The sequence below is a fragment of the Chrysemys picta genome, chromosome 2 (genome assembly GCF_011386835.1).
Source record: "Chrysemys picta bellii isolate R12L10 chromosome 2, ASM1138683v2, whole genome shotgun sequence".
NCBI classification, from domain to species: Eukaryota; Metazoa; Chordata; order Testudines; family Emydidae; genus Chrysemys; species Chrysemys picta.
In genome coordinates, this window is record NC_088792.1 from 180485127 (window position 1) to 180975602 (window position 490476).

The 490476-nt window shown below is 42.7% G+C and overlaps 3 protein-coding genes and 2 long non-coding RNA genes across 47 annotated transcripts; 2 read left to right on the forward strand and 3 right to left on the reverse strand.

The window, feature by feature from the left end:
* Positions 1–20387: 20387 nt before the first annotated feature.
* Positions 20388–63912, reverse strand: LOC135981650 (uncharacterized). Its single transcript, XR_010598769.1, has 3 exons — positions 63793–63912; positions 53045–53099; positions 20388–20522 (listed from the first exon to the last, which is right to left on the reverse strand). It is a non-coding gene; the product is annotated as an uncharacterized LOC135981650 (long non-coding RNA).
* A 29120-nt stretch (positions 63913–93032) lies between these two features.
* LOC135981651 (uncharacterized) lies at positions 93033–95573 on the reverse strand. The gene is made up of 2 exons (XM_065585032.1): positions 94597–95573; positions 93033–93602 (listed from the first exon to the last, which is right to left on the reverse strand). The coding sequence occupies exons 1-2, from the start codon at positions 95171–95173 to the stop codon at positions 93127–93129; spliced, it is 1053 nt and encodes a 350-aa protein (XP_065441104.1). The 5' UTR covers positions 95174–95573; the 3' UTR covers positions 93033–93126.
* A 53811-nt stretch (positions 95574–149384) lies between these two features.
* On the forward strand, positions 149385–420386 carry ATXN1 (ataxin 1). Of its 32 annotated transcripts, XM_065585052.1 has the most exons (12): positions 149796–150271; positions 151143–151201; positions 153097–153228; positions 154925–154960; positions 156306–156435; positions 220098–220223; positions 247213–247284; positions 311800–311923; positions 379557–379647; positions 398509–400549; positions 402333–402482; positions 412175–420386. In XM_065585052.1, exons 10-12 carry the CDS (start codon positions 398669–398671, stop codon positions 412703–412705), a joined length of 2562 nt encoding a protein of 853 aa, XP_065441124.1. In that variant the 5' UTR covers positions 149796–150271; positions 151143–151201; positions 153097–153228; positions 154925–154960; positions 156306–156435; positions 220098–220223; positions 247213–247284; positions 311800–311923; positions 379557–379647; positions 398509–398668; the 3' UTR covers positions 412706–420386. The 32 variants fall into 32 exon arrangements, with proteins under 32 accessions (XP_065441107.1, XP_065441108.1, XP_065441116.1 ...); XM_065585035.1 differs by lacking the exons at positions 149796–150271; positions 379557–379647 and adding an exon at positions 149385–149711; XM_065585033.1 differs by lacking the exon at positions 379557–379647 and having other exon boundaries at positions 149796–150782.
* GMPR (guanosine monophosphate reductase) lies at positions 416317–472114 on the reverse strand. Of its 3 annotated transcripts, none has more exons than XM_005308567.5 (9): positions 471982–472114; positions 466463–466582; positions 465582–465665; positions 464532–464705; positions 456917–456998; positions 450510–450616; positions 442747–442789; positions 430862–431021; positions 416317–425790 (listed from the first exon to the last, which is right to left on the reverse strand). In XM_005308567.5, exons 1-9 carry the CDS (start codon positions 472066–472068, stop codon positions 425610–425612), a joined length of 1038 nt encoding a protein of 345 aa, XP_005308624.1. In that variant the 5' UTR covers positions 472069–472114; the 3' UTR covers positions 416317–425609. The 3 variants fall into 3 exon arrangements, with proteins under 3 accessions (XP_005308624.1, XP_042716446.1, XP_065441139.1); XM_042860512.2 differs by lacking the exon at positions 471982–472114 and adding an exon at positions 470980–471117; XM_065585067.1 differs by lacking the exon at positions 471982–472114 and adding an exon at positions 468458–468596.
* A 1156-nt stretch (positions 472115–473270) lies between these two features.
* On the forward strand, positions 473271–486719 carry LOC103306535 (uncharacterized). 10 transcript variants are annotated; one of them, XR_010598776.1, is made up of 5 exons: positions 475074–475208; positions 476221–476539; positions 479467–479622; positions 480535–480625; positions 482565–486719. It is a non-coding gene; the product is annotated as an uncharacterized LOC103306535 (long non-coding RNA). The 10 variants fall into 10 exon arrangements; XR_010598779.1 differs by adding an exon at positions 473273–473409 and having other exon boundaries at positions 475066–475208; positions 479467–486719; XR_010598772.1 differs by having other exon boundaries at positions 479467–480625.
* The last annotated feature ends 3757 nt before the right edge of the window (positions 486720–490476 follow it).

A 490476-nucleotide genomic window follows, 5' to 3' on the forward strand; every position in this document is an offset into this window, starting at 1 on the left:
TGGAGGTAGAACAGCTCTCACGGGGGGACTGAAAGGAATGGGGGCAGGAGCTTCACTCTATAATGGTGGGAGTGGGGTTGGAGGTCGCTAGAAAGGAGACAAGAGTCCATCTGGGGGTTTGGTGCGGGAATCCATCCCTCAGATGTGGGGAGGGCTAGGTGGAACTTTTCCTGGCTCACGGTGCTGTTAATACCTCTCGTTGCCGAAGGGGTGTCCGAGTCTCCGACTAATCCTTTTTCCCTTGCAGCAGGAGGATGTTACTGACAAAGTGATGGCCCAGCTCTATTCCATCAGATGCTTGTGCCAGGTGTCCAAGGTGCTACAGGGCCTGTGCCCCATGGGACACCCTTAAAGGCCCCCCCCCTCACCTGTCCAGCAGTTCAGACTCCCTGCTGCAGGTACTGCTCTGTCTCACCGTACATGGGGGGGAGGGGGTATTAGTGGGAGTGGAGATAGAGCCCATAGCACTGAGAAGCCCTCTCCCTTGTGGGTGGACTGGGGCCTTCCCTCTGCTCCTGAATCCCATTTGTCTGGGCTATAGGTTCTCTCTACCCTCCTTTTTCTTGGCCTTGCCCTCTCTGCCCTCTGCTCCTGCTCCCATCCGTAGAACCAGGATTTATCATTAATAATCATTGCAGTCTGGGATTGGTGGCCTGACATGGAGCTCCTCCCCTGTGGTCACTACTCAGATGTTCCCATGGCCTCTGTCACCCATGAGCTTGTGGCCACCTCCCGGGGCCTAATGCACCCACATTGTATCTGAACCCCTCCCAGCCATGAATGAAACTCCCCCCAAGCACCCTGGGGCAGGAAAGGAGCCGCCCCATCTGACAGGTGGGGACTAAGACACAGAGGAAGGGCTGTGACCCAGGGGGAGGGATAGCTCAGTGGTTTGAGCATTGGCCTGCTAAACTCAGCATTGAGAGTTCAATCTTTGAGGGGGCCACTTAGGAATCTGGGGCAAAATCAGTACTTGGTCCTCCTAGTGAAGGCAGCAGGCTGGACTCAATGGCCTTTCAGGGTCCCTTCCAGTTCTATGAGATAGGTATATCTCCTTATATTATATTAAATCTGGGAACTGCACTGGGTCCCAGGTTAGTTCCTTCTCCCCCCAGGAAAGCTTCTCTTTCTACCCTTTAATCTCCCCTCCTTCTAGGAGGTCTCTGAGTGTGAAATGAACAGGAACTAGGGATGGAGATGATGTCCTGGCACATAGCTTGAGTGGGAGCTCCCCCAGCCCTGGATCCCAGCCCAGAGACATTTTGTCATTGTGCTGTCCTTCTTTTATTCCTAGGAAGAGAGTCCCCAGGTGAGGATTCATGGGACTTGAACCTAGATCTGCAGGACTCCAGGTTGGCAGCACCTGGGAGTACCAGGAAGTCATCTAGGGAACAAAGCAGATCCCTGCCCTTCTGCTGAGCCAGCCCCCACCTTGTTCCTGGTTCCTGCCTCCATGCACCGCTCTGCCCTCCAGTTCTTGGCTATTTACTCTGTCTTGACCCTCGACTCCGGTCTCTAGCTGCTGACCTTGGCATGACCCTTGGCTCTAGATGTTGGCTATGAACTCTGGCTCAGTATTGTCCTTGTCCTCCTCCAGCCCCACCACTGACCCAGTCCAGCCTTGCCTCCTCCTTCTGATCCTCCCCAGACACTTGGACTCTGACTACCCAGCTTCAAATTTCTATTTGAATCTGGACTCTGGCTTGATATCAACTTGGCTTATCTTTGGACTCTGACCTCCCAGCTTTGACCTCTGGCCTGCACCTGGACTCTGGCTCCAGTTCTGATTCTGGTTTGTCTATGGACTCTGATCTTGGTTTTGACCTCACCCTGTCCCCGGATCTTGATTCCAGCACCACCCTTCACCCAGGTCCAATCCTATGCCTAACTGTGACCTATGCTCCAACCACTAGACCTAATTATAGGAAGCAGCACCTGACACCAGGTGGTGCAACTTTTTGCAGAAAATAGGCCCTTTGCTAGTATGTGGCCCCTACGCAAGAGGGTACACATCACACCAGGTGTGAACAATGGCCTTGCTAACTGAGCCTGGCCCTGTGGTGCCCCTACCAGAATGGTTCAATGGAAATGACTGAAAATGTAGGGGTTTCTTAACCAGCCTATGCCCCTGGACCTATCCCACCCATCAGGCTAAGGGGGAATTGGTAACTAGTTTATTGACTGGTGAGGTGCTAGATTGGGCCTCACCTCTACTCAAACCAAATTGTCTGGCGATAACACACTGGAGCACATTCCTATGATTGGTTGAAGCTCTCCTGCCAAAATTCTAGCAGGCACATAGGCCAGCCATCTGATGACTTGTGGCCAAGGCTAAGTGGAACCAGGTGGCTCAGTGTTATCATTTCCGCTGTGCACTCAGTGAAGTGTTCAAGGAGGAATTAGCCTGGCTAGAAGCTCTCTTGGGCCTGGACAGTTTCATTGATCTAGCCATCCACATTGAGAACTGCCATTGTGAGTGCAGGGAAGAAAAGAGAGGAGCGTGTTACACAGCCGCCTCACCCAGGTTCTGCACTAACACCCTTGAGCTCATCCCCTGATCCTATGCAGGTTGATCTGGCCCACTGACACTTGACCACCGAGGAAAGGGAGCGAAGTCAACGCAATAACTTGTTCTTCTACTGTGGCAGGCCTGGGCATGCACTCCCTTTCTGCCTGTCACGGACCCCAACCTGAAAAGTATGGGGAAACAAACAAGCCCAAGTTTTCTCAGGGACCCAGCTAAGTCTACCAGGCCACTCACCGCATCTCCAAGTTCCAGTTCAGTTGTGCATCTCCAGAGAAACACGACAGGGGCCATTGCATTGGGCACTTTTTGGGGCTGTGAATAATATCATAAATTTTGAGACAGCCCAAGGTCTGCAATTCCTCGTCTGGCAGAAGTCACATCAGATGATGTGGGAACCATTAACAAGACCCTCTTGTCCTCAGGACTGGTTACTCAGGTGATGGTGCCCCTGGAAGCGGTAACCCAGGTACACAAAGAAATGCTGACATTCACTGTGGTTAGTATGACATGACCCCCATGTTCTCTGGCAAACCCTCCAAGCACTATCAGCAGGCCTGTCGCCATAGCAACTTGTCTCCACAAGCCCATTCCCATACAGTGGTGAATCCACTCCTGTACATACTGGGGCTCACAGCAATTGGCTGCAGTGAACCATTCTTCGGTAGACTACCAGGCTCTGAACAAAATGGCAGTTTGGAACCACGGATTTCATTGTAGAACTCCCTGAATCAAATGGCCACATGGTACAATTGACTATCGTAGATCAATTGACCAAGATAGCAGGCTTCATTCCCTGTGACCGCGTACCTTTGGCTGAGAGCACAGATTAGCTCCAAATTTGCAAACCATGATGCCAACGACACCTTTTTTTGCTAACTATAAATTAACCCCTGATTTCATCCCACACTACCAATGGCCTCTCTGAACTTGCCAGATAACAACCTGGTTCAATGAATCCACCACATTCAAGAAGAACTAAGGGGGCACCTAGAGGACACTAGGAAGAACTACAAATAGTATGGATACTGCCAATGACAGGAGGGGTCTTCTCAGTAGGGAAACTATTTGCTGAATGGAGGTACCAAACACTAATGGAGGCACTGACAAATTCCTAAGCCCCGTCTGTGGCAACAGTTCCTGCCCCATCGCCCTTCCTTGACCTTCTGATCCCATCCTCCTCCACTGGCTGTAGGGAGCAAACTCTGGGTCTCTTCCCTCACCCTGGCACAATCCACCCCCAGGGTGTCCGAGCCCCTCGCCGACAATTGGATTGTCTTCCCCTCACCCCCTGTAGGGGAGGAAACTATTATCCCTATTTTACAGGCAGGGAATGAGGTGATGAAGTGACCTCTCTGAGGTCACACCTAAACCTGGGGTAAATCTGGGAACTGGGCTGGGTTCCACTCTATTGCCTTCCCCACAGGGGCATAGTCACTTCCTCCCCTTCATTCTCCCCTCCCCTCTTGACCCTTCTTTTATGGAGGTCTCTGAACAGAAAATGAGAAGGGTCTTCCTCCCCACTCTGTCTTCCAGGCTCTGGGCGCTGTCCATGCCTCCTACATCAATGGAACCTGCAGCTGGCCCAGCTTGGGGAACCATGACCTCATCCTGTCAAGCGAGAACAGCTGGTTCTCAGTGATGCTTAGATGGCAAATCACACATCTTTCACGGAGGTAGGAACTACTCACTCATCTCAGTGATTGCGGATGTTGGGACAAAGATCAAGTTCCTGGTACATAGCCTGGCTGAGAGCATCCCTTATCCTTGGATCCCAGCCCTGGGACTCAGACGTTGTTCTCATTGTGCTGTGGTAATTTTATTCCTAGAAAAAGCATCCCCAAAGGAGGTGTAATGATCCTGGACTCTATTGCCTGCAAGAAGCTTCAGACTGGAGCTCCAGCAGATTCCCCTGAAGAATACCACCCTGTCTTTCTGTGGTCAGGGTAGGGCTCTCCGTCCATCATGGAGGTTAAGACCAGATGGGAGCTGATGGATTGACTTTGATATGCCGTGTCCTTGTGTGGATGAGGGACCTACATCACAGAGATGGCCAGTAGCAGATGTACCACACGTGGCCAGGAATGGGCTACACAACCTACAATGATAGGTAAGTATAACCATGGCCACCTATAGACACCACGGGCATTGGTGGGGATTGAACCAGGGCCCTCTAGGAGTGTAGGAGAGCTACAGGGTCCGTCTGGTGGAATGAATAGAAAGGGGAGCCTGAGCTGAGGTTGCTGAGCCCTTCCCGGTAGCAGGGGATGCTGTGAGGAAAAGTGACAGTTAGATGGGAGTGGGAGGGGAGGAGGGGATGATTGAGGTGGAGATGTTGGCACAGAGGGGTGTTTGTATAGGGAGCTTTTGAGGTGAGAAGACGTCTGAACTGGACATGGAGAAATGGCAGCCAGAGCCAGACTTGGGGAAGTGGGGAAGACAGCACCAGGAGAGGAAGATCATGTCAGCAGCTGCAGTTTGGATGGCCGGGAGCGGGAAACTGGGGGAGTCACCAGAACATGATCTGGGGTCTTGTCAGTAGGAAGAGCCTGGATACACTATCAAAGAAATCAGCTCCATTTTAACAGAGGGAGGGACAGAGATGGAGCGGTGAAGAGCTCCCCGAGACCTAGAAAGGAGGCTGATTGCGACTGTTCTGATTCCAAGTCTTGTGCTTGGACCACACTCCCGTGCAACAGTCTGCAAATTAATGTCCTACCTGAACAACAACCAGCCAGCGCATCCGCATCCTCGCCTGGAGCAGAAAACTGAGGATCTTGCAGGAGTTTCCTCAGGTCAGTGTCAACCAAGGCTGGTGGCCTGTTGGAGAGTCTGTCTGACGCATTTGGGAAGCAGCCTCTTTGAAATGGCTGCTCCATGTAATGGCATGGGGGTTGCAAAACCCCTCCAATGCACAGAGCTCTGACTAACAACGCTTGTGTTCTATCACTAGAGTCCTGATGGCAGAGACCAGCCTGCTGCCCCTGTGGTCTGGACCATGGTGTTCTGTACTGAGGAACTGGTCCTTTCTTTGCAGGCTGCAGGGATCTGAAATTGTTTGCAGCCCCTACTGTTGCTGTACCCTAGAGAAGGTGTATTTGTCTCGGGCTGAATTTGTGATACCAGGGCTAGATACTGCTGACCTTATTCACTGTTGTGACAGCTGTCAGTGGCAGTTCTGTGTGAGTGAGGTCTGCAGGAATAGGCCTCATCTGAATGGGTGGTCTCTTACCAAGACAGAACCTTGTGGGCTGGACTGTACCCTGTGTGTGCAATTCCACTGGCCAGTGGAGATGCACAAGAATTTAGCTTGGAGAGAAGGTTTGTCTAAACCTAATACCTTTGAGAGGCTTGAGTGGAAGGTGCTAGAGATGAGACACTAATTCATGACCCCTCCCAGGCCTTCCAAGATCGATCACTATTATCCCCATTCTCTGGGACTCAGAGGGAAAGTGACTGGCTGTTAAGTCACACACAGCATCACTGACAGAAGCAGAAGCCAATCCCGGTACCAATCCAGCTCCACCCACTAGACCACACACCCTTCCAGTGCCACAGAACCCAGGAGCCCTGACTGAGACCTGTGCCTTACATCACAAGACCAAACCTCCTCCTGTTAAGGGAGCTGTAGAAGGGACCGTCTGCAGTGACCCCGTCCCCTACATTCCCACTGTCAGAGACCATTGCAATGGGTGACAAGTGAATGAGCAGAAAGCTCCCCTGTGGGAATCCTAGGGATGCACAGTTGGGTTTCATGGGGAAGGCCCCGGGAGCCATTGATAAAGTGTTCCACTGAGGAGATTTTCCTTCTCTAACAAAGGGTTTCTGTTCCCCCAGATCATCTGCCACTTAGCAGAATGCGAGAGAGCCGAGTGGTGATGGGCTAGAGGAGTCACAGGAGTCACTATGGCTAAGACAACCCAGGCTAAGTTCCCTTTTGATTGCAAAGGGAATGTTGACTTGGGGAATCGGTTGCTGGTGCCTGTGCCCATAGACAGAGACTAAATGTTTTCATGAGGCAACTCAATGGTACATGCAGCTCCATCCAAACAAGTGGCGAATGTATGTTAAAGAGCAAAGCTGGGACATCTGCAGAGCTGCTGCAGTCAAGTGTCCACAGCGAGAAGAGAGATGATGGGAAACTCGCTAAGATGGCTGGCAATAGCGCTGAGAAAAAGCAGTTTGGCTGCTAGTTCATTGGAAATAAATAGGAACTAAATATTGAGGGCTTTTTTCTGCCCAATGAAGTGTTTAAAATATGTCTCTTTACTATCGCTCTAACCTTTACAATATCATTGTATAATTTAAGGCAGCGGGCAGGGGTGTGTGTCTAAATGTAATAGATCACTTTTAGGAGCATGAAGTATCTGGTTCAATCTCTAAGCACCTAATTCTACAACTTGAGCTGAACCGAACAAATGCCTCAGGTGCTAGCAGTAGTAAGCTCCCATCCTCTTTGTGAACTATCTGCCAGGGAGGCATTCAGTACATATGGTCATGGAGTGGCATGAGGTGCACCTTACAGAGCTGCCTGTTGACACTGCCCTTGTCGGGGAGCACGTCCGGGTACTATGGACTGGGCAGGAGCAACATGCCTCCAAGCCTAAACAGCCTGAGGATTCAGAGAGCTCTGGTCCTAATCCCAAAGCTTCCTCAGAGCAACTGAGAAGCCAGACTGCACCTGGACTCTCTCTTTCTCCCTGTCCCAGCAGCAGAGAAGAAGCTGTTCGCACAGATGGCAAGTGCCATCTCCCGTGACACTCACATGTAGGTCACTGGTGCATTTGTAGAGTCCAGGCTGAATGCCACACACTCCTCTGGGCTCTGGGAAGCAGGAGGACTTGTGCTGCAATAAATCTTTCCGTGAATCTGCCGAGCAAGCAACCTCTCTGCTCCCCTTACTGGTTTCCAGTCCATGGGAAGCACCGAGGGGTAAGGAGGCAGTAATACACCTGCCCCAAAGGTGGGTGTGGGGGAAGAAGCAGAGCTAAAGGGTAACAGACAGCCATGCTATAGCATCCCCCTAGATTCACTCCAACAACCACCTGGCTCCTTCCTGCCATAGGTCACACCACTTAGGTTCCCATGGTTGAGCCAGTTCCCCCACATCAAAGCTGCCTCTGGCTCGCTACAGGCTCTCCCACTGCCCTGCTGTGAGAGAGTTAAGGAATAAAGTCCTGCCACCCACAACTGCTCAGGGGAATCCTCTCAGGGCAATCAGTGTAAGGTTTTATGGAGATTTGCAAACTGATAATTTTGCATAGTGTTGCAAGAAGCTGCACAACCCTGAGCAGCTCTGTGTTTGAAGCAACATTGATTCCCACATGGATTTCTGAGAGGAAATGCTGAGGACCTGAGGGGAGGTCACTGTGGACTGCAGGTCTTCCCCTGCTCCTATTCAGGTTCTGCTATGCCAGTGCTGCAGAGTTGTGAGGGGAGGCTTGAGGGTTCAGAGGGAGCATGTTGCAAAGCCAGAATTCCTGTGCTACTCCAGCTGCAGAGACATGGTCTTTCTACCTCTACACCTGCCAATGGGGGGAAGCGTCTGACCATGGGAGTTGCTCCCTGGCTTCAGCAAACCCATCCTTGCCCTCAGTATAGTACTATGGTCTACTGTACACATCATGCCAGACACTGAACTTCAGCATGCGGTTAGCATTGTCTTGGGGTGATGGCCAAATATCAGTCATCAGCATTGCTCTTGTATACCCCTTTCATAGTGCACTGTGCCTGGGATGACTGAACCTTCCCTTCTCCCACCCCACAGGGGCTTGGCTCACAGAAACTCTCAGGGAATGGGTTCCTCCACCACAAGCCAGGGAGTGAAGCTAAGCTGCTCCATGGTTGTACTGCAGCCTCAGAGCTGTTGTGACACCTTGCAGTGAGAGAGGAGACTGTACCAATGGGGCGGCCTGCATCTCAGACATGGGGTGTGTGTAGGGATGTTGTAATCTAATGGGAATAGTAGAGCAGCCAGGAGAGTGTTACACTAAAAATGCAAAAGGAGCGTGCTAAGGGGTCAAATGTGGTTCAAACTCAGGGTGTTGTGAAGAGGTTAAATAGAGGTGGTAAAGAAATGTGAAGAGAAGAAACTGAATTGTTTATACACCAATGCTAGCAGACTGGGGAATAAACAAGTGGAACTAGATAGTCTCATTGATGAGGAAATTTGATATAAATTGGTATTATTGAAACCTGTTGGGATGATTTGCATGATTGGAATGTTAAAATCACTGGTTGCAGAGGCAACCTTAATTCTGACATTTCCTAACTTTTGAGTGCTTGACTTTGCTACCTCAGTAATGTTTTTAATGTAGCTTTTTTTTATGTGTAGTTAATACAGAGAACGTAGAATTTTAGAAGGATGCTGGATTGTTGGCTGTGATACTGTGGTGGAATGCACAATGTAAAAATAGCCCATTTCCCAGAAGAACCATGCTCTCCCTGGTGACTTCCTGGTCCAAACTAACTGTAGCTAATTACTCACACAATGTGCCTTTCTGGGGCCTGGCCCTGTAAATTTGGTAGACCCAAGCAGCTGCAGCCCTAAAGTGGGTGTTTTACAACCAGGTGTTGCTTGCTGCATCTCCCTCTCTTTCCTCCAGTAAGTACTCTACTCTCTGGTAATGCTTTCCCTTATTCCTGAAGAGAATGGCATATTCGCATGTATCACCTGAGACTGAAATCAGTGGTAAATGTAGCTCCACAAGACATGTACAACATGAGTGAGTAATGGGGCTGCAAACTTCTCCATGCTGCCCCACCAATCTGCCTCAGGCCTGTTCTGGAGGGATGAACTCTTGGGTTAAGAGACTGGTTCAGTCTATCTAAGGTATTTACATGGCTCTCATTACTGGAGTATTTGAGTGCTTCACAATCTTTAAAGTATTTCTCCTCACAACACTCCTGTGAGGAAGAAAAGTATTATCCCCATTTTACAGGTGAGGAACTGGTCACACAGGAAGTTTGTGGTGGTGTAGGCATTGAACCCAGCTCTGCAAGCCCCAGGCTAGTACCTAACCATCCTCTCTCTCTATGTCCATTGAGTTCTTGGCCTCTCTGCTAAAACTGTCAGTGGAATCTGTGAGGAAAATGCTAGCTTTAGATTAGAAAATATCACTTACAAGATTTCTTATCCTGAAGAGCATGTTCTACCCTTTCTACCTTTCAGAGCTCATGTTAATATTATCACCTCTCATCTAAAATTAATCGGGACAGAATTTCCCAATTAAAGCATGAGTAGATCGCACAGATTTATTCAGCAAACAACTGTTCCTTTCAATTGCTGCCTTGACTTTGCTGTCTAGTTGTAACAGCTGGCTGTTTATTTTTTTAGAAGGTGGTGATCCTATTTATAGGCAGCAGAACACAGGCATCCTTGTCTGCGCCTCTACTGATCTAGTTTAATCTTTCTTGTTACAAAAGGAGTAACCGCATCAGCTAGTTTAGTGTCTCATAAAATTGGTGTCTAGGAGTCTTGAAGTTTTTTCTATTTCCATCACTGTGTTGAGAGACAATAGAGAATGTTTTCGAGGGGGAGGGGGCTGCCTGTCTGAAAGCTGGGGGCAGTGGTTTTTGAGACTGTTTACCTCAGGGTTGGACTTTCACAGGGCTTAAAGTGATCTCCAGGAAGGCACAAGTCTGCTAGTGACCAACCATAGCATTTCATTAATTAGTTACAAAATACTTACGCTCAAATAATGTATTGAAATACATTGAAATGCTGTTGTGTCCTTTGAAGGAGGGCAGGGATATGTTTGATTTGTTTGTTTATTTTTTTGGAAAACCAGGTGGCAGAGTAGGCATCAAGGTGGGAATGATCAGAATTTGGCAATTGGGGAATATGACTGCATCATCCCATTTGGCAACTCTCCAGGAATGGGCCCAGCATGGCAAAACTGCTGCATCTGACAGGTGCTCCTCCATTGGCAGTTGACAGCGTAATGTTCAGGCTGTTATAAAGAGGATGGTTATCAGTTATTCTCCATATCCATTGAAGCTAAGACAAGAAGTAATGAGCATAATCTGCAGCAAGGGAGATCTATGAATACTGCGTACAGATGTGGTCTCCTCATCTCAAAAAAGATATACTGGCATTAGAAAAGGTTCAGAGAAGGGCAACTAAAATGATTAGGGGTTTGGAATGGGTCCCATATGAGGAGAGATTAAAGAGGCTAGGACTTTTCAGCTTGGAAAAGAGGAGACTAAGGGGGGATATGATAGAGGTATATAAAATCATGAGGTGTGGAGAAAATGAATAAGGAAAAGTTTTCTTGTTCCCATAATATAAGAACTAGGGGCCACCAAATGAAATTAATGGGCAGCAGATTTAAAACAAATAAAAGGAAGTTCTTCTTCACACAGCGCACAGTCAACCCGTGGAACTCCTTGCCTGAGGAGGTTGTGAAGGCTAGGACTACAACAGGGTTTCAAAGAGAACTAGATAAATTCATGGAGGTTAAGTCCATTAATAGCTATTAGCCAGGATGGGTAAGGAATGGTGTCCCTAGACTCTGTTTGTCAGAGGGTAGAGATAGATGGCAGGAGAGAGATCACTTGATCATTACCTGTTAGGTTCATTCCCTCTGGGGCACCTGGCATTGTCCATTGTCGGTAGACAGGATACTGGGTTGGATGGACCTTTGGTCTGACCCAGTATGGCCATTCTTATGTTAGATATTAGGAAATTTTTTCTAACTATGAGGATACTTAAGTACTGGAATAGGTTACCCGAGGAGGTTGTGGAATCCTTGTCATTGGAGGTTTTTAAGAACAAGTTAGACAAGCACCTGTCAGCGATGGCCTAGATACACTTACTGCTGCTGCATTGTGGGTGGGGCTGGACTAGATGACTTCTTGCGGTCCCTTCCAGACCTATGTTTCCAGGGCCGGCTCTAACTTTTTTGCCTCCCCAGGCAAAAAAGAAGAGCGCCGCCCTGCCGAAATCCCCGCCCCCTCCCCCCCCGCAGCGCTGCGCTGAACAAAGCCCCTGCCCCCCCTCCGAGCGCCGCGCCACCCAAAGCCCTACCCCCCTGAGCGCCGCGCTGCTGAACCACAAAAAAATTAAATAAAAAACGGAGCGCCACCCCGCCCCGCCCCAAGGTGCTGCCCCAAGTACGTGCTTGGTCGGCTGGTGCCTGGAGCCGGCCCTGTATGTTTCTATGATTCTATAAGTGCAATAGGAGATGCTATAGGGTGGTGGTAGTAAGCAAAATTAAATTAATAGGTTGGATGTGAAGAATTTGAGGCACTGTTTATTTTGGACATGACCCTAAGGTTGGGGAAAGGATCTTTTCAGTTGCAGAATAGCTTTTCCACGTGATAAAAATATAGTACTCTAGGGCATACATTTTGTAATTGAAACATGGAATAAGGAAAATGGTAACAATTTATATTGTTTGACACTGGCAAGTGCACCTAAATTAATCCCAGCCCAGAAATTACCCTATTAGTATGAAGTAAGAAGACAATCACAAGCAGTTATACTGTATAAGGAATAACTCACCTCGCCTCATCCTTGCCCCCAGGCCAGCCTCTTGGCATAAAAACTCCTCCAGTATGTAATTTGGAAATAGCTGAAGCCATGGGGCTGAAGGGCAGGAGAACATGAGGCTAAAGGGAAGGAGGACAAAAGGTTCCTTTCTGCAGTTGAATGATGCACCTTCTAACTCTGAGTCTGAATATAGATTAGTTTAAAATAGCAACTAGAATGACAAAATGTTCACTTTACTCTGCAAAGCTGCTTTTCACAACACTGTCCTCAACTGAATGTGGAAAATCTGCCAAGAAGATGTGTACGCGTTTTTAAACGAATTAAGCATTTGTATCTCACTTGTCTGTTTACACCTCTGCTAAAGTGGTGTGTACTGGTATAGTATATAAATCTGGATGTATTTCACATTCAGGCATACGTGCATAAATATTCATAAGCTAATTCATACATGAATAATTAACTTCCATTTATAGAATCCCAGTACATCACCCACTGCGCTTCACCTCATGCCTCTGAAGATCACATTAATACACTTTGGGCCAAATTCTGCATTGACTTACACTGTGTTACAGTCACCGTGGGCAAGACAGCACAAAATCTGGTCCCTCCTCTTACCTAATATCCTCCTAAAAAGGTATACAGTAAACCACAACTGCCAAAAAAACATCCAGACAATGACTTCTGGCTGCCTGCTTGTTTTCAGCATCTTCTAATTTATTGAAAACTACGCACAAAGATGAAGGAGTAAATTCCATTTGATTGACATGATTCTTAGGTATATCTACACTGCAGCATGTGTAGACATGCCTGAGCTAGCTTTAATTCTAGCTAGCTTGAATATTGATAGCAAGGAAGCTACGGCAGCACAGGCTTCAGCACAGATAGTACAAGCCCACTTGGTACCCTGGGCGGGGTGGCTAGCTCGTGCTGAAGTCCATGCTGCTGCAGCTTCACTGCTATTGGTACCTAAGCTACCTAGATTAAAGCTAATTTGGTATGTCTACATATTGCAACAATACCATGTTGTTGCAGTGTAGACATACCTTTATTTAGTTGAGGGATCCCAGGTGCTCAGACTCATGTCAGAGAGCATGTGGAAATGCAGGATGCTGAGAGTGAATCTCAAGTGAGATCACACAGAAATATTTTACAAAATGTGTGGGTTTACACCAGGGGTGAAAGTAACTTAAAGGGTTTACCAGTACTCCGGAGTCCTGAGCAGGGGGTGTGGCCTCAGCCGGAAGGGGCGGGGCCTTTAGAGCCCCTGGCCCTTTAAATCGAGATTTAAAGGGCCCCGGGCTCTGGCTGTGGTAGTGGCAGCTGGGAACCCTGGGCCCTTTAAATCACTGTTGGAGCTACCAGCTGCAGAGGAGGCTGGGAGCTCCGGGGCTCGGGGCCATTTAAAGGGCCCGGGGCTCCGGCCACCACTATCGCAGCAGAGCCCCTGGCCCTTTAAATTGCCAATGGGGCCTTGGGGGTCCTGGCTGCCGCTGCTACCCTGGGGCTCTGGCAGCGGTGCGCGGGGCTCCTGCTGCTGCTACCGCCCCGAGCCCTTTAAATCACCGCCTGAGCCCTGCTGCCGGAGCCCTGGGGTAGTGGCAGCAGGGCGCCGGCGGTGATTTAAAGGGCAAGGGGCTCCCAGCCACCACTACCACAGCGGAACCCCTGGCCCCTTAGATTGCCGCCTGGGGAAGCCGGTTCGGTACGGAGTACCGGCTCTTGCCAGTACGCCGTACCAGAGCATACCGGCTTACTTTCACCTCTGCTTTACACACTTTTTTTTTAACAGATTCCATTCACTTTAGTTCTGTTCTAGGGAAGGGAAAAAGTCTACAGGTGTTCTGCTTTATTTTGTGGCTGGGAGAGATGGGTGGTAGAGGAAACTAGAGGGTTGTTTGTTGCTAATGTGGATTATGGTAAGGAATTCAGGCTATATAACTAATTAAGGGGAGGTACTGAGGGTGGAGAAGCTGGCAAGGCTAGACATTCTCCATGGCAGACCAACTTTTGTGGCACTCTGCCTCAGGATCTCAGTGCAGTAATCGGGAAAAGCGTCAGTGATGAGGGTGTTGTCACATATATTTTTTGTTTCATATTATTTGGGAGAACTTTAAAAAAAGTTGGAAAAGAGCAATAGAAGAGACTGGATCATCTCTGTACAAAGTTAACTCAGGAAACAGGATGGAAGTAGATTTAACTGACCCGCCCTCGGGCTGACAGCTAAAAGAGTGAGTCACTACTTCTGGAATTAAAGGAGACAATATCCCCTCACTAGCAGCTGTAGCAGATTCATTTAACCCCCATGTGCACTAGCCACTAGAGGGGAACAAAGACACATACTCTTCTAGAGTGGATTACGTAGGCATTATATAGATTGCTTACCCTGAAAGAGCATTGTTGCTTTCAAAAACTGAAAGGAATGCAAAAGAAAACACAAATGATGATTCTAGGATCCTGAATGTTCTGGGGTTGTTTACAAAAAAAAGACTTGCCAGAACTTTTTGATCCCATCAGTATTATAGGATCTTCTGCTATGGAATCAATGTTTCCATTAATCCAATAGCCTGGTACCCACAATATGAGTACAGATGGTGTGGAAGGGAACACTGGATCCAATCAAGCAAAGGGCCCATCAGAGTAGGTGGGAAGAACTGTCTGGTGGATAGTAGGTTATCAGTCAGAGTGGACCTGGGTTATGAATGTCTCTTTACATGTAAAACTGGTGGTGATTAATTCTTTCTGTTGCTGAGCTGACCTGCTGTGGGATGACATAAAATTATTACCCATAGATTAAATGTGTGTACATTTTAGTATTTTTTTAAATAAATATACTATTTATCCAGTCTGTGTTCTCCTTGAATCTGCTTTCTATTCAGTATAGAAAATACATGTGAAGTATGGATTGCTGTGCCACTCCAGACTAACTGGACAGAGAACAAACAGCAATACAGATTCCCTGAGTTTATGCCTATTTAACCAGCTAAAATAAATGAAGGGCAACTTGTGCCCTCTTATCATAATGGGTTGATGATGATAATAATGAAGTTCAATTTCGAGGCTCAGGCCTGAAGACCCTGGGGATTGTTAACTGAAAATAATGAGAAACAAAATATAAACCCACATTCCTCCCAAGAGCATAAACAACCAGAAAGCAGAAATCTGCAATCAGTGGCATTAGAAAAGAAACCAAATAGAGTTGGGCCTTGCCTAGGAGGAAGTCACAGATGCACTGTGGTGTATTTCCAGAGTGGAGGCATGCCAGAGTCGTGGGCTCTGCCATTTTTTCCCTTGTAATTCTAACATGGGGAAGTCAGCATTTCCAACCCAATTAGTCTTAACACATTATGGAACAAGGCCAGCAAAGGTTCCCGGGCTTTGTGTGATCCTTTATTAATTAATAGTTTAATACAATCAGAGAGTTTAAGGCCAGAAGGAACCATCAGATCATGCAGCCTGACTTCCTGTATATCACAGGCAGCCACATCACCCTGCACCCACACGCTAAACCCAACAACTGAAATTAGAGTGAAGAGTTACAACCCACAGGAGACTGGACTATTATGTGCCACAGAGAATAGGAGGGACCTTGAGTCACTTGCTGAACATCAGGTAACCAAAGGTAGGAAGGATTTTTTTCTATTGGAGTTTATAGATTTTCAGTGTAATTTTGATAGGGCCTTATTTATTAATGTTATTACAATAGCACGCAGAGGCCCCAGCTGAGATCAGTACCCTGTTGTGCTGGGCACTGTACAAACACCTAATAAGAGACAGTCTCTGTGCTGAAAAATTTACAGTCTAAAGAGACAAGACAGAAAGAAAGCAATAGAGTGACTCCTGATTGTTAGGCCATGACCCTATCCACTGATATGTACTAGAACAAGGCAAGTTCAGGACTGACAGTTAGGTTGCCCAGCACCTAGGCTCAGAGAGCTCAGGTGGGTCAGAGAGTTCCAGAAAGTAAGCGTACAACAAGCACTTTTTACTGACTGATTCATACCGTGGCCTTGCTCTTCCAACAGGAGACGACTAACGCTATAGCTGATGTCCATTTAGACAATAAGGGAAGAAAGCAATAGTTTGCCAAAATGACAGGGAGAGGGGGACATTCATGGGACCAGGGTTGGCTCCAGGCACCAGCGCAGAAAGCAAGTGCTTGGGGCGGCCAATGGAAAGGGGCGGTACGTCCGGGTCTTCGGCGGCAATTTGGCGGCGGGTCCCACTGTCCCTCTGGGAGGGAAGGACCGGCCGGCGAATTGCCACCGAAGAATGAAGCGGCACGGTAGAGCTGCCGCCGAAGTGCCACCAATCGCGGCTTTATCCTTTTTTTTTTTCTTCGCCACTTGGGGCGGCAAAAAAGCTGGAGCTGGCCCTGCATGGGACACACTGCTTTATATGGACTGACATGAACCCACATTCAGAGACAAAAAACACCAAACAAGTATCTTTGTGAACTGGGACTAGGTTGAACAGATTTATAATTGAATTAGACTCTGCTTCTGAAAAAGGGCCTCCATCCTAGTATGGAAATGCAAACCAGTTCATAGGGACCAAGTTCAGGGATCTTGCCCAATGATCTACACCACCCTAGTGCGAACAAATAACTAACTATACATGAAAAGAAGAACAGGAGTACTTGTGGCACCTTAGAGACTAACAAATTTATTAGAGCATAAGCTTTCGTGGACTACAGCCCACTTCTTCGGATGCATATAGAATGGAACATATATTGAGGAGATACATATACACACATACAGAGAGCATAAACAGGTGGGAGTTGTCTTACCAACTCTGAGAGGCCAATTAATTAAGAGAAAAAAAACACTTTTGAAGTGATAATCAAGCTAGCCCAGTACAGACAGTTTGATAAGAGGTGTGAGAATACTTACAAGGGGAGATAGATTCATGCTTTTTGATATTAGTTTATTGTGAGCCAGTCAGTACCTCCACCAGCAGATGGAGCTCTTTGACTATAGTGAAAACAGACACATAAGGTGCAACGCCTAGGCTGCTACACTTCACTTGCCTTTCAGGGGGGTAATACGCCTACCCCAATCTTTTGTGAAATAACATATAAGCAGAATGGTTCGTCAACATTTTAGTGAGCCTTGGTTTGCAAAGCTGCTTGTTTTAATGTAGCTTCATTGATCACAGAAACACCATTATCACAGGTATTTTCACTTTAAACTTAATTGGAAAAAATTTCTGTGATTTTAATGAAAGATAACTTTCATTTTTTGATTTATTTAGCTTATTAGCTAATTTGGCTCACACACGGTCTACAAAGTACCAGAGTACTATAGTTAACAACCTATTTAACTTAACACAACATATTCTCCTCCTCCCACCTCTCCCAGCCGCCTTAGTACAATGGTTCAGAAGCACTGGAAGTTCTATGGGTAACAAGTAAATTAGCATAGCATTTCTTTTCACACTGATCTCTCTTTATCAAAGTGATGGAAAAGCTGAATACTTACTTGGATAGATAAGTTCCTACCTACAGGCTACACTATGCAACTTTAATAGATAATTACAGAATGTAGCAGGAAAAATTACTCTACCCAGTAATGCAAATTGGAACAAGGTTTTATTATATTTTAATGTTTGTTCATTGATAATATCACATAATAATATGAATCCTCAAGGGAACAGCCCTCTAAGTAGTAGGAAATAAAGATTTGTATAACTATAGCTTGGTACACGTCTGTCCAAGATGTAAAGTACCATAAACCCTCTCACTGTATTTGCATCTGTTCTTCCGGGGGGGGAGGGAGGGAGGGGGCGAAGGAATAAGAAGGGATTATTACTACTACATGGTTTAAAGGTAAAAATACAGGTAAAGTAAATTTTGGTCTACTTGGGCCTGATCCTGAAAAGTGCTGAACACTTGCAGCACATATTTAAGTTAAAGGGATAATCTCTCAAGATCAGGTCCTTTATATGACATTTACAGTTTAATGTTATAGGCCCAGAATCCTTACCAGCAACACTTCAAACTGAAGAAAAACTATTAGAGTTTACGTCTCAAGATCTAAAATGAACCTTCTTCCCCATCATCTTATCTGCAGTAAGTATCATAATAATATTACACTAGCACCTCTTAAAAATATGCAGAATCCAAAACGTTTCTTATGGCATTGATATTTTAAAAGGTTTAGGACATTTTGAATTAAAATCTGAAGGCTTGCCTTGGAATTCACTTTTGTTGTAACCAAAAGTAGTCTGAGGATTTCAGTGGTGATATTGCAAGACATCATACCGCAATGGTGTCTACTCTTTTCAGCCTGAGCAACAAACACATTGCTTCAAAAAACTCAGTCAGCACTTTGGGGCAGATTCTCTGCCTTGTTCTGTTCCCTTTGCACCACTTAAAGAGAAACCATCCACAAGTTGCCTACTGGGAAATACCCTGGCTTGCAGGAGTTCCCACTGGACATAGAGTTGGTGTAGCCAACTCCTATGGTTCCCTTCCCACAGCTCTTTGTGCGGGGGACAGGGAATAGCTAAAGTGTAGTATGCTCTGGCAAGCCATAATCAGTAGGTGATCTTTTGGGGACCATAGCCAGCTTGTGCAAACTGGAGCTGCCCCTAGGCTCCTAAACCTGCTAAATGATCCACACATGTGGATCACACCATTGTCTTCATTGGGTCTCCACACAGGCTTAAATCTCCATATGTGGATTGCTTTCCAGCAGAGGGACATGAGTAGATACCTTAGTCACTGATGCACTCATTCAATGGGTCCTCTATTAGTCCTTTGTGCTATTAATGTCACTATAGCCACCACCATCATTGTTTTGGGGTGAAGACTGGAAGCAGAAACTCAGCACTAACTCTACAAGACATGCATAGCATTTAATATAATATTCAACCTGCCTTTTTATAATAGGATGATCAAAGCTACACTTAGGGGCATATTTACACTGCCTTGCAGTTTGGACTAAGTGGGGGTAAATTAGCGCACACTGAAGTGCTGCACTGTATCTCCTCTATGTGGACACTGTGGGTGCAAGCTTAAAGGTCTTGAGTTTGCACTAAAATAGACCTCTTCACTCTGTTATAGTCTGAACTGTGTCTGCAGGGCAATGTAGACATACCCTAAGACTCCATATGATGCTTTATTTATTCATCTTATCAGGGCCAGCTCTGGCTTTTTTGCCGCCCTAGGCAAAAAAGCCACCCGCCGCCCCCCCCAGCGCGGCAGGGGAGGGCGCCGAGCAATCCCCCACCGGCCGGAGCGCCGGGGGGAGGGCGGGGAGCCCGGCCGGGGCTCTCCGCTCTCCCCGGCGGCCAGAGCACCGGGAGGAGGGCGGGGAGCCCGGCCGGGGCTCTCCGCTCTCCCCGGCAGCCAGAGCGCCGGGAGCAGGGCGGAGAGCCCGGCTGGGGCTCTCCGCTCTCCCTGGCGGCAGGAGCGCCGCAGGGAAGGCGGAGAGCCCAGTCGCGGCTCCGCTCTTGGGCCGGAGCGCCCCGCCGCGCCGCCCCCCTCCAGGCGCCGCCCCAAGCACATGCTTGGTGGGCTGGTGCCTGGAGCCGGCCCTGCATCTTATAGAGGGCTAGAATACTTTTCTCTAACTTATATTTGATGTTTCTATTTATGTCTTCTGGAATTTTATTTGCTTCTTCTCCCTGCCAACTGCTAAGCTCTGTGCTGAGGGAGTTGTAGCCACGTGTATCTTTATTTCTTTCTCCTGCTTGGCTTATAGTAGTTTACAACATCCTACACTATATTCCCTCCTTAATTTTTATCTATATCGTAATAATCTTGCATTTTTGTCTATACTCTGGTGACCTCCTAAATAGATCCTTTATGTTCTCTCAGTGTAGCAACTTGAACTGGTGCCTTTAGCTGGTACTTGGTAATTTACTCAGTGCATGCTACAGTTAAGGCTGGAAACTGGTTTGTTATCACTCCTTGCTTTCATTCCCTCGTCACTTTCTGGAAAATTCTCTTTTCAGCTAGAATTTTCTATGCTTGATCTCAAACGAAGGACCCAGTCCTTGCCCCTAAGAACTTACCATCTAAAAAGATAACAAATACAAAACAACCCAGAGGAAGAAAGGAACGGGGGGGGGGGAGAATACAAAATACAATTTTGTAGATTTAAACATAATTGTATATTTCCTCATTCTTGCTATACCCTTCTCCCTCTTTCCTTCTCTCTCCCTTCTCCTTCCCAGGCATCTGTGCCATGATCTTAAAATGTCAAAGGCGGTTTGATGGGTTAATTAAGGGGTGTCTGAATCTCCTCAGTGGTGTCACTTGTTCCTGGAGTCTCAGCCTCTAAACCCGCCTCTAAACCCTGTTTCTATCCTATGTTCCCCCCAGCCTCCATCCATTCACATAGAGCTTCTCCACGCTGGCTGCATTATCTTAGTTTCCAGGGAAAGCATATGCCTTAAAGGGGCCACATCCTTGGGAGATGGTGGTGGTGAGGATCTTGCCCCATGTGGTGCCCTCGGGCAAGAGGAGGCCTGTCGGCACACTGGTACCCATGTCGTCCAGACCTGTGAGAAAGCAGATGGGTGCTTAGTTGTTCTACCATTTCAATAGCTCTCATTTTTTCCATAAAATTAAGCTCAGTTTTTACATGATCTTCTAAGGCAATGTCTCGCCACTGTGGGGTCACAACCCCCAGCATGAGCACAAAAGGCAAACGGGGAGGTTGCAAAGCATTGAAAATGTTATTACAATCTAAAGCAAATGAAATCTTGGTTCCTTGCTCTCCCTTGTCCTTCAAGCTCAAGTATTCTTGAACTTGTCAAAACACATACACAAATTATGTAAGCTTACCATTGTTCTCTTTATTGTAGAAACTTACCTGGCATCTGTCACAGGGTGGCTAGTTCTTTAAGGGGAGTCTCACCTGTGGCCAGGGCTGGATTTATGCCTTATGTGCCCCTAGGCACAGCATCTTCAGTGCCCCCTCCCCCACCTACAGCCAAGCCCCCGCCCGCCCCCCGCACTGGCTGAGACTGGTCCAGCTTCTGCACCAGTCCCAGGTGGCTCAGCTCCAGGGAGGCAGGCACCAGAAGTGGGTTCGTGGGAAAAGCAGCTGCCTTTCACTCCTCCAAAGGGGCGGGGGGAAGGGAAAAGAAAGGGCAGGGGGAAAAAAGTCCACCCCCCACCCCCCGACCCTGGGACGCGGAGCAGTGGTGAGCTGCCCCGGCAAGACTTTGAATGATGCTGGCTCTGGAGAGTCCGTCTCTGGCTCTTGCCACTGGGACAGCAATCCCCCAGCCCCCTCCCCTTCCCAGCAGCTGCAAGTAGCATGAGCCAGCAGGTTAGAGCCTGGCTAAACAGAACAGATGGGGGGGGAGGCGGACCCAGAGCAGCTCCCGTTCCCAAAGCCCCTTCGCAATCCAACTCCTCTCCCCAGCCCGAGGGGTGCCGGGCAGGGCCAGTGCAAGGAGCCTAGGGAGCGAAACTTCCACCTTGCGCCCCCCGTAGCCCTGCGGCAGCTCTCCGCCCCTCCTCCATCCTGAGGCACCCCCTCCCCGTGGCAGCTTCCCCCCCTGGGGAGCTGTGCGGCAGCTCCCCACCTTAGCTCACCCCTGCTCCGCCTCCTCCCACTGCCCCGCCCTAATTCTCCTCCCCTCCCAGGCTTGCAATGCCAAACAGCTGATTGGCGCTGCAAGCCTGGGAGGTGGGAGAAGTGAAGCGGTGACCGCGCACTTGGGGAGGGGGCATAGCAGAGATGAGCTGGGGTGGGGAGCTGCCGCACGGCTCCCCAGGCCGGGGGGGTGGGGAGCTGCTGCGGGGGAGGGGGGAGTGCCTCAGGGCGGGGGGGGTGGAGCTGCCGCAGAGCTCCCTACCCCAGCTCACCTCTGCTACGCCCCCTCCCTGAACACACCGCCCCCGCCGGCAATGACAATAATTGCATGGAGTGGCCACTGCGCTGGGAGAGGGAGTCTGAGCCACACGTGTCAGCACGTCACCAGCAGCCCAGCCTGGGAATGCTGTAAAAAAAATGGGGGGCACCGCTTTTTGGTGCCCCCAAATCTTGGCGCCCTAGGCAACCGCCTAGTTTGCCTTAATGGTAGCACCAGCTCTGGTGCCAGGGCAAGCGGGACTCAGCATCTGGCCTTGTGGGGGGGAGGAAGCTCTGACCAGGGGGGCCCCCCGTGCACCCAGCTCCAGGAGGAGACGCCACTTTCCAGCGTGCATGGCCCCCAGCATCCCATGAGCGCTCCTACCTTGTTGATCTCCTGGCGGGGGAGAGAAATTCTTGGTGGGCAGGGGGCAGAGAGGAGCCAGCAGGCAGGCGGGAGTTTCTTCTGCTTCTCTTTTTTTTATTTTTTGAATTTCCCACTCTTGCTGTTGATTTGTTGGTGCCCCAGAATGCCAGCACCACGAGGCATGTGCCTACTGTGTCTAACTGGAAATCTAGCTCTGCCTGTGACACAGTTAACTTGCCTCCCCGGGGACGGGGGAGGGGGAAATGGGTCAGGTGACTCAATCAGGCCTCTGGGATAAATAAGGGAGAGGGCTGGGTAGTGAGAGAGAAGGAATGACTGTAGCGAAGGAAGCAAGACCTGGGAGTTGCTGCTCCTGAAAGAGCCGGAGGCCCCAAAGGATTGCAGGAGGGACTGAAAAGAGCCTGGGAAGGGCTGAAAGCTACCAGGCCCTGGGAAGGAGGGCTATGAGACTGTGTCAAGGGGTGGAATCGTGTTTGGACTATCACACGGGCCCCAGGAAGGAGCACTGTGGGACTCCTGAAGCAGTGAGACGAAGGGCTGGGGCAGTGGCTAAAGGGTTTGTAGCTAGTAAAAGACTGAATAAATAACATCCCGTGAAAGGGAACTGTAGTGGAAGGATTGTGATCCTAGAGTCAATTATTGCAAAGCACCTGGGCAGGAAGCCTGCAGGGCTATCCCAGGCCACAAAGGGGCACTCCAAGGCCCCATCACTATACAGGTCTCTCATCTTATGCGGGGGTTCCGTTCCGCGATTAGCGCGTAAAGCGAAAACCGCGTATAGCCAAAACCCCATTGAGTTCAATGGCGGGCGAAATCGCCCACACTACAGGTTTAGTATTAAAATTGTTGTTTTTCTCTTTTTGTTTTGTTTTGTTTTTGCCAACCGCGTAATGTTGAAATCGTGCATGTTAAATGCGCATAAGATGCAACAGACCTGTAGTATGTTTTAAGCACCTCATACAGTCTGTAATGTAGTTATCCTCATAACACCTCTGTGAGGTAGGGAAGTGCTATTGCCCCCATTTTACAGATGAGAAGTGAGATGACTGACTTATCCAGGCTCACCCAAGAAGTCTGTGGCAGAGCATGGAATTGAACCCTGGTCTCCTCAGTCCCAGGCTAGCAGCCTAACAACTGAACCATATGTCTTCTCCGCACCACACTCATCACTGATACTTTTTTTTTTTTTTAACTCTTTTACAATAAATGTAAGGTAGTTGTGAATATTTTTGACCTTGAATAAGGGGTTGCCAACATGGAAAAATTAGGAAACACTGTTCTAAGATGAATGGAATTATCTTTGGTGGACCGATCTCTGGAGTTGCTGATTTGATATTTCAGTATGATATTCTCCTTCCAGACATCATTGGCCTTGAAAGACATCTGAGAATTCGCCCAAAGTGCTGTCTCTGCTCTTGGTATGTATTCTGTAGATTTTACAGCAAGTAGCTTTTAAACTAGCTTCTTGACTTTGCGGGTTTTTAAATTCCTAATTCATATGGCACATGGTGGCATATTTCATCAAATGCTGAACAATTTCTTGGCTTATGTTCTTGACCACATTTTGCGCACAGGCATTTTTGCCAGTCAGAGACCCATTTTATTTCTATTTTGATTGTCATTTTCATTTCCTTCATTTCTGTTTTTCTCTTCTGACATGAAAGATGGACTAGCTGCCCATCCTGTACCAGGCCACTTAAAATCTGAATCTTCATTTTAGTAATTTCACTGGTTGGATATCTGTGCTTCAGGTTAAGGTTAAATCCTATTCTTACAGCAATCTCTACCTACATGATCACTTTGTGTGCTGTCTATGAGCATATCTCTTATTAAAGAATCACATATTCACACAAATACATGTTTGAATTTTTAAGCTTTGAGTCCCTGAGTCTGCAGATAGTTATGCACATGCTTAACTTTACCCACATGAATGGTCCCATTGTTAAACACATGTATTCCTGTTTGTACGTTTTGGGGGCCAAAAAATGAATATCCCTCAAAAGCAGAGATGGCTGGATTTCTTGGGACAAAAAATGTAAATTGCTCCTCCTGCCACAGTTTTACAGAATTTTTTGCATTTCAGTTTTTTACAATTTTTTTCCAGTTTTGAAAACTTTTGTTGCAAACTTGAAATGAAAAGAATTGGCGTGGATCAGCAAAATGCTGGGTATTTTGTTTTCTGTTTTTTATATTGGTCCTGTGTGAGGCCATGATCCTACAATCAGTCATAACCATGCTTAAATTTTAGCACTAGAGCAGTCAGTGGCATTATTCAGATACATAAAGTTGAGAATGTGAGATTGAAGGATTGGGGTCTAACTTTTGTATGGCAAGCATAATTCTGTGGCATGTGGGGTTTATTTTAAACTAGAACATTCTGTTTTCAAAATTTTCACATTCCATTCAAAAAAATTCACAGAAATTTGGCAATCAAAAAACAGACAGTTACAAAACACAACAGGATGAAAAATATTTTGAATTTCTGAAATTTCTGCTGGATTTTTTTCCTCGTTTTTTTTGACCAGCTCTTCCTACAAGTTTAACATGTTTCTGGGATAACAGAACCCCTCAAAACTTATCCCCAGTCTCTGTCCAAATCTCTTTATCTCCTCCTCCCTTTTCCCCGCTTCACTTCATGTAGAAGCATTCTATATCTGCAAGACTTCAGGGCCTGCCATATGGAGAAAAATCATAGACTGCATTTTAGGAGTAAAATGGGAGTTTTGCCATTGACTTCAGTGGGGCCAGGATTTCACTCTAGCTGCTTTCTGTACCGCTTCTATGGCAAAGAGAAACATTCAAACTGTTGGCTAAAATGACCTTGTTTTTCTATGTTTATTCCTCACAATGCCAGTTAAGTTGAAGGAAGGAATTGTTCTGCCTTCAGTTTGACAAAACTTGTGACTCTATTCAGTAAGCATTGAGTTTGTCTGATCTTGCAGCCTTGACAAACTGTAAATTTGACTAATTCTACTGGAAAGCCCATGAAGCATGCAGTATTTGAAAACATATACAAGCTGTAAGTCATTTACCTTTTTGTACTTTTCATGGTCTCTTCTGTAGGAAAATGAATAATGAAATTATTCACAGTAAGCATTGAAGGGCAGGTTGTAGAGAAGATGCAGCATATTTGTTAACTGCCTTCAGCATTAGGGCTGGTCCAAAATTTTCCGCTGAAACTATTTTTCGGTGGAAAATTGGGGTTTTGACTCAATGAAATTTTTTTCACAGAAAGTGTCTGCTTTCTGCAGATCACCTGAAAACCAGAAACATTTTTTTCTGAAACGCTGCCATGGTGCCTAATGGGTGTTGTAGTTTAGATGCTCCATGTTCCTACTCACCTCTATGGACCAGGTTCTGCAGGCAGATAACGTCTCCCGTGAGGCATGGCAGTGGCTCTGCAAGAGGGGCATCATGGGAGGTGTAGTCCAGCCAAGGAGCCCAGTCCGTAAAGGAGAATGAGGGCATGAGGTAAGTGAAACACTGCTCCTATTAAGCCTGGTGGCAGAATTTCAGAATTGAATGTTGGGGATTTTGGACAAAAATCTTCAGTTTGTGCTTTGAAAAAATTTCCATTGAAATTTCTCCTCTCTCATATTTCCAACCAGCTCCACTCAACTCTTATTCAACAGCTGAGTCTGCTCGGGTTTCTGGAAACTTGAAATCTACAGTGGGCATTTTCAGTGGCTTAATGCAGCTATTAACCACCCTACTTCTAGTAGTGTGGTATTTATCTTTATACTAGTCTAGGTGTCGTATCTTTCAACTTAATTTTTGAAATAAAACCCAATCTGTAACTGCTGTGATGAAATGCCAAACATTACTGAGGTTTCCAAAATGTATTAATGAAATATGTATTGTAGGCATCATGCTTTATTTGGGTATACTTCCTGCTGGGTGTATATATATTCAACCCCTAAATGAAAGTAAAACTGAATGAACAAATCCAAATTACAGAGGTGCAGAATTCTACTATTTCAGCTACAAGCCTGGAGCAGTGGAAAAATACTCATCTCAGCTGCATATTTGCCAAGTTTTCTTAACTAGTTGCCATCTAATTTGCCTACATTGTATTTATTGTGACAAGTGTGACATTCTGTACCTCAGAGGAGCATCCTGGAACCCCCATATTCCTCATTTTTATATAATCGTGTTCTTACCTTACAAGGCATGGTTTATATGTATCGGGGGAAGGTTATGATCTTCTGAAAGTCATTTCTCTATCCATAGATGTATATCATTAATGCACATGAAGTTATGAGAATTGTGTTGTCTGGTGGTCACTAAAACATGCTGTAAGTTGGGGAATCAGCCAGATATTAGCTCCCCAGAGGCAACAGCAAGGAAAGTAACCAACAGCCGGGCGGTGTGTCAATCAACCCATTAACAACCATTGTCCAGCAAGGGAGCTACCATGCAATGACTCACCTGCATGAAGCCACACCAAGGGAATTTCTCAACCTTGCCTGGAGTCTCAGCAGTGCCCCAGACATGCCTGGACTTGTGCTCCCCAAGCACATGGGACTGAGGTTATAAAACAGACACAGTGGCCCCATGCAGGGCCTTTCTCCTGCCCCCACCTATGCTGCAAGCAACAAAGACACTGAGAAGAAGACTGAAGACTCCAACAGAGGAGACTGGCCCAGATTTAAGGGACCAGATCTGTATATTAAGGACTGCAATATCCAGAGGGGTGAGAAACTGCTTAGTCTAATTACTGCCCAGTCTAATAGGGTTGAGAGTTTAGACTGTGTGGTTATATTTTCTTTTCTTTTGGTAACCAACCCTGATGTTTTGCCTATCACTTAATATCATTTAAAATCTATCTTTTATAGTCAATAAATTTGTTTAGCTGTTTATCTTTACCAGTGAGTTTGTATGAAGTGTGTGCCAAATCTGCTCAGGTTTTGCAAAGGCTGGTGTATATCCACTTTCCATTGACGAAGTGGTGAACCAATTAATAAATTTGCACTACTCATCTTGAGCAGTGCAAGACGGTATATTCCTGAGGTACAGTGCTGGGAGCTGGGGGGATTTGGCTCTGGTGCCTTTCTTGGTGATTTATGAGTGGCTCTGGGAGCATCCATGCATTATAGCTGGGTGTGGGGCTCTACATGCTGTTGTGCTGAGTGATCACGGCACTTGGAGCGGTTTGCTACTGGTCACTAGCAAAGTATTGTGAGAGACAGCCCAGGCTGGAGAGAGTTAAGAGGGCACAGCAGTCCCACAGTCCAAGGCTGCACCCCAGGGATCCCGTCACAACAAGAATCAAAGAAATGTAGGGCTGGAAGGGATCTCAAGAACTCATCTAGTCCACCATCCTCCTCCACCCTGTGCTTTATCTGGTTCTGGTGATGAAAACTGGTTACTGGGACCAGTACCATCAGATTCCCCACATCCTGGAAAAAATCCCAAGCACTTTCTTACACAAAAAAAGTTTCACACATTTGTTGAAAATAACATTTTAGCCTCCCATGGGTACCTGATCCATGGGGATAAGGCAGCCAAAGTTGGTCGGACGTGATGCTGGCCTAACCCCATGTAACATTGGCTATGAAACCGATGTACCTTAACCGAATCAGCCTGAGGAGCCACTTGCTCAGGGGAAATTTGACTCCCATTGCACTTTACAAGCTACAATTTAGTTTCCACTGAAATGGAACAATCAGTGGGAGTCAGAGAACATCATCCAGGTACTATGTGTGCTGAACAACAACGAAGGGAGATTTTAGCCAAGGAGACCGATGTGAGTTTAAACCTTGAATCCTTCCAAAATATCAGCCATACCAAGTCTGGTCTTCATTGGTTTTGTTAAAGAACTTCTTGGAGGTCTTTGAGGATGTGCATTTTGAGCTCTCACATCTTAACTGAAGGGACATTGGGGTTGGATCTACATAAGACATTTTTTCTCCCAAGAGTTGATTAGACATTGGAGTTAAATTGATACTAACAAAAAGAAGCCAAAGACAGATTTTTAGAGTTTGACTAAAATCCCTCCTTTTTCTCAATAACTTGCAGTTTCAGTGATGTCATAATGTTATTAGTTGTCCAGTACTCTGTAGAGTCTTCCAGCAGAGATAAACATAAAACCTGAAATTCAGGTTTTAACTTTATTTTTATATTAAATATAAACATGTCCCTCCAAATTTCTAATGTAAATGTAACCACACACACTAGGAGTGAGTGGGTCTTTGTCCCCCTCTACTGGCTGGTCTACCTAAGAGGAAGATGAGTCTGCTTCTGCTTCAAGCTATGGGACCTAGTATTAGGAAGCCAGGCCAGCAGGCACAGAGCTAGTCTCGAGGCAACCCATAAGTGCAGCTGGCCTGAAACAGGATGCCAGATCAGCAACACCACCTGATTGGCTGGAGGGGCCAGCAGGCTGGTTCTGAAGCTAGCAGCAGCAGATTGCTGACTGGTCAATGCTCACACCCACTGACTATGCGTGTGTTGCCTTGTTCCTGCTGTCTGCCTTGCTCCCCTTGGCCCTGCCTGAGACCCCCACCTTGCCTGTTACCCTGCTTGCTCTAAGTGATTCTGGCTTGATCCTTGGCTCTGGCTTCTGACCACTACCTCCGGCTTGACGCTCTGCTCTGGTACCCAGTTTCTGACCTCTAGCTTGACCCTTGGCGCAGGTTTGAGACAACGGTCTCCAGCTCTGATCCTAGCCCTTAGTTTCTAAAGCCCAGTCCCCAGTGCTGTCTCCAGCCACTAGCCTTGACATCCACTCCAACCACTAGGCTATACTGCCCACAGCGTGGTTGCCTGAAACATAGTTCTTTAAGGATAGCTCTAGAGGCTCATTCTTTTGGCACTGTAGGTCATGGGTTCAGATCCTGCCATTGGCCCAGGCAGGGCCAGTTACATATACAACAAGCAGATAAAACAAACCTTGATTCAATAAAAAAGAGCAAAGCAGGCCACAAGCCCTTTATTTTCCTTTGAAAGTGACCTTTAAGGCTAAATCTTATTCAACTCAATATCTGTTAACAGAGGAGTTAAACTATTTTGAAGAGCGAACGAGAGCACTAGAAAGATATCCACATAAGTGTCCAACAGGAGTAACCCTGAGGCGATTAGGCCCCACAGGTTGAAAATTTTATTTAATCAGCCTATTGGCTATGCGTTCAGTTCATTTACGGATGAACATTGTTGGGGGACTGCCTATCAAACGGATTGAACTTGTACTCTGTTTGTAGTGGCAAAGGCACAATAACCCAGGGCAAAGTTCCCACTCAGCTCTGTGCTTTATCTCAGGCTGGGATAATTACAGTGTTTGAGAAGAGAATCAGGAATGAAAGCACCCCTCAGAAAAACTGAATCTAAGAAAAGCAAAGCGTTTACAGCACATATATCTAAAATTTGATCCTTCATTGCTAAAAGTACCACACCCTTATTCATGCACAGAGTACAGTACATAGGAAGTCCTATCGTATGAATCACATGAAGGCAATCTGATGTAAGCTGCAGTTATGTATTAGGTACAGTGTGGTATTACAAACACTGCTGAGATATTCCAGTGTTACTTATTTTCAGATTGCTCTGATATTGATGCATTCCCTTTCATGTTCTGTGTTTCTGTGACCTATTTTTGATGAGTTTCACATCTGCTTTAGCAGCTCTTTGACAACCAGAAAACAGAACTGTTTACTGAGTTCACAGCTGCTGCTAATGCTGAGGAACTAGCCAGAAATGACTGTTTTCTTGGTTAGCTCATCCTGTTGAATGAAACTCTCTACAGGGTTTATTGCAAGTTTGTTTCAACTGGAGCAGTATCAAAAGTCCCCACGACTGGAATTCTCATACTTCAGCCTTCTTAGAAACTCGGAGACATACATATGCTCACTTATTCCAGAAATCTTTCATATTTTTCATGGTCTCACTACACCAGACTTTTCACAGATTGTCTGTATCACACCCATTCCAAAAACTGGTGGCCTGTCATAAATGCATCACAGATAAAATAACTGCTGTCATTCACTGATACCAATGTATAGTTATAGGTTCACACTTTAAGACACTATACGGAAACAGTCCTGTTTATCCAGTTTAAGGAAAACCATTGCTTAGGCATTTTCCATTGCACTGTTTTATTGTGGTAACCAATTTACCCTCTTATTAGCATTATTTTGTACACAAAGGAGGTTGAGTTGCTGGGAACATATGTTAATGCTGGTATTGCTTTTTCTTTCCTTGGCTTAGCTGCAGTGTTTTCTGTAATCGTTTTGCTCATCCTGAATTTGTTTAAAAAACAAATTTTGCAAGATGGCTGTGTCCTTTAAGTCTGAGATGGTAGTTCTGAAGTGTCTGAGTGCTTATGAGCAGTCTGGTAGTTTAGCACATTTTGGTCTGTGGATTATTCACTCATGGAACATTGGTTTCTGCTGATCAATTAGATTATTGGATCTTTTTGACTTGGGTGGATGGAGTTGAAATGCTTAAAATGTTGAAATCTCATATTTGTTTTGTATATACAGTGTTGATTAACAACAAAGAATTGTAATGAGCTACTAGTATCTATGTGTACTACTGGATAAAACTAGAGCTGCTTATTGGCCTCGGCTGCTAACAGCTCTAGCAGTAGAAGCCTGTGCTTTAGAGAATCTGGAATCTATGCCTCCTGTCTCCATAATTCCAAATGGTTGTGCTGTGCGGCATAACGACAATTGTGAAGTCTAAAGTGGGCACATTTGTTGCAACAGTTAGCATTTCTATAGCCTCTTCCACGCATGGCTCTCCAAGACCATCTGAAACATTCATGGATTTAAGCCTTATAACACCCTTGTGTAACACCATGAGTATTACTACGTCTGTTTTACAGAGGTGGAAACTAAGGCTATGTCTACACTACCACTTATATCAGAATAACTTATGTTGCTCAGGGTGTGAAAAAACACCCCCCTGAGCGACACGAGTTACACCAACAAAAGCTCCGCGTGCACAGTACTGGGTCGGCGGGAGAGCTTCTCCTGCCAACATAGCTACTGCCGTTTGTTGGGGGTGGTTTAATTATGTGGACAGGAGAAATCTTTCCCGGCGGCATAGACCAGCTACATGAGACATCTTACAGCGGCGCAGCCAGGAACGTAGCTGGGGGGGAGTAGGGGGAACGGCCGCTCCCCCACTGAGCATATTCACCAAAGGTGGCGCCTTGCCACCGCCAACTCTGGGTGCTCCGGGCTGGAGGGAGTGCCCACGGGGAAAGCCCAGCCCAGCTTCCCGGTCCCTGCCCCAAGCACCCGCCCAGCTCACTTCCAGTCCGCCTCCGCTCTGCCTCCTCCTCCCCTGAGCGCCGCGTTCTGCTTCTCCCCTGTCCTGGCTCCCAGCGCTTCCCCTGCGAAACTGATTCGTGGCAAGCCTGGGATGGGGGGCAGGAGGGGGAACGCGGCGCGCTGGGGAAGAGGCAGGGCCAGGGAGAGGATTTGGGGAGGGGCCAATAGGGACAGGGAGGGGGCGGAGTTGGGGCAGGGATTTGGGATTTGGGAAGGGGTCCAATAGGGGCAGGGAGAGGACAGAGTCGGGGCGGAGCAGGGATTTGGGAAGGGGTCCAATGGGGCGGAGTCGGGGCAGGGCAGGGTTGTTCTTTGGCAGCAGGCCCTTGACTCACTCCAGGTCTTCGGTGGCACGTCGATGGCAGGCCCTGCAGAGCCGCCGAAGACCTGGAGCGAGTGAAGGGCCCGCCGCCAAAGACCTAGTAGGGAGTACCTGGTGAGTACAAGCCCCCTGTCCCCCCCATCCGACCTCCTGTCCCCCCTCAGAACCCGCAACCCATCAACTCCCCCCCCCCGCTCCTTGTCCCCTGACCACCCCCTCCCGAGACCTCCCAGGACTGCACCCTCTACCCAATCCCCCCATTCCCCATCCCCTGACTGCCCCCCCTAGAACCTCCGCCCCCTCCAACCGCTCCCTGTCCCTTATCCAGCCCCTCCTCCCAGCCCTGGCCTGGCCCCCTTACCATGCTGCTCAGGGCAGCGTGTATGGATGCCGTACAGCCCACTGGAGCTCGCAGCCCCACCCCCTTACCATGCCGCTCAAAGTGGTAGGAGCTGCCCAGGAGCGGTCCAGAGCGCTGGCACCGGCGGCGGGGCACACTGAGGCTCTATGAGCGGGGGAAGGCGGGGGAGCCTCCCCAGCCGAGAGCTTAGGCGGGCTGGATGTGGCTTGCAGGCCGGTGTAATGACAGAAAAACCTCCCTCTCCCAATTGCCCATCCCTTTAACAACCACTTCTAAACCAGCTTCTAAATTTAACCGGTTCACGCAAACCGGCTCCAGCTCACCACTGAATACAGGTGCCTCCAAATAACTTTTGAGCGGTGTCATTTTCTTCTGGACAAGCTTCTGACACCCCCTCCATGCACTTGAGTGTCAAGTTTTCCTTGGCATTTGGAGTGGGGGCTGAAGGAGGGGGAACGATGACCCCTCGGGTTTGTTTCAGCAACACTAATGGGTGTTGGGGGAGGCAGGCAGAGTTGTAGGAGAGAGATCTTTATTGGGCACGCTGAAGCTGCAGAGTTTGTGGGAGGTGCCTGGCCCCCCGCTTGCGTCCCTGAGCCCCTGGTGACTCAGCAAACTAGGTCCTCTGGAAACATGGCCCTCTTTGGCCCAGGTCAGGGGAGATGCTGCTGTCTTGGGTCTGGACTAGAACAGTTCAGAAGTGTTCTGCCATTGCAGGATGTGTGTTATAGGAGCAGTCAGAGACCGTAACAAAGATCTGGACCCCCAGTATAGTCATGTGGAAAGAGACTGAGCCTGCAATCTACGTGGGCAAGACAGGCCCAGGTTGGGAGGGGAAACAGAGGCACAGAGAGGGGAATTGACTTGCCCAAGGCCACTTAATAGGTCAGTGGCAGAGCTCAGATCAGGGCCCAGCTCTCCTGATTCTCAGTCCAGTGCCCCATCCACTAGAACCATGCCACCTCCCACATATGTATTGGGTTTGATCCCTTCTTGTTCCACTCAGTCAGGTCACCTTTATGGAAGGGGGGCCTACATGGTCTGAAAAAACCCTTCTGGTATTAGGAAGGTAGCTCCTGGAGGCTCCAGCTAGATGAGGGCCCATTGTGCTAGTAAGAGACAGTCCCCTCACTCCAAACAGACAGAGGATGGAATATTATCCCTATTTTACAGCCAGGGAACCGAGGCCCAGAGAGATTAAGTGATTCATCCAAGGTCCCCCCAGGGAGTCCGTGGCAGAGGCAGGAACTGAACCTACATCTCCCAAGACCCAGTCTGTTGCCTTATCTAGAAGCCCATCCCCTAAGCTGCAGATGCCCCCTAAAGAATGTGAAATGCTCCAGAGCTCATGTCTGCACCCCACGCTTTCCAAGATGGCAGCTGAGTTTTCTCTAGCAGCAGCAGGATTGGCTGCTTTAAATGCTATATTTACAATACCCCCCACCCCAGAGATTGCACCCTGGACCTGTAGCCCCACAAGTACCAACCCCCTTGAGCCAAGGGAACTACCTCATTGGCTGTGAGTAAGTGGAACCAGCCACTAGGGGGCACCGCACTCCCACAGCCTACCCAATGGTTACACCCATAGATGAGTGAATCTGATTCCCCCCCCCCCCCCTCCACTAAAAATACATCCAGGATCAGCTCCCTCCCCCATGCTGGCACAGAAGATGGTCTGGTCCCCACTGAATCCCTCTCACATATCATGCAGTCCCCCTGCATATCTGGGTTGGTGGGGTGCTCCCCAGCACCCCTCGCCACAGGTTCTTTTATGCACAATGTAGGCTCCAGCAATAAAACCCAGACACCTAATTCGAGCCCTCAGGCATCTCTCTTGCCTCTCTGCACTAAGCCTTCAGCCACTTGGAATTGCTCACTGCCTTCCTGAATGGGTTTGTAGTTGATATTCTGCGCATGTCACTTTGTCTGATCCTTTGAAGACATTTTGCTGCAGTAAATGGAACTTGGGAGGGTTTTTTTACAGTTTTTTTTATTATTATTATTTATTTATTTGGACTGAATGGCACACTGGAGAGAGGTGATGGATTGATGGTTCTGGTATCTAGAGTCACCTTTGTTCCTGTAGAACAGGAGAGCAGCAAGGCCGGCCAGCCAGCCCCCCCATGATTCCCCAATGATGGGCTTCTGTAGATAAATCTCTGATAATTTTCATATGACTTTACATTGTGCCTCTTCATATAACCTGGTAGTGGGTCTACCCATGTGTGACCTCTGTTTTCATGAAACTTTGTATCAAAGCCTCATGTAGAAACTTTGCATTGCCCTTGGTATAATGTTATAGCCCCTAAGGATAGAATAAGATAGAGGAAAAATGTCTCTTTGCTAAGAATAGATTAAGATTTCCCCTCACCCCTTAATCAATTGCCCTGTTGAATGAATGAGGTGTGAATGAGGAAGGCAGCAACTCCAGACAGCTGCAACAGTTGGAGAGGGGATGGAAGCCAGACCCAAGGACAGTAAAACTTGTCAAGTGGGCTCACGTACTTGTAAAACAATATCATTCTCATGTTTTTATTTTTAAGTACAAAATAAATATGTATAACAAATTTAAAAGTATGTAATTAGTAATCTGATATGTCGGGTGGCGCCTTTTTTTATGTGTTCGCTCCCCCTGATGTTAGAACCTGGCTACGCCACTGGGTGCAGCTATTTTAGTACAGTTGTGCAGCTGTAAGGTCTCTAGCATAGACATAGCCTAAGGCATATAGGGGTTAAATGTTTTGACTAAATTGCTCAGTAAGTATCAGGGGTGGGATTAGAATGCAGGACTCCTGACATATTATTGGTTATGTGCTTTAACAAGAAGACGGTACTGCTTCCCCAATAATTTTCATGTTGTAATCAATTTTATAACTGTCTGCTTTCATTGTATCTGGTATGTAGCTTTCATTTCTTACAAAGGTGTTGAGGATTTTTTTTTCCCCAGTTCACTTTCAGACATTAATGAAACCTATCTTGAATTTTCTGTGTTTAAATTTAAAAGCTTATGCAGGTGACCCTAACATACTTTTCAGAGTAACAGCCGTGTTAGTCTGTATCCGCAAAAAGAAGAACAGGAGTACTTGTGGCACCTTAGAGACTAACAAATTTATTAGAGCATAAGCTTTCGTGGACTACAGCCCACGAAAGAAGAAGTGGGCTGTAGTCCACGAAAGCTTATGCTCTAATAAATTTGTTAGTCTCTAAGGTGCCACAAGTACTCCTGTTCTTCTTCCTAACATACTTTCTTATTCTTAGCTCTTTGCTCTTAGACAATAACAGGAAAAGTACTGACCAGCCCTTGCTCTCATTTTATCAGATACAGTTAGCATAGGGTGACCAGACAGCAAGTATGAAAAATCGGGATGGGGGTGGGGGGGTAATAGGAGCCCATATTAAAAAAAGCCCCAAATATCAGGACTGTCCCTATAAAATGGGAACATCTGGTCACCGTAAGTTAGCAGGAGATATCAAAACATTTTTTCGGACTGCTCTTAAATTGTGGAAAACACTAGAGTATCCATGTTCTTTTCAATCTGCATTGTGTTGGGCCCAACTACCATGGTCGTGTACAGAATTCCATCAAACAAAATGGCTACCATCTTCGGTTTGAATGGCTAAAATGCACTCCTGCCCAGGACTAGTTACATGTTCCTTATCACAGCTCTGCAAATCCTGTTTTCATAGAATGGCAGGGGAATTTGCAGTACCTTATTATCATCAATTCATATTATGTACAACTTGAGGCCTCAACCAGGTGGCCCCATTGTGCTGGGTGCTGTGTCGATAAAGTCAAACCATCTCTTTCCCAAAGAATTTACATTATTAGTTTAAGAGGAGACCTAACAAATGGGATGTGAGGCAGGGTATAAGTAGGCATTTGAGTACTACCATATTCATTAGTTATAATAATTATCTTTTAGTTACACAAGCCCCGGGTTATCTTATCAAGAAGTGAGAAGAGATAGCCCAAGCTATAAAATACAGTTCTATAGCCAAACTTTCACTAAAATCTGGGTGTTTGGATCCGGAGTTTTGTTTTGGACCCATGTCTAGAACCAATTATTTTGCAACACAAAAATAGCATGGGTTGTGGGGAAAGAAACTCGGGATGACTGGTTGGGGAACTGGAGTCATTGGCATGATGCAAGATAGAGTAGCTGTTGAGAGGGAGGTCTGGGATAGTTTAGGCCCTGAAAAGCCTTATCTAATAATGATGCCACCTATGCAGGTGACACAGTGGTTAAAACGTTAGCTTTTAAAGTTATCTCAGTGGTACCCGTGATACAGCAGTGTTTTTCTGTGCTTAGATTGGAAGGTAATGGCCGTGTTTGAGATACAGATGGTTTGGTAACCAATGGCAAAGACTGAACTTCAAAGGTGACCACTGTATCAAAAGATTTGGTCAGTCTTTGATCCTCAGTGAAATTGCAAGGATGGTACTAGATATGATGAGAGCCTCTATGTGCTATGTCATTAAGGGACCCAATTCCACTGCTATGTATTTGTCCTATCTCCATAGTAATACCCTTCATCTTCATCTCTCCACCTCATCCCCAGTTCAGACACACAGAGCTCTGGCTGAAATACTTATTGACCTAATTTATGTTGGTAATTATATTTGACTGATTATTTTCAATTACGAGGTTTGGGTGTGTTTTCCAGGCAGGCTAGCACCATGTGTCAGGGTTGCTAAAATGTTGTCTAAGAGGCCCAGCTCAGAACTTCCTTCCACCCATGGGTGCCAGGGAAGAAAAGAACTTGCAACCAGGTTCAGTGCCTCATCTCCATGAGGTTCAGCTGCTGCACTGTTCTCCAGGCAGTCTAGCTGACATAGTCTAGTCTAGTCTATGCTTCTGGATCCCCTCACTCCATGGCTTCAAACTGGACTCCAGTTCTAGCTCCCCACTACTCTGCTCCATGGAATAATGCAGGGGTGCATATGTAACCCACACATCTCCAGGGTGTGGTGGAGGGAGGGAGACAGAGACTGACTGCTCTCCAGCCAGTTGGCTTTTAGCTTATGCGGTAGAGTCTCATGCACTAAGCTCCAGAGGCCCCAGGTTCAACCGGGGTCTGTTGCCATTACACATACACCGTAATCCAATTAACTTCTTCTAGGTGAGAAACTGGAGAGCAAAAGGCAGAACATGGAGAAAGGAAACAAATTGTCAGGCATAGGGTTGAAGCAAACTGGTGATTTCAGCAGTTAAAATGCTGAATGCTGTGGCATCTTGGAAAAAATACCACATTCTGCAGCCATGGAATTGGGGAGTCTGTGGGTCTTCATCTGAGATGAATGAGGCAGGTCACATCAGTGAGCTATGGTTGAAGGTGGCTTGCAAACTCATGCAGAAACACTGCATCAGTTTACCCTCAGTTCATGTTCTCAAGATTATCTTTGAAACCATACATGCTAGAAATAGCATTTATTTTCTAAATGAAAGCTGAGATTCTGGAGCATAATTGGGCAGCAAGGAGTGAATTGCATGGGGAATATGTCACAGCCACAGAACATACAAGGAAGGCCCTGAATATGGATAAACAGGTGAGGATAAAAGAAAAAGCAGCCAAAATCTGCTATCAGAATCTGAAGTGAAATGAATTTGAGGTTCAAAAAAAGTTCATTCTGTCCACCAGGCTCCTCTTTTCCCTCATTTAGGAATAATTGCATTTTTGTCACCACCATTGTTTTAAAATCTCAGTAGAAATCAGAGAACTAGATTTGGCAAGACCCCATCATATTGACTACATTGGGTTTTCCAATAACAGTCTCTTTTAGGCCTGGCTAAAGTGTCTATTACAAGTTCAGTCACTCTGGACTATGAGGATGCGGCTGAAATGATTGGTCAGGTTTTGTGACAAATAAGCTGAACTACTATTAGGGCTGTTGCTCTGTGAGACAGATCAGGCAAGTTACGGTGGAGGATAGGACAAAACTCCGGATTCTCGAAGCCCAAATGACTGGTGCAATTGGGATTTCTGGGATTCCAGTCAAAACAAACTAACAGGGCTGCTAACTGTGAGAGTTTTATATTGAGTACAACAAGCTTCCTTAGCCTGGCTCCTTAACAAAGGAAACCAGGTTGAGTCTTTTTCAGCTAGCATTTTTCCCTTCCACCCTCACACCGAATTGCCAGCTTCTCGGAGGCCATCCCTCTATATCTTAATTCATCACATTTGGTCTCAGCTAAACTCTCCTTGATCAGATTCTTTAACTGTGAGGTTGTGGTCTTTTGACTAGTCCAGGAGAGTGTTTCACACCCTTCTTGCTAAGCCCTGAATGAGTTCTGTGCACCGTATCCTATCCTACTGTGCCTGTTCCTATACTTATGCTTTGCTGCAACAAATAAGAGTGAAGAGGAGGGATTTATTACTCACTTAGGATTGTTTCTGGAAGACTTGATCTGCAGTGCCTTACCAGTTGATGGAGATTCATAGGCGAGGAAATGCTGGCCCTGAGGATACTGTACATGCCTCTATTCATCACTGAATTGAGTTTACTTGGTTTTAATTTTACACAATGCATGGACCTGTCAAACAAAATACAATGGAGTTTCGTTTTCTCATGCTGGGGCGAGCAGAATTCCAAAGCCCCTGGGCAGGTAACATCATTACAGAATATCAGCACAAGAAGGGCTCCCTCAAGATCCATGTCAGCGGGCTGTTATGGATGAAGAGCAGTAGTAACTGTGGTGGTGGCAATGCCATACTGCGGATGGCAAGCTGGAGAATGCTACGCAATGCCAATCCAAATTCCCCCAGAGGATGGGAAATCTATGTGCTTATTTCCTCCAGCACACAGCTAGGATAGGTAAAAGAAAGGTTGAGAGAGAAGGGATTTGGGGGGGGAAAGCAAATCTTTTTTAAAAGCAGCAGTAAAAAGTGAGCTTCTATGAGCTCGTTCACTTTTAAAAACCTGACTATACAAGACACTCCTGGATCTAAGATGTCTTTATCCTCTTTAAGGTTGCAAATTACCAGTGTTCTGCACTTTTGCTCTCAAGGGCATCTTCCATCCACACAAAATTACTTTGCTCTAACCCCCGCTACACCTTTAAATACAAATCTACACGTTCACAAAAGGTTAACGCCAACTCCCTCGTGCAAGTGCAGAACCTCTGAGTCACTGCAGGCGTGCTGAATGCAATCTGGCAGTCCCTGAACAGGGAAGATCAGGCCTACTAATTTCAGTCCCACCCCCATATCTCTTGCAAAGGCAACGGAGGACCTGGGCTCATTACTTAACCCAGCAAGCTCACAGAAATCTTGTTGTCTACAAACAATACAGGCACTTCAGTCAACAGGCCTTCATGCATAACATTTTACAACGAGACAGGAAACCTGCCTGATCAATGTTAATCAGCACAGCCAGAAGAGTAAAAAAGATCCCATAGTGGGGGAGGGGGGGGGAACAAAACTAAAACTTAATATGCCTTATCCAGTAAACAACACCAGCCAATAGATAGCTCCCACACAGACCTACCATCCCCGACAGTTTATTCTTCAATGTCACAAGGACATCTCTTCACCTGGTACCACCATTCTGGATCTACAGTCATCAGCAGAGGAGCACAAAGGAGGGACTGACCTCAGTGCTTCATGCCGGTATCATGTTGCATGCCAGCTAACATGCAGAAGGAGTCTATTACAAGTTTATCATGCTTGATCAATGTGGGTTGATGGGCCAAGTCTGATACCTGACCCACCTGATTTTAGATAGCAGCATCACTGAACCTGCCTCTCCCTGGCATTGCTCAGTAGTTCACACAGTTCCTGATCCTATCACTGATGTTTCTGCGACTGCTGTTCTGCTACAGTATGTCTAAGAAGATGCTATCCTTGTCAGTTTCATACTGCATATTTTCTTGTGTTTCTTCAAGAAGTGTATTGGCAGATATTGCAGCAGTGTTAGTGTCTGATTGCCTTTTAATCCCCAGATGTCCATTACAAATTCTGTAATCCTCATTTCAGTGATATCCTTCCTGAACAGAGAGAGTGCAGTAAGAGCAAACACCTGTACAGCTGATCTTGGCCATACTCAATGTGTGTAAAGAGTCCAAATGAAATATTGTATGGTAAATCTTCGTTGGTTACACTTTTTTTTTTTTAATACAAAGTAAGGTAGATGTATACTGCCGCATTAGCAATAGATAACCATGCAAATCCAATTTGAGTTTCCAGGCTTCAAATGCCTTTCTTGGTCTAAAAAGAAGTGCCACCTTGCCTGGCTTTGAGGAGGAGTGGGCTTAACTTTGAAAGTATCCTGTATTCAAGTCTCTTATCATAGAAAGATTTTAAGCCTGCATGCTTTGAAAAGCTTTCACTTCTTACAACCACTTTACCTCAGGTTCATGTTCCCTCACATTACAGTCCCTTTGTGGTTGTGTGGGGTGGGAGGAGCCTTCAGAAAACAGAAAAGCCACCTAGAACTCTGCAGGGCTTCAACTAATTTCTTTTTGGGTGTAATTCGCATCCCTAAATATTCAAAAAATTTCATCCAATGCAAAGTGTGGCCAGTTAAGTCACTATTGTTACATGCGTTCAAGCCAATTACTTATGAGGGTTTTGTGAGCCAGCAGGTAAGCCAACATGCCTTTAAAAAATGGCTGTAGGACCCAAGTACGATATAAATAAACCACTGACCTCCAAAACATGGGCAATTGTTTCACTCAGAGGTATTACATGAGTTCTCTTATTTGCTTTTAAAAGAAATAAAACTAGCCATCTGGACTGTTTTGCTCTCCTTTGGGGCACAATTTGCATGGTGAAATTTGTTCCTCTTATATAAAGAAAATAAATGAACTTGCTCCATACGTGAGATTAAAGTAATTTGCTAAGTTTTTGAGGGCAGTGCTTTGTTTCTTTTTCACATAGACAAATTTCCAAGGTAAAATGATTTATCTCTGTACAGTTTTTCTTTTTTGGGGGTCTATTCAATCAGTTGGAAGTGAATTAGAGGAGGAGAACTCAAGAAAGACTGGAGAGGAAAATGAAGAGAAACTATAAGGTCAGGGTTATAAAGATAACAACCTAACCTGATTATTGTCTGTCCTCTGAAAGTGAGAAAGAGGAAATTGGGTAATTATTTAGGATAGATTATGTTGTAGGTTTAATAAATTATGTTCTTATACAGCTTTAAAAAACCTGAGCTAGAATTCATGCAAATGAACATGGAAAATGTGACTATAATTATCTTGCATTATACGAAAGAAAGTGCACAGAAATGGTCTCATGCCAGGCTAGTTGTCAATTCTCTGTTAGAGGCAACTGAACAAAGATCCCTACCTAGCAGGTTTACTGGAGACCTATACAGGCCTCCAGCTACAGGCATGAAACCAATTCCCTGTGTCAGAGGAGTACTTTCACCCTCAACAGTGGCTATGTAATGATGGTTTAAACATTATGTGGTGTGCCAGGACACTCCCTTCCCAGTGGCGTCACAGATTCCCTCGAGCCCAGTTGTCACATATGCCAATTAAGCTTGTTGGTTTGATGCCAAAGGTTCTTTTCTGCCTGATATTCAGTCCAGCAGAGAGGAAATTTTAGGGTGACATCTCTCCGGCAGAGCTCTGAAGTTTAGAGGGTGACCCATCAGGCTATAGATCCTCCTATTATTTTCCCAAATCAAATGGCTATGTTGTGGGTTGGGAGAATAGCATTGGGGAAACCTACTACTTTGATGACTGGCAGGTAGAGCAAAGTCCCACTCACTTCTTTCTAGCTCATAGGCTTTCTGGAACCTGTCCAGCTTCCCTTTATACTTCACTGAGGGTATTCAGTAGGAGAGGGATGGATACAAGATCAGTTAGGAAAGTTCTCTGTCTCCTGGACTCTTTCTCTGATATGCATCATAACTCCCCAGTGCGCAAGGTTGGTGTCCTTTGTGTTTCTGCGGAAGGCAGCCTGAATTGCATGACCTCTTGTGGAGCCTGTATCATGTGGCCTTCTGGGGCTTACGTTGCGCAGAAGGCAGAATATATTTTCTGATTAATTGAGGCCTAAGTGTTCATGTTTATGAATGTTAGTGTTGTATGAGACACATACAGAATTAGGATCCTTCATTATGAAAGTATTTATAACTGATAACATTACAAGATCCGTTGGTACTGGAGTTCCATACAACCACCTCTTCCTCCTTAAAAACCCACTTCTTCTGGGAAGCCTTTCAGAAAAAGACCACTGCTAGAGTTTTCCACTATCTTTACTTCATGCTGGCACTGCATGAGCTATTCTCGTCTTGTCTGTGTTTGAACTGGATTGTAAAATCTTGGGGCACAGGCTGAATTGTCTGTGTTGGTAAATCATGTGCACTACTGGTGCTTAATAATAATTGACCAAATTTCATATGCAAACCATTGAGGGATTTGTTCTTTTAATGATGAGTGGAGCAAGATGATGATGGATTTACAGGAGTAAATTGTATGGAAATTAACCACTTCGGTTCCATGATGCATTGATGGGAGAATAACCATGGTTTAGATTTGTAGACATACTGTATGATGCAGAATGTTTTAAAACATTAAATAGAAATATTTGTTGTATAAGTAAGGATCTTCCTGTAGCCAACCCTGGCTTGAAGAGAAATCTCCTATTTAACTCTGTAATGCTTTGAAATCCAAGTCCTGGAGGAATATGCACTAGTTTTCTTTTCCTTTTGTCAGTGTGGAAGCCTTAGAACTGTGCAGACTTTTATTTTTAACAGTTGAGTTATTACAGCGGCTGCCAGCACAGTAGGAAACACTATTAGATAGATACAAGAAAATCCAGTATTTCATATTATTCGTGTAGACAACTAACATTTGAAAGTTGCATAAACTGCTCTCCACTTAAAAGCTGTCAGTCATGTTGGTTATAAAAAACCCACAGCACTTAAGGCCTGTCAATCACTTCCCAGGAGGGAGACATGACATCTTAACATTTACTTTGCCAGTATTTACCGAATGCAAAACAATGAAAGAGGAAAATGCAAATGAAAAAATACATTCAAACTGATCACATAATACTAGCAGAGCCCTTTGATCAGTTATTGTAATTACTTGCTCAGGAGTTTCCAACCAAAAGGGGGTGTTCTGACTTAGCACCAGTATAGCTGCTACCTGGCTTTATGCTGGAGGAGATTGGGGGGGCGGGGGAGAGAGGGAAAGAGGAGGTTTGCAAATTACATTTGTGGGGTTTATTGAAGCAGAAGCACAGCTCCATAGCAGCATTATTGGGGGAGGAAATGGATCAACTCCAACCAGCCAAGATCAGAACAGTAAAAGCTCACCTGAGTCTGGAATGCTTCTTCCCCTCCCAGGACATTTAGTTTAGAAGTGAACGTGCTAGAACTGTGGTTTCACAACCTTGCAGTGGCAACCTTCCATGCGGGGGTCATGAACATATCAAAAGGGCAGAGGGGAACCATGTCTAAAAGGAGGCAGCTACCTTCCTTTTCTTATGGCTATCGGGATGTAGATCTTGTAACTATGGGAGGCTCAATATGGAAAAGATTGAGAACCAAGTTAAAACACCCCCTCATGTGTTCTTCCCTTCATGTTGCAAAATTTAATTATACTCTACCCAGAGATGGTTCTGGTACAGGATTGGGCGCTAATTTGGTACAATGATTATCAATGGGAACGGAGTCCTAGCTACTGGAGTGCTAGACTCTGACAAGCTGCACCCTCTCCAAACTGGAAAGGCAATATTGTCATGGAACAGGAGTGCTGGCTGAAGGACTGAGCCGGGTGCATTTTGACCCATCCTCGCACGCTCCCCACCCTTTAGTAGTCACAGATCCAAATCCATTGCTGTGGCTGCTGTCCTCCAACACCATCATTACAAGGGTGTCATATCCTTGATGCGCTCTCCAAAAATTCAGTGAATCCTCCTAAAAGCAGTATTGACCTCTTGACATTAAAGGCTCTGATGGCCTTCCTTGCTCTCCAGGGAGAGGCTCAAACGTCACCTGAGAGTAAGGATGATGTGTACATATTAATAAAAGCATGACCCCTGCCCAGACTGGAACCCTGGTACATTGCTCTGCAGTGTTCTGACTCCTGCTCTGAAACTTTTAGTTTTTTGGTAGGGTTACCATATCTAATAAATAAAAAAAGAGGACCCTCCACGGGCCCTGGCCCCGCCCATTTCCACCCCCCAGCCCCGCCCCAACTCCACCCCTTCCCCACCCTAACTCCGCAGCTGGAGCCCAGGAGGGGAAGCGCCCAGCCGGGGGCGCAGGGTCTGGAGGCTGCCCGGCAAACCGTGAAGCCGGTAGCGCTTGGGCTTCGGGCAGCCCCCATGCCTCCGGACCCTGCGCCGCCGGAGCCCGGGAGGGGAAGTGCCCGGCCGGCGGCTGGGGTCCGGAGGCAAGGGGGCTGCCTGAAGCCCATAGCGCTCGGGCAGCTCGGCTCTTAAACAGAGCCGAAGAGTCAGGGGAGGAGCAGAGCCGCCATTTTCCCGGACATGTTCGGCTTTTTGGCAATTCCCCCCGGACGGGGGTTTGAGTGCCGAAAAGCCGGACATGTCCGGGAAAAAGAGGACGTATGGTAACCCTAGTTTTTTGGAATGTTCTGGCATACCATGAGATGAAACATACGATACAAGTACTTAGTACCAACCTCTCAAAGCCTTGTGTCGGGAGGCTCTTCAGCTGGTGTATTATAACTACTTCCATAGAACTTGAAAAGCAGGCCTGTGAGCCAATGTGTAGCATCCTCTCTCCTGTGTCCTGAGTACAGTACCCCATGTTAACATGGCACATATACTTGAACTAATTCTTGATGTTTGTGAATCAGGTTCCTGATTGTACATTCTGAATCAGTCTGAGGAAGGGGGCCTAGAGCAAAGCAAAGCTCCACCCTGGGTTTTTTTTAAGTTATTTTATTTATTTTTCTAATTTATACAAATGCCTGTCTGAGCTCAGGGTGAGTTTAGATATGTGTTTTGGTGACTGCTCACGTGATGGCCCACAGAGAAATTATTACTCTCAAGTGTGTATACTGATTGCTTTTGTGTGTGGTGGATCTGGTAAAGATTTAGACACATCCAGGATCTAAATAGAAAACAAGATCAGCGGCTAACTGTATTTCCAAATCCCTTCTGAATATCTGTTAACTTCAGACTGTAGCAGCTGACTGATGCAAGGATCCATCATTTGTGTGTACTCCCACACCAGAATTGGGAGTCAACAATCACTAGTTTCTGGGGTGTTTCTGTCTTGTAGGATCACTCATTAGTTATAGGCCCTGATATTGGAGAATACAACTGTTTGGGAGAATGGACTCAGACACCCTATAGACTGTTTTCAGCCTGTGTTTGATTACTCTGATGTTTCACAGCCTGAGAATGAAGTTGATGACTCCCTCTCTAGGCTGAAGTTACTGTCAGCTGATCATAGGAGAGCATGGAGGGAGGAGGCAATGTCTGATAGTTATTCCTCACAATCCTTCTTGGAATGTCACAGCCCCTACCCTCTATTTGTAATTCATCACTGGACACTTGGGTTCCGCTCACTATGTGCAAGTGAGTGTTACAGCATCTCATGGGACTGGTGTGGTCTGTGTCTCAGCAGCTCCAGTTTCTTGGAAAGGCCCTCGGGCAATGAAGAAGTGGGGCTGTACTCACTGGTCACACTTCTATTACGCTGTCTGGCTAGTCCTTCTCAAGTGGCTTTGGTACTGTTTTGGAAATCTGTTTTTATATGTGCAAATCTGTAATTTTTGCTTCATGCTGCTGCTGGCTAACGTGGTATAGTTGGGCACTGGCAGCTGTGACAGGGTTTGCTTAATTTTCTTATTTGGAAGACCTTTTTTCTTTGTTATATATAAAAATGATTTTAGGCGAAAGTTAATGACAAGAGGATGGTTTTATCATAGGAATGAGTCTGGACGTGGCTGGAAGAGGTGACAGAATCCCTCTAAATACACCTAGATTGGTTGGGGGGTGATTACACTGTGCCTATATTAACGATTCACATGTATCTGAATTGTTTAGCAATCAAGGAAGATTTATGTAGGGAAGAGCTGAGAGAAATGGGCTGAAACTGAGCCAAGCAATATTTAGACTAACTGTCTGGAAACATTTCCTGACAACAATATCTATTAGAGTGTGGAATAGCTTCCTAGGGGACATGGTGGATGCTGTATAACATGGATCTTCTAAAAATTGACGGATCAAAACAATGGAGAATGTACTGTAGGGAATAATCCTGCACTAACTGGGAGAATGACCTACTACATTCTCCATCTAACTTTTACCATTCTAATGCACTTTGAAGTACCTATGTCAGTTTTGAAAAGAAGACTTGGGCTGATAAATCACTTAAGAACTTTTGAAATGGGAGTTAGGCACCTACATAGCTTTGGGGATCTGGGCCTTAGTTTATAGATGATCCTTTTTTATCTTTCCTGACTTGATCCCTGAGAGTTGCTGTTTGGATTTCTATAAGAAAAAGAGGGAATAGTGGGACTAGGAGTCAGGACTCCTCCTGGATCCTAGTCTTGCCTCTGTCACTGACTCATTGCACAGCCTTGGGCAATTTATTTATTTATTTATTTGTGTGTCAGTTGCCCTATCTGCATAATGGGAATAATAATACTTTATGTGGATAGGTGCTATGAGGATTAATTAGTGTATGGCTATATAGCACTTAGAAGAGGTAGAGTAAAGTGCTTTGTAAGTTATTAATAATAGAATAACATGTCAGACTTGCTTGTGCAGTTATAATTTCTGCTGAGAATTCAACAATTCATTCATTTTGTTGTGAAAGAACAAAACATTGGATTCATTTTTTACAAGTGACTAGTGATTTTGGGGTACCCAGCTTGAGATATCTGAAATGGGCCTGACTTTCAAACAGGCCAGAGCATGCATCCTCTGGAAATCTGGCCCCTTCAAAATGTTCCACATTGGACTCCCAAATTCACTAGTTATTTTGGAAAACTATGCCATTCTGTATTGCAGAATCAGCATACCAATTGGCCCAAATTCTGCTTTCATTAACACCAGAGTAACTCCATCGAAATTACCTGTGTAACAGAGCAGAATTTGGCCCAAAGTAACAACCTTGTTCTGAGAAGGTCACCATCTATAATGGCATTATTATTGGTTAGTTCTAGTTCTCTTTTTGAACAGAAGATGAACTTCTTAAAAATAAGATGTGACAAACATTCTTTGCTTTTGCACTGAGGCAGGGTTCCCAAACTTGTTCCACCACTTGTGCAGGGAAAGCCCCTGGCGGGCCGGGCCGGTTTGTTTACCTGCTGCGTCCGCAGGTTCGGCCAATCGTGGCTCCCAGTGGCCGTGGTTCGCTGCTCCAAGCCAATGGGAACTGCTGGAAGCGGCGGCCAGTACGTCCCTTGGCCCGTGCCACTTCCAGCAGCTCCCATTGGCCTGGAGCAGCGAACTGCGGCCAGTGGGAGCCGCGATCAGCCGAACCTGCGGACGCGGCAGGTAAACAAACCGGCCCCGCCTGCCAGGGGCTTTCCCTGCACAAGCGGCGGAACAAGTTTGGGAACCACTGCACTAAGGCAACAAAATTCAAACAAACTGAACCAATAATATTGAAATTACTTCCAAATTATCCGTATTGACTTGCAGTTTCTCAAAGGATTGAAAGGTGTTAATAATTTATGACATTTTGAAGGTCTTGTACTTACAGTACAATGTAAAGCTCTGTCAGTCTTAAGTAAGACTCATGATTTTAGGGAAACGTATTAAAATTCTTATATGTGAAAATATTAAAAAAGGATGAACTTTGGTCCAACAGCCTGGTAAAAGTCAGTTCTTTTAGTGATATAAAATGATGAATAGAATTCGATTGTATTTTGGAATTTGGGAAAATCAAATATTTAACATATTAAGAAAGAACTTCATGAGCTTTGACTTTGATTTGTATCTTACATATTCCTTTGGCAAACTTCAGGTGACTTCCTTAGACAACTGCAATGAGTCAGTGTCCAGTATCACCAACTTCCAACATTAAAAAATTATGAGTCAGGCTCCCAAAAATCCTGAGATTTTTTTAAAAATTAATTTTTTGGCTTCTTTTTATTTTAATTCTGGTTTTTGAGTCTTTAGGGTTCACATTTTCTTGGCAACAATAAGGGTTAGAAACTTTTAAAACAACAAATGCTGAGATTCCCATGTAATCACGTCTCCCAGAGTCAAGACTTTAAGAAAAACACCAAATATCATGAGACTAGTTTTGGGCGTTGGCAACACTGACTGTCAATTAATGGATTGATCATGGAGTTTGAGTTTTAATCCCATGTTATCCAATTGATTTCAGTAGAGTTGTATGTTGTAATTCAGCATTGAATTGGACCCAAAATGTGCACAATAGCTCAACCCACTAGAGATCCCCACTCTTACATCATAGAATAGGTAGTACTGGAAATCGTGAGTGTATATCGATGCTGAATACTTGGAGATGCTGGATGCAATATAAGTAAGCCTACACTACAGAAAAGGTGACTTCTTAACTCAGGTTAAAACAGCAGTGAAGGATATGGCAACTCAGCCTTTAACTTGAGTTAACAGTGCAAGTTCAACCTCAAGCTCTTGTATAGGCTTAACTCATGCTGCTAAGCCGAGTTGCCATGTCCTCACTGCTATTTTAACCCATTAGCTAATTCAAATTAAGAATACATCTTTTTTTTTTTTTTTTTTTTTTTGCAGTGTAGCAGAGCCAGCCCACAACATTTTGGCACCTGAGGCAGGGAGCTCAAATGATGCCCCCATACTCCCACGCTTGGGCCAAAACTTTGAAAGGTCTCAATTCTGCCTTCTTCCTGTTCTACTCCTCTCATGGTACTGCTCTGCTACCTACCCCAATAAAGGAGAACTAACAACTTAAAATGCCTTGTTCAGAAATTTTAAGTAACACTTAACTTTCAAACACCTGAACAGCAAATGAACTTTCTTGTCTGCATAGTAAACACTGGCATTTTTATCTGTTTGAATAATCAAAGTGGTGCTTTCCGTGCCTTCTTGGTTGCAAAGATTTGAACTGCTTCCTGCTGAAGGTCCACAGTCTGGGCCAGCTATTGAGATGGTTGCAAGGCCGACCAGACTCTCCTGTGTCATTGTGGAGCGTAGATGTGTTTTTATTAACTTCAGCTTGGAGAAGCTGCCTTCTCCACTGGTAACTGTTACAGGAAGTATTAGAAGTATGTGCAGAGCAACAAAAGCATTTGGAAAGAGGGTGGTCATCTTATTTGTGCACATATAAGAACAGCCTTTGGAGTTGATCCTGCTGAAATGTATCTTGAAAGGACTTTCAGTTCATCACCTAAATCACTCACATCAATATCGTGCATGTCATCATGTGTCAACACTGTATCTAGTGCCCTGCATTGCTGGTGTAGGTCTTCTTCAAATATAGTGAGGAGTTTTGGAATATCATGCAACATCCCCAATATACTGCTGTGTTCCTTGAGCTGCATGAAACGTTCTTCAACTGACTGTATTGCACAATCTAGCACCTGGTTAAAGAATTCAACTTTGAATTGTTGTTTGGGATCTCTTAAGGGATTATCTCGTGCCTTGTAATCAAAATGTCTTCTTCTTCGGTGACTCTTGTATTCTTGAATGGGTGGGAAAATAGCTTCAGAGTCAAGTTCCTCTGCCAACTTCTGTGCACTCTTCAGAACGTTTTGAAATCCCTCATCTGACTGGTAAGACTGTAGGTATGACTTTGCTTTGTCCAGTTGTTTCATTGCTCCAGATATATCAAGGTCAACATCTTGGAGTCTCTTGCTTACAACATTTATTTCAAAAAGTATGTCATGCCACAACACCAAGCCACACAGAAATTTGAAGTTATGTATGTTTCTGGTGATTCCATTTCCCTCTGCCCCTGTTCTCCCACGAACAGTTCCTGTCATAGCATTATCCTCCATAATGGCAACTATGGCATCATCTATCTTTCCCATTTGGGGTTTAATAGGCTTTATCGCCTCCACTCGACTTTCCCATCATGTGGCACTCAGTGGTTTCAGTGTCAGAGAGGATGTTCCCAGATGTTGCTTCAAAATTTGCCATCGATGAGTTGATGAAGAGAAAAAGACATAGATGCTTTGAATTACATTAAAAAATTCAGCAGCCTCACTAGAAGCTGATGCTGTACCACTGACCACCAAATTCAATGAACAAGAACTGCATGGGACAAAAAAAGCTTGAGGGTTAAACTCTTGGATCCGTGTCTGCACTCCTCTGTTCTTTCCTCTCATGTTGGCACCATTATCATAGCCCTGACCTCTCCTGTCAGCTATCGCAATTCCCATATTTTCCAGCTTTTTAAGAAGCACATTTGTCATACCAGCTCCTGTAGTATCATCAATGTCAATAAATTCTAGAAAATGCTCTCTGACAGTCCCCATTGCAGGGACATTTTCACTAGGTTCTGTTGTTACAAAACGCACCATTAAAGTAATTTGTTCCGTAGGGCTGATGTCAGGTGTGCAGTCCAGAATAACAGAGTAATATTTTGCTGACTTCAGATCTGCCACAATCTTCTGTTTGACTTTTGTTGCCAGTAACGGTATGATCTCATTTGGAATTGTTTTCCCAAGGTGTGTGTACATTTCTTGGGTGGTAACTCTTCTTAGATGCTCCTGGAGTACAGCATCAAACTCAGCCATCAGCTCCCCAATTTTAAGGAAGTTTCCATTGTTTGGCACATACAGCTGATCTGAAGTGCCACGCAGTGCTAGGTTTTGGGTAGCAAGCCTTCTCGCAGTGCCAATGAGCCTTTTCAGAACATTTTGCCATTAAAGAGACTCTGATGCAATCTTCTTTTGATGCTGATCATCTATGGTGGCCTTTAACCTTAGTCTCATCTCAAGCTCTTTCCACCTATGGAATGTTCTCTGGTGATTTGCTGCCTTCTCATGGCATGCCAGATCTCTAGCCAGATTTTTCCAGTCCTTTGTTCCCGTAGAACCCAATGTGGCTGGAACATTAGACTGGAAGAGTTTGCAAGAAAAACAGTATGCAGCATTCTGGGTTTTTGAGTACATAAGCCATGGCCTCTCCACTTAGACTCATAGACTCATAGACTTTAAGGTCAGAAGGGACCATTATGATCATCTGGTCTGACCCCCTGCATGTCGCAGGCCACAAAGCCGTCCCTACCCTTTCCCTTGACTCTGCTGTTGAAGTCCCCAAATCCTGTGGCTTAGTGACTTCAATTGGCAGAGAACCCTCCTGCTAGCGATCCCTGCCCCATGCTGCGGAGGAAGGCGAAAAACCTCCAGGGCCTCTGCCAATCTACCCTGGAGGAAAATTCCTTCCCGACCCCAAATATGGCGATCAGTAAACCCCGAGCATGTAGGCAAGAGTCTCCAGCTTGACCCTCATTGGCCATTATACTATTTACCTACCAAGGCACGGTATTCATTTGGCTAAAATCATGTTTTTCCATTAAACCGTTCCCTCCATAAACTTATCTAACTTAATCTTGACACTTTGTCACCAATGGGGATTTCACGCCAGTAATGTGTTGGATGGAAACTTCTATTTTCATTGTCTTTGGGGAACATGAAGTTTTTCACTCACTGTGGCCAAGGCAGTACAAGGAAGTCCCTTAGGCTACTGCTCAAGTGGGTCCACAGTCCTGGATCATCTAGACTTAAGGAACTAAACTCATCAGTAACTGTTTTTTGCACCTCCACCACACTCTTCTCTGATCTACACTTTTCTTCAGGAATGTGCATAGTTACATCCATTTGAGCTGGAGATATGGATGCTGCAGTAGCTGCCAGGTCACCTGCACTCTGACTAACTAGAAGATCAGGCATCTCCTCACCACTCACATCCTCACTGGGGCCGCAAGGCTCACTGTGAACATTTGTGTCTATGTATCTCAGGAGAGCTCCTTCCTGCTTAGATAGAAAAGCTTCCTTTGCTTGCTTTCTTTTTCTGAATGCTGCCCCAGAGGGGCGTTTTCTTCTTTCACTCATGACTGCTGTTCTGTGCCAGCTATAGTGGCTCTCAACACTCAATTGAAGGGGACAAATAAGCAGGCTGGTAGCAGGGCCTGAGTGAGGGATGATATCAGCATCTTAAGGGCCTAACTGGCTCCTACTACTTCAGTTGACTGCCTGTTCTCCTCAAGTGGGTTCAGGGAAGCAGCAGGAAACAGGAAGCTTCCTGAGAAGCTGGTGTTAATGAGTCCAGGCTCCTGGGGGTGCTAGAGAGGTACATAAGGGGCTCCTCCTCCTCTCTCTCCCTGCAGCTCCTGCTGCTTTCTGTTATTCCCTCTCACCTTTTCTCCTGCCTGCCTGTTATGTCTCTTTGCTATGCCCTCCTTCCTCCAGCACAGCACTCCACCATCTCTGTGCATCTAGAGCAGAGACAATACATGTGCACCAGCAGCAGACACAATTTTCTACAATCTGGGTCCTAGTGGCTCCCCCCCACAGTCTGGTACCCGAGGCGTCCGCTTTAGTTCACCTCATGGTAAGGCCAGCCCAGGCAGTGTAGACATACTTTAAGAGTGAATTTGGGAAGGTTAATGGCTGGGTTTGGGAGAGGCCATTTTACTTGTTGTATTGCTGATATCTCAAGAGAGGGCACTCGGTAAAGAACCACTGTGTGAAATTAGTAATTCACCAATTTGTTCAGTGTGCTGTATTAATAGTGCGCTGCAATTCTGAGCCAGAAGCTTCTCGTACTCTCCTGTAAGCATTCAGACAAGCCTTTTCCAAGATGGCATTTGCTTCATTACAGCTACGTAATGGATCATTTTTCATATCCCTGTTGAAGTGACTTATTTATCATCATCTGTTCTGGTGTTATATCCTGGACATGGGAGAACTGTTTACTGTCCCAGACTGCCAGCAATTCCTTGTTACTGTGTAATCTGACTCCAGGAGAACGAGACACTTACCTCAATGCTGACTTTGCTGAAGCGGGTAACTCCAGTTTGAGCTAACAAGAACAATCTGAGGAACAAAGCAGAAGTTGGTCATTTGATGTTTGTGATTTCAAAATGGAAAGCTACAGGATTCATCACCACTCTGCTCAGATCAGCTTTAGAAGTCACATTTGATTCAGCTAAATATTTAGGGCCAGATTCTGTCAACCTTCCTCACACAGAATAATACTTTATTCCACAAGTAGTCCAACTGATGTCTAATTACCTAGAGCTTTAAGAGTTTTCACTGGGACTGTTTTCAGAGAACTGTATTATTCAATGTGAAGAAGCCTGGTTATTATATGTTTTAAGCTGATATTGACAATGAATCATCTCTAGCACTTACATTTTTTCCCACACACACGTACAAATAATACATATAGTCCCTGAATATTTCAATACCACATTTTGAGAAAGGACACTAAATTTAACCTAGAGCGGCTGCTTCTGACTTCACTCACATTGCCAAGATGGAATAACATTTCCAATAGCTGCATCAGTCTGATCAGTTAAAGTGGCAACTATAAATATCTGACATCTAAGATGATTCTTAGTTATTATTAGAAGAGGGTTAAGTTGATATTCATTGGAACTGTGTCAGTGTAAACTATGACTACCAAGGGTAAAACTATATCATATAAGCCATAAGAGAATGATTATCATTTTCAATGTTTAGTTTTTAAAATGATCCAGCCATAAAAATACTTTCAGTACTAACTGTTTTTATTTAAATTACAGTAGATTCTAGAGTCTCCAAACAAGATAATGGTCCCATTGTGCTGTACAAACACATACAGTCTGTGCCACAATGAGCTTACAATTCGAGTAGACAAGACCGCTAAAGGAAGTATTATTATCTTCAGTTTATGGTCAGGAAGCAGAGGCACTAAGAGATTGTGATTTGCTCATGGTCACAAAGGATGTTGGTGGTGGAGCTGAGAACAGAATCCAAAGCGCCTTCTTTCTAGCCCAGTGTGTAAACTACAAGATCACACTTCCTCCTTTAGTACACCTTGGTTAGAAGCGGTCACAGGGTAGGAGAGTCCTTTAAGGGGACGGATGGGATTAGCTGCCACCTTTGACTAATCAGCGGGCTCCCAGCTGGTGGAATAAAAGGCCAACAATCACCACATCACACAGAGGCGTTTCAGGGGGCTCCTGCCGGAGGCCCTGAGTCAGGGAAATGACCTGGAAGGGGGCTTGCCACACCAGCTAGGTGAAAAAGCTGGCTGGGGATACCTGCTGTACAACAGCAGCAGCAGCTGATCCTGAGGCAGAGGCCTTAGGAGGGGCCACATGGCAGGACCTGGTTTACCTGTCTTGATTGATGCTGAATAGTGATTGTGTTTGAACAATAAAAGCATCCCTGGGGAAAAGGACTGAACTATTGACTCTGATGGGAGCTTCATTGAGTCAGCGGCTAGTGAGATGACCTGCTGGCTTACGTGAGTATAGGGAAACTGAGGTAGGGTCTCCTGCTGGGTTTGGGGAGACCCTGTTACACGAATTTCTTATTTTAAAGGCACATGTGATACTCACCTTGTCAATTGCAAAGAGTTGTCTGTCAGTGGGATCAGTGTGGTAATACTGTGTTGGACTGGGGGGGTAGGACAGGAACAAGAATGCTCCACAGGATAGCTCTGGGTGACTGACATAAATTACCCCTTACTTGGCTCTAAGTAATGAAAGAGCATAAACTGCTTCTAATAAGGTTTATATAGTTATTTGAAGAAGAGCTGTCATTTATTGAAAGACATGCTCTGCCAGCTGGTTTAGGCCCAAACTTTTGGGGTTGGTTATTTTTAAAGAAAATGTAACATTAATGGGAGGAAAGATTTCATTAATTTAAAAAATATACATTTGGTTTGGAATTTAAATTATTCCTCTCTCCTGATGGTATCCCAAACATTGTCATTGTGCTAGTTCATGAGAACCAGAAAGTGACTAGAAACTAAAGTGAAACTGACTAATCTGCTTTCATTATCAAAAAGGAAACACAATATAAATAGTGAAAAATAAATTTAGGTTTTTACTTTCCTTTGTTTTATTAATCTAAATGTCTTAGTAACATAAGAAAAACTGGTTTTTTAAATGATAATCTGACAGAATCCTGTCAAAATAGTATAGTGAGAGTATTGTGCTACATCTTCTTGATCTGAGAGTTTATTAACCCTCTTATTACTTGTGTGCTAACAAGATATTATTAATTAAAAATTCACCCTTTGTGCTAAGTGCTCTTACTGTCCATATGATATTTCAGATGTTTTAATTTGCCAAATACAACTGTGGCGCTATATAAAAGTACAGGATGTGCTGTTACCAACAACTCCTATAAACATAAGGTGTTACTGATATGGAGATAACTGCATAAATAAAATTAGTAGTTCTGTGGCACGTGTATTTCAATCCAGTTGGACGTTGAAGGCCAAATTCTGCTTTCAGTGAAGTAATCTGATTCATCAGAGTAACTGTGGGTTTACACCCCTCTCACTGAGAGCAAAATTTGCCCTATAGTTGTTACTAATAAAAGCAGAACAGAAATGTGCTTGTTTGTTTTAAAGGGGAAAAAAATACTTAAGTGATTTGGCCCAAATTGTGACTCTGACTGTTGAATGGTGTCTGCATTCTAATTTCTTTTGTACTTTAAAAATGTAGCACTCCATCACTAAGAAAAATATCAGCACCTGTTTCTCATTTACACTAAATCCACTTTATATCATTGTATTTACACTTACCTTAAGTAGGCTTGGAAAGATTTGATTTTTGTCGGTAAATGTCACTAAACATTGATTTCACCATATGCACAAAAACTGAGCAAAAAAATCGTTGTCCATAATAATCAAAATGTACAGTTAGGCAAAGTAAGAAAAATGCTGCTTGAGAACTTGTTAGAGTTCAATTTAAAGATATTTGTATATTTTGACATGTGATGTTGACAATTTGTGTTTTAATGGTTATAAAGCTTTATTTTTAAGGTTTTTTCCCCTAATTTTATCAATGTACATTTTCACATTTGCAGGAAATTATGCGGACAATAATTATTTAATGACCATTGATGTTGAAATTCAAAAAAATTAAACAGCAATATTATCTGTTGACATTTAAAAAAATAAAATCTAATTCTTCCCAACCTAAATTTAAGGCCCCTTTACATGATTAGAATAGCTTAGTATACATGAAAATCAGGACCTCACTGTTTTCTATACAACAGGGCCTACATAAAGGACTTGAACCTGCAGTCCTTTCTCACAGCTGACTTAATGGGAATTTTACCTAAGTAACACTAGAGGCTTAGTCCTTAAAACAATCTTTCGTGCTCCCCTAGCTTTTTTTTTTTGTAGGCAGCAGTTAACCGATAAACTCTCAGACTGTGACTGATAAGCAAAAGATTGTAAAACATGTTTCCTCCACTGTTCTCTGGAAGGTTACAGGTGTTAGCTATAGCATTAGACATGGAAAACTGACACTACCAGCAGAAATAAAAGGAGTTACTAAACCCATCTGGACTCCGATATGCTCAGTCACCCATGGTCTTAAAAAAAAAAAAATCCAGACCATTGATTGTAAGATGGTGAAATATGTACCATTACTATCTGTTATGGCTGTGTGATGACTGTCTTTTGGTCAAACATAAAACAAACACACATGCTTTTCTGAGTGCATGAGATTTTGCGTGTACAGAGGCCTTCAAGCAAACCGAAGGACTTTTTGTTTAACTCTGTTACCAATATAATCAATTATTCTAATTAAATTTCCCCATGTGCATTAATTTCACATTAATATAAGGATCCCATGGTGGGTAATATTAACATCTACTATGCATTCCCGTAGCTGGGCAGCAAAGACAGTGTCTGCCTTTATATTGCAAAGGTAGAGAGTTAAAATCCTATTCAACTTGAATTAATGTTGCAATTTCTATTACATTTTCCCCATTAGTGTGTTTGTAGCTATTCTACATCTAAAGCAAAGAAAATGATTGGGGTAAAATTTTCAAAAGTGCCTACGTCCCATTTTCAGAAGTGATTTAGGCTCCTAAGTCCCATTGACTTTCATTGTCTGTTCCACCTGTTTTGAGGAGCCTCCATCCAAAAGTAAGTTTTCAGTTGATAATGTACTGGTCCCTGGCCCCATCCTAACCTCTGTGGTAGGTGAAATAGCTGGGACCACCTCATCTTCCCACGTTTTTGTACAGTGCCTACCACAATAGGGCCCACGCCTGATCAGCTGCAGTACAAATACTAAATAATAATAATTAGCTCAGGAAATTTTGACAATTCCCAACGCCTACAACTTTTCTAACATGACTGTTTTGATGTTGCTCACAGGGCACAATGGCACTGTAAATGATGCTAAAGCTTGAATGAATGTGTAAGTGTCTGCGCTTTAATCTATTTTTAGTGTGCCAATTACTGAAACATCTAAGGAACCATAACACAAAAGCTATAATCTGAAATGGGAGCATTTATTAAACAGTTAGCTGGTTTCTATGGGGCAGATCCTTTGCTGGTGTAAATTCAATGGCACTATGACAATTTACATCAGAGGAAGATCTGCACATTAGTTTTTATCTACTTAATGTTAATTCTAAGCAAGAATGTTCTTGCATTCCTCTTTCAATGCTTGTGGTTACCCCACAGCATAGGGAAGTATAAGTCACAGTCTGGTATTGATGGAAATATGAAATTTACCATCTTCTTGCTGTCACATCAGTCTGTTAAGCAGGTGGCACTATTCTGAATGGACTTTCATTTTTTCCCCTCTTTCTAAGCCTTATTCTAGTTAATATCAACTCCTTCAGCCAAGATGTCTCCAAGGCATCATCTATCCTCAGTGTATTTATTCCCCTTCTTGCTAGTCTCCATTGATTTGGTTTGTCCACCCTTACTAAGTATCCATATTAATTAGATAAACTAGTAAGCCATTGAACAAGGAATCATGCAGTTTAACTTCCTTCATTTAAGAAGTGGGCTTTGCTTTGTTTTAATGAAACACTTACCGAGCGCACACGCACACACACACACACACACACACAAAATCACACGTGAAAAATGTGTGTAATCTTTTTGTACCTTAGCCTTGAGGAAAATGTTGGAGGATGGTTAATTACATTGAATTATTGTTAAATCCCCAAACATTTTTTGTTTGAAAGGGGGATAGGTTTATGATTTTGTATTTGTAGGAACAAGCAGAAAACAGAGCAATGAGCTTACAGAAATGGTTGTCTTTTTTTGGTTTGCACCAGCACAATAGATCACTCTTAAGAATGTACACCTCTACCCCGATATAACGCTGTCCTTGGGAGCCAAAAAATCTTACCGCGTTATAGGTGAAACCGCATTATATCGAACTTGCTTTGATCCACCAGAGTGCGCAGCCCCCTCCATCCCCCCGGAGCACTGCTTTACCGCGTTATATCTGAATTTGTGTTATATCGGGTCACGTTATATCGGGGTAGAGGTGTAATTTTCAAAGATATGGTGTGTGTTTTGGGGTGGGGACACAGCAGCACACAACAATTATATGGTTATGACATAAAATCATCCCTAGCAAAAATATGCAGTCATCTTCAGTCTAACTCTGACCAAGAATTAAAGAGGATATGATTTAATCTGCTTTATCCATACCACTTATGCCAACCCAAATGTCTAGCATGTGGTGTGTTGTAAACTACTAATATTAAAAATTAAAAACCTCTACATGCTTCCCAGAGTGTCTCCTGCTTTCTTTCTCTTTAAAAGTGTTGGAATATGATAGTATTTCTAGAGGGACAGAATATAAAAGATACATAAAATTTTGGTTTAACCATAGGTGTTCTCAATTTGCTCATTAACCAATTGTGCTGTCACATTTTACTTCCACTTTGGTGCAAAGAAACCAGAATTTCCAGAGCTAAAACACTGAAAACGGCATGGGTGGCAGAGAATCTATGCACTGATTATTTTTCTTTTCACCTTGGGGGACCCCAGTTCAATTGTGGATTTACTTCACAAGTAAAATTGTGTTTAATCAGAGATCTCAGGCATGATTTAGTGGAGCGAGACAAGGAATAAGGAAGGTCGCTTCTATTCCTAGCTAGTTCTTTGTGTCCTTCATTTTCATAAGCACTATGGTCACTCACAGATTTTGAAATATATTTAAAAAACCCACATAACTGTCATAGGGCTGACCCTTTAAGGGGTCAGATGCCCAAACCTAACTGTGACAGGCTCCACTGAAGGGAATGAGCCAATGCCAGTCCACCTGGGGACAATTAACTGACTCAGTAGCAAAGCCTGCAGACGTATCTCCACTGCTACAATGATCAATATCTCACCACCACTACACCTTTCAAGATTCCTGGGTCCTACACATGCCTGTCTCAACATGTGCTGTACCTCATCCAGTGCATCAAAAGGCCCTACAACAACTATCTGGGTGAAACTAGACAATCGCTATGTTCTTGAATAAACTCACACAGAAAAATGATAAAAGACAAGAACCACATATCAGCCCATGGGCGAACACTTTTTACAAAATGATCAGTCCTTATCTGACCTCTCAGTACTTGTCCTCAAAGGAAACCTGCACAACACTTTCAAAAGGCAAGCCTAGGAACTCTACTAGACACTAAAAACCATGGCCTCAACAGAGACAGTGGTTTTTTGGCTCATTACAACAATTTGTAACACATCCCATTGCCTCTTCTCCCTTAATTGCCCTCTTCATTTTAAGTGGTTTCCTACAGCATCTGTTAACCTCATCTGCTTAACAATCTGTCCCAATGTGTATTTAGCTCAGACACTCTGGTTTCTTTCCCCAGACTTGGAGAGGAGCTCTGTGAAGCTCAACAGCTTGTACCTTCCACCAACAGAAGTTGGCCCAATAAAATATATGACCTCATCCACCCTGTCTCTCTAAGTATCTGGAAAGCAGTTAATTGAGTAAGGAGCACTAGGGCCAAATAAAAGGCTAAGGTGAGCTCAGTTGAAAAAAGCTCCTGAGAAGAGACTCTCCTCAGGAACCTGAACTGGGCAATAGTTTTCCAGGCAAGGAGATGGGGGAGAAACCCTGAGCAAACAGGTTTCAGAGTGATAGCCGTGTTAGTCTGTATCCGCTTTAACCCACGAAAGCTTATGCTCAAATAAATTTGTTAGTCTCTAAGGTGCCACAAGTGCTCCTCGTTCTTTTTCCTGAGCAAACAGGAAAGCCTGCTGAGCTCTCCAGACAGCAGAAAAGCCTGGGGCCCGAAAGCAGAAGGAGCTGTTGCTGCTGGAACCTGGAGACTTTTGTTTTGGAACTTATCTGGACTCTGTGGTAAGAACCTTTAAACCTTCGTGCAAGAGCTCCTTTCCAAAGGCTTTATTGAAGGGAGATATACTGCTGTAAACTAGTGTTTGGCTGCTTCTTGCTGGCCTGTTTTAAATGCAGGAGCGCCACCAGCTTTTCCGCCGCCCTAGGCGACGGACTGTCCTGCCCCGAAATGCCACTCCCCCACAGGTGGCGGAAGGTCTCACCGCCAAAATACCGCTGCGGTCACTGCCCCCCAAATCGCAGCGCCCTAGGCAACTGCCTAGGTCACCTAATGGGTTGCACCGGCCCTGTTTAAATGACCTTCCTGTGGGGAGAAAGTGAGGCAGGCCCCAGCAGAGCTACGCTCAGCTGCAAGGAAGTGCGCAGGAGGTGGTGCACTTCTTCAGTACACGTTTGAGAAATCTAGTGAAAACAGGATAATTTCAGGTGGTCAATCTCTTCCTTCCCGCCCCCGGTGGTTCTTTCAGTATAATTGGAACAAACTGTTACTGATCTGCAAATCATAGCCTCTCTGGTTCCCAATAGTTTCTTATTTGTTTTGATTTATAGTACACAGAGCCTAGGCTAGTTGCTTTTACAAGTGCCCTAGCCATAACTTAAAGAAAATATACATGGGGGAGAATGGAACTAGCAACTGTTCTGAACCACAAAACAGATGATGATTAACCAAAGGTGAAATCAAAACATACATAAAATTCTCCCCCACCCCTTCTACTTACCCTTATCCTTCTCAAAGAGCCAGGGTAAATAGATGGGCCTTACTGTGTACACTGAGGGTCAAGAGATTTGGGGTCTTGTGGACAATGTGGAGTTGTTCCAAAAGTCAGGGTTCCTCCTGTAGAAAACACCCTGCTGACAGCTCTCCCTCTCTTATACCGAGGGAAACTTTATGGGGGAGGAGGGAAATGCAGCTTGAGTCCCTATGCTAACTGCAGTTATGGCAACATGGCATGGCAGTATCATCAACCCCAAATCTTCATGATTTTTGGAGGCCTGGCTCACTTGACTGGCTTTAATATTTCATAATTTGAGACTTTTGTATGTGCCTTCTGGTGTTTACCCCTAGAGCCACTAGTTCTCCAGTTTTTCTGAGCAACCAAGAAGGCTAGAAACTCTCTTTTAAAAATGAAAACTGAGATTGTTCCACAGTCACATGAATGCAGGTGCGGGGACGTCAAGTGAAACATCAACTATTGTGAGACTTCTGATAACACGGTGGGAGTTGGGCACGCTACCTGGGAAAAAGGGCAGATCATTAAGCAGGCAGATCCTTACCCATTCAAGGCTTTATAGGGGTGAATGGACTCGAGGAATTCATTGCACTTTCGCTGCAAAACTGGAAAGTTTTAAAACCAGCAGAGGAAGGACAAGCACACAGAACAAGAAAAACCAGGGCACAAGGCCTGGAGGATTAATTCCAGATCATACGTGGCATGTGAAGAGCTATTGAACTACCATTCATCTGGATGACAACACAACCAGATGAATGCAACTTTTGCTTGTAGGCCTTCTGGAGGGAACTGAAAATAAAGGTCAGAGTCTTTTCTTTAAAAATATGCTAATATTCCTCTCTGGTTTAGCAAAACTTCAGCTAATGCAAAGCTGGTACACTATGTGATGTTCAAATTTTTCAGCACTGCATTTTTTTCCATTCAGGTCTTCAACCATAACTACTGTCAGGCTTGGTTGCATGCTGATAATATCCTGAGATGTTTTCACTTGCATCACCTCTTCCTGTAGTATCTTAAAGAAGCATAGAATTTCCTGTTGGGTGGAACTCTTTTCTGGCTGTTTCTTTCTTTTTTTTTTTTTTTCTTAAGCACTGCAGAAGTGTGGGTTTTTTTGTTTTTTTTTTCTCTTTTCCTCCCTCTGGGTCTATAGCCAGTTGTGGCATTTAGCTGCCAAAACCAAGGTCTTGCTGTCTGCATATCAGTATGTAGGGGAGCCATGTTAATGAAAAAGGACATAAAGCAGTTCTGTAATCTGCTTACAACATGAGTTCAGACCCTGCAAATACTTCTGCACTTAATTAACTTTACTACTCTGATTAGAGATGACTGCTCACGGTAGTAAAGTTGAGCAAATGCAGAAATGTTTGCAGGACAGGGGTCATGGTTTGTTTTCTATACACCCAAGGCAGACTAACACAGAACAAGTATTAGTCCCCTGCTCTGGTCCTGAAGTGCTAGCCTTCTGGTAGTTAAAGGTGCACTTCCGTTTCTATTATAAAACCTATTTTTTCCTCTGCCTCAGAATCCACAACAAATTGAATATCAGCCTCAAAATTCACAAAAGGTGAGGAGGGTGAGGAGGAACACTTTCTCCTCCCTCCCCCTCCCCAATCTGAGGTAAAATGCACAAAACTGCTATACTGAAGCATTAAAAACATGGGTTTTCAGAGTACCCCAAAAAAACCCTAGTGTGTTTTGCCGCTTGATAGCACGAAAACAAAGGAAAGAGGGAAAACGTAGCTTACTGGATCTATCTAATCAAGATCTACTGCACATGACCTAGGTTTAGTTGATTAACTTTACTCATTAGAAGTTACCAATATTTTAGATGGTAACTTCAGACTGGTTCACAGAATCCTTGACATATGGGACTGGAAATGATCTTGAGACTGAGTCATTCTACACCAGCCCCCTGTGCTGAGGCAGGACCATCTGCTCCAACAGGCTTAAAAAGGGCACCAGGGTAGGCACCTAACTCCCATTGAGTTAGGTGCCAAAATGGGAGTTAGGTGCCAAAATACCTTTGAGCATGTGGGATCAGGTTATTCTTTCAAAAAATAAGGATGTGAAATCCTGGCCCAATTGAAGTCAATGGCAAAACTCCCACAGCATTTCACCCTAAGCCTCTGTCTTTTTCCCTTGCAAAGACAGACCTTAAAATGTAAAGCAGTTGCTAGAGGGGCCAAAGGGGAATACAAAAAAATTTAATCAAACAAGCCATTGGTAAGTGGACGCATTAAAGACGGGTTCATCACAGTTATGGGAATTTTCTATCATGGTTTTTGTCAGATCCTAGCTTGATGATGCAAAATAAATCAATAAAAAAGCAATTAAAATGTGTTGGTACTTATAGTCATGTTGTGCTCAGGACCAAACTTCTGCAGTTCTCCAGTCAAAATGTAAAGTATTAAATGCCTAAAGAGGAACGCCAGGAAGAAGCACTGGACTATAATGACCTTTGTCAGGCACAGAAGGACTCTGCTCACTGGGAAGCTCACTGTGGTTCTAATGAACATTGATGAAGTATGTCAAATCCTGCCACTGCTGCAGTGCATCTACCAACTTCCCTCCCCTGCCCTAATGCACACCGAGTACTGTCTTCAGAAATGGGAGGGAAGTTCTTCCAAAAGCAGGTGTCCTAGAAACTGGATGTAAACTGAAAGAGTCCCATATGCATCTGAAAAATCTCCACCGACATACCTGTGTCTGAGTTGTTGGAAACCTTAAGCTTCTGTCTTTTGCGACGCTCATCTTACAGTTTCCTGCCACTTAGGGTAATCTTAGGTAGACACTCAGGTAACCAGGATTTCTCATTCTTTGCCATTGTAGCCCTATTGAATTCAATGTAGTTCAATCACCTCATCTAAAACAAAGAAAAATGACGCAGTAAGGCCAGGCTGTGTAGGCATGTACTGTATCTCATTAGAAAGTGAGAAGATTTTTTTTCTGTAAAAGGGAAAGATGAAAGCAGCTTGTGAGATTTAAATCGATCCAAGTATATAATGCCAAGGATCCTAAATGGTTTCAAATTGCAGAAGATTACCTTGTAATTTGTAGGCTGCAGAGGAAGCTAATTTCTATACTTCCTGTGGTTAAGTTATCATCCTTCACCATGACTGAGGATCATAATTTTATCTGCTAGTAAGCTTAATGTTATCCATCTTTTATACAGTATAAAATGAATATAAGTGCAGGCAAATGTTTTATACCACATACAATTTGTCGGCTAGCCAGATTTATGGGCAGCTTAGTTAAAACAAATTATACCACTTCGGTCGTGCAGAGAGCAGCTTATTTAGTGAGTATGGTCTAGGGGATCAAACACTGGACTGGGAGCCTGAGTTCTAGTCATGGTGCTGTCGTTTACCAGCTTGGAGAACTTGAGCAAGTCACTTTACCTCTGCATCTCAGTTTCCCCATCAGTAAAGTCTTTACCCCTTTCCTCAGAGGCAGGTTGTGAGGGTAATATTGGCTCTCACTTGTGAGGTCCTCTGATACGAGGGCAATAGGCAGCATAAATACCTAGATAAATACAGTGTACTGTACCAAAAAATACTTCTATGGATAACAGTCTCTGAGTGATGGAGCCCACAAAAGTACTGACCTCTGAGCTACTCACCAAGCGGATCACCACTTATAGGGTAAGTAACTGTTACTCGGCTACATTAAAATCAACCAGACAAAAAGAGAACTGTATAGTGTGTGTACACACATGCTCCTTATGCTGCTGTTAAATAGCCATAGCCATCTCTCTTATGGTGTGTGTTTGTAAATTCTGACTACCAAGGCTACACCCATACAAATAAAATAATACATATTAAATATATGCCTGTTGTGGAAATGAGTTCTACAAAGCATCAGTGTTGGGAAACCTGATTGTTCTGTTGAGAAGCTGTCTCCTTGGCTGTGTTATGCGTCCATTGTAAAAGCAGCCTACACAGAACCACTGCTGAGAAAATGAGAGAGAGGCCCCTCTGATTTCCCTGAATTCAGCAGCAGGAATACCAGCACTTGAGAGAGAGATTCACTTCCCTGAGCGGATGGACAGATGGAACTGCTAGCTGGACTTTGCAATTGTCAAGCGATTTCAGTGTGGCCACGCAAGCAGAAGAGGGTGCAGACTACCTATGAATGGCCTTTTGGGATGCTATCATTTACTGGATGGTTGAGAATACTGGGAGCTGTGAGCATCTGTAAGAGTTCGTTAGCTTGTTTTCCTTTTTTTTTTTTTTTTTTTCTTTTCTGAAATTTTACAGCTGGGCTTTTCTAGCTCTTGCTTAGCAAGGAAGTGAGAACCTGGACCTTTTGGCAGGTGAGACTTTTTTTTTTTTTTCCCGTCCACCTGATAAGGGGGGGGGGAATGCAGACGAAGAAACCATGTAACAAAGAGGAAAGGACAAAAGCAAATTTATTCTGATTGGGATAGAAATGAAGTGCAAACTTGTTAATAAGTAAGGAAATTAATAAAGAAAATATTTTCCCGGTGTAGTTTCTGATCTGCAAATACTTCCGTCAGGGTGTAGTGCTTACTACTGAATTAAATGAGACTACTTAATTCAGTCTGATAAAGACTGAATTAGAGAGCACTCGGCTCAGGAAGAAGTGTTTGCAGGAACGTGTACTTATATGTAGCTTACTAACAGCTGAGGAGAAGGAGCTAAGATAAAAAGGGGAAAATATTTTTAGCAGACTTTGGTTATTTTAGTAAATTGCTAAATCAGGAGGAGAAAGGAGTTAATTTAGAGGCAGACAAAGGAGAGTCCCTATTGCTCAGAACCAATTTTCAGTAAAGATGATACATAGGCCCAAAACTTGGATACAGGCCTACCAAAATTCAGGAGTATACAATTTTGGTTTGGGCCTAACTTTAGATTTGAGGAATCTCCAGGGTTGTCCTCCAAAGGTTGCCATCATTCATCTTCATTCAAAAAGAGACACCAGGACCCATTATTTCTCATTCAAAAAACACAGGGTTTGTTTGGGGTTTTTTTTGGGGGGGGGACCCCTCACAATGCTGTCTTTATAAATCATAAATGAGCTGCATGTGTGTGCACTTTACATTGCCTTGCAGTCCACCTTTAGAGAGCTGGAGGAGGACTGCAGGACAGTGTGCTGGAAACACTGGACTGGGTTAAAGGCAATTTCTTTGGAGACAACAGTATGTGTGGGTTGCTTGGTGAAAAGGCGTAGGCTGGAGATGGACTGGCGGTGCAACTGCAAAGCGGCCAAGTGTAGCTAGCTGTTGGCACCAGATACCTTCAAGGCATAGCACAGCTGTTGGCAATCTGCTGAGTTGAGCCACCAAATGCCATGGGGTTGAGGCCAGGTGAAAGCTGCCTGTAAGTTCTTGGATGTGCGAATATTTTTAGCATTGGTGGTGAGTCATTTGCTTTAATGTAAACAGCAAGTCGTGTGTTAAATGCTGAAATATAAGACTGTCATATTATGGGATTAATCTCTATGTATAATTTCCACCAATAATTTATATATAACATCTGTCTGAAAGACAGCTTCCCACACTGACCAAAGCTCCATCTGGTTTCTGGCTGGGGGAGGGCTCTGCCACTCTATACAGATGCATTCTAGGCCTACGTGTGAGTGCTTCTTTTGGGTAAAACCTTTGGAAGCTGTCTCTGAAATCCCGGTGCCATGGTTAAAGGCGGGGGGGGGGGTATTATCTTTAAAACATGAGTAAGCTATTTCTCACTCGTATTCAAGTGGTGGATTGGACAAAATAACTAGCAACTGGTTAAAGAGACTGAGCTGATCCACATGTGCCAGCTGGTAGTTTAGCCTCCATAAAGTATTTATTTGACCTTGAGGAAATGAATGGAATAGGAGTGTGTCTTGTGATTCAAGCAAAGGACTTTTTTGTGGGCGCTTCTGGAGAGTCCAAGCTGTTTAGCCAGTATGTGTGACTAGGAAATGCAATTGACTTGCCAGAATTTGTCTAAATCCATTTGTGACTTGTGCAAGCATATATGGCATATAACCAAGCAATACTATGTACTTGAGCAATATGTATTGCTGCATTTCCCTGTTAAGGTTTCAGGATTTAATTTTTAGTATGTTCTTGCCTCTTAATATAGTGAAGGATATATCGTAAGCTAGCTTTTAGGCTGATATATGCCATTTAGGTTGTGGAATGCCTCAGTAGGGGGAATAAAACGTGTGACATGACATTTGCTTTCCTGAGAGGCACACCACATGTCACAAAATGCTGTAGTTCACTCTCCCATTTTAGAAAATCAATTTCCATTCTGTCATGGTGTTTCACACACTGTGTTCTGAATAAGTTATTCATCAACTTACTAAAATAACTTATTTCTAATTCTCTTTATGTAATAAAAATTACTAGCCATACTTGATTTGTTACAGATGGGAACCTACATAGGGAGGAGTAAAATCTGTTAACTGGAGTATAGACCCATAGAGGTGGGTCCTCAAAGAACAGATGCCTAACTTCCTTGATTTCAATGGGAATTAGGTGCCTAAACATCTTTGAGGATCTGGGTCGCAATCCCCAAAAGAGTTCCACAAAGTTTTTGCTTTTGTTGTCTTAAGAGCTAGGTGAATTATTTGTACTGAATAACTCATATGATGAATTTAGCCCTTTTTGTGTCACTTTTCTGTAATCATACTCTAATTTAAATAATGGACAAAAAATAATTTGAACACTTTGAACATATTTCAGCCTCTGAGTTTTTCAAACTATTGGCAGTCTCTATTTTCTATTCCCCCCCCCCAGGTGTGATTGGTTATTTAAATCACACTGTATTGTTTTTAATTCCATGACTAGGGGATTGAAACTATTAGAAAGAGGAAGGAAATCCAGAAAGGTTTCAAGATGGCCACATGAAAACTTCCAGCATTCTTATTTGTATAACAGTAGTGCTTTGAAACCCCAGCTGAGCTTAGGGATCCATTGTGCTAGCCACTGGACACACAGTTAAAGACCCTTCCTGCCCCAACAAGCTTATAGTCTAAACAGACAAGACAGACAAAGGGTGGAAGAAAGGAAGTATCATTATCCCCATTTTATAGATGGGGACCTGAGGCCCAGAAAAATGAAGTGACTTTCCCAAGGCCACAAAGGAACTCAGAGAGAGTTGGGACTAGAACTCAGGTCTCCCAGTTTGGTGCCATAACCACAAGAGGACAGGATGGTCAGGGCCGGCTCTGGCTTTTTTGCCGCCCCAGGCAAAAAAGCCTCCCGCTGCCGCCCCCCAGCACGGCAGGGGAGGACGCCGAGCCCGGCCGGAGCACAGGGGGGAGGGCGGCGAGCCCGCCGCGGCTCCGCTGGCGGCTGGAGCCCCGGGAGAAGGGCGGCGAGCCCGACCAGGGCTCCGCTCTCCCCGGCGTCCAGAGCGCCGGGAGGAGGGCGGCGAGCCCGGCCGGGGCTCCGCTCTCCCCGGCGTCCAGAGCGCCGGGAGGAGGGCGGCGAGCCCGGCCGGGGCTCCGCTCTCCCCGGCGGCCAGAGCGCTGGGGGGAGGGCGGCGAGCCCGGCCGCGGCTCCGCTCTCCCCAGCGGCCAGAGCGCCGGTAGGAGGGTGGAGAGCCCGGCTGGGGCTCCGCTCTCCCCGGCGGCTGGAACGCTGCGGGGAGGGCAGTGAACCCAGTTGCGGCCCTGCTCTCCCTGGCGGCCAGAGCACCGGGGGAGGGCAGCGAGCCCACTGCGGCTCAGCTCTCCCCGGCGGCCGGAGCACCGCGCCGCGCCGCCCCCCCTCCAGGTGCTGCCCCAAGCACAAACTTGGTGGGCTGGTGCCTGGAGCCGGCCCTGAGGGTGGTATATTTTCACTTATGAGTGCTATGCCCATGCAGATGTAGAAGACTGGGCTTTTAGCATTGAATTTTACTTCTCAATAAGGAGGTGCCCATTCTCTTGAGAAACTGGCTCTTACTGAAGCACAACGGCTAATTTATTTGGGTTTATATGTGAATGCAGTATTTGTGAAAGGAACTGAATTGACAACCCTGGAGACACAAGTCCTCTGTGCACAGAATGGCTACATCACAGGTGTTGAATTTACAAGCTATGGTGTGATGTGTATCTGTGTATTAGAAGGCAGGACTGAGCCATCAGCAAGTATTCACCAGTGTTGTTAATCCTCTAAGCTGTAACCACACACTAGAGTTGGTATTCTCATCACCTACATTCCTCAATCTACTTCTAATACATGTTCCCTGCTAACACAAGCTGCCCAAACATCTGTGGCGAGACTAAGGAAAACATGAGGAAAAGGACCAGGAGATGAATTATTTCAGCAGAAACGGGGGAAGGAATGCACTGTAACTTGCGCACAGCCTTCTGTACTGCATGCCATAAATTAACACAGTATAAATTTATACATATTTACACCACATAGACTAAACTACATACATTCTCAATATTCAGCCTTCTGTGGTAAGTGAAAGCGAGCAGTCCATATGCTTAGTTGAGGTCTGTGGAGCTCTAGGGAACAAAATGTGTTTTGTGACATTTATGATGTCAAGGAGATGACAAATTTAGGGTAATTAGTGCAGGTCCCAACATTTGGTGTCCTGTTCCTCACCACAGAGGCACAAGGAAATCTCAGATTGCTAGCTAAGGCCCCAGTTCAGCAAGGGTATTTGAGAACATGCTTAACTTTTAAGGACAGGAGTAGTCACCTTGACATTGGGGCCTACAAAAGCAATCACTGCTATGGGGAAGTCATAAGAGTCTTTCATCTGACTGGATGCTGAAGGTGCCTGCATTCCTCTTGAATTAACATCCTATCACTAGAGCCCCATGTTTTTGCACAAATGTGAAATAACATGAAAAAATGTCTAAAAAAAACACACCTCACCTTGCGGAGGTGGCTCTTGTCCCGCAGAGCATGGCTCAGCTCTGGGCGTTGTGAACTAGCGCACAGGGTCACTGCGCTGTTCATGTTTGGCCCAGTCACCCCTACATCAGATGGGGGAGGCAACCAGGTCAAATCTGAGTGAGTGGCATTGCAACCTGGCATTACTCACTCAGATTAGGCCTGGCTGCCTCCCCCGTTGTGATGACAAAGAAGTGGCCAAACCTGAGCAGTGCTGGAAACCCATGTCCCAGCTTGCAACACCCAGAGTGGGGAACTGGGCCCAGCCAAACAGGACAGGTGCTGCCTCTGTAGACAGGGCCGGCTCCAGCTTTTTTGCCACTGCAAGCGGTGAAGAAAAAAAAAAAAAAGATAAAGCCGCGATCGGCGGCACTTCGGCGGCAGCTCTACCGTGCCGCTTGATAATTCGGTGGCTGGTCCTTCCCTCCGTGAGGGACTGAGGGACCCGCCACCAAATTACCGCCGAAGACCCAGACGTACCGCCCCTCTCCATTGGCCGCCCCAAGCACCTGCTTCCTGCGCTGGTGCCTGGAGCCAGTCCTGTCTGTAGGATGAGTTTGGGATGGGCTTATTCTGCATCTCCCTCCTCCCCAACCTGAGCACTTCTCCCCCCAGGACCTCCCACCTCCCTGGGAACAGGATAAAACATAATAACATGAAATTCCTGAAAAGTTATAAAGACACAAATGAATTTCACAGGGCTCTCACTACTAAACCCAAACTCTTAACAGTCCATTAGATACTAAATAATGCCTCCTTCTCCACTGCCTTCCACCTACTATTGTAAATTGGTAGCATTTTGTACAGGTGTGAAAGTCTACACCTGGTACAAGGCAGTTGGGGAATCAGATCCTTGGTGGTTATCCATTTCACAGAGTGGGGACAGAAAAAGGACTTTTTTAAAAGGAGGAAGGATGGCTGTGATTAAAGCATGAGCCTGGAAGTTTAGAAATCTCTATTCCCTTCCCAGCTGTAGTGGTGCGGGTGCCCCACTCCCTGAATTTGGGGCTGCAGCAGGCCAGTGGGCCCACACAGACAGGGAGCCAATCAGGGAAGGCCTTATAGGGAGCCAATCAGGGCCCAGATTGGAGGGAGCCAATCAGGGCCAGGCTCAGCCCTATAAGAAGGCTGCTCAGGACAGAAGGAGGGAGACTGTCCCAGGCCTTTGACAGGGGAAAGTCTGTCTCTAGACTGGGATACTAGCACCCGGGACAGCGCAGTGCTGGGCAGGCCCGGGGGAGCAGAGGGAACTCCAGCCCGAAGTCTGTCAGGCTGCAGGCCCTGAAGGGAAGGGCCTAGCCGGTGCGAGGGGCTGAAGGGGAAGAGGCCCAGGGACATGAACAGATGGAGGGAGAGAAGGAGGGCAGGACAGCTGCCACTACAGGGTCCCTGGTTTGGGACCCAGAGTAGTGGGCGGGCCTGAGCCCCCCTCCCTTCCCCCTTACCTTGCACCTGGCCGACAGAGCGGCCATCTAGAGTTGCACCAACCCCTTGCCAAGAGGGGAGTGACTTTGAGGGTGCAGCTGGCCACATCGGCCAGGACGCAGAGAGGCAGCTGATTGATCCCCCCTGGAAGGGGGCGAGGATGGACTAAGGGGCACTGCCGGAGGGCAGTGGCTCAAAGAAGACGCCGCGAGCTTGGGAGCAACGCGGGTCCAGACACGCCAACCAAGGGCGAGACAACGGATGGGACACCACCAGGAGGGGGTGCTCCACTGGACAGAGCTAATTCCCGAGACAACCAGTAGGAGGCGCCAGGTGGTGAGTCCCAACCCCGTCACACCAGCTGTACCATAAATTTCTGTGGTTTGGGATAATTCTGCCTCCGTTTCCCCATCTGAAATGGGGATAGTACTTCCACACCTCACATTCATTAATATTTGTAAACCACTTTGAAATCCTGGGATGAACAGTGCTATAGAATTACAAAATAAAGCATTTCCAGTTCATTTTGCCATCTGAGGGGGAAAATGATGGGTAAGAGCAGAAGGTGGTACAGCAAAAGTTTATTTGGGTATACAAGATTTAGCACTACCTTATTCAAATAGGGCCAAATCCCACAAGCTGCTCTGTGGGGACAGGACCATGCCTTTGTGTGTGCGCGTGCAGTGCCTAGCACAATGGGGCCCTGAACCTCACTGGACATCCTGGTGAAATACTTTAATCATCATAGAGGTGCAAAGTGGCTTCAGATCCCCTTGAGCCCAATGGCAGTCAAGTATGCTCAGCATTGTCTCCGTTGCAGCTGGAATCGGTGAGGGATGTGCGCACTCGGGATGCTCAGCACCTTGCAAGATTCATCATCATGCGTAGTGATAATCCTTAAAACATGGCCCTCTGGGGACCGAAACATTTTTATCACAATCAAAAATTGGTTTTTGTTGTTTTTCATTAAAATGTATGAAGACTTTGCACTCCCAAAAGATATCAGACTAACAGCCACTGAACATGTACAGCAGGAGTGGCCAACCTGTGGCTCTAGAGCCGCATGCAGCTCTTCAAAAGTTAATATGCAGCTCCTTGTATAGGCACCGACTGCGGGGCTGGAGCTACAGGTGCCAACTTGCCAATGTGCCAGGGGGTGCTCACTGCTCTACTCTGGCTCTGCCACAGGCCCTGCCCCCACTCCGCCCCTTCCCCTGCCCTCCCCTGAGCCTGCCATGCCCTCTCTCCTTCCCCTACCCCCCAAAGCCTCCTGCATGCCATAAAACAGCTGATCAGGAGGTGCATGGAGGGAGGGGGAGGTACTGATCGATGGGGCTGCTGGTGAGTGGGAGGCGCTGGGAGCAGGGGAGGGGAGCTGATTGGAGGTGGGGGCTGGGAAGCTACTGACCTATTACTATGGCTCTTTGGCAATGTACATTGGTAAATTCTGGCTCTTTCTCAGGCTCAGGTTGGCCACCCCTAATGTACAGCATGAGCAGAGACAGTGCAAGCTTCCTAGTGCCTCTCACTGCCAGTGTGTCTTAGGCTACGTCTACACTATGAGCCAAGGATGTGATTCCCAGCTCAGGTCGACCTATTCGTGCTAGCTCTCATCCAGGCTAGCATGTTAAAAACAGTAGTGTAGCTGTGGTAGCATGTGCAGTAGTGTGAGCTAGCTGCCCCAAGCACAAACCCACCTCAATCCTGTGGGTACATACTTGGGGCGGCTAGCCCATGTCCCTGCTGCTGCCCATGCTACCATGGCTACAGTGCTATTGTTAGCCTGCTAGCTCAATGCACACATGCTGGGAACCTCCTCCCTTGCTTGTAATGTCGATACACCCTTAACTTGTAGGGGATCACCGCTCAGAGTTACAAGATAGTTCTACCTTCTCTCATCTATGAATTTTGTATTGTGCCCATTGTCAAGGTATTCTAACACTCCTGGTTCCTTTTAGTCAACTTTGACTTCTCTGCTGAGACTGTCAGGAAGGATGCCGGTGGTGGTGGGTGTTGTGAGGTGGACTTTTTTTTTCTCAGGGAACTGGACTGAGACCAGCAAACTAGTGTAGGGTACTGAACAACCTTTGGATGGTAACCACTTTTGGTCACATGCTGCCATAAGTAGTAGACATGTCTTTGCAAATCCACCTATGATATCAGTAGCAGGAGTACATTAATTTCATGTAGTGTGCCACTCTCATTACTGTCTCATGGGAAAGGGTGGAATAGCCATCCAATTAAACATACTATTAAAAAAAGCTTTTATAGTGCTTTTTTACAAGCATGTATTCATATAATATTTTTTAGACAGAAAGAGCCAAAGTCCTCTCTGACATAACTCCAGTGACTCAAACGGAGTCATGCCAGGGATGAATTTGGCCCAAAACGGTCTCAGGCTTCTATCTGGTCACTATTGTTATAGGGCCAAATCCTGAGATCCTTGCTCCATTTTACCTGCTCCTTATTTGAGGAATTTCCCATTGGCCTCATTCCCATTTGGTCCCTATGAAAAATCAAAACTGCAAGTCCATTCTTGTAAATGGCACAGTAATAAGATGTAAAATAGCAAGACCTAAATCTACCTCTTCAGAATCCTGAATGGTGTCCCCTGTTGAACACAACTAAAAGTACATCAGCCATGTAACATCATATTTACCATTAAAAGACTTCCTAGTCCATCTTATGTCAAATTGGTAAATAACTTTTCCCACAGATGCTAACATTTTAAGGTGAAATTGAAATTAGGTTTTTCCTTTTTTTTTTTGTTTTGTTTACATACAATGACTTTCATTTCTTTGCCCTGTGTAATCTGTCAGTGATGGACAAGTGTGTTGGAAATGAAAAGGGCATACACTTTGAAATTGTAGTGCCACAAATGTGTTTAATAAGAATCTTTGAGACTATTGTAAATTCTTCTCCAAAGTTCTTTGCAGTTTAAATTGGACAAGAGTAGCAGAGGGAGAGAAGGCTGTCTCCTTACCTGATGTTCTTGGAAGCTGGTTCCCAGTTCTTGACAGAGGACTGCTGCTGTACTTGAATTTATTTAAAATTGTGACACATTAATGACATTCATATTCCACAATGGAAATCAACTGGATATTTGGGGTTTTCTTTACCATTGCACCAGTTGTGATAGTCTGCTCTCTTCTCTAAATGGAAATGCTCCAGAAAAGTTTTGTGTACTCTAAACAGCATCTATGCATGATCAGACACTCAGCTTCATGAACATGTGATGCATAATAGATATAGATTCAAGAATATAAATGCAGATTAGAGAATATTCACTCAAAACCAGTCTGTTTAGGGGGGGGAGGGTACAATATAAAAATGACAAACAGCACAATTTCTACTACTATTTTGAGCAAGTCATCCCTCTTAGCCACAACTGCCTTATTATTCTGAACAGAAAATGAAATTTTACATAAATGTCTTCATCTAAATTATTTGCATTATTTACATGTGTATGCAACAGATAATAGCACTCTATCCTTATTGCCTCTGATATCATTTGGATATTTCAAAGAATGATCTCAGTGCTGAAAATCTCCTACCACCACAGATGAATACAAATGTTAGAAGAATACTGTACATTTTCAACACTGCATAAACATTAATAAATGAGCACTGCTAGCAACAGTGCATAGGACGAATCTCTTAGTTTATAGATGCTGAAACAGAAAGAGAGGTGGCTGGGCTCAGCCTGGGCAGAAATAGGTACTACTCCAATGACTTCAACTGAGTTAGGGCGTGTCTACACCGCAATCAGAGGTGTCATTGCAGCATGTAGACGCACAGGAGCTTGCTTTAATCTAGCTAGCGCAGATACCAATAGCACTGAAACTGCGGCAGCCTGGACGTCAGAGCGAGCTATCTGCCCATGTAATTATCCAGGGTTCCAGGCAGGCCTGTGCAGTACGTGTTGAAGCCCATGCTAATGTGGTTTCACTGCTATCAGTACATGAGCTGACTAAACTAAAGTTAACTCAGGTATGTCTACATAAGATGCACTCTCCCATACAGGTTAAATATTCCCTTAAATCTGCTTGCAGCTGGAATTAGGCCTACTTGGATAGTGCACCCCTGTTACAGGGTACAGGGAGGACTGAAAGTTCCATGCAACACTGGATCCTCTATTTATCCTGCATACCCACCACTGTTATCTTCTGGCTCTACCAAATACTACTGCTTGCCCTGTGTGTGCTGATTCCCCCCCGCCCCGATCCCCCAGGAGTTGTGGTTAGTTGCACCTTGATTATGGTGTCTTATGATTCCTCAGCTTTCTTCCACACTAGAGAATTTTAACCCTCCTTCCAGTTGCACCTTACTCACTAGATTTATTAACTCCATGTATTTTGTCTTACTGTAGGTTTACTGAATTCAAGTAGCTTGAAGACTTTGGTTCTCTGCTCTCACATCTCTGATTCAGTTCCTCTTTTAGTGGTAAGAAGATGACCCAGGATGGTTTCTCTGGTTGTAGCCTCTATTTTTCCCCCCTTTTCCTGGTGGTCTGTGTAACCTAGGAACAGGTGATGATGATATTTTGAATACACCCAATGTGCTGAGGGCCGTACAGAACAAAGAGGAGTCAAAATCCTTACCCCAAGGTAAAAACGTGGTGAATCATTTCCACAAAAGTATAAGAGGGTGTCACATGGTGACACACAGCGCCGGCTCCAGGCACCAGCTTCTCAAGCAGGTGCTTGGGGCGGTCGTTCCGGACAGGGGCGACAGTTCCAGGTATTCGGCGGCAATTCGGCGGAGGGTCCGTCACTCCACCTGGGAGTGAAGGACCTCCCGCCGAATTGCCACCGCAGATCGCGATCGCGGCTTTTTTTTAGATCGCGATCGCAGCTTTTTGGTTTTGGCTGCTTGGGGCGGCCAAAACCCTGGAGCCAGCCCTGGTAACACAGGCCTTTTAAGAAGGAAGAAGTCACAGGTGCAGTGGGTGTCAGTTGCCTCCCAATTAGGCTTACAGCTTATTTAAAGAAGGCACCTGGGTCACAAAAAGGAAGGAGACAAAGAGTTATCTGGAGAAGTCAGTCAGAAGGGAGCTGTCTGACAATGGGTTGAGAGAAACCGAGAAGGGCAGGTGAGAACTGCCTGAGGAGGAATGGCAGAACCCAGGGAGCAGCAGAGGAGAGCTGGCACAGAATGCCCCTGGGAAGAGCAAAAGGTTGATGGTGACTAGCCAAGCTTATGCAGAGGCCCTGTTACAAAGGGGAAGAACTAGCCTGGTTAGGAGAAGCTGAGCCCAAAACAAGAGGGTTGATGCTGGAGGGCAGATCATAGGAGCAGGGGTAGGAATCACAGGTAGGAAGTCCTGGCTGAGTGGAACCATGTGAAGAGCTCTGTCATGGAAGACCTGATTTGGGGCTACTGAAGAAGAGTTGTGAGGGAGACAGCCTGGAGAGTGGAGCCCTGGAGCAAGGGCAGAAAGAGTCTGGGATCGGGCAAGAGATGAACTCTTGGGGAGGTACGTGAGAATTGTCCCAGGAGGGAGCATGGCAAATTGCTATGAACCTGTTACACTTTGGGATTTTGGGGAGAGTGGGTTGGGTCTTATCATGAGAGTTCTGTGGATTATTTCTGGGCTTGGCAGGATTTGATTTTAATGGACAGATGTCCGTAAACATCAATTTCAACTGATGCACTGCAATCAACAAAAAAAATATCCATCGGTGACTCCTGCCCTGGCAGGAGTCATTCAGCAGTGGGGTGGCCACTCCTGCAGCTGGGGATCCTCCTCCTTACTGTCCTGGCCAGGGATCTCTGCTCTGCCCCAACAGCAACCTTCCTTGCACCTGCAGGGAATAGGTGCTGCCAGCCCCATGACCTATGCAGGGAGTAAGGTGACCAGACAGCAAATGTGAAAAATCGGGACAGGGAGTGGGTGGTAATAGGAGCCTATATAAGAAAAAGACCCAAAAATCAGGGCTGTCCCTATAAAATCGGGACATCTGGTCACCCTAGCAGGGAGCCTTCTGTAGATCCCCTGTCATGGCCCTACTTGCTCATTCACCAATGTGGAAGCCATCCCCAGGCAGGAAGCACCCTGTGACTGGGGACGGCTCCTTCTCCTCTTCACAGACCTGGCCACCAGTGTCTGCTCCACTGGTCCAGGACCACAGCCTCCCGTGCACCTTTTGTCCCTGTGTCTTGGGCCCCTTTTTATGATCCAGATAGTCCCCTGCTCTCAGCACTGCTCTAATCCCAATCCTACCCCCACCATAAATTCCACCAACTGTAAAAATAGTTAAAAGTTCAAAAACATTCTTCAAAATAAACATCAATATTAATTGCTGAAATTAGAAAAAAATAAAAATCAAATGCAGCCAAGACTAACTATTTCACGTGCAGATGAATCAGGTAGCCAAAGGAAGTCCCATGTGATTTCACACAGGGTGAGAGTTGAATGTAATCCATGCTTGCTCCAAAATCTCTACATTTGAAAAGCTGCATAAAAATGTCATGCCTGACATTGGCTCCTAAGTGCCTACATCAATTTTGAAAATGGAACTTGGGTGATTTTGAAATGTTTACCCTTAATCTATGTTATGAATATTGTTCTTGTACTTGTAATCCAGATAAACTTTTGACTTCAATAATATCTTGAGGCAATGGGTTCCACTCATGCATTGAATAAAAACATATTTTCTTGAATCGTTTTTAATATTCACTGCCTTTTTATTTTCATGAGGTTTCTCCTTGCTTTGTGTCATGTCCAGGGGGTAAATGGAAAAACCAAATTTAATGTCTCTTGGCCATTCTTTATGATTTTTTTCAAGTAAGTTTTCTGTGCATATAATACTGTGTACCGTTTATGAACTGGCACCTTCTTTAAAAAAACAAAAAACACATTTTTCCCCCCTCTATAGCCATATAATGACCTATCTCTGTTACATGCCATAAGCTAATATCATTGTGGTTCCACTGAGTTATGGCTTATTCAATCATTCTGACAAATTCCTGTTTTCTTGTAGCAAAAAATTGTTCAACATAGTGTTTTTACTGTTTTGTCAATAAGCAAAGAAAATAAAAACCTTATGGGAATTTGAACAAGAACGTTCATACTCCTTATGTGAGCAGTGTTTGAATTGCAATGTGGTGGAAAGGAGGAAGGTACTATGCAACCTGTTTACAGTATTGTATGCCAGCAGCAGAGTGTGGTTTTTTTTTTCTTCTTCTTCTTTCTTTTCTTGGTCCCATTTAGTTGGCTGTAATTCGTGACCACTCCCTCCCCACTTTTTACTAGGCAACCAGTATTTTTTCAGTGTTTATATTTTTAAAAATCCCTAATCACAGATAAGACTAAACTCTTATTTTAATGGTGGTTTAATGGTGCACTTATCCTACCAAAGGAGCTGCAGTGTGCATGTGTTTAAAGAGTGCACCACTGGCTGCTCTAGCTACAGTCCCTCTCCAGTGAGACCAGCCAGTCCTGGGGTAATGCTGGCCAGGGCCGGCTCTGGCTTTTTTGCCACCCCAGGCAAAAAAGCCTCCTGCCGCCTTCCCCCCTCCCCCAGTGCGGCAGGGGAGGGCGCCGAGCCCGGCCTCGGGCCTGCTCTCCCCGACCGGCCAGAGCGCCGGAGGGAGGGCGGCAAGCCCGCCGCGGCCGGAACGCCGGGAGGAGGGCGCAGAGCCCGGCCGGGGCTCCGCGCTCCCCGGCGGCCAGAGTGCCGGGGGGAGGGCGGCGAGCCCGCTGCGGCTCTGCTCTCCCCGGCAGCGAGCCCGCTGCGGCTCCGCTCTCCCCGGCGGCCTGAGTCGGAGCGCCGCGCCGCCCCCCTCCAGGTGCCGCCCCAAGCACAAGCTTGGTGGGCTGGTGCCTGGAGCCGGCCCTGATGCTGGCCAACTCTGAGCTCCCCAGCAGGGGAGAAGCTGTAATAATCTTGCACCACCAATGTCTAAGTGGCGCTTCTGTTGCCACTCTCTGTGAATCTGGACCCGTGTCTACAGATACTTAGAGGGCTCTAGAAATGTATCCGTTAAAGAATAGTACAGAGGAAGTTAATTTGATGCATCCATTCATCCTTTCCCATAATATCAGAACAGGGGCACATTCAGTGAACTTGAAGGTGACAAATTTCAAGTTGATCTAAAGGAAGTAATCCTTTTATACAACACATAACTAACCCGTGGAACACAGTGCCAAAAGATGCCATTGAGGCTAGATGTCCAATAAGATTCAAATAAAGATTATACCTTTCTATGGATAATGAAGACCTCCAAAGTTACTTTTAAATAAGATTACAATTGTTTTAGAAGAGACGTAAACTCTCCTGCTCATAAGCCTACCAGTAACCAGCTGGTGTTAAGGAGAAACACCCCCTACAGTGGATGGTTATTAAACAACCTCCCCATAGGGAAAATCACATCTTCTGAAGTGTCTGGTACTGGCCACTGTCAGAAGTACACTAGACTAGATAGACTACTGTTCTGATATGGTTGCTACTGGCAATGAAGTTAGCTTCAAATTATGCTGGATTCATCTGTCTTGATGCCCACATTTATCATTCTGCTAGAACCGATGCTGCTCCATATTTAATTTTTATTTACAATAGACACCACATTAGGTGTGTTAAAATGGTGGTGGCACCATCACCCCACTTCTTCTGGACCCTGTGGAGCACCCACCATGGCCGGGGATAGGACTGGAAAAGGGTTGGGAGAAGCAGGGTCAGGAGAGTGTGTAGGATGATGATAAAAGCAGAAGACAGCTAATGCAGCCAGAGGCAGGCTTAGCAGTGTTCTGGCCATGCTCTGCCCTTGGAATCTTAGACAATCGCAGCCAGTTTTTTGGAGATAATTTTCAAAAGCACCTAAATGACCTAGGCTCCCAAGTCCCATTTTCAAAACGTTCAAGATTTAGGGTGTCTATGCTAGAGCTAGAAGGTGTAAATTCCAGCTTGAAGAAACCTGCCTGTACTAGCTCTAATGGACTAGCCCTCTAGAAATAGAAGAGAGCAGTGGGAGAGGCTGGCCACCCCAAGTGCATACCTATGGGACTGTACTCTGGGCAACTAGCTCCTCCTGCTGCTTGTGTTATCATGGCTACACTTCTATTTTTAGTGCACGGGCTCCATCAGAGCTACTATGGGTATGTCTACTCAGATTTATACCTTCTAGCTCTATTATAGACATGTCCTTAGGCACTTATCCTACATGAGTTTTACTGATGCTCCTATGTCCACGTTGGAGCTGGAGGTGTACTTTCCAGCTCAAGTATGCTGCTAGCATGCTAAAAATAACCGTGTAGCTGTGGCTGCACAGCAGCAGGACAGATTAGCTGCCCCAAGTATGTACCTGGGGTTTCAGGCAGGATTGTAGTCAGGACGGCGAGACCATTTTGCTACCCATGCAGCTGCAAAATGCTGCTATTTTTAGTGCACTCGCTCTATCAGAGCTAGCATGGATCTGTCTTCCTGAGCGGGACATTACACCTCAGGCTCCTAAGGGTATGTCTATACTGGAGTTGAAGTGCTGGTAAACCATGTTCCCCCGTTTTTATAGACCTAAATGACCTGATTTATTTTCAAAAGTGCTGAGCAGCCACTGCAGGAACAGACTTCAACATCTGAAAGCCATTCATAGCACCTCTGAAAATCAGGCCGTAAATAACTTGCCCAAAGTCACACAGGAGGTCTGTAGCAAAGCCAGGAGCTGAGCCGAGAGCTCCCAGGCCCAAGCTTTAACCACAAGACCTTCCTTCTCTGCTCTGTAGTCACTTAATCTATTCCCATTTTAACATCTACTATGACTCTACTATGGACCCAGCTATACATGGCATATCTTGGGGGGTGGGGAGAGAAAGCTTGTGATGCTTTCTCACAAAACAAACCTATATCCACAGGTGACTGATATTCTGGGATAACCATATGTGCTTATTGCACCTTCTGAATACTTTACCATGTTGGTATTTATGAAAGGTGTGAAATTGTTTTCCTGGATATTTATGCATAAGAAAGTTAAAAGACTGGCAGAACTAAAGTTATTTATTCATGCACAAGCCACAGTAGGCAACTGTGTTTAGAGTTTCTCTGTATTGGCCTGCACCAACTATCTTCTCATGGGACAAGAGGCATTAATCCTTTTACTGGGCTGCAACAGCCTGGGCATTTAACAGAGATCCTGTGTACCAAGCTGTGGAAACTTACAAGTTTGTAACTGTAAGTTGTTGTTATATGGTGAGGGGGTTTTGTTAGAGTCCAGATGAGACTGGATTTTTGCTTTAAAAATCAGAGTAATAATCAGACACCATGAAAAGAGCAGAGATGTCGGTCATAAATGTTACTGTCCAACCTGACCGAGGAAGAGCTCTGGTGGTTCCATGGGGAGCTAACAGTTATGTCTCTAAAGATTCATAGATTCTAAGGTTAGAAGGGACCACTGTGATCATCTAGTCTGACCTCCAGTATAGCATAACCCATAGAACTTCCCCAAAATAATTCCTAGAGCAGATCTCTGGATGTTTTTCTTAAAAAAAAAAATCTTGATTTAAAAATCCACCCTGATCCTTGGTAAATTGTTCCAATGATGGATTATTCACTGTTAAAAATTTATACCTATTTCCTGTCTCAATTTTTCTAGCTTCAAATTCCAGCCATTGTATCATGTTACACCTTTGTCTGCTAGATTGAAGAGCCCATTATTAAATATTTGTTCCCTATGTAGGTACTTATAGACTGTGATAAAGTCACCCCTTAGTTTTCTCTTTGTTAGACTCAAAGAGCTCAGTCTATTTAGCATATCCCTAACAGGCATGTTTTCAAATCCTTTTAATTGTTCTCTTGGCTCTTCTCTGAACCATCTCCAATTTATCAACATACTGTATATACTCGTTCATTAGCCCATTCATTTATAAGCCGACCTCCCAACATGGATAAGTTAAAAATAGCAAAAAGTGCATGACCCTTTCATAAGCCGACCCTATATTTCAGGGGTTGGAAAACTTTGGCTCACAGCCTGTCAGGGTAAGCAGCCGGCAGGTTGGGATGTTTTGTTTACTTGGAGTGTCTGCAGGCATGGAGCCCCTCAGCTCCCTCTGGCCACAGTTCGCCGTTCCCAGCCAATGGCACGTCACTTCCCACAGCTCCCATTGGCTGGGAACGGCGAACCGCGGCCACAGGGAGCTGAGGGGCTCCATGCCTGCAGACGCTCCAAGTAAACAAAATGACAATGTATTAGATATTCAATTCAATGATTCCATAGAGCAGGGATCGGCAACCTTTGGCACGTGGCTCGCCAGTGTAAGCAGCCTGGTGGGCCGGGCCAGTTTGTTTACTTGCCACGTCCGCAGGTTCGGCCGATACCACTGGGAGCCGCGATCGGCCGAACCTGCAGATGCAGCCGGTAAACAAACCGGCCCGGCTCGCCAGGGTGCTTACCCTGGCGAGCCGCATGCCAAAGGTTGCCGATCCCTGCCATAGAGTTTTTTAAATCATCACATTTTGGTGTAGACCCATTTCTAAGCCGACCCCCACTCTTTGATGCATCACTTTTTTACCAAAAATATTCAGCTTATGAACGAGTCTATATGGTACTTCTTGAATTGTGGGTACCAGAACTGGATGCAGTATGCCAGTGATGGTTGCATCAGTGCCAAATGTAAAGGTACAATAACCTTTCTTACTCAAATTCCCCTGTTTATGCCTCCCAGGGTCCCATTAGCTATTTTGGCCACAGAGTCACGCTGGGAGCTCATGTTCAGCTGATTATCCATCATGACCCCCAAATCTTTTTCAGAGTCACTGCTTCCAGGATAGAGGTGTCGTCCCGCCCCCCATCCTGCAAGTGTAGCCTACATTCTTTGTTCCTAGATGTATACATTTATATGTAGCCATATTAAAACACATATTGCTTGTGCCCAGTTTACCAAGCAGATTTCTCTGTATCAGTGACCTGTCCTCTTTGTTATTTACCATTTCCATAATTTTGGGGTCATCTGCAAACTTTCAGTGGTGATTTTATAGTTTCTTTGAGGTCATTGATAAAGATGTTACATAGTATATGGCCAAAACCTGATGCTTGTGGGACTCTACTGGAAACAGACATGTTAAATGGGGAATCATCATTAACCATTACATTTTGAGATCTATCAGTTATCCAGTTTGAATCCATTCAATGTGCCATATAAATTCTGTATCATTCTAGTTTTTATAACCAAGATGAAAGTAACTGAGGAACCACCATTCTAATATCAAATGACAAAGATCCTTCATTCAGGACCCATAGAAGGAAAGAAGTGGACAGACTACTTTGGATGGTGTGGATGCATTAATTTTAAGAAGAGGTTCTATTTGCTTCACATGTCAAACACTAAATAGCCCATGCTCCCTTCCAACATGCTTTTCTTGTCAAGGGGGGAAAAGGTGGAATGAGAAGTTTTCACAATGGGTAATGGAAACTCTGTGTTTGTAGTAGACAGTTGCATTTGTTGTCCTGAACTGGAGAAACTGAGAAACACAAGGACCTGCACAATGGGTGGTAAACTGAAAGACCTTTTCACCCCATACAGGATACCTTAGGCATGGGTACCAGCCAGGCAATGGTTCCCAGTACAGTTCACAAGAATGAACAGCTTAGCTGTTTTTAATCACATAACATATAGCCTCCCCTTGTAGAATCAAATGGGCAAATAGAAAAACCAGTGCCTCCTGTGAAATGCTGTCACATTGGTGTGGTACTGGCAGGAGGAAGGATCTCAGAAAAGCCCATAGGTTTACAACAGAAGTAAGGGCTTTGTTAATAACCTAAAGAAGTGACTCAGATAGGCAGCACTACTTCAGGATGTAATGATACCTATATTGACTCTTTCAGCACCCTCTGGATAATGCCTTCTAGTTAAAAAAAACAAGCAGAATGGAGGAGAACCGTATCTTGCTACATGGGGTACGTCTTTGCTACCCGCCGTATCGGCGGGGAGCAATCGATTTATCTGGGATCGATATATCGCGTCTCGTTAAGACACAATATATCGATCCCCGAACGCGTTCACCGTCGACTCCGGAACTCCACCAGGCGAGCGGCAGTAGCGCGGTCGACGGGGGAGCCGTGGCCATCGATCCCGCACCATGTGGACCCCAGGTAATTCGATCCAAGATACTTCGACAGTTGCGTATCTTGGATCGATTCCCCCACCCCCTCCAGTGTAGACCAGACCAGGAGCAATTGATAGCAAAAACCCAAAACATTATGTAGTGTCAAAATTATAATCATGCAATTAAAGATTGCATTGTAGTTAGTTATACACAGAGGCAGAGCTAAATTTTCAAGGGCAATGTAAATTTTTCCTGACTCTTGAGGTCTACACTCAACCTTTGCAACCTTCTTTTAATTTAAAGGTTTCTTTTTTTAAAATTTATCTAAAAGAAAATGTATTCAGGCTGAAAGTACATAGTAGCTCTTTGTGTATGGAAAAACAGAAGAAGGGATACTCCATCCTTGGCTCATTGTCTGTCTAAAACAGGGCCTTTGGGAAAAAATCACATTTGTTTCTGATAAATTGACTCCACTTACCTGCCAAAGAGTTGCCTTGAAATATTTAACTTGGATACTGGTATAACTCCTGCATGTAGAGAATAGTTCAGATTAAATGCCTCCAAACACTGAGGTTGCAACATCAGGACTCCAAGGCCAGGTCTACTTTACCGTTAAGTCAATCTAACTAAAAGATACACACACACCCTGAGCGACACAAGTTACAGTGACCTAAGTGCTGTCCACACTGGCGCAATGTCAGCGGGAGGGCGTCTCCTGCCAACATAGCTTCTGCCTCTCACAGAGGGGGAGTAATTATACCAATGAGAGAGCGCTCTCCCATCCGCATAGAGCGTCTTCACCAGACGTGCTACAGCGGCAGAGCCGCATCCGTGTAGCGCTTCTAGTGTAGATCTGTCACTAGCTAGACATACCTCTTGTATATGTTCCTTACAGATTTGTTACCCACACACTCTAGGGCACCCACCTTTACACAGTTCCTAGGGGTCAGGGTTCTGTGGGTTTGCAGGACCTTTTACCAGTGAAAGAGCCTTATACAATAATATCCTTAACCTCTATTTATTAACAGTTACCAAAACAGAATGCACATGCTAAGCATAAAATCCTTACCACTCCCAATACGGCAGACAAACTTTTCCCTGCTGGCCAGTCAGGATCAGGTCATCCGGGGACTCCAGCCTCTGCATGATAGATTTGGCAGAGTGTTGAGGTCTGGCAGCTCTGATCTTGGGGCTGTGTCCTGGAGTTAAGTTCCAAAGAACTTCCTTTTGGACCCCAGTTTACATAGTTAAGCTTAAGTCCTGCTTAGCTATACTTTAACCAATCATTTTAAACTAAGGTACTACAAAACAGTATTTTTTTTTCAATCCTAGCCCATTACAAAACAATTCTTTAACCAATCATATCCCACCACCTTAGTTGATTTAAATCTTGCAATATTAGTTATGCAACAGACAGAAACAATTAAAGAATCCGACAGAGACCATAGAGATAAACAATACAGAAGGGGGGACCATAAAGGCAAAACAATAAAGAAGTATAGATTTCACAATCACAACGGTTGATAAGTGATTCCTTGCCAGACAGAATGCTATCAAAAAAATTTTTCTTTAAACATCTTAAGATCTGTTTCTTTATCTGGTGGTTGTGGGTCCTGTTAGGACAGGATGGCCTTCTGAGCAGCCCAATATTACATTGTTTTAATGTAATGTAGAAGGAATGTGAGCATGTGACTTTCTGCTGTTGGGCTCATGGCTGCTGCTGTCCTAATGTGGCTGCAGAAAAAGGCCTCAGACCTTACAGACTGAACTAAAATACAAACGTCTCCAGACTTTGGGGGATTTGCATGCAGGATCAAAATTTTGAGTTTTGCCGCTTTGGCCTACCTGTACTTTGAATGTTGTTTCATCTTGAACATTATAACACTTAAATCCATGTTTGTATGTTTTTACAAAACATTACCTATGGATGATAATTTACAATAATTTTTGCCCCTTCTTTGGATTACAGGTGTAATCAAAATGTCAGACTACATTAAGTCCTCCTTAAACAACAGGCATTTATTAGTGAGGAGAGCAATACAAAGGAAGCAAGCTCATTTTGTTTAAACTTTGTTGCCAAAAACTACACTGTCTCCTCAACATAGCACAAACGCTTTAGTGCAGAGGTGGGCAATAATTTTTGGAGGGGGGCCACTCCATGAATTTTGGTAAGTCGTTACGGGCCGCACATTTCTACTCTATTAATGGAGGAGGTGCGGGGTCTGGGAGAATGCAGAATGGAGGAGAACCGTATCTTGCTACATGGGGTACGTCCTTGCTACCCGCCATATCGGTGGGTAGCAATCGATTTATCCGGGATCGATATATCGCGTCGATGCAGGAGGCGGTTCTGAGCTGGGCAGGGGATTGGGGTGTAGGAGTGACTCAGGGGTGTGGGCTCTGGGAGGGAGTTTAGTGCAGGAGGGGGCTCAGGGCAGGGGATTGGGGTGCAGGCAAGGGTGCGGGGTCTGGGAGGGAGTTTGGGTGCAGGAGGGGGCTCTGGCCTGGGGCAGGGGGTTGGGGTGCAGGAGGGCTGCGAGGTGCAGGCTCTGGCCAGTGGAGGCGCTTACCACAGGCGATTCCTAGACGGCAGTGCAGCAAGGCTCAGGCAGGCTGCCTGCCTGCGTGCTGTGGCCCCACGCTGCTCCCGGAAGCGGCTGTGGCTGGCGGCTGCTGACACGTCTCTCGTGCCCTTTGTGGGGAGGGAGCTGTGACGATAATGCTGGGGGCAGGGGCAATGCACGGAGCCACCTCCATCCCACCCCCCCTGCTGCCACCAGGGGCGCACAGAGACATGCCAGCAGCAGCTGGCCACTTCCAGGAGCAGTGTGGAGCCACAGCAGGCGGGCAGCCTGCCTGAGCACCCTGCTGTGCCACGGGACTTTTAGCGGCCCGGAGATCACAAGGGGGCAGCCAAAGAGCCTGGCGGGCAGGACAGAAATGTTAGATGGGCCGAATCCAGTCCTTGGGCCATATTTTTCCCACCCCTGCTTTAGTGGCTGAATAGCATAATCACGAGTAGAAATTATACAAACCATAAGAGTTTTACAGGTCACTCAGGTTAAAAGGATCTTGGCAATTTACAGGTTTTGGGCCCAAGGTTTGGATCCAGACCCAAACTTTCTGAAACTGTCATAGAAATGGGGAATAACTATGAAGTTTGAGTCCAGATTCTTAAAGTTTGGGGAGTGTTTGGTTTTATGTTTTAGGCTTAAGTCCTTCTCTGCTTTTCACCAAACTGTATGACAATATTTTCTTTGGATATTTTTTATGTGTGGGCTTTTTCCCTGTGTCTCATGCAGTATAAAGCAACTAATTTAGAGTGTGAAGACAGACTTCCTGAAGAGGACATAGTAACACTAAATAAATGCTAGACATACTGAAGGGCTTTTGTCTTTTAGGACTGCTATAGCTTATTCTCCAAGTGGAGTGGTGCCTACAATTTATTGCAGGCATTTCTTTGTGACCCAGTTTGGAAAAACAAATTGTGAGCTATGGAGACCTGCCTCCAGTGTTAGTGCTGCCTGGAAACAAACTAAAAGGGATTTGGTTCACCTCTTTTTTAACATGCAGCTACTGGATTGCTGAGTCAGGCAACCGGGTGATATTTCAACAATCCCATTTAAGAGATTTGTTTTTGCAGCTAATAAGTAGAATTTATTGTAGCCCCATTGTACACTGCAGAAAAGATTTCATGTGTAAGACAACACAATTTGTCTGTATCTGAACATTTTACCAGTAGATAAAAAAGACAAATAAGAATAGGTAATTCCACTGGCATTTGGTACCCTAGCTTGACATTGTCTTTGAGACTGGGAAATGTCATACTTAACAATAAAAAAGGATACATGAGAAAATATTAGGTACCGATTAAAGATGCATCTCAAAGTTGCTTCACGCAAGATAATTTTTGCTGATTCTTCTGTAATTTATTTAACATTTTATGCAGCTGCAGGTCTCAGATCCTGCAATAAACATCCCTCTTGAAATCATTTATGAAACAGTAAGTCACAATAAAAAATTGCTTTTAGTTAAGCTCTTTTCTTGATGAATTAGTTTTGCTGTAACTTTTTTGCATTTGCTTTTATTGTTTTATTTGCAACAGAGCAGATTTCATAGCAAACATAAGTGTCTTTTTCCTCCCAATAAAACACCATAATCACTGGTGTTTGCCTTCTTCAATTTGGAAATGGATGAGCAATTTAGCTTCTCTCTCTGCTGATGGAATGCCCAGAGCTGTTAAGTCTCCTGGATCAGCGGGGATTCTATTTGTGGGTAGCCCCTCCTGATCACTTGCTTCTACCTTCCCACTTCCACTGGGAGAGCAGGGGAGCTGTGTGACATGGAGGTGCCAGAGTTGTCAAATCTCATATTTGGTGTTTCTCTTAAAACGCAAGTTACTAGGGTCATTTAATTATGTGAGAACCTCAATATTCATTTTCTTTAAAGTTTCTAGTTCTCAAGGTTCTGAGGGAAAACTTGACCTAAGGCTCAAAAACCAGAAGGCAAATTAAAAAAAAGAACCCAACATTTTATAACTTTGGCTTAAAATCATGAGATTTTTTTAAATCTCATTATTTTGGGAGCCTAACATAATTTTTGAATGCTTGGGGTTGCCAATACTGAGGTGTTCTCAGCTGCATCTCTATGGTTAGAGTCCCGGAGGACTTCTCTAGTACTCTAAACTATAGAGACTGTCTTCTGCCATAGCCTCTGCCTACCCTACAACAACCACAGAGATATGGCTAGAACACTGGGATAGTGTGATGGATATGGTAGGCTGTTACTAACCATATCTGTATGGCCATGGTGAGTTGCGGGCCATGGTGAGTTGGGGACCAGTGGAGGGGATGCAGTATTCAATAGTCAGGGAGCATGTTGGAGGCAGTGCAGGAAGAAACTTGAGGGAAGGAGAAGGGAACTGCTTCATAGTCACTTTTCTAAGATCAACAGTCCTAGTCTTTTAAATCTCTCCTCATATGAAAGCTGTTCCACATCCCTAATATTTTTTTTTGCCCTTCTCTGTACTTTTTCTAATTCTATTTTTTTTTTTTTTTTTTTTTTTAGGTAAAGTGACCAGAACTGTAGGCAGTATTCAAAGTGGGGGTGGGGGATGTACCATGGATTTATATAGTGTGTGACAAAGTCAGGCTGGGCAACTGAATGAGAATGGTCCTATTGGGTTCCGGGAAGTGGAAGGATCCTTTAGCAAGCCCGCCCACTGCTAAAGGACCCTCCCCCAGCCTTTGGGGAGGATCCACAAGGTCCAGGAACTCAAATAATTACAGGGACAACCAAAAGTGTAACAGGCAGGTGTGAATGTCAAAGGGTCAAACAAAGGGACCCTGAAGGACACACTGAGCAGAGAACCCCGGACAGCACCCACTGCTCCTCGAAGGTGTCAAGAGAGCCAGCGGACGCTCCCCAGAGGAACTCTGCCCGGATGCGTGAACGGAGGGAGGATTGGAAATAGGCCCCACATCACAAAGAACCCCTGCATGAGAGTGGTGGAAGGTAGGTGTGTTAGCCCTAGAATGATAAAGGCCCTTTTTCCTATAAGCTGAGAAGGGGTAACTTCAGCTCAATTAGTGACATCTGAGTCCAATTAAGGGCTGCCTGAGATCTTTTTTAAACCTCTGGTGAGAGAGAAGTGGAGACAAGTTGCTGCAAGGCTAGTGGCAGCAGGGAGATAGGCTTCTCCAGGGTGAGAGGCCGCTCTTCTCACTACTGGGGGGAGACAACCAAAGCTGAGTCCCTGTTTAGGGGAAGGACTGATACCCTAGGGCCAACAAAAGAACAACACCCCGCACCACCACCCCAGCCAGGGGGCAGGGAAAGATATCCCCTTTGTTTTGTGTTTGCAGATTGACTTCTTCCCATTTGATGGAGGAGCCCTCCTTGGGACTGCCCTGAGGCCTCTCTTGAAAATACCGAGAGGGAAGACAAACACTGTCCAGAGTGGGGCTGAATTATCCTTCCCCCAGAGAGGGAAGTCCTAAGTCTGGTGTGACAGAGGAGGTGCCTTGTCACAAGTGGTATTATGGTATTTTCTGTCTTTTATTATTTGTCCCTTTCCTAATGGTTCCTAACATGGCTAGTTTTTTTTTATTGCCACTGTATATTGAGGAGATGTTTTCAGTGAACTATCTACCCCGATGCAAAGATCTTTCTTGAGTGGCAACAGCTAATTTAGACCCCATCATTTTGTGTCTATAGTTGGTATTATGTTTACATTACTTTGCATTTATCAACATTGACTTTCATCTCCCATTTTGTTGCCCAGTCACCCAGTTTTGTGAGATCCCTTTGTAACTCAGGCCTTGTCTACACTACGAGAGTAGTTCGATTTTACTTGCATCGAATTTTTGTAATCGATATTGCAAAGTCGAGCGTGTGTGTCCACACTAAGGACAGTAATTCGACTTTGTGCGTCCACACTAACGGTGATAGCGTCGACATTCGAAGCGGTGCACTGTGGTCAGCTATCCCACAGTTCCCGCAGTCCCCTCTGCCCATTGGAATTCTGGGTGTAGCCGGCAATGCCTTCTGGGTAACAAAATGAGTCGAGGGTGCTTTTGGGAAACTGTCGTCATCCGTCCATCACTCCCGCCCTCCCTCCCTGAAAGCGCCGGCGGGAAAACAGTTCGCGCGCTTTTCCAGTCATTGACAGCGCGGACGCCACTGTACTCCGAGCATGGAGCCCGCTGCGACCATCGCTGCAGTTGTGGCCGCTCTCAACGTCTCGCAGCTTATCATAAAGGTTTCCCTGAGGCAGATGCAGAAAAGTCAGGCAAGGAGGCTACGGCACCGCGGTGATGTCCTGAAGTCTGAGAGTAGCACAGACCTGTCAGAAAGCAGGCGACCCAGCGCCGAGGACATCACAGTGGCAATGGGTCATGTTGATGCCGTGGAACGGCGATTCTGGGCACGGGAGACAAGCACTGAGTGGTGGGACCGCATAGTGCTGCAGGTCTGGGATGAATCCCAGTGGCTGCGAAACTTTCGCATGCGGAAGGGAACTTTCCTGGAACTTTGTGAGTTGCTGTCCCCTGCCCTGAAGCGCAGTGACACCCGGTTGCGAGCTGCACTGAGTGTACAGAAGCGAGTGGCCATAGCCCTGTGGAAGCTTGCAACGCCAGACAGCTACCGGTCAGTCGCGAACCAGTTTGGGGTGGGCAAATCTACCGTGGGGGTTGTTGTGATGCAAGTAGCCAAGGCAATCGTTGATGTACTGCTGCCAAAGGTAGTGACCCTGGGAAACGTGGAGGCGATCATAGATGGTTTCGCAGCGATGGGATTCCCAAACTGCGGTGGGGCCATAGATGGAACTCACATCCCTATCCTGGCACCGGACCACCAGGCCACCCAGTACATTAACCGAAAGGGCTACTTTTCCATGGTGCTGCAAGCACTGGTGGACCACAGGGGACGTTTTACCAACATCTACGTGGGATGGCCGGGCAAGGTTCATGACGCTCGTGTTTTCAGGAACTCTGGTCTGTTTAGACGGCTGCAACAAGGTATTTACTTCCCGGACCACAAAATAACTGTTGGGGATGTGGAGATGCCTATAGTCATCCTCGGGGACCCAGCCTACCCGCTAATGCCCTGGCTCATGAAGCCCTATACTGGCGCCCTGGACACTGAAAAAGAACTCTTCAACTACCGGCTGAGCAAGTGCAGAATGGTGGTGGAGTGTGCTTTTGGCCGTCTCAAGGGGAGATGGAGAAGCTTACTGACTCGCTGTGATCTCAGCGAAACCAATATCCCCATTGTTATAGCAGCTTGCTGTGTGCTCCACAATCTCTGTGAGAGCAAGGGGGAGACCTTTCTGGCGGGGTGGGAGGTTGAGGAAAATAGCCTGGCTGGTGATTACTCACAGCCAGACAGCCGGGCGATTAGAAGAGACCAGCGGGAAGCGCTGTGCATCCGGGAGGCTTTGAAAGCAAAGTTCCTGAGTGAGCAGGGTAACCTGTGATTTTATAGTTTGTGTACTGAGAAGCTAAACCTGCCCCCGTTTCTTTACCCAGGTAATGTTGACTATCCTATCCAGTTACATACCCCCTTCACCCCCCCTCCAACACACGTGTCGAAATAAAAATAGTTCTACTTTGTTAAAGCACACCGTTTTCTTTAATACTGTTTTAGCGGGAATTTTTTAAAACTGGGACGCAGACTGTGGTGCGGGGCGGGTCTAGTGTTGTGATGCGAATGCAGCTTCTAAACTCAAGGATTGACAGGCTCCGCTGCGGTGGGATGCTTGTTTCAACGGAGCCTGTCACCCCTCCTGATCGGGACTGTGTGTATGGGAGGTCTATTTGACTTTGTGGCAGGGGGAGGACGGTTACAGATCCCATGCTGTGTGGCTCTGTGATCCTGTCTAAGGACCGGCGCTTAAGATCTGTAACTGCCCTCCCCCGCCACAAAGTCACAGAGCAACCCACCCCCCCCAACATTACATCAAAACAACCTCCCAGACTAACCGGGGCAACTAGTCACTGCATCACTGCACTGTGTATGTGCCCTGCTGCTGTGCCTGCCCCCGACTATGTACCCTGCCAAAGGAGACTGTCCTGTCCAATTTCCAACCCCCTTTCCCCTCCTCCTCCAAAAGAACATGATTGAAACAGTAGTTAACAGAAACGAATTTTTTATTATCAACTACACATGGCATTGGGAGGTGAAACTTGGACGTGGGCTTGTGTCAGGCGGGAAGGAAAGAACTTTTCAAATTTTGGGAAATGAGAGCCTTCTGCTACTAGAGCTCTCTGCAGGGGTGGAGTGAGAGTTAGCAGGGACTCTGCCGCCTCTCCTTCTTTGCACTTTGGGTGAGGTGGGTATGGGACTTGGTGGCGGGGGAGGGCGGTTAGAGATGGACTGCAGCGGGGCTCTGTCCTCCTGCCTCCGTTCCTGCAGAACATCCACAAGGCGCCGGAGCGTGTCCGTTTGCTCCCTCAGTAGTCCAAGCAGCGTTTGAGTCGCCTGCTGGTCTTCCTGCCGCCACCTCTCCTCCCGATCCATGTTGGCTTGGTGCATTCGGGTCAAGTTCTCCCGCCACTGGGTCTGCTGTGCTGCCTGGGCTTGGGAAGAGGCCATAAGCTCAGAGAACATGTCCTCCCGTGTCCTCTTCTTCCTACGCCTAATCCGCGCTAGCCTCTGGGAGTGTGATTCCAGGCTAGGTTGTGAGACAGTCGCAGACGGGGCTGTGGAAATGGGAAAAAGGGAGTGAATTCCTCTGAAAGATAAATGTAGTTGTGAACAAAGAACATAGTCTTTCTCTGTGAACAAGACCATGCACAGCACCTTTCACATGCGCACTCAGCACAAGGTCGAATTCTCGGCCTTCGCATTCTGTGCCTGGGGTCTTGAACAGCACATTTGAGAAGCGAGGCAGCACAACGGAATTTCTGTTGCAGGCAGACATGGTAAGCCGTACACTTGTGGCAGTTTAAAACTTTTATATTACCACTGGCCTCATTTCACATTTAAATCAATGTCAGTCCCTGCTGCCAGCAATCCGGCAAGCGGGAACTCTGCCCCTGTCCCACCCCCTCGCGGCTGTCCCCGGGAATGATCCCTTTCGGCTGCCCCTCTCCCGCCTCCACCGCGTGGCTGCAAACCAGCGGTGACAGTTCTGTAAAGGAACGGGAAAGCAGTCCCAACACTAACATTCCCCTACCTAATTAAAAGCAGGTCACCATGGCCGACATCACCCTGATGAGGATCTCCGAGAGCGACAAAGAGAGAATGCTCCGGGAAAGCCTCCAAAGACCAGGGCCGTATGCCGCCCTGCTGTGCAGAGCAATGATCCCCGAGTACCTGATAATCTCGTGGCGCGGCAACGTGTCGTACTTCGGAGGACCCAATAAGGCCGCTCTCCCCAAGAACCTCATGCAACGGCTTTCAAGTTACCTCCAGGAGAGCTTCATCGAGATGTCCCAGGAGGATTACTGCTCTATCCCCGCACATATAGACCGCATTTTACTGTAGCTGCAGTAGCAGGGAATACACAGTAGAGCGGCTTGTGCAGGACAATCACTGAAAACCGGACATTGCTAGATTTCTTTTCAAAACTTGCACTGCCCCTTACTAAACCGTTAAGCGCCTAGGGCACACTAATCATGAACAACCCATTCTTTTAATTGTTAATATTCCTGTTTTGTTAAAAATAAATGTTTAGATGTTTACAACACTTACTGGCTGATCCTTCACCAGATTCTGTGTCCGGGGTAATGGCTGGGGACGCTTCGTAGGGGATCTCTGTAAGGGTGATGAAGAGATCCTGGCTGTCGGGGAAATCAGCGTTGTGAGAGCTGCCAACTGCCTCGCCCTCCTCATCTCCTTCCTCATCTTCCCCGTCCCCTAACATGTCTGAGGAACCGGCCGTGGACAGTATCCCATCCTCAGAGTCCACGGTCACTGGTGGGGTAGTGGTGGCGGCAGCACCGAGGATGGAATGCAGTGCCTCGTAGAAACGGGATGTCTGGGGATGGGATCCGGAGCGTCCGTTTGCCTCTTTGGTCTTCTGGTAGCCTTGTCTCAGCTCCTTGATTTTCACGCGGCACTGCGTTGCATCCCGGCTGTATCCTCTCTCTGCCATGTCTTTAGAGATCTTCTCGTAGATCTTTGCATTCCTTCTTTTGGATCGCAGCTCGGAAAGCACGGACTCATCGCCCCACACAGCGATGAGATCCAAGACTTCACGATCAGTCCATGCTGGGGCTCTCTTTCTATTCCCAGACTGCACGGCCATCACTGCTGGAGAGCTCTGCATCGTTGCCAGTGCTGCTGTGCTCGCCACGATGTCCAGACAGGAAATGAGATTCAAACTGGCCAGACAGGAAAAGGAATTCAAATTCAAATTTTCCCGGGGCTTTTCCTGTGTGGCTGGTCAGAGCATCCGAGCTCGCACTGCTGTCCAGAGCGTCAACAGAGTGGTGCACTGTGGGATAGCTCCCGGAGCTATTAGCGTCGATTTCCATCCACACCTAGCCTAATTCGACATGGCCATGTCGAATTTAGCGCTACTCCCCTCGTCGGGGAGGAGTACAGAAGTCGAATTAAAGAGACCTCTATGTCGAACTAAATAGCATCGCAGTGTGGACGGGTGCAGGGTTAATTCGATTTAACGGCGCTAACTTCGACATAAACGCCTAGTGTAGACCAGGCCTCAGTCAGATTTTACTATCTTGAATAATTTTGCATAGTCTACAAACTTTGCCACCTTATTGTTTACCCCTTTTTCCAGATCATTTCTGAATATGTTGAACAGCACTGGTGCCAGTACAGATTTTTGGGCCACCCCACTATTGACCCATGAGAGGATCTTCCCTCTTATCCCATGTCTGCCTACTTTGCTTAAGAGCCTTTGGTGAGGGACTTTCAGAAAGCCTTGAACAAAGTCCAAGTACACTATGTCCACTAGATCACTCTTGTCAACACATTTTGTTGACATCCTCAAAGAATTCTAATAGATTGGTGAGGCATGATTTCCCTTTGCAAAAGGTGTGTTGACTCTTCCCCAATACATCATGTTCATCTATATTTGATAATTCAGTTCTTTACTATGGTTTCAACCAATTTGCATGCTACTGAAGTTAGGTTTAGTGGCCTGTAATTGCCAGGATCATCTCTGGAGCCCTTTTAAAAAAATCAGCGTTACACTAGTTATCTGCCAGTCATCTAGTACAGAGGCTGATTTAAGTGACAGTTACATACTACCGTTCTGCAATTTCTTATTACTGTCACACTTTGGCATGATTGGCAGCATCTCTACTGAGAGGAGATAACCCTCCTTTTCTGTTATTTTATGAGGGTCAGAATGGAAATACACAAGCAGTAAGTAAATGTATTCCGAAGAGAGACTCCCAAGATCTTATTAGAAACAGCAATGTACTTATTTAAGTGCGTAGCTAGTTGCCTCTTTTGTTCTTTCAACAGGTTACTAATTACAGTTGCAGTAATTAGCCTTGACGGAGAGTATACAAGACGATAAATGGCTACTCTGAGCAATAGTGGAAAACATGCGGTGCCAAACTTATTATTTTCAGTCACAGCTAATTATCTATATTCTAATACATGACTCTCTTTCTTGAATTATGAGTGGGGAAACTGCTGAATAGAGGTTGTTTTTTTTTCCATTTCTCTCCTCAACCATGGAGAGAAATGGAAAAACAATGAAAAGCTTGTTAGACAATGAGAAGATTCAGCTGTAAAGCTAGTTCTGAAGGAAATTTTCTCTCATCCCTAGTTATATAAATGTCAAATGCTTATTGTGAAGTTAATTGTTGCATTACACATACCACTAGCAAAGAATTCTGACTTAGACATCAGGGAAACCACTTCGTATTTAGCGGATCAGTAGCAACAAGTTGTAGGGCTGGTCTGACCATGTGTTGGGGCCCAGTGAAGAACTCAGGAGAGGCTGCTTTCCTTTCAGCTGTGCTGCTAGGAGTGTGATTGGCCCATTAATTGATGAGGCAATAGGGGAATGTACTGATGTTCTTGACCAAGACCCCTCCCCGCAAAAGCCCTCGCCCCCAGAACAGTCACCTGCTCTGAACAATTGCACAGGGAATGTCTGAGCAACACCATGAGGATCACAGTCTCTGGCTAGCTTATCTAGAGTGATAAGATCATTTGGGAGATAGATTTTGATTAACAGGGCTTGTCCACACTAATAATGCAACCGTGCCAGCAAATCTGATTACAACACAGTTGTCCACTCACCCAGTCACAGCATTGTTCCAATTTGTAGTGGTGACTGGACTGGTCATGTCCAGGACTTTAGTCTAATTATGAAACAGCATGAGGTCTAGTCTATGCTGCACATTAGAATCATGTGGTAACCAGCTTCCATGATGTAGTGGAATGTGTAGTATAAATGGACCCTTACTCTCAGTCTTTATCGCTCACACTGGCCAGCCCACTTAGCATTATTGGCAGGAGCAGTCCACAATGACAGCTGTTTTTGGTGAACATAAACATTTGTGTACTAAGAAAGCACAGAAAAAACAGCTTCTATGTTTTCCAGTTTCCTGTACACAATTTTTTCTATTTCTTTACATGTTCCTGGGATTGTTGTGCTGCACAAAAGCAATTATCTATGGATGAGATTCAGCAATGCTCTTCCCCATGTTTAGAAGTGAACTTTGCTTATAAGTCCCACAATACGCACTGTAATCCTTTTATACAACAGGACCTTACCAGTGAAATGTGTTTTTATTAATGGTATCTAATATGGGCATAATTGTAGAACAGAGGTAGCTTTCTGGCACAAAGGAGATCTGAATTACTAATACAGATAAAATTACAGTAAATACTGTATGAGCAGAAGGAGAGCTTGCTTTTCTGTGGGTGCTACCAATAAAACCACATCAAAATAGCATTGTCCCTTCATCTGGGGTCCGTTCAAGTACAAAGCTGTTAAGTCAAATAAACCATTTGGAAATTCCATCTCTGAAAGCTGATACCAATTCCTCTAGTAGTATATTGCACTTCACAAAGACTCAGATTATGGAATGTGTAGTGTTGCACCTCATACAAGCTCAAAGCCAGGCTTTCCTTTTTGTGGCATGGGTAGTTTTTTACATATTGCAAGGTATACACATTGCTACCAAAGTTTTGAATACTTTTCTCATTAAAAGTGAGGATATGTGTACTGTTTGTTTAAATCTACAGTACCATATGAATCATCTGTTTCAAATTGAGCCTGATCCTCTAAGTCAGGGGTGTCAAACTCAATTGCACAGGGGGCCAAAACTCAAAACTCGCGGGCCGAACAGTATAACCATTTATTTAACAGACTAAATATTTATGTTTTTTTAACCATTAATATGAACCAAAATACAGGATATCATTCCAAAATAAATACATTTCAACTTAAAATATTTTGCTCTTCATAAAAAAATATCCTGTCAATACAATACATTCAAAATCTGTACATGCTGGAATATTAAAAAATCTGAAAATATAAATAAAAAATTGAATTTAAAGCAAAAGTATAATCATAACAAATCATAACATTCCATTTTCTTGTCCTATTTAGTCAGAGCCTGATACTTGGAGTCTTTTCTTTGCAACAAGTTCGTTTATGTTTGGGGTTAGGTTCTGTGTTGTGAAGATTCTCAGGATCGATTGCAGGTGTTCATCAGTGAGGCGACTCCTGTGTGACGTTTTGTTAATTTTCATCACAGAGAACAGCTGCTCGCACAGATATGTGCTGCCAAACATGGACAGGATTCGAGCCGCATGTTGGCGGAGCTGCGGCATCGCTTCAGGAATGAAGCGAGTGAACTGTGCTGGCCCCGCAGTGTCGTACTTTGCCTTCAGTGTCCCGTTACATTGCAGTTCTATCAGCTCCATCTGCATTTCTACAGGTGCGGTTTCCACATCGACTGCAAATGGGTTGCGAAGCAGCTCGAAGTTACTTTTCTGTGCCTCAAAGTCACTGAAGCGCCGTGCGAACTCAGTGCGCAGCGCGCTGAGTTTTTCAGCAAAGGTGGCATTTGGGAAAACTGTGGCACTTTCTTGGTTCCGTATTACTTGGCAACAGGGAAAGTGAGACAAGTTGCATTGGTGCATTTGTGTCTCCCATAAGCGCAGCTTCACTTGAAATGCCTTCACTGCATCATGCATATCGGTTATTATGTGCTCCCGTCCCTGGAGTTGAAGGTTTAAAGCGCTAAGATGCGACGTTATGTCAGCCAGGAACGCCAACTCACATTTCCACTTTTCATCCCGCAGAACTGTGCAGTCTTTCCCCTTACTGTCCATGAACTGGCAGATTTCCTCTCGCAGCTCAAAGTGTCTTTTGAGAACTTTTCCCCGACTTAGCCACCGGACCTCCGTATGATATGGCATATCGCCAAACTCGCTATCTATTTCCCGCAGAAAAGACTGGAATTGGCGGTGATTTAAACCGTGGGCTCTGATAAAGTTGACGGTTTCTGTTACAGTGTTCATCACATGATCCATTTTTAGGACTTTAGCACTCAGCGATTCCTGGTGTATGATGCAGTGATACACTGTCAACTCACCGGCACAGTTCTCCTCCCGCATCTTTGAGCGCATCCTTCCCACCAGTCCATTTTTTTCACCACACATAGCAGGTGCGCCATCTGTTGTAAGTCCAACGAGTTTTTCCCACGGCAGTTTCATGTCGGTTACACTTTGAAATACATTTCCAAAGATGTCTTCTCCTTTCGTTGTCCCGTGCATCGATTTAATGTCCAGTATTTCCTCTGTTACGCACAAATTGGAATCCACACCACGGATAAATATCGCCAGCTGTGCAGTGTCAGTCGCGTCAGTAGTTTCATCCACGGCAAGGGAGTATGCAACAAAATCTTTTGCTCTTTCAGTCAACTGTGTTTTCAAATCAGTCGCCATCTCACAAACCCGATTAGCAACAGTGTTTCTGCTGAGGCTTACATTTGCAAACGCTCGCGTTTTATCTGGACAAAGGACGTCGCACACTTTCATCATACAATTCTTTACGAATTCCCCCTCGGTAAACGGCCATCCTGATTTGGCGATCTCTTCGGCCACAATGAAACTTGCTTTCACAGCAGCTTCACTTTGTGATTTTGCTTTGGTGAAAAACGTCTGCTGGGATGTCAAATTCTTCTTCAACTCCTCTACCTTTTGTAGCTTCTGTCCTGCGCTCAGGTTTTTGAATTTGTTCTCATGTTTCGTCTCGTAGTGCCGTCTTAGGTTATACTCCTTCATTACAGCGATATTACTCCCGCAAAGGAGACACACTGGTTTACCTGCAATTTCAGTAAACATATACTCATTCTCCCACCGGCTTTGAAAGCCTCTGTTTTCAGAATCAATTTTTCTCTTGGCCATTGTTGGGGTCTAGCTTTGATTTGATATTAGCGTTGTATACATCAACAGACCGCGAACTTGAACCGCGGCTTGCCGTTGGCGGCAATTGCACTGCATCATGGGATTTGTAGTGTGTGTTATTGGGGCGTCATATCACAGGGCCATTAAAAACAGATATATAAAACGATTTCGCGGGCCGGATATAATTGTATGGCGGGCCGGATGTGGCCCGCGGGCCTTGAGTTTGACACATGTGCTCTAAGTGCTGCATGTGAAACTCCCATTGCCTAGTTCCATAGATGAAAGGCTTGTATTAACATTCATTCTGTATTATTTATATTATTAGCTACAATCATTTCAGGGGCTGCCTCTTAACTTTGCAGTGGTATTGCTCCTACAGCGTTATCTGATCAATTCTAACACACTATGGGTATGTCTACACTACAATTGGCGGTGTGATTCCCAGCTCAAGCAGACATACCAGTGCTAACTCTGAATGAGAGAGCGTGCTAAAAACAGAGTAGCCGTGTTGACTAGCCACCCTAGTATATGCTGAGGGTTCAGATGGGATCATACTTGAGGCAGCCAACCTGCCCCGCCACCTCGGCTCCTCTTTTATTTATAGTGCACAAGTTTGATCAAGAGCCATACACTTCAAGAGGATGGGAATTAATTACAAAGTATAAGATTGGAGTTATTAGGTTTGTTTTAATAATAATAAGTTCAGTATACTTAACCAGGCCACTATTCATTAGAGTAGTCACTTTATTGGAACATATAGCAAGGAATTTAAAGTCCGTGCATTAGATAAGGGTTACTCCTATAAGTAAGGGTTGGAGGATTGAGACCTGTAGGAATTACTGTACCAGCAATAATTCTACAATGCTTACTAAGAGAGCAATAACATACTAAGTTAAAACAATTCAGTAAACTATGTCTTAAATTGCCTTTTGGCAGGCGTATAAGAAGTAAATCCAAGACAGAGGCAAAAAATAAAACTCTTAACTTTCACAAGACAAACATATTCACCACATGAACGATAAAAAGACAGATCGTTTTCACATAATCAATCTAATACATATGTACACTATTTCATACTAGATTCTTTTGCCTGAGAACCAAAAAGCTACTAAGTATCTAGCAATATGAGAATCATAACTTACAATATTGGTTGATTAGATCAATCTGAAAGTCAAACAGGAAAATCCATTAACAATCTAAAATAACTCATAACTGTAATCTTGTGTAGACATCTCAGTAAGCCATAACTCAAAAGCCAAACTAACCTATTTTAGGGTTGCAGACATCTCAACAAAATAACTTTTGATGTTGTTGGGGATGGGGGGTTGGGGGTGAGAGAGAATGTAATTTGCTGTCTTGGCATTTATCTCTGTGGCAATTGATGGATTTTGTTATGTACATTTCTCTACCATAAAAATCAGAGTGATCAACCTTGTTTATGCTTGTTGGGTGTTTGGCCGTGTGACAAGGTTGCTATCAACAGAAGGGATGAAGCATGAGGTAATGGCTAAGACTTAAATGAGAACACTCAGTCATACCTGCTTTCTGCTTCGACTGATCCGCAACTATCAGGGCATAGTCAAATGAAGTGTGTTTTCTCTTGCATGTTCACAAACTGGCAAATTTAGTGGAAGATCATCTTTAATATTTTCCTCTCACCTCTGAAACCAAAGCTATGGACATTGTGTCAATGGCTAACTCGGCCTGCTGAGCATTTTCAATTCAAAGTATTGAGTCAGTGAATTAAGCAATAGATGCTGCTTCTTACACTAGGGCTCTACGTTATTTTACTTTTGTGAGTTAAAATTAGGGCTCCTACCCTATGGATTTTGGGAGAAAGGCACCAGGCTTTTATTTGCCATCCTTGCATATCGCTTTCCTACCACCCCTCTTAACTAAGGCATTGTCTATGCTAGGACGTTGCACCACTTTAACACTACCTTAGTGTGGATGCCCCTATATTGGTATAAAAGTGTTTCTATGCATATAACTTATTCCCATACAGGAAGGGGAATAAGTTACACTGGTCCATAAGGCATCTTTATAACAGTACAACTGCATCTACATGGGGGTTTGTACTGGTATACCTATTTGGTTTTAAAAAAAATCACACCCCTAACCAAAATAGTTGTGCTAGTACGAAATCTGTGTGTAGCCCAGGCCTAAGTCTATGATGATGATAAAGAATTCGAGCTGTATTTTTTTTCTAAGTATCCAAATTCTTGGATCACATCAAGATGTTATCATTTGATGACTTTATCTATTACTAATCTCTTGGGGGGACATCTATTATGTTTGCTGGCTTCTGAGCATACCCAAAGCAGGTATTTTTATAGGGCTCAATTCAGCAGTGTGCTGAGTGCTCCTGGAATACAAGTGCAGAGGGCCAAAACACTAGTGTTCTCACTATTTGCTTAGCACTAATGCATAGAAGCTTCATCATACTGTGGAGAAATAAATACATGAATGTACCTATGAACAAACCTCTGAACTTGCACTAGGGCATGGGAAAGAGGTGGGAAATGGGCAGGATGGGAGGTGAAGGGAAATCAAAACCAGGGCATGGGTGCTTAAAGAACATCTGAATGCTAGTGATGTAGTAGGTAGTAGCTGTATTCAGAATTTCAGAGGCTCCTACTGCCAGCCAGGTGTAGTAACTCACTCAAGAACTGCACGTAGGGAAAAAGTGAGAGGTGGGGCAACCATGAGAGTTAGCCGCTGGCCTGGAAATATGTCCCTGGGATGTAAGAAAGCGCTTTCACTCTGGCTGCACAATGTCTCATGACGTATGCTTGGTGCAGTATTCTTGCCATGCCGCTAGCCAGCAGTACCCTATCTGCTCATCTACTACACCTTTACTGCAGGGGTCCCCAAACTTTTTTGGTCATGCCCTCTTTACCCGTCCTGTGCCCTGCCCGGAGTGGGGGCCACAGTCCAGGGCCAGAGCTGCGGCTGGGACTGTGCCCAGGAGTGGAGGCACAGCTGGGGCTGGTGGCAGGGCTAGGGTGGGTGGCGCTCCCTCCCTACCCTATTGGGGGCTGACTCCCCTCCCCATATCCTCCCAAACGTTCTTCCATGCCCCCCATAGGGGGTGAGCCCCACCGTTTGGAACCACTGCCTTATTGAATCATGAGTCTCAAACCCTCATTCTAAGAAGCCCTAATGGTGGTTCATTCCTGCTCTTTCACTGTCCTCATCCTCACCTGTACAGACAGAGCACTTCTGCAAGGTTTCATGAAGTTATTACTCCTGAAGCCAGAAGATCATGAACTGGCCAAGTAGCCAAACAACAAAATCTGCTGTTTTTCATAGCCTGAATTGTACTCCAGAAAGCACATTAAAAAAACGTAGTACATTGTGAAACATCCTTACCTTGCATACCAGATGCTGAAATAAGACATCCATTTACAAGGAAGGGAGATGGGTTTTTAATAGGTTTATGCTAATACTAATAATTGTTATTGCAGTTATTCAAAAAATCATACTTATCACAGATCATCCAAAATTAGCATGTCTCACATGAACAAAAAATCTAAAATTCATATATCTTAAAAAATATAAAATGAGAAAAAATGTAGAAGTATTAAGAGCTCCCAGTAACTGAGCAAAATAAAAGGACTGACTTCTGGATGTGTTGGAGACCTTCCACAGATATTTCCTATGGAAAGAATTTATTAATTCAAACCATAAGAGTTGTCCAGGGAAGATTAGTCCCACATGGATGCTGCTGCTGTTTTAACTCATCCAAATCTTCAAAACTGTTAATTGTTAATAAACTGTATTAATAGGTGCAGGAAACATTTGCATTTAGTATTGATAAGTTAGCTGAAGAAGTTAATAAGTTTGATAACTTTAATGTTGAACCAGAAAATAAAACAGAGTTGCAAAATGTGCCATTTAGAAGGGGGAAACTCCCACAGTGAACCAAATTCTGTTCTTGGTTGGAGTTGCAGTGGGAGTACACCAACATAACTCGGAGCAGGATTTGGCTAGATGAACTTATTTACATTGGCCTTCTTGTGGGTTACTATTTTTTATTTAAGAAAAGTTGAAACCTACATGATTTAGTAACATAGAAACCATCCAGGACTATGTGTCATAGAACATTCATAAAGAACATATGACCTGAATCTGGGAGGTGTTGAGTGCCCTCAACTCCCATGGAAAGACATAGGATTTGTGAATACACTGCACCTCTCAGGAAGTATTTAGCAGCTCTGAGCATAGAGAACAAGAACTGCTACTCTCATTTAATTACCTTCACCAGCACAGGAAAGTTTCAGCCTGCCTATAGTAGAAAAGTTGTACTAGTTAAAATTCACCAGATAACACCTCTGCACTACTTGAAAAGTGAGGCTAGGAATAATCCCCTCTAACAGTTCAGAAGTTCAGATCCCCTTTGATGTTTATCTGTGTATGTCTACACTGCAATTAAATGCCTGTGACTGGCCTGTGTCACTGACTTGGGCTCCAGCTGTGGGCTATAAAGTTGGTGTAGACATTTGGGCTTGGGCTGAAGCCCAGGCTCTGAGACCCTTTGAGGAGGAAGGCTCCCAGAACTCGGGCTTCAGCCTGAGCCCGAACATCTACCAGTGCCATTTTACACTCCCTCAGCCTGAGCCCTGCAAGCCCGAGTCAGTTGACACTGGCCAGCCGCAGGTGTTTAATTGCAGTGTAGACATACCCTAAAGGTCTCCTGTCTGTGAATCTCCCATTTTACCAGCTTGTTTATGAAATTTCCAGTTTGTCCCAGCTTCAGCCAGGTTAGAAATACTTAAAAAAAAAAAAAAAAAAAAAGCCTTTCACAGTGTGTGTTTCATATTTACACCCCCAGGAAGTGCAGAGGTGCACCACAATTCTAGAACAAACTTTGGAGCCTCCAAAAATGTTTCAGGTTTGAACTTTCGGTAACACTTTTTTTCTTTTAATTGAACTGGCTTCCTATCTACAAACATACAATACTGTGATTGATGATGAGGTAAGGACTGGATGGTTCAAAGGAAAGGGAATGAGACAAAGGGCCAAATCCTGCTTGACCTAATGACATTGGATAGAATTCACCCCTGGAGACAGGGCCAGTTTTAGATCTTTGCTTCACTTAAGTCCCACATAAGCCCTCAAACTTAAGTGCTATAAAGGCTTTGTGCTGGCCCTCTGTAGTGAGTTGAATGTGTATCCAGATCCCCAGTATGGTTCCCTTTGAAATCAGTGGGAATTTCTAAGTGTGGAGAACTCCCATTAACTTCTATGAGAGCAGCAGGATAGACCACCTGTGAGTCTGCAAGAGTATCCCTTTGAAGACAGTGGGAATTTTCACAAGAGCAAGGCAAGACGGATTTGGTCTGCAGAGCCTTTCTGTTGCTAATTCTGAAGCTTGACCACGTCAAGAGTGACGAAGGCCTTACTCTAATGGCTTTTCAGTACCTTAGGTTGGATGAGTTGGTGATCTCAGCCTACTTCCCAGACTACAATTGTCCACCTCATAAAACATCCCTCTCCTTACAACTGACACCCTTGTTGTCAGCCTGAGCATAGAGGCCCGGGGCTGACTGGGCTGTAGACTCTCGGTTACCCGTTTCAGGATTAGAGCACACTGACAGAGCATTATGGGGAAGCTTGCCCCCTGCCATTGCTCTTTGCTCTATGAAGTATACGGAAACAGGACATCGCTCTTCAGCACTCTCACTCCAGCATCTTGGCTCTCGTTGCACGAAGCACCAGAAGAACATCAGCCCCAGTCTTGTATATTTAAAAACCTAAACTAATTGTCACTATTTGCTAACAATTTGGAAAAAGTTTATTTTTCCTGAAAATATTAAAGCAGATGGGAATGGTATGCATGCCAAAATATTAATGCGAGCTCTACTATTATGAAACAGTTTTGGACAGTTCAGGACATCTGGAGTGAATATGGGGGAGGGAAATGAATAATTTCTTGAATGTATTTAAAGTCTGAAATAGAATTGCCGTGGCGTATACATGCAGAAACCCTGAATGAAATATACAAATGGATATGGCAGAAAGCTTAAAAGGAAACCAGCTTGCTAGAAGCAGAACTATTTTTAGTTTTCTAACGAGGAAAGCAGCTGTATTTGAGAAAGCAAGTCACTCACTGCTTGTACAATAAGCTGGAACTCTCTCTGGTTCCTGATGTTCATGGTTGTCAGAGGGAAAACCTCATGTGGAGGCTTTTTGGCCTAGTTTCCTCAAGGTATTTAGGTGCCTAACTCCCATTGATTTACATGGGAGTTAGGTGCCTAAATACCTGGAGTATCTAAGGCTAGGGAGCCCTAAATGTCAATCACCTACATTTTACAGCACAATTGGGAGTTATTTGGGACCGGAGCCAGAGACTTCAACCAAAGTCAACGGTAGCCGAGGGTGTTCAGCACCTTTTGGAGTCAAGCTCTTATTTAAAAGCCTACAAAGTCCTCTCATGCATACAGTAAACATAACCTTCCTATGCCTTTCTAGTTCTGCGCCTGGCGATTTGTCATAAGAGAATTATTTCCTTCATTTCCTAAAAGCTTTGGAGGCTTGGAGCAATCTGTCTTGTTCTTTATATAACATAAGTGCTTTCTGTCTTTGGGAATTGCTTGCATTATTGTTGTAGCCATGTTGGGTCCCAGGATATGGGAAAAACAGGGTAGGTGAGGTAATATCTTTTTATGGGTCTCACTTTTGTTGGTGAAAGGTACAAACTTTTGCACTATACAGGGCTCTTCTTCCAGTGTGGGGAAGGAAGCAGAGTGTCTGAGCTAAATACACGTTGGGACCGATTGTTAAGCAGAAAGGGTAATGCGTGTTGGAGGCAGTCACTTGAAATGAAATGGGCAATTGCGGGGCGGGGTGTAGATAATTATACATAAAGAGTTTGAAGTTGGCAATAAGGGTAGCAGGCAGTGTGATATGTTAAAAATTGTTGTAATGAGCCATAAAAACAGTGTCCCTGTTAAATCCATGGGGGTTTTTTTTGGTGTCTAGCAGAGTTAGGAATTTAAATTCCCAAGCTTGCCTTTTGAAGGTGTTTCACGGGTTTCTTTTGAGTATTGAAAGAGCAAATATGGGAGTGCTAGCTTTGTGAAAAGCATTCTCCAATGGATGATAGGGTGGTTTTTTGTCTTTTGAACTCTCACAGAAAAATGATAAATCAAGAGCATAGTGATTGTTCAGTTTCACCCACATAGTTGTTGGGGTGTTTGATGCGCCGGATGAAGCACACCACATGTTGTGATAAACATCTGTAGGACCCATGGATCTTCAAAGGTATGTTTGAGGGGTATTGATCATCATAGCATTGGAAATATGTCTGCAGGTTTTGCATAATGTTGTACTGGCAGGGTCTGGTGCTGCTTTGGGCTGGTTCACACTAACCCCCCAGTTCGAACTAAGATATGCAATTTCAGCTACGTGAATAACGTAGCTGAAGTCAAAGTACCTTAGTTCGAACTACAAGGTACTTACCGCGGGTCCACACATGGCAGGCAGACTCCCCCGTTGATGCCGCGTACTCCTCTCGCAGAGCAGGAGTACCGGCGTCTACGGCGAGCACTTCCGGGATCGATTTATCACGTCTAGACAAGACACGATAAATCAATCCCAGAAGATCGATTGCTTACCGCCAAACCCAGAGGTAAGTATAGACGTACCCTTTGAGTAGATGCGTCCTTGTCTGGGGGAGCTTTGCTTCTAATGAGCTTGTAGAGGTTGTGGGGAGTTGTTTGAAGGCCAGAGGAGTGGGTTTGGGAAAGATTTTTCAGCATGTGATGCTCATAATCAAATATGGATTGTAACTCTTTGATGATGCCCCATATGGGTTCCAGTGTGGGGTGGTAGGTGACAACTAGGAGTCTGCACAGATTTTTTTTTTTTTCCTGTTTTGAAGCCGGTTTTCCTGCAGTATTTGGATGGCCCTTTCCATGACGTGATCTACTTTTCTGGTCGAGTGTCCTTGTTTAGTGAAGGAGGTTTTCAGTGTGTATATATGTTTATCCTAGACTTTCTCTTCAGAGCAGATGACCCTTTTTTTTTAATTATTATTATTATTTTGTGGCTGGTGGATATGTGGAGGTAAGTGTGGTGATCTGTGGGTTTCTTGCACAGATTGTGTAGTTGTTTGTGGTATTCCATTGTTTAAGCTAATGATGGTGTCAAGGAAGTTGATGCTGATGGGCAGAGTGCCAGAGAGAGAGAGTGTGTGTGTGTGTTTGGATGTGTGTTGGTTGTTGTGATGGAAATCTAAGGAATTTAGATTGTCTGCCCAGAGAATGAAAAAATCATTGATGTATCTCAAGTATCTCATATTGTTAGTTTCATGGTGCATTTTTCAAGAAATTCTTCGAGGTGGCCTCTGAAGAGGTTGGCATATTGGGGAGCCATGCTAGTACCCAGGGCTGTTCCTATGGTTTTGACAAAGTGTTTGTTGTTAAATGTGAAGTTGTTGTGGGTGAGGATGAAAGGAACTGTGTTTATGCACAAGATTGGGAGAGATTCAGCAAGCTTTGCTGCAGAAGCAAAACTGCATCCTGAAAACTAGCACTGCATTATATTCCCACCATGCAAAATAAAGTGAACAACACTGTTTTATAAGGTAGTTCTCGGAAACCTTGAGAGACGCTTTTTCATTTTCTTTTAAAGTGCAACTAATAATTGAAGTAAGCTATTTGAATTCTATTAGTGATAAGAATGGATGTTCGTTATCTCAAGGTCAGAACCGTTACATTTGCAGTCCAGAAATAAAGGGGGTTGCTTGACTCCCAATAGGGTGGAGAAACTGCTTTTGAATCTAATTAAAACAATCTAATAGGATGGATCCCAGAATTAGGTAATTTTTAAGTTAAAGCAGAAGGCCAATGCCACCTGGCTGAAATGGCCTGGAGCTTTCCACAGAAGGGATGGTGTTAGTGGAGTGAGGGAGTCAATCTTAAAAGCCAAGCTATCCTGCTAGTATCCATATGCCATCTACTCGGAGTTGTAGATGCACTCAGGTAATGGGAGGCAGCATGGCCTCTAGAGGAGAGGGCACTAGACTGGGAGTTAGGAGACCTGGCTTCTTTTGTGGCTCTGTCACTGGCTGACTTTGGAAAAGACATTTAAGTCCTTTCTCCACTCCCACCATTTGTCTGTCTTCTCTGTTCAGTTAACACCCTGTGTTTGTACAGTGCCTAGCACAATGGGGACCCATCTCATGTGTAATTTCTTGGCAGCACTATAATACAAATACTAACAGTGGGTGGAAAGTTTGAATAAGGTCTGTCTTGACCTCTCCATTTGTAATTATGCTTTCTGCCACAAAGACTAAGAAGTTTTAGCTGGCTTCAGTGAAGAATATTCTGTATAAACCATTTATATTTTCATACTTGCTCCATTTCATTTTGCCTTTGTAAACAGTGTACCACTTTGTGCCAGACTTGGCTCTCATTTACATTGATGTAAAATTAGAGCAATTTCATCAGCTTTGGTGTATCCAATATCCTCTTTGACTGCACTTTTTATGAGAGTTTATTTCTGGTATACCTCTGGAAGACAAGTTACCATGGTTCATCCATTGTAAGTAGATTTCTGAGGCCTCCTTAGCTGGGAGAAGCAGGAGAATATTTGAATTGTAGACTTGGCGTCCACAGGTCCACTCCTTTTAATAGACACCCAGGTTTACACTACAACAGTGCATCTTCTCTGGCTTGTCCAAATTAAAAGTTTCAACCTTCATCATGAGTGGATAGGGGTTTGAATGGATGTGGGATTGAGGTACATGGAAAAGAGAACCTGTGATAGTTATATTCCTCTCAAAATTGTGTAAAAGTCATAAAATCTTATCTTTATACAGCATAAATATCCAATGGAAAGCACACCTGTCTCTTGCTATGTGGGCCAGTTAATTGGTTTTTGATCTATTTTTACAGTTCTCATCTGAAAGGCAATTTTTTTGTTAAGTTTCACAGAAAGCTCTGGAGCTGCTATAGAGTTTTTTGTAGCTGTGAAAAATGTCAGTGTTTTTTTTATTTGTTTTGTTTTGGTTTTTTGTTTTTGTGGATTTTTTTTAAAGCATTCTCAAGGAATAATTACAATGATTGAGAATGCTTTTTTTAAAAAACAAAAACAAAACCAGAATCATGTACATTTTTCACAGACGCATAACTCTAAAATGGTTCTGTAGGTTTCTTTAGCTATTGAGAAAATTTGAAAAGTAAAAGGAAACAAATTCACCTTCAGAGTTTAGCAAGAGCTAAAGTTTGTCTCACAAGTATTTGAAAACTGACTCCTCCCCACTTCCAGAAACAGATACCAAAGCTTAGGGTGACCAGATGTCCGATTTTATACTGGCAGTCCCAATTTTGGGGTCTTTTTCTTATATAGGCTCCTATTATCCTCCACCCCCATCCCTGTCCCGATTTTTCAAATTTGCTGTCTGGTCACCCTAGCAAAGCTTTAAAACAACAGTACAAATTATCTGTTACAAGTTCCAAAAAGGAGAAAACCATGCTTTATTCCATTTAGTCTCTTAAGAATATGATGAATGTGGCTATGTCTTATAATTTATTAAATATTTGGCACCTCTAGGTGCTACTGCAATGCAATCAGGTACTGGTCTCCATTGTGGTAGGCCCTGCACATATAGAGAACAACAAGACTGTCCCTGCCCCAAAGAGCTTACAAGCAGAGTAATGTATGTTGTATTCCATTTCTTCACCTTGTTACTCTTTTTAAAATAATAAACTATTTGATTAAAAACATATGACTAAGGAGCCAAATTCTAAAACCCTGGCTCCTTATGAAGAGACAGGTATTGTTTACCTTAAAAAGGAAATGAGTAAAGCCCTGTCTACATTTGTGGTGGCGTGTAGGTATATGTAGCTATATGCCACAATGAAAGGCAGGCTGTGTCTGCACTGAGGTGTGTAGGTACGATTGGCAGTGAAAGGCTCTGGTTGGGGGGGAGCTGCCCAGAGCCTCTCCTCACTGTTGGAGTCTTTTGCAGTGGTGGGGAGAGTCTCCAGCAAAGGGGAGCCCGTGGGACGCTACGCTACTAAAATAGCAGTGTACATGTGAGAGGCATTGCTTGGGCTTGTAGAGAACCATGTAGAGTACATACCCTAGGGCTCTGGTGTGTCTTCACTTTACTCGTCTAAATAGTACCTCACCATCTACACGGCTATTCATATCCAGGCTGGCTGGGCATGCAGTGTCTGTACTCTATATGCGGCCATAAGCGGAGACCTACCCTAAGAGGCAACGTGAGAAAAGTATATAAAATCATGACAGGTACAGAGAAGGTAGATCAGGAGCGTCTGTTCTTGTTCTAGTGTTTATGAAACAGGAAGGACATTTAATGAAACTGAAAGGTAGCAAATTTTAAAACTGACCAAAGGAATAGGGTGACCAGACAGCAAGTGTGAAAAATCGGGACAGGGGGTGGGGAGTAATAGGAGCCTATATAAGAAAAAGACCCAAAAATCGGGACTTTCCCTATAAAAGCAGGACATCTGGTCACCCTACCAAAGGAAATATTTTTTCCCACAATGAGAAGTTAGACTGTGGAACTCATTATCACAGGGTATCATTAAGGACATGAGTTTAGCAAGATTCAAAGAGAACTGGGTGTTTAAATGGATAACTATAGCAACTCTGGCTATTCTTGTTAACACTAACAAAGAGGACTTTGGAAAGGAGATGAAACCTCTGGTTTAACTGAAACAAATCTCTCACTGCTGGGGATCTTCATGGGGAGCAGATTACCCCACATCTTCCTACTCCCCGGGGTTCCTTGCACCTTCCTCTGAACCATCTGATGCTAGCCACTGTCAAAGACAGGATACTAGACTAGCTGGACCTTAGGTCTGAGCCAATGTGGTAATTCCTCTGCTCTAAAATTCAACTGAAGTCATTCTTCAAGGGTCTTTCAATAAATTTATAGCAATATCACTAGCTTCTAGGAGAAAAATGATTGATTAGACAATGATATGTCAAATAGTCATTAAGCTGTCCTGGGACAGCAGGAGTTATGGTTATCTATTCATGATATGGTAGAGGATGTTGATATTGTATCGGCGTATGTATTTCATTGTTCTGCAGTGGTAATTACATCCTTGCTCTAATACTAAGACCTATGGGGATACTACTGATAATTTTCTACCATTTAGTGATAGCTGAAAAGTGACGTGGCCAAACACTGGATATGTGATGGTGAGGGAAAGGGTAAGAATGGGTGGTGAGGCTCCAAGAAGAACTGAGTCACGCTGGGATAAAAAGCTATAATTGTAATTCTCTCATGTCACCACCATGGGGGGAAGGGGAGAGTGAAAAAAGGACTGGCAGTGGGCTTGGTTATTCTCTTCATTGCATAGGGGCTATTGCAACCAGTAGGTGGCATTTCAGCAGCAATGGCCAATGAAAGTTGTAAATTATTTGGGGAGGTCTTTTTGTTTCCTTCTCCCTAACTTTTCTGTTAACAAGGAGAAGAGATGGGTGTGAGGTGAACAGCATGTTTGTGACTGACTGTTTAAACAGCTGACTGGTGGTTTAGTTCCCAGACTTCCTTTATCTCAGGTCCTGTCCCGAATAACAAATTACACAGGACTCTCTGATATTTTTATCTGGGAGGAGGGGATGGTGAAAGAGTCCCCTTTCAAGCAAGACATGCATTTAGTAGGTAAGGAAAGCTGTTTGAGGACCATGGTCACGAGGCCTCTGTGACACTTGGGCACTCATTTATTTTTTCTCTTACTTAATTGGCCTCTCAGAGTTGGTAAGACAACTCCCACCTGTGCATGCTCTCTGTATGTGTGTATATATATCTCCTCAATATATGTTCCATTCTATGCATCCGAAGAAGTGGGATGTAGCCCATGAAAGCTTATGCTCAAATAAATTTGTTAGTCTCTAAGGTGCCACAAGTACTCCTGTTCTTTTTGCGGATACAGACTAACACGGCTGCTACTCTGAAACCTGTCATTTATGCCCTTGACTACTACTACATGTGTCTCTGAAACAATGATAAAATTTATGGTGGAGACAACTGAAACTCTGCAGGAAAAGATTTGCAAGATTCTGCAGAGGGGAAATTAAGGAAATCTATGTACTGTGGATGTAGTGTGATCTAGTGGTTAGAGCAAGGGTCTGCTTACATTGCTGACTTCATCATGGGGTCACTGGGACTCTGGGCAAGCTACTTAACATTGTTTGCCTCTGTTTTCCTACCACTAAAATGTGGATAATAAAACCTAACTAGCTTTGCAAAGTCATTTAAGACCCTTGGATAAAAGACAGATTATACATGCAAATTATTATTATTTTATTGCTCATTAGAAGATGGAGAGAAATTTGGCAGAACCTACAGGCTCCTGTAGAATCTCAAAGATAATTTTAGTACAGAACTCTTTTTAGAGTGGCATGTATTTTTTTTATTTGTTTTATTTTTGTTTGTTTGTTTGTTTGTTTGTTTAAAAACTCAGTCTTTTTTCTCGTTATTTTGCACCTCACTTTTCAGGGAAGAAAAGGGATAAAAGTTTAAATATTAACTCAACTTTTTAACCCTGTGGCAATGCCAATCTGCTTGGCACATAGTATTGCAGCTAGAGATAAGATAAATAAAAAGGCATAACCAATGAATGACAACCCCCGAAGTATTATAAGAAATATGCTTTTGAAGCCCAGAAACAAGGCTGAGTAGCAATTCTTAGCCATTAAGATTATTAGGTATAAAATCCTGTACTGAAGGATGTATGCAGTTTGTCACCCAGTACTCATTACTGTACCCAAGACTTCCAAAACATTTCTTTACAAATTACTCTTTAATGGATCAGCAACTCAAAAAAACAAACTATCCTAGATCTTCCACATGGAAGAATTTACTGTTTTGTTGGGCATGGTTACAACTTTGTCCACTAGATGGCTTTTTTCCCTCAGCTACTTCCTGCTGTGTTAAATGTGGTTGATTCAGATTGCTCCATCTAAAAATAATATTCTTTACAGACTATGTCAATAATCAGTAGTACTTTGGTCATCAGTTTCTAGTTAACCCATTCGACATGTGCTCTGTAATTATGTGGAATATGTTTTCACGCCATGATTCCAAGAGAACTGACAAGTTGTTTTTAACCTAAAATATTTGTCCGTGCACATAGTTCGCCTATCATCTGCAATGTGTTAATTACGGTGACCATTTTCTATAGGCGTTAGGATGATGTCTTGAACATTGCTCTCTCCTATCCATCCTGAACCTCCCCTAAAATATGGGTTTATTGTTTGTTTTGTTTTTCTTCCTTGATCCAGTTTGCTTCCAAACATCCTTAACTAATCTGATACTACAAAGTTAGATATGGTGGCTATTACAATAGAATTCTGAAACTGAAGGCCCCCGGCCAAAAGAAATGGTGTGCAGAACAAAATGCTGACTTTTCATGGTAAGAAGAGTGCCAGTTTCAGGAATTATACTGGACCCACTTTCCAGCTGACCAACTCAATGGTACTGGACCCAGCACCTTCCTCCCTCACTTGACCGGTTGAATGAGAGAGCTGTCAAGGGAAAAGGGCACTAAATGGGAAAGATGTAGGGTGGGCAAGGCTTGACAAGAGTAATCAATCAAAAATCCACATTAGGATTCATTAATTGTATTATATTATTTTGCATGTTTCCATTCATCAAAAAATATAACCTGAACTGGCATAAACAATATTGCATTGATTGGCACCAGACTGATATTTCACCATTCCCTAGGAGGTAATAGAAGTTAATGGGCCTATTCTTATCTCAACAGGGCTGAAAAACTTTACCTGACATCTACTGAGCTAGTGGTGTGAGAAGTTTTGGGCTAAAAGCCATATGAGACACCCAGTGCCCTTATCTTACCACCTTCTCAAATTTGGAGATTTGTGCTAGGAGGCTATCCTAACAGCCTGCTTGTGGGCTCTTCTTTGGTATAATCTTCTAGTTAGCAGTGGCAAGTCAACTTTCACACCCACTAACTAGAAGATTATACCTGTTCTACCTGCTGAACTAGGGAAGGGGCTTTGTTTCTTCTCCCCCTCCTGATGGCTTCGAGAGGGAAAGAATCTTTTTCTATACCCTTCCCCCAGCCTCTGCACTTCTATGAGGAAAAAGGAGATCTCTGTTTCTTTACCCTTCCCTCAACCTTTATTTTTCAGGGTCTTTCTCCACTGAATAATTCTAGTACCTGTTTCTGCTCCTGTTCATGAAACTAACCTGACTCTTGGGAGTTCCACTGCAAAATTCTGAACAGCACTGGTAAAACTGGCCAGATTTTCTGTAGACCCAGATAGACAACACTGTATCAGTTTACATTTGGTCTGGTGTTTGGGAAGGTTTTCCTCTGCAACCATAAGAGTTAGAGGCTTAAGACTTTTTTTTTTTTAATGAAAGTTTAGATTCTGCAAGAGTTCATGGCTTAGACCACTCCCCACATATGCTCAGGAAATCTTCTCCTTGCATCTGGCGAGTGTATGAGTGGATTCTTCGAGCTCCTTTTAATGAATACCATGAGGATTAACGTGTAATTTCTATTAACATTGAAGCAGAAAGCCCCTGTATATTAAACTGAGGGTATAAGCCTTTGCAGTGCTCAGATAGCATGGTAACACACGGTGTTAAAAAAAAAATTAGATACTCTCTCACCCCTTGGGCAATGAACACCGTAGGCAGAGCTAACTCTTACTATGCCTGTCTTTTGCATGAGAGAATTGGTTGGGAGAATGAGCTCATGCCCTGAACTACACCCTGCCCCTGGGCTCACCCATGCTACCACAGCTATAATTTGGCACTCTGGGCCTAAGAGATGTAAAACAGTAACCTAAAAACTGTTAATCCAGCTGGCAACAACGGAGTGGTCAGAAATGTCAATGATTATATAGAAGTGTATCTTTTGAAAGCTCTTGGCCACACTCTTATCAGTTACCTCACCATCAATCCCTTGACTTCACTGAAGTTTCTGTACCCCAGACTTACACCACTGTAACTGAGAGCAGAATTTGGCCTTCTCTCTCCATTTCGAACTGATGTCTCTGAAAAGAGGATGGTGAGAGAACAATAGAAAGTAAAAGGAAAACTACTGAGGTGACAAACAGCTGGCATCTAGGAAATCAAGGTGCTTACAATAAACTTGCAGTTTCTTAGACACCTGTCAGTATACCTTTCCACCATCCATAATCCACGTAAAGCAGTTAAGCCAAATGTGTTGCTGGATTCATTCAATCATGGATTTCAATAGAATTACATCAGGCATGTGTTCAGCCCAGAGCCACTGATCTCAAGAAAAGAAATGGAAAAGGAGGTGAATGCACTAAAAATGTAGACTGCAGTTTTACTATGTAGATCTTATGTTGCCTTCTGTTTGTTTTGGGCAGTTGGCCTCTTGGAGAAGGTCCTGTCTCATCAACAATAGCTGTGTGGTCTAGTAAACCAGGGCCGGCCCACAACGTTTTGGCACCTGAGGTGGGGAGCTCAAATGATGCCCCCATGCCCCCTCGCTTGGACCAAAACTTTGAAAGGTCTCAATTCTGGGTCCTAGTGGCACCCACCACAGTCTGGTAAGGCCAGCCCTGTAGTAAACCAATCAGTAGCATGGAAAGCCTCTGCAGTAACACAAGCACAGTGGAGAAGTTGGACATTCACTGGGAAGGCTTTGGAAATGGCACAAGCACACTGTAGAATTAACATGTGAAAAGCTTGGTTAGCATACAAAGAGGTGCATTTTACTGGAGATAGGTTAGTTCAAATCCCGCTTTCTATCTCTACCTACCGATCCCCTCTCCCTCCAAACAAATCTAGTTAATACCATTTTAAAGTGGCCTGGTGATGTCATCCTGTCCTGAATAGAATCTCCTCTAACCTGTGCTGGCTTATAAGGGTGCTCTGGCCCTTCCCCAGAATACTCTCAACAGACCTGGGGGGAGGGATTGCTCAGTGGTTTGTGCCTTGGCCTGCTAAACCCAGGGTTGTGAGCTCAATCCTTGAGAGGGCCATTTAGGGATCAGGGGCAAAAAATTGGTCCTGCTAGTGAAGGCAGGGGACTGGACTTGATGACCTTTCAAGGTCCCTTCCAGTTCTAGGAGATGGGATATCTCCATTTAAAAAAAAAAAAACCTCTACAGCAAGGAGCAAGCAGGGACTCGTGTAGAGTCAGCTACATCAGCTGAGAATTCATCCATGCCAGGGCAATCATCAGTTGCCCATTAAGGGCAGTTTTAAGGTCCATTTGCACTTTTCCAATGGGCTTTTGATCTGAGAGGACACTGCACATTCAACTCTTCAGGCGAAAGAGAAAGGTACTGTACCACAGTGATATTTGTCAGAGATGCCCGAATCAAATATCTTCAGACACCCCCCCTGGTTGGGATGAGGGGGTTGGATCCAGCTCCAGTTTCAGATCTGAACTTTACAGCTGGACCCTTTCTTTGTACTGGATCAAACCAAAGAAGCTTGTTTTGAGCAACTTTAAATGTGGGATGCTTTGGATTTAGATTGGAATCTGGATCAAAAATCTATACCTCAAAGCCCATTTCTACTTCTCAGATGAAAAACTAAGTGGTGTGGTTGAAAATGAGCAGTTACACTTTGCCCATGCTTAAGAGACCTTCTGGACTCTCTTTCATTTCAAAATGTAAGCCATATAGGTAGCTGTCCTACCCTTTGATACGTGTATTGACTCTGAACAATCACAGCTGTACTTGTGACATCACTGCATAATTCAGTACATTAATGTAACTCAGGCAACCAACCTGTCTTATAAAAGGTTGGTGACAATAAAAATAAATCTTGGCATTTAAGTTTGCACATCCCAGTGGGGTAGGTTAGCATATTCTGAAGTAGACAGAGAGCATTTCATGGCAAATTCTCATCCCTTTGCATCTCATTACTGTTCTTGTCTAACTGATAAATTACCATGTAGAAAATAAGGGCCTGATTCGGATCTTGCACTGGTGTAATTCAGGAGTCGCTCCACAGATCTCAGTGGGGTTATATTGGGATTAGTGAGATCAAAATCCGGCCTAGAGCTGGGTCATAGAAAAGAACAAGATCAGGTGTATGGTACTACTAAGTAACCTCAGATTCCCCAGCCTCGACACCATTATGTCAGACTTGCAAGCCTTCATATCACTGCAGTGCAAGATCAGATCAGTTTTGTGAACATAATATCACCTTGTTATAATCTCTGTCCCCTTTTAACCTTGCAGAAAGATTAGAGTGTTTCTCCTCAATTGATAAGCAAGGTTTGACAGGATCCAGTTTTGCCTTACATCTTAATGACCAACCATGAAAAAATGAGTGAAAGCTATCCACTATGAATTAGCATATGCTGTTAATTAAGCCTTTGAATATGTGTTCAGTTTTCAGGTGGATGCCTAATTACTGACCTGTTTGAAATTTCAGACTTAATCCTTCCAAAAGGTTTTTTTTTTGTTTTTGTTTTTTAAGTTACTGTCAGCTGCACTGAAAAACACACAGGATTTTCTTTCTCGCTGTATTACATTTTTAAAAGGGGGATTTTGAATAAATGTATTTTATTAATGGGTTCATGCTGGGGGAAAAAAGCTGTAGGCAACGATGGAAAGGAGCAAAAAATTAACCTGGTACCTAAAAATGCTCTCTGTTTCAAACAGCTTATGCCACAGATGGTCTAGTGTGGATACCTTACCTTAAAGAGAAAAAAATCATAGTAGTCTGAAACAAGATAATGTTAAAGCGTCTTTGTAACTGTATCCAAGTTTCCTTTTTATTTATGGGAAAAAATAGTCAGGTTTTTTCTTCTTTGTAACTGACTACTTAAGAATTCATCCATCCATTCATCCATTCTCCAAGGGGGTGTTCAAATGTGCTTTGTGATTATGCACTGGCAATATGACTTTTGCAGGAAAGTATCACGTTTTATGTTAGACTATAAATTCCTCCTCTGATTATGTACTGAATGATCTCTCTTTCCAGTTTTATTCTTTTTTAATATTTTTGAATAAAAGCCATCATGAGTCCCTTTAATCTAATAAGACTAGGACACTGCTACCTATTTCTACATGTCCTACAGCTCCCTTGAGAAGCTATTGATCAGATAAGGTGTTTGTTAGAAAGCAGGTCATTCTCTGTACCCTTTCTCTCATTTACTCGGTCTCATGGATGAGAGGCTGCTGTCACTGCCTTTCTACAACACGCCTGGGCGCGCGCTCTCTTGCTTTGCATAGAGCATAGTAAATCCAGAAATCCCTTATTTATATTTGTAACATTTCCAATTTGTCACATCACAGAAAAAGAGCCACAGCTTTTCAAATGGAAGGAAGTTAGTCCTTTGGCTCATCAAATTGCAAAAAATGATTGCTTGAGCCAATGAGTTGGCTATTGCTCATTTCAATAATAAACCTGAATATGTGTAAGAGTTGAAATTTAAAACTGATTAAAATTAACCTTTTTAAAAAAAAAGTCACCACTTAGTAAAGAAATCTGCAGGCATTCTTTTGGTTTATGGCTTTAAGTGATAATTGATGATTTGCAGACTTTGTTTAAAGACAGTGTATTCAGAAGAGCTTATATGTGAATGCAGTATGTTGATGTTGCATGAAACTAATAATTCTCTGATGGATTTTTATAGAGTGTGTGTGTGTGAGAGAGAGAGAGAGAGAGAGAGAGAGAGACCATTTGGGCATGCATTTTTCTGAGAGTCCTCTTTAAGAAATACACTTTTAAACCTGCCAATGCCCAAATGTCAGACTAAAAAGACACAAAATAAGGGATAAATTTAAATTATTTGTGAAGGAAACTTTAAGTGCTATGGGAGTCCTTCTATTAATGTCATAAAAGATCATTTTTCTATAACTCCTGTCTCATGATTCTGCATTTTGGATGTGAAGATGATAATTAAAATAACTCTAAAATCCAAATGAGGGTTGCATAAGAGAGGCATGTTAGCAAGCTGTGATCTAAAGTCTATCGTAAATTCCTTTTATTTAAATCTCATAATTCACAATTAGCTGTGATTCCTGCCATTTGGCACACAGAGTTAAGTAAAGGTTAGATTTCTTCTCGTACTGTATTTTCACTCGGTTAATATTTAAGCCATTCTGGTGGTGTGTCCAGGAGCACAGTTGGTCCTTGTACAGCTATAAATGGCAAAGAGGCTGGGTCTGTTAGAGCTTGTCTGTCAGCTGTTTGAACAAGGCAAGCACCTTGATACAGCTGGCCTTGGAGCATGCAGTTTCATGGCTCTCATGCTATTAATTTCCACCAGCTCTCTGATTGGTTGAAGCTGCCGTCCTCTTTGCAGCCTCTAGTGACTGTTGCTGACAGTGTATCTCTCCTCAACTGAGATTACTGTGTATGACCTACTTTGAAAATGGTGTGAACCCAGGTTCACAAATTGCTTGGAAGGGTGCCACGGAGTTGGTGCACAAACATGCATGGTCTGGGAGGCTTCTGTCAGAACAAAAATGGCTTTCTCAATGTCCTCCAGACACAGTGCGCATTCTTTTTCACAGGCCTTAGGTTCACAATTCATCTTTGTGCTCTTGAGTGCAGCATATTGATTTGCTGTGCAAGCCTGCTAAGTTAGAGAGCCTCTGGCCAATCAGAGGACAAGTCCTCCATGCCTTTCTGCTCTCAAAACAGCTGAAGTAGTAATAAAGATGAATACAGGGTTTCAGGCTGAGCTGTCAGCTGAAGCCCAGTAGTAGTGAAATCAGTACTGCAGGTCACAGTTGCTGCTTGGTGATGGTATTTTATTTACACAGATTCTGTTTACAGTATAAGGTATAGATTTTAGTAATGTGAGCTTGCAAAAGCTTCCCTCCATATCAGATAAATACTTTAACATCCCAGCCATTCCAAAATACTGAGGGAGGAGAAAATAAACTGATACAAAAGGAAGTAATTGCCTGGAGCATTTCAGGTCAAAATTGTATTTTGTTCCCTCTTTTTCTTCTTCATAAGTTTCTTGTGCTGCAGACACAAGCTTGCACTGAATCCAGGGACTGAGAGAGATTTTATGCAGTTGCAAATCTACTTGAAAGATTAGGCTGTTTTCTTTTCCAAGGCTAACATATTATATACATGGCAGGCAGCCCTTGTGTTTACTATCTGATAAGATAATTAACATCAGGAGTAAGGTAATGTATTTTTACTTCTAAAGAGTGGTATTAATGTACATTACCAGACCGAGTTAAAGACCTTGCTTATCAGGCTTTTCTTCACAGAAGACTTGCACTATGATTTTTCTTTAGGTCAATAAGTTCTTTATTAAATTACCAATGCAAATGTGTTTTAATTTATCCATGTGGAATTTGAATGTGTTGCACAGCCTCCCACTACAGTAGTTTGGGGCTTTTTAAAGGTTTACTGTAGGGAAATGGTTCCAACTTGTACTCTGAATGTTTCTTTTTGTTTGTTTTATCCACTGTAAAGGCATCTGTTCTACATGGCTTTCTACTTTGGCCTCTGTTCAATTTCTATTGACTTCCATGAACTCCATTATGAAACCCAACTGCACCACTCACGTGACTCTTGAGTACAGATCTATGGCATACAGTAAAATATGGCTTTGATAATCTCTTTGGAGGCAAAACATGATAAAACCATTAAAGGGAAATAATAACCATCCCGAGAAAAGTAAACAACACCTTCATGTATCTTCCTCCACAGCTGAATGACAGCGGTGAGCATTCAAAGCCATGTGATAGTGGCTTAAAAATAGGGAAAGCTGAGACAAAGACCTTTATCAGCTCTAAAAGCAGAGAGTTATCTATTCCATACAGTATTAACACTATCCTGGCTGATGCAGTGCCTTTGCCAATTGTGAAACACCTAAACGCTCAGTGATAGTCAAAGGGGAAGGGGGCTGGACATGAAACCGGAGTCTGACATCTGACATTTGCCAGTGGTGTTTATTGTACCTTGTTTGTACTGAATCATGGCCAGATAGTAAAGCTTGCTGGATGCTCTGCAATAAAGAATTCTGGCCTAAGAGATGTCAGTTAGGTTACAGCATTTATTACTACAATTTGGCCTGGCAGGGTCATTTGTAAGTCTCAGCTGGGAGTGTTTTGTTTTAATGGAAAATGCTAATAGAACAATGATTTGTCCATGAGCCTTTTTTTTTCCCAGCACTTTTTTTTAATTGTATGTATGGAATTCTTGGTGGCTCCCTAAGATGCATCATTGTCTATGCTGTGCAGCATGGCCATTGGAAACTTTGTGGGAACAGTGGGGATACAACTTGTCTCCTACCGTTCCAATAGCATAAGGCCCTACCATTTGAACCAAAGAGGAATACTGTAATTTGGCTTTTAGCACTATTCTGGGGCTGTCAATCAGAACAGTCCCAGTTCCATCCAGTAGAGGGCAGTGGTATACATACACAGTACCAGTTGACTGCAGTACCGTGGTCGTCAACTCCTGACTACAGCTATCTTCGTGCAGGAGACTTCTCTTCAAGAAATGTTTACAGTGAATTGGAAGGGAAGAGGGAGCCACAGATTCAGGGTGGAAGCAAATCCTTCCCCCCACCCCCTGTTACAGAGCATCCAGCATCAGGGCTTTCCCATCTAAGCAATCAGCTGACCTATTGAATGAGTAGATCACCAGGAAGGAACAGAATCAAAGCAATACAAAACAGTGAGGGACAACTTTTTTTTTCTTTCATACCAATTATAGTGTTTGAAAACACTTCAGAGTACAATAATAGAACAGGCAGAGAATCAAAGGTGTAAAGGTATCATTCCTTAACTCCTACTATAGACAATCCAGCATTGAAGCATCCCATGCTCCCTCACCATCCACAGAAATTGCCATGGTTTCTTAGCAAGCTAGCAAAAATCAGTCTGATGCCTCCTGTTAACAGCCAGTACCCTGTATCCCTCTGACTAAGGCTTCAGGCAGGGCATAGTACTGAGACAGCACTTGTTACATAGGTGGATGACCATCACCTGTCCGTAAGGCAATCGAAATATATCCATACTCATCTTGCCAGATCTTTCTGGCCATTTGACACTGTTGCCCACTAAATTCTACTATCCTGCCTCCAAGAAGCTGTTTGCATGAATGGAAACACCCTTAAATGATTTGGGTCCTTCGTTTCCAACCAAGAACAGTGGCTCATAATGGGCAACTGATCCTCCATCACCAAAGCCCTCATCTCTGGAGTCTTACAAGGCTCTCTCCTTTTATCCATGTTGTTCAATATCTGGAAGCAGCCATTGGCAAGCTAGTGAGACAAGATGAGCTGATGCGCCAGCACTAAATGACCCCCAGTTCTACATCTTCTTTGTGTCAGGCATAAATAGCACCACTTCTCAGCTTTCTCAATGCCTATCTGAAGTCAGCACCAGGATGAAGAGCAGCTGACTAAAACTGAACTCAGGAAAGACTCTCAAGTCTTGTCTACATGAGAGAGTGGCATTCATTGAAACTGTTTTTAGACCAGTTTAGTTAAACTGGTGAAAACCCCTGTGTGGGTTCTCCTCTTTCAGGGTGAGTGGCTTCTTTCAATTTCTCTTAACCAAATTCCGTAAGATAAACCAAAACAAGGCTGTCTTAAACTGAACTAAGAGTGTCCATAGCATTTTTTACAACAGTTTAAGTAAATCAATTTAAAATGTCAGTGCAAATTTGTCATGTAGACAAGCCCCAGCTGATGCTAGTAGGAAGAAGGAAGTACTTTGAAGAAGTTGCTTCCTCTGTAACAACCCCCACTATCCAGGGTATCTGTACCGGATTGCTAAATTGGCCTGCAGGCCTTGGTCCTTTTTGGACTTGGTGCTATTGCATGCCCAGAATACCCGCAGCAGCAAAAAAGAATCCACTTCCATCTACAACTGGCCAAAAAGATTGTCCATGCTCTATAAGACAGAGGCATGGCCATGGTAATATTGCGACAACAGGCTTGGTAATTACTGTATCTAAGAATTAAGCCGCATGCTTTGAAAAAGCCCCAACTGGTACCAAATGCAGCAGCTCTTCTGCTTTCAATACAGGTTGTCATCAGCGTATCACCCCAGCGCGTTGCTGTATGCACTGCATCGTCATTGAACAGTCTAGTTTTAGGTCTGTTTTGATATTTAAAGCCCTCTAAGACAATGGTGCTAGCTGTCTGTGAGATTGGGTCTTCCTCCATTACCAGTCCCTACCACAACAACTACATTCCACTGGAACAATGAAACTGTGGAGCCTTAGAGGAAAGCTCATGAGTGTGGGAGATGGAACATTCCCAGAAGCTGGACCTACAGTAGAGCATGCACTCCTGCAAGAGACACGTGACTTTAGACCTCACCACTTCCAGGGCTAAATACCCAACTCATTTTCATACCTTCCCCTCAATAAATTTCTACACACATACATGCTCACATGCATATGTAAACCCTGTAAGACTAATCAAGCTATTTCCCTGATAGGCTGGGACAGAAGGAATACAGAGGTGGTTGTTGCTGTGTTTATGTGCCAGGGAGTTGCTCAGCAATTACGATGAAAGGAGCCATAATTACGTAGGTAGATATGATTTGAGATGAGATTTAAAATGAGATGGAGAGTTGATGCCCTACAGAAATATAGGAAAGGTGTTCTAGGCAGCAGAAGTTGCAAAGGAGAAGGCTTGCTTGCTAACGGTGAGACTGTATAAATTAAACTTGAATTTGGTTTACAGTTCCATAGTTGCTGGTGTGGGGGCAGCAGGCACAGCATTTACAATACATAGGAATTTGGTGAAGGTGCTCACAACTAAACTGTGCCGGACAGTTATTTCAGCAAAAGAGACTCGGAAGAAATTCAGAAGTTTGATTGGTAAGTTTTGTTTTGTTTTTTATTTTGTTGCACTGTTCCCAAATGCTATGCACCGGACAGCAAGGGGTACATTTTCAGTGCATTACAATGTGACTTAGCTGCAGGAACATTAGTGGGAGTAGTGCAGTTCAGTCCTGAAAATGCTTGTTTGGACCCACTGCCCTGTGGCAATGGGGATCATGATCAATGGATTATTTTGGGTGGGTTTCTGACATAAACATCCTTGTCACAGATCTCATGTTCGCAGAACAGTGATTTGTTTCTCTTTTTATTCTGTGCAGAGTTCTTGCTGGTACATTGCATTAATATTAAATTAACAACACACTACTCACATGGAACTTGTATTCTAAAAAAAGCTCACATTATGCTGTAAGCCTTTTATTACAAAATAATAGCAGTCGTGAGGTTAAAGATTGTTCATACAGTTTTCTATAGAACATCTGTACATTTTTTTTTATGGGGGATGAAAGCTACATTCTATGTGTAGCTTAGTCATATGAATATAGATAATGAATAGTTTACTGAATTTTCCTTTTGTTTTTAACATTTGCTTACATTCATATAGAACTGGTGCATCCAAAACTTACTGGATAATACTTTTAAAAGGGAGCTTTAATTTTCTGTAATACTGATGCCTCTGTTGGCATTCTGTGGAACAGAGGGTCTAATATGCAAAGGATGTAGGCCTGAAGGATTTAGTTCCTAGCTGGAGGCATAGATCAGAGGTTCTGGATTGTAATCTGCATTTGAGATGATAAAGAATCAATTGGTCCGTGTGGAGCAAGACCTTGAAAAGCTTCATTAGGACCAGACTCAGTGAAAACATTGCCCAGCAGCCAAGCCAGGAAGCCCACGCAGACTTCCAGACCTCAATATTTCAGGACTTTGCGGACTACCATGATGCGGAAGCTGAATAGAATTTTTATTGAATCTGGCCCTAAGTAAGCAAAAGAATTTTGTAATCAGTGCAAGGTTTAACAGAAAGCCCGGGAAGTTCTCTTAATATTTGAGTGATACGGTGGGAAAGCTTAGAGCTAGATATAATTCTGGTGGCAGAGCTTGGCAGAGACTTGCCTGCAAACAAAACTAACTGGGAGTCTAAAAAACAATGAATCATAGTAATTAACCTGGATGAAACAAAGGTGTGCACAGGATTCTCAACACCTGGATGGGAAAACATACACTGTATGTCAGTCTATAAATGCAAAATTTTAAGGGTTGGGGTTTTTTTCTTCTCCTCTCAAAGCCCTGACATTCCTGTTCCCCTCTTTTTTATTCCTGTTTTTCCAAAATCTCTGCATTGTGGTATTCATTAATGGAGGAAGGCTAGATACAATTCCCAGGCCCCTCACTGCCATTCCAGGGGTCTGTCAGAGGGGTTGCTAAAAGTAATATGAGGCACTTCTAGTCCCTGATGGATTGAGCATTAACCATTGATCATGGAAGAACAGCATGTTGTATAGCCCAAAGATGATTTAAAATGATTTATGTGGCACTGGTGTGTAGGTCAAATGGGCTGGTCCCATAAGCCACATGACTGTCCATTGACTCACACCATGAATGTGAAAATGAATACATGGCTATCTAAAGGAGCCATAGGATGAGGCAGGCAACCAAGGCAAGTTCTATAAAAGAAATTGCATTCTCTCAACATGGAATTAAAAGAAAAAAAAGAGACAGACTTCAGGAATGACCATGAAAAGGCCATAAGGTCAGCCACAGCTTTTTTAGAGGGGTTGGGAGAGGGGAACTGGAAGACTAAAGAAATAGATTGAGGTATATTCTGAATATATCAGAACCCAGACATGATGATGATTTCACCCAAGGCAGTATGTAAGCATTTCAATAAACAAAGTACGCATTGTATAGTGAAATCAAAGCTATCCAATAATAACTACCCTGCAGCTACATGGATGCCTTTTTCCACAGCTGAATCCTCTGAAGGATGATGTAGTGTTTGTTCATTCTTTGTCATGTGTCTTGTTAAAACAATGAAAATGCAAGAAAGAAAAAAGATTTAAATAACATGGTTATTTTGAGTGGTTTGGCCAAAGTTGTACCCAATGAAGTCATATTAGAGGGGGGCAATGCTACCTTTCAGTGTGTCTGTTGGTTAGAACAGGAGACTGGGAACCAGTGATTCTGGGTTCTGTTCCTGGCTCCTCTTCTAACTTACTGCATGACATGGGTAAGTCACATGACCATTATTGTTTGGTGTTTGATTACAAACTCAGCTCAGACCAGGTTTTCTAAAAGGTTCCCAGACTATTGGAGCAAACCTGGGTGAGCCTGGGTCGGCTCAGAGTTCCACACTTACATTCACAGGTTTGAGGGTTTGACATGAAACTAGATGAAACGTGATGGGTTTTGACTGAGTTTGCTTTCTGGCTTGGGATTTGTTTGCACTTAAAATGAAGCTCAGAGGGTGGTGAATTTTACTGGAGAAAATGTCCATGTGGGACTCAGTTAAGCAAAACCATGCAGTTTAAGAACGTAAGACCGGCCATACTGGGTAAGACCAAAGGTCCATCTAACCCAGTATCCTGTCTTCTGACAGTGGCCAATGCCAGATGCCCCAGAGGGAATGAACAGAACAGGTAATCATCAAGTGATCCATCCCCTGTCGTCCATTCCCAGCTTCTGGCAAACAAAGGCTAGGGGCACCATCCCTGCCCATCCTGGCTAATAGTCATTGATTGACCTATCCTCCATGAATTTATCTAGTTCTTTTTTGAACCCTGTTAGCCTTGGCCTTCACAACATCCTCTGGCAAGGAGTTCCACAGGTTGACTGTGTGTTGTGTGAAAAAATACTTCCTTTTGTTTGTTTTAAGCCTGCTGCCTATTAATTTCATTTGGTGGCCCCTAGTTCTTGTATTATGAGGAGTAAATAACACTTCCTTATTTACTTTCTCCACACCAGTCATGATTTTATAGACCTCTATCATATCCCCATTTAGTCGTCTCTTTTGCAAACTGGAAAGTCCCAGTCTTATTAATCTCTTCTCATACAGCAGCCCTTCCATACCCCTAATAATTTGTGTTGCCCTTTTCTGAACCTTTTCCAATTCCAATATATCTTTTTTGAGATGGGGCAACCACATCTGCATCCAGTATTCAAGAAGTTTCACCCAGTCCTATTTAAAAATCAATACCAGGGCATTCATTTTGCTATGGTGAACACATTACAGCTATTCTTTGAGCCTACAGTACATGTCTTTTTAACAACCGAACTTCCCTAGTGCTCTGCTACACTAAGTAAGAGCACATGAATGGAAGTATAGCCACAGTCAAACGGACAGCTGTTAAAGCTCAGTGGCTCCTGCACCTGAGATGTGTATATGTGTTACTATAAGAGAGTGTCTTTTATTCACTATATCTGTCCTCTACCCGATTCCAAGAGCCAGGTGTACAACAGACTACAACACACAAGCCCACATCATGCATTACCGGGGGCGGGGGGGGAGGAACCTGCAGAAAGACCAGGAAACTGAATGACTTGCAACTCAAATTTTCCTTTAAGATAGCTCACTGGGGAGTGGGGAGGGAGCAATGCTCCTGCCCCCAAACACTCATGCACACCATAGTGCAGACAAGTTGTGTGGCCATTCAAACTTAGAACTATCCCAAGATTTGTGGGGGATCCCTTGGACCGCATGCCGGAGGATTCTTGCAGAGGCTCTGTACCTTCATCCCAGGGCTCCTGAGGGAGGCCTGGTCCCACTGGCTCAGGCCTGGCCTCCTCAAACTGCATCTTCAGAGGTGGCTTGAGGCACAGAGGAGGGAAGCCCACGATGGATAATCTCAGCATTATTTAACAGGGGGCGATCCCCACAGGTTTGAAGGGGGATGATGCACAGAATGGCAGGAGCAGGGAAAGAGTAGGACAAGAACTCTCTCTTGGCTCTGCCATGTCTTTGACCATTCATCCACCCCCGTCGCACTCCCCCCTTCTAACCTCCAACCTCACAGTCTCAAACTCAGCAGCGATTCTGCAGTCAGAGAGAACGTGGTGCCACTTAGGGTCAGCCCCTCCCTCTGACAATCTGGAGGATTCTAGAGGATCTGCTAGCTATTACCAGGCTTTCTGCAGGAAATTTCAGCGAGCAGGATCTGGCTCTGATTTTTGTTGTTTTAAAGAACTAGCTGTGATTTTTATATGATGCTTTAGCATGCCAAAAATCCAGGCCTTTTTATTTAGTGACATATCCTTTGGAACCCTGTAAAATCATGATGGGTTTTCATATTTCTTTTACATTCAGTTCAGGATTACGCACCATCAGCTTTAGGGCCTTGTAGGAACAAGGTGGATATAAATGTTGTCAAAAAATTGGAAGCTTTACAGCAGGCTGTTATGATTTAACTGACAGACCATTTGAAGTTACTGAGACTTGGGAAGAAGCAGGCCTTTCCAGAAACATCCGTCTTTTCAGAGGAATGCTGATGTTTTCTGATTGGAACCCATTTGGGAAAGTATTAAACTCGGCACTAACTGGAAAATAGCAATAGCTTTTTATTGTTAATATTCAGAACTTCCAGCAGTGCTGAACAGATCAGGTTCCCCACGAGTCGTAGTAGCATCCAACCATTTGCTCTCCAAATTGCTGCAGCTTAGGTTAAAGCAGTCTAGCTTTCTGAAAGCAGCTACAGCCTTTAGGCTTCCAGAGGGACAGAAAGCCTGTGTGTAGGATTATTTATATTAATCTAAAAAGAACAGAAAAGGAAATGAACAGGGAATAAATAGTAGGGAACAAAATCTTAAATAGTTTCATCCACTAGAATCATCTGCCCTTGCTAGGAAGTAGGATAATGTAGCTTCAACCCGAGTTTTGAAGTGAGAGAGGCACACAGAGTAGGATCCTTTTCAATCAATCAGATCATTCCTTTAATCCAAGGCATTTCCTTAGTTCTAATAATAAATGCTGAAATCTGGGGTTAGTGCAACATTACAAAGATGCCCTTTAATATACACAACATGGATTACTTGGAACTGTTTGGAGTGTACAATGTCCACATTATTTCCCTTCTTTTGCTACAAAAGGTATAAAAGAGCATCATGCTACAGGCAACACATTTTAGTTTGAAGTGGAACTGGCTGAGGATTTCAATGGAAAGTTGATTTATTTCAGGGGATTATGGGAGTCCAGGGATAAAGCTGGCACCAAGCCACAGGGAGAGCCCTTGACCTAGAAGCAGAAACAGTTTCCAAAGCTGTACATGTACATAACTGCACAGAACACTTTAATTTAGTACAGAGCATAACCTAAATTCTTTCTCTCAGGGAAGATGAAAGAAACAAATTTTCCCTTCTTAGTAGAATATTGGAAGCTGTATCCAACACTCTTTGCCTTATTTACATCTTATTCTGCAGGAATGTGGGAAGCAATTGTTTGTGACAAAGGACTCCCCCTTCTCTCCCTCCCTCCCCCCCCCAGCAGCATAAAAGTAAATTGAGATGTCACTCATAAAACAGGATCTGGATACAGACTTAATTCACTTTTCATAACAGGCAAAACAAGCTAAGAGGCCATCACAGGTAACTCCCTGAATGAATGTATGAAACATAATTTCATCCTTTTTTTTCCCCCTCCAGGCCTTGAGCTGTAATTATAAAGACTTCAGGTCTCCCTGGTGACATCAGCTGGTTAACAAAATTTGGATCACAGGAATGAAGCAACCCATAGTCTGTTTGCCGCAGCATTGTTCACACTCCAGAGAAGATAATTGTATATGAAATACCATTCAGTAACTATGCTCTATTAATTTTAGTGGTAGTTTTTTCTCTGTAAGCTTTACATCAGGATTCAAATCGTCATCTGTGTTCCATAGTCAAAGGGTACAAAGCATAATAAAACAGCAATAGAATAAGTCTTTCTGTAAAATTATATTTTGAAGCATATGCTAAGACCATGTACTAAATGAAACATGGCATGATAATTACATTTACTAAAACTTCCTAAGGTGTAAAAAGCTTCTAACACAGCTGGTCTTGAAATCAACCACAAATTTCACAGCCAAACTTAAGGGCTGTATCCTGCAGCTCTTACTCAGGAAAAACTTCCCTTGCTATCTATAGGTAGCTGACCTGAATAAAGATTCCAGGTTTGAGCCTTCTGTTTCTAGAAAGCATGAATGCCTGAAATTTTAATGCGATGAGATGCTAAATGGTTTCAACATTTTATACATCTTCCTGCATGGGAGTCCAACACCATTGCACATTGATCTAAACTTCCACAAGCTAAAAACTGCATCTTACTGTGTACAGAGTACACTGTATGTAAAAACAAGGACATAACAAAATTGGCATAACTGAGCCCATTGCTTGTTAGTTTTCTGGTTTTCGATTATTTTTTTTATGCTGCTAAAATGAGAATCTAATAGCACTGCCTAGAATAAGGCATAATGTGAGTTCACTTGTAAACTATAAAAATTATGAAATAAGGGGATGAATCCTGTCTTTCTTGCCTCCCTCCACCTTCCCTCCTGCCTCCCGATCTGCACTGGGCAATGAGTAGGGTGGGACAGGAGCATACCTGTAGCAATCAAGTGAAGGGTCTCCAATCCAATCTGCCTGTGGAGGGCAGATGCATATGGAATGGTTCAGGTGGGCAGAGCACTTAGCAGTGGCCCTTAGTGCAGCTGCAGAAAGGTACAGTGTGCACTGCCCTAGTTCTTGCTGCCAAATACCTTACTCTCCAGGAGGGATATAAGGTCCAGGCCATGCTGCCTGTCCATTTGACATACTAGTAGGAACATTTTTGTGGTATTCATCCATCTCTGATATCTTGGGCAAGGGCTATGCTAAGCCAACTTTCAGCTCCCTTGATTCTCAGTTTGGTCCTTCGTGTAACTTAGAGCAGCCCACAAGTGGCTCTAAGTTAAGCTGGCTACAGCAGTTCCTACTGTGGGCCAAAGATTGCCTGCTCACACTGCACTCTGACTCATCTGCTTCTATCCTCACAGCCCTCTCAAGAACACTTTAGTAGTATATGTCAGGGGTTGGGGAGACTGGGTATTATAGAGCCAGCATTATGCCACCAAGGCATTCCTCTTGCATTAGAGGGTTAACCAGCATCCTCTTTGTACCTCTGAAAGAGTCCTGGGTCAGGCTCTGGCCCTTTGTATTTCCTGGTCTTTCATTATGTTGTATACGTGCATGAACTTTGAAATATCGGCTGAATTTTGTTCATTCTTCATAATGCTAATCGCAGTTACTATGTTGGATTTTGTTATGTGTGGAAAAAGAGTTACGAATGAGTCCATTCTGGAATGGGTAGTTAGAATAAGGCCCCTGATATTCACTAAGTGCTAAGTACAGTATACATCCAAATGTGTGGGTTAAAACCTGACCACGTTTGTCATCAGCATGGAAACCCCACCCACAGCCAGATCCATAAAAATCAAAGGGCAGAATGTGGTATAAATTCCACTGCCCTGATCACATACAGAGGTCTGCCAACATTTTTCTCCAATGTACTCGTTTCTTCAGAAGGGCAGAATTAGGCCTTGAAAACCTAATTCTGAGCTGAGCTACACATACATGTGTGCTGCCCCTGTGTCTAAGAAAGTAGTTAGCTACTGACTGATGTTATAAGTTGCACAGCACTACATGCCTATGCATCGGTCTGTGCTAACCATCCCCACACAACCCCAGCTATGGGTGGCACTTGGCAGAGAAATAAGTTTTAACAGAAAGGTTAGTTTTAATCCTTTTCCCCCCTCTGTGAAATCCCCCTTATACTTCCTGATTCACTGAAGACTCAGACTGGTGACATCACAAATACCAGAAGTCTTATTTCAGCCTTTGTAATCCAGGGTAATTGTGACATCCAGAATGCATCATTCTGTAAAATCATCAGTGACCCAGGAAGTATCAAAAGGATTTCATGGAGAGAGGGAGGGGGGAAATGTATTTTTAAAAGGTCAGAAAAAAACGACTTGTGTCCTTTGAAGGCTCTTCTCAGCCAGGTTAGTGGGGATATTCTGTGCAAAAAAATCAGTGCTTAACTAATTTTCAGTTTGCTTTGTAGCTCCCCTAGTAGGCATTAGAGCCAATGGGCTTGCAATGAAATACATGGCAGCTGTACCAGTGGGCCAACAAGGTCAATTTTAATTCATGGCCTTGTCTGTGGTTGTGTGGGGGAAAACATAATTATGAGATCGCTTGGGAAATGTCTGTCTCACTGCGGCTAGACTTTTTACTAGTAGTAAGTATTTATGTAGCATCTTTTTACAGGGGAGGGGTGGAGAACAAGTTCACTTGCTTTTACTTAGAAAGGAAATACACAGCTGATTCTAATGTGTATTGCTTATAATTACACTATTTCATTTCTCCTAATTACGGCAAAGAACAGAAGAACTCTAATGACAGTACTGCTAACTGGATAAAAATTTGGCTACTTCAGCTTTAGTGAATAATTTGTCTTCTTCAACTTGATTTACTAACATCTTGGCTGACAAGGTTTCCCATTCTGTGCATTCATTTTGTGCTTAGAAAGGAATTGTTTATAATTTACAGTTTAAGTCTGAGTGCTATTATTTCGCACTGTCAAAAAGCATCTGTTATAGTAGATACCTTATGTCTGTGCCACAAAAATAAAGCAAACCAGCAAGGTTAGCAGCCACTGTTATGAGCACTATAAGTTGTTCAACAGTTAAACTTAATTTTTTGTGAAAGGGCTGACTGGCAGAGTGGCATAACAAACACAAATACTCTTTGGCCTTGTCTACTGTGGCACCATATTTTGCAAGCTACTTTACCCTTTTAGGCTTCATTTATACTACAGCTGAGTCAAGTGATCCACACTTGCATTGTAACCGGTCCCCTGCCTGGTTAAAACCCAGTTAAAAGTTGTTCTGTAGATGGGAGCTAACAATGTCTCTGTGTCTAAAGCCACTGGCATTCTAGAGTTTGAATCCAATTACAGGAACAAGGTTAGGTCCCGTCTACACAGCAACTTATAAGTGCATTGTAATTAGACCCCTCTGACATAGTTATAGCCACAGTGCAGAGAAGGCCTAAAACAGCTTCAAGCATGATTGAATTAGCCAGTGTAGATAGGGACAAACAGTTTGAAGCATTTGAGAATCTGTTTGATTGTATTTCCCTCCTAATAAATCAAAACCCTTGAATGAGCCCCCAAAGCAGCTGTGCTTTCTTTTATTAATTTTTCCTAATACTTGGCACTTTTTATCTTCAAAACACTGAACAAGCATTAGCTAACTAACCCTCATCTCTACCCACTTGTGAGGAAGGTAAGCCAGGGCTGTCTACACGACAGTCAGTTACCACAGTGGAGCTCTGTTACCAGGTTGCATCCCAAATGTGGTGTCACCACACAGTTTAGCTTTGCCAGGATAGATGGGATCAAACCCTGTTAGAAACATGTTCAGAAAATCATGCTTCAACTCTTAGGTTTGTACCACCACACCCTTAACATGATTGTTACCCCTCCTGTAAGGAAACATTGGTCCCAGACCCGTCTACACAGGCCAAATCAAAATTGGGTTCTGACAACATGTCAGGGGCATAACTGTGTGGTAACTAGGCTCCCTACTCTGACTGGAACTGTAGTGTAGTCTTTTCTCAAGTAGATGCAGATGGTAAGACTGAGGCTAGGAGTCTGATTTTTTTCAGAAATCATAAGTACCCACAGTTCCCACTGATTTCAGCTGGAGTTGTTGGGTGCTCAGCATTTCCAAATATCAGGCCTCAAGGAACTTGTCCAAAATAACACGGCTAGTTAGTGGCGATGGTGGGTGATGTAACTTTTTTGTGTGTGTGTGTGTGTGTGTGTGTGTGTGTGTGTGTGTGTGAACACACAATTTAAGAGAAGAAGAAGAAATATCTTTAAATGTCATAAAGTTTACATAACAAAGAATTTCACATTTCTGGTCACATCAAGTATTTATTGTTCCATTTTACCTGCTTTTTCCTTTGATCTATTTTTAAGTCACTGAGAACTTCATTAACAACCAAATTCCAGCATCTCCTCCCAAAAAGTGTCCTTTAGACTTAGGCTTGCATTTTGAGAAACCTGGTTCTTTTGTGGTACTAAAATGCCGAGGTTTGAATGGAATGCTTTATTAGGTTTCCAAATGCTTCCAGCCAATAACAGGCAAAGTTCAACTCACTAGTTTTAATCACAGAAACATCGTCTGTTTTCACTGCATGTGAGAAAAGCCATGCAGTTCTTAAGAAGATTAAAGCTATAAATTCTAATGTTACAGGGGCCAGTGCTTTACAATCCAACTCAGGCAGAGTTCTTTGTGAAAGGTTTACCTTATGTGAATTTGCAAGACAAGCGATAACCATCAAGTGTGTCTGTTGTCATTTTTTTTTAAAGCCTTTCATTGGTAGGAAGGTGAGCATGATGCTTTTTTCCTACTTGCAGCTTTGCCTTATTCTACTATTAAGTAGCAAATTATATCATTTTCATTGCCAGTGCAACACACAAAGCCATCTGTTACTCGAAGGTATCAGGATCACCAATCAGCCACCCTCAGAATAAACAGCTGTAAATCTAGAGTGCCTATACTTTCTAAATGGAGTGAAGGTTTGACATTAATCTCCTCAGGTTGCTGAGTAGCTGGTACTGTGCCCAAACACAAGTAAGTAAACTCAATTAGTAAAAATAGACATGATGTGGCAGTTCAATATATGGCATTTAAGCATGTGTTCCACATCCCAGAAGGGCTAAGTTTAAGTCCCAAAGATTCCATTTTATACACATGATTCAGTCATTTCCCTGGCTGCCAACTATCTTGTTGTACAAAAAGAGTTGTATTTTTTTTTTAACTTCCACAAAGACTAAGGGCCAAATACTGGCTTCATTTATGCTAGTGTAAATCTGGAGTAACTCCATTTGGGAGTTTGAGCACTCTGCACCTCAAAGTCATTCTACTAACCCACAAACAAAAGTTGGCACACAAACATAATTTAACATTGTATGTGTTTTATGCAGCTCTTTACAAGTATATCTACAAAATGCACATATTTTAGCAGTATTAACAGGTAAGAGCATATATGTAAGTACTATACTTTTTGCAGTATTCTTCTACATAAGACTAATTACAGCATTATTGTTAATCCTTAAACCTAAAGCAGAGTAATGGTTACACTCATTACTTCATTGAGCAATGTAACAGACTGTCTACACCCCTCTATTATGGAGAACTGATCAAAGGAAAATTATTCAAATGCATATTCTCTAAGATCCCTGTGCCCAAGTCTATAATAGAACAGCTTAAGTTTGGGTGTGGTGATCTTGACCTTATAGTCTTTTGTTTTTTCCAGTTTGCTTTACTTCCTGTGCCTGCTCAGTTTGAGACAGGAGTGTACTCTAAAGCGACTGTGTTTGTTTTCCATACACATTATGATCTGCTCCTATTGTGTAACAACATGCAGTATGCAGGATAAAACACCCAGCTTATTATAGCATAGTTAAAAGGCCTGTCAGTATTTCCATTTGAAATTCTTATTTTCAGGGGTTTACTACTCAGCCATGGCAAATTGCAGGCAGGAAACTTGGCACTCACATTCTCAGCCCAGGAGCAAATTCTTTTACTAACCTAAAATAAATTAATTAATATTAATAGCATGTCCTTCCAGCATACAAAGAGAAGGCGGGTTTGTTTTTTTTCTGAAACAAAAGATGAAGATTAAGAAGAGTATTAATGTGCTGAGTGTCTGTACACAAATGCAAAGAGCATGGGAAACAGGCCAGAAGCAGTGTAACTAAACGGTGGAGGGTATTATCTAGTGGACATTACTGAAAGAGGGTGAGCTATTCTCGTAACAGGAATGTCAATGAAGATGGGGTATTAATCAATAAATAGGATAGAGAAAAAGGCTAGAGGAGGGGGAAGGGGAGCTATATTTCAAAGTATTTGTAATGCCACCCAACTACAGTTTGACAACGAAGACTGGTGAGGGTGAAATTATTTGTGTAAAGATAAAAGAAGTGGAAAAACAAGAAATAGTCAGCATCAGCTATGGACCAGTAGGAGGAGTGGGGAAAGAGGATAAGAAATTACTGGACCAATTCTCATAGTAGTTGAAACCACAGTATGTATTCACAGGGAATTTTAACTATCCAACAGGTAGGAGACACCATCAAACACTCACAGTTAAAGATGGTCCGGAATTAAGTACAAAGCCAATTTTTTTTTTAATATCCAGACAATGGAGATTGCAGCGAGAGAGGAATTCATCCCACATACTCTTCCTACTCACTGAGGATATACAAAACATAAGGAAGCTCAGAACTGGTGACCAGGAGCTTCTTGAATTCAACTAATACAGAATGAATTCATAGAATGCATCAGTACAAGGATACTAGATTTCTGGAAAGCAATTTACCGGAAATGTAAGAAATCCAATGAACATGATATTATTGTTCCATGATACCAGAAAGTATTAATGTCCCCAATATGTAAGAAGGCAGGCAGGCAAAACCTAAAACACACCATAAATAAGGCCATGTCTACACTACGGGTGCTACAGAGGCACACCTACTGCGTGGTATCTAGGCCACCGTGATGCTATGGTGTAGATGCTTCCTACAACAATGGAAGGGGACCTAAGGTCTGTAGACCAGACCTAAGGAACACCAGACTTCAATTCCTCTGAAGAAGAATATAAGGTCTCCTGCCAGAAGAGAATGTTTCCCAAATCTTGAGAAGGATGGGACCAGTCTTCATGGGACCAGCCCCCTTTGTATCCTCCCCCCCTACAAATTGGGGGGGGGGGTGAACTTTGTGACTATTACAAAATTATGTGGACAATTTTTAGTTGATATTTTTGTTCCCCCACTGTACATTTTTACTCAGTAGGGTAACATGTGGGCTAAAGGATATATAGGGACTGTGAGTGATAAGTGATTTATAAAGAATAAATATTGTCACATAAATGTGATTGTTTTTATTCTTGCAGAATTGCAAAAGATTAGAATGCAGGAGCTTTATGCATTTGAATATTTGTGAGGCATCTGATATGGTGTTACATGAAATCTTACTTGAAAAAAATCAAACTGGTTTGGATGGGAAAACTGTCACATTAATGGGAAAACTATCTGAGGAGCAGTAATTAAACAAAGGGTAATGATACACAGGAAAGAACTGATGAAGAGAGAGGAGTTGTCTAGCTGGGTGATGCATGGATTGTGGGTAGGCCTTTATTTAGGATCTGCATCAGTATCTGGAAGAGGGATTGACCAGCATGTTAATGAAGTATGCAGATTATATTAAATTGCAAGGAGTTGCAAACACCATTGAAGACACAGAAGTATCAATTCAAAGGGACTTTGAGTGGTAGGAACATGGACAGAGAGTAACAAGATGTGATTCAACTTGAAGATGTGCAGGTTAATACATGTAAAGAAAAGTCACCTGAAACACAGATGTTCCCTTGGAGGGAGGAACCTGGAAAGTCTAATGCAGAAAGAAACCCAGGAGTCAGAGCGGACAACAAGTCAGACATGAGTTTGCAAAGTTGTATAGCAGTACAAAAAGCCATATTTTGAGATGTGTATACAGATGCATCACATCACAGATCAGAAGGTAACAGTTCCTCTTTATGCATCTATTGTGTTCACTTCTGGGCACATTATTGCCAGCAAGATCTTGAAAATTGGGGAAGTGTTCAGAGAAGAGCAACAAAAAATAACCTCCTTCCCAGCAAGCTAAGCTTGGCTATAATGTGAGGCTGGAACATAAGTGTGTAGATATCTGAGGGGCATAAGCACTAAGACCCTGATTCAGCAAGGTACTTAAGAACATGCCTAACTTTAAGTGCATGAGTCATCACAATAAAGAGAATGGGACAACTCAAATGCTTAAAGTGTATAAGCATGTGCCTAAACTTGCTGAACTGTGGCCCAAGGAGGGGGAGGATTTATTTAATGTGGTACAAAGGTGCATATGTAAGAGAAATGGGATGTAAGTAGGAAAGCAAAAATTCAGGCTAAATGTCAGGAAAGCCCAATGGCAGTGATAGATGCCATACCACTTGGGATTTTTAGAACTGGAATTAACATAAAGCTCTTGGTTTGATAGGGGAGTGCACTAGAGGGGGTTGCCAGGTGGAGATCTTGTTTGTATGTGTTGCTTAAAAAAAATAAATTAGACCGCAATTGAGCCATACGTTCATCTTTGTTTTAAGTTAAAAATTTTATGCTTTGCTTTTGGCGTGTGAAATTGTTGCCTTGCAGTATCCTTTGTTAAACTAGGGGAAAGAGATGAAGTTCTGTATTTATATGTTGTGGATATGTTGTATAGCGCTTTGAAAACATTAATCTTGCAGCTTCTCTTTGAGACAGGTAGGTAAATATTACTAAACCTATTTTACAAATGGGAAAATGGAAGGAGAAAGGTTAGGTGACAAGCCTAAAGCTCCGAGAGTGGGACAGAGTGGTTCGGGTCTGTGATTAGAACCCTGGGGCTCCTGATTCCCAGTCCTGTGTCTGTCTGTCCATACGTCCATCCCATAACTGTTGTGTCTCAGAACTCTCTCCCCAATCAATTTTAATGTGAGCTTGTGCTAAGACAGATCAACATTCATCTCTCAAGAAATCATATTCCACATAGAGTAGAAATAAAGTTGAGGTAATTATAAGAAAATATGAGCTCTGTTTCTTTAAATCCAGAGAGTGAGTACTAGCTAGTACCACTAACATGTGAAGCATGGTCATTAGTCTAGAATAAACAGAGAGCCCCTGGAGGGTGGGGAGACTGGAATGTGAGCTGTGAAACAACTATTGTGTGGAACCACCTTCAATATGACGTTTTAAGATGTAAAAGAGGAATAGGGAATAAACACCCCCCCCCCACACACACACACACACAATGGTTTATTGGTTTATCCAAAGCAGTCATTACAATCCCAGAAGGATTTAGGGAATATACAATGGACATTACATGAGAGATTGTTATAGATGCTGAGGGACTGCCTCTCTCCCTGGGCCACACTGCCACAGCTGTGATCAGAAGGGGCACTCGAGCCGGAGCCTCCTGGCTATAAAAGGGCAGGAGCCACTAGCAGGATCCTCTCTGTGAAAACTCCACTCACCCTGGGACTTGCTCCTCCCCTTGGTCTGAAATAGCCCGAATTTGCTGATCTTCTGGACCTGCTGCAAAAGACACCTGCTTGAGAGAATTTTAGAGAGGGTGGAGAGTATCCGTCTCATGATGATGATGATGGTGTTTCTATAGGTGCCTGGCTGAGTTCTTGTTGAAATGATTGCTTTAACACTGCTGAGATTGTACTGTATTATTAATTAAGTGCTAGAATGCCTGGAGCCTTGGATAGGTATATTTTTATTATTTTAAATCCAAATGGGTCAATGAATAAAATAAATATCCTATGCGGATAAACATGGGAGCAGTAAGTTCCAAGTAACCTGAAAGATATAACTGGGGAACTCCAGCAAGACAAGGGTGGGTGGAGGAAGGAGAAACAAGACACCTGATACGGGAAGGGAATGATGCCTGCCTTCAGACCAGAGATTGGGTCTCTGACATGCTGGTCTACTAAAGGAGAGAGAGAGAACAGGGGAAGCTGAAAAATGATGGGCACTCTCATAGACTTTAAGGTTAGAAGGGGCCATCATGATCATCTAGTCTGACCTCCTGCACATTGCAAGCCATAGAACCTCACCCACCCACTCCTGGAATAGACCCATAGCCTCTGGCAGAGTTACAGGAGATGTTGCCTTTTGCAGTATAGTGATTCAGATTAGTTCAAAACTAGTTTAGAGCTTCTCTACACGTAGTTACTCTAGAATAACTAGGCCGCTTTAAATTCACACCCTGCCTTAATTCCGAATAACTTTTATGAGTAGACAAACTCTTAAGCTTTTACAGAACTTCAGACTGGGTCTGTTTTACATATAATTTCTATTGTTTTAATATGACTTTCTGTCTCTTTTCTTGGTACATCTTGTTTTACTATAAACCAGGCTGTTTTAAATTGTTTGGCAACTTCACTCAGACCACACAAAAGAAGTGAAAAAATCTGCGACCTCTAAGGGGAGGGAATGACATCGGGGTGGCTGGAGTCTACCACACTCAGGATTCTTCATCAAAGAGTCTAAACTAAAGGGTTCTCTCTTCCACAAGGTGTGCTACTGTCAGGGTTGTGATCCTGGTGTTACATGAGAAATTCGACCCTGGCTGAGAACCAAACTTAAAGGGGTAAGGTGACACGTTCACCCCACATTTATATTTGTGAAGTTTCAGCCCTGATTTAAGTTTTTGTTTCTGTAGCCTGCATACTGGCTACTCCTATGGGTCTGGTGGCAGCAGATTTATGGTATATTATACCTGTTGGGAATAAAAATGGCATATTCTTATCTGTATAAATGATTCCTATAGTTCTGACCTTTCTGGTTGTCAGCATGCTACATATTGCTTGTTCTGTTTGACAATCCGACAAAAAGATAGGTACAAAATAGAAATGGGCCTGGACTACAACTGGTGTGGACACCCCCCTCCCCCCCTAATGAGTCCAAGGCAAAAGCCCAGATCTCCATGTTCTGATTGAATTTGGTAAACTTTAATTCTGGATTTGGATGTGAACTTCACAGCATGGGCCCATGATTATTTAAAAAAATTAAAATTAGAAGTGTATATAGTGAGGTTTAGAAATTGGTGTTTGTGCATATGTTGAAATGTTTCTCAACAAAAAATATCATCAGGATTTCTAGTATATGGACAAAATGTACATACGTGGCAGTTGGCTTGACACAGTGGAGCATAACTCTGAAGGTCTCTTAGGTCAATGATCCATGAAGTCAGAAGGATTTGTTCAACAGACCAGAACTGCTCTGTTGGAACCATTACGGTCTATTGTGGCAAAAATCCACACTTTCAAAGTACTAGATCTGCTCAGACAGGTGAACTGTACCTTTCCCCCCAAAATCAATATGCTTATCAAAACATGTACAGCATTTACTAGGCAGACTGTAACTGACTTTAGTGTACTGCACACCAATAAAATATGTTAAAATTTTTTGTGTTATTTCCCAATCCTAAATATCAGATAGCTAGCTGCTAATCTAATCTGTTTAGAGCAGACCAGCTCACTAGTAACCAACAGAAAAACAGGCAAGAGAATTCGCAGATGAAAACTTCTCTTTGCATGGTATGATTTGATGAGAAGGTGCTACATGTCTCAGGAGAAGGACCTGAGAGCCCTTACCTCTAGCTGAAATCAGTGGGAGCTGACTGTCCCCAGCACTTTCCAAGGGATGATCAGTACCCTGCAGTCTTCAAAAGTCCCTTGTGTAAATTTAAGTGACTATTAATCCTTGCTAACATGCTGGCTTGACAGTCCTGGAAACTAAAATAATAATTTCCACAGAACGGGTGCAGCAAACTTCACCACTCTGTCTTCCCAATGTGCTTTAACCCCATTACAGAGGGTCTACTTCAAGGGATAAGAAGGTAGTTTAATTTCCATTAGTTCCTTGACCTTTTAGTGCTGAGACTGCCAACAGTGTCAGTTGTATGGAGTGTTGCTGTAGCTATGTCGGTCCCAGGATATTAGACAGACAAGGTGGGTGAAGTAATATCTGAGGAAGAGCTCTGTGTTGCTTGAAAGCTTGTCTCCCTCTCTGACAGAAGTTGGTCCAATAAAAGATATTACCTCACCCACTTTGTCTAACAGTGTCAGTTATGTTACATGGATACCTTTCCACTAGGAACTGGACTGAGATCATCAACTCGCCTCACGTAGGACATAGTGTCTAGTTACAGCTCACTAGGGGACTGATCCTGCAAAGTGCTCAGTGCCTCCTGAGAGACACTGAGTATCCTCAATTGACCCTCACTCCCACTGACTTCAGAGGGAGTTGAACATGCTCAGCACCTTGCTGAGTCAGGACCCTGGGCTGGATTTGAAGTGGTATCCTGGCTTTGGAAGACTCTACATCTCCGTGGCCTTTAATAGGAGCTGATGACACACACCACCTCTGAGGAGGCACTCATCACTTTTCATAGATTGTCATAGATTTTAAGGTCAGAAGGGCCCAATGTGCTCATCTAGTGTGACCTGCTGCATAACACAAACCATAGAACACCACCCAGCAATTCCTGCATCAGTTCCAAAGACTTGACTGAACTAAATCATATTCTTTAGAGAGACCATCCAGTCTAGATTTAAAAACTTCCAGGGATGGATAATTTACCGATTTCCTATGGCAAATTGTTCCAGTGGTTAATTATCTTCCGTGTTTAAAAAAAAAAGAAAAGAAAGAAAGAAACCTTATTTCCAGTTTGAAGTTTGCTAACTTCAGTTTAGGCCCAATGAAGCTAGTGAGTGAGAGAGGGAGGGAAACTTGATAGCGTCCTTTAAAACGGAGAGAAATAAGAATGAAACATTCTTGTACCTAAATATTCCATCACACACATGTAGAATGACTTATTGTTCAGAGACCTCCGCAATACCTAGGCGCATTGGGTAAGGTAAAGAATGACAGCCTTAACTCTGAATTTCCTTGCTTTGGGCTTCAATGCGTCTTGCCTGTGAAGGACTTCAGGATTTACACCATACTTCTGTCTTTGAATAGTATTGTAGTACAACACATTTGCTTACTGATTTATGAATGCTATGCTTGCAATTCAATGTTAATTTGAGATGCTTTTGCCAGTGTCAGTTCTCTGTGACTTGCAATTTAATATTTTGCCATCTGAAAACAATGGCATTTAGTTCTCTGGAGAGAAAATCATCAGTATTTGAGTTGCGATAGGAAATACGTTTAGGTTTTATGCTAACGCTCAACAAAATAAATATTTTAGTCATATTTATGATGCTCCAAGTAAAGTAAAGGAACATATTTTAAATATTTGATTGTTTAGGTGAGCTACATATTTAGCTTCCTTGAGGGAAAATTAATTTGCCAGCTCTAATCTAAATTACGATTTGTTAAAGTTGCTAAAATAACTTAAATCAACTGCATATGTCTGTGCAATAATAATAAAATTGCTTTAGCAAAAATTATCTGAATGCAAGAGGGATAAAAATAGACAGGAGGTGGATTGGACAGTCAGCATATTATGAGTTGGAATAAAAACATCTTACTTAAGCCAAAAACATGGCAACCAATATTTTCTGTTATAAAAATATTTGAGATGAATTTAGGTTTTTTTATGAAAGCTGTCTGAAATTGAAATGAATAGCAGAAGTTCTCGGTTTATTCACAAACCAGTAATAATACCTAAAGGTTGCACAAACCCAAGACCCTGTACAGACCAATGCCAAGAAACCTTTGCTCTTATTCAGAACTCCGTTTTTGCCTAGGGTGAGAATGATTGTGTGTTTATGCTCTCTCATACTAACCTTTCCTTTGATCATGCCTGTCATCTGAAGCAAAAGTGTGTGACAGCTCTGTGAAGTGGATTACTACTGTCCACTAGAGGCTGTAATGAGACTAACAACGTCATTTTATGACAGACCTAAAATTTAGACTCTAATAATCAATTATTTTAAACTTAAAGATGTGCTGAGTGTGAAGAATAATCACTGGTCTACTTCTCTGGAAGGAGCTGAAATAACTTGTGCATGTTTGAATTTTAAAAACTATATTTAAAAAAATCCAGTCATTTTATGCCTCTCATTCTCCCATTTGTCATTATTAGATGTGTAAAATATATACTGTGGATGACACATTACAACCAGCATGTTGACACAGGGTTTTTTCTGGGCACTATGCATCTTGTATATCAAATTGATTAATATCCTTTGGTCGTGAATGAATTCAGAAGGAAGTCATATCATCTGTAGCATATCAGAAGCGGTAAATAAAATACCTGATGTCTGTTCAGATGTAACCTATTCTGTACTATATAGGTTCTTATACTGCACTCATCCCCTCGGTATCTGAGCACCTTTCAGTAGTGCATTAAACAATGTGGCTAACATCTATTACAAGTTTCTTCTCTCATCCTCTTCCCAGAGGCAGAAGTGTGTGCAACGGAGTGTTTTTGTTTTGGAATCTTTAAAAACAATATATATATATATATATATATATATATATGCACTCACTTGCTGCTATGTTTATGTGAAAGAGGCAGACTCAGGGAAGTATGTCTTCCACTTACAGTGGAGGCTGGTGAGGCTTGTGATGGTCCTTAGTTCTTGGGGGAGTTCATTCCACAGTCTTTGACCAGTCCCTGAGAAAGCTCTGACTACTGCACAGATAAAGCTCTGTTTCCTACACTGACTATAGAAAGTTCCACTGTGCCAGAGAAGCAAAGTTGTCCACCCAGTCTTCATCCTGGAGCTTTTAATATTCATTTTCTGAAGCAAATGACTCCACCTCTCTTGAGGCTGAGTTCTGCACTTCTTACTCTATCAAAACTCCCAGTTGAAGTCGATAGGGCATTTTGCCTGAATAAAGACTGAAGGATTAATCGGGCCTTTTGTGCCAGTTGTCTGGAAAAGGTCACATTATGTCTCCTCCTCCCAGCTCCTCTGCATTAATTAAGGGTTCTTGTACTTCGTGGCAACTTGGACCTGTGCTCTGTGGCAAAGTTCCTGGTTGCTGAGGAAGCTGCAAATTCTGCTGCAGCTTTTTTGAATGTAGCTGTGTAATCCATTAAATATAAGAATTAATAATACAATCAGTGCAGTAGTTTATTTATTTTAACATTAAATTCAGTTTATTTTAAGCTGTCTTCCTATTTTTAGTTTTGGTATGCTAAAGGTTTTTGTGATGACAGCTTATAAGTGCCCCAGAGAATTTGTCAGAAGATCATGAAGGAACAGCAGCTAGGTAAGGAACTGTTGGAATTTCTGCCACCCGGCAGTTTGGATTTGTGGCACCTCCCAAAGCCTGCTTTAAGGCTGTCTGCAGACTCAGGAAGACAACACTGCATCAATTTATGCATCAATCCATGAGGACTAGAAATATAGAGAGAAATTTAAAAGCTTCGGTTCTAGAACACAATTCTGCAGCAAAGTTTCTGCAGCAAACTCTATAGCCAAAGAATAGAGGTATACACAGGGCTCTCATGTTTATCTGCTGCAAAGAAGAAGGTTGCCCTGAGCTTGCTTCAGCATGAACATGGCTTCTTTTTCTCTGCGTGTGCCACACCTGTTGGCAAGGTGAACATATTAGAATGAGAGATTCCTTTCTACTGAGGTAACATCCTGAACTAGAGAAATAAAAAAGGTAGCGGGGGAATGCAGCGTATTCAAAACTGTGCCCAGGGCCGGCTCTAGGCACCAGCAAAACAAGCTGGTGCTTGGGACGACACATTTTTAGGGGCGGCATTCTGGCGCGGGCCATGCCGCCCCTAAAAATGTGCCTTGGCCGCCCTAACTTACCTCCGCTGCGGCCGCTCGCACGCCGCTGCTCGCCCTCCCTCCCAGGCTCTCAAACCCGGGAGGGAGGGGGAGATCCCGAGCGGCCGCGGCGCGCGAAACAGCTGATTCGCGTGCCGCGGCCGCTCGGGATCTCCCCCTCCCTCCCGGGTTTGAGAGCCTGGGAGGGAGGGGGAGCAGCGGCGTGTGAATCAGCTGTTTCGCGTGCCGCGGCCGTTTGGGATCTCCCCCTCCCTCCCAGGTTTGACAGCCTGGGAGGGAGGGGGAGACCCTGAGTGGCCGCGGCGCACGTGCTGCTTCTCCCTCTCCCTCCCTCCCTCCCTCCCAGGCTTGAAAGCCTGGCGGGAGGAGGCAGTGCTGGGGATTTGGGGAAGGGGCGGAGTTGAGGCGGGGCCGGGGGTGGGGTAAGAAAAAAACGGGGCGGGGACGGCCAAAATTGTTTTTGCTTGGGGCAGCAAAAATCCTAGAGCCGGCCTTTGACTGTGCCCAGATGAAGGGGCTGAAGTGTCACTAGAGGCAGTGCTTAAAGTGAGTGTATGGGATGAGGAATTGCAAGGGGGTTGCAGACCCAGCCAAAAAAAAAAAAATATTGTTTTAATCAAGTCGGGTCACTGAGGGGTGCATTTTAAGCACGGTTCTTGCCAAAGCTGCTGCTCCCAGATTATAATAGACCTCTCCCACGCCACCCCACCCCACTTTTTCAGACCACTTTAAGAACTGACTAGAGCTTTCACTTGATTTTCAGTAATCCACACTCTCTCCCTCCCTCCCTTTGATTCAATCAATGAATCTTACATTAGCGGGGTGAGGATGATGTTGATGTCTGCTTGGCTGCTGCTGTTGCAGATTCACTACTTTGAGGTGCTGAGTTGCACGTCTGTCCAAATGTCTTGGCCTGTTGCTGTTTCTTTTCCCCAAAGCACTCATAAAACAGAAAATGTCATCAGGTTACATATGATGGAACTTTAACTAAAGTTTAGTCATTGTAATAATAAAGGATCTTTATGCCTTATAAAGCTATGCTATATACAGTATACACTATTCTATTGCCTATTGATCAAAACCACTGACTCTTACAATATATTCTTTTCAGCTATTATAGTATAATTATGCAATCTATTTCTTTTTATAAGGAATTACCTTGCAGATCCGTCCACAGAAACTGACAGTTTAGAGTCGTGATTTTTTTTTTTTGCATGTAGCCACTAAGATTATAGAAACACTTCACCAACACATGGGGTGTGTCTACACTAGAAAACTGCCATATTGTAACTTGCCCTGGTGTGAGGGAACTGGGTACAAGTTGCAGCACTGCAGAGTGTCAACACTAGTCACCCTATTTTGGATGCAAGCAGTGCTCAGGGTCCACGCACAGCACTCCCTACAAGCATTGCATGGCCTGTGGATTATTGCACCTATCCCACAATGCCCAGCACAGCTCCCTGGAGCATGTGCATAATGTCAATTTTGGGATTGCCCCATTGCCCACTTTGAATGGTTTTGTTCTGCATCAGAAGCTGCCTTGTGCATGTTGTAACTCTGGTATTGAAACCCACTGGTAAGTGTGTTACTAGTCTCCATCTGTGCTGATCCAGAGATTAAATGAGTTGTTATCCAAGGCTGTTTAAAGCAGTCTACCACCCTAAGCAACATGTCAACGTGCCACCTTCCACATCACTCAAATTTGGCCCAGCCATCCCTCCATCATGATGGAGGAGCAGCCGGGCCAAATCTGAGCAAGTGGCATTGCAACCTGGCACATAGGGTCACAGCGCCACTCAGGCTTGGCCCAGTCTCCCCTCCATCATGACGGGGGGCAACCAGGTCAAATCTGCCACCAAGGGCAGGTGCCTAGCTTGCCTGTATCTAGAGAGGCCTCTGGTTTTTATACCCCTTTGGTTCAATCGCCAGTGTGTCAGCTAAGAGAGAGGCGCTCACACTATGCCCTCATATGTGCTGATGCCCAAGCAGAGAGTCAGTAGCTTCTTTAGGACCCCACTGCCTTGCCTGTGGGCTTAGTGTATATTACAACGAACACACACAGGCCCTGGTGCTCTAGGAGGTATGGAACTTCATTTTATTCATGTCTTCAATAACATTTTTAGTTTTAATTTTGCTATTCTGTTCCTTTCTTATTAACTGAAGTTTCTTTCTCTTGTGTTTTCCTCTAGGAATCCAGCCTAGGGGTCAACAGAGAAGATATCCTTTTGGCTCTTGCATCTAAGTATATTACTTCCCCCTCCCCCCCCCCCAACCTATGGTAATGGGGCCCTTGAGGCCTGTATCATTTCTTCAGGAGGATAGAACAGGGCAACAAGCGGAGGCCGGAGCATCATGGAGAGGTAAGTTGCTCTACTTGGGGGAATAGTTGGGAGAGGTTCAGCCTCAGATTAAGTGTAATTGGCATAGTGTGTATTAGGGAGTCTAGAAAGGTGGTTAGCACCCAAAGGTATCTGTTTATACAAGGTCCAAATCTATTTGCCTTCTTGCTGTTTAATAAGGGATCAGAGTAAAGGTCATTTGGGACTTGATTTAGGTGGTAGGCACCTTTTGCCAAGCGACTCCAATAGGAGTTGACGATTTGTCCCTGGAAGAATAATACTAATTAGGAAAACGACCCCCTCAAGTCCTCATGGTGAAAGACTGAGTGGCTGATCTTCAGGAGTCCCCTAAATTAGCACTCCGCCATTTCCAAAGGACAGTAGGCATCCCCGGTGGGCTCTCTTCTCAAGTGAATCTCTTGGTCACTTTCATTACTGTTTGCAGAGCGCTTTGAGATCCCCAAAATGCGAGTCTTCAGAGAAGCACAGCGGATGATCAGTATTATTTTAATTGTGCTTCTGAGGGCAAACGTTGCCTTTTGAAGTGGGGGAAGAAACACCAACAAACCCCACCACAACTCTCCCCCCCCCACACTTCTTCCCGTAACTGGGCAGAAGCCGTGTAAAGGGTTAAGACTGGCTTGGCCCGGCTCTATGGTGCGTATGCAATAATCTGTGTGGCTCTCTTGGCCGCCTGCCAAAGTGTTGCCGTGCCGCCTCCTCCTCCTCTCCTCCCTTCCCCCGTCCCTTTTGCATGAAGTAGGATCCTTGAGCTGTTGCAGAGGCAGCCAACTGCTCCATATTTGGCTTCTATTACACATTTACATACTGGAGAGAGAGGAGCGGGGGAGAGAGAGCGCTGTACCGCAGACATCATTTCTACTACAGTGGTGGAGACATCCAGGACCTGTGTCACTGCAGGGGGAAGGAGAGAGAGAGCGAGAAAAAAAAGGCAACCAACATAACCCCCCCGCCCCCAAGCCCTGTGATCAGCTAGCAAGACAGTGTGTGTGAGTCTCTCTCTCTGCCCCCACCTCCCTTGACACTTGGCAGTAAGTGGCTTTTTATTCCTTCTCTGCTTTTTGCTTCCCCGGCTTCTTTCCTCCTTTCGATTGAAAACCTCCAGCGCTTTCCAGCTGGAGAAACACTGGGGGGACTGGACGAGCCACCCCACACTGGGGCTTCAGCCTTCCTGCAGCCCAGCCCGGGAGCCCAGTCCACCCCCCCCCCCCCCCCGCCTTGGAAAGGCTGGAGGCCAGAAAATGGCTTTGGGATCCTGGGGGGCGGTGGATGGACATTGGGGGGGTGGCTGGAATTCGTTGCACTCTGTGCATGCAAGAAATGTCTTCCGGGGAGGAGAAGGAGGCAGGAGAAAGGAGGGGGTACAGGCAAGGAGACAGCCGTAGCCCCTGTGTCTGGGTTGCTTTCAGTCACCCCCTCCCCCCCCAACTGGGAGGAGAGAGGACGCGCGCGCGTGTGTGTGTGTGTGTGCTGGGGAGGGGTGGCGTTTTCACGCTCGCTCTGCTGCTGCCGGGCTCTGGCTGTGGCTGCCCCTGGTGCATTAGCTGGCGCGGAGGCAAGTGAGAGCGGCTGGAGTTTTGCACGACACCGGGTTTGTGCGGGCTGCGGCGGGGGAGGCTTTGCCGCCGGCTGGGCCAGCCCGTGCTGGGCTGTGTAGTACGGGCTGGGTCAGGGTGGCTGCCGGAGGGGTGAATGAAGCGAGGAGGAGGGGGAAGAGGCGGCGCTGGGACGGGGAATGCGCTCAGCAGCGGACCCACTACACTGCACTCACGGCCCAGGCCGGCTGGAGACACCAGCTGGCACTTCCAGCAGTGAGTGAGGAGGGCTAGTGCCGGGGGTCAGGGGAGGCCTGGGTGTCCCGTTTTCCCCCTTCACACTGTCTGCAGAGCCTCTCCTGCTTTCACCCTCCTCCAGTCCCTGCCAGGGAGAGAGATCTGAGGCTGGCTAAAAGCAAAGAGACCATTTAGCTTCTCCAGGGGGGATTAGCAACAGCCTCTGGTGCTAAAGAATTGATGTGATTATCCTTGGATATAGCAATATTTTGCTCTCTCCATTTCTGATTGTGACCGTGGCTGCTGCATTCTCTTTAATTTATGTTGCAGGTATGCATTCCTCTCTTGACTCTGACCTCCCCTTGTTTGGGTTGGTTTTTAAATAAAACACAGTAACAGAATAATCATTTATTTAGTACATACAAACCAATCAAGGAATATAATAATTTCTAAGACTATTAGAGATTAACCTAAAATTTGTTAGAAAACATTGGCTCCTTCAGTAGTAGTGATGATGATGATAATAAAAAGACGGGATTGGGAACTGTTTCCATGCCATTGAAGATGGGGGAAATTACTGAAGAGTAATAATAGAAAGAAAACAAGTCCGAAGCTGGTTATATAATGTACTATGTGGATAAGAAGAACGACAAGCTATTTTTATTTTGTTTACTGTATGCTGTGCAATAGGGACTCCAAACTGCGTCTCCCCCTGTGATCCTGGACTCCGGATACAATTAGCAAAAATTGTAAGCATTCCTTATTATGTCCCAGAAATAAACATAATGATGTAAACAGTTGTTCCTTACAAATATTCTTTATGTACAAATAAGGAATTGTGAATGTGGATGACCTTAGTTTTTGAAACATTTTATGTTTCATATTATAAAGAAATGCATATTTCATAATGCATGTTATATTTAATATTTAATTATCATTGTTATATATGTTATGCAGTATTGGTTACTTACATGTCAGATGTGTTAAGGCATAGCCAGTTACTTTGCTGACATGTTAGGGAAGTCAAGGTCTTTTCATTTTAGCTTCTGATGTAACCTTCAGTTAAGGGAAAATTCAGATTTCATGTTAATGTAGCTCTGTTTGTTTGGGTGGTGAAGACAGTTCAGTTTTATAGCTCTGTGGAGCAAGGGTTATGAATGAGGGAGAGATAATTGAGAGTGACAGAAAAAAATATCCCACTGTAGTTATTTTTGAGATGCTGCAAGGTACCTTTTAATAGTAAGTTATGATTTTATTGTATTGCCCTCCAATTTGTTCATGAAAATGGCCCAATATTTTTCAGGCAGCAATTCTTTTAAATGGATGGCTTTAATCTCATCATCGTTTATAGAAGGCAAAGGTTCATAGGTTCTCTTCAACTCTGTCTGTCTCTCTCTCTCTCTCTCTCTCTCTCGTCATGTAGATACATGTCAGTGCTATAGGTTTTCAGTGCACTTACTCTAGCCCTGATCAGTCATGTAATTAGATCAGGCTGCCATGGTAACAGACAGTATTCATCGTCCATTCAGGTGTGTTTGTCTTGTGACTGGGCTACCTCAAGTGGCGTATGTACAATATTTATGTTGGACAGACTGTACAGCTCACTTCTATGTCTTCTTGGAGAATATTTAAGCATATTATGACATTTCCTAACCACTGAACTTTTATGAAAGATACTTCTGAGCTGTTACAGCACTGGACTGTCAGATTTTACCTGTGTGCAGAGTATGCAAATATATTTAGTTAGCTAATGAAATTGTTCTACAAGTTCCACCCGTGTTTATTGTTAATGAATCAACAAATGTTTTGTTAATTTTTAAAAGTCTTTCCCAAGCGTATCTGAAAGCTTCTTTTGCAATCTGGTGCTTTTGATTTGTTGGGTGTTTAACCATTTGAAGGCTGAAATCATATGTATGAAGTTGTGAAAATGTCACCATTAAAAGGGTTAATATGGTAGGCCCCAAACCTGCCATAATCTATACATGTTGCTTAACTTTACATGCTCTGACTAATATAATTTAAGTCACTGATAATTCACATTATAATTATTACTTAACCGATAGTGTATTAAGTTAAGCATGTCCATAATTCTTAGTAGGCTCAGGGCCTTGGATGTGTTTTATTTGGTATTTGAATTTGCATTTTCACCTTGCAAAAACGTAGGGTGTATATATACTGTTATAAAACCAACTAAAAACCCAAGGCTATTTTATCTGTGACAGACTCAATACTGGTTAGTTTGTTTCTGATAATAGTAAGCTCTTTCACATTTGTTTTCATACTACTTTAAACGCTATTTTTTCATCATAGCATACAGTTGAAGGCCTTTTGCTTCAATGTTGTAATGCATTTTTCTCCAATGTAAAAAGTTCACTTTAAGAATATAAAGAGCTTCAGGTTGTTTATTGCGATTTAAAAATACATTTAACTGAGGAATATTTTTGTCTTTAATGTCCATGTTTGAATACTACACTATTACATTAGTCTTTTAAGAAATAATATATGTATTTTTTAAATGGGCCAAATGTGGCTCTCTATTGTACTCATGTAAATCTGGAGTAATTCCAGTGGGCCATATTCAAAGTAATGGAGCTCAGCATCTGTCTTGTGTGTAACCATGAAGTCTTTATTACACCTTTCTTAGGCAAAAACTGCTATTGACTGGAGTGGGAGTTTTGTCTGAGGAAGGACTTCAGAACTGTGCTGGAGGAGCTGAATTCACCGCTTGCATAAGTGGCTAACATCTCCCTTCACGTTTCTCCCAGTTACACCAATGGTGAATTTAGACCTGTGGCTTTAATGGCTTGATTCTGAGCAGTGACGCGTACCCACAATTCCCAATGGTTCAGTACTCCACACCACTCAGGATCAGGCCCTTAACTGCTGGAGCCTAATAGTATCCAAAAAAATATAATAATAAAACAGGCATTTTAATAGCTCTCATGTTGAAGTACGAGACTGGAGAAGGTAACAAGAGGAGTAATGCCTGTCTATGGGTCAAATCTTGCACTGCCTGCCAGCTCACAATCCCAGCTGCAGTGTAACTGAGCCTGCAGGTTTCTGTCTGTCTGCCAAGCAGAGGAATTTCTTCTCATGGGGAAGTTCATGAACAGTTTCTCATTCTAAGTGCAACTCTTTAGTGCAGTGGCTGATTTGGGCTTTTCTTTTTGGTTTTCTTTTTCTTTTGTGTGTGTAAAATAAGGGTGTTGTATCATCATCTTTGTACAACATTCATCAGTCATTTTGGTTTTGGGCTAGGTATGGAGGGGATTAGGAAAATGGGACTGGAGAAAAGTCAAATAACCATACCAACTGACTCCTGCCGTTTGTACGATCCTTTGTACTGCATCATGCTTCGTATACAAATTGCAATGCTGTGAGCCACATTATAAGCAGAGTAAATATTTTTAAAAATGCGTTATATGAACTTGTGAAAAACAAATTTGCCCCTGGATTTCATTATAAAAAAGCTTGACAAAAATGGTCTGATTTTAAAGGATCTTTTAAAACAAGCCTGAATTTCCTTTGCCTCCAAGAAAAAAAAATCTTTTTGTAATCTATCCGATAGCCTTGTTTCATCTTAATTTTTTTTAAAATAGACCGTTAAATGCAGCCAATTGAAAAGCATCTAATTACTTGAAATATGAAAATAGTTTATATTAGTAATATATCTAGAGAATCAAAACTCAGGACCTGATCCTCCTCCCACTGAAATTCTATGGCAAAAACGCTCATTAACTTCAAAGGGAGCAGGAGTAACCCACTATTTTTGTATTGCTATTCATATAGTACAGTGCTTTTGCTGTGGTCTGCGAATAGGTGCAGTAACAAGGTGTATTTTGGTTTAAAAAATGTATATAAAAATTGCATATGTGGTTTGAAATGTACCTTGGTTTCAACTGTAGTTCAGAATATGAGACAGCCCACTCTGAGGCTGTTAGCTGATCAGACAGGTTTTTGAGTGATTAACTATTGTGGAAGATTGTTCAGGTAGAGTTCATGCAACTTAATCAGTTCAGAGAACAGCTTTAGCTGGAGTCCTCTGCTGAGACTGCTATAACCAGGTCTACTTTAACAAATCAAAATGTAATGAGCATGACAAACAGAAGTACAGCAGGCTTGGTATAGGAAAGTATGTCAGACCCAAGAAATGGTGTGCTCTATGCCATTGAATTTTGTATCTAAGAAATTTAATACACTAAGCTTTTAAAACTGAAAATATTGACTTGGTCATTTAATTTTACCTTATGCAGAACTTTGAGTGAGACAAATTAGTATATTTATCTTTGGACCGGGAGAACAAACACACACAAAATGTTTTTGGGCTCTGGCATGTAACAGATATTCAAAAGTCATACATTTTAAAAAATGTGGGGGAAAAAGTTTAAAGTGATAAGATTTTGATTTAGCTGATATTTATTTTGTTTACGTTTTTTAATTATTATTATTTTTTAATTTTAACAACTCTGCAGACAAAGGTGTATTTGGAAGTTACAGAAACTAGACAAGTAAGTCTGGTTTCTTCTTGAGCTTAGTGTATTTGTTATTCAGCTATTACTTTACTATATTTTCTCCTACAACTATATTGTGTGACAGTTTTGTATTCTACTATGAATAGCTATGTGCATGAATGTGTTATTGGCCCCAATCCAGAAAAACACTTTAGCACGTGCTTAAATCCTGCAAGTGCTTTGCTGAATAAGGATGGATTTAAGTACTGGCATAAAATTAAACGTGTGCGCAAGTCCTTGGATGAACAGGGGCCATAAGTATGCTCTCAAACTCGAACACAAAACTGCCTCACGACAGAGGAATAGTAGTCCTGCTAAAGAGTGACAAAAAATATTTGGTGAGGTTCCAAGTGAAAAAGCAAAACATATTTTGTTTGCTATGTGATGTCAGCAGAATTGTGATGCTGGTTCCCTGTAATTTTTAATAATTAAAAATATAGAATTAGAAAAGTATTGCTGTCATAGTGTACTTTCTGTTTATATTATCTGGGAATTTCCAGTAAAATATATTAATTCCAGCATGCCAGGATTAAGACGATAGAACTGAGGAAATGCCACAAAAATCTAATACTTTTTTATCTAGATCCCCTTAATATGGTCTGCTTTTTGGATGATGCCTCTCAAAGAAATTGTGTTCTGCTGCTAGTGAAGGCTGTCATCACAATTGACTTATGTTTTCTAAAGTCACCAATATCACATTTTGGAAAGCACATAGAGACAGAGTAAATGGGCTGTGCTCTCTGCCACATGTCAGTTCCCCAGAACCATACATTCCTTAGCCCCAGCCTGTAGTAGACAGTGCCCATCTGTGTCATAGCTGCTGGCAGGAAGAGTGGCCAAGGGGGCCCATATACGAACACACACAAGAATGGGTACACATGTGAGTGCACATCCTTAGTAATTTCAGCTACACTGTGCATGAATGACTTGTCTTTTTGGATACCCATGAAATGTAGATTTTTTTTGTGTGTTTCATGAAGATGTACTAGTGAGCCAGTGAAGATCATAAATGTCCCTGATAGGCTCAAGCTGGTGTAAGACGTAAACAGCACACTTACCAACGTGCTTTTTGAGTCCAGGCTTGTTGTTCTGAGTCCTGGTTTTCACTCTAGTTGTGTCACTTGTTGAAAGTGAATTGCCATCCTTCTGTAACTCAAACTCAGACACAACTCTGTAATCTTTTGATGTTACTGACCCTCAGTATTATGAATGATTCTGCTCCGGATAGAACCCTTCCCAATCTTCACAGGAATATTTTGGCACTTGTATGGCCACTGCTAAGTTGGTTGGTTGTTAACTGATTTTTTTTTTTCATTTTGGTTTTCATCTCCTCAACTTCTAGATCAACAGTCACATTGCCGGCGAAGCCAGACGAGGAAGCAGTTTAAGCTGTGAATTTCTTCTTCACCCCACATAGAACAGTGACGACCATCATTTTTGTCTTCACCATAGAGAGATGCTTTGTGAACAAGGTGAGGATTTAATGCTTTTTATTTCTCTCATGAGGGTACACTGCCCTTTCTTTTGGTAAACCTGGACACCTTAAAATGTTTTTATAATTCATTTGACATGAAATTATTCTACCTCAACATGAGCAGGAATGGGGGTGCTTTATAAATAAATAACAACTATTATGGTATTACCCAAGTTGGCAAATCATATTACTTGTGTCTCAAATCTCTGCCTTGGAGGATGCTGCGTTGCAGATCAGTGGTTCTTATCTCACCTTAGGTCAAAATGTATTTGGTTACTAAAAGATTATGAGATGTATAAAAAGCTTTCATGCTTTGAGCTTTGTCATAAACTGCCATGCATAAAATAATAGAAATCCATCTTGTACTTTTATTGGCAATTTTTGTTTTGTTGTTATGGGTTGTGTTGCTAGCAGACTACTTGCCTTTTTCAACTTCCTGATTTCCTCCTGTGTAGAAAGCCTTGTTTGGCATGCGGATTCTCCCTTAAAACCAGGGCCGGATTTAGGGGCAGGCGACTGTCTGGGGTGCAGGGCTTGGGGGCGCTAGGCTTGGGGTGGTGTAAAGTATTCAAAAGTTTGACAAATGGTGGGGGGAAGGAGTGTGGCGTGCCGAAGACACTCCTTGCCTGGGGGCATTTGGTCTAGGGCTGGCCCTGCTTAAAACCATGGATAATCAGTCACTAGTGACATACCCAAGTCTTTCTTTTACTCTGGCTTAAGCAGTGTTGTCAGCTCTCATGATTTTATTGCAAGTCTTGTGATCCTTGGTGATTTGCTTATATCCCCAGGTTCTGCGGTGATGTGATTACAGGACAATCTCAGCTTTTTTTTTCTTTTATTTCCTCCCCCTACCCCCCTTTAAAAGTAAGTTTGTATCTCATACGTTTGTGGAGAAGAGCTTGACCCTTAAAGGCTCAACACATTTTCAATCAGACTGCAAATAAAAAGAATCCAAATGTTCTTATTTATTTGAGTCTCATGGTTTTTAAGCCTATCTCATGGCCCTGACTCATGATTTTTAAGTACTTGGGATTGGTTATCCTGCTAATGGTAATAAAAATATAAAGGTTGCAGGAAGAAAATAGGCTGTTCTTTTAAATAATATGGCAAATTAAGCTAGGGAATTAGATTCAGAAACTGAAAGTACTTTTTTTGTTTTTATTAAAGCCAGAAAACTGAGTTACTATAGTATTCTGTTGATGAAAAGCTGATCAGAAAGTCTGTGTAGTGGAATAACTTTTTAATGTATACAGTATGTCATAGTGAAGTGTGCAGTACATAAATTTACATTTTATTGTGACTGCAGGATGGGGTATTGTTCTTTAAAGGGAAGTAGTCTAAGCATGTAGTTGCATGTAAAGACATGTCTCTTATGGTCTACAGTAATCATCTAGAATGGAAGGGGGCATGTTGTAACCACTATATCTCTGAAGGACTATTCTTTTTGAGAATTAAATTGCCAGATAAAGCACCCTAACACATTTTCACCCTTCAGTTTCAGAAAATTTTCTTGATAGCAGATGTTGACTTGGAGCTCAGGTGGAACAAATCTTTTTGTCAAGGCATTAACATTTCCACAGAGCTCTTCATTTGTCCAGAATTAGCTCAGGTTTTGTAAAACTGTTTTTGTTTACAGAAATTATTACACAGAAAAGGCTCCTAACTAATAGCTAGAAGAAGTAATACTTTATAGCATATTAATCAAATTTAAGTATCTTCTGAATACCCACATTGTTATTACCCATAATGTATTGCTAAGTCACCTTGAATATTCTAGCAGCTGATATTTCCTGTGATTGCATTAAAAACAATATCATAAATATTAAGTAAACATTTTGCATAAAAATAACCTTATGTCCAGTACAATTGATTCTTAGCCATTGGTATAATGCAAATATAATACTGCTTTCTTTGTACACAGAATGCTTAAAGTTGTCTTAATGGACCTTAGACCAAATATGTTTTTGTTGTTAAAATACAGTGGGCTTGTTTCTTCAGTCACATGAGTTTTACATTGGTTTAACTCCACTGTCTTCAGCACTTACTCCTGATTTACTCCAGAGTGAGATCAAAATCAAGCCCAGTGTGTATCAGAGTAAATAATGTAAAAGTTATCTAGATGGATGCTGGCTGGTTACAGACATTATCCTTGTCATTTGATTTAACAGGGATCCCCAGAGTTGCAACTGATGGAATAAGAAGAACAGGAGTACTTGTGGCACCTTAGAGACTAACAAATTTATTAGAGCATAAGCTTTCGTGGACTACAGCCCACTTCTTCATATGCATCCGAAGAAGTGGGCTGTAGTCCACGAAAGCTTATGCTCTAATAAATTTGTTAGTCTCTAAGGTGCCACAAGTACTCCTGTTCTTCTTTTTGCGGATACAGACTAACACGGCTGCTACTCTGAAAACTGATGGAATGTGACTCATGGAATTCTGTTAGGGTGACCAGATGTCCCGATTTTATAGGGACAGTCCCGATTTTTGGGTCTCTTTCTTATATAGGCTCCTATTACCCCCTACCCCATCCCAATTTCTCACATTTGCTGTCTGGTTACCCTAAGTTCTGTAGTGTGGCCAGTGGCCACAGACAAGTTGCACAGGTCAAAGATGGAACATTGTATGCTGAGACCATAGCCATTTCCTTTTAAACAGTTGTGTTAAGAGAATTTGGTTTGAAATACTGGACATTTTAACAGCTAGATTTCCTTTTAATCTTTTCCACTGTTCAATTCATGTGATATCTATTAATCATATTGTGACATCTAGTTGACTCTGTAGCAACTGTCCCACTTGTAGCAATCCATTTACTGAACTTTGTGAAGTTTCATTAACTACGGGTATACATTGCTTAACATGGTATCCCTTTTACGTAAGATGTGTTCAGCTGGTTTTAAATGTGGTGTGTTTCTAATATATGCTGAATACTCATTTACAGCTTGTTTATAGATAGAGGTTTTATATATATATATACACACATCATTTTTAGTAAAAGGAGAATGTGATTTGTCTGTATGGGGAAGTTATTAATGCCCCCTGCTGGCCGTTTCAGAGTGCAGAGTTGGTGTTTCTTCTACTGGCTGGTTCTGCTTTTTCTTTTTACATGTGAAGGCCATAGTGGTGGGAGGACTAACAGACGGTGGTGGAGATTTTGACTGAGCTAAGAGTACCAGGAAAATGAAGATGGATTTGAACTAGGTATAATTGGATAGTAATTAGAAATCACATTTAATTTTTTAATTGCTTGTTTTGTATTTAAGTGTGGGAGTAAATTTAATGTACATGAAAATGAAGAACTAACCGTGCAGACTGGCATCACACAAGGAAGTGCTTTCCAGTCTTCTGCACACAACTCTATACCTCTGCTCTATCATTCCTAGGTCTTTCTTGAACAAAGACTGCCAGTCTCATGCCAAATTGTATGAAGGTATTCTGAGGTAGATAAATTGAGTTGAGTTTTGTGATGTGCTTAAGATGGGAAAGCTAAAGTTGTGTTCTCTTGTCACATAAGCCAGAATTTGAGCCATGGTTCAGGGTTCCTGCTTCTACTTTAAAAAGATGTTTTTCAATGTCACTTTTTTAATGGAATATGAGAGAGAAGTTTTGACCATGACTTTAAGAATTGAAAGTGCTCTTTTGAAAAATAAAGATCAGTGTAACATAAATAGCTATGTATACACCAGGTTTAAAAGGACATTGTCAACGTACATGTAGCCCCAAATATAAATTTTAAAAGATTTAATAAAACTGACAATGAATAGAAATGCTTCTTTATTTTGAAATTCCACAGAAACATTTCCTTGCACTGGTTGGCTTATCAACATTGCAACATTAAGAACCCGAGAGTGAAACTGTCTTCACTGATTTTATTTTTCTAATCTGAACGATAAGAAAAAAGTAATCAAACAGCATAAATAACAAAGAAACTGCAATTTAAAAAATTCTTTCACTTTTAACAATATAAGGTTTAGTAGTAACATAAGTAAATAAATGTGTTTGTATACAAAGCAAGGAGCTGATTCTCCACTGTCTTATATCTTGTATGTGTATTTACACTTGTGCAAAGTGAGTATGAAAACACTACCATTCTGATCTGATAGTGTTTTTTACCCATTTTGCACTGATGTGAATGACTACACAAGATGCAAGGCAGTGGAGAAACATCTGGCCCATCATTTTTAACTTACTTTAAAGAAACACTTTTATCATCTCAGAGGCGTTAGGCAGAATAAGTTTTAATGTGACATTGAACCATTTTTTTATTTTTAGGACCAAAATGCCAGAAATGGTCTATGATTTTGCACATCTGCACCACCCGTGTGCACACACTCATCTTTTTGTGTGTGCAGGTTGTATAATTGCATGTTATTGGATTTGCACATGCATGAACCTGGAGGGTGTATGTCTTCATGGCAGAGTTAGCCTGGGTGATGGCATCTGGGTATGAGCATACAGGTTAGCCTATTCCGGTGTGAGCAGCCATACCTGGGTTACTGTGTCCTCACTGATGGTGCAGAAATCCATGTGTGTCGCTAGATCCCCTGGGAACTTATTCCGTGGTTGATTGTGCTGCGGTAAGCTAAGCTGCTCTAAGATTGTTTCCCAGTGAATTGTGGGAGAACTTGTCTGTCCTTCTGGGCACACAGGGAAATCATGGAAAGGACTATCAGCACTTTAATGGTTGAGTCTGCATCCTCACTGCAAAGTGGGTGGGTTACCAGCCTGAGTGAGAGCAGAACCTGGGCTCTAACCCATACTCCCAGGTGGCTCAGGAGAGAAGTTTTTGTGTGTGGATGGATGGGGTGTTAGGCCACCAGCTGGGTAAAACCCCAGGCTAATTCAGTAGTGAAGTTACTCTAAGACTGTGTTTCCCAAATAGTAGGTTCTGACCCACTAGTGGGTCATGGGAAAGGCGTAGGTGGGTGGAGTGTGCCTGGCAATGGCAAGCTGCCCTGTCCTCCCTCTTCATAGCTGTGGTGTAGAGGCTGTGTTATTTAGGGTGTGGTGGGTCTGACCAGTCACCTGTTTTGGGGTCAGGAACAATTTTTTCCCATTGGACCAAATTGGCAGCGTTTTTTTTGCCATTGTCGGAGCATCATGGAAGCACAGTTGGGTTGTAAGTGATAGGACTTGGAAGTTTAATACTGGGAAAGGTAACACTGTCTAGCTCAGTGGTTTTCAAACTGCGGGTCGCGACCCAGTACTGGGTCATGGAATGAAAGGCACTGGGTCGTGGTGACTCTGGTCAGCACCACCGACTGGGCCGTTAAAAGTCTCATCAGCGGCGCTGCCCAACTAAGGCAGGCTAGTTCCTACCTGTTCTGACACCACGCTGTACCCCAGAAGCAGCCAGCAGCAGGTCTGGCTCATAGGCGGGGGGGGGGGAGGGGGCGCACAGGGCTCTGTGTGCTGCCCGAGCACCGGCTCTGCACACCCATTGGCTGGTTCCTGGCCAATGGGAGCTGGGGGCGGGCAGTGTCTGCGGGCGAGAGCCGTGCAGAGCCACTTGTACACCTCCGCCTAGGAGCTGCACTTGCTGCTGGCCGCTTCCAGGGCTCAGCACAGTCGCGGTGCCAGGACAGGCAGGAAACCTGCCTTAGCACTCCCGCTGACCGGGAGCCACCCGAGGTAAGCCCGCGCCCCAATGCCCTGCCCCAGCCCTGAGCCCCCCCAAACCCAGAGCCCTTTCTTGCACCCCAAACCCCTCATCCCCGGCCCCACCCCAGAGCCTGCACCCCCAGCCCAGAGCCCTGATCCCCTCCTGCACCCCAACCCCATGCCCCAGCCCAGAGCTCCCTCCCACACCCTAAACCCCTCATTCCTGGCCCCTCCCCGCAGCCCTCACCCCTACAACCCAACCCTCTGACCCAGCCCAAGCCCCTCCCACACCCCAAACCCTCATCCCCAGCTCCGTTGGGTCGCGGGCATCAACAATTTTCTTCAATTGGGTTGCCAGAAAAAAAGTTTGAAAACCCGTTGGTCTAGCTTGTTGCATCTGGTGGCTGGTGTCCAGTGCAGATAAGTAAAGTCCCATGGAACTCTTCCTGTTTTTTATAATTTTTTGGGGAATTGCATGTTCTTTTGTTTTATCCATTTTATCCACTTGCAGGGGGTGGGGTTAAGTCCTGCCCCCAACGGTGTGGGGGAGTTTGGGGGCGGGGGGAGGGATCAGGTCCTGGCACTGGGTGGTAGGGGTGAGATTACAGAGTGAGCTTGCCTCGCAGTGGTGACTACTGAGTGAAACCTGAGCAGCTCTGTGATTCCCATGTGCTTTGCAACACCTGGAGCGGGGAACTAGGCCCAGCCCCGCAGGGACAGGAGCTGCTGCTGCGTGATTTTGTTGTTGTTTTATTTCATATTATTTTGCATTTGTGAAAAACTTGGGGCTGTTTGGCTAAGGTTAAAAAGGATCAGTGAGCCACCTGAGGTAAATGGGTCCTGGGATTTCACTGGTGGATCATGTGTTTATAGGAGAAGAGGAGACCTGAAATCCTCTCGGACTGAGCTTCCTCCTTGGTACCACTGCCACCTGGTTTTAAAGAGGACTAAATCAAAACCTATTAATGAACTGCTAATATGTGTCAGCAGGGTGCACAGGGCCAGTTAATGGGTGGCAGGCTGGCGTGGGATAGAGTCAGACCCCAGCATGCTGTGAACGAAATGTTTGTGTAGACAAGCCTGTAGTGTGTAACACCGTGTTTTGGAATGCAGTGGTGAATGTCATAATGATAACACATTTTTGTTTGCTAGATACCCATGCGCTAGGGCCTTTGTTTTTTTGTGTGTGTATTTAAATATTCTTGTGAATGTAAACACTTGAGAGTCAACTCTTAGGAAGAAACATGGTTACAAAAAACTACAAATATAATTCCTGTTGGCCATGCTCAGTTTGTTTCTACCAATGAATATTTTCCCAGTGGTGCTGTTCATTGTCAGTGTCACATCCTAGCAGCCAAGTAGGGAGTGCTTTTTCAAATTAATGTAATAGAAAAAGGGTTTCTCCTCTTCCCTAGTGCCTGAGCACGTCACCTCTCTGGTACTGTACTGTATGCATAGCCTTCCCCAGATAACAGCAGGCGGATCCAGCACAGTTAGAAATTTCATTGTATGCATGAGCAACCCTCCCCTCTCTACCTTAGAACAGATCTTAGTGGATTATTGCACTAAACAGAATTTCATGTTTATTTTCAATGTGGTTAAAAAACCCCATAGCTCTATCACATGGAATGCATTTTTATTTACAGCTTAGTAGACCCTACCTCTGACATATGACTAGCAGGAAAGCCCCTCCCTTTGATAGTTGTATGTCATCTGCTTCAGAGAATTAATTACTTGGCAATTCCCATTTGATAATTCCCTCTTTATTTTCTGATGAGTTACTTAACAGTGATGGGCTTGTTGAGCAGAATACCGTGTTTAATCCGTGCTTCAGAAAAGACGGAGTGTGACTAGGGTTATCTTTGTTTTCTAAATGCAGCTTTGCCATAGGAACATTGAAACCACGATAAAACACGTTAACAGTTCACAGTTAATGGTAGGCTTAGTAGTGAGTATTTTCCAAAAATAAAGCAGGGATTTTATTTTACTATTGCATTTGTATTTTAGCCATGTGGTCTGAATGAAACAGAATCCTAGAAAGATGTTAAAAATAAGTTCTCATGAAAACATGTCTTTTTGCATCACAGTCCAGTCCCTGCAAAGCTCCTTCACCCAAATAATTTTTTACAAAATCTTATTCTTAAAAAAACAAGAAATAGACAATGTCAAAGATGGGTAATATTTATTTTACATTTCAGTGTGTTCTATTTAGTTATTACAACATTGTTCAAAATAGGTGATACTTAAGGAAAAATATCACTTTGTTTTCTCCATTTTTACCTGTCTCGTTATTCTTCCTCCATCCCCTTTTACATTCCATTGGTGTGGTGGCCACAGCAACACGCATTTCTGTCTGAGGAATGCTTTATAACTGTCCAGCACCCTCATTTCTAACTACAATATTGCACTCTTCCCTGTGGGTACATGAGTCCAGCAGTGCTTAGATACAGCACTGTGCATGGGGATATATACTGACCTTAGTCTGCATGTGAAGTTCCTGGTAAGGTCAAAGTGAGTTTCACAAACCCATACATATCTTTCTATGAAAAAAGAAGAACAGGAGTACTTGTGGCACCTTAGAGACTAACAAATTTATTAGAGCATAAGCTTTCGTGGACTACAGCCCACTTCTTCGGATGCATATATATACATGCATATATATGCATCCGAAGAAGTGGGCTGTAGTCCACGAAAGCTTATGCTCTAATAAATTTGTTAGTCTCTAAGGTGCCACAAGTACTCCTGTTCTTCTTTTTGCGGATACAGACTAACACGGCTGCTACTCTGAAACATATCTTTCTATGAAATTCCTCCATCTAGTGCTTGATCCTGTGCTGTTAAATTCAAAGGGAGTGTTAACACTGACTTCAGTGGGGGCTGGATTGGGGCTGTTCATTAACTTTAATGAATGCCATTGCCCCATGCTTGTTGATACCACGAGATTTTTTTTTTGCTGATCTGACCAGAGAAGCTGAGAATCGGGCCATTTTTCTTGTAGTTTAGCAGGAAGTATGCAGTGTGTTAGCTTGCACGATGTTGCATCATCTGATTTATTAGAAGTTCGTCAGGATCCCTCCTGCCCAGTCATTGCAAGGATTGTCACAGATTTAGCTAATCAGTGAGAAAAATGCATTAGAACATACTACTTTGCTGATGTTTTTGTGAAATTAATAACTGGAATTAGTGATTTTACGAATTTGTAAGGTTTATAAAATGTAGAATTCCAAACAAATCAATCCACTTTAAGTGTGTTAATAAACTTAATAAAGTTTCCCCTGGAAAGGAATATTAATTAAGTTGATTAAAGGTGGCTTGAAGTATATAATTATAATAATAATGCAATTATTTTTGCTGTGACTCTGAAATGTTGTTTCTGATTGTCAACAGAGGGGGAAAAATCAAGTAGTTTGACTTTTTTTTTTTTTTTTTTTTGTACCAGCTTCCTATTGAATGTTTTGCTTTCTTAAATAGTCAACGTACAGTTCAGTAAACATGCACATTCAATATAAATTTATATATGTAGAACTTTGATTTTTACAAAATATCACTAATTGTGAACATAATATAAATGCTTTTTTTCTTTTTTTTAAGGGGCATGGTAACTAAAAGCTCTTTCACTTCCCCCCCCTCCCAAAAGACTGAATTTTTAAACTATTTAATTTTTTGAAAATGATTGTTGTGGTCTTGAAGTGTGCTTGTATGTCCAGTCCTGCAAACTAAGACCTAGATCCTCAAAGGTATGTAGGTGCCTAATACCCATTAAAATTAATGGGAGTTAATCATCTAAATATCTTTGAGGATCTGGGCCTAAAATCATTGACATAGCCATAAAACAGGTACAACTGCATCGTCGCGAGCAGCCTCACTCTGAACAAAATGCCTCATCTCTGATCTGGAGGGATCACTTGTACAGAGCAGGGGTCATTCATTCTCTTTGGCCTCATGGCTGAGTCTACTAATAAAGGTGTCAGTTATGATGTGGATTGAGACTCATGTTACAAAGGCCACTAAGGAGCCACCAGTTGGTGAAAACTTTCAGTCACTCACCTAAGCTGATTTTGAATTTGCTACCTCAAGGGGAAAGGTTGCCAGTCTCATGAACTATCTTGGCCCTTCTTCACCGTACTTTGCAGACACCCCAACGTTTCGTGAAGGGCCAAATCTTGGACTCCTGACTTTGTCAAAACTCCCCTTGAGTTCAGTGGGAGTTTTGCCTGAGTAAGGACTGCAGGATTTGGCCCTCAGTATTTTCTTCTGAAAAAAAGGTATTGTTCTTAGCAATTGCTAAAGTATATTGAGGTAAAATAGGTCCAAAAGACATACACATTCATATTTCTAATGTGAGCTACTGTAAGTAAAATGGTCTAGTAGGAATATGACCTTTCATTTAATGCGAAAGATTACTTTAGTATTAGTCTCTTAAGATTTAAGAATCTGATTTTAAGAAAGATGACATCACCACAAGATAAAGTCTTCTCAGAATTGCTGCCAACCTCCTGACATCCACATGAAAATATAGACTGACCCCTGTTTGCAGGGAGGGAGGTAATACATCTGGGACTGTAGTCCTTCCCCCTGAATTCCCTCCACTTCTACTGCTGAGTCACCGCCAGGGGACCCCACCACCAGCAGCAACATGGCTCCCGTGGAAGCTAGGCAGCCAAAGGGGGTGAGGACCAGTGAAGTAGAAAAAGCTCTTCCATGCCTGTTGCCTGCCTCCATGGATCTGCGGGAGATCTTTCCTGTCAATCCCCTGGATCTGTAGGATTGGGAGCTCTCTCCACCCTCCCACTTGTGGCCCCACCAGACTTCTCTCCCTTGAGGGGATTATTTACAGGTCACCCCGGAAGGTCAGCCTTGCTGAGTTTTCTTGGGCTTTTGCTGTGGTGATCTGGCCTAGTATTTGTTGGTTACCTAGTTATGGAAAAACAGCTACTGATTGCTTTATGAACTCTATAGTAGATTAATTAAATATTGGGCAGATAATTGATTTCGCAGCTCTGGCTATATAATGTGTTTTGTATGAGGTCTATATTCCATTTTATGGGAAAAGATAATGATGGTACTTGTCACTATCCAGTAACCTATACTTTACTATAGTGCCTAAACTTAATCAGTAAAGATCACATTGCATCTTTCTTCCTCTGGGCAGCTTATATATATGGCATGTAGTCCTGTAGCCTATGTGACATTACAGCATAAGTAGGGTGGAAGGAGGGAGAAGGAGTCACCCCAGAAAGTCTGTATTTTGTTCCATAGTTGTATAAGCTGACAAAATAAGAGTCCAGGCCTTATAAGTGCTCAGATACTACCGTGATGGAGGAGAGACATAAAGGTTCTGTATAGGTTTTAGGAAGTACCGAGTAACTTGCACTCGTGTTGATTTCAGCGCTGTTGTGAATTCAAGAAATATACATTTTCTAGCAAGATGAGTGAATTAAAATGGTGTCAGAGTGAAAGAAGGACATTTCTCACAGGATGGTACTGCATGACACTAATGGATATCTATTGAGAGTACAATCAGAAAGGAGCCTAAAGAAAATTAAAATTGCAGCATGGACAATAGTCATAGACTATTCATTTTATTACATTAAACAGAAGTAGTCCTTGTAAGGAGTTCAATTTGGTGAATGTTGTTGTGGACAAAAGGAATGGAAGAAATGCAGACCAAGAGACACTTCAGCTACGTTTATAGCTATAACTGTCAAATTTTCTGAACTGTAAGCTGGCTAGACTTAATGGGGAGCAGTTATAGAATTTGGTGCCATTTTAAAAAGCTTTTATTTAGGTAGAGTATCTCACTGAAACTAATAGCACTGTCCAGTATGAGTTGCAACAACCAGATTTTTATGCTCCTTATCTTGTTTAATGTGAACTTTGAGTGTTTTGCGTTTTGTAAGGTGGTAAGGCAAAGACAGCAGTTAAATACTGGAAGCCTGATTCCCGACTCCATTATACCAGTCTTAAACTGACGACTTAAATGGAACTGCACTCATGTAAAACTTATGTAGGATCTGGACCAAGGTCTCCAGAGGGAGTGTGGGCCCTTTAAACTCAGAACTGTTGCTGGCAGGTCAGCACAGCTGATCAGACACTACTTGTTTATGGCTAGTGTACATGAGCTGTAGCTCTGCTTTCCCTTACCGTAAATAGGGAATAAAAATGTTCCTCAGTCAAGTGTCTTCTGTATTTCTTTTTCCTTTCTGTGCTTCAGATGGACATGTTTTTTCAGCTTTTTAACTTGGCAAACCTTTATATTGAAAACAAAACATCACCCTATCAACCCCCTTTTCCAGATTTTTATGCTTCCTTGCTGGCCAATTAATTCGTCGTCTTACCTCCCTTTCTGCTGAAATTTCACTTTTTCTCAGCAGTTCTATCTGCTAGGTATCCTGACCCACTTCTACTCCTGTCTCACCAGGTTCATTGCCTGTGCAGCATTCTGATTCTCTGTTGCCCCTTTTTTCTGCTTGATTAGTGTCTACTTTCCATTCTTATTTGAAGGGTTTTAAAGCTTTAATAATGTGTGCAGAACAGTGCAAATTTGAGTGTTGTTTCATCTACCCCCCTTCCTTCCTTATTAGTCATAATCAAGTTCTGAATCTACAGTTCAAATGAGCTGTCTGGACAGGCCTTTCATTCCATGCACCCTTCCCCCTTCACTCAAGAGAAAATCTTTATTTCTCCTCTGACGCTTCATTGTGGATGCCAGTTTCTTTGACTGAACATTGTATTTTCAAACCTGTGTGCCCCTGCCAGTCTTCTGTGGCTTCCACCTACAGTGTCTCTTGAGCAGTCATCTTGCTTTTCAGGATTGTCAGCTGGTCTTTAACGAATTAGTTGCATTTTTTCACTTGTTTGTAATATTATACGATAGCAGTTTAAAAGTAATTCAGTTGCTTTCTGTGTGGCTAGGTGTGGGTTGGGAGTCATACTATTCATGTGCTGTTCAGCCCACAAATTAAAGGGTGATTGTTATTTTAAACACACAATGGTATAATAAAAACTATTCTTTAGCTATCTTACAAATAGTACCTTAGATTATTAAAAGTGGAAGAATTTTTAAAATCTTGTTTAATTTTCTGTGCTTATGCTTTGTGATTACTCTGAGCACTTCATTTTGGACGAGGGGAATAGGCTAGGTCATTTCATTTTTGTTTCTAGTTGTTTTAACTTTTTGATTCTCCTATAGGAACACAGTGCTGCAGTGGTGGGTTGCAAAATGTTCAAGGGTGTAGTTTAAAAAAAGTTTAAAAGGAAAAGGGATACCATCAACTTGATTTAAAAAAAAAAGACTAACTTCTGAAACTGAAAATACTATTTTTTGTTGCTGTTTATAAGATTCATTTCAGTAAGGGTAAAAATGATGACATGGGGAAGAAGTGAAATTAGCTACCCTCTAAATGCTGTCAATGCACATAATATACAAACTGAGAAAATAGGTTGGTGGGAGTTGCTAACAGTTTTCAGTTATAACAATCTTAGATGTTATTTGTTACAATGCAGCATTTTCAGACAAGTATGACTTTCAAGTTGTAATTGACTAACACACCAATGTAATGAACATTTCAATTAATATTAGGTTTTGTCAAACAATTTTTCCTCATGAAAATTACATTCTGGACTTAAACTTAAAACTGACTCTTCACTTTGGCATACTGGTTACCTATTATCGTTACAAGTAACGCCTAAGATTACTAAAATGGAAGGAGATTACCAGGAAAAATGTCTTTTCCCCAGTTTGTTTACTTAGTGCATTTGACAGCTTTGTGTGTAGTCAGTTTTACTTTGCTCTGTATTGTCAGTTAGCCAGTTCTCCCAGGTGAGAGAGCCATTTTAAAAAACAGCAAAATGCGATTGTAAAACTACAAATATTGTTAGTGGAGCTTCAGAGAAAGGTGTAACTACTTCTAATGCTCTCATGTTTTTTAACTGACTAAATTCCATGTCGATGGAGTCCTTATAAAAAGCAGAGTGTCCTTTTAATCAGCAAACAGGTCCTCTGTGCATCAAATCATTAAAAATAGAGCAAAGTTTCTGAACAAGGCGTCTGGCAGAAGCGTCTGTACTTCCATCTGTGCATGATTAGCAAAATGTTTCATGATATTTAAATAGCACAAGCTTTGCTCTCTTTTTTTTTTATTATTATTATTTGTTGTGCTGAAGACCTGTTTGCTTGTTAAGTGGTCTTTTTTGAATAGTTACTGGCAAGAAATCAGAAAAGTGTATGAAGACATCTTGTACACACTGCAGATGCCAAATTGTCCCCTTTTAAAGATGTGTTGTCCATTTTGGTTTTTTTAAACCACTGTTACCATTTTTTCACTTTTTCTCTACAAAAAGTTCATCAGACCAGTTCATTTCAGTGGGGTTAAATTTGTGCTGTCATTGCCCCTGAACTGCAAACAGCCCCATTATTTATATTACAGTAATGTTTAGAAAGATACTTTGGGTCACGTCAGTGCCATGTGTGGTGGAGGTTAGACCTACAACTCCTGTTAACTATACTGGGAGTCATGCGTCTAATCTGTTATGCACACTACTCTGAAACTTTACCTGTTTGACAGAGAACATAATTAGCCAAGTAACAGCTTTCCAAGGGCTTTTGAGGCCTTAAAATGGGACTCCTCCTTGCTGGCAGGCATGCAGTGTTGGTTTGGACACTGCTTATCTCCGGCTAGCAGTGCATTGCTCCAGAACTGTAGCAACTGATTTTTCTTTTCTTTATTTATATTAAAAATTCTTATCTGTGGTTTGTTTAGGGATATATACAGGTAAGTACGAAGGTAAATACACAGTTAAAACAAACAAACATTTAAGTGTGACGTGTATTATATTTTGGTAAGAACACAAGTACTTGGTTGCATCTTTGTTATAAACCGTTATTAGATGCAGTGTGATAAATCAGTGGCAAGTTCTGATGTACAGGTAGGCACATGGGTGTCTGCTGCAGAATCATTATACTTGGATGAGTATGCAGGTGTTGTTTCCTCAATAGCTGAGATTTTCTTCTCTTTTCTTTTTTAAAAAAAGTACATTTAAATAGCTGTTTATATATGATGTGGAAATAATGAGTCAAATTCTGCCTTCATTTACACCCATGCTAACCCCACTGACTTTAACGGTATTTGTGGATGTTTTTGAAAGCAAATCTGGCTGTGTGCATATACATATAGACTGTATGTGTCTGTCTGTCTGTACTGAGATCAAACCCTGAGACCCATTCTGCCTTAAGGAAAAGTTAAGTTAAAATCGCTTCACTGCCTTAGGGTATGTCTACACTACCAGAATCGATCCAGCGGGGATCGATTTATCGCGTCTAGTCTAGATGCGATAAATCGACCCCCGAGCGCTATTCCGTTGACTCCTTTACTCCAGCGCCACGAGAGGCGCAGGCAAAGTTGACGGGGAAGCGGCAGCAGTCAACTCACCGCGGTAAGTTGATCTAAGTATGTCGACTTCAGCTTAGATGTTTGAGATATTCTTCAAACGAGGTATGGGGTGGTAAATTGGATACCAGCCTCTCAGAATGGATTGTGGATGTGTTCTTCATACTGCACAGAGTGCCATTTACTCCAGGGAAAAATCAGAGGGAATGTCGTAGACCCCATGCATGGTCGGCTTACCTGACTTCACTGCTTTGGGGAGCCTCAGTCAGCCACACTACCATCATATGTCCCTGTCTCAACAACTGCTCAGTAAAGATGGGAGGGGGGTTTGGAGATAATCATCTTTTAGCAAAATTAACTCCCATGCAGATTGGCACCCACAAATCTGTGGGGTGCTAATAGGAGCATATTGCAGATCCCTTGTGCTACCAGTTCTGCTTCCAAAAGCCCACACAGGCTGAATGTGAAGAGAAGACCTAGAGGGGCATCTGAGGGGTTGGGGAAGGAGGGAGCATGTTGTGTTTAATTAATCTTCCTGCCTTCTAAATGTTAATGGGATTTTGTGTCCTAATTCTGTCATTTTTCTCTCTGCTAGGCTGCATAACTGAAGGGAGCATAGGTGCTCTCTTAATTTGACTTACGAAATTAAGGACATAAACATTTTTTTTCTTCACTTCAAAGTTGATTTTTTTCAGGAAGGTAGATAATTCCCCTCCTCCTCCCATTGTGACCCAGTATTGTAGCCCACTTAGTATATGAAATCACTGAGTCTGTGATCCCTGCAATTTGTGGGTCTGAGATGGATCCTTTTAGAGGAAGAAAAGAGCAAAGAAACAAATGGGCAGGAAAGAGACCTTAGGCTTATTTGGGGAAGATTGATATTGTATCAGTAGACTTGTTAGGGTTTAGCCAAGTTTTGTGTGTTATTTTTATACCTATTCTCAGGATACACCATAATGGAGTTTTTGGAACTGTTACAGTTTATGTTGTGAATGTAAATTAATTAACAGTAGTATGAATTGCATACTGTAGAATGGAATTTGTTTTTATATAGTACCTTTTCATGCTCAGGATATTTCAAACACTTTAAAAATAATGAGTTAGATACTGATAGTGCAGTGACTGTAGATAAACACAGCTGCCATTATGTGTGCAACAAAAGACCAAACTTTAGAACCTGTTTCTTTGATTAGGGTGGGGAGGATGTTGGCCAGGATGCCGATGTAATTCCTTGTGTTTTTTATAAGGCTTGTGGGATCACTAACTTCAGTCTGGACAGCCTCCATAGGGAGGCAGAAGGGATCTTGTTCTGTATTACTCAATCTATAATTCCAAATGCAGCGTAAACAGCATTATGAAGAGTTACAGTGCACAGCACTTAGTAGCTCCTGTTTAAACTTCTGTGTCTTCTAAAACAGATTACTTTATATCTCAGATGCAGAATGTGGAAAAATCCTGGATTTTCCTAAAACTATTTTCCTTGTACAACCATCTACAAATACATTGTAGCAAAGGAGCTGAACCAAATCTGGCCCGGTGATGCGTGTCCTATTATGCTATGCAAAAAATCAGGGTTCAGTTACTAGCCTATAGATCCCAGAAGGAGAAGGAAGTGCCTTAAGAGCAACTCCGTCCAACTGACTAGAGAAAAACTTTGATAGGGACCAACACACAAATCTCCTCAAATACAGGGTTTATAACGGAAATGTTGACAGCCTATAAGAATAGAGTCACTGCAAGTTTTATAATTCACAGATATTGACTGTTGTAGACATGCAAGGCCAAATTCTGCTGTGTTAGACCCTGCTTCCATTGAATCAATGGCAACATTCCATTGACTTGAGTAATTCAGGATCAGGCTCTTATGCTGGTTTAAATCTGAAGTGAATTTAATTTGGATTTCATATTGGTGTAAATGAGAGCTGAATATGGCCTGCAGCTCTTAATAGAGGAGCAGTTGAGACAATGGTGTATTCTCATTGTTCAGTATCAGGAAATTTAGGGACAGTAATAGTCTGATCAAGTCAGACTAGTAATGTAACTTTTTTGCATTACTCAGAATATTTCATTCAAATTTTTCAGCGAGAAGTAATATCTGTTATGGAAAACTCAACATGCTTTTTGGCCATTATTGGTAAAGTAATGCTTTCATTAAGAGGAAAATATATTTCCATAATTCATGTATAACTTTTTAAACAAGGGAACAGGCATTCATTATTTGCAATTTGTACTATTATATGAAAGCTTCTCCAAATTTTGCCCATCTCAGTAGGAGCGAGTGGCAATTTAGTGCATTCTGAGCTATGTAGCACTAACATTTGTTACTTTTAAGACACCTACAAGTTATAATAAAAATATCTAATATAAGCAAGAGTAAGTAACCACAATTTAGATAATTACAAAAACAATCAACTCAAGTGAATACTGAAACACAGGGAAAAAATGTGAAAATTGAAAGGTGTTTTTTAATATAATACATTCTGTAAATATTCAAGAAACATTTGATGATTCACTCAGTACTAAAGTGGCTATCAAATGTAGAGTGTATTTGAAACAGAAGTCTTACATATTAAACATTGTAAATTCAATTGATATACAATCCTGAATAGCACTCCATAAAAAGAATAAATATGTATTGTATCTGGAAAATTGAATAAATATTTCAAGGGAATGCAAGGGTATTGTTAAAATAACAAAACAGTACATCTGTATGTAAAATTGTGTAGGGATGGTTTAGGTGCTATTCTGTCACTGTTAGGACTGTTAAAATTGCAACCAGGTAACAAAAGATTATGGTTTAAATATTTCACAGAAAATAATTGCTCTGAAAGCTTTTAAATAGTACAGGAAATGTATAGTGTCATATACTTGACATTTAAATATTAATACTGATACTGAAACAGTCTGACCACAAAAAAAGCCTGGACTGGAAGGGAAAGGCAGCATTTTGATCAGATAAGAACAAAACAGTTTTGAAGTGCTTCACGTATGATGAAAATGAAATGCCTAATGACAACTGAGAAAAAGTTATCTTTCAGGATTGGACATTTTGTGTCCATTTTAGGAATACCCTTAGATGGGTAAAGACAAAACTAGAGAGATTTGTGTCTTCATTTGTTCTTTAATGAAGTTGGTATCTTTCAAAATTATAAATATCACCGTGCTACCACCAGGTGGTTTGAATTCATTCATACATACATGTGAGCATGCACATGTACATGTGAGATGTCTGCTTTACTGGCCAATCAGCCTCCAAGTCATTTGAGATGTGCTAAAAGATCTGTTCTTGACCAGCCAGTTTTAGCTGCTGAATTCTCTTTAGGAGGAAGCTGCTCTTATTTTTTTAATACCTTGGTACAGACCTTCTTTAAAAAAAAAAAAAATCCCCCCTCCCCCATTTCCTTCTCCCAGGCTCTTGTGCAAGTACCTTGTTGGGATGGGAGCACAAAGTGTTTTCAGCTAGTCCCCTGCATTTCCTACACAACTGCTAGGGACAGACATAGCCTATGCACTTGGGGGAGTGCAAGGACTATTTCTTCTGTGCACTCCTAGAATAGGCATTCAAGCCAAAGGGGGCAGGTGGGAAAGTCATGGGAGCCAGGTGCAAATTGGGGAGCAGCCAAGGGTGCAGTCTCTCAAAGGCCATGTAGGAATTTTCTATCCATTGCTCCATCTCTGGGGAACCCTACTGTAGACAAGTCTCTGGGAGACTTTTGGCAGTTGTTTCACTTTGTGCTTTCACTCACACTGTGAGCCACTGAGGCAGCTGAAGTGGTGGTAGCACCGGTGGATAATTCCCTATTATGGACAGGGCTGCATAGCAAATTTTTGGGTGGTTTGGCTTTGCATCACTCCATGTGGGATCCTTGGCTAGATAGGAAAATTTGACCCTATCTATTTAACTACATACAAACTTATTAAAAGGTTTCTCTTTTCGGGGTCGGAAGAGAACGTTTAGCAACCTTCCTTCTGAGATCAGGTCTGTACTTCTGACTTTTTTTTTTTCATTCAGAAGTACATCTGACACTTTCGGAGCTTCCCCTTCCCCCTCTGCCCCAGACAAGGTTAATGTTCGTTTTATCTTCAGAATGCAAATGGCAGTCTTAGCACAGTTTTGAGCTGCTCTTAACTGTGCAGCACTTCTCTTGGCACAAACCACTTACCAGACAGGCTAACAGAGCTGTATGTGTGTGTGTAGTTTTTAAACAGCCCCTCCCCTCCCCTCCGCATACTGATATACTCCTATTTATAGGTACTTCAGTAAATTATGCAACAGGGGCCACATTCTGCTCTATTATACCCAAATCGCTTCACCGTAGTAGTTGGTTTGCTTGGGTGTAACTAGGAGAAGAAATTGGCCCAGTCAGCTGGTATCTGTGTATTATGGGCCCTTTCTGCCTTGGCAGCATAAAAGGGTTGTAAACTGGTTGGGAACACTCTTTAAGAGGATCCCAGAAAGTGTATAGCTGACAGAATGGATCTATGCTGCCTCCCCTCGCAGTTCCTGACCAAAAGGTGGCCAAACAGCACACTTAAAAAAAAATGAAGCCGAAAGACCTCACTGCTTCTAAGCTTGCACTACACAACATCTCCAGGCCTCTGACACACATTTTAGACTGCATGAGTTGTTTAATTTGTTAGGGCAATTCCCCTTTAACCACTGAGATCTGAACTAGGCACACAGTCTGATCCACAGAGGCCTGATTCTCTACTGCCTTGCACCTTGCACAGTCACTTGCACCTGTGGAAAGTGGGTCTAAAATGCTGTCTGTGGTATGAGTAGAGAATTCTGATTTGTTAGTATTTTACACCCACTATGCACAGAGGTAAATGCTTCCTTCGGGGGCAAGGCAGTGGAGAATCAGGCCCAGGTAGCCTGCCTGTTCTGTTACTTGCAAAGTACTTAACTGGTGGCCAGCCCAACATATGGGGCTAAGAAGCATCATCATCTGCAATAGATTTTCCCTATCCCACAGCCAGATTTTCACATGAGTATCAAGGCCTTTATTCCATTCTGGATGAAAAGTACAGAATTGCCACTGTCTGCAGGGTTTGCCTTGTGTATAATGGGATGCCACTGTTGCTGATTATTTATGTACCACCGTATGCTAGTTGTATCATAAACCTTGACCCATTTAAAAAGGGTTCCCAAGGCTCTAATTCAGGAAAGCATCCCTGTTTAGGACAACACTTAAACTTGTGCATAAGTGCGCTCCTGAATCAGAGTCTAAGTTTGTAATAAGCACAAAGATGCAAAAATATATTGTTAAAATAACATTAATCTCCTAATTTAGGGTCTTCACCTGTCCCCTTGAAGTCAGTGCAAGTCAATGGGGGCAGGATCAGCCCTCTAAAGATCAAAAAACCAAAGTAATGTGCTGTAGTATTAGACATGGCTGACCAAGTTAAGAAAAAAAAATGAATGGGAGTTGTGCAATACTCCTAATCCCCAATGGTTGTAATGATGCATGGAAATAACTCCTATGGAGCTATCAATGTCTATTGTGTTAGTTTATATTAGGGACTAACCATGGATTATTGACAGACTATGGTAACTGCTCCAATGCATACCATATACAAAATGTTTTAATCATTGGATCGTTGTTTAAGACTACAGTCTAGTGCAGTGCTCTTCACTATTTTTGAAGTGGGGGTCACTTTGGCAAAAAACTTTCAATGTGAGAGCCACATAGGGTGGGGCCAAGGGGTTCGGAGTGTGAGAGGTGGCCCAGGGTAGGGCAGAGGTGGAGTGCATGTGTGTGTGTGAGGGCTCTGGCTGGGGGTGAGGGTTCTAGGGTGGAGCTGGGGATGCAGGGGTGAGGGCTGTGGGGTGGGACTGGGGATGAGGGGTTCAGGGTGCAGGAAGGGGCTCAGGGCTGGGGCAGAGGGTTGGGATGCAGGGGTGTGTGTATGCGGGCTCTGGGGTGGGCTGGGGATGAGGAATTTGGGGTGCAGGCAGGTTGCCCTGGGGCTGGGGCCAGAGAACTTCTCCCAGCCCTCTCCCTGCCAGCAGCACGGGAGCTCTGGGGAAGGTGCTGTCTGTCCCGCCTGCCGGCAGGCAGCACAAGGGCTCCAAGGAAGAGGGCCTCTCTCCCCCCTGCCGGCAGGCAGCACAGGAGCTCCTGGCCCAGGGGAGAGGTCCACAGCAGCCCTGCAAGCCCCAACTTGCTCCTCTCCCCAGTTCCTGCCCACCCCTTACCTCTCTCCTCTCCAAGTCCCTGCTGTATGGCCCCTTAGAGCTGCTGCGTGGCTATTTATAGCCTGCTGTGCGGCCGCGCAGCTTAAAGGGAACTTAGGGAGCTGCACTTAGGGTCGATGGGAGCCACCACTGACTCGCGGGCCTTGCAATGAAGAACACTGGTCTGGTGTGTCAATGGGGATTTATATTTTTTTAAAAAATAATACAGTCTGTAGTCTGTGCAGTATTCTGCATACACACAGTCAGTATGTGTACTTAATATCCTAATGCAAATGCTGTAGAATTTGTAGATTCACATTTTAAAACAGTTGTGGTTTCTGTAAATAACTAAAAGCGTTATGTCCACATTAAACAGCCATCCTTCGCTAAATGCTTATTAAATAGTTTGTTTCAAACCGAGCCATTTACCTGAAGGGGAGTTGGTTTTCCCACCTGTTTCCATTTGCAATTTAAAAATCTATAATCAGCGTTGTAACCCGGAAAGCGTTCTCATCTGCCTGCTGTTTTTGTTCATAAAAGGGCCTGAAGTGCTGAGATGTCTTGGCTGAATGCAGCACCTCCTGGAGTTGAGGTTTATTGCTCTATGGGGGTAGGGGAGGGAGAAGTGATAGGCTGTGAGAGAGAAGTGTTTACAGGATTGGGGTCTATTAGATTTTGCTCTTGGGAAGTTTTGCCTGGTATTCAGCTGAAAGGGGAGAAGTCGGTGATCTAAGCTACAGGTTTGAAATACTTATCATACAATTTAGAGCCCAGAACCATACATTCAAGTCCTGGCAAGGTTGGCTCAGCCATTCATTCCTTCAAGGTAGACATTTGGAGTACCATTCAGTTTACTGAATTGAATATGGGGGCAGGGGGAAGAGGGAGGGAGGAAGGGGCATGTCTTTTGGATGTAACCTTAAAATCTGAGGTCCTGTCTGCTCTGCATATGTGAAAAAGATTTAGTGCAGGGGTTCGCACAACACATTTTTTGGTGGCCTCTGTCCCTGCCTCTCGCAGCCCTTCAGCAAGAGCCCGCCCTGGGAACTCACCAGCCACCTGTGGAATCCTGCCCTGGCTGTGCGGGAGCCGGGGCTACTGAACACTGCAGCTGCCTTCACTGACAAGAGCCACCTCTGCTGCTGTCCCCGCCGGCCCCATGTGTGTGTAGAGGCACTCCCCAGAGCCCCTGCAGAGGCTGTGCGGTGCAGGGCGCCGATCCCTGCTGGCTGCACCAATGCAAACAGTAAGATGGTGCATCTTGCTGCCCTTGGTACCAGCTATTCAGGAGCAACATCTGAGCGCTTCAGGGAGGGGCCGCTGCTTTGCTCTCCATCCCCGAGCTTTGGGGGCTGTCATGGCCACACAAATATCTGCTGGTGGCTGCATTCGAGAAACGCTGATTTAGTGGCACTTTATCCTAAGAGTTGGAATTTGCCCTGGAGACCTTGGCCAGGTTTTCATCTCTCCCCTCTTGTCCTCACCACTCATTATTATGCCAGTTGCCTGCTTCATTTCAGTAGTGTTGTGTGTATCGTAAATAGTTTGTGAAGTACTGTAGGATCTTTTGAGCTTAGGGCTGTCAACTGTCTAATTGCACAAACTCAAACACCCTTGTCCCGCCCTGCCCCGAGGCTATGCCCTTGCCCTGCCCCTTCTCTGAGGCCCTGCCCACTCCAGCCCCCCTCCCTACGTCACTCACTCTCCCCCACCCTTGCTCACTTTCACTGGGCCGGGGCAGGAGGTTGGGGTGTGGGAGAGGGTGCGGACTCTGGGCTGGAGGGTGAGGCCGAGGGGTTCGGAGTGTGGGAGGGGGCTCTGGGCTGAGCCTGGGGCAGAGGGTTGGGGTGTGGAGGGTGTGTGGTAGGGGGTTCAGGGTGCGGACTCTGAGAGGGAGTTTGGGTGCGGGAGGGGGCTCAGGGCTGGGGCAGGGGGTTGGGGCACAGGAGGAGGCTTGGGGAGCGGGCTCTGGGAGAGAGTTTGGGTGTGGGAGGGGGGCTCAGGGCTGGGGCAGGTAGTTGGGGTATGGGAGGGGGTGAGGGGTGTGGGCTCCAGCTGGGTGGCGCTTACCTCGGGTGGCTCCCGGAAGCGACTGGCTTGTCCGGCTCCTAGGCGGAGGCGCAGCCAGGCGGCTCTGCGTGCTGCCCCTGCCTGCAGGCACTGCCCCCGCAGCTCCCATTGGCCACGGTTTCCAGCCAGGGTGGGGGCAGGTGCAGAGACCCCCTGGCCGTTCCTACGCTTAGGAGTTGGACACGCCGGCTGCTTCTTGGAGCTGCGCGGAGCCAGGGCAGGTAGGGAGCCTGCCTTAGCCCCCCTGTGCTGCCGCCTGGACTTTAGCCGCCTATTAAAATCGCCCAGATTGCTTTCAGTAGGCACCGGGAGATCGAGGCCATTTCTGGGAGACTCCTGGCCAATCTGGGAGGGTTGACAATACTATTTGAGATTAAGAGTGCTATATAAAAATAAAATATTTTGTTTTTTTAACTGTATCCCATTACTCCTGGTTACAACTCTATGTACCGCCTTATATAGCTCTTCTGCATTCTTGGTTCTTACACTCTGCAGATTGTTATAACTGCACATGCTCCACCCTTTAGTCAAGCTGTACTCACTTAACTCTTTTAATATTTCATAATGAGCCAATGCTTTCAGCCCTCACATAATTTTTATTGCTTTTCTCTGAATTCCCTCCCGCTCAGAAGAGATAGGACTTGCAGGTAATGAATTTAAAGGTAATTCTCTGAGGCTTCTAGAGAGATTCAAGACCCTGTATGTCCTTTTGGCTGTATAGCTCCCAGACTAACAAAATACAAACTGTGCTGACTAGTGCCACCCCACAGGGCCTCCCCAGTCTTGGCCTGCACTGTGCAGTTAGAGAATGAGTTGCTTGCTGTACCACATGTGTTTCAGATTATGTTTCCCCGATGTATTAGCTTGCATTTTTCAAATTGAGTCTCACTTTATTTCCTGGTCTGGAGCAATCGTGTTGCAGTGTAAATTCCTCTTTAGTGAGGTTTCTCAGTTCACAGGGTCATGTGACACCTTGGCCAATAGCAGAGCTCCATCGGTCTAGAACCAGGCAGTTGTAAAGCACTCTGCCCTTCTGTGGTGCTGTATACATAATAAAAACCTTGTATCATTGTGAGAATGTTCCTTATTTTTTTTTTATAGCTTCTGTGTCAAATACGTCCCAGGTTTATGCTTGCTGGCATGTTCATGCCGGTTCAGGAGATTCGGGCCAGGTGGGGGAAGGGCAAAGGTGGCCTCTGAATTTGGGGCCTGCTTGGCAGGGGTGGGGGCTTGCACAGCCCCTGTGCAATGTAATTCTAAGAAACGTTGGCCTCCTGCTGCTCCCAACATGCTCCCATGCCAGAGGATGCACAGGAGAGTGGCATAGAGCTTCTCTGCCAGTCCTGTGACAGGAGGGGAACCCCTTGCTGCGAAGAGAATTGTAATGGGCCCATAGTAAGGGGATAGAATTGGGCCCCGAAGATGTAGTTTACACTTCCCTGTTCTAGCACTAGTAAATATGGTCCTCGATCTTTCGAGTCTGTTTGGAGACATCATTTTAAAGCATTGTTGGGCCTGCACTCTGGGTGCCCACTGAATATTCAAAAATCATCTTATTCGCCTTTTCCCACCATTTTTCTCTTTTTCTGAAAATGCTCATGGAATTCCTCAATAAGCCTGGAATTCCTTTAAATATCTCCAAACATAGGTATATTTTATAAATGTCTAATGCCAAGTTTTCTGAGCTACCGAACATAACCTGATAGTGTCCCTTTAAATTTGTGCTGCTACATACCGTACTGCATATGGACAAATATATAGTTAAATACACAAGTCCCACTTCGTAAGTATTATCACCATTAAACTCAGATTTTAAAAAATTGCATAGTATGAGAGAGAAGGTCAATTGGTTTGTATTATATTTATCTGTACATCCTTGAGGTAAAATTAAATCCTAAAATATGCATTTTGGATATATTGTAACCTGTTAATTACTATACACTTTTTTTCAGGTGAATTTTGTGTAGCTTTTTCTACCCCTATCGTGTAAATCTTTAATAAGCTGACATCACTTCTTTTCTCTCTGAATTTACCTGTGTTTGTTTGATCAACAACATTTTCATCATGATCTTCTGATAAAGCAATCTTGAGTAATTTTGAAAACATTTCTTTGCAGCAAAGTAACTGAATTTAACAGTTAAAGTTCAAAATGTCTCCTCTCCAGTAAAGGTACTGTAGCATTGTGCTAACAGCACTAGTTATGCTATTTTCAAGGCACTTTACGATCTTCTGAAAAAACTACCCTTTGGACTGAAATTTCTCCTTGCCTGTTCTCAGTCCAAAAGTCAATAAATAAATTGTGTGTATGTATGTGCGCACACATCCCTCCATCCAGCCATACCTATAATGTATGATAAAATTCCATTTGGTCATTTTTGAGATATTCAGGTATGGAAATATAAAAAAGCATGTTTCGACTCTTATTATATAATTCAGACACTTTCTTTGTACTCGGATAAAACTCCAAACAGATTTTTAAAAAATTTAACTTCAGGCTGGAGATGAGCCCAGAAAACAGAACCCAACAGTCTGAAACTCTGGCGAAGTTCAGATCTGGATCTGCATTCTTCCTTGCTCCTTAGGAAACTCATGATGACACATTGGAATGAAAACATGCAGTGGCAGAGTCATCAGAAGAGGTTATTTACTCCTGAACAGTCAGACTGACATTTAGGTGAACCAGCTGAAAAACATCCTTTTTTAGAAGGAGATTGAAATGTCCAGAAGTACTGAAGACACGAAAAAAACTCTACCGCACATAGAGCTAAATTCTAGTCATGCTATGGAAGACCATGTGCAGGGAGACCATTCACCCAACCCAGTGCATCCATGTGAGAGGCAGCCACAATACAGTTACTAGTTCCCCAGGAATGCTATTGAAGGAGGCTAGCTAATGTAGCCCTCCAGACCCAGAGAGAGAGAGCATGATGTTGAGGTGTTGCTATGGTCTCACTATTACAAACCAGTCTAAGGATGTAGAGCAGTGCTAAGGTAAATTGCAGGCAACACCTGTGGTACAGGTATAGCAACTTCCACTCCTAATTGTGCTTTCCTAGCACTTCTGTGGCATCCTACACCTCTACTGCACAGGCATAATATCTCCACAGGCCAATGCTTAGGTAGTGCTCTTCATCCTCTCTCCCTCCCAGTGTAGCTAGGGCTCAGAGATCCAAAATAGAGTCCATAGAATATTGTATATTTCAATTTCATACTTTTTTTCTATTATTGTTTACCAATTCCAATCAGCTGAAAATAGCATAACATGGCTATTTCTATTGTGCATCACTGACTGAAAAAGAAATTTTACTTTTCTACCAGTACACCATGTATAAGTGCCCATGTGCTATAGCTTGTTTTTAGAAAAGAAGATGAACTGCCATGTAGGAGACTTGGTTCCACTCTCCCAGCCAGCAGGTGAGAACTCTGCTTGAAAATACTTTGCTCAACAGCCTCTCTTTGGTCAGTTTAAGGAGAAGCATTGATGTGCAATCTACTGCATCCAGAAGATCAGGGCAAAGGTCCTGATCCAATTGCCACTGAAATCAGTGGGGGCCTTTCTATTGACGTCAAAAGGGTTGGGGCCAATGGGAGCAGTTTAAAAGCTGGAGGATGTGAAGAGGGAACAAGTGTGAGGAGCTACAAGGAAGAGGGGGACGTACAAGGCGGGAAGAAGTGATCCAGTAAAATCAAATAATGTAAATATAAAGCGATAGCACTTCAAGTTTAAAAGTGTAGCACAATGCTAAAAAATTGACAGATGTACTTCATAAACATGGCTGCCATTTTACATTTTTTCCCCTCTTGAAATATATATAAACAAAGAAAATATCCATTCCACTCTATTTGAAAAGTAAAGTCGATTTTTAGTAAGAAAGAACTGTTGTTCAGACTTCCTCCCGGTCAGTGTGGTTGGTTTGTATGTCTGCCCAGAGTAGCTGTAGATCCCTCAGCTTGCCTCAACATCCCCATGAGGTTAGATGGAAATGGCCGTCTCGGAGCAGGGCTCTGTGGCACCGAGGGGTAACTGAGGCCCTTTTGTGCCTTCTGCACAGCTGGGACCCCTCCCACGCTGTAGAACTATACCAGCTCTACAGATCAGAGCCTTTTGTTCTCCGTTATAGACATACGGTAACATTAAGTATTTTGTTGAACTGTTTGGCTGGGTTGCTGTTTTAAATGGATTTCAGATTTAAGAATTTCATGTCTCAGAGGGTTTGGAAGTTAAGTTTGTTAATTTTGTTAAAACAGGAAGTTCATTCTGTTAGCTACTAAAAATAAATAATAACAAAAAAATGTGAACTCAACACCAGTCTTAAAAAAAAAAATCAGTTCAGATTAACTCTTATCGTGCTGAATTAAGGACAGCTGATCAGAATAGTTTAAGCAAACTTTACTGAATCTGTTTATTTTAGGTAATTATCTGGCCACCATTAAGGTATTATCTGTACTGTAGTATCTGAGTGTCTCATAATCTTTAATGTGTCAGTACTTCCCTAGCTCATACAGCTGTTGTGAGGACAATTATCCCCATTTTACAGATGGTGAACTGAGGCATGGAGAGACCAAGGTGTCTGATCCTGTATTATTGAAGTCATTGGGAGCTATGTCATTGACTTCAATGGGCATAATCTGCCCAGGGTCACACAGGAAGTCTGTGATGGAGCAGGAAGTTGAGGCTATGTCTATACTGCAATTGGGCTCGCAGGGCTTGGGCTGAGGGGCTGTTTAATTATGGTGTAGATCTTTGGGTTTGGGCTGGAGCCTGGGCTCTAGGACCGTGTGAGGTGGGATGGTCCCAGAGCTCAGGCTGCAGCCTGAGCCTGAACTTTTACACTGCAGTTAAACAGCCCCTTAGCTTGAGTCAGCTGGCATGCACCAGCGGTGGGTGTCTAATTGCATTGTAGACATACCCTAAGTCTCCCGAGACCCAGGCTAGTGTCCAACCACTGAATCAGTTTTCTTTAGTACGTAAGGTAATTTGCTAAATGTTATGACTATATGGCTCGCTTATTGATTATGTACAACTTCACTGCTTATGTCCTTAAATGTGTAGATTCACACTAGAGCCCTGATCCTGAAAACACTTATATGCATAAGTAATTGTATGTATGTGCATAGCCCTGCCATGCTCAGTAGGGACTACTCACATGATAAGTGTTTGCCGGATTGAAACGTAGCTTTTAAAAAATAGTTACTGTAGTTTTATAATGTGATCATCTAATTGTTAGGCCCTTATTTGTACTAATGGCTGGACCGGAAGACACCTTGTAAATGACTGAATTTTGAAAAATGTAATTGATCAAAAAACCAAAGAACTTGCCTCACATAATATAGATTGAACACTAATTTGATAGATTTAGTTCCTTTATAATATTTGTGGTATTTCATAGTGTACTAGTAAATGTTCCGAAGTATATTTCATGAAAATAATGCTGTCTTCGAAATTACAGTTCTTAGAGTTCTTTTATTGAAAAGTGTGAATTAATGAGTAAGACTTAGAAAGGCCCAGGTATAAATATTTTCTATTGATATTTTATGAGGAGTGGAACAAATAAAAAACAAAACAAAATTCATGGATTCAACTTTGGTTGTACATTTTAATAATGTTTAAAATAATATTGTAGCTTGATAAGAAAAATGATTATCAACAGTCCTTTTTAAACAAGGATTTATATAGCCAAAATTCTTGAAATGGCTGATCTTTCTCTGAAACAAGCTCCAAAAATGCAAACTTTTTGTAGATGCACAAATGGAAATATTTAACACTGCATGTTTCAGTATGGTGTATGTAAAGCGCTACAAAAATGTTTATTCTGCTGTTCTTTCATAATGGACCACAACTTGTTTACTAATGCCTGAAAGCATGTACACATAAATAAATCTCTGGTATTTGGGCCATAGCTTACCAGCATTATGCAAAGGGAAGATTAATAGCACTTTATATTAAGCTGTGATCCACTTTACTCTTGATTACTAGGCACGAGCCACATTAAATCAACCTAACCAACAACGAGCAAAATTAGTGGACACTTGTGCTAGGCACTATATATATATATATATATTTTATTTATTTCTGTATTTATTTCTGTATTTATTTGCATCACGGTTAAGGAAAAGGCAATCAGAATAGCAAATCTCCCTGGAACTCAGTGCATTAGATGTTAAATCATAGTGCATGATCAAAGATTGTGAGTGAGGGGAAGCAGCTAGGAAGGTAAATGTGCAGCTGCAGCTGCATCAAATAAAATGTACCAAGTTACTACAACAGCTGATAGACAGCACATTAATTTTTACAGTAGGAGCAATTAATACATGTAGGGTTACCATACGTCTGGATTTTCCCGGACATGTCCGGCTTTTTGGTTCTCAAATCCCCGTCCGGGGGGAATTGCCAAAATGTCAGACATGTCCGGGAAAATAGGGAGGGAGGGGTTGTGGGGCTTGGGTCCGGGCTGGAGCCGCTGGGGCCGGAGCCGGAGCTGCTGGGACCAGTGGGTGCTCGGCTGCTGGCCGGCGCCGCTCGCTCTGCCGGGGCCGGGGCCAGGCCGGAGCCGCTCTGCCGGGGCCGGGGCCCAAGCCGAGCCAGCCGGAGCCGCTGGGACCGGGGCTGCTCGGCTGCCAGCCGGCGCCGGGCTGAAGCTGCTCGGCCGGAACCAGGGCCTGAGCCAAGCTGGCCGGAGCCGCTGGGACTGGGGCTGCTTGGCCGCCGGCCGGCGCCGCTCGCCCAGGGCCGGGGCCGGATGGGAGCTGATCGGCCGGAGCCGCTGGGACCGGGGCTGCTCGGCCGCCGGCCGGCGCCGCTCGCCCGGGGCCGGGCCGGGGCCGGCGTGCTCGGCTGGAACCGGGGCCGGCGCCCCATGGCCCGAGCTGAGGTGGGCTGGGCCGGAGAATGTTCGCGGGAAGCAGGGGAGGGGGCGGAGTTGGGGCGGGGACTTTGGGGAAGGGGCGGAGTTGGGCCAGGGCGGGGCTGGGGCGGAGTTGGGGCGGGGCCGGGGCCCCGTGGAGTGTCCTCTTTTTGGACACTTAAAATATGGTAACCCTAATACATGGCTTTTGGCAAATCTAATACAAAAATTAATTTGATTGTAATTATGACTCACAAGAATTTCCTAACATGAGGTATCTTTAATGCATATAATGTTAGCTCTTTCTTGTTTTTACTATGCTTTCTTTCAGTAAAAAGGCCAAGAGAAGCAATAGCTCAGTAGTTGGATTTTTCAGGAGTAGTTTTACATGAGGGAAAGTGGGAGAACCTCTTGTTTGTACTGGGTATCTTAGTCAGTAAGTAATACTTTGTACTGTTCTTCAGTTATGGCCCCCACCCCCAAGTTTTATATACCAGATGAATTATACTCAGCTGACTTTTGAGCTAGCTACAACAGGACCAAAATTCTCTCTCTCCCTCTCTTGCAGCAAAACCTCTTGCTTTATGAACACCCTGTCACTCCATATTGCTCTATTGAATAGTACTAAATCAGCGGTGCATTTTCAGAGCATAGCTATCTGCACTGCCTGTGGCTGGATGACACATTGTGTTCCCTGTGTTATAGTTTTGGAGAACTGTAGTATAAACAAGGGTTTAGAGTGTCTTTCTCTTTCCTCACTTCCTGGGTGTATGCCTAAATAGTCCATGCTTTCTCATCTTCACTGTAGTATAAGTTATTACATTGTAAAAGTTATTTATTGTACAAAGGGGAAATTTTCAAAAGGCACAAAGGGAAAGTGAGTGCCTTTGAAAGTCTCCCCCTATAAAGCACTGGGAGGCTTACATCTGATGTGAGTATCACCAGTGTGAGACATCAAATAGAAGTTTGACCTGAAGGCTTTACAATAACAAATGGATCTGCAAAGCTGGGCTCCTAGGATCTTTTCCAAAAAATGGACCCATGCAGGCAGAGCTCCTTGGAAGTGAATGGAGCTGCAGCAGGCACAAGGCTGTGTGCATGTGGATCCAAACACAGGGCTGGGACCTTAAAAATAAATGATCTTTAAATACTCTGCATTTAAGGCTGAAAAATAAAAATACTGGTAAGGAGTTTAAATAGCATGGTCTTGAGAGGTGCTGAATACCTGCAGCTCCCATTGAGATTAATAGGGGTTGCAACTGGCCAGCAATTCTCAAGAGAAGGCTCAAAATGAGGCTATCAGAATTTTTTGCACACCTAAAGTTGCTGATTTGTTTCAGGGTGAGGGATTTTTGCTCACACCTTTCGCTCGCTTCATTTGCTAATTTTTGTCAGTCTGAGGAATGGTTGGGACAACAGTGGACATCTCCCTGATCCGGTACTGAGATTGATTGTGAGGGCTACTCTTTATGTAGCCCCAGGAATAGGTCACATGTTAATTACTTGTGTGAAATATTGACTTGGTTAGGAATGCTGACATCATGACAATGGAAATTACACATTCTAAGAGGAACTGAAGTTTGTAAAAAAAAATAAAACGTGCTTGACTTTAAGCGTGTGCTTAAAGAGCTTTTAAAATAGGAGTGGGCATAAGCAAATGCTTAAGTGCTTTCGTGAATTGGGGCCATAGTCAGTGTAATGAAGCAGATTTGGAGTATAGCAAACACCCAGGCCACTAATCAGATAATATGTAATGACATTTCACTGTTGTAAATTGCTTCTTTATATCCCCTTGCCTTGGCTTGAGAGGGGTGATTGACAGAGTTTGTGATTTTTCTGATTTCAGAGTGTGTGGTGCCTTTTTTAATGCTCTTAATTCTTTTATTAACTTGTATTTTAATTTAATTTTTAATGCAGTGATCAATAATTGCTTTGCTTGACATTTATTGACAGGGATTTATTCTCTACTGCTGCCATGAACTGATGTTTGCCATGGGTGAAGAATAAGATTGATTGAGTTGGTGAAAGAAAGTTAGGTTGTAAATTGTGATCATGTTTTTGGTACTTTTCTGCCATAAGCAAAGGCTATGTCCCTGTGGGGTTTTTCCACTATGGAAATACTGACAATGTAAAATGTATTTTAGAAAATAGCTACTAAAATGGAGCCTCTCCAGAGGATTAGCATTTTGCGTTTCCTAGAAGATAAAAAAATATTTTTTTCCCAATTGGAAATAGAGAAATATTTGGAGATATTTCGTTAATTGTGCTGGGTATTTCTTGTATAGATTGACAAGTATGTTTGTGAGGCAGAGTGTGGCCTACTGGTTAAAGCAGAGGACTAGGAATTGTTATTCCTAGGTTCTATTCCCAGTTTTGCTCCTGTTTCTGTGGGATGTTAGCCAAGTAACTTAACCACCCTGTGCCTCGTTTCAGTCACCTGCAAGATGCCTATAATTTAAATTAAAGGAGATATCCTATCCTCCTTTACAGGACCAAGTACTGATTTTGCCCCAGATCCTTAAGTGGCCCCCTCAAGGATTGAACTCACAACCCTGGGTTTAGCAGGCCAATGCGCAAACCACTGAGCTATCCCTCCCCCTTCAATAATAATAATCATCATAATCATATTTACCTCACAGGTCTGTTGAGAAGCTGTTTGTGTAGTGCTTCAAAATCCTCAGATGAAGATTGTAATAATCACTGAAGATTCAAAATGGATGTACTAAAAAGGTTTAATTTATTCTGTATTGTGCTGGTAAAACTTCATCAAGAATACTGCACTGGAGTAAACTGTGGTGGGACTAAGTGGAAGAAGAAAGGAAGTGTTCTCGGTTTCTAAAATCACAGTGTTAACATTCTTGGTAACTCAGTCGGGCTCTGCTGTCACTTCTGGTTTACATTTTGAAAATGTACCAGATAGCCTATAATACTGAATTCCTGGTTGGGTTGTGTAACAGAATATAGCAACTCCAGTAAAACACATCTGCACCGAGGGAATCAGCATTTTCTTGGGAACAATTCACTTTCCATGGAAGTGTGAGCAATGCCAGACGGCATCACTTTGTCAGTGAAGGGGGAGCCAGTAATTCCCACTCACCTTCCACCTACCACATTCTCTCCCTATTTCCCAAACACCACCCTTTATTACCCCCAGCCTATAGTGGTGCTCCTATGGCTGCAGGAGCCGCTTGTGGTTATTGGCTGGTGCCTCTGTGCTGGGAGCTGGATGCCTTCTCCACTTCTTTTGCATGGTTATGGATGGCCAGCATAGCATAGTACACAGTAGGGAGCGTAAGTCTGGGAAACATTTAAAAGAGCTGAGACGTGGCAGAAATGCTGTCTGCTCGGCCGTGCTGCTTTTGGTAACAGATAAGGTATTAAAGTGTGTGGTGACGTTGTTAGGTGTAATACATGGGTATGCTGTAATTTTTATGCAGTATCACACCTGTTGTCTGAAATACTGTCATGCCTCTGCCATCTATTTGATTACACTAAAAATTCCCTCCATTATATTCTGAAACATTTGATTATCGATACTTATTCAGTACCTGTTGTTATCAAAATTGTTTGAAGTTTTATTGTCCAGAGTAAATACAGTGTAAAGTCCCTTAGCAAAGAGTCACAGAGTATGCACAGTGGAGACAGAATATAGTTCAAGAAAGAGAATCACATGATACTAGCAATTAATTATTGCAACACATAAGTGGTAACACAGACAGCTGATTTATGCACAAAAAGATGATGATATCCTTCTGCTCTCTGTTCTACTTAAACAAAATCAGTGAGTAAGCTGATTTTACTGGATCGTTTCAAAAGGCTGTTCCTGTAAATACATGAACAGAAATAAAGGAAGTGATGTTGATCAGCTCCGCTTGTTGAAATTATGTACAGCGTCAGCATGTGTTAGATACAGAGTCCAGCCATAGTAAAGTCAACAGTACTTCAGAATGTAGTGGAGTTTGATAGTGGTTGTTTTTTTCACATAGATTTTCCTGTACGTATATATTGATTTGGGGGTGGGGAGATGGTTAATTACCTCTTTACTATGTACGTGAATTGTTCCTCTCCATTGTCCAATCTGTGAAGCACAAGAAAAATATTAAATAAAAACACACCCCTAACTTGTTTCCGTCCTCTTCCCCCCTGGATTTCAGCTAGTGGAGTACCCTGGTGCACCACATTTATGCTTCCAGCCATTGACGAAGCAGGGGAAGAGGGGAGAAAAGCAAATGCTTTCTTTTGCAAGATCACAGTGGACAAAAGTTTATTCATTGGATAACTTCCTGTCTTTAGAGATTTTCCTCAAAGTAACCCCTCAGATAATGTTTCTGCTCCACTTTTATTGAATGACCACCTCCATTAGGTAACCAGTTTGTGCTGGTCCCTTGAGTGTCTGTTTGCTGTTTACCCTGTCCTCTCAGCCACTACCCATATGTGGTGTGACACACACAGAAACATGTTTCAGCCCCCTGTGCCTGTCTCTCCTTTATTCACAATTTTGAAATACTGATATAGGTTTATCCCTGTCTATATGCATCACATGTAAATAAAATAAAAGTCTTCTTTATGATCTCTGGCATCCTAACTACTGAGGAATGAAGGGCTAACCAGTGCTACTCCTTTGGTGTGCTTTCTGTGTACCCACATGTGAGTCTACATTTCTCCCTCTGGTTGGTGCTCTGAGTCCAGCTATTTTAGCCTGGAGGGTAAGAGGGGAGTGGAGCACTGATCCGAGGGATAGGAGAGAACTCAACAGGACAGGATCAAGAGACACACCTCCTGGAACCTGTTGGAAATGTGGTTGCTTGTCGGGTGTTCTGTATGTCTCCATTTCTCCATCCTATAAAACTGTACAGTAACAGACTGACGTTTAGGGATAGATTTTTGCAAAAGAGAGGTAGTGCTGATGTAAATGTAAACATTAATGTTTACAAATTGTATGTAAAATTGTTGATGGCTAGTCAGTATAACAATGTGAAAAGTGCTGGTTAGAGCCCAGTGTAAGAGAAGGAGTTTTGTAGATCTGGTTAGAGCAGAGTATTGGGAGTCAGGATGTCTAAATGCTTTTCTCATGTATGCCCCCATAATGCTTTGGGACCTTGTATGTGTCACTTGTCCTCTCTGTACCTCAAGTTTACTCAACTGTAAAATAGGCAGCAGGATCAAAGCCATACTTCTTCATTTAGCGGCATTAGGAATACAAATGATACAGTTTACTTCTGAGATGCTGAAACTACATCATGTCTTCCTCAGAGAAATGATGCTGCAACAATGCAAGCAAACATGCTTGTTATTAGTCCAGAACCCTAGTATGCCTGTGCCACAGCAGTGCAGAAGAACGGAGTGCTGTTGATCCCTGCAACAATGTGCATGAAAAGAAGTAAACTTTAAAGGCATGTGCAGGATCAAGTGTGATTAACATTGAGCACCGGTGCAGCACAATGTATTTCATCAGAGAGAGCTTTACAAAGGTCAGCTAAGTGTAGATGTACTAAGCAAGGTAATTCTCTTCCCTCAGCATGTGAAGTTATGCCTGACGTGCTGGTTGTCTGTCATTCGTTGTCTTCTAAGCTAAATTCTTGGAAGCTGGGGAAGGCACCTGGGGTGTGGTGGAAAGAGAAGTTAATGGAGAAGAGCTTGATGCTGAAGATCAGGTGATTCCCCCTCTTCCCTCTTCTGCAGCCACGGCTTCCTGTAGTATACTCACTTTCTGGCACAGTTCCCAGTCACAGTTCACACAGGCTAAGAGGTTATCATTCACTGCACATATTCTGTGTAGCATTGCTAGTTAACACCCTGCAACATGGTTTCCACAATGAATCACTTACACCTTTGCCTCTCCCTCCCCTCTTGCAGATTCCCCACTGATCCACATTCATATTCAGGGCGTATCACATTGGGTTTGCTGTAGCTCGGATCTTAGGTTAGATGGACAGTTGCCTGAAAGCAGATTTACAGAGTGTGTGTTACCAGTGATGCCTGCGTAGCCTTAGAGACGTGCGTAGCTTTTTGCAGTGATAGCAGTAACGGTTGTTATTAGCTGTCCCATGTATCTTATTTAGCAACCTTGAGGCTGGACGCCAAACAGCCTCATGCTAGGAATCACGTAAATACAGACATTTTTCTGGGTGGAAAAAGAAAGGGAATCCTTACTGAGTCCACATTTAGATTCTGAGCCTAATTTGTATTCATTGTCTTTGTGCCCCCTGTGCACAGATGCAGACTGCTTTGCCTTTCGTGAATCACTCACATCATGAGTTAAAAGAAAAACAAAAACAAGGGAGGAAAAGTGTGAAAAGAATCGAACTGAGTGTATAAAGAATTTTGGGATGACTGGAGTCTTCAAGTGTTAATGAAGAGTGGATGTGTTGAGAACTCATGTTCACTTTCATTAATTCAGCACATCTTTTTTTTTTTTTTTTTAAATAAAGATGTCAGTGGGGGGCTAATAAGAAGGTATGTTTATCTCTACAGATACCAAATGTGAGGCTCACACAGTGATTTGTGGTTGCTGTCTGATTCTGTAAAGTGGCAGTCAATTAATGGTAGTGGGGGATGTCAGAAGCTTGAGAGTAAATTAAAAATAGCTAAAAGGACTGTTCTGTAAACTGGTAAAGAAAGCAGTTCCTCCACTGTCAGGGCAGAAAATGGAAGTAGCAGCTCGCAAAGCCTGTAGACAAGATTAAAATAGGCAGGAAATGAAAACTAACTTCATTGCTTTTCTTACATACTGACCCCGCTCCTGGTCTAAGGCATAGGAAAGCAATCCCTCTACCTTGTTCTTGGAATGTACATGCTTGATTTGGAAAAAGTATGTGATCAAAACATAGAGCCAAATTCTGCTGTCACTTGGGTTGCACAAGTGCTGGCTTGTAGTCCTGCTTTATTTTAGACACCCAGTTACTCTCATTATCACCATAAAACTGCATTTTAAGAACACCGACATATGTAAAGAAGGCAAGCACAACTTTTTGCTGTCTCTGCCTGTTAGTCTGTTACAACAGATCTGTCGCTTTGCAGAGTTGTGTTAGGCCCAGCAACTGCTTTTCCTGGGCATACCTGCCAACATTTGAAATCTATAAATAAGGAAGTTTGGAGAGAAAAAATAGACACACCTTCTAACTCCATTGAAATACTTGGACACAGGGAGCTTATTTTGGCAGGGCAGACTGGGAAAATGAAAAAAAAATATTTTGCTAAAATATAGGGAATGTCTCTCCCAAATAGGAACAGTGGATGTATATACCTGGGTGTAAAGCCAATTTGCTTAAATGTATGCTGCTCAGATTGCCTATGCTAAAAGAAAAAGAAGCAAGTAAACTTCATTCTCCCAAGGCAGATTTTCTGCCAGTGTTGTTACTCACTGAAGTCTGTACTGCCCTTGGAAGTTAGGTGAACCTAGTGAATCAGGATCCTGCATCTAAAAATAGAATGTTTTGCCTTCCACCTCACCCCCTGTAGGCTGATTTTTAACTTTAGCCTTTCTTTTAAATCCTCTCTGGAGCTTCTTTGAGCTGCTAGGATCACGTCAGTGAACTAAAAGTTCTCATCTTCTCCAGCCAAGGTCAAAAGATGTAAGAAGGTGATCTGAAAGCTACAGCAGAGAGCCACCGCAGAAAGCCGTTGCCGTGGTTCGAGCAGTGGTGCTCTGTGCTGCTTAGCAGACAATGTGGGCTCAGATGTGACCTTGGGGCTTCCTCTAACCAAGAATGTACAGCTTGATCTTCTGAGGTTAAATATTACACTCCTGCAGCAAAGCCCATGAGAGGAGAGGAAAAGGTGCTTGGAAACCTTTGTGGAGTAACTAAGAATCTTTCCCTCCTCAGGCTGGGTTTTAGAGGAGTAAACAGAAGCAGGAATTGCAGCTTTCAAGCCTTGTGGAGCAATAAGATCTGCAGGGAAGTCAGATCACAACCTTGCAGATCTCTGGACACCTCAGCTTCTCTCCAGGCTGCCACTGATGCCCAGCACTGCAGGTGCATGCAGTCAGCCGGTCCGAGGCAGGCAGAAGCCATGAAGTGAAAATGCTGCAATGTACATCATTTAACCCCGTGCAGATTTCCACGTGGAAATCCTTCTGGCTGACAGGAGCATGCCAAGTTGGTTGGCTGCTAGCTATCTCCAGTGTCCTGCTGCCCCAACCTACTCACCCCTTCCAAATAATGTTTCCCCTCAGCTGCGAGTTGTTTGGATGGAGGTTCTTCTATGGCCTTGCAATAAAGAGGGCCGGATCTCCACTTCTCCCCACCCATTTGTGAGCATGGTTCCCTTTACAGCTGTTCTCCTGTGGCTTTTCTAACATCTGTGTGCCAGGTTTTTTAAAACATGAAGAGAATTACAGGATTACTGGGGAAAATCATGAGAGTCTGACATCTCTCTTTTCTTTTAATTAGTCCAAAGGGGGGCGGCCTATGTCGTGCAGTGTTTTAATAAAGACAAGCTGCATCTGCTTCTTATCACCTTTTTTTTTTTTTTTATCTGTGCTGCTGACTCATGCCGTGTGGTCTACTTGGCTCTTCATTGCAGTCACATCACAGTTTGAGTTACCTTTACATGACTCATACTTGTTTTTTCACTCGATAAGTCAACAACAATCTATCCCTATCCCTCCCAAGTCTCCCACCTCAAAAACCCCCTGACCCTAGAAAATCTTGAGTTGAGTAGTTTTGGCTTCTATGACGAATCTTTATTGTGTGATGGGGGCTAATGAGCTTGCCAGGCCAACAATACAGGCAGTGTCTTCTTCATGTTCACATCAGTTTGGTGGAAAGTATTTTTTGTGTGTGCCTTGTTGGGTTTTTCATTATTATTTTCTGAAGTGGTCATTAAAATGTCAGGGCTAAATTCTGCCCTTGGATAAAAGCATGCAGCTATGCTTGCCTTCAGTGGAAGTTATGTGCACATAACCATGGCCCTCTGGGTCTTAGGCTTGCCTGTGTTTTGACAAATAAGGTGGGCGGTTGGTTCAGACAACTGTCAGTTTTTCCTTTCTGACTGAGGGTTCTTAGTTCCAGCATCATCACCTAAATCAAGGTACCTAGTCTACATATGGGTTTTCAAATTAGCACTGAAGTGCTGATTTCAGGTTAAAATGTAGAATCGAATGCCCTCATGTAGGGCTTGGTCCTCTCCTGATTTGGGAGTTGTGCCATTCACTTCAGTGAGACCAGGATTGGGCCTTTAGTCCAGCTTGAGTCCTGGACTCCCCTACCTTTTTTGAGGGAGAGGTGGACAGATGATGAAAAAAAGTGTATTGTATCAGTTAAACAGATTACTGAGTTTCCTGTCTCAGTATCTTGGGTACAATTGATAAGTAGCCCTCCAGTCTTTAGCTGGATAAAACTGTCACAAAAGTCGATGGACTGACTAACGTAAGATTGTCTGAATGTGGACTGCAGGATATTATTGGAAAACTACATACGGTGAAACTGTCTTGGAAAAGAAGATCAGAAATACATTTCTGAAGAAAAATTGTTAAAACAGTAAAGAAAAAAGGACAAAAGCCAGATGTTATAAGACTTTTCTGGTGTTTTTCCTGTATTCTTCTAGTGGAGGACATTTCTACAGCTTCCACACAGGTTTGAGGCCTTGTGGCCATTGCTCATCTGTTGAGACCGAATCAATGCTATCACTTGGGAATTGTTATGAACCTCTGACTTAAATGCAGAGATGCATTTTTGGCTAGTTAACACATTTATAGAATGAACAATTTCAGTTGTAATTTTTTTTGTACTTTGAAAATCGAGAGCATTTTTTGTCCAGCTTGTTTAAAACATTTCTGAAGCAGAGAGAGTCAGGGAGCCCCGATCTCGGTTGGTCCCTAGACACTACCGTAATAAACGTGATCAATAATTATGCGTAGATGAAATATTCTGTTGCGTCTGACAAATGCCTAGTTTTCTGTTCAATGTAAAAAAATTACAATCTTGTAAAGCCCAAATGTATAGGTTTTACCACCAGCTTTTATAGAGGTGAGAGTGAGTACTAGAGGCTAGAGCAGAGGACTGGGTGTCAAGACTTCTAAAGAAAATCCTAGTTCATTGAAGTCAATTGAAGTTTTGCCATTGACTTCAGTGGAGCCAACATTTCTCCTCTTGGTTCTGTTCCTCATGCTGCCAGTGACTTGTCATGTGATCATGGGCAAATAACACAGAGTTTACATTATATCTGTTGAGCCACAGTCTGTGGTAGGAAGGGTGAGTGAGGCGGGGGATCTGCATGGGTGGCAGAGGTGTTGAAAGGATGCAGCATGTACTAACTCCCCTGTTTGCGGGGATAGGGATATGGCCTGACTCCATGTCCCTTGCACAGCTGCTGGAGCTAGAGACACCCAAAGTCCTTGCATGAGGGAGTTCAAAGACAGGGAATGTGGCTGCTCCCTGTGCAATGAGAAGGGAGACCTCCTGGCTATGGTGTAAGTCAAGACATAATCCAGCCCTGGATCTCTCTCTGACTCAGTTTCCACATACATAATATAGGTGTGTAGTAATACATTCCTCTAGAGCAGAATTGAAACTTAATTCATTAATGTTTGTGACCTGCCTTGAGATCCAAGATGCATCAGCCTAAAGCAGCTGCAGTTTAAGGTTGGAAACATCCCATAACAAATTGAGACGTCCCAAAAGAACCATTGTCCAGCCTCCCCCCCCCCCCTTTTTTTTTAAAGCAGATCTTGTACCAGTGCAGCATGGTATATTAATCTGATGGGCTATTCCTTTTGACTTCTGCCTAAATAAATAAATAAATGTAGTTAATGTAGACAGCACACAGGGTCCTTGCCAGAAAATTTTCACAAAGCAGTGCAGCTCAGTTGCCAAATGTCACATCTTTTATATAAGCATTCTTCAGGAAGCAAAATTGCACAGGAAAAAGAAAACATTACAAAAACCATCAAGCAGTAAGGATCATTTTCCCCCCACACGTCTGAGCCCAGCTCATGGTAGGATCAAGTGTATCTTTTATTTTTTGGTTTTGGTTTTGTTTCATTATAAAAGTCCCTCTCTCATTTCCCTCATCCCAAAAAGTTGTAATTGTACTGTGTTGTCTTTGAGGACTCATTTGGATTAGTATTCAGACACAGGATTGTGGGCCAGTCTTGTATCTGAAGATAATTGGGATGGGTTTTGGGTGGAGAGAATGCTGTGTAAACAGTGCATGTGTTTAATAGTCTAATGTGCTTAATGATGGAGGAAGACGAATGCGGATGCTTTTTCTTGATATGACAGAAGATCCAAATAAATAAAAAATAGAAAGTCCTCATTCCACAGTGTGTAGGTCCCAGTAAATTTTAGTCTGACTCTTTTCTGAACTCCACATGTCAACAACCGAATTTTAGTCGGGGCCCTGTTGTGCTTTTTAGGCTCAGGCCTGTGTTGACAGCTGTGCAGAGTCACTCCTATGCCTCTTGAGTGCCACAGGAGGGTGCAAGTATGCCACCGCTATGTCTCATAGGAGGATGCGGCATGCGTTCTGGTCTGGGGAGGGTCAGAGCTGAGGCCCTCCTCATCTCCTTTGGGTTTGTTTTAGCTGCTGGAGACACTAGCTCTGTATGGTGCTTGGGCTCTATCCTCTGTTGCAGTGCCTGGTGCCCCTTAGGGAGTGGGACAAAAGGTGGTTTTACACCGCTGCCTCGATCCTGGGGATGGCCAGTTCAGACTCCAGCAGAACAGCTTCGTGCCTGCCCTAAGTCATGCCAATTCACAGCTGCCTGTAGGGGCCCTTTCACTGGCTGGAGATCAAAGGAACATAGTGGGTTTGCCCATGCACCCTCCTCACTGGTATGCCTTTTGTGCCAGGGCCATCAGTGGGTGGTGTAGAACTGGCTGAGGTCTTTCTACACCAGCCAAAGAATCCCCCACACTGGAAGAATCCCCAGTTTCTCACTTAGGGCAGCTTTTTGGCCCCTCAACGCTACCAGAGCAGCACAAAGGGGCCTTACTGTGATCTGGCCCTTTGTGTTTACAATAAAACCTCAGAGTTATGAACCCCAGAGTTACAAACTGACCGGTCAGCCACATACCTCATTTGGAACCGGAAGTACACAATCAGGCAGCAGCAGAGACAAAACCAAACAAACAGTACAGTACTGTGTTAAACGTTAACTACTAAAAAAAAAAAAAAAAAGGGAAAGCAGCATTTTTCTTCTGCATAGAAAAGTTTCAAAGCCGTATTAAGTTGGAAACTTCTGAAAGAACAGCCATAATGTTTTTTTCAGAGTTACGAACATTTCACAGTTATGAACAACCTTCATTCCCAAGGTGTTCATAACTCTGAGGTTCTACTGTATTGTGTATGGCCCTGGCCTCTGCATGGATGTACAAGGTGGGGAGGCTACTTCCCCCTCCCATGAGTCAGTTCTGGTTCTGTTCTTACCTGGGAATCAACTTTTTTTTAGTTTTTTGATTTAAACAAGCTAGATGATAAATTTGAACCGCAGTAGCAAAATCCTGTTTATTGGCTGATATCACAAATGTCACCTGCTCCAACTTGAGCTGTAAAGTTTCCAAATGCAGCAGAAGTATTTGATTGAGGACAAGTTGTTGTTTGTTATTGTTTCGTTTACAGAACAACATCAAGAATGAGGATAGAAGTGCCTGAAAATGCCTAACTTTATTTTAAATTGAGAAGCAAATCCTAACATGCCCAATAATGTGTCTCTTATTCCAAGGACAATCACAGTGTTTTACCCATAGCATTACATCTTTCATTTCTCTTTTTCCACACTAGTTTTTGAGGTTTCTTAACACTATCATACATCTCATTTAATTAAATACTAGCATGAATAAATTTGAAGCAATTCAAGGCAGAGCATCCTACGTCTTAAAACCAAAATTGATCAGTTCAGGTATTTGGATAGCTCAAATGTATTTCATCAGAATGAACAAATTATCTTTTGCCACTAAAGTTCTGAGCTTTTTGTAATTTGGTGTATTTCATCTCTGTAGTGTCAGCAGCTTCTGACTACAAAAAAACCTATTCTAAATTTAGCTTTGAGAGCTCGAAAGCATGGACTCTCCAGATTGCTGGCAGAGAATCCCAGACTAGGTTTGCAGTACATGGGGGCAAATGCAACACAGTTTGAGGTGATACGTTTTGGATGAGACATTTAATTGAGGTAACATCTGCCTTTCTCTGGGTACTGCCTAGGGTTGTCCTTAAAGAGAGCATGGTCCTTTACCAAAAATGTTTGGAGAAAAACCCTGGTGTCTTTGTAAAACCTTTAATTTCATAATCTGTTTACCATTATTGTTGTGACTGGAACACTTAGCTTCTGCCTCCTGACTTTCTAATATGTAAAGGTTAATATGTGTAATCTCCCCAAAAACATTTCTCTTAAGATTCTAGTTTGGCAATGTCTCTACATTGGGTGGCAGTGTCTCTAACATCATACATATGTACATAAGAGTGTTTGTGTGTCTGCATGTGTAAGCATACTTGGCTAGAAAAAAATTCCAGTACATATTAGCCAGAAGTGTGAAAAGCAACAGTGGCACACCAAGGGGTTCAGCGTCTTGATAACTCCAGCTTCTGGGAAGTGGACAAGCTCTGAAGACTTTTTTTATCATGCTGTCCTGTGACCCTGCTTTGGGGCTTCATATTTGGATCCGCCTCTAGTTAGTAAGTGTTAGAGGGAGGAGGGAGGGCAGAGGTTACTTTGCTTTGGGGATTCTTTTCCTCCAAGAATAACTCCAATGCCACCTGCTGCTGCCGCTCATGTATTGCCTAGGCAACAGCACTGTGAAACTGATTAGATTTTCCAGTTTCACTGTCCTGCAGCCTTCTAAATAACAATAGTGAACCTGACCAGAGTCTTGTTAATTTCACTCTTCTGCTTTTTGCCACAGCAATAAGGAACAGCATAGCTACTGGTGCTTGCTATCTGCAGCGCTGGATGGCATTGCCTCAGTTTACATTCATACGCGCAGTTCATATTTCAAAGGTTCTTTGCAACCATAAGGGCTAGAAAATTAATATTTTTAAATGAAAGATTCAGTTCTGTCTTTGTCTTAGGCTTCTATGCTCACCAGGGCAATCTTTACACTCACCACTGGCAAGCTGACATTTTTAAGCCTTTTGTATGCATGCAATATAAATCTAACTATCAATATAAGTTTGAGTGGATCATTATCAATAATAAGGTTTGAGTGAAATTGAAGTTTATCATTAAAATAATTGCAGGGTGAGAAAACATTAAATTACATAATGTGTACAGTTTTGTCCCTCATATTAACTTTAAATTTTTGTTTTTACTCAGAACATTGCTAGGTGGCCATTTTTGGGGACCCCTGTCAGGCTTTATGAGTATTTTTTTTTTAATACTTGTGCATCATTTGTATTCAGTTATTTTCAAGATCTTTGGGTGACAGGCAAACATAAGACAGTTCTGAAACATGACACCAATTAAGGAATGTTGCAGCACTCCCTTCCTTCCCCCAGAGATATAGGAAATATAGTTCTGGAAACGAAGGTTGGAATTACAGATGTACAGATGGCAGTACAGAGTACTAGCGATGACTGGAAATGTTTTTCCAGTGGCGCACAGACCATCATCCATTTTTTGGGGTTGTAAAAGTCAATGTAGGTGATGTCTTGAGATTTTTAATTCATTTATTGAAACAATCCACTGATCCACTGATGCTAATAAAATTTTTCTTTTTTCTCTCTGATAACTCAGGTTTGAAAATGTGTATTTTTTTTAAAGTAGGTTGGATGTTCAGTGATCAAAACATTTAAAGAGAAACAGACACAGAAACATGCTCTTCTTTCCGTCCCCTCTCCTCCTCCTCCCAGGCCCCCAACTTCATATTTTTTGGTTTGTGGCATTAGAATGAATCTGGCTATATCCTGCCACATGATACAGCCCACATTTTATTACTTATTGCTCACAACACTTTCAACCTACGGTTTGAAACAGGTGGTAGTTTGCCATATGTGGATTTAAGTTGGTGACCAAAGTTCACATCCCTGGATATGATACCGCTACAGGATTCCTTGCCATAATGCTCATCTTGACCAATTGCACTCACTCTTCTAGGAACCTGCCTTTTTCCAAAAACATGGAGACAGCTGTGGAATCGCCCCTCTTGTTCCTTCTGTAATGGCACAATCCATCTGAAAATCTGCTTCCTTACCTGGTTTACCAACACTTTGAAAATTACGTTGTTGCTAGTATTTTACTTAGGAGCCCTGACTCAAAAGGAAAGAATCAGATCAGAGTATCTTATATTAGATGTTGTGCTAATGAGCAAAGAAGGAAAACCAATTAACAGGCTAGAATACATATTTCTGTTTTATAAGATGCCTTTTAAAGTACAAGTATTGTACTGCGGCCAGCAAGTTTCTAGAAAACCATTCTAAACTGTTCTTTTGTTACATTTAGTACTTCATTGTTATGACACATACAATTCATGTATTGCATAACAGTTATTTTGGACAGAATCTGTGAATTCATTGAAAATAGATGTTATATGTGTTGTATGAATATTGCCTTGGATTAGTTTCTAGACTAGAACACTAGGTAGTGTAGTTCCTTGTTGACTGTGTATCAAGAGGGAAATGTACTAGGAACCCTTCTATTTGTACCAATCACAGATGTCCTGATGATGGGCGTGGTGTAAGAATCTGAATAGAATAAAATAGCATTAACCCTTACTACAAGTTATTTTCCCCCTCTTACTTTCAGCTCTATTTTGATTTTTTTCTTTTTATTTTCTGTGTGGATTTCTTTCCTTCCTCACTCCTGTGCCCAGATCATCAACATGGACATGTTCATTCTAATCAGACTAGAAAGGATTCTAAATTCCCCTGCCACTCCCTGTTACAAGGCCAGTTTTTATTCCCTGTCTTTGAACCATCATCTCCTGGTAGGCGTTTGCCATGGGTGATGTAGCCTACCAGTTAGGACATCTAGCAAGCTACCTCCTACCCTAAGATTCATGCATGTTGATGTCACCCTTATTTCTGGAGCACTCCTCCATTTTTTGAGAGATGAGAGACCTTGAGACTGCATTTGGATTAGGATTTTCCAGTAGTATGTGCTTAGGAAGTCCATAGCTTAGCTCTTCTACATGGTTTTGACTCTCCCAAGAAGTCTTCATCAGTATTTTTCTCCATTTCAGGGATCTCTGTTGTACATCTTCACTTTCTGTTCCTTTACTACTGGGAGCAAAGGGTACAGTATCTCTGAATGTTTGACACTCATTGCTTTGGTTCTTGAGTCATGTCTTATGTAAGTTTCTTTAATAGGTTCAGGGTTGCTATTTAGAGGTGATGATGTACTTCTGGTGTAGATATCAAGGCATGAAGTGTTAGGCTTTGATTGTGGTGGGTTTTTTTTGTCCTAATTGCATTTTCTCTTGGCTGTGTGCTGCCTTTTTCTTATATATGAGCAAGCATAAAAGCCAAGATGTTTAAAAATGGGTGATTGAGGTTAAGCTCTTAAAAACCATACTTAGGCACTTAACTAGAATTGTTCTGACCTTAAAAAGTACTGAGCACCTAGACAGTTAATTAAAAAAAAAAAAAAAAAAGGGGGGGGGGGGGGGGAAATAGGACCTGCAGGTACTCAGCACCTTGAAAATGCAGCCATTTTTATTTAAGTGCTTAAATATGGATTTAAGAACCCAAATTTAGGCACCCATGTTCAAACATTATATACCATAAAATAAGGAAGTGGGAGAGGAAGGAGGTGGGAGGGACATGGGTCATAGCTTGTAGGGGAGGAGGAAGGAAACCTGTTGTTGCCCGAATGCTCAGAAATGGTGAGTCAGGTCCCCTACACATCATAATGGGCTTTAAAATTATGATTTTTTTTTAAAAGATAACTTCCTGGGTCTTTTGTATTTGTCTTTTTGTGGTCATAGCTTTTAGGGGTCATATTTTCAAGCTTTTCTCTAAGCAGAAGGACTAGGAACTTACTTTAAAAAAAATAAAACTGATTTTCACACATTATTATTTGAATCCAGAAGCTGGGGCTTTAAGAAAAGGACCAAATATTGTCATTGGTGTGATAAAATCCTGCGAGTTGGCAACACTGTTTATGCTAGACCACAAGAGGGTCTTTGTCGTGTGCTTTATCAGTTTGTGTAAGTTGCTCTGATCCGTGGGCTCAGACATGAGATGCTGTGCTGCACCTTCTAACAGGCATGGCACAAAACTCACAGCCCAGGAAGAGTGGAGTGCTTAGGTAGTTACAGGCTAGCTTTGCACCCTCCTTCTCCTGAGCTGCTCCAGGAGCTGGACAGGCCCTGGCTCTAAGGGGCTTGTCTAATTTATAGCTGTCTCCAATGGCTGCCATATCATATGGGTTGCAGTACTGTCCCGATTCTCTGCAGGGCTGTGGTCCCATCCTTGACACCCCTCCACTAGCCCTACCGCTGGCATACCCCCTATGCCACTGCTTTTGAGGGGGTCCCTGGAAGCTGTCTATCTTCTGCAGTGCCCATTCCAGGGAAATACACTTCCAGGTGCTTTATTTCCCCTTTTCACTGCTCTGGCCTTTTTATATGGTGTAAAAGGGCTAGAGTGGGGTTGAGGATTTCACCCATAGTAAATACAGTATAAGGCTTTAAATAGATTATAATATTGGGTCTATCTTAATATTGCTGTACAAATATTAACTAATTAACATGCGTGTTTCCAGTGTCAGTACAGTCATCAAATTTATCCTGTTTTCCCCATGATTTCTTGTTTTCTCAAATAATTTGCAGTGGGAGTTTTTACAAGGAGCATTTTTTTTTCTTGAGAACTTTTGCATTGTTTGAAGTGTGTTTTTTCTGTAACGCTGATATTTGTTCAATGCAGAAAAAAATCCACTTCTCGTCATGTGCACTTTGGTTTGTTTAGCAGATTTCTTGTCAGATAGGAATACAAAGTTGCGGGTTTTGATGACTTTCTTTTGATATCTTATGCTTGCTGTTTTCCTGATAATTGTTGTGTACCTTTTGGGTACGCTTTTGACTTGTGTGTAAACTACTGCGTGTAGTTTCAGTTGGAATATGCTTCTGGCTTTATGACACTACTGTGACTTCACTTTCTTATTTATCACCATGGGCGGCATCACTGTTTGGGGTCTGGTACTGTATGAACTGTTAAGTTTTTGTTAGCCTTTTTTGGTTTGCTATAAATACATTCAGTGGGCTTTTCAGGAATGGGAGATGCTGCTTCCAGTAACAAATTTTACACGGCAATAATATCTGTCTAATAATTTTGTTTTTACTTGTAATTACATGTTATTACTTGCTAGTAATTCCTTTAGAACTTCTGAGTTCATTTTCAACTCTCCAAACATAATTTAAGGAATAATTTGTATCCCAGCTGTTTACAAGGCTGAAATTCCATCCAAGGTTTCTGGTGTCATCAGACAAGATGAAATTATAGCTTTAATTTATGGACTTTTGGGGAATACATTATTTATTACTATAAATTAGAAAATTATTAATCTCTGTTTGTGCTGCAAGGCCGGCCCACTGCTAAAATCTCCAGGAAGTGCTGAAATGTTACAGAACTTCTGGAGCAGTTTGCAGCTTAGTGAAGCTGCCAAAAAGGCCTTTGTGCTTCTTCAAATCTATTGGAGGTGATGAAAATCCATGGAGTCATTTCAGGGTTTCTTCTATAGCTCCAAATGGTGGTGACCCTGCAAAACTTTAAAGCTTTCATGTTCTAACTGCATGCATTCCCTTATGTAAAGGCCCTCCATCTTTCTCTACAACAGTTCACTTAATCTAAAACAGTAACCAAATTAACAAATGGAGTTGCATTGTCTTTTTATGGACCTTGATTCAGCAGAGCACTTATGTGCTCAAGCCCAAGAGAAGTCAATGGGGCTTAAGCACATGCTTAAAGCTGAATACATGCCTAAGTGCTCTGCTGAATCTGGGCTCAAATTTGGGGCTGCTCGTGGAGCCCATTTGAAGGCTTGTCTTCAACCTTCACTAAAATCCTGTGTATGTGTGGCTTGCATGGAGGAATGCCTGCATTGGGACAGTTTGTGCCTATGAAAAATGGCTGAAAGCCTTTTTATAAAATGAATTTGTTCTTTCAGTTTTTTCTCCAATGGCAGTTTTGATATTCTATGCTTTGGTGACATTTCAGTTTTGTAACCTTCTCTGACATTAGAGAAATCGGTAATTTGTCCTTCCTGAATACATTAGGACTAGATATAACCTCACCAATGGCAGTCATTTATAGCCTTGAGCCAAATTCTCTCTCCTGTGATACCAATGCAACCAGTGGGGGAGTCCTCACTCTAACTGAGAAGAGAATTTGGCGCATTTTGGTTTACAGTGTGATGCCGTGTTTTCATACACAGATAGGCACCAGTTATCCCTGAAAAAAACCTGCCTTCAGATTGCCTAATTATGCCCTACTTCCTCAGCATGCTGCTGTGGGGTTTTGTGGGGAGTGAAGGGGTACATTTTTGTAGTTGCACCTACTGTGCTCAGGTTTGAAAATGTATCTTGAAATGTTTAAAAGAACTCTGAGTAATATACTCTCATAAAAGTTTGTCTTTAAAAGTACCCAGCATTATTTTATCTGAAGAAAAGAGAGAGATATTTGTAGAAGATCAAACGGATACAATATCTTAAGAAAGAGAGTCACTGATGTAAGTGAAGTGAATGCTTTTATGCTGGTACAAAAGTATTATAAAAAATTAAATACACCCACATTCTAAGGCTGCATTTTCATCCCAGGCTCTGGCAACATGTACAAACCACTCAAGTTTCAATCTTGTGGGTTATATTGTCACCAGAAGTTCTGACTAGTACTGTACAATTTTACAAATGACAGTTGGATACAATATGATTTTAAAATGACAAACTTTATTATTATTATTTATTATATATATATTTTTAAAAAAACAGACCTCAATGTCTATGGGTTGTCTGGACCCAGAGAAATTTTTGTCTGGCTTTAAATTTGATGCTCAAATTACAAATCCCAGAAAATGGTTACGATATAGTACAAAAGTTGTTAATACCTTCACTATAAAAGTGCATCCAGAAGCCACTGTATTAAAACACACACACACAAATATATAGGCAGCATGGGTGGAATTCAGTTCTTCCTGCACAAATCCAGAATAATCAGGGTTTGTAGAGGGAACTGCATGGGATCTGAAGAATGGAACCAGCAGCCAGTCTGCTTCAGCCTATTAGCTGGAATGGTGGCTATAGTTTCAGCACGCACCTGTGCAGGAGTTTTAAGTCAGTGGTCTCCAAACTTTTTTGATCGCGCACCCCTATCAGTAAAAAAAATTTTGAGCACGCACCCCCTGCCCGCAGGGCCGGCTCTACCATTTTTGCTGCCCCAAGCAAAAAAAAAAAAAAAAAAAGCCGCTCGGACTCCCGCCCGAACTGCTGAAGCGCAAAAAAAAAAAAAAAAAAAAAAAAGCCGCCCGAATGGCGCTGCTCCGGTGGCGCTCCTCCTGCCGCGCACCCCGAAGTATCCTCTTGCGCACCCCCTGGGGTGCGTGCACCCCACTTTGGAGACCACTGTTTTAAGCCATTGGATTCACACAAATTAATCACCTGTTCCATGCAGATCTATCCAGGGCCAATAATGGGTCCCTCCTCGTCACCAGGCAGTGCAGAGGAACCTTCTGTGCAGCTACCCGCTTTGTGATCCCCAGTGGATAGCTAAATTGGGGTTTATGTTGTGCGAAGAGGAGTGCTTGGATGAAATTCACCCCAGAGGACTAGTCTGTCACAGGGTCTGGTCTATGCCCCAGTTTGTACCCAGTCTCCCTGGGAGTGACCCCTTTAATGTGCTGGCCCCCAAGGACTTGCACAGTTGCCCAGGCCCATGGCCTCCAAAACTAGGAGACTGGGCCTTCGGCACCAGCGCTCCATGGCTCCCTGCAGCGCCTCCGGCCACACCAGGGTCCTGTGGGAAGCTTGTACTGTACCCCTTCAGGGGATGATGCTCTCAGTGCATATTTGCAGTGACACAGGTAGCCTTTTCAAAAACAAGGTAAGCACTTATTAGTCACCTGGCACAGAGAATCTGGAAGTCCTTAGGTTAGCAAACAGAGGCAGAAGTTAAGCCATAGTAGTCCAGTCTGGTCAAACCATTGCCATGATGAACCAGCCAAACTGTGATGGATGGCATCTCTTGTTTTCACTTACTCTTCCCCTCCATGTTGTCTGTCTGTCTTGCAGTTTTCTGCCTTTAGATGTTGATGGTTCAGTTGTTGGGCATTCTTTGCCTTGCTGGTTGCTCTGTTGATTTGGGCTTGGTTTCAGCTGGTTGTTTAATGACTGTATTCATTCCATCCATCCAGCCCTATGACACTCATGTTTCCTTCACTGTTTTAGCAGGAGACTTAAACTTTTTTTTTTTTTTTTTAACAATGCAAAGTTCAGAGGGAAATGGAGGCACACATAGTCTTCATAAAATATTTCAGAAAATTCTCACTTTGTCACACATCCCCAGGCTTATACACCCTTTAAATCAACAAAATTGGTTTTAAATGGGGTTTAAGTGCTAGATAGGCTTTGTGCTGTCTTTTTGCAAAAGTTGCAGCCTTGGGTGGATTTCACCTTATATGAATAGAGATAGTTTATAAAACAATTCCCTAGATAAAACAACCAGTTTCCTGTCAGTTGACGTGACGTACTATGTCATTATGGTTATGTGAAACTGTGAATTCTCCCTGTACATTGAATACTATGAATCTCACATGCACACTTCTGATTTTTTCTTTCTTTTTTTTTCTGTTTTGCTACCAGTGTTATTGCCACTTTCATACAGAAAATGGCATTGCTGTAAGTTTTTGGATTGTGGTGGCACTTATTTGGAGTTGCAGGGAATTAAAATGAGAACAGATGGGGGATGAGACTTGAAGGGAGATTCCACAAGTCAGACTCAGGTTGGTTGTCATTCAGAAATAGAACTGACAACTGTGGGACTAGTTATGTTAGGCCATTCCAGTCTAAGAGTCAGATCCTGCACTCGTGTGTATGGGGCACACATTCTCTTCTATCTGTGGGCAGGGCAGAGATCTACATTTTACCATTTGCATTCTGAACTGGGCAAGATCAAAGACAACCTGGAGAAAATGAAAGAGAAAGGATGATGGTAGATTTTAAAATAAGATTTGGGTTAAATGACATTTTGGTATAGATTGTGGGAAATGAATCTTAGGGGATGTTAACACATCCTGAAGAATGTATATCAGGCTCTGCTTTCTTCTATGTCCATTTCCCCCCAGGCCTCCTTGCTTTCACATACAAACTTAGGGCCAATAGAGGCAACTCCAGTGATTCTGGTGACAGTACTGTGTTTGGTTTGTGCTCTGTTCTTTGTAGCATGGATTGCTTTGCAGTCCAAGCAGGGCTGGCTCCAGGCACCAGCCGAGCAAGCTGCTGCTTGGGGCGGCAGATTGTACGAGGCAGCATTCAGCCCAATCCTAGGGCGGCACGGACGCTTTTTTTTTGTTTTGTTCCGCTCTGGCCACCCTGTAGGGGGCGGCGGTGAGGAGGAAGGGAGCGCCCTGCAGCAAGCCTGGCAGGGCAGCTGCATCCTTCCCTCTCAGCCGACTGCGGCACGGAGCCCTCCCGGCAGGTGGCTCGGCGGTTGGGGCCGCTGACAGCGCCCCACTGAAGCCCTGGCTGCCCCCTTCTCTCTCTCCCCCTGCTCTCTCCCCCCCCAGCCGGGGCACCAGCGCAGGGAGTCCCCCCCTGCACCCTGGCTCTGGCCGCGCCGCAAGTTTTTTTTTTTTTTTTTTGCTTGGGGCGACAAAAAAGCCAGAGCCGGCCCTGAGTCCAAGTTTTGGCTTTTTAAATCAGTTACTATTTGATAACCTCATTTTATACTCTGCTTGCCTTAGGTATACATTATGAGCATGTGAAGTTCTATAATTGCAGTAACTTCAGTTTACTGTCATATAATGAATGATTAATGGGATAATCTATATTTTCAAAATACATAAACAACTCCGTGTAGTCGGTAAAAATATTTCCAGAAGACAAAGACAAACTGCTAAGGCAGAAGACAGAGGTGCTTGGGACTTCTTTAATGAGCTGAAATCAGATAGATTCTCACAAATCTGTTTGAATTATGTATATTGTTGCCCTTGAACATTTTCATATACATGAGCTATTGCATACCAAGTTCTAGTAGTAATTGGCAGCTGCTGCATGGTCTTGGAAAAAGATATTACAAATACCTGAAACAGGAAGTATTAGTAAGAGAAGTGAAGTTGTGTGCCACACTAATGTGGTGGCCTACTTGCATTGTTTGGGCCTTCTGTTTCAGTTTCCTGTTTTGGCTTCTTGCTCCTTGAAGTAGCAGGAGATTAGAGAGCAGAGGAGACACCATGCTCAGCCCCTCTGGACAAGGAGTTAACAGTGACTCTTCTGACTAGTGTGGTGTGGACCACAGTCCTGCATTTGCACATGCTTAACTTTACTGATGTCAGTTGCCCCACCCTCTCATCCTTAAAGTTATGTGTGCAAGTGCTCTTTTAGGCCCCAGTCCTACACACAATGTTGACTGGCTCTGAAAAGAGGCCCACCTGCCCTCCTAGCCAAAGAAAATGGTGAGTGAGTCTTGAAGGTTGAAGGGATATAAAATGGAGAGAATGGTGTTTGTATGTGTGAGAGAGAAAGAGTAACTGTTGAGAGCCCAGAAAGAATGCAGAGAATTCTCTAACAAACATATTTGTATCTCATGATTGTGGGAACTGATCAGCCACCATGTATTCTCTCTATTTTAAATAGAGAGTATTAAGAGTAGTTTATAAAATGTATAGACAGAATTATAAAAAGGGTGTGGCTTCTAAAGTGCCATGTCTGAGGAAAAATGTATTTAATGTATTCTTGTAATACTAATGTGTACACTCTCACTGAAACATTCACATGCTCACAAACTCTTAAATAGATTTGGTCATATTGATGGAAGAAAACCGCTCACTTTCTGAAAATGGTTTAATGTAAAATTATTTCATTCTTTAAAAAATGTTAATTAGAAACAGTGTTAACTATAGATAGGCCCAGGAAAGTGGTAAATTGCTAAAGTCTTTACGTTGAAATTGGATGTCTATCTAAAAGATATGCTCTACTGCAAATTATCTACTTGCATAGCAGGGAAGGATAATTCCTTGGTGAAATTTTGTGACCTAGGTTATGCAGTAGGTCAGACTAGATGATCATACTGGTCCCTTCTCGCTTTTAGAAGTGCTCAAGGCTCTGTGCTCAAGTCTTTAAATTATATACAAATTGATGAATTATTCCAGTTTATATTGCATGTAAATATATATGACGTTTGTGTGTATGCAGTGTGGTGTAAAATGCATTATAGTGTAAAATATAAAAGTAATTACTCATGTAGGCATGCATGTGTGAGTGTAGAGGGATATGCGCGTGTGTACATCTTTACAAATATTATTTCATTCCTTTTGAGAGAGAAAATAATAATTAGCCTTATTTAGTAATGCGTCAGTAAGCAATAGCTGGGAGTTTTCTTTTTTCAGTCTGTTTTGCACTAATGAAAGATAGTTGCACTGCTTAGCTTTGCTTCAAACGGCCGTGCGTGATTATGAAGTGGCTGGTTTAAAGTTACTTTCGTTTTCTGCAGACCAGTCGCAATGGCAGAGTGTTGCTGCATTCCATTCACTGACTATAGATATAGAAAAGAAACGGAGTGTACCATGCGGAATGTTTAAAAGAACACCATAATTTTTAACCTATACCAGTTGCCTTTGAAATTAAAGCTATGTTGGAGTGATGACAGTAGCATAAGACATGTTCTGTAATTTGTGGGAAGTGGTCTGAATAAATACAGTACAGATTAAGGTACATTCCAGTGAAAGGTTAATAAGAGCATGTGCGTGTATGTAAAAATGTATAATAGACATAAAAAGAAATTTTGGTTTTATTATTTTTAAACTTCATTAGCCACAACACAGAAAGGAGTTCATAACAATAAGCATCAACATCATGAATTTTCCATTAACCTACTCTATTCCTGACGCTGCCCCATCTAACTCATGTTATGAATCACATTAAGAAAAAACACCCTGTTTAGCCAATCCAGGGGAAAAACCCTTACCTCACCTCATCTCCAAAAAAACCCCCAAACACCTACTTGCTCTGTTTCAACTACACCAAATTCTAATCTATTCTTTACTACATAGATGTACAGATACACTTTTCCTGTCTCACACAAGAACAGTGTTGTCCCACTTTCTTTTGCTGAAATGTAATAATATTACAAATTACAATAGTAAGTTGAACATGTTAAAGAAATGGGTCAATGGAAAGATTACATTTTCAATCCACGTAAACCAAATGTAATCACATACAAAATGCAATATCTCAAACCAACAGAAGGAAAGTGAATCTCAGCTCAAATCTGCCTGGGTAAAACTGTACTCAGATTTGATATTAAGTAATCTCGTAGAATTGGCACTATCATTTTGAAACACTGAAATTTTTAAATGTTAGATGCATGTGTTTTCCTTTCTTTTAATTCCAACATGCTTTTCTAGTTTTATTTTTGTGGCCTTTTTAAAATCCAGCTTCCCTCTACTACTCCCATAACTTTCTATCTAAGGTACTTACTTATAGGGCCCTATCACCATGGTATCTGAGCCCCTCTCAATCCTCACCATACCCCTGTGACACAGGTAAGTGCTATTATCCCCATTTTACTGATGGGAAACTGAGGCACAGAGAGACCAAATATCTTGCCCAGGGTCACACAGGAAGTTGGTGGTAGAGCTGGGAACTGAACCTGAGTCCTCTGAGTCCCAGCCTAAAACACTGGCTCCTGGGTCATTCTCTCCACTTTGTGCATGCAATTGATAGTGGATGCAAAATGACAGATGCATTCATGGAGGTTGGGTATAAAAAAATCAGGATCCTAATGTTTAGTCTTTCAGATGATTCTACGAGCTATTAGACGATGAAATAGGTCACTAAGCTGTGTCTTAAAAATACACCCTATTATAATAACATATCTCATTGATTGACTATCCAGAAACAAAAGTGTCTTTTTATCATAAAACAAACAAAAGCTCGCTTTAGTTTGAAATGGATTGTGCAACTAGGGGATGAATATTTATAGCATGCCACGCCTCTCAACTGCCTTCATCCTTTTCATTCATTAAAAGGGACCCTTTGAAATTGCTGGTGTAATGAAATTGTGAATTCTATGCACTCTTCCTCTGCATTTGACCTTGTTAACAATGGGTCTAATTCACCCCTGTGGAGAGAGCCAGCAGAAGGCCTGTGCAGGTAGTGTGAGGCCATCATAAGTATTCCTATTGGATTCAGGTGTTGCATTGGCTTCTGCGTGGGGGTAAATTTTATCTAGTGTCACCATATGGCTGACAAATCCGGACTGGGAAGACTACTGAGGAACAGAGAGAATGATCAACTCTGCTTGATTTACCTCTTACCTCAGGGCTATTTGGGAGTTTGTCTCCAGCTACTTCTTAGCTACTTGGTAGAAAACATTTGCATTAGGCTGTTGTTATTGCTAGGGAAAATACATTGGTAAAAAAGCATACAAACCTCTTCCCCCTTTTGGTGGATGAATGTTTCCAGCAAGAATAGTTGGTTATGTAGGTGGAAAGATTCTCTCATTACCTGGATTATGGGGGAGAAATATCAGTGTTTTGGGGCTCTATTTAAGGAAATTTGGAAGGGGCACTTGAAATCCACATTGAAAAGAAATATCCAGGACAAGTGACATAAAATCAGACTTAGACTGCTAATATAAAAACCATACTTCTATCTCGAATATTCTGCTGGCTATCTTTGTAAATTACACTTAAAATTTACTGTTACTAAAATGGAAGGGTAGGGGGGAGAAGAGTGATTTCTCTCTTGTTTTCCAGTTTGTTAGGGTTGGGCTTTTGACAGCACTTCGTGTATAGTCAGTTTCACAGTTTTCCCCCTATATAATCATTAGTTCGTCAGTTTCCCTTGATGTTTTTGTGCATCTTTCACACCACAACAGGGGAGAGAAGAACATTGTTAAAGCTAGGGAAATGTGGTTGTAAAACCACAAAATATGGGGCAGGCATAATACCTGAAACTACTTTTAATGCCTTTTATTTATTTTTTTTAATTGACTAGATTTCAGGGTAGTGCTCTCCATTTTAAGGCTGAGTTTATTATTATTTTTATCATCATTTTATTTATTATTGACATGCTACTAATATAGTGATGTAAGTGTACCTAGCACTTAACAGACAAAATATACTGACGTTCCCTCAGGGAAGGTAGCAAACCTTCCGGGATAAGTGGAAGGGAGGAGAAGAGTGTACAGCAATTAGGGCAAGTCTACACTACAAAATTATATTGACTTAAGTTATGTAGACATGCAGCCACTTCAGTAATTAAATCACTTTTGCACATCCACACTACACTCCTTGTGTTGGCAGTGTGTATCCTCACCAGGAGCGCTTGCACTGATTGAACTGTCAGTGTGGGGCATTGTGAGATGCCTTCTGAAAGGCAGGAACAGTCGATGTAAGCAGTCTACACTGTCTACACTGACACTGCATTGACCTAACTACATCGACCTAAGAGCTACGCCTTAGGAGGTGGAATTATTAAGTTGCTGTAGTGCGTGAGTTACATTGGCCAGAGCTACATTTTAGTGTAGATGCTTACAGAGCTAGGTCAGTGTAAGCTGCCTTATGTTGACCTAACTCTGTAGTGTAGACCAATCCTTAGATCATGTAATTGCTTTAGTTAGTAAAAGCCATGTCTTAGGTATTTCTTAATTTTTCTGTCTTAGCTTTCTTTCTTTTTCTTTGTAGATATTACCGTGAGGAGATTAGAGTGAGTAGGCCTCAGAGAAGAAAGGGTGTATTGAGAAATTTGAAAGAGAGCTTCCATTGGGAGGGCCAATGACCATGTCATCTTCTAGGACTTGTACAATGCTAAACACACTTTTGAAGCTTATCAAATAACGGCTCTGGTCTAGCAAAGCCCTTAAGTTTGTGCTTAACTTTGAACATATGAGTAGCCACATTGAAGTCAGTGCTCACATGCTTGAAGTTACGTATGTGCTCAAGTTCCTTGCTGATTTGAGGTCAATAATAATAAGATATTAGTTAAGGATTTTTTTACCCAACTAGTGTGTTCTGTTTTTAAGCAAGTTTTTGTGGCTGTGGTTGTTTGGAGGTAGAAAAGGAATATAATTTATACTTTAATAATAATGAAATCTAGCTCTTTTATAGCCCTTTTTATCAGTGGATCTCAAAGCGCTTTATAATGGAGGTCAGCATCATTATTCTCGTTTTACAGATGTGAAAACTGAGGCACTACTATAGTGAGGTGTTGTGGAAATATTGTCTTGATATTTTTCAGAGTAACAGCCGTGTTAGTCTGTATCCGCAAAAAGAAGAACAGGAGTACTTGTGGCACCTTAGAGACTAACAAATTTATTAGAGCATAAGCTTTCGTGGACTACAGCCCACTTCTTCGGATGCATCCGAAGAAGTGGGCTGTAGTCCACGAAAGCTTATGCTCTAATAAATTTGTTAGTCTCTAAGGTGCCACAAGTACTCCTGTTCTTCTTTTTGTCTTGATATTGTATGTACTTGATGCTATACTACACATCTTTTAAAAAAATGTGCTATTACCCCAGTAGGATACGTGTGAGAGTCAGTCTGACAAGTGTGACAAACCTTGTTTCCTGGATTGGACAGTCAGCAATCCACAGAGTTGATTACCAATCCCATTATTTGTTGAAATTCTTGTGTAGTGATTCATGCTGAAGAAAAGGAAGTGGAAATACAGATGATGGGGGAATAACAAAACACTAACAATTACAAATCTTCTCAGTAATATGTGGCATGGCAGCTGACATGGGAACTTCATCTACTTCCGTATCCTGTCTCTTTCTCGTTAAAGAAAGGGGGTTGGCTTAAATAGTCCTTTTAAATCTGACCAATTCTTCTAGCACCCAGGCCCTTGTTATTCCACATTAAGGCTTTTGTTGCTTCCCTGACTGCAACTAATGGCCTTGTTGGCATCTAAAAGCATTATCTTCTCTTGCTAGTTGTGGTGCTGCTGCTGGTCGGAGGCTGGTCGGCTCCAGAGAGCTGAAGAATGTTAATGATATGATCTCTGGTGTTCCCTGTAACAAAGGATGCTACAGAAAGTTTCTGCTAAAATTACCTGTTTCCCATGGCATGAGGGGAAATCTATTTTAACATAGCTAAATGACCTAGATTGTTCACTCTGTGGACAATTACCTATCAATAAACAAACACATGCTACTGAAAATCCAGCCTAACATAGCCAGCCTACAGGTGGGGTGGAGTTCAAGGTACAGATCTCATCTTTAAATGCTGAGTTGGCTCCTTTTTAAGGCAGAGAGTAAGAGAGAGAAGAACCTCAAGGCTGTGTGCTCTGATAGCTGCTCTGCTCCCTTCAAAATCCATCTCAAGGGACACAGCATTTCTTAATTTTTCTAGAGGCCCTACATTTAAATATGCAGACCATACACAGGTTTTACATATTTCGCTACCTCTCTCTCTTTGTAACATCAGTGTGTACTTACCTCAGACAATTATAATTGTTTAAATATAGTGTTTATCATTTTTCATGTGCATATTGAAGTTTTATAAAAGAACCTTATTTCCGGCACCAGCTTGTCCAGATAGGAGGTGTAGACAATAATCATTTAGGTGGTGGCAGCGCAGTGGTTCCAGTATCGGAACTCAGAGGTTTTTTAAAGCAAGCGAAGTATGGGCCTGGGCACGAGGAGAAGCATAGTGTAGCACAGGTCTTGCTACATCTTTTAACATAATTAGCAAACACTCCAGCCAAGGCTGGATGAAGGCCTGTAGACAACAGGCATGTGCCTTAGGGCCACAGCTGCAAAAGCCATGTGATAAAGTCACCACCGCAGCTTTCAGGGTCTCTTTTTAAAAAGAATGTATTTTTCTGGTCCTCTCATTTGCAAAGATGTTTAGAATCTGAGTGCAGCAGACGTCTGAGTCTGCAGACAGCCTCCAGTGCAGGGAAGACCAGCAGCAGACACTAATGCCAGAGAGGAAGCCAACTAATGCTATCAACATCACCAGAGCACCTCTTTGAGGTGAGAGGCCCTGCCACTGCTTGAGTGGAGGAAAAGGCACCCTGCTGCCACTCCCACCACTGTCTGGGGGGAGCAATCTGGCCGTCACCATTTCTCCCTCCTTGTGTGGCATGGGGGTGTCTCTAGGGCTCTGGATTACCTTAGTCTGTCCCTGACTGCATCCTGATGCACATGGGAGTGGAGCCTGGCTCTGCCCATTCCCTGTCCAGAATCACCTCTGGAACTAGTAAGTAGTGCAGGCAGTTCTAGTCATCTCTACCCCTTCTCTCCCCCCCAGGACTTGGAGATGTATTGTCTGCGTCAGTGTGAGAGCATTTGTGCAGGGGAGCAGTTCACTGTACCCTCTCTTCCCAGCCCCCGTGCAGTCACACAGGGGGAGGCATGATCTAACTCTTCCTGTGTAGTGCATCCTGGGGTTTAATTTCTTTCTTTTCTTGATTCTTTGTTTCCACTGTTGTGGTTTTCGTTGGTTTTGATTGTAGTCAGACATGTTAAAACGATTAAGTACAAATTGCCGGGGATGGAAAACTATCTTGGTCAGTTTAGCACAGACAACACCCTCAGACAAATGCAAGTATGAAGCAATCCAGCAGAAAGACTCTTTAACAGTGTTTCCAACTCGCACCATTTTATCAGAAATCTTGCGATATTTGGTGTTTTTTCTCACGATATTTGGTGTTTTTCCAACTTCTGGATTCAAGCAGCTATAAAACAGTTCTGTGAAACCATTCATCCTTCTACGGATGGCTTTGCTCAGAGAGCTCTGGAAAAGGCAGTAGTGCTGATAAAAGTACAACCCAGCAAAGAGTTTCCTAGCTTGTATTTTCTAAGGACCAGATTCTGATACTGTTACTTATTTTGAGTAGCACCTCGCTCTACAAGGGGTCTTTTGGACTTAAGTGGGTTGTTTTGTTGATTAAGGTGCTATTTAACATGTGTTAAGAGTGTCTGTCACTTACCTACTTAGATGTATATTGTTGCTGTTAGTAATAATATTTATTTATCACCTAGCCATTGTGCTTGGCGCTGGCTCCCATTACCATAGTGTCTGAGTGCCTTACAATCTTTGTTATGTGTATCCTCACAACTCCTCACTGCGAGGTAAGGTCATACTACTGACTCCAGTATACATATGGGAAACTGAGGCACAGAAAGATTAAAGTTAACATTTATAAAGTATGTAAGTGATTTAGGAGCCTAAGACTCAGATCCTCAAAAGTATTTAGACGCCTCACTCCCATTGAGAGTGAGGCGTCTAAATACCTTTGAGGGTCTGGGCCTTAGGAGCTTGCATCTCACTGAAAGTCTTGGACACGTCTGAAGATGTTATGTTACGTGACTGGCCCAAGGTCACATAAGGAGTCTGTGGCAGAGCAGGGAATCTGGCCCTAAATGAACATTATTTATTCATTTAAAAAAATTAAAGAAAAAGGTGAAAGTAAGAATAAAAGAATTTGATGTTCCTGTAGATCTTAAAATACAACCTTCCATCCCTTATATTTAAATAACACAAAGACTGTGACACAAACACAGAGGGAAGCCAGGAAGTTCATAGTAAAAGCTGATAGCCAGTAACTCGTGCCCATTACATTTTGTCTTGAATTAATCCTGTTTGCAAGGTGAGGTGAAGCATAGACAGATTGTCTTCCTTCCTTAACTTTGAACTTCCAGGCTTTTCAGTATTTGGGTCTCAGCTTTAAAGGGTCTCATCCTGCTCCCACAGGTCAGTGGGCCTAACTGTGCAATCCCTAGTCACACTGAGTGAGAGTAGTCTCCTTGAAGTCAGTGCAGTCACTCACATCAATGCTTATCAATGTGAATCAGCCCTTCACAGATGAGACCAGTGGGGGCAGGAAAGGCCTATAGTTACTTAAACAGGACGTTTGGGGTTCTGTATGTAATGTAAACTGCTTTAGGGACTGGTGAAATACGTCGTTTCTGTGCGGATACTAAAATAAAAGTAGTAAGGGGTTTAGGGGTACTTCTGCCCTCTCTTTAGTACACCTCTACCTGGATATAATGCTGTCTTTGGGAGCCAAAAAATCTTACCGTGTTATAGGTGAAACCGTGTTATATTGAACTTGCTTTGATCCGCCGGAGCACGCAGCCCCGCCCCCCCAGAGCGCTGCTTTACCACGTTATATCCGAATTCGTGTTATATTGGGTCGTGTTATATTGGGGTAGAGGTGTACATCAGTTTTTGTTCCCAGTATTTTTTACAACTGGAGATGCACCATCATTGATTTGACTTTTTGAATCACTCACCACTTTTGGAAAAGTTACTTTTTGTTTGCAGAAGAATGCACAGCCCCAGAGAGACGTGGATAATGACTCCGCTTCTTAATTAAAAACAACGGAAAAAATTATTCAGTGCTGCCTGTCTGACATAGCAGGAAAAAAGCAAACAAACAGTTTGGCTTAAATACACATAAGCTCAAATTCTGTCCTCTATCACATTGTGAAACTTCCTTGACTTCAGTAGGGGTTTCACAGGTGTAACTGAGGGGAGAATTTAGCTATACATTTTGTATAGCAATTCCAAATACAGTTCTAAAATTTGTTTATAAAACAATAACTAACATGCCCAGAATCCAAAGGGGATTGCGAAATGGGATGAAGGGTTCTCAAAGAGAAAATGAACTCAGTGCTGGTTCAAAGCACTAAGTCATTTAATACTGCAAGAGACAGCTTAAACCTTAAATACTGGACCAAATGCATCCCTGTCATAAATGGTTGTACATGAGGGTAAACATGATCTGTTGTTTTACGACAATCAAGAGGAGATTGAGCATGCTGATGTAACTCTTAATCTCTTACTTTAAAATCAAAAACATTCATGCCTTTTTGGTGACTGTGGGGAATATCAAAATTGTATCAAATCAGAGAGTCAGCAGTTTCTCTCACTTATTCACTCACCCTCCCACCCTTCTTTCCTCCCTCCTTCAGCCAGTCTGTCTTGTGTTCTGTAAATTCCAAAATATTGTTGTACGTATTTACTGTCTGGTCTGATATTTTCCCACATATTAGGGTATTAAAAAAGATGAATGTGACAAAGTGAACAGTGTAGATCTTTAGGCAGTCAATCAAACTTCACATAAAGCTTCCTTAAATAATAATCATGAATGATCATTATCTACTGTAGCAGTTTGTTATTTAACACAACACATTTTTCTGATTTGCAGCTACAGTGGTTCTTTCCTTTTTGTATTCTGTATTTTGTATTCTGTTGAATGAGGTACTCATTGGTTCATTAATGACCATACTATATTACAATATAGTGTACCAGAGAACATGATTTTTTAAAAATACTTTACATTTGTTTAAGGCAACTGGGGGGAAAAAGTGCAACCTACAGAACAGTCGTCAGAGTGCTTCTACTCTGGGTAGTTAACACAGTTGCTTTAGGAAATAAAATATACATTGGAGAAAGGTCAGGGATTTCCCCTGAGCCACCTACCAACCACTTGAAGTGACATTTTCATTCTGAGTGTTTCTTGTTTTGTTTTTATTTAAGTATCCTGGAGCACAATGGAAAAGTTTTAATACAAGACATCAGAAAAAAGTGCTGCAATGTCTAGTGTGCTGAGGGGAAAAAGGGAGACTTACAACTGCATCTTGAAACACTCTCAGATGATTTGAGGTAAGTGACAGAAAATGTTTTGGCACAAATTCTATTGTAATTAATGTAATCATTATTAACTTTTGAATCTCAGGATGTCTTTTTAACCTGCATTGATAGATGAGAGAGAGAGAGAGAGAGTGAGTGTGTGTGTGTGTGTGTGTGTGTGTGTGTGTGTGTGTGTGTGTGTGTAGGTGAGTGGGTGGGTGTAAGTAAAAATAACATACGATTTTAATGGCAAATCCAGAGAAAAAAACAAAAATATGTAGTGTACTTCTGTTTCTGAAATTAACTACCCGAGCAAACACTATCCAGCAGACATGTATGCGTGTGTTTAACTTCATGCAAATGATTAGTCCCAGTTGAATCAATGAGGCTTCTCATGTTTAAAGTTATTCACATGCATGAGTATTTGTGGGAATCAGAGACTGTATTATACGATCCTGTAAAAAGAAAGGTATTGTATAAAATATAGTGGATTGTAGGAAAATGCCTGTACAATCTCTTATTGTTATAGAACTGACATCAGTAATCAGATTTTACAGCAGTCTGCAGTAGTATTTTTATGTTAAATAGGTACCTTTCAATTATATATATATTTTAAAAATCTTCACCTGGAATATCAGACTTCTTACAGAGGTCTGTTAATTTTATTTTATCTTTAATATTTTGGCTGGCTTAACTGCTTTGTTGGTGACATTCTAAACTGGTGCAGTTAAAACAATAAATAAAGTCTCCTTTCTGAACCAGAGCTATGAATGATGCATCAATATTTGAATAACAGCAAAATCAGCACTTCTGTCACTCAGGCTACTTTGTGTTGTTTTGTTTTAACATTTCCTAAATAAAGAGGGTTTAAATATGAATTGCAGTGAAGAGCCTCATCTTTCATCTTTGTTCTTCATTTTCCAGGCCTTTATTTTGCTCGCATTCAAAAGGAATGACTGCATTTTTGTATTGAGTAAGGGTGAAAATACGGTACAGTTGTAAAACTGTGATCCCTGAAAATACTATAAATAATCATTAAAAAATCCTGTGGCCTCCTTTCCAAATAGAAATACCAAACCGTTTCTTCCATTCTGCATACAGGTGTTGGAGACAAAAAATTACTATAAGAAACCTGCAAAGTTGAGGGCATGGATGAATTGCTATGTTCTCTCATGGGGCAAGGGTTAGCCATGGTGTGGAAGGGGCAGGAAATGTAGTATCAGGCCCGTGCAGAGCATGAGAACCACCAAGGAATTCCAACACCAACCCCCCAGATCTTGGGACATCTCTATGGCGTGCCTGCATCTTGATGCACTATTGCCCTTCACTCCCCCTTCTTCAAGCAGCATGACTGCCACTAATATCTCTGAGCATTACTCAGCTCTCAAAAAGGGGAGTTAAAAAGCCACGGAGCTGACGTTCTTGTTGTAAGGAGCAGCCTTAACAATCAGGAGGATTTCCAGTGCAAACAGTTACTGCTCAGCTCCAAGAAGACACACAAAAACAGCACCGTGAACGGTAACGAGAAGATGGAAGAGCAGGTCATCAGCTTGGAACATCAGGTGGCTGAAGGGGAAAATGTGTTTGGCGTCTGCCATATCCTCTGTGTTCCTCTGCCCCATCCAGCTATGCTGCTCAAAACCCTACAGTGAGATTACAGGGGTCTGCATTCAGCGTGGCGGGGAAGGGTAATATGCACAATGTATCCCTTTCCCGCCCTCTTTTTCATATTGCTTGGACTAATCTGGATGGTATTTGCACACGTTTGCGCCCTTCCTTGCTGCAGAGCGGAGGAGAGCATAGCAGGCCCATGGACACTGATTTATAAGTTTGTTTTGGAATCAGCAGGCTTAGCGCTGGGAATCAACATATTTCCTCTTTGGTCAGTGATTTAGGGCTATTGCTTGGAAAATTGTACTAGTCCTGAAAGCATTCATACTAGTCCAATCACTAAGAATCTTTGCAAACTGCTAAAGATTATTACTTTATGCCATCTGATTGCTTAGGTTTCCTCCATGCCTTCAGGTGGTAAAAAGCATTGCTTTCTAGATCTAACTTTTCTTCAGATAGCAGGTGATAAAAATCATGTCAGAATTCAGCTAGTGCAAGAGGAAGATGTTGAATCAATTTAATGCTCTGCTAATGTTTGATATCTCCTCCTGGAAGAGACTCCTGAGGTCTCTTCCAATCCTAATCTTCTATGATTGTATGAGTCTATGATCTCACAACCTATCTTGACTATCTGATATTCCCAGTTTTCATGTCGTGATCCCTCTCAGTACCCGGCCCAGGCCAGGGAAGCTAATGAGCCAACCCAACAGAGTAAAGTGGGTGATGAATCCTGGTTACATGCCACCTGAGGCACCTTGCGCATACGCTAAGAAAAAGAAGTGATACAAAACGTTCATTTGTTTCTAGCCCTTTGTGGACCATAAGATATTGGATCTGCAATTATTTCAGGCCAGTGTGATGTCTTTTTATTTGTGTGGTTTTTTTTTAACCCTGGTGCAATGTAATCCATATAGTTTTCCTTTCCCAGTATCCTCCTAGTTCTTCTTCAAGTCATGTCTTTATGGGTGCTCCATGTCAAGATATGTGCACCCATGCACAAAATCAGAGATTTTTGTTAGAATTGTCCATGTTTGTGCCCTAGACACCCTTGTGCCCTAGTATAAGGGTATCTAGGGAAGGGGGACCCTGCCCCCACTCCAGTTCTTTCTCAGTCATGAAGGTCTAGCAAGGGACTTGGAGGCAGAGGAGAAAGAAGGCAGCTAGTGGAGCACCTGTAGGGATGCACGTCTCGAAGAACTCCAGTTACTGTTCACTGTTCAAGATAAATAACCTCTTTAGTTGTTGAAAAGGTGCTGAAGTGGTAGTGGTCCACCTCTTTTTATGTACCCTTATATTGGGGCACAAGGTTTTCTAGGGCACAAGCAAGGATTTGCAGATGCTGCTGACGAATATTTCTGATCAAGAGCACATGGGCACGGGTATATCCTGATGTGGAGCACCCACAGTGACACTACTGGAAGAACTCACGTTATAATAATATATGGAGATATTCCTATTTCATAGAGCTGGAAGGGACCTTGAAAGGTCAGCAAGTCTAGTCCCCTGCCTTCACTAGCAGGACCAATTTTTTTTGCCCCAGATCCTTAAATGGCCCCCTCAAGGATTGGACTCACAACCCTGGGTTTAGTGGGCCAATGCTCAAACCACTGAGCTATCCCTTTACAATGTAAGTAACTGCTCCTCCTCCTTCTCTTCTGAGCCAAGGACAAAGGTGGCTATAAAGTACAGGGGAACGACAGTGCGTCTGTATGGCCTTTTTAATCATTTGGACAACTTTCTTTTGCAGTCACAGTGGGTTTGTCCTATCTAGTTTTCTTCTCAGACAGATGTGGAAGACCATTTTTTGGAGGGGTACTAGAAAAAGGAAAATACGTTGGCAACACGAGCTACATTATAAAATGCATAAAAATTGTATGGCAACTTCTACCATTTTCTGGATTCCTTGTCAGGAGGACTTAAAGAAATAGTGCACTCTTTTGTGTGTATAGAACATAAGGTTCCATGGTGTATGTCAGTGAGTTAATTGGATGTCAACTGGGCGGAAGGGTTGGTTTTCTTCTGCATTTCATTTTTCACTTGGAGTGGTTTTTGGGATCTGAGCCGTTCTTGGACTAAAGATGTGCTAGTTTTCTTTTCCATTTTCCTGCTCTTCCTACAATTTACCTCCTAGCCCCTGATCCTCAGGTCTCCCAAACCATTACATTACTGTAGCTTCTGAAGGAAGATGTCGTTGGTTGGCCTTTTTTTTTTTTTTTTGGTCAACTAATGAAAAAGGGCTCCCTCCCTCCCCCCAGATGAGCTGCTTTGGTAACCAGAGCAACTTGTGTTAAGTGGAAATGAGGCTTTGCTAATATGTGTGCTTGCTTCCAGTTCCCTGCAAATGGATCTTTTCAATGGGGTGTGCCTTTTGTGAATCAGAAGGAGAGCTACAGGCTGCCAGACACATAGTGCAATTGTTCATTTGTTTACATGTGTGAGTGTAAGCTTTTGTAAAAGGGAGGTGCTGGGGAGGGAGAAGAGGGAGCTTTATTGTGTGTGGTTGAGTGAGTGTCATGAAACAACACAGTGCATGGTTTCAGGGAGATGCAGGCTGCCTATAGTGCCTCTGATGGGTATGTTCCATTTAGTACTGATGAGCAGTCCCTCTGATTTTCATATATTAGTAAGCCAGATAAAAATTAAATGACTTGAAGGTGAAATAGCATTTGTCTACTTGGGCTGTAAACCACAAAAGGCAAAATATTCAAAACCTGAAAAGTTTCCAACACTTTATTTAAATCATGTGCATTGTCTTTCAAAAGAGCAATGTAAATATGAATGAAACCAGTACTGTGATCCCGCAGTGAGGCTATTCATTATAAAGGCCATAGTAGTACAGATTAGACATGGCTCTGACCCAAAACCTGCTTGCAACTTTGAGGAAGTTAGGATCCAGATCTGAACTTTGTGTTTTAGGGCCATTTCTAGTAGAGGATGATTTTTAACTTCGTCCATAAAATTGGAGGAGCCCACAGGAGCCCATTAAATAACATTTTGCCTGTCTCTGACCTGCCCCTTTCTCTTCCCAAGATCAGTACTGTATAAGTGCAGAAGCCAGGTTTTTGAGCACTGGCTGGGATGATTTAGCTGGGAATTGGTCCTGCTTTGAGCAGGGGGTTGGACTAGATGACCTCTTGAGGTCCCTTCCAACTCTGATATTCTATGATTCTATGACTTGTGGCAAAAGCACACTGATTCAGGGACCTGTGGATCACTTTATCTGGTTCTGAACTCCCATCACACAGATGTATTTTTTTTAATAGGCCCGATTCCTTTCTGGAGTTAAAACTTTCTTGTCCAGTGAGGATTTTGCAGGATCTTGAAGGAGTTAAGTGGCGTGGCCTTAAAGCCCCATGAAGCCCCAAATCTATGGGCCAATCCACTTCGGAGTATACTGTGCTACACTGAGTGGACTTGTGATGCTCCAGCTGCCTAGTGGTCACACAGATGGGTTTGAAAGGAAGGAGGGACCATGGAGGTGAGTATGTTTCTAGTGAGAAACAGGTTCTTGGTACTAAGCTATTTAACATTTTTATCAAAGACTTAGAAGAAAACATAAAATCATTGATAAAGTTTGCAGACAACACAAAAATTATGGGAGTAGTAACTAAAGAAGAGGGCAGGTCTCTGATACAGAGCGATATGGATTGTTTGGTAACCTGGGCACAGGCAAACAATATACATTTTAATGCAGCTGAATGGAAATGTATTTATCTAGGTTGGAACAAAGAATGTAGGCCATACACACAAGATGGGGGACTCCATCCTGGGAAGCAGTGACTCTGAAAAAGATTTAGGAGTTGTGGATAATCAGCTGAACATGAGCTCCCAGTGTGATGCTTTGGCCAAAAGAGCTAACGTAATCCCTGGATACCTAAATAGGGGAATCTCAGGTAGGCATAGAGAGGTTTTTACCTCTGTATTGGGCACTTGTACAACTGCTGCTGGAATACAGTGTCTAGTGTCTACAATTCAAGAATGATGTTTGTAATTTAAGAGGGTTCACAGCACTGCCATGAGAATTTTTAAAAGATTAGAAAATATGCCATATAATGATAGAGGCAAAGAATTCCGTCTATTTAGCTTAACAAAGAGAAGATTAGGGGGTGATTTGAACACAGTCTATAAGTAACTACATGGGGAACTAAATGTTGATAATGGGCTTTTCAGTCTAGCAGAGAAAGGTATAATACGATCCAATGGCTTGAAGTTGAAGCTAAACAAATTTAGACTGGAAAGAAGGTGCAATTTTTAAACTGTGAGCGTAATTAACCGTTGGAACAATTTACCAAGGGTTGTGGTGGACTCTCCATCCCTGGTCATTTTTAAATCAAGATTAGATTTTTTTTTTTTTAAAGATATGCTCTAGTTCAAACAAGAATTATTTTGGGGAAGATCTTCAGCCTGGGTTATGCAGAAGGTCAGATTAACTGTTCACAATTGTCCTTCTGGCCTTGGAATCTACGAATCATACTGTCTTGGCTTTGTTCCCCCTTCTGCATATATAGGGGTCTTTGCACACTTTTCCCCAGCTTGTTTTTCCCCTGTGCACTTGTTGCCTTCATAGGCCTCTTCAGTCGTTGTAGCTGCATCATCTCTAGGGAGTTGTCTGGCTATTTGTGGTTTTACTCGTCCTCCAGCTATGTCAGAGATTCAAATCCAGCACTCAGGGACATTATGTGGATTTATGACACTCCTGTGGGACTTTGGATCCATAAACCAATGAATGGATTACAGTGAGACATAAAGTATTTTCATCTGTAACATATAATCCTGCTATGATATTGTTCATGTTGTTATGCAAAGGAAAGCTGGCATTGATATACCAACCTGTCAAAAGAGAGGAGACGCCTGTAAGCATGAATGAACTGAGAACTTCTTTTGACAATGAATTTGGCCTTTTCCTAATACATTTCTGCTTCTGGACTATAGTTTAGAAGAATGGATGCAGTTTTTCTTTTAATGATAATTAAAATATTTTTAAAATAATTAAATACCAAAAAGCTCAGAACAATTTTTTTCAAACCTGGGTAATTTAAAGTTAGGCTCCTAAATATAGATTGCACATTTGCATCATCCATTGACTTCAAGGATTCAGGTTGGACAGTTTTGGCCAAAGACTCTTTATCATTAGCTGCACACACATAAAATATCTGAAAGCTACAAACAAATCTATTTAAAAACAAAATATTTGAAAATTATTCCCTGATCTAGTTAACTGCCAAAACCTGTGTTCAGGATTCTGTGTATCTTTTGCTCTCACTGATAACATCATGAATACCGAAAAGACTGTGAGAAGCTTGTTCGTTGGCCATCCAACTTTTGAGTATCTGTATTACAGCCAACTATTGTAAGAGAAACAGAACAAGGCATTAGATGCTACTTCTGCAAAGGATGAGATGGGATTGCAGAATTTTGGGCTATGCATGTCAGTGAAAGGCTTTTTTTAACTATGGTATGACTCCTAGTCCATGTCATACCACATTCTGGTATGCCACGCTGAAAAACGTGTGTGTAAATTGCCTTTCATTTTACTGTCATTCAGTGCAATAGTGCCTAGCCTCTAAAGAGAGAGAGTGGTATTGCTGGATTATATGAGTTAGTATTTAGGTGCATCTGATGTTAAAAAGCACTGAAATAGCCTTAAAGTAGGCAGTGTGGTACAGTGTTTATTGCCAGGGATTTGGAATTGGAAGAAGTGGGTTGTACTTTGATTCTTCCACTGACTTGTTATGTAATCTTGGGCAAGTCATTTAGGAGAGATTTTCAAAGGCACAATAGGTAGTGAGATACCTAACTGCCATTTGTGCCATTTCTCCCCTTATCCTCTGTGCATTTCAAGTTTCTCCATCTTTAAAAAGAGAATAATATTTACCTTTCTTTGTAAAGCACTTAAAGATCGTTGGATAAAAGGGGGTTTAGATAAAATGCAAAATATTCTTTGGAAAACTTACTTGAGTAATGGCTCAAAACCTAATTGAATCTGCAAGGCCAGTAGCCCAGACACAGTGGAAACAGCCTATTTCCTCTCTGCTAACGTACCAAGCAGCAGGAACCTGTGTGAGGGAACTCTGTTGCTCCCTTGTGGAGTTTTGCACTCCAGCAAAGGGGTGGCATGTGGGTATGGTGAGGGCATGGCCAAAGGGTCCACGGTGTGCATGGATCCACAAGACCTAAGCACTATTTGTGGTGGGGAGCAGTTGGGCTGTGTCTACATCTTCCCACCACTTCCCTTCTTCTCTGCAGTAGTGCCTGCAAGTGTGCTTCTCAACGGGCACAGGATGGTGAGGCTGGAGATTCTATTCCTAAGCCCTGCAGTTCTTGTGGGCATTTCTTTGCATGCACTGTTTACTCTTAATAGGCCTCATCCAAACCCCAGTGAGGTCAATGGAAGATATCTACTGACTTCAGTGTGCTTTGTATCAGGCCCAATATGCTCATGTTCCAGGGTTTGTCCTATAGTAACATTGTTTTAAATGGTAGTGTTTTCGAGCATTTCTGCAGAATGCTACAGTATTTTTTAAATAAAGGGGCTGCATGCCAATATCACACAATGACATTTTGCTGTTCCAATTCTTATGCTTAGGCATTCATCCCAATTTGGCCCAAATTTCTGGTATGTGATATTTTTTCTAAATACTGTACTGCTCAGTGTAATCCATCATGCATATTTTTGGATTATTTATACCTACCCAAGTCTGTCAACACAAATATACCTCAACAGCACATCAGATAGCGATAATCCTGTTGAGAAAGCAATTATTGTGTTTGCATAGAATTAGGTGACTGTGGAGGTGTGGGTTTTTTTCTGAAGCTGGAATGAGACACATTTAAGGTGAGCAGTAACATGCAAATTTCCAACTATTTTCTGTTGTTGCGATTTTAAAATGATTAAGCCACGAATATGGGGTGAACTGTTGATTATGACTGTGTTTCCGAAGTGTAGATCTGCACCCAGTCCTGCATGCATCCAAAATGTATGTCTGTAAGTGGCACAATATGGTAGAAGCTCACTGTCCTTATACCATGCTGAGACCCACTACATTTTTGGTTTTAGCACTTCTTTCTTCCAAAAGGAATCTAACCCTAATTTAAAAAAATGGTTAAGAAAAGCCAAGCCAACTATTATATTTTCTAAAGCTGGCATGATTTGGAGATGAAATTAAGTCAAAAGGAAATCACAGTTTTAGACACCAAAGTTGACAGCAAGCCGACAAGCCAGTCTGTGGTTCTCATGATTTCATTTCTGGAAAGTACAGCACTGGTCCAAAACACAAAAAGGGGACACAATTATTTTCTTTTCTGGTAAGTTTCAAATAAAACACAATGTGCTACACAGAAAGGATCAAACTTTTTTGTGCGGAATTTCACTCTTCTTTTTCTGGTGTGATTCATCGCACCTCTTCAGTCTCAGCCCTCACTTGGTTTAAATAACCTTGCAGGCCTGTAGTTGCAAGCTGTTTCTGTGAAGCTCTCCTGGTTTGCAATAAAACTTTTTTTTTTTTTTTAAAGGTTTTAGGGCTTCAACTGACTTTTTTGTTCCTGTTTCCCAGGTCTGTTTTACTCGCATTTTATATTAACCACCCTATTGCACCTGCTTGAGCCCTGTGATAGGCAAAAACACATTACAGTTGCAGATAGAACAAGGAATGAATCACTGCATTCTGCCTTTCAATTAGATTACTTAAATTACAAAGCATAAGTATTCCTTTTGGTATGGCACAGCAGCATTATTATCTCACTGCATTGATGGAATGGGAGTGGAAGTGAACATAATTCTTCTTCTATTACATCGTTAATGAGCCACAATTAAAAATAGTGTGTTGGCGTGCTAGAGCGAATGTGTTATTTTCAGAATTTTATGTAAGTCATTTCTGCTGTTGTACTTAGCCAGCGCCATGTTGCTCTGAAAGCTTTTAGAAATAAAATTGCCGAAAGGTCTGTCTGCTTGTTGAAAGCTAATTGGACAGTAAAGTCTGTCAGCTATAAAGGTTTAAGTTTGCTACTGTGTGTCAAAGTCTATTTGTGTTTCTTAGGTTTTCTTTATGGATGACTTCTTTACTATCTATATAGGAAAGAAAATCACACAGTACAGTAGGTTTGTTATATATGCACAGAGCTCCACTTGGATTCCATGTCTGATGCTTTTGGTTGAAAACCTGACTCAGAGGTGGCGCAAGACTGCTAATGCTAATACTTTCAGTGTTCAAATATATACATGTATACGCACATGTAGGAGTTTCATTTCAATTGTCTCTTTTAGATCTTTTTCCAAAACTTAAAAGTCATTCTTAGCATTTTGCTAATTTTTTCAGCACTTGTAGCTTCTGAAAGAATTGACATCATTGAGAGAGTAGAAAATAATCCTGTCATTTTCGTCTTGACAGCATTCTGCTCTGTGCTCCAAAAACCTGATGCATAATAATGGATGAGCCAAAGATTTCTTGGAATTGTCTCCATTTTCCCCCCCTTGCGCAATTCTGTTTTATTTTTAGCATCATAGCAGGGAGCTCATCAGTGCACTGGACCACGTTCATGTTTAAACCATATAGTTCCTTGTAACTTTAGAACAAAATGAAGTGGATGGGTCAAGTGCTGAAGGGTGGTTTGTTTATTTTGGTAACCTGACATGGGGTCATATTGAAAAGCAACCTTGCTTGAAATCCCTGGGTGAGGGCTGGGGTGGTCAGTGAATCAAGGGTTCCCCATCACACTACTATCATGGCTCCCCATTGCATTGAGTCAGCAGCACTGTGTGGAGCACTTGATGTGCTGAAACCTTGGCACTGAAACGGTTGGCTACATCCACCTCAAGACTATCTCTGTTAGAAAGCTCCATCTCCCAGGAGACCTGCTCAACCCCTCATGCCTTTTCTAGAATGAATCATTCTGCCTGGCCCTCCAGAACTTCCTCTTCCACCCCCGAGCCTATCCTATACGTCCTCTGTTTTCAAGTCTTGGCCAACAGCGGGTGAGTCTGGGACAGAGCAGGTGAGAAAAATTAAATAAAAATTAAATGTGGTGAAAAATTAACATGACTTTTCAATATATTTTTCAATCAGCTTTATTTGGCAGGGAAACCTGCCAAAACACAAGTAGTTGATGGACTTAGGAGACCTTGGTTCAAGTCCTTACTCTGCCATAGACCGCCTATGTGACCTTGGGCAAGTCTCTTAGCCTCTCTGTGCTTCAGTTCCCTGTCTATAAAATGTGAAGAATAGTAGTTCCCTACCTCCAGGGGATGTTTGTGAGGATATACATGGAGATTGAGAGGTACTCAGATACTGTAGTATTGGAGGCCGTATAAGTACCCAAGATATACAGGTAGGATATAAGCAGTGTTGTTGGATAATCTTGGCCAAATCAAGGAGGGTATCATGAATGAGGGGAATAACTGTCTGACATGTCGTGCTCAGAATGTGTGTGTGAAGTTCGGCGTCCATGGGGAGAGAGACTGTTTAACTATGGAACCCAAAGAAATGTGTAGGAAAAGAGTGCCAAATTATAGCAAAGGGAGCATTTTAAAATGTTTTCTCTGCAAGGGGTAGCAAATATTTTACCAAAAATTTGACATTGGAAATGCAGTTGTTCTGTGAAGAGCTATTGGGCCAAGTTTGGAGATGGAATTCAATCATTCAAGTGTGAAACGGAAGGATTTAAAGTTCTGCTTTGAAACTACAAATTTCAGATTAAACTTCGCTGTGGAGTCACTACTGACGTCTCCATAATATCATTGTTGATGCTAATGTCTGTACTTCAATTCACAAAGAAACGTTTCAGACAGAAACATTCTAGGCTCTTAATAAAATAAGACATGTAAAAACTTCCACCTTGAGTTTCTGGTGACAAACCAGCAGGGCTTTGCTGTCATGGTTGGTGATGTCAGTGTAATTTCTCTAGAGTTTTCATTAACCTGAGGTCCCGGATCTCCTCCTCCCTGCGGACTGCTCAGGACATGTTGATTTTAGACACCCTGGATCCCTTGGGAAAGAACACTTCCCTTGTTTTGTTGTGTTCCTTTCCCCAGCTGCGCAGCTCCTGGTCTGTTCTTTGAACTTTCCAGCTTCTGTGCTTTGCTCCTGGTGCTGGCAGTCCAGCGTAGTTGACCAAAATCCTACTTAACAAAGCTTTAAAAAACAGGAGTGCAGTAAATTTCATTTGACTGCCAGCACCCAGAGCAGAGCACAGTTGGGAAAGCGACAGAGAGATTGGGGTGCGGGCAATAGAAGGGGCAGAGAACATACAACAGTGGATCATGGGTGGGAGAAAGGGGAGAAGAAGAGGCAACATATAGGGGATAAGAAAGGAAGTTGGAGAATAAGGGAAGGGTGAGATTAATGAATAATTTAAAAACATTAGTTTACTAACCTTTTTAGTGCCCTGCTGACATGCAGTACATGCCAGGCAAAGCCACAACTTGCGTAGCTGGTGTGCTGGCCTCATTGAAATCAATTGCAAAACTCTCATTGACTTCAGTGGACCAGGATTTCACCCATGTTTACTGCATGTCCCATGCTGCTGAGGTTTGTCATGTCACAGTATATACGTTCACTGAGTACACATGGCATGCTGATATGCACAAGGTTAACCTAAACGTGACTGTAAATCTGTGGGGAATGGGGTAGCCTGGGTAACTCCATTGATTCCAGCAGTTACATCAATGTAAAATTGGAGTAACACCATGGTGAGTTAGACCTTTCATTTTTTCCTCCGGTGGAAAGTCTGTAGGGGGAATTATATTGCATATATGCTTGGTAATATATTTTTAGTAAAACCTTTATAATATCACTTTGGTTAATATCTACGCTTCACTTCTTAGTATTAAATTTGACAGTTTTATTCTGCAAAGTATCCTTGATATAAGAACAAATTCCTATTTAATGTTGCAACCAGACAAACATCATTATATTTTCCTCTCCTGGCTTCTTTTTGAAATTTTGAATTCCAAATAAAACACTTCTTTTGCTCAGTTGCTAGGATTCATGGCAGAAATAACCAGCCACCTGAAGTCTCAGTGAGTGAAATGTATACAGAAATGATGAGGTAGTGAGAGTTTTGGTGTGCTTTTCCTGTTGACATTGCTCAGTTTATAATAGAGCCTATCATGCTATGGCATTCCTGCATATGGACAGCACTTTACAGTGCGGGAAGATATATGCATAGAATGTATTGTGATTAGAGAGCAATGATGCATAGTTCTGTTGTGAACTAATTTTACTTTTCATGTTCAAAAAGTCTTTAGGTGTTATGTACAATAAAAGGATTTTCACTGTTATGTAAATCTTACATTAAATAGGTTGGAATGTAAAATTAATATATTCACAGAGAAGGAATAACAATGTTCTATGTACAATTTCCATGCAGACAAATGCAGTACAACATTGCTAATCTTCACACTGTATAATTCATCTTCCCGTCTCATCGTAAATTAAACATCCAAGTACTGTAGTCTGTTTTCCCAATCCGAAAGTCCCGATTCAGGAAAGCACATATGCATGTGCTTAAGTCCACCCCAACTGAAGATAGCACTTTAAATCCTATTGAAGCCAAGGAGGTGTTTAAGTTAAACAGATACTTAAATGCAGTTCTGAACAGAGAAGATTTCCTGAATTGGAGCCCGAGACTCTTTAATATTTGTACACAATATACTACAGCACATTTAGTAGTACGTCATGAGGTATTAGCCTAAATAATAAAACTTCAATTAAAATATATTTTGTAAAGCTTGCTTTTTTCTGTTTGTTCACTAATTAATTTAAAGTAATAATTCATCCAGTAACTTGGAACGGATATCTCAGTCATTAATGCAAAGTTCTGCTGTAAGTTTAATACAGTATTAAGGGTTAGAATGTGAGTGAACAGAAATCAGGAAATTCATTATAAAGTTTTGTTTTGCAATCTGAGGCCCAAGTCACAGATACTGTGTGTTATAATATACAATATGCATTTTGTTAAATAGCTTTGCAAAATCATCCAGAAAACTGTTAGCAAAAACCTGCCAGACAGTTCTTATTCACACACACAGCCCACTTTCACATCCTCTGCACTGTGCATCCCCAGCACCACCTTATAAAGAGTTAAAAATAAGAGCAACACTCTCCCTCCAGTTCTTCATCCACTTTGTAGGTTACCTTTAACTATGGTGCCGCACTGAAAACAGTGTGTTCCATGGGTATGGAGAGGGCAGAATTTGTCTGTTACTAAGGCTGTGTCTACATGGGGATAAAAAACCTGTGGCTGGCCTGGGTCAGCTGACTCTGGTTCGTGAGGGTCAGGCTCCAGGGCTGAAAAATTGTTGTTTAGGCTTGGTCTGGAACTCAGGCTCTGGGACCCTGTGAGAGTATGGAGGGTTCCAGAGTTCAAGCCTGAGCCCAGACATCTACACAGCCATTTTTAGCCCCGGAGCCCCGCAAGCCCAAGTCAGCTGACCCAGGCCAGCCAACTGCGGGGCGTTAATCCCGGTGTAGATATACCCAGAGAGAATTGGCTGCTAACCAGGCTTTTCTAGAAACTATGTAAAATAACAAGTTAAATTGTGAAAAAAAAGACTGGAAAACACACATGAGCAGAACTCAAATGACTACCAGTAGTCCCTTTTTTCAGATACAACGGAAGAATTTGTAATGTTTCATACTTGTTAGCATCAAATACTTTGTTTGGTGCTATTGTTTAAGCCACAGCTGGAATAAGTACTTATTGCACTGGGCCTGCAACTATGAAGGTGATAAATGGTGACTGGAAATTATTTGTACATAATCCGCTTGGTTATGTTATCTCCTAAATGCATATGATGTCATACCATTTCAAATGGTATCTAATGACCTTATGTACTTTACTCTGTGCCTTGTGATATGAATTAATGTCATCTTATGCTCTGCTAAATTTACAGGAATGGCATTGACAATGAAAGTAACATAAATATTGTGGATGCCTGGGATGCTTTTGTAGTGTGTGTGTGTGTGTGTGTGTGTTATAAGATGGAATACTTTTTGCTTTCACATTGATGAACTACGGGAGCAGTGCTATAAATGAAAGTTCTGTGTTTATCCGCAGAGGGACTGTGGTAATGTGGTGGTAATGCTTACTTGACATGGCCTTTGCTGAAAATGTAGACTCCGACATCAAGTCTAAGTAAAAATATAACAATAAACAGAACACAGAATTTAATGCATGCAAGTCTTAGAGCCTACCAAGGGGCTGCCACTGCATAGTTATACAGGTAGGGAATCAATAAGGAACCATCATCAATCAGACCTCTCATTCTTCTTTATGTGGAAATATTAATCTCCCCATAGCTTTTATTAACTCTTCCCATGTCCCCTAAGGCTTCAGTGTTAAACTGCCTCAGACCATTGTCCCCAGCTGCTTCCATTTCTGCTGCCTGGCGGAGGCTGGAGGGAGAATCATTCAGGTTACATTATGGAGAACAATATTGGTTGCTGCCCAGAGTCTTTCTCTCTAGATTTGTTCCCTCCCATTGGGACTGTTACTCATGCTTTTTTAGATGGGGGATTAAAATAAATGTTTCCTATTTTTTTTTTTAAATATCCATTGTATGTGTCTAAAATGATAGCACTTGTGCCAGCACCCCTTTTAACTTTAAATGTATCCCCTGCGCTGTTTGCAGGTCATATGTGTCTTTTGAACTTGAAAGAGAGTCAATGCCAAAAGGAAACCTTTTCCCCCCTGACAGAGCAGTTTTTAAATAATTGCAATCAGTACACAGTGTGGAGCAAATACAACAATGAAGTTCATGGGTGACTGGGCATAAATTTCCTGAGAACATTGTGGACATATTTGCAGTTTACAAAGTTACTATCTGATTTTTCTTTGATTTTTTTTTAACATGGAGAAATTCATTTACAAGTTCTAAACGAATTCCCCTGCTATTGGAGATGTTTATAACCTCTTATTTGCCTACCATGCCCCTTGCAAAGAACAGCAAGAGCTGTAACTGCTGGCAAGAAGCCAGGGCTCTGTCAGAGCCTCTGTGCGGAAGAAAGGCGGAGCTGCACTTTCATTGTACTGTTGCATTTGATGGAAGTGAGACACTGTATAAGCTGTTTTACAAATAAACCTACAGTACAACCATCCCTTCAAATAATGCTCTGGAAAGTTGCATATCTAAAAGCAAGAAACTCTTATTGAAGTGGGAAGAGTTGTCTATATACTGTTAAATGAAAGGTGAGGAAACATTTAGATCCATTCACAAGTTGAAGTGAAGAGACACATTGCTAGACCAACTTGCTCCAGTAAGTTGCTTTGCAGATTTTTTTTATCATGTTGAGATCACTGCTGTTTGCTTGCATTAGAGAATTATTTCTAATAGAGATTTACTTTTGTGTTGTTTTTGCATTTTGGAAAGGGCTGTCCATTTTGGAAAATGATGGGTATTCAAATTTGGGTATTTTTTCCTCCAAACTCAGAGAAGTGTCTCATATATTAAACCAGGTTTCTGACCTCATTTCTCAATGGAATTTTAAATGGGGGAAACTAAGAGTACTAATTAGTGCCTCATTAAGTACTTATAGTTGAGTATGATAATTTTCTTGAAAGGATAATGTAGTAGATGAATAAAAGAATTCTCTATTAAAAATGAATACAAAGTCATTTTAAACCAGACATTTCATTTATAAAAAATAATAGAATTAAAGCCATATACATTGAATAACTTGGAGACATTGTTAGGCCATTAATTCTAAACACTGACCTACCTTGAAAATGGTCTTACTGCATATGGCCAAATTTTCAAAAGCGCCATCTACATTTACAACTGTAATTTAGGCCCCAAAATAGCCATTAACATGCCAGCCAACCAAGTAGTATGTACAGTTGCAGTAATTGCATTGCCAAACGTAGACATGGGAGTGTGCTGTGGCCTCAGTGCATTGACAGAACTGCCTACTCAGTTTCACTAGTTCCCCATGTTGTTTGGGTCTTCCAACAGTGACATGGGAAACATTTTTTAAGTAGGAAATTGTGAATATAAACTCAAAAAAATTATAAGGGAGAATTACAGGCAGGTCTATTATCTGGTACAATTTAAACTCATTTTTAAAATTTGCCTAGAATGCTAGCTCAGAGTGTCCTTTAATACAAATGCTTTATTTGCAAGAAACTCTGTTTCAACTCATGAATTATTGTGGTCGGAGAGAAGAAACATATTGCAGAATAGAAAGCAGTTTAATATTCTGATAACAATATAATTTTAGGTCATGGCTTTTTCTTTGTGTAGTTTTCGTTTATTTCCTGCATCAAAAATTCCTCTTGCAGCACGAGTGAGCAGATCAGTCCGAGCCTCCTGTTTTTTTGTTGGGCTCCCAGCTGGAAATCCCTCCCTCGATTTTTCCATTGATAGAGTGTCACAAAGGGAATCTAGAATAGAGGAATGGGAGGAAATAGAACAATGTGTACTCTTGGACTTGAATCACAAAAGAGTTAACTAATGTAGATACAGTATTGAACCAGTTGCATTCCTTTCATGGTCAGACTCAATTAGCTGTGGTCTTAACATTTGTAGTTGTCCTCAAAGTCATGTAACAAATCAGCTGTCTATTGTCTTCTTACTGCAGATACTCTGAAAGAGTATTGCAAAGCATTTTTTTTCTTTTCCATAGACTATTTTATATGACCTTCAGGAATTCCAAGTCACAACAGGGGGCCAAAGACTATACATACAAAATGCTCTTATTGTTAATTTATAAAATGTGGCTTTCACTAATAAAATAAAAATGTGACATTTATGGAGACCTATTAATGAATGCAGCAGTGTAGGCCCAATTCTGCTTCCAGTGAAACTAAGGGCAGTTGACTTCGATGAGAGCAGATGCAGGCCCTATAAGATACCTGGCTAACATATAGTTTCATTTTATTCTGATAATGGTGGAAATAATAATAATAAGTCAAATATTGGAATTATTTAGAATAAAATATTTATAAAACTTCTTTTGATGCAGTTATATATGATAGTATTTGCAGTTAGCTTTTTGGGGGGGAGGAGGGTTATGTATTTGTATTTGAGTTTACAATGCTTTAATTTAATATATTTTATGTCCTATCAGTTTTTAATTGCTGAACTACTGAAGCAATTATTTGTTCTTTAGATTCATTATTTTTATTATGTGACAAAGTTCTGTCCTTGACTCCGTGGGTCCTGCGTTTCCTGATGGATTTTTGCTAGCCTCAGAGGCTCACTGTGACCCTCCACATAGCCCTTCTCTCTCTAGAGGCAAGGGTCACAGTCTACTGAGCCATTTTCATCATGAGCCAGCAAGGGAGGTGAGGAGAAACAACCCTCCCTTACACAGTCTCTGTTGTCTCCCAGTATCAGTGATTAATCAGGGAGGGGATGGGGGAGCCTGGGCCCGCCCTCTACTCCGGGCTCCAGCCCAGAGACCCTAAACTTAGCAGCTATGAAAGCTGACTTTTGGAAATAGAGCATGTACAATTCCCTGGGCTACTTCCCCACAGCAGCCCCCACTCAATATCTTCTTCACAATTACCTCAGGGCCTCCTTCCTTGCACCTGATATGGCTTCGTACTACTTCGTTCCTCCAACAGCACAGCTCCCTCCTATAGCTCCTGACACCCACACCGCACTGACTAACTGAGAAGCTTTTAACTAGTTCCAGCCAGTCCTTAATTGGCTTCAGGTGTCCCAATCAATCTAGCTGTCTCTCCTGCCTTCTAGAAGGATCTTAATTGGCCCCAGGTGTCTTGATTAACCTGGAGCAACTGCCATTTGGTTACCATGGTACCAGGGATTTGTTTAGCCTGGGGCTAACATACCTGTTCCTCACTACTTTACTGTAGCCATCTGACCTTGCCCCATCACAATTAGTATTAGTATTATTTATTATTTTATATTTATATTGTGCCTAAAGGCCATTACCAGATTGGGACCCATTGTGTCAGGTGCTGTACAGACATATACTAAGTCCTTGCCCCAAAGAGTTTAGTGCTCCCTCCTGTAAGCACCTTCCACTATCACTGACTTCAGTGGAAAAGGAGAGTGCTCAGCACTGTGCAGGATCGAGCCCCTTGTGAGCCTTTTGCTCTTTCAAGGTGTACCCTGAAGCTGCCATCTTGGCTCATCCTCTGGTCTGAAAGAGTGATGGCCTCCACCCCCCCCCCCCCCAAAAAAAATCTTGGCAAAGTGCCATACGATGAAGTCTATCTTCTCTCTTGTCAACATCACATGTCAAAATATACAAAGTAAATATCCTTAAATCAAATGCTAATCTAAATTAAATCTAAATTCTCAAGCTGCATTTTCCTTGTTTTGCCTATCTGTACATTTCTGTTATCGATTGAAATATTTTTTGGTGAGCCTGTGTGGGTGAAGTGAAATTGACATTTACCCACCTTGACTGATAAAATCTAATCCTTTCAACCCTATCTACTGATTAGATGCATGTTCTTCTTGTTGATTTTTTTAATGAAGTTGTTACCTCCTTTTCAAAAAAAAAAAAAGGCGGGGGGGGACAAAAAAGCAAAATACTGTCAACTGAAGCATAAAAACAATCTTTACATCAGAATGAAGTATAAGAAATTAGTGTGTGCATTCTAAATACAAAGCCAAGGAATTGCTTTCAGATGAAACAAAGCAGAAACTAGGTGAAATAAGAGCGATTGTAAATTGATTTTATTGCCCTAGCATTTTAATTCAGTGGGATTCTTGTTTTTGTTAACCCAGAAGGACTATACTTGGTCAGCACCTAAATTTCGTGGGTTTCCCATTGTCGCTCTGCCTGAAACTTTACTCCTGTGGGGATGAATTGGCTCTCAATACGTTTGCTGCTTCATCATAACGAAAGCACATATGAAAGGTGCAATGTGTCCTCACCCAAGATAGGCTCCCAGGATGTGTACGTTATAGTAGCACAGCCAATTTTTCTTGATAGCTGCTTTGTACGATATACAGAGACCGCATGCAAATGCACGATATAGCAGATGAAAATGACAAACTAACTCTGACAGGATCAAATAGGGTAATGGTTGGTGAACCACAGAAATAAAGTTGCACTGCATTAGCCTTAAGAGACTTGGAGTCTTAAAAAGAAACCTGTCCCTAATAGTGTGCATCTTGAGTGTTTAGGAAAGGACAAAGTGCCCAGGCATTGAAGGGGAGTGAGGGGTTGGCCATAACAGTACATTGAAATACTCTTGTTGATGTCTTCACTCTTCACAGTAGAAATAATCTCTTCTGAAGGTGTTCTTCTATTTAATATGAAAGTGTTAAAACAAACCCAGCCATCACTAGACATTTATCAGAAATCATGGCAATTTATTTGAAAGCATTACTTACGGCTTTGGGCAACTGCGAAGCTAACAGGATTGAAGCAATGCAAGCAGCAGCTAAAATTATAGCCGCAGTTACCAAAAGAAATTCATTTACTGACATTTGAATGTAGCATTAACCCTCCATTAAAATGGCAGCAATATTTTAAAGAGGTTTTAATGCAAATGGCGAAGATGTTCTTTCTCTTTTAATCTCTAGAGTGCGTGTGTGTTGCTTCCATATTCTTTCACTACAAGTAGTAGAAGTACTATTCACATGCTTCTAATAGAAAAAACAGTGCAGTTCAGTAGATGGTTATAGGACTGACAGTCAGGAGACCTGGTTTTATTTGTAGCTCTGTCACAGATTCACTGCATGGCCTTGGGCAAGTCATTTCCCCTCAGACCTCTCAACCTGCCATGCCCCCAAATTATTCATGCAGGGAACATAAAACGATGTAGGATTCCTTCCTGTAGTTCAAACAACCCTTTCCGGAGAATTATGGTATGGCCCCTGCATCTGGCCACAGGTTAGGCCGGGAAAACCTGGATGAGCAATCTGCTCACTTCTTTGTATACAAGGAGCAACACTGGGAGAGACTGTGCATACCTCTGGGCCAGTTTCTCCAGTGCTCCTCCTGGGGTGGTGCAGTTACATGCTGCTTCCTACACAAGACAGTGATGTGAAAGTCTTCACTTTTTAATCTGTGTGAACTTTGGATACAAATCCCTGTGCTCAGGGTAGGACTCCACCTCTGGTGTACAAGTTTTTCTTAGCAGGACAATCTTTCCATGACATTTGGGCTGGAAGAGGCCTCATACTGTAGGTCAAGTCCAAACCCCTGCACCTGATGCAAGTTATTCTTTGCACCAGTCACGTGAGTGTGACAAAACAAGAGACGGTGTCTGTTAATGAGATGTTCAATGTATAATCTAAGCAAAATTAAAAGTCTCAGATGTGTGTGTTACAGAGAGAAAAGCTGAACTATCGAATTTGAATTCCTTTAAGACTATTAAGAGTTGAAAGTCATTTTATATGTCATTGAAAAGGTAATTTTCCCTGCATTTGCAATAAAGCCTCTCAGTATCATGAGGCATTAATCACCACCATTCAGCAATATACAAACAAATATGACTTTTTTTGTAGATTTGATAGAATTTTATTCATTCAAAAGGTTACACTCAACTAGCAAAACCCATTAATTACCACAAGACTGAATGTGCTTATTCCTTGGATAGGGAACCCTATGAATGCGTATGAACGTGTACCTGCCATACTCTCACTAGCACAGAAGCAATGGGAACCTCGACTTTGTGCTGTCTTTATGAATTCTGACAGTTTCCCCAGGCATTTTGCCCCCTCGTTCATTAGAATTGGGGGCCCATAGTACAGGTTTTTAACTGCTGCTCGGCCAGCTCCACTTTCTCTCATATTGTGCAACAGCTGGTCAGACAGATTTCTTGATACAGTTTTTTTCTGATGGAAAGCATAACTTATTTTTTGGTCTGAAAATGTCCTCAATTTCCCTCCCCTATTTTTCCAGCAAGCTGAGTTCTGTGCTCTGAAGATGGGGCTTAGCATTCAGGATTTTCACTGTTAAGTATGGAGACTCTGGTACTGGTTTCTCCTCTAGTATCTGTGACCATCATAGGTCAGCCCTTCAGTTGGTGTAAACTGGTATAGCTTCATTAAATGGAGCTGTGCTGATATACACCAGCCGAGGATCTGGCAGCATAGCCTATATGTTTGAAAGGAATTACTAGAACCATTTGGGAGGTTTCTGTATGCCTGTTTCTTCAGTTCTCTTTCACCTATTCTGTACCATGGGTTCTCCCTACTCATGCATTCTCTTTCTCCAGCAGAGCAGAGCTTCTGCTCCAACTTCTGCTACCCAAAAAACCCTTTCAATCTCACTTCTTCTATTTTCCTATTATTATAAAAGGAAGACTGCTGCTCCCAATTCTTCATGTTTACAGGTGACACAAGGAGAAAGGGGGCACCGCACACAAGTGTATGGTTCACACATCCTGGATCCGAGCTCTGGCCTTGAAACTTGAGTTAGCACTTTAACAGTGTGAGGAACAGAAACAGCAATACCACAGCACCATTAGTAGCCAACTGTTGGATCTTTGTAGTGCAATGTGTGAGATAGATTGTGTGGGTTTTGCTCAAGTTTGCAGTATTTTGTATGACCTCTAGAGAACTGGATAGTTGCGCTGCAGGTCCAGCTATGCAGACTCCTGTGATATGTATCCACATTTTTCAGTGGATATCGCTGTATCTGATTTTAACAGTCCCATACATTTACATTTTTAAATTTTTGTTACTTCATTTCCAGTGAGGAAGTAATATGATAGCAAGGTGGTTTTGTGTTACCAGGCCATACCTTGTTTTTCTGTCAGTTTTTGAGAATGAGACCGAAGGAAAGGGTCAAAACCACTCAATCGTTGTTGTTTATTAATTGAGGTCTGGCAGAGCTTTTTACATTCTGGCCTTATTTTTTGTTTTTTGTTTACATATGGAAAGAAAAAATAGAGTTCCCAGAAAATGAAAAGAGAAATTGGTTAGTGACTGATTCTGATGAGGAGGAAATGGCGTGCAGGATTAAAATAAAGGTGCCTCTTGGTGGATATATTTGTCATTACAGTATCACTCTCCAAAAGTGCAGATTCTAAAGGACGAGAATACTTCAGAGACCAATCCGCAGATCTTTTGCAACTTGCTGATGTTCTAAGATGCAGGCATGCTGGTTTATCAGAATATATTCCTCCAGGAAGGCTCTGTGATGGGGAATATTTAACTGTGCATTGTACTTTGCTGCAGCTGTGGATTTTTCTTTTTTTAAAAATATCACAGCCGTTCCTGCATCGTCTAGTTAATTCTGTTCCTATTCAGATAGCGCTAATGACAGAATGTTGGGATAATTATATCTTCCATTTCTTTACTGTAGCTTCTTTCATCCTAAAGGACCCATAAGTATTTTACAAACTTCGGTCCGATGCTGCAGTGAGCTCCATGTGGATGGACACCTGCACAGAACCCAGCTGACTTTATATATGCTGGGATTGGCCTGCATGGAGCAGCTTGCAGGATTGAAGCCTAAACTCAGTGCAGATGGAATTTTAGGAGAAGTTAGCTGTCAAATTAACAAGTGTCTAGTGAGCAAATGCGAACTGAGATTTTTTCAAAGGCTCATAATTTGGCCAAATTTAGGATGAGATTGCATAGGCAGAGCAAAAGGTACATCCCTGATACAAAGGCCTCCCCCCTGCCAAATTTCCAGAGGTGCTGGAGTTTCTCAATGAAACAATAAGAATTGTTTTTAATGTGGACAAAACAGTGTGCGTTTCCTTAGCCATTTCCTCAGAAATGTCTGACCCTTTATTACTGAAAAGTTCAGCCTGAGGCAGGCACCTGGCATGGAAAATTTCAGCACAAATGGCTAAATTTTGGCAAAATTATAAGCACCTGTAAATAGGATCTTTATATTAGGAACTATTGGTTAACCTTAACTTTAGGTGGTGCTACCAGCTACACCAATTTTAAAAAAAACTGTAGTACCCACTTTTCAGGACTGTTGGCCATCTGCGCACACCATAAGGATTGTCCTTGCTTAGGTAGCAACCATCTACCAGGGACAGAGAATTTTCTCACCCTCCAGCAACTGCATACTTAGTAAAGAACACCATACTTTTCCTAAATATGATGGGGAACCGAACGGCTGCCCTTACATCAGGGGAAAAACAGAACTTTGAGTTCTTCTATCTGGGGATTATGATGACATTTGAAGGTGGCCATGACAAAGATATTGATAGGAGATTAGGAAAAGCAAACACTGCTTTTGGAAGGATGAACAACATCTAGTCAAACAGAGGTCTCCACAGCATGCTATAGATCAGATTATACCATGCGATTGTACTAAACATGCTACTGTGTGGAACAGAGACTTGGGCAATGACAGTAGATAACAAAAAGAGATTGGAGCAGCCCATCACAGATGACTGAAGAAGATACTAAACATTTCATGCAAAGACAAAATAATAAATGCCACTGCCAGGGAGCTGGCAGAGCAGGACGTGTTAGAAAATACAATGAAAGAAGATTTAGGTGGTAGGGACATGTATACTGTCTGGAAGATGGGAGACATACAAAGCAAGGATTGAATTGGGTACCCAAGGGAGAAAAAAAAGAAAGTGAGGAAGGCCAAGGAAGAATTGGCAGAAGACCAGGACAGAGGATATTGAATGCACTGTCTTCAGCTGAGAAGAAGTACCATGACCAGCGAGCCACCATAATCAGTGGAGGAACTGGATTGCCCGATGTATCAACGGCAAAGGAGGAACTAAGGTCTAAGGCTGGCCACTGACTCCTTTCCTCTTTCTTCTCTTTCTACTGTTCCCATTCTGTTTGATGCCTTGGAATAAACAAATCAATCCAGTGGGCATTTTTACCTGATCCCTCTTTTACTTTGTATCGTGGTTCTTCCCCATCCCCCACCCCTTGAATTAGAGGTGGAACTGATAGTGGCATAATGTTCAGTATGGAGGCTGCCTGAGCTCTTCATCTGCCAGCCCCCTTAGCATTGACTGTGCTCAGAAAGTAAACTACCAAGCTTCAGCCATATCTTCTCTTTGTAAAACTAAGGAGAAGCTGGCAGTGGTTGAGGCATCTGCTGGTTTTTTGAAGCTCTCTTTCACTTTTTCTATGGCCATCAGGACTTGCATAAAAATCATGGTAGGTAGTGGATGTTGCTCTTCTCTCTCTTTCTCCTGTCTAGTCAAATGGCTAATCTAGTCAAAGTCATCTTGGAGACTCAAGCAGAAAGAGCCATGGTTAGAACAAATGAACTAACCTTCCAGTTTTGGGCCTCCCACTACAAAAAGGATGTGGACAAATTGGAGAGAGTCTAGTGGCGGACAACAAAAATGATTAGGGGGCTGGGGCACATGACTTATGAGGAGAGGCTGAGGGAACTGGGATTGTTTAGTCTGCAGAAGAGAAGAGTGAGGGGGGATCTGATAACAGCCTTCAACTACCTGAAGGGGGGTTCCAAAGAGGATGAAGCTCGGCTGTTCTCAGTGGTGGCAGATGACAGAACAAGGAGCAATGGTCTCAAGTTGCAGTGGGGGAGGTCTAGGTTGGATTTAAGGAAAAACTATTTCACTAGGAGGGAGGTGAAGCACTGGAATGGGTTACCTAGGGAGGTGGTGGAATCTCCATCCGGAATGGTTTTTAAAGCCCGGCTTGACAAAGCCCTGGCTGGGATGATTTAGTTGGTGTTGGTCCTGCTTTGAGCAGCGGATTGGACTAGATGACCTCCTGAGGTCTCTTCCAACCCTAATCTTCTATGATTTTATGAACGTTTGTTTGTGTCGGGTTGATCAGCAGAAGAATGCTGCAGTACTCTTCAGAAACATTTCACTTAGGGTTCCTGATAGACACAGAAAGGAGCTCCATATTTCTACTGGAGGATTGTTTCCTGAGGCTAAAGTCTCTGATTATTGTGTTGTCATCTCAGGACTACCCACCATTTCAGTCTCTACTGAATCTGTTGAGAGGAATGGCTTTCTGCCAGTATCTAGTTCCATTGGCTCAACTTCATCTAAGGCAGTTGAAATAGATTCTTCTTATGGAAGACCTACAGATCAGAATCTTGGATATCAAGTGATGATACTCAAGTAGGTCAAGATTTTCTTTGTACAGTGAACAGTTGCAAATAACAAAATAAAGGGAATGCCCCTGCAAGACCCCCAAAAGATTCTATGGGATGATGGATTCAAGTCTACTGGTAGGGGCGCTCATACAGAGCCTCCTCTGGTCTAAGGCAAATGGTCCTCTTCAGGGATATCTTTCCTCTTTGGAATCTACCAGAGCTCAGAGCTGTCCTCCTAGCTCTGGTCAAGTTAGGAAAGGTTTACCAAGATCCTTCCTCTAACATTGTCATTGCTTACATAAATCATCAAGTGGGATCAAGTTGCACATCTCTTCTCAAGGAAACCCCCCTCCTTTTCAAGCACACAAAATGCCATCTTCAGTTCACACTCTGAGAAAACAATGTGTACTAATACATTGTATAAGCAGGAAGCAAACTTATAGCAGACAGAGGACTTCGAGCAGATCCATATCTCAAACAGTAGTAGAAACTCTGAGCGTATATCTTCACTACCCGCCGGATTGGCGGGCAGCGATTTATCCAGCGGGGATCGATTTATCGCGTCTACTCTGGATGCGATAAATTGACCCCTGAGCGCTCTCCCATCGACCCCTGTACTCCAGCACCGTGAGAGGCTCAAGCAGAGTCGACGGGGGAGCGATAGCAGTCGACTCACTGCAGTGAAGACACCACGGTAAGTCGATTTAAGTACGTTAACTTCAGCTAGCTGAAGTTGTGTAACTTAGATCGATTCCTCCCGCCCCGCCGCCCCCCCCCAGTGTAGACTAGGCCTAAGAAATCTGCACATACACCTGTTCCCTGCAACAGAAAACCAAAGTGTTAAAGGCCTCTGCAACAGATACAGGGGCATGGAGGAAGAAGCCCAAGCTGCCTTCATGATGAAGTGGCTCTTTCGTCCAACCTGCACAATTCTTCGTACCTCTAATTTGGAGGGTTATGAAGAAAGTCACAAAGGATAGAGCAAAATCATTTTGATAGTAACGCAGTGGCCAAGCAGTTGTGGTTAGCATGCATGTCAGCTGATAGTAGTCCTCCAGTTGATCTGTCCCTGCAACAAGCCATATTGTCACAAGGCAACACCATGTCATGATCACAACCTAGCATTGGTATCAGTCTGGCTTGTGAACAGCTCCTTGGACAAATCTAGGTCAGTACACAGAGTTCTGGCTACTCTTCTAGAGAGAAATCCAGACCCCACTGAAATGAATGGCAAAACTCCTATTGACTTCGGCGGGGCCAGGATTTCACTCCTGGTCTTTGGAACGGAGGACACCTCAGCTATCTGCTACAGAATCTGGACAGTGTTCATTTTCTGGTACAGGGACAGGAAGTTTGGTGCTAATGCCATGGATGCAGATACTGGCCATTCAGTTTCTATTTTTGATTAATTTATTGTTTAAATTTTAAATTATTCAAAAGTTTAGTTTGATTCATTTTGTTTCTCCTTGTACTTTCAGATTACATTTTTGGAAGATCTCAACTGGAGCTGTGGATAAAAGAACGGAAGGAAGGGAGGCAGTGACTGAATGGTAGGAAAATTCTTCATCCCTGGCAGATGCCTCCTACCTGACTTGGAACTGGAGTGGGGTGGAGGGAAGGAAATTCTCTTTTATGGTGAACTCTGATATAATGCAACTTAATCATAGTGAGTCTACTCAACTTCACCTAATTGTGAAAAGGAATTAAGTCCTGAATTAATGCATTTCCATGGGTTTTTATTACAAGTAGAGTGAAATTGTATTACACACTCCAGATTTTACAATGATGTGGAAATCATGTTGCAGTACCTTCACCACCATTACGTTATAACTGTAAACAGACCCTTTAGAATAAGACCTTTTGAGATTTTTTTTTTTTTTTTTGTAAAGTGCATGTTAGGCAGATTAGACAGCCAAATCCCTGACTGAGCATTCAGCATTTGTTACCGATAGTGAATTTCTGCTAAGTGCAGATTCACTTTATTTTCTAGGTGAGGGTTGCTTTGTGCACCCTGCAGAAAGGAGAGCTTAATTCCAGATGTCATAGGGGAAGCCAGGGGGAGGACCAGCCATTAGTAACTGTTCTGAGCAAGGAGATTACATGATGGTTGGGGCACCAGATTTCCCCTGCTATTGAGGACATTTCCCCCTTTTTCTCAGAGATATAGATAAATACCTACTGTTTCTTCCTTCCCCATAGAGAGTAACATTTTTCTGAAGGTGTATATATCAAGAATTTAGCTATCTAATCTAAGGTTTTTGCCTTTACAATAAAAGCAATGGCAATGCCAGCAGTGTTGGTTCCCAGACTTTGAGCTCCTCCAACCACACACACTGAAACAGAGTGCAGCACAGTAAAATGCAGTATACTTTAATACTTTGTGAGGAAGGCCCTTTATCTCCTTGGGGCCTTTCCCATTAGCCTCCTTGCCTGCTGCGCCTTCTCCATCTGGTCTTTTGTGTGCTCATCATCCCCAAGATCCTGGCAAGCTGCATCAGCTAACCAGATGGCTTGTTTGTCAGGATAGAATCTAGCTCTTCATGGAAGGGCAGCCTGGGAGGTCGGGTTATTGTCCCAGCACCTTAATAATAATAATAATTAATTAATACCTAGCTCTTCTCTGGTGCTTTTCATCAGTAGATCTCAAAGCACTTTACAAAGGAGGTAAGGATGTTGTGCTATCACTGCTTTGCACTGTGCTCAACGTCCTGACACCTTATATAGGCCTATTGATTGTGGACCTTAGAGGCCAGGTGTGCCCTAACAGTCTCATTGCTCCAAATCCCAAGTAAGACCCTCATGTTGGCCTTTGGCCAGCTCATAGCTTGACTGAATCCTTTCCCTGGAGTGGGAAGTGAATGCTGGTGTTCACAAGTGCTGTAGTTACCTACAGCAAGTCCTGTACATTATATACTAGTAAAGGATTTCCTGTTACTCAGTGGAATGCCTGTAGCAAGGAGGAACAGAAAGCTGGGGGAACCTGATAGGAAACACTCGCTGTGAAATGTGAAGTGTGGTGTTGTGGGATGGAGTTGGGAGAACTTGTGTAGCTGTACGGTTGTGATTTCGTGTCCACTCTGGTGAGAAATGGTTGTAGAATGTGCATACTCAGCCAGATCTGAGCTAAGGACCTTGTTCCAACAAATCTGTACACAGACTTGATAACAGACAAAAGTATGTGGGGAGTGGGGAGAAAAATAGATAGATGTTATGACTGTGTCTTGTCTGAGTGATATTTTTTTTTAATTTAAGAGTCAGGAGGACGACTGTAAGTTGGGTAATGGTGTTAAAATTGTTGGACTACAATATAGAATCTAAAAAATCTAAAAGGGGAAGACAATGGAAAATATGGGATGGTGAACTCGAGCTCCCTTAATGCATCAGCCCATCTGTCTTGCTAGTTTCTTTGCCTTAATCATAGACTTCATTAAGTGTCTAATTTTCTTTTTTTAGCTTTCTGTCTTCCCCTTGTGCAAAAGTTAAGCAAGGGAAATGATTGGAGCTGGATTTACTTTTACATGAGAAAGGAAAAATAGTATTAGAAGAAGTTAATGATTGTGTTTGCTTGTACTGTAGATATAAGCTACGTCTACACTGGGTTTTTTGGAGGGGATGCGGGGAAAATTTTCCAAGATTGCTGCCAACGTGGCAACTCCTCTGGTGATGGTAAACAGTGGGAGTGCTAGTGTTGACCAGCCTCCAATGGTTGCTAGTGATTTTAATGCTGTGTTGTCTAACTCTGCTCAGAGCAGGTCTAAACAACATGGGGTGAAATCCTGGCTCCATTGACTTTAACAAAGCCTGTATTTCAACCATCGCATTTAAAAATGGCAGGGGCTGCAGGACCATCACTAGTACTTTTACTTTTGCTACTATTAGTCATTAGCTATCAGGGCATAGAAACCTAGGGACAGATCTCTCTTACACCTTTGTATTTCTGCAGCAAATCTATTAAAGTCCATGGAATTACTCAAGGTTTATACCAGTATATATAAGATTACATTCTGGATCCAAAAGTTATAACCTTTTTGTTACTGTTCAGTGGCCTAGATGAAATGAGTTTTCAATCTCCATGCGGTTCCTAGTTGAATTTCTATCGCAATACATGGAGCTGCATCAGTTTTTAGCAACAGTGGGAAATTTTTGCCAAAATCCGCAGTGTAGCTATGGCCACATACTTGCAGTATGTACTATGTGGAAGACACTGATTGACATTAATTAGGAGTGGGTGGTGAGAAAGTGTAAAAATAAAATTCCTTTCTGCAAGGTTTACTATTAGAAATAAAGTATGTGATGTAACACCGAATGTGTGCGTGTGTGTGTGTGTGTGTAGAGGAGGTTGCCAATTCATCCTTTAGAACAATAGTGGGAGTTAAACATTACAGGTTTGAATGTCAATAAAAGTCTGGGAGTGCAACCTGTCTGTTGTGCACTGCTCCGTATCATGTGCTTCAAATTTGTTTCTGTTTGTTCGGAGCTCAAAATGCCTTGGGGAAAAAAAACTAATGCTGTAGAATGGAATTTGTGGCAGAAAAACTGCTCCAAGTACTTTGTGTTAATACTAGGATATTTTGGGGACAAATCTATTCCAGAAGGGAAGGACAATTTTGTCTGTAAATTGTAGCAGGAACAGCACGTTAAAATTGAATAGGTCGTCAAGTAGTGAGTAGGTATAGTCCTGACTGATAATATTTCTCAAATCCTTCTCTGTATGTATTCTGAGGATAAGAAGCAATGAATGGGTTCCACTGGATTAATGATTTGTGAAATACATTTTTATGTATGTCCAACTTTTCTTCTGAAATATATGGGCATTCAGCTGTGTCAACCTACATACAGTCTATTGGGCTGCATTAATGAATCCAAACCCAAAGGCTCTGTTCTCGAAGAACTGTCTTATGTGCAAGTATCTAGGGTTTATGTGTGTGGTGTTGGTGGAGAATTTTCTGTGAAACTTTTATACAGCGCTGTGTGTGTTTCTCTCTCTCTCTGTCTTGTGAGCGCACATATGCAGATTTTACATCCTTTATTAAAAAAAAAAAAAAAAAAAAGAGGGGGGAGGTGCAGATCTGTAGCCTGCGTGAGTCAGTATAGCTCTAATCAGGTGACTCTAGGTATGCTAGTTTACCCCTTATCTGCTCCACAAAATTCAGGGCCTTTCAGATTTGGCCTGGGTTGATACTAACCAAGAGCCAGATTCTGCTCTCTGTTACACTGGTGTAAATCAATAACAAGCCCACTGAAATCCTCTGAATTGCTCCAGATTTACAGTTTACACTAAGCCCCCGCCCCTCTCAGCGCCGCGCCACCGAAACAAAAAAAAAACCCTCGAGCGCTGCCCCGCGAACAAAAACAAAAACACCTCGAGTGCCCCCTGCCACCCCAACATTGGCCGCCCCTTATAAGGTGCCGCCCCAAGCACGTGCTTGGTCGGTTGGTGCCTGGAGCTGAGTCATTATGGAAAAGCTTGCATTGCAGTTGCTTGTGTCATGCCTCTGATCTGGAGAGAGGAGTGTTATTTAGGGCCTTCAGTTCATCGCCTTTCACTAGTCCCAAATCACTTTAAAACATGGTTAGAAATTAAAATGTCCACCTGCATTGGCAGTCTGAGCAACTGCTTAAGAGATTGCTCTGCTTCTGGAAGAGCGAGCCTGAGAGCTGATCTACACTACTGCATAAGTCCATGTAACTTGCATCCTTCAAGGGTGTGAAAAAGGCACCCCTCCCCCCCCAAGCGATTCAAGTTACATCGACTTAAGCGCTAACCACATAGGCGCTATGTCAGGTGGAGACGCTCTCCCGCTGACATAGCTTCTGCTTCTCGTGGAGGTGGAGTCATTATGCTGAGGGGAGAGCACTCTCCCATCGGCATAGAGCGCCTTCACCAGACGCGCTACAGTGGCGCAGCTGTGCCGATGTAGCACCGTCATGTAGACTTGCCCTGAGCCTCAGTACGTTGAACTCTGTGTATGTCTTCAATAACAGAGGTACTCTATCTTCTGTCAGCATGTAGTGCTGCAGTAGCACAATGGATATTAGAAGTGGCTGAGCATAGCCTGCTCGTGCTACTGATCCTAATGCTGTCACTCTGACGTCTTAAAAGCTTCTGCCTCCACAGTGTTTACTGCTGGTGCCACACCACTTGGCTTGATTGATGAAAACTTCATAGATACTGGAATCAGGAAAAAGGTCTTGGGTCACCAGGTCCATTCCCTTTGCATCACAGCAGTTTTTATGCATAAAATTCTACAGAATCACAATCAGTTCCTTTAAGTCTATTTAATACCTCCAGTGACAGCAGGTCTGCCCCTTCCCTTGGGAGGTTACTCTTTTTTTCTGGGTATTTATCTGCCAAGTTGAGGAAGATCAATCTGAGATATTGAAAGCATGGAACTGCTGGTGGTGAAGGCATCCATTTTCTGTAGGGGATGGATATGGAGAGGGGAAATCTTTAAATAAACAAAGTACAAGTATTAGTGCAAAACACAACCGGTACCTTGGATGGTGTAAAAGAGGCCATATGGAAATAAGCACATACATGAGCAGTGAGGTTTCCTGGTTTTCCCCTGTGCTGGGCATGGCATTTACATTTCTACAGTTTAATTAAAAAACAGTTGAGGTGCAAGAAGCTGAGCCTGTCTGTTTATTTTGGATAACTGTTTATTTGTATTTCAAAGGTTTACTTGTAGGTAGGTAAGTGACTAAACATGCAGTTAGTTACACAGAACATACAGCATATCTGATGCCAGAAATAAAGCCAGTTTGTGGTTCATACATTGGAAGAACTGTTCCGTTAAAGAGAAGAGTTCATCCTTACATACAGGTTGCACTGTTGACTGTTACTTGCATCTATTTATTACAGGATTATTCTTTGAAAACCTTTAATTCTGCATCTATTGGTAATTTCATATTGGTAGGTAAATATCCATTGAGTGTTTAACCAATTCATTTCTGGCTGGAATTTTACGTGCTGTTAATCTTCAGCAAGTTTAATGGTTGTGGAAATTTATTTGCTGTGAAACACCAGACAGTGAATTGAACAAAAATGCATGACTTGTAAAGAAAAACAACAAAAACCCACGTTTGAAGTCAGCCTAGGTTGTCATGTGTTTCTCTGTATAATTGCTATGTTAATGGCACCATTTTATGAAGTGCAGAGTGCCTCTGGAGAGAGTGCTTTGTGACTCAAATGGTAGTTGAGGTTACTCTGGTTATTAAAGGTTAAGGATCTGATTCAAAGACCTTGTCTACACTGCCACTTTACAGCGCTGAAACTTTCTTGCTATGGGGTGTGAAAAAACACCCCCCTTGAGCGATGCAAGTTTCAGCACTGTAAAGTGGCAGTGTAGACAGTGCACCAGTGCGCTCCCAGAGCTGGTAGCAACTCCCCTCGTGGGGGTGGGTTTTTACAGCGCTCTCTCCCAGCGCTGGTGCCACGACTACACAGCCACATTAAAGCATGCCGCGGCAGCACTATAATGTTGGTAGTGAAGACATACCCTTACATTTCTTTCTGTGTGATTGCTCTATGTATGTAAGAAGAATGTCAGACTCTGAAGCCAAAGTCCCTGTTGAAATGCAGATGCAATTTTAGTAGATAATTGGAGCCTGTTGGACTTGTTCATGGTCTTTGCTTGTACTTTTATACATTTTTAATTACTCAAATAATTTGTTTCATAGACACAAAACCCAGACTGTTACTATTCCCCTTTGGCAAACACAAATGCATTGTATTTTACTGTGTAAAAATTATAGTATCAAAGTATTGACAGAGTATATCGTTATCCGCTGGTGAGAGTGTTCATCTGCTGCAATGTTAAAATAGCAATCATAATGCAAAAAGTTGCTTTAATATAGGCATACATCGTATGTGGTGCTTCACATGGTGAAGATACAGTAATTGTCCATGTCAAGCCATCAACCTTGGCACAAACTTAATTTTCCTGGATTGTGTTGACAAAATAAACTTTAGTAGGCCTGATTTTCCACTGGTCTCCCCCTTGTGCAGTAATTCACACTAGCGCAGGGTGACTATAAAATACTGTTGTTCTGATTTGGTTGCATTTCCCATCCAATTTGCAATGATGTAAATACATTTCCTTCTCTAATGTAAATGGCTGCACAAGGTACAGGCACAGAGAATCGGGCCATTAGGAGTTGAAATCTCATTTCTGTTTAATGACCTCACCCAGCCATTTAAAAGCAGGCAAGTGGTATGTGGTAAATGAATGCATTTAAGGTTACCGTTTGATGTTTTTTATTCCTTTAGGTCCTGACTCTACAGGCTTTACACAGGGAAACCTTCAACTGAAGTCAGGGATTGGGAATTTTACCAAAGTGTCACCATAGGCCTCTTCCCAGGTCTTGCACATTGCTAGCGATCACCATGCAATGTTAAACTTCCAGGACTTGATTCTCATGTACACAAGGTGATTTTACACTGCTCTGGCAGTGTAAAGAGGCCTTGAAGTGGGTGTAGATTACCTGGTTCCTGTTTACATTAAAGGCCCCTTTTATATTGCCAGAGCTATGTAAAGTGGTGTAAATGAGAATCAGATGCATTTAAAAAACAAAAGGTAAATGAAAAAAATGTGTATGTAAAGTGCTCTATGGATATAAATCCTTCAGTCATTGGATAACTATTTATAACTTGAATTAAACAGCTTAGGCTGACATGTACAGTTCCATCAATTTTTTGGGGGGAGGGGGTGGATGGTTTATGGATAAGTGGGAGGAAAATCTTTTCAGTAAATACTTTCTAGGGATGTGTCATTACAGAACATTCCCGTATTTAATTTGAAATAAAAAGTATTGTTAAAAATTTTCCCTGAGCCTCTTTTAAAGCCAGTGTCTGTTCAGTTTAGTCAAGATATGTGTATCACAGTTATCATCCTGTTCTCAATTCCTTGTTACAAACCTGTACAACATGAAACATCAAATGGTCTTTAATACAACACACAGAGACACAGCCTAAAATACTTTTTAATCTACTATACTAGTACATTGTTGTACTGTAAGTGCTTTCCCAACAGTGTTTGTAGCACAAAATAATGTTCTCACAGTTCAAATGCTTCAGAGGTCAGCAGTGACCACCTTTGCGTGTAGGCTAAGAACCTGGAATATCAGGTTTCGTCTTGAAATGGCTTTCTTTTATTTAATTACCAGGTTTTTACCTTTTTTAAAAAGTGGCTATACTGGAAATACTGGCACAGCCATAGATATATAACAGTGAGAACAGTGCTGCTATTATATCTGGGATGGGTTTAAAGCAGCGATTTTTTTTGAATTTTTGGCAGAATTTTGTTTTGTTTGTGAACTTCAAAGTAAACTATTTCCCCCCCAAAACTACTGCTTTTGTATATTTGGGAAGGAGCAATCTCTCCTTCAAGAGATAATGTATAAGTACTAGGAACTGTATATCTCCTATCTATCTAAGGAACGTATGTAGCCTCTGTTAACATAGTATCTGAGTGCCTCGCCATCTTTAGTGTATGTATCCTCACAACACCCCTGTGAGGTAGGAAAGTGCTATAATGCCCATTTTACAAATGGGGATCTGAGGCATAAAGAGGCTACGGTCTGGATCCACAAAGGGACTTAGGTGTTGCAGTGCTGAGCATTGCAGTATCTAAAAGTCAGTTGCTATGAAAATCACTGGAACTACACTGAGATCCGCAAATCCTGACTTACGTGCCTAGGCTCCCTGTACAATGAATGAGGAGAAAAAGTTGCCTAAGAATGTGATCTACAAAAGCCGTCATGCCTAAGCCAGCCAATGGCGGATGCTGAGGAAATGGGGAATGCTAAGCCCCACCCCTCTCAAGGAGGTAGTCGTCTAAATTGGGCTGCCGAGAGGTGCTAATCCCTGCTAGATTAGATTCCACAACCAGGAACCCCTCTCCTGGATTTTTTGTGAGAATGAGTTAGGCACCTGCCTCTCAGTCCAGACAAAACTGTGGCAGCAGGAAGTGGTGCTGCTTACTGCACTGATGATGATTTAGCACAGCGGTTACAGAACTCGGCTGTGATGTGGGAGACCTGCGTACAATTCCCATCTCTTTTCCTGAGGGGGAGAGAGGATTTGAACTGGGATCTCCCAGCTCTGTGAAGAGTGCTCTAACAACTGAGGTGGGGCTCCCTCAGTCTCTCCTGTTGAAGCATTTCCAATTTGGATAAATAATTAAAGGCTAATTGGAGCAGGGGGACTGAACTCTGACTCTCCTCCCTCATAGGTGGGTGCCCTACCTGCCAGGCTATAGAGTCATTCTTTGTGTCTGCTCCAATGTCTCTGTATGTATTTACCCACAGTGGAACAGCTTCAACAGGAGAGACTGAGGGACCCTCATGTTAGAATATCCTATAGCTCATGGTTAGAGCCCTGTCCTGAGAGGTGGGAGACCCCTGTTCAAATCCTTTCTCTACCTCTGGTAGAGGGGAGAAATGAACCCAGGACTCCCACATCCTAGGTGAATGCTCCTACCCCCCTGTCAGATTTTGAATGGAACCTGTAGGCAGCCTCTGAGCATCGCTACTTGATGGGGCCCCACAAGCGAGATAGGCACTCTTCTGCTTATCTTCCCCCAGTTTGCAGATCACCGTGGGGCTTAGGTAGGAGATTGGCATCTGGATGCCTAAAGAAGGGCAGCAGTGCACATGCCCAGAGGCAGAAACTTAAGTGCCTAGGGAATTTTTACCCTGAAAACTGAGGTGCTGGGTGAGTTTAGGCACCTACAGGGTTATGTGGTAGCCATGCAGGAGTTTTGTGGATTGCACCAGTGCCTAAAATTGGGATTTAGGTGCCTAAGTGATGTACCCAAGGTCACACAGGAAACCTGTGCTAAAGCAGGGAATTAAACCTAGATTTCTCAGGTCCCAGCTGGCACCCTGACCACTAGACAATCCTCCTTCTCTTCTCTTTAGTTTAGAACTCTAGGAATTGGGCTGAGCCTAGCCATGAACTATTGTTGTGAGGGCACCTGTGACTAGACCACTAATTCATCTGCAGTGAAACGCTGTTAAAAGGAATTCCTTTATGTCATTAAAATTCATTCAGGGAGGTCTCTCCATTGGTGGAGTGAAAAGGTGGGGAAGAGTTTTTCCTTTCATTTAGGCCTGAAATTTAGTGCGTAAAATTAAGTGATGTTCTGCTATGGACATCAAAAGACACATTGATAAACTTCTTTCATGCTGTAATTGTGAATTGTGTTTTGATATGTATTTTCACTTAAAGTTCAGAACAGATGGAAAATGTTCTTTAAAAAAAAATTGAGTCTATATAGGTCAGCTATGCTGCCAAATGGCTGTTCACTAGGACTGGAGATTTGGTCACTAATTCCATATTGGAAGGAAAAGGACTTCCCAAAAAGTTCATTATATCAGTTTTTCTGTAACTATAGATTCCATGGCATATATAAATAGTCACAAGTAAAAGTACTTTGCTTTATAGTTGTTCATGGTGATCTCATTCCTTACTATGTGGTCAGCACAGGACTACTCTGAATATGGGTAGGATTTTTTCCTTTCTAATGTTTCTACATCAGTGTAATGTATCTGAGAACACTCTGTAGATATTTGACCATCTGGTTCCTTTAATTCTGCTGAATTTACCAGAAGAAAAAGTAATGTGTTATGCCTTTCTAAATATAGTTCTCGTTCCTTGATTGAAAATTGAATCACTTACCCTGTGAAAGACTGTGATATTTTGTATTTTTCCCTTGCTGCATTCTGAATACATTTGTGGAAATTAAAAACCTTAGTACAGGTGGTCATTTCTCTGAAATTTATCACCATGTTTTTGTTGCTTTGGGACACAAATGTTCTCTGTGTCTAGTAAAGAAGAAAGGTATTACTGCTCTTCAGGAAACCCTCTTTATTATCTGATCTCTTTTTATTTACTAGATGATAGTGCAAAGTAAAAAGATTAAAAAACCTGTTTATAGAGAACAATGTTAGCTGAATGGAGAGCCGGATAGTGAAAGAAGAAAGCTAGTCTGTTGGGAAGGATACACTTCACTTTGCCTTTAAAATAGAGTTTTGTAAAATTTTCATCATAAAATTCCAATTGAGATTAAACTTCCCCATTCTGTTGCAAACCTGAAACTCAGCTCAGATTTGGGCCTTGTTCTTGCAGTAGGGTCTGCTAGCATGGACACTTATGCCAGCACAGAGACGTACTGAAGTAATGGGGGTTTTCTTGAATTTCAGGACTGGCACTAGCAGATTCAGTTTCAGGATTGGGATTGTAGGGGGTTCACTGAAACCAAACCTTCCAGTGAATCTGAGCTGAGGTTTGGACAAACTGGGCTGAATGTAAATTAATTCAGTGATTTTCCTCATTGGTTTTAATTATTATAAAAAATACAGTTAACAATTGAATGACATTGAAGGACACTTTGCCACCCAAATAAATATCTCAGGAGATGGCCTACAATCTTCTATGGCAACTGAAGGACTAAATTTAGTTTCTGCCAGAAGATGACAATTTCATGCCCGATAAAACACCAAACAGTGAACTATTGCGGTATAATCAGACTAGGAGTAAGATATTTCCCTGGACTGATGTTACTCATCAGCCACAATCTGTAGAAATGAATGTCGAGTTTAGAGATCATCAGGAAATTAAGGAGATGTGCCCATGAAGAGATTCTGTACTTCCAATTAAAAAAAAAAAAAAACCTCAATAAATTTTATCAGTGAAAAAAGTCTAATTGCTGCAGAAGGGAAAAGAGTTTCTCCAGCAGAAATGTTTTACTCTTGTGTTGTCTTTATTCTAAACTGTTCCGATCTCTCTCCCCCCCACACCCCGCAAACTAGACCAGTTAGAAATTTTATACACTAACCCCAAACGTGCCATTAGTCGAGTCATAAATATTGGAACATGACATTTCTTGTATAGCTGCAAAAGAACCAAAGGCTTTGAGTCTTAATGGAAACCGCCGGTGGCTAAAGTTTTCATTGTAGTTGTTAATGTAATGTACTATATGAGGTGAGGTGAATTAATAGATGTGTTACACAGAAATTCAGAATGTGACTTTTTTAGGTAATAAACTTGTATATGTTGCATAAATCATTTGAGTGACGGTTATTTTTCGTTGACTCAAAAGCTGATGTAACTTGCTGTTCGTAGTTAAGAAAGCTGTCATCCGGTGGTATCTTTGAATTGTAGGTAGAACTTCAAAGCAAAGGGGTAAGTTTCCTTGGTGACCTCAGCTTGGGGACGGGAGATGAATTGACAACTATTTCTTTGGTCCATAACCCAGAGTAATAAAATCTGTCATGAAAGTATATTCTTTTCCCTTTGCTATCCTCTGCTTTTATGCTGTAACATTAGAAATAAACAAGTAAATAGCAATCTGATATCTTACTTTTCAAGGTATAAATAATTACACCATTACATAGCATGGTCATTTCCCCATTGTTAAGAGGACAAATAATCATGTGATTATACAGTAATTTCCATGTTGGTGCAGATTAATGAGGAGGGATGGTAGAAATGTGCTGGCTGCATGGATATTGTTTTTTACTGGTGATCTGCTGTATTCATCATACCTTAAGTTTTGTTTAGTGTTTTAAAACACAAGTTCTAGTTCTTTTGGTTGCCAGTACAGTTTTCCATAACATGAGTCAGTGCTCTACTCTTTAGTTTATTCTGGCAAAACATAGACCTAGCAGAGGTGTGAACATCCTGCATTCATCTTTAAAAAGTGTTATCTTTAAACTCTAGTTTTGATTCTTCAAATGCATAAACTTATCCGGTTGAGGTACCCAACCCAACCAGATGGGTATGGGCTCCAGGCTTATCACAAGCTCACAGGGCCTTACACTGCTGCAAGGATAGTGCGGTTAGCCACCCGGGGATGAGGAAGGGGTGCGCTTTGTGTTGTTCTTGAGACATTGCCTCTGAATGATGCATGGAACAACATTAATAGTCTTCTATATCTTTGCTGTACAGAGGGTTACTGGGACATAATGTCATTCAAAGAGGATAAAGGGAGAAAAATGGAGGGATCCTGGAACCTTTTACTCTTTCTGACCCCTAGCGGAAGTCAATGATTAAACAGGGCTTGCAGACAATTCTGTGGAGATGAGGGAGCAAGGATGTCAGTGTTTATTTTGAGATGGAAAAACAAAGTTTTTATTTATGTAACAAGTAAGAATTGATATTACAAGCAGTTCGGATCTTTTTTCTCCTACCATTATGTAAGATTGTTGTTTGCTTGTTTGTTTTTCTCAATATCTAACAAGCTGATTGTGGCAGCTTTGGCATGACAGAAAACGTCCTCCTTGGCTGTCATTATGTATACTCAGACAGCATTTTTCCAGGTTTAGAAAGCCATGGGGGAGAGGAGGCTGATAAAAACTTATTTCTGCACAATTTGAACCAGTTGCTGGACATGTATTACCTTGCAACTACTTTCCCAGCTTCCATTCTCATGACCCTAAGCGCTTGTCTGCCCCGTGAAACTTACTGTGCTACCACTGTGTGCCATCGTGTCCCTGATCTTTACGGGGCTATTGCACAGTTCTGTAATATGACTATAGCATGAGTTGGTACCATCCATACAGGCCAAGCTCAATCTGTGTCATAATGCTATCTGGGCTATAACACTGCCATATTATAACATGGTACATGTTCTAGTGGAGTCAGAAGCTAAATCATAACTGTACTTACAAAGTCTCTGCCATACTTTATAGTTTGAAACTATTTCCAAGCAATGTTTGTAACATGATTTGCATCCAAACCTTACCTGCCTACATAGTAAAAAGAACAGGAGTACTTGTGGCACCTTAGAGACTACAAAGTGTGTTACAAACAATTGTGATTCTAATAAAAATCACTCTCCACTTTGTACAGAGATCTTGTTCAGAGAAACAGCCCTAGAAGTTTGCTTGATGAACGTTTTTGAACATGGAAAAGTTGAGAGCACAGTTCAGGCCATGGTTGGTACCTAGAAACTACTATATAAAGTCTCTAAAGAGCAATTATAAACAGGACCGTACATTTTACAGCTGCTGTGTTTGTTGCACAGTTCGTATGTAATTTGCACACTGTATTCGGATGGGTTTCAATAAATATATCTGTCTGAGGGTTTCCTATAGCACCTACTTTCATAGGGTCCAAGCAATGGGTATACCTATACAGTGAATTTGCTTGCACTGTGCAGGATTTATATGACTCGCAATTTCATTTGCATTACAAAAGGACAAAAATTTAAAATTTTTAAAAAAGATTTCTGGAAATTGTAATTGAGAAACTTGGTCAAAATGTATTCTTGGAAAATGTCACCGTAAAATCTGTCTGCCCCTTTAAATAAGTGGCTACACATGCTTCCAATGTGCATGCAAGGCGGTAGTGTCGGGACACAGAGAGCCCATGTAGTAAGCTCTACAGCCTCTTGCTTGGCACTTTGTTGTGCTCCTTAGGGGCTTTATCGGTAGTATTGGGACAGGGTTATTTAAGGGTGGCACATGGGAGGATTAGGGAAAGTGTGGGGTGTGGCCAGTGGACTCCTTGCCTATGCAGAGTCACCAGCCATTTCTCCCATCACAGAGAGGGCTGCAGCAGCTGCAGAGGTCAAAAATTTCTTTAATAGTAATGTTTGTTTTATCATGTCTCAATAATTGGTTTTAAACGTTGTGTGTAAAATAAAAGCAGATTTTTCTTCTCTCAAAGGCTTAAACCTTAGTGGAAATATTTTTGAACAAGCAAATTACACATCCCATTGATCACTAAATCTTGCTTATTCACATAGATACAATCTTCTTTCCCATTATTTCCACGCTCATTTCTTTTGTTTAGGTGCATTGTAACTGCTTTATTTTGCATACATTGACCTGTGGAATTAAAGAGAAACCAATAGCAGGTAAAAGCGCTATTGTAATTATGTGAAGGCAGAAATTCCTCATACACTGGTATTATTAAATAAAAATGTACTTGTTTTCTCTCCAAATCCAACTCATAACTCCTCTTCAATATTAAATCTAGTTTGTCTGGCCTCTGTCTCTGAAACATTTGTTCCTCTCAAAGATGCAAAGTGTATTTTTTTGTGCCTGAATACTTTATTAGCAGGGATAACCTCATGTTTTTTCTCATTTTTGTTCAATAAGGAAGATAAAACAGTTTCAGAATCAAGCCTATCCCTTATTAATTTGAGATTTAGGAAGCAGAATAAAGGAGTGCAAATAGAGTGCTTTCAAATAAATCCTCACTAATTGTTCATACAGATGCACTGACTACATTTGAACCTGCTTAATAACTTTTGCTGAGTGTCACCTGTTTGAGATTAAAACCTATTTAAATATGTGGGGGCCTGATTCTCTCACTTACTGCTGCAAATCTGGAGTAACTCCACGGAAATCAACTGTTACACTAGTGTGAAACTGGTATAAGTGAGAGTGGAATGCGTCTCACAACTGACACTTTTATATGTGCAACACAAGCACATCTTCTGTTTCACAACCATTGCAACCTTGAGTTGTGTGCTCTAAAAGAGGAGCCTGCGTGTTAGCCATCCCCAACGAGCTGTCTGATTTGTCCTTTCGTCTGTTCCATGTCTAATAACAGGCACTTCCTAACGTCTTATCAGATATGGCATTTGCCAAGCCAATTTGCAGCAACTTCATGAGCAAAGTGCTCAGCCCTCTGGTCATAGGGCAGTCATCAGTGATATGTGATATTGTCTGTCTTTGGCCAGAGCCGCAGTGTTGGATCCTCTTGTTAGCCCCTGGTGTGAAGGCTGGCTGCACACTGACGCTGGATCGTTTTGAAATTGGTTCAGAAGATACTTTTTTCCTTGACATCTGTGTTGTATTTCTAGTCTGCCTTCATGAAGTTTCATCTTGGCTTCTTAAATGTTCTAATGATTGGGGGTTGTAGGCTGATATTGATAGTAGAAGGTCTGCGTTGGCTGTGGTGGGAAGTCTTCCAAGACCAGACATGATGCAGGTTGGGAATGACCATCCACGGATGATTCCCAGCACATATCAAGAGAGCATTCATGAGACCATCTGGCTGAGTGGAAGATTTCCTCTCTGCTTTACATCATGGATGAGGGTAAGATCATTGGTAGGTGCCCACTCCATGAGTTGGTCTCCATTCGAGACTGATGCTGAGTATTCCCAATCAGGATGGTGGCTGTTGAAGTCACCTATGTAGACAGCTGGAAGAGCTAGTCTCTTTTGAACTTGCTGGTTCCAGGTAACATTTGGTAGCTTGTAAACATTTGCGATCTGGAAACTTCTCACCTGAATCACATCGCAGACACCAGTAGATGTAAGCAGAGCGACATCTAAGATGTTTGACCAGATGTAGGTGCTGTGGCCGTGTTTGGCATGTGTGGTGTGGCATAATAGGTCAAAACTGGTTACCTTGAAGCATCTTGCGGTGGCGATGTGCGTCTCTTGTAGGCAGATAATGTCAACGTCATGACGACAGAATAAATCGCTGATAATGCTGTGTATGGCTGCCGACCATCTCTCAACGGTGAGCTGCAGTGTTCTAAGGGCTAGCCCAATGGCTCAAACGTTTTCGGCAGGGGGGAGCGGAATTGCGGCAGGAATGTTGGCAGGAAAGTGACCAAGATTTAGCCCCAGAAAGGACTTTCGATGCAGTTTGCTAATTGAATCATCAGTTTCCCTGGTATGAACTGGATACTTACAGGGTGCGCAAAGAGAATGCTGATCCATTGCCCTCATGTATAAATAAGAAATCACCCTACTCCTCTCACTGTGTTTTGTGTCATAGGCGTCTTCCCCCTTCCAGCCTTTCTTATCCGTAACTCTTCATGAAATCCAGATTGGTTTAATTTTGCTTGCAAGTTTTTACATTATTTTAATCTTAGCTCTTTCCAAAAAAGAGGAGAATAATAGAAAAACAGCCCTTGTGAGATACAAACTTCTAGATGATGGTATCAATTTACTTTTCACAGTTAGGCACAATAAATTACTTTTCATCACGGGTAAAATTTGCTACAATGACATGTTTCCTCCTCCACAGAATACAGTCGGGTTCCGAGACAGTGATAAAGAACTAGCAGTCATGAAATTGAAGTAGCATTTAACTTTTTATTTAACTTTTATCTGCTTGATGAACTACACAGTAAGTTGTACAGACAGGTTATTTGCAGACAGATTGCATTTTAACATCCTATTACCTGTGAGGAATTCGCTCTTTGCTTTAGGCTGAGCTTTTCAAAAGGAGCATAGTGTCATGATGGAAGAATAAAAGGCCAAATCCTGCAGTTTATTCTTCATTCAAACCTCCCGTTGAGACAATCAGTGTCTGTATAAGGATTGAGTAAGGGATTCTAATGTTTAGCCTACATTTTTGACAAAGTATCTGATTTTTATTTTCTAATGGCCGGTGTTATGCCACTTTCATGCCAGTTTAACTGTATTGATCATTGGAGTGGCCTTGGTGTAAAACTAGGATAAGACAGTGGGGAATCAGACTCTATGGGCTAATTCTCCTCTAACTGATGCTGGTGTAAATCAAGAGTACCTCCACTGAAACCAATGGAGTTATGCTGCTAAAACTGGTGTAAGCAAGAGAAAAATCAGGCCCTAAGTATTTAACTTTCAGGTACCTTTTAGACATTAGTTTATTTGCTATTGTCAAGACCTACAGACTGTATACATGAATGCCAAACGTATCAAATCTGGGTGCCTAAAGCCATGGCCTGATTTTTGGAGTGGTCAAGCCACCTGGAACCCCTCGCTTAACTTCAGTGGGCATTATGCTGCCCTGTACCGCTGTAAAGCAGCCCATTTATTGCCTAACGGGAGGCATCTAAATGTGAAAATGTTGGCCTAATATTACTGCTTCCCAGGTCTCCTGTTCTATAGGCTGCTGTTAATTTTTGCGACAAGGACTTTTATTAACTATATGCTTGTATAGGAACCAACCTGGTCAAGACTTCGAAGGGTTACCACTTCAGTCAGAGCTAACAATCAGATGAAAAGCAGGGCCAAAGAAACTCCATATTATAAAAGCAGCAACACTTAATGTATCCAGTTTGGCTGGTAAAGGTATGAAAGTTGCGGATATGATAGTAAAGAGAGGCTGTTCTGTACCTGCAAGAAAACAACGGGCTAGGAGTGAAGGAGTTGGGCTTAGATTGTAAACTCTCCTTCACTGTGACAAAGGGAGTCCGTAGCAAACCGCAGACTCACCGGCGCAGCCTCTCCGGCGGTCATCCTGGAATTAGCTCTTTCAGCACTCGGAGTACCCTCTGCTGGCTGGCGTGTCGCCTGCCCTAGGCCCCGTGTCCCTCCCAGACCCCAGTGCCCTGTACCTTGGGGTGTTGCTCCACCGCAGTACCCCCACACGCTAGGTCTCCCCTTCCAGGGGAACCCCCAACCCTCTACTCCCACCTTGCCTCAGTGGCTACTGCCAGTCGTCATCTAGCCCCCTCTCACTGGGGCAAACTGCAGTCTGTAAAGGCCACTGATCATTGGCAAAGGGGTCGGACCAGCTGCCTCTGCCTAACCCCAGGCTGCTCCTCTGCAACCCCTGTACCAGCTTTGGCCTTTAGCCAGACCCACAGCCTGGGGGTTTGCCAGGCTGGAGCTCCTCAGCTCCTTTTGCCTTTCCCTAGCACTGCTCTACTCCTGGTACCCTGAGCTCCCAGGCAGCTAAGTCCCTCTCTCTCCACAACGAGAGAGAGAGAGAGTCTGTAGCTCCTGGCCTCTAGCCCTCTTATCAGGGCCAGCTGGGCCCTGATTGAGCTGGCCACACCTGTGATCAGCTACTCAGTCAGCTTCCCCCCAGCTGTTCTCCCTTCTCCTATTTTAGGAGCGGGCTCATCACCCCACTACAGAGTCATAATGAAATCAGGGTGACGGTGAGAGGAGAGCTAAGGAAGGTGGTGATTGACGTTTGTAGAGTAAGTGACAGGTTGATGGCTGTAGGAATGAAAGTTAAAGAGAGCACTATGTTTGTGATACCCGCATATGCACCTCAACAAAGACCTGACAAAGGAGAATTTTCATCAAGACTTGCAGGTGCTAGTGGACAGAGCAGCACCAGAGTCGCTGCTGGTGGTGCCGGGTGATATGAATACACGCAGAAGTAAAAACCAAAGGGAGCATGAAATGTGCTTAGGAAATTTCAGCATAGGCATCATGAATGAAGAAGAGGAAACGTTACTAGATGTGTATATTGCCAATCAATGGATGACAGCCAATATGTGGTTTCAAAAGAGGGCGAGTCATTTAGTCGTTTACATTGCTGGTAGAAACAAAAGCCAGATTGATCTGATGTTGGGGAGGAAGTCTCAGTGGAGTGGAGTTATGGACCGCAAAGTGACACCTAGTGGGTGGTAGTACTGCAACACAAGCCTCTTTTGGCAAAGATTGCAGTAAAGCGTTGGACAGGGAGGAACTTAGCTCAAAAGAAACAAGATTAAAGTACAGGAAGTTAAGGGGAAGTGTGGTAGAAAACTTTGTGCAAGCAGTCCAGGATAAATATCTGGGAACAGATTTGGCATCGTCTGAAGAGGAGTGGAACTATCTCAAGAGTAACAGAGAGTCCTGTGGCACCTTTAAGACTAACAGATGTATTGGAGCATAAGCTTTCATAGGTGAATACCTACTTCACCCACGAAAGCTTATGCTCCAATACATCTGTTAGTCTTAAAGGTGCCACAGGACTCTCTGTTGCTTTTTACAGATCCAGACTAACACGGCTACGCCTCTGATACTATCTCAAGAGTGTGGATTGCTCTGGCAGAAGAGGTTTGTGGCTAAGAGAGAGAGGAGTAGTGGCGAACTGACAAAGTACAGGTAACAGAGAAGCAAAGCAAGAGGGCAGTGAAGAAGGCTGAAAAAGGTGCCGGAGACAACCTCTACCCTGAGCTTGTAAACAATCCACAGCCGGCTGGCAAAAAGGTCTCTAATATAGAAAAATGAGACACAAAGTGAAGGAGGATGGTATTGCAATGCTAGTTGTAAATAATGATCAGGGGAGACTGTTAGTAACACTGAACAAGTTAAGGAGAGGTGGAAACAATACTTTGAGAGTCTCTTAAATAAGGCAAATCTCTTTTGTGGAGTTGTCAACATATGTTCCTAATGTGGTGTCTGAGCCTGACATAATGGAGGAGGAGATGAGAAATGAAGAACAATAAGGCAGTGGGACCTGATGAAGTGACGGTGGACCTGGTGGAAGTCTTGGGCAAGAGGCATAAAATGGGTGAGCGGAATGGTTAAAGTTGTATTTCAAGTCAAGCCGAATCCCTGAAGATTGGTGCAAGACTACGCTGGTCTCAATACATAAGTGTTGCGTGCCTGGAATGGGTCACCACTGAGAGGGCCAATCTCAGGTCAGACTGTCAGAAAACAGGGCAGACACACTGAAACTGTTGGTATACTCTATAGATTTAACCAAATCAACAACAAATGTGTGCTCCTGGATCACTGTACTAGCTTACCATGGAGCCACAGCCAGTCCCCTTAGACACTCCAGCCTGTATTACCACCCAGACAAACTGGACTTAATGGTGAAAGGTTATTAAAACCAAAAATCATCACACACTATGTTCTTCCAGCCCCAAACGGCCAGTCACTTACCCCAGGTCAGGGTATAGTTCAGATCTCACCAAAGACAACGCGCAAGCCAATTTCTTTAGCAAATGAAGCTAAAGATTTATTAGCTAAGAAAAAAGAGAGAGTTATTGAGAAGTTAAAGCAGGTAAATTACATTATATGTGAATCACAGTTTGTAGTCCAAATGATAGCAGTGATGTAGCAATCTGTTAGTTTTCCATAAGACTCTTAGGACATCCAAAAATGGCTTTGAGGACCTCTGTCCAATCGCTTAGGATTATCTAAGCAGTTCAGAGATGAAAGATTACTCCGTTAGACCAGTATTTATAGATCTTGCTCACATCAAATAAGCTGACAAGATTGTTGACCAACGTGGGTGCTTCCTTTGATGACAAAGATTAGGAAATGTAGACTGGGACTGTGAATCCTATTGAATAACACAATGACTCTTGCTTTGAAGTTAACATTTCACTTCCTATGCATACACAAGTAATTCAGTCACAGTGATACACACAATGTAATTGCCGGCCGTTCATTTCAATAGGGATGGAGAAGTGGAACAATACAGATAACCTTCATTAGTTTTCAGGAAGTCTACACATCAAGCAAATTCTCATCTTAATGTTAACACAAACCTCTGATCTAGGGTTAATTAAGCATAGGGTATACATATATAATGCAGAACAACAGGTTACAGATATGAAAAGACAATAGCACTAGCATTCCTTTGAACTGTTCTAAGAGACAAGTGAATTGGCTTGATCCCATTACAATGCCTGCTGGCATTATTTTGACTCCTATGAGCACAAGTGAATGGGTCTATTTCTACTAGCCCACTTCACATCTCTTTGATACCCACACACAGTGAATTGGTACACCTCACACTTCTTTGGGGTTGTTACCTGAGCTAGCTAGCTGTCAGCGCCACATTAAAAAAGGAAGCATCCATGAATGTGGAAACTATCAAGTTACTGTTGCATGGGTGAAGATACCAGGACCGTATCCTGGACTCTAGGATTAGGAGAATGGTGGAACTCCTCTTTGAGCAAGAACAGTTCAGCTTTAGGAAAGGCTGAGGAACCACAGATGCTATGTTTGTAATTCAGCAAGGGATAGAGGAGCATCTAGAGGACCAACAGGATAGCTTCTTGGCTTTATAGACCTGGGCATACGATATAGTGGACAGAAGGATGCTGACATTAGTGCTAAGGAAATATGGCAGGTCTGAGAATATGATGATTGTGATGAATGCACTATACAGATCACCTAAAATAGTGATCCAAATGTGTTGGAATGACAAGCCTCTCTGCAGTGAAAATCAGACTGCATCAGGGGTCGGCCCTCAGTATGCTGCTGTTTATCATACTGCTGGATTACATCAGCAGGAAGCTCTCAGTGGGAAAAGGTGAGAAGCTGCTATATGCAGATGACATAGCAATAAGGGCATCGTCCAAAGAAGACCTAGGGGAAATAGTCAACTAGTGGTATGACTAGCTAAGCTGGCGTGACATGAAAATGACCGAGACTGAGGTCATGTGGGTCAGTAGAGGTGCCACAGGATAACGGGATATAGAGATTAATGGAATACGACTAACACAGACTGATCATTTCAAGTACCTTGTGGCTTGGTTTCAGAAGATGGTGAGCTTGAATGTGAGACACGGTCCGGACTGTAGAGTGCTGTCGGAGCATGGAATAACATATCATATGGGAGAAGGGATATAGGAGGAGAAGAAGTGCTATATTATACTTGTATGTATATATATATATATATATATATATAATCACTAATTTATAATACACCATTCATGAATTATCATCCTTTATTGCTAATGTAATTGTGTCTTAGTGAATGTAATTATTTTGCTTTTAGTTATTTAGCTTAATCTGAACTGAGACTCAGGTTGAATTGAACAAGAGTTTTATTTTGTAGTGTAAGAACTGCCTGTTCAGTTGTAACTCATTTCTAACATGAATTTGTTGATAATACGCAGAGACCTCCTATATTGATCGCTGATGTAATTGTCCTATAGTTGGACAGATGATGTAATTCTTATCTAGTTGCTGAAGACAGTGACCTTGAGACAGATCAGATGACTGAGCAACATAGGTGGATCATTGATTACCAAATGTCCTTGATTAAAGCTAACTTGGCTTTATGTTGTTAATAGCTATAGAGGAGTGACTGTGAGGAAACTACAATGCCTCATAAAAGTTGAAGCCTTTTTTAATGAATAAATATCCAAGGCCAATGGTCAAATGTGTACATGGTGATTTCAAGACTTGTTTTTATCTGTGTTCTGCATAGTTTTGTAACTTTTTTGTTTTGGCCATTGTTATCAATTCAATTGCTGTGACTTTATAAGACGGCTGTTGTGAGGCCCAAATAAAACATTTTAATTTGCTAGCAGTAGGGTTGCCAGGTGTCCAATTTTCGACCTGAATGCCTGGTCAAAAAGAGACCCTGGCAGCTCCGGTCAGCACCGCCCACCAGGCCGTTAAAAGTCCGGTCGGTGGTGCTGCGGGTCTAAGGCAGGCTAGTCCTACCTGTCCTGGCATCGTGCTGCGCCACAGAAGTGGCCAGCCCTGGCTCCGCACTCCCATTGGCCAGGAACTGTGGCCAGTGGGAGCTGGGGGGCGGGGGTGGCAGTTCCTACGGGCAATAGCAGCGCGCGGAGCCTCCTGCCCTTCCCCCCCGCCTAGGAGCTGGACCCGCTGGCCGCTTCCGAGGCGCAGCACACTGCCAGGACAGGCAGGGAGCCTGCCTTAGCGCCACTGCGCTGCTGACCGGAAGCTGCCCAAGGTAAGCCAGTGCCCCAACCCCCTGCCCCAGCCCTGAGCCCTCCCCCAAACCTGGAGCCCCCTCCTGCACCCCAAATTCCTCATCCCTGGCCCTACCCCAGAACCTTCACCCCCCAGCCCAGAGCCCACACCCCCCACCCTGCACCCCAACCCACAGCCCCCCCGCACTCCGAATCCCTCAGCCCCAACCTGGAGCCCCCTCCTGTACCCCAAACCCTTCATCCCCAGCCCCACCTCAGAGCCTGCACCGCCAGCTAGAGCCCTCAGCCCCTCCTGCACCCCAACTCCCTACCCCAGCCTGGAGTCCCCTCCCACACCCTGAACTCCTCATTTCTGGTCCCACCCAGGAGCCTCCATCCCCAGTTAGAGCCTTCACTCCCTCCCGCACCCCAACCCCCTGCCCCAGCTGAATGAGGGTGGGGGAGAATGAGCCCTGAGGGAAGGGGAATGTATTGAGCGGAATGCGGGGCCTCAGGGAAGTTGCGGGAATAGGGTGTTCAGTTTTGTGCGATTAGAAAGTTGGCAACCCTAGCTAGCAGGTGTCACACTTTTTTTTTAAGTAAAATACAAGACACCACATGAGAGAGTTTAAAGGAGGGGAAAACAAGAATTGTGACTTAATTCTTGGCTGTGGGAATACCCTTTTTCAGGATTATAGATACGTCAAATAAATATGTGACTAGTAGAAAGTGATGCTTTTTAATTGGAACACTTAAAAAAGAAAAATACGGGGTGGGGGGGGGAAGAGAGAAACATCACCCAAATTCTGCAGGTCGGGTATAACAAATATAATAAAGATCGGTTTGGTAACCAGCTAGGAAGATCTAAAGAGAGTGCACAGGCTATAAAGAAATATACATATTTTTCTATCTTAACGAAAACAGGCCTTGAGACCTCTCAATACAAATATCTAAGCCTTCAGCTATGATAAACATGGATCCTGAAGAGAAGAAGAGGGAGGGGTTTGAGAAGACTAGTGGTTAAAGAGCTGTTTTGGCTCTGCTGTTAGTATTTGCTTCTTAAATACCTATAAACTTCTGGACTAGCATTAGCTATTTCATATCAGGAGCTTTTTAGGCATACTGCTTAATTGCCTGGAGCACTTGCAATGAACTTGGCCAAGATTTGTCTTCTGGCTGCTGCTGGAAAGGGTAATCTAGGTAAAAATGGGAGATATTATCATAATATATTCCGTGAAGCAGATTCTTACACAAAAGAGTGCCAAAAACTAATCGAATGCATGATTTTGATCCAAAATACCAAAAACCTCATGAAAGATTAGTCTGATGACCAGAAAGGTGGATGAGAGAGAGGGAGGAATTGATTCTTTGGGTTAATGTACATCTAGCTTATAGACAGCTTGGCATGGTTCTGTAGTTCTATCTTTGTATTGAAAAATGTGTATGATCTCTTATTGCACTTTTTAGAAAAAATCATGAATAAATTGGCTAAGAATTTTGCTTCACTTTTTGAATGTGTGTATTGTATTGTTGAAATCTATCTATCAGTTCTTCTTTCATGTAGGGGCTGATTCTGGAGCTCTTATGTAGAAGTGAATGGGACTACTTGGGTGAGTAAGTGCTCAATAGTGAGAGCAGGGCTTCCACAATCTATCCCATACTATATGTGCACAGAGACACTTGCGGCTAGAAATGGCTCTTTCTTTCGTTCAGGTCTCAGAGAAAATTTTGGCCTTTGAAAAAAGAAGAGAAATTTTTGCTTTGTTATGTTGGTGGATAAGGAACTGGCTAAAGGGGAGACTGCAACGGGTCATACTGAAAGGTGAACTGTCAGGCTGGAAGGAGGTTACTAGTGGAGTTCCTCAGAGATCGGTTTTGGGACCAATCTTATTTAATCTTTTTATTACTGACCTTGGCACAAAAAGTGGGAATTTGCTAATAAAGTTTGCGGATGACATGAAGCGGGGAGGTATTGCCAATACAGAGAGGGACCGGGATATCCTACAGGAAGATCCGGATGACCTTGTAAACTGGAGTAATAGTAATAGGATGAAATTTAATAGTGAAAAGTGCAAGGTCATGCATTTAGGGATTAATAACAAGAATTTTTGTTATAAACTGGGGACGCATCACTTGGAAGTAACAGAGGAGGAGAAGGACCTTGGAGTATCAGTTGATCACAGGATGACTATGAGCCGCCAATGTGATATGGCTGTGAAAAAAGCTAATGCGGTCTTGGGATGCATCAGGCGAGGTATTTCCAGTAGAGATAAGGAGATGTTAGTACTGTTATACAGGCACTAGTGAGACCTCATCTGAAATATTGTGTGCCGTTCTGGTCTCCCATGTTTAAGAAGGATGAATTCAAACTGGAACAGGTACAGAGAAGGGCTACTAGGATGATCCGAGGAATGGAAAACCTGTCTTATGAAAGGACACTCAAAGAGCTTGGCTTTTTTAGCCTAACCAAAAGAAGGCTAAGGGGAGATACGATTGCTCTCTATAAATATATCAGAGGGATAAATACCAGGGAGGGAGAGGAATTATTTAAGCTCAGTACCAATGTGGACACAAGAACAAATGGATATAAACTGGCCATCAGGAAGTTTAGACTTGAAATTAGACGAAGGTTTCTAACCATCAGAGAAGTGAAGTTCTGGAATAGCCTTCCAAGGGCAGCACTGGAGGCAAAAGACATATCTGGCTTCAAGCCTAAGCTTGATAAGTGTATGGAAGGGATGGTATGATGGGATAGCCTAATTTTGGCAATTAATTGATCTTTGACTATTAGTAGTAAATATGCCCAATGGCCTGTGATGGGACACTAGACAGGGCGGGATCTGAGTTACTACGGAGAATTGTTTCCTGGGTGTCTGGATGGTGAGTCTTGCCCACATGCTCAGGGTTTAGCTGATCGCCATATTTGGGGTCAGGAAGGAATTTTCCTCCAGGGCAGATTGGCAGAGGCCCTGGGGGTTTTTTGCCTTCCTCTGCAACGTGGGGCATGGGTCACTTGCTGGAGAATTCTCTGCGCCTTGAAGTCTTTAAACCACAAGTTGAGGACTTCAATAGCTCAGACATAGGTCAGGTGTTTGTTACAGGAGTGGGTGGGTGAGATTCTGTGGCCTGCGTTGTGCAGGAGGTCAGACTAGAAGATCATAATGGTCCCTTCTGACTTTAAAGTCTATGAGTGTATGGTGAACCTGGGAGGCAGACTCTCACACTTGTGCTCCCTCTCTCTCTCAGAAAGGAACTTAAGTACCTAACTTTAAGCAAAGGGGCACCTTATGTCCTTAAAAGTTGTCTGCATTTAACTCTCTTTCTGAATCAGGGCTTCTGTGATATGATATTAAGTCACCTGCACTGAGTCTTGAGCCCAGCATCAGAAATATCACTAGATTGTTCCCGTTTCCTTGTAAAAAGGGCACAAAACTGTAGTTAATGGGTAGGGGGGAAGAAGACGTAGTGGGTCTGAATCTGTTGCTGCCTCATTTCCACTGGAGTTGCTGTCTTTTCTAGGTCCTTATATGGCCCTCAACACTTTAGCATGTGAGTGCCTCACAATCTTTAATGTATCCCAGTATTACAGAGAGGGAACTGAGGCACAGAGAGGCTAAGTTACTTGCTTAAGGTCACGCAGGAAGTCTGGCAAACAGGGACTTGAATCTGGGTCTCCTAAGCCTTAGGCTAGTGCCCTGACCACTGGACCATCCTTCCTCTTTCTCACTCTTTCTTTGTATCATTCAGCTGCTGCTTCCACACGTAGGTTTACCAGTCAGCATAATCTGCAGTTCACTAGTTCCTTCCGTCAGCATTCACTCCCGGATAACAGAATTTATGTGTTCAGAAACAATTACCAGTTACTGATCAGAGTTTCTGCCCCTAAATTACCATTCTGTGAATGAAATTCACCCCACTGCGGAGGAGCAGCACAAAGCCGCTGCATCACTTATATCCATTCATTAAGTCCTGTCCTGAGAATGGCACTTAGTTGTGCATAGCTCTTGCACTGCCCCTCTGCACTGGGGTGAATTTTCCTCTGTAACTTTACAATAAAAATGATCAGCAGTACTTGCCCACTGAATTTCCATGTAAATTCCTTTTTATTTAGATTATCTTTCTTCCTATGTCTACACTACCGCGGTAAGTCGACCTATGCTACACAACTCCAGCTACATGAATAACATAGCTGTAGTCGACGTACCCTAGGTTGAGTTACTGAGGGGTCTACACCACAGGGGGTTGACGGAAGAAACACTTCCGTCGTCTTACCTTATTCTTCTCGTTGGGGGTAGAGTACGGGGGGTTGACTGGAGAGCAATCTGCTGTCGATTTGGCAGGTCTTCACTAGACCCGCTAAATCGACCGCCGGTAGATCGATCTCAGAGCATTGATCCGGGCTGTAGTGTAGATGGAAGTAACATCTGTTGCTGCCTCACTGTAGCTGGCCTTGCCTAGTTTAAATGGGGAGTTGTAGAAGCTGTGACCCTGATCTGATGTCTCCCAACCTTTTAAATTGCTTCCACCCACTTCCACCCAGTTTGACAGCAAAGCCTCTCAATTAAACAAAACTTGAAACAAAAGCCTTTATGTCCTTTTCTTGCCAGATGTCATGTGTCTGCTGCAGTGCAGTAGTTCGTAATTTGAAAGCAGAGTAAAAACAATTCAGTTTAATTCTTCCTGGCCTGGAAGAAAATAGCCATCGGTCCTCCTCTTACTAGTGATTCCCCTGTTGTGAAGGAACTGGCAGAATTATATGCTGCCGTCCTTCCCAAACCTTGTTCTGAATTAGCTGAGAAAGAGCACAAAGTTACTTGCTGAAGGTCACGTAGGAAGTCTGGAAAGCAGGGACTTGAATCTGGGTCTCCTAAGCCTTAGGCTAGTGACCTGACCACTGGACCATCCTTCCTCTTTTTCACCTTTTTCTTCCTATCATTCAGCTGCTCCTTCCACACCTAGGTTTACCAGTCAGCATAATCTGCAGTTCACCAGTCCCTTCTGTCAGCATATCAAGCCAGAGGGAGAAATCTAGTCTATGGGACTAGGAGCCTTGTAGTGTAGTCCCAAGGCCTACAGGGAAAGTAGCCTGGTGTTTTTCCAGACACCATCTTTTACTCCCAAATTTTTCCTCTTTTTCAGCATTTATTGTTCCCTGAGTCTCTGTGTGCCCAGAACTCCTGAGAAGGGGTAGCTTGTCCCATGAGATTTCCCCCTCTGGCTTTAAAGCTGTTGAAGAGAGGTAGGGATAGCTCAGTGGTTTGAGCATTGGCCTGCTAAACCCAGGGTTGTGAGTTCAGTCCTTGAGGGGGCCATTTAGGGAACTGGCATAAAAATTTGTCTGGGGATTGGTCCCCCTTTGAGCAGGGGGTTGGACTAGATGACCTCCTGAGGTCCCTTCTAACCCTGATATTCTGTGATTTATGCAGTATCAGTAACTATTTGAGCCTCCTATCTTCCCCCTCATTATTCTTGAGCTACAATGGATCAGATCCTTAGCTGAAGCAAGTCAGTGTGACTTCATGGCGATTTACCCCAGCAGAGGGTCTGGCCCAATCATTAGTGAATTACTTTGAGGCTAATATTCATGATAGCGTTGTCTATCTGCTTTGTGATTGCTTTATTCTGCCTTTAACAAGTTGGATCCCAGAGACCGAAACATGGTGCACTCTGCTCCTTATTGTTCTTCATCATACAGCCATAAATAGAGGCTGATTTCACTCCAGACCTATCCTTGACCATTTTCTTGCCCTAACTTTTTCAGAAAGCTGTTGGGTTTTTTTCAACATTAGCTTGTTGCTGTCCTAGCCAGGATGAGACATACTGCAGCTTGCTTTGTAGTCTAGAGATTGATGCATTATGAAGATCGGAGGTCTGTTATTGCGATTCTTCTGAGACGACTCAAAGGAAACCTGGGATGATGCTAAAGACACTGAGGGTAGTTATTACCTATTTAATCTATTGGCATTTCTGAAGTGCCTGTCACTGTGACCTCTAGATGGTGTTAAATGGGTTACATAAAACCAGTGTAAATTGGGTACAACTCTATTGAAGTCGATGCAATTACACCAGTGTGAGAGGGGAATGGGGCCTGAGGAGCTCAGGTTTTGTCCTGTGATGTAAACAGACTACACATAGTGTCTGCTTCTTAGAGAATCTTTGGATTGCCCTTCCCTGAAACAGCTGTAACTGGGGCTATGTCTACACTACCACGGTAAGTCGACCTAGGCTTCGCACCTCCAGCTACGTAAATAAAGTAGCTGGAGTCGACGTACCTTAGGTCGAGTTACTGCGGGAGTCTACACCACGGGGGGTCGATGGGAGAAAATATCCCGTCGACTTACCTTACTCTTCTCATCGGGGGTAGAGTACAGGGGTCGACTGGACAGCGATCTGCAATTGATTTGGCGGGTCTTTACTAGACCTGCTAAATCGACCGCCGGATCGATCTCAGAGTGTCGATCCCCGCTGTAGTGTAGACCTGTCCTGGGAGTGCTGTCACTTCCCTCATATTGCCTAAACCAGGCACGTGTTGTCTTCCCTTTGGTCTCTCTGTGACTGAGAAGGATCCACCAGGGGGTGTTTGAGTGGAAGTTCCCCTACCCACGATCCTAGGAGGCTGTTGTGGGCAATTCTGTCCCTAGGGCTCATTTTCATTGGCCACCATGAGAAGGATTTGCTCTTTTTCTGTCCCTCCTGTCTTTCGCTGAGAATTGTTTCCTGACACATCCCCTTCATTCCTCCCCTCTGATTGCCATAAGGGCCTGACCTGTCCTGCCTGCTCATTGGCTTTCTGCTCTACTCCCCCCTCTGTCCCCCTCCAGACGTGGAAGAGGAATAGTCAACCTGAGGTCAATCATGGACAGGAAAAGGGATTTTGTGTGGGGGTGGAGACTGTACACGGCAATGCTGCCTGCCCTAGCAGCCCTGCCAGGTTACTCTCCTGTTGTTCTTGATGCTCAGCCTATGTAGAGAAGAAGCAGACTGCATTTGCTTGAGAGGGTCCCTGTGATACTGTAGTGTTGGCTAGGACTTGACTGATCAGTGACTTTGAGCTATCTCCAGCTAGGTTTAGCTGTGTCTTATAGGGGTGGAAGACATGGTGGTAAAAACACCTACTCTTCTACACTACAGCTTCCTCCATTGTTACACCAGGGCAGAAATAATGCTTCTGTATTTTTCCCAGTGCAGATGTATCCCATGATGGACGCTGAGGGACAGATTTTCAAAAGTTTAAAATTGGCAAAAAATGCAGATAGATGCCTGGTGGGATTGTCAAAAGTAGGTTAGACACGTTGATTTCAATGGGACTTGGGTGCCTAACCTGCTTAGGTGCTTTTGAAAATCCCACTAGATGCCTGTCTATGTCTTAGGTACCTAAATACCTTTGACAGCTGGCCCCAGGCCTCTGGCTTCCATCAGAATACCTGAGAGGTCAGTCATTTGCCAATTCATGTCCATCTTTGCTTTTATTTATTTACTTTTCCTTTTAAAATGCCCCCCGTGTCATTTTCTGTTCCTGTTCTGGGAGCAGCAAAAGAAGAGTTTAGGGAGGAAGCTAGTCAGTTAGATAGGCAGGCACTAAGGATAATGGGTGAAATTCACCCTTGCCCAAAGGGCCCACAGAAGGCAAATGCACCACTTACGTGGGGCTGTTTTGAGGGCTGAGGAGGGGTTTAAGTCATCCTATGCAAATTGGAATGACCTGTGCTGAAGTCCTGGGAAAACCCTGTCCGTCTGTTAATGCCTTCTAAAAAGTTGACTGTTTCAGAAGCAGTAAAAGAAAACCTGCATTTTAACAACTCTCCTCCATGTCCTGCCATAAAACAAAGGGCTCAGGAGTGCCACTCAGACACTTGAAACTGAAAAACACTTGTCATTTACATGGCAGTTCAGAATACAGCCTACAGTGCTGCTAGAGCAGAGACCACAAACTTTCACATTTGAGTCATCTGTTGAAAAGCTACATATTTTTCTAAAGAGGGACCAAAATATGTTTTTGTAAGTAGTTTTACTTGCTGCTAAACAGATTGAGCCTAGACAGTGAGATTTATTTATAAATTGGATTTTCTTGCTCACCACAACTACTTATTAGATTGCTGAATTACATTGATCAGAGAGTTTGACCTTGCTTCTGAGGCCGTGATATAAAACCAATCATCTGATCCTAGTATGAATACCACTGTTTGTGTCTACAGAAACCAATCGACACTTCTAAGTAATCTGTTTAAATAGGCTGTGACACTAAACTTCCTTTCTCTCACTTATCTGAGCCAAGCAATCTCTTCAAACAATTGATGTTTTTCATTCTACAGTAATCTTCTATCACTTGCATTAATTGCTATAATCTCTGTTGTATTTTAAATGTCTCCTTGTCAAGATACATCCAGGGATAACTAGAGTCTGTGAATCTTTTTCTGAGACTATCACTTGTGTTCTATATCATGGATTAGCTGTAAGGGACTGTCTTTTAATAATAATCAATTAATACTAATAATAAGTAGATCCACTATAGCAGGAGTAGGCAACCTATGGCACGTGTGCCGAAGGCGGCACGCAAGCGGATTTGCAGTGGCACTCACAATGCCTGGGTGCTGGCCACCGGTCCAGGGGACTCTGCATTTTAATTTAATTTTTAATGAAGCTTCTTAAACATTTTAAAAACCTTATTTACTTTACATACAGCAATAGTTTAGTTATATATTATCGACTTATAGAAAGAGACCTTCTAAAAACGTTAAAATGTATTACTGGCACACAAAACCTTAAATTAGAGTGAATAAATAAAGACTCGGCACACCACTTCTGAAAGGTTGCCGACCCCTGCACTATAGTCAGGGTTGCACAGTACTTTCCATTAGAAGATTCTGTTTTCAGTTTGCTTGTAATTTTGTCAAACTTCACTGTTGAAGCTGAAATTTTCCATGCTAGGTGTTTGCTTCAAACTTTTTTTTTTTTTTTTTAAATTTCAGCAAAAATAGTTCAGCCATTTCAGAGAATGATATTAGGAAAAGATACATTGTTTTGACCATGTTAAAAAGATTCTTACAGGTGTTTCTTTTAGAAGCTCTAGCACCTCCATTTTATGGAGGAGGGGCTTAAAATTTGTCTAGGAAGTTGCCCTGGTGTTGGGGCTGTGCCTTTTCATCTGCATGAAAATTTGCCTCAATTTGACCAAGTTATAAGCCTCTGAAAAATCTCAGTTTGCACATGCTCAATAGGAGCTTGTTAGAGTTTGGTAGCTAATTTCTCAGAAGATTCCAGCTGTATTGAGCATGCTCCAACCCAGAGCTTGAGGACCTGAGCAGAACTTTTCCTGAAATTGCTGCACCCATCTGCTGATAGCTCCTTTGATTCCAGGTACAGGAACTAAGAGCAGGGAGACTGTCTTGCCTGTGCTCACAATGTTCCCTGATGCTGGCACACAGGCAATGTGGAGAAGGAGGAAACCTGATTGAAATATTGAGGGGACTAGAGCCAGACTAGGGGGAGGGCGTGGGCAGCAGAAGTAGATCGGGAAATGAAGCCTGGAAGCAGGGGGAAAGGAAGAGACTGGGACTGGCTGGGCAGGAACATTGGGAGTGGGAAGTCAAGTATCAGGGGGTAGCCGTGTTAGTCTGTATCTACAAAAACAACAAGGAGTCTGGTGGCACCTTAAAGACTAATGGATTTATTTGGGCATAAGCATCTGAAGAAATGAGGTTTTTACCCACGAAAGCTTATGCCCAAATAAATCCGTTAGTCTTTAAGGTGCCACTAGACTCCTTGTTGTTATTGGGAGTGGGAGTTAGGGTGGGAAGACAATTGGAGCAGACCAGGATCTGGGGTGTGGGGACACTGGGCTGGCTGGTCAAAGAGACTGAGACTTGGACAAGGAGACGGGGGAAACTGAGATGAGGAGTTGCGGACAGAAAGAGACAGATCTGGGACAAGGACATGCCAGAAGAGACAGGGTCAGAAGGTCTGTGCCCACTGGAGCACACTTCCCTCTAGAAACTGGAATGGAACTCAAGATTCTTGAGTCTTACCATTCCTTTGCGTTCCAAAATAATAATAATAATAATAATAATTAATATAATAAATAATTAATAATTTGTGAAACTCAATGGCAAATTGGATCTCATCCTTGCTAGTGCTGGTCCACATAAAGATTGACAATCTACTACCGCTGTCAGTTACTCCATTATCTCAGGTGGTAGAGGTCTACTTGGGATCTAAAGGTTCCAGTTCTGCTGATGAACCACATAGGTGTCAGTATAAATCCATATGATAGAATTTTTATATTTTCATTTTTTTTAAATCAGAAAATTATACTCAAAAGCATGTTAAAAGAACGTTCTGGGTGATCGTCTTTAATTACATGAGAATTACTGGGCACTCTTGAGAGAAATTGCTCTGTGTCTCAGTTTCTCACATGTAAAGTGGGACTAATATCCCCTCCTTTCATGGAGATGTTTAAAAATGAATTAATTAATGTTTGTGAACCACTCAGACACTATATTTATACCCACTATTATTGCAAGTGACAAGATTTATCATAATTGAAAGAGATTAGAGGGGATTTTTTTTTCAATTTGTATTCTTTGTAAATTTAACATTTATGCATCTCATTTTCACAGTACCTCCTGATAAGTTAGTTTTCCTTGTTTGTGTAAGGAGAGCGAGCGAGAGAGAGAAGAAAATGTGATTGTAAAACCACAGAAATTAACAGGGAGGAAATAGGGCCAAGTAAACAATCATAACTACTTCATAATCATTGCGGAAAGTAACTGTTTTTCAGGTTGACTGAGTTACCTTCATTAAATTAAGCTTCATAATATTATTCCGCTTTATAATTGGAGATACTGAGATATGGAGCTATTCAAGTAAAAAAATTCTAATGTTCCATCCATTTTGACAATTGTTTAAAAGTGTCTACCAATTTTTGGTGCCCCAGTTTTTGAGTGCTCAACTCGAACCACAAAAGGGTGAATTTCCAGAGGTACTGAGCACCCCATTGACTTCATCTGGAGTTGCAGGTACTCATTGTGCCGAATGAGAGATCCAGGAAACATGGGAACATAAAAACATTATTACACTGAAGTGTGCCAAACGCTGTAGACACAGGAATTATTCATAAACTCGTGTATCTGTAAACGTTATATGTATTTTTGTGAGAAGTGGATTGTAGTCTAGTTCCCCGGGAGAAGATTAGTGAGCTTCCTCCAGGAACTAAATACGGATCGGGGAGGGTACTTATTGCAAATCCCAGAACAAGTAACAACTCCAGAGAAATACCATCCCCTTGGGTGAATTGCATAAATTGGTTCAGACCAGGTTCAAAAAGCTGAGGAGACAAAGGACTGGTCTGCACTTAAAACTTATACATGTATAACTGTGTCAGCCAGGGGTGTGAAAAACCCACACCTTTAATGACACAGCTATGTCAGAAGAGTGTTTCTGTCGGCATAGCTCATATCAGTCAAGGAGGTGGTATTCCCACACCAGCAAACCCCCTCCTCTTCCTCCTCCTGGCATACACTCCGTCTGCTTTAGGTGGCTGTGCCAGCATCAGCTCTGTAGCCATAGTCAGAGAAAGGACTTCCGGTATAAAGGTTCAGCCTGAACTAGCTGTGTCCCTCATTTGATCCTCAAGCTGACATGATACTGTAATCATGAGGGCAAAACCCTGCTGGAAGGATTTGAAGGACTGGAACCTGCCAGAGGCTCCATGTGGAAGATAGGTGGCACCTGGTAAGCTTAGCATGAATAGACTGTTTATTGTTTTATTTCATGTTTTCTCTGCTTTTACCCTCTACTTTCATCCTAAAATAAATGTACTGTGCTCTGTGAAAGCTGGCTGGTCACTGCCAGCCATGTCATTGTCCCCTGAGAGTGAACAAGCCACAGGTGCTGGCTAAGGTCAGACCTGCTGGAGGTAGTTACAGTGAATGGAAGTGGGAATGCAAGCCTAAATCCCTAGTATGGAGGGAGAGGGACACTGGTTCCCAGCGCCTGCCCATAGAGAGGTGATGGCTAGAGGCCTGAGATCTAAAGGGGCAACCTTGAGCAGACCACAGAAGAGACAGATGTGCAGTTAACCACAGAACTGTGATACTCAGTAACGAAAATCAGGCCTCAGTTGTCTCATATTGAATGTTTTGAGATAACTAAAATCAGTAGACACTTGAAAAATGTTTGGCTTAAATGACCTCCCTAAAGTCTCGCACACTATCTGTGGGAGATGTGGGAATAGAACTGTCTGACTCCTGGTCCTGGGTTTTGGTCACAAGACCATTTATTTGTTCATTTATAGGCTGTAGTTCGGATAATCACAAGCTTTGTAAGCTTCTTTTGAGGTGGTGGGGTGAAGGGGTATAGACATTCTGCTGCTTGAATAAGTTTTTTTGATGGTTTGAGATTTAACATTATTTTGTTTGTAATATATTTATGTTGGTTGAAACTTAGCATTTGATTGAATACTATACCTATTAACCTAGGCAAAACAAAAAAAAGAAGCAGCAGCAGCAGCTGTGATTCACAGACATTTACATAAATATATATTTCACACATACATAAACCTACCTCTCCCAACCGTGTCTTGTCTATTCAGATTGTAAACTATTTGGGGTGGGGACTGTCTCTTAATATGTGTTTGTACAGCGCCTAGCACAATGGGGCCCTGATCTTCATTGGGGTCTCTAGAGATGATTATAATACGGATAATAATTTACACAAACACATACCGCTCACTGTGAGAAAATATATATGTTTAAGCTCACTGAACTAGCATGGTACAGCTAAGTCTCTGATTATGGTTTTATAAGGAGAGGGGTTTTCTGGGTACAGGGAGAGGCTTTACAAATGTCTTCTAAGGTACAGCTCTGCTAGCTTCAAAGACTGAAGCTGTCTGTTCGTGCATTGGGCACAGATTTAATAATTGAAGCTTCAAAGCCTAAGGTACGGTCTTTAATATACTAACATTCCCAGTAAAATGTAGGGGAAGTTCACACCTCTCTTGGTGCTGTTGTTTCAGTCTGCCTGGCTGCAGACTCAGCAAGACTGCAGCACACAGGTTTATATAGTAAAGTTATCTTCACTACCAGAAGTGCTAGAAACTTAATTGTTTTTAAACAAAAGCACAGAATCTGGAGAACACAGTACAGCCTGCCAAGAGATCATAAGTCATCAGACTCTGGCAGGTTTCTCTCCTCAGTTCACTTTGTGAGCAAATGTAATTTGAATGCATTGGTATGTGTTTACATGTTAATTCTTAATAATTGGAATCATCATTGTTAGCATTGTTGATAGGTAATTGAGTTCTGGTCTGTAGTTCTTAGTTACTTGTTTTCTTAAAAGTATTTAAAAAAAGACAAGAAATAATAATTCTCTCTTGGGATCCTGTAAACTTTTCTACACATAAGCTTATAGCTATTTTTCAGCTTTCTGTACCAAGCCCGTGCACATATGAATAGGGATAGGAAGGTAGACAGAGCTCCAGTTGGCCATTGGTGGTTTGAGTACTACATTATCTAGTCTTGCTTAGAGAAGATTTCCATGACATAGTGCTTAAAATGCCAGCGACAACTGGTGCACTCTCTACACTAGCACTCCTAGCATTCTACCACAGGCAAACCTGAAACTGTGTGGAAAATGAGCAAAAATTTCCTCTTGTAAACTAGGGATACAATTTTCAAGAACATTTAAGAACCTTTTTCAAAAGTGCCTTAGGGTGTGTCTACACATACACAACAGCTAGGAGGCATGATTCCCTGCCCAGATAGACAGACTCACGCTAGCTTGAGAAGAGCTAGCATGCTAAAAATAGCACGGTGAACGTTGCTGCATGGGTGGTGGCTCAGGCTAGCTGCCTGAGTCCAAGCCTGCCCAACCTTGTGAGTCCAAGCTCAGGCGGCCAGTGCCACAACGACCACACTGCTATTTGTAATGCGCTAGCTCAACCAGAGCTAGCACGAATCTGTGTACCGCCCTGGGAATCACACTTCCCTGCTGCAGTGTAAACATACCCTTAGGTATTTAGGAGCCTGAGTCTCATTGAAAGTCAGTGGGACTTAGGCACCTAAGTCACTTAGGCACATTTGAAAATTTTGCTCAATCCTAGTTCTAAATGCAATTTTCTGCTAGTAATAGATACTTACTTCACAGACTCTCCATTGATATGAATTCACATTTGATGTGGAAACTAAAGCAGGAAAAGGTTTTCGTGTAAGCCAGCCAAATAATCTTGGGTCTTTTGATTAGCTTCCATTAGTTTTCAACAGTCATCTGACCTGTTAGGTTTTGTGTGGAAGGAAGGTCACTGTTTAATGAAGATAAACAGTCTAGTTGACATTCAATGTCTTCACAAGTCACCAGCAGAATCCTTGTTTCATCTTGTTGGCAGTGGTTCTTTCTGCAAAGGATCCTAAATTTACAGGCAGTTTGGTCAGTTATTGAAATGTACTGGGCCTGCAAAATGCCTGATGCCACACATAGATACTTGGTCAGAATCCAACTGGTGCTAAGTACAGCCATGTTTTGAGAACTTCAGATCACATCTCTGGTCAGAAATTGTTGAGCACAGGGAAGACTAGTAGTCTAAATTATACCCATTTCTAGAAATTGGTGTTATGTGCATTTTAATTTTGGTAAATTGTTGTTGAGGTTATTGCCATCTCTGTGCTTGGAAGCGAGGTCTGCGTCTCCTAGGATTGCCTGGCGTTTGGACAAACAAGTATGTGGATTTCAGTGCTGATTGACAGTCAGCCTAGCTTTGTATAGACACGTCAGAAAAGCAGACACATATTTAGTGGCCCTGACAAAAGGAGAAAGGATCAGTTTCACATCACTGTGTTCTCTTTGGCTGATATTTACCTTAAAACCATACTCTACCTTTCACAAGTTTGGTATAGAAAATGGAAACAAGGGGGGTTGGCAGTCTCTTTAACAAATGGTGAATTTTAAATGTTTTATATCAGTGGTTTTCAACCTTTTTTCATTTGTGGACCCCTGAAAATTTTCGAATGGAGGTGCGGACCCCTTTGGAAATCTTAGACATCGTTTGCGGAGTCCCAGGTTGAAAATCACTTCTTTAAATAAGAAAATATTTTGAAATAAATTCAATATATTTGAAAATCTAGTATTTAATTTCTGTTCTTAAAAATCAAAGTGCTACATTCCGCTGCTCTCCTTTACATCCCATACAACGCCACTGAAATCTTACAGGATATAAGTGAGAGCAGAATTTGGTCTTTAACGAAGCACAGTAGCAAACTAGCAAAGAAGTAGTTTCTATCCAAAATATAGGCATTTCCAAAGATCATGGATAGCTGAGAAGCCTGTTTTGAGATCAGCACTGTCCTTGTAGTGCCAAATAAAATTTCTGTAATTTCAGCCTATTGCTATACATTTTTCAGTAATAAATAAACATCTGAGTTAAGGCAGTTGCATATGAATAGTAGGCACTCCAGAAAGAGACTTGTTTGAAATCCAGGGTAGGTCACAAATGAAAATGAGCTGAGACTTCCCCTAACCCACATCACAGAACCACAATGTAATTCAGTATGGTAACTGAGAGAGGTAATGGTGTGTGCACGTGCGAATGCATAGACAGAGTGCAGTCCTGTATTATGCCTGCCTCGAGCCAGTGCTGTGAATCCTTCATTTTCAGGAAACCCACATTCAGTCAAAATGCTTAAAAATAAATAAACCATATATGATACAATTTGGACTTCTCATGTAGCCATATTAACTTTATTGACTGTAGGGAACTGGAATCTCCCAGTTCAAAGCACGAACAGCGAAGCTACTAGAGCTCCCACCTGGTCTTTCTTAAAACCAGAGGGTTACCAGGATTCATTCTCAGTATTTTTGTCTTTTGCTTTTAAAGCTCTGCAAAACGTAGAGCAAGGGGGAGATTGTTTTGGCATTGGTAGCTTGCTGAAAAGTAAAGCAAATCCTTTGCATCAAAAACAACAACAGATCTGGATTGCACAAAGTAATTTAACTCCCTACGTGACATATTAGCTGAAGTTCCTTTCTGGCCATCTCTTGCCTTTGGCCAAGAAAGTACAGTCCAGTCTTCTAAGATTAAAAATCACAGCAGTTCTGGTCTGTGAGTATTGCTTTGGCCAGCCAGTGGAATATCTTCCCTGACACACATTCCTAGTGTAAACCGGTAAAGCTGCTGTTTACACCAGTGGAGTTTAACACTGCTTGAAACTAAGGGTTTCAAGATTCAGATTGTGTTTATAGCCAGTTTGCCCTATCTTGCTGAAGCAGCGTGTAGACAAGGCCTTTGTGAGTTGTAATGTATTCTTCTCCTCAGCCTCTTCTCTTGTTTCCATTGTAAGAGAGAGAGGGATTTTCTTGTTTCTGTTTGTCAGATGTTTTTATTCTTCTGGGGTTTTTTGTTCAGTTTATGGCAAATTGCCATTCTACAAAGAAAATAGAAAAATGACCACTGCTAGATTTCTCCTGCGTCTCAAACGTGTCCCAATACAAGTTTATTATTGCATGATGTGGGTTATGTATATTATGTGGGTCTGATCTGTATGGTCTATAGCTGGACTAGATTGTGACCTCGTTGGGACAGGCACCATATCCTACTATTTGTATAGCATCAAGCACTCTTGCAGTACACAATAATTTAATCAATTTAACAAGGTTACTACTAGGTTTTGGCCACTTCTCACAGTCACATGCTTCTGTACAACCTATAGCAGACTTAAGTGTGCCCCATTATGGATATATGTAATCCTGAACTGGTCCAAGTAATTTTTGCCGTTGAAAATCAAGACTTTCTAAAGATTGAACTCTGATAGGAACTAACTCAACGTTCTTGGTTGTAGCATAATTGTGATTGCAACCCATGCCTTGTGTTTGCAGGTCTGCACGTAATTCCTGCCTGTTTGTGGTGCTGTCACTGGAATCAGTTTGATAATCAAAGGTGCATTTCATGCATTGCATATGAAAATGTATGATGGGATGAGAAGTGGCTTGGCAGCCATTTGTCCTGCATCTCATCGGCCAAGTGATGTAGATTAGCTCTGACATAACAGCATTTCCAAAGCATGTAGCCACCCACCTGATTTGCAGTGGAAGAACATTCAAAAGTTTTGATAGTAATTAATGAGTGGAGTGCTGCCAAAACAATATACATGCCTCTATTGAGGTATGTACTCACAAGATGTACAGGCGTTAAAATACTACACCGGGATGCAGTACTCATCAGCTAAGAAGCATAACTTGAGGTTCAGCAAACAAACAGCTGAAACTTCCCAGAAGACCCTAGTCAGGCAAGAGAGGATGGTAGTAATATATTATACTTCTCCTTTGAAGATAGTCAAGGGACTGTAAAAATCTAAAAATCTTTAAAAGGGAAAGTAACCTTTGTTAATTCAAAAGAAAACATAGGAAATATACTATGACAATGTTTGGAGAGCACCATCTGCCATTTCTGCTTATGGAAGCGGAGATAATAAAAATATGTTTTATTGGTTGCATTTTTTCCAAGTGAGTACAATAGAAATACAACAATCAGGCTTGGTGAATTGGTGCCCAAAATACAGTGAGGATTTACCAAGTGCAGGAGTGACTCATCTTCTCAACTATCTATTATTATATTATAGCATAATCTCCGTTCTTTGTCTGTCTCGAACATTTGGTTTTGCTGAGTGTGCAGTTAGCACTGGCTCCCTTAGGCCCCTAACAGGTCAGCTTCAGAATGCTGGTTTACAGAATAGTGAAATGTAAGTCTATTGTAGACCGTTAGCTTCAGTTTTGCAAGCACCACGACTTTGCTTTAACAGCATATGTGGTATCTAGGTTTACATTTACGTCCACAGTAAATTCTTGTGTTTATTGCAGGCGGGGAAAAAATCAGGAACTCTGTGCAGTATCTAACAATCTGCTTTGATAGCTAGCCAATCCACTTACCCTTGCATGAAACACATGCTACAGTAATTCTTTCCTTTGTTAACTCTTTGATGCAGGGAAGTAGAAATGACTCACATGACCTGAAAATAGCAAATGCAAACTTAGCAAGAACTTCAGGCTCACCTTGTCTCAAAAGAGTAAGGGAACATGCATTGTAGTGATTAGATCCTGTTACTTGCTGATTTATCATGACTGACAAATGATGTCTTTGGACCAGATCCAACACCCCCTGAAATCAATGGAGGTTCTTTCAATGGGAGTTGGATCAGGCCCTTGCTTATTAGTCAAAACTGTTGCTATGGTACGTACTGCTGCACTCTCTTCCATGTGACACCTGAGTTCAGTTTCTAGTGCTATTTTTTCACTCGTTGGCCTGTTAAGTGTTAAGCAATTGACTCAATTGATTGTATGCAATATTACTGTATTATAAAAATGTATAGAGCAAAAGCTGAAAGCTGACACCCTAGTGGTTAATATCACTGTGACATGTATGTATTAACACTAGATGAGGAATTATTGAAACTTAATGATATTTATGCTTTGTGGCCAAAGAGAGAGAAACAGGTTCCCTCCCAGGCAGGAGAGAAGGCAGCTATTTACCTGTCTCTTATGTAAATTAAGCATGGTGGAATCAAAACAATGGAAGCCCTATGTGCATACAGGGGGATGGGAAGCCCACAGGAAGGGAAAAACAGGTCATCCTGCCTCTTGAAACAAAGTAATTGAATTTAGGAAGATATAAGCAAAGACAGAAGTTGTCTTTGGCATCCATCACTATACAGACACAATGGGCCAGGACTCTTGCAAGATGAGGAACATGGTTTCTTCAACCAAGCAGTGGGGTTTGAAGTCTCTGGAAACTGAATATAGGTGAGAAACCGGCTTAGGCAAAGATCTTTCACCTAGGAAGACAAGAGAAGCCAGCACCTTGTACTTTTGTGGAAGTTCCTGAGTGAGGGAAAGTCAGCCATGGTTGGGAAGAAGGAAGAACGGCGAGAGACACCGTCTTGAACAAAGTCTGTAAAAGTTTTAGACTTTTAGATCCATGTTTTCACTTTTATTTGCCTGTAATTCTTTCTAACATTATTCCTTTTACTTGGCATCATTTCACCTGTGTCCTCTTGTTAATATATTTGTTTTATTTTTACTATAAACCAACTTAGTGGTGTGTTTAAACGGAATCGTGTATTTACTCTGGTTAAGTTAATAAGCTGCAATGTGATTTTTGTGTCTCTAGAGGAACAAACGAATCTTCTTATTTCTCTGATCTGTCCAGGAGAGGGTTGCACATTGCAGAGCACATGATTTGGGACTGGGAGTGTGTTGGGGGTCACCTTGCTGGTTGTAACCAAGGCTGGTAGAGACCAGGGAGTGTGACTGGTGTGTTGCTGGCATGCTGCTGGGGTCAGACTTGTTGGACCGGGATTACAGTTATACACAGACACTCAGGGTGTGCCCTGCATGCTTGTTGCTGACTGCGAACGTCTTAGGCAGGGAGTTTCAGCAGCAAAGTATTGTAAGGCTTCAAGGGTTGCAGGGCAAATGGTGACACAACTCCTCACTGGTCTGAATTGCACCTTGAACCCTGTGACAGTGGGGCTGGGAGTATTGAGTGGAAAGTGCCTTACCAGAGCCCCTTCTTGCTGATTCTGTCATCCTTGCCTGAAAAAAATGGTGGCCATGATGTAGAAAAGGGTGAGAGTGTGGTTTAAAGCTGAGACTGCAGGAAGTGTCTCAGGATATCAAGAAGGATGTGCAGTAAAGATCACCTCCTCTTACTTCCTGTGAACAAAAACAACCAGTGCCAACCACTATCCCATATTTGATACACGGAAGCCAACAGTCACTGAGTGAAGGGTGAGTAGGACTTCCTTTGAAAATACTGTACTACTCTTTACTGCCTCTGAAGAGTGCCAATCATGAACATTGGTCCCAGGAAGAGAGTCCCCTCCAAATGCTCCTACGACTCCTCTCAGCCAGAGAAATGGGAAGCTGGGACTGGATATGAAAAAGACATCAGCCTAAACTGAAACCTTGAACCTGACTAGCCAAAACTTTGGTGATTCTCACAATATGAAGCTGAGTGAACACTTGGCCAGTGGTTCACATTGATATTATCGGCCGATCAGTATGTTTCTGCATACCTCCATAATGGGGGGTGCTTGGAATCTACCTCTGAATTTTAAGGTGTGAGCCTTTCTCTAATTTCAGCCTGGGTCTCCCATGTGGCATGTGACTTGATTATTTTCCATCTCTCAAAATATTTAGCAATAAATATTTATTCCTAACATTTTGAACAATTATATACTAATATATCACGAGTCTCCTTGAAACTAACCTTTCTTTCGCCACTAAACTGATCTCATCTTCTTTGAGGTTTGTATTTACAAAGGGAAATGGAAGTAGGTGTACTTTTCCCCATGCCTGTAAGTGTGAAAGGAATATGACTCCTAGCCATCTTGAAACTAGACCCTCTTAAGTGCTGGGTGCTCCCTGCAAGGTGCTCTGCTCTCCTGGCTCCAGTTGTCATTGAGCATCTTTCTGGATTGGATCCTGTGAGAGAGAAGGAGAGCTGACATGTTGGCTTGTCAGTAAACTAACCTTTATGGCAATAACAGGGGTAGTGCTCTGAGTTCAGCTGTCAGAGGCACTGAGCACCACCACCCTCAACTCCTATGGAAATAAATGAAAGTGGAGGGTCAGGCTTTCTTTTTTGACTGGATGCAGCAGGCATGAGTAGTCAGCTTAGTCCATTTCCTTACCCAGGTGACACAAGGAATGTCTCAGACTCATTCTAAAATACAATTAAAGCAGGACGGCTTGTAGCTGGAGTTTGTGTGTGTTGAGGCCACGAGATTGCTGCTTTGTTTTAATATTGCTTGCTGCTTTTTTTGAATCTGAGATAAAAGTGTATCATTATTTTTAGCTTATAACAAAGAAAAACACATTTTCTCTTAAATGTCTTGATATAAAGTAATTTGAACTAAATTTCTTCACAAATCATTTCTAAGAGATTGGCTGTCAAGTGTAATAAAAAAAAAAAGGCTGCACTTTCTTAGGGGCCCAACGAGACTCTGCAAATTTAGATTGATTCTCAGCCTGAAATGTGGTTGAAGATGTCAGTTTTTAAACAGCACTTTGAGAAGTAGTTAGCTTAAAAGTGTAGCAATTCAAAGCACACAGGGAATGATTTTGAAGTGTAGTCTTGAAACACAGGGAAGAAAGTTGACAGATTCGCTACAATTAGAAGTGAGGCAAGCACTACTCCCACCTCTGAAAACTTTCCCCATCTAACTGTTTCTTCTGCTGGCCTAGAAAACCTCAAGCACAACTTTGAATGGTAACTTAACATACTTATACTCAACTTCATGGAGAGACAGAGCAGGGAGGGCTGCCAACTCTGTCTGTGCTAGAATAATCCTTATAGAACGTTTCATGGGAGTATTTTTTTTAAATATACTTTGTTTTCTAAGAAAGCTGCTTTTTGTGAGGCAAAATGAGGTTTAGTTTTTTCACAAGGCCTGTTTTGTTAGGAAACCACTCCTTTTGCTTTCAGACTGACTGCTAATTGCCTCTTGGTTGATGACATTTTCCATGAATTGCTACATTCTACCAGGATTGTGCTACAACTTCACACTGCTCATTGTATACGGGGCCTCTCCCTGCACCTCTTGCTGATGGCAGCACTTAAGTCAAGGATATGATGTTGTTGGGAGGCTCTGATTATTTTCCATCTGATAAAGGTCCTCAAATTTGCTGGAACTGAGTATTCTAGGGTGTTAGCTTTCAGGGAATGTGCACTGAGTTGCTGTGTTGTGTGAAGCTGCCTGGTTTTATATTCTTGTGTGGCATTTTGTATAAGGCATGATGACTGCATATATTGTGTGGTGTATTGATTGACTGACATTAACTCCCCATAAAGTGCAATGAGCCCTACAAAAAAGCACGGATTCTTGTCTGTTGTCTTATTGCAGTTGTAAAACAGAGTTTATAAATACAGTAGGATTAGATGGATCTATGCATATTCTGGACATTGTTGAAAGGGGTTTGATATTGATATGCATTCTAAGAATCTCTTAGGTTTTGGCTCTGTTGAGTCCGGCACCTTTGGACTCTCCACCAAGAGAGAGACATCAGACGACTACCCAGGCATTACTAACCACACCAGAGGCATTTGAGGCAGTGAGGGAGTTGTCACTCCCGGTACTGCCATCCCCTCCCATTCGGGAGCTGTCAGTGGTGGCACTGGAGGCAAGAGCTCCCACTGCACTGAGACTCCGAGTGCTGTCAAAAGGGAAACTGTCCATGATGGCACCGCAGTGGTCTTCTCCTTTTTGGCACTGCTCATTGGCACTGATCGGCAGAGCTCCACCGTGGTCACCAGGAAGCGTCTTCTCAGAAGCGGAGTCGTACGCCTCCCGCAGGAGCTGACGCTGCTCCAGCTGGCATTACTGGATGGCTGACATGAGTCAGGGCAGTCCACCAATGGCCTGGCCACCAGCACAGTGGCAGATACCACTACAATGGCCATTTTGGAACCTCTGAGCTTTTCCACCAGTCCAGACCTCACAGTCCAGGAGCTCCTACTTCATTGTATCAGAGTCTTCAGCTCCCCCACCCTCTTCTACCTCCTTTGGAACAGGGACTGGGTTCCGGTACCGAACCTGGTACAGAATTTCAAGATGCAGCACAACGAGCCCCAGCTGGTGCCGAGGGTGAGGAACAGAGCTCTTGGCCTGTACAGACTGCTTCTTCCTCCTTTCCTGATAAGGTGGTGGTGGTGGGAACAATTATAGCACCCTCCCAGGACGATTATAGGGCACGTCAGGAGCTCCTCAAAAGGGTAGTGCAAAACCTGGGGATCCAGGTAGGGGAGATTAGAGTCCTCCCAGGACATTGTTGTGGCATCAGGCCCATCATGACTGGCTTTGCCCTTGAATGAGGCCATTTTGGACCCCATCAAGGCCTTATGTCAGACCCTCATCATCCCTGCAACCAATGGCGAAAAGGGTGGAGAAAAAGTATTTTGTTCCAGTATTTTGTTTGAATTCCTCTATGCCATTCTCCCCTGGGCTCACTGGTGATATTGGCAGCCCATGAGTGAGAGTGGCAAGGTCAGAAAAGTCAAACTCCCAAGGCCAGAGATGCCAAAAAATTAGACCTTTTTGGCAGAAAGGTCTACTCAACTGGTGGCCTCCAGATCAGCATTGCAAACCAGCAAGTGTTCCTGAGCCGTTATGATTTTAATTCTTAGAACTTCATGGCAAAATTCAAGGAAGTATTGCCACAGGAGTCCAGGAGTGAATTCTCAGCCCTAGTTGAGGAGGGAAAATTGATGTCAAGGGCATCCCTACAGGCAGCCTTGGATGCAGTGGACTCTGTAGCCCGATCCATGGCTTCGGCTGTGGTTATGAGGAGAAGCTCTTGACTTTAGTCCTTGGGCTCACCCTAATGAGGTGCAGCAGACTTTACAGAACCTCCCCTTTGAGGGTACGGAGCAAACAGATGCCAAACTGCACAGCCTGAAGCACTCAAGCCACCCTGAAGTCCCTAGGGCTACATACACCGGCTTCTTCTAGGAAGCACTATAAGCCCAAACCGGCTGCTCACTTCTATCCACAGTCTTGACAAGACTATAGTAAGTATGTGCAGGAATTCTATTCTCGAGACCCCCAACCATCAATGTCTCTTGTCATGAATGCGTCGGCGATAGGATGGGTGGGGGGCTCACTTGGGGACCCTCAGAACCCAGAGCCTCTGTTCTCAGGAAGAGCTCTTGCTACACATCAACAACAGGAAACTCAGAACGGTTTGCCTAGTCTGCCAAATGTTCCAACCCCACTTGGACGGCAAGTGCATGTCGATTCTTACAGACAACACAACAGTGATGCTTTATAGAAACAGGCAGGGTGGAGCACGCTCTTCTCACCTGTGCCAGGAAGCTCTTTGTTTGTGGGTATTCTGCATAGCCCAGTCAATCTACCTCAAAGACTCCTATCTCCTGGGGTCGCAAAACGAACTAGCAGATCACCTCAGTAGATCCTTCTCCAACCACCACGAGTGGTTCATCTGTCCAGATGTTGTGAAAGGCATCTTCCAGAAGTGGGGGACTTCCCAGATAGATCTGTTCGCAACAAAGCAGAACAGGAAATATCTCCAATTCTTCTCCTTCCTCAGTCATAGCCCAGAGTCACTCACAGACACCTTTCTCCTCCCATGGATGGGCCATCTCTTCTGTGCGTTCCCTCCCATCCCTCTCATACACAAGGTTCTGCTGAAGGTCAGAAGGGATGTGTCTTATCCTGATAGCCCCGGCCTGACCACGTCAGCACTGGTTCACCACTCTCCTAGACCTCTCGGTGGAAACGCCAATCTGCTTACCTCTGTTTCCAGTCCAATCTCGAGTCCCTTCATCTCACAGCCTGGCTGAATCTTGCAGAACTAGCTTGCTCTGGGCCTGTTTGTGAGGTGCCTTTAGGGAGCAGAAAACCATCCACTAGAGCCACTTACCTGGCAAAGTGGAAAAGATTCTCCAGTGTGGTCCACTCAGAAGGGTATTTCACCCGCACAGTCAACACTACTTTTCATTCTAGATTATTTGCTCCACATGAAACAGCAAGTCCTAATGATATAATCTATTAGGGTCCAACTAGCTGCAATCTCTGCTTTTCATCCATGGGTGAATGGCCAATTTGTCTTCTCAAACTTTATCTGTAGTCATTTTCTTAAGGGCCTGGAGTGGTTGTACCCTCAGTACGGCAGCCACTCCTTCCCTGGGATCTCGACTTGGTGTTGTCAAGGCTAACAGGACCTCCATTTGAACTGCTGGCAATGTGCCCTCTGCTCTACCTATCCTGGAAGGTTACCTTCCTTGTGGCCATTACTTCTGCCATAAGGGTCTCAGAGATCTGAACCCTTACTTCGGAACCACCGTATATGGTCATCTTCAAGGACAAGGTTCAATTGTGGCCACATCTGGCCTTCCTTCCAAAGGTGGTCTCGCAATTCCATAGTAACCAGGATATCGTCCTACCTGTCTTCTGTCCAAAGCCACATGCCAATAGGGAGGAACAGAGACTCCACTCGCTGGATGTTAGACGTGCTAGTCTTCTACTTAGAAAGGGCTAAAGCTTTTCGAAAATCTACTCCGCTATTTGTAGCCATTGCAGCCAGAATGGAAGGCCTTCCAGTCTCGACCCAGAGAATTTAATCATGGATCACTTCCTGTATCGGAACATGCTACGACCCGGCAAAGGTCCCCGCTCCTCCTGCCCATTCTACAAGGGCTCAAGAATCTTTGACAGCATTTGCAGCTCAAGTTCCTCTATCCAGGACATCTGTAGAGCATCAACGTGACTCCAGAAGGCACTGGAACCGACCTGATGGACACCATTGACGGAACAACTTTCTGGTGGGGGTGCTACTTTGGAATGGACATGAACAACACATCTCAAAGAACAATAGTTATGGAAGGTCAGTTACCGTTTTTTCTAAAGCCACTGGACCAGATTCTCCCCTGTATCTCTGCTTGGTGCAATGGAATGGGAGGAGGGAGAACATCAGGGAGCTGGTTACAATTCCCTGGTCCAATAGGGCAATTTACTCCATCCCACTGCACTTGGCCTGGGGTCTGCTCTGACTTATGCCACTGATGTATAGTCTTTACGCCAGTGGAATAGAACAGAGCTGTGCCACACGCCTCCCAGCCCCCTGAGCAGTGAAAAGGGCCTGGAGCAAAAACAATAATCCAGCTCATTATATTTTAAGATATAACTAAATCATAAGGCTTAAGAAGGGCAGTACGGTCTAGTGGATAAACACAGGACTGTGAGAGATTGGAACTCCTCTGTTCTAATCCCACCTCTCACTGTATGACTTTGGGCAAGTCAATTGTCCTCTCTCCAGTGTATCCCCCTTGGGATAATGGACATGATTAATAATATTTAATTCGCTTCACAGGGGTTTTAAGGATTGAGTAGTTGGTTAATGTTTTTACAGTGTTTGTAATATGTAAACCACTACATGAGAGCTAAGTATTATTGCTGTTTAATTTTATTGAGGGTTAAACCTGGGTGATGTGCTCACAAGAACTTTTTCTGCCTACGAACTAGAAAGTGACCAAGCAGCAAGCTTGTTTGGCAGCATAGATAATGAGCAAAAACAGGAGCTAAGTTACTGCAATCCTATATGCTTTCTAACTTTTACCACAGCAAATTTCCTATGCAAGCACAGGCAGGCAGTCAAAATATCAAGTTTGGATTGGGTATTTTAATATGCTTAAATTTCACTATATAAAAAGGGAAATCCAGTTTAATTAAATAAAACTCCAATCACAGGAGGGTGCAGCACTGTTTTAAAGGGAGAGAGAAGGAGAGGTTTCTTTGGATACTGAAAATTAATAAAAACTAAGTACAGCCTTCCTAAAGGGAACATAGTTAAATATTTAAGTGGATGATTTTTCAGCAGGGACAGATTGTCAACTGTTTGTGGAAAGTTGTATGCACAATTCATGTTATTGCTAATGAGGGTTGCACATTGCCAGCACAGCAGATTAAAACCCCAAGGGAAATGGCTTGAATCAGGCTTGGTACCCTAGGCAGCTGGGGGCAGAAAAAAATGCAGCGTAAGTATGTGGGTTTGGTTTTTTTTCCCTTTCTGAATATACAGTGTGAGTCAGTGTCAGGCTGAAGAGTTTCTGTGTTAGGGTGGCTGAACATTGACGAGGGAAAGTCTTTCCCAGTTTAGTCTAATTTAGCATGAAATAGGGGGATTTCCAATGGTGAAGTTATTCTAAACGCGATCACACTCAGCTGCCTCCAGAATCCACCCATGCTATACTTGCACATCTTATGCCTATATTGCCTGTTAATCCTTATTCGTTGTTACTAAGTGCTAAATGCAAAGTTTTTGTTCTGATTAATGCTGTAGACGATAGCATGGCTGAAAAAAAAAATTAAGATAACCAGGGGCAACTTCTGCCCTCAAATAATTACATGCAACTCCCGTTTAAGTAAGGTTGTCAGTTTTGGTTGGATGTATTCCTGGAAGTTTCATCACATGACATAATCTTTAATTAAAAGATTAATCTTTAATTCCTGGAGACTCCAGGACACTTCTGGAGGGTTGGCAACCATATGTTGAAGTCATTGGGCATTTGAGAGCAGAATTTGACCCTCAGTTTCCATAGGTGCATTTACCAGGAGTGCTTTTTGAGAGCATTTATGGTCTCTGAGGGCTTGATCCAAAGGTCATTGAAGTCGATAAGAGTTTTTCCAGTAACGTTAGTGAGCTTTGGATCAGGCCAAATTCTAAATTCTGTACACGTATCCCATTGCATTTGAGGGCATGATTGAACCCAGGAGCTCTCTAACTGGAGGTTATTACGAGGGGGTTGAGAGATTTCAGCTATGCACAGGGCTGATAGCTTGAGCCCCACCAGCCCAGCTCCACCCTCAACCCTGCTCCAGCATTTAAAATAATGTTAAATTAAAAACATATTTTTTTATATTTAAAAGGGAGGGAGTCGCACTCAGAGCTTGCTGTGTGAAAGAGGTCGCCAATACTAAAAGTTGGAGAACCTCTGATTTAACTCTCGGTTTTCTTTTGGGCTTATTCCTTCCCAAATCTGGGAATTGTCATGAGTACTTATTCAAACACAGAGTGACACCCTGGGCCTCTGAGCCAACAACATAATCAGTAGAATATGGGTAGTATTTCTGAAAATAAAAATCTGTGTAAGGAAATGAAGGACATTATTTACACTAATATTTACAGTAATACTATAATAGAGTATATGGTATTTACAATAGTAGTTTACAATGTGTGTGTTGAAAATCTATTTTATAATCTGAGTGACAAATCCTAGCCCCTTTTGAAATCAATGGCAAACTCTAATTTATTTTAGTGAGTCTTGTGTTCGTCCCTAAATCTTGTAAAACATTAACCATTCTTTGTTTTTTAGGGCTGCCATCAGCTTTAATGTGCTGTTCTTTTTTTGGCACTATTAATTATTATTATTGTTGTTCTTGCAGAGGCCCTGTATGGGAGGACTACTGAAATCTGTATTAAAAATAGCATTTCCATATCCTCCCACTCACTGTACTTAGTGCACAAAATGCCTTTTATAAATGCAGACTTTCTGCCTGGCTAGGTAAAAGAAGCTGTCACTTCATTTCCATAACGAAGTTATTCCCAGGAGAATTTCATTGTTTTAGCAATAGAATTTTTGTAAAAAGCCTTTTATTTTGCCTGAGAAAGGTAACAGAAATGAACTTTTGAGTGCTTATTCTACAAAACAATTAAGGAAAGCGCAATTCTCTCTTCTTGATGTGTGGGGATTTGTACGTGTGTGAATGCTCTACACTCTAAAATGAGAATAAAGCCCTAAAATTGAAAGAAGGAAAGAGCAAAATCCATGTTTCTTGTTCAGTAAAGCATCATGCAGCTGCTGCTTCTAATTCTTGTCAGCCCTGATTCAGGAAAAGCACTTGCTTAAGTCAGTCTCTATTCTGGAAAACACTCAGGTATGTTCTTACGTGTCCTACTTGACTAGGGATGATTTCTTGAATTGGGGGAATTGATTTATATAGCTATTGTGCCATACTGACGATACAAGCTCTACTTAATTTTAAACTCTTTGGGACATGGCCTGTCTTTTTGTTCTGTGTTTGTACACCTCCTAGCACAATGAAGTCTATGAGTAGGGCTCCTAGGCATTATACTGCAATACAACAGCTAATAATAATTAATAATAAATAATTTTAAAAATACCTCTTGGACATTTCTCATTTCTGTCCCAAAGTTATATGTGTTCCACACAAATGTGTCCTCTCCCTTTTATTGTAAAAAATTATTTACATCAGAAATAAAGAATCATGAAACTAGTGTTCTAGAATGCATTAGAGTAAGAGAAGTAATCACACAGCGTTTTAAGTTTTCTGTATGAATAACTTTTTGTATCCCTCATTTGGGGTATTTTTAGGGTTGTGTATTTGATTGGTCCAAAAATAATTGGTCAATTGACCCGTCGAATATTATCAAATAATGAGAAAAATTTCCAGTATTTTAAAGCACTGGTTTATTAGAACACATTGTGTGCCACTTTTGGACACTGGTAGGTCTAGAGGTATGTATTGTGCTTCACTAATAAATTAAAACAGGATACACCTATCTGCATATGGGTATATAAATGATAAATAATAGGACAACAGGAGAAAACAAGTACTCCTTCAGTAGTCAATATAATTGTTATATGAACAGTAGCTCATAACATTTACAAAAGATTTTTTTATTAAAGAAATTTAGTGACTTCAGAAATAATTATCTATAGAGTTGTTTGTGAATTCATGATGCGATATCATGACTCACCCAATGGCGAACATGTTTGCTCTGTGATATCACTCACACTGGCATTTGTCTCAAGTGTGGCAATTGTTTTAGCCCTTTGCTTGATCAGAGCACACAATGAATGAAGTGGCTGAGATCCCCTGTTGCATATTTACTGCTTGCAACCACATGGGTAAATTGCAGAGTCAGCTATAGAGTATTTACACACACGTGCTCACCAGTAGTAATGCTTCAGTTTTAAACACTAGGTTCATAGAAAGGAAAAGCATAATTACACTTCTGGCTTTTGCACCACATTAAGCAACCCACATCAAAAGGTGTTTGCAGTTAATGTTTCAACAGGTAATCTCTGGATTAAAAGTCAATTGGTGTTCCTGTTGTTTAGTGTTCAGTGTTGAAACCATTGAAATCTCTGCTGTAAACAGAGTAGTCTTATTAATTCTGAAAAAAGTAGTCAATAGTGCCTTTGTTTTACAACACACTCATTCAGGTTGCATCAGAATTACAATAGCTGTAGCTACAGTGGAAGTAGGGAGGAGATTAAAGTGTAGGGTTGCATTTTTTATATATATATATATATATATATATATATATATATATATATATATATATAATTTTAGCTTGGAGTTCTAGTGACCCATTCACTTTTTAAGAGCCACACATTCCAGGAGTTCTAAATCTATAGTCTATGAGAAAATGTCTGGGTGATTATTAAAGACCTACCTTTTTGAATTGATTATCATCCATAAAAAATTACAAGTCTGCTGTAGCTGTTCAAATATGCAGTAGGCTCATTGTCTCAGCTCCTGGTTGCACCCACATTTTTGCATAATACATTTCACAAAAGAAAAAAACATCTTTGTTATATTGCAGAAGCTTCCAGAGTTATTTTTATTGCTGCTCTCCGTCCTGCATTACTGGCCATGAGCCTGAATAGCTACAGAACATTTACATTCCCTTTCCAATTCATTCTGCTCAGTAGACCTGTAGGGATGACTGTGTTAAAAACATGCATGGAATAAAGTAGTTTTATGGAAAACTTTTGTGTGAGAATGAAGAAACATTGCACACTAAATGAAGTGCGGATCTTCCTGGTGGTCCCTTCTCATGAGCCACGTGTGCTGTCACATCTATGGAAAATTGGCCAACTCATAAGTCGAAAGGCTAATATTGGGTGTTTATAAAAAGTGTGTGTGTAACTTATATGATACGTTATATATAATGTGTGTGTGAAAAAACACTGAACATATTGGGTTGGTATCCCTGTCCTCCCACCCTTTGTATGTTGTCTGTCATAGGTAGGGCTACGATTTTGTCATGCAGATTTTTAGTCAATTTCATGGCAGAAGTGCGGGGGAGGGAGGAACCATAGTCACAGAAAGGTCATGGCCTGGGGGGTGGGGAAGGGTCGGTACATAAGCCCACGCTGCACTCACCCCTCAGTGGCGGTTCCTGTCCTGCAGGGCTGAGCCTGGTTCCCCGCTCTGGGCATTGCAACCCTGTGCGCTAGGTTGCAATGCCAGTCAATTTTGGCCTGTCCGCCCCTCTGTCTCCATCTACGGAGGGGCAGATGCATCAAACCTGAGTGGCGTTGCGACCCCATGCACTAGGTTGCAGCACCAATCAAATTTGGCCCATCTGCCCCTGTCAAGGCTGGATCCCCACTTTGAACTTTAGGGTACAAATGTAGGGGCCTGCATGAAAACTTCTAAGCTTAACTACCAGCTTAGCTCTGGTTCTGCTGCCACCATTTCAATTTTTCCCTCCCTGGGAAGCCTTGAAAAACCTTCACCAATTCCCTGGTGAATACAGATCCAAACCCCTTGGATTTTAAAACAAGGAGAAATTAACCATTCCCCCTCCTTCCTCCCACCAACTCCTGGTGAATACAGTTCCAACCCCCCTGGGATCTACAATAGGGAGAAATTAACCATCCCCCCTCCTTCCTCCCACCAACTCCTGGTGAACACAGATCCAAATCTCTTGGATCTTAAAAGAAGGAAAAATCAATCAGGTTCTAAAAAGAAAGCTTTTAATTAAAGAAAAAAAAGGTAAAAATCATCTCTGTAAAATCAGTATGGAAATTAACCTTACAGGGTAATCAAACTTAAAGAGCTTAGAGGACTCCCCTCTAGTCTCAGGTTCAAAGTACAGCAAACAAAGATAAACACTCTAGTAAAAGGTACATTTACAAGTTGAGAAAACAAAGGAAAACTAACACGCCTTGCCTGGCTATTTACTTACAAGTTTGAAATAGGAGAGACTTGTTTAGAAAGATGTGGAGAACCTGGATTGATGTCTGGTCCCTCTCAGTCCCGAGAACGAACACACTCCCAAACAAAGAACACACACAAAAGCCTTCCCCCCCGTAAGATTTGAAAGTATCTTGTCCCCTTATTGGTCCTTTAGGTCAGATGCCAGCCAGGTTACCTGAGCTTCTTAACCCTTTACAGGGAAAAGGATTTTGGAGTCTCTGGCCAGGAGGGATTTTATAGTACTGTACACAGGACAGCTGTTACCCTTCCCTTTATAGTTATGACAGCCCCTCTGTAGTTGGAGACTTTATTAAAAACAATTCAGATTCATTATTACTCTGAATACTGCGACCTTCGTGCCAAAATCATACTTTAATATCGAAGAATAATAGTACTATTTATAATTTGTATTCTGGTTAGGGTGATCAGACAGCAAATGTGAAAAATCGGGACGGGGGTGGGGGTAATAGGAGCCTATAGAAAGAAAAAGATCCCAAAATCGGGACTGTCCCTATAAAATCGGGACATCTGGTCACCCTAATTCTGGTAGTGCTTAGAATTAGGGTCGTGTTGTGCTAGGCACTGTATGAACACAGAGTATCAGATGGTCCTTCCTCAGAAGACCTTACGACCTAAATAACAGAGTCAAATATTAATCAACAGAGGACATACGAACGCAGTGCTAAAAGGTACAAAACATGGTAGCCATTTGCTTTGTTTTGGTGTTCTAGTTCCTCCAAACTATCTTTCTGTTGCCATACCCTCTGAACAGGGGCCCCAGCCAAATCTGTATCATTGTTGCTGACCAACGAGCCCTGCTTTCACTATGGTATCACCAGAGACATTTTCCCTCGACAAAATGAAGCATTCGAATGTTCATGTCTGGTTTTTTACATGCACAGTAAATAGGCATTGAGACAGTATCTCTCCAGATTAGACAGTCAAGTGATAATTCCTGAAACCTCTTCCCCAGGTTCTTTGTGATGAAATTCATTACTTGTAAAATTCAGTGTGTGCAATTATTTACGAGTGACCTTCTCTTTCTCCCACTGACCGTGGTGTTTAGAGCAATGGTAATGTATTGCTGCTGCCTCCCAACTCGTCCTGTGTTACTTGCCTGTTTCCATGCATGGTGCAACAAAAGCAAGTCTGCAGGGTAGCTGGGTACCACAGGCAAAGAACCTTTAATTGTGCCCCCAGTGTAGCTGTTATCAGCTGTTATCACTGGGAAGAGAAAGAGGTGGCAGGAAGCATTATTGGGTACAAGATGCCCCACAACACTTACACTTTTATAGTTGGTTGGAGGAGGATGGGTGGGATGGGAATGGAAGTGGGAAGCGGAGGAGGAGCAGCAGAGATAAGATGGAAGATGAAGATACAGAATGCTGCTATAGATGAAGGCAGTAATGGGACCCATGGCTTTCAGATATTCTTTGGGCCTAAAAACTATCACAAACGTCCAGAAAGTCCAGCTTCCCCTTCCCCAAAAGATAATGCTTGCATGGGCTAATTCTATGCAGAAACCAGGAATATTCATAGGTTCATTTGTGGTATCTTCAGGGAAGAATAATAGGGAAACTGTCTATTACAGCCTGATAGATAATGTATCTTGTGGAAGACCCAGATTTGTTTAGGACCTTGGGACTTTGGTTTCCAAGGTTGATGAGGTGGACCAGACCAGTCATGTCAGTCACTAAAGAGGTGTTGTTTATCTTTATTATTGCCTGCTGCCCCGAGTGTATGAGTCACAATACTCTTTGGACACCTTATCCCCTTTCTGGAGATTTGGCTAGTCACTGAAGAGTTTTCTCACTCAACGGCATCACTTATCTCTCATGAGTGTGTGCATATGGAGGAAACAGTATTCAGACAGATAAAAGATGTGTGGGGCAGCAAGGCCTAGCAGTTCTCCCATGGCATTAAAGGTGGCCTGTGGCTGCTCTTACTCCTAATACAGGGGATGTGACCTGTGGGGACTGCAGATCAACATGGCTCAAGATGGAACTTTGTTGGGGAGACTACAGGACTCAGAAGACAGTCTGTATTTCTGTTTTAGGGACTTTAGGGTGTGCAAAGTGCTGAGGGCTAGATTCTCCACTGCCTTGCACCTTGCTTAGTCATCCACACCTCTGCAAAGTAGGTGCAAAATTCAACCAAATCAAATGTTTATACCCATATTGTGTTCATTTACACAAGGTGCAAAATAGAGGAGAATCAGGCTCCATGCATCCTCAACTTCCAGGGAGAATTGGGACCTCAAAGAGGAAGAAGGCTTCACTCTACCTATTCTATACAAACTAAGGTCACTTTACACCGCTCTGGCCGTGCAAATGTAATTTTAAGGAATCTTTACACTGTCGTTTCAATTGTAAAGGGGACTTTGTGTAAATAAGAATCAGTTCCAGTAAGTAGAGCCTTTGCACACCTGAATTGTAAATTGTACCGTGTGTAAAATCACCTGCTGAAAATAGTTTACAAGGTGTTTCCTGATCTGACAGATGTTACACATTAGGTAGTTGAAATAGCATATGTTCCAGGAAGACACAGTCTAATCTTTCCCATTCTCGGTGGGACAGGAGTGAACCTGTCCAAGATTATATCATGCAGAGGGAGAAGAAAGGAGGGAATGCATTACAGTTTTATATGGGTTGAAGGATTAGTTGAGTGATAATAGCGAACAGTGAAACAACTCAGACAGGAACAATATTATCCTCTCTTAAAAACTTTTATTCACTTATGCTAATTTGTGAATTAGGAAAACAAAATTACAGAATGCAAGACAGTTAGGAAAGTGAACGAACAAACTGCAGGAGAGAGAGGCAAAAAAATGCTCTCTTACTGGCTATCCTTCAAATCAAATTGAAGAGAATTAACTTTTCTCTTCAAAAAGCAACAGAGGGTCCTGTGGCACCTTTAAGGGCTAGTCTTCACTTACCGGCTGGTCCGGAGGCACGCAATCGATGTTCTGTGATCGATTTATCGCGTCTGGTTAAGACGCGATAAATCGATCCCGGATCGATCCCGGAAGTGCCCACAATCGGCGCCGGTACTCCAGCTCTCCGAGAGGAGTACGCAGCGTCGACGGGGGCAGACTTCCGGCCGCGTCTGGACCCCGGTAAGTCCGGACTAAGGTACTTCGAATTCAGCTACGTTATTAACGTAGCTGAATTTGCGTACCTTAGTCCGAAGTCCGGACTAAGTGGGGACCAGCCCTAAGACTAACAGAAGTATTGGGAGCATAAGCTTTCGTGAGTAAGAACCTCACTTCTTCAGATGCAAGGACCCTCTGTTGCTTTTTACAGATTCAGACTAACACGGCTACCCCTCTGATACTTTTCTCTTCAAGGGGTTGGAATAAATACAGGATGTTGCAAAAGAGCTAATTTCTGATTTTCTGTTTTGCTAATGTAACCGCATCAGTCACTCACATTGTGATTTTAATTTCTTATTTGGACCCTCATGGGTCCAACTTTAATGTCCAGATATAAACAAAATATACTTTCCCCTTTCTTCATTATGGGGTCTGCTAGTCTCTCAATGACAGTGCTGCATTTGACATGCCCCGTGCCCCACCCCTGCACCTCTTAAGGGCAGGGATACGCTATATGTTATTATTATTTTTTATGACTTGTATTACTGTAGTGGCTAGGAGCCATAAATACAGCTTCCTCAATCGCTTGCAGTTTGTAGTGAAGATGTGACACTAACCATGCTCTGTAACCAGGGTGAAGCATGGCACATCCAAAACTTTATCCTAGTTGTAGAGCACAGTTAAGGTTTAATCTATGCTACAAATCGAAGCCATGTTTTGATTGTTTCAGAGGACGAATTGCTTGTAGTATAGTACCCTAACTTGGTTTATTTTGCAGTGCAGATGGGTACTAAGATACCAGCCGTACTTCCCATATCATGTCCCTATATTGAGAACAGTAGGCACTCGTATCACAGCTTTATTATAGATCTCTAGTACTCTTTGGGCCAGATTCTGATCTCATTTACCATCGGACCTCAGTTACTGCACTCTCTTCAGTGGAGTTACTCCAAACTCTGACCAGAATGAGAGAGCAGACCTTGGTTGTTCGTTAGATGTGAATGGCCCTTATGTGATTATGTGGGATGTGGTAGAGCACATTTGGGGTATGTCTACACTACGAGATTAATCCGAATTTACAGAATTCGAATTTTGGAAACAGATTGTATAAAGTCGAATGTATGTGGCCACAATAAGCACATTAATTCGGCGGTGTGCGTCCATGTACCGGGGCTAGCGTCGATTTCCAGAGCGTTGCACGGTGGGTAGTTATCCCATAGTTATTCCATAGTTCCTGCAGTCTCCCCCACCCATTGGAATTCTGGGTTGAGATCCCAGTGCCTGATGGGGGAAAAAAACATTGTCGCAGGTTGTTCTGGGTACAGCCTCACCCCTCCCTCCATGAAAGCAACGGCAGACAACCGTTTTGCGCCTTTTTTCCTGGGTGAACACAGCAGACACCATACCATGGCAAGCATGGAGCCGGCTCAGCTCAAGACAGCAGTCATGAACATTGTAAACACCTCGCGCATTATCGTGCAGTTTATGCTGAACCAGGACCAGAAAAACGAGGCAAGGAGGAGGCGGCGACGGCAGCACGGCGACGAGAGTGATGAGGACATGGACATGGACGCAGAATTCTCTCAAACCGCGGGTCCCGGCGCTTTGGAGATCATGTTGTTGATGGGGCAGGTTCTATTCGTGGAACGCCGATTCTATTCGTGGAACTGGTGGGACCGCATAGTGTTGCAGGTGTGGGACGATTCCCAGTGGCTGTGAAACTTTCGCATGCGTAAGGGCACTTTCATGGAACTTTGTGACTTGCTTTCCCCTGCCCTGAAGCACCAGAATACCGGGATGAGAGCAGCCCTCACAGTTGAGAAGCGAGTGGCAATAGCCCTGTGGAAGCTTGCGACGCCAGACGGCTACCGGTCAGTCGGGAATCAATTTGGAGTGGGCAAATCTACTGTGGGGGCTGCTGTCATGCAAGTAGCCAAAGCAATCACTGAGCTGCTGCTACGAAAGGTAGTGACTCTGGGAAATGTACAGGCCATAGTGGATGGCTTTGCTGCAATGGGATTCCCTAACTGTGGTGGGGCGATAGATGGAACCCATATACCTATCTTGGCACCGGAGCACCAGGGTATCCAGTACATAAACCGCAAAGGTTACTTTTCAATGGTGCTGCAAGCACTGGTGGATCACAGGGGACGTTTCACCAACATCAACGTGGGCTGGCCAGGAAGGGTTCATGACACTCGTGTCTTCAGGAACACTACTCTGTTTAAACGGCTGCAGCAAGGGACTTACTTCCCGGACCGGAAAATAACCGTTGGGGATGTTGAAATGCCAATAGTTATCCTTGGGGACCCAGCCTACCCCTTAATGCCATGGCTCATGAAGTCATACACAGGCAGCCTGGACAGGAGTCAGGAGCTGTTCAACTACAGGCTGAGCTAGTGCAGAATGGTGGTGGAATGTGTATTTGGCTGTTTAAAAGGTCGCTGGCGCACTTTACTGACTTGCTCAGACCTCAGCCAAACCAATATCCCCATTGTTATTGCTGCTTGCTGTGTGCTCCACAATCTGTGTGAGAGTAAGGGGGAGACCTTTATGGCGGGGTGGGAGGCTGAGGCAAATCGCCTGGCTGCTGATTACGCGCAGCCAGACACCAGGGCGATTAGAAGAGCACACCAGGAAGCGCGGCGCATCAGAGAAGCTTTGAAAACCAGTTTCATGACTGGCCAGGCTACCATGTGAAAGTTCTGTTTGTTTCTCCTTGATGAAAATCCGCCCCCTTTATTGACTCATTCTCTGTAGGCAACCCACCCTCCCCCTTCGATCACAGCTTGCTTTCAAAGGAAATAAAGTCACTATCATTTAAAAATCATGTATTCTTTATTAATTGATTATAAAAAGAGGAAGAGAACTGAGAAGGTAGCCCGGGTGGGGTTTGGGAGGAGGATCGGAGGGAAGGAAAAGGCCACTAAAAAAAGGTTAAAATAATAACAGCCTTTTGCTTGGGCTGTCCACTGGGGTGGAATGGGAGGGTGCATGGAGCCTCCGCCCCCCGCGTTCTTACACGTCTGGGTGAGGAGGCTATGGAACATGGTGAGGGGGGAGGGTGGTTATACAGGGACTGCAGCGGCAGTCTGTGATCCTGCTGCTGTTCCTGAAGCTCCACCAGACGCCGGAGAATGTCTGTTTGCTCACGCAGCAACCCCAGCGTTGCATCCTGCCTCCTCTGATCTTCCTGCCACCACCTCTCATCTCGAGCGTCTCTCCTCTCCTCACGTTAGTCCCTCATGTCCTCACATTTGTTCCTCCTGTCCTCACGTTCACTGGCATCTTTCCTATACTTTGAAACCGTGTCCTTTCACTCATTTAGATGAGCTCCTTCATTGCGGGTGGATTCCATGATTTCTGCGAACATCTCGTCTCACGTTCTCTTTTTCCGATGCCTTATCTGAGATAGCCTTCAGGACGGAGGAGGGAGGCTTGAAAAATTTGCAGCTGCTGGAGGAAGGGAAAAAAGGAGAGAATTTTTTAAAAAGATACATTTTACAGAACAATGCTTATACTCTTTCATGGTGAACAACACTATTCACATTACATAGCACATGTGATTTCTGTGCAAGGTCGCATTTTGCCTCTTAATATTGAGTGCCTGTGGCTTTGCTGCTACAGATCATATACGCAGGTCCGGGCAACAGAATTCGGCTTGCATGCGGCCATGGTAAGCCATTGTCTTTCGGCTTCGGCGCCCTCCTTTCCCACATACCAAACAAAGCTCGTTGAGTGCTGCGGTTTTCCTGTTAACCTTCAGCAGCAGAAAACAACCCCCCCCCATCCAATTCTCTGGGATGATCGCTTTATCCCTCCCCCCCACCGCGTGGCTGGTATCAGGGAAGATCCCTGCTAGCCACAGGTGAAAAGCTCAGCGCCAATCCCCCCCCCCCCCCCCCCCCGCTTGGCTTACTACAGGGAAGGATTTCTTTTCAGCCACCTCTGTCCCCTTAATTAAATTCCCGTATTTCAACCAGGTTACCATGAGCGATATCACTCTCCTGAGGATTACACAGCGAGATAAAGAACGGATGTTGCTTGAATGCCAGCAAACACCGGGATCATACGCTGCCAGGCTTTGTCATGCAATGATACCAGATTACTTGCTACTAGCATGTTGTGGTCAAGTGTCCTACCATGGAGGACGGAATAAGGCTGCACTGCCCAGAAACCTTCTGCAAAGGCTTTTGGAGTACCTCCAGGAGAGCTTCATGGAGATGTCCCTGGAGGATTTCCGCTCCATCCCCAGACACGTTAACAGACTTTTCCAGTAGCTGTACTGGCCACGAATGCATCCCAAATCCTCAGGGCAAAGTAATCATTAAAAAACGCTTGTTTTTAAACCATGTTTTATATTTTAAAAGGTAAACTCACCTGAGGTCCCTTCGATAGGGTCATGGTCTTGGGTACTGGCTTGGGAGGGTACTTCAGTCAGGCTGAGAAAAAGATCCTGGCTGTTGGGGAGAACGGAGTGCTGTGTGCTCTGCGCAAGCTCGTCGTCCTCCTCCTCCTCTTCCCCGTCCGCAGAATCCTCAGGTGTGGCTGATGAGATTATCCCCGCCTCAGAATCCACGGTCAGAGGTGGGGTAGTGGTGGCGCCCCCCCTCCCCCTAGAATTGCATGCAGCTCAGCGTAGAAGCGGCATGTCTGCAGCTCTGACCTGGAGCGACCGTTTGCCTCCTTTGTTTTCTGATAGGCTTGTCTGAGCTCCTTGACTTTCACGCGGCACTGCTCTGAGTCCCTATTGTGGCCTCTCTCCATCATGCCCTTGGAGATTTTTTCAAAAGTTTTGGCATTTCGTCTTTTCGAACGAAGTTCTGCTAGCACTGAATCCTCTCCCCATATAGCGATCAGATCCAGTACCTCCGGTACGGTCCATGTTGGTGCTCTTTTTCGATTATCGGCCTGCATGGTTACCTGTGCTGATGAGCTCTCTGTGGTCACCTGTGCTCTCCTGTGCTGGGCAAACAGGAAATGAAATTCAAATGTTCGCGGAGCTTTTCCTGTCTACCTTGCCAGTGCATCCCAGTTCAGACCGCTGTCCAGAGCGGTCACAATGGTGCACTGTGGGATAGCTCCCGGAGGCCAATACTGTCGAATTGCGGCCACACTAACCCTAATTCGAAATGACACTATCGATTTCGGCGCTACTCCGCTTGTCGGGGAGGAGTACAGAAATCGATTTTAAGAGCCCTTTATTTAGAAAGAAATGGCTTCGTTGTGTGGACGGGTGCAGGGTTAATTCGATTTAACGCTGCTAAATTGGAATTAAACTCATAGTGTAGACCAGGCCTTGGAGGTTCCCTGGGCTCATACATGCCCCACCAACAGCCACTCAGAGTTACAATCCCACTGTATGTTCCAATGAGTGCACAGCGCTGCGGGGGAAGACAGTTGGGTGTGCATGGTGATGAACAGGCTGCACCAACTAAAGGATGAACACTCTGCTATTTGGGAAGGGATTGTGCCTCCCTACCCACATGCTCTCAAGGCAGTTTGCACCATCTAGCCCTTAAGCCTTTAACCATAAAAAAGGTTGGAAACATTCAGAGGCAGATGCACTTTGCTTTGTAGAGACAGACACTAAGCGGGAGTCTGTAACACATACCACAGCCTCTGCAGTATTGCTGCATATTAATTTGCAAACTTGACACCATCAAATTAGGCCTAAATAAAGACTGGGAGTGGCTGGGTCACTACAAAAAATAATTTCCCCTCTGTTGATACTCACACCTTCTTGTCAACTGCTGGGAATGGGCCACATCCACTTTGATTGAATTGGCCTCGTTAGCACTGACCCCCTACTTGGTAAGGCAACTCCCATCTTTTCATGTGCTGTATATTTATACCTGCTTACTGTATTTTCCACTCCGTGCATCTGATGAAGTGGGTTATACCCCACGAAAGCTTATGCCCAAAAAATTTGTTAGTCTCTAAGGTGCCACAAGGACTCCTCATTGTTTTTACTGATACAGACTACCACGACTACCACTCTGAAATATATTTTCCGTTTTCGTCTTAGGACTGCAGCCTGGTGGTTTTGCTGGACTCAGATAAAATCTTTGAGCCCTGCCTGTTCTTCTTAAGAAGTGCAAAATGGCTGTTAGCCTACCAGAAACTACTAGCAAATAGATGTGTGTCTGTCATATAATCTTCCACTTGTATTCTATGTGCATAATTTACACTTGGAAAAAGGATTTGGCATGACCTGGGGGTGAAACTCTAGTTTGGCACTTAAAATGGCATGTTTTTCATATTCCCCAAACCCATTTATGCAAGTTCTTAAACCTCAGGTATGCATCTCAAGGGTACAGAAGGTTAGAAAAGTTAGTCAGAGTTGGCCTAAGAAGAGATGTTCCTGGCTCAGGTCACATATAAAAAGAAAAAAAAAAATATCTAAAAATTCAGGTGTGGAAAATACTTAAGACAGAAGTACAGCTTTGGTGTGTGTGTGTGTGTGTGTGTGTGTGTATGTGTGTGTGTGTGTGTGTGTGTGTGTGTGTGTGTGTGGTTTTAATACTCCCTAAGTGCTGCTGCACTGTGGCACTTTATAGTGTGTGTCTGAGTGTTATTCTTTGTGGGTGGGTCTGTATGACATCCAAGTGGAAAATTTCACAGCACAACAAACATGTGCAGTGTGTTTGCTGCTGCAAATGGAATATTATGATGTATACATGTGACATATCCCAAATAATGGCCCTGATCCTGCAGAAGCATTGGTGGGTATTGACCCTTACAGCTCCACAGAGTCCCAGTGATAGAATTCAGCGGAAACATAAAAATCCACCAGTGGGGATCCTATTGGGGCTTAATTTGTGCATATGTACCAAACAAAAACCCAGAGTAGTTTTTTGCACCATCTCATCATGATAACAAAAATATCCTAGAATTTTTTTAATTATGACTTAGCTTCAGAATCATACAGTTTGTGGAGTAACTGTTCTGTGCTTTAATTGTTGGTAACAAGAGGGGCTCTTTACATTCTGGATCAGTGTTTGCACATTCTGTAGTGGATTCTCCTCCTCATCAGCTCATTAAAATGCATTTGGTTCAGTGAGCTATAGAAATCAACTGTTCATTTATTTGTTAGGCAATTGTCTGGGTTCTTTTCTCTCTATTCCTCACCTGTTTTTGTTTGTTTGTTTTCAGGTATTTCTTACATTATTTGAAAGAGAGAAGGCACTGGGGACCTGCAAACAATCAGGCGGTTTCTGAAAAATCTTTATGGTAAAGGATAATCCACGTCTCCCTGTAGAAGAACATAGTGAATGATGTGAGTTAACAACTGCAGTATAGTCATTTGTAATTATGTCCTTTGTATGGATTTCGATATTTTGCTATTTGGTTGGGACCCAAGTCCTATGAAGTGTTGAGCACACATTGTAAGTTGCTGAGCATCTGTAACTCCTTTGACATCAAAGGGAGTTTGGGTTAGGTTACTAGCCCAGACATTGCACTTCATTTTTTAAATTATGCTATTGAGGCAAAGGCAAGGCACCTAAAGGGTGATGTTGGGTTCCTTTTTCCTCAGAGTGGTGTCATTTATAGTGCTGCAGTTAGTGACGCTGCTGGCAGTTTGATAGCTCAGTGGTAAAATTCTGTTTATTACTTAGCAGATTAAAAAGAAAAAATTGCTAAGGGCTAACGTTCATTATCCGAGACCTCAGTTCAGGAGTTACGCACCCACACACACTTCATTTAAATCATTTGGCCATTATCGTATTAGAGTAACACGAATGTGGGGTGCCTTTCTGAACTTACATTGAAAACTGGAATTAATACAATATTTTGAGCAGAGAATTATATTAAATTTAATGTGATTTTAAAAATAGCTCCTGTATAAATTCTTCTCTCCCCTCATCGCACAAATGTCCATCCACATGAATCAGAGTCATGTTTACATGTGCTTTTCAAGGGGAAGAATAGCTAGGCAGTTAAGGTCCTGCAGTGGAGAACTGCAGAGTCTCAATGCGTAGATGAGACAGTGGTGTAGGGAGGAGGGTTTTAGATTTATTTGGAACTGGGGAACCTTTTGGAAAGTAGGAGCCTATATAGGAAGGATAGGCTCCACCTCAACTAACGCAGAACCAGATTGCTGGCATGTAAAATTAAAAAGCTTGTAGAGAATGTTTTAAGCTAATGGGTGTGGAGGAGCACATGATTCAGGAGGAGACATCCCTTAGGGATGAATTATTCATGGAGGAACTATATTTCCTACTAAGTAGGATAGGAAAGGAGTTGGTAAAGCACAAGTAGAGGCTAGTGAGGAACAGTCAAACATAAGAGTCCCATTTAAATACAACACATGAAGGCAAGCAACTTAATATAGATAAAACGTACAAGTGCTTGTATACAAATGCTAGAAATGTAAATACTAAGGTAGATGAACTAGAGTGTGGCATTAAATGAGGATATTGACATAATACTTGTGGCGGAAACTTAGTGGAATGAGGATAATCAATGGGACATGGTAGTATTAAGGTACAACATACAAAGAAATGACAGAGTAGGTTGTGCTGGTGGGGAGTGGCACTATATGTGAAAGAAAGCATAGAGTCAAATAAAGTAAAAATCCCAGATGAATCAAACTGTAGTATAGACTCTCTATGGATAGAAATTCCATGCTTGAACAGTAAGAGAGTGGCAGTAGGACTATATTGCTGACCACCTGACCAGGACAGTGACCGTGATTGTGAAATGCTCAGAGAGAGTAGAGAGGTTACAAAGGCAGAAAACACATTAATAATGAGGGATTTCAACTATCTTCATATTGCTTGAGAATATGTCACCTTAGGAAGGGATGCAGAGATAAAATTTCTAGACACCAAAAATGACTGCTGCTTGGAGCAGCTAGTCCTGGAACCCACAGAGGGAGAGGCAATTCTTGATTTTTGGCCCTAAGTGGAGCACAAGATCTGATCCAAGAGGTGAACATAGCTGAACCATTCAGTAATGGCAACTATAATGTAATTAAATTTAACATCCTGGTAGGGGGAAAATGCCAAAGAAGCCCACCATGATAGCATTTAACTTCAAAAAGGGGAACTACATAAAAATGAGGACACGAGTTAAACGGAAATTAAAAGGAACAGTCGCAAAGGTGAAATGCCTGCAAATTGCATGAAGTCTATTTAAAAACACCGTAATAGAGTCTCAAACTAAATGTATACTCCAAATAAAATAAAACAATAAGAGGCCCAAACAGTGTCACCATGGCTAAACAGCAAAGTAAAAGAGATGGTTAAAGACAAAAAGGCATCCTTTGAAAATTGGAAGTCAAATCCTAGTGAGAAAAATTGAAAGGCGCGTAAACTGTGGCAAGTCAAGTGTAAAAGTTTAGTAAGGCAGGCCAAGAAAGAATTTGAAGAGCAGCTAGCTAAGGACACAAAAACTTACAGCAAAAAAATTAAGTACATCACAAGCAGGAAGCTTGCCAAACAGTTAGTGGAGCCACTGGATGATCAAGGTGCTAAAGGACCACTCAAGGAAGACAAGGCCATTCCGGAGAAACTAAATTAATTCTTTACATCAGTTTTCACTGTAGAGGATATGGGGGAGATCCCTACACATAAGCCATTTTTTTAGGTGGCAGATCTGAGGAATGGTCACAGATTGAGATGTGAGTAGAGGAGGTTTTGGACCAAATTGATAAATTAAACAGTAATATGTCACCAGGACCAGATGGTATTCACCCAATAGTTCTGAAGGCCTCAAATATGAAATAGCAGAACTCCTAGTTGCAGTGTGTAGCCAATTGCTTAAATCAGCCTCTGTACCAGATGACTGGAGGGTAGCTAATATAATGCCAATTTTTAAAAAAGGCTCCAGAGTCAATCCCGGCAATTACAGACCGGCAAAACTAACTTCAGTACCAGACAAATTGGTTGAAACTATAGAAAAGAAACAGAATTATCAGACCGTAGATGAACATGATAGCTGGGGAAGAGTCAACCCAACTTTTGTAAAGGGAATGCCTCACCAGTCTGTTATAATTCCTTGATAGAGTCAACAAGCATGTAGACAAAAGTGATCCAGTCTATTATAGTGTACTTGGACTTTCAGAAAGTCCTTGACAAGGTCCCTCACCAAAGACTCCTAAGCAAAGTAAGCAGTCATGGGATAAGAGAGAGAGTCTTCTCGTGGATTAGTAACTGGTTAAATGATAGGAAGCAAAGGGGAGGAATAAATCCCCCAAAGATCTGTACTGGGACTTGTGCTGTTCAACATATTCATAAGTCATCTGGAAATAGGGGTGAACAGTGAGGTGGCAAAATTTGCAGACAATACAAACTTACTCAAGACATTTAAGTCCAAAGCTGACTGCGAAGAGTTACAAAAGGATCTCATTAACTGGGTGACTGGGCAATGAAATGGCAGATGAAATGCACTGATCAACAGTGAATTTCAAAGTAACGTGCATGGGAAATCATAATCTCAACTACACATACAAAATGATGGGTTCTAAATTAGCTGTTGCCACCCAAAAAAACAAAAATCTTGGAGTCATAGTGGATGGTTCTCGGGAAAATGTCTGCTCAGTGTGCAGTGGCAGTCAAAAAAGCTAACAGAATGTTAGAAACCATTAGGAAAGGGTTAGATAATAAAAAGGAAAATATCATAATGCCACTATATAAATCCATGGTACACTCACACCTTGAGTACTGCATGCAGTTCTGGTCCCCTTGTCTCAAAAAAGATGTATTTGAATTGGAAAAGATGCAGAGAAGGGCAATGAAATTTATTAGGAGTACGGAACAGCTTCCATCCGAGGACAGATTAAAAAGACTGGGACTCGTTCAGGTTAGAAAAGAGACAATAAAGGGGGGATATGATAGAGGTCTATAAAATCATGAATGGTGAGGAGAAAGTGAATAGGGAAGTGTTATGTACCCCTTCACATAACACAGGAACTAGGAGTCACTCGATGAAATTAATAGGCAGCAGGTCTTTTAAAAAGCACAATGAAGTACTTCTTCATACAGCACACAATCAGCTTGTGGAACTTGCTGCCATAGGTTGTTATGAAGGCCAAAAATATAACCTAGTTCAAAAAAGAATTAGGTTCATCAACGGCTATTAGCCAAGATGGTCAGGGATGCAACCCCATGCTCTGGGTATCCCTAAACCTCTGATTGCCAGAAGTTGGGACTGAGTGACAGGGAAAGGATCACTTGAAATTGCCTTGTTCTGCTCTTTTCCCTCTGAAGCATCTGGCACTGAGCTAGCATTGGTCTTATGCTCCTGCAGTCATTAATAAATGGGACTATTTCCATGAGGACATGTTGAAAGGAACTGTGCAAATGATCTAATGTTCATGGTTTTCCAGTGTGTATTGATTGTTTTCTGGGTTGTGAGGATGCAGTGTGTGTAGAAACAAATTTAAATGTTTTTACATAGCTTTATGTTTTGTGCATTGTTTTAATGGGTCCAAGAATAACCCATCTTCTTATCTGAGAGTAAACGTTGAGAACTCCAATGTTTGATAAGTTGTCCTTTAAAAACCTTGTTCAGAACATGCAGCAGTCTTTTATGATGCTAGTAGTGTTAATAAAATAGGTGCCGATTCTTCCAGAATGGGCAAGTCGCTTTTATTTGATTTGGAGTGCTTGGATTTTCTCAAAATTGAGTATGTTTAAATAATAAAAAATAATATGAAATCCCACATCCGGTGGATTTGAGTACAACGTGCCAAACTTCAGCTTTACTGATAGCTGTCCAGATTTTCTTCAAAAGTTAGGAAATTCCCAGCATTCTGTATTTGTAGCACATAATGTCAATGACCTTAAGATCTTAATTTTGTGTTTTAGTCCAATTACTGCCCAAGGAGTACAGGCCACAGGATGTTGTTGGAAGTGTCCATGTGTGTGTGTAGGGCAAAAGAATATGACTGGAAACGTGGTTTAATGTTTAGGTTATAAGTGCAAGTGATAACAGTGGGTTCGTTCTCCACGGGATCTTTGTTGATATGATCGTGTATGCATAATTTGACACTTCAGTCAAATTCAGGCAGATATGGGTATATCCGTTATCAAGCACCTCAACTGATTGCAATGCACTGGTACTGCATGTGAAGGGGAGTGGTCCAGGTCTCATAGAGTTTGGGGCTTTTTATGTCAAGACCATTCATGTGAACTCCACCTGGAAGCTAATTGTCACCCTTACAGAGAATGTAGCCTCTGTGTAATATGCTTTCTGTCTGATTCCATTCTGCAACACCTTACATTTCTGAATGATACCCAGGGCAGTGCCACTTAGAGCACATTGTGGTGATATTGAGGCCCGTGTTGGAAAGAAAAAATAGCGTGCTTCTCTCCAGGTGCAAATGAAGAGAAAGTGCTCCTGGCCACAGCTTTTATCTGGGCATCCAGGAGCAGTTGCTTTTGAGGAGCCCTTGATGACTGATGGAAAGCACTTTAGAAGTCACCTGACTGTGTATCTGGTCACACTTTGTTTTAGCTTGGAGAACCGAGCTACAACAGCTTGGCGCTCAGCCAGCCTCCCTGCCTTCTGACAAAGAGACCAGAATACATGAAACAGGGATTGGTAATTTTCTTAGGAAATATCAGCACATAAATGTTTTAATTAAAAATATAATTGTTCTCTGTCCTCGTTAATTTCAGTGGTGTGCTCTCTTGTTAGGAGGTGTGTTGAGAGCAATCTGTCCGTTCACATTTTGAACAGTAGCTCTTCGGTTTCTTATAACCCCATTATTTCACTACCATTCACGTTTCAGAGCAAAAACTCAGGGAGTTGGGATAAGCACATTGAATCTACCTAGAAACTGTTGCATTGGCATCATTTTTCTCCCTCCCTTCCTTCTTTTCGCTCCTCCTTTTCTCTCATTTGGATTAAACAAATTTCTATACAGTTTGCTTGTACAAATTAAGTCCACACAGTGCCTTTGCAGCGAGAAATGGAGAGATCATGAAAGTCCCTTAGGCAGGAATGTTATTTCATTCAGTACAATAATACAAAGGAAAGTTTGGGGTTTTTGGCTGCTGTGTGTCTGGTACTTTGTGTTTTCCAACATAAAATTCTAAATTAATATTTTCCCGGTAGTAGTCAAATGGGCTGAAAGAATGTATTTTGTTTAAAGCCTGAAAATATACCCTCCTCCCCTTAAGAGCAACAAATAAATCTCCCTACTTGCCTCAAAAAAGGTGTGTCTTTGCACTTGAGCTAAAACCTCTGGCATGGTTTCTGGGAACTGGAAAATAAATGTCTAAATCATCTGTGTGTCAATAAGTTAAACATCCTCATTTGGTCTCTATGGTTCTGTCTACACTGCAGTTAAACACTCGCAGCTGGCCCGTGTCAGCTGACTCCAGCTATGATGCTGTTTACTTGCGGTGTAGACGTTCGGGCTTGAGCTGGTGGGTGGGTCCCAGAGCCCAGGCTTCAGCCTGAGTCTGAACATCTACCTCGTAATTAAACAGCTCTGTAGCCTGTGAGCCTGAGTCAGTTGACATGGGCCAGCTGGGGGTGTTTTATTACCAAGTAGACATACCCTGTGTTTAGCTTTTACTTTGAGCAAACTACAGGTGGCAGGCTAGTAAACATTCCTGGTCCTTTGCTGTGACAAGCCTTTTAATGCTTGACTTTAATGGGAATTTGCCTGAGGACTGTGTCAGTCTGAATAAGGATCTTAGGACTTGCCCCCTAAAGTTTAGCCCCAGTTCTGTTTCATTTTCAGTATTATGTTGTCCCTTCCCTATTCCTTACCCTTCGCCACTCCCTTCACCCTGGGCCTCCCTTATCGATACTTCTCCCTTACTCCTCACTGTAGGTTGTTTTTTTCTGGCACCTTAACCAATGGCAGGGACTGTGAACAGCTCCTGGAGATGTCAGTGCTGCTTCCTGACTTGGCTGGCAGGGATCACTGCAGTCCAGGCACACCCTTTCCCTGAGGCGTCACCTTCTTCACGCGTGCTCAGCCTCCCACTTGTGGAGCGGCAGCAGGCCCCTGAAGAGGAAAGTTAAACCTTGAAGCATAAACAAATCGTGAAAGGAATATGCTAATGGGCCTTGCCCAGTGGCACTTGAGTGCAGCTTGATCCTCGAGACTGGATTGGTGCGTTGTTGGTAAAGATGTGCAGTTGTGTACTCTGACAATGGCGAGGTCTACAGACCTTGAAAAGTCAATGGAAAGTTTTGACACACTGGTGAACGTTTTGAATGTGCTTGTTTCTCAACTCCTTTTGCATCTGGATTCTAACCACTTCAGGGCTTTAGATGGAATTTACCGGGCTACCAACAAAGAGAGAGAACTGCATGTTTCCCTTCTTGCAAGCAAGTGCCCTGTACGTGCCATTTCGTATTTATAGGGATAGAGTAAAGAGCAGGAACTGCCATCAATTGAAAAATGTCTCTCTGAAACAGCAGTAATTTATTCTCAGGCTTTATTCTTGATTAAGAGCTACAGACAGCTGCAGCTTCCCTTTAAATAGCAATAGCATTCTATAAGCATGCTATACATTGGGCTTCAGGTTTCTGACATTTCTCTGCCAAAAATCAGGAGTATTTCTCGCCAAATAAATGTTCATTTAGAAAGCCCTATTTCCTGGCTTTTATTTTACACCACCTGCTTTCAATAGACAGACTAGAACAGCTCAGAACGGCCGGTTGGGAGAGGAAGTTGAAACTGTTTGGCTCTCTTTTGGCATAAAGAAATCTGTAACAGTAAGTCCAGGCCTTAGTTTTGGCAGATCTTTTGGCTGGTAAATATTGTTTTAAAGTGAAAACTTCGGAAATACAGAACAGTTACTGTACATATACACAAATGAAATAGGCTGTTGTGAATTATGAGGTGGTGATTCCATCAAGAGATTCTAATGATGTCATAAAGCCCAAACACTCATTTGACTCAGCAGTACCCAGACACTTGCATCCATGTCTGCACAGCCTCCCAAAACTCATCTGCTGCTTCTCCAGACTCCCTTTCTCCTGCCTGCTGCCGCCCAAAGTCCCAATTTCCTACTTTTCCTTCTCCCTTCTGCTTTTTTCAGACTGTGCTGCTGTGCTTCCTTCTTCAGTTTTTCAATTACTCATCTGCCTCCCTGCCGCTTTCCACTCAGTGCTGCCAGTGCCTACCACTTCAGTGAAAGGCTTTGCTGTTGCAGCAGCACTAGTTGGTTGAGTCTCATAATTCAGCGGTGTGATGTTGCCCTCATAAATTACGGGATTTCCCCCCCTTGTATTCATGGCTTGCAGTTTGCAATCCATGTATTAAAGTAATTTTAAGTTAGATCACTCATTACTTTCCCCTTGCTTTCTTCTTGGCCTATATAGCTTCCAAAGAACTGAGAGGTTATAATTTCTCCAGGGCTAAAATCCAAGTCTTTGATAGGCAGGTATGGTGCCTGGGGCCAGTACATGTTGCTACTGGTTGTCAGCATTGTATAACTTATCCTGCAGAGCAAAGGAAGCAGGGCACAACATGGCAAGCTCTAGTTTCTCGCTTTCTCATGCCTTTTCTTCCTTGTCCTCCAAGCAAATGGCTGTAAGTTTAGGACTCCTGTGTTTGTAGTGAGGACAGGTTTTGCCTGAGCAAACAGATATTTTTGGCAGTCACTTTAGCTTTTGGCTGTCAGTCTTGTTTCATGACTTGTCTTTCTGGAGAGCAGGCAGTGATAGTACATTGGATCAAGCAAGCAAAGTAAGTAAGATAGGTTAGTTTGTTAATAGTTATAGTGTGTAGGGGATTGCAGTATGGTTTGTGAGTGAAATGTGGATTATGAAATTTGACATAATTTCAAATGTGCTTGCTTTCATTTTTCATGGTGATATGATCTGTAGAGGTTCCAGGTCCTAATATGCAATGTGCCTTGGCCCAAGAGGCTCTCTACTCAGATCAAGGTGGAGCACTCTGAGCTGAGCTATAGCCTCTGCACACAACACTGGTGCATTAAAGTGCTCCAGTTTATATGAATTACATGTGGTGCTTAGCTGGATAAAGCTTGGGTGCCTCTGCTGTTCAGGTACAAGTTTTGTCTCCATTCTGCATCTTATCCTTGTCATCATGGTGACGAATCCTGGACGTGCCACCTGAGGCACGTTGTGCACACGCTAAGAAGACGACTGATTGTAGTACTGCTGTGTTGGTGCAGCTCTATTGGTGATATATTTCCCTGTACTCATAATGACGCTACTAGCACCTAGCAACATGCCAGTGCTACTGTACAGGCTGTTGCAAGAAAGGAATGTAAGTTAAGCTCTCTCATAAGAGAATTTTCCACTTTTCTGTGCTGGGCATGCATCCAAAAGCAGAGGTTGATGTCACTGGTGTGCTAGTTACAAGGGATCGTGGACTAGTGAGTCCTGCTAGTAGAAATATTATTCCATTGAGAATAACGTGCTCATTCATGTCTATTACAGATTTGTTTGCAGCCTGCCAGGTGTGCTGGCCTCATCCTGTATGTGTTGTATAGGGATGGTAGATGAAATTGGTGGTATCTGTGTTTCTTCTGACTGAGTTTCATGTTTCTGGTTGTTAATCAGCATTGGTGTTCAGCGTTACAGACACTGACAAATGTTTCCGACGCATCTGATGCCACAGAGGTCAAGAGAGAGATGATGAAGAACCAAGTTACCAGGATTGCTCTTGGCTTCTTTCCCTGTCGACATGTCAGAGCTAGAGACAGATCGACCTAACCTAAGGAGATGTAGTCTTTCATTTGGCTATAATGGATTCTCCAAGCTACTTTTTAAATAATAAAGCTGCTCTTCCTACTACCACAAATCAATTTACTGCAATCAGTGGCAATAAAAAAGGTCTGTTTCATTTTATTTTTGTATGAGGATGGAAGAGGACCTTATGGACAACCCATTAGCTGCCAGGCTGGTTGGCCTTCACTCTGAACTGGGGTGCACTAGTAGTTCTCTTTCTTTCACTGCAGTGTAGATTTCAGTCCTCTTTCAATAGTGAACTCTGCTGAAGTATTAAAAAAAGTAAGGCCAATAAAAATGATGTCAGGCAGGCCTGATAGGAAAGTGTCTGGACTGAAGTATAGGATGCTGGCTTTCTTGGTAAGTGGAAATTTGCGAACAGAGCTGATGTGTGAGACAATATGAGGGGGAAACCTCAGACAGGCATACCAGTGAAAAATTGTGCTTTAAGCTTTAATCCATGAGCAGCTTGTTTCTTTGGCAAATGTACCATGTTTCCTCAATGTCCTGTTTCAGCATTTTTTATTTAAATAATTTACAAAAACAAACCTGAGGTAACACCACGCTTGTGTGAGATGGAAGTGAGTTTGACGCTCAGTGAGGGTAATCGACAGGAGGAAGTGTAGTCCAGAGAGAGGACTGCAGCAGCTGACACATTATACTTTGTATTTGTTTGGGGGTGGAGGGTTGGATGGGGGCTGTGTGTTTGTTTTGCTTTGAGATCATGAGTTTTAAGCAGCTTTGTTAAAAGTAAAATTAAATCCTGTTGAACTGAAGCGAAGCAGTGCATCTTCCTCATGCACTTGGATTCCAGGATTAAGGCAACACCTCTTAGATCCATTTCATGTTTAACTGATTTTTTTTCTTTTATTACAAGCTAAGTTACAATAAGTTTAATCCCCCCCCCCCCCCCCCCCCCCCCCCCCCCGGGCAGACAGACAGCAGCATAGATATAGGTACAAGCTCCATTCCCATTACAGTTAATTAGTGAAACCCATCAAACTGCAGATGTTTGACTTGGAAAGTCTTCTTCCTATTCCTGATCTTGTTTGCAAAAAGAGAGTGAGCTACTGTGTCCACCATCCTAACAGTGGTGCCTTGTGTTAAATTCATTGAAGCAGCTGGTCTACATTAGATCAGGTATTGTTTTGATTCTGGTCTAGTTCTCTCTTTCCTACAGGCACCCATAGACTTTCCCACTTCCAAATCACTTTGTCCATCTGGTTAGTGTTTTGATTTGGTGAAGTACAATAAATTTATAGCAATTAATATAGTGTTCCCTTCTCCCCCTTCATCTGCCAAAGCACTTGGGATGCTATACAACAGAATAAAAACAAGTACAGGACAAACATAATAAGAGAGTACCCTCTGCAAAAGAACGTACAATGAAAACTGTTATGTTGTAAACTTCAGCACATACAACATGGCAGTAAACATCATGTATTGATCTGGAAGCCTCCTGCACTTCTTTGGCTCAAGAAGAGGCCATGGGAACTGACCCATCATTTTCTTTCACCTTGCTCTGACTGTAGTTCAATGAGTAAAAGGGCTCAGATACTGAAGGTTTACCAGATGACATATCAAGAGGCAGTCTCAGGAGACCTGGTGACCTGCAATGAGGGCACGCAGTGTTAGGTAAGATACTGAACAAGCACCCATACACCTTGTAACAGCCCTCTTCCGCGCCCTCCCCCAGACCAACACAGACTGTTGGGCCAAGTAAGATCCTGTCAGTGCTGACAAACATGGATTTTCTATTATGGCTCTGATTCTAGACATGATGCTTTGGTGTTCCAAGAGGGCAGAGGATGGGTGAGGAACAACAAATCCCAGACAGACCATAACAATTGATGGAAAAGGGGAATGAAATTTAAAGGAGTTTGATTTTTTTTACAGCTTTACATCCCACTCTTCCAATCATCATTATTATCATCCTTCCCACACCATCAGGTGCATAAGGCAGAAATCAAATGGCGTCCCTAACCTGGTATGTTTAGATGCAGTATTGCCACTTCAGCTACCCACTCCTGCCATCCTCCAAGAATTGCAGAAAATTGGCCAAGGGCTTAGGTTGGGTCGGGCAACCTAGTTAGTTATCTGTGTTACCTCCCCCACAAATGGGATTCTTACAAAATGAAAATTTAGAAATCGTATTTATGCTTTACCCCAAAATAGGGCACCGTAGGTAGCTGAAGGCTATGTTAAAGACCTACTGTATCTCTTCACCCTTTGTTTTACACATAAGATTCTATTCTAATGAAGCTGATTGAGTGTTAGTTTTATCTGATTAGCACAAAATGCTGAGAGAGATTTGAGATGTTTTGTTTTGATTGGTGCTATATAAAAGTTGTTAATATTTTGACTCTGACGGTAATTTAGGGTAACATGATACAACCTAGGAGTGGGTAATGGTTATAATTTGATATTTTAATATATTCTCAATTCTAATTGTGCTCATGAGCATTGAGAAGTAGATAGGTTTGTTATAAAACTTAAAAAAAAGTTACTGAGCATACTGGAGCCAGTTTTCAAAAGTTAATAACTGGACAGCTTTGGTCTATTTAAAATAAATGAAAATAACAAAAACTAAAACTAAAACTATTCTTGCTCAGCATAGTAGTGTGCTGGAAATGGCCTCTTGCTTTCTGCTTTGTTCCCCTGACTGGCACCTTCCTGAGAAGTGCAGTTGGGAATGAATAGGGAGAGAGAGAGAGTGTGTGTGTGTGTGTGTGTGTCGTGTGTCTGGGAATGTAAAAAGTGAATACAAAAAGCCCAGAACGTATGCTGGTTTTGGCAAGTAATTTATTTTGGTTGCTTGACTTCCTGATTCTTCTCACTTGGAGGGTGCATTAGTGCTTGGTGAATCAAGCCCATAGTGTGATATTTAGGCCTCTTTTTGGACCATTTTGTAAAATGGATAGTCCTTAGGATATCATGTCAGCACTAGAATGGATAAGTAACTGTACTGTATTGTTTGGGACTGGCAGTTGCAGCTTTATTCCAGGATGGGGTGCACGATCTGGAGTCATGAAGGGTCTGAATACACTGCAATAAAACACCTGTGTCTGGCCTGTGTCAGCTGGCTCAGGCTGCGGGGCCATAAAATTGCAGTGTAGAGGTTCAGGCACAGGCTGGAGCCTAGACTCTGTGACCTTCCCCCCGTGTGGGGGCCAGCCAGAGGAGTTTTATTGCCATGTAGACATGGCTTAAGTCAGTGGACAGAATTTTGAAAGAGTGGAGAATGCTTTGTTAACCGAAATGGCTGGGTCGGACTCGGAGAGGAAGAGTTTGCTGTTCTAAAACATAGCACACATTTTAGACATTCTTATCAGAGCACTCAGTTAAGCAGTTATGTGGAATACTGATAAACTAATGTGTGATAACAGGCTTCGTAATTTAAAATGCCCAAACTTGGCATGTGCTATAGTAATGTAAAATAGTAACACCAATGAGATTTGAGTTTTGGAATTCCTGGTTCTGCTTACTTGTTTCACTAACAGATCATTGCATAAACATTGACTTAATGCCTTCTATACTAGAGAGATATGCTTTGCTGTCAGAAAGGGTGTTTGGTCTAGGCTGGCTCTGCATAGTCCCGTAATATTAGCTTGTCTTTAAGGAGAGGGGAAAAGCTAACATTTTACTTGATCACCAGTGGATTTGCTGGAAGTCTGTTTTATGTAAACCACATCAGTAAAAATAGTATGTAGATGATTTTTCTATTTAATTGTAAAATCTCACCTGTGTCTCCTCTGAGTGCTGATGATAGATTTCATTGAACTGGCAAATAGGAATTTGCCAGGATGCATTAACTGGACAACTTCTTCAAAGCACTGTCTTAAACTGACCCTCAGTCAGGATTTAAGAATACAAATAGCGACTGGGAGAAAGCGGTAGGTGAATGAATGGATCGCCAGGGTGAAGATGCAAATGTCAATTTATATATAAAGCTTTTATTTCACTCTTCAAAATGAGCCCACCCCTTTATCACTCTGAGTACAATAGATGAGTTTCTCTGTTACAAACTTGGGCCATGATCCTACCAGATGATCTGTGCAGGCTCAGTGGGCTGCCTATTTACTTTGTCAGGACTGGAATGCTGAAGCGAGAGAGCAGTGCTTCTCCATGGTCAAAAAGAGAAACCAGAAAACTGACCTTGTGTTGGCAAAGGCTAGCTCTAAAGGTAACGCTTAAAAGGTAATGCTAGGTGTTTTTCAAAAAAGCCTTTCAACAAAATAAACATATTTACAACAGCATGGACCTTCTTAAAAGGGCTAGCTTCAAATGGTTTACTGATTGGTTAGTATTTTAAGGCTTGAGCGATAATGCAGGCCAGGGGCTATCATTTTTTATTCCTCCTGCTTCAATACTTCAGAATGTTGTAAAAGGTAAAGCGCTCTGTCCAATTCACGGTCTGATATGCACACTGGGTGTGATTTCACTGTTGCTGAAACTGAAAATTGGCTTATGCAAAACTTAGTTTTGTATCTATCATGTGGCCCTTCAAGACCCTGGATATGGGTCTCGAGCAGTCCATGTGTCTGGAGCATGTGTCAGTGGAGCCCCCATCTTGGGAGCACTCCCCACAGATGAATCAGCAGAATTCCGAAATTCTGCCCTTGATTACACCTTTGTGTACCCTATTTACTTCAAAGGGGGCTGCAAAGATCTAACTGTCAGAAGAATTTGGCCCCTTGTGATGAATAGAGATGCAAAATAATTACAATGTGATGTTGGGGCGAAACATGGTGAGTTTTAACTTGTGATGTTTTATTAATACGTGATGTAGAGACATGTTCCATGGTACTCTTTCATATAGCTTCATGTATAAATCTTAAGATCTCTTATTTGTTTTGTTTTAAATTTTAAAATTCACCTTTCTAACAAATAAGCATAAATACGTATTTCTGCACATAGAATTAAAAAGAAGAAGAAATGAGGGAAAGTGCTTTTTAAATATTGTTATTTAAAGCAGTCCTTTTTCATATGCGGGGGAAAAGAAAAACAGTAAATCTCCAACCCTGGTCAAAATTAGTTAAATAGCATTAAAACATGGTCAGATTTTTAAGTACAATGTGTGTCTGAGGGAGTTTCCCTTGGAGTTTTAAGTAGAGTTGGGCAGAGAAAAAAGCTGGCATATTGATCCAAACTTTCCAAAATTTGCTGATGTTTGGATCTGATTTTTTGGTTTTGAGAGGCACTAAAAGTCAGTCACGAAGTTAGGATCTAGATCCCAACTTCCTCAAAGTTCAGAGTTGCTTAGAGTTGTGTTTTGATTCAGGCCCAACTCTAGCTTGAAGAGACCATCTTGTGCTTTCCTTGTCGGTTTTTTGTAACCACTTGTCATATCCTGTCTCATCTGATACTCAGCTTATGATCAGATGTCAGGAGATGTGTACAGTGCCTAGCACAATGCAGACCTCCCTGACCTCTTATTGGGGCCTTTCGTCACTATCACAATACTAATAATAAATAACAACAGAAAACCCAATGACTAATTGTTTGGTTATCTAAGGGAAAGGTACACGCTAGAAACAAGTCTTCTCTCTTGAAATGAGTGTGACATCTCTTGGTTTCTACAATATCTTTGAAATTCTTCTCTTTGCATCCTTCCTACCAGCTAAGAGACTAGTCAATGCCCAAGTTTTCTCACTTTACTAACACAACCTTTTGCTTTCCAGTCTCCCACTATTCCTCAGAATACTGCTGCTGCTTCCGTTTTCTTTTCATGCTGCTCTGACCATGTCTTCTTGTCACTCTTGGATCAGTGGCTTCCCTCTTCTTCTGCAAAAAATTCAAGCTCCTTTTCTTCAGGGCACCCATGTCTCACCTGGCAACTTCACCTCAGCACTCCTGCCGTTCCACATCCCGCTGCTCCCCGCTACCCAAACATCACTCTTTCAGTAAATATGCCCTTTGTTTCGGTTATTCCTATCTAACTTTGTGTCTTCATCCCACGGCTTTCTACTTAATGTAGATTAAGTTCCCTCATTCTCCTCCTTATATCCATTTGCATTGTGACACGTTGCAATTACAATGACCACCTGTCACTCATTTCTGTATATTATTGCCTTATATTGTTCTGTATTGTACCAGCTTGTGTCTTTATAGTTCTCGCCTTTTGGTGCAGAGAAGCTGTTTACTTGTTTGGCACAGCTCTCCTACTTTACATTGCTTTGTACACTGATGGCACTATAATAGTAGTAATAAAATTGTGGGAAGGCTAATGCATTATCTCATGTTTAGTAACTCCTGTTGTAGGGAGCATGGGTTTATATTGTACGCTTGGATGCTGTTTTTAGCTAGTACTGTATATAAAAAAAGAGAGATTTAAATTTGACTAACCAATCTTCATGGCTGAGAGAATAAGCATCAAAAGATATGTGGGAGCTGCTGTCTGAGTGATACCAGTAGTTTGTGTCTTGCATTTGGTGATATATGTAGTTTTGACTCAGAAGTTTCCATTGACCTGTGAACCCTGATAATATCAAGATAGTTTACTTTGGGGAGAGACTCTAAGACAGTAATAAAATTCAGCTACTGACTAGTAAGCTTGAATAGAGCCCTGCATGGATACAAAATTTATATCTGCATCCAATTTGTGATCCGCAAACATGGTCCGCGGATATCCACGGATATGGATATAAAGTGGATATCCACAGATTTGCAGGGCTCTAAGCATGAGCTCTTTTTTCACAAAAGGAAGGTGATTTGCAAGTTGAATTTTAGGAAGGAAATATTTGTGGAAGGACTTTATCCTTTCATTTGGTGTGTAAAAAAGTGAGCAGCTCACTATGGCCTCTTTGGTTTCTGGCCCAAAGAGCTTACAATCTATTCATGTAGATTGGCTTTTAAATCAACCTATGTTCTTAGTCAGTTTGTAAATAATTACTTCAGGTTTATCCTGCTGTGGCTCGTTGTAATGGATGAGCAAACATACATTAAGAATCAATGTGAACTTTTGCTCAAAACCCACAACTTGAATCAAACTGAACTTTGCATAGAGGGTTTCAGACATTTTGGTTATTAACCTTTCATTTATTATTGTTTTTCTTTTATTTTTGTGCATTTCTATACATCCTTCTTTCATAAATTCATTGAAGTTGGAGGTGCAAAAAACCTGTTAATGTAAGTCAGCCAGTCCATTTTCCTGACAACATAGGATTGTTCCCAACAGTGTATTTTCAAGAGTTTTGACCCATCGAGTTTCAAATGTCCAGAAGTCCAAGGGTTTCCACCACTTCCTTTGAGACTACATATCACAGCCTAATAGATCTTGTTTCATCATGTTCAACCTAAATTATTACTTCTTTAAATTTCCTCCCATAGTCCTTGTTATACCTCACACATCATCTGAAGTAATTCCTCCCTTTTTGTTGGCTATTATCATGTTCTTTTGACATTTCATTTGGGTCTGGAAGCAGAAATACTGATATACAACAAAACAGGTATTCTTACAGTATTTCCAAAATGACCAAAAGCAGGTGGCAATGGAAGTTTCATGAGAAGCCGTTTTCATGAGATGTCAAACCTGATTTTTTTGACCAAAGTATGGATATACTGTGGATAGACACCCAGACTTTTCGATGCATATATGAACCAAACACCTGAACCTTTTGTATTTCACCTCTCATTGATTGAAGTGGTACTACGACCGCCTTTAATTTCTGAAATCCTCATTTTACATGTCTCCCTTTAATTTCCTTCTTCCCTTCTGGCCTCATTTCTTTATCATCCTGCCTGTTCTCTCTGCTCCCCAACCACTAGATTTTCTTTTCTTTTCTTTTCTTTTCTTTTCTTTTCATAGTAGACAATAGAGTCATGTCCCACAGGCCCCACCATCTGGAGCAACTTCCCTAACTCATATTCCTTGTGAGATTCATCTCTTAAACCTGCCCTGTACGTGTTAAGCTTCTTTCTAATTAAACAATCATTGTCTGCCCAGAGGTTTCTAGTTTCCCTGAGCTAACTCATTTCCCTCACAACAGGTAGTCTTTGCTACCCTCCTTCACTTCTGTGTTAGGCAGATGGGATATGTTGCAAGCTATATCTATTAGCAGTGTGGACATATAGGCCCTGATACAGAAAAGCACTTAAGTGCATACTTAAGTCCATCCCTGTTTGGGACAGCCCTTAAGTACATGCTTAAATCTTTTTTTTTCCCCAATAGATTTAGTTGACTTAAAATTAAACTTGTGCTTAAATGGTATCCAGAATAGGAATGCTTTCACAAATAGTGGCCCTATACAGTATAATCAACTGTGAAGCACACGTGATATTTTTATGTAAAAGATGCCAATGAAAAACACATGGTGTGGTAGGTGTGTAATGGAAGTTTGAAGTGGAGGAGTGAGATATTAAGTATGATTTGAAATATATATTATCTCTTCTCCGAAAGAAAAACTGAAAATATTATAAAATCAAACAAAAAATGACAGCCTTTATTTTTGGTCTGTCATTTTGAAACTGTGGAGCGTGTAGATTTACTCTTTTGTTTTACTGTGTGGTTTTCAGTATGTGACCAGTCATTCTTGCCGAATAAATAATGTATTGTGCTTTTGGGGAACCCCATAGTATAACTGCTGTGCTACAGTACTGAAACCAAAGTGAGCCCACTTTACCAAGCACATAGATGTAACTTACAATATTACTATTCATCTACCTGAGGCCTCCTTAAAACATCTGTAAGATTGGTGAAAACATAGCTTGTAGCCAACTATGAATAATTAGACATGCAGTTCAGATTTTATACTACAATTGGCTCTGGTTTACAGAACATGAGCTCAGTGCACATTATCTGCAGTGTGTTCACTGACATGGATTGGTCTTAATAAAGCAGAGGAATGCAGCTCAGTATTTGGAGAACTGCAGATTGAGCCTCCTACAGATCACTGCGGTGAAAGAACCTGATGCTAAAGACCCACTCAGAATTGTGTTACTGTATTTATAGCATTGGATGTGGGGATTACAGTCACATTTCCTGCCCACATTGTTTTTAAATCAGTAACCAGCTTCAGTTGCAGACCCCCAGTGACCGAAAGTCTGCTTGGAGTGGAGATGTACTAGCACAAGTCAGCCACATGACCTGGAGATCAAAAGTGCAAAGGGTGGGCTGATGCACTGGTTGAGTGCAGCTCTTCAGCAGCTTCATATATAGGGTGATCAGATGTCCTGTTTTTAAAGGGACAGTCCTGTTTTTTGGGACTTTTTCTTATATAGGTGCCTATTGCCTCCCACCCCCTGTCCTATTTTTTCACAGTTGCTATCTGGTCACCCTATTCATATACAGCATTGGTTCAAAAAACTGGGGGGTGGCATGAAGAAATTCCAAGGGGGGCACGAGGCTGCCTGGCCCTTGAGCTCTTGGCCGGGGAGGCTAGCCCCCGGACCCTCTCCTCCTGTCCCCCCTCCTCTGTAGGTACACCACCGCACGGGCAGTGCAGCTTGCACCTGCCCACCTCCCAGGCTTTCCAATAAGCCAGTCCTGCCGCTCTGAGCGGCCTGGTAACGGGGTGGGGGGAGGGGGCGTTGGATAAGGGGCAGGAGGTCCCAGGGGGCAGTCAGGGGATAGGGAGCAGTTGGATGGGGCAGAAATTCTGTGGGGGTGGTCAGGAGACAGAGAGCAGGGGGAGTTGTATAGGGAGTGGGGTCCTGGGAGGGGGCAGTTAGGGGTGAGGGGCGCCGAGAGGGGGCGGTCAGGGGACAAGTATCGGGAGGGTTGGATGATGGTACAGGACAGGTGAGGGGCGTGAGGGTTTCTCGAAAAATTAAAAAGGGGGCGTGATGCTGAAAAATTTGGGAACCACTGATATACAGCTTGAGTGTTTGAAATCTGCGGTTCTTATAGGGAGACTGTTCCCTCCAGCATCGCTCCCTGCAGTCACAGAGGATTGAAAATGCATTTCCCTATGCCCACAAGAAGGAAGCTGGCACACTGTGTCTCAAGAATTCGGGTTGTACTTTGAGTAACAGTTGTTCTTATTGGGAGAACAGCAATAGTCTATACACAAAGGTTGCTGACTTCCAACTTTGTCTGTTCCTGGAGCAGCGACCACCTCCCTTTCTGAAACCTGCAGTATGCACAGAGTCATCTAGTGGTTGAACTGCATAACTGCAAGCAACAATCATTTAAAGTAACCCCTGCGACACTGTATATTAATTCTGATAGCCACATATCAGTTCTATTACATCCATATTAAACCTGAACAACTTTGACATCACAGTTGCAGCCCACAGACTCCAACGCTATTTAACAGATTGTAAGGAGACCTGAACGGTATGGATGTGACTGTGTTACTGAGGAATAGTAAATCAATAAATAGGGCAGAATAAAGTTGCTGTGTGTCTTGATAGCACCCTCAGGGATTATTTTGTCCTTTTTCTTGGTTTGCTATCCCTATCTAAACAACTTAATCTGTACTGTTCAGGCTTCCTTATAATCCTTCTCTGCAAAGCTTTCACAATCATAATCGTACCCTTCCTGCCAAAAACATATAGCAGTGTCAGAGTCCAACCTTTGTGACATCTTAGTCTCTTCTGGTGTGGTGTCCCAAGCACTGGCGCCACTTGAGAATATTTTTAAATCTGTCCGAGTGTGTGCGTATATGATTTTCAAAGTCTAAACTTGCAAGTAAAGAATTTCAACCACAACACTGAGTTAATGAGGGGTTTGCTTTTATCCTCTTTAAAACTGATAAAGTAACTGAAGCATATAGAGTGAATCATGGTGACTATGTGCTTCCACCATCTGTTTACTACAGTCCCTTCTGCATGGCTGTGTTTTTGTACACATAGACCCCCCCCTCCCAGAGCCCCATGGATCTCTCCTTTTTTACCTCCCTTAGGGGCCCGAAGTACAGTACAGAAAACCCACTCTTTAACAGAGGAGTACAGAGTGCAGCTTCCTCTGGGGCCTATCAACTCTCTCCTTAATTGGCTATCAGACTGGATCACTATATACAAATTTAAGATGCTGCTTCTCCCCTCCACAGCACTCCCGGTCCCTTTGGACTGACAATCAAGGGACCAAACTCAAAGGTTAAACTTGGACTCCTTCCTCACAAGATGCTGCAGTTAAACTGTTGGGCCAGGCCAAAGCAGTATTTTTAGGCATTTTGGAGAAATCCATTGTCCTTGTGAGCTATTGTGTCTCCACTTCTTGTTCTGTAGAAAGTGCCGGCACTGCCATGCTTGTCAGTTCATTGGATGTTTCTTTGGCATTGCACTTGCTGTTTTTGAACTATGGAATATTTCTAGGTAAAGTTATCATAATACAGACTGCAAATTGAGAGGCTGAATAGTTGTGGTTAGTATGTCTATAGCAGTGATGACATGGGAAAATATTTTGTTTTTCTCCAGATGACTGTTTGAGGTTAGTTCTAGGCCATTTTGTTGTGATGTGCCAGCTAAAAGGATGGGAGCGTGACTTAGAAGTAAGCAGGTTTTGTTTTGTTTTTTAAAGCCCGATTAATATGTATTGTCAAAGTAAGGCTTTTTTTTTTTTTTTTTTTTGGTACACTTGAGTTCAGCACACTTCCTAGTCTAACAAAAGAGGTACTTCATAGATTCACACAATGGCTTTGCATTGCAAGAGTGGCCAAAGTGTGGGCTTCAGAGCAAATGCAGCCTAGAGAGTTCTGCTAAGGTACTTGCAGCCACTCCTTCTTTAATACAGAGATGATGTGTCGAGATAACATATATCACCATGCAATGCCTGATGCTCAAAGCAAGATGGAGTATTGCATGGTGGAGTCTGCATCTGTGCAGGCTTCACATCTATATTAAAGTTGTGGGTGCCTACCATTTTAAAGATGATGCCATTGGACTTAATGGGGCATGGAGTACAGCCCCCCTGCTTGTACTGAATATTACATAACTCCATTAGTTATAACAGTTCTAAGTTCACCAAAAGGAATCACTGTGCTGTGTCAAGTAGACAGTACATGGAAGATCCTGGTTCCAGCCCCTGTTTATGAAGAAGGAGGGTTAGCTAGGAAATGATGGTACATATCTTCATGTCTGATGATAAAAACAAAAGTAATTCAACTGTCACTTTCTTCCATAATAGGAGAAATTATGGCATGGGCTGCCAGTGTGTGTTAAGAGTAACATGCAAAATACACAGCGTGTGGCTAAAGAATGGTTTCTTTTGCTTTCATCTGCCTCCGTTTCATTCGGTGCTGCAAGGATGCATTTGTGTATGAAACAACCTGGCACGTTTAGAGGGACCTTGAAACTGCTTCATTGAACCACAGCACAAAATGAAACTGAGGAACCTGGAAGGAAAGCAGAAGATGACACAATAATGAAAATTGCACTTAAAAAAAAAGTTACAATGTTGAAAAGGTTCTGACTTTACCTGCCAGTGTTTTCTTAACTCTTGATACAACACATAAGGTGTCAAATATCAGGCTTTAATCTGTTCCAAAGCCTCTCTAGTACTTGAACACAAAGGAGCAAGTTAGCAATGGTTTATCACACTTCAATCTGAATTTGCCTTGCTTTTAGCACAGCCTTAATGTTCTGTCCAGGAATTAAATTGCCAGCAAAGCACACTGAAGTGAACATTTTCCAGTCTCTAATTTTCTATGCTTCTATGGGCAAAATCTTAGCTTGTCTTATGGAGTTGTGCTGGGGGAAGAAATGGGGGCCATGGAGCTCTTCTCTAACAGTTCACCTGCCCATGAGCTGAGTAGAATCTGGACTCAGCCCTATCTTGCTTTCTAGGCCTACCCACTGCATCCAATGGTATCAGCCAGCCATGAGCAGCAAACACTTAGGGGGACAGCACCGCTACTCCTTTCTGGAGCCAGCAGTAGGGAGCTCTGGAGAGCCCTTCCCCTAACCTCGACTCCCCTGAGTCATTCTTCCCTGCATGCCTCCCTCATAATCCCAGCTGCTGCTTGGTTCCGCTTCGCTTCACAACATTCCTCTGCACCCAGTAAGATCAGAATGTTGGAAAACTTCATTTTAAGGGCCCTATCATGGAGTCAGGAAAACCCCTCTTTGTTTCCTACTGATTATTAAATGTTATAAAATATTCTGGTTGTACTAATCTTCTGTCAGTCTGAACATCTACTGCCATTAAAGTGTTGATTAAATAACAATTAGTAGTAAGGTGTTTTTAAATGTCCTGCTAGTTAGTACAAAAGTTTCAACCAGTTAAAACTGAAAAATATACTTAGAAGTAAACATAAAGCCCAAGATTTTCAAGAGAGAGTCTGTGCCCAACTTGAGACATCTTAAAAGGGGCCTGATTTCCAGAAAGTATTAAGTATCTGCCATTTGAAGTATCCCAAAAATCACTAGTCACTTTTAAATATCCTTTAAAGTGAGCCTGCAAACACTTATGCACATGCTTACAGTCAAGTCTCCATGTGTTTTGTGCCATGCCTAGCACAGTGCAACCTTGATTGTGTTTGAGGCCTCTGGGAACTATGCTATCACAAATTTTAAATAATTATAATTAAATAATAATAATAATACTGTAAAAAGTTAAATATATGTCAAGTTAATTTTGTGCTCCCCTCCCCTCAGGCTGACTAGCATAAATTGAATCTTGAAATAATCAGCCCAAGCAATTACCACTCAATATATAACTCTGATATCTGTGAATTGTGGTAACATATGCGGGCCTGATCTTGCCAGGTGCTGAGTAGATCCTGGGAAGACCTAGCCAGGATCAGGTTCTATATTTCCACTATTGTGCAGTACACAAATACCATGCAAATATGTATGTCTTCATTCTAAATAGCTATACAGCATATACACACTGCACATATATTTCAGATTTTGGTCACTTACATTTACAACTGCTTAAAAATTGTACAGTATTGTATATACTGTGCTGATTAAATAGTTGTAATGAAACCCTTTACAGTTCTAGGATTAGTAACTTTTTGTCCAAATTTTTGGCAGAAGCTATTGAAAACCAACTGTAAAATTTGATTGAACTTTCCAGGTGGTTTGACTACAACATCTGTTTTCGTGTCAGTAAATGTGAGAATTATACACAGCGTCAGCCTCTTTTAATAATGTCAGAGATTAGGTATTTGGGAGTAGTGAGACGCATCAAGAAGCGCTTGGCTTGGTTTCGAACTTGATGAATTTTAGTGGCTTTTATATGGAATAGAAAACCTTCTGTGAGATGCATAATGCATTCCCATTCTCTCTTACACAATCATGAAATCAGTTTCACAAGATTCCAAGATTTATTTTCAACTTCACATAAACACGTAAACAGATTTTTTTTTCCTGTTGCTGATTTGAGCAATTCCTCATCCCAATCAGATGTGGAAAAATTGCTTGGCTAGGAAAAATATACTACTCATTATAATTATATTGTAACTTTGCAGATAAAGCCAAGTGCTCTACCCGCTTTTTTGCAGCATTGTACTATTCGTATATGTTCACTCCTAGAGACTAAACTTGCAAAAGAGAAGAGAGCTCTGAAGCGTCTCTCAGACATGATTGTGAGGTTGGTCTTTTTTTTTTTTCTTTTTTTTCTTTTTAATGGTGAGCTCAGAATCCAAAGATGCTCAGCGATCAGCAAATTTGAATGTCAGCCAAGATGCTAAACTGGCAGCCTTCCACTCTGCTATCAATGTGAGTGAAATGTGTACTCAGTGACTGGATTCAGGCCCTTCATAGTTTGCAAGCAAATATTTCTGCTTTTACAGTTACACAAAAAATAGAAAAAGATGTGAGTATCTGCATTTGTGTGTGAGAGAGAGTTGGTTCTGCACTGTTAGTACTAGGTGTTAACATTCTACAGCCCAGTCAACACCCCATGCTTAGAACATCACTTCAAAGGGTAGATTTTATTTCCAACATGCATTTCATTATGTCTTTTAATGTTTTTGCTATTAAATCTAGCTTGTATAAGGGCAGTAAACATCTCACACTGGTAATAAGCTGCAGGAAAGCAAAGGAAATTGACACTTTATATAAAGGTTGTACATGCCCAATGAAAGAAATGCAAATAAGCTATGATACAGCCACATTTGCATTTTCTTGTAGGTTTAGTGATGATATGCACCGCATGAGGTTGGCAGACTTGCCTCTTGGGATGATGCACGTACTGGTGGCATGGCCCTGCAGGGTAAATTTAACAAGTGTAACTGTGATTTTCCATGCGGCGTCTCAGAACCACTGAGCAACATGCAACAATAAATAGTGACAGAGGAAATTGATGTATAGAGTAAATGTGTTTGGTGGAAAAATAGTGTTATACAAATTTTACACTTTGCCAAAATAAGTTGAGCAATTTTGTTTTGGTGGCACTACTCCGCTTTCCAATTTTTTCCATTGTATTCTTTTAGGTGATATCAAGACAATAGAACAATGTGGAGACCTCTATACCTGAGATGATCACATCATTATCATATACAATACGTTGGCTACGTGTTTCCACTGAATGACAGTGCAATCCCATAGTCTTTAAACATACGAAATCAATTGTAGCTCTCAAAATATGTTGCTTTGTGTAACTGAAAGGAAGGTAGGAGCATATTTTAGAATTGTGATAATAATCATGTTGTTATAGGGAGGAGAAAATGGAAACTGATTCTCAGAACCCTTCACAGTATAACTATTGTATTTTGGAGAGTCATATATGCTTTTCAAGTGTCGCTGTAAAACCACACTTCTGAAGGAAATTTGCCTGTCTTTTGCCCACACCAGTTTTGTTTCTTTCCAGGCATAATTTCAGTATGTTTAGTTAAAAATAAACCAAATGGAACAGGCTGAATTAGAAGTTCTTGGCATTGGCCTTTGTGTGCAGAATGTTCTCCCAAAATAAGTCCTGGTTATTTTAAAAATCGAACAATTTTGGCTGAAATAGATTTAAATTTTTCTACTGTAATACTAGTGGTCCAAATAAATCTTTGCTGTAACTGCACTGCTCCAGTGGAGTTGCCCCAGCAATATATTTGGCCCAGTATGTATCATTATTACATCTCCCATAGCTATTAACACAGAATGGTTGTTGATAGCATGTGTGGGCTCAATATTACCAAGTGCTCACCCTTTTCATCTCCAAGGGCTTAATCCAAAGCCGAATGCAAAGACTCCTACTGACTTCAGTGGGCTTTGGATCAGGTTCCTGCTGTGCTCAGAATCAAACCCTTACACCTGGACTCAGGGAAACATCTCTCTTCAGGACATTAGGCAAGTCCCACTGTGACCAAGCATCTGCTTCCGTGCTGTACTGAACATGGTTGAACCACATGCTTAAGTGCTTTCCTGAATTGGGGCCTTAGTACATGCTCTTCTATGCTAGTTTGCTTCCCAGAAACAGAATGGGGAATCTGGCTGTTTTCAGATGAAGAAGCTTCCAAAAAAAAAAAAAAACCAACCACCCTCAAGTGTCTTCACATTTTTTCTCAGTTTCTCTATAAATATTCAAGCACTTTTTAGTGATAGTTTTGTTAATGTTTTGCAGCCATGAACGAACACTGTCAAAATCTATGGTTTGTGCTCATGAATCCTATCATAAAATGTTTGAGTAACATTTACTTAAGGTTTGTAAGCAGGGGAGGAGAGACTACCTTAATTTGGGCCAAATTCTGCCTTTGGATCTGCATGTATGTCTGCTGTTGACTTCTATAGAAGCCCTGTGTGCACATGGGAAGGCAGAATTTGGCCTGTGGTTTAACTGTATCTTGAGATAAATGTTGCAAGTTTTCCCCGTTACAGTTACCCACACAGAAAATCACATAATTCTTGAAATTCATTCTCCTTTTAGTTGGCCATATGCAAAAAATTATGTGAACATCTGTGTAAGCAACAACAGACACGGAGACAAATTATTGATAGTAAGACACAAAGGCTTGTTTCAAAACCTTTTCTGAGGAAGGCATGTGTACAGAAATTCACTTTGTTCTAATTACACATAAAGACTGTCACTTTAATGTTCCACAGGCTTGTTCCCAATAACAACTGGTGGGGTTTTGCCCTCCCCCCACCTTTTTTTAAGAACCAAATGTATAGTTTCATTTTGGTAGCTGATATTATCAAGAAAACGATATCAGAATTGTGTGGGACTTTGTGAGTCATTACCAGAAATAATGCAGTGGGTAGATTAGCCGCTTGAAAGTGGCTGCTCTGAGTGTTTGCTGCATACGAAGGTGCAATGCAAATGGTTTTGGGCCTAGGATAATTTTATGATCTCTTTGAAATACTTTAGATGAACTATATATTTTTCCCCAGTATACTCTGCTGTTTCCATTGGTAGCAAGGCTATTTAGGTTCCAAGGTTATTTAGCTAGATGCTCATAAAAACAAACAAAACAAAACCAAAAATACCCGCAATAAAACCCACACCCTCAGAATGTAATTCAAAATTCAATCAGCTGATGTCCAGTTAGACCCCATGAAAACTGTACACGTCTTAAGGCTACTCAGTTAACATTACATAATATTGTACAGCAGAACACTCGTAAGCATTTAAATCACTTAGATATGATTGAAGTTGTAGATTTAAGAAATAATAATAGCAACATTTATAGAAGTACTCAGAACAGTGTGTTTATATGTGTGCTTAACCTTCATACTGGCATCAAGAACATTCATGATAGCAATCTGCCTTTCTTAACTAAAGCCAACTCTTTACCATATAGACAGGATAAATCATCAGAACTCTGAGAGGTTCTGGCAAGTGTATAACTGTATGATATACTGGATTCTGGCCTTCAGTTATGCACAGCTTAAACTCCCCCTGCAAAGTATTGTTACCTGTGCTTCTCCTTCAAAGCAGTATTACCACCTGCAAGAGGCAGCAGCTAGACCTTTCCAGACTACTGTACCCTTTTCAGGAGTCTGATTTGTCTTGCGTAACCCCAGGTTTCACCTCACTTAAAAACACTTGCTTACAAAATCAGACATAAGAATACAAAAGTGTCACAGCACACGATTACTGAAAAATTGCTGACTTTCTCCTTTTCACCATATAATTATAAAATAAATCAATTGGAATATAAATCTTGTACTTACATTTCAGTGTATAGTATATAGAGCAGTATAAACAAGTCATTGTTTGACATTTTAGTTTGTACAGACTTGGCTATTGCTTTTTATGTAGTCTGTTGTAAAACTAGGCAAATATCTAGATGAGTTGATGTACCCCTGGAAGACCTCTGCACAGGGCCGGCTTTAGCAGGTGCGGGGCCCCACGCCGGGACGCGAATTGTCTCATGCCCCCCCCCCCCGCCTAAGCCCCGGCGCCGCCCCCTCTCTGCCGCATTGCATCCCTCCCAAATCCCCGCCCTGGCCCCGCCCCAAGCCCCACCCCCCTCCCTGACCCATTGGATCCCTCCCCAAACTTCTGCCCCCAGCCCCGCCCCCTCCCTGCCCCATTGGATCCCTCCCCAAATCCCTGCCCTGGCCCCGCGTCTTCCCCAAGCACGCCGCATTCCTCCTCCTCACCCCTCCCTCCCAGGCTTGTGCCGATCAGCTGTACGGCGGCGCAAGCACTGGAGGGAGGGGGGAGAAGCAGGGCGCGGCTTTTTTTTTTTTTTCCTCCCACTCCGCTGGCAGCCATGGACGTTGCGGGGCCCTCTTAGGCACGGGGCCCCGTTCCAGGGAATCAGCCAAATCGGCTTAAAGCTGGCCCTGCCTCTGCGTACCTCCAGGGGTAGACATAACCCTGGTTGAGAACCACTGAGCTAGACAAGACTTTTTCAGGTGTTGTGATCACAGCATTATTTATTTAGTGTACTGTTCTTCACGGGCATTCAGATAATGAATACCTAAGATCTTCTTTTCAATTCCAAACTTCTCTGTCTAGTTTGGGATTTTTGTTTTGGTTTAGGATTTTAGCCTGTTCTGTGTAACTCCCTTTCCTCTATATCATATCAAAACACACACTGAACGGACTGACTTAAACAGCCTGTTACAGTGTTTTATCCTTACCTGCAGTCCTTCTATATAGACCAGAAGGCTGCTGCTTTCAGACATGGTCAGGTTCTCTAATTCTTGCCTCCGAGCATTTCACACACGAATAACAAAGCTTCCTCCCAAAGACTTGCCACCCATCTGTGTGCAGAAATGCTGTCTTGTTTCCATCACAAAGCTGGTTAAATAGCAATTTTCTTTAGCCAGGATGGTTTAGCAGCCAAACTTACGGACCATAGTGTTACTATTTCCATTTGCCTGTTATTAGGAGCCTGTTGCACATGAACAGTAGACTCTCCCTACCCCCTGCTAAAGGTTTGTTACCCATAAACTTGTAGAAATGTTTCCTGTTTTCCTCACATGGTTTGCAGATAATTTTCTAAAAATCCCTTTCAGAATGTTATGGAAAACTGGTACCTTTTCCAACCACTCTCTTCCATACAAAGTTATATCGCTATGGGATATTGTGGGCCGATATGCCTGGAATTCCAGTCTATACTATCCACTCCTGCCATGCATTTAATATAATCCATAAAACACAGAGATTTGGACTGGTAAATTTCTGGATTGTGTGGGAACTGCCATGGTGTTTTTCTGAGGCGTTGCTGAGAAGGTTTGTATGCATTTTCTCTCCGACAGTTCATCTGAGTATTTAACTGCCAGCAGTTTCCCACTGGCAACTGAGTTGTTTTGGGTAGAGACTTTCCTGTTAGGTCTCAGAGTATCACATTGTCCCAGGTGTAAAAAAAATATTTCCTCATCCAAGTGATATTCAAGGCACAGCAAGGGGAACATTTTGTTGAAGTTGAAATGTGTCTGGAAAGAGGGGGAGCCACAGAGGCTCAGTGAATCCAGATACTCTAGAGTCCAATTAATACCCACAATCAACAGTGTATTGTAGAGCTGTAATGTACAGAAGAGCCTTGTTAGAACTCTAACATGCAATAGCTTGTGGCATATAATACCATATCAAGTGTGTTTCATAGGAATTGACTTTTAAAAATAAGGCCTCCTCCACTTCTTCCCACTGTTCTGCAGTTTTACTGCTAGGTTTAGGAATGTGAAAGGAAAACAAACAGTGTCCTCTCTTCCTGCTGGCCTTCCAGTGATATATGAAAACCACATTGACATTGGGACCGCAGTGAGGTGACTTCTGTCTGGTGTTCCCTGAGGGAAACGGCTCCCAAACAGTGACACTTTACAGCGAACAAGCTCAGAAAGAAGCATTAAGTACAGAAGTGCTGGAGTGGTGGCTGAATGACTTCTAGTTGGCCTCCCAGTGGCCATATGATGGAGCTGCTCAGAATGGTTCTGGGGTCATGGAAGGCAGGGAAGCTCTTATTTAGTGTGAAGCTGCACTGTGCAAGCTAACTGATTATAAAATACCATAAATCCTCACCAACCTCACGTTAACAAGGGTGACAGCATTAGGTCCTAACTGATGTATGAGTGCATTGACAGGCTGTTTTCTGAACTCCCTGGTAGACAGTCTCATAGGGAAACCTCACCCATACCCTGTACAGAGCAGACACCTCTAATATGAAGACAGACTTGCCTCTGTATGTCCATTATGCCAAAATGGAGCCTCTGCCACATGACCTCGATTTATAAACATGTAGCATCTCTATGCTTTTAGCAGATCACTAGCAACACTGGAAGAAAAGAATGAGAGGGAGGGGTGGGAGAGAGAGAGAGAAATTCTGCTACACAGAGGAGAGGGAGAATAGTGTGTGATATATGCTTTACCGACTAGTGTCCTATAGCCACATTGGGTATGCAACTCCCTTTCAGTCATCAGTACCATTAGAATCGCTAAGACCTCCTTTAAGAAGGAACGGAAGGAACTCTTGTTTGGTATGTTACTGAAGTACTCCAGCTTCTGATGTTTCCTGAGGTCGAGTTTCCCTCCCACTGTCTCTGGAGCCTGGAATTCGCTGAAGTCCTGCCTAAGGAGAATAGTTGGCAGGCAGGTCAGATATTTCTGCCCTGACTTGAAATGAATGGCAATAAGACATAGCTGTTGTTATTAAAATAGGAAAAAACCTGGGTATGTGAAAAGATTAAAAACCTATTTTGAATGTGTCATTGAAACAGATGTTAGGATTAGAATATGCTGTGACGTTGTGCAGTCTATATGGTTTTATAAAAACATGATACTAAGTGACTATAATGTAACTGGGATAGTTTTAGAAAAATATGGTAATAAGTGAATATAACGTAACTGGGATATGCTTCATGCAAAAGGTCTCTTGTAAGGTATCATTACAAAGCTTATAATCTACTGAGTATGATCATCCGATTTGTATAAATGCACCACTCTTGTATCTAAAACTAGAAATATAAAATGTAACTCTGAGGGCCTATTGTAATTATGTAAAGTGTGGGCCATTAATGATGGTTTGGAATCTTGATGACTCCCATTAACAAGGACCATTATCCGCAGATGGCTGTGTTTACCTGTGAGTCTTCCTGTATATGTGTGTGCTGGCAAGTGGGCAATGAAGTCTTGCAGTGACATGTGATCATGTCACCTGAACTGGAATCCATCTTTAACCTGGTGCTTTTCAAGTGGGGGGCGGGGGTGGAAACCCAGAGGGAGAAAGGGTTCCCGCCTTATGCAAAAGATATATAAAGGGGTGAAACAGAACAAAGGGGGAGAGGAGCCATCATGAAGAATCCCCTAGCTATCACCTGAGCTGGAACAAGAGCTGTACCAGGGGAAAGAATTGTGCCCAGGCCTGGAAGGTGTCCAGTCTGAGAAAAACTTACTGAAGCATCTCTGAGGGTGAGATTATCTGTATTTAGTTTGATTAGACATAGATTTGCGCATTTTATTTTATTTTACTTGGTGACTTACTTTGTTCTGTCTGTTACTACTTGGAACCACTTAAATCCTACTGTCTGTATTTAATAAAATCACTTTTTATTTAGTAATTTACTCAGAGTATGTATTAATACCTGGGGGAGCAAACAACTGTGCATATCTCTCTATCAGTGTTATAGAGGGCGAACAATTTATGAGTTTGCCCTGCATAAGCTTTTTGCAGGGTAAAACGGATTTTTCTGGGTTTAGACCCCATTGGGCGTTGGGCATCTGAGTGCTAAAGACAAGCACACTTCTGTGAGCTGTTTTCAGGTAAACTTGCAGCTTTGGGGCAAGTGATTCAGACCCTGGGTCTGTGTTGGGGCAGACGGGAGTGTCTGGCTCAACAAGACAGGGTGCTGGAGTCCTGAGCTGGTAGGGAAAACAGTAGCAGAGGTAGTCTTTGCACATCAGGTGGCAGCTCCCAAGGGGGTTTCTGTGATCCAACCCGTCACATATGCTTTTAAAAAGACGCAGGCAAAAGTCTTAAAGTGGACTTGGTTAAACATGTTCTGACTCTACTGAGCTGAAATGAAAGATTGTTTTTGTTTTTTTTGGGGGGGGGGGGTTGCGGGGGATTGTAGATAACTTCATGTATATGTTTGTAATGTAAAATTTGCCATGTGACAACCTTATGGGTGAATCCTCAGTTGCCACCCACAACCACAGACTGCTCCAAAGCAGCTTAAAAACAGCATGGTGGGGGGATGGGGGGACAGCAACTGCAGGGGGCCTGCATAGTGTGACTCTTCTCCTGGGCAGATCTCAGCAGCTCCCTATGTGGGTGGTTGTTTCAATGCTATTTGCATTAGAAAAAGTTTTGAAATGAGGCAGATTGTAACAACTGGTTTCATGAAACAAACTGTAGCTTATTCTTAGTACATGGGTAGACTGAGGGCAGAGCAAGGCTATGGCCAGTGGTCCATGCACTAACCTCTCATGTGAGCAAAAACCTCATGGGGGAGGGGGGGGAAGGGCGGGTCCCTCAGTATCTACTACTGTTTGTGTCTTCCCACTGACTTCAATAGACTTTAGATCAGGGCAAGTATATTAGGGCAAGTAGTTTGTCAGTTTTGACGTGAGTGTATCTCAGCCCTGCAGCATTTTTCCTCCCGTCCTTTAGGCCCTGATTCAGGACAGCCCTTAAGCACGCACTGCCCTGAATGGGGATGCCTTTCTAAATCAGGCCCTCAGTATGAGGCAGGATGTAGCTGCTGTATTTCAATGTAGTTATTATGTCTAAAGTAGTCTGACACTCACACAAAAGATTTTTAAAGGCAGGAGGCAGTCGTTTCCCCCCACCCCGCCTTCTGTTCATGGGTTTTTGAAAAAACATTTCCAAAATATGTATTGTTAAGGGGGGGTGGAGGGACTGAGTAAGAGAGAGACAGAGAGCTGCATAACAAAATGTAGTATTATATTTTTGATTTCTCTATTTTTTTAGCATAAAGAGAGTTTTTTTTTTCCATTTGTTTATTCATTGTTTATTCAAAGAGAGTGACCAGCTTTTGTTGAGACAAAGTTCCCCTGGATGTTTTTCACTACTGGAATGATATTAATTATCATCCATATATGTATTTCAGTTACTGCCTGAGATGTTACTATCAGACACAGTCAAATTATGCCTTCTTATATAATATTAAATATGAAACAGAAATCTGAAGGCCAAAACAAGAAGCCTGTGTCAACACTTTAAAAGTTAGATGTCTAAAGATAGGCACCTGAATCTGCATTTAGGCACCTAAATAAGCGGGATGGTTTTCAAAGGTCCCAAGTACCACAACTCCAATTGAGGTTAGTGAAAAGCAGGTGTCCTTTTTTGGCATGCTCCTGTTGATGCCAGTAAGAGCAGCTGGCTGACCAGCACCTTTGCAAACCGGGCTGTTTGTTTAGATGCCTAAATATGGATTTTGGTTTTTAATTTTAGGCACATAAGTGTGAAAGGTTTTGGCCTTAATAAGTAAAATTTGATGGTAATTAAAACAAATAAGCGTTGTCCCCTCTATCCTAAAGTGCTGTGGCAGAGATCCAGGTATGCACCTTATGGTGTATATGTGGGAATCAAAAGGGACAAAGTTAATGCTTTGTAAAGTATGTGCACGTTATGGTGCTGGAAGCTAACTAGCATGTGTTGCATATAGCACATGCAAATGAAGGTCAGATGGCTTGACAGGTGGTTATGAAACTAAATAGAAATTATGCAAAATGGGATGTACGTATCGGTGGGATTTTGTACATATTTTTGGTTTTTGTCCTTTAGCAGCTCCAGTCTTCAATTAAAATACCAAAGAGAAAAAGGCTTAAGCTGCAACTATTATATTATATATACACTAGTTGTAAAGTAATAGCCTGCCACGTTCTTTTTATGGATAATTTTTATCCTATTACAACTGAGAATATAAAGCCATCTCACAGCTTGCCAAAAGTGACACGTGCTTTCATACTTCCTAATAATTACTACAGGTCTGAGAGAAAGGGCTTGGCAGGGTGCATACAAATTATGACTTGCTTCAGGGTAACAAATAATGTCATAATGACTTTAAGAGTTTCCCGTAACGTTCAGGATTGGTGTGTGTGTTTGACTGGTAAGAAATGAACAATTTGAAGAAGTGTTCTTGGTGGGAGGGAGGGGCTTTGTTTCAGAATAAACAGTAAATGTTGGATACAGTAAGTGTGCAGATCAGTAGTAAAATATGCATATCTGCATTAAGGTGTTCAGAATGCACTAGGCAGTTGCAAGGAGCAGAACCCCACTTGATGCCAGATACAATGATCTTTCTGGGGCTCAGAACATGGGTGTGTCAAAGAATTTGCTTATGGGAAAGTGGCACTGACTTTTAATCGCTCCCTGTGCATTAAAACAATTTAAAGCATTTGGATATATTTACTGTTTTTAATTCTCTGATTCTGCCATCCTTGCTGCAAAATCAACATGTCTGTTTCCGTAGTCTCTGAGCACCTTACAATTTTTAATGCATTAATGCCCTGTGAGGTAAGGCAGTGCTATTATCCCCGTTGTACAGATGGGGAACTGAGGCCAGAGAGGCTAAATGACTTGCCCAAGATCACACAGGCAGTAGCTGGTGCAGCAGGGAACAGAACCAGGTTTCCTGCATCCTAAGCTAATGCACTAACCACTGGACCACATCAGTGGCATTACTTTCAGTGTAAAGTGCTACTCAGTAGAAGCAAGGATGGAAAAATAAGGTTCTGACCTGCTTCTGTATGGAAATATTATCACAGCTTAAAATACACTGTGTATGTTCTGCCTCTAAACAGTCCCTATTTTGAAGTGATATCTAGCTGAGAGGATAGTTAAGTTGGCAGAATTTTTTCATGTAAAAGCCAGAGAACAGTTTTTCTCCAGCCCAGCGTAGGGGCCTTTCTTTTCCACGTCCACTTATCCTCCAGCACTGAGTTGAAATTCCATAATGCTAAAGAACAGCAAGGTTTAATTAAGTTCCTATTGAAATCTGGAACATATTCCCTCTTCCAATTTTTTTACAGGAAAATTGGGGTCCAGGTGGTTTCAGTATAGAGCGAGGGGCAAAGTCCTGTGGGGAGTTTAAGGAACTCACTGAATCAACTCTAAAGACGTCTTGACATTTTTCTGAGAATAGGGGACTGTTCTCAGAATGTGACATTTCCACATTAATTTCCTTAAAGAACTAGAAGAGGGAAGCATTGGTAAATATACTGTATTTCTTTTTGAAGATGGAATGAGCCACAGTGGGGAGGCAGTTAGTTTCTTATCTGCAAATGTAACAGTATGTTTCTTCTCCCCAACTCTAAGGAGACTTTTTGGGGAAAAAAAAGAGTGCATTTCACTTCCTGTCTGAGCAAAGATAGGCTTTGCTATGGAAAGAATGGATATGCAAAATGTCTGGGGTGTTTCTGTGTGCGTGTGTGTTACACAGATGGTATATGCCTTTTAACAGAGAGCTGTAGGAGATACAAAGTTCATATCTGTGTGGTGCTTTCATTATCAGACAGATGATAGCTAATTCAGACAGCGGCAGCAACAAAAGAGATTAAGAGGCTAGAAGGGAGAGGAAAGGTTAGAAAAGTTAAAATGAACAGCTTGAGTAAACGAGAAATAAGGGGGCTGGCTGGGGATGATATGATAACACACTCCCAGTACTGTATTTGAAAGGTGTAAACATCCACACTGGGAGATGAATTGTCCAAAGAGGTGATGAATGAGCAAGGAAGAATGTAAGCTGAAACCCAGGAGCCATTTCCAACTGATGAGATCGATTAGATTGTGGAATAATCTTCCAAGAGAAGGGGTGGAAGCCACGTCATTTAAACTAGACTGAACAAAGACAAAGCTCTCAAGAGAACAGAGAATAATGCTGCATTGAAGATGGGGTGGAGAATATCACCTCAATAGGCTCCCACCTCCTGTCTATAAACTGTGTTATGTGTGATGCATATAGTTGTGATGGCAGGAAACTTGCAAGGAGATGTGTGTGAGAATGGCCTATTAGAGCATATTTGAATAGGGATTTTCTTGTGGAAACTCAAAAATCCCTCGTTGCTAAGATTGCTGCTTTTCGACAGCCTCCACTTGTACTTGTTTTTTTTTTAAAAGAGTGTACAACATGTCTTACTATAAAAACTACACAGTGGTAAACTTTTTATTGTGTACTTGGAACGGATTCACAGGGTTTTTCTTGGAGTCTGAGGAAAAACTACTGGCAAGCTGTGTACAGCCATTACAAGTGAGAATGACTGAGCAGAACCAGCCTGCTTTACTCGTTCCATTTCCTGATGTATATGCATGTACTAAATAATATATTCTCAAGTTCCAATTCACATTTCCAATAGGGGCTTGCAGGTTCTTCCCTGGTTTTGGTCTAGGACAAAAGTTTCGGTAAATTGCTAGAAATCTATAGCACAGTTAAGCAAAATTATGGTAGTTTTTAGAAATGAGCATATAGCTTTTTCTGCAGTTTGACTTCATGACACCACATCCACATTCATTATTCCTTAAGAACCTCATGTTCTCTTCCAACATAAAAGGCCGTGGAATGGGAATGCTTACCCCCAGACTGCTCAGGATGTGGGGGATTGCATTTCTGATGTTGTATTCTCTCTGCTCAGGGCCAGCTATTCCGTAAATAAAGCACCGGATGGTAGCTGATATTGTCACATAAACTGGGAACCCATGGGAATCTTTGACCTAAATCCTGCCTATCCCTGACTAGCCACATGAATTATCTTTCCCCACATACTTCCCTCACGTCAGGCTCACGTGAGGGAATTTTAGGGGGGAAAATCCGCCCAGGTTGCTGTCAGTTCAGGTGAACCAGTGTCAGCACTCATGGGTGCCCTAGACCCCAATTCAGTAAGCTGCCCCAGTCATCAAAAACGTAAGCCTGTGCTTATTTCCCATTGGTTTTAATGGGTTTGAAGCATGTTCTGAAGAATTTCTGCTGAACTGGAGCCCTAGTGTAGACAAGGCTCCAGTGGCTTCAGTGACTGTGCTTGGTGAAGACAATGAGCACTTCTAATTGTGCTGCCACTGGTTTCCGGCCAAGGCTTGCACTCTCTGACACCTGCATAAAGGGTCACATAGTGCAAAGGAAGAGAAAATACTGCTGCAAGTAGCACTAATTAATCTCTTTTATTGATAGACCCTTGAGGCTGTGTAGGAAGAGGAATATGCTACAGCCTACAAATCGGGCTGACTGCACCATCATCCCCCTGTTCTCCCAGTCGCTATGGGCAGGATTGTGCGGCAAGGAGACCTCAGAGCCCCCTATCCGGGATTGTGGTGGAGGGGAGGGGAGGATTGTGCAGCTCTGCACAGTCCTCCTCTCAGGCCACTGGGAGGAGTCTCTGGAATAAAGCAAACTCATAGAGTGCTGATTTCCTTCTGCCACATAAGCGTTAGTGCAAAGCCAAGACATTTCAGGAAACTATGTGTCAAGGTGAAGCCAAAACCTTTATTTCTGTAGCAGGAGATATTGATCCTGTTTGTATGTTCTGTTACAATGACTTTGCGTTAGTCATTTAATATAGCAGAAATAGACTATATTTAATCAATTCATGTGATGGATGTCGGTGAAGTAAAGTAACAGTTTCTCACTGTACAGTTATTGAGCTGCTCTTTTCTGATTGGCTTAGACAGCAGGCCTGTCATGCTGTATTGCATGCTTCAGGCAAGAAAAGAGTAGCTTTACCAGAAAATTACACTTTAAAAGGTTCATTTCGCCTCTAAGAGTAAGTTGGTTTCTGACTGCCTGATTTCTTTTAACTCTTATCAACAAAGTGTGATGCTTGTTGTGAATAATGAACAGGGCTTTGTGTTATCGAACGTACGTTAGTTGTTTTTCATGTTTGTAAATCCATTGTGCAGTGCAAGAGTCCAGCTCTCAGACCTAGTTCAAACCTTTTTGTGTCTATCTCAGTAACAAACAAAAAAATCAAAAACATTTTTAAAAAGCAAAAAACTGTTCCATTTTGAACCCCATGAAACAGAAGCAAATGCAAAATTTCAAAATATTTTGTGAAATGGTTTTTCTATTTTTTGACCACCTCCAGTTTTGAGGAAATGTTTGTTGGTGGAGTTTATTTCTTTGCCAAAAACATTATGAGACAGATCCTGACTTTAAAAGGTGAAGCTGAATTTCAGCAGTGGTTGAAAAGTGATAGAAGCAAACACCATATTTCTGGCAATTTTTCCCGAATTTAATAGCAGATGTTACACTTCCACTTAAAAAACTTGCAGAAAGGTTAAGTTTTTACTTATAGAAAGTAGCCATTAAAAAGATCTCGTCTCCAAAAGCAGACCTCATCAAATACATAAGGTCATTTTGCAAAGTCTGCTCTTGGCCTAAATTTTTAAACCAGAGCTGGCTTCTTGATATTTTAAAAGTTAAAGAATGTGTTGATCTGGACTAGGACGAATGAGTTCAACTGCTCTAAAATATTTACAGATGCCGGTGGGACCAAGAGTAGTTTCCATAAAAGGCTGTGTGGAAGAGTAATTCCCTGAAGGGTTCATACTCTTTTACTTTAAATACTGCCTGTGGAATCTTTCATTTCAGATCCTTCAGTTAGTTCATAAGCTGCTGGCTCTTTACTATCTCTTGATTGTCAGCTTCCTTCCTAAGTTTCTGTTTTGGTTACCTGAGTTTCCTTTTGCCTTGTCCATTCCTTGTGTATTCATTTTAACTTAGGGAAGCAACTGTTATGCTAACCTCCTTAGCAGCTATTGCAGAAGGAACTAGGCTCACTTTGTGCAGAGTACTTAATTTTCCACATATAGGGTGGAGGAGAGTGTTGCTTTATTTGAATCTCCAGATAAGTGAACATTCACTGGGTAAATTTGGCAGGCTTTTTAAAATTAAAATAGTTTCTCAGGCCTTTACTGGAGAGAGTAATTGCTTTCCAATAATGTAACTACTTTCCAATAGAGTAACTGCTGTGTTATTGTTTTGAGGGATTTCTTGGTAGTTTTCTGTTGTTGTTGCTGTTTTCAATCATTCAGTGCAGATTCTTCTCTCTCCCCCCTCTCCCCACTTTCCCATTCCCCATGGGACTCGATGAACATTTTGGGCTTTGGTGTTACTGGCAGAGGGAAGGTGAGTATTGGAACTGATTTTCCCCAGTCAGGACTGAAGATGCTGTTTTCCCCTGTCAGGACTGAATTCTGTCTTGTCCGACACAGGTGTGCTGAGAAGCAAGAAGGCACACGGTACCTGCACGCAGGACCCAGGTGGAATGCAGACACTAACTGCCTGAGCACAAGGGGCCAGTTAACATATCCAGTAGGATTCCGTGGCTCCAGGCATGGTCAGTCACGCTGGGTGCATTGCTGAGCGCCCGCTCTCCCCAGCTTGTGCACCCGCTAGTATCTAGAAGTAGGTGTTGGGAAGAGTACAAGATGTACCTTTCACCAGCAGGGGCATTTTACAGTTGGTTCCCTAGAACTCCCTCTGGCACTCTGCCCAAGCCTCCCTACCCAGACAGAATGCCTCAGCCCACCTCTGCTCAGCCACTCTAGAGGTATGGGATTGTGTGAATGTGCAGAGCTACCCTTCATCAATAGAAGTGAATCTTTTCAGGTCAGGGGTGAGGCATGTTGGAGGGTCAGTGTGGGGAAGCTTGGACTTGTACTGCCCGGCACATCAGTTCTGTGGATAAAAAGACAAAGCTTCAGTGGCTAAATTGGATTTAAACAGGAAGGGGAGCTCTCCTTGCACCAGCTAAGGAGGAGGGAGAGCATTCCCACTGCTTTGAGTAGAAGAGGAACTGTGCTCTCCCCACTGTCTCTCCTATGTTTAACTCTGGAAAGACTTTGATCTCCAGAGCTGTCAATCAGACATTTTTCTCAGGCCAAAGTCACTTAAAATAGAGGGGGGGGGGGGATGAAGATGCAAGAGAGATGCTTAAAGAAAAGGTGCACAGGCCTCGCTACATGCCATAGTGTGAAAATTGCAGTTTTGCAAGCCACAGTAAGCACAAGAGAAATTAACAAATGCTAAAAGTTTTTCTGGGTCAGGAAAAATTTACTTATAGATGTAAGAGGCAAAGGAAAGGAACAATAGGAGAGTCAAAGCTAGGCCTGACATTTTTGGCCAGCACAGCAGCGAGCATGGGTTCGAACTGTAAAGGCAAATGGCAGGGCCGGCACTAGGCATAAGCACACTAAGCAATTGCTTAGGGCCCCGAGCAGCTTAAGCCCCTATTTGTTTTTTTTTTACTATGTGTGGTGGTGGGCGGGGGGCCCAGTGGGCTAGCACGCCTCTGGAATGAGACACTGATAGGGATGAGATGGCAGTAAGTGTTTAAAGAATTAGCCCGATGCAGCACTCAAAAACTCCCCTTAGGACTTGTCAGCTATGCCAAGTGTGAGACTAACATCTCAAACAAGAGATTAAAATGGTTCAGCAGTCACTGCACTTCAAGAATGAAGAGCAGTCATGAAAAGGCTATAGGAAAAGTAGGCAGAAGTGTAACTAACAAGCTGAAGGGTGATCATGAGTAGGGGTGGAAATATTCAGAAGGAAAGCCCCAAACATACTTCTGATGAAAAAAAGTACTTAATATGGTGAGTGTTCAGTGCACCAGGAAGCAATCTCTCTCTGTCACTCACATGCGCACGCTCACATCTATTATTACCAGAAGAATCTTGTCAGAGAAGATGGTGTCATTCTTACTTTCATTATCGTATTTAATCATTCAGATTTATAAAAAGTAGCTGTGGATTTCTTTTGCATATTCTCTCTCAGTTGAGTGCTCTCAGTCCAGGCAGACGGCTCTCACTGATGTTAGAGAGAGTTTTGGGCACAGCTGGAGAGTAGGGTTCTGATCCTAACAGCACATCTTTTCTATTTAAAAAAAAAAAAAAAGCGTGTGTGAGAGAGATTAACTGAAAATCATGTTATCTACATCTGTATTTTCAGAACGAACTTTGAGGCAATATATTATCAGAAAGGGTTAAAAAAAAACAACACCCTGATTTTTGTTTTGTTTTACTTCTTTCCTTCTCGCTTCAGAAATGATGAATATTTTAAAAAATATTTAACTGGTGCTGCATTTACAATGGACACAACTGTCCAGCTGAGAAGCAGACTTTATTAAACATGGCAAATGCAGTTCTTATTTTAATTTTTAAACTTTTTTTTTTTACACTTTTGAAATGAACGACCATTTGCTAGAGGTGAAATAATCATTCTGGGTCTAGCAGTAGCTCTGACATCCCACTTCCCTATTAATATCACTGAAAGCTTACTTGACATGGTATAAATAGGAGTGGAGGAGAGTGGTATAGTTTAAATGATTTTCACATGTGAGGAAATGATCTTCATAATTCATCCCAGCTCTGCTTGCATGAGTTCTTCAGTAATGGAAATAAGTAGTAGTCTGTGTTGTTGGTTTTTGTGGGGCCTGATTCTGAGTTTACTACCAGATGTTTTACACTGTTAAACTTCACTGGAGTTACTCCAGATGTGCACTCTGGAAGAGAGAATAGAAGGAGGCTCAGCCTCTCACGTCTTGGATGTTGTCAAACCAGGAAACAATTTTAAGTGGTTATCTGTTTTTTCTTTTTTTTTTTTTTTTTTTTTAACAAACCAGTCAGATATGGGGTAAAACCTTAAGAATCTGCTTGTCTTCACCCCTGTTTCTTAGTACAAGGAAACAAACAAACAAAAAGTAGTAATTATTAACATACCCAGTTAATTTCCTAAATTAGAGGAAAACATGTGATCACCTGGTATCAGACAAAATGAGTGGCTAGTTAAATACAGCCAGCACGAATAGCATGAACCAGTCATGTGGCGAAGTGGTTAGTAGAAATGCCTTTGAATTGAGAGGGTCAGTGGGTTTGGCCCTTAAGAGGGGGGTTTCTCTGTCTCTTTGGCTTGCTTGAGTATAAACTGAGTAATCCTGATGGGTTGGCCACTGGACCTGGAGGGAAAAAAGGTTCTTGAGTCTTGATAGATTTGACACAGCTGCTCCCCCCAACCTCCAGGAGAGTAGAATGACCATGGGCACCACCTGGTACTGGTTATGCAGCCTTTAAGTGATGTGGCTAGATCAGCTCCCCTACTATATATACCAAAGTACCATAGAACCCTTCTCCCCACATGGCAGAAGTCGTATAGGTGCTAATTATTGTTTCAAAGCAAAACAAAGTATCTGGTTATTTTTTCCTGACAAGTTGTCTTGGGGTACTTCCATCTGTAGTAGCTGCATGCAATGGAGACAGCATGCCATGCATAGGTGACACATTGGACTGATTTTTCTCCCTCCCCATTTGTACTGTCTGCCTGATAGATAGATGCACATTAGAGGCAAAAGCTTTTAGAGTTAGGGCTAGGCTACGCTAGAAGTGCTAGAGTGGCACAGCTATCCTGATGCAGCCACGTCTGCTGAAGCACTGTCCGCACCAATGCTTACGTTGGTGTCCTGTCGCTCTGGGGTGGCTTATTCACACCCCTGAACTGCGACATTAGTTACACCTACATAAGTGGCAGTGTGTATAAGCCCTTAGTATTTTAATGGGAGATGGAAGAGTTACATTATGACCCACTTACAAATGTGCCTGAAATTGTCTGGATTTCTGCCCACACTGGAGAATGAAATCAGGTTTCCAGGGTATTATAATCCAGAATTGGAGACAGACCTTCCTCATCAGTTCTCACAAGTTGCATAAAACTGAACAAACATACTCAAGTGCTGCCAGCTATTCAAGCAATACACGCCTGCTAGTTCTTCAAATGCAGAAACCCTGAATAGTATATAATTCTTTTTAGAAATCTGATTAAATTCAAATTTCCTATACATGGTGTTTACAAGCTCCCCTGCTAAAGTGGGGGGAAGGAGCTACTTTCCAAGAAAAAATGTAGGCTGGGTAATTTTGACATTGCTTAAAGTCACATTACCCTACACCCACCAGAATTCAAAGATAGAATGGAAACGGCATCATCCGTTCTCACGGTAACTCTAATAGCACTTCTCTCTCAGTTGGTTGTGTGGTATCCCCACACTGCCACTGTCACAATTAACATTTTTTGCAAGGACTTTGAAATGTGTTGCCATAACAAGGTCGCTGTTCAGCAACCACAGAAATCCTAACAAGGTGGCTAATGGAGTTTGTGTTTTCATTATTTCTGTATGTTCTGAAAAAGTCAGAAGGTTTTAACCCTGGCTTCAGCCAAGACACACAGGCATGTTTAACAGACTAATATTTCACTTGTACTGTGACTAACGTACACTAAAAGGCCTTGAAGACCCGCTAATGTACAGTCAGTCAAATTGGTGTCCAAAGCCAAAGAAAAACTTGCTTTCTTGAGCTAAAAAATGCACTTCATGTTGAACAGTCTCCCCCAAGTGCTGCAGTTAATAAGCCATGTTATGTTTTTACTGGAAAACCATGGTTCTAGCCAAGCATTCTTCACATTTTTCCCAGGATTTAGTCATAAAATCACTTTAGACATATTGCAAGTATGAAATGTGCACATATCAGATAAAGGGCAGCAGTTTTGTTTTGCTGTAAAACTCCATGGAAACATTTTTGTCACTCTCAAATATGTTGCCCCAAGAACCTGCCTGGTTTCTCTGCTAGCACATCTTATTGAGTAAGAAAATGCTGAACCACAGATTTCTCTGACAAACCTTAGCTTTGGCAGAGTGATTCAGATATAGAGCAGACAATACCCTCCCTGTGTGTACGGTGGGGATCCGAGTGTACCATGCTTTGCATACAGCATTAGACTGAGATATACAGGCCTGGGTGCAGATATGTGGTCTCAATCTTGGATTCATAACTATGTGCCAGAAAAAAAGTGAGACACTTAAAGACTTACTGAACTATTTTAAGATTTATTGTCGCAAGAAATTATTTACGCAAGCGATAAAAGCCTCTAACACAGTAGGCAAGCTCACCCTTTCAGAGAAGAGGTTGCATCTCACATCACACTCTAGCAGCCCCCTCTGGCTGATGCTCAGAGCATTGTTGCAGAATCCAGTCCTGCTTGTTTGGAGGGAAACTTCGGAGATTAAAGAAAGGTAGAGGGAGCAGTATTGCCCCAGAGCCAGCTGATGCACCTGACAAAGGGGAGATCAACTTGTATAGTAACCCCTCAATACACTGCTCCAGCACGCTCAGGCCTGATACTAGCAATACCAAATTCAGAGTAGAAAGATATTTAAAGCAACAAACACTCATAGCAGTAGTGAGACTAGCTGGGATTGTTCTTGTGGGGATGTGCAGCAAAGATGAAGTGGGTATGCAAGTTCATCTGTGTTTTACCCTGGGTATCAGATTGCATTCAGCCTGGATCAGAGTGGAGTGAGTTTTTGCTTATTATAGATGGACCTGTGAATCTGTTTATTAGTTTTAATATCTGAAATATTTGACCACTTTTCCTTTTTGCCAAGGGGACATTTATTGCTTGTATTTATTGTAGCAGCTTGCCATAGAGGAAGAACTTCACTCAGCGGATATCTTTCCAAATGCCCTTTTTCTTTGTACCTAATCAATCTTGTCATGTTACTAAGAACAACTTTCCTACTGGCCAATCAAGTAGCAGGACATCTTACATGCTCTGATGTGTACTAGGGGCACAATGCTCCCTTTCATAGGTTTGGCTGGCTGGATTCCCATAGATGCTGAGGTCATAGTACTGATAACATAGAATGCTGAAAGGCACTGAGAATTTCAGTGTTAATGTACTCTGTTAACATGAGTATTTTTGGACTGTTCCTGCTGTCGCTCATAATGGTTTTACAGCAGTGTAACTCCATTCAATTTAAGAGTTAGTTCTGATTTGTATCAACATGTCTGAGGACAGAATTGGGCTCTTTATATGGAAGGCAAAGAAGAAAAATCTTCTTGTCAACAATTATAAAATCTATATGCGCACACACACACAAAGCTCTACCTTCTCTTAAACAAGAACTGTAAATGCATTGTATTATAGCCGTGCACACCAGTGAAATACAAATATTTTAATCTCAGGTGCAAAATTGGTCAATATATTTCAAAGACTTCCTTAAGTGGTTGAAATACTGTCCTCCTTTTTGCTTCACGGACACCCACAAAGGAAGAAACCTCTTTTCTATTTTTGGCTCAAAGAAGCCTTTTCATTTCTAGTTTGTGGGCCAGATTTTCAAAAGGAACCTTAACCTGTCTTCCTAATTTGCAAGCGCAACGTTCTGCTTTTCAAAGGTTTTGTGTGGGTGTATTTCCGAGTTTAAGTTTTTGCTCATGCAAAACCAAAGATGTAGAGAATTGTGTCCACCGTTTTAGTGGCAATTTTTGCAAATAAAATAACATAGGACATCTTATAATGTAATTATACTAAATGAATAACATCAAATGACCCTGAAATTACCACACATCAAATTCACATTTGTGTAGAATTGCTGAGATACGAGCTATCATGCCAGGGGTAGAAATGCTTGTAATTCAGGGAGAAGAATATTTATTTTTATGCATCTACAAACTAGAGTTAAATAATGCAGGCATTATTATAATTACTTACAGGCAGTGTAGTACTTTGAATAGGACATGAATCTTAAGTTGCTTAATGTTCTTCTACTTGGGCCAATATCTTCAAACTTGGGTGGTTTAAGTTAGGCTTCATATTTAGGCACCTAAATAAAGCTGGCCTTATATTCAACAGTGCTGAGCACCTGCAGTTCGCATTAAAGTACTTAGGCGCTGCAGTTGCTCCGCACATCCAAAAATCAGGTCACCCTTATTTACATACCTAAATAAGAATTTAGGTGCCTAATTTAGGAATCCAAGGTTAGAAGATATTGGCTCTTGCATATTGTGAATTCTGCTCTGAATTCTGTAGAGCAGTGCTACTCAGATCTCAGTGGTTCAGGAGCCAAATTATATATGAATATCACTGCTGTAGAGGAATAGATGTAGTCTAAGCCAACATTTTTACAAAATGGAAGCCTCTGTTGTTTGTGTGGGTCCTTCACACAGAAACGAGACAGAAAAACATTCTTAGTAATAGAATGTATTTGTAACACCACAGTAATTGGCATAGGGATGTGAGTGCAGGTATCACCTGAAACTACTGGAGTAGATTTCAAATTGGTGGTGCCCAGAAGTGAGGAGACCCAAGTTCTGTACATTTTGTTCTTGGAAAAGTGCCTTTGCTTCCCCAAGAAATAATGTTCGGACTCTTGTCAGCACTCTTTCGTATCCCACCTTTACTGTAGTACTGAAGGTGAAGGTGAGCTGGTCAGCATTGTGGATCAGCTTTCAGGTAGGACCAAACTCATCCTTTGTGTAATTCAGTTAAAAACAGTGGAAAAACCAGATGTAAATTTGGCCCATTGTCCTTTTGAGCTGAGCAGAGGTTGCAGAAAATCCTTGTCACAGTTCACATTATCTGGGGAAGCCTCGATGGAAAAGAATGGGTATAGTTTGGCAGTAAGTGACATTTCTTGTTTGCAAGTTGGTGATGTGACACCCTAAGGCTCTCTTTTTGTTGGTGGGTCTGTGATTTGAACGGGGTGGCTTCTAACACAGTATGCCATTGGCCATACCTGTGTATGAAGTAAAACCCCATCAGAGACGAGCTATACCACTTCTCACTCTTGAGGTGTAGCCTCTGTCGCTTGCTGGTTGTGTGGGCTAGAGTGACTCTTCAGTGTGCACAAATTGAAGAGTGTTAGTTCACCAATATGTATGTATGTATTAGGCAGTATTTAAAGGTAGCATAACAGTGATTATTGGGCACATATGTCTAACAGCCAGCACCCTTCAACTTGTGTGTCGCATCATAGTGCTGGCTCATCTAAATGGTGAGCAGATGCTTCACCCAAGCAGCAGTGGAGTTTACATACCATTTGCACAGCACTGAAGTGTGAGATAACATGACACATGGATTAGCTTTTTGTTCAATGACCGTTATGGACAGATTCCATGGTATATAACAAACCCTTCTTACTTCAGCCATGTGCCATTTGTCTTGCGTGGTCAGGTGTCTGACGTTCTGAAATGGCTAAGTGACCTGTATCTAAATGTAGGATAAATTTGATTAATAGCACTGGATTAATTTGTCATTCCTTTGGGCATGTGTTGTGTTATACAAATATTTTCTCAAGGGAGGCTGGCATGCTTAAAACCGTCCCATGTGTACTTTGGGGGATAAGTGCATGGCATTGATTGATTTCAGGGGACAGGTCCTCAAGGAACTGTGGAAAAATCATGTTTCCCAGATTGCTATTTGTGGCCTAAGCATCTCTGAGTAATTGAAGAAACGTGTGCATGGTCGAGTAGCCAGACAGGTTCCTAGCATCAATGCACTTACACACATAAGTTACTCTAGCTAGGGCAGGCATTGACTTATGTGGCTGAGGTCTGCTTGTCACGATATAAGTCAGAGCTCTCTGATTTTGCCCTTTCTGCGTGCTTTTTTGAAACGTGTGTCCTGGCACGCAGCTCAGTTTTGAACAGGGCAGAATATCTTCAGATCATGGTCAGATGCTATAAAGGAAGAAACATACATTACATGCATACTTTAGTCTCCTTTTTGGAGAGGAGCTGGAAAGATCTCAGGGCAAAATTTATCACAAAATGCTTACATTATAAAAAATACATATTATTTGCTTCTCTTGCCTACAAGCATTTTCTTTAAAATACTGAAAAAATTGTTTTAATGAAGCATAAAAATTGATTGTCTCTTGCCAGGAGGGATCTTCCTCAATCTTTAGATATTAAAAGACTTCATGAGAACCACAAGAATATCTTCTTGAATCATTTACATTTTTCCCTTTTACAGGCTTATGTAACCATGCAGAAAATCTAATAATAAATGTGCTATTAGTATACAGTGCGGTGCCTTCCTGCAAACTGAGGTGTCTTGTTATTACAAATAACAGTGCAGATATGTTAGTCTCATAGAGTTTCAGTACACAGCTTATTTGAGTAACCTTTATCAAAAGATCCTAGACTAATTGAACTGGTCTTTGCCTCTGTTCCACTGTTGTATTTCATATTTAGAAGGCAGTAGCACTGCTGCATGTTTTAGTTTCTGTAAATTGGGAGTGGCATGAGCATTGGTGAAAGGGATCGACTAGTAGTTTTGTGAGGTCCAGATGCTGGGCATTGTTTTACACGCACATTCTCGCACATACACACACGCACACACTTTGATGCTCCCTCCAGACTTAATCATGACCTACAAGCACTCTTTTTGGTTCCAGCCCTGGCTCCCTTGAACAGGGAGAGTTAATCTTCTGGTGATAGTGAAAACAAGAATGAGACCATCAGATTGATTTTTTTCACTGATGACCTTACTCCAGGCTAGCTCACAAACCAGCCCTGTTCTCTAGTCATCACTCTTATCATGATTGCAAGCTTAGCTTTAAACAAGGTATGCTGTGAAATAGGGGCAAGGGAGATCTGCACTGTCCTCTCTATCCCTTAGCACCTCCGCATTAGCAGCATCCATTCCACCACTCAGACAAGCACATGCCTCACTGAAATTTTTACTCTTTAACCTGTGCCCTTCCTTCCCATACTAAGACACCTCTGGTTCCATCTCAGCCAATATGCTAAGACCCTTGTAGACCTTTTTCAATCCAAACAGAGCTTACATCAAAAGAATATTGTGATCACGAAAAGAAGCTTTCAAAAAATTGGAAATGTCGAAACAACAAGTTGCCTGCCCAGCCTTAACTCTGCTCCCTTGTGCATATGCATAATGTTATCATCTTTAATTACAGTTACATACTGTTTCCTCAAAGCTGCTGCCTCCTTCAGTGTGTGACCAAATGGTGCTTTGGGTAAGTGTGGCAGCTCTTAAATATTCAATTTTATTTCTCATGTTCAGTGTGTGTCTCTGTATCTAATTCATTGTGCACTAGAGTCCATAGAGCTCCTGCCTCATTCATTACATGCCACCCAAACTCTGTAGTGAATGAGGCAGTACACGCTTCCATGCCCCAGCCTCATTAACCACACAACCTAGTCTCATTCAGCATCCAACCTGCATGCTTCATAAGGCAGCAGCCTCTAAGGGGCCGGGGGGGGGGGGAGGGGGGAGAGGAGGGATGGGAGGTGACCATGTAATTAAAAAAATTAATTTGATTTAAATTATGACACTAGAAAAATGTATGTAATAGTCTCAGTCTATTCCGTAGTAGAATTTTGTGTATATTACAAAGCAGCCCGCAGTTTGGCAGAAATGACATTTTCTACTCAGGGGTTTTGCAGGTCATGATGGAGGTGCAGAATTTGGGATAGGCAACCGCTTGTACACCTAACTATTGCCTTAGCTAATAGACCAGAGGTAGGCAACCTATGGCACGCGTGCCGAAGGCGGCATGTGAGCTGATTTTCAGTGGCACTCACACTGCCCGGGCCCTGGCCACCGGTCCGGGGGGCTCTGCATTTTAATTTAATTTTAAATGAAGCTTCTTAAACATTTTAAAAACCTTATTTACTTTACATACAACAATAGTTTAGTTATATATTATAGATTTATAGAAAGAGACCTTCTAAAAACGTTAAAATGTATTACTCGCACACGAAACCTTAAATTAGAGTGAATAAATGAAGACTCGGCACACCACTTCTGAAAGGTTGCCGGCCGCTGTAATAGACAATAAACTGCATCCTGTTGCACCAGAAGGTAAAACCACAACAAATAGCCGATTTGATTGTTACAGTCTCTCATAAAACAGCTAAGGAAAACTGTGTTTTCTCAAAGCACTAAAAAAAAATTTAAAATCAAAACCTACCTCACCATAGTCATTTCAATCTGGGGCATTGCAATGGCTGATACAGTTCAGTTAAGTTTTAAGGCTCTGAATAATAAAACACTACAGGGTTGTTTTTCTGTTGTTTCCTTCTATGTGTTTTACTAGATATTTTAGCATGGTGTTATGGAACCTGGTCCTCCAATTTGCCAAGATGCCTAAAATCCAATGGAGGTCAATAGGAGTTGAGGGCGTTCAGCCCCTTAAAGGGTGAGACCTTATTGAGTACAGTCTGTGGTGATGCTTTAGCAATAAATGTAAAAGAGTGAGCTATCGTTTAGAGGTAGTTCTGTTGTGAGAATCAATAAAACCATATCCAGGCAATAGATGTCTCCTAAATCCATACTTCTCTCTGATAGTCCTAGAGACTTACTCTTATTTCTGTCTCCTTTGCTGTTCTTGCTCCAATGTGTACGTTTTTTCTTATAATGTATTTTCTCTTTTGGTCTCTCCCAGTCTCCCTGCCCTGTGGCCCTTCTCCTAATTTGTAGGTCTTCAGATTCCTTTGTTGTTTTAATAGGAGGTCATTTACAGTAGGTGTAAACTCTGGGACTTGTAGGCTCGCCATTGGTTGAAATGTTCATTCTGATTTGGAAAGACCATCATGGACACATTTCCTCCCCTATTTTCATTCTGTTTTCTTTTTAAACTCGTGATATAATTTGGTTCTGAAAGCTATCTTCAGGGATGTAGTGCAACAAGAAAAACTGAAGTGATGCTTTTTCACAGACCAGTACTCATGCAGGGAATGACTGACTTTGCATTAGTCTGCACTAGCAGACTAAAACATGGTAGCATTGTTAGGAGGGGTTCGGGATCAGAGTTTTGGTTTAATACATTATGAAGAGGGGAACAATTTACAAAACTTAAATCTGGATCGGATATCAAATTTTGAACCAACCTGTTGAAGTTTAGGTGTTTGGGGTTGGGAGTTGTGGTTCGTACCTATTTTTTAAGCGACATTTATTGTAATGTTCTGGACCATTACAGTAGGTGAGGTTTTTTTTTTTTTTTGCTTTTTGCTTTGATTTTAGCAAGGATATAGGGACTTACCTTCGAACTGTCCTTCATTTTTCATCTACATTTGCCATGGACCCACTGACACCAGAAAGAATTAATTCTGAAACTACGGTAATCAAAAAAAAATTATTAAAGGGGCAAATCCTGTTCCCTAGCCCCTGTCCACGTAAATGGGTAATTTCCATGTGACAGTGGGGAAGGAATCTTCTGTCCAGGCCATGGAGCAGCAGAAAAGACTTTCTGTATCGCTGCTACTTCTGGAGTAACTTCCATGGTCCTTGCTTCTGCCTTCACTTTAGAGGAGGCAGGGATTGGTGTTAAAGCACAGCAGCAGATCCACAGGTGCCAGCCACCACAGACGTCCCATAAAGAGCTGGTGTGCATGGCTGTGGAAGCTGGGCTTCACCTAGGAGGGAGTTAAACCCTTTGCACCTCCTTCCAAAGTCCGCTCCCATGGCTCCTACACAGAAGAACTGTACCTTTTCCACTGTGTTTGGCACCCTCTGCAGCTGCAGGGTGGAGCTGGGGAAAATAACCTCCCTCCATTTTATGTCTTCAGCAATTCTGTTTTTCTTGTGTCCTGTATTTAGGCCTTATTGGCAAGGTGAGAACCAAGGGCTAAGCCAACCATTTCGCCCCTCATCTGAAACCTATCAGCAACCCAGGAAGGACCAGCCTGTCTGAGCATGGTGTTTTGAATGTAAATAATATCAACAGGGATGTGGCTGCATAATTAAGAAGTTCAGTCAGCCCTTCCCTCCCATTGTTTGCTGTAGATTCTACAGCAGGTCTTAGGACAGAGGTGGGCAAACTACAGCTCGCGGGCCACATCCAGCCAGTGGGACCCTCCTGCCCGGCCCTTAACCTCCTGGCCCGGGAGGCTGGCCCTCGGCCTCTCCCCTGCTGTTCCCCCTCCCCCACAGCCTCAGTGCACCGTGCCGCCGGTGCAATGCTCTGGGCGACTGGGCAGCGCAGCTGCAGAACCGCGGCCTGACCCGGTGCTCTGTGCTGCGTGGTGGTGTGGTTGGCTCCAGCCACAGCCGCACCACCAGCCACTGGTGCTTCAGGCAGCGCGGTAAGGGGGCAGGGAGGAGGGGGGGTATTTTAAAATTAAAATAGTTTCTCAGGCCTTTACTGGAGAGTAATTGCTTTCCAATAATGTAACTACTTTCCAAGGTAAGGGGGCAGTCAGGGGCAGGGGTTCTGGGGACAGTCAGGGAGAAGGGGTGGTTGAATGGGGCAGGGGTCTGGGGCGGGGAGCATTCAGGAATGAGAGGAGGGGTTGGGTGGGGGTTCCGGGGGCAGTCAGGGGACAGGGAGCGGGAGGTGGTGGTGGATGGGGCAGGGGTCCTGGGGGGGCCATCAGGGAACGGGGATGTTGGATGGAGCAGGAGTCCCGGGGGGGCCGGATGGGGGCGGGGCCGGGCCACGCCTGGCTGTTTGGGGAGGCACAGCCTCCCCTAACCAGCCCTCCATACAATTTCCGAAACCCAATGCAGCCCTCAGGCCAAAGAGTTTGCCCGCCCCTGTCTTAGGGGATGGTATTATGTAATGGTTACAGCAATAAGTAGTGTTTCAGTATCCTTTGGCTTTGTTCCCAGCTCTGGCACTGACTTGCTATGTGACCTTGGCTAAGTTACTTAGACCAACATTTTCAATAATTTTGGGTGCCTGTGGCTTGATTTTCAGAGATGCTGAGCATCTGCATCTCCCAGTAACTTCACTTGGAGTTGTGAGTGCTCTGCCTCTCTGAAAACATAGACCCCAGGGGTCTCAGGTGGTACCCTAAAACTGAGGCACCCAAAATTACTGGAAATTTGAAAGTTTGGGTCTTTAACCCCTTTGAGTCTCTACTTCACAAGGGTGTTGTGACACTTAATTGGTATTATAGATGGCTTGTCTGAAGAAAGTTGTTATATAAATACATTTGAATATTATCAGTATTTTATTTATCATTATTTTGGTATAAAATCAGGAAGAAGAGGCAGGCTCCTCCCTTTGCTTGTATCACAAATGAGAGCATTTCTCATGCTCTGTAATCATCATATTCTTTGTGGAGTGACATAGAAAGAAGCAGTTCCCCCTTCCATATCTCCCACTCATACGCTGTTAATTCATGTTATGTGATGACGAGGCTATATAATCCATACTTCTCAAGTAACGTTAGCTAACACAAGACTCTGTCCCTTGTATCACTGATTATTCACTCGCAATTCCTACTTTTTAAAAGTATTCTCTTTATTTGTGGCTTTATTGGCTATGTAATATTTTATTAAGGTCCGGAGATGCTTGTTAAGTTAAGGATTTGGATGGTGGAGTAGTTGTGGCTGATCATTTTGAACCTGAGAACGAGACCTGTGAAGAGTGTAATCTGAGGCCTCTGTGGATTGTTAAATTAAATGAATGGTTTTGTGATAAACAGTTTTTAAGTTAATCAGTTGTCTGAAACTAGGGAAGATGCCTAAGCCAGTGGTTCTCAACCAGGGGCACACGTACTCCTGGGAATACGCAGAAGTCTGCCAGGGGGGACATCAGCTCATCTAGATATTTGCCTAGTTTTACAACAGGCTACATAAAAAGCACTATCTAAGTCAGTACAAACTAAAATTTCATACAGACAATGACTTGTTTATACTGCTCTGTATACTATACACTGAAATATAAGTACAATATGTATTAAACCAAAACTCTGATCCCGAACACCTCCTAACAATGCTACAATGTTTTAGTCTGCTAAGGAATGAGAACAGGTCTGAAAAAGCATCACTTCAGGTTTTCTTATTGCACTACATCCCTGCCTATAGTTTTCAGAACCGAATTATATCACGAGTTTAAAAAGAAAACAGAATGAAAATAGGGGAGGAAATGTGTCCATGATGGTCTTTCCAAATCAGAATGAACATTTCAAACAATGGCGAGCCTACAAGTCCCAGAATATTTATATTCCAGTTGATTTTTACGCGTTTTGTAGCTGCAGCTCCCCCAGCACCTGCCAGTGGTGGTAAAAGGGATCCTCTGACCATAGCCTCCTCATTGCTAGGCATAACCCCATTGGGGCATGCAGCAGTGGGTCTCCTTTCCCTTGATCTCATCAATGTTTTCCAGCCAGCTTTATGAGTGCCTGCTCCAGGGGTAGGGACAGAAGTTTGGGCACACCACATCCTCTCCCAGCTGCAGCTCATTCGCTTACTCTGGCCCCGGGGACGTATATATTTTCCTTTTAAGTACCTTTGTGCTGCATCAGTAAACTGGACAAAGTGTGGATTTGTAGCATGGCGGTATGGATTCTAAAACTCAGTGCCTTTCTCTGCCACTCTTTTTTGCTCAGAACCACTCAGCAGCCACTTTCAGGTTGTAGGAATGGACAAGTCAAATCAATTAAAAAAACACCCCGGGTTGAGGTCATAGAAGAGTTTGAATTGGTGCCTTTTGTACCCAAAATAGGATCTGAGTGCACTTTTGACCATCAGGGACAGATGCTAGATGCAGTATTTCCTCCACTTGAACTCAGAATTGTGTGCCCTGAGGTGAATGGGTGCTAAGCACTTTGATTTCAACACTGTTGCCTCTTTCCCTCCCCATTCAAGATATAACTTAATTCTAATGGTGCTCAGATACCAGGATGATCAGGGTAGTATCAGAACCTGAATAGAATAGAATAGAAAGAATAGAATGCTAACTGGAATTTTGAATAGGTTATGTTCTGTGTGTGACCTGATTTCTGTACAGTAATTCAGGTTTCAGTGCTCCTGTTTGCTTATGCAGCTGGAGGAGAGCAGTCACTATGGCTGACTGACCTCTTGTGCTTCGGTCTTCACTTAGCCAAAGCACATATAGTTTTGTGCTTAGATTAAACTCCTTGTTTTTTCCAGGAACGTTAACGTAGCTGCAAGGGGTGATGACTGAAAACATGGGAACTCCATAATTTATGCTCCCCATGCAAATGAACACATACGTGCTGTTCACACCTTCATTGTATTTATAGTGGCAAAGCAATGTGATTTCTCCACAAGAATAATGAACCTGGCGAGGTTGTTTGAGGTCACCAAAGCTACAATGATATTTTACTGCACTGTGCAGGCGATAAGGTTTGTTGCTCTGGGAAGGTTTTTCTCAGGTCAAGAAAGACTAAGGGGGAAAAGCCATCAAAACATTTCAAGTCTATACGTTTGATTCTAAGTAGTTGTAAGATCAGCCTGGAGAGGAAAGTGAATTCACAAGCTGAGCTGTGTTTCCTACTCTGTTGAAAACATGTTATCCATGGTGGACCAAATTTAAGTAACTAACTGAATTTATCCTACTCTGTTATATTGCGCAAGTCTCCATTGCGATGCACACTAGTAATAATAAATACACTTACTCCCAAGTATCTGTAATTCTGCAGCAGCTATTCAAACCTCTGTCTTTCCTGCAGTGTTTTAGAAACGTGTTTTAATTAAACTGGTCTTCAGGATGGTTTTAGAAATTATCAGGGCCTAAAGGTAATTGGACAAGCTGTTTAGCGACATGAAGGCCAAAGGAGTTACAGTGCTTTGTATGAAACAACCTGAGTTTGAAATCTGTGTCCAAACTTTGAGGCACAGAAGGGAAAAGCCCCTTGTGCAACAATGCGAAGGGAACCCTCTAACATGTAAATCTCCTGTCTGTGACCCCATGTTGGGCACTATAGTCTCACTTGGGTCACTAGATACTTAGACATGGATTTTACTCAGATACTACAGTTATGAGGCCATTATAACAACCTGGATGGATCTCCTTTTCCAGGGTACACTCCAGAAGACTTTCAGGGCTAACAGAAACATGGGGCTGGAACAAGGTAATCTAGTCCAGCCCCTGCACTGAGGCAGGACCAACTAACTCTAGACTAGAGGTTCTCAAACTGGGGGTCGTGAGGTAATTACATGGGGGGGTTGCAAGCTGTCAGCCTCCACCCCAAACCCCGCTTCACCTCCAGCATTTATAATGGTGTTAAAAATAGTAAAAAGTGTTTTTAATTTATAAGAGGGGCTGCACTCAGAGCCTTGCTGTGTGAAAGGGGTCACCAGTACAATAGTTTGAGAACCACTGATCTAGACCATCCCTGACAGGTGTTTGTCTAACATGCTCTTAAAAACCACAGATGACAGGGATTCCACAACCTCCACTGAAAGCCTATTCCAGTACTTAACTATCCTTATAGTTTGAAAGTTTTTCCTTGTATCAAGCATGGGGAAACTGCTTTAAGTTGGTTTTGCAGAAAAGAAAAAAACCAGTGTCCTGATTGTTAAACCCCGAATAATGCAGTGGATGAAGAGCCAGAAGACTGAGGGAACAAACAATGGATAGAGGTAGGGTGCTGTGGACACAGAAAAATAAAGCCATAACATCCACCTCCATCCTTAGCTACCCAGGTGATTAAATGCACACACATACCAGCCAGAATTATCTGATAAATGTGCAAGAAGTAGAGGAGAGCATAAGGCCTGGTCTATACTAAAAAGTTAGATTGCTCAGTTACGTCGCTCAGGGGTGTGAAAAATCCACACCCCTGAGCGGTGTAGTTAAGCTGAGCTAACCCTCAGGCCAGACAGCGCTAGATCTATGGAAGAATTGCTTAAACAGGGCAGATTTTTAAAGTTTTTGGCATCTTTTCATAAATTTAATTACTCACATGAAATTTGAAATGCATTAAAACATGAACCCCTATATGCCATTGAGTAACCTCTATATGCCAGAAGCAGTTTATTGGAGTGTTTAGGCAATGTACATTTAAAGCACGTTCAAAAATCAACCATAGGAGGGGGAGGTTGCGCGCATTGAATAAGTGACACTGGTACTTTCAGTAAAATTTAGTTAATAGTTAATATATGTTGTTATTTGTTCACAAAATGTAAAACTAAAGATTCTCTATAGAAACGTAAATTCCACGTTTTTCCATGGCAAATGGATTTCTACGATCCCTGGTTATCACTCTGAGCAAGTCACTGCTTCTGAAGTTTTACTGAGGGAACTTCACGCTGACAGCAATAGCAAAATAAAGATGCTTTTCTAACATGCTTTGGAAGGTTAATTTGGCCTCACAACATGTTTTACATTGTGGGGTTTACTGAACAGCTGCATGTAGGGTTTTAGGCCCCCAAATAGAGTATATTCCCTGCAAGCTAATAAGAGGGCGACCTTGTGAGAACATTTTCCCCACTAGCAAGATTTCAAGCAAATAATTTCCTGCATTTCTTCCCATGTTTTTGTAAAGTTTTGCCTTTATCCTCCCCAAATGATGGGAATTAAACCTCCTTAATCCCTAGATTGCGTGGGAGATGACAAGAACAGTGTTAAAACTAACCAAAACTCGGATGATTTACTAGGATTGATGAGATAACGAAAATGTCAGGAGTGTTTCACAAACATGATGGGAGAAGATATAGAGTGAAATCTTCTCGTTTAATGAACCTGAAATACTGCATTGACCTGAAAGTGCAGAATAGGTCAGAAATTATAAGAGCATTTTGCATTAAACAGGCTTTAGACATAATCATTATTATGATCATATATGTGCTGGTAGTGGGACATTAAAACCTGAAACTGGAAAATAAATGCTAAACTGTCAAGTTCATTTGTTAAAGTCAGTTAGACACCGACACTGAATGATGTGCAAAGAAACCCACTGTGTTCTTAATTAAACTGAACACTGCTACCTGTGCAGCTGATCAAACTTAACCTAAGCCCCTACATAGAATTCTTTCTCTAGGTTTTTGCATTTGTGGGAAACTCATGTCAGTGTAGTTATAAGTTTCACAAAAAGTTATGTTAACATTAAATCTACGCTGCGTTCCTGGAATATAACTTGTTTAGGATATAAAAGATGCATCATTTGAAGCTGGTTCTAGCTCCTTCAACACAAACTAGAGTGTTAGATGTTAATATAATGGATAGAGCAGAATAAGAGATACTAAACAACGTATAAAATCATATTAAAGGGGGGAATCGTTGTAAATTTTTACAAAGCAACCCAGAATTGATAATACTTTGTGTTTTCTATAGAGCTCATTTCATCCAGGGATCTCAAGGTGATTTTCCCAATCTCTAAAGTGCAGGTAGTAATAGTGTTCCCTACTTCATAGCGAAGTGGTAAGGCTTAATTAATTAATCTTTCTAAGAAGCACGTAGGGGTGAAAGGGACTTGCCCAAGGCTACACACTAAGTCAATGGAAGAGCTTGAAATCCTGGGTTCTAATCACAGGACCACACTCCTTCCAAATAGAAACTATTTCAAGTGCTCAGATATACTAAATGAAAACCAACAGGAGTGTGTGGCCAGATAAATAAAAAGAGCTCTGCTAATATCCCCTACATCAGTCAAGGCGTTGTAAAGAGACTCACTGATTTGTGCCCTTCATCACCTGTGTGAATCCAAACTGGAATACTACATTGTATGAAATAGTGCTGGATAAAGAGTATACTTGTTGCATATGTTTACTTATTTAAATATTAAAAAGCTGCTGTCCCATCTCCAGAAGGTTTATAGGATGCATCAGGCATGCCTTTAGCTGTTTCCCAGGAAACAGTTACATCACCTCGCTATCATATTAATGCAGAGCACTCATGGATTTCAACTCCCTGCCAGTATAGCAGTCTGCCACCTCCTGTGGCAGGTGAAAGAGCTCGGTATTTAGTTGAATTAAATTAGCTCTGCTGGGAGGCAATATGATGTCAAAGTATATGAAAAGCCCCATGTATATGTGTACATGTACACAATGAGATTAACACACCTGTGCATTTGTTTCAGCAGCATGTACATTTTTTGCACCTCCAGATTGCATTGAAATTGTACACAGTGAATTATGTTGAGTCTGCAGTGTCCAGTAACTCAAATAGGCGTTTTGCCTGAGTCCCCCTCTTCTGGACTTGACAATGGGTATGGCAGTGAATTTGAAGAACTCTGTGGCCCTAATCCATCAGAACACTTCACCATGAGCTTAAATAGTCCCAGTGACTTGACTTTAATGGGACTGTTCATAGGTAAAGTTAAGCAAATGCTAAATTGCTTTGCTGGTTCAGGACCTATGTAAACACAAAGTTCAATGAGTTAAAACTATTTTAGAAGCTGAAATGTGCATAGCATAAGGCTATATATGACTGGTTTTCTATTAGAAAATATTGTGTCTGGGACTGGGCAAAGATTTTAGGAATAAAATTCATTACTAGATAAGGAAAAGATCCTCAAACTAAAATCGAGAATCATTTTGTTTATACGCTAGGAGCTGCTATTTACTTTTATAGATTTGTTTACACAAGTTTTTAGGACAACTTGAATTTCTATCCTATTCATCTACCGCACTCCCAGCTGCCCCTAGACAAACCCCTCAGAGTTTTCCTGCAGGCTGTTAAAAATTGAAATAGTTTAAAAGATTTTGTGTATTTGCAAAAGCATATTTGTTTTTGTTTTTTAAAAAAAAGCTTAAATAATTATAAATTAGCTAGGATAACAGATACTAAATAATGTGAATATAATTATATTTGGAACAATTTCAAAATTTACAGGAACATTAATGTCCTCCTATTCCATCATCCCCCATACCTCCTTTTCTCCATAATTTCTTACGGTTTCTGTGCCATTAACCTATCCTCCTCCTCCACAGGGCCAGCTCCAGCATTTCTGCCGCCCCAAGCAAAAAAAAAAAAAAGCCGTGATCGCAATCGCGACCGGCGGCGGCAATTGGGGGAAAAAAAAAAGCCGCGATTGGCGGCGGCAGTTCGGCGGCAGGTCCTTCACTCCTAGAGGGAGTGAGGGACCTGCCGCCCCCAAATTGCCGCACATGCCGCCCCTCTCCCTTGGCCGCCCCAAGCATCTGCTTGTTAAGCTGGTGCCTGGAGCCGGCCCTGCTCCTCCAACCCTCCCCCCCACCAGTTTCCCTCTGCTTGTCTTTCAGGATATAGGTGTGTTGCTTACCAGTTCTGGCCTTCTCTCTGTCTTGCTCGCTCTCTCTCTAACGGATCTCGGACCATACAGTTTTCTGATATAGTTATGAGATTTCTGCTGTGTGATTCTACAGGCTGATTTAAATTGAATAACAATTGTAAATTATAGGCTTCACTTTAAATGCAAAACTAAGGTGCTGCTGCAGCTTTACATTAATGACCAAGAGCCTTTGCTCTTTTTTACCTTTTTTTTAACCTTTGCAATTTTTGAGAAATCTACCTCTTTGCAGTAGTGCAGCTCCACTGTTGATAGCAACACTGAGAGCAGCAAATAGGTGACATGAGTGGAATCCTAGTCCCACTGAAGTCAATAGAAGTTTTACCATTAACTTAATTGGAGCCAGGATTTCATCGATAGTTTTTATTGTCACTCTGTCATTTAACCCTAAGAGGGGTTAAAAAAAATGTACGAATCCTGTTGGCATTTTTAGTGTGTATCGTCTACTGGTTCTAAAGAGGTTTAAATGACATGGCAATGGTGAAGTCATCCACATCTTGTCTTCACTGGTGCTATCCGGCTCCTGAAGATTTCCTTAAAATTGCCATTGCAAACAGCATTTTAATTCCATCTGCTGGATGGAAATTAATTCCCTTGTTTTGCTGTATGTGTTTGCATATACAGTACACTGAACTACAGCCATGTTTAAGCCCAGCTCTTAAATATGATAGTCCAACCGTCAGTTACTAACAGAGCTGGTTGAGAGCTGGAATTTCTGTTCCATAGAAATTCCAGCATGGGGGGGGGGGGGGGGGAATTAGTTCCAAATTGGAACAAAAAGCCAAAATTTCAGTGAAACAAATTAAAAAATTTTTTTGATTCAGGACCATCAAAATGTTTTGTTTTGACTTTTATTTTCAAATACTAAATACAATATATAATACCTACGTAATATTAAATATAATATAAATATATTACAATTAACATGTCATTGTAATGTAAAAGTCAAAACAAAATGATTCGACATATTCAAAATGGAACATTTTTACTTTTTCCCCATTGAAAATCTTGTTGAAGTCAACACATTCCCACAAAATGTTTAGATTTTGATTAAACTAATTTTTTTTTTCTGGAAAGCTGTTTTGTAGAAAAAAAACTTTGACCAGTTCAGGTTACTAAATGGCCAATGGAACTGAGGTGTGTGTTAGTAAAGAGAAATCACTTATTTCTCTAAGGGAATATGATGGGTTAGGGGGTAAACAGCAGAGGTCAGGAAAGAATTCTTACTCCTTCTACAGCATTTTTAATTGGCTAGTTCCATTTTTAATTATAGATTTTATTATTTTGTTCTAAAGTATCAGGCATTGCCCACTGCCAGAGGCACAGGACACCAGATGTGCCAGAATCAGGCCATTGTGGGTTATTGCCCTGGAGCAGCATTTGATAATAACTGCACTGGAAGAAGGGAGCTCCAGTTTGCTGGATGAGAACGGAGAGGCTGCCCACACAGAGGGAAGGCTCTGTGAAGGCCTAAACAGTTACGGAGGGGAGCAGATAACAGTCACCCAGGCCAAACTGCTGCTGTGAAGTGGATTTCTTTTATAGAGGGAGTGAAAGTGTTTGGCATCCCAGAGTGGCCAGGTGGGTGCAGGACTGCACAGCTCAGTCTTCAGCTGCACAGACTGGACCGGAAAGCATTAGGGACTTCTGCTCTGGATCTGAATGGAAGAATGTGTAGCCACTGAAGGAGCCTATGGTTTTAGCTGTTGCAGCCTGCTATTCCAATTCCTACTGGTTGATACACACAGTGTGGTGGCCTGAGAATAGGAGTTGTAGCCAGAAACTCTGGAGTTCTAATCCTGGCTCCAAAACAGGAACCTCTATGGCCTTGGGCAAGTTGCTTAGGACCTAATTTTCAAAGATTCGGTACGTGCCGGCTCTCCTTGACTTAAGATGGAGTTCTGAAATCAGGCCATTAACCCTTTCTGACTCAGTTTCTCCATATGTAAATTGGGGATAATAACACTTACCTACCTCACAAGGGTGATACAAGAGTTAATACATGTTTGTAAAGCAGTGAGAGGATTGAAGAAAAAAAAGTATTTTTATAAGGACATGATGCAGGAGTGTGCTGATGCCTCCTTGGAGGCGCTGAGCTCCTGTTGGCTTCAATTGGCGTCAGTTCACTCGGTATTTCCTAGGAGGTACTTGGCACTTTGCATGGTAAGGAGCTGGCTTAACATTGTGAGGATCTGCAAGGGTCCCCATTAGGGTGTTCAGCAGCAAGAAACTGTTCAGGCATGGATGAGACTACCCAGCAATAGCTTACTCTATTGATGTGAAAAGTGGAGGTGGGGATCTAGAAGCATTTAGATAACATTCTCTTGAAGGGACACCATCAAGACTGACAGGCCTCTGATTAGATTTTCCAGCTTTGTTTTAGTTTACTCCTTAGTGACCATGATGTAAGCAGGCACACATCACAGTGCCCTTACCCGAATGTCTGCTCTGTTCTTGGGAGCAAGACTGAATGCCAACAATGTGTGTTCAAAAGAAACAAATGCAAAGTTGTTTAGCTGTAAGGGGACCAGCCGCTGTTCATATAAGAAGCCTGTGTAACTGTGAGATCTTGTTACTGTTATCCTCATCCTCCGTCCCTCCCCATTTCCCTCCTACTGTTTGTAGCAATAATCCATTGTGTCTTGTACAAATGCAAGCTGAAAACCCTTTGGGGGCAGGGAGCCTTGTCTTTCTTTGTTCTGTAAGATGTGTAGCACACTTTTGGACACCAGGTTATTACTAATAATATGTAAATTTGTTGAAAACAAAAACCACACACACTTCAGAAATCTGTATTTCATCAATGTCGTTGTGTGCAGCTTGTTCCCCAGACAGGAGCAGACATGCTGGCGGCGGAGAGGGTGATGGAAGGGCAGTGCACAATGGCTGAGCACCCTTAGCCATAAGGGAACCAACCAGCACGTTGGGTCTGGGGGGCTATGTAAGCATGCAATTAAACATTGTCCCTATTTCTGAAGAAAAATAGATATTCAGAGGTTAGGCGGGACATTGTAAAAGGAAGAACATTTTTATTACATGTAATATTTGGGGGTTCCCAAGCTGTAAACTAGGACATTGAGCTCCATCTTCAACAGGGTTTCCTTCTTCAACAGGATTATTGCTTTAGTGGAGTGGGGGTGGGGGGAAGCTGTAGATGTGATCTGTCTGGATTTCAGTAAGGCTTTTGACACAGTCTAGATGATGGAATCTACTTCAAGCCAGGGGGTGCAGCAGCAGCCTAGTTCCAGCACCTATGCTCAACAGTAATGTAAGGAACCTACAGGCCTGTATCAATTTTAATTTTGTGGAGCCTGATTCTGGGGCGAGAACTCTATTACCCCCCACTCATTAATTAGTATCAATTGACAATCAACAAAATTATTATTAACCATTAAAAAGGATCCGGCAACAGCGGGGTAAGGTTGCAAGCACTTTGGAGGACAGGATTAGAATTCAAAACACCCTTGACAGATTAGAGAATTGGTCTGAAATCAGCAAGATGAAATTCAGTAAAGACAAATGCAAAATACTTTATTTAGAAAGGAAAAATCAAACACACAAGTACAAAATGGAGAATAACTGGCTAGGCAATTGTATTGCTAAAACAGTTCTAGGGATGACAGTGGATTACAAATTGAATGAGAGTCAGCAGTGTGGTGCATTTGTGAAAAAGGCTAATATTCTGGGATTTATTAACAGGAGTGTCATATGTAAGACACAGGAGGTAATTGACTCAGTCTACTCAACACTGATGAGGCCTCAGCTGGAGTACAGTGTCCAGTTCTGGGCACCACACATTAGGTAAGATGTGGATAAATTGGAGAGAGTCCAGAGGAGCACAAAAATTATAAAAGATTTAGAAAACCTGACCTATGAGGGGAAAAAAAACCTGGGCATGTTTAGTCTTGAGAAAAGAAGACTGAGGGGGGCCTGAGAACATTCTTCAAATATGTTAAGGGCTGTTATAAAGAGGACTGTGATCAGTTGTTCTCCATGTCCACTGAAGGCAGGACAAGAAGTAATGAGCTTTATCTACAACATGGGTGATTTAGGTTAGATGTTAGGATAAACTTTCCGACTGCAAGGATAGTTAAGCATTGGAATAGGCTTCCAAAGGAGGTTGTGGAATCTGGCATTGGAGGTTTCTAAAAACAGGTTAGACAAATATGCACCAGAGATGATCTAGGTTTATTTGGTCCTGCCTCAGCACAGGTGCTAGACTAGATGACTTCTTGATGACCAGCCTTGCATTTCTATGATTTTATGTTACCAGCTTGTTCTCTCAACAGTTTTCACAGGAACTGTTAAGAGAAGAGACTGATGGTGCTGGAAAGCATCTACACGTGGGCCATTCACTCGTATCTGCATCAAGTTCTTGGTCCTGAGTCACCACTGTGTTATTGCAGTTTCACACTGGCATAAAAGTGGAGTAAATCAGTGGTGAATCAGACTTCTGGGGTGACATCCAGCTTCCACTGAAGTCAATAGACACATTTCCATTGAATTCAGTGGGGCCAGGATTTCACCCTGGAGTGTGCTTTGCTGCAGTTGTGTGAGCTTGTTTTGATTAAGTTCATTGTGGAGAAACCCACATTCTGTCAGTACAGTGCTACAGGACGATGAAAACAGTGTTCTCTCAAAGATCAATTTATCTGGAAGGCTGGCGGGCTGGTGATTAAAAACTTAGTTAAACATGCATGTGAATAGCCACATTGTGGATCTGATGGTATTTAAGTGTAATCTTTACAGACCACAGCTGACATAGGCCACATCTTCGTTCAATCTCTGTACAAAGTTGTCTAACAGACACTGGAGTTAACATACATTCTGATAAGAAAGATGATAAAACTATTAAAAACACATCTTGATACAGCTGGTAACTGAAGTCTTGATCCTGCACCAGTAAAGTCAATAATTTTGCCACTGATTGCAATGGGAACAAGAGCAGGCCGTAAGCCAGGAGCCCATTAATGCTTTATACCACACCAGTCCCCAGCTAGCACACAAAAAAGGTGACCTTACAAGAAGACATTAAAAGGGTCAGATTTGTAAAAGCTTCCTATGGGTGCCTGTAAAGTACAGGTGCAAATACCTGTGGGCACAATTTTGCATCCACAATTATTTGCAGGCAACATTTGTTTATTTTACACATCTAAGAAGTTGATTTGTGGCCACAAACAAGTACTTGGATGTCTGAATTACATTACTTGTAACTACAGTGACTCGGAAGGCCAGCTATAGATCAGTCTCAAAATCAGACCTGTATCCTACAAAGCAGCCAATGAAAAACAGTCACCTTTTACTTGGAGCTCCACTACTACAGGTATGTCCAAGATAAAAGCTGTCTGGGCCAAATACTGTCCTTGATTATTTGAATGTAGCTGATGGCAAAACTTGGCCCTCAAAGACTTCTGCTAAAGTCTCAGCTGAGGCAGGGTCAGCGAAGAGAATAAAAACAGCCAGATATGCAGACAAAAAGAAATTATTTCCACAAGGATATAATGTACCCATACAATACCGCGCTTGATAAACACCGGAGATAAAATCTATTCTCAGGCATAAGACAAGTAGTGATAAACAACAGTCTTTAAAAATAATGGAATGGCAATTACCTGAGATTGTCCATAATTACCATCATATTTAATAAAATATAGCTTTAATAATTCTACGTGGTCATCAAGCTGCTAGCACTCAAAGAAAATGGGGAATTGGCCTGGCTGGTTTGGAGGACAGATAATGAGATGGAGAGATTTTTCACCGCTACGTTATTGGCTCAAAGCCAGCTCAGGTTGGTAGTGAGTGAAAATCATTATTGTTTGACGGTCTCTTTGAAGTGAGTTGGTGTTCTCAGTCCAGTTCCACATTCACATAGTAAAAATCATCACCATCATTATGTGTGTGGGAGGGGAGAGAGGAATTCTTTGAAAGTCAAAGTCATATCTTTTATGTTCTCAAAGAGTATCCCTGGATGGCAAGCTTAGTCTGTAACAGGGATATTTATACTGGCCTACCCACACTATGCAAACCTCCTTGTGCCCCAACCCCTTCTAGATGAGCTGCACTGGGGTAGTACAGGGCTTGCATTGAGGGGACTTACACCAGCTTGAAACCAGAGGAAGCATCTCTGGCATACAGGCCCCATTTTACATGAGTGCAGCTCATTTATGCTGGGGGGCCTGCACTGTTGTAATGAGACAGATGCAATATAGACTGGTCCTTAGTAGAGATCAAGGGTTGAATAGGTTTCTAAGCACTTATACCACCCTGTAATAGCTGAGCACTTACCCAAACTGCTGAACTTTAAGGTGCATCCCCAGTCAGGATGAAAACTGCAGACCTAGTCTAGGAGCAGATTTGTAAAAAGGTTATGGCAGGTCTAGCCTTGTCCAGTAAACCATGTTTAAATCCCATTAGTGAGAAGTGTGTAAACTACTTAAAACCAGTGGAGTTCATATGGTGTTCGGAGCAGTTTTGCAAATAGCTAAGGCACTTTTCTAAGGCTGGAGGGCATGGAGTCCGAATTACCTTCTTCTCCCTTCTTCTAGCAGAGGGTGAAGCGAATTAGTGAGATAAGGAAGCTTAGTGCTGTTGCCCAAACTGTGTCTGTTCTGTGGATAAATAGAGGATTTCAGTCTCCAGCACCGTTGATCCAAAACTTTTCATGAGCCCGAAAGTCACTTAGAAAAAAGAAGCAACAAACTATTGCAATTACAAATGAATGTCCTTTCTGAATGTCAAATAACACGGGAAGCACCTTCCTAATTATTTACAATTTAGCTTTTTCATATATGCTTATAGAAACAGCATAGATAATGGGTTAATTTTAAAATGTCATTTATCTTCACTCATTGTGGATGACTTTGTACAGTTCACTTGTGTCTCCAGCACTCATGGATTTATGTATCATCCTCCAATTTGAGAAAATAAAAGCGAAACAGCTCTACCCTGGTATGCTGACTGTATTTAAGCAGTATTGGCTAACAATAAGAACTCCTCAGCCAACTCTGTTGGCTTGAAGGGAGACCAGGAACAAAACATGTTTATGGACGCAGTCACAATGAACCCTACAGAAACAGCCTAGACTAATCCTGTTCTGTATGATCAGCACAGTATTTCATACCAGATGGATGTTATCCTTAATGTTTTTTAGGTTTTACTACTGTACTTGAATTTGAAATAAATTACTACATAGGCTCCGTTCTGACTCTGTTGGTGACAGTGCCACTTTAATTTATATTTAAGCAAGAACAAAAGTAAACATGTAAGACCAAGAGAGAGTCAAACACATTAAAATCAAGGGAACAAAAAAGAGAAACCCTAGAACAATAGTTCAGAACCAAACAAGCAGACTGCAGAGAAATGATTTCAGACAAGCCACAGTAGGAACAACAGTACAGCCCCCAAATTAGGAAAACCACAATTTCTGGTCAATCCAACTAAAATTTGAGTCTTAGTTATGCAGGGACAATTCCTTCCCCTCCTTCCCCTCCCCCCTTCCCCCTCCGCCCCGCGTCTGTTCATTTGTCTTTTAAGGGATGTCATCCGCATCTTTGTGATTTTGATCTGAGTGGGTTCTCATCTCTGTTGATATGTTCAACACCTTGCATGTAGAATGCTGCAGCTGCTGCTGGTGATCCCAGTGCTAATTTGTCTGCATCTTAACACTGGAAATATTTTCATAAATGAAACGGGCTGTGTGAGAAGGCAAACCTAGACTAATTGGAGCATTCTTTAGAGTCCTTTACTATACTTGAGATCTGAAAGGTGTAAGGTCATTGCAGTCCAGTTAGCATTTTAGGTGCATTGTGTATGACTCTTATTGAGTAGGAAGGTCCTTTCTATGTGTTCTAAGCAGGCAACAGGACCTGGGTGGTATATATGAGTTGCAGGTTGTGTAATCTACTAGGTTCTTGTTACTAAGTTCAGACTATTGAACAGATGCAGTCATTTAGAGCTATCTGTAAGATTCTTTGGTGTGTGGAAAGGATCCCAATTTTGTTGTGGCATTCTTAGGTAAATTAATGGTACAGATTTCCCTGCGCAATGCTGCTGGTAATGCTATATCACAGTGGGACCTTCTCAGTATTCTGATGGCAGGGCTCTCAACCTGTGAGTCATGAACGGGTTCAGGAATATCACATCTTCCTTTCTTTTCTTCATGGGGTAGGGAAGTGTCCGAAACACTTTTATTTTGTAACATGGGATTTCCATGATGAGATGCATTCCTTTCACTTACACTGATGTTCTGTGTTAATTCCTTTCCAGGGATTATACCTGGAATCTAAGAACCCAGGACAGGAGAAGATTTATAGCTACTTCTGCCTGACATGATTTCAGCATGGTTCTGCTGGCTAGGGTAAGTGGGGGCATAATCAAGTTTCATCTGTTAAAAACAAAGGATTTTTGAGAATCTACAGTGGTTTTTTAAATAATAGGTGAAACAAGATCATACTCCCACCAACCTAATATTGCTGTGATACTGTTAAGTAGAAGAAGATTTAAAACTAGTTAGAAACTAGAACTGGGTGGGGGACACAGTTTTTCTTCTCCTGAAAGAATTTTTGAAATGTTGAATGTTTTTCCCCTCCCAAATAGGGATAAAAAGTTGAATTTTTGAAAAATTTGTGAACTAAAAATTCAGGAAGAAAATCTGATCAGGTCAATCGAAATGTTTTGTTTTGGTAATTTCAAAACTTTTCATTTCAATTTTGTCCTTTTTTTAAAAAAGTCTTCTTTGCTGCTATAAATTAACTTAAATTTGTAACTGGAATGTTATTTTGAACAGAAAAATTGAACTTTTATTTTGCAATACTGAAATGGGACACTTTGGTAATTTCAAAAAATTTTCAGGCTTTTTTCAAAATGGGAAATTCGTCTTAACTGATTCTTTCCTGTAAGTAGTTTCAGCTTTGACTAATTGGCATTTTCTGATGGACAAACATTTTGTTGAAAAATTCCAAACCAGCTCTATTAGAAACTGGTTGCCCTAAGCCAGTATCAACCCCAGTGTGGATAGGACCTGAGAGATCAGGGCTTATTTCAGTTTTAGCTTCTCTGTTTTCTAAAGCAAAATTGTTTCTGTGTCTTTCCACCTCAGTAGCTTTCTCAACAATAATTGGTGGTTTGGTTGTTTTATTCGCTCTTTGTGTGTGTTTTAATGGTTGTTCCATATCTTTTCTAATATGCATCTGTGTTCGAAACAAATTAAATACCATCCATTGCAGTAGTTATCTCATGGCGCTAAGAAAACATAACATTTCATACATAAACACAAGAAGTGGAACAGAAAAAAAAAAAGAGAGAGAGAAGGAACAATATTACTTTCCAGAACCAGAGCTGAGAGTCCACAAATTAAAACCCCCACAAAAAATTAGAGAGCAAAATCAGAGAAGGGAGACAGAAGAGAGCACTCAAAAAATTAGTGTCTCCAGGAACAAAGTGGGTGAAGTAATATCTTTTATTATACCATCTTCTGTTGATGAGAGAGACAAGCTTTAAACCTACACAGAGCTCTTCTCCTGAAGAAGAGCTCTTTGTAGCTTGGAAGCTTGTCTCTTTCACCAACAGTAGTTGGTCCAATAAAATATATTACTTCACCCACCTTGTCTCTCTAATATCTTGGGACTGACATGGCTACAACCACACTGCATAGTGTCTCCAGACACAGTTGTCAGTCAGTCCAGGGCTCCAATGTTATTTTTATTCTGCAAGTTCCAATTGAGCACAAATAAAATTAATTCCAAAGAACTCCCTACCTGTATCACCGACATGCAAATATGTATGACACATTTCTGGTGATGATATCCACATGTTAACTTGTGGAACTATGGGGTACATTGCATTGCATTTTAGTTCCAAGGTCCAGAGCTGGTGCAAAGCACAGAGCTTCTATATATATATATATATTTATATATATAGAAAGAGAGAGAGAGAGAGAGAGGCTGGTCAGGCCTTCAACAGATTACCCCGGAACCACCATGTTTGGGGTGGACTCCATGGCCTTTTCTGCGGGGAGGCAACCTCACCAACAGGATGATATTGGGGGATTTTCGCAAAAGAATCCTCACAGAGATTTCTTCCCTGTGGGTTCTAGCATGTCAGTGGATCTGTGTTAGTACCTATGGTAGGGAAAACGGTGCTTAAAATTCAAATAGACAATGCACAAAGTTCCTGAATATTTTAATCCCAACGTGGGATAACATAACCTCCCTATTCTTAATTGGGTTAGTGCTCATGAAAGTTGTTTAATTGACAGCACTGAAAACTGAAATCCTCACTTTATCCAGATACAGACACAGCATGGTCAGTTATAGTACAAACTTCTCACCAGGCCTTGCTTCTGTCCTGGTCTGGAAGGAACAATTCAAAACCCTGTCTGAAGTGGCCAATGAAATGCATTGGCAAACTGTGTTTTAAGCATGTCTGTCACTATAAAGGGACTAATCCAGTCTCCCTGACCAGAGTGGGCAGGGACTACCTAGCCTATAGCAAGGGTTTGTACATAGAGGATACACAGTGATGTGATATGGCATATTGTTTTTGGGGTTTTCTGGGATGGCTGTATTACTTATGAATGCCATCATATATTTTGTTAATGACAAAGATGAAAAGAAGAGCTATTATAGAAATGCATCAGATAGTACCTGATAGTTCCTGCATAACAAAATATCATAACTTTAAAGGTTTGTTTTCTCACAATCTGTTAGGGTTACAAATAAATCCCTGGAAAGGGCAATTCCTGGGTTTTTACCACTATAAACCTCCCATTTCTAGCCCTGATGTCATGAGACACCAGACCTTAAACCTACCACTGACCTAGGACTAAACATTATCTATCCTGCACCTCAGACCAGCGTCATTTTGTGGGAGAAAGAACAACACATTTTTCTTTCAGGTTATGTTTTTATAAAAAGTTGCAAGTGTTTGAAGCTGCTTAGGGGTCTGGAATGTTACATTAATGATTATAGTGCAGGCGAGGTGGTCAGAAATGTACAATAAATGCCATTTATCACTTTGCACTGCAGCTTAGCCCATAAATATTGACATCATCAATATTTATTCTTTACACTGTATATGCAGTGCTTTATTATGTATAGTATATGTAGCTATAATAGACTGGTTATACAGTTTATGTGCTTCAGCGTGTGCTTGAGACATGAGTCTGCTTCTCCAACAGGAATATTAGTTTTCCTTTCAGGGATTAGGTAAATCCCAAGAATGATGACAACGGAGAGAAGTGGGGCTTTCAAAAATGGAGAGGGGAAAATGTACTTGACACTTGGGAGGACCACGCTTGGAGATGGAAGCACGGTTAGACATACAAATCTCATTTCAGAATGTTGAAATATTGCATTCTCATTCTTTCGCATTTAATCATTAAACCTTCCACTCCTTTATCAAGGAGAGGTGAAATGAGTCAGAAAAAGATCCAGAATTGTACAAATCATATCCCTATCTCTTATCTGAACCAAATCAGAGCTTCTACTAAAGTTCAATTTGATTGGAATACAAAATTAAAAAGAGACACAAGGTGGATCAAGGTAATATCTTTTATTGGACCAACTTCTGTTCAATAAAAGATATTACCTCACTCATCGTGTCTCTCTCATATCCTCGGAACAATATGGCTACAACAACACTACATAAAAAATTAGATACGTTTATATGCTTCTTCCCCTCTCTTACCCCCCTCCCCGACAGCTTTTTCTTTCTACCTCAATCCTTTTCCTGAAGACCCTCTTTAAAAATAGTACAGCTTGCCACTGTGCCACAAAGGTACCCCACAGTGTGTTCCCGCTTGGTGCTCTGTGTATTCTGAAGCATTTCACAGAAGAGGAAAGTGTCACAGAGAATGGAATCTCAGTGGTAAAAGGGGTTAATAAAAAAAATCAGAGTAACTAATATAAGAAAGTATTATCCTTACTCTAAAGAATGGATGGGTGGCTGAGCAAGAGGGACAAAGATCAGATTAGTAGTACAGGGAAAAATTGGGGCAGAGTATGGAGTCAGGATTGTCTGTTGGAAAGAGAAGTCACTTGGGGATGCAGGTTGGGAAGGAAGGTCAGGTGGGTAAGTAGGTGGAAGAGGGCTCAAGCTCAGGGCTGTATTTATTTGGAAATGGAGATCAAGAGAAGGGTAAGCAAAAACCACTGTTTAAAGAGCTTGTACACACTACCACTTATGTCGGAATAACTTGTGTCACTCGGGTGTGAATAAGCCACCCCCTGAGAGACATAAGTTACACCGACCTATACGCCGATGTGGATAGCGCTATGTTGGCAGGAGAGCTTCTCGCAGAGGTGGTTTTGTTATGCTGACGGAAGAGCTCTCTCCCGTCGCATAGGATAGAGCGTCTTCACCAGACGTGCCACACCTGCGCAGCTGCAGTGTGGATTAGTCCCAAGTGTTTGAATAATTGAAATGAACTTTAACTGAGGAGTCAGTCTGCCTGGGAGGGAAATTTCTGAGAACTGTAGAATTTTCAGAGACTTGCCTGGTATTAAACGTGCTTAAGCATGCATATTCTTAAAAACTAAGGGGAGTGAAACATGTGGCTTTCAAGCAATACATTCTTCAGTCCTTTTTAAAGTCCTTTTTTTTAGTCCTTTAATCCTTTTTTAAACAAAATCAGATCGCATTAGTAGTAGTAGTGTTCCTTAGGAGTTGTTGTATGCAGTCAGTAGCAGCTAAAATATTCCAATATTAGCCCTGTTTCATTATCGCTTTCATCAGTGAGCATGGATATGTAAAGCTCATGCAGTTTTTCTGTTAAAGAATATTCGTGAACCAGCTTTTCTGTCTGACAGCTGCAGGGGAGAAATAATGTCCTTTGCAGACTTACATGCAAGGACTATGTAAAGAAAGTGCAAGGACTATGCGATAAAAGGGATTCTTGTTTGATACTTGAGCACTGCAGACCTGTGGAAGTCTCTCGCATGTTAATAGACACAAGGATCAGACAGAGAGTTTTATTACCAAATCCTTTAAACACTTTTTGTGTGGTTACCTTCCTTTCCCCTGCTCTTTTGTTATTTATAGCCTTTATTTTAACTGTTCCACATGTGTAGCATGTCAGAGAGAGACTCCCAGCAAAACGAATTAACGAATATTCTGGCCCTGCCATAATTGACAATTAATTAGTCCACTTTTCTGGTCCTGCACTGCCAGAGTGGGAAGCACTACTCCCTGCTGCTTGCTGGCTGCACTGACTTGAGGGGTTGCTCCCCATTCCCTCATCTCCTCAGCCAGCAGCTGCTCACACAGTAGCACCTAGGCCCTCGGTACTGGCAGTAGCTGTGACAAAGGTATGTGTGCAAAAGCCCCATGCAAAACTAAATTCATATCAAAGAGCGGCAAACGTTCAGTTACCTACCTTTATCCCCTACCCAACCCCCTCAGGTTGATGCCGCTGATGTCAGTGCTCTCCTTACATACGTGGCACTGGCTATCCGCCAGGGTTAGTGTAATTTTCTTTTTTGAATGAATGAATGAATGAATACCTGATTAAGTTAATGAAGCTGAGCCAATGGTGGGAGGGAGCGACTTGGCTGCTGAGTGCTCTAGGAGATCTGGCAGCGCATTAGACTTGCATAACGCTTTACAGCTCCATGCTGCGCTCCATATGAGCCACAGGAGAGGGCTGCAATAATTACTCGGCTTTTCGATTGAAAACAGCTGCAGGTAGCTAGGCGTCCCTTTGTCCATTTCACTGGTGTTTGTAAGCAACTTGTCTTAGTGCCTTGGATTCAAGTGGAAGATGGGTAAGATACTCTCCCAGAGGTGGACACAATGGTGAGAAAACAAGCTTACCACTTAATCAGTTTTACAAAGGGCCCAGTCAGTTTTCCAGGCTGTGATTTGCTGGTTCGTTTGCTCAGTGCAACATATCTATTTTTTAATTTAAAAAAGCCCACTTTCCTTTTTTTTTTTTTTTTAATTTATTTATCTTTACTGGATTTCTATGATTTTTCTATCTTCACTGGTCTGGGTAGAACAAAAGTTTTTCATTTTTAAGAGAAACTGCTTCCAATTCCCCCAGAATGTTTTGATTGGATTTAATATACATTCACTCTGGTAGTCCTGGCTGGTATGTATTTTTAGTGGTGTAGTTAAAAGCAGATTCCTGGCACTGCATGTTAACACAACATGTTCATTTGTAAATGTCCCTCGTTTGAGAGGGACTCTGATGATTTGTAATCTTGGTTGGAATGTTTTATTTAATTGCAAGTGCAGTCTGTGACTATGTAGGGTGCTGCATAATCATAAACCCAGATTATTGCATTTTGTTTTAATTGATTCTCTTATCTTCTTTAAGTTTAGATAGAACAGTAGGGGGACAGTTTCACCCTAGTTGTGTTGGCAACAGTACATTAATGATGAATTTGGCCCGTCTTATCTGCCTGTAATACTGGCCATGAAAGGGGGAAGCTCCCTGCAAATTATGAGACAGGAATAGCTGCTGATGGTTTTGTCTGAGAGGGCGGGTAGCAGAGCCAGCCTAAGCTTTTTAGGGAGGGCCTGCTAAACAGTTTTTTAGTCAAACGCTCACACACCTCAGAACATAACTGACTCCTGTGATCACACCACTATGCAGAAGGCCAGGATTTGGGGAAGGTTAGTAGATGTTTCTTTAGGGCACACCCAACCTTAACTGACTCATTCAATAAAAAGAGTGGGCGGGGGAAACTTCAGTTCACCACCAGCCTCCTACGAGACAAGTGAAGCCCAGCTGCATGTACTGGGGTCTGTGCAGAGTTGCCTGCATTTAAAATTTTTGCCAGTAAAAACTGTCAGAGGCCCTGATTCAGCAGAGCATGTTAGCGCACACTTAAATTGAAGCACATAAGTAGAGATTACATCAGTGTGCTTCAGTCTAAGCATGCACTCACTTAAGTGCTTTGCTGAATCAGGGCCTAAATAATCAGGGACATTCGACCCCATCACTGGGGAGTTTTGTGTGCATTCTGGTAAATTGTTAGCACTCATTTAGCCCTGTCCAAAATAAACTAAATAAGGCCTAATTAACGGATTCTTAACTAACACCAAGGTAAGTGAGATTGCTCGATGACAGCCCATTATTCATTAATGAACATTGAAGGGGGGTTTCAAGGACATAGAGGGCAGATAGGAGCTCATCTCCTATTGAAAGTCATTGGCATCTAATGTCTCATTTTGCCTTTGAAAACCTCCCCCTCAGACAATACCTCCAGGCTGCCCACATCCCAGCTTATTCAGAAAGTCACATTCTACTTTTGAACAACATCTGCTGTTATGTATAAACTGGCAGCCCCAAATTGGTTGCTTTATGCAATGAGCTAATGGCCTGATGTTCAGAGGTGCCAAATGCCCACAATTCCTATTGATACCGATGGGAGTTGTGGGTGCTCATCTCCTCTGAGAATCAGGCCAGACATTTTTAAAGCTTGTTGTGCCATATGTACATGGGTTTAAAAAAAGGAGATACATTAATGAGCATGTTCTTACATTGCACATGGAATGAGACTCACATGACATATGTAAAAGAAATGTGTATATCCACATGCATGTAAAGATGGCAGTTTCTGCATCTTGTTAAGATGGATGGAGCATGGGTGTTGCTACAGTTTTATCACCCCTGTGAAATTTTCAATGAAAAATCATGTAGGCAGCTCCCATTGTAGCTGGGTATGTTTTATTTAAATGAAAAGCATCAACAAAGTCATTTCTGCTATTATACATGTTTATAAATGAACTCTATCCACTTATTTAAGCTGCTAAAATGCCCCGGGAGGGTTGGTTTAGAAGCATAGTAGCAGGGGATTTGTCATGGCAGATCAGACCATTGGTCCATCAAGTCTGGATCCTGCCTTTGGCAATGGCCAGTACCAGATGCTTTAAAGGAATGTTTAAAAAAAATAAACCCACACACGCTGCAGCTGTCCAATCGTGCAATACTAGAGATAGGCTAAATAATTCCTTACTGACCTATATGACAATCAGTTTACACTCTGAAGCCTGAGATTTGATTATGCGTGGGAATAGAAGGAAGGCAGCCCTTAAACCGTCTGAAGGTAAGATCCCACTGAGGGCACATTTATACACGGGGTGCTTTCTGCTGAAAAGTGTGCTGGAATGAACTGTAGAACGAACTCAGACATTGACAGTGCCTCGAGCCCCAGTGCATTGCAGTCACTAACCTCCAGGACAGAAGGGATTCCCCATGGCCCTTTATGGCAGCTTTTGGTTGTTTCATGTAATGAGTCAAATTCACTAAACGCGTAAATGGGTGCAAGTCCATTGTTGTCAGTTGTAAATTTTGTGGGTGCAATGCTGCTGAACAACAAACCCATCTGTTAGGGGCTGCTTATTATAATCCTTCACAAGTGGTTATCTTACACTATCATTTAGCATAACCACACATGTTGTTTGTGCAAAGCTGTTTTTGGTTGTACTATTGATGTGTCTCATCACAGGACTCCCAGCTCTGAAGTCCAGCCTCTGCCTACGCCCCTGGACATTCATCATCTAAGCGTAAGGGGCTGTAGGAAGACAGTAGTTCTCCTTTTTGTATTTTATGGAGGAACAAGGTTTAGACCTCTATGAGCCTGATTCTCTGCTGCGTTGCATCCTGTGTAGCCATTTCCAGCTGGGCAAAGTGAGTGTGAAAGGCTACCATTCTGTCCTGGAAGGGCTTACGTACATTTTGCATAGTGGAGAATCAGGCCCATTTGGGGCCAGTCTTGCTCACACTCAGGTTAATTGGGATTTCATGATTAAATTCAGTGGAAACAAGAGCAAGGTTTTTTGGGTCTCTGTAAAGTCTGAAAAACCAAAACCACAAGAACTGTGCTTTAAATATGATAAAATGATGAAAAAATTCACAGCGGATTTAGTTCAAAGAGCATTTAGCTCTGGCCTACTCAATTTAAAGTAGGGCTGTCAAGCGATTAAAAAAATTAATCGTGATTAATCACGCTGTTAAACAATAATAGAATACCATTTATTTAAATATTTTGGATTTTAACATTGTCAAATATATTGATTTCAATTACAACACAGAATACAAAGTGTACAGTGCTCACTTTATATTTTTTATTACAAATATTTGCACTGTAAAAAACAAAAGAAATAGTATTTTTCAATTCACCTAATACAAATACTGTAGTACAATCTCTATCATGAAAGTTGAACTTACAAATGTAGTATTATATACAAAAAAAAACTGCATTCAAAAATAAAACAATGTAAAACTTTAGAGCCTACAAGTCCAATCAGTCCTACTTCTTGTTCAACCAATCGCTCAGACAAACAAGTTTGTTTACATTTGCAGAAGATAATTCTGCCTGCTTCTTGTTTACAATGTCACCTGAAAGTGAGAACGGGTGTTTGCGTGGCACTGTTGTAGCCGGCATCACAAGATATTTACATGTCAGATGCGCTAAAGATTCATGTGTCCCTTGGTGTTTCAACCACCATTCCAGAGGACATGCGTCCATGCTGAAGGCGGATTCTGCTCGATAACGATCCAAAGCAGCGCAGCCCAACACGTGTTCATTTTCATTATCTGAGTCAGATGCCACCAACAGAAGGTTGATTTTCTTTTTTGGTGGTTTGGGTTCTGTAGTTTCCGCATCAGCGTGTTGCTCTTTTAAGACTTCTGGAAGCATGCTCCATGCCTCATCCCTCTCAGATTTTGAAAGGCACTTCAGATTCTTAAACCTAAGGTTGAGTGCTGTAGCTATCTTTAGAAATTTCACATTGGTTTCTTCTTTGTATTTTGTCAAATTTGCAGTGAAAGTGTTCTTAAAACGAACATGTGCTGGGTCATCACCCAAGACTGCTATAACTGCTATTTATCCGAGAATGCAGGTAAAACAGAGCAGGAGATATACAATTCTCCCCCAAGGAGTTCAGTCACAAATTTAATTAATGCATTATATTTTTAACGCGCGTCATCAGCATGGAACGATGGACGAATCATGAAGAGGCATATGAATCTTTAGCGCATCTGGCATGTAAATGTCTTGCAACACCAACTACAACAGTGCCATGCCTGTTCTCACTTTCTGGTGACTTAATTAAGAAGTGGGCAGCATTATCTCCTGTAAATGTAAACAAACTTGTTTGTCTGAGTGATTGGCTGAACAAGAAATAGGACTGAGTGGACTTGTAGGCTCTAAAGCTTTACATTGTTTTGTTTTTGAATGCAGTTATGTAACAAAAAAAAACCTACATTTGTAAGTTGAACTTTCATGATAGAGATACTATTTTTGTTTATCATTTTTTCCAGTGCAAATATTTGTAATCAAAAATATAAAGTGAGCACTGTACACTTTGTATTTGTGTTGTAATTGAAATCACTATATTTGAAAATGCAGAAAAACATCCAAAAATATGTAATAAATTTCAAATGGTTTCTATTATTGCTTAACAGCACAATTAATCAATCGCAATTAAAAATTTTTTAATCACGTGAGTTAACTGCGATTAATTGACAGCCCTAATTTAAAGCTATAGATGCTTATCCTAGGAGAATTAGTGGATGTACAGTATCTATTTCTCTATTTGCTATACAGATGGAAAGCCATATGTGTAGTTATCCAGTTCTTTGGGTTACAGTAGTTCCTAGAGGTTGTGGTAGTCAGTTTACATACTCCTAGTTAGACACAGTCTCTACCACAAAAAGCTTACAGTAAGGCCTTTACTAACTGACAAATAGTGCTGCTTCATTCTTCACAGGATTGGAGAGCCCTGGAGTCCATACCCCCTTGCTCGGAGGGGGCCTCCTCTCTTATCAGTGTTGCCAACTCTCACAATTTTATCACAAGTCCTGCAATATTTGGTGTTGTTTTTTTAATGCCTCAGCTCCTGGAGTCAGATGATTACGTGGGAATCTCAGCTTTCATTTAAAAGAAAAAGTAAGTTTCTAGCCCTTATGGTTCTCAAAGCAGGAGCATGAGAACCCTAACTACTTCAACCCCCCAAGCAGCAGAAGCTAAGTCGTTGTAACTTACCTCCCTCAGGGGGAGATTTATTCACCCCAGTGAGCAACATAAGTTATTCTGACATAAGCTGTAGTGTAGACATAGCTGGAGAGAACACATTCCCTTCACAACTTGCTTACTCAGCCTGGGGGGAGAGAACAAGCTTTCCTCCAAAGTAACTCAGTGCAAAACATTCCAGAAAGCGACAAAGAGTCCTGTGGCACCTTATAGACTAACAGACATATTGGAGCATAAGCTTTTGTGGGTGAATACCCACTTTGTCAGACGCACGTAGTGGAAATTTCCAGAGGCATAAATATGCAGGCAAGAATCAGTCTAGAGATAATGAGGTTAGTTCAATCAGGGTGGATGAGGCCCTCTTCTAGCAGTTGAGGTGTGAACACCAAGGGAGGAGAAACTGTTTTTGTAGTTGGCTAGCCATTCACAGTCTTTGTTTAATCCTGAGGTGATGGTGTCAAATTTGCAAATGAACTGAAGTTCAGCAGTTTCTCTTTGAAGTCTGGTCCTGAAGTTTTTTTGGTTCAGGATGGCTACTTTTAAATCTGCTATTGTGTGTCCAGGGAGGTTGAAGTGTTCTCCTACAGGTTTTTGTATATTGCCATTCCTAAAATTGACTTGTGTCCATTTATCCTTTTATGTAGGGATTGTCCATTTTGGCTGATGTACATAAAACCAGAAAGGAAGTTTTAACATTTGTTAAGGGCTTTGACATGAGAAATGTGAGAGTAAGGACTCAGAGAATGTACGGCTAAGAATCCATGCTAATAATGTTTGAAAATGGCCGTATAAAATTACTGTGCAATAGACATGTGGCTGCATGTCTAAATCTATGCACAGATAGTTGTGTTCTTCTGTTGCTGCCTTCAAAACTCATTGAATGATTATTCATACTCGGGGGTGGGGAAGGAACATCTTTTCCTTGCGCACATAGATACAGGGTTATGTTGTAATCAGGGCCGGCTCCAGGCACCAGCTTGGCAAGCAAGTGCTTGAGGCAGCCACTTCGGAGAGGGGCGGCACGTCCAGCTATTCAGCTGACGGTCCCTCACTCCCGCTCGGAGCGAAGGACCTTCCACTGAATTGCCGACGCAGATCGTGATCACGTCTTTTTTTTTTTTTTTTTGGCTGCTTGGGGCGGCCAAAACCCTGGAGCCAGCCCTGGTGGTAATGCCCAAGTAAAATGACTTGGGAAGTCTGCAAACTTTTGAAAATTAAATCCACCTCTAAATTAATCATAATGCAGCAGGTTAATAATAGCACAGTGAGTAACTGCCACTCTTGTGCAGCTCACCAACATCCATCATATAAGATAATTAAGTCTACATAACTAAAGTAATTGTAGTAGAACATTGCCACAGGATAAATGTGCCCTGCTTAGAAAATAAAGATCTCACCTTCATCTCAACAAATTCAGCACTTGGGTAACAGGAGCAGACAGTTATCCTGTGACAGTGTTCTCTTGTATTGACATGGTTTTTTAAATTATCTCTTTCTGTGACACACGTGTATAAATGTCATAAAATAAGTGAATGACTCAGTTGGAAGACCTGCAGTCCAGTGTTGTGAGTATACTGCCACTCACTCCCTTTGGAGATTGCTTTCCCTAAACCATCAGCTAATCACAACTCTGACCCCATACATGCGCACGTACACACACACATGTATAATAAAATATTGAAGCATCATTGATCTATTGGATAGCTCACAGCCAACGCTCTTCTGCTTCAAGTTGGCTTCTATTAGTTGCTTTTTATATTGAGCACAGGAGATCTGATCTGATGGGGGTGGGAGGGATGTTGCTCACTCAGCAAAAATGGTATCAATTTGCTATGGTGGATTGTCAAAAATGTACTAAGTGCCAACACCGCAGTGGACAATTTCACACACAGACAGTGTTGATCAAGAATCTTTTAGTTCTGGGAAGAGATTTTCAAATTTTATCAGTGTTTTTTATGTTTCTTGTTAATGGATCGCTGCAGCTGGCCCTCCTGGGAAATCTGCCAGAGAACTGTGAAATTGGTAGGGTTGGACCATAAACTTGCATCGCTGTTGTTGATCGGCACTAAGCTACACATGGCAAGGCTAATGAAATCTGTGCCAGTTACAACTATGAATATGTAGCTGGCAGATGTTAGTGCGTAGAGTTTGGGGAAAGCTGGCGTATAGATCTGAGAATCAGAACGTAGCTGCAGAGTTGTCCACAACTTGGCCATCTTCTGATCTACAGAAGCCCAAACCTGCAGGATGCTGAGCTTCTGACGTGGGCGGCTGACTTACCTCTTCTCCTGTTGACTTCAATGGGAGTTGAGTGTGCTCGTTACTTTACATGCTCAAGCCTTGCTTGTCTAATAGGTGTTATGGACAACATTGATGGGGTGTGCAGTTAATTCTACAGGGCTGTATACGGCATACCATGACAAAGTTGTGCCACACTTTGATTCAAGGGTCTGTCTTTTCAATGTACTGTTTGATTATTAAGTGGGATCAAATTGAATTGCTCTGCACTTGGCTGACAGAACATGGTGACTGGCAGCAGGCAGTGCATTGTGTATTGACTTGATGGGTGAATGTGAAACTGCCAGTCATGGCTTGTGTGGAAAATGCAATACTAAAAACTGGTAATAACGTGTATTACCAGGATGGGGGTCTCCAGGGCCTTTTCTCTCTAGTACGCTGGTTTGAATACAGCTTAGGTTGATGACTGAAAGTTGTTCTCTTCTGATGACTGTTCTGTGGCCAATGTGAAAATGAGCTTGTGGCCTCAGTCCTGTTTCTAGTGCATAAGATTGGTACTACCTGATACCCTTGTTAGTAGTCTCAGCAGAAAGACCAGGACCTGGGGCCACATTTGTAAAGGCAATTAGATACCTAAAGATGCAGGTAGGAGCACAGTGGGATTTTCAAAAGTGCCAAAGGGCCTAATTCCTAGTGGGAGTTGCAAATCCCACTAGGCATATATCTACAGCCGTAATCACCTAAATGCCTTTAAAAGTCTGGCTCACCGAGTCTGAACTCCCCTCTGGCCCACAGAGTGGTTTCTTGTGTCAGGGATAAGGAATATTGTCAAGGCATTAAGGGAAGCTTGTATTGCTGTTATGGCCCTTGATGTACCTACTATATGGATAAAGAAAGGATTTCAATTTCCAGAGATATCAGTCAAGCTCTTTTCATGAGCTTTACATTCATTAGAAAAATAACTATGAAAATACCATTCTGGTAGGTAGATGTGTTGAGGCCTTTGTGGAAACAGATTACAATTTAGCATGAAAGTGCATATTCTGAGCCCTACTGAACAATCCATTTGGGACCCGCACAGACCTAGATGGGGACTCCTCCAACTTGAGCCTTTCCAGGAATGTGAGTGTGGGCAGGCCGCCAGTGGACACTGGCTACCCAGACACTTCAGCAATGTTCCATGTGCGCTAGCTGCCATGGATATCAAAGTCCAGCTGTTCTCGCCAATCTCCTCTGTCCCCTTTATCTCCTCAGCCTTCAACATACACACAGACACATTCGTATGTACCTCACACACACGCATGGTGGGAGTGATGATCATCCAGTGTTTACTGCTGTTTTATACATCCTGCAAATTGTGATTGAAAACTCTCAAGTTCAATGAGAAAAGGAAATCTAGGAGTCGGGAATGACTTACAATCCAGCAAAGTAAACGTGTAAATAATAAATGTTAAACAAAGCCACACCTAGGGATGCAAGCAGGATGGAAATGTGACTCTAGGATAGCAAGTGAAAATGAATTAACTTCATCCTCTACCTCATTCCTTTGGGCGGTCCTTTTGCCCTCTTCACTTTGCCCAAACAGTCCCCGTTCTATCCTCGTGGTTGTAATTGAAATTATATTTAAAATATTAGGCCAAAGCTTACAACTCCATTGGAAGCACCTAAGTAAAAAAGGGCTGATTTTTGCTTCAGTGGATGCCTGGCATTTCTGAGGATCCTGTCGCTTGTCTATACGATCAGAGATAGAAGAGTAGCTTTTAAGTAGCCAGGTTTGAGAATTTTGGCCAATATTTACATTTCACTTGAAATCTCCTTTCTATTATTATTTTGTTGTTTCCCTCTGTTAGCTTGTTTGTTCTCCATTCTCCAGAACCTGGACATTATGGGAAGCCCTTTTGTTGCCACTGCTTAAGAGCAGAATTGTATGAAATATTTGCAAAAAAGCAAAACAAAACCACGCTACCATGTGAAATTCACCAGGTTTCAGATCTTATTACAAAGTCAATACCAGGTTGATCACAAAAAGGTTTGCTAAGACTCCGGGACCTTTTAAATGACTTTGGGCTCATTTATGATTTTTCCCTCATAATCAGAAATCCATAATTTTGAATAAATTCATTGCAAAAGCTCTTGATAATTGGCTGTTTTGATTGAATTTCATTTTGCGCATCAGGGGTTTACTCAAACCCAAAACTCAGGTGTACAAACCTACGTAGGGGGAAGCATAACAAAAACTTTCCACAGAGTCCTGCAAAGTGAAACTACACTGAGGTATTTGTAACACTGCCTACAACAAATTCAAGGTGGCAAATCTGAAACTTCCTCAAAGTTCTGGAACTCTAGATCTGGGGTTTGGTTCAGCCTATTATACCCAGAGGGCCCAACCACTTCTCTTCCATATACAAGCTTCCCCAAACTGAAGTAGATTTAGACCTGAAGTTTTGATTTAGTCTGTTGCACACAAAAGTGCCAGTTGTCAGTTTCAGATTTGAATCCAAACTTTACCTTTAATTCAGTGTATTTGGAGCTCGGGGGTTGGTTCAGGCCCATCTTGAGAACAGATCAAAGGACAGGCTAATCCTGTCAACTACCCGGGTTCTGTCTGAGGTGGCTGTAAAAATTGAAGCAATACAAATGGATGTGTAAAACAGGTTCCACCCAGCGCCTCGATGCAGCTTCCTGAGTCAGGGAGAGCTTTTGCTTTACGTGCCAAAGTTTGATGCCCAGGATAGAACACTACAGTGAGCTAAAGTTAACTAACAGTGACTGCGCAAATGTAGCATGGCAATTTTATTTTTAGTTAAACTTAAAAATAAAAATCGATAAGTCAAATGTAATAGAATAATTTTAGCTGTTGCCAAAACAGACGAAGCAACTGTTATGAATAACGATAACAACAGTACAAATAAAGGGGCTGTTGATTCTTGCCTGTCCTTATCTAGCTAAAATTCCTACTGAGTCACAGTAGTAACAGATTTCCCTGGCTCACTGGCAAGTCCTTATAGCTGGGCATATCAACTGGTATTGTGCGTGGAACCGTTTCTGAAAAGGCACTCTCAAGAAATTATTTTTTTAAGCTTTGCATATGCTTTAATATAGTCACTTAAAAGCCATTTTTTTCTTCTTTAAATTTTGTCCCTTTCTGCCTAACATCATCATCATCATACTTGGCACTTGTATAGGAAAACAGCTCAGGGTCTTAAAGAGTATTTAAAGAGATTTCAAGAATTAACAAAGCCTCTCAGGACTGTTGTACTATACCTGTTTTACAGATGGACAAATTGAGAGAGAGAATTTTTAAGTGAGTCATCCACAATCTGGCAGCAAATTAGTGTCAGCGCTCAGGTTGGAATAAAACCCAGGAGGCCTGACTTCTGTCCCCTGCTGTGGGCATTAGAGACCACGCTGTCCCTCGCAGCAGTATTTTTGCCTGGGTTTGGCAGAGAACTGAAGCTAATATAGCTGCTTTTGTTTAAGAACTCTAAAACCTACAAATAACTTGTCTACCTGCCAATGTCAGCTTAATTCTGTCTAGCAGTAATTATTGCTATAAAAGCAGCAATGGAGAAGCACAACAGATAGTATTTGTGTAGGGGCTATGCAACTAGTGGTGGTTGTTTATTTTGGATATAAAATGTTCAGAAATGGAATAATCAACTTAAAAAGGAGACTGCCCCGGACCGTAGCATACTTAAAGGTTTTCCCCATAAGATTATAATATCCTGAAGGCAGCTCAAATTTGGGCACATAAATCCAAATGATGGCCTTAAAGCGAGATTTAATCTCAGTCTGCCATGTCTCCAAAATATTATGCAAGAGTTATACAGCAGGTTTATTGTTCCATGCTTTGTACTAGAACCAAAGCAATGAAGGCAGAGGATATAAAAGAAATATTATTTGCTGTAAGATAAGAAAACTATTATTGATACAGTGTTCACATTTAATGTCTGTTACATCATCAGTTTCCACTAAGCGATCCTCTGACTTTGTGTGTGTCTCTCTCTCATAAGAAATGCGATTCTTGTTAAAAGTTCTGAGCTTGAGGCATAAGATTTCTGAACGCCCACCCTTGCATATCTTTAAAAAAACAACTTAGCAGTACAGATGCCAAGCAATGGCTGGAAGGGCGTGAGAAGAGTTTCATTTTCTGTAAAGTTTTAATTATAAAACAAAGCAAAGCAGGAGTTCATGATAGCTGGGGGGAAATACTGTGACTATAAAAAAAAAAGTCAGGGATTAAACTGGTGTGACGTTATTTTCTTTAGAGAGACAAGGTGGGTGAGGTAATATCTTTTATTGGACCAACTATTGTTTGTGAGAGAAACAAGCTTTCGAGCCACACAGAGCTCTTCTTCAGGTCTGGGGAAGGAACATCAAGTCTCACAGCGAGGAGTGGAACAGATTGTTTAGCATAAGTAGTTAGCACATATTGTACGGGACCAGTCAAAATAGAGTGGGCCGTTAACACCTCTGCAGTCACCGGACAAAAAGGGGGTTAGTGGGTTACAGATTGTTTTAATACGCCATAAATCCAGTGTCTCTGTTCAATCTATGATTTTTAGTGTCTAGCAGAATAATGAATTATTGAGTATTTTCTTTACCACGTAATGAAAGAATTAGAGAGACTTTGTTCCCTATATCAAGGATGGCAAAAATAATCTTCTAGCTAGGGCAGAGGGAAGAGATGACATTTTGCTCAAACCCTATATAAAATCACGAGCCTTTGGGTTTCTGTGATCTCTGCTCTAAAGATGCAAATCAAAACCCCACACCCTGCAACTTTGGTGAGTTCAGATTGGCATCCAGGTTTGCTGGTGGCCTCCATTCTATCTTAACAGGAAGGGACAGACTGATACATCTCTGAACTCTGGGAACATTCAGACCCGAATTCTGATCTGAACTTTGCCGCTCTGCTTCTTGGCTATGAAATCCTCAACTCAAGCTGTGGCCTCCTAGGAAGAATATTTAATCTGCTTCTTGTTAGAGAGCAATTCCCATTGACTTTGTAAATGCTCTGTCCCTGCACTAGTGGAAATCTGTTTGTTACATACAACAGCTGTGCCTCATAGTTCATTGGTTGCTAGGAAACAAGGGAATATGATCTAGTAGGAGCTATGTCTAGGGTCATCATCATGGTGTATAGTTTTAAACGCGTTGGTACAGTTTAACCTGTGCAGGCAGATATGCAGCAACCAATCATTTTTCCAGAGTAAAGATCTACATGGTCACTTTCCTCTGAGTGGCCAATAGCAGAGGGGGCTCAAAAAGCACCAGAAACCTCATGAGAAATCTGGCTCCCAGCCATCTTTGGCTTTATGCTACTGCTGTAAATAAATGGCTTGACTGAGGTTTAATGCCAGACTAGTAGATGAAGGGCACTTGTATCTCATTGTAATGAGCTGTGGCATGAGGGGAGAGAAAAAAGGTAACTGCTGTGTTTGCTGTGTAGACCAAAGCGAAATGAAGTCACTGTCGGTGACTCAGAAGCATAAGAGTTCAGAAGTAATACACCTTACTTATACACTGCTAACAGCTACTTGTTGCTAATGTAAATATTTTCCATGTGAGTTCTTCAGATCTCCCTGTCATATAGTACGTGAGATAATGCAGTGATCCTATGCTGTACAACACACTCTGGTGGATCATACAATCGTTTGTGGGGGTTGGAGGGTGAGAGAAGAGAATGAAATATATATTTTGAAAACACAAGGCTTTTTCACAGAAGAAGAAAGAAGGAGCCTCCGGGTGCTAAGAAATAAGTTACCACTGTTAACTGTTGAAAATTATGTACTTTGAGTTTTGATTTGTCTAATGTCTTAATCATTTTCATGATGTGTTAATTGATATGTCCAGTGTTTAGTTGCTTTTACAGTATAGCAATAAACGGATCCGTGGAGTGCATGCAGCACTAAAGGTCTGGTCTTAATTTTGTAGAGCGTTTTTTTTCTCCCAGTGCTAATACCTTGATTTCCCTTTCCTCCTCTTTCTCGTTCCAGAATCCAGAGCAGCTGCTGGAGCATTGTGCTCACAGGGAGATGATTCCTCATGAAGTCACTGGATCCCCTTCAGAAATCAAATGTGACTTTCCATTTATCAGACTGAAATCAGAACCAGCCAGACAGTGAAGCAAGAACAGTGGAGGGGGGACGGCGAAAGATGAAATCCAACCAAGAGAGGAGCAATGAATGCCTGCCGCCCAAAAAGCGAGAAATCCCCACCACCAGCCTGCCCTCCGAGGTGAAGCCAGTGGTCCTGCCAAACGAAAACCACCGCACGGACAACTTAACATGGCTCTCCAGTATGCCCAGCAGCCAGAGCAGCATGGGTGGAAGGCACCGGACTGGAGGGAGTTCAGTGGAGATTGGCTTGCAGCAGGGTTTACACAAAGCACCGTCTACAGGAATGGACTATTCCCCACCGAGTGCTCCCAGGTCCGTTCCAGTCTCAACAACACTTCCCACAGTGTACTCGCCCGCACTCTCACAGTCAGGGACGCCTGTATCCCCGGTGCAGTACACGCACCTGCAGCACACTTTCCAGTTCGTTGGGCCCCAGTACAGTGGACCATACGCCGGATTCATCCCCTCCCAGTTGATTTCCCCGACAGCCAATTCCGCAACTTGTGCGGCAGCCTCTGCCACTGCTGTTGCAACCACTCCATCCCAGCGTTCCCAGCTGGAGGCTTATTCCACTTTCCTGGCCAGCATGAGCAGCTTAAGTCAGCAGGGGCACAAAGTTGAGCAGCATCTAGTCAGGACACCTGGATTGATTGCAGCAGGGTCTCCTCCACCGACCCAGCAAAACCAGTATGTCCACATTTCCAGCTCTCCCCAGAGCACAGTCAGAAATGTCTCTCCTCCGACCATCCCAGTCCATTTGCATCCCCACCAAACGGCGATTCCACACACCCTCACCCTCGGCCCCTCCTCCCAAGTGGTGGTGCAGTACTCGGACTCCGGGGGCCACTTTGTCACGAGGGATTCTACCAAGAAAGCTGAGAGCAGCAGGCTGCAGGCAATGCAGGCGAAGGAAATACTGAATGGAGAGATCGAGAAAAGCAGGAGGTACGGCCTGTCGCCCTCTGGAGATGTGAGTCTAGTCAAAGCAGGCAATAAACCAGCTCCTCATCATTATGAGACCAGACATGTGGTGGTGCACTCGAGTCCTGCTGAGTACAGTGCACGGGATTCCTCAGGCATCAGGGCCTCTGTTATGGTTGTACCGAACAGCAGCACACCTATTACGGAGATGGAGGTACAGCAGGCCACCAACAGAGAAACTCCTCCCTCAGTCCTCAACGACAAGGGAAACCTGCATTTAGGAAAGCCAGCCCACAGGTCTTATGCTTTATCTCCGCAACAGACTATGGGCCACGAGGGGGTGAAAGCGGTCGCCACGCTGTCCCCCCACACTGTCATTCAGACAACCCACAGCGCCTCAGAGCAACTCCCTGTCGGGCTGCCTGCAACAGCCTTCTATGCCGGGACCCAGCCACCGGTAATTGGCTATCTGAGCAGTCAGCAGCAAGCGATTGGTTACCCTGGAAACCTGCCACAGCACCTGGTGATCCCTGGCACCCAGCCCCTGCTTATACCAGTTGGCAATGCAGATGTTGAATCATCAGGAGTAGCACCTGCTATAGTCACTTCATCTCCCCAGTTTGCAGCAGTGCCTCATACATTTGTCACTACCACCATTCCTAAGAGTGAGAATTTCAGTGCTGAGTCGCTAGCAACCCAGCCGGCCTACCAGGCAGCCGTGGTGCAGGCCCAGATCCACCTCCCGGTGGTGCAGTCCGTAGCTTCTCCAGCAGCAGCTCCTCCTACACTGCCTCCTTACTTCATGAAAGGGTCAATCATTCAGTTGGCCAATGGGGAGCTGAAGAAAGTAGAGGACTTAAAAACAGAAGACTTTATACAGAGTGCAGAAATTAGCAATGACCTGAAAATAGACTCCAGCACAGTGGAGAGAATTGAAGACAGCCATAACCCAGGCATTGCTGTCATACAGTTTGCAGTTGGAGAGCATCGAGCACAGGTAATGAGCATTGCAAATTGTGGGCGTAGGTGGAAAGATACCAATTCTATCTTCCTGGAAACAACTTACCTTATGGTGCCTTCCAAGAGGGAGTTGTGTTCTTAGTTCTTCATCTGGCACACACCTAACAGCTCATGCCACGTTAGAGATCTCACTGGCCCAAAGTCACCCCTTGTACGGTGCCAGTGAAGTCATACCAGTAATAAATCAGGCCCATTTTATGCAATGGTATATCTTGTTTTGGGAAACTACAGGACCTGATTCTCCTCTCACTACCAGTTTAAACTCAGTTTAAGTCAGTGAAGTTACACCAGAGTAACACTGGCGAAAGAGGAGAATCATCTTATGGTTTGACTATGCTTGGGGGAAGGAATCATTTGTGTACTTGTTTCAAATTGTTAGCTCAACAACCCAGATCATATTGCAGATCTGTAGGCATTAGTACTATTACTTCTTTGTATTAGGATAATGCCAGATGGTCCCAACCAACATTCAGAGCTGCACTGCACATAGTAAAAGAATGGTCCCCGGTCTGAATAGTGTGCAGTCTAAATAGACAGGACAGACAAAAGGCGGCAGGGGAAGCAGAAGCACAGAAGGGATTTGCCCAAGGTCACAAAGCAGGTCAGTGCCAGATGCAGGAATAGAATCCAGGTCTCTGAGTGTCTAGTCCATTGCCCTATGCACTGGGACTGTAGGCAGTGATATTATTGGGAACAGGCCCCATTGTACTTTCTAACCAAAGAAAGGATCAAATCTGAGCCATGATCCTAGTGGTATTAAAAGGTAAAATTACTCAGTTTAAACCTCAAAAAGCATATGCTTTTCAATCTGACAGCTGAGTTTTAGTTTTGACTGATTCCTGCTTCAGAAGGCTCCAGTACCGTTCAGTCTCAAATGAAAAACTGTCTCTGAGGGGTAAAGAGGGGACAAGGCTGTGAATTTCCATGGCTTGAAACTTGGAGCTTTCTTGGAATGCTTTCGCTCACACATTGAAGGCACTGAAACGCTACACAGAGTGTCATTCAGATTTTGGTTATGAGTGGTTTAAGTGCTGCAGAGCTCTCATGCTGTGTGTGTTCAAGGGAAATGTTAAAAGCAAAATCATCCCAGAACCTAGGCTACCCACACTTCTTCACTTTGCGTCATACTGGCTTGCATTGTAAAGAAGGAAATTGTAACTTTGCAAAGGGCCTTTCGGACCCAGAGTTCAATGGTCATAAGCCGTTAATTTGATACTGTCCACTATCCAAGTAGCTCAGATTCCACAGTGATGAGCCAGGGAATAGATTAGATCAATTAGATAGCAGTTTAGTTCAGAGAAGTATTTGGGTTATTTTTTGAAAAGCAAAACAAATCTCAGTGTAAGTGGTTTAGATTTGGTTTTAAATATTTCTCTGCGGTGTTCAGAACCCAGACGCTGCACAGTGGTGGCTGGTCCGTGAGCATCACAAAGAGAGATGGACCAGAAACTAACTAGTTTAGTACAGTGTTGCTTTCCAAAATGAGTGAGTTGTAGAAGGGAAACAAACAACATCATTGTTGAGGAGTAGATTAGAGCTCTGAAATTCTTTTGGTTTTAACAATCCAAGGCCTATGCTTCCATAACTGCCTTTGTAAAAAGCGGGTTCCTATATATGATCCGCCACTCAGGTAACTGAGCATGCAAATTAGGTGTGCAGTTGTGTTCCCATTTATGCATTGGGGCTTCTGGTATTATCAGTAATCCATATAAGGAGGTGAGTATATTGGTTTTTTATTATATATGTTTTTATATTAACAGTATCACTTTAAGAGACATAAGGAGGATCCACAGAATTGCTTTTCGTTTACAGCCTTCAAATCCCCAGTGATATCATTGCAGTGTAGGCTTAGAGCCTCACATCTCTTCTTCGGCTTCATGATCAGAAAAACAGTCCCTGGATCAGAACCGGTTATTATAATTTGTTTATATATAGTTGCTTAGAATAATGAGATTTCAAAGATAGTAATTTCCCATCTGCAATTTTCATCTTGCTCTCATTTCTCTCCCTCTCCAGCCAGACCACTGGTCTCTGCACCAGCAGAAGAGGTACAAATTAGTAGGTAGCATTTATGTCATGTCTTGTTCACAGATATGTCAGTGTAGCCAATGTGTTGTAATGCTGCACACTGGGAAGAGCTCCCTTGCAGAAGGATAGAGTGCCATCATCTGGTAGAAACCATATTCAGTTGCTGGCTATAAAAACAAAACTGCAAGGCACAGTCTCATCCAGTGAAGTGTCAACTTCTCAAGAAGCGTATAAGAATCCGGCTGACGACATTCCAGTTAAAATACTCCACCAGCTGTGTTTCCCACAAGGGATGCTTCCAGAATTCACAAAGAGTCACGTAGAGATAGGATTAAAATGTGGGTTTAATTTAGATTTCCTGTAGATTCCAGAACTTGGGTCTCTTCCCAGATCAGCCGTGTCCCAGTATAGCAGCAAGTAATTCTCTGATTTGAATTTGCCTGGTAAGGGAGATGTTTCATTTCAGTGTGTCTGAAGTCTCTGATGACCTCATCCACAGTGTAACTTAGATATTTAAAAGCATTTTAACCTCATTAGTAGGTACACAACCATTACTGTTAGGAAATATAAAATATGAAGAGGATTTCGTTTTGTGTTGAGAGGACAGAAGTTATTCTTGCTACATATATATAGAATAGTAACAGCCTCACATTCTGATATTCCTATATGTAGAATATATATTAGCTCCCAGAATACATTGGGGGAGTATATTTAAATAGGAGCTAATTATAATAAAGTATTATGATTGTAATTTTTTTTTACAATTAGCTCTCATTTATATGTATATGCCCTCCAGTGTATTCTGGGGGCCTAATTATGATATTAATATAATTTAAAATATAGAGTATTAATATAATCTAAAAATAATGTTGTTATAATCAGCTGCCATTTAAATATACTCCTCCCGATGACTTCTGGGAGCTAATTAGAGTAATGGTGAATTCACATCTTCAGAGTCTGTACAAAAATTAACTAATCCTCGCACCTTATCTGTGGAGTAGGTAATAAAGTATTTTTATCCTCACTTCGTAGATTTGGAAACCTGGAAAAAAAGATTAAGTAACTTACCTAGAGCCACACAGGAATGCAGTGAAAGAGCTGTCCTTAGAAATCCAGCATCTGTGGTTCCCAATATCATGCTCAATCTGCCTGACTACACTAGTCTATTCTGATTACATCATTTCCTATATTTATTTTTATTGAACCAAGCCTGGAGATCCTTCCTTACTTTGTTTTGTGCAGTCCTTGTCATGCTGGAGTCAAATGGGAGTTTTGCCTGAAAAGAGACCTAAAGATTTGGAACATCATTTATAATTCTTAATGTTACTCTGTTAACAGCTCACACATCATCATAGCCTGTCTTTTTCCTTGCTGCAAGGAGCAGCCTTAGAAGGAAACAGGTGTACAGTAGTTCACCTGTACTTACACTAGATCAATACACACTGTGGAAGCAAAATAACTCTTCTAAAGTGCTGGCTTTTTAAAAAAGGGTTTTGGTTACTGATTATTGTTATGGAACAATGTGCTGCAATGTTGTCTCCTGCGGAAACTAAAGTACAGTTCAAAAGAAGAAAATGATGAACACATTCTTCACCATCTCTGGTTTTTAGTAGAATCATAGAAATTCAAGATGGAAAAGCCCTATTAGGTCATCTAGTCCATCCCTGCACCAGCGTAGCATTGTTCCCTTAAGTATATTTTAAGTGCTTCATCCAGTCTAGCCTTCCATCTATTTCTGCACACACAAATCAGTCACTATTTCTGTTGCTTTGCTCTCCACTTTCAATTAGCCTTGGCACACGGCAACAGAAATAAGAGGGAATTAGGCTGTTTTCTGCTACAGATGGAGCGTGCTCTCTGTCATATGCTCCTGTGATCTGTACTTCATTGTTCTCTGGTCAGAGGGGCAGTAATCCTATATTCCTGTGAATGATAGGGAGGCTGTATTGTATGTTTAAATTTGTTACTCTGTTCTCTTAGCTTCTGAAAGGGCAGCACTCAAGGCCCTGTGTGGCACTGGCAAACAGAAGTTGCTTTCCTTGTGAATCATTGTTTAATTCCCCAGTGCTAGTCAGGTTTGGGATCACAGATTTGTGAAGAGCTCGATCTGTGTTCCCTCCAGTGCTACGGTTGTTTCTCTCTCCAGGATGCCACTCTTCTGACCCCGTCTGGAGAGCCCAGTGGCACTAAGATTCCAGAAGTCACTGGGTAAGAAAGGTGTTGTAGGGCCCACATGTTAGAAAGGTTGGAGCAGAAACCACCATACCCATTGCGGATAATAAGGGCCCAGTAGAAGGAGGGCCTGTGTATCCTATGTCCACAGCAGACAACCATTACAAATTTGTAATCCACATACAAACCAATGAAACTGAGGGACGGATACTCTGTCTGGCAGGATTTTGCCACATGATAGTCAGAAAACTCCCTGACTTTCAACCTCCAGACGTTTTTCCTAGTTGTTCTATCCTGGGGGGTGGGAGGGAGGGTTCCCTTCTTGGTCAGGCAGGGAATTTAATGTTCCAGAAACATTCATGTCTTGGGCCTGCACCCATCTTGGGAGACTCACAACGGGCAGAGAGAGAGAGAGAGTGTGTGTGTGTGCGCGCAGACCCAATGCTTTCGCAGTGCAAGCTAGACCCCTTTCTCCCATGGCAGCACAGTTCCCTCAGAGTGGTGCTGCCATGCTCTTCTCACAGGCTGCTGCCTTCAATATCCTGCCTCCTCAGGGGGAGAGGAGTGACAGTGCAGGGGGAGAATCCAAGTAAGGCTAACCCAGCTTGATCAGCTTCCTCAGCTCACTCCCATTTTCTGTCCTCCACACCAGCTCTGCACTGACACCCTCCTCAGCACTGAGAGTGTGAAGAGGCACCACTCCCCTCGGCACAGCCCCAGCACTGGGCTGGCGGAGAGCAGAGGGCCTTGCACTGCCTCTCTGGAACTGGGTGAATTACACCCTTTTATGGGATGCTGAGCTCCCCAAACCTCTATGGACTTCAATGGAAAATGAGGGTGCTCAGTCCTTCGCAGGATTGGGCTCTCATACAGCAGCATAAGCAGAGAATGATGGTATGACACATATATTATCTTAAAGCATTTGTGCCTTTATTTTCCATGTTCCACGTTTGTAGCTGGACTGATCTTTGGGACCATTAAAAGTGGCCAAAGTAGCTCAATCAGGCTTTAATACACAAAGGAGGAAGAAACTTGGCCAGAAAGTAGACGTTCAGTCCACAAATTAACCAACTGCACCCCTTGTACTAGGTAGTTTCTACTTTGTTTGTTAAAGGAACTATAGCAATGAGCCGCAAGCCTAAAGTTCTTCCATGTCTGCGTTGCTGTGTAAAATCCACTGCAGTCTGAGTGATGCGGGTGACATTTCATCTAAACTGGCGTTCTCAGCGTGTATCACAGGCATTCCAGTGCCAGGGTGTGTTTCCTGAACAACGGAAATTGCTTCCACTAAAAAATGAGTCAGACTGTGAATTAAAACGATTACATGATTTAGATGAAACATTCAAAGATATTCTTTGACTCTCCTGAAAAGTTTTGACTGTTTTCATAAATGATTTTTACAACACTGGGATATAAAGAATCTCAGCAGCACCTTCAGATGTGCTTCAAGAGGGACGTACATTTTATTTTCTTGCTTTATTGTTTAAATGCTAGAAACATGGAGACATGATTTTAAAACAGTCTTGCTTCTCTCCTAAGAAAATACAGCAAGGCCGGGTGACTCAGATGGAGTCACCTTTTAAAAAAAAAAAACCTTATGCACAAGCAAAAAATGCAGGACATGTTCACTCAAGCCCCTCTTTGGGGAGGGACTAAAGTTTCATCGCTTATGAAAATGGGCTATCTTTTTAACCCAGGTTGTTGTTTTTTTTTACTGGCAGTTGTCTAAAACAGAGGCAGTTCCTAGTTTTCTTCTTTCTTTCTTTCTAAAGTCTGTCCCATCTGTAAAAGAGAGCTATATCCTGTTTGTTTGAATATCATTCCTGAACCACAGAAATACCTCAGTGGTTAGCATCCTGCCATCTTTGTTATTTAAGATCACCACCTGCAATTTTGGAGGGCGGTTTTAATGAATTACATGTTAAGTACATGCTTACATATTAAACCCTGTTGAAAGTAGTTAGACATGTAATGCAAGCATTGCTTACATCCAGCTGAAGATGGGAGTCAGTGAGCAGATGTACATTTCACTGAACAAGAAATACCCCTTTGGGGGAGAGTACATGGGGCATGTTTGAGAGAAAATGAAAGAAGACCAATAGAAATAGAAGAGAAGAAGGAAAGATATAGAGACGAGGTAGTAAAATCAAAGAAAACTAATAGATGAGTAGATTCAAAGTCAACCGGTTGATCCACATCTAGATATGCACTGTACAGCCAGCAGCTTCCATTCAGGTCATCACAGGCTACTGATTCCTCAGCACTGTTGAAAACCAAGCCACTTATTTAGTTCCTTGTATATAACCTTGAAAATCTGGACTCTGGAATACTTTCTATATTATGAAGTAGCAATGGTTGGTATATACCATCTATAATTCATTGATTGATAGAGTTTAAGGCCAGAAGGGACCATTATGATTATCTAGTCTGACCTCCTGCATAACACAAGTCATAATCCATTGATAGATGTTGGTTACACCTACAATTTTTGTTGTTGTTTGTAATTCTTTATTGACAGACTGCTCTAAAAAGTATTGTCAGACCTGTCAGCGGCATTTGGGATAGACTAGCCAGGAGAAAAGTGGAGATTACCAAGCAATATGCTGGTGTTGGGGCAGCTGGAATAAAACAAAGGATATTTTTGGAGATAATGGAACAGGAGAAGCAGGATTTGGGGGGAGGGTTTACATGTGAGAGGAGAAGGAAGGAGGGTTTAGAGTGACAGCTCTCTCTCTGCGTCACACTTGGGAACGTGAGTTCATGACAGCTGTTATTGATGCCATAAATTAGATTGTAAATCTGCAAATCTCAAACTATTGTACAAGGAGGGTAAATATCATTATACTTATTATTCAAATGGAGAAACTGGCACAGAGAAGTTAACTGACCTGTACAAGGGCGCCCAGCAGGTCAGTGGCAGAGCTGGGAATAAAACACACATCTCTCTCCATCCTATGCCCTAGCCATGCTAGTCTTCCTATAAACATTCATTTGGTTGACATTCAGGAAGATACCAGAGTTGTTCTTTGAATAGTGCCACTGTTAGTGCTCTACTTCAGGTGTGCGTGTGCTCTGGTAGCAGTGTCTGTTCTGCTGGCACATGCACCCTACACATCCTCCCACCCCATACAGAGGCTATATAGGGCTGGCTCAGTTCCTTCTCAACCGTCTTTGGCCAGAGATGTAGTCTAGCATGTGACTGTTTGCTTTGTACCTGTTTCCCTCTTTTTATTAGTGTTTTAGCTTTGTAATTAGCTCTTAGTAGTAATAAGCTTAGTACCTTATAATTGGAATGTTGGTTCCATTTTTCTTTTCTTAAAGTAAATAAATAGTACATTTTTGTGGGGTTTTTTTGTTTTTCCTCTGTTGAGGGGTTGGAACAATTTTTCTTCCATCAGGGATGCTGGGCTACCCGGGATTTAAACAGTGCCTCTCTTGTCAAGAAGTAATCCCTGCTAGTGACAGGCACTCCCACTGCATTTGTTGCTTGGGAGACTCTGCCATTCCCAGCAAGTGTAAAATCTTCTCTTCTTTTAAAGTAAGATCCAGTAAAAACAGGGAAATTAAGTAAAGATTATTAATGATGGAGCAGGCTTTGGACCCAGGTACAGAGAACTTCCCTGTACAGGGACCCTCCATGCCTGTCTCATCATCATCGAGATCACAGTCTTCAAGAACTTCCATGGGAAAGACAACACAAAAAATCCCTTTCACCTACCTCAATTGCTTCATCTCAGTCTTCAACATTGTCCAGTCATCGGTTTTGATGGTTTGGTCAAGTCCAGACCAATGGCCAGGTTTAATCAGCTGCACAACACAACCTCCCTTCCTCAATTTGGACACCACCTCTCTCTATTTCACCAACCTCCTTCTCCATTCCTCTTTAGGGACCCCTCATGAGCAATTGCTGACACACGAGATCTCATCACTCCTCCTAAGTCTGGGAGCCATATAGCCAATCCCACTTCAGCACAGGGGGAAAGGGTTCTATTCAAGGTATTTTCTGATACCCAAGAAAAAATGAGGGTTGGAGGCTGAGACTAGGTCTTAGGCAATTGAACAAGCATGTTGGACATCTGAAATTCAAGATGGTGTCCCTAGCAGCTATAATTCCCTCCCGGAATTCCCTCCCTCAAAGATGCATACTTCTGCATAGCAATTCAGCCTTCTAACGAAAGATTTCTTCGTTTCACTCTCAATCATAATTATTACCAGTACCGGGACCTATTCTTCAGCCAATTATCCGCCCCAAGGGTGTTTTAGAATCATGGAGGTCGTAGCTGCCTACCTCTGTTGTCTAGGATTGGCTTTCTTTCCCTACCTCAAAAATTGGCTCCTCAAGGGTTGGTCATATCAGGAGATATAGTTGGCAGTTTGAACAACAACTTCACTAATCCGAAGTCTAGGCCTGCCGATAAAACTAGAGAAATCCATCTTGACTTCTACACAAGAAATTCTCTTTATAGGAGTGCTTCTAGATTCGATAATAGGCAGAGCTTATCTCCCTCGTGACGGGTTCTCTGCTCTAAAGACACTTATACCAAGAATGTAGCTCATCCCTCAAGTTCCAGCAAGGTCATGTCTGCAACTCCTGGGACACATAACAGCTTGTGTTTTTGTGACACAAAATGCCAGGTTGCATCTTCAATGTCTCCAGGGGTGGCTCAGGACTGTTCATGTACCCAACAAACACAGTCTAAACAAGCAGGTATCTGTACCCATTAAGGTCCTACAGTCACTCAACTGGTGGATGAATCCATCCAAAATTTGTGCAGTAATCCTGTTCAACCAGAATCCCCCTACAGTCATATTAACATTGGATGCTTCCCTCTTGGGATGGGGAACACATTTGGGTCCTCACGCAGTCCAAGGGAAATGGCCACAACAGGAACAGCACTTGCACATCAATCTGTTGGAACTAAGAGTGGTCAGAAATGCTTTCCTCCACTTTCTTCCTCTACTCAAAAACAAGTCCATCAGTATCATGACAGACAACATATAAATCGTCAGGGCAGAGCACATTCCCCCTCATTCTGCACTAAAGTGATAAACGTGTGGAACTGGTGCATAGCCAATTGGATAGTCATCTCAGCTTCCTTGCGGGTATACAAAACACCATGTCAGATGACCCAAGGAAATAGTTCTCCCTAAATTACGAATAGGAGTTGGACTCTTGAGTCCTCAACAAAATATTCTTAGTTTGTGTATTTCCAGAGGTCGACCTTTTTGCCATGGCAGCCAACAAACAATGCAGGAAATTCTTTTCCAGAGGGGGGCCTCAATTGCCAATCTCTAGGAGTTGTTTTCCTCATTACCTGGGCAAAGTGTCTTTTCTCTGCATGTCCTCTAACTCCATTGCTCTTAAGGTCCTTATCAAAAATCAGACAAGACCGAGCCAAAGTCATTTTGATTGCATCAACTTGGCCAAGATAAGTTTGGTTTCCTTGTTTCATCAAACTCATCTTTTGCCCTCCCAAATAAACCTCAACTGTTGTCTCACGATGTGGATCAGATACTTCACCCCAATCTGAACATCCTGCAACTACAAGTTTTGTTCCTCAATAGACCACATGTTCAGCAGAAGTACAAAAGATACCGTTAAAGGAATTTACTAGACCTACCTTCAGAAATGGAGACGATATAACCTTTGGTGTAACTGGCACCATCTTTCTCCTCTCCAGTCATCTCTTTCCTCAGTCTTGGATTTCTTATTGGAATTGAAATATCCAGGCCTTTCTGTGAGTTCCCAGCAAGGTTCGCCAAGCGGCAATAACAGCTTTCCATGTGCCAGTAGGTTTCTTAGTATTTGCTCATTTGACTGCAATGAAATTCCAGAAGGACTTATCTATCTTTTTCTGCAAATTAGAGCCCCTACACTGCTTTGGGATCTCAACCCGTTTCTTAGCCATCTCATGAAACAACCTCTTGAGCCATTAGCTATGTGCTTGCTGCTACATCTGTCTATGAAGACTGCCTTCTTGGTGACCATCATTTCTTCTTGAAGGGTTAGGGAGATACGGGCTCTAATGGCAGATTCTCCCTGGTTCCCCAAGAAGAAGGTATTTTTATGACCTCATCCAAAGTTCTTACCTAAGGTTTCCTCTCAATTTCATATCAACCAAACTAGTCACCTTCCATTTTTTTCCTAAACCACGTCAGTTTGCTAGATATTAAGCAAGTGTTAAGTCTTTTTCTTGGACAGGACTAGGCCATTCAGGAAGACCCCAAGCCTCTTTTTGTTTCTGTTGCAGATAGCATTAAGGGAATGCCTATCAACACTCAAAGACTTTCTAAACAGATTATTGCCTGCTGTGCTTTGCTGAGGTTACACCTCCCCTAAAAGTGACTGCATGCTCTACTAGACCAATCTATATCAGTAGCTCTACTCAAAGATGTTTCAGTTGCTGAAATCTGCAGGGCTCCAACCTTGTCCTCGGTGCACACGTTTTCCAACCATTGTGCTCTAATTCACACTGCAAGATCAGATGTGGTATTAGGCAATGCAGTTCTTTCTTCAGTGATGGACCCTTTCCAAAACTCCCACCTCCTTAAAGGGTTACTGCTCGGGAGTCACCTAAAGTGGAGCACCCATAGGGACACTTACTCAAATAAGTTACTCACCTTGTGCAGTAACTGGAGTTCTTTCAGAGGTGTGTCCTGATGGGTGCTGTACTACCTGTCCTCCACCCTCTGCTTCGGAGCTGCCTCTGTGGCTTTACAGTAGAGAAGGAACTGAGGGCAGCTCGCCCACACAGCCCTGTAATAGCCTCGGTACTGGGCATGAGGATGTGTAGGGCACATGTACTGGCAGAACAGGCATTGCTACCAGAATGCTTCGATCAAAGGTGCAGGGGCACATGCACTCTTGAAGTGGAGCACCCACAGGGACACGCATCTTGAAGAACTCCAGTTAGTGCACAAGGTGAGTAACCTCATCTTCTAAGGATTAAGGTAAATGTGAATGGCAGGCTATACCAGATAAATGCACAGTGAATAAAAGATTAATAAATGGTATCCGAACTGTTTATGCCCAAGCTTCATTGCATGTTGTTAAGCAGATGATAAAGATAAGGCTCAAACACTGTTGTGGTTTTGTGCTGTGGATTGGCCAGTCTCAGAGGACTTGTTTGTCCTTGTTAAAAGGGCATTAACATTAAGTTTAATGTCCAGTGTAGTGACATTACAGACTGACACGGCTGCTACTCTGAAACCTGTCATTATGGATACTGAATAAGCTTTTACAGTGCACATATTTATCAGTCTCTCCAGCTAAAACTAAAGAGCTGACCTTAACTGTATGTGTAGTGAGCACATACTATAGTGGATCAATGTTTTCATATTCATGTTCTCTCTCTCTCCCTCTCTCTCTCCCTCTCTCTCTTGTTTTCTTCTCTTTCTACAGGTCAGCGTTGAAGTCTTGGTCGAATACCCTTTTTTTGTATTTGGACAAGGCTGGTCGTCCTGCTGCCCTGAGAGAACCAGCCACCTCTTTGATTTGCCATGTTCCAAACTCTCAGTTGGGGATGTCTGCATATCGCTTACTCTCAAGAATCTGAAGAATGGCTCTATTAAAAAGGGCCAACCCATGGATTCAGCTAGTATCTTGCTGAAGCACTCAAAGAATGACAGTCTAGCTGGAAGTAGACACAGGTATGTGGAGCAGGAAAATGGTATTAATCAGGGAAGTGCACAGATGTTATCTGAGAATGGTGAACTGAAGTTTCTGGACAAAATAGGATTGCCTGCAGCACCTTTGCTCACCAAAACAGAACCCAGCAAGCCCACGGCGACGAGGAAGAGGAGGTGGTCGGCCCCTGAAACACGGAAACTAGAGAAATCAGAAGAGGAACCACCTTTGACTCTTCCCAAGCCTTCTTTTATTCCTCAGGAGGTTAAAATTTGCATTGAAGGTCGATCTAACGTAGGCAAGTAAAGGCTGTTTGGGGAAAGGAAATTAGGCTATCCCTTGTCATTTTTATCCAGATTACTGTACTGTAGACTAAATAACCCAGTATTTACATGTTATCATCTTATTTTAGGTTTATGTTATAACCTTGTTGTTATAGTTGCAGCTGGTATTATGCAGGAGACAGGTGCATATGTTTTTCCACAAGTGTTTTGTCAGTGACTAGGTTTATTGAGAGCTACAGAAGGGGCAGTATCTGCTTCACGCACCCTTAGTGGAAATGAATGTGTTGTCATGGCTCCTGTTTTCAGTCACCTAGTGTAGAGCAGACTCCAGCTGTTCTTTTTTCTGTGAGGTGACGAGACGGGAACTGTAGCAGAGATAAACTGCACTGCATGCACTGTGTGTGTTTCAGTCCCAAGGAGGGATTGCAGCTCCCTGGCTGGGTCGTTAGGAGGTTCTCTCGCGCCAAGAGCACACTAAGAACCCAACACACACACATGATTAAAAAAGGATCAGACAGTCTTTGACACATTTCACAATCAAACCAACTCTTAGTCAAGGCTCTACAGTATATATATTTTCCCCCATGGGGTCCGACTGCACTGAATTTGATTCATAAAGTGACTGCCACGCAAATGTTTATTTTCGGCTTGCTAGTGCAGTTCCATTGCCAGAGTGTAACATTCATTAAGGTTCTATGCTTGCATTGTTACACTGCTAGTTTTTCATAATGACATAGCCAGGGTGAGGGAAGCCTAAAGTTCGTTGGGTCCCCTAGCTAAGGGGAAACTTCTGGTTCTGTGCAGTGTTAGATAAATTGATCAGGTTATGCCATTGACATTTGCTTCCACAAGGTAGACACGTACTGCCCCTTTGAGAGCGCAGACATAAATTGTTTGCATTTAGGTTGCAAATCTTTGTCTTTAACTCTAGTACTGTTTTTAGTTCATGACGATGGACAACTGGTGCCACTTTTTTCAAAATTCAGTGTGACACAAGGAATCGGACGTTGAAGATGAACATAGAATGTCTTTAAGCACTTAAAATGCTGTTCACGCTTTCTTGTCGAGCATCCTGGTCTAACACTCAATAAGTACTGTATCTCACTTTAATCTGTTTGAGGGGGAAAAAAAGAATCTATTCAACACTGTTAACTACATATGACTATGTAGAGTTTTCTCACAAGCAAGATGTTGGAAATTTTAATGTGGTTTCAAAGGGATGAATGTGAATTATTGAACTAGTATGTGACAGTCATTGTCCACAAAGGACTACTTAATAGGAGGCACTTTTAAAACTTTAATGCTTGAGAAAGAGTTAAAGGCATATGCGAGCTGACAGATAATAAAAGAATAAGAGAGAGGAAAAAAGAAAGAGGAAAAAAATCATTATTGTCCAGTGTTTTTGAAAAAGATGGACTTTAAAGAATCTTGCAATTTGCACATCTTGAGTTTATCATTTGTGTGGTATTCCTGCAGTTTTTACCTAATAATGTTGTGGGGAAGGGAGGGGGACTGAGAGAGCATAAACAAATGTAGCAATTATTTACTAACCTGCCTAAGCTCTAGGCCATTTTATAGAGTTATGTTCCTTTTAAAGTTCATTTTTGGTCTTTCTGCCATATCTGTCGCACAGAACCAGGTCCTAGCAGGACAACTCGGAGAATTTTTCTTCAGATAAATTGAGAGAGTTTTCCAGAAAAGACATCTCTATACATAAGCAGGATTTTATAAAAAAAATGGTTGTTATTTTATTATTATTATTATTTGTTGTTTTAATGACATTTTCCAGTTGAAATACAATCTTGATTTCAGAGTTTGGTACAAAACAGTAAGAGGGAATGGTGGTTTCAGACAGCTAAGTCTTTTTTGTTCCCAGTAATCTGAAACAAAGGTAGGGCCGGATCCTTAGAGGTGCTGTGCACCTTTGGTTCCTGTCAACGGGAGGTGCAAGTACTAAGCACTTCAGGTGTGAGCTGAAGCCCATTGCATTCAATCCCATTGGTTTCAGTGGGCTTTGGATTAGGCCCTCCATGATCAAGCCTTTATATTACTATTACTTTTGTTTTGTAATTGAGTTTGCATCCTTCAAGTACTTTTGAAGAAGCTGTACTAATAGGGAGAAGTAGGCTATAAAAGTTCTTGATTAGAGATACAGTATCTAAAAGGAACAAATTCCTTAAAAATCTCATTTTCCCGCTCCTAAAATACAGTATTTCCAGCTCCTTTATTTACAAAAAATCTGAAACCCCCCCAGCTTTTTGGTTCTTTTATTCATTACTTGAAATTTAGCTCACACCAGAACTAATTGTTTTTATACCATTTTCTGCGATGCACCAAAAAGATTTAAATAAGTTTAAAATAGCTTGAAACTTTTCTTGAATTTCCTTGAATTTCATTAACCTCTCAGCAGGCTACCAAACAGCTGAGCAGGTTCATTCTCATGGTCACACTGCTTATCTAGTGCTGTACTTTTTTTTAACGTTTCTGCTCAGAGAACTTGCTTAATCTTCCATATACTCCGCTCAGGGCACTTGCAATTTATTGTTGTTTTGTTTGTTTTGTTTTTTGTTATGTTTTAACCTTTGATGGTAAGAGGAATAGAAAGATGTGGGCAGAATTAGATTTTAGTTCACATTAGTACCACTATATTCATAATACACATACTCAGAAAATCTGAAATAAAACCACACACACACATCTTTTTGGCTAGTAAAGAAGCAGGGACTCTTAAACTGACTGGATCTATTCTACTAACACTAACAATAAACAAATAAAAAAAGTTTGGAGCAATAGGAATGTATTAGTTCTGTGCTTGTATTTCAGATTTAGGAATTCTGAAATAATTGGTTCCTTCCAAGCAATTGTCCCTTTTTGTGCTTTTGCTTTTTTAGGATGTGCAATACTTTATGTGCCAACGTAGACCCACCCACGTGGTGGTAGCTAGATCTCACACCCTCTTCCACTTTCACCTTTTTGTTTTCTTTCACTGTTTTCTCTACCCTTCTCCTCCCAAAATAAAAGTGTTTAGGGCCTTATACCTCCCTTGATTGGGGGCACAGAATCTGTATGTAGTTAACAGGTGTGGCACACATGGATCGATGGCCCTGGATGGTCCATATTCTTTCAAATGTAAGTCCCTGGCCTCCGCAATATAAAGAAGAAGATCCAGAAAAAGGCTTAGTGGATGTTCCCTCCCACAAAAAAAAAAAAGATTTTTAAAGGGGGGGATAAGAATTTTGTGAATGTGAGGGACCTGTAAATCGCAAACAGTTCAGTCATGAGTAAATAACATCGTCTCTTACATGACTGAAAGCAGCCTTCTAGAGCATTATCAGTGTCATTTTCTCTTCAATCTATGCCTGTAACTGTTACTTTATATATATAATATACCTATACTTTACATGCACGTGTATATGAATGTTACTATCTGCTTGATGTACAATGTGGGTGAAATTCACCCCTGTGCATGTTGTTAGGTCGACGTAACTGTGGTACTCAGGATATGACATTTTTCACAGCCCTGAGCAACATTGCTAGGTCAATCTAATGTTGAAGTGTAGATGTGGCTAGAATTCTTGTGGCTTGAGGTGCACAGTGAAAATAACAATCACAGGCATAGAAATATTTAGGTGAGTTCAGTGTAAAAGGATGAGTCATGTGCCTCTGTACAGTGTCCACTTTGCAATATTAACTGACAAGTCTTTTTTTTTTTTTTGTACCAGACCTGTTTAGTTTACAATGAAATGCATACAATCACCAAGAAATTTAGTCAGGGCAAAAGAAAAAAATAAAGAACCTCTTTATAGGGATTTCTAAAAAACCAATATATCTCTCTATCTCTCTATATATAATGACTGTTCCTTATAGTGTTTAACTTAGGCATCGTTTCAGTTTGTCTGGGCCACATCATGGGGAATTTGGAGTTTGATGTCACTTACCTCAAGTCCTTTAGTTGAAACCCAAATTGGATTTTTGTTTGAACTATTTAATGATTTTGTACATTGTTGTTGTGGGGTTTGGGGGGGATTTTTTTTTTTAATGTATGTTTGGGTGGGGGGGGGGTTTCCATTTTTTTTAACCCTGTCGTCACTTCGTTAAACCGTTGTTCTGTCATTTTCTCAGCACCAGGAAGTGACATCACTGCTCTTGTTTCCCTAAAGCAAGGAACGTTTAGAAACCTTTCACACCTCTTACTCAGGGATGGGGCTGGCGTATGTGTGGTACACTGATGTGACCAGAAGCAGCACTTTTACTGCTCTGGAGTAGGGATGTACAATTTCAAGGACAAGTTTGGATTTCCTGCATCTCGTGGATTAACTTTGTAGATATCACATAAATTGCAATACAAAGCAGCAGATTCAAAGTGAACCGTAGCTGTTGGTTACCATGAGACTCTCTTGTTGCATAGAGATTAATTTTACCTAAGTATGTTGCCAATATTAAAGAAAACGATGAAATTCTGTTAATGCATGTGACTACTAAAATGAAAAAAAATGTTTCAGGGAGAACCAATCTTAACTATTTAAAAAACACTAATAGTGTTATTTCACTAGGGTTCTTAGTATGTAATGCCATGGGCAGGAGGCCACAGTTCTGCAAACACTTATGCATGTGCTTAACTTTAAGTATCCAATTAGGCCTATGGAAGGCACGGGGACTATACATGTTAATGTTAACTACATGGATAAGTGTTTACAGAAATTAGTGGCTCCATCATTTAGAGCCAGATTGTGATCTTAGTTACAACAGCTATACGTTTGGAGTAACTATCGACATCAGTGGAGTTAGTCCAGACTTGCACGGGTGTAACTGAGATGAGAATCTGACCTGTTGTCACTTCTATTATGAAGCATACCCAAAAATGGGAAAGTGCAACCTGCACTCTTCTAAAATAATTTCCACTTCTTCCTTTCCCGTGACTGCGGACAGCACCAAACAGCAGAGTCCAATCTGTGGACTTACCCAGTGTTGATGTGAAAAGCAAAGGAATTTTAGCAGAGTGTGGTCAGTGCTTTTCTTTTCATGGCTTTTTTTTTTTCCCCAATCCCCAAAATCCTGAAATAAACGGAGTCCACCCACAAACATAGAGGTGTATGTGTGTGTATACATGTGCATGCACACACACACACACACACACACACACATAAAAGCAAATGATTATGTTCAGTTGATTTTGTATCCTTTTCAAGGACAGTGTTGTGTTTTCTGTTGATAAGGAAATTCCAAACAAGTTGCACACCTCTACTCCAGAGTTAATTTCTTTTACATAGACGACCTCGCTTCAGATGTGTTACCTTACTGATAGGATCTTTTCTTGTAGCACTATACCTTGTGGGAATATTTTTTTGATGTAAACCTAATTTGAGAAGCTTACAAAAAAAAACTTTTTGGAAGCACTCACATTGAGGAGTACAGGTAATGTTTTAAAAAATTGCACAAAAGAAAAATGAATGTTGGAATGATTCATTCAGTGTTTGAAAAAGAGATGGATCTGTTGAAACAGTGTGTTTCATACCTTGTTTGTAAAAAAAAAAAAAGAATTTTTTTTTAAAGTACAAAAGCAGAGAAAGGTTGAAAGTTACATGTTTTTTGTATATAGAAACTGTCACATTTAGATGATCTGATTTGTATTGGCTCTGGACAGGAAGAATTATATACTTAAAAGGCTCTCAAAGAACAACTATGCTCAATTTTCTGTTCATATCACATAAATCCCAATGCGGGGGAAGGGGGGAATGCTTCACACTGTTTGTTCCTGCGCTGAAAATATATCTTAAAGCACCCTGCATAGTTTAGATTCTGAAGCCATTGTAACTTCTTTACTCCCTCTGGGATGCTGTTCTACATTTTCAGCACTTCCTGTTCCAATCAACCCAAAGACTATAACTTGAACAAGAAGTGTTTATAACAAGGGATCCTCGCTTACCAGTAAATAAGAGTAATATCCAATGAGACATGGCCTTTTGTGTACACACACCCTCCCACCTCATTAAAACAGGGGGTAAAGACATGAATTTCAGTTTTTCCAGATGTGCTCTGAGCTTGGACAGGTTCTTTCTCATTTGATTTAGAGATTCATGTTATTCACAGGCCAAAATGAAAGAATCCTTGAGCCATTTCCAAGGAAAGGGCCCTTTCCTTGGCCAAAGGTCAAGTTGGACTGCTGGGAGCCTACCCACCGCCGGGATAAACAGTTAACTTTCAGAACCCTTCTCTCCCTCCCCTGACAGCCTGTAACGCAAGCTTCAGTTCTGATACCTAATGGTCACATGGGGGGGGGGGGGAAATAATTACGTTAAAATGACTCCTTGACACCCAAAAGAATGACCCCAAATGTATTAGAATGAAGTGCATTCAGCCAATAGGTAGTTATACAATAACAGTCTCTAAGATTGCTATAGTTTTACTCGTCATTATCTGAAAGGACTCAAGTCTTCCACTGAGAATTAATTGGAGGCTTCATCCAAGTTTGGCTTTTTTGTTGTTCATTCGTTTGTTTCTATTCTGAGTGATCAAAGCTCCTGTGCCCTTTCCCTTGACCATGCTGCAGGCATGCATTGGAAGTGTTGTTTGCATTAATCCTTACTCACTCTTTGAAGCTGTACTACTGGGTTGTGTGAAAACAGCAGCAGCCAACTAGATCTGGCCCCTTATGTTTGCTTTAAAAATAAAGAGCCTGATGATTCTAGCTTTAGAGAGAGACACACTCTCTCTCTCTCCAGTTGAAGTCAGAAGTTGCTGGATCTCTGTAACTGTGGCTGCAAGTGGTTAAATTCGTGTCTTCTGTCTGGCCCTTTGGCTACTTAGCATAGTTACTAATCTTATTAAGGCAGCAGGTATAACTTTTCGCAGACAGTCAGCTAGTGTTGCAACTCACTAATGTATGTATTTCTGTCTTTGGCTTTTTTAAAATATTAACTTTTTGTGAACACTGTTCTCTCTGCAGTGTTTAAAAAGGGGAATTTCCAAACTTTTCCATTCAAATTAGCTACTGAAAATAATTTTGTAGTAGCAGTGTCAGTCTTTGACAGCCAGCAGGCTTGGACTGGCCAACTAGCCATGGCACTTGAGGAAAGTCCTCGTGTGGGTAAGTCTAGTGATTCTACAATAATAGTCTCCAAGGTTTTCATTGCTTGGTATTTCTGAAGAGGGTTGTTGCAAATCACACTTCCAGTGTTGCGCCTAATGTAGGCTCAGAAAAAGGGATAATGCAGCTTTGTGTTGAGGAGAAATCAAGCTGACATGGCCAGTACAAAGGAGAAATAGGGAGGGAATAATGTTTTGCACCTTAATGAAAAGAGGAGAAAATTTTAAGTGCATACAGACATAGTTAAGAGCTTTTATTGTGACAGGAGAACTTTTTTCCATATGCGTGCATACTCTCTGTAATTCCAGTGTAAAATATTGTACTTGCACTAGCTTTTTTAAAACAAATATTAAAAAAATGGAAGAATTCATATTCTATTTTCTAATGGTGGTGTGTCTATTTGTAGGATACACTCGCGTCTGTTTATTGAATTTTATGGTCCCTTTCTTTGATGGTGCTTGCAGGTTTTCTAGGTAGAAATTATTTCATTATTATAATAAAACAATGTTTGATTCAAAATTTGAACAAAATTGTTTTAAAGAAACTGTCTGTATACCAGTACAAGTTTATTGTTTCAGTATACTCGTACTAATAAAATAACAGTGCCAATTGCAAATGTGTGTCTGTCTTTATGCGTTAAGAAAGAATGAGAGACAATTTTCCTATGAAAGAATAATTTGTCCATTTAATTTGTCCCCCTTCAGATTTAGCTTCAGCCACAAGTTTTTATGGAGTTTGTTTTTATCACTATACATAGAAGTTTGCACATTCCCACATTCAGCATATAATCCTATCCAGTCCGCCAGAGTGAAGCCGTTTATTTCATAACAGAACAGCCAGGGTGCACAATATGATCACTTTATATGAGTAAGTTCATCATAGCAGACGCATTCTGTGCACCGTTTTTTGGCTACAAATGAGGAAAGAAGATACCCATTCTTAATCATCTCCGCTGTGGCGCATGCAGTGTTATGAAAATGGTTAAAACTCACTCTTTTTTAAAGACTTCATGTGTGGTCTTCAAAATTATCACAAACTTTATTTGTCACATAGGAGCTTTGGGCTATTTATTACATATGTTTGGAAATGTTATCCATGTCAGCGGTGTAATAGCTGATGCTGTGAAGTCACATCCAGAGGACCGGCCTAAATGTCTAAATGAATAAAAAAGAACTAAGTCTAAGGCAGATGGGGGGGACGAGGGGACCCTTATTATTAGTGGGCAAGACTGATTGCATTTAGGGCACTTTCAGCATTGAAGTCATGCAGCAGGTGGCAATACCGCAAGCTTATTCAAAATTCTTAACCAACCAACCCCCAAAGAAAACACATTGCTTCTAGACAGAGCAAACAAGTGCCTTGCTGCAGGTGGGCTTTAGCGGTGCAGTCACACTGCCACACCTAGGCCTTGTGATTTTCCCACTCTAACCCAAAAAGCCATATCCTGCAGTGTTTCTGAGGTGAGCTGCAAAATTCCCATTGACTCCAACAGCAGAGGATTTGGCCTAAATGCCCATCAGAGTGGCAAGAGAAGCCTGGTTTAGCTCTCATTTACACTGGTGAAAATTAGGAGCGACTCCGTTGAAGTCAATGGGTTTATACCAATGTGAAACTGGTGCGTGAGAGAATTAGGCCTAGCAGGAGTTTCAGACCACAAATGCCCATGGATTAAAATATTAATCGTGGATCCAGTGATGGTGTCATACTGTGTCTTGGAAGACTTGCAAAAGCTCTCACCTTTCACCATCCTCAGCAAACTTCCCGAAAGCCCTCCTAACTTGTGCTTCCTGGAACGACCCCTGCACACAACACCTGACAGCAGCAAGGGCAAAATCCAACACTTACCCACTCAGGGCGATGGGGGAAGGCACAGAAGTGTGCCAGTCACATGGTGCTTTCCAGAGCCCCCCTGAGGATGCTGAGCAAGCTAAGGTAGTGGGCTGAGGACAGTGTGTACCTCTTCTTACCACAGACCATCCTCACCCCTGGTCCCAGCACATTCACTGACCACACACAGCACTCCCTGTCAGACCACAATCCCTTGGTGCTGTGGTGTAGGCACCACTCCTACAGTAGTGCTCCGCGGCCTCCCCTGCTGTCACACGGGGGACATAGAGATGCATATGCCTTGTGCAGGCTTTGGCTTTAAATGTGTATTATCGTACCCAAACCTGTTAATCAGATTTGTTTTAACTAGCTTCATTTTTTAAAGCAATGTGGCACGTTAGCTACATCTTGATGGAGCCAGTGGGGCCAAATTCTAACTTTCCTCTTATGCACTGATGTCAGTGGTGTTGCAAGGGTGTGGAAAGCAAGTCAGAATTTGGCCCCGTGTCATGGGTAGCCGCTGCTTAAGACACTTGCAATGTAGCGGAGGGGGGGGGGCTCTGTTGGCAGCTGACCGGTAGCAGTTCATGAAGTGCAGCACAATGCTAAGCCCCTGGGAAGGACACTAAGAACTGGAGAACCTTGTAAAATGATCAGATGAGGTAGCTCAAGTTAATTGCTTCAGGGCCTAATACTGCCAGGTGTAGCACACCCTCAACTTCCAATGACTTCAACAAGAGTTTGGCTTCTAACTGGAGCAGGAGGAGGAGCTGGGTCCTACAGACATTGAGGGCACCTGTCACCTCACCAAACTGGGTCCTGAGTTAGCCTCAGGCCAATCTCTTTGTTCCACTTTCAAATGTGTGCCTGCTGTACGCATACGTATTTGTACCGGGGGCATTGTGAAAGGAGCCATCTGACTGAAGGTGTCCTCTGAAGAAACACCCAGTTGAACCACACAGGGTGGGTCTCCACCAGTTGAACTGCTCTACAGCTGGCTGCCTTCTGTTGCTTATTTCCCTTCCAGTGGAAACAGCTGCTGGTTACCAAGAAGAGGGTAAGGTGCTATTAAAAATAATTCAGCATCATAGTGATGGCTTCTTTCTTCCCCAGCATCGCATAGAACCTATAGAACCCACCAGGCTTCTAAAGCCTATGGGTACGTCTACACTGCAGCTGGGTGGTGAGAGTCCTAGTGCTACCTTAGCTTGAGCTAGTACACTAAATATAGCAGTGTGGGTGTTGCAGCATGGACTAGCCACCTGAGTCCAAGCCCACCCAAAACCCTGAGGCCTTGGCTACACTCGGGACTTCACAGTGCTACCGCGGCTTGCAGCGCTGCAGGCTCTGATTACACTGGTGCTTTACAGCGCTGTACTTGCTGCGCTCAGGGGGGGTGTTTTTTCACATCCCTGAGTGCAGCAAGTTGCAGTGCTGTACACTGCCAGTGTAGCCAAGGCCTGAGTCTAAGCTTCGGTGGCTACATCCACACTGCTATCTTTAGCTCACTAGCTCACACTGAGCTAGCAAAAAAGTGTCCACCCACGCTGGACATCACACCTTCCAGCTGCAGTGGATATGTACCATGTAGTGCTTCATTATCCACTAGTGGGACCTTTAGTAGTCTTTCACACCTGTGCAAAGTGGGTGTAAAATGCCATCAAGTCCGAATGGCTGCATTTTACATACTGTTGTTTGCACAGGTGTAACTGACTCCATAATGGCCAAGGCAGGGGAGAATCAAGGAGTTTTCACTGCAGAAAAGAAGCCGTTCCAATGTGTACATTAAAGATCTATTCTTTTAAATGTGCAGAGGTTTAAAAAAAACTTTACATTTATAAATGTAGCCCCAAAAAACATATAAAACCAATTAGCATCCCAACCTGGGAGCATCTAGGAGACAGCCACACTTTTGAAGTATGAAGGCACAAGTATGGAAATGCACTGGTGGTATGAGTGTATATTCAGTATAACCTCATTCCTTGAAGAAGTTTTGATTTACCTGTATACAAATACACTTTTCTTATGGGGGCAAAAGGCGGGGGAGAGGGGGGACAGTCTACTCTTAGTTATACCTATGTAAATTCCAAGTAACTTCATAGATTTCAGTGGAGCTACTCTGGGTTTACATCAGTTTAACTGACAGCAGAATTTGGCCCACAATATTTTTATTTATTTTGTAGTAAAGAAAGCATTCGGCTGCCTTGTTAGACTTCACTACATATAAATTCCAACTTCAGAAGAAAAGTTAATTTGCAGGGCCTGGGAGCCTGATTCTCATTTACACTTAAGTTTCTTTACACTACTCTGGCCGTGTAAATGGGCCTTAAAATGAGCGTACATGTAACCTATGCCCTCTTTAAGCCCCGCCCCCCTGTAAAATACCAGGGCAGAGTCGTCTTGTAAATGAGAATCAGGTCCACAGCGTTTAATGGAGAATACTTAACATTTAATTCTAAACCACCTGCCTTCAGATGAAGGATCATCTAGGCTTTTCCCATTATGCATAATCTGATTAACACCATCAATGACTGATTTGGGAATTAGATTTGTTACTTAACATGTTCCATTGTACTGATTCTCTTTTATCTTTTCTAAACAACAAAGAATGCTAGAATAATTCCATTTGCTTTCCTGCCTGCCCCTCTTCCCACAGGTCACAGGTTTGCATTCCAAAGGAAGTCTATATCTTTCCATGGAAGGAAAAATAAGACTCTGAAGTTACTTCAGTTTCCAACTGTATCGATATCTCAGTAACACGCTAAAGTAAGTGGCCGGTCATTATTAATTCATTGGTATTCACTCTAATAACATTTATCATAATGAACTACTGTGGTATTCCTGGGGATTCAATGTGTACTTCCAAAGAAATTTCATTGTGATTTATCAATTAATTACTCTACCATTACAGTTTATTAAAGTGTTGCCCAGAGTCTAAAATATTAATTATTGTCTTCACAGCAACTGCTTTAACTCAAGATCAGACAACTGGCTTCTTGCAACGAAGTCTTCAGCTGGTCTACTGCAGGCCATATTTTGCTCTCGGATACACCTATGACTTCAAAATAGTTGCACCAGAGTAACACAGAGATGGATTTGACCCCTTTGGCCTGATTCCCCAGGCCTTGCTCAATGTGTAATCATTTCTACACCCGGGTAAAGCAAGTGTGTATCCGTAGTCGCTTTGTGGCAGCTGAAATGACTATGCAAATCACAAAGCTGTGCAGAATCAGGCTGCTGGTGTTGAGTATTGCTGTGTGTCTACAGCTTCAAAACCTATTCAGAGATTATGTTAAAAACAGGACCCCTGAGACTCTGAGGATTGTATCCACCAAAAAACTGGTACCCTGTTAAATGTTCTGGGTGGGGGTGGGAGGAGGAAGCACTCACTACATTATAACGCCAGTGTCTATGGAGAGGTAAGTCCGTTAATACAGTGATTTAAATACAAAAGGCCTTAAAAGGCACATGAAATGTCATTGATACAGCTCCAGCATTTTTAACATCACAGTGAAAATGCAGCAGCAACGTTGGCTCATCCAGCCATCTGAAAGGTCAAAAAGTATGGCTTTGATCTTTGGTTACACAGATCAACATACTGAACATCAACATCCCCTCCCAGCCGGCAGCTCCTACAGCCCATACTGCTGGAGAAGTGCTAGCAAGAGGTTGTGGGGATGTTTTAAAACTTGGTAACAGCGATCAGGGTCTGGAAGGCTAACTCACTGTGAATGGAGGCTTCTTTATCAGAGAGAAAAATAAATGGTGAAAAAAAAATAGATTTAAAACAAACAGACGTGACTTTAAAAGATGAGGCTATTGCATCGTGAACCAAAAGAATCCTACATGGCGCTGTGTTTGATGGCATGTCCTTCTGCTTAACCCCGTCACCAGTGGCAACTGACCCACCTACTTCCACAGCCTGGGGGGTTTGCCCCCATGAAGCTCTAACACAAAACACAGAGGAAGTGGGGAGAAGCGGCAGACGCATTTCACAGGTCCCAGTCCTTGGTTAAGAAAACACCTGGCTGTGCTGCTGGGTGACCCGGATAAATGTCGCCCTCCTGCTCAGCTCTTTGAGCTTGGCAGCTCCCACATAGGTGCAGGTGGATCGCAGGCCCCCGAGGATATCAAAGATGGTGGTTTCCACGTCCCCTCTGTAAGGCACTTCCACGGTTCTGCCCTCCGAAGCCCTGCAGACAGAGAGTTGGAAGTAGCGTGGAATGAATTTTTCAACACTCAGCAGCTTATCATTTTAAAGAACCTTCCGCTCTTTACTGATTGCTGCCCGTTCCTGTTGGGTGTTCAAAGGTTGTGCAGTGCATTGTACCAAAGTCATACCAAGTACTGTGAAGAGGAAGCGAATGCTTCTGGCAAATGCCCAAACAATGCCTGAGCGCATTATTGGCTTGATCCTTCTGTTTTTACTAAAGCAAAACTTTTGTTTATGTAAATGGCAGTTTTGCCCCAGGCAGTAAGATTGAGCCTTACCCCAGCAGACAGACAGGCCAAGGCAATGTTTAAAAATATTGGGGCTAATCCTCCACTGGTATAAACTGCCATAGCTTCAGTGATGTACCAGGGCCCGTGCTATGCCAGGGCTGAGCCCCGGCACCTCTAGGCTTGGCAGTTCATAGCCCCAGCACCTGCTGGGCTTGCTGCATCCGTTATGAAAGTAGAAAAATTGCTTGAGCCCCAGCACCTCATTGCCTGAGCCCCAGCACCTCTTTCATTACAAATTAAGCACTGAACAGAGCTACCCCTATTGACTTCAGCTGAGGCTCTGTCCCAGGCACGGGAAGTGTGCATAGTGCATTACAGAACAGATAAAGATTAGGCTTCTCTGCCAGGAGAGTTTACAATGTACCAACCCAATTCTGCACTCCTCATTTACACTGCAGGGGGCTTACTCAGCTGAAGGCAGAATTCGAGCTATTCCAACAGGGCAGACTGCAGAAATACTTTATATAGTGTAAATGACTGGCACATAGGCAAACGTCCTGCACTGTCTTTCAAAGCACATTTTTGTTATTCCTCAGGAGGCAAAAAGAAAGAAGTTGAAGTCTGTGGGCTTAGGTCAGGGAAGAATTTGGTCTTGTGATTTTCACACCCATCCTTCCTGTCTCACTATCCCACCCTTTGCAGTCCCTGCTGTAATGGAATGTCCCCAGCTGTCATCTGCTCTTTGTGTTCCTTTGAATAAGATGATTGGGCAACACGAGGCAAACATCTTCTTTGGGGCAAGGCAGAGGGGCTTAAAATGTGCATTATCCTGTGATTGCTGGGAATAGGATCTTGTGCTTTAAAGTGGTTGGAAAGCTTCATTTGTGTCCAAAATCCTAAAGCCACTTCATAGTTAACGTGTTCAGAAAATGCTCAAGCAGCAGTTGGTTATATAGCACGTTAGGAGAATGCAATAATGTGTATTTTGGACAATATTTTACTATCTGTTAGGGTTTAGGGTTGGGTGTCTTTTTACAACAGGGAAGGTCAAAGATCATGATTTCAAATACACTCAGGTTGTAACACCTCCAGAGAGCTACCACTACCTGGAGGAAAGCTTGCATATACTTGATCACACTAGATTCTCCAGGGACCAACTGAGAAAGAAAAGCTATTTAACCAAAAATCCTGAGTTTAACCTGACTCAGGGCCTTCTTTCTGCTCCAGCAAATGGCAGGACCTCTGGTCCAAGGAAGAAATAGCCCCATCAGGAGTGAGTGAGATGCCGGTCTCCATCCTAGAGAGGTGATGGCTGAGGAACCATGAGCCTAGATGTGGTGCCCTTGGTGTACCACTGGGGGAAATACAGGAGCAGTTGCCCTGAACTGTGACAGGGTTCTCGAGGCAAAATTTTCAATTTTGAGAGCATAAATCCAGTGGCCTGATTTTCACAGTGGATGAGGGCTTCCAGATCCGCAGCAGCTTGAATGGAAGTTGCGGGACTCAGCACTTCTGAAAATCAAATCACTTCTGTTGGTACCTCAACACAGACTGATAGCTGGGATTTTCAAAGGAGTGCCAGGCACTCAACACCCACAGAATTTCAATAGGTTTGGGGTAGCAGTTCCCTCTGGCCGCTTTGAAAACCCTAAGCAAGCCCTTGCCTTTAGGCACCCAAGATTATAAATGCTGAGGTTAGACTGGACACTTTTTAGAGATGGCACTTTGGGCCAGATTTGGCTTTGGGCTAGAATTTGTGGCACCTCAGTGGAGTTAGTTTAGCATTACCCCTATGGAATTGAAGGCAAAATCTAACAGCCAGTGCCAATGCAGCAGAGTATTACGCTGCTTGGCTGGATTCCAAGGTTTGCTGCTAGCAGGAATCCCCCGTACACAATTATGTAACCTACTGCTTACGACACAGCAGTAGCAGCCTCTTATTGGCTATTGAAACTTTCAGAGGCTGAGCCCTCTCCCTCGTCCTCAGTTGCCTGGGAGAGTCGGAGAAGCTTGTGTAACACATTCCCTGAGGACTCTAAGCCTTCATAAATTAGGGAGTGGAAAAGAGGGAGTGCGCATCTAACAGGATGGCAGCTTGTGCAGAATTTCTGGCAGGGGCTGAAAGCAACTAACCTTTATGTTTAAGTAGCTAAATTTCCTTCTGCACTGTTTATCCCTATGGGACACTGGGTTATCAATTTACTCCACTGTCAGAACCTTAGCGATGAATCTTGCCCCCAGTTACACACACACACACACACACACACGCTCGCTCTCTCTCTCTGTTGTAAGCAGGGGGTGGAATTTGGCCTTTCAGTTGCCAATGCCAATGCCAATCCTCAGCATGTTGGCTTGCATTACAACAAGGATTTTCAGACTTTACCTACAACCTTCACCAACATCAGTAGTGGCCTGTCACTAACTGAATTGAGCCTCCACAGATTTGCTTGGGCTTGTTTGGGTGGTCTGTTCCATTGTGAAATGGTCATTAATGACACACTGTGCTGAACAATGTAATGGTTTAGACCTGCCCTGCTGTATACACGCTCCAGTCACTGACATAAAAAAGAGGGCAAAAGTAGAGTTTGTAATTGCAGCTCAGATGAAAGGCTGCCAGTGCCTGTGTGTAACTGGCAACTGCCATTTTTAAATTGTAAGATAATTGCTAGTGCCATCCACTCGGACTGTTAGTTCCAGATGCTTTGATGCCAAGCGGCGGCATGGGGAAAAAAATTAACAGCCTCTTGGGACTGGCATGAGACGTGATCGAGTGAATTACAACTCATGCAGGCATGCAGACTGCCTTGTGCAACATTTCAGCTTGTCCTAAACAGGGCCATTCTCTTGTGCAGCATTTTAGCTGCAAAGAAAGACTCCCCACTGCTATTTGGCAGTGTTAGGGCACCCTAGACCTTGGGTCAGGGGGAACAAGTAGGGACTGCCTGGTTCCCCCCACCCAACAGGCTGGGGAGGTGGAGTGGCTGATCGCAAGTAGGGGAGACTATATTACACTCAGCAACGTCCAAAAACTCCATCCCTGCCCAGGAGCAGAACCACAATTCTTCTCCAGGGCTCCTTCTGGGGAAGCACAGCTGTGTGCTGCCCCATATCCAAGGCACTGAGCAAAGGCTTAATCTAGCCTGTGGTTTCTCAACTGGGAGGTTGCAGCCACCCTGCCCTTCCCATACTGCTAAATCGGAGGGGGGGGGGGGGGGGGAAGAGAGCCTGCCTTGATCCAAATATTACCCGCTGGCTATACCACTTGTGTATTTTTATTTTTGCAGGATTAACCCTTTAGTAGGGACTAAATCGCATTGCATGCTTTCTCTTAGCTCTCTTCCCCTCACCTTCCCCTCTCTATTCCTTTGTCCTAAAGATGTCTTTTTACTTCTCCCCAAAAGGTTTCCTTAGGAAGTGGAGTAGAAGCAGCTGTGTTCAGTATTTGGCCCAGATTATTGGACCAGTGAGTGGGGCAGCTCTGTCTCCTCGATGGGTCTGATTTCAGCCACATCAGAAGGCAGAAGTGCCATGACCATGTCTGTGTTCAGCTCTTCCCCGATGACTGCACTTTGCCTGCCACTAACTTTTTTGGTCTCCATTATTACAGGCATTTTGTTGCAACCCAATATATGATACTGAATAGCTTGAGAAATTTAGGCCAATGCCACTAGACTTAAATGCCTTAGGGCGAAGATTGTGTCTTGCCTGCCTTCTGTAAGTACGATGTATGTCTATATGGCACTTTCTACATCTTTAAAAACAGTTGGTAATAATAATAATAATATGCAGAAGTTCTGAAGACGGATCCAAGCTGCTAAATTTAGGCTTGGACGAAAGTTTGGGAGGCGTTTGCATCCTGGGTTGTGGCTTGGCCTGCTGCAAAATTAAGGGCTGTGCCAGAATGGGGATATGTCTGTGAACTCCATTTTGTTTGGTCACCCCCATTTTGTTCATTATAACCTTCCTGCTGGAGTGTGACCTTCGTGTTGTATTGTGAATTCCTTTGTGGATTAGAGTATCCATTTTATGGTAGGGGCTGGCTGGACCCCTCATGGAAAGACTATGTATGAGGAGGTATGACAGCACCATCAACACTGAATGATTATCCCCTACTGGAATAATGGGTTTTCTACTGGTATGGCTATTAACTATGAATAACTCTCTACACAGAAGCCAACTGGGGGAAGAAGGGGCCTGGAACCCACAACTCCCCCAGTTAAGTGCACAAGAACAAAAGAGGGACTAAGATAAAAGATGGGTGATTCTCTAAGGATGCTCATCAAACCCAGGATTCACAGCAGGGCTGATATCAGGGTGAGAATGTTGTTGTTGTTTTCCATAGATCTGTAACTCTCTAGTGCTTTCAAGAGTAAAGTGTCTGTGATTAAAAAATTCCTTTGTTAAGAGTGCCTTCCTTACCTTCCTGTCACACTGTCCCTGAAGATACCAGAGCTCCCACAGCCAGGTGCATTCTGGGGGGACTTGAGTAAGCAATGTGGGGCTCAGGCACTGGTTCCAGGAGGGGCTCAGACAGATGGACTGCCAGGTTCCACTGCCCAAAAAGGGTGTCAAACAGGTAGTCTGTACCTCTGTTTGTGTGCCTGAGACACCCAGCGTTAGGAACAGTGCCCAGTCACTATCCGGACCCAGGGATCTTGGAAGCATATGGCCCCAGGTGTTGGGTCTGTTTACAACAGCCTGGTGCTCATCCAGAAGAGGGAACAAGCCCAGGTTGTAACAGGAGCCAGTTGCAAAATTCAGATCCAGAAGTAGGCTTGGTGGTGATTCCATCCCATAGCAAAAGCAGATTATAACTTGTACCTGTATTCAGCAACTCCTCCTACATGCTTCTTCATGGCCGTATCAGAACTCATCCCGTAGAACAGTTTCACCTTCTTGCCATTTTTTTCTAGAACCTCTCCAGCACATTGATCGTGGCCTGCAAACATTCCTCCAAGCATAACAAAATCAGCACCAGCTCCTGTGATCAGCAGAGAATGTGAGGGGGGGGGAGAAGAAAGAGAGCGAGAGAGAAGGATAAAAGACAATACAAAAACAGCCATGCAGCCAAAAATGATAGCCAGCCCTGAATGCTTCAGAGCAGGGAAACCACCTTAACTGTAACAGACACAACTCATAGACTCATAGACTTTAAGGTCAGAAGGGACCATTATGATCATCTGGTCTGACCCCCTGCATGATGCAGGCCATAAAACCGTCCCTACCCCTTCCCTGGACTCTGCTGTTGAAGTCCCCAATCCTGTTTTTAGTGACTTCAATCAGCAGAGACCCTCTGAGTTAAAAGACATTCTTTACCAGCGGGACTTATACACACCAGTGTCGTATTCCCTTGATATTTCAAACAAGGGGCATGCTGAAATACTGTGATACTGTACACCACAGAAAGTGCTCTTTTTCACTTCCGTGTTCTCACTTTCAAATTCAGTTTAGTGCTTTTAACTCGCACTACAATCCAAACACGTGGACAAGATGTCAGTCAGCTGCACGGCTCCCTAAATCCTCTCCAATCAGGTCATACACGTGAGTGGAAATACACATTTGGGAGGACACAGAAGAGGAACATTCACCTTTATTTACTTTGTAGGCGGATTTCTGAAATGAAAGATGTGATGGCTCTGAAATTTTTCCGCCCCGCCCTCCCCCAGCCATGTAGTCATTCAGTGCAGTGCGGGGTAAACCGCAATGGGTGTGGGGTGAGTTTGTGTTTGGTTCAGATTACTGACATTGTAAACTCTTTGGGGCACGGACATTTTCTTTGTCCTGTGTTTGTAAAACACCTAGCACACTGGGGTTCTAGTCCATCACTGGGCCTCCTCAGCGCTAGGGTTATACAAAATATAATAATAAACACCCTATTATCTGGAGGCTTATCCAACTCCTACGTCTCCCTTGGGTTTGCAGATCATGAGGCCTATTCTACTGTAGTCAACAGGAGTAGGATGAGGCTTTGGGAATCTCAATAGGTTCTCTCAAGAGATTGGCCAGTTTTCCCATCTGTGCTGAAGTTATACCATGAACAGCCTCCCCTAGGGCTTCCAGTCTTGGTTGGAACCAGGACACGCAGAATTCCAAGAAAATGAAAACTCATTTTTAAAAGTGAAGCAAATGTTTTTGAACCAGGTAAAAAAGGATCAGATCTTGCGGTTTTCAGAACCTGTTTTGATCCATCCCTGAAACAAAACACTCTGTGGCCCAAGATGACTGTTTTGTCTGTCTGTGTGGAACGGAGTTACAGGTATAGACAGCACTGTCCTCTGCTTCCCAGCTCCTTTACGTTGCCCACAAATAACTGGCATTTATGCAGAACCTGATCTCACAGAGATGAGCCAGAACTAAAATGCCACATCTAAACAATTCCAAACTTTGGGAAAGTTCAAATCCAGATACAACCTTTATGACTGGCTCCCATCTCTGTTGAGCTAAACCAAAATATTGCCCCCCCCAAAAAAAAAAAAAAAAACTTGGGAAAATTTGGATCCTTATCTGATCTTCACCGCTCCTCTATCTGTATCATAGGATGAACCAAAACCGTAGAGACAAACTTGAATTTGGGAATATTTTGATCTGGAACCACATCCAAATTATGGAGTCTGGGTTCATTTCGAATAGCCCTAGCAAAGTTTAGTCCAGCTACAGGGCAGCTCTATGAACAGTAACACAGAACCCAGCTGCCTTGGTATATAACCCTTGCTCCATCTGCCCCATTGTTTATTCGATGAGAACAGTATGTTCATGTTAAAAGGTATTTTAAAAAATAACATTTGTGCCAAATCTCTATAGCATATGTAATATTTATAGTCAGGCACCCATTCAGGTCTCCTGTCACTTCAGCTTGCTGATAGGCTGGCCCTGAGTTTTGTTGTTTCAGATGTCTGTGAGATTTAAAGGCCCAATTAGAAACTAATCGGATACTTTTCCTAACCTACCAAAACCAGGATTAGTGCCCATCTTCATCCCAGTCATTCTAGATCACTTGTGTGGACCTTCTCTTTACTTGGCATAACCGGACACCGTCTTTGCAGCAATGGCACTGTGAGAATTCTACTTTTTATTGCCACAGCTGGACTAAAATTACATGGGGCCTGGATTCAGTCCATCCAAAGGGACCCAAAACAAAGCAAAAACAGCCTTGCCAAAGTGCTTTTGGTGCTCCTGGGTCTCTGCCCTGCCAATGCTGCCACCTACTCCCCAGTCCTCGCCCTCTCTCTGGTGATGGCTTCCCCACCCCATCAAACTTTCTGGGGCCATGGACCTCTCACAACAAAACCAAATTTCAAAACTGCAGCATTTCTAGGGCCCTCCCAAATTCATGGCCGTGACAAACATGTCACAGGCCATGAAATCAGACTTCCCCTGTGAAATCTAGCTATTGGAGGGGAGGTGGAAGGGCAGGGCTGGGGGTGCCCCAGCTGGGGGGGCTCCTACCATACTTCAGCTGCTAGTCCTGCCCAGGCCAGGGAGAGACAGGACTTCCTCTTCCCCTGCACAGCCACTTTTGGGGGGAGATCAGACTCACCTCCATGAACCTCCCCTGGCTGCAGGAAGCTCTGCGGCTGCTGACTTCAGAGCCCAGCTCCACCTCCATCAGGGCTGGCCTTACCATGAGGCGAACTAAAGCGGCCGCCTCACGTGCCACACTGTGGGGGGGGAGCCCCTAGAACCCAGAGTGTAGAAAATTGTGTCTGCTGCCGGTGCATATGTATTCTCTCCGCTCTAGATGCACTGAGATGGTGGAGTGCTGTGCTGGAGGAAGGAGGGCACGAGACATAACAGGCAGGAGCAAAGGTGAGAGGGAATAACAGAAAGCAGCAGGAGCTGCAGGGGGAGAGAGAGGAAGAGGAGCCTCTTACGTACCTCTCTAGCACCCCCAGGAGCCTGGACTGATTACACCAGCTTCTCAGGGAGCTTCCTGTTTCCTGCTGCTTCCCTGAACTCACTTGAGGAGAACAGGCAGACAACTGAAGTAGTAAGAGCCAGTTAGGCCCTTCTCTCACTCAGGCCCTGCTACCAGCCTGCTTATTTGTCCCCTTCAATTGAGTGTGGAGAGCCACTATAGCTGGCACAGAACAGCAGTCATGAGTGAAAGAAAAAAACGCCCCTCTGGGGCAGCATTCAGAAAAAGAAAGAAAGCAAATGAAGCTTTTCTATCTAAGCACGAAGGAGCTCTCCTGAGATACAGACACAAATGTTCACAGTGAGCCTTCCGGCCCCAGTGAGGATGTGAGGGGTGAGGAGATGCCTGATCTTCCAGTTAGTCAGAGTGCAGGTGACCTGGCAGCTACTGCAGCATCCATATCTCCATCTCAAATGGATGTAACCATGCACATTCCTGAAGAAAAGTGTAGATCAGAGAAGAGTGTGGTGGAAGTGCGAAAAAAAGCTGCTGCTGAGTTTAGTTCCTTAAGTCTAGATAATCCAGGTCTGTGGACCCACTTGAGCAGTAGCCTGAGGGACTTCCTTGTACTGCATGGGCCACAGCAAGTGAAAAACTTCCCCAAAGACAATGAAAATAGAAGTTTCCATCCAACACATTACTGGCGTGAAATCCCCATTGGTGACAAAGTGGAGAGGCCATGGCTTATGTACTCAAAAACCCAGAATGCTGCATACTGTTTTTGTTGCAAACTCTTCCAGTCTAATGTTCCAGCCACATTGGGTTCTACGGGAACAAAGGACTGGAAAAATCTGGCTAGAAATCTGGCATGTCATGAGAAGGCAGCAAATCACCAGAGAGCATTCCATAGGTGGAAAGAGCTTGAGATGAGACTAAGGTTAAAGGCCACCATAGATGATCAGCATCAAGAGAAGATTGCATCAGAGTCTCTTTATTGGCAAAATGTTCTGAAAAGGCTCATTGCCATTGTGAGATTGCTTGCTACCCAAAACCTAGCACTGCGTGGCACTTCAGATCAGCTGTATGTGCCAAACAATGGAAACTTCCTTAAAATTGAGGAGCTGATGGCTGAGTTTGATGCTGTACTCCCAGAGCATCTAAGAAGAGTCACCACCCAAGAAATGTACACACACCACTACCTTGGGAAAACAATTCAAAATGAGATCATACAGTTACTGGCAACAAAAGTCAAAACAGAAGATTGTGGCAGATCTGAAGTCAGCAAGATATTACTCTGTTATTCTGGACTGCACGCCTGACATCAGCCATACGGAACAAATGACTTTAATGGTGTGTTTTGTAACAACAGAACCTAGTGAAAATGTCCCTGCAATGCTGACTGTCAGAGAGCATTTTCTAGAATTTATTGACATTCATGATACTACAGGAGCTGGTATGACAAATGTGCTTCTTAAAAAGCTGGAAGATACGGGAATTGCGATAGCTCACATGAGACGTCAGGGCTACGATAATGGTGCCAACATGAGAGGAAAGAACAGAGGAGTGCAGACCTGGATACAAGAGTTAAACCCTCGAGCTTTTTTTATCCCATGCAGTTCTCATTCATTGAACTTGGTGGTCAGTGATGCAGCATCAGCTTCTAGTGAGGCTGCTGAATTTTTTAATGTAATTCAAAGCAGCTATATAGTTTTCTCTGCCTCAACTCATCGACGGCAAATTTTGAAGCAACATCTGGGAACATCCTCTCTGACACTGAAACCACTGAGTGCCACACGATGGGAAAGTCGAGTGAAGGCGATAAAGCCTATCAAACACCAAATTGGGAAGATAGATGATGCCATAGTTGCCATTATGGAGGATAATGCTATGACAGGAACTGTTCATGGGAGAACAGTGGCAGAAGGAAATGGAATCACCAGAAACATACATAACTTCACATTTCTGCGTGGCTTAGTGTTGTGGCATGACATACTGTTTGAAATAAATGTTGTAAGCAAGAGACTCCAAGGTGTTGACCTTGATATATCTGGAGCAACGGAACAACTGGACAAAGCAAAGTCATACCTACAGTCTTACTGGTGAGATGAGTGATTTGAAAACGTTCTGAAGAGTACACAGAAGTTGGCAGGGGGAGTTGACACTGAAGCTATTTTCCCACCCATTCAAGAATACAAGAGTCATTAAAGAAGACAACATTTTGATTACTAGGCATGAGATAATTCCGTAAGAGACTCCAAACAACAATTCAAAGTTGAATTCTTTAACCAGGTGCTAGATTGTGCAATACAGTCAGTTGAAGAACGTTTCCTGCAGCTCAAGTATATTGGGGATGTTGTATGATATTCCAAAACTCCTCACTATACCTGAAGAAGACCTACACCAGCAATGCAGGGCACTAGAGACAGTGTTGACACATGATGACATGCACGATATTGATGCGAGTGATTTAGGTGATGAACTGAAAGCTCTTTCAAGATACATTTCAGCAGGATCAACTCCAAAGGCTGTTCTGGAATATATGTGCACAAATAAGATGACCACACTCTTTCCAAATACTTTTGTTGCTCTCAGTACCTGATTTACCATGGTGCCACTGCTACCATTCCCACAGTCCAAAGGGGCCCCGGCCCGCTCTTTCCTCCCCCCCCCCGCCCCCCCATGGAGACAGAAGCTTAGTGCTGCCGGCTACTGCTGCAGCAGGGCAGGCTCTGCCGACAGCCAAGCTCCTCCTACGCCTCTTTCCCCAGCGTGCTATGTTCCCTCCCCTCCCTCCCTCTCCCCGCCGCCAAACAGCTGGATCAGCTGCTTGCTAGCAGGAGGGAGGAGGAGGAGCGGAGTCACAGCACGCTCACTGCTCCAGGGAGGAGGCGGAGAAGAGGTAGGGGCAGGGCCTTGGGGAAGGGGCTGGAATCAGGGCATACCCCCTCCAGCCCCCTGCCGTGAGCACCCCCACGACCCCAGCCCACACCCACAGCCTCTGCCCACCCTGACCCCTGCACCCCCTCACATACCCCCAGCTCCCTGCCCACCCTGACCCCTACACTCCCTCACACACTCCCAGCCCCCTGCCCTGACCCCTGCCAGGAGACAGTGTGCCAGCCATTCTCTGTGCAGACAGCATCAAACTTGCCCTCTAGGGCTCTGCAACAACCACACAGCCTTATCCCACCACCTAGATTCTTAAGAAATGCATAGGGGAAACTGAGGTACCCACACAGTATTCAGAGAAAACATTAAGAACATTCCCACTTTGTCACACTGGAGGAGGGGCAGCTCAGTGCAGAGAGAGACGAAGAGAATGGGCTAGAACCAGGGAGAAGGTAGGTACCTGCTCTATGTGGACATGGGCAGGGGGAGTATCCTCTTTACCCCTTCCCCAGCCCTGCTGCGCTTGCAGTTTACCCCTGGCCCTCCCTTGCTCCAGGGACCACCCCTAGCTCCCGCTCCACTGTGCTTTTGCCCCCAGCCCCTTTTACAATCATTCCCCGGGGGGCTCACAAATATGTTTGGAGCTGGGCCCACAAAAAGTTAATCCGGCCCTGCTCTGCGCACACTTCTAACACTTCCTGTAACAGTTGCCAGTGGAGAACGCAGCTTCTCCAAGCTGAAGTTAATAAAAACACATCTACGCTCCACTATGACACAGGAGAGGCTGGTCGGCCTTGCAACCATCTCACTAGATCGTGAGCTGGCCCAGACGGTGGACCTTCAGCAGGAAGCAATTAAAATCTTTGCAACCAAGAAGGCACGGAAAGCACCACTTTGATTATTCAAACAGATAAAAATGCCAGTGTTTACTATGCAGACAAGAAAACTTACATTTGCTGTTCAGGTGTTTGAAAGTTAAGTGTTAACTTTAAATGCCTTGTTCAGAAATTTTAAGTGTTAGTTCTCCTTTATTGGGGTAGGTAGCAGAGCAGTACTATGAGAGGAGAAGAACAGGAAGAAGGCAGAATTGAGTTTTCAAAGTTTTGGCCCAAGTGAGGGGACATGGGGGTGCCATTTGAGCTCCCTGCCTCAGGTGCCAAAATGTTGTGGGCCGGCCCTGACCTCTGTGAACCTCCTCCGTCTGCAACTCCCTGCACCCCCCCTTTTGGGTCAGGACCCCCATGGTTACAACACCCTGAAATTTCAGATGTACACATCTGCAAATGTGAAATTGACTAATTTAAAAACCCTCTGGCCATGAAATTGACCAAAATGGACCATGAATTTAGTAGGGTCCTGAGTATTTCCCAGAAAACAGCAATTCTGGTTCCCTCACAGCTCTAATTTAAAAAAAAAAAAAAAAAAACACACACTTGAATCATTGAGAATCGGTTTAAATTACTGGAATAAAAATTTACCAACTTGATCCACTTTTGCATAGTTTGCAATGGTTCCTGTCAGGGATGGGCAGTGTTTCTGCAAACCCAGCCCAGAACTTGGCCTCATACCCTCCAGAACATTTGACTAAACTAGTTGAAATACACATTCTTACCACCTTGCAGCTCCAACCACAAGAAGTCCTTTTAACATTTGTTTTTCCCAAAGTGCTTTTGCTTCAGTACTTTCTGCTTGGCTTTTGTGTTGCTATTGAGGACCAAGGCTTTTCAGAACACTCTACCCCTTTTATGTGGAGGTGAGGGCTACGTTTGTTCGGCTTGCTCACGCTCCATAGTGACCAGAGGTGCTGGTGACAGATTACAAACCTGGCTTTTTGCTCGCTCACGATCACACACAGCTGGAGTCTTTGTTTTCCGTGCACAATGTTTCTGTTCAAAAGCCCATTTGTCAGGAAAGGGAAAGTGCAACAACACAGTAAGTACTTTTCATAAGGACCCAGACTGCAAAGAAACCACCCTGAACTTTTCACTCTTGACTCAGGCACCCTGGTCCAATACCTCAGCGTCATCTTTGACTTCTCCCTCTCATTGTGTGTTCACGTCCAGACTATGACTGGATTCTGTCAGTTCTCCCGAACCATCGAGACACTCGAGACACTCCAGCTCTTCTTCTGCACCCTTAGCATGAAAACCCCAGCTGTGCCCTGCTGGTCATTTCCCACATCCCGTTGTAATCCGTGCTTCCCCCCCAGTCTAACTGAACAGCTGCTTCAAGAGGCATTTTCCAATCACATTGGTTTCCGAGAGTGCAGCATTCACTGGCAGACATGGGCGGCGTATGACCCCCGCCCTTCAGGGAGGCTAAGCCCCCGCCCTGCCCCTTCCACCCGAGGCCCCGCTCCTTCCACCCGAGGCTCCACCACCAGGGCCCTGATCCCCCACACACACCTGGAGCCCTGAGGGGCCCCCCGCAGGCCAGAGGAGCCCCAGCCCACCTGCCCCAGCCACTTCGGGCCAGTGCCCAGCCTGATCACTGGGCTGCCAGCTGGCCTGAACTGCACCAGACTGCTAGTGCGACCTTCAGACCCCAACTTGAGCCCCCGCCAGCTTCAGGGAAGAGAGGGAACAAGGGCGGGGCCTCAGGGTGGCGCATGGGCGGGGCCACGGCCTGGGTTAGGGAAGGCTCATCCTCCCCAGCCTACGATACCTGCCACCCATGCTGGCAGACCCTCATCTTTTGCCTTTTAGTCTGCTTGTCCTTACCCTGAAGGCTCTGCACAGCGCTGCACCTCCATTCATTTAATTTATTCCTATTGCCTTGCTGGCTGCCTCCTCAATGCCCCTTTGCCTCCTCCTGTCACACTCACCTTTTTTGCTTCCTTCCATGCCCCCCTTTACGCTTGGAGCCTCTTCCCTGGCACAATGCACCAACCAACCAGCCTGGCTGTTCTTTCAGATGCCCATTCCAACTGCTCCTTTCACAATGTCTTTCAACAATAACCATGTATTGAACACCAGTGATCTCCATGCTGCCTTCAAACGCTTCCATCATCAGGTCCTCCAGTCTGGTGTGCATCTATCTGGGCTGTTATGTTTGTCTATCTTAGGCCCCAATCCTGCATTCAAATCTACTTGCATGAGCCCCTGGCCATATGGGGGCTCCCAATCGTCAATTTATTAACTATAAGGAGATCACCCTAATCACCTGCAATCTGTGTCAACTCTCAGAATGATACAGCCCTAGTTGTTCAGCTATTTTGCCCAGCCTGCTGCCAGTGCAGGATTGTTGCCTATCATGCAATCTCAAGTGTTTCTCAACCCTCCCTCTCTTCAAGAAGCAATCTGGGGTCTCAGTCGAGGGCTCTAATGCCCCAATGCATATCCTGACTAGCCAGTTGCCACGCCCACATCTGCACTGCCACAGGTTTCAGAGAGCAAATTTCTGCTCAGGGCAGCCCAAAGAAACCCTTCGGACTCACAGCGAATTACAAAGATAAACAGTTAAACGTTTTGAAGTAATTTCCTGTTGTTCTAATTTCTGGAAAGAGTCCCATTGAAATAAGAGCTTTTCCACTGGCCAGGTCTCTTCCCCTCCAGCTTGGAATGCAGTGAGGTCATAGTCCTCAGCTTGTAACGTCCTTAACAACAACCACGGCAGGAGACTGAGCAGGGTCAGGCTGAAGAGAGACTGGCAGAACAAAGAACTAACTGCACCAGGGGTGACTGTGGAACAACTGACAATAGAATGCCTCATGGGAGATTCTATCCAATCCATTCATCGACACCACCTACAGGAATGAGTCTCCCAGGTCAGGTCGACAGACAGATCCCCCTCCCCCAGGCTTCGGAGCCTGACCTCCAGGCTGAGCTGCAGCTTCCAAATGCTATCTACACAGCTATTTTAAGCCCCAGGCAGGCTGGGAGCCTTGCTCCCCGCTGGCTGTGTAGACAACTGACGGCGGCCCCAGGTTCAACCCAACTTTGGGCTGTCCAAAGCCAGCGACAGCTGCCACCATTCAACCATGTCAGAATCACACAATTCTAACAGCGGTCCCCATCCCTCGGTCATGTCACTCATGCACATATCACTAAGGGTCTGTGATAGTTCCGAGGATTCCAAGCAGCAAGTCGATAGTACCCAGCTGGCAGCACTCAGCTGGAGTGGTGGGCCTGGCAGCTCACTCCATAACTGAGGCTTCCTGACTATGGGTCCCAGATCACAAGGATCCTGCTTTAATCCTCCCTTATCATCTGGCTATTCTAAAGATAGGAGCTATATGCAATCCTCGGAGCTGGAGCTGGATTTCAACTCTCCCAGCACTCACACAAAGTTTGAGTTGGTGCAGATCTGAGGTTTTGGTTTAGGCCTCTAATTTCTACCTTTTGAAAATTTCCTGCCAGGTAAATATAAGAACGGCCATACTGGATCAGACCAATGGTCCATCTAGCCCAGTATCCTGTCTTCTGACAGTGGCCAAATCCAGGTGCTTCAAAGGGAATGAAGAAAATAGGCAATCATCAAGGGTTCCATCGCCTGTTGTCCACTCACAGCTTCTTGGCAGCCAGAGGTTTAGGGATACCCAGAGCATGGAGGTCACATCGCTGACCATCAGTAGCTATTAGCCAAGAAGGACCTATCCTCCAGGAACTTATCTAAATCTTTTTTGAGCCCCCATTATAGTTTTGGCCCATACCAACAAGTTCCATAGGTTGACTGGGCGTTGTGTGAAGAAGTACTTTTTCATTTGTTTTAAACCTGCTGCCTATTAATTTCATCAGGTGACCCCTGGTTCTTGCGTTATGTGAAGGGGTAAATAACACTTCCTTAGTCACTTTCTCCACACCAGTCATGATTTTATAGATCTCTATCCAATCCCCATTTAGTCGTCTCTTTTTCAACCTGAACCAGTCCCAATCTTTACAATCTCTCCTCATATGGCAGCTGTTCCATATCCTTAATCATTTTTGTTGCCTTTCTCTGTACCTTTTCCAATTCTAATGTACCTTTTTTGAGATATATGCTGTATCACAGTGCCTGCCGTGACACTGGCATCATAACATGCTGACGTAGCAATGACACTGTGTTGTCCTGTTCCACCCTGGCATTGCCATGTTGTAATACCCCCAAAGGTATTTAAGGGTGTCTTTATGCCCTTCCAGCCCAGTGTGAGGATGCGCTCAACCCCATCAAAATCAGGACTGCCCAGCTCAAACATGAACCAGCGTCCACCTTGCTGCTAGGACTGACAGGCCCACAACTGTAATTTCTGTGAACAACGGAAAACACGTAAGGCAGATTCTGCTCACAGTCACACCAGCGTAAAGCTGGAGTAACTCCACCGAAGCCACTGATATCAGTGAGAACAAATTCTGTCTCTTAATAATTAACTGGGATATACTGAAAGCTTGCTCAGCCCCAGAGGCTTAGTAAAAATAAAATCCCCACTCTTCAGCTGTGTGACTGACTCCCAATAACTTACCCCAGACATCGAGTTTGCTTGCAATCGTTGTTTTGCTACATACGCATTGTACCTTCACTTGTCAGCCTGTTCTCAACAGCGAGCAGCTGGCAGAACAGAGGGTCAGTGCAAACTGCATGTGTGGCCATGAACCAAAACAAAGCCGAATGTCAGGCCTGCCAGATTTGGCAATGTCCCGGTGAAGTAATGGTGAAACCTAGTTGGCGGTAACCCTTATCTTTCAGCTACTGTCTCTGCAGATCATAAAAGTCCAGCCTCAGTCACCCCAATGGTCTAGTTTCTAAATAGGACATTGATCTGTGCATCTTTCTGGTCTGTATAATTTGGACTGTATAAATTAGATGTAGGGCCAAATTCACAGTTTGTGTATTAACTTTTGTGGGGTTACCCTAGGGATGAAGATAGCCTGGTGTTGATTAGATCTTTAAGGCCAAATTCACACTGATGTAACTTTACTGACTGCATGGGAGTGTCATCGGAGATTAATTTGGCCCTCTGATGCTGAACACGACATAGTGTACTTACCAAACGCTTTGGCGACATCTCCTGGACAGCTACAGCCTCCATCCTGCAACAAGCAAAACAAAATAGAAGTCAGTGAACAGCAGAGAGCTCACATTCATTGGTGCCCTCAAGACTAATACCAAACCTATAATAACACAGCAAACCTTGGGAACCAGCATGGAAAATTCAAATGTAATGATTAGCATGATTAGGTGCCAGTGGAAATGACAAAGCTGTGTGCGCATTTAGGACACAACAACTGGACAGGATTTTTAGGAACCCAGATTATGCATTGTAGTTCCATTATTTTTTTAACCTTATTTATTCTGCTAATGATACTACTGGTAAAAGCAGAATCATACACTCCCTGTTGCAAACCCCAGACGCATTGCTACTACTGAGCTCTATTATAAACCAACAGAGACATTTTAAATGTTGGTTTACTGTACATTGAGGGGTCACAGCAGAAGGCAATGTGCTAGCAGAAATAGCTTTTTGATGCGATAATCCACAAGTGAGTTGGGTAATCTGGCTCTAGTACAAGATATGATTCTCTCATCATGTTCTTCACCATATGCTATGGGCTTCATAAAGCAGAAGCTTGAGGTTTTTCATCTTAGACTTGAATGTTTCATTTTCTTTGCAATGTGGTGGTGGCAGTGAGTGGAATGGTGGTTGGGGAAGAGTCATGTAGGTGGAGGAGGGGAGGAATGAAGGATTCTGGGGCAGTTCTGTGTATGTTAATGTAGGTCATGACCTGTAAAGTGCTGAGCACTTATTGCAAGGTGCTAAATGCCCTTCAAGCTGATTGATGAGTATGTGACCTGAGGGAGCATCTTACAGGATCCACCCTTTCCAGGTAGGCCTAATAACTTTCCTGCTTTCGATTTTGTTGTGCACGCTGCTCCAAAGCTAGTATTTTTACCTCATTTTGCTTCACTTTCTCCCCATCTGCAGCAGTTTGTGCTTGTGTATGACCCGTGCAGCTGAGCACAGCCAGAAACCCCCATCTCTGCTGCATTTTAGAACAGATAGTGGCAGCAGTGGGCGTGATAAGCCTTGGGTGTGCACACAAGTGTTTTATGGGCTTTCCAAAGGAAAGTGGCCTAAGTTGGTATCATGGTGCTTTGATTGCCCAGGGCGAATAAATCCTGCTGATGTTTGGGGGGTTTACTCTGTTTGCTGATAGCAAGAGAGACACTGTGATAGGGGTTAAGATAGCTGAACCTCTTGCTGTCAGCTCCTACAAGGGAATGCTTCTGGGCTGTGAGCAACGTTTTCTCACTGATGGGCCCCATCCGTGGCTTCCACTCTCTCTCATAGCCTGCCAGAACCCAGGAGACAAATCATCTTCGAAGAACAAGGTACCGCATTTGCCTAATTGTTACTGTCTGTCTGAGAATATGAGGCTAGTTTAGCAGCAACAGCAGTTGTGTTTATGGGCTATACCTGTTCAGTAGCTTTGTGTCTTATTTTTGCAACTATCCCAACTGCACAGGTGACAGGGACTTAAAACCTCCCTTAAAAACTTAAGTAATGGGGCCTTAGTGTATAATTATCATTTATTAATTTTATAATTCACTTACAGTGCAATAAAATTACACTGTGTATAACAGACAGAGTAAGATTAATGCCCCAAACATCTGAGCATACAATCTAAGAAAAATACTACTACTACTTCAGAACTAAATGGTGCTTTTCATCAAGAGATCTCAAAGCCATTTACAAAGGTGCGTAAACATCATAATCCCCATTTTACGGAGTGGGTAACTGAGGTACAGAAAGATGTGATAATAAATAGCTCTAGATACACTGTGATAGAACAAACAAAATGTCACACGTAATTAGGGTGACCAGACATCAAGTGTGAAAAATCAGGACAGGGCGTGGGGGGTAATAGGAGCCTATATAAGAAAGAGAGCCAAAAATCAGGACTGTACCTATAAAATCGGGACATCTGGTCACCCTACACATAATAACCAGTGTTAAAAGAACATTACTAAGGTTGCAAAGTCAAGCACTCCGAAGTTGGGAAATACCAGATTTAAGGTTTCCTGTACCACATTTTGTGCATTTGCACTATGATACAGTCTTTAATTACATGATCACATACCATTTTTTCCATTGGACCCAGTTCAGTCAGTCCCAGTTCTCCCACATCCTGGCTCCTCAGAGCTGTCTCCCCTCCCCCTTTACCTCAATTTCCTTGTCCCACTGGTTCTCAGTCCAAGTTTCCTTGCCGACCCTGCACTCCAGCTCCTCATCCAATCTCAATTTCCTCCCACCTATTGGCTCCCAGTCCCCCCCCTGGTTCCCTCCCTGGCTCCCAATCCCAGTCTCCTTGCCCAGCCAGTCCCAGTCTCGCCTTCCACCCCAACTTCCAGTCTCAGTTTCCCACTCTGCCCCTCCCCGCCTCCATTCCTGTTCTTCCCAACCTCCTAGGCTTCTTTTCCCAATCTGCTCCCTCTGCCAGCTTCAGCTCTTGTCTCCTCTGTCATTCAATCAGAATGCTCCTCCTTCACCTGCCTGGGCCCCAGAAGTATGGAGGAGGGGGTGTCATTTAGAGCAAAGGTTAGCCAGGCTCCCTGCTCTTAGATCAGGTGCCTGGACTGTCATAGCACACAGTAGCCCAGGGCTGCAATTGCAGGGCAAGTCCCAAGCCCCAGAGAGAAACAGGCTCAATGCTGATGGAATCTTCTGGGAATTTAGCAGCTAAAATCTCTACTGAGCATGTGCAAAATTTGATTTTTCAAAGGCTTATAATAACTTAGCCAAATTTTTGCAGCTTTCGTGGGGACAACAAATGGCATGCCTGTGACAAAGGCCACCCCCCTGCCAAATTTTGAGTTCCTGGTTCAAAGCCTGGGGGCGCTATAATTTTTCACACAAAAAAGTTGCCAGAATTTTTTTTAACAAGGGCAAATAAGCATATTTTTTCCCTAGCCTCATTCTCAGAAATGGCTGAACCATTTTGTCTGAAATTTTCCTAAACAATTCAGCCTGAGGCAGACCCTCAGGCAGCCTGAGGCAGACCCTCAAAATTTCCCTCCAAACAGTTACACTTTGGCAAAGTTTGAAAACAAGGTATTATAATGGGAAGTGTCAAGCAACTTTAATAATAGAGCAACCTAATCAGCCCCACCTATAGCACCAGCAAAAATATATATCTGCTATACTACGTGAAGAACACACATGATATACACAATACAACAGTATATACATATGGCACAGTTAAGCATGGGCAAAATGGAGTGGCAGCAACTGAGTGAAGAATACTTAAGTCATCCTGCTTATGTAGCAAGTGATGGTTCAGGCAGACTAAAGGGTCTCTACCACATGATGGGGCAGCATGAGAGAATGTGCATTGCCTCTTTGTGGGGGGCACATATATGCCTTCGTCTATAGTAGAAATGCACTTCATTTTCAAGATTGCTGGCTTATTAAAGTGTATGTCTGCTTTTCTATGCAGGACAATAGTTTTCTGACCTAAAAGAAACAGAAACTTTATCCCAAGCAAAGCCATGAAGAGTGAACTTGCCTGCTGAATAACCACCTTGCTGCAGCTTACTTCTTCACTTTCATAAGGCCAATGTGCTAATGCAGCAGGGAAAGTGAGAAAGGAGACAGTTGGCTCTCAGACAAAATAGCAGGGGGCCAAAAAAGGTCCATGTCTTTTTGACAGTGTTTCCTCTTTTCTTTCAGTGGATTGTGAAAGATTCATTTCTGAGATGAGCTTTGGGTCTTAAAGTTTAGTTAAAGCCAGAAAAATAGGTGGACCAAACTTCATCCCTGGTGCAACTCAACTGGTAGACAGGGAATGAATTTGGCCCACCATGTAAGAAATGGCACCTTCTCACTCAACATACCTGCCCCGTGAGTCATATCTGCTCACTTTATTGATTCAAACAAGTTTTAAATGCAGTTACCATTGCAGTGCTCATACAGCTATGGGAGAGTTAGCTGGGGCCTGTTCTGTTTATATAATGCACCCACCACTGGGATGTGACTGGTCCATTCCATTTTTAAGATATCCTTCACCTTGTAGGCAAACAGCACCAAAGCCAGCTATACTGCTACCTAAACAAGACTAGTTCATGGATGAAGAGCAAATGGCTGAAACAGCACTGGGAGGTGGAGGAAAACCATTCCAAAGAACTAACAAGTATCAGATCATTACCCAAAATCAAGGGTGTCTGCCTGCAGATCATGAAGATGGTATGTAGCTTTGGAATACTCTGACATTCCTTGCTGATACCAGATATCAAAATAACCACAGCTGCTAACAATGTGTCTTCCACTTACATTCCACCCAGACAGATGCAGACTTGGCCCTGGTGATCCATGTACTCGTCACCTCCAGGCTTGATTATTGTAACATGCTGCACCTGGGGCTGTAAACAAGAGCTGTGAAAACCCTCAGGTGGTTCAAAACATGGCAGACCCCCTGCTTAAGCTTCCTGAGTTGATGTGAACACACCACTCTGGTTCTCCAGTCACCACCCTAATGCCTGATTGAATGCTGCAGATCAGCTAAGGGTTCAGAGGTGAGATCCTCACCCTCAGTCTAATCCCTTTACACTGGATCCCAGTGGTATAAAGGGACCCTAAAGGCCTCGGTTCCAGCTGGAGGAGGATTCCCCTGGCTCAGGTACTGTAGCACATAGCCACAAGGCTATCCTCCAAGGACTCCTCCATATGTCACAAGCCCTAGCTTAAAGAGTTTGTCGGGGGCAGGCTGCAGACTTTCCAGGCAGTGCTGCTGCCCATATGGTATCCCAGGCTCTCATAGCTAACACAGGTGCCAGGTTTAAATTATAGAATAGAATATATGGAGATATACCTATCTCACAGAACTGGAAGGGAACCTGAAAGGTCATCAAATCCAGCCCCCTACCTTCACTAGCAGGACCAAGTACTGATTTTGCCCCAGATCCCTAGGTGGCCCCCTCAAGGATTGAACTCACAACCCTGGGTTTAGTAGGCCAATGCTCAAACCACTGAGTTATGCTGGAAGCTGCTCTGGCCCCCCCAAACTGCCCAGGATCGGGAGTGTGCAAAGGTGGCTGAAAGCCATGTTAGAACTCCCTCTGCCTGGGATGAAGTTCTGTGCTGCATCTCTTAGGTTATGTCTACACTACAAGCTAGGGCTGTGATTCCCAGCTCATGTAGACATACTTGTGCTAGCTCTCAAACTAGCAGCAATGTAGCCGTGGTAACAGGCAGCAGCAATGGTGACATGGGCTAGCCGCCCTGAATACATAGCCAGAGGGTTAAGGTGGATTTGTACTCAGGATGGATAGCTACTGCCTGTGCTACACTATTACTCAAGCTAGCAGTGTGCTAAAAGTATGTCTACTCGATCTGGGAATCACACCGTCTTCTCAAGTGTAGGCACAGACAGAACAGAATCTCCCCTCAAGTCCTGATCTTCAAAGTTTTCAGTGGGTTGAGTCCACCCTATTTTAGGGACACCTCTGTCTCTCTGACATAAGCCTGGGCTTTCTCACAATAAAATATTCTCTATCTTTTTGTGGATAGGGGAGAGAGAACTAAAGAGAAGGTAACTATTTTAAGTGAGTGGATTTTGCAAAACACTCAGTCAGATATCCCCGTGATGAGTGTCGTATAAATGTATACGTTACATTAGAACAGACAGCTAAGAAATATGCCATCAACAAAATTCATAGCTAAATTCAGCCAGTAGACCCTTTATTATTGGTAATGACACAAGAGTCAGAAAGAACCCAGCTGCAATGCTTAGATCCCAAGCAGAGTGTACCATGCAGCAGTTAGGGGGGAAATATTTCCTTTTTTTTTTTTCTCTCTTCTTCTTAACAGAACATATCTGAGCTTGAGATCAATGAAATGGATTAAATATGGAGCCCTACAATCTCATTGCACTAAATGGGGTTGCATGGTCATAACTGGGAGGGGAATTTGAGCCAATCACTGTTCTGACTTTAACTGTACTTCAATTACTGTAAAGTCCAAGTATTAAAAAAAACCCTATTATAGTGCATAGATAGTGCACTAGATTCTTCCTTGCCATGCCTCCAATTGTATCCATTAACAATCTCTGTACAAGGCAACTCTCGTGTGTAAATTAATGAAAAGACTCCCATTCCCCATTGTCTCTTAGTAACCGTAATCTCTCCAGCAATTTAAGGGAGCCAAACTCAAATACTGGCAGAAGAGATGACAGATTCTTGTGTTTTTGCTGCTGTCAAAAGCCTAAAGCCTTTGTTCTCCAAGCATATGTCTACACTTTGAGCTGCGGGTGTGATTCCCAGCGCAAGGAGACATATTTCACACTAGCTCTCATCAAGCTAGCATACTAAAAATAGAGTGTAGTCATTGGTGCGAGTTGCAGGAAGGACTAGCCACCCCAAGTACTTCCCCAGCCAAATCCCTAGGCACATACTGTGGTCAGCTACCCCCTCGCACTGCTCACAATGCTGCAACTACACTCTATTTTTATCATACAAGTTTGATGGGAGCTAGTGTGAGCATGACGCCTCAAGATGGGAATCATAATACCCCCAGCTCAACATGTAGACATATCCAAGAGGCAAGTGAGAGTGTTTAAGTGGATAGAGTTTAACAACAAAAAACAACCTAGAGTTCAGGCCCCAACCAAACCTTAGATCTGGGCCCAAATCAAAACATCTGATCCAAGACTTTAAGGAGTTTGAAATATGCATCTGGATCCAAATTCTGAGCCCATCTCTATTAAAAAATAAAATTCTTTAGAATGGTGAGTGGAAGAAAAGGATCATGGGAAAATCAGGATGGTTCTGTAAACATCACTGCTTTGATACCACCTATTAAATTCTCAACACTTCTTGATAGTGGTGTGGAGTATGAGCTGCTGCAATTTGACTGAGCTTTGTAGTGGTAATGACTTGAGGCTCTGGGGAATAAGAATGTCTCCTCTTCCCAGTAACTTGATACTCTGAAACGTTCTAACTTGAAATGGTCTGTTTGTATTTCTTGGAACTGGATGCGTAATAGACTGGGGGCAGGGAGGAGGAAAGCAAGTACTAGTTAAAAATCAGATCTTTATCCCTTTTTTATTATTCATTCATACATATTTTTTCTCCTCCCCAGCTCACCTATACGGAGTTCACAGGAGCAAGTAGAAATACCAGACCATATATAAAAGTAATTCATAATTTTATGAGTTATGGAGTTTTACAGATGTGTTCATGGCAACAGCAGAGACCAAAACAATATGTATGAAAGTCTGAGTCATGTGGCTCTGCAGTAACCCCTCCCTAACATTTCAACTTGTCTAGGTGGGGTGAGGACCCCTGCAGCTCCACTGTCTGAAATGGCCCTGTTGTCAGTACACGAGCTCCTAGTAGGGTGGCTGCCTGTGACTCCCATGTCCTGCTCACTGGTAACAACCATCCTTTTCTTTCACCCATTCAAAGGGATCTTCCTTCCACAGGGACAGTTGTTTGCCTCCATCTCAAAATGTTAACTTTCTTTTAATTCTGTTAATTTATATCCCAGACTTTGGAGTTTTGTAATTTTCCACTGGGAGATGCGGGGGGCTGAGAAGGAAATTTTCTAAAGCACAAATAGGGATTAAGTGCCCAATTCCCACTGAAAGTCAGCAGGAATTGGGTATCATTTGTACTGTTGCAAACCTCTGACTGATTAACTAAGAACTACAAAAGAGAGTTTAATGAAGATCCTTAGTTTCAGTGTTCCGGGCTGTTTATTTAGCATTCCTGCCCTCATTTGCAGCGAGTGGTGTTTGGCAGACTATACTCACGTACAGAAATGATATGCCCCTTCAGGCCATGGGCAGAGTCTGCACACTCGATCACTGCACTCAGCTGAGGGTAGCCCACACCTGTCTTAATCCGGGTGGTGCACACAGAACCTAGATGAAAAGAAAATAAGATCAAAAGAATGTAGCCAACAGGCTAGCAGAAAAAAAATTCTGTTGATTTTTATTTCCGCAACAGAAAATTGGGGTTTAGCCTAAATGAATTTTTTTTAAACAAAAAGTGTCTGCCTTCCATGGAAAATTTTAATTTTTCATCATAAAACAGAACATCTGAAAACTGAAATATTTTGATTTTGAAACACTGTCACAGTGGCTCATGGAAGTTGTAGTTCAGGTGCCTCATATTCCCATTCCCTTTTATGGGCCAGGCTCCCAGGTTGGACTTCCTTTCCCATAATGCACCACCATTCCCAGGGATTCCCATGATGTACTTCCCTCTAAGAGGGAAGACCATGTCTTGTGGGAGATGTAGTCCAACCAGGGAATCTACTCTACAGAGAAGAATGCTAGCATGAAGCACCAAAACTACAATTCCCATGAGGCACCACAGCTGCATTTTTGAACAGATATATTTTGGGTCTTTGAAGAAATAATGTGATATGCTAATTTCTGCTGAAAATTCAAAAATTTTCAGAAGGAAATTTAGACAAAAAACTTTTTTTTTTTTTTTTGAAATTTTCCACAGGAAAAAAACCTCCATCTTTTTAACTATCTTTAGTACCCAGAACAGCAACATCTGGTTGATTAAAATAGCTGAGGACAAAAAAAATGAACAACCAACATTCAAAAAATAAGTTTCAGAGTGGTAGCCGTGTTAGTCTGTATCAGCAAAAAGAACAAGGAGTACTCGTGGCACCTCTACTCCTCAAAAAATAAGGTGATCAAAAGAAAATTGCACTGTGTAATATAGCAGGAAACAGATTCTAGTCATTACATCTAATTATTATAAAAATGTAAATCTCTAAAACAATAAATGCCCAAGTTATCTTTGGTGTAACCCCAGTGAAGGGTCTTCAACTTCTTTTTTTTTAATTAAGTAAGAGTCAATTAGAAAGTGGCCTTCCTGACAATTTGGTGTTGTCATTTAGGATTCAGACAATGCAGCTCTGCATGATGAGCAAGAAAATGTCAAAGCCGTTATAAAGTAGATTCTAATCTCCATTTTTGTAATGCAGTCAAACGAACCCAGATTCCAAAGCCCTAATCAATATATTCAAGCAGAAGGGAACTATTGGAAAAATAGGAACTTCCATTGATCTTTCACAGGAGTAAAGATATTTAAACAGTGACTGATTTTTCTGAAAACTGGTGGGAAAATTAATTTAAATATAACCTTCAGTGGTAACTATTTAGCTGCCTCAAGCTTTATAATTTATCAAGGCAGTTTTCTTTGAAACAGGATGGCAGCTTGTCGGAGCAAAAACCTCAAGATTTTATCTTGTGAGTGAACTTTGTTATGTCTGCTCCTAGGCTGGATTACAACTGAAGATCTTTCTTGACAGGTCTCCCAGCAGAGAATATAGTGCATTCACTGTTAATTGTCTCCACTTAGATGCCACAGACTAAATTATTTCTGTGATGATTCACCTGTACTGTAGTCATTACACCTCAACATCTCTGCTGTTTGCATGTAAGGTATCTTATGGTCCTCCTGCATCCTATTTTTCTGGATACAACTGCAAGTCTTATTACATCACTTGCTGCTCTCAAATTCTCTGTTCACAGAATTCATTACACGAGTTAAAAGGCTTCACCTGCCTGTCCCTGGATCGTTTAATCAGTGAGTGCTACACTGGTCAATCCGAATGATACTTTCAAAATTAAGCCCCGTTTTATCAGTTTTTACATTTCCCTTTGCTTTGCATTGTGGTCCAGCGGCCAAGCCCTGAATCGGGCCTCAAGAAAAACTGCATTCTGTTCCCAGCTCTGCTGCTGACCTGGTGCAAGTCACTTTGCCTCTCTGCGCCTTAGTTTCTCTATCCGTAAATTGAGGGTAATGATACTTACCTACTGTGTTAAAGTGCTCTGAGAGCTACCAATGACAAGCACTGTATGAAAGATAGGTATTATTACAGCAACTATTTGCTGTTTTTCTGCTTTCTGTTCAATGCTCTGGATGTTTTTCTCTAAGGGCAGGTCTTCACTACGGGGGTGGGGGTCATTTAATATACACAAATTCAGCTACGCGAATAGCATAGCTGAATTCGACCTTTCGGAGCCGACTTACCCCACTGTGAGGACAGCGGCAAAATTGACCTCCGCAGCTCCCCCTCGACGGCGCTTACTCCCACCTCTGCTGGTGGAGTAAGAGCGTCGATTCGGGGATCAACTGTCACGTCCCGACGAGACGTGATAATTCGATCCCCGAGAGATTGATTTCTACCCGCCGATTCAGGCGGGTAGAGTAGACCTAGCCTAAGTGTTTTCTAATGGTCTGCAATCACAGCTATTAAAAAAAAAAAACAGACTTCTATGAGAAGGGGAAAGGTAAATGGGAAGACACAAAAGGACTAGGCACGCCCTTGTTCTACAACCAACATCCAGTGACTCAGGGTTTGCCAACACTGACAAAAAAAAAAAAAAAAAAAGACCCATAGCAGCGAGTGCCAGAGCCTGAGCTCACAAAACTCACACTATGGAGCTAAAAGTAGCAGCGTAGACATTTGGGCTTGAGTGGTAGCTCAGACTCCGAAACCCCTCCCCTCATCCCCCCCCCAGGTTTCAGAGCTCAAGCTCCGGCTGAGCCCCAACCTATATACTGCTATTTTTAGCCCCATAGCAGGAGCCCTAGTCAGATGACCTGGGCTTTGAGACTCATGGCCACAGGTCTTTTCTTTGTAGTGTAAACATATCCTCGAAGACACAGGCCCAAAGGGATAGGAGACAGAAGAAGAGGAAAGAAATTCTAGCTATATATCCCAGATAGCAGTACCAGGGAAGGGAACAACGAAAAATAAAAAGACTCATGAAGTCCTATGGGATCCTCTCACACAGATTTAATTTACCCTAGAAAGTGCTACAGTGATTGGCACCTAAGAAACCATTAACAAACACATTACAACTACTAAATATTAATGCATCATACTTTGTACTTAGTGCTTTTCCATCCATAGATCTCAAAGCACTTTAGAGGTGTGCAAGGCAGCAATCTCATCTTAATATAGTTTGATAAATGATTTAGTGATTTACACTATGTTTATTAGGCAAGCGATGAAATAAGAGTGCCTACCCTGAACAATATATCCTCAGGAAACTTAACTGAGATGATTCAGACTGTCTTTTTTGTAACAGGATGCGGCAAATCTCACCAGCAGTCCCGAACATAGCATTGCCATTGATTGTGCCGACACCACCATGCTTCCTCTCATCCACACATCTTTAGCTCAGAATAACTCAGTGAAACAGATTCCAAAGCCAGAAGGGACCACTGTGATCGTTGGCTCCAACCCTCCTGTATAACATAGGCCCTAGAACTCACCCAAAATAATTCCGTTTGAACTAGAATCTCCCTTTTAAAAAACATCCAATCTTCTATTTCCAGCCACTGTCATTGCTCTGTCTGCTAGACTGAAGAGCCCATTATCAAACTTTTGCTCACCATGTAACTACAGACTGTGATCAAGTCACCCCTTAAACTTCTCTTTGTTAAGCTAAACAGATTGAGCTCCTGTCACTATAAAGCTTGTTTGCTAATAGAGTCAGAGTGCTTAAGGCCAGAAAGGACCCAATCTGGCTTCCTATATATCACAGGCCATGAACACCACCGAGCACCCTAAACCCAACACCTGAAATGAGACCAAAGTATTACAGTCCACAGGAGACTAGACTATGATGTGCCAAAGGCAGAGAATAAGAGGGACTGAGGTGCACCAAGGCCCCTGCAATGGCTGGGAAATGATTAAGTGAGATATACCCAGAGAATCCTGGCAGTGACCTGCACCCACACACTGCAGACAAAGGTGAAAAAAAAAACCAGTCACTGCCAACTCTGCCCAGGGGGGAAATTCCTTCCTGCCCCCAAAATATGGTGACCCTGAGCATGTGAGCAAGAACCAGCCAGCCAAACACCTGAGAGAGAGAGAATGCTGAGTGCCACCTCAAAGCCTCTGGCCCTCCCCATTCAATGTCCCATCTCCAGCCCTGGCCATCTCCGATGCTTCAGCGGAAGGAGATTAAAAAAACCCAACAACGCTAGGGAGGAAAATATCCCTTCCTGGCCCCTGCAGGTGGCTGGCTGAAACCCTGAAGCATGTGCTCTTAGGACCATAAGCCATAAACTGGAGGTGAGCCACAGGGCTGCTGAGTTGTACCCCCTACCATCACAAGCAACCCCATCATACAATTGCACTCAAATTTTTCCAGCTCGCTCTTAAAACTAATGTCCCCACAACTCCTGTTGGGAGGTGTTCAGAACATCATCCCTCTGAAACCTCCTCCTAATTTCCAACCTGAATTTGTTCATGGCCAGTTTATAGCCATTTGTTCTTGTGCCAACATTGTCCTTTGGCTTAAATAGCTCTTCACTCTCCATGGTAGTTACCCCCCCAACGTATTTATAGAGAGCAATCATATCCCATTTCAGCCTTCTTTCTGCTAAAGAAGCCAAATTGTTCCAGTCACCTCTCATAAAATAGGCCCTGCATTCCCCTGATCCTAGTAGCTCATCTCTGCACCTGTTCCAGTCTGAATTTATCTTTAACATGGGTGACCAAAATTATACACAGTATCCTAAATTAGCAGTGCCTTGTACAATATCATTAATACTTTTCTAGCTTTTCTGGAAATGCTTCACCTGATACATCCTAGGATTGCATTTGCCTTTTTCACAGCCACATCACATTGGTGGCTCATAGTCATCCTGTGATCAACCTACACACCCAGGTCTCTTGCCTCTCCTGTTGCTTCTAAGTGATAAGCCCCCAGCTTGTAGCAGGAATTCTTATTATTAGACCTAAGTGTATTTTGTACTACCGAATTTCATCCCATTTCTGTCATTCCAGTTTTCAAGATCATCCAGCGCTTCCTGTCTAATATTCCGATTGCCTCCGTATTGAGGATGCCTCCCCCCTTCTTTGTGTCATCAGCAAATTTGCAACTCCTACTTTTTGTGACAAGGTCATTAATAAAAAAAAATAGTAAATAAGATTGGTCCCAAGACCAATCCTTGAGGAACTCCACTAGTAACCTCCCTCCCTTTGCAGCTAATTCCCTTTGCAGCACAACCTGTTGCCTTCTCCCCTTCAAGTAGAGTAAATTCATTGCATTTCCCTTATCAAAAATAATCAGTTATTTTTACAAAGAAGGAAATCAGGTTAGTCTGGTATGATCTATCTTTGGTAAACATCCCCTTTACCATTTACCACCGTTAATTTAATTATTCTTCACTTCACAATTTGTTCTAAGGCAGTTTGCATACTACTGAAATCGGACTTACAGGTCTATAAGCACGTGATCACTTTATTCCCTTTCTTAAATATAGGTAGGATGTTAGCGATTCTCTAGTCATATGGTTCTTCCCCCAAATAGACAGATTTATTAAAAATCCTTGCTACCAAAATAGCAATCCTATGCACCAGTTCTTTCAGTATCCTGGCATGGAAATGATCTGGTCCCCCCAGTTTTTGCACATCAAGGTCTTTAAGATTTTCCTCCACCACATATGTGGTAATTTCCATGTCTAGACACTCATGTCATCAGCCTTACTGCCTTCCTGAACATGTTCCATATTATCATCCTTACTGAAAACCAAGGCAAAGCATTCATTTAGTTTTTGGCCCATACCTAGATTATCTTTAATCTCTTTCCCATCCACACTAGCATCCCAACCTCATCCTTCCTTATTCTCTTTATTTAGATAAATAATAATAAGGTTTTTTTAATTTCCTTGGCAAGAGTTAATTCAGCTTGACTTGTAGCAACTCCCACTTTACTCCTACATTTTCTAATCTCCACAACGTAGGGTTTTTTTTGTTGATATACCCCTATTTTCCATTCCTATGTGCTCTCTGCTTACTCCTAATAACCCATTTTGAGGTGATTTATTCATCCAGCTGGGTCTGGAGCTTTTCCCTACAAGTTTTTCGTTTGCTTGGGATGCAAATTTCAGATAGTTTTCATATAGTTGAAAAAATTCGAAGCCTCTTCCACATTTAAATCCTTGAGCTCTTCAGTCAATCATTCTTGTGGCTCTTCATGCATATATCCTGCCCATTATCTCTCACATATACTGTCTCTGAGAACGGGGTCTACGACTCTGTTAACATGAATGGGCCCAGGCACCTTTAAAAAGTGCGATCCTGTGCACAGGTGAATGGCTGTGGTATATACATTCAGTTCATCTATGCAACAACCCTTCCACCCACGTCTTCATTTTTCAGCCCAGATATGACTTACCAGGCCCGATACCCACTTTAATGATATCTGCTCCAGAAAGAGTAAGTTCCTCCACCATCTCTCCTGTCACCACATTACCTGCCTGAGACAGAAGCAACAATATTACACACGGGAGATTTTAAAGCCACATGCAGTAAAAAAATGATGATACTGCTTGTTTTTATTCATTTCTTATACTAGCTGATATACCAGGAAAGGCAAACAGTTAACTTCACTCATTAGGGAACTGTACTTCTGTTATCATTACAATATTACCAGGTTGTCCACTGTACATTTCATATAAATTAGACAGATAACACAGGTACCTCCTGGATTCAAATGAGATTAGTGATTGGCCCAAACATCTCTAACTTGGATGTTTGGAACCCAAGCCCAGTTCCGGATTTTAATTTTGTGGCTGGTCTCTTGTGCGATAATGGGTTGCATTAAAACCCCGTCCAGTGAATCGTTTATTCATGAAGGGCCAAATCCTCAAGTCATTTCCCACAGCAGCAAACATCCAAAGAATATACATGCCAACACCTATGGGAAGTGCATGCATCCTTAACCAGGCACAACTCTTGCATGTTGCTTGCATTAACCTTGATTCCTGCATCCCTTGCATCATCCATTTGTGATCCTTGTGCTAGTATGGGTTGTTCATTTTAGGGAGGATCTGAATTTAGATTTTGAGAGGTTAAAAACCACTTAGATCACCTTTAAATAAGGATCCTTACTAAAGCAGTCGTTTGTGGCAGCACTGAAATGGAAGACCAGGGAGCAAATCCTAACTCAGTATTTACTCAGTCCTTATTCAGTCACAATGCCTATTGAAGTCAACAGAAATTGGATAATGTAGGGTGAGGCCCATTCTCTGTCTGCTGCTCTTGGCTTGTAATCTCACTATTTATTTTTAATGCATTTCAGTTCTCTTTTAGCAAAACTGAACTAGTCAGAGACCCACCATTTGAGACACTTAACAAACCAGCAACATTGTGGGCAGTAGACTGGCGTGTAGGAAACACTCAAAATCGTATGAAATTGATTTTTTAAAATAAGATAAAAAAAGATGAAAGACCCGCAAAAAATACAGGATGTAGAATTGGCTCAGTGCTTCCAGCCAAGTGCTGCTTCTTTCCTGTCCTGCAGCCTCTTGCTGTGCTTTATGTTGTGTGCTCTTGGGTGAGGTGGAAGGAAGTGTGGCACTTGCAAGATTAAGAACGCGCTTTGTATCACTAAAGCAGATTACCATGTGCACAGTGTGATACTTGGTATGTTATGGTATATGAGTGCCTAGCTGTAGAGAACAGATTTCTTGGTGTGTCTGGAGTGGTTGCTGGATCTGTGGAGGTGAATGTAGTGACCCGTGGGTTTCTGGTATATTCTATAGGTTCAATTGTTGAAGCCAGTCATGATGTGCAGGAAGTGGATGCTGGTGTGGGAGTGTTCTAGAGAGAGTTTGATGAATGGACGGTGATGGTTGAAGTTGTTGTGGAAGTCTATGAAGGAGTTCTGGTTGTCTGCCCAGAAGATCACAATATCACAGATATATCTCGGGTATATCATTGGTTTTATGTTTCATTTTTCCAGAAATTCTTCCTCGAGATGGGCCACGAAGAGGTCAGCATACTGGGGAGCCATCCTAGTACCCATGGCTGTTCCCAAGGTTTGGGGAAAGTGTTTATTGTTGAATGTAAAAGTTGTTAAGGGTGAAGCTGAAATGGTTGAGTTTGGTGTTTGAGTTTGGGGGGGGGGGGGGAAGGAGGATATCTGAGTGTTGTCCATTGTCTTGTAGATATTTGAGACAGGCAGTGATGCTGTCATGGTGAGGGATGTTGGTGTACAGGGAGGTGACATCCAGGATGGCAAGAAATCGTTGATGTTGTGGAGTTTCGGGAGGAAGTTGGTAGTGTCCTAGAGGAAGCTGGCCCTTCGTGCAGGGAGTGGTTTGAAGATGGTTTCTGTGACTTCTAATATTCCTTGAGTAAGAGTTCCATGGCCAGATGTGATGGGTCAACGTAGATTCCCTTTTCGTGTATCCTGGGAAGCATGTAAAAGGTCCCTGGGGTGAATCTGTGGGGGATGAGGGTGTAGACTCTCTCTTGGAGTTGTTTGGGGAAGGAATTGAGGATATCCTTAAATTCTTGAGTGAATTGTGGTGTGGGGTCGTCTTTACGTTCTTTATAGTACATGATGTCACACAGTTGTTGGTTGGCCTCATTGACATAGTCATCATGGCTGAGGACTATGATAGTGTCTCATTGTTTGCTGGTTTGATCATTATTTGGTGGCTGGATTTCAGGGACTGTATAGTTGTCCACTTGGCAGTGGAGAGATTGTGGTGGATGTGATGTTTGTTAAGGATTTCACTGTTTATTTTTTTCCTGAAGCAATCAATGTAATGTTCAAGTGTCAGGTTTTGTCCACTAGGTGGTGTCCAGTCAGATGATTCGTTTTTCTTATGACTTAGTGGGGACATGGTAGTTGTGGGTGGTGGTGTCTTTCTTGTGAAAGAATTCTTTAAGGCAGGGTTGGAGAAAGAATTTTTAGCTCTCCATATTATTATGGTATCAGGTTCTGTGGTGGGGGAGAAATTCAATCCTTCGGAAAATACAAATAATTCAGCTCTAGTTAGGGGTAGTCTTAATAGGTTGATTATATTGGGGTGTCGTGTAGCATCCATGTGGTGGGTCCTGGTGTCATGGTTTCTCCCAGAGGTGGTGTTTTGTAGGTTGAGGAGTTGTAGTTAATTCCACTTTTTGCTTTTATTAACTCACATTGACTTAGGGAGGAGCACTGCCATGCTGAATGAAAGCTGGCCAAAAGACCACTGGCAAATGGCAATGGATGAAGGTGAGAGGATGTGCCTAGGAGGTACAGCCTCCTCTAGCTCTACCTCCCTACCTCTAATTCTAGGCCAAACACCTGATCACAACTGTGCCCCTCGTGGCACGATGAGCCAGGAACTATTTGAGACAGTCCCACCATGACTGTCATAGTAGCCATGATATTCTGAGCAGATCCAAGACTAAATGTCATCTTTGCGGACAATGAAGGCACCAAACACACTTAACACAAAGAGCTAAGTATGCACAACTCGGGGGAAATGTTCTAGCAGTTTTAATGTAAAAACCAAGGTTGGAGATGAATTAATTTGAATAGTGCACAGGGGTATCATTAGGAGTAATGGGAGAGAATTTAAAAAAAAAAAAAAAACCCACCACACATTCTGGATGAATATCAGAAAATAAATAAATAAATAAATAAATAAAAACTTGCTGGCAGAGACATATATTAAGCCATGTAATAGTCTTCCAATGAAAATGATGGAAATCCTATCATTTGGGACATTTAAAACTAGATTGGTAAACATGAACTAGATTTCCCTTTGTAAGGAAAGGATCCTCCACCATTTAAGCCAACAGGAGTTTTGACATTGACTTCAATAAGAGTAGGCTCAGGCCCTAACTTCCTGATTCTATGCTGCTAATAAACAAAATACTGTAATAATACCCTGACATTGGGAGGCAGTGAGATCTACTGGACAGGGTGCTAGGCTGGAACTCAGGAGGCCTAGGGTCTATTCCCAGGTCTTTTCCTGTCCTGCTGGATAACCTGAGGCACATCACTTTGCCTCTCTGTGCCTTAGTTTCCCTACCTGTCATGTGAATAATGATACTGAACTGCTGTCTGAAGTGCTCTGAGATATATGGATGAAAAGGGCTATGTCAGAGCTAGGTATTCAAAAGGAGGAGAAGACAGCATGCCAAATTGATTATAAAAACATATCCCACTCTCCCAAATCTCATTACACAACAGCCATCCTTCCATTGGCACATAAGGCAAAGGCCAATGAGGAGCCCCATGGCATACAGTGTAGGAGCCGTAGCTGCCTTGCACAGTACATCACAGACTCACAGCTGATCCTGTTACATGACCCATGGGAACAGACATTCCCTGAGACCCTAGTTCGTGTTACAGTTTTGTACTGCACTCCTAGTGCGAGCCAACTGTAGGGGGTCATTCTGAGGAGAGTGAACAGGGCAGCCTGCAAGGTCCTGGGGATCACTTTCAGCTATTAGAACAGTTATTTTTAGACCTATTAGTTAAGGGCTGGAGCTTTCACTTCGAGCCCATAAGAACACAGAGAACACTGCGGGGGTAGAACAGAAGCATAAATTCGTATCTTCAAATTGCTTTTGAGGATGGGATAGAGCTGACTCACAGACTTTGCAGGCAGTCAGGGCATTTGAAGGGCTAGGAATGTATGGAGGCTTTCAAGAGGAAGGAATCACCCTGAATTTGTTCGCAGGCTTTTAGGAGTAGAAAAGTATCTCTGTGTAAGAGTTTAGAAAAGCAGTCACCCTCATGTAGGCTCATGTCATTCAGATATAGTGAGCCAGGACTATAGATGTGGTGTTGTTACTAAAACATGACTTATAATTAGGGTGACCAGACATCCCGATTTTATACGGACAGTCCCAATATTTGGGGCTTTGTCTTATACAGGTGCCTATTACCTACCCCTACCCCATGTCTCGATTTTTCACAGTTGCTGCCTGGTCACAATAATAATAAATTTTAATGACAACAGTAGAGAAACAGAGAGCAAGAAGATAACTGAGAAACGATATGATTAAGGCATTTGGACTGGGACTCAGATCTAGGTTCAACTCTTGGGTCTGCCACTGATTTCCTGTGTTACCGTGGGCAAGTCACTTAATTTCTCAGTTTCCATCTATAAAATGGAAACAATAATGTTTTCTCTGTGTATTTAGATTGTAAGCTATTCCGAGCAGGGACTGTCTCTTATGTGTTTGGACAATGGGGCCCTGATCTCAGCTGGGGTCGCTCCATACTACTGGAATATAAATAATAATATTGTGAGCTACTCCTTTGCTGTTCATCAGAAATAAAAAGACATTCATTCAAAAACTGAAGTCAGTCCCTCAAGGGCCCAATCCTGCCTTCTTTGCACACCCACAAACTCCTATCAAAGTCACTGAGAGCTGTGTGTGCAGGGTGGATAAAAATCAATGATTTTTTTAAATAATTTTTTTATTTAAATCTGATTTTTTTGATAAAATGCTTTTTGAGGAAAAAAACTATCTAAAGATAGTTTTATTTAAAATACATTATAGCTCAAAGGTATCTCATCATGGAATAGGGATTATAAATTCTAATTCTATAGTATGAGACAATATATTCATGTAATGTTTAAGAAAAGTTTTGTAAATGAGTTCCAATAGTTCATGGATTAGGGACGCAATCTTATGGGGTTCCACAGGCTTCTGTATAGATATTTAGGTTAATCTTTCTATCTACCCAATGGGATTCAGTGCTCAGTCTAGAAGATACCATCAGAGATGCTTAGCTTTGCATTTCTCAAACTGGATTTGTGTCTCCAGAGGTAATGTGCTTGTTAACAGCAAAATGTTTATAAATAAATGAATAATATATAGAGGTGAGAAATAACAGCCCTCAACCCTATTGTCACTCTGCAAATTTGTGTACACAGAGTCAATCCCTTACCTCTTTAAAAGTGCAAAGTTTCAAAAAGTTCAATGAATAGAAGATTGTTGGGGGCGGAATAGATCTGGACAAGGAGAAGAAGTCTGGAGATAAATGTGAGAAGCAAGAGACAGATGCTTGTTTTGTTAAAATATTATATGTCTGCTGTTGAAGAGGAAAAAAAAATCCAGAATACTTAACGTTGTTGTTTTAGTTAAATAAAACTATTTAAATGTCTATCTGGTGATGTTCTCCTCCTAATACAGCATGGCAAGAAAATCCTCCGAATACTAATGATTAACCTGTTGAATTGGAGATAGTTCATCTCCCAATGACTTCATAAATATCTGCTTCAATTACCGTTGGTAAATGAAATAACCAAACAATCATTCATTTTCTGATATAGCTGTAAAACTAATCTGAAAAGTTTTCAAAATAAATCACTGTTTAAAAATGTATATGATGAAACCTACATCTATCTCTGAGTTGTGAAGAATATGTATTAAGGTTATAACAACAAACAAGAATGCATGTAGAAAACTATGATTAAATCAAGTCTTCCTGATTAGTGATTTAAATCATTATTTAAATCAATTTGATTTAAATCAAATCCACCCTATGTGTGTGTGCAAAGAAGGCAGAATTGGGCCACACACATGCATCTTATCTGGTCACTTTGGCAGTGGGCCTGTTTGTTAGGTGATGGTTAACCAGGTCCCCATGGGCGCTCCAGCACAATCTTCCCATTTACAACAAGCCAGAACTCACCGTCACTTTCTTTCACGTTCTTCCCCCTCCTCCCTGTCCCATTTTCCACTGCGGCTTCATCCCATGCAACTTAGGGGAGCCCATGTTCTTCCCATGTGGGCCGGAAGAACATGGGCTCCCCTAAGTTGCATGAACATGCAGCTCCATTGTCTGCTGCAAGCAGGATCAGCTGGTTATAACCTGTTTTTTTCCCAGCTATTTTAAGGGTGTGGTGGAGGAGTTTTGTGCCTGGCATGAAAGAATGGCAATGTCTTGCCCATGCAAGTGGTTTCTTTTGTGTTAGTTTGAAGAAAGGCCAATAGCTTTAAGAGACAGCTAATCATTCTAATACCAGAGCCTTTGCTGCTCTCTAAGGAACAAATTCAGCTCCCTGCCCCTTGGCCAATGAGGACCACTAGCAGCAGAACTGGTGTGGTTCTGCTGCAGGCATAATGCTATCAAGAGTGTACATACACTCTCCGCATGGTGCCCTGTTCTACACAAGCTCCCTACTCATTAGCACTTATGGGACAGGAGGGATACAGCATAGGTGTACTGAAGAGGGGTAGGCATGCCATGGTGAAGTCCCCTCAGCGGCTACTCCAGTCACTGGACTGACACATCCCCTTCCCATTCATGAGTGCCTAACAGTCCTCTGGCAACTACAGCAACTGTTGACCCAATCCAGCAAAATTAGGAAAGTATTTAATCTATGTTTAGATGCCTTTGATGTAATTTAGTAGCTGGAAATAAGGAGGAGCCAGCACCATGTGACCAGCCAGCTCTGCACACACTACCAGCAAGTGCTCTGTGGAACTCAGCTTGGAATCACTGGCATGGAAGGCGAAACTACAAAATTTATGAGTAAAGGTCAGAGTCAGTGTGGGAGGTGGGTGGAGGTTGGACAAAAACTTAATCTGAACTCTGTCCACAATCCTGAACTCTAACCACAATCTCAGAGTAAACGTTGAACATTTCTACTACCCTGATTAGTAATGAAAAAGTGACAACACTGACATTTTATTAAACTGTCATCATTTGGCTTCCCAGTCAACACCCTTCTGAGATGAATGGAGGCAGATCAAAGCATCACAGAGCTACTTCCCGTGTCCTTGGGCTCAGGAAAAAAGAGCACTGTATTTGTTCATGTGGGGAAGATTATCTTTGCAACCACAAAGACAGGAACTTAGGGTGAGACTTTCAGAAGATGTGAATTAGCAGAACTTCAGGCCCCTCTATTTTGTTAATGAGGACTTAGATCCTGCAGAAATAGATGGGGCTGCACCAGAAGTGCTAGTCTGGCATAACTACCCAGCATCAGGAAAATTTGAGCCCTGCTTAGGACAATAACCCCAATACCCCTCTTCTACCCACCTACCATGATGGTGTGATTTGGAAACTTGGCATGGACAGTTTTCACAACTTCCACAAAGTGCTCTGAATATCCATTGGCCACATCCAGGCAGATGTACTTGATAAGGGGAATGGCCTCCAGGATACTTGTCAGCTTGTCCAAATCAGTCTTCCCACTGCCTGAGCTCACTGCTACATGCTGGGGAGAGAGAGAGAGAGAGAGAGAGAAATGATCAGCAGCTCTTAGAGATCAGACAAGTGCACAGTTCTTGCATCTGTTTCCACCCACCCTGGGAAACCTTCCATAGAAACTATCAAGTGCTCTGCTATATAAAACCATACAGAAATAAATACCATAGCTGGACAAATCAATCAGTTACCTACACTTTGTTTTGAGGCTCTTCTTCAATACAGCAATAGTGGCATATTATAAGCCCTATTTACATTTAAACTATCTACAAAATAACGTGAAATGTATAAATGGACTCTTTCATGGGCAACCATTATCATCTGAGTTGCCCAGATCAACAAAAACACAGAACCTTAACCAGTTTGTATACGGAAAGGCAGAGTTGCAAACTTTGGGGATCCCTTAGAGAATAGGGCTCGGAACTGTCAATTCACTCAATCCTCCCTTAATCTACCTCCTCACTATGTCCTCATAGAAAAAATAACTTCCACAGCTGCTGGCTCACAGAACCTCCTGCAGAGATCCAAGGCTACAGAGACGACACTACTGCAATCACTATGCAACACAAAAATGTGCTTTCAAGCTATCTATAAGATACGTAACTTAAGTGCCAAAGTGTTCAGACAGAGTCTATTCCTTTAGGCCTACCTCTACTCTAGTACTATATATGAAAAAAGCTGTTGAACCTAAGTGATAGGTTGGCCTTTAGACAAGCCCCTCATAATGAAAATATCATTTAAAAATGAGCCACAGGTAATGAAACACCTTGTGCAATGTCAAGAGAACAATGCCATGGGTATTATTTTCCATAAAGGAATAACTTTCATAACTGTGCGTGGGCTGCTTTAAGGCAGGGCAGAATGAGTTTATAATATGGGAATATACCTCAAGGCATTCTGGGTGATTGACTGCAAACAGTTTCCATTCTTCCAGAGAATAATGCTTCTGAATAGCAGTGAACATTGCATGCTAGAAAAAGAAAAGAAACAAGCAAGTTAGTCATCTCTCTTTCTCCCATTCTGCAGCTGCAAACTTAGCACTCTGACATGTCACTGTGTCTTACTTTTATATTAATCTTGCTTGAAATAATAATGAATTAGGGTTTGATCCTGATTCCTCTTCAGTGAGAGTTCACAGTGCTTAGCACCTTGCAGGATCAGTGTCTAAATAAGCAATAATCCATCATTAAGTATGCAGTTGTTCAGTGTATTCTCAGTTTCTTGCTCCCCATGGATGTGTTGTGAGTCATGAGGCTAGAGGCCAATTAACTAATGAGTTCTGATTGCAGTAGCTGTAGTACTAGATAACCTGCATGATCAAAATCTTTGCAGCTAATCAGATTTCTCTTACATAATGCACTGTTTATAAATAGAAACAACAGAGAAGCAATTATTCTAAGTCATACAAGGTTGTAATGTCACTAAAAGGTTCTGATAATATCAATTCTATCCCCTCCCCCACTGGGGGCTGACTTCAACTAGCTACAGCCAGGTAAAAATTACCTGTGCCTTTTGCCCACTAGGATTTTACATGCAGAGTGCTATCTTGGGTTAGGTATCTTGATGTGAAAAAAACCCTCTTTCTGCAGTGAAGACACGGTCTTAAGTTTTTACCATCCTGTTCTTGATTTTATCACAGCGGTTCCCTTTGCATCCTAACTCCCAATGCACATATCTAAAGTATGTGATTGCCTTATTACAGGACATTCTGTCACCAAACAAATGGTTTCCCAGCTTTTGCAGAGAAAGATGAAAGTCAGCACTTACTTTAGTCATCACCTTTGCCATTTCAAACGTGCCCACAGTGTCCATATTTGCCACCATAATGGGGATCCCTGTGTATGTTTGTTTGGAGTTGCGGAATGTGAAGGTGCGAATGAGATCTACCTGTGAGGAATGAATGCAAATTCTGGTAAGTACCTTTATACCAACAGAGATTATCCCCAAGCTGTCACAATTATATATGGCGCAGAGACAACAGGAGTTTTGCCACTGATTTCAGTGGGAGCAGAATTGAACCCAGCCTCTCACTCATCCCCGCAGTACTCTTGCTCTTACATGTGCCATTGTTTTCTTCCATTGGAAGCATTCCCACCTCTGCCTCCCAGCTGAGAATGAAAATGTCATAAAACAAAATATTGTGGCTATGATACAGAGAAGAGCCTTGTTGACATGTAGGGAAGGAAGCTGGGAGAGGGAAAGGAGGTAGGGAAGAAATTAAAATGAGAAGTGATAGGAGCTGATGGGAAAAGGGAAGGGTCAAGATGATTTTGAATTATTTTATAAATAGGGCCTTACCAAATTCATGGCCATGAAAAACATGTCACGGACCATGAAATCTGGTCATGTGTATTTTTACCCTATACTATACAGATTTCACAGCTCTGAAGGCAGTGCCCTGCTACCAGCAGAACAGAAGTAAGGGTGGCAATACCATAAAGTCGTGCAATGCTCCCTTATAATGTTGTTTGGCTGCCTGCTCTGTCCACTGCTTGTAAGATTCTGTAGAAGAGCAGCGACTTTACAAGGGAGCATTGCACAAGTTCCTCTTCTCCGCTTCCTCCCTCTTCCTCCCAGCGCTTCCTCCACCGCCAAACAGCTGTTTGGCAGCGCTTAGGAAGTGGACTGGGGGCGGGAAGAGGCAGGCCTGCAGTGGAACAGGGATGGGAAGAGGCGGGCCTGGAGCATCCCCCGGCAAAGTCAGCGCCTGTTCTTCTCCAGGGAAGCTGCCACTGCGAAGGTACTTCCTAGCATCCTTGCCTGCAGCAGGCTGTGCCTGGGTGCGGTAAGCCAGGGGCACTTCCCAACCACAATACAGTACTGTACAGTATATAATGCCTTTTGTCTGCCCAAAACAAAATTTCCTTGGAACCTAACCCCCCCACATTTACATTAAATCTTATGGGAAAATTGGATTTGTTTAACATCCTTTCACTTAAAGTTGCATTTTTCAGGAACATTACTACAATGATACTGTATAAAGAGCATCTCCCTTATTTAGCACTCCCCAATAGAAAATGTTAACACAAACGCACAATATTAAGACATTGGGTTAATCTGTGAAGTATCTCCCCACACACTGCTGAGACTCCTTCACTGGTCTCTACATTTTCCATTCTTCAGCCTACACCAGAGAGATGCTTCAAAGAGCTGAAATGAGGTAAAATGCCCACCACCAGATACCATAAGAACACCTGGTTTTGACAGTTTGCTTACAGGCTCTTTGGAGCTCTAAGTCAGGAGTTATCAAACTTTTTCACAATGCAAACCACATTATTATTTCAGTAGCACCTAGGGGCCCCAGTCACAGCGGAGTACCTTTTGCATTAGGCTCTCCAAATACGTAATAAGGAAAAGAAAGATCCTTCCCCGAAGAGCTTACAATCCAAATAGGAGCTCACATCTTAATAGAGAGATTGCCTTGCGGATCAACTCCCATTCCATTGACTCCCAATTCCATCATGTAGACCCACCCAGCCTCCCATTTTCAATCACATAATATTCATATAGCAATTTCTGCCACATCCCACATGGAAAAGCTAATATTAGCAAAGCATTTAATGTATTTGTACTTCTTTTAATGCAATTTAGAAGCTGGGGACAGGAAGAGATAACAGAGCACAGTTTGAGAACCACTGCTCTAAACTAATATACAATCCAAACGCCCATTCAAACGAACATGAAAAGAGGAGGAAAGGAAATGCTCATATGGAGAGCACCAAGACACAGGGCAAGATGTGAACAGTGCCTGAACCATAAGACCTTTCTTCTTCCAGGGAGCCTCACTTCCACTTCTTATTCCAGCTCTGAAACGACCCAGGTAGGTGCTGCGTGTCTTTCTCACATTACTCTAGATGTACAATGACATTTCCAGGGATAACGCTGTATTGACAGGGGTGTTGTGGAGGAAGCTTGCAATCCCTCCCCCAATGACGTTCTTTTTCTGTGTATCTAGAGAGAAGACTTCAGTCTCCTGGGTTGTTAATCTAGCAACTTTTCACCAATGGGAAAGTACACTTAGAAAAAAAATGTAAAACCAACACACACACACAAATTATCTACTGTGAACAGGCTGCCCCATTTTTCCAGGAATGAGGGCACCAGTAGCAGCCACACTGCATCGTGCGGATTACCATACCTTACAGGAAATGAGTTTTGACATTAAGGTAAGTGGAGGAACAACTCCCTCAGTTTCATGCAGCTCTCCAGCCTTCTTTCAGTTTACAATTTTAAACTAATGGCTAGTCTTCCTGAAACATATTGGACTGGCAACGATAAAAATGGAAGGGCCAGAGAATAAAATCCAGCACAGGCAGCAGCAGTGTAAGCTTCCCAAGCATTGTCCGATAAGCATATCTCAGCCTGAAACTGGAGTGACCTGTAAGAGTGGTGCAGCCTCCATACTGTGCTGTCCCTGGCCCCTCTCCTCAGAGTCCCAACATGGGGCTTAGTGCCAACTGTGGTTTTATCATGTGCCACCCACCCATCAGAGATGGGAGCTGAAATTAATATTGGTCATATCTGTAATATTAGCAATATTTGAGTTTGGACAAACATCCATCATCCCCTGCATTATTGATGTTCAAGGTACTCAGAAAAAGTAGTCATATGGTACACAGATCAATGCTCCATTAGCTCTGCCCGATCCTAAATTGTAGTGCAGGCAGAACGGAGCACTGATCAATGTGTACCTTGTTCTTAAAGACCCAGCAGATATTGGGCTCCCTCCCCCCTCCTGATCAGACAGTGTGGGGTGAAAGGAGGAAAAGGGAGAAAATGCATTGTCCTGTGCACTGTCTCCTCCCTGGGGATGGCTAAGAGGAATGCACCATTGGCTCAGCTCCCACCCCCCGTGCTCTTGTGGTCAAGGTGAAAGAAGGACCCATTTCTCTCAACTATGTTGTCTGTGCAAGGAGGGGAGAGAAGAAGAGATATCAGACAGTGGCCAAATCCAGCAGCACAGTTGGGCCTGCCTGACTGCCAAACCTGAATACCCCTCAGGTGTGCCCAAATGCAAATGTTGGGACCCATGCACATCTCTGCTTCCCCCAAATAACTGGAGTGAGACCACGCATTCACTTCAACGAGGACACCCACAACCATCTGATGCTAACAACTTCCAGTTACTCCCAACCCAAGTTTAATTTCAAATCCATGCCCTATGGGTGAATGATTCTATACTCTAGGAAGCCCCTGACCCATGCAACTCCCCCTCCCTACCCGCACCTTTTTTTCAAAATCTGAATTCAAGCTTCTGAATTTTGGTTCCCTCTCTCTAAAAGGAGGGAGTAACACCAGGAAGTAAAGACAAGGCAAAGTAACAAGAATAAAAGATGACACTGCAGACCAGTCAGGGAAAGGAATGTACACCGCCCAATTTGCCATGCTCTACTGCACTACACTTTCCCTCTGTGAAGGTGACTTACTCTCAGCTATTAGGTAAAGTGCTGTCCGTGTAGAATAAGACATTCGAACTGCATTGCCAGGTACTGTTAATTTAAACTTCAAAGCATCAGCTTGTTGGGTATCAGGCACTGTAGTAAGCAGCCTCTGTTCCCTGGCCGGCGCTATTTATTTATACTCTTGTTTTGAAGCAGGACTGGGGCTGTTTCAGATTTGGCTCTCACAGGTACTGTCAGTTTCTGTTGCTACAGCCTCAGTGATGGTGTCCAATTTCTTAACCTTCATCCGCTTTCTTTGAGCCCTCATGACATGCGCTTTTCTCACATGAAATGCTTTTCACTGCTTATCATGTTCTCCTGAGGTAACCCTCGCTTACCAGCCCTGGTTCTTCTAGCATTTCCCCTTCATATCAACCCCTCCTTCCCCCATGCATAGACAGCTAATATACAAAACCCTGCATTAAAATAAGTAAAAGAGGCCCTCGACCTCACAGCTCCACCTGTTTGCCAGGCCACTGCATTTAATTTTAAAGAGGAATCTCCACGCTGCTTAAGTGAACTACTGAAAATGATCAAAGGTGGTCCTTGCTTATGAGGGAAGAACTAATAAGGGCAATGAGTAAATTAGCCCAGGATACCATTATTACTGAGTTGAAAGGGAGCACTGCTCAAGTTATTATCATACTGAGAGGGACTCTTCAGCCTTATTCCTGTATTCTTCTTGGTGAAATGCTTCTGCTTGGATTAGCTCTCAGAATGCCTGCCCATAACAAATCCAGCCACCTTTGACTCTTATCCCTCCTGATCCTATTCTTCTCACTATCTCCTTTGCCCCTTGTTGAAGGCTGAATCCTCCCTCCCTTCCCAAACCCAATGCAATACCTGTATTAATCACATGGTATTTAACATCTGGGGTGAATGGTGTCACAAGATGAGGCAGCCATGTTTGTTGTGAGTTCCTAGCGATGCAGAGTTTTGTGGGGTTTCCCGTAATGAGTGTGAAGGTTACTGAGAGAGAACCATGCAGACGTTATGGAAATGCTTTGACTGGCTAATAATGATCCTCCGTCAGATGACTGAGAGCTGCATATGCTGCAGTTACTGAGCCCCAACTCAGCTGTGGCGATGCAGTTACACACCCAGAACTGGTCAGACTGCAGGGATTTACATAACGGAGATAGACGCGGCCAGTTAATAGGTTGCCAGCTGAACAGGATCCCAGCCCTCTGACAGGCAGAGCCAATTCAATGGCACCACGGCATTAAAAATCTCGCCTCCTGCTCTGTTACTAACTGGGGCTTCCCCATCAGCTCATTTTGTATTTATTGTCACGTGCACCCCCCCCCCGGTGCCACATTCAAGGGCAGGCCTGTTCGCCCTGGGACCCATGGTTTGTAACTAGACCCCCGGGTAGGGGACGTGTCCCGCTGCTGGCTTAGCAGCGCACACATTCCCTGCGCGCTGCAGGGGAATTACACTCTAGGTCACCGTCTCTCCCCCGCCCCGGGGCACTGCAAAAACCCGCGGATGCACCAGGAAAGCAGCGCCTGTCGCGAGGCGCAGGCTAAGGTCCGAGCACTCGTTAGTTTTCACGTCAGCACAGAGATCAGCAGCGCTCCTTGCACCTCTCCGCGAGCAGCGGGCGCCTTTCCAACCAGGGCTGCACAGCGGCCCGGCCGCTCCCCCCGCGCTGCAGAAAGATCGCCTGCCATGTGGCTTCAGCTAAGTGACACCCCCCGGCTGTCTGTTAAAACGGTGTGCGGGGGCGGGTTCCCCGGGTAACCCTGCGCAGCCTGGGAAATAAAAACCGCGAGAAAGCGGCTGCGAAGTTAACGCTACAGAATGACCGACCCCCCAAAGCATGCTCGGTTTGAATGCCCCCACCTCGGCTCTGCTTTTGAGGCCGCTTCGCTTAGGTCTGAGCAGGACGTCATGAAAGTCCAGTTTGAGATCCGCTTCTACGTGGGGCATCTCGCCGGGACTGTTGGGGGCGCCCCCTCTTCGCGGATGCGCTTCCTTGCTGCCGCCGGTCCGCGTCTGGTGCCGAGCCGAGCCCGCTCCCTTTGCCAGGAAGGTTTTTATAGGGCGCGCCGCGAAGAGCCCGGAGCTGGTGTTCAACCGCCCGAGCTTTATTAGGACAGTCACACGGGGCTGTTTTTTAGCAGGCGCCGCTGCACGGCACAATGGCAGCTGCTCCTCGTCCTCCCCTGCACCTTTCGCCTGCCTGTGTCTGGCTGGGCGTGGGGCGGCGTGTTGCTACAGCGCGCTGCCGCAGGGCGCTCCGGATTCAGCCGAGTGGGTGCGTGGGCAGGAGCGAGGCGTCACCCACCGGAGAGTGCATGTGGCAACTGGCAAAGTGGAGCCGTGTCCAGTTAAGGGCGAACCGAGGGGAAAGGAGGAAGCTCCCAGCCCATGTGACCAAGCTCTAGCTATATATAGCTCTCTGGGAAGCAGGGGTTCAGTTGTGTGTGTTACGCCGGCTGTGTTGTAGTGCATCCCCCCAGCGATCCCGTTATGAAACGTCACCTGTGTCACTGAAGGCTCAGACTTTACTCCCTTCCCTTATTTGAAGCTGCATTCCTGGCAGAGGAAGACTGGGTGGCTGTGGTGCCCGTGCCCTGGTATCACCACACAAGTGCTGCTTGTTTTCAATGGAGCCAGTCATCCGGCGGATCTTGTTCAGTGTTTCTTTAACATTTTTGCAGCTCCTTTGTTTAAGATTTCAGGACAAATTGCGTCCCTAGTTCCTCCAGCACTTGGCATTAGGGCCTGACCTAATTTCCTCTGTTCTGAGGCTGTCATTCAGGTTTAGGCCTCAGTGGTTGGCTAGTCTCTTGTCCTTCCTTCTGACTGCTGGTTTTTCCCTCTTTGACCTTTCATTCTGTGCCCTCTGCTGTAGCCTTCACACATGAGAGCAGCGCTGAGAGTATAGTGTATGGCACTTAAGAGAAGTGAGGGTGCGAAACTCCTCCTCACCTGCTGGCTGTGCTTGCTGAAGCCAATGCTCTATGCATCCAAGAGAGGAGAGTGACCTGCCAGTGGTGCACAAGCATAATTAAGCTCTCGGACAAGTAATGGTGGAGGCCTGGATGGAAGCCATCCTCTTGAATCTGGAACCCTACAAAACATTGAGAAGCTCAGATCTGGACCTGACCTTTGCAGTTAATCCCTATCTCTTTATAAAGGGCTGACCAAAACCTGACCGTCCCTGAGCTGTGGTGAAATTCAGAGCTGACCCACGCTTTGCAGCTCAGGCCCATGTCTATTTACTAGGCTGAGTTGTGTAACGCCTACCTGACAGGAAAAGTGATGGTGAGTGAAGTTTAGGAACTGTTACACAAACTGATGTGTGTTTGTTCTGTTATAGCCTTGCAGTTATAGAGTAGAAATGTAGATGAAACCTGGCAGCTGGTTAATTACAGCATATCAGTAGCGCCATCAGTCATTTGGAGTTTCTTTTGTACATACACCCCAATTTTGGTAGGTATGGGGAAGTAAGGGAGGGTACTTTTGGTCCTCTCAAATATCAATTAGGCTGAAATTTGACTTATTTGTTCTCTATTTATTTAAAATATTAGGAGCTGTTAGACAAGTTTAAATGAAAAAAGCTCCATAGCAAAGAAATTAGAATTTGGGCCGATTCTGCTTCCATTAAGTTAGGCTGCATACAGGATTAACTGACTGCAATTCTATGACATGTAATACAAGAGGTCAGCCTAGATCATCGGAGCAATCCCTTCTGGATTTAAAGATCTATTAAACTCGAGTCAATGGCAGTTTTGCCACTGACTTTGGTGGAAGCAATATAAAGCTTATGTTGCCTATAGCTGGAGAGTGGAACATGCAGTTCACCACTGGCTTCTTTTTCCAAGCAAAAAGCAGATGTGTTGCAGAGCCACATGACACTGCCTTCTTTATCTCCAAATTGCACACAGCCCAGCAGATCCCCTGCCCTCAGCATGGCTCTTATGGCAGTGGTTGCTGGTGTCTCCCAGATAAATCAATATTGCTGAGCACTGTGGACCAAATTTTCAAAAGTAGCCACTAATTTTGGGTGTCTCCATTTTTGGGGTGTTCAAGGTGAGAGAGGGAAATACAGGTGCAGCTACACTGAAACTGTTGGCTTGTCTACGCTGCCCCATAATTCAGACTAGGGGGTGTGAATAGCAGTGCACACCAAAGTGCTGTGCTGTAACTCTGCCATGTGGACACTGCGGGCCATAAGTGCTGGAAATAGGGGCGCTGCTGCACCCATTGGCTTGAAATAGTAATAACTCAAATACATGGTTTCTGCCATCAGCACCCCCACTATAAAAATTGTTCCAGCACCACTGCTGCGGGCGCAAACTTAAAGGTTCCTAGTTCATATTAGTGTAATCCTCTTCAAACAGGATTACATTAATGTGAACTATGAACCTTTTATTTCGCTCCTGCAGCATCCACACAGAGGCATTTCAACTCAGCACTTCGGTGCACACTGCTATTCATAGCCCCCGTAGTCTGAACTGTGGGGCAGTGTAGGCATAGCCTGTGACCCATATCTTTTAGAGCGGTGTCTCATCTCGATTTAAAGACTTCATATGATGGAGAATCGACCACATATCCCTTTGTTTGCTGTTCCAATGGTTAATTGCCACTGTTAAAAAATTGTCCTTTATTTCTGGTTTGAATGCCTTTTTCTCTAGATTACAGAACCCTTTAATATTACATATTTTCACCCTGCATAGGTACTTATAGACTGTGAATGGGTCATCTCTTCAATAAACTAAATAGCTTGAGCTCCTTTAGTTTCTCACTTTAAGACATGATTACCAAAACTGTAATTATTTTGTAGCTCTTTTGTGAACTCTCTCCAATTTTAAAGTGTGGACACCAAGACACAGTGTTCAATTAGTAGTGGTCATCACTGCTGTTGACAACAATAATATCACCTCCCTACTCCTACTTGATATTCCCCTGTTTATACAGCCAAGGCTCAAGTTAGCCCTTTATCTTGCGAGTGGCATGATTGAAGAAAACTTCTGAACTGCTTTAACAGAAAAGATCAATGGTCAATCTCATCTAGTATGCTGTCTTCTGACATTTCTCTATGCCTCATGCTTCAGAGAAAGGTAAAAAAATGCACCATAATAATGTGCAACACTATGTCTCAGAGAGAATCATCTTCCTTACTCCAGCTGGTGATTAACTGAAGCTGGAGTAGTACTGGCCCTTGTGATTTTTAGCCTCTTTGGTGTAACTACACATGCTTATTTATTTCATAGTAAAGACGAGCCTAAACCACAAATTTCAGATCCTGATCTGAAGTCCTCCCAGAATTCAGGGTGTTGCAGGCTTGGGGTTTTGATCTGTCCCATTTTATAGACAGGATCAGTTGCAACATTCTGATCTGAATTACCCTAAAACTGGGTGTGTGTAGGTCTAGGAGGTCGGGCAAGGTGCCACTTACATTTATATCTGTTTATTTTTTAATCTTATGCAGTTTTCATCAGTTATAGCTGTTGACAAGTATTTTCACAAGTTAATTATATACTGCATAAAAAGTACTCCTTTGAATCCAGTTTGTTTGTTTTTAAGTGAGCAAATTAACCTCTTCGTCAGCCAGTTGCAATTCCAAAATATTGCAAAATGCATGGGATGACAATCCTAGCAAAGTCTGAGTGCTTTGGAGAGTCCTGAGCACTGGATGACTAATGAGAATGTCAACAGAAAACCATGCCTTGATTGTCACAAAAGATGCATTGAGATACTTCTCTTAACTTATTTGTAAAATTGTGGACTTGGTCCTCACGTCAGGACCACAGTTGCCCACTTTCACACGGTAAATAAGCACCCCAGCTTTCACAATAAGCCAAAAATCAAGCTAATCCCATTTCAAAACAAGCCAATCCCTAAGAACCCCAACACTCTGTGTGACTAGATCCCCCTGGCGTGCAGTTTGGGACCTTGGTAGGCCCACTGTGCACCCCTGACTCTTTCCCCACCTTGCGCCCCCTTGCCCCTGCTTGCTGGGAGCCGATCAAAAAAAAAAAAAAAAAGCAACAAGCTACAAGCCAAAAACTAGCCAACAAGCAACTTACATTAAGCCAAAAAGAAGCCCAATTTCTGCATTTTTTTTTGCAGGTTTGACATGTTTGGTCACGACCTGTGCTCAGCACAGGACATGATCGGCTTTAGACTACCATTATGCATACTCCGTCTTGGAGCTAGCCAAAGCCAAGTCTTTGCCAAGGGGCATTACCGGAGCAAAGAAATGGTCTGGCCAATCTCTTCCCTGGCCAACCCCCTGCTATGGAGATTGCAAAGGTTGCACCTGGGATTCCCCCATCCTTAGATGGCTGGGTAAGACAGCTTTACAACCCCTTTGCACTGGTGAAGTTGTCCAAAGGGGTCATGGAGCCAGGACCTGGACCTACAAGTTTACAAGACTACATGGTGAGGAGTAAGTCTTTTTGTTTATTATACTAATTATATTATTTATTTATTAACTCTGTAATTACTACACATTGCTTCTTTCATCTGAGGATCTCAAAGGACCTGACAAACATTTTTAATTAATTAAGCTACACAGCACCCTAGTGAAGCTTTATACCCATTTTACAGATGAGAAAGGTACAGAGGGCCAAATGCAAGGATGAAGTAAATCATTGTCTACGCTACACATTGATATCCTGATTATGATCTCACACTGGTTTTACACCAGTTGAACTCTATTGACTTCAGGGGGTTATGCCTGATTTATACCAGTTGGTGGAGAAGCAACCCCAACATGTAAATTCATCAGATGCAAGTGGCAAAGCAGTGTAATTTGCAGTGATTTGGCATTCAGTAGGTATGCAAAATGAGTGGTATTTACACCAAGTTGGCATGCTGTGGACAACAAATACAGCAGGAACAGATTCCTATTTACATCAATAGGAATTGTAACCATGAAACCAGAGTGGAATTTGGCCTAGAGAAATTAAGTTACATGGCCACGGTCACGTAGCAAGTCAGTGGAAGAGCTGGGATGAGCCGCCAAGAGTCCTGGCTCCTAGTCCTCTTTGAGGGGATGAGCACGCAGTAATTAATTTTCATGAGATGCAGCATAATCTATGTAACAAATCTTTCTCACCAAGTAATAATTTGGATTCTCAAATAAGAATAAAATAAAAGATTGATTGTTGGAATAATGTTCAGTCTCAGAGGTAAACTAGTGATGGTCTTAAAGACAGAGGGGCTTGGACTGAGGTTCTGAACACGGAGCTCTGCAAACCTGAACCCCTCCTGTCACCTGCTCTGCAGGTGTACGACCTTGTGTCAACACATCCCGATGTGGTGATTCTGCATCGTAACTTCACAAGATGAAACATCTGCCAAATCAAACATAGAAACGTTTGAGTTCAATGCAGCAGATTTGAATGTATATTTGCACCTAAACCCATTCCTAGAAAGCCCCTAGGGACTTATATCAGTGGGATATGCATGTTGGGACAGGATAATATTAGAGTCAATGTACACTGTCAGGCTGGAGGGAATTTTGCATCTGTGGGTGATTTTACAGTACATCAGTGACCCTCAAACTGTGGGGCGTGCCCCTAGGGGGGCATGGAGGAATGTTCAGGGGGGCCTGGTGGGGGATGGGCCAGCCCCCACAGAGGGCAGGGAGGAAGCTCTGCCCCCAGCTCCACTCCAGCCCTGTCCCAAGCCCTGGCGACAGCTCCTGGCCATGGCCCTTGGCTCCGAGCCATGACTGTGGCCCTGACCGCAGGCCCTGCTCCCAGCTGCGGTGCTGGCCCCACTCCCGACTTTGGCCCCTGGCCCTGGATCCCGACTGTGGCTCCCAGGTGTGGTGCGGACTAGGTAAGGGGAGGCCAAGGACAAAGAAGTTTGGAGACCACTGCAGTACATACTATAATATGAAATTAATTAATGATACTATAACAGCCTTAAGTCTGAATTTCTTTTTCTGCTATGTTGCTGTCTGCCTTTTAATATTGTTTTAATTTTTTATAATTTATAACAACATGCTGTCTGCTTTTATACTATATAGTATTTATACAAGATTGTTGTCTGCTTTTATAGTAACTCCTTTCCTATGGAATTATTTTTCTTTCATGGCTTTTACTAAACTGTAAATTCAGCCTCCAATCTTCGTTTTCCCTGAGCAAGGCAGTTATAAGATTTCATGGTGCATTGAGAAAGAGATCTGCTTTCCTGTACTGCCATGATGGTCAATCCACTGAGGGAAAAGAGATTAAAATACTGAAAGCTTGTTTCCATCCAATCCAAAATCCTTGTTTGGTTTGGTTTGGTTGTTTATGAATAAGGCTCAGGACACAGACTCTTTTAACTCAGATTATTTTTTCTATGGGTTTGTGCCCAGTCTCTGTGAAAATGAGCACGCTACGCTGTCTGTGCGAAACAAAATAAATTAATAGTAATTCATTAATAATAAAAGCATTCTGGAACTAAGTAGCACATTTTCTGCATCTTGTGCCTTTTCCTTTATATTTTTGCTATGTGTGAAAATCTTAATACAAGTTTAAAACTAAAAAGAAGATCTTATCAGAGGAGTCTGTGCAATAATCTCTATTAATGTTTTTCATCAAAGTTTTACCCTGCATTCTAAAAAGAAGCTAATTTGGATGCCCAATAGCCCCACCTACTGACAACAGATACCACATTCTTAAAATGGATTATTATTACTACAAAATGTTAGATGTGTACCAAATGCCTGTTTATAAATATTACAATTAAGAAACAGAACTACCACTACCACCCATATTAATTGATAGATGAGTATGAGATTTCACGCCCACAAAAGCCAAAACAATTTATAATTAAATTTCTCACAGAAACGTTAAACCTCCTCCCTCTTTTGACATGTATTAGGATGACTAGTGGTGGACCAAGCAGGCTTGGTTTTGCTTTTACAGAACCTAGGTTGCATTTTGTCTAAGAAAACCAAAAACAAGGCGGGCTTGTATCCTTGTTCCATTTTAAAATTCCAGGGAGTGTAGATAGAAACTATGGCATTTTATAATCACATAACACATACCACAACAACACATGCTATCTCAGGGGTCAGCAACCTTTCCGAAGTGGTGTGCCGAGTCTTCATTTATTCACTGTAATTTAAGGTTTCGCGTGCCAGTAATACATTTTAACGTTTTTAGAAGAGCTCTTTCTATAAGTCTATAATACATAACTAAACTATTGTTGTATATAAAGTAAATAAGATTTTTAAAATGTTTAAAAAGCTTCATTTAAAATTAAATTAAAATGCAGAGCCCCCTGGACCGGTGGCCAGGATCCGGGCAGTGTGAGTGCCACTGAAAATCAGCTCGCGTGCTGCAGGTTGCCTACCCCGTGCTATCTTGTTACCAGGTCTACAAACAGACTGTGGGCTTGTCAATTTATTGCATCTAGTCTAGACGTGGTAAATCAACTGCAGAGCGCTCTCCCGTTAACTCGGAGTGTGAGGTGCAGGCAGAGTCGACGGGGGAGCATCAGCCTTCGACTTACCGGAGTGAAGACACCGCGGTAAGTAGATCTAAGTACGTCAACTTCAGCTACGTTATTTACATAGCTGAAGTTGCGTAACTTAGATCTATTTCACACACACACACCCAGTTTAGACCAGATTAACACTAATTTAGTTCCCATTACTATTCTCTAGTTCCTTACCCATAATTCCCTAACAGCAAAGGTAAAACTATTCTTAAAACAACCTACCAAAATGCTATCCATCTCTGCCCAGAGTGAGTAAAATCTTATTAGTTATTTTCATTTTCCTCACTCATCCTGATAAAATGGAAAGAATAGATTTTGTGCCTGGGCTTGTAAATGTTCACAACAATTTTTGCAATGTTGCTTAACGCTAAAACTTATTAGCACATAAGCCTTTTACAAGTGCACAGCTATAGATACTAGCCCACACCTAACACCCTAGTCAGGCCATTTAAATATTCCTGTCATCAAACAGTTACAGATCATCATGTGACACTTAGAAGGTCAAGTGCATTTCTGGTGGCTCGAACCCATGGTGTTGCTCTCCACCTTTTCCCAGTGAAAGAAATCCTCTTTAGCTGTTCTCTCCCTCAACTTCACACTTACAAAAATGTCATAATTGGATAATATTAAACAAAATTAAATACATGTAAATAGTAGATGGATAAATGCATCCCAATAAAAATAAGTTAAACTAATTGAAATTGCTGGGTGGAAACACTGGGCTATATGTTGTTAATGATTTGCTTCATCAAATCTTATCAGTAGGTGGTAATAGACGATAGAAAACACAACTTATTATAGTGCTTTTTTCCTTCTGTTTCCCAGCAAGGTGTCTGTTATTTTATGTATTGATTGCTTCTCATCTATATCTCTCTTGGCCTCAGTTGCTACATAATAGTGTTGCTCTCTGATGTTAAACAGTTCCCACGTTTCACCCCACAGGTGGCTGTATTTCAGTGAAGGCTGAAGTAATTTCTGTGTATGGTTTGTGAAGTGCACTGGGATCTTTTGGGATGAAAGGCGTGATATAAAAGTAAGATATTATTCATCTGCTTTTTCCAGTACACACGGTGCTAATATCTTTTGCTTTCTTCTCGAGTTCCCCAGATTAAATTGTCAAGAGTCTCAGTAATAGCCTGAACTTTTGCTCCAGGCAGACTAATAATCACAGTTCTGTTAGCTCAATCCTTATAAAGAAATGGCTATTCTCAAGACGCACAATTGATTTCGCCTACTGGCTTTCTCATCCACATCCCTTGTATTTCCTGTGTACAGCCTTAGCCCTTGGATGTTGCTCAACTTCCATTTCCCCCTTGCCATGTCAGCTCTCCTTCAGCTCAACATAAAGCCTGAGTTGGTCCCGAAACAACAAGGACCAGAGTGAGGATGCTTCATCAGGCTTCTGAGTCCTTTATCTCCTTTTCTTCCATCTGCTGAATTAGAAGAGGAAAGGCTTGTCCTGTGTAGGCAAAGCACTGTGAGAAACCAATTAATCAGCTCCTTCTGGCTACCCAAGAAGCGTCTCGTTCTCTTCACAAACAGAAAGGGGCCACATAAAATCACTTCCTTGAGCTGTTCTGCACAGCCCTGTGGGAAATAGAATAATTAGCTCCAGTTAGCTGCCAAGCCAACACCTCTTTTTCTTCCCTCCAAGTCCGCTCCCTTGACCCCACTTTATTATAGCTGCAGCCACTACTGTAGTAAACACAACTGAAAAGTGCATCTGTTCCAACCCACATCCCGAGAGCTGCCTCCTGGTCTTTTACAAGGGAATGTCAAGTGCCACTGCTGGCATCCATCCAGTCCAAAAGACACTTCATCCTAAGAAGCCTGGGATGTGCTAGTCACTCAGAGGGCTTAAACGGTTAACACTGGACAAGGGCACCACCTCTCCTCCACCACTCACTATCTTTATTTCCTTCTGTCCTAAATACACTGACCTGATTATTTTCATCAGAATTCAGTTCCTGCTAGTGCCTCTTCTATTCAGGCCTTGGTTACCTTTCTCCTTTCCGCCCACACACGTTGCTGTAAGGTGTTAATACATTGTCTAGCAGAGCAACAGCTTTTCAGGAATCTATGATCCAATACAGCCCTGGCTGGGAAAAAGTGCAGTTGCAAACTTTCAGTGGTGTATGTGCCTTCCCTGACATCTAGTGGTGGGGTGAATAAATAGATGGTTGAAAAATTTGTCTAGTTCACTGGTCACAAATTGATCTATGCATGAATCATAAATATTACACGATTCAGCAGAAAGACCCTTTCCTCAGTAGATTATTCTCCTGTTCTTGTAATGTCCCCTATGTTACCAGACATTTGCTTCTTTCTCCCCTAACTCACATAAATATATATCCGGCGTAACTCTGTTGAAGCCAGTGGAGTTACCCCTATGTAAAACTGATATAGGTCAGATCAGAATCAGACCCATTTTCTCTGTGCTCTGCTTTTCGCCTCCAAAAGTTCAATTAGAACTGGTCAAAATATTGAAAAGAAAAGGTTATTTTTGTCAAAATAGTCTTTTTTCAAAAATATTTATTTTTATGAAAAACTGTCAACTTTTTTTGCAATTTTTTTTTCCTTTTTTCAATGTTTTTTTCAAAATGTTACAAAAATATTATTGAAAACATTATCAGAAGGGTTATCTACATTTTTGATTATTCAAAACTAAAGTTTTGGTGAATGAAAACAAAAAAATATATAACCATTTTGACCTTTTTTATTTTAAAAAATTGTGGGGAAAAAAATAAAAACAAAAAATGGGTCTATTTCAAACACTTTGAAATGAAAACAACTTCAAAATTGTTATGCAAATAGGTTGTTGGAGGGTTTTTTTACCAGCTCCAGTTCAGGTACAATATGAAAAACTGATACTAGTTTCTTATTCTCTTTATCAGCTCTTCTTCAACTGAGACTTTAAAAAAATAGTATGTGATGAATGATTGATGATACTTTTGTTACCTTGTTTAATACAGAGGAGTCCAAACCAAAATTCCAGATCTGAAGATCCCTTAAACTTTGGAAAAGTTCTGCCCTGGATCAAATCTTGGTGGCTCGAGCTCATCTCTACTCATTACATTTGTTCTGTTTTGAGCTGCAAATCTTTCACCTCTTATCCCAGGAGCAAGAAGACTTTATTATTTGTTTACTTACACTTTATTACTTAAATTTCATGTGGAGCTGTGTATGGATAAAAAAAAATTGTATTGCTGACCAAACTAGAAAAAAAAATTGCATCAAGTTTTTGTGATTGGGAAATGCAGATTTTGCCTGCTATCATAAAGAGAAGAGAGAGAGAAACGGACCAAACAGCAAACGTTTTGTCTGCTCTGAAGTGTAATTCACAGAGGACAGCCCCATTCCAGAAGGCCTCTGGCTGGAACAGTGCTTCCACAATGTTCTTATTCATTTGCTAAGGAATAGGGAGGCATAGAAAGGACAGAGTGGGACTCTGGTTCCTGAGAAACATGGCCTAGATCATCAGCTGGTGTCGGCATAGCTTCACTGAAGGATCTGGACCTTTATAAATTTTTATATGTATATATACACAAACACACACATTTAATCTGCCCTTGAATAGGTCAAACTTGGTCCCCTGGCAGATATACTTATTCGAAATCGTGGTGTTATTTTGACTATGAAATGCCCTTGACAAGCTTATAACCTCAGTTTAAGAATTCTTATTGCATCTTTGGAACATTTCCAGGCTTCGTCTTATCAGGAAAAGAAGATGTTAGTTCACGCCTTGCTGTCATCCAGGCTTGACTGTTGTACTTGACTGCTGATCAGTATCTCTTCCCTCCTATTTTTTAGTTTTTCTTCTGCTCCTGCAAAATTCTGCAGCTAAATTCAGAAATCAGACTAAACTTGCTTATGTTACTGGTCCTGAACCTTCAGCTCTGACCGTTACACAGCTGGAGAATTACTTCTATGCTCACAAAATGTACAGTCCACTTTGCACCACACTGGCAGAGCTGGTAATTGCCATAAGCCCCACAGGCTATACTAGAGGACGATATAATTTGGAGTCCTGAAATGTGCGGCTACCAGCAATTACAAGCACCATATACATAGTAGTGCAGAGCCCTCATTAGTCCATACACCAAAAGAGGTAGGGGGCCTTATTTTTGCTCATCTCCTCAAAGAAAGAAAAGGGGAACTAGGGTATGTTGCAAACCTTCTTGCATCTCAGGCTGTATCCAAATGCCAGCTGCCACTTGCCCACTTCCCTTAAGTCAGTTGCCAAGTTGTGATGTGAAATGAGATAGTTAAATTACCCAGTGAATCTGCTGCTCCTGTTTCCTGTCTGCTAGGTTCTGCATGAGGCACCAGCTGTAGGCACCTAGGTATTGTGATAGGGAAGCCACCAGAGGGCAGTTTTGCATTTCCTATTAAGGCCCTGCCTTTCAATGTGTGTGATCAGAAACTCAGCAATGCTGCTTTCTTGCCAGCATGAGAGAATAATAATTAATACCAAATGGCATTTATGTAGCACCTTCCTTCCCTCTGAGGAGCATATAAAAACATCCTTGTGATAGAAGAATTCAGGTGATTTATTAGAGCAAGCGCTGAATAAGACTAGAGTCGGTCAGTTCAAAATGGCAAAAGGGTTCACCTACATGATCACAAGTGGCAGGAAGATACTGATAAGAAAGAAAACCTGGGGGTAATAGAGATTAGAAAGTAACCATAAGTCAAATGTCTGGCAGCAACTATAAAAAAAAACCCACTATTAAAAAAAATTATCCTCAGATAATGTACAATAATTGATGATACATTTCATTTCTATAAAGCAATTCATCTGATGATCTTAATACACTTTACAAACATTAGCTATTTAATCCCTACAGCACCTGGTGAGATAGTTAAGGGATAGCCTATTTGGTAAAATATTCAGGGCAAAATTTTCAAAACTGTGTGCCTGCAGTTAGACGGCTAAAGCCATCTTTATTTAAGCACATAAATAAATGGCTGGATATTCAGAAGTGCTGAGCATGTGCAGATATCAGAGTTAATGTAGTAATAGTAATAATGTAGTTCATAACAAAGATTTGTAATTTCAGTCTTTCAGCACAGGCAACATAAAGATTGTCCGTGTCTGTGTTCACAGGCGCCAACTTTCCATTGTGACCGGGGGGGCCTCAACCTTGGCTCTGCCCCAGGCTCCGCCCCCACTCCACCCCTTCCATCAAGGCCACACCCTGCCTCTTCCCGCCCTGTTCCGCCCCCTCCCCCGAGTGTGCCACGTCCTCTCTCTCCTCCCCACCAGCCTCCTGCACACTGCGAAACAGCTGATTGCAGCGGGCAGGAGGTGCAGGGAGGGAGAAGTAAGCGCTGATTGGCAGGGCCCACCAGCAGGCAGGAGGCACTGGGGGGGGGGGGGGGGAAGGTGCTAAGAGGGGGGCTGCTGGTGGGTGCTCAATACCCACCATTTTTTCCCCATGGGTGCTCAACTTGACCAAATGTCTACAATTTGATATCTAGATGCTTCCCTGTTGTTTTTCTCTACTAAAGATGTTCTCGGGATGTATAATTTTGTCTTTGGCAGTGCTAGGCCAGAAAAGCAAATCCTTGCTCTCACATTTGTAGTTTTCTACTGTCATGTGTCCCAAGTTTATGTTTGTTCATTTCCAATCTCATTGATCATGGAACCACTAGTCTTTCATCATTACAGATCAGACCATCTGTAATTGTTAGTACCTCATGCACTTCTTGGTCTGAATGAATATGAAAGGATGAATCTGTATATTTTGTACTAAGTATTAAATGAAGTCTTCAGTGTCCAGTTTAATCTGTCCACTTAATATGCCAATACCCAGATCTTGCATCCTGGATACTGAAAAGCTGGGCATTAGCTAATTTACTTGTTTCATCCTCAGATGTAGGCATCTGGTAATGCTCGTGCTTGATTGTCTAGATCCACCAGATATGCACAAGGCAGTCACGGCTCTCTGTGTGTGATTTTTCCACTACTACTATGGAGTTTACTTGCTCTGTAGGCTCAGATACCTTGACAATTACCATAAAAGTTTCCAGTCTCAATCTCTTTAGCCACTAGAACTGGAATTGGCATCAATGTTGGAATTCCTGGATGAAGTTCTCTGGTAATCATAAAGGTCCCTTTTTGCTTTAAAGTCTATGAATCTATGAAGATCCATGATTAGCAATAATCTTATTTCACTATCTTTCACTTTTGCAAATCTCCCTCTCCATGCATCCTCATGTCTTGCTATGTTAACTCTAATTCTGTTCTAAACTACTCAGCAGGGATGAGCTATTTCAGTTTTTCTGTTAATTCTGGGATAAGTTCAGGGTAAAGCCCCATGCACACCTATAGCAAAGCGTCATGCAAGCTTGTGATGCTGTGTATAAGAAAGATGACAATTTGTATAATTGTTGCTACCACTGTTATACAATTGCAACAAACCTTCTACAAAGTATGTCATTTAAGGTGTCAATAGAAAAGTTATGATTTGCTAAGTATGATTATCCTGTTTATATGCATGTATCATCTCTGTATCTGAAGTTATGAATATTGGCTATGTGCAGGATTAAACCTGTGTTGTATTCCTGGGTGACACCCCCAGACAGAATTTACATTAGGGCGAGACAGCTACGTGTTGATGGCCTATCAAGGACACTCCACTCTCACAATGGGCCATTGAAGAAACTCATCCCATCCAGATAGCTCTTCCTGAGGATGCTTCAGACAGCAAAGAGCCAATGGTCACCCCGTGTGATTCAGCAAAAGGTTTAAGGGCATGTGATGTGCTCATGTGACCCTGACTCCATCTTAGGCCAGTAACTTTCCACATACAGGGGCTGTGGGCTTTGTTTGGGATAGTAAATGCACATAGCAGAGGATATAAAAAGACCTCTGAGACACCGCCATGTTGTTTCTTTCTTGCTCTAATTCTCTGGACTGTAGATTTACAACTAAAAGGAGCATCTTGAACTACGGACTGAGGACCTTTCAATCTTTTGGAAGTTACCAGAGAGATTTTACAAGCCAGCAGTCTATTCCATCACTAGAACAAACCTGATATAAGGACTTTGCAATTGTTTGTATATAATCTATTAACCATGTAACTCTCTTATTTTATTAATAAATCTTTAGTTAGTTTACTAAGGATTGGCTGACAGTGTGATAGTTGGGTAAGATCTGAGATGTATATTGATCTGGGGTAAGCGTCTGATCCTTTGGGATCAGTAAGAACCTCACATGTGAAATGGGTTTTCAGTAACCTCTCACTATATTAGACTTGGTTGTCTGGATGGGAGCCAAGGACTGGAATCCTTAAAGGGGACTGTGTTTGGCTTCTGGTTAACCAGTGTGGGATTGCAGAAGCTCTTTTGTTACTGGCTTGGGGAATCTAATTATAGAGTAAACCCCGAGTTTTGGGGATTGTCTGCCCTATTTCTTGCAGTCTGCCCTGATTGTGGCCTTCTCAGTGTGGCCCATCACAGGCACCCCATCACATAAGCCCACTAATGATCAAATAGTAAGAATGGAAAAGCCAACAGTAAATGAAATGTCAGTGCTGGGGGGACAACAGTGGGTGGTAGAGGGGCTCAACCGGAAATGAAGGGCATGAGGAAGAATGTCAGGTGTGTTAGGTATAAGGAAGCAAGGTGTATTGAGGGGAATCTGTGAGCGAGGAGTAGTTGTGAGATAGACAATGAGTGAGAATGGGTGGGTGGATGCAGGAGGGCCAGGATGACTGAGGGTGTAGAGGCAGACTGGAGAGGAAAGACTGAGGGTAATGGAGACAAAGAGGGAGAGCCTGAAAGGGGGTTAGACGAAAATGAGGGAGAATTTGTGGATGGGGGGAAGAGAGAGTCAGATGTTGATGGAGGTGGGAAAGTTGATAGAAAGACAGGATGAAATACTACTGGAAAGGAAGGAGAGAGTAACATATGAAAGAATATGGAGGAAGGGTGATGAACTGGGGTAGAGAAAGATGAATTAGCCCAAAAGAGAAACCCTGGAAAGGTTAATTAAAAACGGATACCACAGAGATGTGGAGGAATTAAAAAAAGAATGAAGGAATAGAAAAGGGAAAGAAGGAATAATAAAAGTTAGGGAAATAATACTAAATATAGTCATTATAATGTAATAAAGTTTAATGCCAGAATGTTACAATACACATAAATCAAAGAATATTTTCTGAGTTGCCCATAAAGTTGCACATTAATTCTCTTCAGTTTAGATGTCTTACATTACATACTGCATAATGGGGTGGGAGCGGGGGTGCGCACATGTGCATGTCCTGTACACACAGTTATGGTAAATGTAAGGGAGTGATTGTACAATATTTGGAGCCACTAAAAATATATAACACAAACCACTACCACCTACTAATCCAACCCTCAGAGGAGGAGGCTTATTGAGGGGATGGGTAAAGCTAGTGATGATAGAAAGAGGCGGAGGACAAGATGCCAGATTTAGGTGGGCTGAAGTGCCCATGAATGGGGGCCCAGCTGGGACAAGGTGTTTGTTTTGGAATTAGAAATAACAGTTTTGTTCTAAGAAGGACATTACAGACATTCGAAAAATCTCGAGAACTATCAACCATGGAACTGATTTTAAAAGTTGTAGCCAAGATTTTAAATACAGGCGTCTAACTATAGGCTCCTAAAATCTCTATTTAGGCACATAAATAAGTAGTCAGATTTTCAGAAGTCCTGAGCACCTATGAGTTCAGTCTTCTGAGTCACTGATTCAAGGCCTTATTCTTTGTAGTGTTCAGGATTATCGTAAAGACACAGAATTGATACTCACAAAAGTTCTAAATTCCAAGTCAGATGTACTCTACTAGTTTGAGTCTGGTTAGACTCAGGTATATCTGTATTCTAATCTGAGCTCTGAGACCGTTGCCCTCTGTGCAAGACATGGCCTAGTTTCTTGTGCAAGTCACTTAACTTCTGTTTTGTGTCCCCATCTGTGAAATGGCGCTAACATTTAATTACCCACCTCACAGAGGATTAATTAGCTAATATTTATAAAGTGCTTACATGTTAAAAGCCCTATATGGCTGTTTTTCCTGTATAAGCAATGTTCAGGTACCTAGAGAACAGAAGAGGAGCTTTTCATATAATTAAAATTAAATGAACAAATAGCTATAGAATTGCTATGCATTAGATCAGTATTATATCCATTTGTTATTATTGTGTATACTATACTGAGAGTTTGGAAATTCTAGAGGTAACATTTGAATATGTGTTTAGAAATACATGGCACCAGTGGTTTCCCCAGGAATTGAAATTAGGGGGGGTGTCCGAATTTACAGGGGGGGAGTGTCAGGACCGATGAGATATATAAAAGAGATATGAATAAAGTAAATGTTTTGTTAGGATAATGCAAATTTAACATAAGGATAATGCAAGTTACACCAAAACACATAACAGGTCTAGATTTCTAAAAAAATATAATTTTTTTTAAAAAAAATATGTATTTAATTTAAATTAACTTTTGAAAAGTAAGCCATCATGGGATAAGAGGGAAGTCCTCTCATGGAACAGTAACTGGTTAAAAGATGGGAAACAAAGGGTAGGAATAAATTATCAGTTTTCAGAATGGAGAGAGAGAAATAGTGGTATCTCTGAGGGGTTGGTACTGGGACCATTACTGTTCAACATACTCATAAATGATCTGGAAAAATGGGTAAACAGTGAGGTGGCAAAATTTGCAGATGCTACAAAACTATTCAAGATAGTTAAGTCCCAGGCAGACTGCGAAGAGTTACAAAGGGATCTCACAAACCTGGGTGACTGGGCAATAAAAATGGCAGATGAAATTCAATGTTGATAAATGCAAAGTAATGCACATTGGAAAACAATCTCAACGATACATACGAAATGAAGGAGTCTGAATTAGCTGTTACCACTCAAGAAAGAGATCTTGGAGTCATTGTGGATAGTTCTCTGAAAACATCCACTCAATGTGCCGCGGCAGTCAATGATTCCCAACATTCGGTTTGGTTTTTTAAAAAGAACAGGAGTACTTGTGGCACCTTAGAGACTAACAAATTTATTTGACCATAAGCTTTCGTGGGCTACAGCCCACTTCACTGGATGTAGCCCACAAAAGCTTATGCTCAAATAAATGTGTTAGTCTCTAAGGTGCTACAAGTATTCCTGTTCTTTTTGCGGATACAGACTAACACGGCTGCTACTCTGAAACCTTTGCTTTTTTAAGAAAGGGATAGATAATAAGACAGAAAATATCATATTGCCTCTATATAAATCCATGGTACGTGTACACCTTGAATGCTGTATGCAGATCTGGTCACCCCATCCCAAAAAATGGAAAAGGTACAGAGATGGGCAACTAAAATGATTAGGGGTATGAAACAGGAGGAAAAAATTATAATGACTGGGAATTTTCAGCTTAGAAAAGAGACGACTAAGGGGAGATATGATAGAGGTCTATAAAATCTTGACTGGTGTGAAGAAGTGAATAAGGAAATGTTATTTAATCCTTCACATAACACAAGAACTAGCAGTCACCCAATGAAATTAATAGGCAGCAGGTTTAAAAAAAAAAAAGGAAGTACTTCTTCACACAACATAAAGTCAACCCGTGGAACTCTTTGCCAGGGGATGCTGTGAAGACCAAAACTATAACAGGATTAAAAAAATAACTAGATAAATTCCTGGAGAATAGGTCCATCAGTGGCTATTAGCCAGGATGGGGAGGGATGCAACACCATGCTCTGAGTGTCCCTAGCCTGTTTGCCAGAAGCTGGGAATGGGCAACAGGGGATGGATCCCTTGATGATTACCTGTTCTGTTCATTCCCTCTGAAGCACCTGGCCTTGACCACTGTTGGAAGACAGGATACTGGGCTATATGGACCATTGGTCTGACCCAGTATGACCATTCTTA

Bases quoted from the DNA above. Each gene is read 5' to 3' on its own strand.
- LOC135981651 (XM_065585032.1), bottom strand. From the start codon at position 95,173: ATGCAGAGCTCTCCAGCAGTGATGGCCGTGCAGTCTGGGAATAGAAAG. The intron at 93,603-94,596 runs GTAAGTGTTGTA...CCATTTCCACAG, and splicing joins ATCTGGTGAAGGATCAGCCA to CCCCGTCTGCGACTGTCTCA.
- ATXN1 (XM_065585035.1), top strand. From the start codon at position 398,669: ATGAAATCCAACCAAGAGAGGAGCAATGAATGCCTGCCGCCCAAAAAG. The intron at 400,550-402,332 runs GTAATGAGCATT...TTATATTAACAG, and splicing joins TTGGAGAGCATCGAGCACAG to TATCACTTTAAGAGACATAA. The intron at 402,483-412,174 runs GTTATTATAATT...CTCTTTCTACAG, and splicing joins CAGTCCCTGGATCAGAACCG to GTCAGCGTTGAAGTCTTGGT.
- GMPR (XM_005308567.5), bottom strand. From the start codon at position 472,068: ATGCCCCACGTAGAAGCGGATCTCAAACTGGACTTTCATGACGTCCTG. The intron at 464,706-465,581 runs GTATATTCCCAT...CTCTCTCCCCAG, and splicing joins ATCACCCAGAATGCCTTGAG to CATGTAGCAGTGAGCTCAGG. The intron at 425,791-430,861 runs GTACAAGTTATA...CTCTGTCTGCAG, and splicing joins GGAGGAGTTGCTGAATACAG to GGCTTCGGAGGGCAGAACCG.